The sequence below is a fragment of the Drosophila erecta genome, unplaced genomic scaffold (assembly GCF_003286155.1).
Source record: "Drosophila erecta strain 14021-0224.00,06,07 unplaced genomic scaffold, DereRS2 tig00000055-arrow-pilon, whole genome shotgun sequence".
Taxonomy (NCBI): Eukaryota; Metazoa; Arthropoda; class Insecta; order Diptera; family Drosophilidae; genus Drosophila; species Drosophila erecta.
Window position 1 is genome coordinate 2,915,217 of NW_020825200.1, and position 544,823 is coordinate 3,460,039.

At 43.9% G+C, this 544,823-nt stretch overlaps 81 protein-coding genes, 1 long non-coding RNA gene and 4 other non-coding genes across 137 annotated transcripts; 45 read left to right on the plus strand and 41 right to left on the minus strand.

The window, feature by feature from the left end:
* Positions 1–8,937: 8,937 nt before the first annotated feature.
* On the plus strand, positions 8,938–18,236 carry LOC6543183 (ATP-binding cassette sub-family G member 1). 4 transcript variants are annotated; one of them, XM_001968414.3, is made up of 11 exons: positions 8,938–9,167; positions 14,606–14,877; positions 15,534–15,823; positions 15,909–16,054; positions 16,145–16,383; positions 16,504–16,811; positions 16,876–17,044; positions 17,104–17,204; positions 17,271–17,426; positions 17,488–17,696; positions 17,767–18,236. In XM_001968414.3, the coding sequence occupies exons 2-11, from the start codon at positions 14,787–14,789 to the stop codon at positions 17,903–17,905; spliced, it is 1,848 nt and encodes a 615-aa protein (XP_001968450.1). In that variant the 5' UTR covers positions 8,938–9,167; positions 14,606–14,786; the 3' UTR covers positions 17,906–18,236. The 4 variants fall into 4 exon arrangements, with proteins under 4 accessions (XP_001968450.1, XP_026834684.1, XP_026834683.1 ...); XM_026978883.1 differs by having other exon boundaries at positions 14,751–14,877; XM_026978882.1 differs by having other exon boundaries at positions 8,938–9,155.
* Positions 18,237–18,466: 230 nt separating this feature from the next.
* Positions 18,467–21,966, plus strand: LOC6543096 (hepatocyte growth factor-regulated tyrosine kinase substrate). The gene is made up of 5 exons (XM_001968415.3): positions 18,467–18,644; positions 18,822–18,906; positions 18,962–19,226; positions 19,667–20,041; positions 20,141–21,966. The coding sequence occupies exons 1-5, from the start codon at positions 18,614–18,616 to the stop codon at positions 21,671–21,673; spliced, it is 2,289 nt and encodes a 762-aa protein (XP_001968451.1). The 5' UTR covers positions 18,467–18,613; the 3' UTR covers positions 21,674–21,966.
* Positions 21,965–23,494, minus strand: LOC6542950 (phosphoglycerate kinase). Its single transcript, XM_001968416.3, has 3 exons — positions 23,327–23,494; positions 23,165–23,273; positions 21,965–23,106 (listed from the first exon to the last, which is right to left on the minus strand). Exons 1-3 carry the CDS (start codon positions 23,482–23,484, stop codon positions 22,027–22,029), a joined length of 1,347 nt encoding a protein of 448 aa, XP_001968452.1. The 5' UTR covers positions 23,485–23,494; the 3' UTR covers positions 21,965–22,026.
* A 137-nt stretch (positions 23,495–23,631) lies between these two features.
* On the plus strand, positions 23,632–25,568 carry LOC6543341 (pre-mRNA-splicing factor CWC25 homolog). Its single transcript, XM_001968417.3, has 3 exons — positions 23,632–23,783; positions 23,839–24,061; positions 24,122–25,568. Exons 1-3 carry the CDS (start codon positions 23,766–23,768, stop codon positions 25,501–25,503), a joined length of 1,623 nt encoding a protein of 540 aa, XP_001968453.1. The 5' UTR covers positions 23,632–23,765; the 3' UTR covers positions 25,504–25,568.
* Positions 25,501–27,423, minus strand: LOC6543134 (phosphoglycerate kinase). The gene is made up of 3 exons (XM_001968418.3): positions 26,950–27,423; positions 25,936–26,880; positions 25,501–25,866 (listed from the first exon to the last, which is right to left on the minus strand). Exons 1-3 carry the CDS (start codon positions 27,009–27,011, stop codon positions 25,626–25,628), a joined length of 1,248 nt encoding a protein of 415 aa, XP_001968454.1. The 5' UTR covers positions 27,012–27,423; the 3' UTR covers positions 25,501–25,625.
* Positions 27,424–29,394: 1,971 nt separating this feature from the next.
* LOC6543088 (bacchus) lies at positions 29,395–35,290 on the plus strand. 2 transcript variants are annotated; one of them, XM_001968419.3, is made up of 5 exons: positions 29,395–29,401; positions 31,440–31,475; positions 32,035–32,325; positions 34,639–34,801; positions 34,870–35,290. In XM_001968419.3, the coding sequence occupies exons 3-5, from the start codon at positions 32,077–32,079 to the stop codon at positions 34,917–34,919; spliced, it is 462 nt and encodes a 153-aa protein (XP_001968455.1). In that variant the 5' UTR covers positions 29,395–29,401; positions 31,440–31,475; positions 32,035–32,076; the 3' UTR covers positions 34,920–35,290. The 2 variants fall into 2 exon arrangements, with proteins under 2 accessions (XP_001968455.1, XP_026835207.1); XM_026979406.1 differs by lacking the exon at positions 34,870–35,290 and having other exon boundaries at positions 32,035–32,364; positions 34,639–34,710.
* Positions 35,291–37,028: 1,738 nt separating this feature from the next.
* Positions 37,029–38,258, minus strand: LOC6543306 (methyltransferase N6AMT1). The gene has a single exon (XM_001968420.2). It carries the CDS (start codon positions 37,809–37,811, stop codon positions 37,137–37,139), a length of 675 nt encoding a protein of 224 aa, XP_001968456.1. The 5' UTR covers positions 37,812–38,258; the 3' UTR covers positions 37,029–37,136.
* LOC6543127 (SNAPIN protein homolog) lies at positions 37,029–38,289 on the minus strand. The gene has a single exon (XM_001968421.3). It carries the CDS (start codon positions 38,232–38,234, stop codon positions 37,830–37,832), a length of 405 nt encoding a protein of 134 aa, XP_001968457.1. The 5' UTR covers positions 38,235–38,289; the 3' UTR covers positions 37,029–37,829.
* Positions 38,290–38,491: 202 nt separating this feature from the next.
* On the plus strand, positions 38,492–42,247 carry LOC6542706 (transportin-3). The gene is made up of 5 exons (XM_001968422.3): positions 38,492–38,766; positions 38,837–39,928; positions 40,221–40,387; positions 40,441–41,805; positions 41,862–42,247. The coding sequence occupies exons 1-5, from the start codon at positions 38,653–38,655 to the stop codon at positions 41,920–41,922; spliced, it is 2,799 nt and encodes a 932-aa protein (XP_001968458.1). The 5' UTR covers positions 38,492–38,652; the 3' UTR covers positions 41,923–42,247.
* A 472-nt stretch (positions 42,248–42,719) lies between these two features.
* Positions 42,720–44,483, minus strand: LOC6542789 (sorting nexin-21). The gene is made up of 4 exons (XM_001968423.3): positions 44,233–44,483; positions 44,023–44,166; positions 43,221–43,914; positions 42,720–43,159 (listed from the first exon to the last, which is right to left on the minus strand). Exons 1-4 carry the CDS (start codon positions 44,237–44,239, stop codon positions 43,024–43,026), a joined length of 981 nt encoding a protein of 326 aa, XP_001968459.1. The 5' UTR covers positions 44,240–44,483; the 3' UTR covers positions 42,720–43,023.
* Positions 44,484–44,930: 447 nt separating this feature from the next.
* On the plus strand, positions 44,931–45,973 carry LOC6542599 (gamma-secretase subunit Aph-1). Its single transcript, XM_001968424.3, has 2 exons — positions 44,931–45,449; positions 45,507–45,973. Exons 1-2 carry the CDS (start codon positions 45,057–45,059, stop codon positions 45,828–45,830), a joined length of 717 nt encoding a protein of 238 aa, XP_001968460.1. The 5' UTR covers positions 44,931–45,056; the 3' UTR covers positions 45,831–45,973.
* Positions 45,974–46,012: 39 nt separating this feature from the next.
* LOC6542308 (transcription initiation factor TFIID subunit 10b) lies at positions 46,013–46,621 on the minus strand. The gene has a single exon (XM_001968425.3). It carries the CDS (start codon positions 46,522–46,524, stop codon positions 46,084–46,086), a length of 441 nt encoding a protein of 146 aa, XP_001968461.1. The 5' UTR covers positions 46,525–46,621; the 3' UTR covers positions 46,013–46,083.
* On the plus strand, positions 46,617–47,388 carry LOC6542199 (transcription initiation factor TFIID subunit 10). The gene is made up of 2 exons (XM_001968426.3): positions 46,617–46,971; positions 47,031–47,388. The coding sequence occupies exons 1-2, from the start codon at positions 46,726–46,728 to the stop codon at positions 47,286–47,288; spliced, it is 504 nt and encodes a 167-aa protein (XP_001968462.1). The 5' UTR covers positions 46,617–46,725; the 3' UTR covers positions 47,289–47,388.
* LOC6542292 (congested-like trachea protein) lies at positions 47,335–48,805 on the minus strand. The gene is made up of 2 exons (XM_026979512.1): positions 48,449–48,805; positions 47,335–48,381 (listed from the first exon to the last, which is right to left on the minus strand). The coding sequence occupies exon 2, from the start codon at positions 48,307–48,309 to the stop codon at positions 47,389–47,391; it is 921 nt and encodes a 306-aa protein (XP_026835313.1). The 5' UTR covers positions 48,310–48,381; positions 48,449–48,805; the 3' UTR covers positions 47,335–47,388.
* A 24-nt stretch (positions 48,806–48,829) lies between these two features.
* On the plus strand, positions 48,830–49,584 carry LOC6542042 (histidine triad nucleotide-binding protein 1). The gene is made up of 3 exons (XM_001968428.3): positions 48,830–48,906; positions 48,974–49,115; positions 49,197–49,584. The coding sequence occupies exons 1-3, from the start codon at positions 48,866–48,868 to the stop codon at positions 49,464–49,466; spliced, it is 453 nt and encodes a 150-aa protein (XP_001968464.1). The 5' UTR covers positions 48,830–48,865; the 3' UTR covers positions 49,467–49,584.
* Positions 49,585–49,718: 134 nt separating this feature from the next.
* Positions 49,719–50,660, minus strand: LOC6542485 (rab-like protein 3). Its single transcript, XM_001968429.3, has 2 exons — positions 50,511–50,660; positions 49,719–50,438 (listed from the first exon to the last, which is right to left on the minus strand). Exons 1-2 carry the CDS (start codon positions 50,569–50,571, stop codon positions 49,771–49,773), a joined length of 729 nt encoding a protein of 242 aa, XP_001968465.1. The 5' UTR covers positions 50,572–50,660; the 3' UTR covers positions 49,719–49,770.
* A 4,601-nt stretch (positions 50,661–55,261) lies between these two features.
* Positions 55,262–72,309, minus strand: LOC6542418 (synaptotagmin 1). 11 transcript variants are annotated; one of them, XM_026978496.1, is made up of 10 exons: positions 72,217–72,309; positions 70,808–71,166; positions 65,885–66,145; positions 65,569–65,828; positions 65,416–65,505; positions 64,716–64,910; positions 64,427–64,603; positions 59,346–59,454; positions 57,774–57,907; positions 55,262–55,476 (listed from the first exon to the last, which is right to left on the minus strand). In XM_026978496.1, exons 3-10 carry the CDS (start codon positions 66,123–66,125, stop codon positions 55,270–55,272), a joined length of 1,413 nt encoding a protein of 470 aa, XP_026834297.1. In that variant the 5' UTR covers positions 66,126–66,145; positions 70,808–71,166; positions 72,217–72,309; the 3' UTR covers positions 55,262–55,269. The 11 variants fall into 11 exon arrangements, with proteins under 11 accessions (XP_026834297.1, XP_026834295.1, XP_026834296.1 ...); XM_026978494.1 differs by having other exon boundaries at positions 59,346–59,460; XM_026978495.1 differs by having other exon boundaries at positions 65,416–65,511.
* A 5,209-nt stretch (positions 72,310–77,518) lies between these two features.
* LOC6542289 (inhibin beta A chain) lies at positions 77,519–84,813 on the plus strand. 4 transcript variants are annotated; one of them, XM_026979240.1, is made up of 6 exons: positions 77,519–77,551; positions 77,838–78,054; positions 81,630–82,909; positions 83,039–83,314; positions 83,795–84,174; positions 84,238–84,813. In XM_026979240.1, the coding sequence occupies exons 3-6, from the start codon at positions 81,958–81,960 to the stop codon at positions 84,397–84,399; spliced, it is 1,770 nt and encodes a 589-aa protein (XP_026835041.1). In that variant the 5' UTR covers positions 77,519–77,551; positions 77,838–78,054; positions 81,630–81,957; the 3' UTR covers positions 84,400–84,813. The 4 variants fall into 4 exon arrangements, with proteins under 4 accessions (XP_026835041.1, XP_026835040.1, XP_001968468.1 ...); XM_026979239.1 differs by lacking the exon at positions 77,519–77,551 and adding an exon at positions 77,597–77,661; XM_001968432.3 differs by lacking the exon at positions 77,519–77,551 and having other exon boundaries at positions 77,610–78,054.
* A 237-nt stretch (positions 84,814–85,050) lies between these two features.
* On the plus strand, positions 85,051–86,933 carry LOC6542387 (pyruvate kinase). The gene is made up of 2 exons (XM_001968433.3): positions 85,051–86,787; positions 86,851–86,933. The coding sequence occupies exons 1-2, from the start codon at positions 85,146–85,148 to the stop codon at positions 86,865–86,867; spliced, it is 1,659 nt and encodes a 552-aa protein (XP_001968469.2). The 5' UTR covers positions 85,051–85,145; the 3' UTR covers positions 86,868–86,933.
* A 10-nt stretch (positions 86,934–86,943) lies between these two features.
* LOC6542287 (glucose-6-phosphatase 2) lies at positions 86,944–88,481 on the minus strand. The gene is made up of 5 exons (XM_001968434.3): positions 88,268–88,481; positions 88,046–88,210; positions 87,450–87,948; positions 87,271–87,389; positions 86,944–87,208 (listed from the first exon to the last, which is right to left on the minus strand). Exons 1-5 carry the CDS (start codon positions 88,351–88,353, stop codon positions 87,025–87,027), a joined length of 1,053 nt encoding a protein of 350 aa, XP_001968470.2. The 5' UTR covers positions 88,354–88,481; the 3' UTR covers positions 86,944–87,024.
* A 180-nt stretch (positions 88,482–88,661) lies between these two features.
* Positions 88,662–102,804, minus strand: LOC6542143 (dual oxidase). Of its 2 annotated transcripts, XM_026978953.1 has the most exons (10): positions 102,691–102,804; positions 100,236–100,628; positions 93,945–94,025; positions 93,405–93,754; positions 93,142–93,346; positions 92,671–93,074; positions 92,336–92,613; positions 89,422–92,278; positions 89,232–89,360; positions 88,662–89,169 (listed from the first exon to the last, which is right to left on the minus strand). In XM_026978953.1, exons 2-10 carry the CDS (start codon positions 100,405–100,407, stop codon positions 89,041–89,043), a joined length of 4,605 nt encoding a protein of 1,534 aa, XP_026834754.1. In that variant the 5' UTR covers positions 100,408–100,628; positions 102,691–102,804; the 3' UTR covers positions 88,662–89,040. The 2 variants fall into 2 exon arrangements, with proteins under 2 accessions (XP_026834754.1, XP_015015171.1); XM_015159685.2 differs by lacking the exons at positions 93,945–94,025; positions 100,236–100,628; positions 102,691–102,804 and having other exon boundaries at positions 88,684–89,169; positions 93,142–93,302; positions 93,405–93,501.
* LOC6541785 lies at positions 96,196–98,099 on the minus strand. The gene has a single exon (XM_001968436.3). The coding sequence runs from the start codon at positions 98,095–98,097 to the stop codon at positions 96,196–96,198; it is 1,902 nt and encodes a 633-aa protein (XP_001968472.1). The 5' UTR covers positions 98,098–98,099.
* A 1,768-nt stretch (positions 102,805–104,572) lies between the features above and the next one.
* LOC6541595 (accessory gland protein Acp29AB) lies at positions 104,573–105,486 on the minus strand. Its single transcript, XM_001968438.2, has one exon. It carries the CDS (start codon positions 105,467–105,469, stop codon positions 104,612–104,614), a length of 858 nt encoding a protein of 285 aa, XP_001968474.1. The 5' UTR covers positions 105,470–105,486; the 3' UTR covers positions 104,573–104,611.
* A 2,774-nt stretch (positions 105,487–108,260) lies between these two features.
* On the minus strand, positions 108,261–111,040 carry LOC6541758 (glycoprotein-N-acetylgalactosamine 3-beta-galactosyltransferase 1). The gene is made up of 4 exons (XM_001968439.3): positions 110,549–111,040; positions 110,393–110,486; positions 108,634–108,930; positions 108,261–108,579 (listed from the first exon to the last, which is right to left on the minus strand). The coding sequence occupies exons 1-4, from the start codon at positions 110,995–110,997 to the stop codon at positions 108,346–108,348; spliced, it is 1,074 nt and encodes a 357-aa protein (XP_001968475.1). The 5' UTR covers positions 110,998–111,040; the 3' UTR covers positions 108,261–108,345.
* Positions 111,041–111,573: 533 nt separating this feature from the next.
* Positions 111,574–112,805, plus strand: LOC6542005. Its single transcript, XM_001968440.3, has 2 exons — positions 111,574–111,673; positions 111,781–112,805. Exons 1-2 carry the CDS (start codon positions 111,662–111,664, stop codon positions 112,708–112,710), a joined length of 942 nt encoding a protein of 313 aa, XP_001968476.1. The 5' UTR covers positions 111,574–111,661; the 3' UTR covers positions 112,711–112,805.
* A 522-nt stretch (positions 112,806–113,327) lies between these two features.
* Positions 113,328–115,868, plus strand: LOC6541227 (glycoprotein-N-acetylgalactosamine 3-beta-galactosyltransferase 1). The gene is made up of 4 exons (XM_001968441.2): positions 113,328–114,689; positions 114,764–114,860; positions 115,009–115,281; positions 115,344–115,868. Exons 1-4 carry the CDS (start codon positions 114,178–114,180, stop codon positions 115,620–115,622), a joined length of 1,161 nt encoding a protein of 386 aa, XP_001968477.1. The 5' UTR covers positions 113,328–114,177; the 3' UTR covers positions 115,623–115,868.
* LOC6541483 lies at positions 115,784–117,728 on the minus strand. The gene is made up of 3 exons (XM_001968442.3): positions 116,960–117,728; positions 116,074–116,910; positions 115,784–116,014 (listed from the first exon to the last, which is right to left on the minus strand). The coding sequence occupies exons 1-3, from the start codon at positions 117,707–117,709 to the stop codon at positions 115,841–115,843; spliced, it is 1,761 nt and encodes a 586-aa protein (XP_001968478.1). The 5' UTR covers positions 117,710–117,728; the 3' UTR covers positions 115,784–115,840.
* A 99-nt stretch (positions 117,729–117,827) lies between these two features.
* Positions 117,828–119,062, minus strand: LOC6541401 (phenoloxidase-activating factor 2). Its single transcript, XM_001968443.2, has 2 exons — positions 118,734–119,062; positions 117,828–118,675 (listed from the first exon to the last, which is right to left on the minus strand). Exons 1-2 carry the CDS (start codon positions 118,917–118,919, stop codon positions 117,836–117,838), a joined length of 1,026 nt encoding a protein of 341 aa, XP_001968479.1. The 5' UTR covers positions 118,920–119,062; the 3' UTR covers positions 117,828–117,835.
* A 490-nt stretch (positions 119,063–119,552) lies between these two features.
* On the plus strand, positions 119,553–120,894 carry LOC6541509 (glycoprotein-N-acetylgalactosamine 3-beta-galactosyltransferase 1). Its single transcript, XM_001968444.2, has 2 exons — positions 119,553–120,559; positions 120,609–120,894. The coding sequence occupies exons 1-2, from the start codon at positions 119,732–119,734 to the stop codon at positions 120,822–120,824; spliced, it is 1,044 nt and encodes a 347-aa protein (XP_001968480.2). The 5' UTR covers positions 119,553–119,731; the 3' UTR covers positions 120,825–120,894.
* Positions 120,895–121,061: 167 nt separating this feature from the next.
* LOC6541359 (ankyrin repeat domain-containing protein 29) lies at positions 121,062–128,486 on the minus strand. Of its 4 annotated transcripts, none has more exons than XM_026979120.1 (5): positions 128,311–128,486; positions 125,604–125,931; positions 124,436–124,546; positions 122,412–122,708; positions 121,062–122,354 (listed from the first exon to the last, which is right to left on the minus strand). In XM_026979120.1, the coding sequence occupies exons 2-5, from the start codon at positions 125,613–125,615 to the stop codon at positions 121,809–121,811; spliced, it is 966 nt and encodes a 321-aa protein (XP_026834921.1). In that variant the 5' UTR covers positions 125,616–125,931; positions 128,311–128,486; the 3' UTR covers positions 121,062–121,808. The 4 variants fall into 4 exon arrangements, with proteins under 4 accessions (XP_026834921.1, XP_026834922.1, XP_001968481.2 ...); XM_026979121.1 differs by lacking the exon at positions 128,311–128,486 and adding an exon at positions 127,580–127,708; XM_001968445.3 differs by lacking the exon at positions 128,311–128,486 and adding an exon at positions 127,133–127,708.
* A 274-nt stretch (positions 128,487–128,760) lies between these two features.
* Positions 128,761–129,394, plus strand: LOC6541656 (40S ribosomal protein S21). Its single transcript, XM_001968446.3, has 4 exons — positions 128,761–128,865; positions 128,937–128,995; positions 129,067–129,258; positions 129,319–129,394. Exons 2-4 carry the CDS (start codon positions 128,946–128,948, stop codon positions 129,326–129,328), a joined length of 252 nt encoding a protein of 83 aa, XP_001968482.1. The 5' UTR covers positions 128,761–128,865; positions 128,937–128,945; the 3' UTR covers positions 129,329–129,394.
* A 477-nt stretch (positions 129,395–129,871) lies between these two features.
* Positions 129,872–140,767, plus strand: LOC6541369. Of its 3 annotated transcripts, XM_015159793.2 has the most exons (7): positions 129,872–130,307; positions 132,190–132,279; positions 137,537–137,986; positions 138,050–138,145; positions 138,889–139,298; positions 139,370–139,786; positions 139,846–140,767. In XM_015159793.2, the coding sequence occupies exons 3-7, from the start codon at positions 137,552–137,554 to the stop codon at positions 140,174–140,176; spliced, it is 1,689 nt and encodes a 562-aa protein (XP_015015279.1). In that variant the 5' UTR covers positions 129,872–130,307; positions 132,190–132,279; positions 137,537–137,551; the 3' UTR covers positions 140,177–140,767. The 3 variants fall into 3 exon arrangements, with proteins under 3 accessions (XP_015015279.1, XP_015015278.1, XP_001968483.1); XM_015159792.2 differs by lacking the exon at positions 132,190–132,279; XM_001968447.3 differs by lacking the exons at positions 129,872–130,307; positions 132,190–132,279 and adding an exon at positions 135,093–135,438.
* A 451-nt stretch (positions 140,768–141,218) lies between these two features.
* Positions 141,219–147,403, minus strand: LOC6541149 (interferon-related developmental regulator 1). The gene is made up of 5 exons (XM_001968448.3): positions 146,476–147,403; positions 143,634–144,318; positions 143,303–143,546; positions 141,908–142,135; positions 141,219–141,846 (listed from the first exon to the last, which is right to left on the minus strand). The coding sequence occupies exons 1-5, from the start codon at positions 146,510–146,512 to the stop codon at positions 141,763–141,765; spliced, it is 1,278 nt and encodes a 425-aa protein (XP_001968484.1). The 5' UTR covers positions 146,513–147,403; the 3' UTR covers positions 141,219–141,762.
* LOC6541289 lies at positions 142,154–143,253 on the plus strand. Its single transcript, XM_026979552.1, has one exon. The coding sequence runs from the start codon at positions 142,345–142,347 to the stop codon at positions 143,197–143,199; it is 855 nt and encodes a 284-aa protein (XP_026835353.1). The 5' UTR covers positions 142,154–142,344; the 3' UTR covers positions 143,200–143,253.
* Positions 147,404–147,743: 340 nt separating the features above from the next.
* On the plus strand, positions 147,744–150,076 carry LOC6541481 (acyl-CoA-binding domain-containing protein 5). Its single transcript, XM_001968450.3, has 3 exons — positions 147,744–148,163; positions 148,285–149,300; positions 149,694–150,076. Exon 2 carries the CDS (start codon positions 148,287–148,289, stop codon positions 149,250–149,252), a length of 966 nt encoding a protein of 321 aa, XP_001968486.1. The 5' UTR covers positions 147,744–148,163; positions 148,285–148,286; the 3' UTR covers positions 149,253–149,300; positions 149,694–150,076.
* Positions 149,995–151,162, minus strand: LOC6541547 (peroxiredoxin-6). Its single transcript, XM_001968451.3, has 3 exons — positions 150,764–151,162; positions 150,511–150,703; positions 149,995–150,291 (listed from the first exon to the last, which is right to left on the minus strand). Exons 1-3 carry the CDS (start codon positions 151,035–151,037, stop codon positions 150,090–150,092), a joined length of 669 nt encoding a protein of 222 aa, XP_001968487.1. The 5' UTR covers positions 151,038–151,162; the 3' UTR covers positions 149,995–150,089.
* Positions 151,163–151,342: 180 nt separating this feature from the next.
* Positions 151,343–151,911, plus strand: LOC6541293 (N-alpha-acetyltransferase 38, NatC auxiliary subunit). The gene has a single exon (XM_001968452.3). The coding sequence runs from the start codon at positions 151,476–151,478 to the stop codon at positions 151,839–151,841; it is 366 nt and encodes a 121-aa protein (XP_001968488.1). The 5' UTR covers positions 151,343–151,475; the 3' UTR covers positions 151,842–151,911.
* Positions 151,912–152,088: 177 nt separating this feature from the next.
* Positions 152,089–153,774, plus strand: LOC6541113 (geranylgeranyl transferase type-2 subunit beta). The gene is made up of 2 exons (XM_001968453.3): positions 152,089–152,868; positions 153,103–153,774. The coding sequence occupies exons 1-2, from the start codon at positions 152,259–152,261 to the stop codon at positions 153,528–153,530; spliced, it is 1,038 nt and encodes a 345-aa protein (XP_001968489.1). The 5' UTR covers positions 152,089–152,258; the 3' UTR covers positions 153,531–153,774.
* Positions 153,775–153,818: 44 nt separating this feature from the next.
* LOC6541376 (ectonucleoside triphosphate diphosphohydrolase 5) lies at positions 153,819–158,275 on the minus strand. 3 transcript variants are annotated; one of them, XM_015159683.2, is made up of 4 exons: positions 155,981–156,206; positions 155,755–155,896; positions 154,445–155,574; positions 153,821–154,386 (listed from the first exon to the last, which is right to left on the minus strand). In XM_015159683.2, exons 1-4 carry the CDS (start codon positions 155,999–156,001, stop codon positions 154,294–154,296), a joined length of 1,386 nt encoding a protein of 461 aa, XP_015015169.1. In that variant the 5' UTR covers positions 156,002–156,206; the 3' UTR covers positions 153,821–154,293. The 3 variants fall into 3 exon arrangements, with proteins under 3 accessions (XP_015015170.1, XP_015015169.1, XP_001968490.2); XM_001968454.3 differs by lacking the exon at positions 155,981–156,206 and adding an exon at positions 158,030–158,271 and having other exon boundaries at positions 153,822–154,386; XM_015159684.2 differs by lacking the exon at positions 155,981–156,206 and adding an exon at positions 158,030–158,275 and having other exon boundaries at positions 153,819–154,386; positions 154,445–155,896.
* Positions 158,276–161,360: 3,085 nt separating this feature from the next.
* On the plus strand, positions 161,361–224,516 carry LOC26526948 (AF4/FMR2 family member 4). Of its 4 annotated transcripts, none has more exons than XM_026979717.1 (10): positions 161,361–161,605; positions 218,260–218,995; positions 219,068–219,489; positions 219,546–219,602; positions 219,665–222,586; positions 222,659–222,850; positions 222,938–223,024; positions 223,107–223,272; positions 223,340–223,490; positions 223,564–224,516. In XM_026979717.1, the coding sequence occupies exons 2-10, from the start codon at positions 218,261–218,263 to the stop codon at positions 223,698–223,700; spliced, it is 4,869 nt and encodes a 1,622-aa protein (XP_026835518.1). In that variant the 5' UTR covers positions 161,361–161,605; position 218,260; the 3' UTR covers positions 223,701–224,516. The 4 variants fall into 4 exon arrangements, with proteins under 4 accessions (XP_026835518.1, XP_026835517.1, XP_026835516.1 ...); XM_026979716.1 differs by lacking the exon at positions 161,361–161,605 and adding an exon at positions 161,684–161,753; XM_026979715.1 differs by lacking the exon at positions 161,361–161,605 and adding an exon at positions 163,944–164,058.
* A 6,153-nt stretch (positions 224,517–230,669) lies between these two features.
* Positions 230,670–236,194, plus strand: LOC113564136 (ELAV-like protein 2). The gene is given in 6 exon segments (XM_026979468.1): positions 230,670–231,090; positions 232,803–233,266; positions 233,327–233,584; positions 234,200–234,479; positions 234,558–234,735; positions 234,816–236,194. Coding segments are annotated over 5 exon segments (2,049 nt in total). The 5' UTR covers positions 230,670–231,090; positions 232,803–232,818; the 3' UTR covers positions 235,701–236,194.
* Positions 236,195–239,973: 3,779 nt separating this feature from the next.
* Positions 239,974–241,072, minus strand: LOC113564137 (thymidylate synthase). The gene has a single exon (XM_026979470.1). It carries the CDS (start codon positions 240,954–240,956, stop codon positions 240,042–240,044), a length of 915 nt encoding a protein of 304 aa, XP_026835271.1. The 5' UTR covers positions 240,957–241,072; the 3' UTR covers positions 239,974–240,041.
* A 215-nt stretch (positions 241,073–241,287) lies between these two features.
* On the minus strand, positions 241,288–243,866 carry LOC26526673 (recombination repair protein 1). Of its 2 annotated transcripts, XM_015160065.2 has the most exons (5): positions 242,620–243,866; positions 242,474–242,551; positions 242,343–242,411; positions 242,071–242,261; positions 241,288–242,013 (listed from the first exon to the last, which is right to left on the minus strand). In XM_015160065.2, exons 1-5 carry the CDS (start codon positions 243,650–243,652, stop codon positions 241,354–241,356), a joined length of 2,031 nt encoding a protein of 676 aa, XP_015015551.1. In that variant the 5' UTR covers positions 243,653–243,866; the 3' UTR covers positions 241,288–241,353. The 2 variants fall into 2 exon arrangements, with proteins under 2 accessions (XP_015015551.1, XP_015015550.1); XM_015160064.2 differs by having other exon boundaries at positions 242,071–242,411.
* A 318-nt stretch (positions 243,867–244,184) lies between these two features.
* Positions 244,185–246,193, plus strand: LOC6542800 (tubulin gamma-1 chain). Its single transcript, XM_001968460.3, has 3 exons — positions 244,185–244,453; positions 244,518–244,720; positions 244,781–246,193. The coding sequence occupies exons 1-3, from the start codon at positions 244,405–244,407 to the stop codon at positions 245,954–245,956; spliced, it is 1,428 nt and encodes a 475-aa protein (XP_001968496.1). The 5' UTR covers positions 244,185–244,404; the 3' UTR covers positions 245,957–246,193.
* Positions 246,194–246,206: 13 nt separating this feature from the next.
* Positions 246,207–248,551, minus strand: LOC6541923. The gene is made up of 2 exons (XM_001968461.3): positions 246,528–248,551; positions 246,207–246,461 (listed from the first exon to the last, which is right to left on the minus strand). Exon 1 carries the CDS (start codon positions 248,268–248,270, stop codon positions 246,540–246,542), a length of 1,731 nt encoding a protein of 576 aa, XP_001968497.1. The 5' UTR covers positions 248,271–248,551; the 3' UTR covers positions 246,207–246,461; positions 246,528–246,539.
* LOC6541864 lies at positions 248,534–249,983 on the plus strand. Of its 2 annotated transcripts, none has more exons than XM_026979469.1 (3): positions 248,534–248,584; positions 248,664–248,964; positions 249,021–249,983. In XM_026979469.1, exons 2-3 carry the CDS (start codon positions 248,682–248,684, stop codon positions 249,782–249,784), a joined length of 1,047 nt encoding a protein of 348 aa, XP_026835270.1. In that variant the 5' UTR covers positions 248,534–248,584; positions 248,664–248,681; the 3' UTR covers positions 249,785–249,983. The 2 variants fall into 2 exon arrangements, with proteins under 2 accessions (XP_026835270.1, XP_001968498.1); XM_001968462.3 differs by having other exon boundaries at positions 248,559–248,594.
* Positions 249,907–250,763, minus strand: LOC6542240 (EEF1A lysine methyltransferase 2). The gene has a single exon (XM_001968463.3). The coding sequence runs from the start codon at positions 250,646–250,648 to the stop codon at positions 249,989–249,991; it is 660 nt and encodes a 219-aa protein (XP_001968499.1). The 5' UTR covers positions 250,649–250,763; the 3' UTR covers positions 249,907–249,988.
* A 120-nt stretch (positions 250,764–250,883) lies between these two features.
* On the minus strand, positions 250,884–259,163 carry LOC6542029 (chromodomain-helicase-DNA-binding protein 1). Of its 2 annotated transcripts, none has more exons than XM_001968464.3 (7): positions 258,905–259,163; positions 257,041–257,550; positions 256,876–256,985; positions 256,642–256,815; positions 252,029–256,579; positions 251,864–251,968; positions 250,884–251,803 (listed from the first exon to the last, which is right to left on the minus strand). In XM_001968464.3, exons 1-7 carry the CDS (start codon positions 258,911–258,913, stop codon positions 251,602–251,604), a joined length of 5,661 nt encoding a protein of 1,886 aa, XP_001968500.1. In that variant the 5' UTR covers positions 258,914–259,163; the 3' UTR covers positions 250,884–251,601. The 2 variants fall into 2 exon arrangements, with proteins under 2 accessions (XP_001968500.1, XP_015015167.1); XM_015159681.2 differs by lacking the exon at positions 258,905–259,163 and adding an exon at positions 258,780–258,898.
* Positions 259,164–259,502: 339 nt separating this feature from the next.
* On the plus strand, positions 259,503–261,497 carry LOC113564054 (protein ABHD13). The gene is made up of 5 exons (XM_026978432.1): positions 259,503–259,816; positions 259,869–260,110; positions 260,172–260,513; positions 260,587–260,765; positions 260,826–261,497. The coding sequence occupies exons 1-5, from the start codon at positions 259,678–259,680 to the stop codon at positions 260,938–260,940; spliced, it is 1,017 nt and encodes a 338-aa protein (XP_026834233.1). The 5' UTR covers positions 259,503–259,677; the 3' UTR covers positions 260,941–261,497.
* LOC6543248 (DNA repair and recombination protein RAD54-like) lies at positions 261,017–264,355 on the minus strand. The gene is made up of 6 exons (XM_001968466.3): positions 264,115–264,355; positions 262,744–264,058; positions 262,534–262,687; positions 262,073–262,478; positions 261,854–262,017; positions 261,017–261,798 (listed from the first exon to the last, which is right to left on the minus strand). Exons 1-6 carry the CDS (start codon positions 264,175–264,177, stop codon positions 261,486–261,488), a joined length of 2,415 nt encoding a protein of 804 aa, XP_001968502.2. The 5' UTR covers positions 264,178–264,355; the 3' UTR covers positions 261,017–261,485.
* Positions 264,356–264,372: 17 nt separating this feature from the next.
* LOC6541324 (UPF0518 protein GG24907) lies at positions 264,373–270,194 on the plus strand. Of its 4 annotated transcripts, none has more exons than XM_001968467.3 (7): positions 264,373–264,805; positions 264,969–265,829; positions 266,115–266,511; positions 266,896–267,919; positions 267,978–268,505; positions 268,933–268,971; positions 269,236–270,194. In XM_001968467.3, the coding sequence occupies exons 2-7, from the start codon at positions 265,156–265,158 to the stop codon at positions 269,691–269,693; spliced, it is 3,120 nt and encodes a 1,039-aa protein (XP_001968503.1). In that variant the 5' UTR covers positions 264,373–264,805; positions 264,969–265,155; the 3' UTR covers positions 269,694–270,194. The 4 variants fall into 4 exon arrangements, with proteins under 4 accessions (XP_001968503.1, XP_015015283.1, XP_015015282.1 ...); XM_015159797.2 differs by having other exon boundaries at positions 266,920–267,919; XM_015159796.2 differs by lacking the exon at positions 268,933–268,971.
* Positions 270,195–271,059: 865 nt separating this feature from the next.
* LOC6542027 (transcription factor SPT20 homolog) lies at positions 271,060–288,495 on the plus strand. Its single transcript, XM_001968469.3, has 4 exons — positions 271,060–271,808; positions 285,807–287,014; positions 287,076–287,321; positions 287,389–288,495. Exons 2-4 carry the CDS (start codon positions 285,917–285,919, stop codon positions 287,887–287,889), a joined length of 1,845 nt encoding a protein of 614 aa, XP_001968505.1. The 5' UTR covers positions 271,060–271,808; positions 285,807–285,916; the 3' UTR covers positions 287,890–288,495.
* Positions 288,496–289,152: 657 nt separating this feature from the next.
* Positions 289,153–291,754, minus strand: LOC6541033 (uridine phosphorylase 1). The gene is made up of 6 exons (XM_026978820.1): positions 291,676–291,754; positions 290,249–290,372; positions 289,850–290,191; positions 289,635–289,776; positions 289,382–289,575; positions 289,153–289,322 (listed from the first exon to the last, which is right to left on the minus strand). Exons 1-6 carry the CDS (start codon positions 291,684–291,686, stop codon positions 289,233–289,235), a joined length of 903 nt encoding a protein of 300 aa, XP_026834621.1. The 5' UTR covers positions 291,687–291,754; the 3' UTR covers positions 289,153–289,232.
* Positions 291,755–292,228: 474 nt separating this feature from the next.
* Positions 292,229–294,852, plus strand: LOC6541516. Its single transcript, XM_026978423.1, has 4 exons — positions 292,229–292,291; positions 292,416–292,974; positions 293,043–293,462; positions 293,521–294,852. The coding sequence occupies exons 1-4, from the start codon at positions 292,229–292,231 to the stop codon at positions 294,756–294,758; spliced, it is 2,280 nt and encodes a 759-aa protein (XP_026834224.1). The 3' UTR covers positions 294,759–294,852.
* On the minus strand, positions 294,833–296,659 carry LOC6541374 (lactosylceramide 4-alpha-galactosyltransferase). 2 transcript variants are annotated; one of them, XM_026978819.1, is made up of 3 exons: positions 296,520–296,659; positions 295,913–296,464; positions 294,833–295,853 (listed from the first exon to the last, which is right to left on the minus strand). In XM_026978819.1, exons 2-3 carry the CDS (start codon positions 296,437–296,439, stop codon positions 295,271–295,273), a joined length of 1,110 nt encoding a protein of 369 aa, XP_026834620.1. In that variant the 5' UTR covers positions 296,440–296,464; positions 296,520–296,659; the 3' UTR covers positions 294,833–295,270. The 2 variants fall into 2 exon arrangements, with proteins under 2 accessions (XP_026834620.1, XP_001968508.1); XM_001968472.3 differs by having other exon boundaries at positions 295,017–295,853; positions 295,913–296,453.
* A 41-nt stretch (positions 296,660–296,700) lies between these two features.
* On the plus strand, positions 296,701–299,873 carry LOC6541675 (pre-mRNA-processing factor 40 homolog A). 2 transcript variants are annotated; one of them, XM_026979783.1, is made up of 7 exons: positions 296,701–296,845; positions 296,901–297,290; positions 297,350–297,582; positions 297,640–298,688; positions 298,754–299,119; positions 299,178–299,258; positions 299,320–299,873. In XM_026979783.1, the coding sequence occupies exons 2-7, from the start codon at positions 296,935–296,937 to the stop codon at positions 299,611–299,613; spliced, it is 2,379 nt and encodes a 792-aa protein (XP_026835584.1). In that variant the 5' UTR covers positions 296,701–296,845; positions 296,901–296,934; the 3' UTR covers positions 299,614–299,873. The 2 variants fall into 2 exon arrangements, with proteins under 2 accessions (XP_026835584.1, XP_001968509.1); XM_001968473.3 differs by having other exon boundaries at positions 296,701–297,290.
* Positions 299,874–300,032: 159 nt separating this feature from the next.
* LOC6542155 (splicing factor 3B subunit 2) lies at positions 300,033–302,756 on the minus strand. The gene is made up of 5 exons (XM_001968474.3): positions 302,588–302,756; positions 301,875–302,530; positions 300,848–301,817; positions 300,545–300,789; positions 300,033–300,485 (listed from the first exon to the last, which is right to left on the minus strand). The coding sequence occupies exons 1-5, from the start codon at positions 302,609–302,611 to the stop codon at positions 300,122–300,124; spliced, it is 2,259 nt and encodes a 752-aa protein (XP_001968510.1). The 5' UTR covers positions 302,612–302,756; the 3' UTR covers positions 300,033–300,121.
* LOC6541338 (histidine protein methyltransferase 1 homolog) lies at positions 302,738–304,145 on the plus strand. Of its 3 annotated transcripts, none has more exons than XM_026979785.1 (3): positions 302,738–302,825; positions 302,884–303,461; positions 303,515–304,145. In XM_026979785.1, the coding sequence occupies exons 2-3, from the start codon at positions 302,946–302,948 to the stop codon at positions 303,923–303,925; spliced, it is 927 nt and encodes a 308-aa protein (XP_026835586.1). In that variant the 5' UTR covers positions 302,738–302,825; positions 302,884–302,945; the 3' UTR covers positions 303,926–304,145. The 3 variants fall into 3 exon arrangements, with proteins under 3 accessions (XP_026835586.1, XP_026835587.1, XP_026835588.1); XM_026979786.1 differs by having other exon boundaries at positions 302,774–302,865; positions 302,924–303,461; positions 303,515–303,936; XM_026979787.1 differs by having other exon boundaries at positions 302,820–302,865; positions 303,020–303,461; positions 303,515–303,936.
* On the plus strand, positions 304,026–305,815 carry LOC6541486 (palmitoyltransferase ZDHHC23). Of its 2 annotated transcripts, XM_026979784.1 has the most exons (4): positions 304,026–304,104; positions 304,309–304,480; positions 304,533–305,426; positions 305,481–305,815. In XM_026979784.1, the coding sequence occupies exons 3-4, from the start codon at positions 304,576–304,578 to the stop codon at positions 305,659–305,661; spliced, it is 1,032 nt and encodes a 343-aa protein (XP_026835585.1). In that variant the 5' UTR covers positions 304,026–304,104; positions 304,309–304,480; positions 304,533–304,575; the 3' UTR covers positions 305,662–305,815. The 2 variants fall into 2 exon arrangements, with proteins under 2 accessions (XP_026835585.1, XP_001968512.1); XM_001968476.3 differs by having other exon boundaries at positions 304,068–304,480.
* LOC6542464 (trichohyalin) lies at positions 305,730–308,927 on the minus strand. Its single transcript, XM_001968477.3, has 6 exons — positions 308,598–308,927; positions 307,150–308,495; positions 306,702–307,092; positions 306,414–306,650; positions 306,068–306,351; positions 305,730–306,006 (listed from the first exon to the last, which is right to left on the minus strand). The coding sequence occupies exons 1-6, from the start codon at positions 308,817–308,819 to the stop codon at positions 305,856–305,858; spliced, it is 2,631 nt and encodes an 876-aa protein (XP_001968513.2). The 5' UTR covers positions 308,820–308,927; the 3' UTR covers positions 305,730–305,855.
* A 179-nt stretch (positions 308,928–309,106) lies between these two features.
* Positions 309,107–311,005, minus strand: LOC6541030 (serine--tRNA ligase, cytoplasmic). The gene has a single exon (XM_026978935.1). The coding sequence runs from the start codon at positions 310,765–310,767 to the stop codon at positions 309,262–309,264; it is 1,506 nt and encodes a 501-aa protein (XP_026834736.1). The 5' UTR covers positions 310,768–311,005; the 3' UTR covers positions 309,107–309,261.
* A 43-nt stretch (positions 311,006–311,048) lies between these two features.
* On the plus strand, positions 311,049–312,427 carry LOC6540998. Its single transcript, XM_001968479.3, has one exon. It carries the CDS (start codon positions 311,213–311,215, stop codon positions 312,305–312,307), a length of 1,095 nt encoding a protein of 364 aa, XP_001968515.1. The 5' UTR covers positions 311,049–311,212; the 3' UTR covers positions 312,308–312,427.
* Positions 312,428–312,539: 112 nt separating this feature from the next.
* LOC6540985 (protein cornichon homolog 4) lies at positions 312,540–313,505 on the minus strand. The gene is made up of 3 exons (XM_001968480.3): positions 313,258–313,505; positions 312,882–313,204; positions 312,540–312,817 (listed from the first exon to the last, which is right to left on the minus strand). Exons 1-3 carry the CDS (start codon positions 313,333–313,335, stop codon positions 312,745–312,747), a joined length of 474 nt encoding a protein of 157 aa, XP_001968516.1. The 5' UTR covers positions 313,336–313,505; the 3' UTR covers positions 312,540–312,744.
* A 214-nt stretch (positions 313,506–313,719) lies between these two features.
* Positions 313,720–315,281, plus strand: LOC6542127 (reticulon-4-interacting protein 1 homolog, mitochondrial). The gene is made up of 3 exons (XM_001968481.3): positions 313,720–314,360; positions 314,413–315,018; positions 315,072–315,281. The coding sequence occupies exons 1-3, from the start codon at positions 313,848–313,850 to the stop codon at positions 315,192–315,194; spliced, it is 1,242 nt and encodes a 413-aa protein (XP_001968517.2). The 5' UTR covers positions 313,720–313,847; the 3' UTR covers positions 315,195–315,281.
* Positions 315,282–315,697: 416 nt separating this feature from the next.
* On the plus strand, positions 315,698–317,388 carry LOC6542417. Its single transcript, XM_001968483.3, has 2 exons — positions 315,698–316,892; positions 316,976–317,388. The coding sequence occupies exons 1-2, from the start codon at positions 316,826–316,828 to the stop codon at positions 317,320–317,322; spliced, it is 414 nt and encodes a 137-aa protein (XP_001968519.2). The 5' UTR covers positions 315,698–316,825; the 3' UTR covers positions 317,323–317,388.
* A 477-nt stretch (positions 317,389–317,865) lies between these two features.
* On the plus strand, positions 317,866–329,327 carry LOC6542433 (fatty acid synthase). The gene is made up of 7 exons (XM_001968484.3): positions 317,866–317,907; positions 319,274–319,498; positions 320,294–321,771; positions 323,103–328,331; positions 328,386–328,481; positions 328,865–329,008; positions 329,081–329,327. Exons 2-7 carry the CDS (start codon positions 319,327–319,329, stop codon positions 329,189–329,191), a joined length of 7,230 nt encoding a protein of 2,409 aa, XP_001968520.1. The 5' UTR covers positions 317,866–317,907; positions 319,274–319,326; the 3' UTR covers positions 329,192–329,327.
* Positions 322,068–322,186, plus strand: LOC6542344. Its single transcript, XR_046430.2, has one exon. It is a non-coding gene; the product is annotated as a U5 spliceosomal RNA (small nuclear RNA).
* Positions 322,592–322,711, plus strand: LOC6542306. Its single transcript, XR_046431.2, has one exon. It is a non-coding gene; the product is annotated as a U5 spliceosomal RNA (small nuclear RNA).
* A 731-nt stretch (positions 329,328–330,058) lies between the features above and the next one.
* On the plus strand, positions 330,059–341,808 carry LOC6541559 (fatty acid synthase). 2 transcript variants are annotated; one of them, XM_001968485.3, is made up of 6 exons: positions 330,059–330,505; positions 333,238–333,775; positions 333,863–340,590; positions 340,653–340,748; positions 340,816–340,959; positions 341,021–341,808. In XM_001968485.3, exons 2-6 carry the CDS (start codon positions 333,541–333,543, stop codon positions 341,132–341,134), a joined length of 7,317 nt encoding a protein of 2,438 aa, XP_001968521.2. In that variant the 5' UTR covers positions 330,059–330,505; positions 333,238–333,540; the 3' UTR covers positions 341,135–341,808. The 2 variants fall into 2 exon arrangements, with proteins under 2 accessions (XP_001968521.2, XP_026834380.1); XM_026978579.1 differs by lacking the exon at positions 330,059–330,505 and adding an exon at positions 330,521–330,686.
* Positions 341,809–342,829: 1,021 nt separating this feature from the next.
* Positions 342,830–414,566, minus strand: LOC6541384 (protein MLP1). Of its 7 annotated transcripts, none has more exons than XM_026978580.1 (11): positions 414,063–414,566; positions 394,913–397,604; positions 393,818–394,784; positions 377,866–378,002; positions 366,673–366,810; positions 362,679–362,837; positions 349,449–349,723; positions 349,067–349,303; positions 345,154–345,349; positions 344,408–345,089; positions 342,830–344,342 (listed from the first exon to the last, which is right to left on the minus strand). In XM_026978580.1, exons 1-11 carry the CDS (start codon positions 414,069–414,071, stop codon positions 343,325–343,327), a joined length of 6,510 nt encoding a protein of 2,169 aa, XP_026834381.1. In that variant the 5' UTR covers positions 414,072–414,566; the 3' UTR covers positions 342,830–343,324. The 7 variants fall into 7 exon arrangements, with proteins under 7 accessions (XP_026834381.1, XP_015015166.1, XP_026834382.1 ...); XM_015159680.2 differs by having other exon boundaries at positions 394,907–397,604; XM_026978581.1 differs by lacking the exons at positions 377,866–378,002; positions 393,818–394,784; positions 394,913–397,604; positions 414,063–414,566 and adding exons at positions 368,361–368,817; positions 376,987–377,233.
* Positions 378,855–379,972, plus strand: LOC6543194 (serine/threonine-protein phosphatase PP1). Its single transcript, XM_001968488.3, has one exon. It carries the CDS (start codon positions 378,883–378,885, stop codon positions 379,885–379,887), a length of 1,005 nt encoding a protein of 334 aa, XP_001968524.1. The 5' UTR covers positions 378,855–378,882; the 3' UTR covers positions 379,888–379,972.
* Positions 398,464–399,184, plus strand: LOC6541709 (protein FAM210B, mitochondrial). The gene has a single exon (XM_001968489.3). The coding sequence runs from the start codon at positions 398,541–398,543 to the stop codon at positions 399,135–399,137; it is 597 nt and encodes a 198-aa protein (XP_001968525.2). The 5' UTR covers positions 398,464–398,540; the 3' UTR covers positions 399,138–399,184.
* Positions 414,567–414,817: 251 nt separating the features above from the next.
* LOC6541651 (NADH dehydrogenase [ubiquinone] 1 subunit C2) lies at positions 414,818–415,559 on the minus strand. The gene is made up of 3 exons (XM_001968490.2): positions 415,252–415,559; positions 415,027–415,170; positions 414,818–414,969 (listed from the first exon to the last, which is right to left on the minus strand). The coding sequence occupies exons 1-3, from the start codon at positions 415,406–415,408 to the stop codon at positions 414,920–414,922; spliced, it is 351 nt and encodes a 116-aa protein (XP_001968526.1). The 5' UTR covers positions 415,409–415,559; the 3' UTR covers positions 414,818–414,919.
* Positions 415,560–416,282: 723 nt separating this feature from the next.
* LOC6543045 (protein mothers against dpp) lies at positions 416,283–429,865 on the minus strand. Of its 2 annotated transcripts, none has more exons than XM_015159677.2 (4): positions 429,685–429,865; positions 418,575–419,038; positions 417,818–418,508; positions 416,283–417,623 (listed from the first exon to the last, which is right to left on the minus strand). In XM_015159677.2, exons 2-4 carry the CDS (start codon positions 418,842–418,844, stop codon positions 417,217–417,219), a joined length of 1,368 nt encoding a protein of 455 aa, XP_015015163.1. In that variant the 5' UTR covers positions 418,845–419,038; positions 429,685–429,865; the 3' UTR covers positions 416,283–417,216. The 2 variants fall into 2 exon arrangements, with proteins under 2 accessions (XP_015015163.1, XP_001968527.2); XM_001968491.3 differs by lacking the exon at positions 429,685–429,865 and adding an exon at positions 422,254–422,682.
* LOC113564083 lies at positions 429,019–429,988 on the plus strand. Of its 3 annotated transcripts, none has more exons than XR_003407775.1 (2): positions 429,019–429,233; positions 429,407–429,988. It is a non-coding gene; the product is annotated as an uncharacterized LOC113564083 (long non-coding RNA). The 3 variants fall into 3 exon arrangements; XR_003407776.1 differs by having other exon boundaries at positions 429,420–429,988; XR_003407777.1 differs by having other exon boundaries at positions 429,866–429,988.
* A 143-nt stretch (positions 429,989–430,131) lies between these two features.
* Positions 430,132–432,578, plus strand: LOC6540805 (probable tyrosyl-DNA phosphodiesterase). The gene is made up of 5 exons (XM_001968492.3): positions 430,132–430,358; positions 430,412–430,958; positions 431,017–431,406; positions 431,461–432,058; positions 432,119–432,578. Exons 1-5 carry the CDS (start codon positions 430,283–430,285, stop codon positions 432,248–432,250), a joined length of 1,743 nt encoding a protein of 580 aa, XP_001968528.1. The 5' UTR covers positions 430,132–430,282; the 3' UTR covers positions 432,251–432,578.
* Positions 432,579–432,863: 285 nt separating this feature from the next.
* On the plus strand, positions 432,864–438,487 carry LOC6541020 (abhydrolase domain-containing protein 2). Its single transcript, XM_001968493.3, has 5 exons — positions 432,864–433,330; positions 436,224–436,393; positions 436,457–436,811; positions 436,885–437,234; positions 437,292–438,487. The coding sequence occupies exons 1-5, from the start codon at positions 433,176–433,178 to the stop codon at positions 437,456–437,458; spliced, it is 1,197 nt and encodes a 398-aa protein (XP_001968529.1). The 5' UTR covers positions 432,864–433,175; the 3' UTR covers positions 437,459–438,487.
* Trnas-aga lies at positions 438,421–438,502 on the plus strand. Its single transcript has one exon. It is a non-coding gene; the product is annotated as a tRNA-Ser (tRNA).
* A 101-nt stretch (positions 438,503–438,603) lies between these two features.
* Positions 438,604–439,950, minus strand: LOC6540904 (zinc finger protein 771). 2 transcript variants are annotated; one of them, XM_026979262.1, is made up of 2 exons: positions 439,899–439,950; positions 438,604–439,780 (listed from the first exon to the last, which is right to left on the minus strand). In XM_026979262.1, the coding sequence occupies exon 2, from the start codon at positions 439,774–439,776 to the stop codon at positions 438,730–438,732; it is 1,047 nt and encodes a 348-aa protein (XP_026835063.1). In that variant the 5' UTR covers positions 439,777–439,780; positions 439,899–439,950; the 3' UTR covers positions 438,604–438,729. The 2 variants fall into 2 exon arrangements, with proteins under 2 accessions (XP_026835063.1, XP_001968530.1); XM_001968494.2 differs by having other exon boundaries at positions 439,843–439,925.
* Positions 439,951–440,035: 85 nt separating this feature from the next.
* Positions 440,036–441,598, minus strand: LOC6540864 (gastrula zinc finger protein XlCGF57.1). Its single transcript, XM_001968495.3, has 2 exons — positions 441,477–441,598; positions 440,036–441,412 (listed from the first exon to the last, which is right to left on the minus strand). Exons 1-2 carry the CDS (start codon positions 441,482–441,484, stop codon positions 440,038–440,040), a joined length of 1,383 nt encoding a protein of 460 aa, XP_001968531.3. The 5' UTR covers positions 441,485–441,598; the 3' UTR covers positions 440,036–440,037.
* A 296-nt stretch (positions 441,599–441,894) lies between these two features.
* Trnas-aga lies at positions 441,895–441,976 on the minus strand. The gene has a single exon. It is a non-coding gene; the product is annotated as a tRNA-Ser (tRNA).
* Positions 441,977–442,039: 63 nt separating this feature from the next.
* On the minus strand, positions 442,040–442,698 carry LOC6541110. Its single transcript, XM_001968496.3, has 2 exons — positions 442,345–442,698; positions 442,040–442,276 (listed from the first exon to the last, which is right to left on the minus strand). The coding sequence occupies exons 1-2, from the start codon at positions 442,688–442,690 to the stop codon at positions 442,167–442,169; spliced, it is 456 nt and encodes a 151-aa protein (XP_001968532.1). The 5' UTR covers positions 442,691–442,698; the 3' UTR covers positions 442,040–442,166.
* Positions 442,699–442,853: 155 nt separating this feature from the next.
* On the plus strand, positions 442,854–443,337 carry LOC6540874. The gene is made up of 2 exons (XM_001968497.3): positions 442,854–443,112; positions 443,177–443,337. Exons 1-2 carry the CDS (start codon positions 442,866–442,868, stop codon positions 443,296–443,298), a joined length of 369 nt encoding a protein of 122 aa, XP_001968533.1. The 5' UTR covers positions 442,854–442,865; the 3' UTR covers positions 443,299–443,337.
* A 564-nt stretch (positions 443,338–443,901) lies between these two features.
* On the minus strand, positions 443,902–470,246 carry LOC6542220. The gene is made up of 13 exons (XM_001968499.3): positions 469,794–470,246; positions 462,747–463,403; positions 462,427–462,528; positions 462,120–462,233; positions 460,874–461,070; positions 460,675–460,792; positions 460,217–460,357; positions 458,093–458,224; positions 457,341–457,484; positions 454,056–454,314; positions 453,643–453,865; positions 452,155–452,321; positions 443,902–444,154 (listed from the first exon to the last, which is right to left on the minus strand). Exons 2-13 carry the CDS (start codon positions 463,185–463,187, stop codon positions 444,084–444,086), a joined length of 2,109 nt encoding a protein of 702 aa, XP_001968535.2. The 5' UTR covers positions 463,188–463,403; positions 469,794–470,246; the 3' UTR covers positions 443,902–444,083.
* A 61,971-nt stretch (positions 470,247–532,217) lies between these two features.
* On the plus strand, positions 532,218–534,145 carry LOC6542252 (death-inducer obliterator 1). Its single transcript, XM_026978424.1, has 4 exons — positions 532,218–532,247; positions 532,323–532,396; positions 532,454–533,224; positions 533,311–534,145. The coding sequence occupies exons 1-4, from the start codon at positions 532,218–532,220 to the stop codon at positions 534,143–534,145; spliced, it is 1,710 nt and encodes a 569-aa protein (XP_026834225.1).
* Positions 534,146–538,104: 3,959 nt separating this feature from the next.
* LOC6542171 (proton channel OtopLc) lies at positions 538,105–542,904 on the minus strand. Of its 2 annotated transcripts, XM_001968501.3 has the most exons (6): positions 541,565–541,803; positions 540,447–540,893; positions 540,128–540,280; positions 539,848–540,065; positions 538,838–539,782; positions 538,105–538,778 (listed from the first exon to the last, which is right to left on the minus strand). In XM_001968501.3, the coding sequence occupies exons 1-6, from the start codon at positions 541,672–541,674 to the stop codon at positions 538,261–538,263; spliced, it is 2,391 nt and encodes a 796-aa protein (XP_001968537.2). In that variant the 5' UTR covers positions 541,675–541,803; the 3' UTR covers positions 538,105–538,260. The 2 variants fall into 2 exon arrangements, with proteins under 2 accessions (XP_001968537.2, XP_015015161.1); XM_015159675.2 differs by lacking the exons at positions 540,447–540,893; positions 541,565–541,803 and adding an exon at positions 542,572–542,904.
* Between the last annotated feature and the right edge of the window lie 1,919 nt (positions 542,905–544,823).

A 544,823-nucleotide genomic window follows, 5' to 3' on the forward strand; every position in this document is an offset into this window, starting at 1 on the left:
CCTTGAGGAAACCAAACGAATTGTCACCCTGGTGCCAAAATCCAAGTCGGCAACTTGCCCAATGAGTATTTAATGCGTCAAACTGTTTAAATTTCTATTGGATTTTTTGTTTGGTTTTCCTTTTGACTTTTGTTTTGCCCACAGCTGTTGTTGTTGTTCTTTCGGATTGTGCAAAAAGTGACGCTCGGCTTTCAACTTTTCGACCATACACGGTAGAGGAGACGCTTCTGCGAACAGAGGACATGCACACCCGGGGGCACAATGCTAGCAGTCATGCTAAAATCATGGGAAAATCTTGCATGCAAATATCGCACTTCAGCTCTTTATTTCACTACTCAGAGTTGCAAAGATGTACAGATGCTATTCGCTTGTCCCACACTGTGTCCGCCCAGGCACACCACGCAAATGGTCATCCTGTGGAACCATTTATTTTCCACTTTGGCCAAGAGACAAAAACAACAAAATCATGCACACACGGGGAGATACCATAGATATATCCATGCGGGGACATATAGGACGGGAATCGGAATAAAAACTAAAGTAAAACGAAAAGTTTTTAGTTAGCTTTTGATGAGGGTCAACTCGAACTCAACGGGTCTGTGGCGCAATTTTCAAGTGCCCCGCCCCGCCGCCCGTCGCCCACCGCCCACAGCACCCTCGACAAAAAAGGATGACACACAATAGTTGGGACATTGTTTTTGACATGACTTTCTATCAAAAACAAATTTGCCCTTCTTTGTGCTTCTATTATTTTGTATTTCCCATTTTCCGTTTCCCATTTTTTCGACACAAATCGAGTCGAATATGTGGGCTAAAAGCGAAGAAGAACAGCAAAAACAAGGAAAGTTGCACATTGACAACTTAATTTGTCAAATTTGTTTACAGGTAGAGCAAAAAATGCACAAGTAAAGAAATTCTTTTGCATTGCAATTCTCATACAAATATTTGAATTCGCAAACCTTATTAACATCTTTTCTGCATGCTGTTCTTTCATTTGATAAAATTGAAAGACTGAACTATAATTTAAGCCCATTAAAGGTTTTTTTGTACTGCTAATGGTGTAGTTGTGCGATCAGTACCTCAAAAATCCCATTACCTTATTTGTGATGAAGGATATATGAGTGCGGAATAATACAAATGTGTCCGCTGGTGATGCATTTTCTGGCTGGAGCTGGGCCACAGCGGAAAACCGCAGCCAGACAGCCAACAAAATGATTGCATCTGACGCATTGTAAGCCGCAATCAGAAGACGCAACAAAAAGTTGTGATGATGAAATGTGCAAGCCCATAAAATCAATGCAACGCACACACTCACGCACTGCGGGTGGTCCTGCAACTAGGGGGTGGTGGGTGGAGGGGTGGGTGTTGCACGGCAGTGGGTGGTGCAAGCCGCACGAAGCGCTGTCAACTGCAGCGATTCAGTCTGGGCATTCGGAGCAACGCCAGCTGCAGGAAAAGCCAAGCCGGCAAAACCAACTAGCTGGCAGTGGAATCGCGGCTGCCACATGCCACACACCCACTTACACACACTTTCTCCGCTTTATCCGCTTTCTCGGGCTGTCAGTGGAGCTGGAGAGAGTGGGGCAACCTAGTCGAAACAATTAGGTGGAAATTAAATTTTACCAATCGCATGCAACATGCAACTTAACTTTCAGACCGACTAATTGCTGGCGAAAGTGAAGTCGTTTCGGGGTAAGCCGCCATGTCAGCATCAGTTTGCCACTACGGCCAAGTCAAATCAAGTAGTAAAGCGGTGGACGGTGGACAGAGCTCCTCCGGCTGCCCCATCAATGATGTATTTTTGATTGCAGCTGCTCCAAAACACAACAATCAGCAGAAATTGCGGGGGCGATGCGGAAACAAAAAGCAGACAAAATGCCAAAGCACCAAAACACAGAACACAAAACACAGAGTAGCAGCAATCATCATAACCTGTAGCTTCAGGCCAAGTGAAGCATTCCCGGCAAATGTATGAAAACACATTCGACTTTGAGATATCCTGTACAGCACAAGGTTTGGTAAGATTTGAATTGCCTATGGCTTACTAGTAAGCCCAGTAACCTGTTAAACATTTTAGCGACATTAGTTTCTTGACAGTCAAACCTTTTACCGGCGCAACATACCCTTTAAGTCCCTACTACTGGGCATCGAAATGGCGAAAAACAACTCCAAGTTGCTGTGAACCCAAGAGCGAAAGTTCACACTGAAATTGAAACTCGAGGACGGAATCTGTGGCATAATCTGAGGCACAAAATGGAGATGACAATAAATTCGATTCGATTTCGGTTTTGATTTAGTTTAGTTTGAGGAATTTAGGGGAGTATCATCATCCTTGGATTACCGCGCACCCGAGGCCCCAAAATGGTGATGTCGAGATGCCAATGATGATGATGATGATGATGGCGATGGCGATGGAAGCGATTGTCGCCTTATGGAGAAGGGAAAGTAAACACAAATAGATAACAGACAACAAATAAAAACCAGCAGGGCGAAATGAAAATAAGACAAAGCACACACAAACAGTCGGACGGATGGGCCGCGATTTTCTTGGCTACCCAACTCAGGATCCCAGAACGCGCCCAAGGACCTCCGCAGACCTCTGCAGCGCCATTGGGAAACACATTCGCCAAATCCCGCCCAGCTTAAGTTGGCTTTGAAATTTTGATTGAAAAAATCAGGGAAATCGGAAGGGTGCCGGGTACTGCGAGGGCAACTAAGGAAACTAAGTCAGACACATCCCTCAGAAATGGGCGACAAATAGCGAATTGTTGCCATGGAAATGCCGATAATGAGGGAATCGCAAATGGCGAGTGGCGGAACCCAAAGCCGGTCGAATGGCCACACAATCTTTGCTCAATAATTCATTTTCATTTCCCCACTGTTGCTGGTATTTTGATTTGGCCGAATTCCAATTATGGTACCCACTTCAGCTTAGTCGCCTTGTCCAACTTGGCGGCGACTGTTGATTCGCAGAGATAATTCCGCAGAAGCCAGCATAATTGGAAATGTAATGCAATGAACTCGGAAAATGAAAATAATCGCCAAATCGTGGATATCATAATACAGTGGTGGCCTCTCACCACATCGCTGAAAACTGAAATATAGCAGAAATATAGCAGATAACATCTTAACTTCGAAACTTCTTCATCAGCTTCATTGAGCTGCTTCACCAGCTTTTTAAAGGTATTATTAGGTAACTGGTCAAAATGTGTGAAAGGTGGCAGGTACGTTACGATACCTCTAAAATAAGAGTATTTTGCTCTGTCAATTAAATTCATAGCTTATTACTCATACGCACTGTTACCGCCGATCAAAAATTTACTCATTACGTTGACGTAGCGTAGACTCGAACCAAACACTACGTTGTTAAATATATACCATGGAACCAAGCCAGTCTGGTTTTAACATTTGCTAGGTATAATGTAAGTATACACAAAATGTAAAGTACAGGTAGAATATACGAGTAAGGTCGGATGAACATTTTTATACTTTTCCGGCACAAGATTAATAAATGTGTACAATTTCAAAACGTTGTTAACTACTTATGTAGGTCTTAAATTTATTTCTGCAAGACCTAACATTTATCCTTAAGACGTAAAAGCTCACTAATGAGTAGCAAACAGATAAAATTTAGCAGTACCATAAACCCGACATGGTCTTGCAATCGCTAATTAACACAAATGAGTTTTTCACGTGGAAACGCGTTCCAGCCGAAAGTCTATTGGGTTAAATCAAGTTCAGATTAGACTGGGCAACGCGATCACGTTTCAAGTACTACAGCCCAGCTTCCAGGGTCTAAATAGGCGTTAAATTGTTTCGTACTTCCCTTCGCCTGAAATCGCACTAAAACCGGTTGAGAAGGTGGGCGACCGTTTAAGATCAATACCATTAGCAATCGTTCAATTTGTTAATATAAAAATTGCAGGGCGACCAGAAGGAATAAGTATGAATATTTAAGGCTGTTTACCAGACAATGTAAGTATGAGCAGGTTAAGGGCATTTAACAGACAATGTAAGTATGAATAAGTTAAGGACGCTTACCAAACAATGTAAGAAAGAATACGTTAAGGACAATGTAAGTAAGAATAAGATAAGGGCAATTACCAGACTGGAAATGGGTTCAGTTTGTATGTTAAATAGGCGATCAGCCTGTATAAATCAAGCTAATGTTATTAATTAGCTACTGTTTAAAGGTAACGTTCGTCAGCCTTAACTATCTTAACTATCAAGGTAATTTTTAATTACCTCGTTTTATATAGACGAAAAAAGGTGAGCTGGTGAAAAAGCTGTTCGAAAACGTCAAATTAAGTTCAAAATACATCGATTATATACAATGTGTTGCGGCAAACAACGATTTTCAACAGCTTATAACAAGCATTATTGAACTTGAACGAACTGGAGTTTGCCTCAAATGCAAGTCCGATTCGAGAATAGCCAGTAATTAAATCATACACTTTGATAACAATTCATTCGCAAGCTCAAAGCTGTCACTTTAGTTTCGCATTGCACGTCAAATCGAACAGAGGCTAACGATATCCTTAGTAACGGAAAAGGTGATTAGAAAAACATAACCGAGGGAAATTAGAGAGCTTGCATTATTATTATTAAAAAGGGATTAAAAATAGCCGTGTTTTAATAAACGAAAATTCCCCACTTATGTTCTTCTTGGGAAACTTTGTTATCACAGCTCCACAGGCAAGTCACGACTGAACTTTAAACCTGAAATCAATATGTGTGCATCTATCAATTTGCTATCATATCCGGGTAGCTGAAGTGCGACATTGCCTATAATTTGCAACGATGGGGCCTGTGCCATCTGCCAACCAAACATTCTGGCAATGATTAAGTAGCCACACGTGAAGCGAATTAAGTCGTGGGCGTAGTGGATCTCCTAATATCTGGCATTAAGTCACTTCGTTTCAGCCGGCAGCACGGGACTTAACTTAAAATGTGCGCAATTAAAATCTTTATGGCTATGATATATTTTTAACACGCATACGAAGGCCTTTAATAACTAGCTTCAGGCTGATAGCATTCATTTAATATCGCACCTGCAGTAAACAGCCACTTAAATATTGTCTTCGAGGACCTCTGCTATCGCGGCGAAGTGGGCAAAGATAGAGGTGAGTGCACTTCCCGCTCAGTTCATTCAGAAATTGTGGCTAATAGTTGAGGCTGGCTATTTGCATATCGTCGTGACTGCCATGCAAATTATATTGCATTTATACATACACGTATTTAAAGTCACTGAAACCGCCGTCGATACTTTGCGAGTGGCTAGAACACTTGTCAGATCCTCTAAGCTGACTTGCAGTTCGATGTAGTCAATAAAATTGCAATTAGATACACGTAGTGCATTCATCAAATTGTGATCTTATTCCCATCACAATGGGTTTAGACAAGTGCCTATTGACTCTCCCAGACTTAAGTGATAAATGTTAATGTGCCTAATTGGCTGCGCTTGCAAACTACCAATTACAAAATCTGAGCTGCCCAGAACTACATTTTCAATGCCAAATATGCGCAAAGTTCAAGGGTTAGGTCAAACCAGTATGAATAGTAAGCTGGAAAGAAAGTGCCTGGCGGAAAGCATAAAAACTTGGAGACCATATTAAATTCTAAAATGCGAAAAACCAGTTTTCAACCTGGCTGGCCATGTCACATCTATAAAATAACTCGAGTTATGGACTCTTCAATACTTCTGCTTCAATTATAACAATCAAATGAGCTGTCAAGTTTCCTGATCGACGCTGTACAGGCATCGATAATTCAATGTATTATGGCTTCCATGTAAAAAAAACAGTGATTCAATCAACAGAGCTTCGTAATAACACCGTTCTTAATGCCTAAACGTGTTCAAACTAAGCGTTATTTAAGTAGTTTATGTTATCCGCTAACGTATTTATGTTTGTTTTGTATTTCAAACACTACTGGCTTTATCCAGATGACTTAGATCAAGTGTTACTCAACTCATTTACCTAAGCATCGCACTGTAACTTGCATTCAATCCCATAACAACTGATAATTGCCGAGCCTTGCGAATAACTTTCGATTCATTAAATGCCATCCCCAAACCATTTGCTTTTATAGGATGCAGTTCATTGAAATTTATCTAAGGTGCGCGAGTTGCGCGTTGGGTTCACTCAACCGTGACGCTGCACACGTCGCAAACCCCAACAAAACTCCCAAAGCGCCGACTTCTGGCCAATATAGATAGATATAGATACCTATACACGTATGTGGGCGCAGGGAGGGGCTTGGGGCAGGGGGATCTTGGCGGGGTCAGCGGCATTCCCATCGAGCTTTTTGGCGCTCAGCTTTTATGCTTCGTAGCTACTACATTTGCTTAATTCCGAGTTTTGTGGACTAGGAAGGCCAGCCGGTTGTTGTCGTTTCCAAATGTTGTACATGCTTTTTGTCAATGGGGAAGAAGATACTCGCAGTAGTGGGTTGTAGCTTCTCATGTTGCTTGTGGCAGTTGTATCTTGTAGCTATGACTGCTACTGCTGCTATGACTGTTGCAACTTCTCGTGTTGCTGGTTTGTTTGCTGCCCAAGTGGCCGCTGCAAGTGCCACTGCCACTGGCTTAGTTATTTTTACAGCTTTTTTCACTCTTTTTGTGGCTTCTGGTGTTTGCTGTTGTATCTGCTGGTTTTTGTATTCGTAGCGTGTTGTGTGCGCCACTCGCAGCGTACGATGTTCGATTTCAATGTCAATGTCAAACGCGATCGCGATCGCATGTCGGCGCAAAGCACGCAGGAAAATCTGCCGCTGACTTCGCGTCGATTTGTGGTTGCCTATCGTTGATAAGCCGCACCGCGGACTCATCCAAGCAGATATGCACACATAGATACAAAGATACTATATTTGGATTGTCTAGACTGCGCACAGACTTGGCATTTTAGTGCCCTCAAGCGGAAACAGGTTTATCCCGAAAAATGGGCATTCGTCGAAGCTAGAACTTTCAGAAATGGGCAACCAGATACTCGTGGATCTTGGTCCATCAATCAAAATGGTAATCAGTGCAACGAGCCAACCCATGTGTCATGATAATATTTATGGGCTATTAATTAATAAATGAGGCTATCTGTGCAAAACGTGTGCGATTCCAATCGATTAGCGAGTGCATATTATTACGCTTTAGATAAGTGTGTAATTCAACAGTTGCAAAGTGTTTGACTCGATTAAAAGTAATCACCCACTATTAAATCTCATATGTACCTTCTTAGGGGAAGGTTAACTTTGGAGGTGGAAGTGGTTAACTTTGCCTATCAGCTGAATATTTCACAAAAGTACAGATTGCCACAAAGCAGCAATGCACTTATTATGCGAAAATATTTGTATTATTGGTTTTGATTACTAAATAAAGTACTAATCAAGGGTTTGATAAGCCAATCAATAAGCAAGTACACACAACTAGCGGCAAGCTCAATATTAAACCAATAGTGCATCGCAGGAATGTATGGGCAATTAGACTTGAAGCTTGAATGGATCATCAAGTGGGACCCATTTAATGACCCATCAAAAAAGTAGGCTTATATGTGCAATCCCAGTCCACTTTCATTGGCGCTTACAGAGCTCTTATGGCCGTGAAACGCACTGTACGCCTATATATGGGATATAATGTAGCACAACGATAACAATCAACAAGCACGAGTATCTGTTTCTATTACGTCCATTATTATTGAAGTGCAAATAACTGTATTCCCCTGGGCGGGGTTTACAAATATAGGGTAGTATATCATGACGGACCCAGATATGTAACCCTTTTCAGCCCGATAAGACCGCATAATTAAAAGGGCAATCGGCGGGGCGGCAAATGCCACAGCCGAATGACATTTATTGTGTGACGACGCCGAATGCCACTGGAGTTTAAAGCCGCCAATTCGGAATTCCCATAGACAGCTTCTTAAATATTTATAGTCAAGTGTAATTGTCTATTATTAATCCACTGCATTGGCAATTACCATTCGCGTACTGAGGTGTGAACAAATTAGTTTCGAGTTAATTTGTTCGCTTTTTCCATGCATTCAAGGGTTGTCTTGCACCCACAGCAAAAGCTTAGCTACCAATATATTAATCACCCAGTCAAACTGTTATCAAACTGCAAGTGCACTGAATCGCCAGTAACGCGAACTTTGCCCGGCTATATATTTGTATGTGATAGGGCACTTATAATAGAAGGGTTCGAAGGCGATAAACCGCAGAGGCTACCGCAAAAAACATATTCAAGTTCAATCAGCCTGTTTCTCAAATGCCAAGTCGACCAGACGAGTAATTCCCTTTTCAAATGGCTGCTTAACTTCGACCTTCTGTGTCACATTATCACTGATTATATAATCAGAGCTAAGCACAAAATTACAGAGTGTGTTGCATGGATCCCGGCTGGAAGGAAATATAATAGATCTACTGGCTACCAGACAAAGCTGCAGCTCTATGACTTGCGGAACTGCGCCAATGAAATGGCAGTTGAATTTATCGGACATCTGATTGTACACTGCGATTGCCATTTGTTCAAAATAATATGAGCATTTTTCCTATAATTAATACAAAAAGCGCCAAATAAATTGAACTTAAGTAATCAGGTTTTCTGATTATAGTCCGCATTCTATCGCTGAATGCAGCAATACCCTTCGAAAGAGTAGTTGGCGAATGCGAAATGTGCATTTTGCACATTGTCCCAATCTGCGGGAAAAACTGAGAATCGAATCTGATTCGCCGCACAAATCACACGGCATATCATAAACAATGGGGCCGCGGCATGAAGAAGCGCCGAGAGACCGCTTTTATTAATAACATTAGGTACAGTGGGCCCTGCCACCGGGCGAACCGACGTACCGCTCTGCCCTACACTGCCCCATGTATCTATATCCACGCTGACGCCGGCAAATAAACTTCGAAAAATAAACTAGTCGAGCGGCCCGCGTTGTACTTAGCCAGTCGCTGTCTGAAAGTCGCCTCAGTCTCGCGTCGCAATTCGAGCGATTCGGAAGCGTTTTGTCCACGTCCGAGCTGAGATACTCGTATATATTCTTGGCCAGAGATATACATGGTATATGGTCGGTTCTTCTGCGCGCGTGTTACAAATCGAGAGTTTGCATATTTCCCGCAATTATAAATAAAATCATCAGTTCTTTCGCCGGTCAACAACTGTGGTGTGTTTTTTGGTGTGTTTCTATGGTGAAAAATCACGAAAATCACGAAAATCACGGAAATCACGAAAATCTCTGTGATCGCCAGATCTTATGTCCCTTATGAGCAAATGCAATTTGTGTGAGTCAGCAGAAATAGATGGAGGAAAATGATAGAATATCGGCAAATCAAATACGCACGCAAGTCGAACGGAAAACCTGGAATCCATCTATTCAAATTTATGCCACAAAAATCGTTTCGAAATCGAAAATGCACACCTTTTTGAACTGCGCCGGGGAATTGCTTTAATTTCCAGCTGTGTTCTATATCCCATTTTACACATTCTTCTTTTTTCTTATTTGGCACGTTCCCCGGTTTTTGTGTCCCGCTTTTCGGGGCCTTCGCCTCGCTTTCTGGGTCTTATTCTAATTGTAATGAAATCATACAGAAAATAGACCGCAGCCACACATCAACAAATGAGGCATAACAATTTATACTCGGCCGATTCCTCGCAGATCAAAGTTCGTTCGTGTGGAGAATCTATCACGGGGACTCCATGTCGGCTACGCAATTACGGCACGCCAGTAATACGCATACGCCCCGTATGTCGTACGGTTTTAATGACCACAATGTTTGGACATGTTCGCCACGGCGTCTTGATCAAATAAACTGGAGTATTTATTTGCATTTTATTAGTCAGCGATTATGCCCTGCCAAATTGTGATGATGATATCACCCGTCACCAGAGCGAACGGACATGGCCAGAATGGAATGGTAGCAGTGCCACAATGCCAAGATGGCCCCACCCTCGTGGACACGACGATGCCATTGTCACCACCGCAGAATGTGGGCCAGCAGGCTCCACTCGGTGGTTGGGGCGGCTCTTATTGTGGGTGCTGCTGGTGTGGAAAAGTACAATTTGTAATGCAATACCCACCGCTTTGCATGGGGCTTCAAGTTCGCGCCCCAATCTAAACATGAGTGCAAACAAAGTCAGTCATTTCCCATGCAGAGAAAGAAACAGCACAGAAAATTTAATATTTTATAGGGCAGTAATTTTGGAAATTACTAGATGGGTAATAGCTCATTGTATTTCACATAATTATAGATCAAGCATAGCCCATTTCGACCTCCAAAGCTTAAGAACTCGCTCTGCTTAAGTACCAATATTCCTGTTTAAACTCCCTCTTTTTTCTCTGAGTGCACATGACACACAGAGCATTTGGGCGTGAGGGTGCGGCTGTGCAAAAGGCTGACCCTCCTTATCATCTATTAGGGAAACAAACGACTTATCGGTCCTAGACCAACTGCACCAAGGAAATGGACGTGCCATCGCATTGAAAAGCGATCTGTTTCCAGTCCAGTTGGCCTTGAGTTCGGCTACGGATTCGGATCGGATTCGGATTCCTCTAATCAGCGGAATAGATGATCGCGGGCCAACAAAGTAGCCCAGAGCATAATTTGATTTCGTGTAACCTTGCCGCCACTTTATTCGTTATATCTCTTGGCAATAGAGTCACACAGTCGTATATGTGTGGTTTGGGTGGGAGAATTGAAATCTTCGGCTGGGCGACAGAAGAATTCTATTTTCGGATTATAAAAGCATGAATGAGCGTCACTTAGTGTCTTCTTGTCGCCCAGTTGTGTTCTTCTCTTGTGTAGAATTGTGTCGCCTTTCTCGCTGTTATCTCTTCGAGCGCATAAAAGTCTGTCTTTTCCAAATCCCTATCTATGTGGGGCAGCTGAATTTTTTGCGCTCTTGCAGCGAAGAAGTCTAGACGATAGAACCAGCTATCAGCAGGGGTCAAATTGATCGAGGTAGTTAGCCTGCAATGTCTGATTTGCATAGCTAATCTCTTGCGATCTTGGAAGTGATTAACTTACAACTTCGCAACATGGCCAATTATTTGCATGATTTACAACATTGTTGCCATAACTACACATAACAGCGATGCAGTTTCTATATGAAGTCAATAACTTACAAGAAATACCGGAAAAGATTGTGATAAGCACTTTGCCAAAGACCTTGTAAAAGCTGTGCAACCGGCAAGTACACTAGCTCAGCAATATTGGCCATTATTGCGACAGGAACTGGGTTCAATGTACATGCGAGTACTTTGGAATTTTCGCAAGCTTTCAAATGGCGTTACTAAAGCCGCTGACAGAACCGATGAAAACTTGACACCCTTCCTGAAGTTTTGACAGCCGATAATTGCCAAGTGCCGAGTGTCTTCTCAGTGTAAACGGCGTGTCGCGATCGCCGCATGAATGAGCTACTATACAGTATATTTGCATTTGGCCGTTACGTAAGCGCAATAGCGGCTAATTGAATGCAAAACTGTTTGCCCGACTGCTAAATCACAAAGGGTTGATAGCAGAATAGTAGACGGTTATAGCATCGGGTTATGCGATTATTTATGTTACTTGGCTGCCGCAATACCCTCGGATTGCACAATAGCTGATCATCATCATCATCACCGAGTTGGGGAACTTCTGCCATCCGACGGATTGATGGGCGGGCTGTTTCTCTTTCAGCACTTGCCGGTTTGTTTATACGATTTGTTGTGTTTATGCAAGACCAAGATTAGAACGCATTACTATGCCAGGCATCTGTTTTTTCCTAGCACCCGGAACAAAAACACTTGCAGATCGAATCGCAAGTGGAGAGTGGGAGTTCTATCGGATGAGTCATGCTCCTAAATGGATAAGAAGCTGGTATAAAACGATACCACTTAGAAGTGGGATTTACACTTAATATCCATTATTGGGCACTGAAATAATGGACTCGCCTGATAATATTGATCTAAAGCACCCATTTTCTTAGATTACTTCTTCGAGTGGCTAACTGTGCCTAAAACTACTGGACAACTGACCAGTATAACTCGCAGACCTTTCCCAATAGCTCACTTGCTCACTTTTGGATGCTTCACAGCCAGTAAACTGCGAAAACTCCGTTTGAAAACCGCCACATGGGTAAAATGGCAAAGTTTCGGGGAGATTCGCACGGAATGACTCAATTGAAATGGGGAAAAGTCAAAGGCAATGTTATTACAATTTATTTTAATTGATAGCAAGTGGCATTCCAGAGTTCTCGGCACAAGTGTGTGCCTTCCCAAGACAAGTCGCTGCTGTTATTGTTATTGCCATTGTTATTATTATTATTTGTTATTGCCGCTTGGCCGATAGTCGGCTGCATTTGTAATTTTATCGAGCCGCGGGTCAGCAGAGGTTTCAGTGGCGAAGGTAGGACAGCTATTATTAATTGACATTATTTTCCCCAAGCGAATAGATAACCATGGGAGCCCCGGACAGCTGACTGCCGTCCATAAGTGGCGGTGGATCATAATGATAACCTCATTTCGTGTATAAAATACTATACTTTATTTACTTGCCGCTTCCGTGCGCGCTGTTTTCATCACTTTTGTTTGCCCCGCGAAGGTTGCTGTGTGCAGCCAAGTGGCGTACGAAATCTTGAGCCATTAATTCAGCGGTCACGTAATCAAATTCTAAAGCCCCAAAGCTCGCAGCCCCAATTTGAGACGGACTTTTGTCCATTCACAGAAGGAATTACGCGGCGCGAGATTCGCAAAGTGCGAAACGAGAACAAAAACCATAAAGTCGGCCGCCAATTACAGTGGTCGCTCGCCAAGAGAAGTCCTCGCTCGCTTTTGGGGTTTTGGCCAAATAAAAAATTATGAAAATTGCGCTTGGCCTTAATTCGAAGCAGTTACTCTAAGGTTGCTGGTTTTAACTACACGGCAAAGAGCAGAATTACATTGGGCATTGCCATGAAGTTTGTATTACAGTTTTATGTAATTAATGCATACGCTGATGCCTTGACAAATCACTTTGAGCAATACTTACGCCATAGCGGGTGCGCACTGTAAGTGGACCTCTCCTTTGCACCTCTTACAACTCTATTCAGATTCACTTTTTGCCGGACTGTCGCCCAACCAGTTTTCATTTTTGCTCCAAGAACGTTCCTTTTTTCGACTTTTGATGTAATTTCGCAATTATCTGTTTCGCAATTTCAACTGCTACTTCTTGGCAATCCGTTCTGTCCACTTGTTGCGGTAATCGTGATCACCTAGCCTCTGAAAGTGAGGCATATGGCTGCCCCAAGCCCCATTGAGTCAGCACAGAAATCACAGAAATTACAGAAACCAGTGTTTCCGAGAAGCAAATGGAGATCATTCCAGTTAACACCATTTGCATACCAACAAGTGAGACGTTCCCTAAAGTCAATCGTAGGGCGATTTTCCCGAGATCATTACCATGTAATGGGTGTATTGTGGGCATATTATCTGCGAAACCGAAAGTCACGTAGTGGGTGTTTTCCCTGGAATCGAACTACGTGTGCCATGACTAATTGAATAATTTGCGGAAGTTCTTTGAAAACAGCAAGTGGCGCAGTGCGAGATGCACATTTAAATCAAACCTGGAATTTCGCGTTTGCGGTGGCTGTGTACACACAAGTATTTCAAATGTAATGGGCGAAAGTAACGAGTGGAATTCTCATAACAATTAGCGCAGAAGGCGATTGGGAATTCGCCTAAATGCGCCACTCTCCAACTTTTGTTTACAAAATCACAAGAATAGTATTTCGCACACCAATTCTGGTGGATTTTTGTGCACACACACATAGTGTGTGTTAGATGTTCTGGTTTTTGGACAAGGTCGTTCGCTGCTGTATCGTATTTATTTTTTATAATTATTTCCTCCACGCAGGTGTGAGTGACTGCGCTTAGTTATAAAAAGCTGTGTGGAAAGGCAACTTGTTCGTTGTTCTCGGCGGGCCAAAAATTTTAAATTTAAAATTGGAAATAGGCGACAACCGCATGACTTACTATAAACTTGAAATTTAACGCCATTCTGCCGGCTTGCTTGCGATTGTTGACTTCCAGCGCGTTTTGCATTGCCGAGCTGAGCGTTTTTTATTTATTTATTTTTTTTTGATTTGATATGCGAGTGTGCTTAGCGCTGCCTGATTATAATTTTTATACATTGTTTTTGTTTTAGTGTTTTGCTTTCAAGCAGCTGCGCCGACGCCGACGCCGGCAGCGACTGCGGCAGCGGCAGCGCTCCCCACTTTTTCAGTCGGCGTCGAGTTCTTCCGCAGTTATCAGCTGTCTGCCAACGCGGGCGCATGCGCAGATCGCAAGTTCGGTAGTTCGGTAGTTCGGTTTTGACTTGCCAGGTTTTCCACGCGGAAAATTCACAACAGCATAGGGTGCTGGTGGAAATTCGAGGGCCAGCTTGCGTTACGAAAATCCACGAACTTTGAGGTCGCTGCGCTTCGAGACGCGCTCCAGTTGGCGCCGCGGGGCATTTAAGTGATATAATTTCGATTCCCGCACACACACACACGCACACACACACACACAGGCACACACACACAAATTGCAATTGAAAACTGGGGCTAACCAGATGGTGGCTGGTAATCCATTATAATACTGTTGTTTGCCGCGCACAGCACAGCACAGCCACTTTGAGAACGATTTAAAGTGCTGTTCGCCGAATTTGATACGTGTAAATAATGTGCAAGGCGAGCGAGCAGATCGAATAAATATTCCGATAAGCTTCCGAAATAAATCAGCGTTCAAACGTTTCGTAAACAGCACGGGAACAATAAGAGTACACACAAAACACACAAAATGGATAGCAGCAAGTTGTTGAAGAATGTCTACGGCATCGACATTCACTTCGAAGATCTCGTCTACCAGGTCAACGTACCCAAGCAGCAAGGTAAGTGGCTCACAATGCCAAAATATGTTCTCTAATCAGTCGTTAAGAAAGCCAAAACAAGAGTCTGTGTGACTATTTCATTGGATGGAGGATCTCTTTGCGAGGTTCGCAGTTCTCCATGGACTATCTCTATTAGCACCGAAAGTGGGCCGGAAGAGAAGATCCCGGAGCACAGGTGCTACTCCTTGATAATCCGGAGTCAATAGAGCAGCCGCAATAGCGATTGCCGAAAATGGAGCACATTCAAAGATTGCGCACAAGTCTTAAGTGGAACAGGCAATCATTTCGTTAGACTGACCCATCCGAAACGTTGGCTTCTGCTTTATGATGTATGCAGCTTTAATGAGCGGTTTTACCTTAAAGCCTGCCTGCCTAATGGCTCCTTGTTGACCTTGTTAAGTGCCCGCATCTAAGAAAACCATTTGATTGGGAGAGGCTATGTGGCATGATATGGCCTAAACTATGAGCCAACCTGCGGGTTACACAAACTTAATATAAAGGTTGTAACACAAGCCGAACCTGCAATCAACAGTCACTTAAATGTTATAGCAACATATATGCACACTAATTACATTTTTATCTGCCACAATTGAAAAGTACTTTATGTGGCTGCCATTAAGTAACCACCTATGCTTGCCAACCATTTTGTATTCCAGAGAAGAAGTCGGTGCTGAAAGGCATAAAGGGCACCTTCAAGTCGGGCGAACTGACCGCCATAATGGGCCCCTCGGGCGCGGGCAAATCTAGTCTTATGAACATCCTCACGGGTCTGACCAAATCCGGGGTCAGTGGGAAGATCGAGATCGGGAAGGCGCGCAAGCTGTGCGGCTACATCATGCAGGATGATCACTTCTTTCCCTACTTCACCGTGGAGGAGACCATGCTGATGTCGGCCACACTTAAAATCTCCAACAAATGCGTCAGTCTGAAGGAAAAGCGAACGCTGGTAGGCACACACACATCTATATCTGCCATAAATTATAAATTCTAAATAGTAATGATTGATAACGCTAATTGACGATTATTTACAGATCGACTACTTGCTGAACTCACTGAAGCTGTCGAAGACGCGGCAGACGAAGTGCTCCAACCTGAGTGGCGGCCAGAAGAAGCGTCTGTCCATCGCCCTGGAGCTGATAGACAATCCAGCGGTTCTATTTTTAGACGAGCCCACAACGTGAGTGAGAGGTCCATTGTGGTCCTTGAAACCAGTTCCGCTCGGTTCATGATGCCAGATTGACACATTCCGACCTTTAATCACCCACAGCGGATTGGACAGCTCCTCCTCCTTCGACACCATCCAGCTGCTGCGCGGCCTGGCCAACGAGGGACGCACCATCGTGTGCACGATCCACCAGCCGTCGACCAACATCTACAATCTCTTCAACCTGGTCTACGTGCTCAGCGCGGGTCGATGCACCTACCAGGGCACGCCCCAGAACACGGTCATGTTTCTCAGCAGCGTGGGCTTGGAGTGCCCGCCCTACCACAATCCCGCCGACTTCCGTGAGTAGCTGCTGCCCAGCTGGGCGCCCTTCCCCACATGACTACTCATTTGGGATCTCCTAATTGGACCTGTTCAATACCAAAGTCGGGGCGTGTCATTAAAGGTGTTAATCATTTCAGTGCTGGAGTGCGCGAATGGGGACTACGGCGACCAGACGGAGGCACTGGCGGAAGCGGCCAAGGACATCCGCTGGAGATACGATCAGCAGCTGATGCAGGGCGAGACTGCCGATGAGCCCAGCGAGACGCAGGTGGCCAAGTTCAACGAATCGCAGTCACCCGGGCAGGTGCAGGTGCAGGTGCAGAAGATCGAGATCCAGAACATGGAGTCGTCCAAGGATCTCACCAAGCACATCTATCCGCCCACGGAATACATGCGCCTGTGGCTGCTCATCGGCCGCTGTCACCTGCAGTTCTTCAGGGATTGGGTAAGTTGCTTTTGACTCTCACCTTGCTCTAGACCGAATTGGATATCTAAACACCCTTTTGCAGACGCTCACCTACCTGAAGCTGGGCATCCATGTGCTCTGTTCCATTTTGATCGGTTTGTTCTTCGGCGATTCGGGCAGCAATGCCACCAAGCAGATTTCCAACGTTGGCATGATCATGATCCACTGCGTATACCTCTGGTACACCACCATTATGCCGGGCATTTTGAGATGTAAGTCGGTTTGAGTGTGCTACCATAGGCTCGCTTTATCCATATGATGCGTGTTGCAGATCCCGCCGAAATAGAGATCATCCGGAAGGAGACCTTCAACAACTGGTACAAACTGCGAACCTACTACCTTGCCACCATCATCACGTCCACTCCAGTCCATGTGAGTCCATGATCCATTCTGCAGGACATGCCAACACGCACTTATAATCTCCCACGCCTTTTCTAGATTATCTTCTCGACGGTGTACATAACGATAGGCTATCTGATGACGGACCAGCCCGTGGAGATGGAACGATTTGTGAAGTATCTACTAAGTGCGGTGGTGATCACGATTTGTGCGGATGGTCTGGGCGTCTTCCTGGGCACAGTGCTGAATCCAGTGGTAGGTGAACCCCATTTTAAACCAGAGCTAGCATTCTTTTCACTACGAACTTGCTTCGCAGAATGGAACCTTCGTTGGCGCCGTTTCGACGTCGTGTATGCTGATGTTCTCCGGCTTCCTCATCCTGCTGAATCACATTCCGTCTGCCATGCGGTTCATGGCCTACATATCGCCACTGCGCTACGCCCTGGAGAACATGGTCATCTCGCTGTACGGCAACCAGCGTGGCCAGTTGATCTGCCCACCCACGGAGTTCTATTGCCACTTCAAGTGAGTGAAACACAGCAAACTGAAGAAACGCAACATTATACGAGTGATTAATGTATTACCGATTGTATAGGAACGCTGTGACTGTCCTGCGACAATTTGGAATGGAGGGCGGCGACTTCGGACACAACATCATCATGATCCTCATCCAAATAGCGATATTCAAGGTTCTGGCCTACTTTACGCTGAAGCACAAGATCAAAACGAACTGAAGGGGGCTATACGCGTGTTCGCTTTAGTATTCGGCTTAATTTGAATCGAATGTGATTTTATGTTACTTATATACGATACGTATATCGCTTAGTTGCAAGTAAACCAACCTTTTATATACCGGCGTGTGATACTTTAACAAATGCAACGGACCATTGCAATATGCGTGTGCCAACTGTTGCGGCAACCTCTAAGCATAGCGAATCATAGTTTTTATACTGTTTATGTATGGATAATTAACCTTTATATACGTGTAATTATTTGTCTAGTTAACATAATTGTAAGAGAGACCTTTATGAACAAACGAAATAAACAAGAAGCTTAAGTAAATGAGTTGCTCATGATTTTCGATTGCCAAATGCGTTTCCAGTCTGGGGACACAGGCTTAAAGTCTGCAATGTTGCGTACTTAGAACTTAAATAATTTTTTCTGTGCCATTCCTTGCATATTTTTGAAAATCCGTTACGAATATTCAAAACTTTATGGATTAAGCTTGGCGCGTTAGTCATTTTGTGCTGCTCATATTTCCGTTGCAAGCGCTTTGGTCATCTGGCAGCACTGCAAGAGTATGTTAATTGCATTGATGTGGCAACACTGGCGCAGTGCAGAAAATTTCTTTGCTTGCAAAACAATAATAATAAACTTTCCTGATTTTAGTCGAATAAAAATAGAAAACCAGCGACCAGAAGCATCATAAAAGCACAGAAAACATGTTTCGATCAAGTTTCGACAAAAACTTAGGTAAGAAGCACCAAAACCCAGAAAGTAAACCAATGAGTAAAAATGACTCATCGAAAAACAAAAAAAGAAGAAAGAAGAAATTAAGAAGTAACAATAAAAAGGCGATTGAACTCGAAAACAAATGGAGATTTTGCTAAGCACACAAAGGCCTAATAACTACGCACTTTCCACTCGCAGAAAATGCCACCAGTCACTTGCGTTTGGAGCCCGACTGGCCCTCAATCCTCCTGATTTGCGATGAAATCAACCAAAAAGATGTCACGTAAGTTTCGGCGATTCCCGGTAATCATTTTAAACAAAAAACCTATGATTTGCAGTCCCAAGAATGCCTTCGCCGCCATCAAGAAGAAGATGAACTCGCCCAATCCGCACTCCTCCTGCTATTCCCTCCTGGTCCTCGAGAGCATCGTCAAGAACTGCGGCGCGCCCGTCCACGAGGAGGTCTTCACCAAGGAGAACTGCGAGATGTTCAGCAGCTTCCTCGAGTCCACGCCCCACGAGAACGTGCGTCAGAAGATGCTGGAGCTGGTCCAGACTTGGGCCAACGCATTCCGCTCCTCGGACAAGTACCAAGCCATCAAGGTAGGACTGGAACTTACTAGGAGATTACCTCGTTTTTAGGGCACAGTGACTAGTATTCTTGGTAGTTTTATCTTGAAAAAATATGGTAGGCTCATCTATGCATTACATTTCAATTATTTTCTATTCGAAACACCATTTTTAATAGAAAACCCCACTTATATATAAAGCAATTTGTATAGTTTTAGCCAGATCAGCATCAGTTATGTACTAAAAGCTCTAGTTTTTGCATCACCCTAGTATTTAGTTCAAAATCCGGCCCTGTGCTTGACCATTAATCTAATTAGTAGAGAACAACTGTTTGCCGTGCAGCACACGCCAGTGAAATGTCATCAGTTGAATAGAAATGAGCTCCGAGGAGGAACTAAGCATAGAGGAGGAATCCCTAGTAGACTCACTCACTCAAAGCCACTTACTATCACTAAAAATCCCATTTTCTGCAGGACACCATGACCATCCTGAAGGCCAAGGGGCACACCTTCCCGGAACTTCGAGAGGCAGATGCCATGTTCACGGCGGACACGGCGCCCAACTGGGCAGATGGCAGGGTATGCCATCGCTGTCGCGTGGAGTTCACCTTCACTAACCGGAAGCATCACTGCCGGAACTGCGGCCAAGTCTTCTGTGGCCAGTGCACGGCCAAGCAGTGTCCGCTGCCCAAGTACGGCATCGAAAAGGATGTGCGTGTATGCGACGGGTGCTTCGCTGCCCTCCAGCGGCCGACGAGCGGCAGTGGGACTGCTAAGTCTGGACAACGTCCGGCGGACAGCGACCTTCCGGCGGAGTATCTGAACAGCACTTTGGCTCAGCAAGTGCAGGTGAGTCACTCTGAAAAACAGCTATCCAATCGCAACAGATTGGAAAACAATTGTGCATGAGAAAAGAACTGCCAATTAATAGCAAAACCCTTTTTTTAGACACCAGCCCGCAAAACCGAGCAGGAACTCAAGGAGGAGGAGGAACTACAGCTGGCCCTGGCCCTCAGTCAATCGGAAGCGGAACAGCAGAAGCCCAAGCTGCAGTCCGCGCCAGCCGCTGCCTATCGCATCCAGCAAAGGTCTCCCAGTCCGGAGGCACCACCAGAGCCCAAGGAGTACCACCAGCAGCCCGAGGAGACTACTAATCCGGAGCTGGCCAAGTACTTGAACCGCAGCTACTGGGAGCAGCGCAAGATCAGCGAATCGTCCTCCATGGCTAGTCCCTCGGCACCGAGCCCCATGCCACCAACTCCGCAGCCCCAGCAGATCATGCCCCTGCAGGCCAAGAGTGCGGACGAAGTGCAGATCGATGAGTTTGCCGCCAATATGCGCACCCAGGTGGAGATCTTTGTGAACCGCATGAAGTCGAACTCGAGTCGCGGTCGCAGTATCTCCAACGACTCATCTGTGCAGACTCTCTTCATGACCCTGACCTCGTTGCACTCCCAGCAGTTGTCGTACATCAAGGAGATGGACGACAAGCGCATGTGGTACGAGCAGCTGCAGGACAAGCTCACCCAGATCAAGGACTCGCGGGCTGCGCTGGACCAGCTGCGTCAGGAGCATGTGGAGAAGTTGCGCAGGATTGCCGAGGAGCAGGAGCGGCAACGGCAGATGCAGATGGCCCAGAAGCTGGACATAATGCGCAAGAAGAAGCAGGAGTATCTGCAGTATCAACGACAGTTGGCCCTGCAGCGCATCCAGGAGCAGGAGCGCGAGATGCAGTTGCGTCAGGAGCAGCAGAAGGCGCAGTATTTAATGGGCCAGTCGGCTCCACCTTTCCCCTACATGCCACCATCGGCGGTGCCGCAACACGGATCGCCCTCGCATCAGCTCAACAACGTCTATAATCCATATGCTGCCGGTGTGCCCGGCTATTTGCCACAGGGTCCCGCTCCGGCTCCCAACGGACATGGCCAGTTCCAGGCCATTCCACCGGGCATGTACAATCCGTCAATGCAGCAACCGTTGCCGCCGAATCTACAGCCCGGGGGATTAATGCAACAACCCGCGCCACCTGGAAATCCCCAGATGATGCCGCCCATGCCCGAAAGTCAGTTTGCGAACAATCCAGCTGCAATCCTGCAGCAGCCCCAAGTCCCACAGCCGCAGCAGCATTCGATCGCCCAGCCTCCTCAAATGCCATTTCAACCGCAGCCTCAGCCGATGCCTGGTCAGCAACCACAGCAGATTCCTGGTCCGCAGCCACAGCAGATTCCTGGCCAGCAGCCTCAGCCAATCCCTGTTCAGCAGCCCCAGCCACCACCCCAAATGGGCCACGTAATGATGCAGCAGCACCAGCCCTTGGCCAACCAGGCTCCTCCAGCAGCACAGGCACCTCCAGTCACCGAAATCGCCAACAATCAAGTCCAAGCAGTGGCAGCTGCACCAGCTCCGCCGCAAAACGAACCGGGTCCGCCGCCCGTTAAAGCTGAGGAGCCAGCTACGGCGGAACTGATTAGCTTCGATTAATCCAACAATGTTATTCCATTTGTATTACCCTTCAGGGCTGGGTCAAACAGTTCTCGTGCGGTTTCTATGCCAAAAGCGTATGTTTTGTTTAGTCGATGCGGTTATTAGTTACTACGTTAAAAGTTTTTGTTGCGAGAAAGGAACATGCTAAATTTTAAGTTTAGACCAAATTTATGGAGGTAAAAAGACAGCTAAGAAATGCTGTACGAGATCTGTTTAAGTCGAGGCCCGCTCTTTTATCAAGTTTTAACCGACTAATGTTATTCCACAATAAACTTAACTTTGTATTTTGAGAGAATGATTGTTTAATTATCCACAGTGAATGCACAAGTAAAGTAGAAAAGGCTCTGCTTTCAGGCATCCGAAAGGGCAGCCACTCCAGGCAGAACCTTTCCCTCGAGCAACTCCAGGGAAGCTCCTCCGCCTGTGGACACATGTGAGACCTTGTCGGCGCCTCCGAACTTCAAGCAAGCGGTGGCCGTGTCCCCACCACCCACGATTGTGGTGGCGCCCCTCTTTGTGGCCCCAATTACTGCCTGCAACATGGACTCGGTGCCTTGGGAGAACAGCTCGTTCTCGAATAAGCCTGGCGGTCCGTTCCACACGATGGTTTTGGACGCACAAATGGCGCCTGCAAACATCTCACTGGATACCTGGCCGTGGTCCAGACCCATCATGTCCTTCGGTATACCCTGTGTGACATCCACGTAATCGATTTTATCCGGCTCCTTGTCGATCTTGTTGGCAACGACAAAGTCAATCGGAAATAGTATGTTCACATTCTTCTCCTTTGCCTTGCAGACTATGTCGTTTACCAACTTGGATCCCTTCTCGTCGTAGAGGGATTTTCCAATCTCCATATTACTGAGCACTTTGAGAAAGGTGAAGGCCATGCCGCCGGAAATGATCATGGCCGTCACATTGTTCAGGAGGTTCGTTATTAGCGGAATTTTGTCGGCTATCTTGGCGCCACCCAAAATGGCCAAAAAGGGCTTCGCTGGATCGTGGAGCACCTTGGCAAAGTACTCCAGTTCCTTGTCCAGCAGGAATCCAGCCGCTCGCACCTTGTAGCCATCGCCCATCATGGAACTATGCGCACGATGTGCTGTTCCGAAGGCATCGTTCACATAGATCTCGCCCAACTGCGCCAACTTGGCCCGGAATTCCTTGACCTTCTGGGGATCGGCCTTGACCTTCTTCTTGTTCTCGTCCTTGCTGCTGCCCGTCTCCTCGGCGTAGAAACGAAGATTCTCCAGCAGGACCAACGTGCCCTCGGACGGATCCTTCAAAGCTTCCAGTGTGTGATCACCCACACAGTCGTCCAAGAATTTAACCGGCTTGCCCAGCACATTCTCCAGCTCCTTGGACACCGGTTCCAGACTAAACTTTTGGTTCTTCTTGCCATCGGGGCGTCCCAAGTGGGAAGCCAAAACCTGATCAAAGACTTATGATGATTTAAAAAATTTATCTATATAGAAGACTACTACTCACTAAGGACTTGCATTTTTTATCCAGAGCATATTTAATACTGGGAAGTGCGGAAACAATTCGTTGGTTGTTGGTTATTTTACCATCTTTCATGGGTACATTGAAGTCCACTCTTAAAATAAATGTATAGATCATACAACTGGAACATCTCGCAAGGATACTCACCTCATAAAAACCCTTTTTCCAGCCACATCTACATTTTTTAAGCTCAACTTCTTTACTTGCTGTCCATTGCAATCGTTATTGCTAAAAAATCGTTGAAATGTTAATTTAGTGAATTGAGATTGAGCTTTATGACATAAAATCTGTCGCAAAAGAAGCATATTAAATACAATTTAGTAACTGTTTTTGACTGAAAAATAAAAGCATGATAAGGAAGTAAGTGTAAAAATAAATAAATTCAGCATTAACTATTTTTAAAGAAATTGGAAATAGTTGTAGCAAAATCGAACTGTACGGCAACACCAAATTAATAATACACCTCTCCACGATCTGGCAGCCCGGCTGAACATATGATTTTGATGAAAACACACGAAAAGGAGGGAAAAACTGGAATTGTTTGTAACTTGTTTGTTTTGCTGTTAAAACCCAAACCAAACCCAAGATGGGTGGCGGAGATCTAGTAAGTAATATCTTCCAACTTATTATCCGTTAAAAATCATTGATATTCCCCGCAGAATCTAAAGAAATCATGGCATCCGCACACGATGAAAAACCAGGAGCGCGTTTGGAAGGCGGAGGAGCAAGCGAAGATGGAGGAGCGCAAGCTGCAGGATCTGCGCAAGGAGATCAACGAGGAGCGGGACAGAGAGGAACTGAGGCGGCTGGGCGAAAGTTCAGGAGTGCTGAGCAATAATGGGGGAGCCGCCGGCGAAGCCAAGCTGGAGTGGATGTACAAAAGTGAGTCATCCAGGTGAATTACTAATTAAACCCACTAGCTTCATGTATATCCTGCTCCAGATAGCACAGAGCTGATCAACCGCGAGGAGTACCTGCTGGGCCGCAAGATCGACAAGTCCTTTGAGACTCTGCAAGCGGAGGAGAGCCGCCAGGAGCAGAACACGGTGGGTCTCAAGCAGTCCATCAACCATGTGGAACACGACTGTGTGCCCTTCTCTATCCGGACGTACCGCAATCTGCAGTCCAACGAACAGGTGGACATACAGCGCAAAACGCTCGAGGATCCCCTAATGCTCATCAAGCAGCGCGAGATGGAATCCCGCCGAAAACTACTTGAGAACCCCGTCAAGCTGAAGGAAATCCATCGCATCCTCAAGACTGAACAGGAACAAAAGGCAGCCAAGGATAAGAAGGTCAAGAAGAGCAAAAAGTCCAAGAAATCCAAAAAGAAGAAAAAGAACCGACGATCCAGCGATGATGAAAGTAATGACAGTGAGAGCAATGATAGCGACGATGATTTGGACAGAAAATTAGCCCGCCAAGTAAGCAAGCTTAAGGGAGACCAAGGTGAACTTAAACTGGACAAGCTGCTGGACGCCAAGTACCGCACGATTTCCAAGCAATTAGACATGGCTACCAAGAAAAAGAGCAAGAAATCCAAGAAGAAAAGCAGCGATAGCAGTGACGAGAGTAGCGACAAAGAGGAAAAGCCCAAAAGACAACGATCTAGGGAACCAGAGCCCAGGAGAAGGAACAAGAGGAGCCACAGCTCTGAAGACAGAAATCAGCGAGAAAGGCGCAGGAGCAGAAGCCCACGGGATAGAAAAAAGCGACAGAGCAGAAGCCCGGAACAAAGGCAGAGGCAAAGGAGTCCAGACGAGAGAAGGGAAAGGCGTAGGAGCAGAAGTCCCTTAGCGAGAAGGGAGAGAAGAAGCAGGAGCCCAGAGGACAGACAAACCAGACGGTATCGCCCAGATGAAAGCAAGGAAAGTTCAAGGCAGCGCGAGAAACGTAGGAGTAGGACACCAGAAGAGCGTTCCAGATCAAAACGCAGCAGGAGCCGAAGTTCGAAACGAGATGACAGGCGAAGGTTTGCTGAAAGGCCGCCCCAGCGAGGGGAAAGGGAACGCAGTCCTTCGCCCAGTCGTCCCACCGGCAAGCCTAAGCTAAGCGCCGCCGACCGAGAAGCTCGTCTGCGCGAAATGATGGACAACGCCACTTGGAGGGAAGCCGACCGCACCCAAGTTGTTCGCAAGCACCGAGAAGCGTACGCTCGTGAGGAGGCCCAAAACCGCGAACGAGACTTCGACAAGGAGTTCATTAACAAGGAGGTTAAGAAGGCCATTGCCAACCAGAACTCCATAGGCGATCGCATCCGGGCCAATCTCAACAACATACAGCGTACCGCCTCCTCAATGGACAGCAACTTTGCACGCAAATAAACTAGGATTCCTTTATTTCGTATGCATTATATGGTTCCGCAACAAATAGATTCAACACTTTTTAACGTCGTGGTTTGTGCTTACAAGATAAACGATGCGATTAACATTAATAATATGTACGCTTAGGCGCTGGTCAATGCAGCCACGCCTGGCAGTGTCTTGCCCTCCAGGAGCTCCAGAGAAGCACCGCCTCCGGTGGAGACGTGCGAGACGAGTGCCTCGGTGTTCCACTTGGCGCAGCAAGAGGCAGTGTCGCCACCGCCGATGATGGAGACGGTGCCGTTCTTGGTGGCGGCCACCACGCCGTCCATGATGGACTTGGTGCCGTTGGCGAAGTTGGGGAACTCGAACACACCAGGGGGTCTAAAAGGGGGAACCATTTTAAGAAGTTGTTAGCAGGACCTTCAGAAAGTTGCCTTATGCGACACCTACCCGTTCCACACGATGAGCTTGGCGCGAGCAATGGGCGCCGCGAAGAGCTCACGGGTCTTGGGACCCACATCCAGACCCATATGTCCATCGGGAATTCCGGCCTCCACGGTGGCCTCGCTGACGGCAGCGTTCTCGGCGAACTTGTCGCCGCAGACAAAGTCCACTGGCAGATGCAACTGAACGTTGTTCTTCTTGGCCTTCTCCACCAGTTTCTCGACGATCTTAGAACCCTCCTCGTCGAACAGGGAACCGCCAATCTTCATGTTGTTGAGGACCTTTAGGAAGGTGAAGGCCATGCCGCCGCCTATGATCATCTCGTTGACCTTGTCCAGAAGGTTCTCAATCAACTGGATCTTGTCGGCAACCTTAGCGCCACCGAGAATGGCCAGGAAGGGATTTGGTGGCTTGTCCAGGGCCTGCGAGAAGTACTTCAGCTCCTTGTTCAGCAACAGACCAGCTGCACGCTGCTCAAAGCCATCGCCCATCATGGAACTGTGGGCTCGATGGGCAGTGCCGAAGGCGTCGTTGACATAGACATCGCCCAGTTTGGCCAGGCTGGCACGGAACTCCTTGACCTTGGCGGGATCGGCCTTGACCTTGCCACCGCTGGCGTCCAAGCCCTTGCCCTCCTCCTCCACGTAGAAGCGGACGTTCTCCAGCAGAATGACGGATCCTGGGGCGGGATCCTTGCAGGCGGCCTCCACCTCGCTGCCGACGCAGTCGCTCAGGAAAATCACATCCTGGCCGAGCAGTGTCTTCAGCTCAGCGGCCACGGGTGCCAGGGTGTACTTGATGTTCTTGTTGCCATCGGGACGGCCCAAGTGGGACATCAGCACCACCGACTTCGCTTTCTTGGACAGAGCCAACTTGACACTATCCAAGGCGGCGACGATCCTCTGGTTGCTGGTGATCTTGCCCTCCTTGATGGGCACATTGAAGTCCACGCTGCAAAGAGGCACGGGCAATGTTTATGCAACTGAACTGAATTTCACGGGAGGATTCGCTTTGCATTACCGCATCAACACCCGCTTGCCCGCCAAGTCCAGGCTCTCGATGCTCAGCTTGTTGAAGGCCATCTTGGGATTTTTCTGGATTTTCTGGATACTCCTGGTGCGTACTAACAAGCTCCGGATTGCGATACCACTGATTCGGCGAATCTTCTTCGTTCGCAACTGCTGTGCGGCAATGTCAGCGCAAGGTCATTTAGTCGTTAGGCCGCTAGGGTTGCATATCGACTTCCAGGGCGGCAATCCGGGGCAGGCAGTTTTCCGGCGATTCCTACGTACAATGCGCAGGACACAGATGGGAATACTCCAATTTTTGGGGCCGAAGTTGATATCGGGGTGTATTCTCGTTCGAAAGTTGGATAAAAGTTGTACCAGCCAAATGCAACTCTGTGTTTGGCGCCCAAGTAGTGTTGGTCAGTGCCGTCAACGCAGTGCTGTAAAGCATCCATTCCCCAAGGGTGTCGAAAAAGGGTCACAACTCAATGCTAAAATTTACAAATTTATAATGTAAAATCTTAAAATATTTTCCCATACTTGCCCTAAGTTAAATTTGATTGGTAAGTGACAAATATAATCACTTTCACCATAAAATTTGTAGCCGTATTTTACGTATTATTAGCAACCCCTTCGAACTATTTTCTTCCACTCCCTTGAATGTCTGTTAAGTTTAAACTGCAGAATACACAGATAATCCGTATTATTCCATTTTTATTATAAAAATATATACTTTTTTTATAAATATAATAAAGACAGCGCTTATTATTATTATCAATTATTTTTATTTAATATACTGAAAAATCAAACGACGATGTACATGCATATGAACATGCATACATACATATATCGGTGTAACAGCCGCCCCTTTGATGTTTGTATGTCAATATGTAATTATTGAATAAATGGTTTCTGCTCAGGCCAACAAAGACAAATCACACAATCATTCTCGGTAGCCGTTGTTTTATTTTGGCTGTGCAAACGGATTCCGCCTATGATGCCATGGCGTTCTGCCTCTTCCCCCAATGATTCATTCATGGGTTGCCCACTCAGTATATCTTTACTCATCTCCGGCGGTCCGAGCAACCACCGCTGGCACTCGGCGCTGGCACCACCGAACGCTAACCCACCGCACCACCACCCACAACCCACAACCCATCACCCAGCACACGGAACACCACCACCCACAACCCACCACAAGTGCTCTGTGCAGCGAAATGCATGACGCAGATGGCAATGGAAGGTATCTGGGTAGGATGGTAGGCTGGGGTGCTGGCCACTCAGGGGTTTTCTAGCCAAAGTGGCGCGTTCTCTAAAGCCTTATCTCCCCAAAGGACCAATTGCGCTGTTAGTACCATGCTAGAAGGGATGACAGTACATATATTTAGACTTTGCAGAACAACGGGATGCGAATGATACAATTTAGCATAGGTAATAAATAAGTATTCCAGCAAAATGCTCATACAAGCATCTGTTGTGCCACAAGTATAGACGCTAGATTGACATATCTGATGGGGTTTTGGGTGGAGTACCGACACCGAGACTGAAAGTGGGGTGCGTAAAGGCCTATTTGGGGCATTTCAGATGCAGCCTCGCAGTGGCAACGGCTGTCCTCCCTCGTCCCTCATCCTTCTGCCTGCCGGCGGAAGAATGTCCACTCACATGTCACGGTTGTGTTGAGGCACCACCGAGGACCCGGACCCACTGACGATGGCACCACAGCACCGTTGCCAAGTCAGATGGTATTGGAAATCGAAGACAATGGGGCTGGCTGCTTAAATTCATTTTAATAATTGCGTGTAAGCCGCCCGTTGACGCAGGTGAAACGCAGGTGAGCAGGTGAGCCAGGCCAGCATATCTGGTAGCGTCGTGTCGCGTAGCTTCGCGTCCATGTGGCCCGGCACTCGTGTGGAAACATTAGCACATGCCGGGAAAACGAGACTCGACTCGGAAAGTGTCCAATGCGATCGTCTGTGCTAGCGCTAGATATGAAGAATCCCGAGAGGCCAGCGGCCAAGCGAATCGCCCATCTAGCAACAGTCTAACAATCACTCTAATCGAGTCGTAAACCTGTTCATGTTGTTCTACCAAACCGTCTTGTGTACCTAGGCGCTAAAAGGGACGGCCCATGATGGCTATTTTTATGCGCTACAATTGAATTTGTATCTGAACGTGGAGTTTTGCTACTGCTCATACCTTGCTTTCCATATTAATAATATAGCTTTCAAAAGAACAGAGTGTTCTCTGAAAAACCTAACAACCTGACTAGAGATCTATAAGCACCACCTTAAGCTGAGAGAGCAGAAAACTTAATCGCCGTGGATACAAGTTGATGTGTGTGTTTTAGATACACATGCTTGAGCGTCTGGCTATCGATTGTTTGCATTGAGATTTGTTCTCACCTTTATGCTACAGCAAATTAATGACGCAACGTGTAGGTGCACTGGGAGAAATTCTTGGGGCAGGTCAGTGACGACATACGGTCGGAAAAATACGCAGCTAGAGGGAAAATCCCAAACAATCTTGCGTTAGTTTAGGGTCCGAAGGGGCCATAAAACTACAGAATCGACAGATGTTTGTATTCCAGGAAGAAGGACCATCTTTTCATTGTTGCCTGCCCGAACCTTCCTTATCGCCTGGATTTTTAACCGATGCATAACCTTGAAGTAGCCCGATAACTCGAGAAATTGGCACAAGTTGTCCCCAGGCATTCGGTCCCACAGGCCCGATGAGCACTACGATTCGTATCGCGAGAGACCCACCATTCTTGGGTGAACCATCGCCGAGCCACTCGAACGGATACTGAGAGCTGGGCGGGCGGAAAGTGCGAAGACAGCCAGAAAACAATGGAAAGCACATGAAATCACCAGCGAAATGGAGACGCAAATCGGCTTATCAAGCAGCAGGGCAGCGATGTTCAGGCAAAAAGTCATCGCCGCTCCTCAAATATGTGATAACTCAATGGACGACGGCCCACGATTACAGGTGTTTACGTTTACCGTGCCGCCTCGGCTGGGATGCCTCGGAACAGGTTCGCCGGCTTTAATTAGCGATCCGCCTGTCGGCAGTCGTCCGCTCGCTCTGTCGTCGACCGTATTATTCAGATTACCAACTATATAGCCTACGTATTCGTATTTGCCTTTGCTTTCGCACGAAAATAGCTGAAAGCGTGAGAGGCTGGCGAATCGAAGCTCGACTGTTGGATACCCGGTAAACTGGAACCCGGTGGTTATTCCATATTGTTGATTTCCCTGATTTCCTACCTGAAATAACACAGCTTCCGGTTGAATTCCTCTACCTAATTGGTTGTTATTCTGCTCGATAGTGTGCACATTTTGAATGAACTTGAAGATCAACCTCCAGCTGATTGCCCCACTGATAACACAGATGTATAAAGAAGAGCAGTACACATCGAGCACGTTGGCTACCAGGTGATATGGGCGATATGTTATAGCCCACTCGGCAGTTCCAGTTCCCTATATATATTCGGCAATTCCTGAGCCCACTGGGTTCGTGTGGCGAACGAAACCATCAAATGGTCGAACCACAAGTGCGGGATCAACAGAAAGATTGGCACATGAAAAAAGAAACAAGGGTGGACCCAGTTCGACTAGTGATAGGCATTGGCATTAAGTGGAGTCGAAGTCTTTGTTGGAGCCAAGAGAACTTGAGGAAGTTTATTATTTCTGGAGTTTAGCGATTTAGAAAACTAACCCTTAATGATTTTCGAAACCTATGGGGTGGAAAATTGATTCCTTCAGTTCAAAAATAATTTGTTACTTTTAAGACGCATAGTCCCTGAATATAGCATTTCCGAATTGCGTGCATTTAAATAGTTAGAATCTCAAAAATAGCTCCCCGCTTTCCTGGGCCGCGAAAATCACCTGCTTCCCCACACGTTACCAATCAATTGACCCCAATCCGCGACGACATTGCGTCCCACGCTGGTCCACTCTATAAATACGAATGCCGTGCTGAGTACAACACACAGCACACACATCTGCATCTGCGGCAACAATGCTGCAACACTTCTTCCCATCGGCAACATCCACATCCACTGTTCTGTTCTGCGTTGTTCTGTTCCACCGACGAACGGTCAAAACGCCACAGAGTGACTGACTGCACCACACACACCATACACCACCACCACCGCCGCGACCAACCCCCAGACCCCGCCCCTAAGCCCACAAGCGCACCACTGGCGCGCGCAATTTTCAAATTTACCGCCAAACGCGCCCACAACCGTACTCACGGAACCCAAGCAAATTTTGTATGGAATTAATCAGGAAACCCACTCAACTTGTCATTTACGGATCTCGTTTTGATCGCAGCGCCTCGGGAAAAGTTTCAAAATTAAGCGGATACCGTCAGCTATAGCCTCGATCGGTCTCTGAACCGATCTGAACAAAGGTATTTGAGTTATAGGCGAAAATGTGTGCAACCGATTTGGCGCAAGAAGAAGCATGCGACAATTTCTAGCCATCCAACGGACGGCAAGCTCAGTCTTGTACGAACCGTCGACGGGAGCACATATCGGTGGTTAGCAAACCAAAGGCAAACGGATATTCCATACATCAGTGAGGCCTACGAGTAAATCCTTTTGCCTGCCGTAGCGCCGCCTGATATATGGCAGCTCCTATAGCTACATATACTATATAGATACCATATTATCAGAAAATCACCGCAAAATAATATTCCTAAAAATCCAACGCTCCCTCTGGGCTGTTGTTGTTGTCTTCTCTCTGCGCTGCCGCCATCGACTGCGGCTGTACAAATGCCGCGTCGCTTTTTTGAGTGTATTGTATGGGCCAATGGCGTGGGAAAGAGAGAAAGCGAGAGAGTGTCGTAACAAATTTGCAGAGAGCGAGAGAGAGAGAGAGAGTGCAGAAGAGAGCACCAAAAGAAGGTTACTCTCGCCGCGAGAGGCAGTGCTTAAATAGACGGCCCGCAGCTGAATCGCATTCAGTGTGTTTTTGTACTTCGTGCGGTGCGGTTCTCTCTATCTCTCTCTCGCCTTCCCCGAATATTTTGCGCTGGTTTTTTGTCAACAACAAGACAACCCACAAAACCAAACCGAATTGTTCTCTATATAACGCAGAAACTGAATAGTTCCGAAAAAACTCAAAGAAACCCATCAAATATGTCGGCTGCTACGGAACAACAGAACAACGGTGATGTGGCCGTGGAGAAGGTGGCGGCGGATGATGTGTCTGCTGTCAAGGACGATCTCAAGGCGAAGGCGGCCGCCGAGGATAAGGCCGCTGCTGCCGATGCCGCCGGCGACGCGGCCGACAACGGCACGTCAAAGGACGGCGAGGATGCCGCCGATGCCGCCGCCGCCGCTGCCCCCGCAAAGGAATCCGTGAAAGGCACCAAGAGGCCAGCAGAAGTGAGTACTGAACTACAAGCATAGCTAGTTGTTTACGCGGTAAAACCAAAACGAGGCGGCCCCTAATGATTCACTCCAATCCAATATGCGAGTAGCACATCTTGTTCAGGGAAAAATTCTAGAAATAGATATACACACGTTTTTCGGAACAGCGCACTCTCTCACTGGCTTACATATGCCCCAAAAGAGAATGTGAGAGCGTATATCTGCTCGGTTGCGCGTTTGTGTTGTTTACGATTAACCAAGATGATTGCGGGTCCGGCAATCAAAGATTATTGTTGTTAGGTTCAAATCGAGGTTAGGAGGGCCGTACTTATATAGGCGGGGAGTACAGTTAGCCAGCAGGGCCTTTTCTTTGTGGGGTGGGTAATGTGTTTTTAATAAACCCATAGGTCATTAGCATTGACGTGTTCGCTGAAAAGCTGAAAAGCATTACACAGCAATAGATACATTATGGCTATAACTCATACGCTTGGCCTTATTTATCAGTCACTGGGGCTACGGGAATTGCAATTGCAAATATAAACGCAAACTCAACGCCAACGATGCCAATGCACTCTCTCAATGAAAACACACATTGCCGGCCGGTAAATTACTCGTCATGTTTGGCCGCTTTATTTTTGGTTAGTATCGCCAAGAGCACGCGGTATTCGAACAAGTTTTGGGGGCCTGAAGCAGTCGCATTCCATAATCGCGTAGCACATTTCTTGATAAAAATAAAATAGTTCGGACAGTAAGGCAGATAAATTGGCAAATCAAGCGCTTTTCTCAGACTCAAACTCGAAATAAAAATGTACAGTTTAACGGGAGCGTGCTCTCACTCTTTCTCTCTCCCCGGAGAAAGATAGATACAAATAGAGAGCGAGAGCGAGGCCGAACTCTCCCTCGTAATTTGTATACACACCGTTTTGTCTGTTTGCGTATGTGCTTACATTTATCTTTCACTTTTTTTCCGCTCCGCTTTATGCGTATTTAGTTTAGTACATAAAACAAGACAGCTATACAGGGTGTCTCAAAAGTTAGTTGGGTTTCTTCGGGATGTAACGATGTAATGATGATCGTAAATTAATCAATTGATAATGTTGGGTAAGGATGAGTACTTAGTGGTACAGTAACACATTGCATAGATTTCCAGATTAATCCTTTTGATTTTGTACCTAAATATATATTATAATTCCACTAAGGAAACTTCAAAATAAAGTTCTGAGTTTAATCAAGTTACATTGATTACCCATTTGTAACCCCAGAATGTAGAATCGCAGTAACTCTTGGACTTAGATACACCCTGTTCGTCTTAATCCTCCATTGCCCTTTTCTTGAGTTCTGGGTCTCGTGACTTATGCTGTAAGCTAAGTGAGAGAAAGGGGCGATGGGTGGGTGGCCATTAATTTTGCACATTTTTCCACAGTCCGATTGTTTTTCGCTTCTTCCGCTTTGTAACAGCCTGGTAAATAGGGCCCTTGTATTGCGGCTTCTCTTCGACTTGTGAACGTGACCGCCTATATACTGCCATAAACCATATACCATTATGTGTATCTTGTTGTTGGTTGGTCAGCGGCAAAAGTTAAACCCACGCATGTTGTTGTTTTGCGCCTTTTTTCGCTGCCGACGTCGCTGCAGCAGCTGTCGTTCGGATGGATGTGAGTGAGAGCGAGAGATTCATTCATGCAGTTCAGGTACAGTTTACAGTGCTGCGGATTCAGATACTCTCTCTCTCTCTGCGGCACTCTCTTGCGCTCTCTCGCCCGCTCTCTATTTTACAGGGCACGCTTCGATTCGTATCACACGGATGCGGATACATATGTCGCTGCCGGCGTCGTCGCTTATTTATTTTTTTTTTTTTCGTTTTGTCCCCCCCCTTATGTAGTAAATATGTCGCCTTGTACATACAGAGCACAGATCTAACACGGCTGCACTTGTAATCCGCTCTCTCGCGTAGTCTCTCTTTCTCTCTGTCTCTTTTTGCCGCAGCGAATTACATTGGCGCGCGCATTTTTCAAATGTTTTTTTACGGCGAAAATAACGATTTTCGTCGCTGCTTGTTTTGTGGGCTGAAAATATACATTTTATGACTATGTACACACGCACGGCAAGTTAAGAGGGGTATTGGATGCCCTTGATCAAGGAGATGTGTGGGTTTGAGTTGGGCGCGTAGGTCCATTTCGATGAACTCCTGATTTCCCCTGATTTCTTCTAGTTCTTCTAGCTCTAGAGCACTAATAGTGCTTAAAGTAGAGTAAACCAAAAGAACTCTACTAGTAGAGTAAACCAAAAGAACTCTACTAACTTTCTCTCTATTTTGCACTCTTCCAGGCCAAATCCGCAGAATCAAAGAAGGCTAAGAAGGCAGCGGCCGCCGATGGAGATTCCGATGAGGAAGAGGCTCTGGAGGAAATCATCGAGGGCGACAGTGAAATCGAGAGCGACGAGTACGACATCCCCTACGATGGTGAGGAGGATGACATTGAATGTGATGGTGAGTTTCTGGAAACCCTTTCTTTTTCACATAAATCTAATCCTCGGATTTGTCCTTACTTTGCGCAGATGATGATGATGATAATGATGACGGTTCCGGCTCGGACGATCAGGCGTAATAATAATGTAGTCAAAAATACAAACAAAAACAAACAAAAATTTAAATTAATAATAAATAAAAGTTACAAGCAAAAACAAAACAAAAAAAATATAATAATAAACCAACAACCAGAAAATAAACCACAACAAGGAGAAGGAGGAGGAGAAAAAAAACACAAAAAAATCGCAAAAGTATATAATTTTTATGTTTAAGAAATAATTTTTTATTTCTTACCTTATTTTAATTGTATTTTATGTGTACTTTTTTTATAAAAAACTACAAAACAAACAAAAATTGTAATTGAAGGCATTTTCGTATAAACGCAACCTATACGGAATCCAACAAAAAGTAAACATCCCCACTATATACAAGAACAAAACAAAACCAAAATCTTTCTTTCCTTTAACTCATAAGTCCTAATTTAAACGCCCAGTTTATGCGTAAAACAAAATATACAAAGATTTCAAATGTAGCGTAAACGAAGACCGTGAATTAAACACAGATACACACCCACACACATACACAATATTCAAATTCATTATTAAATTAGACGTTACATTTGTGAATGATCGAAAGAAGCAAAAATACAAAAGTGAACATTTGAAATGAAAAAGAAACGGCAAATGCAATTAAATACAAAACAAATAAAACATAAAAATTGTATTTAAATAAATCGCAAAAATCATTGAAGCCCCATACTCAACCAGCATTCAATGACACTCAAGTTTTAGCTATGGTTTCAAAATTTTCGCGCCCACTGTGGCCACAGTCACCCGAATTTCCCAAACCCAAGGCACTGGGACTTACTTGGTCTTCGCTTTTGGGGCAAAAACAAGAAAAAAAAACATCGGGAAGTTTGAGTTCTATACTTCTGTTTCGTTTCAGCATTTAACTATAAACTATGACTAATCTTAAGTACTTATGTCAGTATTAAAGCGAGGGGTTTATTATTCTGTTGATAAGTTGTGCGAGCGAATCGATGATAAGTCTAATTCATTTGTAAATTGTAAAAAACCAACTCGAGAATCGAATAATGAGCAAGAAAATAAACTTTTAATGTTACATGTATCTATTAGTAAGGGTATCCAAAAACTATTTATACACAACCCCGTACGAGTTCTCAGAATATAACGACTGATATTTGAAAACGAATTGTGCCCAGCTGGTCATAATCAAGGCACTCGACACTGAAACCACCCAACCACCATCCTCCAATCCAACCGATTTGTCCCGGATAGACATCCACATATACACACAGACCACCCACTGACCCAGATCCAAACGCCAGAGGCTTAAAGCTGGTATTAGTTACCAGCAACTGAATAACTGAATAATTGAATATGCAATAAAACCAATATGCCCAAGATAAATGAGCCGATTTGATACTGATAAAACATTAGCGCAACCACAGACAATGTTAAAGAACTATGCATTTTTGTAAATACCAATTACTCATGTATCTGCTTAGGGCGAAAAGAACATCTACTAGCGCGGAAGGGCAGAAGACAGAACCACGAATCGAAAATGAGAATATGAAACAATTTTGAACGATGAAATAAAGTATTGTAATTACGTAAAAGCGAAAACCGTACGTATATACCTATTGGCATCTATAAGATGCCAATAAAAAGTTTGTTTCAATTGCTTTCAGCCATTTTGGGTGGGGCAATCCACCTCCTTTTGGTGTGCTACGGGTAGGAGTTGTTATCCAGGAGCATGTAGGTACATAATTCATTGATTGGCCCCTACGTTAAGCCGATCCATCCCTCCTCCCATTGTTCATGTTTGTATCCGGGGGTTGACAGGCTGGTTCCCACAATCCTCCCTATAGAAGACGAAATTTAGTAAGGGATGATGTAGATATTCAATAGGAAAGTTTCCCTTGATTACGTACCTTTTTTGGACTGAAAATCGATTACCTTTATCACATGCCAATTAAAAAACGGATGAGTAAATGTTGCTTGGAAATTCGTGCCCCTTTTAAAGTCTTCCGTATTTGAATTCAAATTTAAGCGCCAAAATATCCGATGCTAGCTCCTCAAAGCTTAAATAGAGCTTTTTAGATTTCTCTACGAGTAAAGGGTATACAAATCACTGGTTTCATAAACCATTTATTTGAATCATTTCAATTTTTATTAAAATTATTCTCCATATTGTGAAGTATAAAATTTAAGAATAAACTTGAATGGTTACCTTCTATTTAAAATACAACTTTAATTTGATACTATTGCCAGAGTCATGACGCTGCGGAGGACCTGGTGACCTTCAGTATGTACAGATGCTCGCCAGGAATGCGTCGCTCCATGAACTTAACAGCCCGGAACTCGAGGCCCTCTAAATATTTGATAATTTCCTCAGGCTTGTTCTCCCGCAGTAGGAGTAAGTAGAGAACGCCTCGAGGCGATAGAATGTCATCCAGTTGCTTCAGTAGAATGTCCGTGACGCGTCGCCCGTCTTGTCCACCAGCCCAGGAGAAAACGAGGTTGCGATCCGTTGAGGACTCGCTGTGGGAATCGAAGTGTTGCGTTTGCAACTCCGCATCACTGGTGACCACATAGGGCGGGTTGAAGAGCAGCACGTCCACTGATTGCGGGCGCAGTGCATCCGCTAGGCTGCAGCGAATGCTATCCAAGCGCGCTCCATTCCGAGTCGCAGTTCTTCGGGTGGCATTGCAGGCTTTGGGATTGATATCCGTGGCTAGGCACAGCGAAAAGCCAGCCAGTTTCTTAGCCAGCGCCGTGATGATAACTCCCGAACCCGAGCCCAGTTCCACGCAAAGATGCGGCTGTAGCTGCTCCAGGTACTCCAGATCCTTTTCCAGGGCATCCAGCAGCAGGAACGAGTCCTCCGCTGGCTCGTAAACGTGTTCAAAGTCCTCCAGGCTCAAGTGGTCGGTGTAGGGCGTCTCCATGACGGTCAGTATTTAGGTTTAGGATATGTTGGTGCTGAGCGCGGAGTCCAGGAGCGCCTGTCGCCGGCGCTGCTCCTTCTCTATCAGCTTGTGCAGACCCGTGAGCCGCTCCTGGCTGGTCACCAACACGTTACTGATGACCGTCACCTTGTGCTTCACGTTCAGCAGCTCCTTCACCTTGTCCGCGAACTCGGGTATCTGACTCTGCGCCTTTTCGATGTCCCTCAGCTGGGCGGCCAGTGCGTCCAGTTGGCCACGGAGCTCCGCCTGCAACTGGATGGTGGAGGCCACGCGCTCGTCCAGCCGCTCGATGGTCGGCTTGAAGAGATTGGTGATGCCCTCGGCGAGGATGTCACGCGTGGGATTCGTGCAGAAGTTCTCCGTGTTCTCCTCCAAGGAAGTGACGGTGCTGTCCGAATCCATTGCAGAATTCTGATCAGAAAACGAATTGGAGATGTTGTTAAGAGCCCCCAATGGTATCGATGAATCGAATATTTACGGGTGGCAAGTATTTCGATAGTCACACAAGGTATTTTATTGCTAAAATGTCATAAGCATATGGTAAATTGCTTTTAAAAGTTATCAGACGTTTAGACAAATTAAAAATTGGCTTATGTCGAATATATAATAATTCCTTTCATTAGCTTTAATATTTAAAGTAGTTGACAACCCTGTGGCATTCACGGAGTCCTTCAGACTATCGGACGTGCACATTCCGAAGTTATCGCACGCCACCTCCTTGCGTTATCGATACACGGGATGTACGCACTCAGCCATCGCTAATAAAGTATAATAATAAGTAATTAAGAAAATTTATGCGCTGATTAAAGCTGCCGATGAAATGGATACGTACTCGGTGGACGTGGTGTACCAAGCGATCAGCGCCCTCTTCCAGGGCAACAACCCCAAGGAGCAGGAAAAGGCCAACAAATGGCTGCAGGACTTCCAGAAGTCGGTGAGTGATAGTCGCCCGGTGTACGAAACCTCCCTGCAATGGCTAAGTTTTTTGTTGGAATCATTTAAAGATCTATTCTTGGACGATTGCGGACGAGCTGTTGCACCAAAAGCGAGACCTCCACGCCAACTACTTTGCTGCCCAGACAATGCGGAACAAGATCCAGAACTCCTTCAGCGAACTGCCACCGCACACACACGAGTCTCTGCGGGATTCCCTGATCACACACATAGGCCAGATCGACGAGCAGACGGACAATGTGATTGTGACACAGCTCAGTTTGGCGGTCGCTGATCTGGCCCTGCTGATGGCCAGTTGGCGGGAGCCGATCAACGATCTCCTGGTAACACTGGCGCCGCATCAGTGCGCCATCTGGCCCCTGCTGGAGGTGCTCAAGGTGCTGCCCGAGGAAATAGACTCCCGGTATCTGCGGCTGGGCGCCAACCGGCGCGAGGAAGTGCACAAGCAGCTGGACGCCAGCGCAGAGTGCGTCCTGAAGTTCCTGTGCATGTGCCTACAGCGGGAGGATCTCGACCAGCAGCGCGTGTGGAATGCAGCGTTGCGCACCTACAGTGCCTGGCTGGTGATCCATGCCTTTCCCGTCTCGCATGTGTACAATAACGCCCTCACCCAGCTGGCCTTCCGGTTGCTCTCGCTGCCGGAGACTACTGGAAAGCTGCACGACAATGCCACGGAGTGCGTGTGTGCCTTGCTCTCCTGCATAAACACACGACAGGATAGTGCCAGTGAACCGGAGTCCTCCTTCGAGGCACAGGTCTTCGGAGCTGTCTGCATGCTGGAGACTCCCTATCACTTGAGTGTGGCGCACGAGGACACCGATAAGACGATCAACTATTGCAGGATTTTCACTTCGTTGTGCGATGCCTTCTTCTACGATTTATTGGCTGATGCCCACAAGCCACACTTCAGTTTGAAAGGACTGGATCTGGTGCTACTTTGTGTCGGACACTTCGACTACGAGGTGGCCGAGATCACCTTCCACCTATGGTACAAGCTCAGCGAGGATCTCTTCCAGCGCAACGAGGATAAGCTGACGGCTCTATTCCGGCCGCACATTGAGCGGCTGATAAGCGCCCTGTTTCGCCACTCGCAGATGGAAAGCGACCACGATGGTCTCATCGAGGAGAACAACAATTTCTTTGTGAGTGTGTGATTCATAGACATTTAGAAGCTCACTTTTTACAGATTTCTTTGAAGTTTCGTATCTTCAATGAATAAGCTATTTTATTTCATCAGGTTGTCAAATTATTAATTGCTGGGAAGGTGTAAGCCAACTAGGCATTTATGTGTAGAACCGGTTTATTTTGAAATGAAGCTAGCTTAGTTCTCTACTTTTACAACTTCAACTCGCAAAACAATAGAGACTTTATATTTATAGTTTCGCCTAATGTTTGATAACATTTTTACTAAGCTTAAAACTATTTAACTTTCAGGACTTTCGACGCAAGGTCTCAGATCTGATAAAAGACGTGGCCTTTATCGTGGGATCCGGTGCGTGCTTTAAGCAAATGTTTCATATCCTGCAAGCACCAGAGACTACGTGGGAGTCCACGGAGGCAGCACTGTTCATTATGCAGAATGTAGCCAAAAATATACTGCCGTACGTATGAAACTGTGTGGTACAATATCAGATTTACAATACTTACCTTGCAGAGATGAGAACGAGGTGATCCCCAAGGTGGTGGAGGCGATTCTTAATATGTCGGAGCAAACGCACATAGCAGTTAGGTACACGGCGATTCTTCTGATCGGGGAACTGTGCGACTGGATTGAGAACCATGCTGAATCCCTGGAGGCAGTGCTCAACTTTCTGCTCTACGCCCTGCAGCAGAAGAATGGCTTGGCGCCAGCTGCGGCCATTGCATTGACCTCCATTTGCTCCGCCTGCCGACAGAAGATGGTGTGCCACATCAGTGGTCTTGTGGAGATCGCTCGCAGTCTGGACAGCTTTCAAATAAACAACGATGTGGCAATAGGATTGCTAAAGGGCATATCTCTTATACTGACTCGCCTGCCACGCGAGCAACTGCAGCCTGCTCTGCGGGAAATCGTCGGCTTCCAGCTGCAACCGCTGGCTCAACTGGTGGACAGCACTGGAGGTAGTGCTCAAAAGGGAGAGCGCACCGATCCCGTTTACTGGATAGACCGCGCCTGCGCCATTATCCGACACACAAATCCCGACGTTCCCGACAACGTGGAACACCCCACGGTAGCTATTCTGAACGACGCCTGGCAGCTGATATCACGGGTGATGGATAAGTACCAGAGCGACCTACGTATCATGGAGCGCACCTGCCGACTGATTCGCTACGGCATTCGGATGGTGAGAAAGCAAGCGATGCTGCTCGTGGAACCGCTGATCAAACAAATGGTGGTGCTGTATGCTGTGCAGCACCACAGTTGCTTCCTCTACGTGGGCTCCATACTGGTGGATGAGTTCGCAAAGTCCAGCGAGTGCATTGGCGGACTGTTGGAGATGCTTCAGGCATTTATTGAACCCACCTTTGGCCTGCTGCAGATGGAGAACGGCCTGAAAAATAACCCAGACACAGTGGATGATTTCTTTCGTTTGGCATCGCGTTATTTGGACTGTTGTCCCCACCAACTGCTCCAGAGCAGTCTCATCACGCCGATCTTCCAGTGCGCTTTAATAGCCTGCTCATTGGACCACCGCGAGGCGAACTCCTCCGTGATGAAGTTCTTTATCAACCTGTTGGTTTGGGGCAGATCGAATAACCACAGCCGAAATGCCGAGTGCCGTCCCTTGGTGGTGGAGCTGGCGAGTCAGCATGGCGGAGCTCTGGTGATGAACTTGATACAAGCTTCGGTCTTTGAACTGCACTCCTACATGCTGGTGGATGTGGCCGAGGTGCTCCACGAACTGAAGCAGGTGGTGGGCAACGAGCGGATGCAGCCGTTCCTGGCCCAGGCGCTAGAGGCACTGCCCAAAAAGAACAGCGGTGGCTACGTGACAGCCACGCAGCAGCAGCTGGACGAATTCAGCAGCACAGTTCTGAGGTGAGGTTTTGCCAACATACGCTTTGCATTAGCTTCAACTTAATTTCTTCTTGCAGAGCGGACACAACGAAAGCAATTTCTCAAGCCTTGAAAACCTTCACGCGACTCTTCCGCTAATCAGATAGACGGATAGAGATGGATTTGGTTGATTCTGTACATTTTGAATGATGTATGTAATGTGGCAAGGGTGCTAGGAATTTGTTAAAAACGCACGTACCCCTCTATTTATAATATAGTTGAATCGATTGTTTGACGTAATAAGTTATATATAATTTGTATTGTACACTTTGAGTGCGGTCAAGAGATCCTCACAGAATTTAGCAATAAGTTAATTACATAATAGGGCACTCCTAGGTGTAAGTTTAAACCCTAAAATGACTCAGAAACAAACATAGGCATAAAGCAAACCATTAAATATATACCACTTAGATTTAATTGACCAAATTCGCCAGTTATCGTTTTCTGTTCTGAAAAATTACTTGAGTATAATATTTATTTATTGAAAAAAGCAATCACAAGGCATTGGGCTGGAAAAAAAAACCGGGAGCTGTGTTTGTTCGATTTGTCTGATGTTTCTTCAGGCTGATATGGAATTTTAGGCATGGATTTTGAGACAGTGCGTCATATACTTTCGATGATGCATTTGTGATTTACGTTGCGGAAAAGAGTGCACGGTTTAGTCACAACTCCCACTGGATACAAACTACAGAGAAGATATCAAACAATACGTAACATGAAACATAAATACGCTTAGACTAACCTTTAAGTTCCCAAAGCAGTACGTTACGAACATAACTTTCTTATATCGGATTACATATTAGTCGCAATATTAATGTAAGCTATCTATGTACGTAGACAATAACCAATTTTAGTTTAATTATTGTAAAATTTTCGATTGAGTTCTAAAAATTTGATTTAACATTTTAATTTGGAAATCACAGATTTGAAATAACGAATTAAACATTCAAACAAAAAAATTCAAACGTACGTTTTTCAAAATTGTTGGCTAAATTTGGCTGGGCTTTTGTGACACACTGTTCGCAAGAACAGACTACTTTGGAGGACAGCGTTGGTAACTAAAGGTTGATAAATACTCATTTCACCTTAAAACTAATTGCACACATTATCTAATTGCACTTTCCGCCTGACAACTACTACACAGAACTACAGAACAAAATATTAAACTAATGTATGAAAATTGTAGCGGAGATTCGCGATTCAAATTGTTTCAGTGCGAGGATCGATCTTATGAATAGCCTGCATGAGGCTCTCGGTGTTCGCCGTGTTGATGCCCTGCTTGGACATGTCAGTCAGTCGGTCGGTGATCGGCTTTTGGTCCTGGCCGCGCTGCCACCTGAAAGGATAAGATATTCAGATCAGCCTTTCTCAATGTAGAAAGATTCAATTGGACTCACCACAGGTGGGCGCAGGTGTGGAGCAGGGGAATGTACAGCGGCAGTAGATCAATATCGCACAACGTCTCAAAGCGACTCAGTGCCAAGAGGGCCCACCTCTCGGCCGCGTGATGAGGCACTGGGGATGAGGTGCAGGCAGCCACCAGACGGCAGAGTATTAAAAGCACCGGTCTTGATCGATTCATGTATATCTTGTTCAGCAAGCGGAAACAGTTCTCCAGAATGGGTATGGCCATCTCGTTACGCCGCTCATCCAGAAACTGGCATGCCCTGGTCAGTTCGTCGTGCTGCAGGAAGCGCAGAAAGTCCTCCGAGTCCCGGAGTTTCGCCTGGCTTGCCACATACGTGAGGAACGCCTCAAAGGCCGAACTCCGTTCGCCAATCAGCTCGGACTTAAAGTTGCCCATCAGTACCTTGGCTGGGAAGTACTTGTTGGCCATTTCTGCCGGATGCTGCCGCTTAAGGCCCAGATAAAGCTCCCGAAAGTCGGTGTAGCGGCGTTCAATCTTTGCCGGCTGAGTGTCCTCCGTGGCTCCATCCTGCTTTACAGTGAGCTCATAGACCACGAACCGCTTGATCTTCACATCCTCGCCGTCGGGAGGCATTATGTGGGCCAGCAAGATGTCAAAGTGGAGCACGGTGCTGCCATCTGTGGTCGGCTTGTATTCAGCACTAGCGGGTCGCTCCCAGACACCTAGGAAGATATAGACCACATTCGTCTTAGAGAGTTTCCACTGTGACCTACTGATGATCGTTTTTCCATGTACCTACATATTATGCAAATGTGAGATTATGGTTTTACCTTTTTGAAGTGCCTTATCTGATTCGGGAGGGGGAATGTCGAGGGCCGCCGCCTCGATGGCTGGGCTGTCCAGCTCATCCGGACCGGGTGGCTCCCCATCGAAGGAAGGCTGGTGGTGCGACCGCTTGGCCATCACGGCGTGAACTAGGGGAAAAGTAAAGAGCTCCAAATGAACGATGAACTGCTAATTGGAGGTTTCACTTTGCTTACTGGGCATATGGGTTCAGTGAATCTCTTTGTGATTTCTTACTGGGCTGCTGTTTTCGATCCGCAGCTGTGCACTTGCAGTTTGCTTCTGGTTTACGGCGGATTATGCGGTTGGCATAGTTGAGTCAATTTACAGTGACTAATTCCGCCCCAAACAAAAACATTGCAAGTGGGACGGAGGTCTTTGTTTTGTGCGTGTGAATTCCGCATAGGTGACTCTGGAACACCCTACGCGGGTATTGGTCTTAGAGACCATTTAAAACAACAATAATCTAAGCCTTTAACATTTATCCATAAATAGTACAGGGGTTATACTCAGTAAACTCAGTAAACCCAGCTTTTAGTAATACATATCGCGTTCTGATAGATAACTTTAGCAACAAGTTATTTTTTAATAACAGTGTACATATAGTAGGGTATGAAAACATTAGTGCTCTGCAATCTGGCAGCCTTAAAACTTCGTAAATTCAAAAGTGGTCTTGATTTACCCTTTCTGCAGTTCCGTTAATAAATTTCGTAAAGGCTGGCTTTGGTTTTTGGCAGTAAATTAAAGCAATGGGTATGTAATTGGGCAATGAAGCTAAGATTTAAAGATTGTCATTTGTTTGGACAATTCTCGCTATTTCGAAAACTTATAAACTTTAGCTTGACCCAAAAACTAATCAACTTCGCCCTGTTAGGTTATCTACACTATTAAAACGGACAGTGTGGCAGCCCCATAAGCACTACAAAAGCCTGGCAACTCTACGAGGGTTTCTGCTTCCTCTTTTCAAGTAAACCAAAACACCCACAGAAGAAAAGAAAACCAGGAATATTACAAAGAGAAGATGACGTTGCCCGAGTTTTTTGGCTGCACCTTCATCGCCTTCGGACCGCCCTTCGCCTTGTTCGTCTTCACCATCGCCAATGACCCGGTGCGGATCATCATTCTGATTGCGGCGGCATTCTTCTGGCTGCTTTCCCTGCTGATCTCTTCCCTGTGGTATGCCTTGATTCCGCTGAAGGAATTCCTGGCCTTCGGCGTGGTCTTCTCGGTGTGCTTCCAGGAGGGCTTTCGCTACATCATCTACAGGATCCTGCGCAGCACGGAGCAAGGATTGCATGCAGTGGCGGAGGACACGAGAGTGACGGATAACAAGCACATCCTGGCCTACGTCTCCGGCTTGGGATTCGGCATTATATCTGGGATGTTTGCACTGGTCAATGTGCTGGCTGATATGGTGAGTTCATCATAAATACGTAATATGCTTCAAGTAATTACATATATCGTTTTTCAGAGTGGTCCCGGCACAATGGGCTTGAAGGGCGGAACTGAGCTGTTCTTCGTTACCTCGGCTGCTCAGGCTTTGTCGATTATCCTGCTGCACACCTTCTGGAGCGTCATATTCTTTAACGCATTCGACACAAACAACTATATCCACATAGGCTATGTAGTGGGCAGCCACCTGTTCGTCTCCCTAATAACTCTGCTCAATGCCAATGAGCTTTATACGACCACCCTGCTGATAAACTACTTGGTCACCATACTTACGGGAGTCCTGGCGTTCCGGCTGGCTGGAGGAACCTCTCGCAGTTTCAGAAAATTCATAACATGCCAGTAAACAATCACTTAGTATTATCAGCCTAGTTAATAGCTTTTGTATAACAATATTAACAAAAATTACCTTGTGTATGCTCTATGGACTAAAATCCCTATTACTAAACGGATTTTTTTGAAAATACATACATATAACGAGTAAGAAAACATAGTCCTTTCGACTTTCCCAATAAATATACATAGACCTATGTTTAAGATACGTTCTTTTTAATGAGAGAAAACTACTAGTACTAAGAAGAGGCTTATTATGCCCTTAACTACTGACTATAGTCCATTTTCCTAACATTAATGCCGTAGTCAGCCAAAGCCGGCTGCAAATCCTCCATGGTCAGGGTGAACTTGCGGTCCTTGGCCTTCGATCCGCCGGGTGTATTGGTAGTTTGCATATGGGTACGGGCCTTCGAGTGCTGCAGTGCGTCGTCGATGATGTCCGACATGTACTTCTGGGCGGCGAGGCTAATCAGCCGAACTATGCGCTTGTCGTCCGACTGGAATCCTCCCATGTTCAGATAGTGCGAGGTCACCGCATCCGGAATCAATGGAGTATAGTCCTCCAGTTGCGACATGAAGTCGCTGAGATGAGAAGCTGGTGTAATCCTCTCCCGATCTCCTCCGCCTCCTGAGCTTCCATGGTTTCCATGACTGCCTGCGCCACCGGCGCTATTGTGATAAATAATTCCGAAATTGGAGCCCACCATTGTAGAAAAGTACAATACAAATTAAAGAGTGCAGAAGTAGTGATGGGAGATGCTCGTTATCGATGTACCGAAAGCGAATTGTTGCTGCCAGTGCTATCGATTTTTCTTACAGATCGCAATCGATTAATATACAACATACATACATACAAGCCAGCTGGGATAACAAACTTTTGGAAATAAATAACAAATAAGTGGAGAACAATGGCTTCCGATGGCGAGGACATTACTGTAACACCCGCAGAATCAGTGGTATCGGCCACGGACACCGAGGACGAGGAGACCGACACGCCAGCACTGCAGTCCGACGTGAATTCCGATGAGGAGGAACTGGACGTGGAGGAGGTGCCAGCGACAGTGGAGGACGCGGAGATGGATGAGCTGATGAAGCAGCTGGAGGACTACACGCCCACCATACCAGATGCCCTGACCATGCACGCCTTGAAAACGGTAGCTACATGCTGGAAACTACCTATTTTAGCATTATTTATATTCCATTAAACCTGCAGGCTGGCTTCTGCACAGTGGATCCCAAAATAGTGCGCCTCATCTCCGTGTCCGCGCAGAAATTTATCTCGGACATTGCCAACGACGCACTGCAGCACTGCAAGACGCGCACCACGAACATCCAGCATTCCAGTGGGCACAGTTCCAGCAAGGACAAGAAGAACCCCAAGGATAGGAAGTACACGCTGGCCATGGAGGACCTGGTTCCGGCTCTCGCCGACCATGGCATCACCATGCGCAAGCCCCAATACTTCGTTTAGGTTTAGTTAAGCTCCAAAATTTAAAATGTGCACATACAAATAACTATTTTCTTTCAAGATATAAAAACACTTTAGCGAGGCACTAGCTTTATTACACTAACTAGAAATTTGGAGCCACAATGTTAAAGAATTTGTTAGCCAGCTCAATGCCAAAGAAACAGGCAGCATTGGCGGGGAAGGCTCGGATCATAATGGGCGTCACGCCGCGGTACAAGGCCAGAGGTCCATCCTTGACAATAAGATCCTTGAAGACACTGCGGATGCCGTGCTTGTAAGTGCCTTCGGGAGCCGATTGTAGGCGGCTCTTCAACACATCGGCTGGCATTCCCAGAATCCAGTAGGCCATGCCGGCCACTCCACCGGCAAAAATCGTTGAGGCAGTGCTAATTTGGCCCGTCTCGGACTTCGATTTGGCCACATCCTGCAGAGCCTCGTAGACCAAGAAGTACAGCCCGTTGGCGGGCAAATCCCTGAGCATTGTGGCGCAGCTGCCCTTGAAGACGCTGCGTAGTCCACCCTCCTTGTACAGCTTGCCGGCACAGTCGATCATGCCGTTGTACTTGCGCTGGCCTCCCTGGCCCTGCTGCGTTTGCAGGAGCACTTTGATGCGCTCGCCAGGCGCCATTATCAGGGTGGAGAACAGGCCGGAGAAGGAGCCGGCCACGAAGATTTGCGGGTAAGTGAGTTTGGCGTCCTCGCCGCGCTGCTGCAGCCGCTTGCCCAGCGCATAGCCGGCGAAGCACATGGCAAAGATGGGAGCAACGCCCGTCAAGGGTGCGGACATGCCCTTGTACAGACCGCGGACGCCCTCATTCTTGATGGTCTTGGCCGCACAGTCGAAGGTTCCCTTGTACAAGGGCTGCTCTCCCGGCGCCGGACGCGGCATGGTTTGCAGGCGCACCTTGATGGTGTCCAGTGGATGGCCAGAGAGCACATTGCAGATTCCACCGAATCCGCCGGTCAGGAAGGACTTCACCGGATTCGCCTTGCGCTCCGCGGACACGTTCTCCGTGGTGGTCATGGCTACAGGTTGATTCTCCGTCACCGTCACGCCGGCAGCTTCTCGATTTGGGAACTACTGGTGTGTGGCTTCCTGACAAGTCAAGTGGATTATTGGAATTTGCACCTAGCCGATAGTTTCGAACTAATCTTGAGCATACTATAGCGATAAGGCGAGAGGCAACATTACGTCACAAAGTGCCGATGTCCCCCACAGATTCTTCGGATAAAGAATGCGCACTGATATCACCAATTATTGCCACGGAGGAACTTGATCTTCGTGTCAGCAGAGCAGTTTTACTGGTTTGAAGATCTTTATGATTTCCATATACTGCAGCAGGGTTCAAAGTCCGTCTATGTGCACCTAAGCTTTTTGCGGTTTTTACTGGCCCTACAGCCCTAATTAATTAAAGTTATCTATGGTACTAAAGTCTTCTGTATTTCCCTGTAAAAATGTTACTTGTTTTTTTATAAATTATAAATAACATTTTAAAGAACGCATGTGTGAGCATCCGAAATACCCTAAATTTTCCAGTCCGTGTGGATTGCTTGGAAACCCAGTTGGCAGCGCTCTTTCGATGTTCTTGTCAACCGGCCGGAATTTCTTTCGTGTTTTCAGGTGAGTTCGTGCAAAATTCGCTTAATTATCTAAAGTGCCGCGATTATATACTATATTTTGCGTGCAGCTCTCGCCAAGTAGCAACCTGCAGTGCTAGAATGGCGAGCGAAGTGGAAAAATCGCAAACGGCAGCTGCCAGCGAAGACACTATTTTCGGCAAGATTTTGCGCAAGGAGATCCCATGCAATTTCATCCACGAGGATGATAAGGTGAGATCACGGTCCACTTGGTCCACTTCTGAAGTGTATCTACACTTATAGCATCAGGCTAACCCTTCCAAACTTCCTCAGTGCGTTGCCTTCCATGATGTGAGCCCCCAGGCACCAACCCACTTCCTGGTGATCCCTCGTAAGCCCATTGCCCAACTTTCGCTGGCGGAGGATGGAGATGCCGATCTGCTGGGACATCTCATGCTGGTGGGCCGCAAGGTGGCCAAGGACCTTGGCCTCAAGGAGGGCTACCGCGTGGTCATCAACAATGGCAAGCACGGCGCCCAGTCCGTTTACCACTTGCATTTGCACTTCCTCGGCGGCCGCCAGATGCAGTGGCCACCAGGATAAGAAGCCTAGCTATAGCTGTAGCTGGCAGATCCAAGATCATTTCTACCCCCAGGGGTCTGTAAGCTCCAAGAGAATTATTGAAATAAATTGTGTAAAATACTAAAGAATGTTTCCAATCCATGAGCCTTGTACAAGATTCTTAAAGAAAGCTTCATTGAAAAACCAAAGAACAAACCATTAGTGTTTATTCCAATTCAAATAAAACGGCCTTAACTATGCTTACCATCCGCTAGAAACACGTAATACTACTTAATTTTTCAAAAAATATTAAAGTATTATTAGGAAACTAAAAAACACACAAGTGTCACAAGTGGCGGAAACTGAACAGTGGAAATCGCTCCTTGAACTCGACGACGCGGTTCAGGAAGCCGCGCAGTTTGCCCTGATTACGGCCCTTGTCCGCGAAGCTATCGGGATCCAGGCAGTTGACGAGGATCTCGTCGGCATCCAGCTGGTGGGCAATTCTGCCGCTTCGACGCAATGGTCGCCGGACCAGCTTATCCAGCTTGGTGCCCACCACCAGAATTGGGACATGGTGGCGTTTCAAAATGGATCGTGAGCGCCGATGGCGATGCTTGCAGATCAGCCGCAACGGATCGTACAGCCAATCGTGCAGACTGTCCTGGGAGCTCAGATCGAGCAGATTGTACACGAGGACAATGCCGTCAATATTCTTATAGAAGCTATCGCGTTGCTCGCGGCGCAAGCGCCAATCACTGTTCAGGTCGTAGAACTCCACAAAGTACAGGATATCAGTGGTGATGGGCGCACTCTGTGGATACGCATAGTTCTCGGAGCCCTCCGAGGAGGAGGACGTGGTCCAGGTGGGCGTGGGCGGCCAGATCACCGGCTTGGGATACTCATGCATCCGCACCTGCACACGCCACGAGCTCTCGCCAACGGTTCGCGAGGATGGAGTGGGCGTGATCTCGCTAGTGGCCAGCAAATTGGTCAAACTAGTCTTGCCCACACCTAAAAATATGAACAAAACACTATTTAGACCATCCAATGGATATATATACATATATATTCATGTAATCCCACCTCTGTCGCCCAACATCAGGATTCGAACTGTGGACACATCCTTGAACTGTTGCTGTCTCATATCGGTTTTTATCCCTGTGTTTTTAAGGTTCTGTGTTCGTGGCCTCAAAGTTTAGTACTACGTTTGGCCTTAACTCATTGGATCCTCGCCTACTCCGATCCAATTAACTTAAAAAGGACTGCAAGGGGATGGCACTATTAGTTATGGCACTTTAAGTGGCACACAGGGAGCTACAGTCAAATTGCCATCATTCAAAGTAGGCCTAGATTTGAATACCCGATTGAAATTGAATGCAGTAATCACAAAGCACAGTTGTAACTTGGTCGCGCACAAGTAATCGCTGCTATCGATAATGCTTCGCAAGCGTATCGAATGCTTCGATTAATTTCGCCTTTTCGAAAATATTCAACATCCGCAGAACAGTTTTCAAACTAAACTGACTTTGTAGCTCAATTGTGGAGAAGAACTATCCAGGTTTGGGAAAATATCAAAGTGTCAGCTTAATTTGCTCGAGATAAGCTGCGAGATAAGCTTAATTCTGTTTAAAATTCCTGACAATGTCCGAGCTTTAGCACACAAATAAAGGCACGCTGTTAGTTTTCAAACATTTGTTTATTGTTTATAAACATTCCTCTGTGTCGTTCACATCGCTAGTGTTTTACATAGATCGTCTATCTGTGGCTGTTGTCTTGGGGCTTTTTCTTTTGTGGGGGGTTAGTACGGTTTTGGCGAAATCTGGGGGCCCTTGGGCTCACCTGCGATTGCCGCCCACCGTGCACAGGTGTCAGAGTTGACCGGAGTGTGTGGGTGTGTGTGTTCGTGTGGGTGTGTGTTTTTGTTAAATTCTTTTGCCTCGGAAATAAAATGCTATGCTTGTCTTGCAATACAGTTGCACATTAGTGTGTGTATATATATTTGCAGTTTATTCAGTAATATTCTTCTTTAGCTTGCAACTCTCTGCTTGCAGAGCATCAATTTAAGATTCGTTTGGTAATAGCATTTAAAACATATACATATTACTATCATATATGGGTTTGCTTTAGTGTTATTCTTTGTTTTGCCATATAGTAAATATAATTTATTTAAAATTCAAAAACAGCTATAAACAGTTTATCGTAAACAACAAAACTCCGGAAAGAGTCATAAAATGATATCCGCGAGTGTAAGTGCTGGATGAGTTCCTGTACGTGTAGGTATATATGTATGTATGTAGGTATATAGTGTCTGGATCTGAACCGAGGGATGGATAGCTCCTGTGAAAAGTAATTGTGGACCTTATGTCCTGGTGTATATGTATGCATATCGCTCGGTTATGTGGATACTTATGTATTTATGTATATGCCGTATGCTGTGTTCATACTATGCGGTGCTGTCGATGGTTATGTATAATGTGGCTGCCCTCCTCCGATCCCTGGGTATATAAAATGATCCTATCGGAGGGCCTATCTCCTGCACTATGTATGTACTATGTTCGTATCTATGCATATAATGCGCACGCTAGGTGGCCAGATTAACTCATATCAACATCAAACATTGTTCTATATCTTGGGTCTGTTCAACCTATAACGCATATTTCTATATCTTGTATCTTGTATTTGTCGTTACTCATCTTTACTTATACTTTACTATACTCGATCCTTCCCTCAGGTGCGCTCTATATGTATACAAGCCCGAATCCACGAACTAGTGCCTCGTGCTCACTTTGACCAAAATAAATGCACTGGCTGACATTTTAAGGGGGATTCCCGGATCTCGCGGATTTTCCCAGTGGAAACGGACTGTAGCTATGGTGAAGTGTAGGATAATCGATCCAGATCCTTTGATCTTTCTCGATAGGGAATCCTAGATGCGGTTTTATGCTCTTGTCTGGTTGCTAAATGCATAATGCCTGATTTACCTCGAATATAAATTACATACATACATATCTAGAAAATAAAAGTACATGGACTGCTACTTATATTGGTTTTTCCATTTGTTTTAATTTATCTCTGGCCTATTTTAGTATCTTATTTACTTTAATTTCCTTCCTCTACTGATTTGTGCTTTCGTGATGGGCTATGCGTTGCATTCTGCTTGCTTTGAGAACGTTTTCGAAAATAATACAATATAATATAGTACATTCATGTGTTCGTTCGACTTGCTTTTGGTCAGTTCGTGGGTGTTTCAGTGTGGGTGTACTCATGTGTGGTGTGTGGTGTGTATGTACATGTCGTTTGGGTTAACACTTGCACTTCGTTTCGCGCAGTGTAACGCTGTGTTCGTATTTATGCGTATACCAACTAAAAGGAAAACACAAATGAAAGTTTTGCTTTTGTTTTGTTTAATATTTATATATAGGTGTATATATAATTTGTTTTATTCACTTTCTCAGTTTTAATTTAAATCTATAATCAACATCATTTTATATAATTTCATATAATTTGTTTAATATGCAAGTATATATAGTTTGTTGTCTTGTTTGTTTCATTTTGTTGCTGTTGTGGTTAGGCTTCGATTTTTGTTAGTAATTTACCATTTCTTTAATACATAATACATATGTGTGTGTGTGTGTTTTGTATCTGTGTCTTATTTAGCTGTTTTTGGGCTTGAGATAATTTACAGTAATTATTTGGAAAAGCAAAGTTATTTATTTTTATTGAACAATACTCGTAATAAGTTGCATAACTTGTTCTTCCTGGCGTCCACTTTGATTTGTTAAATTTAGATGAATTATATTACATAAATATTTTTGGTATTTTCTCGATTTGTAAGTTTGCATTCTTTGTTCTTTGTGTACTCCTACGCATTTCTCTTGCTTCAGTGAACATAACTACAACTGTGTAAGTGGGTGTACAGGGGATACACAGATCCCTAACTACGCTTTATCTTTATCATTATCATTATAATATACCATTTACAGGACAAAAACATCTAATGTATTAGTTGAATTTCATTTACTTTCAATATGGAAAAAATCAGAAAATCATGGCTCACTGTTAATCCTTCGCTCGATTTCGATTTCAATTTCATATCGGATTATATTTTTGTTAGCTTAATTAGCTAGTTTGTGTTTTAGGTAGGTAGAAGTTTTGCTGCCGCCGCTTTTCCATATTAAAAATCCCAAATTCTTAGTAGGCTTGTGCAGCAGGAGCACAAGTTTATATAAATGTATATTGTTTAGATGTCATATACTTGAATATAATATAAATAGTAATAACTATTATTGTTCTTAATATTTCTTTTTCTGTTTTAACATTTTGCCATAATCATTTAGTTAGTATGTATATTTTCATTAGGTCCTAATATGATTTCTAAATTAGGGAATGTGGTAAAATCGGAAACGAGTAAAACGACTCATAGATAGTTGTAGAAACCTTAATATTCGAGAAGAAGAAGCTACCGAACGAATAGTTTAAACTCGAACGCAAAATTCCAAGCTAACCAAAGGAAAAACTTATCGAAAATGGAAACCTTTCCCAAACTGAGCCATATTACTACAAAGTTATTGTAAAGCAAAGTGTTCGAACTAAAAGAATACTCCAATCTGATCCATTGTGCAAAATGTTCGATATTTTCATTAAGTTTAAACTGATGATATATTCCGTTGAAATCACGCTTCAAAGTTTAACTTTTGTTATTTGCTTTTGGTTTTGGGTTTGTTTGGTTTCCCTTCTACTTATTCGTCTGATTCTGTTAGGTCGTTATACATAATATTTATATATAATATATATTTTATGATTTCCCTTCTGTCCGCCTGTTAATATGTCTGCCATGTCCATTTCTTTTAAACACACATAGATTAATACTTACACAGTTAAGTACGTAATGCTCAATAATTTAAACATAATAAATAATTTACATAACAGTTTAAGTTGCCTTTACGTTCTTGTTTTGTTTATATATGCATTAGTCAGTAATATTATTCACTAGTAATCCTTCAACGATTGAGAAACAAATTTAAAACCGGAAAGATTCCTTTAATCATTGCACTAATTTAAAAACAAAAGTAAACTTAACTTTTAAAAATCATACGCTCTCGGTCATCCGTTAAATAGTTTGAGTATATAGAGTTTTTGGATTTAAATAGAACATTCTCATAGTTTGGAAAATCTCAATCAGGGACAAGAACAAATTCATAGATCTCAGAATGAATTATCATGTGTGATTATATGTAAAATCGATCGAACTATTTCGGATTCCGGCCAGTGAAAGGGACACATTGCTTTCTATATAGGATTTCATAGCTTTCACTTCGCTTTGCTCTTCAACCAATGAGATATAACTTAGACACCTATGGTATTACTTAATCGGCATTTTGTGTGTTCCAGTATGTTTATGTTGAGATAACTGCATAGATGAACAATTTTTGAATTAACTACGATATTTCGCTGATTGTTGCTTGTCGTTTCGGGTGAGGAGGATCATTTTGTAGCTGATGATGATGCATTCGATTTCAATGTCTGACGGTTCGCGTAAGTGTTCTTTGGTTACTTTTATACGTTTGATAGATGTGCTGCAAGTCTGCCAACGATGAGATCAAGCGGAGAGGTTAGTTCTTAAGCTCCAGTTGGGTTTTCCACGTAAGGTTAGGGTTTCGAGACCCCAGTGGTTAGAAATCGCCATTGCAGGTGCCTGAAAGTATGCAACACAATGCATACTTTCAGGCACCCTGGTCATTTCGGTTCGATTTCAATGCTTTCTTCAGCAGAGCGAGGTTTCTTGTGCCTCTTGGAGTTGGACCAAATCCACTCACCTGCATTGGTTATCCATGGCGCCGCCTTACTTCATGTTCTTGAGGATCTCGTCGGTCTCCTCGGGGTCCTTCAGGGTGTGCCACTGGGCGATGGGCCGCCGGGGCGAGGCCAACATGTCCGACCAGTGACGCAGCTCGGTTCCGGTGCCCATGCAGCCAAGTATGCAGCGGCCGATGGGTTCGGAGGTTCCAATACGATCGTAGTCCACGACGGTCACAACGAGACAGATTTTCTGTGCGCGATTGGGAGGAAGATGGTTCAAGGAAAGTACCGGCATTAGTAGGGGTATTCTGCTTGCAGGTACTTTCAATTCGGTCTATATCTCTTTGGAACGGGAGGGGGCTTCGCTTTTGAGTTGAAGAACTTTTCGGTATTCGGTATTTCGATATACGTGTTCTGTTTGGGTTTCAAGTGGTTTTTGGGAATTGAAGTGGGAACTGTTGTTCGCTAACAGGCAGACACTGTAACTACGAATGCTGTACTGGGAAGCAGGTTATAGACAGAGGTTTTTTCGGCACTACGTGGAGTATTTTCGGCTTTTGAGTGCTGTATATTAGATATAGTGCAGGCTAGGTTTAATCGTGGAGATCGTCGGGTGGAATACTTCCAGTTTGCACAAGCACTTTGGTTGTGGTTAAACATCTAAGGGCGTTCAAGCATTACAAAAAGCTCCTTCGAAAAGGAATATGCTTGCTGTGGAGTAGTATTCCCTTATGGTGTTCATATTTTTGATTGTGAATTAACAAGCAGATCATGCAAATGTCTAAGGCTAGGAATGAGTAGCTTAAAATAATAAATGTTGGTAACAAAACTGAAGAACTTCCTAAAAGCATTTGATTTGCGTAAGGTGAGAAGCATATGAAGATGTCGGCAGATTCGGATTCATGTAGGGACGAGAATATATATCTCGCCACCTTTAACCTCGGGGACTAATGAACAAATTACTTTTCTCGATACTTGATAGCAGACACTTAAGCTGTGGCAAAAAGAAAAATGTTCATTAAATACGTGTAAACGAAAATGTATAATATTCAATCCCATTTGTCGTTCTTTGGTAATTGGTCATGGCTTGGGGGTCCTACTTATAGACAGGGGCTAACTCTTCGACTAGCACACGTAACGTAACCGTAACGCAGTTCTCCCAGTTTCCAGATCGCTTGGCTATATGTTGGTTTGATTCGTTTGATTGGTATGATTGGTATTCATGGTGATACGCTATACTTCTCTGTGTTGGCATTTGGGTATTTATTCTGTGTAAACTGTATTTGTACTGTAGCTGTTGTGGTGCGATTGGTATTCGATATTCAAATCAGAAGACAGTGTCAAAATAATGTACCCACTGCGATTTGGTTGCTGCGTGGTGCATTATTGACGCCGCTGGTATAGGAGTTTGCGATAGTTTGTATTATGGAAAGAGTAGTTTAAGTTGGTATTCAAATTTGTATTAGGTTGTATTCACTGTAGTTCTCTGGAGTGAGCGTAGTGTGTGTAAGGCACGTGCTTGGCTGCTGAATTGCTTCTTGCATTCTTGCATTTATGCTTTTCTGCTCGACCGCTCGACTGCTTGGATGCTAATGCTTTATGCTTTATGCTTATGCTTTTCTGCTTGGTTGCTTTTTGCTCGGTTGCGAGCGAAGCGGGCACACTACGGCTTGCTCTCCATTCAAAATGTCGTCTAAGACGGTGTGTGGATTGGGGGCAACTAGATTGCCGGAGTTTACGGATTCCTAAGCCACTAGGCATGCCTGATTGTCATTGCTTTTCCTCTTGCCAGATACTCTTCAAATCGATCATTAAACATTTAACAACTTAAACATAAACCAAATCAGCTGGGCTAAGCACACATCGAGGCTGGTTAAAACTCAAGTTCAGAACAGAAATCCACAAAAATCAGATTCCACAAAAATTTCTCAAAGACTACACAAACAAAGGCAACAAACTAAAACATTTGCTAAATTTGTTGGGCTTTCAGTATTCGTTTTGAATATTTACAATAGTAAATCAGGGATTATCAAACATAAAATAAGCTCGAACAAATTTTGGTTAAAATTACAACATTTAACATTGAATACTTTTGTTTTTTTTTTTTTTTAGGTTTTTGGTAGGTCTTATAGAACACAAAGATTGATTAAGTTAGTTTTTGGGGGGAAGTTTAGATATCTTTATGGGTAATACGAAGATTGGTCTCTAAGAGTGTTCGGTTGTTTGGTTCAGAGTTTGGTGTTGTTGTCGCTTGTTTTGGAATACAAGTATTCAATATATGGATATATATATATACGGTATATATGTAGTATAATTAACAACAACGATTGCACGTAAGTAGGCTAGTGTGTGTTTAGAGGGAGGTTGGGTACTCAAAACTCGGTTTAGTTTGGTTTCTTTGGTAGATAGTTCAGAAGAGGACAGTAACAGTAGTAACAGTAATAGTAGTAGTAGGTAGTTTGTATAGGCAGTAGACAGTAGTAGTATAGTAGTAGAGTAGTAGTAGTTGTGGTATTTTATAGGATAGTATAATACATTCTCGCATACTTGTATTTGTTCAAATGGTACTTCAAATGAGAACGACTCATTATAGTAAGGGTTGAGGGTGCATTTTTTGATACTTGTCTTCTTCTTTTTCAAACGTTTGCCATTTTGCATGATTGCAATTTTCACATATGGATCTATAATATTGGAAAGAATTGAAAGAAAGAAAAAGAAAACATTTTCGTTTTTATAACAAAGTAAAATTTCCACAATAATCTGATTAACACATCATATTTTAATTAAATTGTTGTTTTTTGTTTCTTTTGCTTTACACACATATAAGTAATGTACACCAAAAAACATTGAATAATTATGTACTTGTTATATATAGAGTAGATAAATTTTTACTTTGCAAACACAAAATCAAATTAAGAGTCCAACGAGAAACAAGAAACAGGCCAAAGTGTAAATGTTTAATAAAATAAAAACGTCAATACATATTAATAAAATACATTGGGCGCCTCAAAAACATGCAATAATTTGAAACCGCACTAAAAAGTAGCTAAATGTATGCAGTGAATCTGTTCTCACTTCATACTTTCTGAAACTTTTTGAATTGTTTTCAAATCCTCGCAGACTTTTGGAACACAACTGAAAGTGTAATTTTTGACTTTGGCTTGCTGACTTTTTGAAAATCATTTAAGGTTGACATCAATCAGTGATTGTACCATAGTTGAACATTTTGGAACTCAGCAACCTGTTAAACTCAAGGCATTGCTTCAAATTATAATTTATATGAAAAACTTATCCGCTTCGTTACACGAATTACTTGTAACCGATTATTGTTGGAGCATTTCAAAAACATACTGGAAAATGTTCTGTTGTTTGTAAAAGCCTAGAAGAACTTTAAATTGGTTTGGATATATTCGGCGGCAACGCTTTTAATTCAGCTTCTGGCATCTGGCATCAGAGACCCGAAATGATGTCGAGTGTTTAAGTTACAAATAAATTGTACAGATTACATGCAAAAGTGAAGCTAAGCAAGCGATTTTCGGCCATTTTTGATTGTTCGGCATAGAGCGTAATTAATCGAATTTGGTTTTTTCTATTGGTTTGCCAGGCATAGGAAAAAACTGTGCGAATATTTCGGGATGGAAACGCTGCCGCACCACAAATATATCCACTGATTAATGAATTAATTGATATTTTAGCGTACGCGAATTGGGCTAAATACGGTAAGATAATATGCAAGTTGATAAGTTGGCGCTAATTGATAGTAGAAAAGTAGTTGACAAAAATTAGTTGGAATAAAAGTAGTATCTCTTTGCTCTCATTGATTTCGCTTTTTTTTGGTTTTGGTTATGCTTGTTTTCGTTTTTTCGTTATAACAGCAAACGTTGCCTTGCCGTTTGCCACGTCTGAAGAAGTTAGTACGAGTATAATATATATATTGTATACATTGTAAATGAAAGTAAAAGTATGCCATAAAACCGAAAATAAAACGAACAACGTACGTCAGCTAAAATTACAAACACAGAAAGCAAATAAGCCGCGAACAGGACCGCCGCAGGCCCAACAAAATCATCTCAGAGCCACGATCGGTCCCGCCCACGCTTCGGTATAACGCCACATTACCAGACAGTCCGCCCACGTCCATCTTCTTCAAGTTCTTGGCCTCCAGGATGACGACGGTTAGCTTTCCGGCGGTCGGCACGTAGCGCAGCGAGAAGCAGATGTCTCCCAGCTTTTCCTGTGTGGCGAGATCCGGAGAAGAGTTTACGGAAATGGGTTAGTGGGTTAGTTTCGATCGTGCGATTCAGTGGTCTTGCATCAAACAACATGTCACACAGACTCTATTGGTACAATTACATATACATATCCATTTCAAAGTATATAGGGTCTAATATTTATATAAGGTTTGGGTCGCCCGAGTTTTGCATTATTACAGCCGCATCCTCTTGGCCCAGTAATGGCTTCAAATTAACCACCCGTTAAATGTAACTGCCGGTTAAAACTCAGTTTTGATACTTTTCGAAAATGGTGCCAAGGATGGGAATGTCAGAAAGAAATTGAATTTATTGTTATTATTTAACTTAGTTATTTTGCTTTTAGCCACCCAAAGTTATATATCGGTTAAACAAACGACGAACTAAGCTGTAATCGATATAGATATACGGTTGCAAAGTAACAAGTATATACGATAACCAAGAATATTCGATTATACACGTGGAAAGTAGGAGAAATCAAATACACTCGGAATAAGTTCAAGTTTATGGGTTTTTTTTTCGGGGTGGGGTGAACAGTACGGTATTTTACGAGAACTTTAGTTCTTTATTATATTTTATTTTATTGACATAAAACGAAAACGCCACAAATAAGTACATCAAACATTTACTGCACGTCTTAGAGCTTCGATTTTGTTAAGTGTAAGTATATAGTATGTATATACCTATTGACATGTTTTTCAGGGAGCAGAGTATATCCAAAGAAAAACTAAAGAAACCAATGCAAAGTACTCAACTGAAAGTAAACTCGTTGATATTGTTCAAGTGTTAATTTTTTTTTTTTTTTTTTTTTTGTTTTTCAGGGGCTTGTGTCTTCTCCGTTGAATACTGATAACTTTACCAAAACTTACAGTTTCACTTCTGAGTAGTATGTTATCTAATATGTTCTATTTTCTTGACTTCATGTTTGTTTTATGAAAACACCCAGCTCAAAACCGACTGCACAAAATGCAAAAATATGTTGGTTTTCAAAAATGTCCTTAGAAACTACTGAGAATAGAAAAATACAAAGACAGAGAGTTAAGAAGTTGAAATCAAGCATAGTTGAGCCGATTCGTATGTACATTTCAGAGACTAGCTCTAGTAGGACTCGTTTTTGGAGGAACATCGAAATGAATAAGAATTTTAAAATGTACATGATAATTATATATAGTACAAAAGAAAAATCTATCTAGCTAATACTTATAACACATATAGGACCCTAGGCTGGTTCGAACCGCTTGCAGTGGTGGGTTTTTATAGATTTTACTTCGATTTCTGGGTGTTATAACACAAACCAATCCGATGCCAATTCCTCGATCACTTCTCCAAGGGCCAAACTAACCCGGGAAAACGAAACTGTATTTGTTGAACTATGTTGAACTAAATGCTTAGCTATGGGAAGTGTGGTTGTGTGTTATTTTGGATTAGTTAAAAAAGTTTCAAGACAGAGACAGAGAGCGAGCGAGCGAGACAGAGACAGAGAGCGAGCGAGCGAGCGTTATAGAGAATTTATAGAGTTTTTTTTAAATCGGAGTCACTTACCGCAACTTTCTAGGGACTTAAATATTTTGATTCTCTGAATTCGATTCAAGTTCAGTTATCATTTGTGATTTTGGGTGCCTTTCGAAATATTCTTTGTTAAATGTTTGGTGAATGTCTCATGGTAACAAAAATGTCCATAAACGAAACCGAAAGTAAGGTAAATCGAACGAAATATCGAAATTGGAAAACAAGATTATTGAGCATTGTTTTTTGTATTTGACTGTCATCGAAGCTCTGCTTACACATTACAGTACACAATCAAGTTATGCAACTCAAAACATAAGTACAGTACACACATCGGGCGAGACAGCGACAGAGAGCTAAACAGAAAATTTAAGACTTAAATAAGCGTTTTTACGTATATAATATGGAATATGGTATTCGTTCTTTGACTGCTCCAATGGATTGGCTCTCGATTTTGATTGGATTATACGTTTAATTTGGCAGATCGAACAGAATTTGAACACAAACACAACGAACAGAACTTTGAACACATTTATGACGACAACAACCAAAGCAAATAACAATAATTATGAATCTTCGTTCCTTCGATCGTATACTTACATGGATTTTTGGGCATGTTTCAGGTTTCGGATTGATTTCCCCATGGCATGAGTCAAAAATTTCGAGTACAGTTTGGAAATGTCGAGTTTTCGAATTTTGTGATTACAGATTTGGATTTGTTTTTGGTTTGTTTGTTTTTTTTTTAGCGATACGTTTAAAAATAATTAAAGAGAAAAATGAAGAGCGTATTAAAAATCATTGAATTCCATTTCCAGTAGAATTTTGAAAAGTATCAATGTGGTTTTGGCAAATTTCGTATAGTTTTGTAACCAATCAATGGTCGCATGTCCGTGTTCAATGTTTTCGTGTGGATTTCTAATACTTAGTGTGAGTTATATATCGGTATAAAGTCGTAAGCAAAAGGAAAGGCATGCAGTAGAGTAAAAATTGTTCAGAATGGTATATTTGCAGTGTTTCTAGGCTAACTGTAAGTAAGTTGTAATATTCATAGTAGAAAAAGTTACAGTATTATTCTGGTAATAAAGCTTATGCCTATTTTCTTGGCATAATGGTATTGGGCCAGGCTCAAGCATTCGTTGGATTTAAATTGGCTTAGATGTTGACTTCTCGCAAGGACATCTAAATATTAGAAAATAAGTAATAATATCAGTGAAATTAAAACAAAATATAATATCTTTGCAAATCCCTGAGCTATGCATCCATGGATTTTAAATCGGAAACCTAATTTAGAAAAAATATCCCATTAAAATCCAGCAAATGCCTTCAACTTTCGGTTTTCCGAAAACATTCGATTAGACAATACCATTTCTTTTCTGGCATTCACAGGCGAAAAATTAAAGCTGTTTTCCATCTCTGAAATTGTGTTCTTGTATCTGTGTGCGTGTTTGTTGAATTGTGTGTGAGTATTTGTACATGGCTTTGTGTGTGTTTCTGTGTATCTGTGTGAGACATTTTTAGAGCATTCATTCCATCATTTGACCAATTCAATGTAATCAATGCAAATATTTTACAACATTTTCATTTATTTATATAGCTTATCATTTGTTACTTCAGAAAATTTCTTCTGTGCGTTTTAGTGTGTGTGTGTGTCTCTGTGTTAGTGGGTTTAATAGAGAAAAAGAGAGCGTGTTTCGGGTATGTTTGGATAGTAAAAGTTTGACAGACTTTATGCAAATAACTGGGGTGCAAAAGTTGATTACTACTGTAAGAAAGATATGCAAAAGTTTTCAGTATTTTTGACGTTTAATTGTTCCAATCCAAGTGCAAACAAAAATTGTGTGAGTTGTGTGTGTTGTTTTTGGGGGTAAAAGATTCAGCAACTAAACAATTCGATCAGCATGGTCAATAAATGGCAAAGGATAATTGGCCCGAAATCGGGCGAAAAGTTTTGAGGAAATGGAGAGGGCTCGAAGTTAATTTGTGTGGGAGGGAAAGTCAGTCAACCATGCTGATTTACTTTAGCTTTTCTTATGCCACAGGTTTTCTCAACAAATTAATATTGCAGTGTGATCATTTGCATATGGAAATGTGAAAACATTTGTCATTTTGATTACTCGGTTGCAAACAAGACAGCCCAAACATAGATAAATCGCTTATATTAATACAAAAATTCAACTACAATATTAATGATGCGAGAAAGTATGCAGACGCAACAGTATAGTTATTGGATATATAAGGAAATATAGTAGAGACAGAGAAAAGTCACAGAACAATCGCTCAAGACCAAATTGATTGATTATCGTGGGAAATAGGTAAGAAATTGAAGATTCGATTGGTTAGTTGTGGTTGGTTAGATGCATTGGTTATTATAATCGTTGTAGACGGCTTTTGTGTACAAGAGCGACAGTTCACAGGTTATATGTTATAGAGGGAAAATCATAAACTCAAATCGCAAAGGTATGCAAAGGTGTTAGAGAGTTCTCGGTTTTGGTTTTGGGTTTTTGGTTTTTTGTTTTTGGTTGGTTTAAGTAAGAATTGAAAGCATGTTTTTGTATTTACCTTCTACAAAAGTTCAAGAAAACAAGAGTTTATATGTTTCGAAATCAATTTTTTGGTTTGTTTCAGAGGGGGGAATTGGAGAAAGAGAAATTTAGAGTTTTATTTTTTTTGTAATAGTTGTTGTGTCGGTTGAGGGCTTTCAATGAAAATTAAAAAACTGTCAGAGTGCGTGGGGAAAAATCAAAGGACCTGTGCCATTTGATTTGCCCCCCTGCTTGCTTGCTGTTGGTTTTCTTGTTGAGTATTGCTTATTTAAATGGTAAGATAATTTCTTTGATTTATTTATATTTGCATTTTGAACTGGGTGTGTATAAAGTTTCGTTAGAGACGCGAACAACTTTTGCTTGTCTGTTCCACGAAGTTTTCAATGTCTTGTTGATATTGTATCTGTTTTGGAAAGTTTTCACTGTAATTGTCTTTGTTCCCTGCCCTTAAAAGTACTTCGAGGGTCTTGGGGAGTGGGTTCGTTGACTTAAAAAACAAATATCGGTGGGTGTCGAAAATGCTTGGATTGCTTTCTGCTGTATTTTCATACATATATATTTTTTTTTTGGTCGTGGCAGAAGTTCGAATGCAAAATACACACAAAACACAATCATCGTACTATAAGTAGGTGTTCGAGATTACAGAACAGAAGTCAACAAATATCACACGATTTCAGTGTTGGCTTGCCTTCGGCTCCAAAAAAACTCAGAGCATTACTAACGAACGCATAAGAAATCATAATCATAAGAGTACGATAGACAGATCTCAACTGATGTTCTTGAGTTGGATAAAAACACACTTAGAGGCACATCGAGTTGTATACATAGACAGAGAGAGAGTTACGGATAGCTTGGATAGTACTGGTGACCCCGCAGTGGACCCCGGCCCAGCTCTACATACCTGTCCGCCCTCTCCTTCAACGCTGACCAGGTCGCGCCACTCCTCGATCGTCTGCGCCAGATCGATGGTGCACAGGGGCACCTTCACCTCGCCGATCTGGTCGTGCTTCGAGAAGCGATCGAAGTCGAATATGGCAAACACTAGCGTCTTGTTCATGGCATCGGCGTAGGGCAAACTCTGCAACATTATGGTGCTTATAGTACATAGATCTATAGATCTGGATACAAATCGAACTTGAAAACCACTTAAAAGTGGTACTTAGAGAAGTTCGAGGCAGCGGCAATCTCACCTTGAAGGTGAACGTCTCGTTGAAGACCGGACTCAGGGTCTTGCGGTGCACCTTGGTCTCGAACTTCTTCTTCTTGTCGGGCAGCAAGTACACCTTGACATAGGGATCCGATGTACCGCCCATGTCCAGGGCGGGAAGCTCCTCAGCTTGGATCACCGTCACGGCCAAACTATTGGAGTTGAAGTCGTATTCCAGCTAAAAAGACACAGATTCGAAAGGCGGCAACAACAGGGGTTTTGGTTTTCGGCCAAAAAGAGACAATGGAAAGTAGTATATTAGTACAGTGGTAAAAGAAATGTGTGCTTAATATGTTTATGTGGTGGCTAGATCTAATTATGTGGGTTTCACACAAGGAAAGATTACCCGCTAAATGCAAAATTTGGGCTTTCTGATATGGAATCTAGTTGGGTAAAATGTGTTTTCCAAATCGAATTCAATTTGCAAGAATATAACCCAGTGGAAACGCAATTTTTAGGTGAATGTCATTTTGTTAAGTGTACATGAAAGATTATAAAGGAAGTTGTTACAGTATTCATTATTGTCCTCCCTGTGAGTGTGTTTTCCATGTCTAGAACATCAACTCTGCCCACACTTATAGAACACCTATCTGAGTTAGTCTCGTATGCTGGGGATTAGTTTTCGGGGCTGCTGTGTGGTTGGGTCCTGGGGGGAATTGGGAACTGGGAATTGGGGGACCTACCTTGAAGTTGAGGCGCCCCAGCTTCTGTTCGCTCTGCTTGTCCTCCTCGTCACCCTCCTCGGCATTTTCGGTGAGTTCCTCCATATCAGGCTGAACCTATGACATACCAGAACCCAATAACTACTAAGATTTGATGGCGCGTCAGACACTTACTTTCTCCTTGTACGCCGATCCCAACAACTGTACCGACTTCATGTCGACACCCTTCTTACCCTTTCCATCTTTGGTTCTTCGCTTCTTCAGGAATCTCCGCACACAGAAGAAGATTATACCAAAGACGACCAGGAACACGAGTATGATGATGGCCACCACGCCCCATGTGGGCAGCCCCGTGCGCTCCGCGATCACCTCGGTGACCACTTCGCCTACATGCTCGATCTTTTTGATCACCGGCAATGAGGTGGTGGTGGATTCTGGAATGCAAATATATAAATGAGCTAGATAAGTGCATCATTTCGATTGCACTCACCCTGAGCCTCTGTGGTTGCACTCCGTGTGGTTGATTCCACCTGTGCGATTCTTTGACTGGCCGCTTCCGCCGCCTTCTCGGCGAGCACCTCCTGCTCCTGCCTGTCCACCTCACGGAATTTGGAGTGATGTGTTTCTTGCAGCTTCTGGTCCACGGACTCCAGCTCCGCTGCCGGCTCGGACGCTGGCGCTGGTTCCGCTTCCGGTTTGGCGTCCGTTTCCGATTTTGCATTTGGCGGCATTTTGTTTTGCTGTGTTGTTGCTGTAAAGTCACAATTATGCATTAAAACTAAGTTTTAATGATTCGCGGATAGAAAATAAATATCAAGGATGTGTGTGTGTTTAATTTCCAGGCTGTTGCTGCTTTAAAAATAGCACTGGCCGCAAAGAAATCCCACAAAAGTCGTTAGCAAGTACACACGCATCCTTGAAACACTAGAAATGCGCTGACGGCGTCATCTAAAACGGGCTGTTGGATGGTTGGATGGTTGAACGGTGGTGGCAGTGGCAACGCACCAAGTAAAAGTGCTTATCCTTAGCCAACCAAGGGCACGCACTCTCTCCCAAAGCCGCCCAACCACCCACCCATCCACATATATATATATATGTTTTTACAATGGCACCCACGCCAAACGCTTTGAATGGCTTGGACCCCCGTCCCGATTTTGCCAGTTTTTCCCCATTTTGCCCTCTTTCGCCTTTAATTGAATTCATTAATATTAACACCGAGCTGCTGGTTCTGTTCTCCATCTGCTTCGCAGTTCCTCAGCTTGAATTTTCCGCATTTAACTTCATTCCGTTTACTTTAACAACTTGAGTCGTATTAATTATGAACGGCGGAGGGCTGCTTGAGTTGGGTGCTCGGCTCCTCTTTTAATATTGTCAGACATCCTTTGACCCTGAACTGCCATTGTTGCAAAAAAGGACTGCCGAGTCTTTGGGGGATTGGGGGTTCCCCCAGCTGAAAGTACTTAAGTCTCGCTGATTGGCAATTTCTGCTTTCATTTGAGACCGCAATTTGGGAATCCATCAGCAGTTGACCGACACATGTCGGCCAAAAGAATATGAAAGGTGGAATATAAACGTGGAACACCAGAAGAAGAAATTTATTCACGACATTAAGTTACTCCTACTTCAAATTGATTTTATGCTAAATGGGATTCCAAGTCCGTTATCCACTGTTTGCACCTTTTGTTTGTATTTCATTGTTTCCATTAGGCATTCCGAGCAAAAGATAAATTAATATGTCACCAAATTCACTTATCCTCTCAGCCAGAAAGAAGAAAAGCGTAATTTAGAGTGAAAATGAGTGGAAAGCGCTGCTTCTTCTATGGCTTTTCTCTTGTTTACTTTGCAAATGACGTCAAAGGACATCCATACCCTGAAACACGCTAGCCCACACCAACAGAAAAAGAACTGGGAAAACTTGGAAAACTCGGAGAGCCGCTTAAATGAAAAGCCTGAAGGCAGCTTTGTTTATTTGGCCCCATAAATATGCTTAAAATTCTAATGTTGTGGATGCCAGGCGCATGGAAAATTTAGATGCAAACTCTGTGTGTTTGCTCAACATAAAGTTTATATTGTGGGTGGGCTGCAAATACAATTTGCATGAATAATGTGCGAAATGAAGTTATGCGGGTTAATTGCCTTCTAGGCAAATACAATTTGGGCTTTAATTCAGTTTTAGGCAGAAAAATAACATATTTAAAATCAATAATACTCAAAGAGACCACTAAAGCTATGAATATGGTTTTCGCATAGTCAGGCATGTTTCATCTACCACAGGCCTGAATATTTTTTTACTTTTAATTTTATGTTATCAAAAAATATTTATTATATTTCATTTTTGCATTTTTCCTAAGCCATCGCCAAATTATTTGACGTATATACCTCGCAGTTAAACAAGAGCGACTAAGGAAAAGTTCTGCTGGTAGACCAATATACATTTCCTCATCGCAAATTGAGTAACATTGTTTATGTTCCACAATTTTTGCAACTAAAAATCAAATTCTGTTCTCTCTTTTCCTCTTCTTATCGCTTTACTTAATGACAATTTCAGTGCAAATAATTTAAGAGTTTATCAGAAGACAGCCCATAAACCTTATACCTTTAACAGGCTCATTATAAATTAGTAAATTGTTTTGTATTACTAAGTTACCTGATGTTCTACTTTTAAAGCCGCCGACTAGTTTTACTTTGGAAAATGGGAAACCACGCCTGTGTGGTCACTTGAGGCCAGAAGGAAAATTCCCGAGAAATCAATAAATTTAAATGCATCTAGGACAAGTTGTGCGGCACAGAAGCTGCCTGGAAATGACTTGTCGAGGTGGTGGATTACAAAAAAAAAAGAGATGTGGCAGCAAAAAGAGGAAAGCTAGGAGATGTCACGATTTCCGTGTGATCCCCTGACAAATTACGTTGCAGCGCAGTGGCAGATAAATAAAATGGATAAACAGGCGCTTCCTGCTCCCCGGCAGACTCATCCATAATAAATGAGCACGCAACAATCAGGAACACCTCCCGAAAGTTGCCAGGGAAATGGCAATCACCCAAAAGGTGGAGCACTTTGTTATTCATATTTTATTAATGCGCCAAAAAATCTCGAGCTGAATTATGTTTCCTGGCAGAAGGGCGAAAATACCTTTACATTAAAAGGACCAAGATGTGCAACTGCTATGATTTCCAGGAAGGCATAAGAAGGTCACAAATATTGTATGCGGCAGTTGCTACTTTTTGTCATTCTGCCAGCTTTTCGTGCCACTCTTATACTTGTTTTTTGCCCACGGGTCAACGGGGCGTATGAGTGTTCTGGTTATTTTGTGGTGCCCACTTGTCTGGGCCCAAAGAAGTGGCAGCCAAATAACAACTACGCAGTCCAAAGCGGCTTCGTGTCGAAATTATATTTAGGGCCAAAACAGCTGCTTGTATTTGTTATTGGCACTAAAACTCTTTTTGTGGGCTTGCAAAAAGCTCGAGTGGTCAGTGAGTTCATTGTCGAGGCCTCGATTGATGGGAAAACATTTCCAGTAACTGTCAAAAGTGCCATAACCATGAAGAAAATGCTGCTTTTTGAGGGCAGTCTTGGAAAAGTGCTATAATTGGTATGGAATGAGGCAATGAGGTAGTAAAGCAAATTACACTGAAATCCGGCAATAATAAGTTACTGTTTGCAGTACAGTAGCTGCTTTATTTCCAATATGTGTTACCAAACATCAGCTTTCAGCTAAACACTGTAAAATTCAATTACCACACCTCCTTCAGGTTTCACTTTTGACGGACTCACTCAATATTAACAGAACTTTCGCGGCGAGGACCCTGCTCAATTATTCAAAGCTCAGTTCGGAGCTGCAATCAGGGACGATATGTGTGCTTTCCTAGTGATAATTGCTACGTTTTGACCTTTGGCAAAGCACCTATAAATAGGCAGCTGTCTGCTGCTTTTTCATAAATTGTGGGCGGTGGTGCAGAAAAGCTGATAAGGGTGCGTGGGTTGCTGGGTGGTGCATTGCGGTGACACAGAGTGGAGCACAGATATCAGCAATTGGCTGGGCATTTTAGATTAGCGCTGGGCTCGCGTTGTGATACGATAAGATATGTGGGCAAAAGGATACTGCAAACAAGATACTGGACTCCAAGAAGCCGAGTAAAAATAGAGTGGTCTACCGGTCTGACAATCAAGCTGTCACAACAAATTAGTATGGAATGGATGGACAGGCAGTCATTACCCATTACCGGGTCCAAACAAACCCACCAGCTAGCTGGTCCGCAAATGGAAACTCGGTATCGGAATAGCAATCCGATTCGGGTTCGGATTCGGATTCGGATCTATGGCAACATCTGTGGAACCCACGCACGTAATACGGGCGAATCGAGTAGAGAATCGCCAGGAGGCTCTCGAAGCTCCCAAATGGGGAAACGGTTAAACTTTTTGGCAAGCCGGAGAGTGGAAAAGTCGGCGAGCGGAAGGATGGAAAAGCGGAAAAGCCCACAGCTCTCTCTCCCTCTCTCTCTCTTTTGCTCTCCTTACTGCGCACATAACCCAGAGAAGGCAACAAAATAAAAACTCGGAAAATGGCTATGGAAATATAAAAAAAGAAATGGACAAGAAGGAAAAACCAAGCTAGACGATGAAGCACGACATTGCCTCAGGACAGAAGAATGCCTGGCGGAGAAAACCAATTTTCCACATCATTATGCTTTTCGCTTTCATTGAACAATCGTCTCGATGTTTTCAAAATCAAAATCAAAATTCGAACATTTCATTCATATTCTCCAATTTCACACAAAAGGATTGCTATACGTTTTCGGGCCGCAAAGGGTCAAAAGTACGCGGCTGTTCGGGCCAACTTGATTATTGGCAATTATGTGCGGATTCCCGAGCTTGTCTGCAGCATTTTTATTGCTATGCTTCGGCAATGCCCTTAATAGCCTGCCCCCCAGGAATTCAGGCCCAACTCCGGGCTGTCCAAAGCTAATTAGCAAAGTGGAGTACTAAATCAGGTTCAGCTCTTATTTGACAAAGATAAGACAGGACACGATGAATAGGTGATGTGTGGGATTGGACAGAGGATTTGGCAGTTTGGTAATTAATCAAGTTAATAAACCTTAAATATTTCCGACCTTTGCGAGCAAATTCTGCGAATTCCTTTGCCTCGAATAAGTTGAATCTATTATTAAGCTCCATTATATAAATATTAATCTAATTAGAGTTGAACCAGTTAACTAGAAAACTATGTGAGAGTAATTTAGGTAAAATTTAAGGTATACAGCATAGAACTTTATATACTTTACATTAGAAATTTAACCCTTTTTCATATTTTAGACAAATGCTTCTTAGCAGGCCCAATGTATATGTATTTTTCTCTATTTACTTGATGGGCTGCCCCAAAAAGTGTGCTACGTTCTTGTAAATACCAGCACTCACCCCCTAATCAGAAATGCTGCCAATGTTTCTCCTTTCCAATCAGCAATCGGGATCCAGACTAGCGTTAATAGCTCGTTCGCTGCGGAGCTTAATGCGCTTGTTTATCGTCCGATTTATTAGTTGGATGATGGGTTTTGAGCAGCGTTTAACGAAGCGTGACTCCAGCGAGGGGAGCGGGGAGGGGCGGCAGCAGTGGCGACTGTTTGGCAGGAAGGATATGGTGATGCGGGTCCTGGCGCTTGTCGATGTGTGTGTGTGAGCTGCTCCTGCTGCTGCCTGCTATTTGTTTTTGGTTTTTTTTTGTGGCTGGCTTTGGCTAGTGAGGCCGCGGCTCGCTAGTCTCACATGAATTTCGTATACTTTGTTGTGTAATTTTGAATGAAATTAATTGATTTTATTTATATTTATTTGCATATTTATTAGGCAGTACGAAGGATGTCAGCGGAGAGAAAGGAAGAGAGAGATACAGAGAGAGAGTGAGTGAGTGAGAGGGTGGGAGAGATACGCAGCGTATACGTAACATCAAAGTACAATAGTGTGCGTAAATATTGATAGAGCGAATTTGGCTTTGTGTGTGTGTGTCTGTGTTGTGTCTCCTTGCCCAAAAGAGCATGTGTGTGCGTATTGGTGAGTGGGCAGAGAGAGGAAGAGAGAGAGAGCGAGAGAGTGGGAGGTTGGCAAATTCGCTTTTTCCTCGAAGAAAGCAAATTCAGGATAGAGATTTTCTTAGGGCCATTTCTTTCGTCCTTTTCAGGGCCTCTTTTGACTTGAATTGAGCTTTCCTCTTTCTCTCCCACTCCGACACTTAAAGTTGATAGGCAAAAATCTCTTATTGATTGCAAATTTGTATTATTTTATTATAGGGCGTTCAAGGACTGTTTTCCGATTTCCCGAATTCACATTGATATGCATTTAAATTCTGGCTTTCGACTGGCCTACAGCACCACAATTGTCGGATGGGAAAAATCAATATCCCCGCAAGTGGCTCACATGCGTTTTCACTTTCAATGATAGCCCATTTTTCAGCGCTTCTTTCATCTTCGCCTTGCACATTGGAATTTTCAATTAAAATTTTCTTGCGTAGCTGCCATTTTTTCTCGACATTTGCTGCAAAAAATTCTGATACACAAAAAATGTTCTCCTTTTTTTGTCAGCGCGTGCTAAACACTCGCACACACACAGTCGCATACACGCACCCACACACACACACAGACACACGCGCACAATACATTTCGGGGCTTTCGATGGCCTTTTCATTTATATAACAAATAGGAAAACACTTTCACCACTTTGCTTTGCTTTCAACCAATTCTGTTTAATTTTCATAATTTTTACAGCACATTTTTGTACGATTTTCCATGGGCATTGCAATTTTTTATGGGGCTAAAGAATTTTTCTATCCCATTCACCTTCAGCCTAGCGCTTTGTACTTCAGCAGTCAACTTCCACGGTCGATGTTCATTCGCGTTTTGGCCCACACGCTCCAGGAGCAGCGCTGAAAAGCTTGGGCCACTCGCCAAAAAGCGAGAGCGAACCGGTTGGGGCATCGATTTTGGCTTCTCGGCCAGCGGGTGGGCGGGGTGCTGTCCACCATGGGGAGCTTTTGGCCAGCGGAGATCTTGGAGGGGAAGGGCCTGGGCCAGCTGGACCAGGCTGAGCCCTACGATTTTGCTATCCAAAGGAGGATAATCAAAAGATAGACTTTTCCATACATTTCTTAATTTATGTACATATAGGTTATGTTAAAGTATATAAAATATTACCCAATTTTATTATTTAATATAAATTAATATTTTTACATTTAATTTTAAAACAGCAAAAGGATGTTCTGGAATCCGTGAAAATCGCGACATTTTAGAAAGTTTCTCCCTAGATTTCCCAAAGGAGGCAAACATCTGACTGGGAACCACATGTAAAGTGGAAAGCTCCATCTGAACCTGTTCGCAGCATGTTCTTCGGTACATGCGTAGTGGGGCGGAAGTGCCTCAATGACACACACAGTTGCCAGCAAGGACATTCAATGGGTGCGTGGGGCTGAAAAGCTGCAGAAGAAAGCTTCTCTCTGCTAAGTTTCACTTTCCGGACTTTTTCTGATATGTTTACCCACTGCCGCCTATGAAAATTGAGACTTGACTTGTAGATGGCGGCACTGTTTCGTTCATTGCAAGCAAATCAAAACAAATTACTTACCTAAAGTGAAGTTAACACGGCATTAATGTGACATTATATTTCTCTCAAAGGATCTAACCGCTCAATTTTCTTGCTTTGAATGCGCATCATGCAAAAGTATTGCCTACTTTTGGGCTGACATGCCCAACTTCATCACATTTTGAATGCACAATAATTAATAATATAATTAAACGAATTCTTTGTTTCAAAAGAAGTTCATATTGTAATAGTTTTAATATTATTTTTACGCTTAAACAACTAGTAGAGAGTACATGCACAGCATTGAATTAGCTGGTATGTGGTATTAATGAGCGCTAATTAGTTTAGAAATATGAATACCCAATGTAATTGGTACCCAGGCACGTAAGCTCTTAAATTATAGTGTTTTAAACAGAACACCCTATAACACGTTGACCTGTGTTTCAATGGGCTTTGTATTGCCTTACCTCTGATGAATCATTAACAATCCTTTACAACACGCAAGTAAATCACGATAGTGGTCACCTTCACGCCTCAATCAGGCGGTTAGCCATACTCGGTGTTCGTGATTCCCATATCGTTTATCTTGGGAACCCTCGGTAATCGCAGCAAAGAAGTTAATTAAGCGGCCAGTCCTCGGGCTCAATTCGATCGCGATCGATCGCGGATGATTGATGATTGAAGCGGAGAGCTGTATGTAAACACGCACTCGCTTACGCACTTATCACTATCAGTTATCAGGGAGCAGTAGTGGCTAGTGGTCACTTGAACTTGCTCCCAAATGGCGATAAGCGAGGCGGCACGCGCTTTATGTGATTTGGCCGTGGGGCAATTGCATTATTGGGGTTGCTGTGTCATCGAGACCAATCGATCTGAATTGGGGCAATTGGGATGATTGGTTCGGCTTGTGGCAACTTGATGAGGTAATGCAAAGTTTTCCACCCCCCAAAAATATAGGGTTCTTTTTTTTTCGCCTGCATCACCCGATTAGACTCACAATCAACGAAAGTTTGGTTTTTTCCTATGTTTTGCTTCTGATTCCATGTGGTATCAATGGTTTTTGGTGGTCGAGGCTACGGCAAGGCTACACGTGCCACCTTTAATGGGCTTATGGTTTTATTTGCTTTGCATATTCGCTTTATTCGGCACTTGCACGTTATCAAGTGCTTATAGTCCAGATGTGCAATAGAGGCACAAGTTAAGTTCTTAACTTTTTCTAATCTCCATGGAACAACTGATAATTTGACCAGGGTAGACTTTGTCTTTATTGCATTGATACATGAATCACGTAGATTGCGTTTATATATAATTCTTTGGAAATACATATATGCTGATCCCAACGGGTATGACAAAGGTCAATTGGTTAATGTCTAATGAGCTTATCTACAATTGTTGATTATTAATTATCCCTATCAGTTCGCTCGCAAAAGTTTGTCAAGGCTTGTCGTATGTAAATATATCTTAAGGATCATTGGGCTGATCACTTCGTATTATCAGTTACCTATGAAACTGAACCAACCGCTTCAAACAGCTACCATTCTAATTGTTAACCAAACAAAGAGAGCCCCGATTCCCTTTCCGTGTTTCAAAACCTAGAGATACTAGAGATACATTAGCACCTTTCCCGCAAACTTTTGGCATGTGGTACGGCATGGCTCGAGTGTCACTTGGGACCATAAAAACTGACCACATCAATTCAAAAATAAGTGGAAATGAAGCGCTATATTCGTGGATGCTAATTTTAGATCGGCTCGCCTCGCACACTAGTCGGCGATAAAGAGCTATGTGTTATTTTGAACAAATGCAAAAAGAGGTGAACACAAAGGCATGTGGTTGCCGTTGTCGTCATCGTCATCTGGTGGACGGATGAGCAACGTCACGGGTTGGCAATCATCATCTCGATGGGTTGGGAACTCGAAATTCCGGCAGACACGAGCTGCATGCGTGGACGCCTTGGCACTTCGGGCTAATTGCTCTGGGTGCAGCCCAGATGATTGAGTGAATTGAGTGAGACGATTCGATAAAATAAGATTCGAATTTGGTTCACACACGACTGGCGCATGACTCGTAAGTGGACTTTGGTCCCAAAAAAGATATTCACTTGCGTGGTTCAGTTTCGATCTGCGACCGATCTCGTCTAGCCTGTCTGTCTGGATGGATGGCTGGGTGGATGGCTGGGTGGATGAAAGGAAGGGTGGATGGATGCAGGCGCCTCAACTCGTCGAGTGCTCCAAAGTCCATGTTGTCAATTCCGTTCATGGCTCCGCAATTACTACGCGCAATATCAATTTGTTCGCACTTACAGAGCGAACGGAAAGTTTCCCCAGCGAACTGATTAAGTGCCCCCTCGTTCAGCTGAATTTTTAATTAATTTCACTTCTTGTAGTCCGGGCTGTAGAATTATTTTTGGCTCCAGTTCGATTATCTCCTTGAGGATCCACGCTCAGCCCACATGAACACACCACAATCGGAGTCACACCTGTTCGGAGAACAGCCCTCAAAAGTCGCGTTAATTAGTTTGCTAATTAGTTTTCTGGTTCAATTACTGCCTTTAATTTCGATGGGTGCTCAACCATTTTCGCTTGAGCGTTCAACACTGTGAGTAAAACCGCTAGCTATTGTTTATATTTATGTTAGGTCAAATTATGAACTATACAGCTGAAATTAATTGTAATTTTCAACCACAAGGACAGCTTGAAAGCGAGATTTTGAAAAGTTCAAAATAATATTGCCATTTTAAAAGAATAGGAATATATTCAAGCTTTTCAGCCTCGCTTAATTGTTTACTATGCAATATATACTTTACTAATCTACGTTTTAATGATTTTTTGAAATTCCTTTTTATAATTAAATCGAAAGTCGTGGGTGTTATCAATGGTTATCAGAATGAATATATAAAAACAGTGTATATTTGTGTTTATGTCTGGCTACTTTCCGGTTGTCAACAAGAAATCCTCTGTAATCAGAAGACTTTGTTCTGCTGGCCCTCTTATTAACCTATTTAACCAGGAATTGTAGAAGTAGAGTCAAACCGTTTCAATAACTCTACTTTTCGAAATCGTATTATTTGGACTTTACCTTCCGGATCTGTTAAATGAATCAAATACTTACTAGACAAGCATAGAATTTTCCTGATCAAATGCAGGGCCAAAGTCTAGACGAATAAGGCCATTCCTAATCATATGAAGCGAATTGAATAAGTCGGAAGATAATAGAATGCACTATAAGGTGCTTAAGTTAGACTTAAGCCATAATTTGCAGTTCAAACCCATGACTACAGGCGAAGTACCCCTATCAAGGGTATGACTTAATTATGACTTAAAATACTAAAACACTGAATTTCCAGAGGCCCGACCACGATAAGCCGCACTTTGTGACGTGTTTTTCAGCACGCGCGCCAGATTTGAAAATTATACTCGTAAGTTGGGAGAGATTTTGCCTCGATCCTGAGTATACGAGTAGAAATTGCGAAAGGTATATTGTGCGATTCCATCGCATTATATTTGAGGTGAATGCTTTGTTGTGAAATCTCAAGGTAAACAAAACTCGGTGCGGACTTAATCAGTCGATTGGCATGAGGTTTGAAAGTGAAAAACGGCGATATGGAATCAGAATCAGCATCAGAGCCAGCTTTTAATTAATATAAGCCATTTACATATTATAGTCCTTCAGGGTAATCTGAAGAGACCCATGCTCGGCGAGCGTGAAATCTTCATAATTAATGATATCACACATGCTAATCAATTGAGCAGCGCACAAGTCCAAAACAAGAAACGTAAAAACGTCGTAAAAGCCACATCGTAATATGGTCAAGAGGGAAGCGATTAGCCGGCCAAAAGCTAAACAAAAACAGCAAGGCATTCGTTGGGTGGAGCCTCAAATTTGGGGATACTTGGACTGGATTTTAAAGCAACTCATTTATTACATCGAATTATTCCGTTCTATTTCCCAATTTCGCCTTCTAATCGAATTAGATATATGGTAACAGTTGTATTTTTCAGATGGATGATTATGGCTCGACGTCATCAGGACCACATGCTTCGTTCTAGAACGAATATTAATTGGTCTATTCTAGTCATACACCTCGTGAGTGGGGGGTATTTATAGACTTTGGGACATCAGAAGAAAGCGATGGTATCGCGTTGGCTGTGAGAACCAATCGCCATTAGGCAATGTCGGCTATCTGGCAAAGGCAATCCGCTGGACTGGACTGCCGCTGGACTTTGGACCGGTTGGATCGAGCGATACGACGTCAGCTCACGTTTTGGGTGACGAATGCTGCGGCTCGATCCCCATCCCCAACCGGCTCCAACATGGAGCGCCGTGCCATCGAACGTGGAGCACCGTGCCATCGAACGTGTTCGATGCTCCAGCCGCGAGTGGCGTGGGTGTTCGATGCAGGAGGCGATCGGATGGGAACCAACCGGACCTAAACCGCTGCTGAGGCCATTATCAGTGGAGCTCTCCCTCTCCCTCTCCCTCTCCCTCTCTCTCTCTCTCTCTCTCTCTCAGCCGCACTTGCTGGAAGCCAAGTAAAATTGCGCATCGCTTAAAGCGCAGAGAAGAGCAGAGGAGTGCGCCAATGATCGGCGGCGGGTCTGTTATCAAACAAACTGAAGCTGAACCACTGTCTGCCGCCCGAAGAGTGGGCCATACCCAATACCCTCGCACCCATACTCACACCCATACCGCTCCCCACGGATGCCGTTAGTCGTACCGCTCCAGGGCAGCTCTTGCTGTCGCTGCGCCACCCATCATCGAATTATTCACACGCAGGCGTTCCCAACGATCGGACCAAAAAATATTCAAATCGTGCAAATCATATATGAAATCGTATATTTGGTGTCAACTTCTCTGCAAGAATAATTTATGTTTTTTTCAGCATATGTGTTTTTACTCGAGTCATTTTGAGGAAATCAAGTTCAAGTGGTGAAATTCAAAACAATAATGAGTTGGCGAAAGTGATTATTTGCGCAAACAAATACACGGACAATCGGTTATAAAATCGTTCAAGGACATTGGATAAGCATCCTTTCGCAAAAGATTGCAGACAATGTGCTAAGTTATTCAAGCAATTCGACAATGGATTACTAAGTTGGGTGAGTTACATAACACAACGACTTATTGTGTAACCAGTTTTAACAAGAGTGGAGTTTAATGTGACATAGAATTGCGATGAATTATGGAGTCAACATAAGCGTGGGATGCCTAGAGTTATATCTTTTGTTGAAGCAGTGCAATTTTTTGAATGTGAAACAAATGCCGAGATCAAGTATTACCCAACCCCAGGGAAGTTTCTAGTTTCGCTTTTGGAAAGTCATGCCATGATTAAAAACTAATCATGCAGTAAGTGGTTTATCGATCAGAGGCGCCTATCTATTACCGATTGATTGATTGATAGTTTTCGAGCCTACGGCGCATAACCTCCAAAAGCACTTGCCGAATTTCAGCCAACACTACTGCCACGTCAAGAGGCATTGGCCAAGTTTAGTGGATGAGCCCAGTTAATCCTGCACTTGATTTATGGCAGCATCGCCGATGAGCGTGTGGCGAGAAAAGTATTATGCCAGATTAATTTGCGACGCTTCGGGCTTCGGGCTTCTGGCAATCGGGGCAATCTCCGAGAGCGGTGCCAAAGTCCAGATCGTGGCATGCTCCACACCGCTGATCGCCGAGAACGGCGTGATCGACCTTATTTATTGCCAAAAACCGAAGGAAGCAGGCGTGCTTTTGTCGCAGTGCATTCAACTGCAGCGCTCAAGAAGTAATGCAAGTGATAATGCCCGGCAATTACGATAGCCCCACTTCCACTGCCTCTCCCAGTACCCAGTCCCAGTACCCAGTCTCAGTACCCAGTACCAGAGCCATTCCCAGTCTCAGCTGCCCCGTAATTAATGCGAAAATGATATGGACAGCCCATGGAAAACCCCCAAGCAGAGTCGCCACTCGGTTGGCTGCTTAGTCAAGAAGGCATCTCTGCCAGGCGGCTGTACTTTGCACCTCACTCGACGCATCTCGAGATCCCCCACTCCCATCCACAGCAGTTTCTTGCTCCGATTTGCATCGACATGGCAACCGCAGCGGAGTCTTCAGTCTTTTGCCTCTGATCACGCGCTTTTGGCGTGCTCGATGACGTAGCGATGACTGCCGCCGTTAAATGACCTTCTTCAACTCGTTCCACATCCCTACTCCCTGGCCTCCATTACATCGCAGTCGCACGCCGCAGCTGCGATTCCTGCCGTTGATAAGTCGGTCAGTCAGGTCAGCCATTAAGTGGCGTCCAGTGCAGTGCAGGGAGCTCGAGTTACTTGACGTAACGAAGAGTACGTAGAAAACGTGTCACATGTCGCGTGTGTGCCATAGGCCCTGCTTCCTGATATGATCCCATCCCCACAGATCCCAGCAGATCCCATCAGATCACATCCGGCCCCCTGCCGCTTGAATCGCCGTCAGGTTGTGTGGCTGTGGTGCTGAAAAACAAAATGGAACAGATTTTGGAACGTGGCAAACTACGTAGGTTGTGAAAAAAATGCGATGAGTTGATAAGTGGTGTGACCTATGCTGAAGGCCAGGACGTCATTTAAATAGGAAAAGGGCCATTAAAAATATATAACGCTTTCAAGGATTATGAAACTTATTGGGAGTTTCAGCAGCAGTTGCAGAAGGGTTCAAAGTTGATTGTGCAAATCAAATGTGCAATAAGCTTGTAGCGAAAAATCTGAAGCTACATCTGCATATGCACTTCTTGTGGTTGTAGAGTGTGACTTTCTAACAAGAACCCCCATTAATTTGTTTGTTTTTAGTTAAGCCGCAACAACAATGTTGCAGGAATTCGCTGAGGCCTACAAAATGTCTATCAACTAAACGATACTCCGTACAGTATAGATCATTCTATTCGTTTCGATGATCTAATTGATTTTGAGAAAATCTCGGTTCGTGACAAGCGAATCGGGCACGTGTTCAGCTTTTAAGGCTAAATCAAATAGGCGGTAATATAACTCGTGATCCACGCGGCCTGAACTGTCGGCCTTGAAAATGCTTTTCTTGACCTTACCCGTCTGTTTTACTTTTAGCCGAGACCAGAAATTCTGGCTGATGAAATTCCCAACGAAAGACTCATAAATTTTCCCATTCGCGTTTAAATTGGAAAGTACACACGAAGCATTTTAAATGCGCATCTATTACCCGAATACGAATCCGAATCCGATTAGAATTGCCCAGAATCGCATGCTAAGCGTAGTTAATTGGTTAAATGCCGTACTACATATTCCATGCTCCCGATTTGTGGACCAAAAGTGGGAAACCGCCCTTATCAGCAACGTGTTCACTATTAATTGATTGACACACAATCGAGTCGGATCATCAAAGTCAAGCTTGATAACGCTGCGGGGTAATTAGCATGAATGGGCCACTCGACTCGACTCGATTCGATTCCATTCGATTCGATTCGAGCGATCATAAATTCACTTGATATCAAAAGTGCACCATTGTGGCCAGACGGGTGCCAAAAAAGCAGCCAGATAGTGACGCCGCCCATTGGGGGCGTGGCATCGTTGGGTGGGCTAAAAATAAAACTGCAATTCAGAATTTTATGCAATTCGGTGGCTTGGCGTTTTCAAGAAGCTGATGCAATGCTGCACCCCACTTGCATATCCAATTGTCTTCGACGAGAGAGAGCGCCATGTAGTTATTACCATAAAACCATGGTCTACAGTCTGCTGCTCCGACCGTCTGGGAAATCGAAATCGAGACCCGAACCGCTCGGCTGCGATCCGAATCCGCATCCGATTCGCAACGAAGCGATCCGTCGGATACGAAAGTGGTTCGGATCGTTCGGTTCGGTCGGTTCGGTTTGGTTCGGTTTGGTTCGGCTGGCGCTGCCACTGCCGCTGCCGCTCGCGGAACGATCAATCAAACGCTCGGCGATCGTCACATAAATTGTTCTACTAATCAGCCAACCGCTTCATTCATTCACAACTCGTTTGCGCTGCCGCATGTCGGAAGAGAAAGAAGCTCCATACCACAAGCGGAATACTATAAACGCGCGATCGCAGCTATAAGGCCCGTGCCGCTCAAGAGTCACTCGCGTTCCGTGTCCGGGTTCAAAGTTAATGCCGCAATCCCCGGCGGATTCATCGGACTCAGCAGATTCCATTGGAGCAAAGCGGAGTGTGCTCAACACGGTACGTGTGGGGTCCACGTCCATCTAATTGCCATCTAATTGCACCCGCTTATCAGGGAATCTGCGCAACTACGCTTTCGATTCGAGTCTGAGTCCCAGTCCAGATAGACTAGTTGCCCCAAGTGATAATGTGAATTGAATGGCGAATCAAACTAAATCTGCCCGGAATTAATGTCTTGCACTTTGATGATTTGCACTTTGCCACCTGCCGTTTCGAATTCAACGATATGGAATAAATGATGCAATTCGGTGCAAAAATTAAGCGAGACGGCGGCTTAGTGTGTGATAGTGATAAGTGCACCTGATCCGCTGGCATATTAAATTGCAATTTAATTGGGGCGACGCGTTCGACGAGCTGAATCATTAAGACATTTACGATGGAATTTAGGGCATAGTTATTTCCTCGTATTGGATATGTGTGCGGGATGCGCTTAGAAATGAATTTAAAAAGAAATAAAATTAACTAAGCTAACAATTTCTTCTTATTTGCAGACACAAGCTTAACCAACAGTTTTGAATATTGAACATGCAGCATTCAAGCGTATAAGCCGTTGTTATATAAAGCAAAAGCAAGCCCATAAACGTTTTAAAAGTGCTAAAACAAGGCTATAAAACGGCAACAATAAGTGAAACTAGCTGCAATTCTATGAGTTTTGTAAACCTGAAAGCCGGAACAATTGATGTTTTAATGCTGCCAAATAGATAGCAATCAGCCCCAGCCGATAAAACCAGAGTGAAACCAAAGGAGATCCAGAGGATCATAAGATACATATAACATATCTAGCAATTTGAGACAGAATTTAAGAGTACATATTCAGAAATGGCAAAGTACTTCATAACCCTGGTGCTGCTGGTGTGCCTGGCCCTGGAGAACAGGAACGTGTACAATCGCCTGCACGCCCGATCCCATCCGAGTTCCCGCGGCGACATCCTGCGTCCGCATCCCAAGCACCAGCCGCCTCCCCACGTGCAGCACACCTCGCAGCAGCTGCAGCAGCTGCAGCAGCAGCACCACATCCGGCAGCAACGATCCCGCCAGCTGAAGCACCTGGAACCGGATCCGACCAGCGAGGAGGACGATGCGCCGATCACCAAGCAGGAGTACTACGCCCGCCTGAGGCGCCACGTCATCCAGAAGAGGGAGCGCGAGCTGCAGCAGGAGCTCAGCTACAATCACCCAAGCTCCCATTTGGAGCAGCTGAAGGTGCCCCGCCTGTGGCAACATCTCATGGAGCAGGAGGAGAAGGCACACCGACATGTGAGTCCTCCCGAGGAGTTCCCCATCATGTACGGCGATGCACCCGAGGAGTCATCGCTTCCCGCCGATGACCAGTTCGATGACCTGTCGCCCCTGGACTTTGTGCGCAACGAACTGATGGCCGAGGACCAGAAGGAGCAGCAGAAGGATCTTGATCTTGATTTGGACCTAGATCTGAAGCCGGAAACACCGATAGAGCCCGAGCCGCAACTGGGTGAGAAGAACATCACCATTTCGGTGAAGTCCAGCGGCGGTGGATGCCCCAAGTGCGAGAGCAACCGCCAGGTGGAGCACATCACCGAGGAGCAGCTGACCCACTTGCGCATCGAGTTCGTGAAGCAGCAGATCCTGGAGAAGCTTCGCCTCAAGGAGAGCCCCAAGGTGTCGGCCGTGGAGTTGCCCAAGCCCATCTTCGACGGCATGACGCTCTCCCATCCGGACGACAGCACCAAGAACAAGGAGCTGGACGATTACTACGCGCGCACCAGCAAGAAGTTCATACTGCTCAATAGAGGTAAGGAATTCCAGAAATATACTGTTATAACCAATTACCCACAGAAAGTAAAGATTGCTGCTTACCTTCAAGGAGAATCCAATTCCCATTCCGATTTCGCTAACAGAACCTTATCCTTTATCCTTGCAGAGGAGGTCGAGTGCAACCGAGCGAGGGACGGGAAATCCAATCCGTCCATGTGCTTCACCTTCAAGATAGACGATGCAGATGCCGAGGGCTTCGACGTGAGCACCGCCGTCCTGTGGCTCTTCAAGAACAAGCAGAATCGCACCGACAGGCCATCGCAGAACAGCACCAGTTCCCAGCAGACGATCGTCGTGTCCGAGGTGGAGGTGGATCAGCAAAAAGATTCCAAGTACTTGACGGCGGCCAAGACGATAGCCATCCAGTCGGTGAATGTGCAAGGTGGGTACACATAGTATACCCTAGTATAGTATACACACTCGATCCCCCCAGAGCGTAATCGTGTCCAGAAAAGAAACGCACACGTTTGGACCTTTGGTCAGCAGGCGCCGAACGGCCATAAGTGACCCCCAATACCCTCGGGGGACAAATCAAAATATGTGACATGTCTATACTAGATGGGTGTTTCAAAAATTATAAGGAACGCCGATAAGTGGCAACGTTGACAACCGCTTGTTTGTGTTTTCAATTAGACAGATCATTGCGCAGATTCGTGATAGCACTGCTCGAATCTCGAATTCATGTGGGTGAATAACTTGAAAGAAACATTATTCGTGGGTGCAAAAACTGAACCTTGGCCACAACCCACCGTAATTGGGAGTTCCTGGGGTCAGTTGGCAGATAGGAAAGCTGGCTGAAAAATGTGCATGATCTGGAATAGGAGAAACTAACTGATCTGCTTTCCCTTTCGCGTACTTGCAGACGAGTGGATGAAGATCGACATTGAGTGGCCCATCAAGCACTGGATCAGTGGCCACGAGCTGAGCCACCTCATCCAGATCACCTGCGGCGGCTGCGATGTCAGCGACATGGAGGAGATCATCTCGGTGGACAAGGACTACCGGCCATTCATCGTGATCGACATGCAGAACAGGCGGCGGAAGAGTCGCCAGAAGCGCAGCATCAACTGCTCCAGCGGAATGACCGAGTGCTGTCGGGAGCACCTGTACATATCGTTCCGGGACATCGGCTGGAGCAACTGGATCCTCAAGCCGGAGGGCTACAATGCCTACTTCTGCCGCGGATCCTGCAGCTCGGTGGCGAGTGTTACGCAAGCGGCCTCCCACCACAGCTCCATAATGGTAGGTAACCCCGTAAATGTGGCTGGTGATGAAGAAGCTAATGCATATCCTCTTCCCCTGCAGAAAATTCTCTCCACCAGCGGCGCCAACAAGTCGCTGGAGCTGGTGCCCTGCTGCACCGCCAAACAGTATTCCTCGCTGCAGCTGGTCGTGATGGACTCGAGCAACACGGCCACGGTGAAGACGCTGCCCAACATGGTGGTGGAGTCGTGTGGCTGCAGATAGAGAGGCGGTTAGGATTAGCCAAGTTACAATTACGCATCGGACAAATTAGACGTAGACGCCATTTCGCTCCATTTCCGCCAGCATCCAACTACATTTCTCTTCAACTAATTTAAACTCATTTCGCAAGGCATTCACATTAGCGTTCACATTGTCATTTAATCGTAGTTACCTGTAGTGCATGTGCTGCCACTAGTTGTAGTTTAAAGCTAAAGTCAATGTACTTAAGCGCTCGAAGTATGTACTCGTCTGTAGTTAGTTAGCCAATAGCTCCAATTAATTTAATAGCTATCTTTAAACGTAAAGTAGTGATTTTCATTGTTTAAGTAGCGTGTATCGAGCTAATAGCAGAAAACATGAAAGCCGCAAAATAAAACATAATTAAAAGATGTATGATATGCATTGGACGCAAACTTATTAGACTGCATAATGCACTTTACTTCATATAAAACCGCATTTACGTTTTGTCAAAAAAATTGTATTGCTTTGCACTCAATGGGGTGTAGCATACTTTTGGGCACTCTACAGTTTGGCAAGCGCTGCACTTGAACTGGACTTTACCATGGACTCCAGTCAATCGAACAAACGATCTAAGACTCCAAATTATAAATGAATGGAAAAAATGTAAATTGTATTAACTATCCTGTTCGTAAAACGTCACAGAGATTTTTGTACAAGTGCAGAGTATTTGATTTTAATGGTAGTTGCCCAAAATTCCAAGTTTTTCTTTTTATCCTTCATTCACCACCATGTCGTTGTCCGCGAAATCCGTGCTAAAGGAGGGCTCCACCGAGCTGAGCCACATCTGCGAGCTGGACCTCTCGAAGCAGGCGTCGCATCAGCGCCTGGTGTCCCTGATCGCGACCATATCGCTCAGTTCCCGGAACGCGGACACCATTTACACCATGATAATGCGGGGCGTGAACATATTCCGGCTGAATTTCTCCCACGAATCGCACGAGATGCACTCGAAAACGATCGAGCTGATCAATGAGGCGCTGGAGAGGATTCACAGGGAGACGGGCCAGATTCGTACGGTGGCCATTGCGGCGGACACGCGGGGACCCCAGATCCGTACTGGCCTGCTGGATGGGGATGTGTTCCTGCGCAGCGGCGACAATCTGCGGCTCTCGATCAACAGGGATCTGTACGACAAGGGCAACAAGGAGGCGGTCTACGTGGACTACCCGAACATCATTAACCTGACCAAGACGGGCGATCGCCTGTTCATCGACGACGGCAGACTGCTGCTCCACATCCTGGAGGTGGGAGTGGATGGACTGCTGTGCGAGGTCATCCACGGCGGCCACCTGAACAACAACTGCAACGTGATTCTGCCGGAGATCGAGATCGATCTGCCTGCCGTCTCCGAGAAGGACATGTTCGACATCCAGTTCAGCATTAAGGCCAACGTGGACTTCCTCTTCGCCTCCGCGGTGCGCAGTGCCAAGAACGTGAAGGAGCTGCGAACGGTGCTCGGCGAGAAGGGCAAGCACATTAAGATCATCGCCAAGATGGACAGCAAGATAGCGTTGAGCAGGTTCTCGGAGATCCTGCGTGCGGCGGATGGACTGCTGCTTTCGCGAGCGGACCTGGGCACCCAGATACCCATCGAAAAGCTCTTCATCACCCAGAAGAGCATCCTGGGCCAGTGCAACAAGGCGGGCAAGCCGGTCATAGTGGCCTCCCACATCCTGGAGTCCATGCGCACCCTGCCCCATCCCACGCGCGCCGAGTGCTTCGATCTGGCGAACGCCATCATCGACGGAGCTGACTGCATCATGCTATCGTCGGAAGTGGCCATTGGGTCGTATCCCAAGGAGACGGTGGCCACCTGCGACACATTGTGCCGGGAGGCCGAGAAGGTGCTCTGGTTCCGGGACCTCTTCTCCGACCTGGTCAGCGAGGTGCGCGGCGAACTGGACGCGGCCCACTCGCTGGCCATTGCAGCCGTGGAGACGGCCAAGCGCACCAACGCCACCCTGATCATCGTGCTGACCACCTCGGGCCGCTCGGCCACCCTGGTCAGCAAGTTCCGTCCCCGTTGTCCCATCGTTGCGGTAACGCGCTGCGATCGCACTGCCCGCTGGGTCTACCTGCATCGCGGAGTCCTCCCGCTGCTGTACACCTCGGAGCCAAGCACGGACTACGCCACCGATGTGGACGCCCGCGTGCAGTTCGCCATGACCGCCGCCAAGAAGTGGACCATCATCGAGGACGGCGATCCCATTGTGATTGTGAGTGCCTGGAAGGATGGCGGCGGCTTCACCAACAATGTCCGCGTGGTCTACGCCTTCTTCGAGGCGGATCACGTGGACTGCCTGTTCCGGTCGGACAGGCGACGGTCGCAGAAGAACACCAATCTGCAGATGGCCAATCGGGAGGCTGATGGTAAGCATTTACATGTGGGCTAATATTGATTTTCTTGCTAACTCCGCGATTTCTTGCTTGCAGAAAATAAAAATAGGTAGCTGTGCCCCGGATAAAAGTACTTTGTTGCCCTAAATGTATTCATGAAATAAAACATTTTGGAAGAATGTGATTTTACTCTTGCCCCAGTAGTTTAATATCCTGTGACCCCGCTTTCCTTAGTCTTTATCTGTACAAAATTGGAAAAAAGCCTATATTCTAGTAAAATGTTGGAAGGTACTTTATCAGTAGTAGGGCATGCACGGCATTTCTGGTGAACTCATAGGCCAAGAAAGCAAAGCGACCAGACTGCTTCACCGTGGACAGGCGCATTCCATAGTTGACAAACTCTAGAATTCCCAGGAATCGGCATCGCCGCCAAAATGATGATTGCTTTACTTCCCTGGAATAAGGTTGAAGCAGTATGTGGATCGGTAGATCGTTGTCCATAATATTCGGACTTACAGCTTATATATCGGCGAAGCCAGAGCCAGTCCCATTAGGTTTCCCAGATCCCTGGCAAGTGCGAAAATTGGACAAGCTTCATGACGCAGATATGCGGGCTCTGGACACCACTTAAAAGCCTTGAAAGCGGGCAATTTTGTTATGTATGACAAGGTTTCGAAAAGGATATTGTAACTTACCTCGCGCACAGACCAATGGGGATCCACATTGAGTTGCAGCTTTATAAAGTACACCGACAGCGCCAATCCTCCCAAGAAGCAAACCACTGAGACCGCATGGCCACGCGTGCGGGAGAACAAGTACCTCACATTTCCCTCGAAGGTGTTGAGTGCCCTGATCCCAAAGTAGCTGCCCAGGATGCACTGGTGCAGGAACTCGGTGGCCAGGTAGAGACGACTCAGCCACATGCAGACCACTGTTCCCATGATCAGCATATACATTATGCAGCGGCAGAAGGGCGAGCGCCAGGACACGAAGCGATCCCAGCAGCGAACAAAGAAGAACGAGGCCAGGATGAGCACGAACACGGTGAAGGTCATCGAGTGGGCGCAGGGCAGGCCACCGGTCGTCTCGCAGCTCAGCTGGTGACTTTCCAAGGCCACCTTCGGATTCTTCGTCACTTTCTTATTGGCAAACTGCTCTCGCAGAAACCACAAAGGACGCGTTTCCGGGCATATCCTGTTCGGAACATAACAAACGATATAAGTACGATATTACGATATTACTACAATTAGTTCATGACTTTTTTGAAGGTGGTGTGGTTACTACTACTTACCACTTTTCGAAGGAGTTCAGTGTGCTGATCAGGGTAATCGCCGAGAGGAGATGCAAAAGGATTTCCTGACTGAAGATGCCACTCAGGGGGATGAAGAAGTTGTACATGTTGTTTGGTGCCAATTGAACGCTAAAAAAACTCCAAAGGGGCTTTCCAAAACTCAAACTGCAAAATGGACTGTTAATTCACAATGTTTAGCCGGAAAACTCAGAGAGTTCGAACCGTTCTTGGGCCCATTCGTTGATGAAGAGCTCCCGCGTGAGCATGGTATTGTAGGCCTCCGAAACAAAGTGCATTATAGTCTCCATTGCTGCTAGCTCTAAAATAGTTTTTCTTCTATTGACTGCTTCTTTTTAAGATTTCTGCCAATATGAAATGTTTATAATGGCTTGCTTGTTTTCTTGTCAAACATCCTTGAACAGCTGTTATTCTGTGGTCCTGCGCACTGGAAAATGGGGTGGTACATGAAGACAAGTGAAATAAGTGTTAAAAGCGCAACTGCTTTCCACTGCTTGATGGCGCCAATATAAGTCAAATTTGAAATATATTTAAACAAGATAAGAACTGAGGTTGTCATCTTTCTCAAGTTCCGAAACAAACACAGGTTGCCTTTTACGTATAAAGATAATTGTAAAATTTTTAATAAATAATGTGAACGGTTTACAAAAACTGATAACAAATCATATTTTCAATAAATACACATATACATACATACACATATATAAGTAGAGGCCTTTTTGTTGTTCTTGCTATGATTGCAGTGATTTTGTTACAATGGGATACATTTTCTTAACGCACTAAGCAAAACTTGACTAAATTATGATTATACGATTAGCCTACGATTAAGGAAGATTTAAGTTGTATGTTTGAGCAGCCGAATTCGCTAGAACTAATGAATGAATCTTACGGATAGAATTCGCTTTCGTTGAGGGGGAAACACAGGCAGGTGGAACGGGGGCGACAGGGAAGCTGGCAGGTGAAAGATTGGAGCAGACCTATCCAAAGTTCTCGAAGTGGTGAATGAAGTAGGGCAACTTGCGCGTCTTGTTCACTTCATCACAGGCAGACATCACGCTCTTGGTCAGCGGACGAGGACCGCAGGAGAAGACTCCTATCTTGGAGACCTGCAATGAAACATTATTATCAATGTGATTCCTCAGAGGTGAAACCAAGTCCAAGTACTCACGTATGAGTGCTTCTTCTGCACGAACTTCAAGAAGCTGGACATATCTGGTCGACCAAAGTGATTCACCGCCTTGAGACCCGTGAATATCGAGGTCTTCGACAGCCGCTGGAAGTGGTTCTCACAGATGTACTGAAAGCAGGAATAACTATTTAAGTACATACTTAAGTCACTATCATTTGCATGCACATACCAGCATTGTCGTTCGCAGATCGAACTTGTGGAAGAACTGCGTGATGAATATGTGTATCTCCAGCACGTTGGTCACATCCTTCTTCTCCACATCGCGCAGAACGTCGATGAACCACTCAAAGTGCTTGTGCGATGGACAGATCCACAGGAAGTAGACCTTCTTGCAGGCCACGCCCGAGTATCGATTGGTACTGGTGCCGAAGACCAGATCGTTGAGAATGGAGGCGTATGGGGTGACACCGATGCCGCCGCCCACCATCACGGCCACCTCGAACTTGTACCAGTCCTGGTTGCCACCACCGAATGGTCCCTCGATGCGGATCTTGGGCTGGTCCTCCGGATTGTAGTTGCAGGGATCGAAGTAGTTGCGCAGCTTCCACGTCCACGGACCCTGCGCCTTGATGTGGCAGCTGAGGAAGTTCTCGTGCGGCGCCGAGGTCAGCGTGAAGCTGTGCATCTCGTGCGGCCGGAAGGCGGTGCAGGACAACCTCACCCATTGGCCAGAAAGGTACTTCAGATTCGGTGGCCGATAGAACTTGATCTTGATCACGTCGGAGGGCAGCAGATCAGTGTCGATCACGTCCAGGGCCATGTACTTGGTGCGCAGCGAGACGATCTTGTCCAGCGTGTACACGATTCCGGGGCCCAGGAAGAACATCCAGAAGCGCGGTGGTCCGGTCAGTCGGGCCAATCCGTGGATCAGACTCAGAAGATACAATCCAATGTACAGGGTGTGCATGTTCCAGAAGAAGTTGTAGGCCTTCTTCCGGATCGTTGGATGGGCGAACACGAAGATGATGCACATGATGATGAACAGCATGACGCCTGTGGTGCCGGTGACCGTCTGGAAGAGCCAGAAGGTAATATCCGGCTTGTAGTCGGAGGCGAAGTGCACTTCGCGGGTCAGGCAGCGCAGGTTCTCGTGCGATTGGGTGGACACGTGATAGAAGTTCACTATGTGGCCCACCGTGTGCAGCACGGAAAAGAAGAGTGCCGTGCAGGCGGCAATCTTGTGGAACTGTATGTGCGAGTCCAGGGGTATGTACTGCTGGATGGGGAACTCCTTCAGCTTGGTGATCAGATTGCGGGACATGGTCAGCAGCAGCAGGGAGTAGCAGAAGGACAGCGAGGCGGCGGATCCCCTGGTAATGGCAATGCCCACGCCCATGATGTGCCGCAGATCGGTGTGCTCCGCCATAAACGAGTAGTGGATGAAGCGCTCAACGAACAGAACTATGGTGACCACGTAGAAGAGGAACAGGTAGAAGATGTTCTGCCGGTTCTCCTCGAGGAACGTGATGTAGGCGTCCCATTTGGCCAGCAACCAGTGGCGTGGCTTGTCTTGCATCGGCTCGATGTTGAATGAAGTCATCCGAGCCACGTTCGTCGAGGTGTCCAGGAAGTTCTGCTTGGCCCCCTTACAGTCCAGCCCGATGGCCACAAAGTCACCCTTGTACTCCTTCATCATCAGCTTGAAGTCCTGGTAGGTCAGGTGGTTCTTGTGCTCGAGCCCCACGTCCTGGAACATGCCGTCGATCAGTTCCGTGACCTGGTCGTCACCCAGGCTCGTTGTCCTCGCAATCTCCACCAGCGATCGCATCATCTCGCTTAGTTCGCCCTTGTCGATGACTCCATTCCGATCATTATCACACATGTCAAAGATTATGCGGAGCTTGTCGTCCGTTTTGCCGCGGGAGAAGAGGACCACGGTCTCCAGGAACTCCTGGAAGCTGATCCTGCCATCCTGATCCTTGTCCACAATGTTGAACATCTTGCGCACAAACATGTCGTTGGGTTTCATGCCCAGGGCGGCGGCGAATTCCGCCTTGGAGAGACTGGTCCGCATCACGGTCATCACCTCGCCATCACTGGAGGCATCTGAACGCCTTCGCCTTTCGCCGGGTCTCAGGCCAAAGGTCAGGGCGTAAGCCTCGCGGAAGAAGTACTCCAGTCGCTTTTGGCGCCGCTCCCGTGTCTCCGCCCGCGCCAACATAATGTCCCTGTTGACCTCCATCAAAGTCATCTCCTTCTTGTGGAGCAGTAGGAAATCCTCCAGCTTCTTTACAAACTTCCTGCGTGCTCCGTATGATTCCAGCTCCAGCACCAGATCATGATCGCTGGGCACACGCAGCAGGATATAGGGCTTCTTCTTGATGTGATTCGTGGCCGACTCCTCCACACTGACCACGTCGATGTGCTTCAGACTGAAGGTGCGCAGCTTCTCGCCCTTCCTGTCCACCGTGTAGATGGCCGCCTCTGGCCCGAATTTAACCGTGACCAGTCGCTTGTGGTTGGCGTGCAGCCACTCCCTGGCCAGCATCTTGTCCACGGAACCCTTGTGCTGCGGTGCCCGCAGTGCCTCCTGGCGGATCTTCAGCCGACGGCGCTTGCTGTTCTGCAGCTTGACCACACAGTAACCGGCTCCGGCGCACAAGATGGGCACAAATCCCAGGAAGACGCACACATAGATGAACATCAGCTCCGAGCCGGAGAAGTAGTCGTAGCCCTCCAAGTAAGTGCAGGGCTCCAGTTCGGTGGCATTCAGCTGCATTGGCTGCGGACACGGATCCCCAGTGCGCCACATGAACACATCCTTTTGGATCTCATCCTCCTTCACATCCGTGCTGTTCACTATGATGTCCCACAGGGTGATCTTGCGCAGCTCTGCGATCTCCTCAGGAGTGAATATCCCGTTGCGCTCGTTCTCGAACCAAAATCGATCGGCATCTCGCAGCCGTTGGAACTGCTCCTTGATTACGGCCGTGAAGAACTCGCCCGGCTGACCGTAGGATTCCAGCATACCGCCCACATAGACATCCACATCATCCAGCTGGTTATCGTACGCCTCCTTCAGCATGCTGAACAGGTTTGGTGAGTCAATTTAATAAAATGCTATAAAACCGATTTTTACTTACTCCAAGAGCTCTGGCTGCGTTTCGAACAATGGTGGATTGATATCTGTCCAGGTCTTGTGCCTCTTCAGTCCATAAGACTCCCGCGCGGTATTGTAATCCGGCAGGCCATTGTCCCGACCTCGCATTATGTTAAGAGCACCCAGATCTCGTCGTGTGAATTCCATGGGTCCGAACAGTTTGTCCCGCACATCTGAGCAGAGAACCGGATCCTCACGTTCGGATATTTGCGAGGCCAGACCCATCAGTACCTCCTCCACGCTGGTGTCGGCGAAGAATCCCTGAAAAGTAGATGAATCATTAGACAATGACTCCTAATTCAGATAGCCAAAACTCACGCTGGAGTCCCACCAAGTGGAGCAGAGTCGGACCGCCGGGTAACCCATAGGTGTTTCCTTAAAGTGGCACTGACCATCCCGCCTGTAAATTCCCGGCGGGATCATCGTGTGGCCAAATCGAAAGGCAGCCGCCTGGAAGATGTGGCCAATGCCAGGATGTATGTCCTGCCTGTAGCCCTCGTACGGTGGCAACGAGGTGCCCAGGAAGGCGGGCAGGTACTCGTAGACTATCACATTCTGCAGACTGGCAATCACCGTGTGGCGTGTCCGCTGATAGATGTCCTCATCACTCCAATCCGGATGCACCCGCTTGATCCGCTGGGCCAGGGTGTTGTGCCAGCGCAGGAAGAGGATGGCGAAGGACAGGATCGCAGGATTCTGATTGGTGCGAGGATCGCCAAGAACTGGAAACAAATAGAGACACTTTACATTGCACTACTGCTGCAACTGGCAAAAGCATTTAAAACTCACGGAACAGCCTCTCCGGACTGAGCATCTTCATGACACTCGGCACCGGATTGTTGAAGAGCGGCACCCGCATGGTGTTCCGCACCGGAAGCTTGCCATCCTTCTCGGTGAGCAGGGTGCCATTGTGGAAGGAGCGCATGGCATTGAGCCAGGCCTCGGAGGTGCTGTAAATGAAACTGCCATCAATCCAAGCAGTCATTTGATTTATCTGCGGAGTATGATTTCAGTAGTGGCGTTTAGAACCATCCGATGGTACCGTAACCCACCTGCTCCCTCGGCGCATTCGGACTCTGTCCGGTGTCGCGATCGTAGGCCGCCCGGTGGAAGGGTATGTACTTGTCGCCGCGGCACTCCCGGTCGTACATCTCGTCGCACTTCTCGATCTCGATGCGGTGCATCTCGATGGGGCAGCCGGACTCCGAGGCCATTACGATCTCGTTGGCCACCAGCTGGCCGAAGAAGGCCAGCAGCGCGGTCCGGTTGAACTTTGACCCCAGCCCGTCCTTTCCCCGCATAAACAGCCGGCTGAGCCTGCGGGTCGAGGGCCGGTTGGCACCTGCCATTGCGTAAACCCCATCCGAATAGGAGGGCGGCGCCTTTCGCACCAGGTGGCTATCTGGAAAACAATGGCAAGGGGCAAGGGTTAGCCTCAGCACAGCTGGCCAATGGTAATTGCAAGCTGATTGATATGCAAATCCAGGCCAATCTCACAACCAACCGATTCTAATTACTGGCCCAATCGGCTCAATTCACCCTTTTTCGAAAGTTGTCAACGGCCTGGCGGAAATTCCAGTCTGTCCACTTACCCACGGATCCCCAGTCGGGATGGGCCAGGTTATTGTACCAGCCATCGTAACGCTGTTTCTCGGTCTGGCTATACATTTTCTCTGAAAGATAGGAACACAGGTGACACATGTTAGAGTTTACTGCCTTGAAGCAATTACATTTAATCTATTTTAGTGTGGGAACCGTAGAACACTCGTTTCTCCTCTATTACCTATTTAACCCATTCGTGAGGTCACCGCAATAGGTCTTAAATATTCATTTTATCAAACTAGTTAAATTAACTTGCATCAGTGCTTCAACCCAGTGCATATTATTTTGGCTAACAAAATTTTAACAACACCTTCACCTACATATCTTATTCACAACAATCCGAAGTTTTCAGTAATAGAACCAAGGCGTTACGACTTTTCTAATTATTTTGCATTTATTTGCGTAATTTGGTTCAGTTTTATGCGCGTAAGTGACGCATTAATTTAAGCTAGTTAGATCTGAAAATGCCTTAAATGTTCACTTCATATTAGATAAATAATTTACGCATAAACTTGTCTGCGGACAGTAGCCGGTTTTCAGCAAAGTCAAAGTGATCCGATAAATTGTAGATTGTGATATTAGACACTGTTTTTGGTTGACTTAGTTTGGTTTTAATTGACTGGAAAATTGATTGACTTGAGGTTTAGATGGCGGAGATTGAATCGCACCCAATGGCACAAATGGCTGGACGCGAGGAATGGCGCCAATTTGCATAGATTTCAACAATCTAATGGTTCTAACAAGTTGCTAAGCAATTTTGAGAAATTATCTACATTCGACTTGTCATCATAAAAACTAATTACAGCACAATATCGCATGAATTTTAATCGAATTTGACTAATCGCCACACCCGGACATTTGTAGGGAATTCCTATTTGTGTTCGGCAATTAGGAAAATGACATTAAATGAATAAATTAGGATCCAAATAGGGTTTAGCTTACACACTTGAGGGATATAATTAATGTATACTCTTCAATTCCGCAAACACAACAAACAAACCCCAATTAATCTCAACTTTTTATTTTGCCAAGCTCAATTTATAATTCCACCTTTTTAATGCCGACTTTGTGCATGATTCACAGAAAAAAACAACACGAGTTGTAAAAATAAATATTTGTTCAACAGAAGACACCTTTAAGTGATAAAAATCTGCAAGGCGTAATTGTTCTGACGCTAAACGTTATAATTATGGTTTATTTGCGAACAATTGTGAGCGGGGTGGGTAAGATTTACGAGAAACCAGTTTTCAAATTAACAAGCCAATGCCCGCAGCCCAAAAAGAAAACATGCCCAACATTCTAAAAAGTGCTTAGATGGAATACCCATATTAGACATTTAAACCAGTTTATTTGTTCTATTGTTTATAATACAGCTTCTGTTACGGCATCACCTTTGAATTCGACCATAATTCCGTGCTGGACAGAAAAAGATGGTTTGTTTTGCCGGATTTTGTGGGTTCTCCATCTTCATCTTGAGCAAACCATGGCAGATATATGACGTTGGCAGCTACAAGTCATGAATATATTTCGTACCATTTTCGAGAGCCAGTGAGTGAGTGAGTGATGGATGGCTAGCTAGCAACAGCGAAGGCAACAAACAGCATTAATTTCCAGGTCTGAGATGGCAAACAGAATCAGATCCGGTTAACCAAAAACGTAGCCAGCTGAGGAGGCTCCGAGAGAGGAAGCCTCAGCTGACTCCGTTCAGCTATATATATAAAGCTATATGTTCACAAACAGTCTGTGTTGGCGGCGAACGGAATGTTGGTAAAAAAAAAGAATCACTAACCAACACCTGCACGCTAAAAAAGCTTCCACACATAAGCTTCTTTTATTTGTTTTCCTTTTTTTTTCTTATTGTAAAAACATGCACGACATCACGGATTCCCCTAAAAAAACTAGATATTCACATACTATATAAAAACTACTGGTTTTTTGTGCCCAACACGGTCGGCGCCATCAATTGTCGCATTGTACTTTCTGTGAGTCGCTCTTCAATTTCGTCAGCTGTTTCGCGTTCGTTTTCTAAGTCTTTTGATTCATACGCGTCCGGTACGTCGCAAAATTCACTTTCATCTCGGTTCGTGCGTGACTCTTGCCGTTTAAACAAAAGATGCAGATTTTTTTCACGTGGCATTGCTTAATTAGTTTTTGGAAAAAACATGCGGGGTATTGTACTAATTGTAATGTACTAAAAGTTAATGCTGAGAGTAAGCTAGTAACGATCTTGCGAAAAGTAACTCATAAGCAATAGCAGTACATTTCAATGCGATAGTTTTGAACGCAGTAGGCCTGCTGGGCGTATCTATCGGTCCTGGTCACAGGACCTCCCAGCTGCATATCCTTCCTCTCACCATTAAGCATGGTTATAAGAACGGTGGCATCGAAGTTTCCGTCCCCGGGCGTCGTTTTCAGGCGTACCATAATCTGCGACAGCCTGTAGTTTCCCCGATAGTCATCTTTGGCGCGATAGGCGGCGCGAACTGCCTTCAGGCTTAGAATTCTGCACTGCGGATATGGCTTGATGAGCTCATTGATCCTGTCCACTGCGAAACTGGCAGCCTCTTGAACGGAACTTTCGTGGGTGGAAACCGAGGTTAGTTTGTTGCAGAGGCAATAGTGTTTTGGTATCTCTGCGGTTTGACAATCTCTGTTCTGAGGAATGGGCAAAAACAAACTGATTCCGCGCTCGTTCACCAAATTAAGCGTTCTATTCTTTATATTGGCATCGGTCAGCCGATCAAGATGGATCACATCCTCGAGAGTTTTGTGCAGATCAAATGTGGTAATGAGACTTCTGGCGTTTTGTTCCAAGTTCGACATGGCGAGGGGAAATCTCCTTTTTAACCATTCGGGATAGATGGCAATCAAGAGCGGCTGCGACATTTCATGTTGTCCCGGAGCAGTTCGGGCGAATCTATCGAATCTCAAGCCATGATCACCCATAAACAGGATCAGCGTGTTCTCCATCACTCCCCTTTCGCGTAGCCTGGTCAATATACTCAGGTAGTCCTTATCCACAAGCTTGGCAAATTGAAAGACGTCGTGTATACCGTGCATATTCCACAAAAATGAGAAAAATAACTGGCGTTCCAAGTGTGGAATCAACTTCGAGACGAATTCATAGTAAAACTCTCCATAGAGACGATGCCCTGTGCACTTTAGATCGAATTTGGTGCGATATAACGAATGAGATTCGATCTCAACCATCAGAGGACGCATGTAAATATCGGTGGGCTGCTTCTTGTAGCCCCTCTTTCTGTAGATAAAAAGCCCTGCGGTATCCGTGTCCTCTGCAAAGATGGTGCTGTACCCCGCCCTCTTGAATTCATTCCACAAGAAGTTACATTTGTCAAAGCTCAATTCGCCCGTGTAGCAAGATGCCTCCATCTCCGAAACACTGAGTCCGCTTACCAGAGGCATCAAGTTGGGATATGTGTTCAAGGCAACGCGATTATAGCCCCAGAATTCGGTGTGTGGCAGGTGCTCGATGAATTCGGCAACGCGGTGAAAGTATCGCATGTAGTGCATGTGAGAGATGGAATCGACTCCCAGGATCATCACGGATAGCTTTCTCTCCTGAAGTTCTGTAGATCTGTTTGTAGCCTGGGGCGGTGGTGGCAGGAAATAGAGAACGTCGTGGAAAATGATCCTGCCAAAGTCCACCCAGCACCAAGTTCGAATGTTTTGCAAGCCAGTGCCCACCTTAAGGTATCTCGTTCCATCGCTTAGCTTGAAAAACTTCAAGGATATATACTTGTTGTGTGCGTCATCGACCCTCAAAAACTGCCGATAAATGCAGGACACTTGCCTCCATGAGAGAATCCCAGGCCTCGATATGTTACGCACCAAGTAATTCCTGTCTCCAATTGTCTCTGCAACCAACAGCTGCTCCATTCTACATACAATGGGTTCAATGGGTTCCATGAAGGGCAGGGCAAAAAGCGAAAGTGGTTTCGTCGAACTTATTCGACATCCCGTGGTGTTGACAAAGAGCTCATCTTCCTCATTGATGTAGATCTGGGGCACTTCGCTTATGCTTATGGCTTTATTCCGATCGGAAATGGTAGTAAATATTAGATAGCACAGAACCACCAATAGAAAAACGTTCAACAATCGACTAGCAATTCGCTTTCTCTTCATTAGTTATTTTAGCTTATACTTTTCAGTTAGTAAAACGCCTACTTCAAAATAATTTCTATGCATCATGCTTTCTAAAGTGGTATCATGATAACTTTTATGTTTCCTTTGATTCTGTGTTCTAAGAATTTTTTGTACTTGGGATAAAGAGTACAAGAGTTCAAAATAAAACGTTTGGAAGTTTTTTACAGAAAAACTTTCGCTTTCGGTTTCAAGCAAGTGACTCAAAACTAAGACTTATTATGGCGACTAAAAAAATAATGAATGTAGACAGTGACATCTATTTGTTAGCTGTTAATTGGTTGCCAAATTGGAAGGCATATAAAAATGCGCACATGACTTAATTTAATTTTACATTCCCGTGCGAGTTCTCGCCCCGCTTAACATGAGTACTAATGAATGCCAAAGAATTTATTTTATCTCTAGCGGCTTAATTAAGCGTTACGATTCGCAAGGAATGCAGTCATTCCTAAATCGAAGTTATATTGAAACACTTGCCCAATATATACGATCAGTTCAGTTTACACGATGTTAATGATGCAGTTGGTTGACTAGCTTTTTCGTTCATCAAAATACCATTTGCCTAATTAAAAACTCCAGTATTGGACATTTTTGCTAGTTTGTATGAGTAACCACTCAATTCAAAAGTCCAACTGATGATCAAACGAGTGATTTTAATAAATGGGGGATTTGATCACCACTTAATTGATGGTTGTGATTCTGAAGAATAAGTTCTTGAAATGTGCTAAATAGGCAAGGTGATTTTCGAGCGAAGTGGGAAGCTTTATTTAGAGGAATTTAAAAATGATAGTCGCTTAAACATATTTACTGAATTTAAAGCAAGTTAGTTAGGTGTTGTTTGTTGATGCAACTCCTTAAAAAGTATCTTACTTGTTGTTTAGTAATGGAAGTGCTTCTAATACCAAACTCTAAAAAGCTCAAAAGCCTCCTTAGCAGCATTTTTTGTGCGTGTATGCCAATTTTGTTAATTCGATATAGCTAATTCAAAATAATCAATCGATCGAGACTGAAGCAACAATAGGCCTTCGCGAATGCTAATAAATTCGATGGAAACAAAACAAAATGAAACAAATTATTTGGCGAGTCGAATTAATCGTTCGACTTCCCCAAAGCCACCTGCGGCGATCGGAGGTCCAAAATCCGAGTTTGGGGATCACTAAAGCCGTCGATCTTTCGATCAGGAAGAGGGCGCACCGCGGGGGGCGTGGCTGGCCAGCACAATGGGATACATTTCACGTGTGTTGGCAGTAATTTAATTTCGCTAAATATTTCAAAATAAAATGCAAAATTGGATGGCCGATCGTAAATCAATGCATAAGCAAAATAGCAAAGCCAGAACAATGTAAGTCGGAGTGAGAAATGAGATACAAATGCAAAATCGATAGGAAGCCAGTTGATCGTGCGTTGACATTTGACTCGCATCGAGTGTCGAGTGTCGAGCCACGCCCCCAGCCACTGCAAATCCCCAGGTGGTTGGTACGTGTCCAGTATCGTCAGACATCATGGAATCCCAAGCTTCGAAAGACGGATACTGAGCGCAATTGTAACTCGAAAATGCTAAATGAAATTCTATTGTAATGAGATATTACTGTCTTCAGTGCTATTTGAAATTAGCAATTCCCCCAGTTGCAGCTTTAGAAATCAGAATCTATTAACTGTTTCAAGCAACGCAAAACAATTTCTCACTGTGTGCGTTAATACATACACTTTTTATGCATAATAAATTGCTGGTGGCGGGATCTAATCGGTCATTTTGAAGCCACGAGATCTTGGCACGTCTGGCGATTCCAATGCATGGCGTCTATGGGATGACGTCAATATGGACCAGGTAGTATTTACGGAGTTCAGATATGATGGGTTTATTTGCCTTTGAGTGGCAATTGCACTTAAATCATGAGTTCCATGCCTGGTGCCAAATCTATCTTAAAGCTAAGCCCACTGAAATATTGAGTTAAGGCTAAAAAACCATATATTTCATCTTTCAAACTGGGGTGCATATCATCCATTCCCAGGCTAAACAAAGCTCCCCAACGGCACGATACATGTCTATGCAAATGGACCTAATTGAATTGAATAACCATATAGCGATGTAGGGAAGTGGTAGGTCGTTTGGCACTCACCATAACAATGCACGGAGCCCATATCCAGACCGAGACTAATCAGTAGCAGCAGCAGGGCTCCTCCATAGGTGGCCCCGGGCAAATGGAGCCGGAGCTTGGGGTTTTTTCGCCCGGGACGCGGCACTCGATTTTTGCTTTCTGCCCTCTGAAGGGGCGCACTTGGAACACTCATATTGATTGCAAACAATGTCTTTTATTTCGTATACTATTCGTTATTCGCTATTTTGGTGCACGAAATTCGGTCGTTGGTATTGTTAAATTAATTAGATAAACTAACACTTGAGTTTGGTTTTGACTGCGAGGGCATGGGCTTAATTTTGCATTATATCGAGTTTCATCACAGTGGCGCGGTCGAACATTTGGTTTGAGATTCCATGGTTTTCCACTATTGCACTGCGAAGGAAAACAATTGATTTCTTTGAGACATGATTTTCAGAATTCTGCGATTCATGCGGAGATTCGCACACTTTGTTTGGATATTTTTTCGTACGCCGACTCACTCCAATTCTCGTTAAAAATGTTGACGATCGACTAAATTACCATAAAACCTGATGAAGTTATCTACTACGCGTTTTTGTTTTCATTGTCACTTGCTCTGTGCTCTTGAATGACATATAAATGTTAACTCTGTGTAACTTTGCATATTATTTAATAACTTATTGATTCCCCTTCAACCACATTTTGTTGTTTAATATACCGAATATCTTTAAAACCCGAAATCGACTTGACCGCAGAGGCCCAAAAGCAAATAGCGAAATGCTTCGTTAATGCCGAGCAATTAATTTGATTGCACAAAGTGAGCCGAAGGAATAAAATCGCATTTATCGAATGCAGTGTGCTGAATGGCCAGCAAAATGGCAAAGCAAATAAAGGGCGAAGAGGCGGCCCCAAATGGAATTACCCACAGAGCAATTGACCTTCTGCGGCCTTACAAACCGCAGTCGACAAACGGCGACCAGATTCCATTAGTCATAATCGACAATGGTCGGAAAGAAGCCGAAAACTGAAGATACAAAGCATAGAAGTACGTATGTGCATACACGTATGTACATATGTATATGGCAGGCAAGGCAAAGAGGCATACGAGTATATAAAATGCCATTGCACAACTGCAAACAATTAACATTACAACAACTGCAGAGTGCTAGAGCTAACAAAGTCATAAGGCCCCCGCCCCCTCCCCCTCCCCCTTTTACCATTTGAACATTAACTTTTTTCCGCCCAATGCAATTTGGAGTTTGTTTGGAAACTATTATTAAATGGCCGCGCAGAGAAAACTTTTTGTGCGGTAAAAGCCAAATCCAAGTAGTCGGCTAAAATTGTGGGTGATCCACATACATATACAAATACCTATATATATATATGTACATATATATATGAAAGAGATCCAAAGAGCGAGCGAGAGAGAAAGCCCAGAAAGCGTGGAAGACTGAACGGCCATAATCACTTGGAAATTACGGTACAATACGAAAAATTATATTGCGGCAAAAGGTGGAAGCCACAAGCCTTAGCTTTCCGAGCATTAGCCATCGCCCCCGGCCACTTCGCATTAATTAATAAACATTTCTGCGGCTATTTTCTGAAATTGTTGTCCGCAGCTCGAGCAGAGATCAAATAAATCCGAAATTCCTATGGATCTAAGACGCAATCCGAAAACCAGAACCCGTCAATTTGAAAATAACACGAAAATGGCAAGAAATTGTTAGTGTTTCGCAGGCAATTTAGGAAATGCGAGGAATACATTTCTATTAAATGTTATATGTTATAATGTGCATTCAAATTATAATTCTCGGTTTTATGTTGGCATAAAAGTGTTGAAGTAACTAGAAGTTTTTGTTTCGCTGCTTCTGAGAGACTCCATCTATCCACCATTCGTATATATTCACATATTCCTGGTCTTGTAGATGGATTTCCTTCAATGTTTTTGCAGTCGCCAAAATTGCGCAAAACCCGCTTTTGTTGCATGGGAGGCTGTGCAAGAAGAAGCACCAGCAAATCAGCAAAAAATTAAACACGAAAATAATTTAAATTCATGAACGAAAACGTAAGCAAAGCCAAGACGGCGACGAAGCAACGGACAAAGAAGACTCGGAACTCCAAAAGGGGACCCAAAAATAAGAAGACAACAAATACAAACGCACCAGCACACACACACACATACACAGATGAGAGAGAGGGCGAATCGGTGAATTGTTCGCTTGTGGGCGAGCAAAAGAGATGGGCAGCACCCGAAAAAAACTATCCAAAGTATCCAATCATCTCCGCATGTGGGTGCTCAATGTTTATCGGGGTTTTGCACTATTTTCCAAGCAATTTGAGCAATTTCGCCTGGCGACAGCCACAAAGAGCCGCACACAGAGCCACGATAACGGTGAAGAAGACGGCGCATGCGCGACACGTTTCAGCGCGTCGGCGCTCCACCGTTTCACATTCACTCTCGTCGGCGTTCGCTCACCAGCTCACCAGCACACCACACACACACTCCACACACACGATTCGAATCCGCCTCCCAATCGAGGGCTCCAACACACGTCCGCAGCGGCCAAGAGTTCGTTCGAAACTGAGCCCAGCTGTGCGGGGGACCCTCCGTGTTGGAGCTCGAATCGGTCCGCAGTGGAACCGGTTATGCACTGAAAGCAAAATGTGAGGAGCATACATTTCGAATCCGGAAATCGAGCGCCTGATGTTCCGATTCGTATTGCGCGAGAAAGTTTGCATTTTGAAACTAAATGAAAAAATCTATATGCATGCAGTTCAAGTTGTGGTCCGGGTTCGATTCCTCAGGTAGGTGATCTTTAACTTTAAGCCATTCCAAAATGCCTAGATTAGTTATTTTTCATTTTAATAATATGTATGCGTTATTAAAATCATTCAAAAATATATATTTTGTATAAGAGGCTTATAGATTACAATTTAACAAGGAAATATGTGCTTTGCTTAGTACCATTTTCTTTACACAAAAATTGGCGCTCTAGTTCCTTTCTCTCAGTGTGGCCTCGCTCCCGCTCTTGGGGCTACCGAACCGCTGCTCCATTTCGCTTCGGCTCTCGGGATCTGGGTGGTGGGACTGGATCCCAGGCCATGTCCGCCTCCAAATGGGTTCCGTCATATTCGACATGACGACGTGTCGAATTAATCATTGCCTTGTCGCTCGCCCTTTCTCTCGCCGCCAAGCGGGAATTTCCCAGCCTGGCGGATGCACTGCAACCGGGTGGCGCTGGTGTAGAGATCAGGCGAGAGAGTCCATCCTCAATCGGTCCGCTCTGGCTGATCTGGTTGATGGAGTGGTAAAAACCGGCAGCCATGTGGAGAAGAGTTCCTGTTTGCCCCGCGGGAGATGGAGGTGCCAGCGGTTGGTTCTTGGAGTCGTTGATTACACTAAATTTGCATACTAATGGAGTGCCGTCCCACTAGTATGATGGCTTCATATTAGGTGTAACTGGGGTTTCTGGACCAATTTAATTTTAGCAATCCACCTTCAATTGCGTTACACAACAGACATGACATTTTTGCTTTCAGCATATCAATTATTCGAGTTACTCAAATCTACATGAACATAGGGCCACATTCAAGCTTCTCAGACACTCAACCATTCGAAGATGGAGCTCTGGAACATTTAACCATTGTCCAGAGACAATATTGTATGTCAAGTATAGTAGGGGCATGTCGACAGCTCACTTACCTCCATGGCCCCACACTAGCCTCTTCGATCTTTGTTCGGATGTCAGTCAATAGTCAGAAGTCGTCAAATGCAGCTGTGCACATTAAATCAATTAAGATTCTTATTTATCTTCGAATCGAGCCGGGCTTAACAAGTGCAGCCAGGTATTTAGCAGAACGGGCGCATCTATAAATATTTATTATTGCAAGAGAACGATCGACGCTTACTTTTAACACGCATGGAAAACCAAAAAAAAAAGAGAACTTAGAAAAAAATCACATTTCCAACTTTTGAGTGCACTTTGAATGAGTTGCGCACAAGAACAAAAAAATGAATCGAACGTTTCATGCTCGATTGTCATTAAAAAATCGCAAAAATGTATTGAAAACACACAAGCATAAGTGGAGAACTCGAAACTACAAAGCAATTCAGTTGGATAAGTAATTAAATTAATTAATTTCTATATGCTGCCGATTGTCGTCGAGTGTTGATTTATCTGTGCGTGCAATGAGGCAACTTGTAAATGATTTTTTTAGCCATGAGGCCTTCCAAGCGGCAATCCGAAGTTGGCTACGTTAATTCGATTGGTAACTGCAGCTGTGGGCTATCTATTCATTCCAAATTCCAAACTGAAAATCACCCATTTAATGTGCAATAAACTGACGAAGTAAAAGAGTATTGAAGTAATGCAAAGACAATTTATTTTCAAAAACATCTACACTGCACTTTCGCATATGAAGAAATTCTCATAAGTACATAATTGATCCTTTGTTTCATTATTACTGAGTTCAACGCAGGTATTGCTGATCTCATTGTTGTCTGAATTATCAGCACCCCCCTCCAAATCAATGCTGCTCAGCCAGTAGTAGCGATAGCTATACAAATTCGAACGGATCTCGGCAAGATCATCCTCGTCGTCAATGGAGGCCAGATACCCTCCCATAGCACGGCACATACGTGCAGCTGTAACCCAGTTTACCATCAAATTATTCTCGACGTAAATCAGCTTCGATCCTATTTGCCTAAACTTCGCCGGCACTATGCTGGCTATTGAAGATGATGATTGAATGGAGCTGAGGCTTTCCTGTATGGCTGCTAATTGGCTGGACAGCGCAGACTCCATTTGCTTGTTGTCCAAGGTGTCCTTAATCGCTGCCGTCTTGTCTTCCAAATTGGTAAGCCTCTCAGCCAAATTCACTTGAACGCTGTTAGCAATGGCGTCTATTATGGTTTCCTGATCCAAGTTTTCATTATGCGACATAGATGCCAATGACTGCTGCATGTCCGCTTGCTTGGCCTCCAACCCTGCTAGTTTTTCCAGAGTTTCATCGAGGCGTCCTTCCAACAAAGATACCAAGGACGTCTGCATGTCCGTTTGCTTGGCCTCCAACCCTGCTAGTTTATCTGCTTCCTTGCAGCGGTGCATGGTAATGTAATCTAGCAATGGAATCATGTCTTGAAATGAAACACTTAGCCGTGGTGTCGCAACCAGTTCCTCCGAGGACTTTGCCTGGGATCCGTAAGGATTCCAGACTATAAAGGCGATTAAAACAGCAGCTCCCAGTTGCACCATACTGCTTGTGATGAACTAGTAAATTCAACTGATTGTGGATTTATTGACAGACTTCCGAAGATTACTACTGATAAGAATGTTTACTATTTTTTACGCAAGTGTAGATATGTATGTTGTTAGTTGCCAGCGATAATACTTTGACCCCTTGGCTCTAAAAATGATGAATAATGCACCGCAGCTTGCGAACACCAATTACAACTAAAACACTTTTATTCCGTGTTTAATCGCAACCTAGCTACATATCAATGTGCCTATAGCCGGGAATTGTGGAGTCGAAAATAGTCCAGTCCGAGTCCAGACTCAAAGTTTCGAGCACCCACTCGAGGCTTTAATGGTACTACCAAGCCCAAAACACTCTCGGCCTCAATAGCAATTACGAGTTCTAAACAAGCTCTCGATCAGCTCCACAACAATTTACGCACACAGAACTCACAATCAAAAAAAGTGGAAGACAGCTACAATGATATCGCATTCCTGGGCTATGTGTCTTGGCCACAAAAGTGAAGGGTAAAAAACGAGCAATAATTTCTGTGTTTATGTGAAATGGCCTGCAAATATTCGAGCCACATTAATAATTAATTTATCTTGCTCAGCAAAATCAAATTCAAAGCACCAACAACAGTGATGTTAAATGGTTTAACAACTTTCACGGCATAAAAAACCCAAGCAACCGAAAAAAATAATATATATGTATATCAATGAGTAAGGCACGGCTACGCATAGCAAAGTAATTGATTTCTTACAGCTGGGATTTCGGTGTCGATACAATTTCAGTTTCAGCCACGAAAAATATTAATTTTAATGGCTTGCAAATCGAGAGCGAGTTAGATCGAAGGCCAGGCCAACGCACAAGGCGGCCAAATAGAAATAGTAATAAAAACAATAATCGGACAGGTGACAATAACCAGAGCAGCAACAAAAAGTCGTGAAGCTGGTGCTGGCCCACAAAATGGAACACGCGCCATTGAAGCAAACACTCAGCAAACTCAGATTTGCGGCAAGAGCAAGTCATAGTTAAGCCAAACGCATTAAGCATACGCACCGTGTGACGGCCGCTTGGCAGCGCTGATACATTGTGAGCTTGGGCAAGTAAGTAAGCTGAATTAACTAGTCACTAGTAGGTAGCTGCAACTGGTAGCCGTGTTGGCCCAGCTTGTTAGCAAATAGTTGCAGTGCCGAGTTGGGTTGTCTCATGAATTAAATCATTTTCCGCTAATTGGATTCTTTGAGTCAGCGACTGGACTGGATTATCAAGCCACTGGCTCACTAAGGGCTTGTGCTAGCTTGGCATGGGATTGGTACTCATACCAAGCAAACACCAAGTTGCAACATAATACGCCACAGTCATTTTGAAAAGTATATCAAACGATTAGGCTGACCCATCCCATGTCCCCATATCCATGGCACTGCACTGAAGTGTGATGCCAAGGTGCACTTGTGCCCACTCCCAGCTCTCGAAGCTAGGCGCCCTGTTTGCACAAGTGCTGGAGCATTCGCTTCCTCAATAGAGCTTTTCGCATTTATGTTCCATTACTTACTGGTTAACCCATTAACACACTGAGCTCATGCCTAACTATAAGCCCACAATGTGGGTAGAAAATCGCAGCGAAACAAGTTCCCTTTCACTTGCAACTCGCACTTAACGAGCCGCGCTCGGCGCATCCCATCAATGATGTATCTAATGCAATTTTACCATAAATAGTTTCGCAGCCGGCTTCTAAATACATCTCTATCTGCTCCGATGGCATTTCGAGTGGAAATGCCAACTGACACACAGCGCGCATGCGTACGTGTTTTTGGATTTAATTTACTCTGGCTTCGCAACAGCTCAGCCCGTAGATACTTACGTATATGTAGTTCATGTTTGTTGGCCAACTGAAGCAGGTGAGGCGGCTTTGAGGTGAGACTGGGGCATTGACTTTGGTAATGAAAACCCAGCCTAGTCGAGTGCAGTTCAGTCGGTCAGCCCTTCATGCAAGAATGCCCCCACTGAAGGATTTCCACGTGGTACTCGCCGGGTTTCGGCCTTGTTTTCCAGGCCCAATCCCTCCGCTGCTGCCAGTTTTGCCATGTCTAGCTGCCAGGTGTTAGGTAAATACCGCAGTCAATGCCCGCAAGGTCAATGCAATAAATTTTAAAAATATATTACGGACCATGTGCCATCCGCTTAAAACCAATTGCGGAATCTTCAATCAAACGCAGGTGAATTGCACTTTGGTGCACTTGAAACACCTTTACTGCGATAATTAACCAAAAAACAAAGGAGGCTTAACTTCCAGTCACTTAACTGTAAAATAAAGTTTATTTTCTTTTTAATTGGCTACAAGTTTCTGGGTAATATTTATCCCAAATGGACTGTTCCCATAGGTAGAGTATAAGAGATTCATAACTTTTTATGGGCACTTAATGTTAGGAAAAAAATTGATAGCACTTTAAAGATAAATCATGCAAATTATCAAACTAAAATGAACGATTATGTTTTTCATAGTCGCCGTTCTTTAATTGAATATCAAATAATGTAAAAAACGCCTATTTTACACAGCGTATACAAATTTATAACAGACGCTACTTTTTCGTGTGGCCCCTGTCATTTTTAAAAATGCCTAAAGTTATGCAAAAGATTTTTCAGCAATTTTTTAAAGACTTGCCTGTGTTCTGCCTTTAAAACTTTAACGACTTCGCTATAGAATAATTATTCCAGTGTCTTTGGCTATAGATTTTGCCACTTTACTTGTATCCTCGCACCAAGTCTACAAAAATGGTATTAAGCACCGAATAAAAAACCACATAATTTAAAGAAGGTGTATAATATCATAAATATATTCATCAGTTCATATCACAATCTTAATAGCTTATGCAAAAACACATTTAGGCATCTAAAAATTATCAGGTTTCTCAGACATTTGAAGCAAGTCTCTTATATTGGAGTTATCTTCCAAAGGAAATCGTCTCGCTAAATCAGCTACAGTCAATCGACTTCTGTGTCTGCTTTCAGAAATCTGTTTAGGATCAAATACTTTCAGATGATAGATTAGAAACTCGTAGAGGAACATGCGTTCTCGACTGGCATAATGAAAGGCCACAGAATAGTTGGAACAGCATCCCAAGCCCTGAAATAAAGTAAGTTTTACTTAAGCATGTTCGAATATAATCTTGTGACCCACAGTTTCAACTCGGGACAGACTCATCAGGCGCAGCCAATCCGGAATGGTGTAATTGGCATCCGACATATAGCTCTCCAGATCCAGGGGCATAAACTTTGGTTTTGTGTCTCCATCCAAGTTCTGTGTGGAGTCGACGAAGTGCACGCCCACATTCTGCAGACAAATTCCCATGTAAAAGTCCTCGATGCCCATCTTCTTCGGCTGCGGACAAATCACCTCGGACTCGTAGGCTTGTGTTGCAAATCGATGGAGCGCCTCTCGACTCAAAATGTACGAAGCGCCACCAGACATATAACTCTAAGGAATTTCAAAGCACACAATTAACACAAATTGTCATATTAAAATGGTACCGCCCAATTGTAATTGCTTATGCTATTTACTTCAAAGACCCGAAAGACCAGGATTTTCCCAATTTAAGTAACGCTTTTGGGTTTTTAACTTACCCACCAACGAAATCAAGTTAATTTTGTGTCAAAACACGAATCAAACTCACTTGCAAACGAGCGAAGCTCACAAATTTAGTGTCAATTGTGCCCTTTGACTTGGGATTATGTGGGATTATGTCGCTGAAGTGTGGCGCATAGGCCATCATACCCCAAACCGCCCAATTATAACTCGAAAAGTCGACAAAATGTTTGAAATTAATCCATAATTCATAGGAGCATAAAAATATGTTAAGTGGTTTAGTATGCAGGCCCTATTCAAATAAAAACACAAAATTAGGCAGTTATCAATCACAAATCATTAAAACATTAGGAACCATCAACCCGCGAGATACAATCTATTCAGCGTGTGTGCTGCAGCAGCTGAAACAAAGGAAAACATTTTAATATTTTGGTTTCTCAGCTGCCGTCCGCCGTAACTCATTTGTTTACTCTACCTATTTATTCAGCCCAGATGTACCTCGGCTCACAAGGCGCTTGCTCAACTCTGCAAATGCAAACGCAAACGCAAATGCAAATGCAAATGTCAAATGGCGAGGTAAATCCGCGCCTGCCGCCCAAAAGGTGCGGCTGTGAAAGATGCGTGGCAGGTGATCGCGATGACCTCAGGTGAATCATGGCCATTAGCTTGCGCGGACTGCAGCTTGGCGGGTTAATGCGAATTTAATTTGCACCACTTGATCTATGCGCATCTGCGCGAAGACAAGAAGCGTTTGGCGAGTGGAGATGCTAACTGTTTTGCGTGATATCATGCCACCAATAATAGCTTTAATGCTGATTGCCGCCAGACAATGCACCATAAATAGCCATTGGTTATTTGGAAATTACACACACAATGGGGGACCGGTTCTGGGAACAAAGAGATCGATCCATTTGGGATTAGGCATTTCTTCGGCAAATGTTGTGAAAGCACTTTATTATAATTTCTAAATCATTATTAATCAAGACAGCCATAAAACTGTGAAAAACAATTTTGGTGTGTAATTGATTCCAAGTGAATTAAAATTTATTGACCCTTAAAAACATATTTCGCCTGGAGCATTTTGGCTCATAGCAAAAGACATAATTAAACAGCTTCGAAAAAGCGAAACTGAAAACGAAAATTTGAATTTCAAATTAGCGTAACAAGCGGGCGACAAAAACCTGGAAGGTGAGCTGTTAATTAGAAGCTAATGCCAGCGATTAACTAGATCACTTGTTAAATAAATCACGTGCACTGAGAAAAATCGCACTTTAGCGAAGTTCATACCTAATAATCATATTATTCCGGCGCAGAGCCGGAAGTTAATGTTAATTAATTGTGCTTCATTACTCACCACATTATATCGCGACATCTTGTAGCCAAACAAGACGGGCGTATCCGGATCGAAGCCACTGAGCAGGTGCTGCAGGTTCTCCATGACCACGTATCTGTGCACGGACTCGTAAATATACACACATATTCGGAGGGGTAGTTACCCCGGTTAACTCACGTATCGTCGTCCGCCTTGAGGAACCAATCGTAGTCGCCGGCGTAGTGCTCCCAAACGTGGCGGAATCCCTCGCGCGTTTTGTTCCACAGATGCTCGTAGCCACCGCCCGCTGGCTCCACCACCTTGACCACGCCCAGTGGCGCGTAGTCCTCGCTGCTGGCGAAGATCAGGCGACTGCAGCGCCGACCCCAGGTCTCGTAGACACTGCTGGCCAGGCTCTGCACGTTCTCCGGACAGGTGAGCACCATGCACAGTATGCGCGGGTAACGCGCGGGTTCGTCCTCAATCGCGGCCATTGTGGCCGTGGATCTGGTGGAGGTGCTGCTCCAGCAGGGCGTCAGCCTGCTGACATCGTAGACGTAGAGGAGGAGCACGAAGGCCAGCACGAATCCCGCCGTGAAACCCGTCAGCAGATGCAGCTGGGACCGCAACTTCATCTTGGCCGTCATTCTCCACGAGCGTTGTGTTCTCCGCGACGATCGGTTCCCGATTGCCGGCGGTTGGCCGTTTGTTTTAGCCAGACGGCAATCAGCCAAAATCAGGCAGCATCTTGGCATCAGTCGGTTGGCCAGCAACCGGTTTAATTTGTTTTCTTATCAAGAGGCATCAAACTTCTGCGGTTCGGTGGGAGATTAGGGATCGCCACGCACACGGGATTCTTAATTAAGTTCGTTGGGAAATTAAAATAAATTTAAATAGTTAATTTTAAGCAATAAGTTGGGCAGTTTCATAAGTTTATATCGAGGTCTGAGATGGGCGAAATCCACACTTGTAAAAAATGTTGCATTCTGCTCCACTTTTATTGTCAAAATTTGCTCCAATTCTGATGTTCGACCATCACACACCTCTATGTCATCTTCCAATAGTGTCTGCGCTTACGCAGCATAAAAGTGGCCACAAATTGGAAATGAAAGTGTTACCAATACTTTGTCTCGACTTTGGACAATGGTAAATCAATCAATTGAGGCGCATGACATTGTATAACTACCATCATTGGGTAATGAACTGCAACTGGGATGAAGTATAAAAACTCCGGGCTGCTTCAATTATGACATCAGTTAGCTGACAATTTGTAGAGGCACTCCCACGAAAGGAAGATCCAAACGATTTGAGATGGCAGCTAAGGTGAGTTGCGGTCAAAGACAGGGGCAGGATGCAAGGATCAAGTCATTTGAGGAATCATCAACTGAAGGAGTCGAAGAACTGAGATTTATTCCTATGCGTATTTTTAGTTTTTTGCCCTGCTGTCTCTGGCACTCTTGTCCGCTGGCCAAGCGGAGTACAACTACAACGAGAACTCGGCAAAGGCGGCCAGTGCATCCAGTTCTGGCGAGGATTTCCTGAGCGACTACCACACGCCCAGCAACAATGCCCTGAATTCGGAGGCCACGCCCGACGGCTATGACTATGTGGTGCCCACCAGGAATCAGTTCGCCGCCGGCAGCCGTACGGCCAGTGTCCAGGCCTCCAATCTTCTCCAGAATGCGGCCAGTGCCGCCAATGCCGAGTCCGTGCTGCTGCCCTCGCCGCTGCCCGTACTCCGCAACGAGCAGAACTCGGAGGTGGTTTTATCGGCGCAGCAGCCGGAGCAGCAGATCGTTCCATCCATTCAGCACCAGCACTCGAATCCGGTGGTAGTCGCCTCCGTTCTTCGCCAGCACCAGGAGCCTGAGGTCTTTCCGCCCGCCAGCTACAGCTTCAACTATGCCGTGAACGACGAGAGCACCGGCGACATTAAGGAGCACAGCGAGACCCGGGATGGCTATGTGGTGCGCGGATTCTACAGCCTCGTCGATCCCGATGGCTACAAGCGCACCGTGACCTACACGGCGGATGATGTGCATGGCTTCAATGCCGTGGTCAACCGGGTGCCCTATGCCCTCAAGACGGTGGTTGTTCCCGTGGCCCAGGTGGCCCAGCCCACTCCATTTGTGGCTCGGGATGAGCGCTCCAAGTCGGTGGCTGTCATTCGATCCTCGGGAGCAGCAGCTGCGCCCGGAACTGTCCTGCGATCGGGAGCTGTTGCCGGTGCCGGCTCATCCTCGGGCACCGCATCCGGAGCCGGATCCGGAGCCGGATCCCGGGTGGCCAACACCTTCGCTGAGGACAGCTACGCCAATGCCCCGCGAGGCCTGGACGCCTCCGGCGGTCCTTACGCCTGAGTCCTGCTCGTGGGCTACGCACTCCTTGTATATTCCTTCATCGTGCTTCATCTACTGCTAGTTTTTTTAAAAATAAATACCAATCGTTGACCATAGCTGAGTTCGAGTGTGTTGCCTACCTTCAGGCCTTTGTGGTCAACTTGGCTAACAAGAAGCTTTGCGGAAGCTTTTCGCTGCCATTTCGAAAATTTAGACACAGGTGGTAAAGTGAAGCCTGTGTTGCGGAATAGCTGAAGTCCATAAGGCGCGAGTGCCATCTGCTGTAGCCTTTTAAGGAGCCGTCCCCGTGGCTGCAACACTGTTGGCCAAATTATGAAAGGTCAAAGCTTGATTAGCCAAAAAAACACTGTCTAAATATGCACTCAAGTTTCGCGCAAGGAGTGTAATGGTTTTATAATGGTTATGATGAGGATGTTAATAAGTGTATAAGATATAATTAGGTTACGCACAGCTTTCTTGAATTTGAAGTACCCTCTTAAAGTATGAACTTAAATGGCATTCCATACATTTGGGGAACCAATTGAATGGAGAAACGTGCATAGCCATTAAATATCTGGCAACATGGTATCGGGAGAAGCGTTAAGGTATTTCACCAGCAACATTTTCGACTTGGATTCAAGCCGAGTCTGTCAACTGCCGGCAAAGCGTGAAGACGTTGCTGGCTGTTTGTTTTCGAGTTGGCTTTTTTCCGTATTGCCTTGGCTCTTGGCTCTTTGTTTATTGTTTTTTCTGTGTTTGGACCTCGAGTCGCGTTCGAAGCCGCGTTTACTTTTATTGCCTTGCCGCTGAGGGCCTGTGATTGATATTCTGTGCCAGTGCGCCGAGGCAAAAGTGTAGAAAACGATCGAGAAACTCCGAGTAACCGTCGCATAATTGGAGTCGGCGATTCGAAACGGCCCAAATGTGTTTGAAACGGTTGGAAAAAGCGTCACTTGCCATTTGCAGCTCAGCAATTGCGAATCGAATTGAACTGGGGCCAACTGAGCCACTCGGCTGAGTTCACAGCTCCACAACACCACAACACCAAACACACCTGAGCAGAAAGCCACCTGAGTGTTTTCCCGAAGGTCGACCGCATCTTTACAGGCTTTCGACTCTGCGTCACCGGCTCAAGAATGTGTTAATTCGGTGATCCAAAAACAGTATCAACGGCGACTGGTTGTAGCAGCACTTCAGTTGCCGCCGACGAACGAAATTTGCATAAAAAAGTAAACAAATGCGAACCATAAAAATAGGAGAAAATAAGCAGTGATTAAATCGAAGCGAATTCAACAGTCAACATACATCAATCTATTCGCTATGCAGAGCGTGAAATATTTGCTGAAATATTTATAAATCCTTTAATTCCGGGTGCATATTTCAAAGATATTTTATCAATTGTATCAGTGACTGCTTAAGAATCTGCTAAGTACTATGTATGGTATCTAAAATTTGTCTCTGCCTAGCCCGAAGAGGAGCATCGAAGGGATGGGAGTACGGCCCAATCGGAAGCGCCTGGAGCTGATGCTAATGGTGCTCATTGGCCTGGCCTGGGGAATACTGCTGTCCGAGCTGATGAAGCGAACTCGTTGGCAGAATCGCGCGGAGCGGCTGAAGGAGGAGAGCAGTCCCTTTCCGAGCAGCCAGAGGAGCAGGAGCAGGAGCCCAGCCACGACCCCCACCGCTGCTCCTTCGAGCACAAGTCCAGCGCCGGACATCCTGGCCTCGCGCCTCTTCAACGAGACGCGCGTCCTGTGCATGGTGCTGACCAGTCCGAAGACGCATCGCACCCGCGCCATCCACATCAAACGCACCTGGGGCAGGCGCTGCAACAAGCTGATCTTCATGAGCACCAAGGCGGACAGGGAACTGGGCTCCGTGGCGCTCAACGTGAGGGAGGGCTACTCCAATTTGTGGCCCAAGACCCGGGCAGCGCTGCAGTACGTCTATAGGCACCATTTTCAGAAGTACGACTGGTTCCTGAAGGCCGACGATGACACGTTAGTGGAATCTAGTTTAAACATTTAAATGTTTGTATTCTCTTAGTAATGGAATATATTTATTTTTGTTTTAGGTATGTAATTATGGAGAACCTGCGCGCCTTTCTGCACGCCTACAATTTAAGGGAACCGGTTTATTTCGGAAACAAGTTTCGCCAGCACGTGAAAGAGGTACAATATAAAATTCGCACAATTTTATATGTTTAGTTATAGTCCTACATAGTTAGGATTGTTTAATGTTCTCTACACAAGGCCAGTATTTATTTACACTGAGTCGCCGAAAAGTGTGCTTCAGAAATGCGTATTTTGCCGATTTTAGGGATACATGTCGGGCGGAGCGGGTTATGTTCTGAGCAAAATGGCCCTGCACCGGCTGGTTAAACTGGGCTTCAGCAACAGCAGCATCTGCACCAATCGCAACTACGGCTACGAGGACGTGGAACTGGGACGATGTCTGGCGGGCGTGGGCGTGCTGGGTGGCGATTCCCGGGATGAGCACGGCCTGAGTCGCTTCATTCCCTTCTCGCCGCTGCACTGGTATCCCCAGCCGCCGGAGTGGTACCAGCCGCTGACCTACTACACATCCCCCAACGTGAGGCATCGTATATGCATCGTATGTTACCAAACTATTCAATACCATTGTCGCATTCATAGAACTCCAGTGACTGCTGCTCCAACACGGCCATCTCGTTTCACTACAACAACGCACAGGAGTTTTACGTGCTCGACTATATCATCTACAAGCTGCGGGTTTTTGGCTTGAATAGGGAACTAGGTCGATTGCCGGGAAAGGAAGCCAGTGCTCGGCCAACTTCGATTCACTTGCAGACCAAAACGGAACTCGACCTAAACGCTCTTAACAAAATGGTGCCAGGCAGAAGTGTCACAAAGCCAAGTTACAGAACTAAGACCACTTTCAAGATTGCGAAGTAATATTACTTTCATTTGGATTGACTGCAATGGACTATGCCAAAGAGTAACCCCCAAATAACGTAAAGCTGCTCCTTGAATTTAAGAATTAAGCCTACTAGATGCCATTTATGCTTTAATTTGTTATGCCGACTAACAAATAAGTGTTATATTTGTTTAAGTGCATGTGTATATCACATATTGCACAGGTGTATTTCAAATGCGATATTAAATCCTTAGCATTAGATATTATACTGCTGTTTCCTCAGACCATGTTTCCTCGATTTTCTTGGCGGCGGATGTCCAGCCAGAAGTCCATATGGTCGTCTCTTATACAAAATCGATTCCAGAAAATGCATTTCGTAGGGAGAGACATTGTGCATCGAAATCGAATAGCTGGAACAGCATTCCATTCCCTGAAAGAAAAGTTCGGGCTCCCAAAAAGTACAAATCGTAAATGACATGAAATGCCCACCGTTCCAGTCGTTTGGTAGAGATACTCTTGCAGCCAGAAGCCCTCATTATCGCGATTCGGAATGAGGAAGTGTTCGAGCGACAGCGAGAAGAACCGCTGGCGTCCAAAAAGATCCCTGGAGTCTCCCGCCTGGACATCCAACAGCCGCAGGCACTGGCCCATCGCATAGTCCTCGACGCCCTGATCTCCTGGCAGGCACTCTTCGGCGGCGCCGTGATTCAATAGCTCCACGGCTTTCTTGCTCAGAACGTAGCCGGCACCGCCGGACATGTAGAGGTTGGATCCCAGCTTGAATGGGGAGCCAAAGTAAATCGGCTTGGCGGGTGAGTGGCGTCTCAGCAGTTTGCGCATATTCTCCATTATGGCATAGGTATCGTCATCCGCCTTGTAGAACCAATCCGCCTCGTGGCCATAGTTCCTGTACGCATGGCGAAACGCGGCCTTTGTTTTGCCCCACAACTTGCTGCGTGTGTCGGTGGCATTCAGACCCACAATTTGCAGGCCAGAAATAGTAGTGCCGGTGGAGCTGCCATAATATACCACTCGGTTGCAGTGGCGACCCCAAGTTTCGCTGATGGCCCGCGCGCCACTCATGTACTTCTTGGGCCAGGTCAAAACCAAGCAGATGATCCTAACCGACCTATACAGCAACTTGGCCCGCTGATCGTTCGGCGGCCTAGATGCTATGCTCATTAGAGGATTGGGAGAACCCAGTTGGGGCAGCGGATTTACGTGGCCATAGGGACGCAGGTGGTAGAGCGAGAACTCCAGGACATACATTTGCATGGCGCGGCAATATGGATAGAGCACTGCTCCTCCAAAACAGCTCTCCCAGCTCTGCAAATAGCAACATAGTATAGAATCAACTTAGGTGCAAACCACTCACCTGGTTGTGGTAAACAACCCGAAAGGAGCAGGGCCAAAGCCAGAAGTGGTTGCGCAGGCTGTACGGGATCAGCTCGGCCGGCACATTAAACGGCAGGAGCCACTCGCTGGGACCCCTCCTCATGCGTGTCAAGCACTCCCTGAAGAAGATCTCGTCCTGCAGGCAGTTCCTCGTGGCCAGCTGCTCCAGCGCCTCGCTACTAAAGATGTAGTCGGTGGTGGAGACTCGTCCCACATGGGCGTACACATAGACGGCATGTTCCGCACTGAAGTAGATATGCTCAGATGGCGCGTACTGGGCCAGCAGGTAGCGCAGATTCTCCATGACGACGTACGAGTCCAAGTAAACCACCAGCAGCCAGTCGAGCTCGTTGTGGTATTCTTCATAAATCTGGCGATATGCCTGCAGCAGAGTGATATTCCTTTGGTTGACAATGGACAGCCGAGAGCAGCGACGACCCCAAGTTTTTGCGATATGCCTGGCCTTCTGAGCACCGAAATTGTAGTCCGAGCGGTCCATATAAACCAGGCAATGGACGCGGATCTTCTCCTGGAGAATTCGCGCGATCCGAGCATCGTCCCAGTGCTCACTGCGCAGACCCACCTCATAGGAGTTGACCGTTTCCTTGTACGGCTCCAGCTCCAACAGGTCGGTAAAGGCAGTGCTGTTATAGAATATGATCACCTCCAGCACGATAAGCCAGAAGAAAAACGACAGTATCAGTAGCCGGCAGAAACCCCGTAGCTTCATTTTTTCTATTTTGTATAAGTTATCATATACGTTATCATCAACAGCTCCTCGGATCAACTTGAAAGCAGCAAACACACTGGTCTTTCTAAGACCCAATCAAGAAGATATGAAAAGGGGTCTTTTATTTCAGTCATACGTGTATATCGGAAAAGTCTTGTACGGCTTATTGAGCTCGTCATTGAGATGCCTCTCGATCCATGGCCTCATGTGGGAGATATTCGTGTAGAAGGCAGGCACATTCTGCTGCCCGCAGGACAAGCCGCTGTTCACAATGCCGACGAATTCGTAGAGCGCCGGCTGCCCGGGAATGGGACACATTAGCGGGGATCCACCGTCGCCCCGGCAGGCATCTCGCCCCTTCTCGCCGCCGGCACAAAGCAAACTGGGGTCCAGCGAGAAACTCCCGCCCAGACGCGTACTGCGCAAGAGGTCCTCGCAAACGGGCCTGCTCAGGATGGGCAGCTCGATTTTCTTCTGCTTTTGCGTATAGGTTGTGGCGTGGGGATTCCGCTGGCCCCAACCGGCCACCAGGCAGCGTTCCTGGTCGAATGACACTCCGGGAGTGGGCCAGCAGATGGGCGCTATGTGGGGCCTTATCCCAAACGAAGCAGCCAGGACGATCAGTGCTATGTTGTTGACCCCGGTTAAGATATTGAAGCCCGGATGCACCACAATCCTGGCCGCAGCTCGCAATACAATCTTTTTCTCGAACAGCTTGGTCAAGTCCCATGCACCGCCGACGATCACAAAGTCGTTGACGGTCTTCCCTTGCATCAGGTGGGCGGCGGTTATCACTACGTTTTCGGTGACCAGAGTTCCAGCGCCAAAAAAGGTGACCCTGTCTTGCATCAGAGCTACGGTCCAAGGGAACTGATTGGGTTTCGCCTGATCAGCGGCCACATCTGCATGGGCGTCCAGGCCATTGGGATTACTTATGCCGCAGTTACTCGGAGAGCCGATAAGTAACTGCAATTTGCATATTATACCTCTGGCAATCCAAAGCAGTTCACCAGTGAGTACTTACCAGTTGGGAAGTGTGACAGCAGCTTTCCGATTTCTGGCACAATATCTGCCAAGCCATAGCACTTTGATTCGAGGTGTCCGACTTGCAGAGTCCTTTGGGCACGCACATCATCTGGAGCCCACATGGCGCTCCCGCCTCAGCAAGCGTCCAGAAACAGGAGCTGATTATTATAACTTCTCGCCACATTGCCAGCAAAGCGACTGAACGCGATTTACAATATAAATCATGTTCTGAGAAGAAAGAATATTCGTTAAGAAGAAGCTCTTCGTTATCAGAGTTCAATAAGTGCAATACAAACGGCTCGATTCAAAAAAGTGCTTTTAAAAGTAAGTACGGAAATAAATTGAAACTTACATATGTTTCAATATGCATGTATTATACCCGTTACTCGTTGAGTAAAAGGGTATACTAGATTCGTTGAAAAGTATGTAACAGGCAGATGGAAACGTTTCCGATCTCGGAAATTCTCATTAGCACTACCACTAGGTGAGTCGGGGAGTAAGCGGTATCTGGTAGTTGCGGAACTCGACTATAGCATTCTACCTTGATTTTTTTAATTTTACTAATGATATGATGTTGTAGAAATTCAAAAAAATCAAGAAATGCCACAAGGCTGAAGTCATAATCTCCATAACTAAACTCATCTTAATCGGACTTTGAAGTGGCATACCTCTAAATGTTTCTGGCCCAATTCTCTAAAAATCTGCATTCAAATTTCAAAATTTATTTTTTTTTAATTTTTTTGTAATTAACTTATCAAATCTTATAAATTACTGCAGACACGGTACTATTATTGTACTATTATACAATTTTATTACGGTAGCCCTGAATATTTTTTGTAAGTTGGGAAGTAAGGGAAGCTCTAATGAAATACGTATTTAAACTTATTTATGCTAAAGAGATTACTTGCTGTGCATTTTTAAGAGCTGAGCGTATCGAAATGATGTGACGACGAAAACTATATATATATTATATGGACGCAGAAAAAGAGCGCAGTAATGGCGAAAATGGACGGGAAGGAGTGTTGTTTTCTGGATCGGAGCAATCATAACCAGGCGAATACAACGTCGCCTTCATCATCTCGCCCAGTGCTTTTCCTGCTCCTGGGCATCGGGATTGGCTATCTTATCACCCAGGTTCTTCTGCGGCCTATAATGGATCTCAAATCTCATAGGACTGGCACGGAAAGATCGACTTTACTGGCCATCGATTTCACCGATGAGGTGCGAGTCTTGTGCTTTGTGTACACCAAGCCCACTAATCACAAGACTCAGGCCAAAGCCGTCTTGGAAACTTGGGGCAGGAGGTGCAACAAGCTGATCTTCTTCAGCAGCCGCACTGATGCCAATCTATCCGGAACTGTGGCCCTGCCCGTTAGTCCCAACTACCGGGAATCGTGGCTAAAAACGAAGATGGCCCTGAAGTACCTCCATGAGCACCACCTGAACGATGCCGATTGGTTCCTGGAGGCCGACGACGAGACCTACGTGATAATGGAGAACCTGCGATACATGGTCTATCCCTACGGTCCACAGTTGGCCATCTACTTCGGCTCCCCGGGCACTGCGATGACTCGTGCTGCACTGCGTCGCTTGGTCGAGTTGGCCCTGCCCAATCCTTCCAAGTGCGAGCCAAAGGATGCGGGACCCACCGCAGGCAAGCTGAGGGAGTGCCTCGAAAATGTGAATGTGCTGGCGGGCAACACGTACGACTCCAAGGGACGCAGACGCATGTACCTCATCGAACCGCAGGCCAGATCCAATCTGTTTCTGCACTATGACCCCAATTTCTGGTTCTGGAAGTTCCTCGCCTACAGGACACAAGATGTATGTGGTCTTAGGATTATGATCTCGATAATATTTGTCCTAATTCCAGGGAATTTTCGCTTGGTCCAACTATGCCGTCTCGTTTCATTACGTTCAGCATCACTATATCCACTGTTTCGAGTATATGATCTATAGATTAAGGACTTTTGGGCGAAAACAGATGGTGGAATCGCTTCCAGCTAAGTATAATCCCGCCGAAGAGAAGGTGCCAGAAGCACAACCTATTGATGCCGAGCAAGAAGTTCCAGCTGACTACGCCTACTAGAGGATTACGCTGCATTTCCTTCTTCTCTTTTAACATTATACGAGTAATAAAACAGAATCCAAGTTTTAAATTAGTAATTTCAATAGTTTTACTAACTGAAAAGCTGTACTCACATCGAAAGCTTTATAGCCAAGTTGTAAACTTTCAAGTGACTTACACTTGCCAACAAAAAGTGGTTTACCCTGAAGCACCCAAGTTAAAAGATACAAAACCTGAAAAGATGTAAGTGCTTGAAGATTTTGTGTTAAAAATAAAACTCTCCACTGATCGTGTGTCAATTTATTAAACTTGCAAAATTGTGGACTATACTTAAGTATTAATAAAGTAAGAAATTAATTAATTCTCGTACCTACTTTACAAAGAAACAAGCAGAAGACCATCACTGGTAACTAATTGCTAATTTAAGGACAAAAAGGCGTTTAAACTTAAAGCACTCGTCAACAATTGCTTAGGGTAGAGTAGGTCTATAAGTAGCATTAGGTTCATTTAAATATAGATATATATATTTATATATATATGGTTATGTACAGGGGAGAGTGTAACGTTCTCGTTTCGGGTCCATGTTAACATTTTTATAGTAATTGTTATCTTTAACGTTATGTTATTGTTATGGTTAGTGTTAAATTCAAAATACAAGCTCCAAGTGGTTTAATATGAATGATACGGCTTATCTAATAAATAGTTTGGTTTCCTTTGGGGAGGCCATTAAGTTGATTTTGGACGTGTTCTTACTATTGGTTTTTCCATCTTTTGGTTAATTTTAGTGCGGAAGTGAGTGTCTCACTGAGCAATTCAAGTCGGGGTACTTCGAATATAGCATGGCCCGCATTCACCTGGCTTCCAATTCGACTCCAAATGCTGGTGTGGATTCCATACAATCAGAATCCCCCAATTCTCTCTAGCATCCTCTTGCTTTTCTGGAACATAAGGGTATTGTGCATAAAGGTACATTGGAGGCGTGGTCTCTCAAATGCCTATATCCCCTTACGCCGACAGCGTCTTGACCGTGGACGACACTCCGGACGTGGCCATTGCCTTGGCGCTGCGCGCCACCATCGTCCGGATGCGTTCCTGGAGATAATCACAGATGGAGGTGTACTTTTGCTGGTGCGCCAACTGCAGGGCCGTCAGACCGTCCTGGTTCTTCAGCAGGACATCGCTGCCGGCGGCCACCAGCTGCTTGCAGACGGTCATGTGGCCAAACATGGCGGCGGCGTGCAGTGCGGACTCCCCATTGGGCAGCTGGCCGAGATTGGGGCGGTATTTGAGCAGCACGGTGATGACGGCGGCGTGGCCCTTGTGGGCCGCCTTGAAGAGGGGCGTGGCGCCGTCACAGCGCACGGTATCCACATTGGCGCCGTTCTGGAGCAGCACCTTGCAGATGTGATCCTGGCCCATCTGGGCGGCTATCCACAGGGGCGTGGCGCCGTCTATCCGCTTGATATCGATCTCGGCACCGGCCTGAATCAGCAGCGACAGAACTGTGCGATGGCCATTCTGGGCGGATATAAAGACCGGCGTGGCGCGATCCTGCAGCGAAATAGTTGCGTGTTAGATTGTTTCTCGTCAAGATCTCGGACTACCCACCTTCATGTGCGCATTCACATTCGCGCCGCAGTCCAGCAGCTCGCGAACGATCTTCACATGGCCTCCCTGGCAGGCCACAAAAAGGGGCGTGCCGCCATCCGCGGAGGGCGTGTCCACGCTGGCGCCCGCCTTTATCAGGATCTTCACCACGTCCAGGTGACCGCCTTGGGCGGCGAAGAAAAGGGGCGTGGTGCCCGTCAGACGACGCGAGTTCGGATCGGCGCCCTGGTCGAGCAGCTCCATCACGCAGTAAGTGTGTCCTCCGGCAGCAGCCAAAATAAGTGGGGTGGTTCCATCCTGGAAATAAGATCAATATGAATGTATTCTATAGAGGTTTCAAAATAATAGTACCATGCTTATAAAGATATGTCTTGGCTGATATACACTTAACCCACAGATACATAAGTATATTCTATTCAAGCAAAGGTTCTATTCAAGATTTCCCTTCTGCACATAACTAAAAAATGATTGGGATAATTGGTTTAGGTCATTAGCCCTAGAAAAACAGCCATTCTTGTATCTGTGTGACTCTTTTTAGGCACTTAATAGCGAAAAAACGTTTAAAAAAGGTTTTTTTTAACATAAATTCGCATTCTGATTTTCCTTTTAAAAATAAGACGTTTTTTCTCAACAACAATCAAAATATTTCTCCAAATATGGAATGTCATACCTCGTTGTACTCGTAATAAAATTCTCTTTCCAGTGGCGTTCACAGTTGCAAATGTTAAATTTGTGCCATTTTTCGCAAAAAATCATGATGTAACCCCTTACAAAAAATGAAAAAAATGACCAAAATTCGATTTTCAGATATCAACAAAAATGTGATAGGGGAAGTTAGTTTAGATCATTGGCTTTAAAAATCAGTGATTATTTTATCGTTGTGACTCTTTTAGGCCATCTTATGACAAAAAAACCGTATAAAACGTCAAAATTTGTCTAAATAGGTACCAAAAATTGAATAAAAAAAAAATGATGAACCATCAAAGCCATTGAAATATTAATTATTAAAATTAAAAATTAAATATTAATATAGATTAAAAATTAATACAGATAAAACAAATTCCCAATCAAATTACGTATAAGCTACAACTAGTCTGACATCACAAATTCGCAACTTACGTTTGCTTCAACTTTGAAGCGATAAATTATTTAATTGCCTAATTGGCCATCAAATGATTTGAATAGCAAATTGCGATTAGTTTCACCAAGTCAACGCTTAATCGCCTCGTGCGGATTTGCATGCAAGTCCGTGGCTCGGACTCGTCAAAAACCAAACAGAGGAAAAACAACAGGGAAATTGAGGCATGTCGCAGGGGAAAACCGCGCCACAACTTGCAAATCGCTCTCGATGCACTCGGTCTGCCTCCAAATGGGGGAGTCACGTAGTGCCCACCCCATCCGCGGACTCTTGCAGACCAACTGGCATTATGGTATATATAGAAATATATATATATATAGAAATACAATGGCACACTGCCCCCGCTGCCCACTTTCCTTTCAGTTGGACTTGAGTCCATGCTTCGCTGAGTGGCCAGCGAAATTTAATTTCAATTTTCATACACTAACAAAAAGCACTACAAAAAGAGGCCAAAGTGTCCAAAATAACAGGTTGAACTATCACAATCTTTAAAATAGAATATTAAGGAACTTTAATTTACTCTAATTACTGTATTTTCTCCATGTTTAAATACGCTTTCATTGCTAGAGTATTGAAACGCCGTCTGTTTACTTTTTAAAACTCAAAGATGATGGCTTTTGTAAGATTGCCTCGTTTTTCGTTTTCTTTGCTAATTGGTGCGTACTAACTGAACAACGACGTGTTTACTGATGTTTACCTGGTAAAGGCCTTAAAAAATATTTTGTTTTTGGCTACGATTTCGTAATACTCCACTGACAGCACTTTACAGTCGCATGTGCCATGCATTACCGATCGCATGTACAAAACTGAAGTGCTTTTAACCGAGTTTGTATAACCAAAGTCATGTAATCTGTTTAGGCTGGTTTAAATGCTTTTTATAACTCACCTCGTCCTTGCAGTCGACGTGCACTTTGCCGCTGTCCAGAACTCGAAGAAGGGCCACCTCATCTCCCCTCATGGCTGCCATGTGCAGTTGCACATCCGAGGGCGTCTCCTTCTGTTGCCACCGTATCGAAAGCGAAATCGGAAACGGAATCAAATCAATTATCAACTTGCCCTGCAGCAGCTGTCGAAATAGATAGATATTCGGGGAAGTGATGCCCGTGCCCCGGACTTCCTGGCCGAAGTTCCCACCCGGTGCCCACTTCATAGCTTCCCCAGTCGGCGCCACGTGGGGAAATTACTCTTCCTGTTCGCAGTAATTAGGGTCAGAGCAGTGAGTGAAAAAAAGGCTATTTCGCAGCGGATGTCGTGCCACATTGAATGCATTTTTCCAAAATGAAACCTAACCCTCAGATGGGCAGGTTAAACAATGAAATGCAGAGGGCGGCTAACGGGTGGTATGAGTAATATGTGTCCAAGTTTAAATATGATGCATTTAAGTTTTTAAAAACTGGCTTGTTAATTTCCCGAGAAAAGTTGCGCCCGTGAGCATTTGAGCTCAAGGAGGAAATGCATTGAATATTGTTTCCAGCTAAATGTGGTAGAAATGTCAACATTGCGTTAATGAAGCGAATTAAGTGGCCCAGATGTGCACGCGTGTGTGCTTGTGTTTGCTTTTAGCCAGGTTTCTGCCATTGATGAAGTGGTCTTAAGCACCTGTTGAAAGGCAACGACAAGTGAAAACCCTCGCATGATAATGACGTGACTCAAGTTGCGAGGGGAACAATGCAAATGCTGCTGCACTTTGAAGTGACATAATGACAATGAAGACGGTGATGCCATCGTGATAATCACGTTCCTGATGACGGCGACCAAGATATGCATATTTGTGAGTAGCAGCAGGTGAGAAACACTTTTAAAGCTTCAGGCATAATCTGGGCATAAAGATCTGATTTCAAACCATTGAACTCTTTCAATTTTCTCAATAAATGGATATGAGTATTATAAAGTTCTTAGTGTCTCTAAATCATAGTCGTGGCTGCCAAAGCTTTTAAAGTATACTACATATAAAATGCACTTTTATTTGGTTTTCCCCATTAAAAGAGCCGTCAAACTCGATCCGGTTGAGTCAATTAAGTGTTATATAGGTCAATACTTGAGCATTTACTCACCTTAAGCGACATGCCTCCAGCTCCAATCTCTCCCGTCTGTTTGGTCTATTTTGTGGCTCTTGAAGCGATTGCACCTGCCTACAAGCCCGTTTCCATTGACCGATTTTCCGAACTGTAACGCTGCCCCAGCTCCGCCAGCAGCAACAACGACTTCTGGCCAACTATATAGCTATATAGCAACGAGATCGGCTGGCAAGTGGCACCAAATCAAATCACTGCAGAACCAGCAGCCGCACCAGCAACAGCGGACAACTTCAGATGCGGCATCATTGTCCAAGTGCGATTCCAAGTTTAATTCCAAGCGACCAGTTCCCAAAACTCGAGAGCACTGCAAATTGTAAGAGGGAAAAGGCACGGGCCACATTAAAATTAAGTTGCTGCGAAAATAACAGGTTTTCGTTCTCCAGAGTTTAGAATTATATGCCGAAATGGTAGGAGAAAGAAAAATTGTAAATTCATTGGGAGGAGTTTCTCGAAAAAGGCTGGAAACTCCAAGTTCTGGTGAAAGGTGCGGCTTAACTTTTGGGAAACTTTAAATTAGTCGAGTTCCTACCCGCAATTCTGATTAAATTGTTCCTTAAAATCACAATTCCTATGCATTATACAACCATATACACATTTAGCTAAACGCTGCAAGACCAATTTAATAATTCATTGAGGGGCAAATTGAATTTCCCCCAATCAATAAGGCTCCCCTTAAGCAAAATCCCTTTAAAGGGGCCATCAAAATTCAGTGTTTGAAGAGGTTCTCTATATTTGAAATGAGTGCTATTAATTTTAAAGGGCTTACACGAATCCACACAACTTTTCCCCCTTTAATGAATTCCCTTTCTGGAAAGTATATAAAGTGTAAAGGCTTTGTATAGACTTTTGCAACTCATGCGATTTCCCCTGTTGCAGCAGCACAACAATTATTAACTTTTTGCATGCTGTAATTTCTCCGTTGTTAATAGGAACTCCCCTTGGAAATTGACAGGCGGCATCTCAGATCGGAGCTGACTTGGCTCAATCAACACGCAACAAGCCAGTCACAAAGTGAGGCATTTTCATTTTCTTTTCTTTTTCTGGGCTCTTACTTTGTGGGTACATTGCTTTATTAATTGCATTTTATGCAGCCGCACTTTTTTGTGATTTTCCTCTGTGCTTCTTGCCTTTTTATGAGCATCATGGTGATGTTTCCCTTGTGCCTTTCAACTTTTGACCTAGAAAGTGCTTTAGTTTTTCGGACTTTCCTCATGCGGCTTTTCATCATCATCGTCTTCTTGGCCAGGCACGCAATGTGTGCTGCTGACATCATGAGTTCAGAGTTTTCTTAGCTCAGTACGACTTCTTAATTGCTCTATTCACATAATTTCCGGGGGAGCTTCCATTGGGAATATATCCCAAATATACGCTCAAAAAGAAAATTCCGTTAAAGACGGCTTATGTGTATAAAAGGTATAGACCCGAAACGTGTTAGCACCTTTTAAGCACCCTAAGGTGATTTTAAAAGACAAATGTTGATGTGTAATATCAGTAGTAATTCTTACCAACTATGTACGCTAAGCACAGATAAGCCAGCCAACTGATATACTTGTAATATCTGTAATATGCGATACCTCTTATGGTACAGGTACTTATGAATCTACTGATTAGATTGTTTTGGCAGCCACTTGTTATTTTGTCGAATTTAATGATCAATTGCTTTTTTAGGGGTGGACTTGAACATAATTTATCTAATGTATTTTGTAAGCACAATGATTAGTTTCACTTTCATTCCGTTTCATTTACTATTTTGCCACTTTATTATGGGTCTCGGGATCTTTGCTATCTTGTATAGGTGCTTATAAATAGCATCTCACGTTATCATGATCTCATTTCATTTTATCTTTTTGCTCTCGACTAGCTCAGTTCAGTCGCAAACATATTATGCAAAAATATCATAATTTGCACACAGAAAAGGTCAACAGGCAGCCCGACCACTTGTGAAATCTCACCTCAAGAAGTTTCAGTCCAAAAAACACAACAAACTAACAAAAATAAGGCAAAAGTCACGCCGTTTGGGTTTTTTGAATTCAACCGACGCGAAGTGAACCGATTGCTTCAAAAGTTGGCGAGCAACTGAGAAAGCTAAATCCGAAATCAGAAGTGAGACGCAGCTTTTTTCTGCTCTTACCCTGTAATCGCTGGCTGTATGGAGTGATGGAGCAATGGCACTCTGAGCGGTAGAAATTGCTCTTATGAATATTAAATGGTAAGTGAATATAAAACTATCTTTTCACGTATCTTAAGGTTTCTGTATCATACGAAATTGTTGATTCATTTTGCTAGCATCGAGGGGTATTTAAAGGTCGCTTTGTTTTCAATTCCACCTAAGCTGCCGTGAGAGAGTGCGCGATCGTGCTCTGTGGCAAGTGCGGCGCGGAATCCAAGTCCACTGAGACTGACCCCAGAAATTGAAAGTTCATTGAGTGAGCAACGCCTATAAATAGGCAACGTGGACTGTAAATTCCGCGACATGGCGCGCGATGAAAACAATGCCGCCCACTTGGGGCGCCCGACCAGCCGTACACACACGCGAAGTGGCAATAAAAGTGGGGGGCTAACGGAATCCGCATCCATTGACGAAAATCGCTGCTGACATCGAGCGAGGTCAAAGGGCAGTCGCGCTGAACGCCCACCCAGCAAAGTCAAATCACTGGGCGACTGTTGCAAAATCAATACTCACATGCTGAATAAGTAAGTCCGCGCTGTTGGGAGCTGGCAAATAATATATTGGGGCACTCTAATGGGAGTCATTTACTTGATGCGCCCCTAAATGTGCAATAGAATTTTCCCGACGCGAAATCTGCAGCCTTCGCGTAGGCCCTCGACAGTGTGACCAGTTGCTGCGTGCTGGAATATGTATCTAATTTGTAATTCATCACAGTTTGGTATAACCCGATGAGGCGGGAAAGTAGATACCAAGTTACGGCTTAAATAAGTTCAAAACTGTATTTAATTTACTAACGAAAGATTAAAATATTAAATATTGCTATTAAAAAGATTAAAATATTTTACCTTACTAATTAATCTAACGAGATTGGAAATATTTTATACAATTTACAATTTTAAAAAATACCAAACAATAGAAAGCTGGTCACCCCAAAGCGTAGTACGCAAAACTTCCGGCAGAGGGCGCCACGCGCAGCGCAGCCAACTTCACGTCCAACTGTCATTTCTTTCTCTTTTTCGCCTCCACCGACGAGTTGCGGTCGCTAGATTTGTAAATTTCTACAAAAAAGTGAGTAAGCCAGCACTGGCCACTACTAAAACTGGATAAAAAGCAAACTAATTGTGTTCCTTACCTTTCAGCCCAATAAAATGGAGAACGACGCCGGTGAGAATGTTGATCTGTACGTGCCCCGCAAGTGGTAAGTGAAACACGTGTTCCCCGCGCAATTCGCCGAACGGATTACTGACCAACTGATACCCTTCCCTGCAGCTCGGCGTCCAACAGGATCATCCACGCCAAGGACCACGCCTCCGTGCAGCTGAGCATCGTGGATGTGGACCCCGAGACCGGTCGCCAGACCGACGGATCCAAGACCTACGCCATCTGCGGCGAGATCCGTCGCATGGGCGAGTCCGACGACTGCATTGTGCGTCTGGCCAAGAAGGACGGCATCATTACCAAGTGAGTTTGTGCTAGAATCCCTGGGATGGACATCCAGTAATTGCTCATTTCTCTTTGCAGGAACTTCTAAGCGTGGCGTAACCATACCTAGATTTTGATTTGGTAATAAAGCGATTTCCCTTTGTAATTTAACGTATAACGTTCGCAATTGTGTTATTTACTTCTGGCGTAAACAATGGAGTCATTTTCCGTTTGCAGTGCAAACCAGGATTAACTCAAGAAATTCTTAGTGTGCTGTTTTCCAATGGGAATTTTTAGGAATTCACAGGTGTTTTAAAGCGCCAATTTTGACTATGCCATGATCTATATACATAATATCATTTGTTATGTACTACGATTATCAGAAAACAGCAATCCAAAGTCTTTAGTAGCGAAAAACAACATATTTAATGAAGGGCAATCAAATACTGTTTATTTACCAAAAAAAAATCAAATTTTATTAGTAGAAATGCTATAATAAAATAAAATATAATATAATACGGAGTCGAAAATTATGGTTCCGCAAAAAGTATAAACAAATTTTGAAACTTTTGCTGCCTAGTATGACCGTTGGACGAAATAAAAAAAATTCCGCTTTTGGGGATGCGAACTATCGAGAGAGCGATGTAATCGATAGTGCAATCGATGCTTGTCCACCTCTAGTTCGGTAAACTTGGTCACACTGCAAGTTCAGAGCTCGAGTGATTTTCATCGCGTCGTGAAACGAAAAAAAAAATAGATATATATATTAAATTTGCGAAGCATAACAACCATTTTCCCATTCCTGGGGGCCAAAAGTGACGGTGTAGTTGTAGTAGTGTAGGGCACAAGCAGTCGGTTGGTACCAGAACAACAACAAGGCGAAAACGGAATCCAATTGCAAATGGGAACTGCGCGTCCTTAAAAATATGTGACAAAGAACAACAACAAAGAGCAAACAAATTCTTTAGCAACTTTACAAAGAATATTTATGTGATGCAATAGCATAACCACTTTCCCACAAAAGCCACAGCCACCTGGACAGTATTACCTGGACTTCGTAACTCGCATATTTCCGCAAACAGTACATGGTGAGTAGTTGCATACCTTACGAAGCATTACGTACAAATGTACTTACATATATGTGTATGTACATTGATGTGCACCCCAAACAAAAGCATAATAATCCCCTTACTTTTCGTCGAGTTTTCCTTTCCCGCATTGTCGCGTGCTGAATTCCTGACTCACTAACGAGCGATTCCAGGTCCGCGGTGATAGCACCACATATGTATGTAGGTGGAAAAAATGTATTTCTAATTGCACTACCTATAAAATGTTTTTGAAATTAGTCTGCGGTATCTTGCGAATCAATGCCTCAAAAATGTAATAATATATTACAATATTTATCGATGCCAAAAACCAACGCTATGACCGAAAAATAACAATATAAATAAATAGTTGCTTACATAAAACCTTGACATTTAAGGTGTGCTGCTTTGCTCCACTGTGCGCCCGCCCACTTTCCGCCCAGTGCACTTCGCTCAATTTGCACCGGGCGCCTCTCCCGCTGCTCTACTCTCCTCACCCTCCTCTCTTTGCCGCGTCATTCGCCATTAGTAACGGCTTTCAAACATTCAAACACACAGGCATGTGCGACATGCACACACACACACACACACATACACATAAGCCCACCTCCATTCAGCCAAATTTGTTTTTGCCTGGGCGCTCTCTTTGTTGTTGTTGCTCTCCCATATGATTTTTATCATATTTAGACACAGAAAAAAAAGAAGAAGGTGAACTTATCTACGAGTCCGCAAATAAATATATATCTTCTGTCTGTTTACTTGCACTCAAAAGTTGATTGGCGAGTACAGGGAACCCTAGCTTTCAATGACAAACGGTCATTAGGGGACTGGTTCTGTATGACTAAGAATTAAGGCACTGATAAGTTCGTTGTGATATCAAGTGCACATTAAACCAAAGAACGATGAGCACAGCTAGTTCTGTTACTAAAACTACGTTTCTATTTTGAATGAAGTTTTCTCTTCCTGGAAATTTTCCAAATTGGGCAATAGTAAATTATTTCCTTTTATTTATTTTGTTTTTTGGGAAAATTGTGTGTTTTCCTTTCAGGTCTCCGTGTCTTTTCCTTTTTCCAATCGACACACGCAACGCCGAAGCATTTCATTTAAAAGTGATTGAATCAGTTTAATTGATTGTACCCATGTGTGAACTTTTAGATAGCTTCATGAATAAGTAAATATGTCAATGTTTTTGTTTACACTCATGATTTGTCTGCAGCGCTCGCAATTTTCCGGGGTCAGTGCAAACGGTCACTTTTTTGCAATATATGTACATTAATTCGCTTACGTCGATTACACGATTTGCCTTTCCCACTCGCGATGACACGCGCTAAAAGGCAAGCTTCTCAGGGAGGCGTCTGCCCAAGTAATGTGGGCATGTAGCCTCTGAGAATATCGAATGCAAATGTATTCAGGTAATTCCGAATTTCGTATTCCGTATAAATGGCAGCGTCGCCTTTTGGGTGGGAAAAGCTGAGGAGACGCAGTAGGAATCCGAGTTGTCTGTAGGTTAACTTTTGAGCTAATTCATTAACCTTTTTCAAGGACTTTGGCGCCTCAGCCTCTTGGAAACTACGTCTTGGGATTTTCAAACGATAGATGCTACATTGAATATGTAGATATCAATGGATTCGTTACATACGTACCTTCAGTATTACGATGGACCATCTTAAAAGCCATAAATAATATATACATACAAGTGATTTGGCTAGTACCACCCTCTTGTTTCTGCCCTGTTTAGCTTGCTTTTGCTTTCGAGAGGCCTTGTGGGTGACTTACTCTTGTTTTATTTTCCGATGGCTCAGCCTCTGGATTGGGGGCTACATATTCATTTGTGACACACATTTGGCAATCGAGTATATGGCTAACATCAGCGCTTCTCTTTCAGCTTACGCTTAGCACAACTTAGTGGGTCACAGTTTGCACTCATATTTCCCCAATAGGTCTCCAAAAATCGTAGCGCTCAAATGGATACTTTGTAAGTACCTAGAAACAGGTGTTTTGTTCCCCCAAAACCATTAAAACCGCATGACTTGTTTATTTTGTACGTAATCTGCATGGAAATGTTGTTTTATTGTAGTTTCGAGTTTTGCTCGCTGATTTATTACCGTTGTGGATAAACAATTATATAGCTAATTGCAAAATCGATCGAGCTAAAATATGTACCTTTGCTCCCTGCTATAATGGCCACGTCAATACTGGGATTTGCGTAATATCTGAAATAATAATGCAATTACGCCGAATGTGTAAGCATTAAAAAATTGTTGGTCATTACTGGGTTTTAGTGGTGCAATTTGCAGTATTTTTAAATTGTATCTGGTCTACGTACGTAAAATTTCGTCATAATGCGCCAAATTGTGAATCAAATTTGCAGATAAAGGTCAGCAGCACTTACTTTTCATTCCTATCTATAATTATTTTGAAACAATGACAGTGATAGGAAACACAAGTTCCTTGACATCATAATTATCTACTACTTACCTTTTAAGGGGTGATAAGAATGGGCGCCAATTATCAAACTTAACAACTATCTTTTGGTAAATTCAATTAAAGAGATTTATTTTGCTCTTGCAAAACTCAATTGTTTACTTGGAATTGATTGCAACGCTTTTCTCTGCAAATGAATCACCTTGCAATTAAATCCAACTTTTTGTAAGTTACATGTGAGTCACGTCCATCATAGCTCAAAAGATAGTAGTTAGTCATGCTATTATTAAAAACATGGGATTTTTTTTTGGAAAAATTGGCTCACATGAGCTCAAAAGATAGTAGTTAGTCTGCTATTATTAAAAACATGGAATTTTTTTTGGAAAAATTGGCTCACATGTATATTATAATATGCCCAATCAGAATCAGCCGCATATAAGCTGACAATATTGGTTCGGGCCACGTTTAACTGGCTTCAAACCGGTTGATTACCGGCTACTTTTATATAAACTAAAAGATCAAAGCCTGAGCAGAGACTATGTTTGCTAATATATGACAATTTTTGTTTGTTTTGAGAAGGATTTAATGTGTCGTGGCTTTCCACAAAACTTGGTGCAGAATATATTCATTCCCTCCGTAATGGACTCGATGAGCAACTCGAAACTTTCACGGTCCATTGGCTCGAATAATGCCTGTGAGATTATTTCGTTTTCCCTTTTAATGAACGCTAATGATGGCTAAATGGAAATTAATTGAGTTATGTGCGCCGAACTAGTAAACTTTTTTGCCCAGGCTACCGCTTTCCAGTTAATTCAATTTTAACTTGAAGGTCGTGAGCTGGCATTTCGAGTATTCCTCAGTCGTTTGATCAATTTATTATCAATCAATTCAACAAGACGCCTCACGTAGGCCGAAAACAGCATTTAAAATTCAAATATTCTTTGGCTCGTGTCGAGTTGTGCAATCTTGCAATCACTAGCTCACTTGCCTTCGCTACGACGCCCAACCTTCGAGTACAAATGGGTTTTGCTATCTCAAGGAATTAGCGGCTCCTTCCTTCTGGCCAAATTATAGTCCCAAAACTTTCCTCTTGTCAAGTCGCCCCCTCAGCCAAATGGGTATCATTATTCGTTCAGCGGCTTTCAAGCTCTTATTATAATTTTGTTTATGGGCGTAACGGACACGCCACTTCCATATACATTCCGTACTTTATACTTTATACTTAATATACTTCGTACTCATGGCGAGTGGAAGTCGCAGCAATTAGCTGCTTATTAAATATTCTATGCCGGGAGAATCACTTATATGTACGAGCGCCTTAGAAGCGTAATCAAATTAAAATTACCATGCATTATTTGAGGCACTATTATGGCGACGGGCGCGCCAAATGGCGTGCAGCCCAAAAGAACGTCCACCAAAGTGGGCTAGACCCTGGAAAAACTCGGGTAGTACCTGCTTATAAAGACTGTTGTGACGTGATCAACATTATATGTTTGCACTCTCGGTGCGTGTAAATAAAACACGACAAACCCACAACTCTGGCAAGCGTTCGTTCAACCAAGGGCCCTGAGCTTGGGATCTGTATAGTTATGAGTTGCTCCATCTGTAACTATTCGGGGCTCTCCGGAGCGCTACACAGCTCTGAAAACCTGTTGAATATCACTCAGCTGCGGGCAAGGAAAACTAGTTTCGCACATTGAGCACTTTTCTTCCTAGCTTTTTGTAGTATTAATGTTTTGATTGGGCAGCATGGACAGTTGCTCTGAGGCAACAGAGTTACTAGTCGGAAATATTTTAAAATAACAATTGTTATAATAACAATTAACACGCAATGAATTGAAAATTTAATTGTTGACTAACAACCATAACTCTAGCGCGCACAACTAAGTGCTTTGCACTTGAAGTTAATATTTATTAACCCAGCGACTTGTTTGTCTAATTATACTGCTGTTCCTGCTGCAATCGCTGTTTAAAAATAATGAATGCCTGCATACTCTTGCCAACTGATAAGCCATTATGCAATTCAAAAATATTCGATCGCAGGGCATTCCTAATTGCTCAAAGAGATAGGCTGTTGGTCCATGTGGCGAATTGAATATATTTCTTTTTCCAAAAACTGACGCGGCTAAAAAATTGCGAAAAATTAGCTTGTTTGTTTATGGATACATTCATTAAGTCCAAAGCGGACGGGCCGACTCGTGATGGAAATTAATTGCCGACTTGCTGGTGGGTTAATAAAGAATTCGAGTACGCAGCACTCGAAGAACCGACGGTGGCGATACCCACTCAAAAGTGCGAGTGGAAGAGCACCGGAGAGCCAGAGATAGACTTTGAGTGGTATATGGATTCACGAGCAGGAGGATCGGATCGGCTGTAAATGTACTCACTTCAGTCTGAATACTTTGCGAGTCGGGCGCTGATCGTTCGGATCTTTCGTATCGTTCGTTGCTACTAGCTAATCGCATATGTGCAGTGTGTGGCGTCGGATCAACTCATAAATATATATCGCCACATATCGCGTAATCTGTTCACCTTCTAGTGCTATTTTTGTTACAATACAAAGCAGATAGTGCTGCCCCGGAAAATATAAAGCAAAACTATTGGATATGTCCGCTGCGCGCCTGCATTTTCTGGTTTCCCATGATGATCGTCTGTGCCACAAGTGAAACCGAAAGCGAAACGCATAAAGCGCATTTAATGTATTACAATGGTGGGTGACTTTAATCGCACCAACTGGGAATTACATACTACAGTGTGTGTATTTCCATATTTCCGCTCTAATAAACTTTCGCTGGCTGCCACTGGCATCGCCCTTTGACCGAAATAATGACAAACAAAACTCACGCATTATACTTTCTTATCAGAATCCAGAAATATTTCAAATGTATTTAGTCAATACTTGTAATGAAAACTATAGTAAATAACAAATCGATAGCATCGAGTTAATGCTGTTACCTGGCAATTCACAAAGTAATCGTGATATACGTTTCGAACTGTGGAACTTTCTTATCACGAAACTCAAGCAGTACAATTCTGTTATATAGTCAATTAATCATTATTAAATGAACTGAAATTAAATTAACTTTCAAGTAAATAAATCATTGACTTTGTATTCCCTTAAAAGGGCAGTTTTCAGTTCAAGAAGAAAACTTCCTTTTTCTATGCCAAAGCTCCACGTTTTATTTAAAAAAAATACTCTAGCTCTGTTGGCTTTGTCTTTGACTTTTGATTGGCTTTATCTTATCGCCAGTTTGTCGCCGTCAGCAAAAAGCTAAACTAATACGCTTGACTAAAATGAGAAAAACAACCAAATGGGTGTGCAAATGCATAACCTTAACACCTTATTTATGGTTAGTTTAGCCGGCTGATTTTATTATTTGTTTTTGGCCTAAATGGAATTTTCAATATGGCACCACATGATTTATGATTCGTGATTTCTGTCTACAAAGTTCTGGCTTTCGCTTTTGCTAGGATTAATTAAATAGAGTACCCACAATTCTTGAACGAATGTAACCCTTTTGCTTTGGTTTCTGTGCGTTGAGCAACACCTCTAAAAATAAATTTATTTTAGGGCCCCGATAAACATTTAGAATCTTTTGTTTACTGATTTTTGATTTGCTTTTCCCCAAATTACCCATAAACTTTTTTTCACCCAACTAGGAGCACTTAATAAAGAGAAGCTTTTTCTACGAAAAATTTCTTATCAATGATAAAAACACTTGTGCTCCAAACGAGCAAATATATTGGCTGTGACGGACACAACGACCCATTACCATTAAAAACTAATTTAGCAATTAGCGCAAAAAAGGTTTTTAAGCATAACAGTGTAATTAATATCCCAGTTAATAGGTAATAATGGTCGGTTCACTTCTCCCCAACCTTTTCCCTCTACATATATGTATTGTGACCATTGATCAATCGAGAAGAGCACTTCAATTGGTTAATGTAGAACGACAGCTCAATGGAATTGCAGCTTGTAGCCTGTCCCTCCAATCCAATGTTGGATTGGTTTTATTTTTGTATTTCATAGTGTTATATTGTGGGTGTCAAGTTGCTGGCAGGCATTATTATCGATGCCCCAGTCTCTCGCCATTTCAGATGTCCCTGCGTGCTTTTTGATTGATGGACGGACGGCTGGACGGCTGGGCTGTGCCGGCTTAGAATCGTTGCTGGCATAATAATGCCAAGTGCCAGCGGGCCCAGTTTGCCCATTTACCCATTTACCCTCTTGAAATATTCCTCCATCGACTATGCCATCGGCACCCTTGGGCTGTCGGTTGTGTGTTTGTGGTTGAATGGGTTGAACCATATCCATTAACGTATTTGTTCTGAGTATCTGACTATCTTCTCAGATATTACATTATAACAACCATCCCAATCTGAGTTTATTTAATTGCAAGAATCCTGAGTAAATCATACCGCCTAAAGAATTCATTGCCTTTGTAGTTAAGCGTAGATGTGTTTATTTGATTTTGTTTTTCAGCTTGTAGAACAAAAACCAATAGTTATTCCAGCTAGTTGTCAACCCATTTTGTTGATCAATTAATATTTCACTCGTGCATGCTTTGTAAGCCAATGAAAGTGAACCACACGGTGTACAGAGTACCCCTAATGCCCCCATTGCCCTGGGTCGGCTGTGCAAACATTTGCATTTGCTTTTAGAGCGACCGAATTCAATGTGTATTTAAATTGCACCCTTTGGCTCCACAGCGCGGGTATCTTGCTGTTAGATGTTTGTTGCTCTGCCCAGTTGATCCAACCAAGCAATCGATTGTATTAATTAAGATGTCTGTTTGCTCTATTTGCAGTTGATTTAGCATAGGATGCTGCCCAGCCTGGATACCTTAATGCGTTGCTCGAAGCGAGTTCTGCAATCGCCGCTGGAGGCGGCGGCCAGCCAGATGCGGAATGGGCACAGCAAGTCGGCTGCCGGGGGCATCTACGGCCCCTTCTCGCCGGACAACGATCTCAGCTGCTCCGGACGAGGCGATTGCGTCAACAACACCTGCGTCTGTGACATTCGGTACGCGGGCAACGAGTGCGACATCTTCAATCTGCCCTACTACGCCGGAATCTCCGCCGTCTTCTACGTGGTGGCCCTCGTCTCGCTCATCCAGCTGTTCATCTGCATCGTGGCCGAGTACCAGCGACTGAAGCAGCCCTCCGTTCTCCGCGCCTGTCGCATCACCACCCAGAAACTGCTCTACTTCATGGTCTTTGTGGCGGCCTCCTTGCGAGGTGCCTACTTCACCACACCCGTGAGTAATCCCCAACTGCCATCAATCAGACCCTTTAACCTCATGAATTTCTTTCGATTTCAGTTGGATCTGCAGCCACAATGGGCCGTCAACCTGATGTCCGCCTACTATCCATTGCTCATGACCTGCGCCTCGCTGATTGTCTGCATGTGGGCCGAGGTGAGTCCCTGAAGAGAAGGAGTAGTGTAAAGTAGGGAAATGCATTGAATCCGCAGCCTACTGAATCTGAGAAAAGAAAATATATTCAAAAATTAGATCTCTAGGTAGCAATTACTACTAAGTCAGTGATAGATTCAACAAATATTAAATAGTAATACCTTCTGAAATTGCCTCCAATATCTTTTGTCCAGTAATACTACACGAAAGCAAGCTCTGCAATATTTCATTTTATTCTCACCCCTTAGCGCTTTTCCACTTTAGATACAGATAACGTACCTTGGGTGCTACAAACTCTTATAAATTTCGATGATAAGCTAGACTAACTAGGCAGTATTTCAAGTCACGAGTCCACCACTAGCTTAAATAGTAATCAGCTAGAAAATGGCGATTGAACGGCCGCGTGACGTAGTCGTATTGGATCGCACCCGAACCCTGAGAACTTTCAGAACTGGGATGTATATATTATTTCATTATCGCGCAAAATGCGTACAATTGTACTTGCCATACTTCGTATCTAACGAATGCGCGATAACGAGTCGAGTGCAATTGTACCGCAACTCGAGCCAATTTCATTGTGTTTCTGGGATCCTCCTGATAGGCCAGGGCAATTAATTAAGCTGTGAGGCGAGTGTACGTACATTAGCACTTGATCTGCAATATAAATAGTAACTGCGGGCGACGTTTAGGGGTAACCAAATGGCCGCATAGGTACTCATTCATGTTTGCTCCGTTCGCCATTGCAGATCTTTCACTTGCGCGACATCCGCTGGGAGAAGTCGCAGTTTCTGTCGAAGAGCTTCCTCGGCTTCGTGGCCTTCAACTTCTTTCTGTACAGCCTCTATGGCATCGAGGTCATCAACTCCATAATCAACTCGGAGCGTGAAGACTACGCCCACATCTTCAACGGATGCTATGCAGTACTACTACTGATCGTGGTGGTCTTCTTCCTCATCTACGGCGTGGAGGTGTTCTTTAAGCTGCGCGGCGGCTTTGTTTACGATCAGACGGGCAAGATCCTCGGTCCCAGCGAGGCGATTGTGAATGCCTCACAGTTGCATCAATCCCGATTTGGACTGCTGTCTCAGGCCATAATGCTAATCGTGATTGTGGGCTTTCTGGCTTCCGAAACTTTGGGCGACTTCTGGAAAACCAAGTGAGTAGAGGCTTTTAATTAGTTTTGCAGCTGCGAGTTTGACTAAAGCTTTTCATTTTTCCACTCCAAAGGGTACCTGTTAACTCGCGCAACTGGCATGACATCATTTTTCGCATCGCCGAGATCGGTGTGGCCCTCTGGTTTCCCTGCTGCCTTTGGAACTCAATGGCTCCTGAACAGCTCTGGATTCTGAATCCTCGCAAGCTTCTATCCCGTCAAATCGATCCATCGATACCCACTCTCAATGCGGAGACCAACAAGCTGTCGCCCGAGGAGGGCCAGTCGTTTTTAACCAAGAAGGATTGCTGGATCTGCTACGACTCCGACAAGCCAGAGCCCCTCATCCAGCCATGCCGCTGCACTGGCGATGTAAGCTCGGTGCACCACGAGTGTCTCAAGCGCTGGCTGGTGGAGAGCTGCAGCAATTCGGAAGCCCAGTTGTCGTGCAAGGTCTGCGGACATCCCTACGAGATCGAGAAGTCCAAAAAGTAAGTGTCATTTTAAATGCATCACCGCGACATGGTAAAAACACTTTTCTATATTACAGACTCGAATGGGACAAGGGCTTCACCATTCAGCACTGGTCCAAGACGGTTATATTCATCACCTTGATGTGCGTGACCGGAGCCATCGCCTGGGTGGTGATCCAAATGTACGTCGATCCGCTGGTGCGCGTGATGACAGTGGGCATCGCCGTACTCATTGCCTATGTGTGCGTCAAGTGTCTGGGCGAGAACACCGTGGTGGCCTATCAGCGGGCCAAAGTTAGCTCGATCAACATCGTGACCAGCTCGGAGATGGAGAAGCTGCACACCATTTGCGAAGAGGTCAGCGCCAGCACTTCCGCAGAAGCGATTCGAGCGGGAGCTGCGTCCTAAGAGGCTACCAGACACAGCAACCACACACATCAGCTGAACTTACAGACATTACAACTTACTTACCTAGTTTAGCATGCGTTTTGCACAGGTTTTGCTCAATGCTCAATTATTAGTTTACACATCACACGCGAGGTGGGTCCTAGCACCTGCCTCCCTATCCTCAACCGTGTACATAGGTTTAAATCTCTAGTGAGTAGCCAGAAGAGTAGCGAAAAGCGTTTCGATTAGCGAGTCAATTTCGTCTCTCAAATTATCATGCAGATTTCCAGAAGCAAAGTGTATTACAAGAAGCCAAATATTACGTAGAATAAGTGTAGGTCAGTATCAGTTGCGAAACCGAAACCGAAACAGAAACGAGAACATCCTGAGATTATGATTATGAACGCGTTGCCAAGTAGCCTGAAGAGCGAGCGAAGAAGCTAAAAGATAGTGCTTCGATGCGCCAGTGAGTCAGTCCATGCTGATGTATAGTTTATAGTTTTCTTTTATTTACAACTAATTTATGAAAGCATTTCGATTTCCTCCATTTCATTTTCGGTTTCATCCATGGATGCAAACAAAAAGCATGCGAACCCGAGTACTTGGCGAATATTAAATTAAGCAAAGATGTTTTTTAATTTGTATTTCATTGGAATACGTTTATTATTGCTCCTTAAGAAACTGATTTGTATAAGCTGCGCCCATATATACATACACACGAACATATATAATATATATATATAAATTTTATTGTAGTTACTACACAAAATTTGTCAAAGCAAAGAAAAACAAAACAAAATCCACAAAAGGAAAAATCCAACATATAATTTAAGTTACCATTAAATTTTTGTGATAAAACTAACAAATAAAATACAATTTATAAAACTCAAACTACCAAGTAAAAATGTTTTAATACCCATTCGAATTTGCTGGTTTTGATATCAATTTCAAGTGCGTTCAACGATTATTATAAATACGCAAATTGGGGATACCACTTCCAATTTAAATAGGTTTTAATGAGTGAATCCCAGTTTTTTCCTGACCAGTAATAATGCATTTCAAGTAGTTTTCGTTTAAGCCTAAACTTTATTTTACACTTATTTACTACAAAATATATGTGTTTGTATAGCTTACTTATTTTGCATAATAAAAGCCATGTCAAGTTATGAATAACTTTTTAGCAGCATGAAAGCAGAATATGTTTTCCTAAACTTGTAATTTAAAAAGATCAACAACATAAGAGGTTAACCCATATCGAAAAGCTCACACAAGCCAGTCGTAACAATCGCAGTGTTAATTTAAATTCACAAAATATAAGATCCAAGCTGGAGCCAGCAATGCACTTACTGATTAACAACTACTGTGCAAGCAATAAATATTTTATAATATTTAAACAATGGCTCCAACGCGTGGCTAATAAACTAGAGAAATTTTGTAGATTACACTGAATTATCCTAAATTTAGACTTAGTTATTCAGCTTTGGCGACGCTTTGCCTGGTTTAAGCTAAAATTAGAAACAATTCAACTAGTAAGTCCAGAGTTGGCTAACGGGGTTTGAGATGGTTTTGGGGGTCAGTGGATGGGCACAGTTGCTGGAGTACACGGTTTAAGTGACCACGGCCGATCTCTTGTCGCGATTCTTTCCACGTGTTATGGAGCGTGCCTTGAATGCAGCAGCATTCACAAGGTGCTGAAATGAATATGAAATATGTTACTATTGGGAATCAACGGTTACACTGCAATCAACTTACCCGCTCCAGTTTGGTTGGCTTGACCTTGGCGTTGCCATTGATGCCAGTGTTGGTGGGTCGTGGTCCCAGCTGGAAAATGTCGCGAATGAACTCGTTCTCCTGCAGCTGCGAGGTCATCCCGGGACCCATGACCGTGCACAGGGCCGAATACTGATGATGGATGGACCAGGAATCTAGTGTCAGCGACTCGGTACCAAAGCGAATGCTAATCTCCGGCGAAATGTCCTCCTGCAACGATTTCAAATAGCATTAAATCAAGCTAGGCTACGAGCAAAAAGTCGAATCTTATTTCGTATAATTTTGAAATGTCTCACTATTAGTTTTTCTCTCAGCTCAACCAGACAAAATTTCTCGTTTAAAACAGAAACATTAAAATATACAAAAAAAAATTGTTTTGGCCAACTTGTCTTGCAGATTATTTTTAGCTCTTAATCAAGATGATGCTATCAACCTATCAGCATGACTATGTCCCGCCGAATGCCAAACGTTATGAGTTCCTCTCGCGACCCAAGGGCGCCGAAGCCAACAATTTTCCGCAGGTCAAAGAGTGCGAGTGCGTGGACGAGTCCAAGATCAAGATGCCGCCCAATGCGTCCAAGGACTGTGCCGGCGTCGAGTGGACGGGCATAGCACCAATGGGAAAGCTGGTGGATCCGCGTATCATACCCACCCAGCTGACTCAGGACCAGGTGGATAAGATGGCCTTCTCGGCGGAATCAGATTGCTTTAAGCTGCAGCCCAACCGCTTCCTCAAGATCTTACGCACAGTCTACCCGGATCTGTATGAACGCCTGAAGGTTATGCCCAAGGAGGAGCTGAGCCGCAGGCTGGAGACCAACCGCATGAACACCACCTATCAGATCGATTACTGTGCCATGAACGAGTATCCAGAGGGCATTTACGAAAGCCTAAAGACCGAGGACGAGTCCAAGAACGCCAGCAAGCTGATGAGCGAACGTGGTCCCTGCAATGAGTTCCGTTCGAACGTGATGAACGAACTGGAGCGGGAAGCGTCCGCTGGCTACGAGGTGTCCAGCGACGAGTGCCAAAAGAACTACAAGCCGTTCAAGACCAGCTTCTCGGACTCCTCGCAGACCATCGAATCCGGCAGCAGTTCGCACTGGAACTCCGCTCCAACCACGTACCGAAAGGTGCCGACCTTCAGCGAGTACATGGATTCGATAAGTCGCAACGGCTGCGTCATTATGCGCAACAAGCTGCACGATCACTCCAAGTGCTTGGCCAAGTACTGCAAGCACGAGCTGAAGTTCACTTGCAATGACATGAAGTAATCGCCCGAATCGCCCCGACATGTGCATCTCGAATAAATATATGTAACACTATCACCGAATCCCATTGTTTTAAGCGCAGCCCTAGTGCAGATCTTCAACTCACCTCTAGGTAGCGCAGCACATCACGGAAGGTGGCACGCTGCGCCTTCCGATCGCGCTTGGCGCGGTACTTATGCGAATCTGTGGCCAGCTGCTTTACGGCCTCCGACAACTCTGCGATGTCGTCTTCCAGGAAATCCTCATCGTGGGCACGGCCCGACTCCAAAATCAAAGCAATGGTCTCGCCAGCGGCCATGCGGACGTCCAAATGTGTAGATTGCAAAAGACCCAAGAACTTTTTAATAGATCTGCAATATATAGTTTAAACAGAGCAATTAGTTAATGTTTACAATTTGGAAGTAAGCTATTGTTCCAAATAGTTTCAAACAACTTACGGAAACATGTTTTGGCCAGTGGTCATCAACGAAACAAAATCTCCCGAAGGAATAAGTGTAAGTAAGAGCCCCCAGGCGTTCAAGGCCTCCGCATGGAAAGTGCCAGCCTCGGCGGTGACGGATACCGGTGTCTTGTCATCGCCACGCAAATAGCTGCCTGCGAAGATCGCCTCAAAGCACTGCATCAGATGCACCAACTCCCCGACATCCTGGCAGCTCAGGAAGCTCAGCAATCCCACAGCTGTGCAGCACTTGGCACGGGCATCGAAGCCCACGGACTTGTCCTGCACGGTGTTCAACAGAAACTGATTCATCGCCTTGGAGATGCCCTCATCGCCGCCCATTTGGAGCACCAGAAGAGGGGCGAGTCGTGCGCCCCACACCTGCTCCTGACCCTTGCCCCGGCGGATGCTCTTCTCCACGAAGTCCATCAGGGTCATCTTGCGGTCCTCCACGAAGTCCGGCATATAGCGGTGCATGAGCAATTCGCAAATCGCTTGCAGGGCCTGCACACGTGTTTGGGCCGACTTCTCGGTGGCCTGCTCCAGGGCCTTCTCGAACTTCTCCTCGAACCGCTCGTTGGCCAGTTCGTCGGTGGCCTCCGAAGATGCGACTTCGGAGACATGTGAGTAAACGCTCACATTGTCAAAGGACTCGTCCTCAGAATTGGAGTCGTTGGTGCGGCCTGTAAGAAATAATTTCAGTAATTAGTACGGAATTTAGAAGTAAGTAATATATGTATTAAGCTGTCCACTATTTTGCATTGTTTGTCGCTTAATCGACTTGGCTGAATATACCTGACACTCAAAGGGAGTTATTTACAGCTTATTCATAAATATTTGTTATGAAAATGAGACCTTTAAGGGTTTATTAATAGCTTTCATTTTCAACAGAATGCTTACTTGCACATTTTTGGAATTCAACGAACCCATTGGAATGTAAACAAAGCATTTATGCATATAGCATTTTGCAAAAGAGAAAAACAATGAATAACCAATATAATCATTATTCTATTTTCAGAACACTAATGTATTCTTTGTTAAATGGAGTAAAATATTGGGACCACCCTCGTGCAACTGCCCACATTTCCCCTCAGTGACTGTCAAACCAGCTGAAAAGAGGCATCAAGTTCTGCCGTCTTCGAGCAGCTTTTCAATAGCTTGTGTACTCATTTAGACGGGGAAGCGTACGTACATACATACATATATGTATGCACTGAAATTAGAAATTCAATTACATGCTTTGTCGCACAGCAATGACCTTCACGACAAACAGTTCGGATGGCAATGTTATGCAACAAGTTTGCTTTCCATCATTCGATGTCTCACTTTGTTTGCTGGCCAACTGCGTCGAAGAAAACCCGTCGTAGACCACAACTTTCATTGTGGCGATTTCCCAGTGCCTGTTTTCTGTTTTCTATTTGGGGCAAGGTAGTTTCCGCCTCGTGTTTTTTGCCTTTCACAAAAGCTGCGAGCGAACTAAAAACACAAAAGCATGCGGTAACTGCGGGCTAGAAAAACGAATCAAAAGTACGAGTAGTGGAAAACAGCTGGTTTTGCTTGAAAGTTGTTTGGATTAGATTCGGGTGAGTAAACCATCTGTGTTTTGAGAGAAACTAATGCATAACACAAAGTTGCATAAGTTTTTAGGTCACTTATAGGCACTTAGATGGGAGGAAGAGCCACAGCTTCCGCGTCTTTGTTTTCAAACAAAATATTTTTTGGGAAAAATTTTATGATGAGCATATGAATACCCTGAATTGAATCTTACACTATATAAATAATACCACATAACAACCAAGCGTAACCAACTGAAATGCATATTTTGATAAGAGCCCTCGACGCCCTACGAAAACATACCCACTGATACCCTGCACTGAGGTATTCGCTTATTGGCGTGATTCTGATAAGCTGTCATTGAGTGTCCACATACATATGCCTATACATACATATATGTTTGGCGACGAACGAGTAAGTATATTTATATTTATATACAGTAGCGCTCAAGATAGAAACAGCGGAGAAATTTAAATTGCTTACGAAGCAAGTTTTAAAGGAAAAAACGTCTTCTCTGACGATGTTACAATCTTTAAAAAATTAGCTTAAATTAAATTTCATTTGATAATTCAATGGGAATATGTCTGCAGTCTAGTTTAATTTTGAATTTTGGAATTTTTGCGGAAATTACTGTGGTTTTATTGTTATTATGTTGGACACAGCTGTACATATATACATATATATACATTTGTATATATGTATAATCAGTAATCCGCTGATTACTTGTTGTTGCGCAGCCAGCTGAGCGCGTGAAGCTTTTCGTGCCAGCACAGCAACAAAACGAAAATAATTATTTCATTTCGAGGGTATTGCCAAACAGGTTGTTCGTTTGGAAGCCAACAAAATACACAAAACAGTGCACGGTATTCATTCGTCAGTGCATGACTAATGCAAAGGTCAAACGAAAAGCAGCTGTGAAAATTTCCCTACACTCACCGACAAAAATGCAGCAGCATAGCAATTACATGTATGATGGTCCAATTTGTATACCCAAAGATATCGCGACTTTTATAGCTTTTGATTTGATATACTTTAGACTACTGCAATTAAGGTTCAGATATGCGACTTAAATCGTTTCTTAGGGTAACAACTGCTACTGTTTGATATAACAAAGAAAAGCCTCATGTAAATGTTGGTTTTTGAATCTAAGCATTTGCTACTGTTTACATAAGCACTCTTTCTAGGCTTATGAAGCCAATTCAGTAACACTCGAGTCCCATAGATACACTATATGTCGCATTTTCTTGCGGTGCACACCCACACACTCGCTTTTTATTGTGACTCACCTCTGCCTGCTGCTGATTTCTTGTTGCGTCGCGGCATCTTGTTGTTGTTTTTGCGTTGTTCAGGTATAATGTTGTTTGAACTCGACGACGACGTTTTGGTTTCTATTGTTTGGCCTGCTGTTTCAAACACAAGGCAGGAAAAACAAAAAAATAAACAGCCGAACAGATGCTTTGTAGCCAAGTGTCCTTTTGCTGTTCTTGGTCCTCCGAAGATGGAGAAGAGGCGGCGAAGTCTACACGACGGCGAAAATGTCTACACTTTCGTTGCTTTGGCGGCAACTACTGAAACGCACGTGTTGGTTCCGATTTATTGATTTTGATTCTGTAGGTTAGGAAATTAAATTGCGTTCTTGAGCCGAGCTATCTGGTTTTTAATCTTTGTCTTTCTAACTCGAAACGTTGCCGATCAGGACGCACCTATGCAAAAACTTTGGTGCTTCCAATTTTTGGCAATTCTACACGACTGTCTTTGCCGATTGCAATTGTTCAACTCCGATCGCGATTCTTGCGGCCGTATCTTATGTATAGTCTGCTGATTCTGATGGCTCTGCTGTTGCCTTTTCTGCTGCTTGGCGTTGATAATACAAAAATGTCGTACTCCGGTCGTCGTTGCAGCAAATTTCATGTTTAATTGCAATGCGTTCACTTTACTCCGCGCTGGCAGACACTCCCACTCCGCCCTCAGTTTGCAGTTCTTGTGAAATCCAACCGAATGCGCTGTCTTTCGATCTCTGGTGTTTCGATTTGCTATTTCCGATTCGGCCAATGCTGGCGCTACGCGGACTTTACGTTGGCAGCTTTCGGAAAGCTCTAAAAATAATGCAAATAATTAAGCACTTAATTCGATTGCTGATTTTTACGAAATGAAAAAGTGAGTGACCGTATGCGCGAACGTCGCAAAATACCTAAAATAGCGAAAAATTCCGTGGGAGATCCAAGCTTGGCTCTCATTCGATAGTTGACTTTCGATGCTTATTGTTTATAACTTTAAAATACATTTAGTAAAATTTGGCGAGAAAGAAATAAAACTAGAGGATCTTCGTTTCTAACATTAACTGGTTTTAAGCTTTTACGAAAAATGTTAAATTTATTAAGTCAGCTCATTAATACCTATGATACTATGATAATACCTTGTACCTATGAAGAAATTAACGTTCTGTTTCATAATTCACCCCATTAATTATTTACAACTTATTGTCAACTTGTTACAAAATCGAAATTTAAATCCGCGCGGTTAGGGCAGCCCTGAAATGCCATATCCAAGCAGCACCTGTATCGATACATTCGTTGCAGCCCTGCGCCACCCGCACACATGCACACTCACACGTACGCGCTCAGCGATTTGCAGAGAGAGTTTTCTGGTTTTTGTTTAGTTTTATTTGATTGCAACTCGATTGGAACGCCAGCGGCTGGCACAGCGCACAGCAATTTAACTACGAGGTCGATAAGAACGGGGACCAAACTAAAAAAAGCTCCAGCCTATTCGATTCCAAGCTCAGAAGATTGGACTTCAGAACTCGAACTTTGGCACCAGAGCAGCGCATCTACGAACGTCGCCCCAAAAATTCATGAATGCCCAGCAGCGGATTTGGACTCGGATTCGGAATCGGAATCAATAGCGAACGACAACAACACAAGGGGGAGCCGAAAGTGGGTTTGCAACACCGCGGATTGCACACAATAATTAGGTAATTTGTAAGCGACGTTCACCTGGGCAAGGTGAACTTGGCACCGTCTCTATATGGCAGCCATCGTACATGTATATCTTATCGATCGAGTGCCCTGGCTAATCTCCGGATAATCTTGCAGGCATGGCGGCGATTGAGGAGCGTTTCCAGGCGGCTGTGAATGTGATAAAGGGCCTGCCAAAAAATGGACCCTACCAGCCCAGCACCAGCATGATGCTCAAGTTCTACGGGCTGTTCAAACAGGCCACCGAGGGAAAACCAGATGTGGACAAGAAGCCCGCCTTCTGGGACATCGTGGGCAAGGCCAAGTGGCAGGCATGGAACGACAATCGTCACTTGACCAAGGAGCAGGCCATGCAGCGGTACGTGGAGAGCCTGCAGGAGATCATTGAGACCATGTCGTTCACGGAGAATGTGCAGAACTTTGTGGGCAGCCTCGATAATCTGGGGAACATCAGTCTGGACGAACTGGAGCTGGTCTCGCCCGGCATGAAGGAGCTGGCCGAGTCGCATCCCAACTCGCCGTTCCACTCGCGCACCAACAGTCCCCAGCACGGATCCAGTTGCAATGGCGAGCCGGAGGTTCAGGCGACTGCCGCACCACTGGCCACCTCCGAAACAATAAAGGAGAATGGCCACAGTTCGCCGCCACTGACAAATGGCTATGGACCTAAGTCAACCTCAAATTACACACAACACGACACGCACAATTATACGAACAACAGCAGCGTGGCCATCGTGGAGCCCTCAGACGATGAGTACGACGATCCCTACGATCTTAGCCACGAGCTGACCCAGGCGATTGCCCAGAACACGGATCTGCTGCGCCAAATCCAGGCGGCCATCACGCGGATGAACAGCGATGTGGGTGCAGTGCAGCAGCGCGTTCGCAGCCTGGAGCAGTCGCTCAACGAACTGCGCAGCGGCCAAAAAGCAGCGAAAGGAACGGTGGCCCAAACACGTTCACTGCCCGCCTGGTGGCCCTTCAGGAACATCTCCCCGCTCTGGTTTGCCGTCCTCGTCCTGTGGCCTTTCCTGGTGCGACGGTTCGCGCGGATGCTCCAGTCCACTCCGCAACGCAGACACTGACGCAAGAATACTATGCTTGCGGAGGGAGGAACATGTGGTAGTTAAATTGTAAGTACAACGCCACTGGACAAAGGCAGGCATGCTTTATTATTCCGGCCTTTAATAGAGTTGCTTGTTTATATTTGAGAGGAATTCCCGCAAAGATTCAAGAGCATCGGGAAACCAGTTTTGCAGCGAAAGCTTTTACATCATACATTATTGTACATATTTGCATTTCATTAACATATTCAAGGAAACGATCTCTATGCAAACTCAGATTGTGGAATATCTTCGAGTATTTGAGCAAGGCAAATGCGCAACTATCTACTGTTTATACTTACTATCAGTAATACATGTTTCCAATTAAGAGTTTAATTGAATGATTCAAAAACCAGTACCTATATAAACCTATATATTTTTTATTTCACCAAAGTTAATCGCATATAACCCTTTTCCTTTCAGTTATCTTTGGTTACGGGCACGAGCTTGGTCTTTAGCTTTCTTCTGTCCTAGAAAGCGCTTCAGTTATTGTACAGAGTTGGCCTTATTTATACCTTTCTTCCCCATGGTTATCAAGTTGCAATATGTTTACTCCGTTTATACACGTCTATATGTATATTGAATGTATATTTATTTCGTACACACAAATCGCGACCTTTTTGTCACATTCCCCATCTGATTTAGTTTGTAAGTCGAATGTTTTGGCACTTTTGTCTAGCAGAAGGCGAGTTTTAGCAACCTGAAAGCGCCGCTCTACTGAAAATACGGTTGTAAGCGTATACTTTATTGTGCATTATTTGTTGTTAATTATAATTTTTGTAATAAAGCGAAAAAGTGAGAGATTACGCTTGTGATCCTTTAAGGCTGTGGAGTGATCCGCAGATAACTCTTTCCGGAGGGAACCTCAATGGTTTCGATGCCATCGGGAAAGAGCTTGGAAATGTCCTCGGCTTTGACGGTTGGCAAGACCATGCACTTGCCTCCCTGTTTCCAATCTGCCGGCGTGGCTACGCTCTTGGTTTGGGTCAACTGAAGCGAGTCGATCACTCGAAGGATTTCACTGCAAAGGAAAGAAAATAGTGAAATGTAACTTCTCGGATTAAGCGTCGTTGAGGTAGAAAAATTATGATGTACATTAAACGAAGTCGTTAAAGATTAGTTTTCAGCACTTATACTTCATTAAGCAATTATCTGCTAATGCGATTAAGTGCACGATTGCTTGCTATAGAGCCCTACAGATTTATAGATAATGATGAGTGTTTGATATTAGATTACCCACTCGAAGTTGCGACCAGTGGTGGCAGGATAAAGGATGGATAGGCGAAGCTTCTTCTTGTCGTCCACGACGAAAACGGCGCGACAAGTGAGGGGAATGCCCTCAGCATTGATCTCGTCCTTGTCCAGCATGTTAAACTTGAGCGCCAGTTCCCTCTTGTCATCCGCAATGATGGGATAGTCAAAGGAGCTCAGCTCTGCGAACAGAGACGCCAATTAGAAGAGTTTCCTGCCCAGAGATCAGAGACCAAACCCACTGCCAAAGCTCTTGATGTCCTCGATCCATCCCTTGTGCGATGCCACGGTGTCGCAGGACAGGGCAATCGGCTTGACTCCACGCTTTTGGAATTCCGGAACCAAAGCCGCCACCCGCGACAATTCCGTGGTGCAAACTGGTGTGAAATCCGCCGGATGGGAGAACAGAATGGCCCAGCTGTCCTGCATCCAGTCGTAGAAATCGATCCGACCCACGCTGGTGTCGGCCGTAAAGTTTGGGAACTGATCACCGATGTTCAAAGCCTTTCCGGACATGGTGGATATTTAAAAAAAATTATAAGACGAATTACGAGCTTTAGATAAATGCGAAACAAAATTGCCGCAAAATGGAAATCAGCTGATGCGGTTAGAGTGCCCGTTTCTTTTATAAGCTCAGCAGCCAGGGCTGCAATTATACAAAGAACTAGTTTTCGTATGAAGATGTGAAAAACTAATTTCATTGTGTTTAGATTTATTTCATTTAATTTGCAAGCTTGTTCTAACATATTTTCTTTGACACAAGTAAATTAGTGGATTATATTATAATATTTTTGATTTTTTGAGCTAAAAAAGTGAGTGTACTGACTTGTTTTCATCCCTGGCCCTTACACACACACACAAACACAAAATCACACAAACGCGCAGTGTAAACACAAAAAAGCGAAGAATTTATCGCATTTATTTGCTTGGATTTGGATCGACGAGGACGAAACCATGACAGACCTGAGCATCAGTGGCCAGCCGGTGCTGCCCCCGCCCACATGCGCACCCGCGGAACCCTTCCGCATCACGACGAACGCCCCGCACCAGATGAACGACACCAGTTTGACACCAGGACGCAGGAAGCTCCAGAAGTGGCTGGGTCGCGTCCTTCGGATCGTGATTACCGATGGGCGCGTGCTGGTGGGATTCTTCAACTGCACGGACCGGGACGCCAACATCGTGCTGTCCATGTGCGCCGAGTATCTGGTGGAGGGCCAGGAGCCCCGGCTTCTGGGCAACGTCATGGTTCCCGGCCAGCACATTGTCTCCCTGAACATCGACGAGCCGGATCCGCAGTCCAGCCTGCTGGTGCAATAGTGCCCCTCGTGGGTGCACTCGCTGTTAATAATGCTGTTTAAATAAAGGATTTCGAGAGGGCTCAACTCAATGTTTGTGGCGTATTATATATAAGCTTTATCTGTTTAAGGTTCCCAATTGATTTAAACTAGCATGGGCCGCTGCTTAAATCTAAGTTCGTTTAAATTTGACTGCATTTTTGGGCGAGGTTAGAAAGCCTCTCCCCACTACGCCCCTGCGTCGATCAGCTGTCTGATAAGCCACAGCCGCGTTGCCAACCATCGTGCAGATGAATCAGCTGGGCCCGATTGGATTCTCTTGGTTATTTGTTTGCGCGCAGCACAATTCCTGCCAATTAATTGAGTTAATCAAGCGAAACAGCGCGCAGAAGAGGATCTGCCTGCCATCCGATACTCATTCAATTGCGACCAATCAGCGATGGACTTCACGACCTTCGTAAAGCCCTCAAATGGCGGTGGCAGCGGCGGCGGTGATGCGAATGACGGCGGCCAGAAGCTGCAGTTCTGGAAGCATGTGGAGTACATCGAGAACCATGGGAAGCAGGAGGACGACTACGAGTACTGCATGACCGAGTTCCTGCGCATGTCGGGCATCTATTGGGGCACCACTGCCCTGGACATAATGGGCCAGCTGGAGCGACTGGAGCGCAAGTCCATCATCGAATTTGTGAAGCGTTGTCAGTGCCCAACCACGGGCGGATTCGCCCCTTGCGAGGGCCACGATCCCCATCTGCTGTACACCCTGTCGGCCATCCAGATCCTCTGCACCTACGACGCCCTCGAGGAGATCGACCGCGAGGCGGTGGTGCGTTTTGTGGTCGGACTGCAGCAGCCGGATGGCAGCTTCTTCGGCGACAAGTGGGGCGAGGTGGACACCAGGTTCAGCTTCTGTGCGGTGGCCTCGCTCACGCTGCTCGGCCGCATGGAGCAGACCATCGACGTGGAGAAGGCGGTCAAGTTCGTGCTCTCGTGCTGCAACCAGACGGACGGCGGATTCGGTTCCAAGCCGGGCGCCGAGTCGCATGCGGGTGAGTCACCACATCTACTGCCGAAGCATTTCTCGCCCTCGTCAATATCATTTCAATTTAAATTTATTAATTTATCAATTCTAGAAAGCTAAAAGTATACTAGACAAATAGATTGCATGTGCTAAACTGCTCCCCACTGTCTGAATTCAAAATGTACCATCTTCTGTAGACCTTTCCCAAAAAGCTGGGGATTCTTTCCATAAACTCTCAATTTAACCCATTTATAATCCGCAGGTCTCATTTACTGCTGCGTCGGCTTCTTCTCGCTGACCCAACGCCTGCACCTGCTGGACGTGGACAAGCTGGGCTGGTGGCTTTGCGAGCGGCAGCTGCCCTCCGGTGGGCTAAATGGGCGGCCCGAGAAGCTGCCGGATGTGTGCTACTCGTGGTGGGTGCTTGCCTCGCTGACCATCATGGGTCGTCTGCACTGGATCAGCTCGGAGAAGCTGCAGCAGTTCATACTGTCCTGCCAGGACGCGGAGACCGGTGGCTTCTCGGATCGAACTGGCAACATGCCCGATATATTCCACACGCTCTTCGGCATCGGCGGCCTCTCGCTGCTGGGACATTCCGGCCTGAAGGCCATCAACCCAACGCTCTGCATGCCGCAGTACATCATCGACAGGCTGGGCATCAAGCCGCAGCGATTGCCGAGGCCATGAGGGGATTCCTGGATTCCCCATGCAGCAGTTGTAGCCAATGTGTAGCAGCAGACCTCTGACGTATTCCCACGCTAGCCTCTCTTAGTTTTATTTGTAAAAAGACCAAAATGCCACCGCAGAAACGCTTTGCTCGAGGCCCTTTACTCATTTTCTTCTTCGTTGTGCATTTACACAGGATGCGACCCCTCAATAAGCTATTGTTAATATAATAACGAGAGTCAGCAATAAACAAATATTTTACTTTATCCAGCGAAGCCACCAAGCCAACACTCCCGATATTATAAGCCATAGCGATTCAGATCAGTTAACATTTGATTTATTTGCAAAAATAACTAAACTAACATTTGCATGTGTGAAAAACCAAGTGAAATGTTTGCGCTAGTAGCCTAGGTCGTTATACATATTAGGTAAATACATATCAGTGTGTAAATTTATGTACATGAGGATACGGGTGTAATTACTAATTAGTTAAGAAGTTGGCAAAAATTGCACTACGAATATGGCGAATCACACAAAATCGGAATTACAAACTAAACGCCTTGTGGGTTAGCTCAATTAGAGGCAATTGAAACGAATGTTACAGAGCAACAACAAATATTAATCGACCACATACATATGTAGGCAATGTCCGAGTGTTTCTGTGTGTGTGTGGTGTGTGTTGAGATTGTAGTATACTCGATGCACGTCTAAGGCACTCTATAAACAATTTCAGCTAACAATCCTTTAAAATGTATGTCTTCTACTACGGACTAATGGAGGAGCATTAGGAATTACTGAATTTCTCGTCGCTAGTCAGAACGTTGTATGCACAGCCGAGGGCCCAAGAGATTTCGTGGCCATCTATCTTCTTGTAAAGCTGAAAAACCAGTTGGAGTTAATAGAGTGTTAAAGGAACTATTTGCGTAAGAGCCCACCTTAATCTTCTTGCCATCGTTGAGGCCAAATCCTTCGCGCAGCAGCGTCGAGATAAAGGTGAGGTCAAAGCACATGAAGGGCTGCTCATCGTTGGGTATGGCGCAGATCTCCTGGGCCTTCTTGCGATAAGCTTCCACAGTTGTTTCGCCGCCAGCCAGCGGATCCACCAGACCCGACTCGATGGCCCGCTCAAAGTAGTAGCTGAACGCGGCCACCGCGTGCTGCTTGAGAGTGAAAGGCTTGGGCTTGACCAGCGGCATCACCTTGCTCTTGACCAGCTCCAGGCAGGCGTCGAAGTCCACGATGGGCTGCTCGGCACTGGATTTGCCGTTCTCCTTGCCACTGACCTTGTACTGCACATTGGCGTACGTCCACGTACGATTGGCGATTATGGGATTCACGCAGACGCTCTCCAGCACCGAGTCCTCCTTCTTGTAGCCGTGCGTGAAGACAGCATGGCGGGCGGCCATCAGGCCCAGTCCCAGATAGCTGTGCGTGAAGACGTTGATCTTCTTGCTGGAGGTCACCACCTCGTGCATGTACTTATCGTACACGGGCACCTGGTCCGGATCCGTTGGCGAGAAGGTAACCTGCGTGCTACCGCCGCCCAAGTCCAAGGCAGCTGCCTGGTTCGTCTTGGACAGGCGGCCGAGCAGGAAGTTCACGGTAAACCAGCTGAAGATGCCCTCGTCCGTGCCGTCCATGATCTCCACGGCATCCATATCGACACTAAACTCGGACTTGGCGAAGAGATCTCGGACGGCATTCAGAATATTTTCCGCCTTGCTGGCGGGCAGGAGTCTCAGGCCGGCTGTCGCTTTCAGTACCAGCGGTGTGGAAGACCAGTGCTCCTTGGGTATGAAGGCGCGGGCCTCGTCCAGCAGCAGTTTAATGGAGTGGGCACCCTCGGCGGGATTATCCGCGAAGGAGCTCAATCCCGGCTTGCGCTCCTTGAACAGCTCCTCGTACAGCACCAGTTTGTTGTCGATAAAGCTGCGGTTGAACTTGTAGGCCAGCACACGGCTGCCCGTTGACCCGGCATCGATGATGGCCGCATACTGCACCTTGCTGTAGCCAAACTTGGAGGCCAGACGGGCTAGATACGGACTGGCGTTTTCGGAGATGAAGCCTGCATCATTGTCAGCCGTTGGTTGATCGTCAATGGGTTTTTTAGTGACAACACGGCGAACGGGTGGCGGAAAATGGGGTTCCACATGGGCGTAGGGTACGGTAACAGTGGGAAAATCGGATGGTTTGGTTAGTACAACTTTGGGAACTTCGTCTTTCACATAATACAAGTGGTACACACCGAAGACAAAGAGCAGGAGGATGACGGAGATGACCAGGCACAGGAAGGAGATCTTGAGGCCGCTGGGACCGCGGTTTCCACCACTGCTGGCATTTGGTGATCCACTGCTTTTCCGCCGCGGTGGCTTCTCATCCGTGGCCAGCTGAAAAGGCGACAAACAAATTAGTTTTGGTACCGACAAGTGAGTTATTTGATGCAGTTTCTTGGCCAAGTTCTTGCGGTCTACCAGCTTATATTCGTATTTCATGGCTCGTTCCGTTGCCTCTGATGGTACCACATTTATGCATGGCCGGTTTCTTGGTCGGAACACATTTCGGTTGTTTGCTGCTCAAATATTAACACGCTGGCTGTTTGCTATCTCTTGAAATGTCAATGAATTTCATTTCGTCTCTTTTTTTCAGTCTATTATGAGCACGGGCCAGGGCTGCAGAGTCCGTGGCTCGCCGATAACGTTAGCCAGGGCTGCAGCGCACCTTTGGCACCGGTAATTCAGGGCAGTTGGCAAAAAGAAAACGGTTACTTTGAATACGTACACTTTTAATGCGAATTATTTGGATATTTCAACGAGTCATTTATTGTATTTAATTTTACGTAACTATTTACTTGTTGTATTTATCGCGGTTCTTATAAAAACGGCAGAAAATAGTAAAAAATAATGTTTTTGTTGCGGGGTTAGGTGTTATATAGTTATTATCGGTAACTAATTAGCTTTCTTGATGAAATCTCTGCCTAACTGGCGTAAATAGGGACTTCTCAAAGTTCAAAGTCATGCCCACATTACACATTTTCGCTGTGGAAGCCGCACACCAGTGTCCATTTGACTAGTATCTTATCGCGTAGCCTTCTGGTTACTGATAAGAAGCAATCAGTTTTTGGCGACGACTGGCGTGTCTGGGTACCACTTTCAACAATCTTAAGTGGGGATCTGGCCAAAAAGCAATCTCTTAGCGTGATCCAATATTAAAGGTGCCAAACAAACTTGATGAAATTGCCATTATTTAAACAAATGTTCCGCTGTTGGTAAGCGACTGATGCAAAAATAGTTAAGGCCAATGAATGGAAGTCAAACAAACTACGAAGAGCGAGTATATATAATTTGGGAGTAATGGAGTTGACAGGGCGACCCTCTATATGTACTATATGTACATATACAATCTATAGGTGTACTTCCATTAGCTTTGAATACACAGACTACTTCCCAGCAATTACACTGATGGCATAGGTGAAACTTATTAAACATTCAGTGTGTGAACTTATCGCATATGTTTCCAGGCGCACGCTACTTAATAAGTCTACTGATAACTGGCGACGTGGGCGGCATTTGTGCCGATCCACAATGAGTAAGAAGTCTGCTGCTATCGCAAAGCGCATATTCATATGGGGGAATGCTTTAATCGGTTCCAAATATAGCAGCTCAAATGATAACTGATTTATTTCAATGCCCAGCAGTTTGGCATCAGCTGAAAGATAAATCCTTATGAATTCGAACCTAAGAACAAAGTATCTTGAACGATATAGCCAAGGAAGCCGGGAAAGATAGATAGATACAAAAGTATCTAAGATTGAGTACTCGGTACACGTACACGAGGGTTAAGGCCACGTTAGCAACCAGACACTATCTGCACTCACTTGCAACCGGTTCCGGTTTGATCGCATCCTGTTCTCCACCCACTCGCGATGCAAATCAGACGAAACTATCCAATCCTATCCAATCGCCCCCGAAATCGGCCACTCTGTGTACCTGTGATCTTTGGGTTCCGATGCGAGAAAGCGCTTGAAAAAGTTGTCTAGCGAGATTCGGATGAAACGGCTGCCAACTGAATTGTTGGCCTTTTCTACGCTTTTATTTTTTATTTTTTTATCAGCCCCCTCCACTAATGACCTTGCAAATGAGAAAGTTGCTGGGCCTGGCCACCCTAATTCAAATACGAAAATATTTCAAAATAAACCGGCCGGCTTGGAATTAATTGAAAACTTACTGGTCATCTATTGCTTACATTATATTTTGCATAATTGTTAACAATAACCTGGTTAGCAGCTATTCCGCATCTATATTTAAATGTCTTGTAAACATACAATTTGAGATGCAAATTGGCACAATCGAATAGAATAGAACTTGAAACGATTATTCTGCGAGTCATTTGATTTTGTACTTCCGCGTCAAAAGAGCAACAATTAAAGCAATTCGTAGGTGTGCGTGTGTGTGAGAGCGCCATAAAATTGGCATAAAATGTGATTTTATGTACTGTGATTGCCCTTTTAACCTTTGCCTTACTTTTCTCTGTCGCACATCGGTGTTCGTCATTCTGTCGTCGTTACTTTGTACTTAAATTATGTAAATACGCGAGTGTTTGTTTATTTCCGATCGATTACTGCCGATCGCCGAGCGGAACGAACTAGTGCACGATCGAATCTAATGATGGGCGCACCCGCCGTATAAAAAACTACGAGCAGAATGCCAACGCGCACGGAATGGCGTCTTGAAATAAACTAAAAACATTTATTTACCACCTGCTCATTTATATGCTGTAGCCCTATCAGCTGTTCGCAGCGGCGCGCGCTTTCTGCGAGTACGGTCACACTGCGGGGCGGCACAGCTGCTAATATTTAAAATTGTGAAGTTAAGCTGCAGACATATTTAACATTCTACCATAATTGACAAATAAAAGAGATTATCCTCCGTGCGTAAATCGGCATTTTAAATCAATGAGGATCCCAATCATCAATTTATAATAGATTCATTCATAGAATCCTATTTCTGAATTTTTTAATTAAATATCATTTATAATAACTTATTTTTAGCTTAATATCGTCACGGCAATAGATAAATGGACAACAGAGTTATAATATAGGCATGACAACTAATTGAGATTAAAATAAGATAATATAAGTATTTTATATTTCGTTCCTTATAACTGTAAGACCACTTTAAATTTAAAAATACAAAGTATTAAACACTAATGTGACTTATACTTTGGGTTAACATTTTACGGTTTCAAATAGTGTATTTCAAAAATGGACTAATTGCAAAGTTGTTTATATTGGATTAAAAATGGAGATAAGGCACCAGTGTTGGACATCGACTTAAAACAGTTTATTTCAAAACGCGTTGATTTTTCGAAGAAACACAATCGCAGATAAAGCGCACATCACTTGACTTTAAAAATCATTCAATAATCAGATAATAACCAGGCAAAATCTAATATTTTAGGAAAAATGCCGTACCGACATTTTTCAACACTGGACCTATCGCGGCACAGCTGATCGCCCGCCAATCAGCTGGGCGATAGTTGCCGTATCGATAGCCGAGCCATCGATAACGATATGTGTATTTTCCTGCTCTCTCTGCACCAACACAAAACACGCAACTAAATTTCGGTTAAAAACCCCAACTAAAAACAATGAAATCGAAACGGAACCAATTAAGTGATTAAGTGGCCAACGCGGCGGCGCCGAAAAGCGAGCGCAGTGAAATTTCCGGATGAAATCGCGTTTTCGGGGAAACTTACACAAACATTTTTTTTCGTAAGCGCTCACATGTTGTCTCTTTCGCACAGCAGAATTACTAGTTGCTGTGTGTGTGCGTGCGTGCGTTTGTGTGTGCCGTATGCCGTGTGCCAGTGTGTGCGTGCGTGATTATGTGTGTGAGTGACTTTGACTGCAGTTCGCGTACGTTTTTTATTAATACACCACATAACAACATCAACAACAAAAACAACAACAAACAGTAATGGAAACTAAACATATTTAATGCGAGGAGACCAGAAATCGTCTAAAACGGCAAGGCTTTATCACCATCGCCACCACCACCACAGCAACAACAACAAATTACTACAGCATGTATGCCAGTGTGCGTGAACGTATTTGTGTTAAATAATGTTTAAACATTTCTGATTTCGCACACAAAACAATATTGAGTTGTAGTCACCAGCAGAGAGAAGCAATTGAAGCAAACGAAGAAGAGGTAAGTGCAAAAAGGAGACAATTGTTATAAACAAAATGTGTCAAAAGTTCGTCATGTCGTCGCGCGCTCTTCCTCTCTTTTTGCTCCTTATCCCTCTCTCCCTCCCGCCATGCCGAAAAGAAATTAATTTTGATATTTTTTCCCTGCTTTTTTGTTGCATTCTCTCGCTCTCGCAAACTTTTAATTTTAATTTGCTATGCGCAGCGAATTCGCGCGCAAAGGCAGCAAAAAAAAGAGGCAAAGCAAAGGCAGCAGCAACAACAATAAAGGCAAAGTAATAAACGTCAAAATGCCAGACGGACAATGCCGCCACACTCTCTCTCTCTTCCTCTCTCAAGCGCTCTCTCCGTCCCTGTGTGCGTGTGTGTGTGTGTTTGGGTTTTCTAGCTTTTTGTTTTTATCAATAATTTAGGTGTTTGCCTTAAAAAGAATTACTGAAACGCAAAAAATGCCAATACCGTGTACTCCTTATTCAAGGAAAATAGGGTGAAAGGACACTATCAATTTCTCAAAAAGGGCCAATGCAAATGCTATAAGGGCCATGTGTGAAGAGGAGAGGGAATGTGTGCGAGTCACACGCACACACTCAAACAATTCTGATAAGAACAATTGTTAATTATTTGAAAACCAACATTCCAATAGTCCAAGTCCATTCGTACAGCCATTGGAAATAACCGAAAAACCAAAATGCTATTGTGTTTCGACGCTAAATCAGAGATGATTCTTCTCTAAGTGATGAAATAAATCTGCCCGATGCCGTCAGAATAAAGCAGAAAAAGCGGTGTGCATTGCTTTTATTGCTAACATTAAATGCTCAATTTATTGTTACCTTTAATTAGACTTTCTAAATTATGTATTTTGAAAATATATTTTTCAATTCTTGTGTTTATTGAAAAGAAAAATCGTTTTTTGACTTCGAATTAGAAATATGACTTGAATCACGTACGCAATCAAAGAAAAGTGTATTGACTTTCAACTACCTACATTTGTATGTATGAGTAGAGAAGACTACGAAGGAAATTAGATGGCTTACTTCGAAAAAAAAATTACAAAATAATAATTTACATGGGGATTCTACTCTAAAGAATTTTCGTAAACAAAGTTTTATAGATCAATTAGAAATCCATTTACCTTTCCAGTAATTTATCAAAATCCTCTGTTTTGGTTAAGTGATCCATATAATTACACGATGCAATGTTTGCTATAGCTTCTCAGTCTCACTTTCTTTTGCTTTTGTTATAAATGTGGAATGTCGACGTCATTAAAATTGATTCATGGAGTCAAATTACAAAACAAACCGAACAAAAGGCATTTACCAATAAAGAAAGAAGAAGAAATCGCCGAGGAGAGCATTTTTCCTTTTGTTATTTGCACGGCTTCGAATTCGAATTCCAATCAGCATTCTCCTATTTGCTCTCTCTCCAGAAATTCATTCACGACTCAGTTTTCGTTACAATTTGATTAAATATTTAACTATAATTTGCATAATCAATTAACAACAAAATTAAAGACGATCTTTGGCACTGTTACGTCTACATTGCGCTAGCATTAATGTTAACTGTCTGCTCGCATTGGCAGTCGACAAAATGTTCGAGAGAGCGGTTCGATGGAGTTTGACGGCTCTCTCGCCACGAGTTTGAGTTGCATGCGGTTGACGGCGAGCGAAACGACGAATAATAACGGTAAAGATGTAGTACTTTTTGGATTTCGCAGCCGGTCGAACACGAAAATCGGCGCCGTTGTCGCGCCGTGTAAAAAATGTGAGCGAAAACAGCTAAATAAATTTGTAAAAAATATAGAAAATACAAATCGCGCCGCCCAACCGAATATCTGCAATTGAATTTCAATGCAAGTGCTTGCCATCTGAAATATAGTCATTTCAAAGAAGTGAGTGTGTGTGCAATCCATGTTTTTTCTGTGTGCAAAGTTCAAAGGCAAAAGCAAAAAGAAAAGGCAATAGCAAGTAGCAAAAGCAAAGGCAAAAGCAAAATCAAATCTAAATCAATGTAATCTAAATCAAATGTTATTTGAAAACGTAAGTTCAAAGAAGTGAAGAGTGTAAATTCTTAATCGAAACGAAGCACATGTGCCACCGTCCCCCATTTCAACCCATCCCTCCCATCGCTCTATCTCGCTCACTCGCTCGCTGGCAAAATTTCCAATGCAAATCAAATGGAAATCAACAGATCAAATACAACAACAAATTCGTTTTCGCAAACATCGAGAACAACAACAAATAGCTTGAAAACGGAAAAGAAGAGACTTCAAAAAGAGGAGAGCGCGAAAAAAGTGAAATGCGCATTTTTTATTGTCAATTTTTCAAACGGCACATTCGGACCTGGACCGTGTGATTTTCTTGCTCTCTCACTCAATCGCTCTTGCTCGCTCTCGATCGCACGCTCACTCACTCACTGACTCTGTCGCTCTCTTTGCTTTGCTAACGGAACTGCCGTCTTCTTCTTCACCTTCTTGTTCGTGTTGTTGTTAGGCAAAAGCAACGCCAAAATGGAAAGGAAAATTTTGTTGTTGCGGTGCGTTGCCCTTTGCTTGTGCGCTCTTCCCTATAAAAACAACAACCACAACAACTAATGAATGAATGTGGTAGCAGAAGCAGCAACTTCAAAAAACAGCAACAGCGCAGATACATTGCGATAATTTTCTCGCTCATCTGGCGTCTTTATGACATTATGTACGCTACATTTTTGATTTTATATTTAACACCTGCTGTTCTTCCATCAACATTTGTATGTGCATGTGCATATATGTAAGATAAGTGCATCAGAATGTGTATGTGAGTGTGTGCTGCAATTGCGATCAACAGCTGTTGCAGGGAGAGCAAAAGAGAGGGAGAGACAAAAATGAATATCCGTGCCTTTGTATGTGTGTGTCCTTGCTTTTGGTTTTCTTTTGTGGCATTTTGTTGTTGCAGCTGGAAGAATATTTACCGAAAGGGGGTTTTTTTTTTGGAAGATTCCAATCTGCCATCGAAACGAAATCTAAAATTAACTTTCTAGGTTAAATAAATCAGTTAACAAAACAACATGGCGAACTGATTGACACATTTTTAATATATGTACAATATCGAATAGCTCTGATAATAGTTTAAAGAACCACTTTCATATTTCCAGCCAACATTATGATTAAATTCGCCTCAAATACAAGCAATAATAAATAATATAAATAAATACCGAAAGTAAAAAGTTCAACATCTAGTAAAGAAAGCAAACAAACCTTAAAAACACTTGCATTAACGAAATCGTAGCCATTAGCTTTAACAAAATCGCGTAAAAATTTTGAGCAGAACTTAGCAAGCCTATAAAAGTACGCCTTCCAATAGTTATTATATATACACGCATTATATACATATGCATATACACAGCCATAGCACTTACATACATATATACATATACAACATCGGTCGAAGGGAATTATAAAAAAACCCACACGGGAAGCGAATGAACGATACGGAATCGTGGAAAAAGTGCGTTATATGCTAACGGTGCAATCAAATCTTAATGTAGCCAAGCGATACTAACATATATAGCACATAATATATACATATATATATATATATATTTCTTACATCCATCAAGTAAATCAATTTTTACAATCCGCAAACTTAAGCAGCTTCAAAATCAACCAACGCAATTACTTTAAGAGATTTACTTTATCGGTAAATGGACAAACATACGAATATTGGAGAAAAATAAAACAAAAAAATCAAGTGCAAATTGCAACAAATTATTCTAAATATTAAAATGAGAATTATACGAAATTTCCAATATTTAACTTAAATTATCCTATTATTCATAGGCCTAAGTAATGAATAATAGATTTTATATATGCGCCCCAAGTGCTTAATTAACAAAAACAACAACAACTACAGCAACAACACCACACAACCAAATCAAGATTAAAAACTATGTAAAACAACAACAACCTCAACAAACAGCGAATCGAGCAATATTATCAATAATAATTCTGTACATTGTTAAATGTTAAAACTGAAATTTAAACAACGCTAGCAACCTGCCAAGATCAACAACAAATAAAACAACAACTAATGCGGTGCCCAGGAATCATCGCCCACTTAAGCATCCCGCAACAGGAAAAGTGCACAGAAAATCCCCAACGAGTCGGATACCATCCTCAAGTGGGGCAGGCAACAGGATACGCAGTTCTCGCTGCAACGAAGTCCAGCGGCCTTGGATTAACTAAACGCCCATTTAGGGCGGAGGGATCCCCCTCTATGAGGCAACCAACACTTGCAGCAGCACCAGCAACGATTTGGAACCGGATCCCCATATGGATATACATATGAAAAAACTAACTAAGCCACGGTAAGTCGATTCAGCTACCTACTTACCTCACTCGTCTCGGAATATCACTCGTCCATGTCACAATAGCAATATCAATAGCATAATGTTCAATTGTTTATGTTGTTTATTAGTTGTTTATTATTATGTGTGTTAATGGGGTGTTCTGTCCTATGGTTTTTGAAATTTGTATCATAATTCCTGCGGCCTTGGTTCTTGAGAAATTGTATGGTCAAGGTAAATGAAAAAGGGTCAAATTAGGGGATTAAGTAGAGAGAGATACTCCTAAAATGAACCCAATTGGTTTAGGGCCCAATCAATTGTAATATCTGCGAGCTTAATCTCTGGACATTTCACCATTGTCCGTCATTGACAATAAAGCAAATGCTACGCACACGACATCGAATCGGATCTGCTTAAAACTTTTCTCATTTCTGCGAAGCGAACCGTTTTCTTTCCGGTTCTGGATTCTAGGTTGTGGGTTCTTTTCCCGTTTTCTCATTTTTTATTGTCAATGAGCTGCGGCGGCCACTAAAATGTATAATTGAAAATTGTACGCCCACATTTACTGCGCACACACAGGCGGACAAACAACCAAACAAACGCACAAACAAACAAACTAACAAACAAACAAGTACGGGCACAAGCACATCCATATAATAGATACGTATAAAGAGCAGTCGCACCAAAAAAGCTGAAAAAGGAGAGGAAAAAGCGGTCCCCAGTTGCTTTTAGCGCCATGCAATAAACAGAGCGAGAGAGCGCAGCGCAGCCAAGTTTTGCGGGTTTTCTTGGCCTGCTCTTTTCCGCCAACTCAGACGGTTGGCTGAAAGGCCACCAGCCACCCAACACCCACCACCACCCACCAGCACCCATTTTCAAACATCCGCTGTCGTCTGTCGTCCCACCTTGAAGGAAAGTAGAAAAATCTAAGTTTTCATGCTCGTTTTTCCCTGGAATTGGAAAAAGGGTATGTGGCAATTGTAGTATTCGAATGGGAGAAGACAGGAAAATCCCTAAAAGGCTCTCAACTGTAATTAAAAGTATCTTTTGGATACAATTCCAGAAAGTGAAATAATTTTTAATTTGTCAACCCTTGTGGAAAGTATTGTCATCCCTATTTATAACTCCATACAACTGACTGGAATATCAGAAACAAAACCATTTTGAAAGTGAAATGGATTCGAAACGTTGGATTTGCAACTCTTTAGAACGTTAGAGCACAGCGTATCCCAAAGTCGGAAAATTGCCCCATAACGCCCTCTCCAGTTACTTCCCCGCTTTTCCTCGTGTTTCGGTTTTGTAGTACATTTTGCCGGCGTCGCCACGCACTGTTTCCCCATGGCTAAACCATTGTGCACTTTTCGCTGCAATTTGTCGAAAACTTGGTATTTTTTTCATGCCAAAGTTTAACCATAACAGATTTCTTTAGACCACTTCCTCTTCGTGAAGGGCGGGAATGGGTCTTAAGTTGAGCTTTAGCGCTCCCTGAAACTCTTGAGCCCTCATTTGATGCCCGAAAATTTGCCAGGCGCAAAAAGTTGAATGTAAAAAGGGTGCATTTTACGGAACATCATATTTTTGGATTAGTGTTTAATCAGCAGGGTCTTCTATGGCTACTAGAAATTATCTCCTGATTTGGAAATAAATTAAATATGAACCTTTGCCATTATGACTTTGCCTGTCCGCATATTAGTTTGGATCCAGAGGTTTAGGGAACTAGAACTTGGAAACAACGAGCGAACAAAACGTGTGCGACACTCTCAACAAACTGATAAAATTTTAATTTCTCCAAAATTGAAATTTTAATGTGTGTCTAGAGCGCGGTTTACCTCCCTACTTTCCCTCCATTTCGACTGCACTTTGTGTCCACCCTGCCAGGTTTTCCCACCTTGCCGAGAAAATGTGCTACACCCTATGTGTGGCACTCCGCCATGCACGCGCACAAGTTTTGGGTTTTTGCGGGTTTCCCCAACCCAGAACGCCCAACCACCCAACATGCCAACCACCCACTTGGCTGCCCGCATTCTATTGCATTTCGGTCGCCCCCTCGTTGGCCGACTTTCTATCATTCGCTGCCTTTGGCATTGGCCAAAAAGCGAATTTTCTCCGTTGCGTCCACATTATAGAGTTGAATTATTAAAATTTGTCTGGTTGTGTGTGCCAGTTATGAATAGCTAAGTGGTTTCCAAGGAGTGGGAATAAGTTCATATATATATTGGATATATGTATTAAACGGTCTGCTCAAGAAACCCACTTATGCGGATTGCTTGGTGGGAAAAGGGGTAAACTTGGCTTATGCAAGACTCAAAGGTGACTTAATCCAGCGGCGAATTGTCATTCCCCAACTGATTTATACAAAAAAATGGCTGGAAAAACTTTGCTGTCAAATTGAAAAGGTTAGGAATAATTATTGTATATATATTTAATGCAAAACCTTTTACTGGTGTTTTGATATCGGGGCTACACATTCATCAGGCCGCTTCAAATGAGCTGACCACTCAAAAGCCTAAAATGTAATCCTTTTTTGGCCACGCTGCCAACTGTGAATCATCAGTGGGCCACCTTGCCATTTCACCTCCATCGCATTGGCCATTGGCCCACTTAAACTATTGACCCACACACCTAATTGATATGCCTCACGTGTAGTCAGCAATCAAAGTGCAGAATGTGTGTGAGATGGCAGAAGCCAGGAATCTCTCTGGGGATTTTGTTTTTTATGTCGAAATTATACATTTTATTATGTCATTTTTATGCTACAAAGGCACACAAATGCAGGGGCAGGGTAAGGGAGCGTACCACATGCGGCAACATGCAAACTAAACAGTCATCCAACTTGGATGACTCCCCCCAGAGACCTCCATCTTATGTCAGACCATAAATCAGCAACAGTTAGGAGCCAGGACAACCGGGATCCAGTAGTAGATCCTGGGTAGAAACAGGAAGGAAGTGCAGTGCAGGGTAGTCCTGTTTTCGTTCGCTGCGGAAAAGTGGCAAATAGAAGGTAGTCGTCGGAAAGGAAAACAAACGTAGGAACATAAAAAATGTATAACTTCACATTCCCCAGAAGCTGAGAATAAAATATTTTGCATCTTAGTTATATGATTAAAAAACATTTATCAGATACTACTATTCTGAGTCAAAAATATATTCTATTATTTTGAGTATCACTGAAATCCGCTGTTTAAGGATGCAAGTTTGGGGAAACTACCCTTCCTAAGTTTCGAATGCGATGGGGGACCATGTAATTTTTATACCTTATAAAATTCAACCAAACCAAACAAAGGGAATCGGAGCAAGATGTGTGCGCACACACAAATGACAGATGTTGGGGTGGAAGTGGAAGTGGATGTGGAGGAGCAGGAGTCGAGGTGGCCAAGGAGGGGGACAGAAAGAGGACAGGAGGAGGATGAGTTTGAGGACAAGGACGAGGACCGAGAACTGTCATTGAGAGGCAGCCAAATTGTTTTATGTCTATCGATAAAGTAAATCACTTCCCCTTCTCGCACTTTTGTTTGCAAATAATTCGCTTCGTACTTTTTACAAGGGGTTTTTCACCCGAGTCCTTCGTCCTCCGACTATTTACGCTTGCACATACATACATACATATGTATGTGTATGTACATGTATAGGTTTGTGTGCATCTGTGTGTGTGTTTGTGCACATTGGCCGTCGCTTTATTTAATGACCCGAAGCTTGTGCTTGTGCTTGAAGCCCAAACGCAGAACAAAAGCAAAAGGGCTGGGAAAAACAGCAAGCGAATCTGAGCCACAATTGACACGTGTTGGGATTGGCATGTGTGTATGTTTGCATGGATGGGTGGTGATGGCCCATGAAGGGCAGCCCACCTGAAACGAAGCAGATACTATATACCGTACTGGAGCCTCTGGGCGAAACCAATTAAACAATATGGTGGACAACAAACTCTGCGGTTGCCTAGTGATCCCCGTACTGAAGCTTCGATCTGAGTGGAAAATGTGCACTAATTCTGATTTCACTTGATATATAGTTGGATTTGGATTATCGAGAGACTGCTGGGTTGCCCTACTAAGAGCTTATGCGAATTACACTTCCCATTAAGATGAACTAGTTTATTGTTATGAGTTGCAGGATAGCAGCCTTTAAGTCATTACTTCAGGTTCATAAGCTGCAAAGGCAACAGCACACCTTCCCGGATAGCCACTCCCGGATAGCCCTCCCACTCCTGCCAAGACCTTCACATCGGAGATGTGGCCCCCTGCCCACTGTCACCCCCTCAATGATTAACTGTTGCACACCGCGCCACGCCCATCAGTCAGCTGCAGTTAAGCTGAAGGACGCCCATCGCGGATGGCCAGGAGGTCAGCAGTTGGGCGTGTGTTGGGCTTTGCTGCAGTACGTCGTTGTTGCCTTGGCGACGTCCATGTCGCTCCAGCACCACTCCCCAGCTCGGACGCGCCACAGCTCCTTCGATTTTGCACATTTCAAGCGCAAGTGCCGCCACTTTAAGCCAGAAACCCGCGAGAACTGGCGAACTGAAGACAGAAGAACCACTACTGGAACTGTGGAGCACCGTTTAGGGTCTTCCTCGCCTTATGATTTATACCCTTCTAGCCAAGGATTGTGTATATTCTGGGAGTTATGATGGCTAAAAGGCTGTCTAGCAGAAGTGGAGCGCCTAGAGTTGTGGCTTAAGGGCATTGTCTTAATATACGTTTACTTGGTTCATTTCTGATGAGTGGTTATTCCAACATCCTGTAATAAAGAACTTAGGATTTGTGCTTCTGGCCAATGAGTCAATTTCTTAAGACTTCAAGGCTTACTAAGTGCTAAAGATTTAAGCTTACACGTCTGGCTAAAGGGTACATAAAATGTATAACAATTACTTTTTCTTGTTATTTTTGAGCCAACAGGGCAATAGGGGGAATGTGGGGATTATGGAGAATTAAACCCTTAGTACTTAGTACCTTATGTAGTAAATGGAGCAACATTTTGTGTAAACAATGCCTTGACATAATAAAATGTATATTTAGACTCGTTGAAAGAGTATCCTCACTTTCCGTCCTTGAAGGGGGTGCATATGTCCTCTGGCTGGCATTTCTTGATGCTCCAGGGTGCCCCTCCTTGGGCAAAACCAATCCAAAGCCAACCACCCAGCCAGCCCACATAGATGGCCATCCCAGGAAGCAGTAAATAAGTTGCACTTTTCCGCTCACACAGGGGAGGATTTCCCATCAGCCCGCTTCGTTGCTTTCTTTTTTGTTCCCCCCAAGAAATGGGGCGTTCGTTGGGTGTCCTTGGTGGTTTTTGTTGCGCCGGCGAATAAAAACAAAAACTTATTTGCCATTTATTTGCAGTTGACTTTGTTTCGTCGTTATTAATATTGACAAGCAGCGGGCAAGGAATCAAGCAGGGTCGGGTCTGTCGGCCATGGGAAAGTGGGGAAGGACTAGGACCTCGACTAGCCTTTGGGGTCCGTTGCGTGTGTTGTGTGTTGTTTTTGTGCTTAATGCGCTAAACTGGACGCTTCCAGCTCCGCTCCTCCCCCTTTCCCATCTCCTTCCCCACTGCCACCCTGCCACTCAGTCACTCTGTATCCTTGCCACTTCCGGTGGTGAGACACGGGGGTCTTAAGTTGTGGTTTAATATTGTAACCTGAAGCTTTGCTGAAGGACTTTTTAATGAGTGCTTGCATTGGCAAGGAAGTCGTCTCGTTTCTTGGATTTTCAGCAACATCTCTGCGACCTGAGGAACGTGCTCTCCGCCATAAATTCATCGAATGGCTGTAAATAAAACAAGTATAATAATGCAAAATATATAAGAACGTGGGTATCGGTGAATAGTTGCGCACATCCGGTTTATGAGAATCCAATTTCAATGAAATTCTGAAGATGCTTTTGTGGCAAAAAGAAATATTTCCTACTCCTTACTTCAGTTTCTCACGAAATTCGGTTACCTTTTGAAACAAATTTTTCTGATTGTGATAGGGCGGCAGAGGAATGAAAAGTGTTTCCTTTCACACATTTTATCCATCTTCATTTCATATTTCATTTATTTCCGCTTTGCCGGTTGCCACTTTTTGTTGTTCTCGATCTTGTTGGTTTGTTGCTTCTGCCATTTTCGTGGCGCTTTTCCAGCGTCATGCACACAGACGCCCGACAGCAACAAAAACACTTGGATGGGTGGTGGTGTCGGCATCCCCCTCTTGCGCCCACCGCCCACCTCTTATACGCTTTTGCCCGCCTCACACGTTCACCATAATTAGGTGTTAATATGACATTTTGCTCGACATTCAGCAAGTGAGCAAAAAGCAAGCTAAAATATTTATGCAACGCTTTGCCAACCTGGAATATTTGTGCACTATTAATGCGAGCATGCTTGCACAGAAAGAAAAACATACGACGATTCAAACTTAAGAAAATTTTGAAAGGCTGATTGTGGGCACTGGCAGTTAAATGGCACTCAATTTCTCTCCGTGCATGTATTTATTATTTAAGTGCATTTGTATGAGTAAGTGCTTTTCACTTGTAGCGCCCTCTCGCTCTCAAACATTTTGTTGTTGCTTGCTTAACGATCGATAAACTGTCTCAATGTGCGTTTCCTCCCGCCGCGCGTTTGTGTGCGTGCGTATCTGTGTGTCCGCATATGGCAGCGAGTTGGTATTGGTACTTTCGGATTACAATGTAATGCTCCTCTTCCGCTGGCTCGCCCCTCTCGCTCGCACCCGCTGTCTTGGCATTTTGTAAACACTGGGAAAATGCCTCAACGTGCGAGCTGTGATGGCAACTATGGATTACAATGAAGTGGATATTCCAGTGGCTGTGAACTAAGCTTATTAGTCCTCATCAAAATTAGATTAAAATTGGCCCTTTGGGGTTACCTCGCTATTTGGATTTGTTCGCAACTAATCAGAACTGGAATGTTTACATGATATGATTTTCAAATACATTTCTTTCGATTCATAGAAATAGCAGGTATTTGTTTTGAATTAAAAACACTGGTTTGACCGCACCATCATGCAGTACTTTTCGCTTTTCCCCATTTTTTCCGTCTTCCCTTGTTTATTTCATTGTTTGTTGTAGCTCTTAGTTGAACATTATACGAGACGTTTGCTCGTCGTAAATGTTTATCGATTGCCTATCGAAGTGGGGGATTCCCCGCCGCAGGAGATGAACTTTGTGGAACCCCCCATGGGTGTGTGTGTATAAAAAGTAATTGTGGAAATGTGCGCTTAAACAATACGACAAGTGTTGTTTATAATTATGCATGTGCTGTAAGTTTGGAGTGCTTTGAGGTGTAAATGGGTTTTCAAAAGGTTGAGGAGGAAGTGTAGAGAAACAATATTAGCTCTAACTATATGTACAATCTGTAATATATAGTAATGAATAGTTATTTCAAAAGCAAATTAATAGGGGAGCCCTGATTGCCAACGCAATTGGATTGTGAAAATACTTTGACCCGAAGCTGGAACAAGCCCACATTTCGCTTATAAAAATGTATTCATTGAGTGGAGATGTGTGTCGCCGGCAAGGGTTAGACATTCCCATTCTCATACCCATTCCCATTTTCATTCTCGTAAATACAAAACAAGAAAAATGAGTGGAACATACCGAGCCAACGAACCGAACCCTCTGAGAAATCGCACCGAGTTGCTCCAGTTGCGTGACAGAGATGGATAGAGCAGGTGGGAAAGAGAGGGATGCGTGAGTGAATGAAGAGGGTTAGTCAGTCAAGCCAAAACTAACCGCTTTCGCAGTTGTTGTGGGAAATTCTGGCAATCATCATAACTTACTCCATTATTATTCCCGGAATAATCATAACACGCAGGACATTTGGGCTAATACAAATGCACTAGCCTTTTTCAATTGGGAATTTCCCAGTATTCCAAATGACTGTTGTGAGAACAATCAGTTAGTGGGAATTTGAATTGGGAAAACTGTGCACCATCAGCACACTTAACTTATAAGCGTTTTCCAGCGAAACTAGATAATTTTCTTCTTTTTGAAACATGAATACTGTGAACTAGAATCCTTTTTATCATCGTAAAGTGCTACTTAAGGCCCCACAAGTGGGGATGTGGAGAAAATGAAGTCAGCCGAAAGTGGGGCTCCCTTTTACACACACATACAGGCCCAACATTGCTGATTAACACTTCATTTGCATGCAGAAACTTCAATCACTGACAAAGATCCAAAGACCAAGAAGACGACAACTACGATGACGTCGTCATTCCGGCAACAACAATGCTAAAAACCTGTCAATGCATGTGCCATGGATGTCGACATACGCACCAGAAAAAGGGGTTTACTGGTTGGAGGAGGCGGTGTGCGGTGTGCGGTGGATGGCGGATGGTGGATAAAGGGGGCGTGGCAAGTCGGCGCCCAACGCAGACAACCCAAACAACCGCCCACACATTCCTAATCTGCCATCACGGCAAGTGGCCAAGCGAAATGCCGTTGGCACTGGCACTAAGGGAAAAACTTTTATATTGGCCGGAATCTGCAATGTGTTGCATTAGCTTTTCCCCATGGGTTTTGGTTTTCCCACTTTTGCCATTGGGTGAGTCTTTAGTCTTAAGTCCTACCTTTGACAAGGTATTAGAAACTGGTTTTATAAGTGCGGTGCAATCATTTCTGTAGCAACTTTCAGCTTTCAGCTTGAATTATAAACCCATCGATGAGAGGCATCCAATCAATTGCAAATCTCCAAAAGGGGTGGCACATGTCCTTGCTCATCGGTTAGTTGCGATTTGCTTTTTTCCAGAGAATATGTACATACATATAAACCCATTCAATGCCAAAGCGGGAAAATTCCGCAAAATCCAGATAGACGATGGCGGTGGCGCTGGCGTTTTGTTTGCCGTATTTTCTGACCACCCACTTAACGCAAATGAAAAGCAGGCGGCAACAAGAATAACAATCAGAAAAAAAGTAATTTTAGCTACAAGTTTGTTGTGTGAATGCGCGCGGCGGCTATTTTAAAAATAAACATCGACAAGGCAGCTCACGCGGCATCAGAAAATAGACGAAAACTTAGGTGAGAATGGCCCAGAGAATTGCAGAGCGAGATTGAAATGGATTCAGATAACTAGATGTTGGAAAAGAATAAATACAAGAGAGCTTCTTTCTTTTATATAAATGCAATTGCCGTGAAACTAATCCTAATACATCACTTAGATTATCTTTCGGTTTCAGCTAGCCCATTGAATGATTCATTTGTGCTTGGAATAGTTTATAAACCAATTTCACTTTCATTGTTGTCTGCTGGCAAACAAAAATCCCCCTCTAGGTTTATAAATAATTTGCCATAGCGCCATTATATGGTCCTATAATGGCCAAGTGATTTGTGCAATTCTATTTTAAACTTCTATCTGCCGGTGCCTTTTCAAGCGGTTTTCAGCTTGGCACGTTCTTTCAAAGTTCAACAAAACGCCCACATAAATAAAGAACACTGTTTCGCCAGATAAGATTGGCAGTTGCCTAAGTAAACTTATTTTCTAATCACGAGTAACCCGAGCACCCAATGGATTTTTTTTATTCCAGCTCTCTTATCGCTGCACTTTAGCATCAATTGATAATTTCAGTCGAATCAATTGCGAAGAGACAGAGAGAGAGAGAGAGAGAGAGAGAGACAGAGTGTGTCAATGCCAAGCAGGATGGGTATACTTAATTGGCTTTCATTGCACACAAGACACTTTGGCCAGCAAACTTCTTAACTTGGCCTGAGTCACCATTACCGTCATAATCAAGTTCCTAATACTCGTACTTTCGCCATGAGTTTTTCTAAGCAGCTGAGCACCTAGAATTAGGTAGCAGCCAAAGCAGCCAAAACAGCTCACATGCCACTCAAGGTTAACCAAGTTAATAATCTTTGCTTTTTTTTTATTTTCGCCGATTTGAGGGCTTGCTGCCATCACGTTTCATCTGGCTGATAGCGACTTCGTAGGGGGAGCGAGTGGGAGAGGAGACAGCGAGAGTGAGACAGAGACAGGCACAGGGAGCGGGACAGAGGGAGAGGTCAGAGAGATACGCATTCAGGCGCACTTACTGTATAGATGTCCGATAAGTTGCCACTTGATAAGACAGCCGAACGAGCTTTGCGATCGCATTGTTATGGAAATTGTGATTATTCTTGGGTTTGCGTTATTCTTGGGCATTTTTGCACGTTTTCGCTGCGGAGGGCGCGACTCTGTATTTTTCGTTCTCTGTTTGTTGGCTTCGCTATCTGAATTACGCGGATTTTATTTGCACAGCTTGTTCAGTGCGATGGTTATTGCATGCGAAGTGGAAATTGAAGTACAATCCGATAGTGGAGTTTCATAATGCCGACGATATTGCACAGCGTAATAAGATTGTTGAATGTGTTTAGCATTAAAGATAAATTATACTAAATATATGCACAGATGAACAGATGCTATATAATGACACATGTATTCAATAAAATCTCAGCACGTCTGTAAGTTTCCCACACAAAAGTTCGGGCCGTAAATCAAGTCAACTCAATTTGTTATCGATAACTGCGAGCAATCGCATATTAGTTTGCCAATTTTTCATTTATACTTCCAATCAAATTATGACAAGCGTGCGAAGACAGCAGCATCGGCTACTCGTACCAAACTTGCACCCTGTACAATGGTCATCACATGGGTGTTTTGTGCTCATAATTTGTAATGTAACCAAGAGCTGCTAAATGAATTAGAAATGTATTGCAAGGTATGAAATGTATATTAGTATGGAATTTTTTCCCAATATTTAATATATGTTTATCATCAGAAAAGTGCGACTGCGACCATGGTGCTTGGCAATAAATTTGCCTGGCAAACGTCGATTTCATCCGCCCTGTGGGCACATGCTGCGAACTAACCGAAACCTTAACACATTTTCATTTCTTTTCAACGCGCGCACGGTTCCAAACTTGAAGTAACAAATTTAGCCCCTTTCCTTGCTTACCCCGCAACACACAACACACAGCACACAGCACATGACTGCACTGCAAAAAATATTTGTGTTTCTATAGCAAAATATAAATGGAAAGTTTGCCACTAAATGTGAAACAACTAAAAGTATATCAGTAAGGATGGTAATACTGAGCTCAATATAGATATTTTCAAATGTTTATAAAATATTAATGGAATGCTCTGCTCACTTGTCTGAGAGCAGTGTGTAATAGCAAGGAGCTGGATTCCGAGTCACGTAATTTAATAAAATGCCAAAGTCCTTGCTGCACACACCAGACAGAAATGCTGCTAGAGAGAGATGTGAGGAACGTGAGTCCCGACAGCCTTGCCTCTTTGCTCCTTCGCTCCCTCGCTCCTTGGCTCCTTGGATCCTTGGCTGCTTGGATCCTTCACCACTGCCCAACTGCTCACCTGGTTCACCTGCTGCTACGCCGACTCCCACGCGTGACACACCCCTGCCGCCGAAGCTGGCACACGTGTCAATAGAGAATCGGCAAATTGGTTAGGTCGGAAAAGAGTTGGGTCTGCGGGGGAGCCCCCCTAAAGGTCATGTGGGTACCCCGTCGGGTCGCCAGTGAAGTATGAAATTCGCCAGCAAACGTCTTATGTTTTGCTCACAACTTATGGCATACGAATGTAGAAACGCCAATTCAATTGCACTAATATTAATTGTCCCATGGCTTATAAAAAAAGCAGTTGTAATTATAACACTTAGATATATTATCTACAATAGAGCTGGCCTGCAACGCTTTAAATACATTGACTCTGGCTTAAACTTGTGAGTTTCTTTACGAGCAACTGATTTAGCTATTTCCTGTCCCTTAAACTTTGTCCCCTTACCCGTTCCCCTTTCCCCCAACACGGGCCTACATAGACACATGCATTTCCACAGACTCACCTCAATGACGTAAAAGGCTATGCAAATTGCAATTGCAGCATCAACATAAACAACAAACAAAGTGCAAAACTCTCCTGCAGACGGCGACTGTGACTGCAGCTGCATCCCAAGTGAAATAGCAACAGTTACTCGAAAAGGGTTACAAGGAAAGGGGCGCCGGGAGGGGTTGTGGCACAAGTTGGGGACGAAAAGAGCGCCAGGGACCAAGCCAGGCCAGAAGAAACCGCACCCAAAAGAGGCAACAACATTTACATTCCGCCATTCCCTCTATCTCTATCTGTATAAACCCGACTCGCCCCCCGACACGCAGCCCTTAACTCAACTTGACTCGCTCGTTTGGCGCTACTTTTGCGGCATATCCTTGCATATCCTGCAGCCTCAACCACTCCATACCGCCCCCCGTCCCCTTTCGCCCCTGCACTCTGTCACTTTCCTTTGTGCCTTTCTAATATGCTCTCGTTCCCGCCCGCCTTATTCCACTCGCTTTTAAGTTGAGCGCCTAAAATGCGACGGCAGCAGTGCAGCGACTGCAGCAACTGCAACAACTACTACAACTACAACACGTACACGGAACACATCCTTTTTACTTTGAAAACGCAACATTGAACTGTCAACTGCCTCTTTTGCCACGCCCCCCTTGTCGTTGGCGTCTCACAATCCATTGCAGTTTGGCATGCAATTTCCAAATGCAACTTACTCGCTCAGCCTACAAAATGGTTCACTAGCCCCTTTTCAAGGGACTAGGATGGATACATAGGTCTTGGAATGTGGAAGTACGCACAGGAGATGATATCGTGAGGCTTAAAGTGTGCTAGAAATGGTCACTACTTGCAATTAAGATACATTCATCTTACCTTAATAAACCCAATTTAGTGCCAGTTAGACTTATAGGAACACAACTGGGTTTGTTCAATCAATTCAGTTAACCATATTGAGGAATCCACTTCGCATGAGCACTCTCCTACAATTGAAACAATGTATATGATGTGCTTTATTTATTTAATATTTGAAGCGTTCTATTGCACATTCCCATCTCTAATCTGTGCATTCCACTGCCACTTTTTGTGTGTGTGCCCCATTGCCAGTCGGTTCGAAAGGATTCTTTTGGGGCATGGTGCATGGTGCATGGAGTCTCTGGTTCGCCGGGGTTCTGGGTTTGGCCTCCGCTTAGTTTAGGGCAAGTTTAATGGTGGCTATAACCCAGAAATTGCATGAATACTCAAGTGCTTCCTTCTGTTCCCGTTCCCGTTCCCGGTGCTCCGTTGCTGGGGCTCCTCCTGTAACTCTGGCAGTCCAAGGCTTGGTCCTCGTACATAAATCATCATTGCTTTTCAGTTTGCCCCGACTCGATGTCGTCGTCGTCCTCGGCGTCCTCGGCAATGGCGAAGTGAAGTTGTCCTCGTCCTCGTTGTCGTTGTCGTGGGTAAGATCCTTCGTCCTGCGGGGCGAACTCCTCCTTGGGCATCCTGCCCATGTCTTTTGTTTTCGTTTTCGCCGCTTCTTCGGTTCGTTCGTTTTCTGCTTCAAGTGGCAGTTTCATTCTTTTCGGCTTGTAACCCCCACTCAACTTTTTGCCGGGAGTCCTTTGAAGCTTTTTTCATTCCTGGCCCCCTGCATACTTTTTGTGTTGTTTATGCCTGCCACTGTTGCCACCGCTGCTGATATGTATTTTATAGCTCATTGGCAGCAGTTACGCTTCAGTTTTCCGAATCTTTAATTGAGCGTGTGCAAATGGAGTTTTCCCAGCCCGGAGCGTCCAACGAAGCTCGCAGATTTGAATCATGGATACGGAAGGGAAGTAAAAATGTAAGAGTGGGCAGAGGTCATGGTCATAAAACCAACATGATTGATATGACGGCATTTTAAATATACGCCCATCGAGGGGAAATCTTTTTATATCTTTTTTTTATCTTTTTAGTAATGTTCTTGCTTAGTACTTAGTACTTTAAAATAGGTATTACGACCGTCTTTGATTGGAAAACATAATTAGCATTGCATTTCCTTCTCGACGAGAGGAGCTCGTTTCTTGTTATGTTTACACAAACATGAATACACAATACCCCAATTAGAACAGCAATAAATCGAACAAAGTCAGGCCATTTGATGTCAACAGCAGCCATTATTTACCAATATTTAATAATATTTACACGCTGTTTTGTGTGTCAATGCGTGCTATTTGATGCGGGCACACAAGTATGGGCAGCAACTTAATCCGATTGTGTGTCAGTAGCTTCGAAGCGGAATGCAAATGCCAATCGGCGGTTTTTGCACGCGTTTTTGCAACTTGTTCTACTACTCTTTACTGTTCTTATTTTGTTTTTTGTTGTTTGTTTTCATTTAACGGTGGCAGCAAGACGGCGCTATATGAGACAAGCTCTTGAGTGACCGACTTTGCCAATTCATCAATACCAATTACGCAGCGTATGCACTCTCCTTTATTTTTGTGTCCGCCGTGTCCGTTGTGTCCGTTTAAAAACGCTTACATTGATTGATTACCTCGGAGGCGCGACTTTTGTTGCGTTTTTGCACGCGTGCCCCGCTCAGTCGCCATCTCGCTCTGCCGTCCTCTCCCTGTCCCCCTCTACCATTGGATCGCACATACACATGTGTGTTAATTGTTGTCAAGGTTGCTTTATTTAGTTTATGTTTTTGCTCATTTTCGCTTCTTCCTCATTCGAGCTTTGCATATGTTTTACGTTTTTTGACGTCTGGTTTTAGTATTTTCACTGCTTCTGTTGTTTCTCTCTTCGCTGTTTTCATACCCATTATTTATGGAGTGACAGGGTATTATAGTTGGATGATTAGCATTAAACAAATTTAAAACAAATTTAAATTTATTTTTTAGATTTTTATGTTCAATAAATATGTTCAAATGTTTGCTTGTACTATTTTTCATTTATTTATGATACTTGGAGCAGATAGGATACATTACAGGGTATCTTAAAGTAGTTGCCCAAGACTGGAGCGCTCGTTCTTCACTTTTTTTTCAACTTATTTATCTTTTTTGTTTTAGCCGCTTGCTTTCTTTTTGTCGATGGTTGTTGCTGTTCCGTTTCAAGCTTGAAAAGTTTTGTGTTGCTGTGATTTGGCTAATGCAATTTGGTAGCTGCTTTGTTTGTCTTTGGCCTAAATTTTTTGTTCGTTTTTCGCTTTTTCCCCACATTTGTCAGTTTGAGTCTTTATTTTTTTTGTCTGCTCAGAGCTGTGTTGCTGTTGATGATTTGATTTGATTTCACGCAATATATACACAGATTTATTCGCCGCCGAGTGTATTTCGTTTTTGGTGTCTGATTTTTCGGCTTCAAGAAATCACTTTTTATTTTATTCATCAGACATTTGGGTTAAGCGAAATGAGAATAAGATAAAAATAATTGAAACCAGGCCACCGAGAAGTGTTGAAGCATTTTGCTTTCCGTAAATATTTTAATCACAATTTGCAGGCAATAAAACATAAATAAAAGAAGCAAGAAACAAGAATGATATACATACATAAATTTTTGCCGACTTTCTACCCATCGAGTGGTGGAGTTGTTGTTTCTTGTTTTTTTTTCTTCTTTTTTTGTGGCTGCCCGCTTCCATTTGTCACTTTCAATGGAATTTCACGCAGTTTGATCGATACAACTTTAAAATAGGCCAAGTATAAAAACGGGTAGAACCAGCATTAAAAACCCGCCAAGGTCGTCCGCACGGGGGAGTTAACAACGAGAAGCAATGGTGGAAAAAAAGCAATTGCAAGTCTCAGAAGCCAGTGAAAATTCGATAAAACATTTAAGTACATTACGGTTTGAATTAAAGTGAAGTATTTGGGACATTTGATTTCAGAATGCCACAAAAGCCACTGAGATGCGGTGACATTAAACAAGTCTAAGCCACTGGCAAAGTAAACATTAAATATTTGAATTAATTTTTCCAAGTACTTTGCCTATTTCAACTTAAGAGTTCTTTTTCCTTTTGTGGTTTCGTGTTTACGTGTACGTAAACCGCAAACATGACAAACTGATAACAGGCTAAAATTATACAATCGAACCGAGAGAGCCGAGCCGTTTAAAAGTAAGAGCGGATCTATAGCGAGTTATCAGGCAAGACAGCAAACAGAAGTCACAGAAAGTCGAGGGGTAAAACAAGAGGACTGATCGACAGTCAGATTACATGGAAGAACTCAACGGCAAATAGTCTGTATTCCTGTAATCTACATTCCTTCCATTCCATTTCCAAGTAATCGTCAATAGCTTTTTTAAGATGACAAAACTGAACTTAAATAGTTTACATTAAAAGTGTAAAAGACTCTGACTAAGCTAAAAGCGCAAACATGTTTACTTCCTTATCTCTCATTTACTAGAACGCAGTTTCAGTAGAGATCATACCGCCATATCAGCTTATCGAGTATTTATAGCGCAGGAATTTTGATCCAATTCTCAATAGTGCTTCGGAGTTTTAGATTAAAAGTACATTAATACACACTTTTCCTAGATTTTATGATGATTTCCTTAGTGAGATGATAGGATCGGTAGCAATCAGTTGGTTTTAAGCAAGCGTCCACGTACTTTTATGTAACCAAATGAATTCCAACATCACATCCAACCACAACTTCCTTTCACTATAAACAGAAAAAGAGTTGTCAAAATTATACAACAATTTTGCATACAAACGTAGCGTCGACCACATTCCATTCGTTTTCCATGAATAAAACCGAGCATTTATTTTGAATTAATGCCCATTTTAATATACCTATTGTCTTTTCTTTTCGTTGCAGGTGAGTCAAACGCATATGGAGTAAAAATAATAAAAATAAGAGTAGATATCGAGCCACTGAATGTAAGTTAGCTCTTCATTTTCTATCTGGCCGAGTGAAAGTTATGGCCAAGTTCTTTCTCAAGTCTGTGCGCTGCAGTTGATAAACCACTTGAGTGGAAATTTATGACAAGTCGCAAAATCGGATGAGTAGGGAAAATTAAAATTTTAACTGCCACAAAACGTGTGAGAAGTCGCGCCCACACTCGAACACTTTTAGATCAAGAAAGTGACAGAGACGTAAAAACATTGTTGTGGTGGGTGGTGTTGTTTTGCAGGGTAAGTAAGGAATCGCAAGGAAAAGTGCTGTGTGAAATTTTTTATTATAGATTTCACTTTTCACAACGCAAACCTTGCAAGGAAAAGTTTACGAGCCGTATGCTTGATGACTTTTACGACATTTCGACCCGCTCTAAAACTCCGAGTCACCTCCTCACAGTCGAGCTTATTAAAAAAGGTTTAGGAGCGGACCACAGAAGACTAAACTTGCCCGAAAGCGAAAAGTACATATATACGCACATTTTGTCAACTTTGTGGCTTGCAGTGTTCTTGAAACTGTTTTTAGTGAATGGCGCTATTTAAGATTTCCATTTAGCTGCTGAACTATAGTTTTTGTGCCGTACATTGAAGTTTTATTGTACCAGTTTAGAGCGTGGCCAATAGATGGCGCCTCTCGTCTCGTTAAGCTTCTCGCTTCGCCATCAACTTTGACCTTTTCATCAGGCTGTACCCGCGCGTAAACACTTGGTCTGCTCAAACTTCGACCTTCTGCTCCGCGCCCGTGTCTTCGTGTACTTATTGTGTTTGTCATCATACAGTTTGACAGCCCCTGGGTTTCACTTTTCTTGTCTTTCCACTGGCACGCGATGCGTGTGCCACTTGTTTGGACCAAGTTACCCACCCACCATCCCCCAATCCCCCAATCCACCTACCCGCCAGTTCTCGACGATGAACTGTCGCTGTTTGCTGCCATTTCTGTCCGGGCTTGTTATTGTTTAACTGGCAATGATTAATGGCAATGAGGCAGAGCAAGAAGGTGTGCACCGAGTCTTGAACCGAACATCTCATCACATCGCTGGCATTTCTTTTTGCCAGTGACCCAGAAACATTTCTTCGCCATCCTCTCATCGCCAGCTGCCATTCGCGCTACTTGAGGGTGATTAGAATTTTCGCCATCACTGAAGCGGGGGCGATAAAAGAGGAGCGTTTTATTGATTTGTCTGACTCATTGGTTGTGCTGTCCACAAATGTGTGTACATCAATGAAGTTGAATCTGAACGACATGGGTAATATTATTGGGGAAATGCAAATCTTTTATTCGACCAAGTGTCCAGACTTCCAAGCTAAAAATATAAAATATCATTTTGAAACTGGAGCTACAAATATGAATCATTCGTTTCCAACTCAGCCTTTTGAGTCACAATTCAAGTTTCGCTGTGTGTTCATATGTTTCAAGTTTAGTGTGCTAAGGGACCTTCTTTTGATCAGTTTCTTCTAGCTCCTTTGTTTTCACTGTAACAAACTATGAAAATAAGTATTTTCGTTAAAAGTTGTATCATTTCGATTTGATGATGCTTCAAGACGGCGCACAACAGACTTCTGCTGTGCTTTAATTCTCTGTGGCATTTCACATGGCTGCATACATTCATACATATACACTTTACATAGCAGTTACCTGTTTTCTTTTCTTTTTGTATTGCCCGCCTTTTTATGAAGCTTATTTTATTACACGGCGAACGACGCTCTTGCCATACTTGCCTCTCGCTCGCCCACTCTGTGCGTCTCTTTCGCTTCGAGCTGACATCGTCGTTATGTGAAAAACCTGCCTCAAGGTTATTGCCTTCTACCCGAAACCAAGGCGAAAAAGAGAGCGCAAAAACAAACAAATTTCTCCATTACACGATGAGGCGGCTCTTTAGTGTTGTTGTTGTTGTTTTTGGCATCAGCTCATTTAGCTGATGCTACATTTTGTTGTTGTTTTTCCCCTCTTTGGGGCTTTGAGGCATATAGACACCGAATAAAACCGAAAAGAGGGAAAACACCCAAAACTTATCGAGTTTATTATCTTATGTTCTTGAAATTTTCGACACGAATAATGAGGTCAAGGATTTTCATATATCTGAGTGCTGAAGAACCCTGATTATCGTAAATGTTCATAAATATAGAAATCCGGCTCAGAGGACCAACGTACACAAAGTACATATTTTGAAGCGCTTAGGATGCATTAACAGTTTTGTAAGCTATATGATCAGTTTTGTCATCTATATTATCAAGAATTGTATACTTTTAAGCCAAGCGGGTGCTTAACTAATTCTTCCTCCTGTTATATTAAATGCAGCAGTTAATTACTGATTAATCAATGTTGCGCCAACCAAGTTTGCTAATGCACGAGTACAAGTTCAAAGAACTTCAGCCAAATGCCAACAATAATTTTTCATTAGGCCAAGAACAACAAAATCGAGCAATATTTGCTATACTTAGTTAATTGTGTGCGGCGGTGAGGGGGCGGAGCAGGCCGGGGGATATTATATCGGGGTCGTTCGACTCTCTTGCCTTTGTTGTTTACGGCCAACTGTCAACGGTGTCAACAGCACGCTACAGACATTGGGTCGACGTCATTTGGTCATTTGTCAAAAAACGAGAGAAAAAATGCTCAGTAGGGAGCCGGAGGCAGGCAGACAGAGAAACAGACAGGCTCGTGGGGCGAAAGATACGAGTATTGTGGGTGGTGGGCAGCCGATGGGGGCTTTTTGGGCGCTTTTGGGGATAGCTATCCGTAGATGAGGGAACCAAAAGCGCTCGGGCCAAACCAAATCGAAGGCAGTCGACAGTCACAGTCTTGGCGAAGAGAAACAGCAATATGTAATACTATTATATTGAAGATTTTCGTTAATCAAGAAGATAAACGCTTGTCAAAACGTAGATACACATAATATCTCAAAGGCCATACCTTATTTTAAATGAAGCCAGCAAGAGCAGCACTATTCTTTCGTTGTAAATCATTCCGACCTCTACAAGATATCCAGCTCCTGCTGATATGGTTAGTTGTTGGTAGTTGGCGCAAATTAAAGTGGCATGCAGAAGTTTTTCTTTGGAAAAGAGGAGTAAACGAAGAAAATGCCAGCAATCACACCCACACAACTTGCCGTGGATGAGGAAAACTAGAGGAGGAAAACTATGGTAAAAAGTAGCAGGAAAACAAGTTGATGAGTCTAAGTGGTTAAAGAAGTTGAAAAGTCAAAACTGGACGATGCGTTCAGTTCAGTTGGGTTCAGTTAAGTCTCCTCCTTTCCGAAAGAAGCTGCAGCTAGTTGTGGGGATGAAAAGTCTGAGCGTTACTTCAAGCAGCTGCTCGGAAAGTTGTGTGGAGTGTTGTTGCTGTTGCCGCTGCGAGTTTTCCATTTGTCGGGTATAGAAAGCAGGAATGAAGTAGTAGTGCCTCTACGGCGCTGTGCCTTTTGATTAAAGGATGGTCGAATTTTTAAGAAGCCGACAAGTTGAGAGATACTTGAGTTAAGCTCGAGGGGGGGACACGTGCATGCACAACAAAGTGCAGGATGAGGTCAAGTAGTTGGTTCTTAGATAAATGCGATAAGGCTGGCGTGCAAGCTGTTTGATTATTTGCTATTATTGGACAAACAGTTTTCTTGTACAGACGACAGAACATCATATGAAATCAGACGGATCCTAAACAGTAGAATTTCTTGGAAAATGTAACCTGCTTATATCAACTATATGTACAAACATAAGCATATTGAAAAGCATGAAAAGCAGTCGTCGCGAAGCTTGAAGGAAACAAGAAGAAAGCACTTGAGCCAAATGGAGCGAGCAAGAGGAGCAATTGGTAGTACAAGGTGGTAATGGATGGGGGGTTGGGGGTTGGGGTCTGGTCTTGTGGCATCGGCAGGCTGTGCGAAAATGTACGAAACAAGCTTTTGCCGACGACAAGCAAACAGACGAAATGTTACTGCCGCCGGCTAAATAGCAACAGCCAACAAGTAAAAGCAAAAGCAGCAAAAGCAAAAGCAACAACCAACAAGCAACCAGCAAAAGCAACAAGCAACACCAACAAAGACAACAGCTTCAACTTCATTTCCAGATGGGCGGTGCTTAAAGGGCAGAGGGAATTTGTGGGCATAAGGTCGTCGCTTTGGTTGCCAAATCTTTTCCCTCCCCCAAAGTGGCGCCCACTTGGCCAGCGATTCAGCCACCTCCACTCCACCTTCTGTTTGCGGCTTCATCCTCTTGCAACCGGTTGCCACCACCAGGAGTTTTCCTTTGAAGAGTCGCAGGTGGAGTTGGTTGTGCCCCCGTCTCCTCCTCGCGGAGCATTTGATGAGTTTTTAATTGGTAGTTCTTTTTTTTAGCCTCTTTGAGCCGTACTTTTTCCCTTTTTAGGTGGCTTAAAATGAAAGTAAGGCATAGGACTGCGTTTCGAGTCGGTTTTTGCGGGGCTTTCAGCTGCTTATGTAAATAGAAACCGATGCAATTAAGTAAACAATTCGCTGGTCAAACGCTGTAAAGAGAGTACACACAGCTAATTGATTAATGCCAAGTCATAAATTAATGGCTGAGAGTTGAGGTTGGGCAGGAATTAAATGCGGATTTATCCCAGCTTATAGTAGTTAATCAGGAGGTAGTTGCCATCAGTTCATAACCAAGATTAGTTATTATTGAGTTTGAAATTAGTCGGCACTGAAACCGCTCTTGTTTGTCCTCAGCTCAATTCCGCAACAAAATGTTTATCCAAAGCTGTCTATATCTCCCTGTTGATATAAATTAGCCAAACGTGTCACAGACATTCGTGTCAGTTTTGCGCCAACCCAAACCGGTTTCGGCCAAAACCCCATTACCGCCCGCTTCCTGGCCGCAGTTTCACCACATGCAACCCCCATCAACTTAATGATGTTTGGGTGAGAAAAATTATTGACCACTCTCTCGGTCTTTTGACTTAATTGATATGGGTTGCCCAGTATACTGAGTATACGAGTATATGAGTTTGATTGGATGTACGGCATACATACCTACCTACACACAAAGTTGTCTTTATTACTTCTGGCCCGGATATCAGGCGTTTGTTTATTTTTATGCACTTGGTTGCCCATCAATAAGCAATATTAATGATGCATCTAGTTTTTCTTCGTTGTTTCTATTTTTTGCGAACTTCAGTGTTTTCCTTTTAGTTAGTCGAAAAGTGCGGATCGTTAATTTGAAAGTAACCAGCATTTAAATATATCCGTTTACCGTTTTATGGACACGTAATATCGAGAAGGCTGAATGTGTTAACCACAGTTGTTAATTTCATTTGTAATCATTTTTGCAATTGTATTCAATTGTTGTGACATTTTAATTGCTCGCAATGTAAGCGCTGTAAGCATAAATTACGTAATTATTTTATCCTCTACGACTTTTAATCGTTATTCCATAGTAAATAACTTGCATTGGTCATTTAACTGAAACTCGACGTTTTATATGTCATAGTTAAATGATGGCCATGAAGCAGAAACTTTTCTGAGAAAAGTCATTTGTGGCAGCTTGTTCCGTAGAACTGCTGATGGCTTATCATCTATGAACACGTTCTAGGAAAATAAAAGGAATAGTAGCCGAAAGCTAACTATGTAGCTGTTAAGGAAATCCGCCGAATCGATCGACCTACAAGGAAGTCGGCATGTCTTACCTGAACTTCCAGGGGCTGCATTTAATGTGTGTCGTTTAATGTCAACTTAAATCAATTGAAATGTCAATTACAACAAAACACGAATCGAAACGGAGACCCCAAAGAGAAGAAATGCAGCGAATGCAGTCGGAGGTAAAGTTATGGGCAAACTGGTAGGGGAATCCCTGCTGGTTTCCTTGTGCCATCCCCACACCACACATTTGCCAAGTAATCGAGTCGAATTGAAGGTGAAATCGGATAGACGGTTCATGTTTGGTGCTGGGTGTTGGGCTCTGGAAGGATGGAAACCTTCTCGTCAGGGGTTTCCTCCTCTGCAGTCCGCTCCATCTATTTTTAGGCCCACGAGGAACGGGCGAGTGGATGTCTCGCTTTGGGTGTCACTTTGTGAACAGGTTGACATCAAAGTTTCGGTGTTTCGCAGTTCAAATGTCATCGTAGTCGTAGTCGTAGTCGTCGTAGCCAGCCAAAATGGCCGGGCATGCCCACAAAATGCCTTCAAGGAACCAAGCCATGGCTACGGAATTTCCGAGGACACGGCTTGCTTTGCTTTGGTTACTTAGACCAGGAATTAGCACAGGGGGCATAATCAAGGGAGAGGCATTCAGGGAAGACAGATAGACAGATAGAAAGATAGACAGACAGTGAGCAAACATGAAGCGAACTTGCAATTACACAATCTCTTTCTCATCGGCAAGTGAAAAAAGTTTGTCAAACTCTTGGCTGTCGATTTGTTTAAGCAGCTTTTGCCGTTGTGTGTAATATCTTTCTGCCAATTTCTTTTACTTTCTCCCACTTCCCTTCTTGCATTTTACTTTTTTGTTGATTTGCAGTTTTCCTTTTTTCCCCCTTATGCAAACGGCATTCGTTTCAGATACTTTTTAAGACGATGCAGCGCTCTTTTTTGGTCTTTGTCCTCGGCTTTTATTTCTATTTTGAGAGCTGTGTAGCCAAACTATTAATTAGAAGCAGGCTACACACACACAACACAACGTTAAATACATATTCGCTTGTAAATCTTTAGTAGAGAATATACCATTTAACCGTGAAATGCATCTGTATGTGCCATTAAATCCCATTCTGAGATGCTAAGTAAACTACTATGGGGGAAGCGACTGAGTGTTGGATGAGGAACAGGTGTTATTCGCGGCAAAAGCATCGCTTTTTCTGCGCCACTGTTTGTCCTCCCTGTGCTGCATAAAAAATATCTGTGCATAATTTCATAATGAGGCACTGAACCAACACGTGGGCAGCGTCTGCGGCAAACTAGTGTGGGCGCGGAGTGGGCGTGGCCAGGGGAAGATTTTAGCATATGCTCCGCTTGGCATTTCGCAGTGTGCTCGCATTTTCGCATTTCGCTTTGAGAGCGAGCAAATTGCTCATACGCCGCGTTGGGCGCGAGATGCGGGCGAAAAAGGACGCCGACGGTGAAGAAGGCACGTCGGCTCATAATTATGGTTATATGAGCCGTGATTATTCGCTTTTGCCCCTGCAACGACTGCGGCGGCTCCTGTGATTTGGCCTGTGGCAGTGACTAGCTGACTCGCTGCTGATGTCGCTTGGGGGAAAATTGGGGATTGGATTGGAGTGATTGACTGGCTGACTGAACCACTGGCGATGGGTAAGCAGCAGGGGTTCTTCTGAAAATGGTTCGACTTAACGGGCTAACAGGCGGTTAATTATGAAGTGAGTGTGCAGATGGTTCTGAAACTAAAGAGCAAATGTGAAGGCCTGTTGTTATTTTACCCTTTAATTACATTTAAATCACGTCGGCGATAAATCTAATATCTGTTTTCAATTACATTTTGTTTGTTGACCTTGTGACTCAGCATATTGCGAAAGAGTAAATTGATGTATACATACAAGCTTCGTGACCGCGAGTAGTTAAACAAATAAAGGCAAACAAAAACCGCAAAAAATAATAAAAGCAGCGGAAAATGCAATAGATCCAGAGAGCATGTTGGTAAGAGGGACAGCAAAGCCATATTTCAACTATAATCTTATCAGATTTTCAATGTTGAAATATAGTCCGAAAAACGCAGTCGGATAAGGAAAAGAAAGATATTTCTATACAAAAAAAAAAAAAAAATAAGAGAGTAAATGGCTGTATTTTACTACTACAAATATCAGAGAAGTAGTACATTTTCTTTTTGGCGATTCTATAAACTCGTTTGAATAGAACAGTGAAAAGAAACCGGCGCGAATTCTTCAGGACTGAGTGGTCAGCCCAATCCGAGTGATGTAGCTGATTGTGAGTAACATTGTAGTTGAGTAATGCCATTTTAAAACATAGCTACAAACAGTGTGATATTTTTCAAGGAATTAGTTTTATTGCCAGGCGATATTACTGAAGGGCGGAACAGAAGTCGGATGTTTGCACACATGGCTCTTTGCTGGCCGCATTCGAAAATAAATTTGCATGACGATGGCAGCGGCAGCGGCAGCGGCACTGGCGGCGGCGGCAAGCCAACAATTGTTGCGGCAGTGTCCTGCCACGCCGCCCCCTCATCCCGAAGTGGCAACAACGAACAGCAGCCAGTGGTCGCCTGCAGGGATACACTTGCTCATCTCCAGTGCTCTTTTCATACCAGCCAGAAGCCAGCAGCCACCAGCCAGCAGCCACCAGCCTGCTCCCAGTTGCTTCAAAATTTACGAGCAAAAGCATTTTCAAGAGTTTTATGCGCGTTGAGTGGCAGGAGGAGCTGGAGCTGGGTGTTTAGGGACTTCGGGGGCCTGGGACGAAAATTTTAACTTTGCAAAAAACGAGGAGCATATCCGCCTGCACAGACACTGTTACGAATAGATATAGACTATATCTATGTGTGTACATGCATACATATATAGATATGCGCAGAGATACAAAAAAAAGGGGTATAAAATCGCGTTTCATTTGAGTTGCCATCTACTCTTTCATTTTGGGTTTTTCTGTGTTAGTTCGCAGTAGTTGTTGTTGATTTTTAGTGCATTTTCCTAGCCAGTTCGTCAGCCAGGAAGTAGGAAATTTTCCGGTTTTACTGTTGAGCCTCCTGCTGCCAGGAAATCGCTCCTACTGCTGCAGGAAAGCAGAAAAAAACACACCATCAAAACACTCACTCACACACACTGAGAATGAAAAGCGCGGAAAGTCCCTTGGTCCTTCGGCGCCCCATCTATCCAGCCATCCATCCAGCCATCCATCCAGCCATCCACTAACCCCACCAAAGGCAATTGGGTTGACGGGCGTAGTAATTTCAGTTGAGAGACATGGCCAAAGAGAAGGCTCTCTGGCGAATGGCGAATGGAAATGGAGCATTTATTGAACTTTTCGCAAAAGATATTTTTGTATTTTCCGAAATGGGTTAACTGTGTGGGGGGGAGGGGGAGGGGTAGGGCGAGGGACAGAATCAGAAACTCGAAATGTAGGCCGTTTATTTTTGGTCCCGCATCCCCGCAACTTTTCCGAATGAGATTGGGCTCTCGGCGAGCGAAGAGTTTGTTTTGATACCTTAAAGTTTTTCCGCTTTTCCCCATGCAATTGTAATGAGTTCAGATGGGCGCGCGTAATGGCTCCAAGGATAGTGACCAGAAGGAATGGTGGCTATTATGTCTACCTGTAATATCTAAAATCGCAATGAAATATTAAGCTTGCACTAATCTTATTTAGCACACCGCCGAGTAATTCATAAAAATGCAAATTAATTAATTAACAGCTTGTGCAACAACCGATTATTGGTTACTTTTGTAATTGCGCAGTTGTGGCGAAAACCAAATAAGTTGCACAATTGCAATTCTTATACGACAACTTTTGACCTCGACAACGGAAAAACGAGGGAAATACAGCGAAATACTGAATTTTCCAACACAGTCAGCAACGATGTCGATATGTCGAGCGAAAACATTCTTACCTCGCTGTTTTTCACTTTAAAGAAAGAAACTGATGAGCAACATACTCGATTCGTTCCTTCGTCTCTTGTTTGTTTGTTGTCAGTGCGAGGAAAAATAAATAAATTATTGCCACTGCCGAGGAAATTCCTCCCCGAACGAAAAACGGGTGGAAAAGCAAGCAGCAATTTTTCCTTTTAATTTGTCACCTGTGAACAAAAATTTGCGGAAATAATTATCGTTCATTCGTTGCGTTGACACATTTCTTTGCCGCTCGTTGACTTCTTCGCTTTATTTGCCTGTAAATTGCTTTTAATTTACGCCAAAACATGAAAAACCATATTGTATCGATGTACAAGCCATAACAAGAACAATAACAACAACAATAACAATAACCATAAGCAACGACAATCGCTTGGTATTTTTAAAGCGTTTGCCAAATGTTTCATGAATCATTTCATTTGTATGGCCACTTCGGAAAGAGGTTAGTGGCACTTCAGCATAGAGGGGGTTGTATATCGAGAAGCTGGAGATTAATAGGGTCGATGGTCAGAGAGCCACATTTGTGGAAATGGCAGCAAAAACCCGCCAGCTGCGGCCAAATGAAAATGTCAAGTCATCGGAAAAAAGCGAGCGAAAAATGTAAAAGAAAGAAAACACCGTGCTTTGTTGACTCGTTTGATTTGTGGCTGATTTTACACACTCGCACTGTGAGGTAAATATAATTTCCTAACTCAACTTTTATGAGTAGAGAAAGCCCTTAAGACATTAAATATATATTTTTTGTATATATCACGTAACTTAGACCAATTTGCATTACTGACCTATCGCATAGTTATTTCCGTCGCCATCATTGGTTCGTTTTCATTGCCTGAGAGCTGCAAAACTAAAATCAAGATTTTTCTTTCCGCTGCCTTGCATTTCTCGTTATTCTGCTTTCTATTTTGCACCTAGATTGTTTCTGCTTTTCTTTTACGTTTTACACTATCTGTGTTTTGCTATTATCAAAGCACATTTTTGCTGCTTTTCGCTTGCATTTCCGTGGCTCTTATCAAAGTGGGTAACATTTTTCTACACAGGCACGAGGGTCGAGGAACCGAATGCCAGTAGAAAAATACAAATACGCCAAAAGTCGCGTTAAGCCAAGATAGTTGAGCTTGGTCATGGTGGCAATGGGAACACTCTTCAAAATTGAAAGGGTATGCAAATATAAAATGTAGTATTCCCATGAATTGATTAGTTTTGTATGCTGAGAACCAATTAGAACTCGCTAATGCAGAAAATGTTCAATATGCTGCCACTTAAATCTGTGCCAGTTTGAAAAGTTCTCGTAACTTTCATCGCAGTGTTATGCAAAAGGGTATACAAGTGGGGTAAAAGTTTTCCTTCCGTGAAAAATATTCCGCTCGGAGGGACTGACTGGATTTGTTGTTGTTACTTAAATATAAGTACCATATGTATATATTGTGTACCCTCCGATCTTTTTCGGCTAGCAAGCGCAACAGTGAAATGAAAAGAAAGGAAAGGAAATGAAATGAAAGGAAAAAGGGGGTTCTGGCTTCTGGTGACGTCTTGCGGTCGTTCATCTAACAACCTAAATAAGTTTCGCTGCCTTCGCCTCCATGGAGCGAACACTACACATTTGTTTGTGGGGCCTATTTTATATTTTATGGTAATGGAGCACAGACCCCGGCCATCATCATCATCAGCAGCAGCACCATCATCACCATCATCATCGTCATTGCTGTTGACGCAGCCGCCGCCAACTTACAACTCACTTGCTGTCCCACTGTTCCACCGACCGACTGATTCACTCTATGAATAGGCCCAGCCTAGCCCAAAACAACATCGAATAATGCCAAGAAAAAAGGAGAGAAAAAGGGGGCATTTCTGCAGAAAAAATGGCAAACGGCGTTGACAGGCAGAGCTTGAAGTTATTTTTTGCACCGGGAGTGTGCGTGTGTGTGCCTTGCAACAACTTTGTTGCCGGCTATTTTTAGCCAAACTCCTAGCGAGCTGAATTTTCAAGTATGCTCGCTATCAAATTAAATTGAGTTCAATATGTATTTGGGAAAATAAAAGAACACATGTACTTTAGCTTATTGAAACCACATAAATCCAATTGACTTTGCTACCTACACTTATTGATATTTCAATCGAAATAAAATTTGAGCTTGATATCGTAAAACTATTTGGCAAATAAAGCCAGTGAAATATTCCAGTTTGATGACTCGACAAATAGCCGAAATGTTTTAATTCAACTTAATCTCCGATTTAACTGGCACATAGGAATAGAAATATACTAGCATATTCAATAAATAACAAAATAACAGCAATGGTACGAAAAATTGATGGTCGGCAAGTTGAATACTCTCAAATTGAATACTCCATTGACAAAAATATATATGCAATTGGTCTACAATTAATGCTGCAAACTCCCTGTTCGAAATGAGATAGTTATTGCAAAAAAATAAATTGCCATAAATAAATTTCCTACTCAATTTGGGCTAATAAAATGCGATCTACCTTGCACGCAAGGGCATCCGAAAAACTAAAGCAAACCGCATGAGAATCAACAAAGCGACAGTTGGACAGGCAGTCAGTGGAGGAGGTATGGATGGCTATCAATAAAAACTAAATTACAAATACATAACAGATGCAAAAATAGCTCAAAACATTTTTATATGCCGGCCAAAAAATGCAAACACTTCAATTTGCGTTCTGAAGTGGGCTAAATTGGGTGGTGTTGGTAAAACACTACGTAGCTGCAATTTGTCCCAGAGGGAAAACGCTTTTTGAAATTCAAGCACACGGAAAAATAGCTTTAAAAATAAATAAGTTCGTACTAAAGGTAAAATGGCACAGTTCGACACATCGAAATATGATTGATAATGAAAAGATGCCGTAGCTGGTGCTTTTCATTTATTGCATTTTAAGATGTATTTATTTTCATTAACTTTTTCCACCACGTCGCTGGCAATTATGAAAGTCACTGTGCAAAGTGTATCAATATACATGTTCCCCCCACAAAAGTCCTTTTGTTGACTTTGGTTCCTTTTTTCTGAGTTTCGTCATTGGAGCCCAGGGGTTAATGGTTTGGGCTGCAAACAGTACATGCACATTCGCCATTCCGTCAGTTGTTCTCCATCTGTCGCAGACACCTGCGCTCCTCCCCGCAAAAATGGCAAACAAATAATGCGAAAAAAGTGGAAATAAAAAATAAGTGAAATGTAGAATTTGTTTTGACTGAATGTCATTGCAGTCAACAGTCGTCAGTTCAGTTCAGCCAGCCGCCAGCCATTCTGATTCTGCCTGTTTGTCTGCCTGTCATGGACTCTATGACGATGATTAAACATTTTTATTTGTTTTTCCTGATTTTGCCATTTGTTTATTGTGCCTTGTTTCAATTGCCTGTTAATTATAACTGACTGCATTTAATGTCACGACTTTTTGCCGTCCGAGAAGAAGGATTTGGGTTTGATGTCGGCCTAAACTCCAAATTGAGTTCTTGCACACGGAAATAAAATATCAGTCGGCAATCTGGCAACACTGCATAGTTTAGGTGGCAACACCTTTAATTGGAGGACTTTTCGGAAAAAAAGTGTTTTTTTTTTATTGACCACTGTTAATGTTGGATTTTAATGTGCTCACCTTCTATGTGAATTTTAGTGAGTGATATAGTAAAGTAAACAAAGCTTGTAGTAACATTTTGACCTGTTCCTAACCAAGTGGCAACCCTAAAATTAAAGAAATCACGTAACTCATACACATTAGTATAAATATATTCCACTGAAATTTATTAAAAACTCGCAATGGAGCTTTCAAGTTTACTTAGCTGTTTATGTGGAATGCAGGTATACATTTTTGATTCAAGTGCAATCGCAACTCCGGCAAACAAGCCAAAAACGCTAAAAACTTCTAAACTTTGTTTACTTATCCACATGCTGTGCCACTCCCCCCACGTCCAATTCCTTCCATCCACCACTCAAATAAAATAGTAATTTTGACAGCGCAGAGAAGAGGGGAAGCCGAAAAAAGGAGCAGAAAATTAATTTGCAATGCAAATTACTTTTAATAAATTTTATAACAATTTTTTTGTTTCTTCGCTTCCTACTAGCCAAGTGGCAATGGGACTCTTGGAGTGGGGCAGCTGTTGCTCACTTTTTTTGTTCCTTTCGTGGGGTGGCTGATGGCATATGGGGTGGAAAGTGGGCGTTGGGCGATGGGCGGTGGATGGTGGGTGGTGTCTATCTCATTGCTGTTGCCAGACAGACGGCGGGCAAAATTAAGCGTCGCAACGGCATTTTATGAAGTGGAGAAGAGACTTCAAACTGGGGGCTCCGGCAAAATGGGGGAAATGGTGAGTGGGAGCGGCAGTGGTGGAGCAACCGATGACAGGGTGGATAATTTATGCCACGGGGGTTCACGATGGGCGATGGGTTCGGTTCGCTGGAAGCATTTAATAAAACGTGCAGCAGCAGGAAAATAGGGCCAAAACTCCAGACACTTTTTGGGCCAACTTCGGAATAACAGAAAACTTTGCTTCATGAGCACAGCAATGTAAAATGCTTGTTGGCTTCGCTTAATTGATGCTCGCCAAAGTTCATTGACAATTTCAATCGATTATCTGGAAAATTTGAATGCTTTGATCAGAAAGCTATTCTCCATTGTATGTAACAAATGGAAATAGTTTTTAAATGCTTTTACTTTAATATGCTTGACAAGCTTAGCTAGCAATAATAGCACTGCAGTTTCATACATATAATAACAGATTTGCTGCATTAATTATTTTATTATTTATTATTATTTCTAATGACATCGCGTGCCAGTCCAATAATAAACCAAGCTGGTTCAACCACGCCAGTTTCCGCCACCCTGCAAAATTAGCTTTAATAATTACGGCTTATTGTGTTCCTCTTTTTTTTTATTCCAAAAAAAAAAAACTAAATTTATTTTTAAAAAAACCTAAATGAAATAAACCTGTTAATTTAATGCTAGTTTGCTCTTTCATAGTTTTGCTTATTTACATTTTTTGCATTAATTCATTTTCATGTTGTTTGCTTGGTTTTTACGACCTTTGCATTTCTGCTGTTTATTTTTAGGCGATTGTTGTTCGAGTTGCCGTATTGACTTTTGAACAACAGATAATATTTTGGTTAATTGTCGGTTTGACTCTAGATGTCATAATTCATTTATCTTTTGCTTATTTGCTGGTTGTAAAAAATGGCAACGAAGTAATGGCAACTATTAATCAACAGTTTATCTGGCTTATGCCCATAATAACGAGTTTAACATTGGAAGAGATAAACGATATGTTTCTTTCATATTAAAACAATTTATTCGCATTATTCGAACTGTTTACGAGTACAATGCAAACACAAATTGTATTTAAATCGGCATTATTATTTTTTAGTGAATCATATAAATGCCTGCTGTTTGCTGGCAAACCTTTCATGGTCATTAACCCACTGTTGCCCCCTCGGTTGCCACATGCAATGCGATTTATATTACTCATTTGGCAGCTAATTACAAATGCCGAGCTAATAAATTTAAGTATATTAAGTGCATTGGCTACAACGAATCACGAAGAGAAAAAACCGAGTCGGGAATGAATTTTGCTTGCTAATTAAAATGCATTCGGGCAAAACACAAGTAAACAAATGGAATAAAAATGCATTGCGCCGTTTTATAAGCTGCCTTTTCGAACCACAAATAGGAATCAATAACAAAATTATGTCAAATGCAAATTTAAAGTCCGTGCAAAAAATATAAACAAACTAAGAGCTAAATAAGAGAGCTTTTGTAGTAGCTATCAAATGATGCAAATCAGCCGAGTGATTCCGTCCTTGAAAATTTGAGCGTTGAATCGAACGAAATAATATATATGTACGTATATATAAAATTCCTAGAAAGTTTTGTTTTCATGAATTTTCTGCTGCCTTAATAGTACTCATAATAGATATGTTGCAAATAAGTTAAACAGAAACAATTAAATGCTTTAAATGGTAGTTTCAAATTTTCCTCTTCAATTTATAAATCATTCAATTAGTTATTCGCATTGCTGCAATAAAAGCTGTTCTTTGATTGATTGTTAAACAATTCAATGCAATGCAATACAATTACAAAGTCCTACGCACAATCTACATAAATCAATTGGTTAGCAGGCAATTAAGGGCTTTCTTCGATAATAACTTAAATTTCATAAGCCACTTAAGTCGATCACGTTAGTTGTGAGTCGACACCAGTTGGGCGCAAGCAATTCGAAACACAAGGAGTTCAGAGCGAAAACACGAAGGATATTGCTGGACAATTAAGGCCATAAGCGGTGCTACTGATGACGAGCAAGGGCGCACCCACCAAAAAAAAGGGGGTGTTGGTGGTTGGAGGTGGAAGGTGGAAGGCGTAAGGCGTTCGCATTCCGTGCAACACGTTGGCAAGGACATAACAAGTACAAGCCCTCTCACACATGTTGGCTGCCATGCGCTCGCTTTTTCACGGCCATGAAAAACGCGACTCGCAAAATTGTTGCGTGGTCGGTCGGTCGGTCAGGAGGAGGAAAAGAAGGAGTTGGCTTAGTTGGGCGGAAGAGGGAATCTCCGGGATGAGGCTTCCGGCCTGCTTGTGCTAACTGCTCTGCCATAACATCACTGGCTACGTACAACATGTGGCACTCATTAACGCGCCCCACAACGGCCACGCCCCCCTCTGTTGACCACATCCCCAACAGCAGGCATGTCAGTGTGGGCGTGTATGTGTGTGTGGCCAGTTTCGTGTGACAATTTTCCGACGCTTTTCCGCACTTTTTTCTTTATATTCGGTCACCGCACTTTGACCGTCCTCCGTCCCTTTGTTTCAGCAATTCTTGTTTGAATGGCAAAACGAAGTTGGTCTAAGCTCATACATTTCGGGTTAATTCCCTCATTAAATTGGTAAGAGCGGTTTTGGCAGTTTCTGTAGGCAGTAAATCCATCGAGTTGACCTATTTGAATAGATCAAAAGGGGTTCGAACTAAAATGTCACTTATTTCGTTTGATTGTGCTTGAAAAAACTTTCCGCTTTAACTTTACAATATTCTATGGCAACAATGTTAGTCCTCCCATGCTTTTTCAAAATTTAATTCTAGGTTCATGTTAGTGATTCCCCCGAGTACTTTTCAAACCGGTTTCGTTCCATGAATTACCAGGTTTGAAATGATACCAATGAGAATGAGTGCCCAACTGGGGTTAAACCATCAAGTGTCATTCGGTATATGTGTGTAAACCCCTTGTCTATAATAAATCCCGTTCCCATCTTCAATTGTTTCTATATTTTCGCTGTTAATTGTTGCATGTCTCGTCAGCGGGGCCAATGAACTGAAAATTGTGGGCACGTGTCCTTTGAGGCGACACGCAACAAAAAGCCCAAGTGGGCTGCCAATGTATATATATGTACATACATACTTATATTTTAAAAAGTCGCATATAGTATAACACTTAACAGATTAAACCCCTAAAGGGGTTCAAATCTCATCTAGAAAACGGCGGAAACAGTGCAAAAGTAAACAGCATTTGTGTTTGCCTTACTAAGTTTTAAAGCCCCCTGCTAATATTTGCCAATATTTGTGCTTATCAACAAATGCGACTCGGTGTTTCTTCACACGAACGACGGCGTATGCGGCGTATACGTAATGGGCAATCAATTGCAAAAGTAAAAAAGCAAAACAAAAACATAAGAAAGAGCGAGAAAAGTTGACAAACCGCGTCAAACCCATTCGATTGTCGCAGAAGAGAGAATTGTGTGAGAATACCTCGGCTTGTTTCATTTTTGCTGCTTGTTTTTTATATTTTACTTATTTTGTTCTCGTTGATTCTGCTGCTTTTTGTTGCTTTATTTTGCATTATTTTTATTTGTTTTTGGCTTTTTGTATTTTTTTTTGGATTGGCTTTGCGTCACCATCTGTCGCTCTTTTCCTCTCGTTCTCCCATTCGACTTCCCACATTGCCTTTTGGCTTTTGTTTCGCTTCTTTCATTCGTTTCGCTGCCTCTTGGCTTACATTTGGCTTGCAAATTGTTGCTCGCTATTTATCGCTTTCTAGCTGATTTAATTTATTTTATATCTACTAGTGGTGTATAGACAAACAAGCAAACTTACCTTTGTCATCTAATATTAAATCGAATTCACTTCTTCTCTTTGCAGGTGAGTTCAATACCTCTACGAATCGAACGCGAATGATGAGTGAGTGCTCGCATAAAGTTTAGTTTTGGTTAATTTATAAGTTGTGAGCAGGATGGATACCTAATGGAATAGTCAAATTTCCCAGGAGAACAGGGCATCCCAGTTAACACTTGACTTTCACGTTTGAATTGTTTGGAATGCCCATCTTCAACAAGTCCATGTGGAAGTCGGTCGAAACTCCTAAGTGGACAACAAAACCCGCTCCTTTCCTGCAGACAACACACACGGGCAAAGAGCAAGTCTAGTCCAGGATTTGAGCTTTTGATAGTGGAAAGCCCATTGAGCTTTTTAAACAATAGCCGGCGAAAGAGTGCGAGACAGGGAGAGAGAGAGAGCATTCAGGCCAGAGCGAGATGGAATGGTATCCTTTCTAAGGGCCTGATGAGTTGACTATTTGCAATGTTAGCAACAAATGTAGGCAGATCCTTTAAAACAACAATGCCAAAACGATGATGATAAAGGACCAAAGAGAACCCCCTAGTAAAAGCGAGAGAACATGACAAAATAACAGAAAAAAAACAGAAAAAAACTGACATATGCTAACAAAAGCCTGCTGTGCTTGGACAATAAAGGGGGGCGAAGTGGGTTTCGGGCTCAAAATGGGAGGCATACCCACTGTGTAGAGTGCATTAAACTGCGCCCAAGTCACTGCAAACACACATGCGAGATAGACAGAGACGGAACGGGCATAATACGACTAGAAAGAGAGGCGGAATTGTGCTGGGGCATTCCTTAATACAAACTCTGAAATGGCTAGAAGGCAGTGAATCTTTTGCTTTCTAGCCATTTTAGAAATATTAAATATTTGTACCGCAAAGTCAAATCTATTACTTGTTGTTATCGTCTAAAAAGTGCCTAAACGTATGTAACACATAGTAAGAAGACTGCGTTTCTAGTTCATGGCATACTTTTAGACAGTTTCATAAGGTATTTCTGTGGAGCTACTCGTAGTTTTGTGGTGAAGCTACATATATACAGTTCTATAAACAGTTTTTATTATTTAGGAAATGGTATTTTATTTGATTATATTTTTTCTTATTTTCGTAATCAAGCAAGAATCGTCAAGTTAGCTTTAAAGTAGCCAGACTGTCATTTCTGTCCGTTCGGGGAGTTGTTCGACGATGGCGACAATGACGACCAAGTCGAGTAGCTCGCGGAGACGGCGATTGGCGGCATAAATCCAATCCACTGGTGGATTTGCAAAAAGCTTCAGCTACATGCCAAAACCCGCGTGTACACACACACAGACACACTCGTTGTCGAAAACAATAATAAATCTCAGCAGCAGCGGCAGCAATATCATAAAAAAAGTAATGTAACAAAGGCAGTCGCAGGCCCATGAAAAAGCGCAAATAACTCAAATAAAACGAAAGACAGAGAGTACAAGTAAAATAAAATGAAATAGTCCACGCCACAGTCCCACTAGCCCCTTTCATTTGATCATTCGTGGACTACGAATCTCATCTCATCGAATCGAATCGAACTGAGGAGTAGATGCAACAAGAAGTGTAAGGCCCGTCGAAGTAAATGGTCGCCAAACCGAAAGGAAAGGAGAAATGGGAAAGAGTAAACTTCCGAAAGTGTGGGTAGATGTTCGGTGTATTTTTGGGGGAGGCTGGTGTATGAAATAATAACACCGAGGGATACAGAGAAAGCGGAGCTATGCAGGCGGATATGAGTCTGGTTATATGTACACACGTGTACAGCAATGATGCAAATGTGCAGAATAATAATAAAAATGGTGTAAGAAAAACACAGCAAAGGTGTGTATGCGCAACACAAACAGCTAAAAGACAATCAGGATGGTAGTGGTCATTGATCGGTATCAAAACACAGAAGTGTTGCATACTTTTGGACATCTTTTTGGAGTTTTCTCGCTCTGTGAATACATCTTCCGCGGCCACTTGGCATGCACTTACTTAATGATAAAGATATGTATCGAGCAAGTTAATCCGCCCAGTTCAGCAGTATTGATCCCAATGCATTCACCTCTGGGCAGATTGGCCCACTATGAAAACAACAGCACAGGGGTTGGGTGGTGAAAAGGAAATGCGAAAATCCACACACCTTTGGCCGGGTATTCAAATGCATTTCGCTATATGGCGGTCTGTGTGCATACATACATACCGGAGTGATTGTTGGCCAACAGATATGACCCGACTCATTTAGACCGGCAAAAGCTGCGGCGGCAGCGGCGGTGGCGGCAGCTGGAGTATCAACAAAGTTAGCCATTTATTCTGCGGAGCCGGGAGAGGGCGAGCGGGGGGGCTTATAATTATAGCCGCTGTTGTATTTGCTAATGGGATGGCCCTGAATGGGCGTCGTTCGGGGCGTGGCAATTAAAGCACCTTGTCCAAGTGCTGCGATTTCGGCCGGAGTGCAATCAGTTGAATTGCAATTGGCGAATTTGGGAATTGCGCTTTGCAGCCATTAATACTGTATTTATGGGGGTCTTGCACACGATTGTGATGGCCCGACCTGATGGAATACGTTGCGATTACAGGGAGTGTACGTAGCAGCGTGGTTAAAGGTTTAACAATTTACTAATTTGTTCAATTTCGATACAGCAGCGTAATATGATAGACCCGATGTGCGGAATCAAACTGAAATCCGTTGGATTAACTGCAAATAAGAGCTCGGCTCCTGGAGCCATTTAATCCAGTCTATTAGCTTACGATGCAGAACTATCAATAAATCGAACATGCCAAAGCCAGCAGAGCAAAAACTTGGTTTGCCCTCGACTATGTTTGCCTTCCATGCGCCAGCAGTACTCAAGCAATTCAATACCAACTCAATATTGGCTAACCCAAAAAATTAAAAAAATACGAATAAAACAGGATGAGGGGCCACAAAAAGTTGCAGTTTTCCAGTGACTTTTGGCCAAGTTGAGTGCGGCACGTCAACAGGATTTCATTTCGCTCTCTCTCCCTCCCTCTCGCTTGCTGGACGAAACACATGGCGTATGTGCGATATTACGTATACGCAGTGGAGTTCCAACTGCACTTTAGACATTTTGATAATTGCTTCACAGTAATGTTTTTCTTGTTGCTAGCTTAACTCCTCGGCAGGGTCAACATGTCATCCTAATTTTATGGCCTGGCCCCCATTCCATCCCACCCCATCATCTCATCCCCAAAAGCCAGCCAAGCAGCCAAAAGAGTCTGTCTCGTCTCGTCGCCCGGTCTGTGAACTGTGAATGGCCTTTTGTGTATACAGGAGCAGGATTTGGGTGTGGGACTGAGAATGGGAGTAGGACATGGCCAGGAGGGAAGTTCAGTGTCCACTGGAGTTTGGGATTTTCCCGACGCCGATGAGAGGGGCAGAAAGGTGGCCCTAAGCTACGCATTTTTGTGGTGTTACGGCGAGTTGAGCTCTTGTTGTCCTTTCCATGTGGGTACTATGAGTGCAGCCGCAGCAACTTCCAAGTGAATGGACACCCAATGATCGGCCACAAAGTATGGTATAGTTTTCTCGCTTCCCCACTACTTTTTGGTGAAAAACAAATGGGCTAGAATAGCACTCAAAAATCGATGCCAACTTAAAAAGTTCACACGCATATGCTTCCGGCACACATTTCTGCTTTTGGCAATGGAACTTTTGGCACTGCCTTCAATAAGCCAGTAAATTCATTGATATGGAATAAAGTTCTTTACTTCCTTGGCAAGAACTGCTGCACACGATTATTAGTCGATGATGTTACAATGATATTACAACACTTTTTGAATGTTATTTTAGATTATCAATTATGATTGGCTGATAGATCGATTGATGGCCATCTTTTGTGGTAACCTTTCTAAATCCTTTCAATCAATAATTCAATTAGCCTGCTAGACAGCCTTTTCATTGTTGCCCATCAATCACTGTTGCCCATCAGGACTTTTGAAGAACTCCTCTATTAAATCACTGCTACCAAACAGAAATCGAACAGAAGAAAGGAATTCAAATTGCCTGGTCGACGAGCAAGAAAAGCTCTGCACCTGACACTCACTACCAAACGAATTCTGCTATTGGATGTAGGCCTAGCTGTTGACCTTATGGCTTTTCCCGCTTTTCCTGCATTTCCCGCTTTCGCCGTTCTGTTTCTCTTTGCATTTTAACCCAGGACTTTCTTGCTTTTGCAATTTTTTATCTTCAACAAGATTTATGCGGCTTTGTGTCATAATTCCTAGCACTCTTCTCGTTGTATTTTCCTTTTTTTAGCCTCTCTTTTTGGTGTAAACTTATGTCGGACTCAGGCGACACAGGAAGATATAGAACAAAAGTGAAGGGGACGGCCAAAGTTGTTCAAGTTTTTGGTGCTAGCGTTGTACCTGATTTATTTTTCACCTTTTAGTGTTTATTATTTATTTGTTTCTTATGCGTTAACTAAGCTAGTCTTTTTTATTTGCGTAACTCCTAATGCGTTTAATGTCCCACTCTTGCACATGAAACGGAAATTTGGCTTATGTGTAAGGCCAAAAATGGCACACACACGACATTTATTAGGTTCTTTACGAAATCCAGTCTTGATATCCTTGTGGATTGCTTTTTTTGTGTTACTGTCTGGTTTTCAGGGAATCTGGTTGAGTGATAAAAATGTTGTAAAAATGAACAGGATTTAATTAGCACATTAAATGTAACAAATTTGTTCCGAAATTATACACTACATATTTATATACAGCATAAAAATACAGCAATACACGTTGACATAATCAGCTCGTGTGACTAGGACTTGTGACTTGATTAGAACCGAAATAAGTGTGAAAACCAACTGCCATTTTTATTTGCGCACACTTAAGTGCTGTCACTAATGTATTCTAGCATTTCCTGCTAATTTCGACATCATTTTGCTTCCCCATTTTGCGTCAGTCACAAAGTCATCGCCGAAAATATGCCAGAAGCTCAATTTGCCTTTGGAAAACGTCGTTTTCTCATGGATCACCCTTAAGTCTCGCCACCCGGGCAATTATAGCCAGTCCAACCCGCATTTGACACCCAGCTGAGGAGCTGAAAAACGAAAATTTCATCAAAATCTGTCACGTACGTGTGGCCACCAGAATCCACAATACCAAATCCAGAATCCAACGCACACCCATCCACTTAACCCCATGATGATGACGATGTCGTGTTTGCTGTCGCCGTTGCTGTTGCTGCTGCTGTTGCTGCTGTTGCGCCATTGTGTTTGTTGTTCTTCGCCTTTCCAGCTTTGTTGTGCACATTAATTTTGACGAAAACAATTTCATTTAACGGCATTTCCGGCAGCAGCAACAGCACCACCACCACCACCACCACCAGCACATATCGCATCGCTAGACAGCGACACAACTACGACATTTTAACCGAAAGACAGCCAGAAACCCAAAGCCCGGAGCCAAACCCAAGCCCAAGCCCTAACTGAAACACACAAGTTGGCTGACAAGACGAGTTAACCAGGCGCATAACAATATAAGTATGTGGTGGATACAATGCTTCAGCAACAAGGGACGTTTGGGTGGGAACCCTTTGGCAGGAGCATCTGGGCCTGGTCAATGCATTTCCCGGCTCCACTTGATTGTATTGTCATTGTCAGGACTTTTGAGTAGTTGACCATGCTCAAGGACTGTGGGTAATTTACACTACTTGAAAGGGCTTGATGATATTCCAAGTGGAGAATCAATACAGAAAACGCATTTCTGAATGAAATTTGTAAAAATACGGATCTTAATACTGATAATGAAATTGATGATGACTGTGTATTGCATAACAAACAATATATATTTTATATTTAAAGTATTGCATGAATAATATTGGAATTGACGTACTTAAAACCAATGAAAATAGTCAGTCTCGTTCAACTCGAATGCATTCCAAGGCGATTAGTTCTCAGCACTAGTCAGGGTATATCCGCGTCGTTTTGACGGCCTGAGCAAGATGATCTCAGCATTCCTCGTGCTTATATATTTGCCATATTTGAAATTCCCATTATGTTCCCTAGCTGCGTCCGACTGCTCCACTCGCTGGTGTCTAGTGACTTGTAAGGGGAAGTTGTGTCTTACACGCACGTACGACCCATGGCATGACCCTGTGCCCCCTGCCCTCCTACCTTGCTACCCCGCACCATCCACCCGACTGCCGTGATCCCCTTTCAACCGACTTGACTGGATGTTTTGCTCAATATGCCAGTCAGTCACTTGGCCGAGAAAACATGGCCAGAAAGGGGACAAATAGATGGAGCGAGGGGGGCAAAACCGGAGTAGACATTTGGCGAAATGATTTTCATATTTTGCGTGAGCAGGAGAGGAGCTGCTTCTTGGGCTATGCGCCCTCACATTCTAATGCGAATGGAGCTCACACTTCTGCGGGGAAATTCGAGTTGAAGGCAGCTGAACGAGCGGGTTAACGCTCACCCCCTTAGCGAAATGCGAATTAATGAGGCGTGGCTCACTTATGTTTTGTTGCCTGTGTCAATATAGTCGCAATAATATTATCGTTATTGTTATTTATGGTTGCTGCATATTTACCCAGTGGCCACGCCCCCCGCTGTTTATGGCCTTGTGTGGGTGGCGGGCGTAAGCCGCTTAAATAATTAGTTAATTGATTTCGCTGGCCACTCTGGAAATTGTGGAATTATTTTACGTTTTTCAGTGGTTTTCACGCAAATTATCATATGTGTAAAACTCTGTAGTATTATTTATCTGGTTTAGTTTTTGGTTTTGCTATTTCATTAGGGGTTTTGCTATTTAATTAGGGGTTTTGCTATTTAATTGTAGAATATGTGGAAGGTAGGGCAATTTCAAATGGAGCAGCGCAGCATAAGTCATTCGGATGAATATCTACACACATGCATCCTAGAGCTTAAGCCCGAGTGATATATGATTTGCACTTAAAATGCACTCCTGCACCTACCTTCGAATGCCAATGAAATCGGTGACTCCTTGTCCGGAATTTACGCTTAATTCCTTTATTTATTTAGCTGCGTTTTGACACTTAATTCTCCAGCACTCCATCTCCAGTCAGTCCATTCTTTTACCCCCTCCATTATCAACATCATCTTCGACTTTTGTCTCGCTTTTCTCCATGGCAACCGCAAACAGTTTAACGCGACCACAGCGTCCACGGTTGTAATCAACTGCCACTCGTCCTGCGGCAATCAACAGTGGGCCACAGTTGAAAATTACGTAGCAAAGATGCGTAATGTGCTGTTTCAAATAAATCATTTCCAGCTAATGAACGTAAATGATAATAAAATGAACACCAGGTAAAATGAACACCAAGTAAAATGAACATCAATTAAAATGAACACCAATTAAAATGAACACCAATCAAAATGAACACAGCAAGATGAACACAAAACATAATACATCTCTGTATTTATTTTAAAAATATTTGAACGAGATGCAAATTTTTTTCGAAAATCGAGTAAAGCATCCACTGTTCTGCTTACATTTTGTTTACGCTAGCGCTGCGTTCGCATTAAAGGCTACGCGGTTCTTTATTTATGGCCATCAATATTTTATGACGCGCAACGCGCATGAAAAGCCAAGGGAAACCGAGAGGAAAGGAGCGCAGTAAGAAGTGCTTGGACAGACGTAAGCATGCTGTGCTGGGAAAGCAAGTTAGTTCCCCGATTCCCCGCAGCTAGCACTTAAAGCATAAACGCAATTAAGAAAAAATAAGTGAAAAAGCCAAGTCGAAGGACCGAGGACCAAGGACGAAAGCAGGCGAAGATGGCGGAGGAAAACTCTTTGCAAATTAGTTTAATTATAAGGAAATGCAAACAAAGCGTCGCTAAAAGTGTGGGCATTCCATTTACTATTCAAACAACCCTCGCTGAAGTTAGCCATGTGTGATGCTGATTATAGCCTCATCTGCTAATTCCAGTTGCCTTAATTAATATTTATAGGCTACATTTTCATATAATCAAAGCAAAGTCTTCCGAAAACTCTCCAAAGCTGTAGCTACCGCATAATTGATGGCGGGAATTTCGCAATGGCAGTTTATTTTTACAAAACGAAATACACTTTATACAATGGAAAATATTTAGCATAATTTATGCGGAAATATTAAAAATAACGACACAAAGTAAATATCAAATTTTCATACAAATTGCAAGGAAGGAATTGTAGAAACTGCGAAGGATTGCTATTGCAATAAGCCAGAATGAACAGATGAAGACAACCGGAAATAACTGGGTTGTAGTCTCAGTGGGCGGTGGCAGCTTAAAGAGCTGGCCAAATAAGTAGGAACCAACGATCTATTATTATTTTGGGCTTCTGCAGCTCAGTACAGTGCAAACTATGCAGAAGTCAGTTCAAAGGCCAATATATACATTATTTCATTGGCCTTTTGGGGGGCAAACAAATGTTTTCGTGCCTATGCTCCCAATGGACAGTTTCATTGGCATTTTTGGAGTTTTTGCCTCGCTTTGCGTATTGCGCTTAATTGTGTTTTGTTGCAATGTGTGCACACGCGAATGAAAAGCCAACTCCTAATGTCAGCTCTAAAGCATACAGTAGTAAAACGTGTGGTGGCGATGGCTGGACCACAAGAATCCCCATTACCCACACGCCCTCTTGTTGTGGGGATAGCTGGCCATATCCCACAGCCCCGCTCCCAGCCACATCCATATCCACATCCTGTGTCGGTGGCGCCAAAGCGTCCGCATAAGTTTGTTTTTAATGTAACCTTGTTAACAGCAGTCTGCGTGGCACACCACCCCACCACCCAGCCACCCACTAATGCATCAGCCCCACCGCCCCGCCCATTTGACAGTCCAGCCAGCTCGATGTACAATGCGTATATATGTAGATGGCTTTATGGCCAACAGGTCGGTGGCGATGGCGATGGGCTTGGAATTGCATTAGCTGGCTGCTAATAAAAGGATCCTGTTACTCCCGCGGTTTTGGGTTCAATAACACGGCGGCATGCAATTAAAATATTTTAGCATTACGTATACGCACCGTTGATCTCCGGTAAAATTGCACAATTATGGAGATTTTAACTCAATTTCTGCTGTATTGTAAGCAGAGCGCGCCGTGTGTTTTGGATTTGGGCAAAAATTTACAATTTAGATACAAATGATTTTTAGTTGTGGACACTTTAAATAGGCAGCTAAGCCAATTGAAAACTAACAGTGAAAATTAACAATACATTCGGCCCAATTATAAATAGCTATCGCCTGCACATTGTACATGTGTAGTTCTGCCGATAAAGCGAAGAACTCGTATCTCTATCTGTCTGTATTGTCGAGCGGCAGTCTTATCACCTCGTATCCCCTACGCAAAGCCCCAAAGAAAAACAGAAGAATAAAGAGTGCGGGGGAGCAGCGCGCACATGTTGCAGAAAGCAGCGTAGAAAATACAATAAATTACGACAGATAAACAAGGGAAAACTGGCGGAGAAGCACACACAACATACAAACGCGGAAAAGTGAAGGCAAAGAAAGAAAAAAAAGAAAATAAAAGTTTGCTTCTACGCTTTGCCTTTCTCTGTATTTACTTGGCTGTTTTCCCTATTGCGGATACGAAAATTATCATTTTCAGTTTTGTTGATTTTGGCCATTTCCAAATAAGTAATAATAATAATAATAAATGACATGAATCATACATAATATGTCACACATTGTCCCATTTGATTTGAAGTTAATAGCTAATTAATAGTCCACTTCTTACATACAAAAGTTTTTCAAATGTAGTTAGTATTTTGTAATTGATTTAACTTATTTTTGGGACTATCTATTTCCTTGTATAATAATCATTTAATCCTTGCAGTCGAGAACTACATACATATATATTCAATTTTTTGTCACGTACTAAAATGCAAAGGTTGCATAGTTATATTTATAACTTTTACCTTTACATTTGTTTTATATTACCTTTGTAGTTTTCTGTGCACAACGGAAACCATAGACATGTTTGTTGCGCTGGTTTTCACCTCACGTTGTTGTGATTTTTCACAATTTAATTGAAATTAATTGATTAATGCTGAAAACGTTTTTATTGCCAGGCGCTTGCTGATGGTTTCCGTTGTTATTGCCGTTCTGCTGTTTTGGGGCAGCCATTTTCCAACTTGTTGAAAGTTTACCCTCGGTTTTCCCCCCACTTGCCGCCCCAATAGTTTTCCCTTAACAAATTGCGCGATAATTTATTACGAGAGCGAAGACAACGGCGGGACCTCATCAGTTTTGTAATTATCTCGGTCTCGCCCTCTCTCTCTCTCTCTCTCTCTTTCTCTGTCTCTCTCTCACTCCTCGGCGGGCATCTCTCTTTCGCACACACAGAAGATGAATTAGTTACGTTTTGGCAGCGGTACGCGATTTGCGGTCAAGTTGAGGATGCCAAGCAAAATTTACACCCGAAACTCGTATAATGAAAACAGCATTAAATATGAATGGCATCGCTTGTGGGATTATTCGGGTTCATCATTTATTGAGTACACCAGGTAAACTGGTCTCAAAAATCCACTCCATGCCTATAATTTTGATTTGTATTTGAGCCTCGTCGTCGAGCTGAGACGCAAATGCAGTCGAAGCAGCACTTGTGCATAACTAAATAGTTTTCATTAAGTTAATTGATTTGCCCGTAAGGTGGACGGAAAGCAAAGCAAATACTATCAGTTTAAGCCATTGGAGTAAAACATTTGCACTGCTTTGAACTTGCGTTGTGAGTGGAAACTCTAATTTGATTTGTGCGTATGAAAAGGTTGAGCAGAAACATCTAAGGATTTTAGATAAAATATAACGGGTATAAACGTTTTTGTACACCTCTGAAAGTGATTTTCAAACGCCATTGATTTCTGCTCAATGAACTCATTATATTCCCGCTTAAAACACCATTTTTATTCAGCCCATAACCACAATGAATACAACCCATTCTTAACCACACGAATATGGAGCCATAAAAAAGCATGTACCGCAAATCGCTTATATCACTCAGCAGCGCCTAAAAGCGGGCAACGAAAAAACAATTTGAAGTTACATCGACAACTTTAATGGCCCAAAGGGCAAAAAGATGGCCATTAGGACGAGAGAGACGGCTAGGAAGTGGGGGGAAATAAAAGAGGCAGACGTATAAAAAGGAGATGGACCGACCGACATAGGGATTCGAACGAGGATGAGGATGAGGATGAAGATGAGGGTTCGGATTCGGATTCGCGCACATGTGTTGCCAAATGCAGCGCTGCCAAGCAAAGCTATCTGCTTGGGCATATATGTGCGGATACACACTTACGAACTTGCCTCAAAAGGGGCGAGGGGCAACGAGTTTAGTGGGGGCGTGGCAGATTCGGTGGACGGTCGCGCGACGCACGAGTAAGTTGTCAAAAACAGCGGCAGTGGCAGTGGCACTGGCGGCAGACCCAAAGCGCCAAAAAATGTTGCCCCAACTATCAAAGCGAAACTTTTGTGAAATAGAGAGAGGACGATATAATGTAGATTATACACAGACAAACTTAAAGAGGAAGTGCCAGCCAGGAACCACCACCACCACCACAACTACGACCATGTGTGTTTCGGCCATGGAGATGGAGCAGTAGATAAAAGTGCAAAACTCCCAGCCAACTTTAGATACATTTATTTCAAATGTAGTCACGGCAACAGAGTAACTCAACTAGTCGCCATTGGAATGAAAAACAGAGAGCACAAAATAAAACATCTTGGTGGTCAATTCTAATGTTAAGTAGAGTGTAATAACTGAAATTAAATTAAGATACGAAATTACTACTATAGTTTCAATCGGAAAACACAGTAAAGTAATTTACGCACAAAAATATCAAATGAAAGATAACCTTTAAAGGATTAACGACTTTATCAGGATAACACAGAGAGCTTTTCATTTTAACCCCCAGTTAAATGATTAAGCAGTGCCTGTCCAACTGTAGACTGGCAATCAACAGTGGCAACAATAAAAAAGGAAAAAAGAAGAAAATGTGGAACAAACAATTGTTGCCAACCGCAAAACTTTTGTCGCTCGTCACTGGCTTTTGTTGAAAATAATATACAAAAACAAAAAAAAATAAGAGAAGTGGAGCCAAGGGTTTTTGTTGCACGGACTACTGTTGTTTTTCCCCTACCGGTTTTGTACTTCTTGCAACAATGCAATTTCAATTTAAACTGTTATTATTTTGTACATTTCACTTGAACAATTTCTCTGATTTGTTTTTGTTTTAGCCGGCACAGCTGTGCTCGCCCGTCGCTTGAATGGGCATTATTGTGATCCAATGAACGTGCTGGCTTATTGGAAATCGTTCTGACCATGTATTGATATTTTCCCTTTGCCCAGAAATTTATAGAGCCCCAGATATTTTCACAAGGGTTCAGTCTGCAGCACAGTTACATTTAAGCTTAGCGAACATTTTCATTTAAACGCGTGAAAATAGTGCATTTTGTCACTGAGTTGATTAAAATTTCGTTAGAACTGCTACGCAATACATTTGATACAATTGATTAAAAATCACCCATTTGCTCGCAATTTGGCCTCCTCGACGTGATTACTGTTTGAATATACTGCGCCCTATATCTTCCAGGGTGTTGGGGTAGAAAATACCGTCGGTTAACCACGCCCACTCCCTAGGCCATTGCTAGGACCCCACGTTTAAAGTTATCTTCATTTCTAAAGCCTGGCAATTTGAGGCACTTGATTCAGTGGCCACGACCAGTGCAATTTTGCTAAAAGATCCGCAGAGAAAAGGGAGAGCTTGCCACCGGGCACAAAGGATTAGTGGAACAGGAGGAAATTGCAGCAAATGTTATGCCATTTTATTAATGGAATTTTTATGTTGCACATCCTTCTTGGTGGAATCTCAACGCTCTCACTTTAAGCGCCCAAATTTGTTTGCCCCAAAAAGGATGCTCAGCAGACACAAAAGGCGGTAATGATTTCGTTTTCAAGACTCTTTGTTCCTGGCTCTGGCCAGCTGTACAGCAACAGGACTCTATAACCTACATCAATTTAAGTTAAATCCCGAAAACTATTATCATTTTAATCAAATCAAAACGTCGGACAGCGAACGTAACAACAACCCTTGCAAAAGCAAGCACAGCAAATCCAAGCTGTGAGGAAAACGATGGAAAACGGTGGAAATCCAGGTTGAAGGGTAGAAGGAAAATGCGATAGAACTCTAGGGTGGTGGAAAAAAAGGTTGAATAAGTATTATTCAAGGTGGTAAATGGAAAAGGCGGAATACCCTTTGTTTTATTCAAAGCACTTACAGCATGAGTTCCCTAAAATATGCTGACAATAACTTTTGTGGTCATATGCACAGCGTATTAGCTTGTAAGAGTATAAGCCTTCAGTACTACTTGTGTGCCCAATAAATGAGTAATAAAATATTTATTATGTAACTCTGCAGCAGAGGTATTTAATAGTTAATATTTAAAGTTCTAAATTGTCAATGGAAAAAGAAGCAGGCTTTTAATGCTCAATTCTAGCTCGGGAATAGAATTAATAAACATGGCATACTGCCTGAAGTGGAGCAGCCAACCCAAATGACCAAGGATGCGGTAGTAGGGCAGCGAGATGGGGAAAACTCTGACAGGACCCAGCTACGTGGAAGGAGGAAATGAGGGGGGGGTTCTGGAAAGGCGGCTCGAACTAGGACGACGACGTCTCGTTAAAAGCCAACGCCAGGTGGGAACAAAAAACGATAAAAGAGGGAGCCAAAGGAGGAGCTTGCTGAACGCATTGCAGTTTTTTAGACCCTCGTACCGTCGTACGGTAGCATACTTTATGGCAACGTCGCCGTTAATGAAGCAGGAAATATGCGTCAGCATCAATATGAAGCCAGCCTGCCTGCCTGCCGGCTGGCTGTTTGTGTTTCAAAGCTGGCTGGAACGGACAAGTCAAGGTGTCCGGACGGAGCAGATAATCGCTGCATGTGCAGATAATAGTCCACACTCTATGTATATATAGCCATGAAAACTGATTCAAGTTGACAGGACTAAAGGCAGCCCACCCAGTCAAATGCGTGTTCATATCAAATTGATTGGAAACTGCTGGCGACCCAAAAAAGTAGGCAATTCAGTTCAGCTCAATCGGGGCTAATTGAAAGACAAATGGTCTGTTTGTAAAATAATATGCACAATTATGCCAATCGGCAATTTGTTAACAGTATGTTAAAGCGTCAATTAAACGATAGAAACTAGTTTAAGTTACTGCAAATGCATTTTATATCACTTCCATGCGCACAAAATTCGATAAGAACGATTGTTTTTAATTTTGTCCATACAGGCATCACAATTTGCAACTAACAGATTGATTTTGCACTCGACCGAATGCTAAACTGCTCAAATTAATTAAATAAATTTGCAGCCACAGGACAGCAGGCACACAAGCAGGTGGAGGACCTTAAAGATATAAATTAACCCACCTAAGCCGAGTGGAGTCGAGTTTGAATTCGAGTTTGAGGCGCTTTGCTGAAAGAAAATTTAATGACTACCATAAAATTTGTTGACTCTGCTTGTACAGACAGACGAAAGTACTGTGCGCGCTGCCATCCAAAGGATGTTTGTTGTGGGAAATGGTGGAAAATGGGGTGGCGGCAGGACTGTGGCTATGGTCGTTAGTCTATGGCGCCCATTTGATAATAAATCCTGTCCAGCACACACACACACACACCCCGCCCCTCACTCCACACTCCCAGCAAGGAGAACCTGGCTTTGTTTATGCACTGCCCAACAAAATGGGTATAATTCATCCCCCCGTCTCACACCATCCACTTCCTGCTTACTGTGGAATACCCATGTCAAAGGTATCCTAATTCGCTTGGACATTTTCGGAAGAAAGTCTTAGTTTTGGTGGAAATACCTCATAGAACGCGCTTTCTTCAGCACTTTAACACTTCTCAAAATCGAAGATGTAGTACTTGATAATAAAGTAGGCACACTCTGTGAAAGGGGTATGCCATGCTTCGATCAACATTGCTGCTCCACCCAGATGGCTTTCTTATTCCTTTTTCACCTCTCCAGTTGGCGGCTTAGCGCGGCGTCTCTGCTTGTAGTTGCCATAGGGGAGTTAAGTAGACTTTTGTGTTATAAATTAGGCGTGCCGATGTGTGCAGTGACTGCCATGTGCCCTCCTTGCCGCTATCCTTGCCCATATCCTTGCCCGTCCTGGCCACCACTCTATCCAGGCCTGATCATCTTGTGCTCTCGCCCCTGTATTGCCGGCTGGTAGTTAGTCTAAATATGCATATGAATATGAAATTAGTCGCATGTGTTCGTTCGTTCGTTCGTTCGTTGCTTACTTGGTCTTCATTCAGCCCATCCGGCGTCCTGCCTGCTTTTTATCCTGCCACTGCCGCTGCCACTGCCCCCTGAATTGAATTGAATTTTCTATGCCAAGAGCCTGTGTCTTGTGTGTTCCATTGGCTGTGTCGTGGTGCTCTGGGCCTTGGTTTCTGGATGTGTTCTCTCGGCAAAAAGGAATTCCATGCGTAATTTAATGTTTGTGCATGCTGTTAAATGATTCACGAGGAGCAGGCTGCAGCAGCCGTGAATGAAGTGAACCTGATTGCTATTAGGGCTCATCAAAACGAAACCCAAACGAAAACTATTCTTGTGCATTGCACACTTTTGCTATTCTTGGCAGTCTATAAAAAGTGCAACATCTTGGAGATATGGTAACTGAATGAAGTACGAGTAGGAAGAAAACAAAACAATGGAACATTTAGCATTTGGCAAACAGAATTTTTCAAAAGGACTTTTTCCAATAACTTAAAAGTAACTTAACTTGTTACTTGAACTTTTTCTTACAACACATTGGGATACGACCCAGACGTATTTTGTTTTTGTTATTTGGTAACACCCCCCCCCAAAGAAAACGATTTAAATGTTAATAGAGCAGCGAACCCACTGGAAAACGGCAAACAAATAAGAATTTATAACGTCGCGAATTGTGCTAAACTTTTCTGGGAAAATGGAAGTGCCATCGAGGAGTTGGGGACTCCTTCTCTCCCCAAACATATTTGCATAAAATTCATAACATATGCCCCAGCACAAGCGTCAGAGGTGCTATCCTGTGTGAAGTTGCCACTGCCGGGGTCTGCACTCAGCGAAAAACTATATCGAATATGGGGTATATTAGTTTATATTGTTATTATTTATTAAACCACAATCCTTGCTCAACGGCGTTCTTGTTTATTAGCTATAACTGAATCTGCCAGAAAACTTCAGAAACAGTTTTGCGATTCCAAGTCTGATTTGCCTCCGTGTTTCATCACTCGGAAAACTCAATAGAAACACTATTGAAAGTTGCAAGTGCGCGATTCGAAGGGAAATGAAAGTTTGAAGCGTTAAAGAATTTAATCCGAGTTGATCTAAATTTAATATCCCGATAACAGAGGTAACCATAGTCAAACACCCGTGAATATACGCAATCAGATTACCAAGTCGTGCGTACTATTTGAATAGTCTGTGAAAATTATTTATAAATGCCACCACCAATGGAATCGCAATCCCCAGGCTAGAGCAAAAGTCAAAATGCAAATAAACCAAACACAAAGAGCCGAATCGCACAAACAAAAACACACACAGAAAAAGGACAAATTATAGTAGCTTTAGATTAAATGGACGCACATTAAAGCAGTCGCACTGAATTGGGAAGGTTTGGATGGTTTTCCGGGTGCTTTGGCGGCTGAGTTCCAGTGGTTTTGCCCCAAACTGGACTGTTGGCTCTGTAAATAGATATATACTCGTATATATATATGTATTTACGGCCATACATATAAATTAAGCAATAGCCAGAATCCAAAAAGGCGGCCCACAAAGTTTGTCAAGCTTTTCCTCCGCTCGACTCGACTCGCCGTCTTCCATTTATTTTCGGTGACGTGCATAAACTATTTGCAAGCACTGTTGTGGGGGCAGGAAAGTTCCTCTGAAATAAAATAATTAAATGCTTGTCTCCCTGGCTGCGCCGCCACTGCTTCAGTTGAGATGTTAACAAAATTTATAAGACAAATAAATTGTAGCAGCAAGAACACAAAAAAAAAAAAAAAACCGAATGCCCAAAAGCCAGCAGATTTGTGACTGCTCACATTCTGTCCCTTTTTTGCCGACCGAGAAAATAGGAAAAAGGGTCAGCGTGGTGCGTCTGTGTCGCTTGTGACCAGAAAATTAATTTAACTGACACGTTTTTCATTCATAAATAAAAAAGTACACTTTGCCGCACAAAAAAGAAGAATTGGTAGCATGGGCAAGGACCGTAAATAGAAATGCATAAAAAATATGTCCAATTTACTGAAAGCTGTTGAGCAGTTTTAGGGGCATAGCAATAATTTTAAACTCAGTGCAGAATTAACATAAGTTATTAAAGAATTCAACGAAGGATCTTTTCCATTTTGTGAAATTCAAATTTAAGAAGCACCTTTTTCCAACTGAAGCCACCTAGTCTGTGTGGTTCAAGTTGCAAATTTTCCATGAGAATACGTTCAAAAGGACATCGGTGTCCTCCGCATTCTCGGCTCGAGTGAATCTAAGCGCTGCACTCCAAGCCAAGCGAAGCAGATGCTCGGATCTCGGCTTCCAGTTCTTGTGGCAAGTTCTCCAAATGACGACGACAACTGAGGTCTAAGCACCGAGCACTGAACAGTGAGCACCGAGTACTGAGGACACGGAATGTGACGCGCCTCGTCCATAATCCTCGCAACCATATGTGGGCGGTTTGGGTGTTTGGGTTTCCGTTTGCATAATGAGAAGCCCACTGACATTCACTGCTGCCTGATACACGTACTTATGTGTGCAGGTCTTAGGGTGAACCTGCTTATATTTTAGGAGCCCCGGGAATAAGTCAAATAGTAATAAAAGGACAAATTACAAAAGAGTTTTATTTTCTATAAAAATATATTTGTTATCAATCAAAATTGACGCAGTATCATGGTACACCCTAATGCTCGTGTGTAGGTTTCTTTGTGGTGAAAGATTCCATTCGGCTCAACTTGTATCACAACAATAAAAACCTTTTAGTGAAAAAGTTAGCACCATAGATTGTCATTATGATATAACTACTACTTAAATATAGATTTGTATGTTACAGGGTATAAGACAGTCGGTGCTCTCATACTTAATTTTAAACTAAAGCGCTCTGAGAAGTAGGCAACTAATTTTGTATTTTCTCTTTCTGCTTTTCTTTCAGGTACTGCAACTTTATTTTCCCTACTCACACACACACACAAACACACTCTCTTTAGCAACGTACTCAAGCAATAAAAGACTATAGGAGATACGATCAAAACCCCAACAAACAAATCAAATTCAGCATTTACGAGAAAAGTCTGCGTATAGGAAAAACAGGAAAACAAACTAACTAACAAACAGAAACGCAACCCCGACAGTGCTTGTCAAACTGCAGAATTCCAAAATGTTGCAAGCGCAAAAGCAAAAGCACAGCAAGAGAAGCAACATCAACAATAACAACTGCAATTGCGATTACAACAGCCACAATAACAACAACCACAACAAAGCGACGTTCCAACGTCGCAAAATTACAACGATAACATAAGCGAGCAATCGAGCGAGATAGTTATAAAAGCGAGTGAGAAAGAGCGGAGAAGTCTATTTGCACAGCTCCCCATCCTCCTCCAGTCTATACTTCCCCCCCCACCCCCATCCCTTCCTCTGTCCCATCCCCTTGGCTGTGTGCGTGTGTCTGTCTGACTGTCTGTGTGTGCTCTCTCAGCTGAGGATAATTTAATTATTTTATTTGTACTAAGCGCGAGTTATGGCACAGCAGCAGCAACAACAACTGCAGCAACAACAGCAACACCACACCAGCAGCATCAACAACAACAACAACAGCATTCTTCTCCTTCAGCAACAACAGCCCCAACAACAGCAACAACTAGATCAACTACAGCAATACAATAACAATTTGTATAGCCAAAATTATAAGTAAGTTTTAGAGTCACTGTGTCTGTGTTTGTCTCCGTCTGTCTCTCTCCCCCCCTCTTTGTCGCTCCTCATGTGTGTACATACCTTTACCATAAATTTGTTGCATTCTCAAGCATGTCTGCACTACTACCACTACTAAACCTTAAAAACCGGGCAAAATCAAATGCAAACATTTGCACAACTCTAACGCCCCCGCTTCCGCCCCGCAAAACGGGGCAAAAACAACAAGCTATCTCATAGCCATCAAACTGTGCTAGCGTGTGTGCATGTCTAACCGTTGACACCTATCGCATGCTTGTCAAACTGTTGGCACCTAACAACACCCATGTCCACAAGGTTGGGTCAAATATTGACAAAAGAACACTATTTAAGGAAGGGGCGACAACGAGTCCTCTACTGCAAAGGAGAAATAGAAATATATTGTGTATTAGTAGTGTTGGTATGACATGTCTGAAGAACGGGATTGAATCAATTAAAACTAATTTAAACTCATGATGATTACTTTTGAAATGAATCCTAACGGATATTATTATTTTGTTACCACTAAACGAAAGAACAAATCGGTTATTTAGGGATCTCGTTTGCCGAGTACTATAAATTAAATTACTATTAAGATCCTGTATCAAGGCGTCCAGCAATTCATATAATCTGATTATCTACTTTCTCTTTAGGAGGTATTAGCATTCCCATAGGGAGAAAATAAACTTCGAAAGGCTATACTAACAAAATGTTTGTAGATAAAAGCGAGTTATGCTTTTGCTCGTTTGGACAACGAAACTAAAGCACGCAATGCATGACAAAATGTTTGTCCTGGACGAAAAATTGGAAAATGCCAGCTGTTTGTTGTTGTTGTACTACCTGTGATGTTTGTTTGCTGTTCTAATTTATGTTGCTTCTGTTTCTGCCACCCGAAAAATAATGGCTTCAACCAGTACACAGAGTGTAAACCAACATTAAAGACCATAAGCCAAAGTTAAATCAGTTAACTATATACCTTTCGTCCTTTTTGCAGCATGGAGGAGTACGAGCGGCGAAAAAGACGTGAGCGCGAGAAAATCGAGCGGCAACAGGGCATACAGATTGACGATCGGGAGACTAGTCTATTCGGGGAGCCGCGGCGGGTGACCGAGGGAGATGCGGAGATCACCGCCGCCCTGGGCGAGTTCTTCGAGGCGCGGGTGTACATCAACAATCAGACTGTGGGGATCAGTCGGAGCGCGCCTGGCGCCGGCAATCCGCGCCTGCAACCCAACATGCCGCCGCAAGGCAAGTCCCTGGGCCATTCACCCTCCTCCGCATCCGCCTCCGCAGCAGCAGGGCCCACTTCCGCATCCGCCACCACTGCGCTGCCCGGCCAGCAACAACAGCACTACCAGCAGCAGCAGCGACCGCCGACGTATGTGAAACAGGCGGACAATAAGCCGCCGTACAACGGCCGTGGCGGCTATCCTGGCCAGCCGATGAAGAACGACATTCCGTCGAGTAGTGGCATGGCCCCGCCCCGCGGCCCGCCCAGATCCAGTTCCAGTAACAGCAACTCGTCCAGCGCCACAAACAATGCCAGCAGCGGCGGAGTCCCGGCCAGCACGCCGCTGGGGCCGCCACTGTCCACCCAGATGCCGAATGGGCGGGAGAAGTCCTTTCTTGGTCCGCCAGCTCCAGCGCTGCACAACGGCACCGGTGGACGCTTTGTGCCGCCAGCGGCCAGTAAGCGACCTGGAGTGGGTCAGCAACCGCCACCACCGGAGGTAATCATTGCCTACGTGAAAAACTTGTAAACTTTGACCATTTCTAAACCGTGCTTTCTCTTAACCTTGCAGAAGGATGTCAACAAAATTATCAGCGATATAGCAAATATCTTCACTGTGCAGCCTCTCACCTTGATAGCGGCCACGCCACATGCACCAACGCGCGAGAACTACAACCTGCTGGCGCCCAACAAGCAAAAGTATGCGATGGACATACCCAGCTCGCCACCCTCCGCGGAACCCTCTTCGCTGATGACGCCACTCTTTGCGCCCATTGCCTCGCCCATCGCCCCGCTGGTGACAACACCGCCGCAGGCCAGCCAACTGCCTCTGGGCGGAGCAACAAGTGGGACGATACTGGCGGGAGAGGCTCTGGCACCACTGCACCAACTGCCACCCACTCCGCCCAAAGCAGCTTCCGGAGTCACGTCGCCGGGCCCGGGCAAGCCGCTCAAAACGGAAAAGAATCACTCGCTGGAGAAGCAAGACTCATGGTATGTATACCTACACAAAGTGCACCCTTGGCCATTCTAATTGTTCTATTTTTTAGTCTGGAGAACGATCTGGAACTGTCCGAGTCGGAGGATGAGCAGCGCAAGAAGGAGGGGTAAGCCGTGTTGCTGTGCTCATTGAAAGTCTGTAGGCTACATAAATGTTTTTTACTTCTAGACGATCGGCTGGCAACAGCAGCAACAGCTCCGAGTCCGATTCCAGCGAGTCGGGCAGCGAGTCGAGCAGCAAGAACGATCCGCAGCACCATCCAAACCACCAGCAGCACCATCACCAACTGCAGCAGCAGCAACAGCAGCAGCAGCAGCAGGCGTCCATGCAGCAGCAGCAAGTCCTCCAGCAACAGCAACAGCATCGGCCCCAACCACTGACGTCCAACGGGGCCCAGAATAAGAAGTTTAGGCACGAGATCATTGCCCGTGGCAGCAATACGATAACGGGACTCCTCAGCTCAAGTGGATTCGGGAGCGGAGGTAGTGTGGGACCAGCCGGTTTAAACTCCAGTGCAGCCATGGGCGCAGGAAGTGGATCGGGCGGCACGTTAAGCAGTGGGGGCAGCTCATCGAACAAGACGCCCTCGCCAACGGAAAGCAACAAGTGGAATCTGAGTAGGTTTTTCCACAAGCCAGCAAATCAGACAAATTCCGAAAACGTCTCGCCAGGCAATGTTAGTATGAAGGTGCCGGGCATCCTGCCAGGCGGAGCCCAGATCATACCCGAGTCCATTGATGTGACTACGGCCATTGTTAAGAACGAGAAGATCCACGACGATCACATGGCCATGGAGGATGGTGAGGAGGAGGATGACGACGAGGAGCAACAACTGCGCTATGGTGGCGGACTGAGTGTCACACCGGTGGCGGTGAAAAAGGAAGCCATTGACGCCGTATCGGAGATGGCTCTTGGAGCGATACCAAAAACTCAAATCAAACGCGAGTCGGCGGAGGCGCTGCTTTCAGCCCGGCTCTCGGATTCCGGGACCAGTGCCAGTGGCAGCTCATCGAGTAGCAGCAGTAGCTCGGACAGTGCGGTTGGCGGCGAGGTGGTGCCCAAGCTGGGTCTCGGCGAAATCCTTCAGCTTCCCGGCGTTCCGGCCGCCATCACAACGGTTATGCGAGTGCAACCGACGCAGTCACAAAAAGCACCGCCGAGCAACAGCGTCACGCTGACGCCGATTCTTCCGCTGCCCACGTCGCCAAAACAGCGGCAAAAGAAGCCGCGGAAGAAAAAGGCGGTTACAAGTGCCCCCATTCTGGACTCGAGCGACGACGATGAGCCGCCGCCCAAGCATCCAGGACTGGATCACACAGCTGTTTCAGTTCAAACGCCACCAGCTGCGGATACGGTGAAAAAGGGACGTGGACGACCCAGGAAGCAGCAGCAGAGCGGCGGCAGTGGTAACCTCAGTAGTGCATCCGCCGGCAGCAGCTCCCAAACCAAGGGTCCCACGCTGACCGCTGCCAAAAAGCCGCTCGCCAAGACACCGCTGGCCATGAGCAGGGCAAGGAAACGCGAACATTCCAGCCAGAGCAGCTCCAACGGCAACACGCCCACCAAAAAGGTGGCCACACCCCAGCTGGTCGCCGCTCCCCTGAAACCGACTAGTGTCACTGCCGGCAGTAGCAGCTCCGACGAGGACAGCTCTTCAAGCGCCGAGTCCAGTTCAAAGTCGAGCAGCTCTTCGAGCAGCAGCGACGACACGGAAACCCAGAACACCAACTGCCGGATAGTCAAGCTGAACAAGACTGGTGCGGTGCAGAAGAAGGCGCTGCTGGGCAGCGGGAGCAGTTCACCAAGCAGCAGTGGCAGCGAGCCGGAAGATCAGACCACCAGGTCACAGGTTGGAAGTGGGCAGGCGCTTGCACAGCAGCTGCCACCCTACAAGCAGCTCCCGATCAGTCAGCATAGTCAGCACCTTAGCAGTTCCGAGTGCTCGTCGTCGAGTGGAGGCTGTACCGCTGTGTGCAGCAGCAGCAGCGGTGAGGAGGATGAGGGGCGGCGTGAGAAGGAGCGCGAGCGGAAGCCGAAGAGTGACAAGAATAAGATTAGTACGTTGACGAGGATTTTCAATCCAAAGGAGGGCGGCGCCAAGAAACAGGGTCAGGTCGTAATTGTGGACCTGCAGGAGGAGCAACAACAGGGCAAGTTGGATGCGGCGGCACAGCCACCACCTCCACAGGCACCACCAGCAGCTCCTGCCGCCATAATGGCGAAGCCCCGGATGACACCCACTCAGCAACAGCAGCTGGGAGCCGGACTGGCATCGCCAGCGAGGACAACAACGCCACACCTAACCTCTTTAATATGCAAGATCGATCTAAGCAAGCTTTCGCGAGAGCGCATTATGCGCCTCAAGAAACTAACCCCCGCCCAGCAAAATGGCCATCTGACGCCCAAGGATCAGGCGACAAATGCGGTTCATGTGCCCAATGGCTATGCCGGCGACACAAACCCCGCCACGAAGGTCAAGCACGAGCATCCGGTGAAACCGGAGCCCGAGCTGGACGCCGGCTACGAGGCCAAATTCAAGCCCGGCAATGTCAAGCAGGAGTTCCAGCTGAAGCAGGAACGCGACAGGGACAGGGAGCGAGAACGGGAGCGGGAACGAGAACGTGATCGTGAGCGTGAGCAACCTCCTGGGCGCCGGCGGAAGCGCAGCTCCAGTTCCAGCTCCAGTCCGTACAAGGAAAAGAAGCGGAAAAAGGAGAAGGCCGACCAGCTACAGATCGGAAAGGAACTGCTGCCGGTGCCCGTGCTTCTGCCCTCTAACAACCACGAGCGAATGCCCAACCATGATCGATTGTCCTACGACAAGCTGCAGTTGCTTCACGAAGACGCGGCCGCCGTTATTGGCGATGTCTCCGCTGCGAATGGCAGTCCCACCAAAAAGATGATGGTCATGTCACCGCTACCGCCTCCACCAACGGTCACCGTTGCGCCTGCCACCTGCAATGAGGCGGTGCAGACTACTCCGCCTTCGGCAACGACAGCCTCTGCAACAGCTCCTCCGGTGCCGGCCACAAGGCTCATATACCGCTCCTATTTCGATCGCGATGTGGAGCACCCCAGCGACGATCCCAGGTGAATAGCAGTCGAGTCAATTGATCTATCTTATTTACAGATCTAATGTATGTACTTTGTCCCATCATCTAGAAAAAACAATCAGTTCCTGCAGGAGGCCATCAGTCGGAAGCATGCCGCCGACCTGGAACGCGACTCCTTCAACCAGGTGACATTGTACCTGGAGGCCGTTGTCTACTTCCTGCTGACCGCCGATGCCATGGAGCGCTGCAGCTCCGAGCAGGCCACTAACACCATGTACAAGGATACCCTGTCGCTAATTAAGTGAGTAAAGTGTGCCAACAAATGTGCGCCCACGGATACGGGAGTGGTCAGAGCAGCACTCAGCAATCACATTCCATCAACTTGCAGGTTTATCTCCACAAAGTTTCGCCCCTACCAGCAGCAGTCAACGACCAACATTCAGCACGAAACGCACAACAAAGTGGCCATTCTCAGGTAGGTCATCGCAATTAGTAAAAAGTCAAGTCAATATGCACTTGCTAATGGAGCATTTATTTTCTCACAACTTAACAAACAGTTTGCGCTGCCAATCGTTGATATCACTAAAGCTATATAAGCTAAGAAGAAAGGATTGCCGGGCCGTTATCAACAGCCTCGCAGATTTCTTTCGCGTTGGCAGGGGGGACATTGCCAACGGCAACACGCCGTCCTCCATATCACCATCGAACTCGGTGGGCTCGCAGGTAAGTCTCCTGGCAGCTAATGATGTGTGGATTGTTCATTCTTCATTGTGATATTTCTCTGTTTCAGGGCTCCGGTTCGAATACGCCGCCAGGCAGAATAGTGCCTCCAGATATACACAATATGCTGTGCAAGGAGAATGAGTTTCTAAGCTATCTAAATAGTGCTCACGAGTTGTGGGATCAAGCCGATCGATTGGTGCGCACAGGCAATCATATAGGTGAGTTTAGGCGCCCATCTGATGCGCAGGCATTCATCAATGATTAATGGTTTTCATTCTTCCTCCCGTTAAGATTTCATACGAGAACTGGATCACGAAAACGGCCCGCTAACGCTGCACAGCACCATGCATGAGGTGTTCCGGTACGTGCAGGCGGGTCTCAAGACGCTCAGGGATGCCGTGTCGCATCCGACGCATCAGTCGCAGTAGCGGCAGCGGCAATATCAATCGCAAACGCAACGGAAGCGTTGGCGGAGTCGGAGGCGGAGACGGAAGCACCACCAAACGTGTCTAAATGAAAGTCAGGCCAAATTAGCAACTATTATGTACTACAAGCTACTAATTTAGTTAGTCAAGAAGAGGAGTAACGAATGAAAAGAAATCGAAACCAACAACCTTCCAACAGAACGAAGATAACCACAACAAAAACAACACAAAAATTGATTTGTTATTACTTTATAATTTATATATGTATGTAATTTGTATATGCACACCATTTACTTATTTCCTTATGCTCAATTTTCGATTGTTTTAAGCATGTTAAGCTTTATATTTATGCCTAGTTTTAATTGATATTACCACAAAGAAAAACAAACACACATTAAAAGTTATATTAGCTATACGTCTAGTCTGTAAGCTCAAAAACAAAAACAAACCCAACCAGCCCCCATTTCCTGTTCCCCAAAAACACAAACACTTTAGTTGAATTTTGTTTTCGTATGCGTACAGTAAGGAGAAAGAACGGCTTTTTAAATTGTTTAAGTTTTAGTTAATTTTGCTTTGCAGCCTTGGTAAAGAAAAAATGTTAGCAAATATTAATATATATATTATGGCCTATATAAAGAAAAGTTATAGTTATAAATTCTTTATAATATTTCAATATGAATTATGTTTAATGCAACTATTTTATTAATTTTAAATTAATTTTTTAAAAGCAATCACAACACGTTTTTAGAACAAAATACATGAATGAAAACAATATATATTTATACTAATATATATTTCAAATATATATACGCAAATGTATTTTTTTTTTGTTTTATTTCTTCCTCATCCACATCCCCATCCACAGTCTATCCCCAACATATTCGACATAATTCATAATGGGTGCCTCAAAACTCTCACACAGACGCAACAACTAATAGTGCATTAGTAGACTTAAACGAGTTAAAAATCAATCGAAATAGACTTGCCCTCGAAATAGTTATATAAGCTGTACATATAGCCGCCAATATACAAGAAATATATTTTTAAATGCCAAAAAGTGAGCGCTGCTAACTACTTTAAGCTGACTTCAATCAGCGGAATTTGGAGTGGAGTACAGTGGAGTTGGTATATGATGGATGATTGGATAGGATTCTGGAATATAATAGCCGAGTTGGGCAGGCAGCATTTTCTTGTTGACTTTTATTTTGGCATGTACGAAATCGAAACTACGAAAATCAAAGCAAAAATGTAACGAAAAACAAAACGGAAGGCAAAACAAAGTAAGAAGGAATATTAAATTATTATTAGTAATGGTTCTGGGGAAACAAGGCATTCGCTCGCATTCGACAAATGAAACCGAAAACAAACATTTAAATTGTAGACAAATTTTAAGTTACCACTAAAAAGCCGGGTGCCGAATGCCGATGGAGATTATGCGCAACTTTATTGTGCAACGCAACTAAGTGTAATTATTATAAAAATTGGTACACATGCATATGTATTGTTAATTATTAAAACGCTGTAAATAATACAATTACGTAGGCGGGGTGACACGGAAACACACATGCATATAATTAAATTAAGCATAATTACATGCCTAACTATAAATAACTATATATTGGTATATATAAAGATATATAATATATATATTTTTATATATATACACGATGAATTAAACTAAACAACGTAGAAGTTATAGTTAAATTTTTTCGAAGTGACAAGATTAACGTGCAGCAATAAGCAACCGACGAGAACAACAACAGCAACCACAAGAACAAAAAGAAACGAAACGCGCCTAGTAATAGTTAATAATTCTATTTTGTTAAGCGTTATTGTAGTGAAACGAAACAAAAGAAAACAAAAACAAAACAGAACCGAACCGACAGATCGAACAGCAAAACCAACAGAATTAAGTTTTAAGCTGGAGTTTGGAAGGTGGAAAGCGAGTAAAAACCAAAATGAATGCAAAACATGTTGTTCATTGACAAAGCTAAAAGTAAATATATATTTTGTACAAATATAATTAAATTCAGCCGCAGCTAAAACCAAGTACACTTATTAAAGTTTAAGCAACAACAGAACAACAACCAATTTAATATGCAATTACCGTAACAGTAGTTGATAAATCAAACGAATAAAACATCAAAAATTGTAACATTTACATAACTGCCTTCGTTTCTCTAATTTTAACTTTATGGATGGTTATAAAAACGGAAGGAAATGACTTCGGTTATTAAGGTTCAGTGTGACCAGGCTAGGTAATAAAGCCATGTCCATCTGTTTCAAACAAAAAAGTCAGACAGTTTGATTTCCTATTTCCGCCTCTTTGATGAAAAACCTGGTACCAACTGACTATAAAAAGATTAATCAACTCATTTCGCCGAAGAGCTTAGTGCAATACGAGAAATTCTTTTGGCATGGTAAATCGATCAGTGTTGGTAAGTCGCCGAACAAGTCTGGCAGTGCTGTCAACTCAGCTAAAAGTGCATTCCTTGCTGCGCTTTCGACAACGTGGTGTCGTTTCTTCTGCTTCTGCGCTTACAACTTTATCAACTACTAGGTCGTTAAGAATGCACAATCAATGTGATGTTTTGGTCGAGTCATCCAGGTACAGTCGCAACGAGCGAAGGCGATTTCGGCGCCAACGATGGAGGGCTCTGTCGCTAATTCCAGGTCTAAATATGAGAGAACCAGAAGCTAAAGAGGTCAGCAATCGGCAGAGAAAGAGGCGCATCGAGGGCAACGTGTCTGACTGCACCAGCGAGGAGGATGTGTCCATCAAACGTGAGTTGGACATTTGTACAAAGGGCCCAAAGGACAAGGTTCACGTTAAATGCGAAAATGGGTTCCCGAATATCAAGGAGCAGGAGAACGGCAACACGATCACGCTGCCTTCCCTAGCTCTACCACCACCACCACAATCTTGGCTATATCCAAATCAAAACGGGGGCTTTCGGAACCCAAACTTTTATGGTAACCAAAGCTGGAACTCTGGCGTCCCATATCAAAATCAACCGCAGTGGAAAGCACCAGTAAGCTGACAACCAACTAATCATTTAAACAATTAAATTAATCCAATTTTAAATGCACTTTCGCAGTGGCAATCACATGGCGATTTTGCGAATCGACCATTAAAAACAATGCAACAAGGAAGTTTCCCAGTTCCAACAGGGTATCCGCCTGCACCTGAAGATCTTATTACAAGGGAATCGTATCTGAAGCCTCTGCAGGAATCCAGCAATCGGATTAATGTCATCGAAACGTATTGGAACACGAAGTATATCCATCACAAGTAAGGTAAGGTAATAAGAATGTATACCCAACTAAATAGGAACCTATTTGCTATTAAGGTAGTTTTAAGATTTAAACCATAGCTGTGTCGTGAATGTCACAATTTCCTTAATACTTGGAAGTTTTATCAAAGGGCCTTAAGATTCCGAACAGCAAGTTAAGGGTTAAAGGCGTAACATTATGAAATGCATTGGGTTCCAACACCTAAGCAAAGTGAGTGCATGCGTGTGGGTTGTTATTGTGATGGTGTGCGAGCAGCAACAAAACAAACCGCATATAAATAAGGAGAGCGAGGGATTGTTGCATACTTGTGGGCGGCGGGGTGGGGGTGAAGCTGTTCTGTTCCATCCGCTCGCAAAGTTCAATGGTCTTTTGACACAAATGATGATGATGTCAAGTTGAGCTCGTCCTACGCTCCTGCCGTTCTCTCTCACTCTCTCGCTCTTTGGTGCTCTCTCTTGCTTGCGCTCTTTTGGGTGCCAAGTCCCTCTTATCCCCTCTGGGAGCCTTCACTTCAGTGAAGCGGTTAGCTACCGTTGTTGTTGTTGCTTAAGTGTTTGTTTGGGTGCCATGCTGGCTCTCTCAGCTCCAACAACAGCAATGCGGCCGGCTTACGAGCCTCGGTACTCTCTCCCCCTCTTTTGGGACTCGCTCTTTGCCGAACGGAGAACCTACCGCAATTCGTTTCGTGTTCACGGCTGCATTTCCTTGTTTATGTTTTGCGAAGCCAAATGTAGGGTACATCGGTTAAGTGCCGAGCCAGGAGATAGAGAGAGCGAGCGAATGAGTACCGTTATGTTGCCGGAGCTGTTGCAGGCTGCGCAACTTGCGGCTGCAGCTTTTTATTATTTGCAGTCCCTTTGACTCTGGCTTCTTCTTCGTGACTGTTACTTCTCGCAAGGTACAATGGTGCAACTTTGCCAAGTGTTTATATTCGAAAGAAAACAGCATTTCTGCTTCCCACTACAGTGCATTGGCATTTAAACTTATCCTGAACTGTCAGGTTCAAAAATTGCTTATTTTTTACAATTGCTAGATTTCTTCTTTTTTACAATTGCAAGATATATTCCTTTACAAATTTGGCGTGCAGTTATTCTTCGTCTGAAGGTTTCGGTGGTTTTTTTAGTTTAATTCTGATCGAAATCCGTTAAATCCGTCAACATTTTGGATATATCCAGATGTACCATTATTATTTGGTAAGTCATATTAGATTTATCTTTGCAACACAAGAAAGTAGGAGAGGGTTAAAGTCCGCACCCTATGCCCCAGGAATTGAATGTGTCCCACTGTGCATGCGAGTGCAAAACTACGCAGTTATGCTGTGCATTCGCCACCGCCCCCCTCCCGCTCTCTGTGGGGCCGTGCTCAACTGTACGCCAATTGGAGGAGAGGAGGAGCTCTGCCGCTGGGGCCGCGGACTGCGGCGCAGCAGCGCTGTCGCGGGTCCTGGCTGCAGTTATCCTGGCGGCAATCGAACACTTTAATCATTTAGTTCTTGCACTCTCCGGCAGCAAGTTGTGTTTTTTGATTCTCGTCGTATTGTCGTCGTTTCTGAATTGTTGTATATCGGTATCAAAATACACACATCTTGCATACTCACGCAACTACGCCCACAAACATACACATATACATGTACGTGTGTCCACTTGCACGTAGTGTTGAATCCGGATCAGTATCGAAATCAGTTCGAAAACCCTTAGTGTGTGCGTGCTCAATTCAGTTTTCAAATTGAAACTACATCATTTGCAACGAAGAACATTTTCCAGTCCCAGTTCCAGATCCATTTTCTTTCGAGCCGAGTTGGGAAAATCGGCGTGGTATACTTTGCGGCGCTGGCAAATAAATGTAAGCGAACAGAAGAAGAATGCAGCGGATATGTAGTTACAGTTACAGTTACACCATTTTATTTGCAAAAGTGCCCACACCCAAAGTCGATTTTTCGCCCTGCATTCGTGTGTGTGTGTGTGTATGTGTGCGAATAGTAAAACGGGGCTCAATGGGGCGGCTCGCAGTCGGCGAAATCTCAATTTCTCTACACTCTGATATATATTTGCCGCCTACACATACACGCACACACAGAAGTTCATGCAGCTGCGTTTCGTGCAGCGCCGGCTTCGCAGTTTTCATTTCGCTGCCTGCAGCCGCCATTTAACCTAAAAAACGCCGCACAGGAGCGGATTCTTCAGCGGGAATCGATCCCCAAATATACCAATTTGTTTTCCACACATTAGTTTTCTAATGCTAATTCTTATATTTGTGGCACAAAATTCTATTACATAGATCTTGATTTTCAAAGACTACAACGAATGAACCTACCTGATTAATTGGTAGAAATAAAAGAAACAAAATTCGAGAATTTTAGTGTAATTATCGCAAATGTATACTTTAACATATATTCTTCAATTTCCATAGTAGGCTTTCTAAGAGTTTTTGTGAGCCCCTGATCTCAGAGGCTCCCCTTTGAGGCGGCCCTGCTTAGGCAGCGCAGTTGACGTCGACGCCGACGCCAGCTTGCAGTTAAGCTCGCTCTCTGGCTCCCACTCTCTATGTGGTGCTCAATGGCCATTGCATATCTTGTGGCGCGCTCAGCTGACTGCTGCGCTTCCGCTGCAGCCTGCGCTCTCACTCTCTCTCTATCTCTCCGCCTATATATCCTGTTTATTTTTGCCGCACCCAAATCAAATGCAAGCGGCCTCAGCCGCCGTCCTTAGAAGTTCTGCTACTTTGCTGACCCGTTACTTGCCCAGAACTCCTTTGCACGCTCTCTCACTCTCTCTCCTTTCATCCTCTGCCTTTGCCTTTGCCAAGGTGTGTCACTTTTTTGTTTTGTTCCTGCCCTTTGAACACTTCTTCCCCATTCTTCCAGTATCCGTGTGTGCGACTGCGAGTGTGTGTGTGCCTGCATAGGTATGTGCCATCATATCCATCAATTAGCCGGAAACAATTTCCAACTATTTATGAATGAAAATTAATGGTTGCGCCCCCTTATTTTGGGGGCGTGCATCGCAAGAGGAGGAAAATAGGAAGTTTCCTTCGGTTGACTGAAAACGAAAAGGAATTCACGAGCTGCCAAAAAGTTTGTGAAATTTAAAGAGTGTCAACGAAAAATGATTTTACTATAGATGCAGTATATCAGATCTAATATAACTATTACTCCCTTGATTTACTTATTAGCACATTTCTTTTTTTATAACATATCAAAGTACATGTTTATTCATGGTTGCTAATTAGATAGTAAGATGGTCCAGACAAATGGTCACTATGTTTGAGCAACTGTTTTGCAAAACAGATTTCCCCCATTGTGCGCAGCTGTCTTTGGAACAAGAAATGCATTCGTAACTTTGGAGTCACCCAGAAGGAACTCTGTCGAATTTCAATTTAAAACAAGTTCCCATAACGCAATTATAGAAATACTGTGCACTGTAAGTGTGTATGTTTTGCGCAAAATCCAATTATAAATTACCTCCGCCGTCGAGCATCTGAGGAATCCACCTTGCGGATATATGTGCTCTGGCTGTAGGAAAACATATAGCCGTGTAAGTTTGATCCATTCCCATCGGGAGGCTTTCTCTTCCCCGAGCGGGCGAAGAGCACCCGACAATGACGACTTCTGTTTCTGGCCAAGAAGCGTCTCTCTCTTGGGGCTCTGCTCTCCCGATTCTTGGACATGTAGCCGCAGTACGATTGCCCTCGTCGGTGGGGCATAAAAATAATTTCCACGCCGCTCGGCAAATCAGTTTATTTCTGTTCTGTTGAGTTGCAGGAACGCGTTCTTTTCTACTTTCCGTTCGGTTTTATTTCCTTATTATTATTGTTATTACGAATTAGTTTCACGTTTCGGTTTGGCTTGGTTTTTTATTTTTCAAACGGCACACACCATCAACACAATTCGATCGATAATATTCCAGATATTATTTGCTTCGGTTATTTCTATTTGTATGAGTACAACATTTTTGCGTTTGTCTCGTCTTTTGTTTTGTGGAGCGTTCGGTTATTATTAAAAATATAAAAGCAAACATCGCCAGAAAATTGTTTCGTAATCGCGTAGGCACCTACGATTAGCAACCACTCTTATTTGATTTTCCCCCGTACAGAAAACAAAGGTAAAGCGGGAAATATCTTCTCCCTTTATGTAATCCGAACAGATATTCCAATATTTTGGCATTTCCCCGAATCGCTGGTAACCAGCTACTTAACCTCAAATACATAACGTCAGCATCTCTCGCATCAGCTGCGATCAGATCGGCCAGATCGTTGTTGCTTCAGAAATATTTTCGAAAATATAATCCCGCCGGCTACGCAGCGGCGCAATTCTATGCTCCTGCATCTCCTCACACCGTCCCAGCATCCATCCGATTGTTTATTTTTAAAATATAACTTTTTCGCACGATTTGCGGCGTTGAATGCAACAAACTGCCCAGACAAGTTGCGAAAACTCAACCCAAGGTGGAACGTTCTGTACCTGTACTCATGGACAACGAGAAAAATATTAATTATTGAGTAATAGGCATTAAATACTCTTGATTGGGTTGAATCACAATTGCAACGAAATTTGTATTATTTCTTTATTATAATATCATTTCATTCAATGATACCCTTTTTTGTATACACATTGGTAAAAGGGAAGAACCTTCCTGTGTATTCAATCGTACATTCTTACTAATTGCGTGCCACCATTATAAAGGCCAATTTGAATGTGAGCTAAAAATACTTGCCTGCTTTTGGCCAATTTATTGTTTGGGTAATAAGAAGCAGACCCGCTGAAAGAACATGGCAAACAACCACATATTAAGAAAAGAAACCATACGTCAGTTGGTTATTTTGGGCTATAAACAATAACACCTTTACAGCTATGGGTTTTACTTGATCATTCAGGTTTTTCACAATTCCCCATTTGATTATGTTCCCCATTAAGTGAAAGTCAATGAAATGCCAAATTCAAGAATAGTTTTCTGTAGGCCTTCAATTCAATTAGGGGGGCACTTTTAATTGAATCGATTTTCCAGTCAATGCTCGGGTATTTTGGCCTTATTTGCATTTACCAGGCAGTCAGTCAGCCCAATTCAGTCTGTTAGCCAACCCAGCCAGCAAATTTGCAAGCCACAGAGCCAAAGAGGCCTCGACATTTGTATGGGTTTGTTCAAAATGTTTACTCTTGGTATTTTCCCCCCATTTCCAAGAAGTGCAGGCCAGCCCGCATTTCAGTTAAATTAAATTAAAACAATTGATTTTTATTGTAACTTTGTATTTCGTTTCTCTTAATTTCTCTTTCAGTAAACTTTCTGGCATACCACATTACTCATACGTAGTGGATATCGTTGGTGTGGCGCTTTTAACTAGGCTATAGTAGGAGGAGCTAAGAACGGGCAGCGGACTTTCTTTAATCCACTGCCGTTGCTAGGAGTGTGCATCTGAAAGGGGTAAGTAAGGGCTGAATTTGCAGGCTGGAGCTTGTACTAATCATTACTATCCACTTGCAGACTTCACAGCAGTATTATATCTACAGCCACTTATTTGATTTACTCGCCATCTCTATTTCTGTCTATTGAACCAGTTTTCAAGCAAGAAAGCTGTAAAGTTAATCGCCTTCCATCTAATAACTGCGTTTAAACTAATAGCACAGAATATTCATTGGCTTAGCTAATGCTTTGGTACTCTAAGTCTTCCAAATTATTTCGTAGAACTTTGTGGTATTAGTTTGCACCGCATCAGTAAGATTATATCAAACTTTTGAGTCGAAAGAAGTGACTCAATCGCTTGTACTAGATCTAAGTTTGGAGATACATCTGATTTTAAACAAGCACATCCCTTCAGCAGCAGCTACCGCAACATGGTCGAGGGTCAGACAGCCGTGCAGCAGCAGCAGCAACCACCATCCGGCGCGGGCGGTGCCAGCGGCGTGGGAAGCACCACCGGATCCGCAGGAGGACCGACTCCGGCCAACAATGTGACCAACAGTCAGCCCCAAACCAATGGGGGTACCACTGCGGCAACAACTGCCGCAGCGGGTACCGGATCCACGACAAATGCGGCCGGTGGTCAGGCCACAGCAAACAATGCTGCGAGCAACAACAATAATAATAATAATAATACCAACAACAACAATAACAATAACGCCACTGCAAACAACAACAACAACAATAATAATGAACCAGACCCCAAGACCAATTTGATTGTGAACTACTTGCCACAGACGATGTCGCAGGACGAGATTCGTTCGTTGTTCGTCAGTTTTGGCGAGGTGGAGAGCTGCAAGTTGATACGCGACAAGGTGACAGGTAGGATTGATGCAAAATGAGACATTATAGTGGCATATATTAAATACAACATCGTTGCAGGCCAAAGTCTGGGGTACGGATTCGTGAACTATGTGAAGCAGGAGGATGCGGAAAAGGCAATCAACGCATTGAACGGCCTCAGGCTGCAGAACAAAACCATCAAGGTCTCCATTGCGCGCCCCAGCTCCGAGAGCATCAAGGGTGCCAATCTCTATGTATCGGGTCTTCCAAAAAATATGACACAGTCGGATTTGGAATCATTGTTCAGTCCGTACGGCAAGATCATAACCTCGCGTATTCTTTGTGATAATATCACTGGTGAGTTGTGATCCTAAGAGGCGAGAATATATGGTATATATCTATGGTTTAAATACGATTGAAAGGATCTTCGACTTTCGGGTGTTGTAGTCGCTTTTGAGAGCATGTCCAATCTAAAATCTATTAAAAAATGTTTGCTGAATTAATTTTAGTCTATGGGTTTTGGCACACTTTTGTTTCTATTTTTGCTGGCGCTCCACAATATATTCTCCATGAATTATAATTAATGCAAATTTTATTTACACTTTTATTTTTACATGTAATACCAAATAAGATGAACATGCTGCGGGTATGTTTTTATTTTATTTTTCCTATGTTTCACCATTTTTTATTGCTGTTCATCGCTCATGAAGTTACACTTATTATGCTATAATAATTCAGACCAGACGTTTATTACGGTTGACAACCTTTACTCTAAAACGCTCTGGAAAAATATTAAAATAGCATCGCTCACATTATTCCACACTCATCAAAAGTTAGTAGTAACGCATGGCTTAAACATATTCAGATATCGTGCGCATTCGCCTTGCTTCTAAGTAATTTTCATCCGCTGCACATATTTGCTTGCATAAAATATACAAACTCCATATATGATGACATATCACATGATTTTAGGTCTCTCCAAGGGCGTTGGCTTTATACGTTTCGATCAGAGATTTGAGGCCGACCGGGCCATAAAAGAGCTGAACGGCACCACTCCGAAGAATTCCACCGAACCCATAACCGTCAAGTTCGCCAACAATCCTAGCAGCAATAAGAACAGCATGCAGCCTTTGGCTGCCTACATCGCGCCCCAAAACACGCGTGGCGGACGAGCATTTCCGGCCAACGCTGCTGCCGGAGCGGCAGCCGCCGCCGCTGCAGCTGCCATTCATCCCAACGCGGGACGTTACAGGTCAGGAATTGCGGAACATACACTAAATTATTCGAAAGATTAATTGTAATTAAACTTTCATTTCAATTTACACTACAGCTCTGTAATCTCGCGGTACTCACCGCTGACCAGTGACCTGATCACCAATGGCATGATCCAGGGCAACACCATTGCCAGCTCCGGCTGGTGCATTTTCGTCTACAACCTGGCGCCCGAGACCGAGGAGAACGTGCTGTGGCAGCTGTTTGGGCCTTTCGGAGCAGTGCAGTCTGTTAAGGTGGGTTCCAATAGAATTGGAGTTCATGCTCCCATCCAGCACAAATTGATAACTACTGAATTCTTGTGATATTTCGCCAGGTGATTCGTGATCTGCAGAGCAACAAGTGCAAGGGCTTTGGCTTTGTCACCATGACGAATTACGAAGAGGCTGTTCTGGCCATTCAATCGCTGAACGGCTACACACTTGGCAACCGAGTTCTTCAGGTCAGCTTCAAGACCAACAAGAACAAGCAAACGTAATTATTAACCAAGTTGGCTGCTGTTGTCAATGCCAATGCGGCGGCGGCAGCTCTGGCGGCCAATGGTCTAGTCCTCCATAATCATCACCACCACAGCAACATCGGTAGCATCAACAATAATAATAATAACAGCAACGGCTGCAGCGCAGCAGCCTATCAACTTGGCAAATACGCTAACCACAGCAGCAACAACAGGCAGCACAACATCAACAATAGCACTAGCAATATGAGCAAACAGAAGCCAGCATCCTCGAGCAACAAGCAACATTCAATGGCGCCACCTAAGAGATTGGCGAGCAGCACTGCAGCAACAACTGGGGATTTGGCCGCAACTGCCACCAACAGCAGTAGCAGCAGTCACTCGACGTCCAGCGGCGATGCCGGAGCCATCGGCACTGCCGCATCCTCCTCGTCGTCGTCGTCGAGCAACATCTTGAAGACATCCACGAAGTTTATTTACAATAAGCCCCAGAACCACTACGAGTTGTTGCAGCAGCAGCTGCAGCTGCAGCAGGAGTTCGCCCAGTTCTTGACCAATGTGGCCAACAGCGCCGCAACTCCATCCAGCAACGGCTCGGCCAACACGGCAAACCAGCGTAATGGAGGCGGAACCATCGGGATGGGTCTGGGAATGTCGGCCAATTCAGCTGGCGGAGGTTCGGGCAACAAAAACAGTAACGGCAACAACGGCTATATGCCAACCTGGTCTAATTGGTTCTTTTAAAGTTTACTTTGGTTTGTCATCAGTCCATTTCACGGATCCTTTGTAATTTTAGGCAACGACTACTCAGTTTTTGGTTTTGATGGTATTGATATAAGTTTGAAATGCGCAGAAGTTTAAAAGTAACAGAATTGTTCACATTTTGAGTTAAGAATTTGTTTTTTCATTGAAATAATGTAACCATAATTTTTTACGTTGACTAAGTTTTGAAATCGTTTTTTTGTTTATGCCCCCATAGTTTTTTTTAAGATTAGATTCAATTCGTAGAACTTACATCTTTTGTTAATGCACTTTTAAACCGTCTAGTCGACTTTCCCAAAGAGAAAGCTTCCATGGGGAAAAGGGAAACAGAAAAGATAATGCTATAGTTAAGTTTTTGTTTGAGGTGTAGAAGACGCATACTCTACGGATATTTTTAAATAAGAGTAAAAATACAACTTGCAGGCAAAGAAGCCCCAATCCACCAAAGAATGAAAACAAACTTGACAAATATTTAAGCTATAAATAAATGTATAAAAAGAGATACGAAAACAGAACTGAATGACTAAACAGATAGAGACGTTTGGCTTATAGTCAAACCACTTGCAAATAGACAATGCAGAATGAGAAAGCAGCTAGATGCGAAAGAAAACCAAACAAAGCAAAACAAATAAGACATACGCGTGTTTATGTTTTATAAATTCAATGTACAACTTTTGCTAAAAAAAAAATAAATGGTGTATGCATAATATTACAATTAAACCTTTTATTCTCGATTACCATTTGTTCAATTGCCCAGTTAACCTTCGCCTAGTCACCTTAATATGTTAACCATTACCTATCCTTCGGTATTACACTTAAATGTAGACTCTCTATATCTAAATCTTAACAGGGACATTAGCATGAGGGACAAAAAGCCGAGAGGAAACAGCCCATGAGAATTTCTTCAAATACAACGAATAAATATTTAAGAAAATTTGAAACCAAGTGGAAATGTAACACCTGTCGAGTCAGAGAGAGAATTCTAAAAACAAAAAAGTAACCAGCGATTGTAAAGCTTAAACAAAAGCCAGCTAAGTAAGCTAAGCACGCCACTCCAATCGAAGTTAATGTAACTAAAGAAAAAGATCAGAACAAAGTCCCTCCCTAGACAAACAAGTGAGCAAGTAAAATGATGAAATGAAAACTTAGATGACAAAACGCGTTTCAGCCTAACGAATTTGTTTAAGCCCAACTCAACAGCAATAACAAAACACAAAGTAACGAACAAATTAAACAAATTGCCAAACTAAATATAGCAAATTTTAATAAACAGAAATGGACATGGAATGAGAAAGCTGACGGAATGGTGCAAGTTTTTCAAAAGCCTGGCAATGACAAGTTATGAAACGATATACATACATATGATGGTGCTTCACAGAATTCCTTGTAGGAGAAGTTAAATGCAAAGAATAAATAGTAATTATAATATGCAGTTTTCTGTTCCCTTAATTTCAAGTTCGCCCTTTCCTTTAAAGTGCCGTGAGCCCAAAATGGAAAAATCGAGATGTTACTCAACATTTACTATGCTATATCTCTCTATAAAATCTATAACTATTTATGAAAACTATTACATATGATTAACAATATATTGATGTTGTGTATTGCAAATTTTAAATGTTTATACATACATACATACCGCGAAAATTATTACGAATACTAATTCATGGCATGCGAATAACGGAAATCCATTTTCATGTATACGTCAAGTAAATTTATTGCATACTACTTAAAACTAATTACCATGAACAAATTATATATTCAAGTATATATATTATGCGATTATTAGGTATGTATGTGTGTAGTGCATAGAGAAACCGGAACGCCAAGCCTCCAATATTTGTAGAGCTCAACGGCTTTTTCTCCCCTACTCCTCTAAATCTACTAGAAAATTCAAGAAAAGAAAACCCCACATTACTCACACTTATGCGTAAAAGCTTGACTGAAATTAAAATAGAAATTCTGGCTTTTAAGCGTAAGGTACATACATAAATTAGGCATAAAACCTTCCAGCAAGTCTCAATGCAAGTTCAAGAAAACTCAACATAACGTAAAAGCTATAAGGAGAACACCAAATGAAACGTTTTTTATACAAGATGTAAAAAATTGAGGCACAATTTTTGGTGCATGCGTATGGCACGGGGTAAAGCAGACATACTTGAATAGACGTGAATAGACATGCTTCGACATGATATCCAGGCATACGCGGTTAAGTGAATGAAAAGCATGAACAACAACAAAAAGCAATCGATTATATACATTTTTTAAGATGAAATGTTTTATAAATGATAAATACAAATGGATGAAAACCAAGAAAGTATTTTAAAAATTTAAATATATACATGAGTACTATATACAAAATATTAAATTATATATACATATTAAATACTTACTGGGTAACGAACAAAAACACCGCACAATAATATACAAAACAAAACGAAAACGAGGAAGGGGAATGGCACGTGAAGAGAGGAGAAACATACGTAAATTATAACAAATACCAGAAAAGAATGTTTAACTAAATGCAGAAAAGACTAACGAATCGAGAAAACTATGAAACCAGCAAATTTATAATTTTTACATGGAAATCGCAATAATGTTAACATTTAAAGAAGACGAAAACAAAGAGCATATCTTGAAAACAAAGGAAGAGTATTGAGGAGGGATCTCAAGCATGGGAACGAAATCGAATACACAAAAATCGACAAGTTACCACAAATTTTAACTACCAAGTGAATGGCTTAATTACGGCACACTTTTATACTTTTACACCAAAACAAAAGAAACGAAACGAAACAAAAGCAAAAACCAAAGACGTATGTATAAATGGCGATCGATTTCTCGAGGCACCTTCGCGTTCTGAAGCCAATAAGGTTGTGCAAATGCCTGCAGACGCCACCGGAAACGGAAGTCTGCAGAGCGCCCTCTTTAGGCGGCTTGTAAACGATGCAGCGATGCAACCGTGCCACCCTGCAACCGCTGCATCGTTTACACTCAGCTTGAAATGTCTGTTTCTCTCACACAGATCACACACACACCCCACACATACACACTCTCTTATCCTTACCCACTAGTCTCACTTAAATGAATGTTGAATAGCAAGGAAACCCAGAAGAACCACGAGCCACTCGTGTGAAAACAAAACGAAAACTGACGTCTAGCAGTTGCAATCTATTTGAGAAGTGTAATTGATGGCTTTTAGGCGTAGCTACACATACAAAGAACTGGCGCCTCCAGATCGGTTGAATTATCGGGGCAGGAAATCGCCTCCCCTCACACTTTTGCCTGATTTTGAACTGTACGAACATACTATCTATCCCGGCCCAGATCTTTGTTTCGGCTGTAGCATCCTCTAAGAAGAACCGGCTATCGATCATATTACGAGGAATCGAATAACATTTTGTAGTGCAAGTCATCAGTAAGTTGCGGACGGAAATACGCTCTTTATATATGTTTAAATGTTCAAGCAAGAAATGGAAACACTTAAGATATATTATAAATTTATTAAAACCAAATCTTAGTCGAAACGAACTTAGTCAAAGGTACTAATTTTAAGCACTATTGTTAAACGCAAGTCAAAAGGCAACGGATGAAGGAATCACTTTAGCCAAAACGGAAACAAAAATATTGAATCTTAACTGAACTCAGAAACTCTAGTGGCATTCGCTCTTTCAAGCTCAACATAAGTTAATGAACATATGAATTCAACATAACAGATTATAATAATTCAAACTTATTTATATTTGTCTATCGGTTAGCTTGCATAATACATTTATGCCACATATTACATATGTATGTATGAAGAACTATGCAACCTTTTTTCTCGTCGTTATAAAAACATAGTCGAAATATTGGTGGACAGTATCGTATTGTAGTAGCTAATATGTATTTACCTTTAATCATCACCGAACAAAACCGAAAACAATTATTCCAATTTAATTAAAGTGCATAAATTGTATATTGAATTACTGTCGAGTTCTCTCATACGGACACAACCTTAACGTTTTTCTTCAAATTCGCATTATATTACTTAAACGACAAAAACCAAGATACCGAAACAAAACAAAATCACAATATTAAGTGCGGAAAATGTCAAGCAAATTTATATAGCATATTTATGGTATACTCTGTGCAAGATTTATTAAGAATCAATTATACTTCATTATGGATTACTCTGAGAATTTACAAACAACAAACACACACTACACACGATGAATGAAAGCAAAAATTTATTCAAATAAAGCTATGAAATGATGTGTTTAAAAAATATTTCAGTGGTGATTTTTATTGTACATATATAATAATAACTTATGATTTCAAAGACGCCTACACGGCCATGTCCATTTTGATCTTGGGATATGGATTGTAGTCGACTATCTCAAAGTCCTCGAAGCGGAAGTCATCGATGTCCTGCACCTGACGCTTTATGTTCAGCTTGGGAAAGGGTCGCGGTGTCCGCTTCAGCTGCTCCTTCAGCGGCTCGACATGGTTCAGGTAGACGTGCGTGTCGCCCATGGTGTGGACAAAGTCGCCCGGCTTCAGACCTGTCACATGGGCGATCATGTAGGTGAGCAGGGCGTAGGAGGCGATATTGAAGGGTACGCCCAGGCCCATGTCGGCACTCCTCTGGTAGAGCTGGCACGATAGCTCACCGCGCGTGGAGACGAAAAACTGTGCCAGACAGTGACACGGTGGCAGGACCATCTTTGGCATATCAACAGGATTCCAAGCCGACAAGATGATGCGCCGATCTGAGGGATTATTCTTGATAGTGTCAATCACCCGACGCAGCTGATCGATTCCCTTGCCGCTGTAGTCGTCGTCGCAGGTGGCGTACTCCGCCCCGAAGTGTCGCCACTGGAAGCCGTAGACCGGGCCCAGATCGCCAACGGAACGCTCCGTTAACCCCAGGCTGTCCAGGAACTCTCTGCTGCTGTTCCCGTCCCAGATGTGCACGTTCTTCGCCTGCAGCAACTTGGCGTCCGTCTTGCCCGCCACGAACCACAGCAGCTCCTCGGCTACTGCGCGGAAGAACACACGCTTGGTGGTCAGCAGTGGAAAGGACTCCCGCATGTTAAAGCGCATCTGACAACCGAACATGGACAGCGTGCCCACTTCCGTGCGGTCCATCCGCTGCTCTCCATTTGCGAGGATTTCACTCAGAAGATCCAGGTACTGCATCTCATCTCGGTTGACAGGCGCCTGCTGCTCAGTTTCATCTTTTTTTGGCGTTTCTACCATTATCGCAAAAGTTTATAATCCCGGCAAAATACGTGGATGCTTAAAAATTGGAGGGAATTTGTAATCGCTCTAGTCGATAAATATTCAACATTCGAATCGACCAGATAGGTAAGTGATAACTCGATAACTTTCGATTACATCCATTCAACCGATTTTCAAATTCTTCATCCATCCAACCGTTTATAGCACAAAAAGTTCACTTTATTAAAAAAATACAAATTTGGATGGTCGATCTACAACAGAATGTAATAGAGTAATGACGATTTGAAGCAGATAATTCAGCCCGTACATTTTGTACAGCGGTGAAGAAATAAATAAAATACAATCAAAAGTGGATAGAAAACAAAGTAATAATGACGATTGAAGAAGTACATTTAAACACAAACGAAGTGTACATCTATATATTGAAGAATATTGTGATCGGGCAGTGGTCGCTTCCAAGGCATTGTCTGCGGATCTCGTGCTCCACCACCTTGGACACGAATCTCTCCGAGACGAGGCAATAGTCCAGACGCCATCCAACGTTGCGTGCTCGTGCATTGGCCATGTATGTCCAGAAGGTGTAGGCCCCCTTGCGGTCGGGATACAAATGCCTGAAGGAGTCCACAAAGCCGAGGCCCAGCAGCTCTGTCATTTTGTCACGCTCCTCCTGGGTGAAGCCGGCATTCTTGGTGTTGCTCTTCGGATTTTCCAGATCAATGGGCATGTGGGAAACGTTCATGTCGCCGCAGATGACCACCGGCTTTAGAGCATCCAGTTTCTGAACGTACGCCTGGAAGAGCTTTTCCCAGCGCATGCGGGGCTCCAAGTTTACCAACTTTCGGCCTGAATTCGGCACGTACACATTAATCAAGTAAAACTTCTCGTACTCAGCCGTAATCATGCGGCCGACATCATCGAACTCTTCATTGCCAATGCCGTATTCCACGTTTATGGGCATTATCTTGCTGTAAATGGCGACGCCGGCATAGCCACCTGGCATGCACAGCCAATAGGGATGATATCCCGGCAGTCGGGTCACCTCCTCAGGCAGTTGATCATTTGCGCACTTGGTTTCCTATAAATTATATTGGATTAATATTTTTATTTAGATTGGATAGCCACCCTAGCTCACCTGCAGGCAGAAAATGTCTGGCTCCTCGAGGTCAATCAACTGAAGACCATCCTTTTTTAACCAGGCCCTCAGACCGGCTACGTTCCAGCTGCAGATTTTCAAGTTGAATTCTTTGTCTGCTGGCAAGGCGAAAGCGTCTTTATCCAATGTTACAGTGGTTTTGGTCTCGGCCTTCTTGGCTTTCTTGGTGGCTGGAAAACAAAAGTTGAGCATGGTTTGCAAGCTTTTTAATACGGCAGCTCCACCGCAACCGGATTGCTCCGCTAACATACTTTTCGATCCACTCTCCTCATCGACATCGGGATCTTCAGCCTTAACAGCCGCTTTTTTTCGGCCTCGAGCTGCAAATAGCATATGATTAGAATGGCATTGATATTTAACATATTTTTGACAATGTGCCCACCTGGTTTACTTTCCTCTGCTGACTCCTCAATAACTTCGACAGCCTCCGCCTTGACGGGAGCTTTTTTCCGTCCTTTAGCTGCGGATTAAAATAAGTATTATTAACTTAAAATTTTCAAAATTTACATTGACTTCAGAGTTGCCCACCTGGTTTGCTTTCAGTCGAGGGCTCGGCTTCTTCAACTACACCGTTTTCCTTATCGGCGGATTTATTTTGCTTCTTCTTGGGTGCCGGCTCCTTGGATTCCTTCTTAGCGCGCTGCTTAGTGGACTTTACTTCGGCCTTGGGCTCAAATTCTTCCTCAGTCTCACCATTCGTTGTTTTCTTGGTGCGTTTTTTAGGTGCAGCTGCAGCTTTTGGAGGGGATTCCTCTTCTTGTACTACTTGGAAATCTCCTACAGTCTCGGCCGATGGTTCAACCGCCTTTCCCTTCTTGGCTCGCTTGCTAGCAGCCTTTGGCGGCACCTCATCCACTTCCTGCTCTTCGAGAGCAGCTGCGATCTCAGAGTCTGCCAAACGCTTGGCTCCGCGTGCCCGCTTAGGAGCTGTCTCAGTTTTCTGAGCCTTCTCCTTGCTAGTTGTCGCTGGTTCAGCTTGTTCTATCGACGTTGCTACCGCTTCCTTTTTTGCCCGTTGTTTTGGGGGCTCGGCCGCTTCCTCGGCCACTTCATTTCCTTCTGCCGGCGGCTCCTTTCGCTTCCGTCCCTTGGCCTGAGCCGTGGATGGTTTCTCAGTCTTAGCGCGTCCCTTAGGCGGTGCAGGCGCCTCTTCTTCAGGAGCAGGAGTGGGCTCCTTTTTGGCTCGTGCCTTGGACGCCTTTCCAGCTGGTGGATCGGCTTTGGGTTCTGCTTCTGCAGCCGCCTTCTTGGCGCGTCCCTTTGGCTTGGCCACCACCTCCATCTGGCCGTTTTCTTCTATATCCTTCGGCTGCTGCTTCTTCTTGCCACGTGCGGTTGCAGTGGGCGCCTTTTGAGAGTCGACTTCCTCGGAGTTTTCCACAGCTACAGCCGTTTTGGTGGCTTTCTTCGCGCGCGGCTTTCCTTTCGCCGGAACCTTGGCTTCCTCGGCGGCGGAGACTGCGTTTTCGTCTACACCATTCCCATTGGCATTTGGAGTGGGGTCAGTGGGTTCAGATGCCAACGCCTCTGCTCGTTTTTTCACGACCTTGGCACGCGGCATTATGTAGTTCTGATTCTCGGACTGTGAGTTTTTCAACAATAACTTGAATGTACTTCCAGAGACTTTTCAGTTCCTTCTTTTGCTTGTTTTGCTGCGCGACTGCCGCTTGCTTCAGTACCCGATATCAACAAAAAGAAAACTGCGCGGGCAACGCGATTTTTCAAGCCGGTTGGCATGACTTTGGTCCGCTTACAACACTAGTTGTGTGGCATCTCTGGAAATATACAATGTTGAGAAAAATTGTCACTTTGTGACGTCACTAGTAGAACACAAATAGGTCCAGCTCAGCAACCTAATTAACAATCTTTATCATTGAAGATCTGTAATTACGGTAAGTTCAGTATTGAAATATTGGAATCATAATTAGCGACATGTGTCGATATTTCGAACTCAAAGATTTATATTTTTAAGCTGTTGTAACTTTTACAAAATACGAAGATGAGAAATTTATGGTTTATTTCCGAAAACTTAATATATATTTTTTTATTCGCAATAATGGTATTAAATAATAATATATTTAATAGCAAACTAAATTACTGCGCCACCTTTTAAAGAGGTACGACATGAAACGCTGCGGTGTTGTGCAGCACTGGATTTTTGCAAAATTAAAAACTACATCCCCGCTGTGGGATTTTTTAAAAAATTTTGTAATAATTCGATTGTTTGTTAGTTGCGTTTTGTTTTATTTCGAGTAATTACACCTTAAACGCGAAACTGCACCTGACGATTCTGGCCGGAAACGACGCTCCACAATGCCAAGTGAAATAATTACTCTGCAGCTTGGGCAGTGCGGCAATCAAAGTTGGTTTATGAGAACAGGACGAGTACCATTATCATTTGCTAAGCTAAAATCATTTAAATGCAGTTGGCTTCGAGTTCTGGAAGAGATTGTGCCTGGAGCATGGCATCTCCCCCAGCGGCGTGCTGGAGGACTTTGCCAACGATGGCATGGACCGCAAGGATGTGTTCTTCTACCAGGCGGACGACGACCACTACATACCCCGCGCGGTGCTTTTGGACTTGGAGCCTAGGGTGATCAATACCATAATGGGCTCGGCCTACTCGAAGGTGAGTCCTTGCTACACAACTTTTAATTCTTATTGCCAACCCCAGTGGTCACTCCCTTAGCTCTACAATCCGGAAAACGTGTACCTATCCAAGCACGGAGGCGGCGCTGGCAACAACTGGGCTTCCGGCTATGGTCAGGGCGAAAAGCTGCAGGAAGAGGTATTCGACATCATCGACCGGGAGGCCGATGGCAGCGATTCCCTGGAGGGCTTTATACTTTGCCACTCGATTGCCGGTGGAACGGGCTCGGGAATGGGCTCCTTCATCATGGAGCGCCTGGCGGACCGCTATCCCAAAAAACTGATCCAAACATTCAGTGTGTTTCCCAACCAAGACGAGATCAGCGACGTGGTGGTGCAGCCATACAACTCCATGCTCACCCTGAAACGTTTAACCACTGCTGCGGACAGTGTGGTTGTCCTGGACAACACAGCTCTTAACCGCATTGCCTGCGATCGACTGCACATTCAGAATCCGAGCTTTTCGCAGATCAACAACCTGGTGTCCACCATAATGAGCGTCAGCACCACTACGCTGAGGTATCCCTCCTACATGAACAACAATCTCATTGGGCTGATGGCTCCTCTAATCCCGACGCCCCAGCTGCATTTTCTCATGACTGGCTACACGCCGCTGACTAGCGATTCGGATATCAATTCCCAGCAGCCGGTTAATGTGCGAAAGACCACTGTTCTAGACGTCATGCGGCGTCTGTTGCAGCCCAAGAACATGATGGTGTCCACTGGTCCCGACAAATCGAATCACCACTGCTACATCTCCATTCTGAACATTATCCAGGGCGAGGTAGATCCCACACAAGTGCACAAGTCACTGCAGCGCATCCGGGACCGCAAGATGGCCCAGTTCATTCCATGGGGCCCCACCTCCATCCAGGTAGCCCTATCCCGCTCGTCGCCCTACGTGCAGAGCAACCATCGAGTGTCCGGACTGATGCTGGCCAACCACACCAGCATCTGCTCGTTGTTCGAGAGGGCTCTCAACCAGTATGACAAGCTTCGCAAGCGCGGCGCCTTTCTTGACCAGTTTCGTCGCGAGGACATCTTCAAGGACGACCTCACTGAGCTGGACGAATCTCGCGAAACCGTTGACTGCCTGGTGCAAGAGTACGCCGCAGCCACGCGTGAGGATTACATGCAGTTTTCAGTGAAGCGGGGAGCTGGGTCAGCAGACTCCAAGTCGGAGGATTGCCGATCTGTGACCAGCGGCGGTGCCTAGTTCGCTCGTGCCAGAAGTTATGCGTGCCATGCATCTTCACCAATGTATTTTAAAATGTAATATTCTCGAATGACGTTGGGATTCGAAATCCTTATATAGTAATAAGCCCATTGTTGGTAAGAGTCGCATGTATGTAAATGTTAGCGTTTTTTTACGAAACTTAACGTTGGTTTCGTTTGTTGCTAATTGCACAAGAGAATTCCCGATCAAACGTTCAATATATGACACATTAAATAATAAACTGTTTTTAAATGTGATGGCAAGTGTTTATTGAAAAACATATTCCATAATTCTTTGGTGTATATCATAATATGATGCCTAATCTTAATGGGAGGCAGTATGTCCAGATACTGTAGTAAGAAGTCACTTAGTTGCACGAAACTGGTGTTCGTTGTGTAAAGACCATGAGTTTCTTGCCGGTAAATTCTAATGCCAAATATGTCTAGTGTTATCAAGAAATTGTTCATTTTAAAATGTTCCTATTTGATTAATGCGCTCCAATTATCTGTAGACGAAAAGATAGTTCGATATGTTAAACACATTTTATAATCTAAGTAAGTTTGTTAATTACCTTGAGAACCCCTTAGCCCTCAGTGAGGGTTGCTTCCGAGGAGCATGCCTCATCCTCAACCACCTCTGCATTGCCACTATTTTCCTGCTCCTGATGCTCTTCCCCAGAACTTTCCACAACTTCGCACTCCCCATCAGCAGTGTCATCATTGTTCTCCTCTTCATCGCGCTCCATTTCAATGACCTGTACATCATCGTCTACGCCTTTCTTGCCTTCAATGATCTCCAAATCATCGTGTTGATCTTCAGCTACCTCTTCTACATCGTCTTGAACTTCAGATATCTCATTCTCGTTCTCATCATCATCATCATCTCCCTTAACCTCGTCCACAACGGTGAGGTCAAGTTGTGAAATGAACTCTTCTCCGTCCTCCTCGGTTAAGTCAATTTCAGCTGAGTCGGCGATGCACTCGGCAGCCTCAGCTTCTGAATTGGGCTTCGTTTCCTCCGGCTGGTTAACGCGAACAGCCTTAAGGGCTTCCTTGCCTCTCATCTCGCGGCAAGTTAGCTGGTTAAAACGGTAGCTAAGGCAAAAGCCATTCTTCTGCAGCAGTTTGTATGACTTGCTGCCAATGCTGATGGCCACCAGCTTGCCTTCTTTGGTCTTGCTAATACGGCCGACTTCCCAAGTTTTCGACAGGAGATCGGTATTCTGGTCTTTCAAAAGTTCAAACGTGACCGTATCGGGCTCTTCAGCTGAGCGCGGTACGTAGACAGTAATTCCCTTGGTGGCCGGGATCTCATCCTCCGGACAACAAATTAGTTTAATCTCCGGTAACACTGGCAGCTTGTTAATCGCATGTTCCAGCCATTGGCGGGAGTTCTTGTCCATGCAGACGATTTGGATCAGTCCGGAAAGGAATTGGATGCCCCCAAAGTTGATGCTGGACTTCCAACCCTTTTTCATTTCCTCCACAAGACCGTCTTCGATCTCATGCAGTTGCTTATTAGTGAGCACGCAATCGGGATAATTTTCCGCCATTACTGCCATGGTAAAACCATTTTGCTTGGAGCCCAGTGCCCTTGAAGACGGGTCCGGGGCTCGCTGCTTCTTGGGTTCCTCTCTGGCCCTACCGCCCGACAAGTTTTCTTCGTTCGGACGCTTGCGAACACGATCACCCGGAACCGGCAGCTCCGGACGCCTGCGTCCGCGATCAGTCGAAACTGACTTGTCGTACCTCTCGGCCGGACCGGTGCGTTTTTCCGAGGCCCTGGCGAGGGCCTTCTCATTGCTGAAGCCCATGTCCACATAGTGAAAGAACCACTTGCGCTTGGCGGCGCTAAGGTGCGAAAGCTCCTTGAGAATGTGGTCCGGCAGGCCCCTATCCTCCGGTGGCAACGGCATGGACTGCTTTTTTGGGTTCGGATTAGACCACTGGCTGGCATTGGCAGGGCCGCCGTTGGAGGGACCACCGTTGCCGGACCACGAGCGATTCATGGTGTTGGCTGGCTCAGCTTGATACGGGACGTCGCGACGCATTTCGTTGTTCCAGGTGGGTCGGTCGCGGCTCCAGTTTGAGTTGGCCTGCGGGGATTGGTAGTCCGAGGGCACGGACGGCAAGGGCCAGCCGCTCAAATTGCGACCCATGTGGCTTTGATTCGGGTTCTGGGATTGGCCCAATTGGCCAGAAAAGCCACCGATGCCGCGATGGTTGCCATATTCACCATAGTAAGCAGTACCATTGCCATTAATGGGACCGCGGTCATTGAGCCATTCCCGCTCCTGCCGGTATGTGGCTTCCATTTTCGAATTAATTTTCTACTCACACAAGAAGTTCAGTGCTCCAGTCGACGTTCACTGCCAAAGTGAGGGATAAAATGTACTTAATCTGCTGGACGGACTAGTGACAGGTGGTGACAAGTCCTGGCCTACTTTGCATGACACGGGAGCCTAGTGTCAAATCTTGCTACCCATGCATTATATTTAGCTAGATTGGTTAATCATTTAAAATATCCTTCATTCGTTCGCTTTCCAGTATTTAATTATGTTACTGCACGAACTGAGTTCTGGTTAGACACGATAGTTCACTGTGCCATCTCTATGCTTTCAAGCCGACTGTGAGTGTTGGTAAATGTGGAGAGAACTGTGCTTGTCCTTAAGCGTTTTAAATAAAACGTAATGTACATATATTTTTAGCCACTAGTTGTCCTCTAAATGGCTCCGAACGAGGCGGTTGTGGAGCAGGCGGAAGAGCCGGCGAAGATTTCTACATTTGCCGTTCTGGACCTGGAGACAAGCAACTTGCCTGCATACCAGAACAACCGAGTGGGCATTACGGAGTTGTGCATTTACGCCTTTGAAGCCGCGCTCCTCAAGAAGGAAAAGAAGGAGCAGGAGGAGGACCAGGAGCTGCCAGCGGCACCGCGCGTACTGCACAAGTTGAATCTGCTCTTCCAGCCGTCCATGAAGGTTTATCCGGAAGCGGAGAGAATCACAGGTGAGCTACAAAGTGCATCCGTGAGTGAGTCACTCAATGATTTCATCACCCCATAGGTCTGAGCAACTACATTCTGGAGCGTGAGTCCAAGCTGGACGTGGACGCCGCTCAACTCATCAACGGCTTTCTGAAGCACTTGCCGAGTCCAGTTTGTCTGGTGGCTCACAACGGTTGGGGCTTCGATTTTCCCATTCTGAGACAGATCTTTGAGAAACTCAACGTAGAGCTTCCCCAATCCCTGACTTGTGTAGACTCATTACGCGCCTTCATGGAGATTGACGACACCCAACAAAAAGAAACCAGTCACTTGAAAGTCCTCGACGCTGTGCAGGAAACCCAAGCCATTCCGGAACTGAATCCCAATGAGGAAACTGAAGCTGCCCCCAAGGAGCCAGAAGCGGTCAAGGAGATCGATTGGCGAACCAGAAACGAAACTACTCCAAACCGTCCCATTCTGACGCCAAAGGAAGCGTTCGCCAAGCGCAAGCTATTACGCGACGGAAATGAGGATGACTTGGAGGAGCAAAGCCCTGCGAAGCGGAAGCCCGAAGAGTTCAGGTCCCGACGCCAGCTGTTCAGTGGATTCAAGTGTGCCGAAACCAAACGCTTTCCGCCCCCCGGAGTTTATAAATTGGAAACACTGTTCTCAAGCAAGTTTCAAAGACCAGCAAGTAGTGCCCACCAGGCAGAGGCTGATGTAGCTATGCTCACAAAACTAATACAGCATTACGGCATTGATTTCCTGGCCTTCGCCGAGGAGCAGGCCATTCCATTCCACCAAGTGGTGCCACTTGGCTCTCCCGTTTGTCGAAAAAGTTAGCGCAATCTAATCAATTCTATTCCTGCATGAACATCATTTTAAAATGTGATCTATTGTTATATTTTTTATAAATCACTGAAAACTAGGATTTTAATAGTTAATAATTAATTGATTTTATAAAAAAATAGTTTTGTATAAAAGTTCCATGAGGAACCTAATAGCATTCCAAGAGATTAAATTTTTTCACTTTGAGCTACAACTTGTTTACTCCTTTTTCCTTTTGAAAACCACTGAGGTTACCACATTGCCGACCTTGCCGCCAAACTTGAAAGTCGGCGTGGGAATGGTGTAGTACTTGACGAACTTCTCGGCGAAGCTCTTCTCCAGCTCGTCCTCGGTCCAATTGCACGATGTGATCACAAACAGGCTGTCAGCAGTTCGCAGCAGCTTCTCCACTGTGGCCAGGTAAAGAGCACGCTTCTCCTTGGCATTGTCCGGACAGAGGCTGACTGCATCGTAGGTTCCCTTGTCGTGCACCACGTCAAAGTGGCCCAACTCGTCCTGCGGCTGTGTCAAGTCCGCCACCTTGTATGTGATGCTCAGCTTCTTGTCCTGCGCAATGTTTTGCGCTAGTTCGACGGCTTTGGGGGAGTAGTCCACGCCGGTCAGGTCCCCGTTGAATCCTTCGTTTGCCAAGCCCACCAGGAACATGCCATTGCCACAGCCCAGGTCCAGCACTCGACTCGCCTCCTTGTCGATCTTCTCCTTGCCAAGCAGCCAGTCGATCGTTCGCCATTGGGCGCTTTCGTCAAACCAGATCTCGCCCACGTCGCCGTGGCTCTTGTAGTTCCGTATCTCCCGGTTGTAGCTAGACTCCCAGAACTCCTTGGTGCCCAGTTCCGATCCGTTCAGTTCGTTGTCCATTATTCAGTGGCTATTTTGTATTTATTTTCTAGTAATCAAATCGAATGCGGCTGGAAATGTTTTCGAAGTTCGAAACAGCTGAGCTGAAGGTGCATGTGCGCGGCGTCAAGATAGCGCCGCAGAGTTTCATTCGAACCTAGAGCGGGAAAATACGGAATTTGGTGAGTTTTAGTTTTTAAATAATTACAACATGAAGTGGACATTATTGTTAGAATAAAATACACATTTGTTTCAATTTATAGGTTTTATAATTTATTGATATATATTTAATAGATTTCTCAGACACTACAACGTACTTTAAATATTAATATATCATTAATATTAGTATCTTTAATTTTAACTAGATTACAGTTCTCTGGATCATTCGCTGATTTTTCATTTTGAACGGCTTGTAAAAGTTCGAATGCAATGTAGACATTAAACAAATGATTAGTCTGCTGCTTGCTTTAATAACCTTGATACAAATCTTCAACGGGCCCCATTGCTTGTGCTTACAAACATATCATAGTGTTTAATTATAGTGAGAATTTGTTGTTGGTTTAAAAGCTTTTGAACGACTTGTTTGCATCGCATCGCGGGCCACCAAATAAACCACACAGCACGCATTCACCAGTTGGGTAGTATAAAAATGATGTTTCGCAATGATGAGCGAGTTAAAGCCTACGATTTATACACAGAAAGTCTAAGATTAGGTTGCAGGTATTGCCGCTAAACCCTGGATGATGCAGTGCCGGCCCTCTGTGCGATCGGATGTATAGTATAGTATTTATAGAAGTATGTATAGAAGTTAGCTGCTAGGTATTACTTGTACAGGTGTATGGAGCTACGCTTAACGTACTGTATGCAGGTTGGTTTTTCTGTGTCGAGTGGCTGGCCAGGACGATGCCCCGCCAGCCGCGCTTAAGTCTAGGTGTTCTATGTACAATAGACAGTCGGGCTCCAGAGCCGACTCCTCAGGTCTGCGTGCGCCGCTCGTAGTCGCTGCGTCTGTAGTCGGCAGGATAATCACGCGGCATGACCGGATATCCGCGGGGATCACTGCGGTAGCCGGACGATGGCGGCGGCAGGACTGGAACGGTTCCGTTCGGCAATCCATAGTAATTGGGCGGCAGGTAATGGCTTGAGTAAGGATGCGGTGGCAAGCCAGAGGGATATCTGAAATGGACGACCACCGAATAAGCCAAATACACAATGCGAGCCTGGGCGATTGATTACCTGCGCTTGTCAGGACGACGGTCGCGTTCGCGATGATAGCTGCCTTGACCTCCTCCACTGCGCGGATATCCATCGTAGCGATCACGTTTGTATTCCTGGCTGTATCTGCAAAAGTAAAGCATATTTCAAATTCTATGCAAGGACCAAGTCCACTTCGATCATTACCTTTCGCGGGAATGCCACCGCTCCATTTCCGGGGTGTAGCCGGATGGCGCGGGCGGTGGATCGTAGCCGCCCCGGCCGCCACGAGGCGTAGATGGGGAGGTGGGGCCTTGGCGACGGGAATTGCTGCCGCCTTCATAGCCCCCACTTCCCATGGGTGGGCCACTGCCACCGTAGTAGTCGGCACCGCGATGGTGCTTCTTACGGTCCTCGTGGCGGTCCGTATTGAGCCGCTTGAAGGACATGGACTTGAGGTGGTCGCCGATGCCTCCGCCGGGGGCGCCAGCTAATCCGCTGCTTGCATCAGCGTCGTTCTCATCGCGCTTACGCTTCAGGGGCGAGTCGTTTGCGTAACGACCGGAGGAGGGTGTTCCAGCTTCCGGATATCGCGACTGTCCACTGCGTTCCTTGTCCTTGTCCTTTTTCTTCTTTTTGGCCCCACTTTTGTCGCGCTCCTTGTCCCTTTCTTCAGCCGTCACGCCGTTGCGTTTGGACTTGTCCGGACTTTCGGCCGAGTCCTTGTCTTTTCCCTTCGCCTCGCCATCACCATCGCCGCCTGCTTTCTGCTTGAGTGCGTGCTTGTAGATCTTGAAGAGGCGCTTGGCATCCAGTTCAGTGAACTTGGACACAAAGTACCACAGGTTACTGCGCCACTCCTTTTTCTCTGTCTCGGCGTAGGTGCTTAGGCAAACATCGATCTGTTTGCCAATTTGAAGCAGGCAATCCCTGGTGTGCTGCAGCTGATCCTGGTCCGACAGACTGACATCCGGCTGGTCCAGCGCCTTCAGGGCCTTCTTCACCGGCCGCATCTTTTCCTTGCACTCATTGAATATGCTGGGATCTAGGTCTCCCAGCACCTCCAAGGCCCTGGGTTCATTGTTCGCCGTAAAGTGCATCGGCTTGTTGCCATTGTTGTCCGAGGCGCTGGTCTTCTTCGACCGAGCCTTGGATTTTTTGGCTTTCTTCACAGTGCCACCGTGCTGTTCCGCGGCTGGAGCATTGTGCGGCGACGCGGTGGATGGATCTACTTGACTGTTACTGCTTTCGATGGCGGTGCGTGCGTCGCCACCTGCGTCCTCGCCGTCGTGCGGCTTACCATCGATGGTCGAACTAGCAGACTGGCTGGCCGCCTTGGCATCGTTGGCTCGCGATGCTCGGGGGCGCCGTTGTCGCCTTTGTCCTCCCTTAGTCAGCTCCACGTTCTTCTTGATGATCTTGAGCAGGTACTCGGCACGCGTCTGCAGCTGTTTGGCCTGTGGCTTGCGGGTATCGTTTAGCAATATCTTGTCGGTCAACTTGAGCGTGGGGTCCAGCTTCATCTGCTCCCAGGATCCAATGCCGTACTGGTAAATGCCGCACAGTAGCTTCGTGTCTTCCTCGTTGCCCCACTCCACGTCAAAGACCGGGGCGCGTGTCTTGATATTGAAGCTCCATTGCTGGCGCTCATCGGGCATGCTGGGCATTATCTCATTGAGCGGCTGAAGCTCCTGCTCACAGGCCAGCAGCTTTTTGGCATTAAAAGAGACGCCACCCAGCTTCACGGAGAAGGTGGCGCGTGCGCGGCGCTGCTTGGCGCCCGGCGTCTCGTCCGTCGCCGCAGTCTTACTCTCTTCCTCCTTGTGCTCGTGCAGGAATTGAACGCAGCGGTCGTGCAGCATCTCTCCGAGACGCTTTAGTTCCGCGAGTGGCTTTTCTTGCAGCTCAGCATCACAAGCGATGGCCTCCATGCGGTGGAGAGGAGCGGGAAACTTTTTGTAACTGCGAATGAAGCGGCGCAACTCCGCATCCGTGAATCCGGTGATCTTCTCCTTCATGGTAGGCCGCCCACGCTTGCGGGGTCGTCCATCGTCACCACTGCCGTCGGAGCCCAGCTCGTAGTCCGAGTCGCCTCCGGAGTCGTCTGCCTGCTGTTTCGCCTTGCCCCCTTTGCCGGCTCCACGCTTTCCTTCGTTTTGGTTGGCGGCAGTTTTCCTGCGAGGCGGCAAGTAGAGATCTTCCATCTCCTTGGCTCGCTCCTGATCGTCTATTGCTTTGCGGAAGCCCTCCGGAATGATGTCGTCCCAGTCCTTACTGTCATCCTCCTCGCCGGCGGCATTGTGATCCTGCTTGTTAACCGAATCGGTCGGCTCCTCTTCGAATGCAGCTATGCTGGCCACTTTGAAAGCGGATAACAGGTCGTCTGCTGGCATTTCCGGGTCTTCGTTTCGGGTCTCGGCCCTGCGCAGTATTTCATCAATGTCACAAACCAAGTCGTCGTCATGTTCCTGTTCGTCCTTGAACAGCTCCTCTGCACCAAACTTCAAGATAGCAGACAGATCGTCCTTGTTGAACGGATTCGAGTTAGAGGAGTGTCCGTTGCCGCTCTTATCCAGGACAGTGCGTCCGGTAGTGTCCATCCGCTGAATGACCAGGTGGTCCAGCACCATTTTCTGTTTGGCTCGCTCCACGATCTGTTCCTCTACCGATCGCGCGGTGACCAGGCGATAAATGTTAACCTGGTTTTTCTGACCGATTCGATGCGCTCTCGCCTGCGCCTGTAAATCGTTTTGAGGGTTCCAGTCAGAGTCAAAGATAATCACCGTGTCGGCTGTGGCCAAGTTTATGCCCAAGCCACCAGCCCTTGTGGACAGCAGGAAGCAAAAGTCCTGGCTGCCCTCGGCATTGAAGTGATCCAGAGCCTGCCGCCTCATCTCTCCCTTTATGCTTCCGTCGAGGCGCTGGAAGGGAAAGTGACGCTTCTGCAGATAGTCAGCCAGCACATCCAGCATGCGCACCATTTGGGAAAAAATCAGCACGCGGTGGCCCGTCTCTTTCAGTCGGCAGAGTAGCTTATCGAGCAGCACAAGCTTTCCGGATCCCTTCAGTAGAGTTTGCAGTGCCTCATCCTGCTGCAGACCCATAAGTTCAAACTCGGAGGGTCGGATGAGAGCAGCGTGGTTGCAGCACTTCTTCAGCTCGATGACTATGTTGAGGAAAGTTGAGGTACTACCGCGCTTCCCCTTGCGCAGCGCATCAAAGTTCTTTGTGAGGATCCACTTGTAGTACTGTTTCTGCAGCGAGGTCATTTCGACCCGCAGGATCTGCTCCACTTTAGCCGGCAGCGATTTCTCCACATCCTTCTTCACTCTCCGCAGAATATACGGCTCCAGCTGCTGATGCAGCCTAGTGTAGCCCTTATCCTCTGCATTGCCATGCTGCACCTCGAAATTATCCCACGTGTCGAACTTATCCGGCATGATGAAGTGCAGCAAAGCCCACAGCTCCTTCAGCGAGTTCTGCAGCGGGGTACCAGTTATGAGCAGTCGATGGTTGGTGTCGAACTCCTTCAGTGACTTGTAAAGCAGTGAGTCGTCGTTCTTAAGGCGATGTGCCTCGTCCACCAGGAGCGCAGCCCACTGGAGCGTACCCAGAAATTGCTTGTCCTTGAGCACAATCTCGTAAGTTGTGAGTATGCAATTGAACTTGAGCCGCTTGGAGCCTTCAAACTGCCACTCGTACTGTTGAATGAGCTCGCGTGATTTAATGTCTCCAAGGTACGTGACTACATTCATGTCCGGCGCCCACAGGTCGAACTCCCGCTGCCAGGCCGTCATCGTGCTAAGTGGCACCACGCACAAAAACGGCCCGTACAGGTGATGGAGCTTGAATAGCGAGTACAGGAAGCAAATGGTTTGGATGGTCTTGCCGAGGCCCATCTCATCGGCCAGGATCACCGAGTTCTCCTTGCACCATGAGTGCAGCAGCCAGTTCAGGCCGTCCATTTGGTAATCCCTTAAAGTTAGTCCCGCCGCGAGAAATTCCGGCTGGTTCTTTATTCGAGAGAACTTTGGGCGATACTTGATCACTCTGCAATGGCGGGAGGGAGTGCATTTGGAGGACTCGCGGTCGTTGAATTGCTCTGCGCAGCGTTGCCACTTGCGCAGCACCAGGGCGGCATCCTCCCATGTGGACTCGGCGTACGGGAGCGACTGCCATTTGCACAGATACTCCTCGGTGCCGTCGTCTGGCTTAGAGCCCTTGGCAATGATGCGGTCCACGTTGTTGTACGACTTTAGCAGCTCGTGCTGCAGTTCCATCTGACACTCGAAGTAGTCGATATCCTCGGGGCCAGCGAATCGGCGCCAGTAGGCCTGCTCCTGCTCCTTTTTAATGAAGTTATCCAGCTTCTTCATGCCCTTGGCCTTCATATCACGCAAGGTGGCCACAGATTCCCAGGTGTTGTGAATGTACGACCAGCCCTTCCACTTGATCAGGAACTGTGACTCGGTCTCCGCGTCTGAGCTTTGCTTTTCATCAATTCCAGCATTTGGATCGAAGCCGTTTTCCTCGATTGCGTAGATCGTTGTCTGGTTGCCAGTGCATCCCTTCTTCCCAGCACGCTGGGCCAGGATGCGCTCGATGGTTTCGCACTTTTCTTCCTCCTCGGCTGTAGCAGCAGTGGTGGCTGCCTGGCTTTCATCGTACTCAAACTCTAGCAGGTCCTCGGAGTCGGTGGCTTCGTCCTCCGAGGCCTCCTTGTAGCTAACGGCAGCACCCTTGCGACGAGTGGCACAGCTGTTTAGAGAAGATGGACATGGATCAGGAAAAGGCAAGGAGCAAAGGGCTGGAATCATTACCGTTTACTAGCGTCGTCATCATCACTGTCCTCGGAACTGAAGGACTTCACCCTGCGCCGCTGCTGTTGCTGTGCGAGTTTGCTTCGAGAGGTAGATGCTGCCGGTTTGCGCTTCTGGGCGGTGGACACCTCATCATCACTGTCCTCGCTTTCATCGCTTTCGTCCGAGTCCCAGCTAGCAAATGAAATGAATGCGTTGGGAAAAAATTTGGAAAGAGAAAGCTGGGAAACTCACGTTTTCTTCTTGTTCTTGGGTGCTGGAGCTTTTTTGGATTTCTCAGCAGCAGTAGGTGGTTTACGCGCCTGGCGCGTCCGTTTAGGTCTGTAGTCCTCCTCTTCCTCCTCCTGTGTGAGGAATGGTTAGGAACTTTTTAAGAATTAACCAATGATCCCAACTTACACTGCTGCTGCTGGAGGATGTGGGTGAGACATTGGCAGAACTATCACTTGCATCATCGGCAGAGGCATCGCTGGCTGGCTGCTGCTGACCAGCCTCAGTCTCATTGTCCTCCTTCTCATTCTGCGCCGGCTTGGACAAACTGCTGCTTGAGTTGGCATTGTTGATGCTCTGGTCCCTTTGATCTGATGGGCCCTCGGCGTCTGAATCGGAATCGCTGCCACTTGACCCGTCACTGGAGCTGTCCTCCTGGTCATCTGTGAAGCCGTTCGTCTTGCTATCCGCCTGGGCAGCAGCGGCTGTCGGTGGGAACCCTGCCACCGATAAGGATTTGTCCCCGGGCTCTGGCGAACTACGTCCATCGCTAGTGTTGCCCGAGGAGCTGTCTGAATCTGAGTCTGAGCCGGAAGAACCACTACCGCTGCCACTGCCACTATGGTCGGTGCCATTGGTCTCTTCCCGAGTGTCATCTTGTTCGTCTGAGCCAATACTATTCGCCGATTCATTGAGTGCCTGGACAGATAAGAAAGAATGTTCAAATCAATCTAGGTTGATGATCAATTACTTGGTTAAGGATAAACAGTAAGACACGAAACAGTTTGAGTAACACACCGGCTCTGGGCCAGCTAATCCTGGCCAGAAATTGTCCGTATTACAACAGAGTGCATCGAAATTGGCACATTATGTTCAATATTCCCCTTATTCAGTCTCCTAGAAGCAAGGAATGGGTTACACAATCAGTGGACTACAGAACATGACTTAAGCTGTCAAGAAGAAAGCCCAATCCTGTCCAGGATGAGGGCGCACTTTAGATTCCACGAAATCCTAATAAAACCACGAATAACTTCGAAAACTTGGCTCTTGGGCAGTGGTGAATAGGTAACAAAACGAAACGGCGTAAAGAAACTTTCATTAAAATGCACTCTTATGGCTTACACCGGACTAATCCTCTCCAGAAATTATTTTATGGCAGTTTTTTGGCCAAAAATGGGAACAAATTGTATTACTTTTTATTGTTCCAGGAAGCACACGACAGAATCACATGACTACTTTGAACAGATCGCGGTAATCACAAGACACTTCTTCCTGGTGATTAGAAACCCGGATATCCTTAAAAACAAGCGGGAATTCGATGTTTTCGGCAGGATCTTTCCCTGAAAAGGCACTAAACTGTGGAAATAGAATTGGCAAATCGGAAAAAAATATTTTTAATAGCCGTAACTGTCGAAAAGAGAAGAAATTTAAGGAATTTTAATGCCGGTAGCCTTTTGGCGGGCTCAAAATCCTCAGGAATTTGGTCAGAAATATAGGAGAGGAAACTTTGCACCTAGCCATTTCTGATTACGTAATCGGTGAAAATTTTCAATTTGGTCGAAAAAGGAAGGGAATCCATGGAAATTGAAGGATTTTTACAGCCGCAATTGATAAAAACAAACCGAAATTCTTGAATTTGAGTAGAATTTGCGAAAATGGGTACCCAATGGATTTTCACAAAATCCACCTTGGCTGCCACGTTGGAGCCTTGGGAACTGTCAGGCACTGTCGGAAGGATGAAACACACTCGGAATAGTGGAGAAATCCATCCTTTTATCCAAATGCTCCGCCAGCAGTCGCACGGCCAGTCATCAAAGTGTAGGTGTCTCGCGACGAGGGGACTTCTACAGACTTCGGTGCTGAGCAGCCACGCCCACAAAACGGAGTGTTTTCCCAGTGTGTAGCATTTGATTTACGTTTATACTCACACGGCAGCCTGGATCAAACTGTTTTGACTTGTCTGGTTTCGAATGATAGAAGAAATTCATAGTTTTTCCGATTTTTCCACATACACCGACGTTTGACATCCACAGCTTTTTCAAGGCCTACTCACCTGGCTCATTATATTGTCGTGGTAGCACACACAGTTGCCTTGTAGCGCTCATTAAATACAGGGAGCTCAGTTGCATGCGGTCGCTGGCGAATGTTTATGTTTTTCCCGCTGCCCACTTGTTTTTAAATGCACTTTTTCGAAACAAAATTATCGTTTTTCACGTTTTACTCATGCGACGCAGCAGAAATCTTTCCACCATCTTGAATTAGTGTGCCCGTGCGTGCTGCAAAAGAGATGCACACAGCGCGACAGTGGTGCTGTGGGATATATCGTTTGCATTATGTACAACATAAATATATGATATAAATAAATTGTTTAGTTTAAAAGCGCGGCAATATTGAAAAAAAATTCCATTTATATTGCAATTTAATTATCACTTATTGCTATATGCTGTCCAAATGCATATTATTCTTATATTATCCTAATCAACTTATCCAGAATTGCTCGATGTGTCATATAGAACATTAGTGTATAATTACTCTAACTATGTAATTTATTGAGGTGTTGCTCTGTGAAACAGTAAATAATAGCAAAAACTGAAATTTGCTTAAATAGTTCGAATATAACCACCAGATCAGCACCTTTTCGGTGTCGCTGAACATCAGTAGTTACTGTACTGCGCTATCGATAACTTTTCGCATTGCACAGGTGTCTTCGAAATCAGCTGTGGGCGGTGTACAATTACAAATCGTTTGTGCTGCTGGTGCTGGAATTGATGCAATTTAATTAAATTAGAGCGTTGGACATGTAGCGCAGCTGGACCACAAGCGAACATGAAAGAAGTGGGCATCGCTTTGCCCAAGTCCCGCGGCGTGGGCGTGGGAGTTCTTGCTGCCTTCCTGTTGTGCTTCATTTTCTACTATTTCTACGGCGGTTACATGACGTTGGCACTCTTCGCTGGAATCATTCTGCGTACGTATTCTTCTCCTGACTAACCATTGCGTCACTAAGCCTGTCCTTGCAGTGATATTCTACTATGCCCAGGACCTCCTCCTCTACCACCCGGACTTGCCAGCCAACTCCCGCATTTACATACCCATTCCGACGATGCACAACCTGCCCCACATCACGGTCAGCATCAAGACACCCGACGATGTCACTCTGCACGCCTTCTGGATAACCCAGCCGGAGGAGCGCTCCAAGTCGGCACCCACGCTGCTCTACTTCCACGGAAACGCTGGCAACATGGGACATCGCATGCAAAACGTAAGGGAAGCGCCAATTCTTATAGCATCATTACTTTAAAATTCTCTGATGCACTTCTCAGGTGTGGGGCCTCTACCACCACCTGCACTGCAATGTACTGATGGTGGAATACCGCGGATATGGCCTGTCCACCGGTGTGCCCACCGAGCGGGGCTTAGTCACCGACGCCAGGGCGGCCATTGACTACCTGCACACCCGCCACGACCTGGATCACTCGCAGCTGATACTCTTCGGACGCTCCCTGGGCGGAGCTGTGGTGGTCGACGTTGCAGCCGATACCGTATATGGACAGAAGCTAATGTGCGCTATTGTGGAGAACACTTTTAGCAGCATACCAGAAATGGCCGTGGAGCTGGTGCATCCCGCTGTGAAGTATATACCAAATCTATTATTTAAGAATAAGGTGAGTAATCGCCGGTTGAACCCTCTGTTTATATTATCACAATACCACTTTTTGTTTGTTGATTCCCGTGCAGTATCACTCCATGAGCAAGATAGGCAAGTGTTCAGTTCCCTTTCTGTTTATTTCGGGGCTTGCGGACAACTTAGTGCCACCGCGCATGATGCGGGCTTTGTATACGAAATGCGCCAGCGATATAAAGCGACTGCTTGAGTTCCCCGGAGGATCGCACAACGACACTTGGATAGTGGACGGGTATGGTCTGCCAAATAACCATTACTTTCGTATTTATCAATAGGTATGCTTGCTCTTTAGGTACTATCAGGCAATCGGTGGATTTTTGGCTGAGCTTCAGCAGCAGCCGCTCTTGAAGGCGCCGGAAAAGAGCAACGTTTGGGTGGAGCTGGAGCATAAAATCATTGATGTATAGAATCGAATACATCAAGTTCAATTGACTGTGTTAACACTGCGAATGGTTTAATACTTATATATACACGCATAATATTAATCTGTATCTGACAGGGTTTTAATCCGGACGTTGCTATACGCCAAATTGCTTTTTATGTGCAGAGAATAACGTGCTAGCGGAGATGGCTGTTGATTTTAAGTAACCAACTTAAGTAACTTTGCGCTTAAGCAAATGAATACACATTAGAATCCGAATTTCGATGTTTGTTTGTATTTGTACTGAGCTGTGTTAACCTACTACTTTGCCTAATTGGCGGCCAGTTAAGAGTATAGAAATTTATCAGTATTTCAAAAAAAAGTAAACTATTTTCTGGACTGATTCCTACATTGCCAGATTAGATCATAGAAGCCTTCATCTCTAGCACGTTAACATTTTGAAGGTTCCATTTTTGAAATGTTAAACTAATAACTTGTTAAGATTGCAAAGGAAGCCAGAAAAGTTATCTTAAGTTTAGACTTAGTAACGAAAAAAAGGAAATTCGTGAAACAATAAACTGCAAACAATTGCTAGAATCCAAGGAAATCCTCATCGGCGCTGTCATCACTAAGAGGCGTAGATGGGCGCTTCCGGCGGTCTGGCTTTTCCTCTGGCTGTTCGGAGGCTGCCTCCTCTGCACTCGCCACAATTTCCTGAGCCTGCGACCGGTGGTGGAAGACAAAGGACACGCACTTGCAATCCATCCAGGCCTGGGCGAGAATATTGTCGGGCAGGCCTCTGTTGTTGGAGCAATGGTACCATTGCGACAAATGCGACGTGCAGTCCGTGTCCTCGGGCGGTGGCTTCATTTGGATATTTTGAACGCAGCGCTTGCATTTGAGCCTTAAATGAATGTGTTACTCGGAGGATCAAAAGGGTATTTAAAGCCAGCTCTCACTTGTCATGTGTGTCGGACAGAATGTCTGCATCAAATGTAAACAAGTCCTTCAGATCGTCGCGGGTGAAATGCTTCTCGGCCGACTCGTTGTTGTCAATGATGGTGCTCGACAGGGACTTTTTGTGCGTCTGTCGCTGCAGGATCTTCTCCTCAATGGACCCACTCTGAAAAAGATAGTTAAACTTGAGAGTTCTTTGTACAAATAATTCAGATACTCACGGCAACAAGGCGATATATGTAACAGGGCTTCTTTTGCCCATCACGCCACACTCTGGCCATTGCCTGCTCATCGTTGGCCGGATTCCAGTCCGGGTCGAACATGAACAGGCGGTTGGCTCCAATCAAATTCAAGCCGCATCCACCGGCCTTGCTGCTCAGCATGAACAGGAAGCTGTCCGACTCCGGGTCATTGAACCGGTCAACAACCTTCGAGCGCTTCTTGATGGACATAGTGCCATCGAGTCGGACAAATCCGTACTTGCGTTTCCTCGCGAGCTGCTCAAACAAGTCCAGGGTCTGTGTGTAATTGGATATGAGAACTACTTTGTCGTTGCCGTCTGCACGTATTGCTGCCAGCATGAAATCCAGGAGCATGAACTTGCCACTTAGCTCTGGATTAAGATCCCTGGAACACAAGAAATCCATTAGACAATGCTATTCGCTGACAAAAGGCAGCGTACTTTGCGTTGTAATTGCTTGGCAGCACGTTCTGCGAGTTTTCGAATCCTTTGTCGCGGGCTGTGATCTTCTCATATATGAGATTCGGATGACTGCAAATTTTCTTAAGCGTTGTAATATCCGCCAGAGCCGTGAGCGAAGCCTTTTCCTTGCAGTCTTAAAATAAATGGTAATTGGAATGAAAGCTGTTGTAGTATTGCGGAATGACTTACCAGCCAAACTACGTCGAACTTGATCAGACTTTAAAAAATTTGTATAGAGCTCGAGCTGAATAGACGTCAGTTTTGCACAGATAACCATTTCAAACTTAACGGGCAGATATTTGGTGAGAATCTGATTGGTGCGACGAATGATGCACTGATCGACGAGCCCTATCAGCTCCTGTGTCTTCGCTATGGCCCTTTGTCGCTCCGCGTCCGTGGAGTCGGTATTCTGGCCACGCAAGATAGCGCTTTCGAAGTTGCGCTTAAACACGGCCGCCGTGCCCAGCATCTCCGGGTTTACAAAGTTCACCAGGCTGTAGTACTCAGTAAGATCGTTCTGGATTGGAGTGCCGGAAAGCAGGACCCGTCGTTTTGTCTTCAAGCCCATGAGAGCCTGATACGTGAGATTGTCGCTGTTCTTGAGGCGATGGCCTTCGTCGCATATCACCATTCCCACCTCGTACTTGCACAGGATCTCCGCGTAGATGCGAAACGTCTCGTAGCTGATGAGCAGAACTGGTGTCCCCAGGCGCGAAGAGGTCATGGAGAACTGCTCTAGAGCTCGGATGGTGTTCTCCTTGGTGCCGCCCTCCATGGGCAGGCAAAGGAGTCGACCTTGAAGCCACTTGGTGAACTCCTTCTCCCAGTTCTTGACCAGCGACGACGGAGACACGACAATGGCTTTGTTGATCGTGGGCTTGCACTCGGGCCCCTGCCGTAGAAGTGTCCAAACCAGCGTAACACACTGCAGCGTCTTTCCGAGACCCATTTCGTCGGCCATGATGCATCCATTGAAGTTGCCCCGCTTTCCCTCCACACACTCGTACATGAAACGCACTCCTTCGCGCTGGTGCGGCCGCAGGATGTTGCTCAGCAGCGGATCGACGACGACGTGCACCAGAACCTTGCTCGGATCCATGCCCATGCGCTCGTGCTCTGTGTAGGCGGGTGGATGGAAGAGTACCAGGGCGTTGCAGGCCACCGGATCGTGTAGAGGGCGCCGGGAAATGCAGCGCCGCACGCCCAGGACTCGTTTACCACCGTAATCCGGTACGTAGTTGTCCATGGGCACCTTGAACTTCCGCGCCAGCACCTTGGCAATGGCCCGCTCATACTCGCTGTTTGCCGTGAAGCGAATGGGCAGTGGGAGCTCCAATGTGTTGCTGGCATCGCGAAGAGCACTCTGTCGCTTCCTGTCCAGTTCTTGTTCCCGCTCCAACTCCTGCTGACAGGATCGCTTGTTCTTCTTGAGCAGAGGCGGCGTGAAGGAGTGACGCGACTCGGGACGCAGTGGTCCACGTTGGCTGGGAGCCAAGCTGCGCCGCTTTTGGAAAAAATGATTAAACAAGTGGTAATAAAAAATATAACTCTTGTATTTACCATTTCATTAAATTCAAATGGCGGTCGCGCTAACAGCTGATAGATGTGCAAAAGTCTGGTCATACAAGCGATAAGAAATAGTGGGAGGTGGAACGCTGGGAATGTGAAACAGCGTATTTCATAAAACTAACAAGGATTAGTGATTATAGTACGCTGTATCAAAAATGCCTCAAATAAGGTAAGAGTTTAAAAAGACAAAAATAAGATTAAATAAAATGTTATTGCTAAGCATCGATGTCCGAAATTCTCGATATAGCTCAGGTAAAATCGAAACATCGATATGTTTTACTAGTAGCTGCACATCTCTAACTTTCTATTTCCGTGCAGATATAATTGTAAATATTTACGCAAAATTGCTCTGGATAACCCACGAAAATAGTGCAAAATGAGGCAATAAAGTGTGGGCCGGACTGCCTTCCCTTTCTTGACCTAAAAACCCGCGTCATAAGCGCGAAATTCGAGCTGCAAGGACGCAAATCTAGTCCGCAAATCTGCGGATGTGTTGGTACTACCACTTAATTGTATTTGTAACTGTAATTGCCCAAGTGCCAAAAAAAAAGCGCTGCGAATGCTGCAAGCGTGAAAACCCATCTAAAAAGGGCCACCTAAACCATAATGGGCGTGGATGCACGATGCACGGAGAGCGGAAAGCAGCAGAGACGATGACGACGATCAAATCCAAATTCATCAGGTGAGCGAGCACCAGCAACAACAACCACACTGAGTGCCCAAATAGGTGGGCACACGTACACAGGTGTGTGGGTGTGTGCGTAAGTGTGTCACTTGTTGTTCTTGGGCCGAACATTAGAAAAAAGTAAATAGCGAATATTCAACTAAAGTGCGTCTTCTTTTAGCTTCTAAATATTTACAAAGCGGGCAACATTGAAATACTCACCACTCACACAGTCGGACAAAAGCACAAAACGAGAGATAAGAGCGTGCCAGCACCAATTCATGCCAAACGAAACGCACACGGAGCAGTTATCAGCGGACCAGCGCCACTAAAAGCCACCGAATCGCACACACACCGCACCGAAAACGATGTGGCTGCGCCAGAGCAGCGGTGGAGGCGTTGCCTCCGCCGGACACGGCGGTCCACTACGGCAGCGACCCATCGACGCCGCCACGGACTGTGATCCGCGCGCCTGCTACGACAGCTTCTGCAAGCACTGGCAGCAGGCCTTCGAGATCATCCAGCACAGTGCGCCGCCCTCGCACGACGACGTGCTGGGCGTGGTTTCCCACTTGGACTACATGGTCACCCTGCTGCTCGTGGAACTGCATCACTGCAACAAGGTCTCGCTGCCGGCGGCCGAGGCTAGTGGTCCGCCAGCGGCGCCCTGCCTGGAATTCCTGCTCAGCGAGAATCTGCTGGACAAGCTGTACGAGTGGGCCTGCACCACGGGACGGTATGCCAACGCTGTGAGGCTGGAGCAGTTAAAGTTGTACGAACTGCTCGTCAGCCACTCGCGCCACCAGCTGCTCTGCCACGAGCCCTTCTTGCGACCCCTGCTCAAGATACTGGCATCCAGCCAGGGCGAAATCTTTCCGCCCGATCTCGAGAAGCGCCTCGTGATCCTGCTGAACCAGCTGTGTGTGGTTCTCATGCAGAATGTCCACCTGCTGGACCTCTTTTTCTTCTCCGCCCAGACGCAAGTGCAGGAGCAGATATTAAATGGCAACGTGGCGCCACCCAAGAGCGGAACTACTACCAAGTGAGCTCATAACTTTTAAACATTCCATATAGTACATTTGTGTACATTTAGTCAGTTTCGAAGCAAGTGGTTGCAGCATAAAGTAGAATAGCGATAATGTGTACTATGATTCATAAAGCAATATATGTAGCTAAATAAGCCAGATAAGGCAATAGTCCAAAAAGTTGACCTTGTAATATTCCAACTATAAATGATGACTACACTTTACTTATACCATTTGTCATATTCTAAGGCTTTATTATAAGTATTTTCAATATCCGATAAATATTTTATTTGTACTTCCAGCTTCATAATATTTTCGCTGCTTATCCCGTACGTGCATCGCGAGGGCAGTCTAGGTCACCAAGCGCGCGATGCTCTGCTGCTGTGCATGGCGCTTTCGCAGAAGAACTCCAACATTGGAACGTACATAGCCCAGTACTCCTCGATCTGCCCGCTGCTGGTGACCGGCCTGGGTGGTCTTTACTCGCGTCTGCCCAACAGCATCGAGATTAGCTCCATTGACTGGCACCGGATAACGCCGGACGATGTGACAGAGATACCGGAGCTAACGCTCTTCATGAACGCCCTCGAGTTCTGCAACGCCGTGGTGCAGGTGGCCCACGAGATGATTAAGCAGCAGCTGCTGGACTTCATGTACCAGGGCTTCATTGTTCCCGTGCTGGGACCTGCGATCCTTCAGGTGAGTGAAGTCACGCTTCTGTCTCGTCTCGCTCGGTCTCTCTTCGTGAAAATTTGTCTTCGATGCATTTCTGTGGTGTTGGTTGCAAGCGAATCATTTATGTCCTGTCCTTAAGCTAGAGCATTATTTAGATATTGGTTAAGGAAGCGTAAAACTAGAGATATAATGCAATTATCGTTTATATCTAGACCCGAGGGTCATTTTGAATTTGAAATACTTAACCAATGTCTTCTTTCTTGGTAAGACCCGTATTTAATCTAGGGAACTGCACCGCCTTCTGCTTTCCGTCTCTTGTGTGTTTCTTGTGCCTTTTCCTTCCCCGTAGCTAACCACACACACACACCTCGAAATCTCGAAACAACTTTTTGCGCTCCATTTTCGCAGACACTGAAGGGCAAACATTTTCAGACGAACATCGACTCGCAAATCTCGGCCATGTCGTACCTGGACCTGATCCTGCGCTCCATCACGGAGCCCGGACTGCTGAGGGCCTTCGTTCGGTTTCTGCTCGATACGGAAAAGTTTGACGGCGAACGAATACTTGATGCTCTGGTCGAGCGGCTGAACTCACCCGATGCCAACCTGTGCATGGTTACGATGGCATTGTTTGACACCCTGTTGGGCCTGCACTGCGAGGACCTCATGCTGGAATTGCTGCTCAAGTTCATGCTGCCCGGCAAGCATGTGCCCATCTCACATCGCCACAAGATCAACAAAATCGATCCGTATTTGAATAGCAGTGAGTTCTTCCTGGACCTCTCGCCCGATGTGATGAAGAGGGCCAGAGATCTGGCCAGACCGAAGAGTGTCCACGAGCCTGTGGTGAGCGATCTGACGCCTCTGCCGAGTCTCCCATCTCCGGTCATGAGCAAGACGATTGGAGCCAACTGGAACTATTACGGAGTGCACACGGGTGATAGTTTGTATGCGAATATCCAGGCATATCTCTTCGAGGCTCATTGGCGGATCGCCCAGTGTCAAAGGGATTGCCTTAAGTGGGCGAACAGCTATCGCTACCAAAAGTGGCCCCGTCATGGGCAAGGAAGAGTTCACGCCCACGCCTTGGAACTGGCGCGCCAGTTCTTCAGTGAGTTCGGTGGCGGTCCCATTGCTGCCAACGAGACGGGTGAGAAGCAGCTGGATAGCTTGCAGTCGATTGGCGAGTCAAGCGGCTACGAATCCTTCAAGTGGCGACCAGCGGACGAAGAAAGCGAGGCCACGGATACAACTCTGGCCACCACAGCCAGTGAGGCCGATCTGGATCACAATAGCAGCAGCCTCAGCAGCGTTCTGGGTGCATCCGGCAAACGGGAGGCATGGCGCACTTCGAACAACAATCGCAACGAATTAATACTGACGGATCTTGACTTCTCGGAAGATTTGTTTGCGCAGGGCACCGTAAGCTTAGGTGAGAACTAACTTGCACTTCTCAAATCCGTATAATTGCTATGTTCCTACAACTCCAGGTCCCTTTCTCAATGCCATTTGGGGCAAACTGCAAACCTTTACGAGCAACTCGCTGTACGTCAATCTCCACCTGACCGGGCTGATCACTCGCTTGGCCTGGTATCCACTGCCGCTGATTCACTCGCTGCTGCTGCGCTCGGACATAGCCATCACCTCGGATACGCCCTCGTTTCACCAGGTGCTGCGCATTCTGAAGCAGCAGATAGATGCCGAGCTGCCAGTGACGGAGGATTCGCTGGAGATCATTGATGTGGCGCGTTCGTCACTGATAGATCGAGAGTTCCGCTTGGCGAACGCGCGCAAGGGCAACGAGGGCTCTCCAATGCATCACAGCCAGCAGCAACAGATGGTAACGAACTCCTACGCGACCCTCTCGGCCGCCACGCCCGTGCAGGCCACGCCCACCAGTGCCTACGATCCGTTCAAGCGCAGTGACAAGAAGCGGCGCAGCATCAGCAAATCCATCACCAGCATGTTCAGCAGAAAGTCTGCGTCCACGTCCACAACGCCACCCAATGGCTCCTCCGGTGAGTAACTGGATCGGTTACCTGCTTCAGTCACACTCTTGCACAACTTCTATATTTTTCAAAAGAAAAACCAAGCAAACAAACTAGATATTACCAACAGTTTACAAGTCTGCAGCGTTGGATGTTGGAAGAAAGTTGGTTTTGGGTCAAATTACACACACTTCACTCACAAAAACACATTTACACGTTTACACTTGAGCCCTGCATTAGCCTGATTCATTTCCGATTAATGTAAAGTAAACCTGCCAAATCATTAAAGCATTTAAGTGAACTTACTACCAATGGAATTATAGTAAACAGGTCTCATTCAGGGCTTTCTTTGGTTGACACACATCTCTGTAAAATGCCCGAAGGCATCGTTTATAATAAATTAATTTCTTTTATTTCTTTATTTTTATCGAATCGAAAAAAATCAAAAAAATCTTAGCTTCATCTGGCTTATCACAAATTTACGCATTCTTCACCGGTAAATATTTCACGCTTGATAAAATATTTAAAGTTTTAATCAAACCTAACCCAATATGGCATAGTCTTGTTAATATTTGTGCGTAGTATCTTTATTTTCGTAGAGCTTTGTACATAATGCTTTCCACTAAAAACTAGTTCGAAGTAGAGTATAAAAACATTTGTGGAATCCCATATATACATGTGATTATTGTTGTTCCTCTTTCATTAACCCAAAAGGTCAGTAAAGCCATGAACGGTTGCTAATCCCCACTTCAATTTTTAGGAGCTGCCTCGAATCTGGTGGGGAATAATGCCAGCAACGATGGAAGAGGCATTTCACAAGCACAGACATCCGCAGGCACATGCGAGACCAGCTTAAGTACGCAGCCCCAAGCGGGAGCATCACGCACAGGAGCCACCGCGACATCGGCAGCCGCATCGGGAAGCAACAGCAGCATCGCAGGCTCCACTCTAACGCTCTCCGCCCAGTCGAACACAACCACCCACTCGGCGAGCACCCTGCACGGCCTGGATGGCGGCCCGTCGACGGGTGGTTTCAACTCGGAGCCGGCGTCCCTGGACTCGGTGGCCTCCATGGGTATCATCGCCAGCACGAGTGGCACCGAGCGGTCCCGCGACTTGGCCCTATGCGCTGTGCTCATGGACGAGTGGCTCAAGGAGCTGGCTGCCATTGCGCAGGAGCAGAGCGTGGTGCTGGTCACGGAGCAGGGTTCTTTATGATCGCTTGGAGCAGACAGCTTGTGTATACATATTTTACAGATTTGTTAGCCTTTGTTTGTTTTAACCAGCTACTCGTACGAAATTATTCTTTTTACCTGTTAAATTATCGATATTTATATTTTTAAAAAACCATTTTAACGAACAATGCAGTTTTGAACAGATTTACAAACCAATGCACATGGACTCAACAAGAAGCGAGAAACACTCAACGCGTCAAACAGCTAGATTTAGGTTAAAAGTTAAAAGTTTTAGATGGATCAGGACGGTGGATATTAAGTGTTCAGATGTAAACAAATATTCTAATTACCAGCCGTACGCAAGATTTACAACCTTTATAGAGAGAATTATATATCACACATACCATGTAAACATATGTATTTTTGCAATATATTTTATGCTTTTATGTACATACATAAGCAAGATCAAATTACACAAGTTATGTAAAGCCAACTTGAAAGTATTAAATTGGTCCAAGTAAATGCACAGCCCAGAGAGATAACAATTATTTGTTTATAAACTTCGCAACTGATTAGGTTATCTAAAAAATATAACCTAACCAGGCTTACGGCTTGACGTGCTCCCACAGGAGAAAGCTCCACTCGAGGATTACCTAGAGGAGCACTTTACTTGATAGCGGGGTTTATTGGACTTTGACATCTGGCGCTGATATGATGCGCCCATAAGTACCACCGCTCCAGTGAAAGATTGCCATTCCACGTCCGTCGACATGGACTGGCGGACGAGCTTACTGATTCTGCTGGTGCCCACTTCCTGGGCATCCGACTATTGGGGCTTTAAGTGTTGTTATGAGGACATACTGCCAGAAGTGGTGTGCACATCCGACGTTCGGCATGACTTTATGAACAAAATCGTTACGTGGCTGCCACCAGAGGAGTCAAAAGGACTCATTGGGTACAACTTCTTCTCGTGCATCGTGGGCCTACACGGTGGATTCTGCGGGGACTCAAGATCGATGAAGCGTGTGGAGTTGTCTGAGTCTGAGCAACAGTTTTCCGTTTTCGACTATGGGGGACTACGGGAGTTCTCCATTTGGGGTCTAGCAGCAATATATGAGGATAACTCCGGCACTGGAATACACTGGGTCTATGGCTGAATGTTCAAAGCTGTAGTAATAATATATATACCAGCCGATTACACGTAAGCTTGCCAGGATATTCAAGATTACACTTGTTAAAAGAACGATCCAAGATACATTTTCGTGTGGAACATTAACGTACACTTTTGAATTTGAAAATGTTCTAAAATATATTGACTGACTAATATCCATGCTCCGAACCAAACCTATTCCATTCCGATAATTTAGTCGATTACAAAACACCGATAGTCGACAGCACTCACTGTGCTTGTAGAAAACTCATCTCTAGAAATCGGTCGCTTTCAGTCACAAAACTGCGATCGTTGCGATCGTTTGCCGTTCAAAAACACAAAAGTGCGCATCGCTTGCTGAAACATCGCGTTGTATTTATTTTTATTGTTAATTATCGCATAAATTATGATACACTTCTCCCCGCCCTGGATGCGAAACATTCGCAGTTAGGCGACTAACTACACCGCCCGCATTCTCGCCAACTTTCTGTTCTTGAGTTGCGAGCGCCGCTTGAGTGTTTTTAAGTGCAAGGAACACCGGCTAAAACCGCCTTCACGGGCTTCTAGCCAACCGAAAATAGTTCGCGAAACGCAGCAGGCGACGCGTCTTTTGGGCTCTCGAAAAGGGCATGAAAACTCGCGATCTGCGGCCAATAAAAGATACATACAGGAAAAAGCGATTGCGCGAATTCTCGGCTGCGTGTGCGCTGCAAATTTGCTCGTGCGTAGCAAAAACAAACGAAAATAGCCGATGAACAAACAAATACAGGCAGTGTGAAGAATAATCTGCGCTGTTTAAACAATTAGCCGCAAAACAAACGCCGGAATCGAGTGCGCCTGTGTGCAAGTGTGTGTGTGTGTGTGTATCTGTATCCCTGGAATGCGCAGTCGCGCATGCGCAAATATTTGTGATTTGTTTTGAAAGGAGAGAAGGAGCTAGAAGGAGAGAGGAGAGAGAGAGAGAGAGAGAGCGCGCGATCGGATTGGAATAAAAAACATTCGCTAAAGGTGAGTTTTACTGTTAGATTGGCCAAACTTGCCATTTTCCCTGCCCACGTTTCTCCACACAGAAAACTGAACACAAGTTCACAACAGCTTGTTTAATTTATTATATAAATGTTATAGCAAAGGTACAAAATGCCTAGCGTATTGTCATCATCCTAGTACATAATAACCCACTTGTAAGATGCTCAATGCAGACTCTTTGGCTATTGAAAAACATTGAATCAATACTTCTCTATGTGTACCAAGCCCACGTCAGTCGGCTGAAAATCCATGGTCCTCGGCCCACGGGAAATTAACTCATTGCCCCCACTTTTCCCTTCGATCCCGAAAATTGCTCTATTCTCTTAGGGAACGCCCACTTTGTCAGCGCTACGCCCACCTTGCCTATTTGTTCTTCTTTTGTCTCTGGTCTCTGGTCTTTTGTCTTTTCCCTCCACAGTGCCCAACCGAAGGCGGGTTTTTCCTCCACTTATCGCTCGGCCACTACGGCCATAAAAGTCCGAGTAAAAATCAATTTCCAAAACAAGCAGGACACAAACAAAGGAAAGAGCCAGCGAGGCGTTGGGTCAGGGTGGGGAGGGGTGGGGAGGGGAGGGATAAATGAAAAGGAATATCGGACGACAATAACATCAATTTTGAGGCATTTATATGCGCCAATAAATTCAACAGTCGCTTGGTTGTGTAAGTGAGACGGGCTGAGAAGGGGGGTCGGGCCAGAAAGAGAGGCAGCAGGAGCGATAGCGATAGTATCGCATCCGAGGAAAGCAACAAATAACAGGCAGAAAGATACACGACAACGCGCAACAATAAGACACAAGATCAAACAAAACCAGCAGCGAAAACCGACTACGCTGCAGCATCGCCGTTGTTGTTGCTGCCGAAGCTGGTGCTCTTGCAACAGCAACAACCACGCCGCATGCAACAGGTAAAAGCAGCGACGCCACCGTTTCGAAACGAAATGCCCGAGAGAGCGAAAGAGATGGCGCCCAACAACCTGTTACATCGCCCGCTGCCTGAAATATGTAAAGTCAATTTCGTGTATCGGAAAAGTGTAACTAATGCCAGGCACCAGCAGCATTAACCCATTAACGCGAAAGGGAGAAATCGGCCAAGAAATGCAAATGCCTTTTCCATGGGTTAAATGGAAAGGAGAATGCTGCAGTTGGGAAAACTTGGCCAAATGCCACAAACAATTCAACAGCCAGGCATCGCCTGAATTAGGAAAACTTGATTACTAATTAATAGTTATAAAATTATTAACTCTATTACTTCTCCGACAAAGAGGGCTAAGTTGGGTATTAAATAATTGTTGTTCAAGCTGCGAGGTAAAAACTCATTTTCTTAAGCCTTTATGGCCATTCGAATCTTAAGGAATTGTGTGCTTTTCAGCTGTATTTACACGAATCTCCTGACTTGGCCCGGCATCTTAATGGGTTAAGATCCGCGCCCGTGGGCAACTGAGGCCAAGTTCGTTGTACGCGGCGGAGAATAAAAGACAGCGCAGTCGAGTAAGAAATTTTTGTCAATGAAAGAAAACTTTCTTTTGGGCTTATCCACGCCAACATCGCCGTCAGGCGATCCGTTCACTCTTTCGCTTTCTGTCCTCCTCGCTGGTGATTTTGTTTTGTGTGTCGTCTCGCTTTTTATATTCCTATAAGCACCATATATATCTTTCTGTTTAATTGGGCGTCTTCGAGATTTACGCGCGCCTGCCGCCATCTGCAGAATCTCTTTGGTGTTTGGTGTTCTTCTGATCTTTACGTCTCCGCGGGCTCTTCATGGTCCATTAAGACTATTTAGGCTGGCTTCTCTTTTCCGGGCCTTCGGGATTCGGCCATTGGACGCGTGGGAGTGGCAGGGGCGATAGGGGCGGCATGGGAGTGACTGCTGCGTGGGAAGCCTCGGCTCTTTGTCATCTCGAGGCTGTGGCTGCCAGTTTGATTGCTGGCAAGCCAGGGCAGGCCAAGCCAAGTCATCCAGCCAACGAGTGTCCAAGTTGGCGCAACAAGTGTCCCAGTTTGTGGAACGGCCAGAAGCCAGATACTCGAAGTAGAACTAGAACTAGTTTAAGTTTCCTGTCCCGGCAGCCATCGCTGGAATCTCCTCCACATGGTCACATACTTGCACGCTTATAGTGGCGGTGGGAATGCTAGAAGTAGGTTAATTTAAAAGCTTCGCTTTGCGAGCTGCAATGTTCTTTGCACATCATATATCCCAAAAATGATTATTTAAATTTATAATGATGATCTATTTGTATGTGCTACATAAGCATTAGGCTTCTTGAGTGTCATTTTTGGTGCTATTCTTTTGAACGCAACTGTGACTTTTCCTTTGGGCTCAGTTATGTTGACTGTTGCTGCCGTTTCTGCGGTCGCCGCACCCTCCAGCCCCCGTTCCCCTTCAAACCTGGAGGAAACCCCCTTTCGGCCAACCAACTCCCCTGTTATTAACCGTTTGGCCACATTTTCTCACACAGCGAGCGCAGAAATACTTCGCAGGCCACTCTGGCAATTGGCGCGCCTCTGGAAATGACAAACGGTCATGAGTATGTGGCTCCGGCCCACGAGGAAGCACAAGGGGGCGTCTCGAGTGCAGCTCCACTAAATTACTGAAATCTAAAAAAATATTCTAAGCATCTGCCGGGAAAATTGAATCGGAATAACTGTATCAGAATGCATTGGTATAAAAACAAGTCTCGTCTCGGGATGCTATAAATTCCAGAAATGATCGAAACGGAACCGGTTGAAAACTATGATAAGTGATCTATAGAGCGACAAATCATGTTCTGAGCATGTAAATCAGATAAAGAAGACCGCAAATGATAAGTGCAAGTCTTCTTCATGGGACATGATCATGATATTTTATTTCTGATAAAAACTAGTAGGTTGTAGTTAGGTAAAAGATGCAACGATACGCTTCCTGATCTATTTTCTCTAAGCACAAGCAAGAGATGCCAGATTTAATTGCACACCAAATGGGATCTGCACATCTAATTGTAATAGGCAATCGGTCCCATTCGACATAAATGTCTCAGGAATGTAAATGAGCCCAGTCGATTGGAACGGACATTAGATCATCAAATGGTCTCGAATCGCATGGGATTCGCCATTTTCCGCTCGTTTCGAGGGGTGCTCCACTTGAGGTTCATTAGGAGGCCCCTTCTTTACTTTCCATTCGCTCTGCTTCTGCCCAAAACGTTCTCCTGTTGGCCCAAAACAGCCTCACGTAGCTGTAACTGATTTGACCTCCCATCACTTAGCTACCAAAAAACCTCCTCCAAAAGCGCCGTTTTTCTCCGCTGCTGCCGTTTTGGCATTGTGAATGGTTATGGTTACAGTGGTGATTGGGGATCGGGGTTCGACATCTGGGCTGGCGGACTGGGGCAGCCGGGGTATCAACGGAACCGAGTGGCGGCATTGAGTCTGTTTTGATGCTCGTTTGCCGGAGCGGTGCGACCTCGACAACAAATTTCTATTGCATGCAATTTGGTGAGTATCGCATGCACAAATGAACATTAACACTTGGCGGAGACTCGAGAGATGGACAATAAGAAAATACCAAAAAACTTGTTTGTTCAACAGAAAGTAACGACAATAAACATATTGGTAAATAAATGCAACCCACTGACGCCGAATATGGCGTACACTACAATTGGATACGCAGTTAGCTCAAATACATTTCCATTTCAAAACAAACATCTTGTTTGAAGCCCAGCCCAAAGTATGAAAAATAGTAACTTCAAAGTTTCATTCCAAAAGTTGAAGTAACAATATTGAGCGAATGCAAGTATAGTTTCATAAGCACCTCCACTTTCTAGGGTATTAAACATCAAAAACGGCAGCCAGGCGGCAGAGCATCGAGTGAAAAAGTGCGCCTAGAAATTAGAAAGTACGCGGCGCTCCGGAGGAGAGGCTCAATCTGAAGTTGGGGCTGGAGCTGAGGCCAAGCTAAAGCTAAAGCTGAATCTGAAGCCCGAGCCAAAGCCACAGCTATAGCTATAGACAAAGTCAAGGCGGCGGGTATGTGAGTGTAACTCGATTTGTGACTGTCATAAATGGCGGAAATTGTGGGGCTCGAGACAAAGCGGGCTTGGGGACTGGGGACCGAAAGACTGAGGCTTTCTGGCTAGCTTTCTGCTTTCTACTGCCGGCCTGCCGGTCTTCAGCTGCGGCTCTTTCCAACTTTATGCTCCGAACACCAGCTTCAGCTGCAGCTCCAACTTCAACTCCAGCTCAAACTGCGGCTCCGTTTTTCTTTCTTGCTTGACTATAATTTGTGCCATCAGCATTTTGTTGTCGTTATCGTTAGTAGAGACCAGAAGACTGTGAACTGAACTGAAGCCAGAAGACAGCAGACAGCAGACAGGCGACGGCAATGAAGCGTACGTTTTGACATTTCTCCAGCTCCGCCAAAGCCTCTCTCTTTTGGCTTGCTCTGGTCTCCATAATTATCGAAGCGGAGAAGAACGCGCTGCCACAATTTGGCCAGATTTTTATTAATTCCCACCTTGCGCCCCCCGCCCTCCCATTTTATGACTTATTCAATTCGCCACCAGCCGCAGTACAGCCTTAATATAGCCCCCCACCCCCTCCCAATCGACGGAGAACCCGAGAACCGGCTCAAGTTCGCCTCGATCTGCGTTTATTATTACACTTAATGTGACTTGATTTATAAACAAGAGCAGCGGCAGAACACAGCCTCCATCGGCGGACCAACCAACCACTGGCCACCTCGCCTCTCGCCCAGCTGTTGCGAAGAGGAGAAGACAGCCGATCGACATGGCTCAGTGACCAAAAGGAACACTGGGCGAAATTCGATCTGATATCGCATCTCCTACGTTGCTCAATTCTCTGTATACCAACTGCAATGTTGCCATGCATTTAATGTACTGATATAAATTTTAGAGATGTTTCCTCTGCTTGTTTTTAAAAGGTATTTGAAGATACATATTTGTAGTATTTTTTGCAGTGCACATACCGTATTGGTGTTGGGTTACCCCACATATTGCTCTTTTCATCGCCGCCCGATAGGAACTGTCTTTTAATTAGTTCATAAATTCAGCGTGGAAAAGCTGGAACGCAGTTTCACCTCCGATGTGTAACACTTCCCTTTCCACAGCATATCGCTTTGGGCTAAGCCCACCAAGTGCCTTCCTTCCTGGGTCCCGGGTCTTTGAATAGACCGTTCAATCCGGAAGTTTGTTGCGCTGGCAGACAAAAGAAGTGCGGCTGTAAGCGGCTTTTGTGCCCAAGAAAGGAAATAGAATTCCTACCGCGCCCCTTCCTTTTCAGTCGAGTGAGATTCTCAGAGTCATTTTAATGGTTTCCGCTTTTTATGGCATTGCCCGCCTGGGCCTTATTATTGGTAAAAAATTAATAGAAATTTAATTGGACGGGCCTGAGGAATCGGTGGGGAAATTGGTTCTTTAGGCATTTATTGCGCATGCGCGCCAGCTTTTGCCGCTGTCGCTAATTGTTATTGCTCTGGGTTTGTAGTTTTTATGGTTTCTTCACGCTCCGGACTTTGTTTTTATATTTAACTGGACGTGCGGGAGGTTAAAGCGTGCTAATGCTTACATAACGCTTTGTTTTCGGGTCTCGTTATTGTTTCCTACCCGCCCTTCTCACGTATTTTTCGTGTATTTTCCACGTCTTTTGTACGTGACGTAGGCCCAGTTGGGAGGAAGGGCGAGAAAGTCGAGGACATTTTAGGGCCTTCATAAATTATTATCTCGGGTTTCGTAATCCCATGGCGTAGGAAAATGATGAATCGTCCCTGTTCTCATTCACAGTTTGATCCAGTTCCTTTCTGTACCCCAGTTGTGTCGCCCTTTTATGACAGCGAAAAGTAGAAGATGGCACCAGATAACCTTTCATAGGTATAAATCAACGCGTGACTTGATTTATATTGATTCTATTGGGATAATTTGGTCTAATTTGTGACCTTCTTAGGGCCGTTCTCTTGAGAGCCCTTGGGGGAGAAATATTTTAATGTTCGCTGTCAATATTAGCAGATAGCATCATCAATTATCTCATTTATGTACATTATAACTAACATAAAGTGAATTTTAAAACCTTTAAAGCCCCAACTTAATTACAGACCTTTCAGTTCCCCGACTATCTGATACCCGTTACTCAGCTAGTGAAAAAATAATAAAATGAAAAAACTTAAAAGTTTTGGGCGGTTTGTGGCCGTTAGAGCGGGCGAGTCAACATTTGGAAACAAACTTGCGCTGCGTCTATGTCTCTAGAAGCTGCTTTGAATTTCTACATCAGAAAATGTACAAAAAAATTAAAAAAATATATATTTCTAGATTTGCATGCAGATTTGTAGAAAATTGCGCCACAAACATTTAGAGGTATGCCACTTCAAAATCCGATAAAGATAAGTTGAGTTATTGAGTACAGAACTTCAGCCTTGGTACATTTTTTAACTTTTTTGAATTTCTACAACATCTTACATCAGAAAAATTACAAAAAAATTAAAAAAAAAAATATGTTTCTAAATTTGAATGCAGATTTGTAGGGAATTGCGCAAGAAACATTTAGAGGTATGTCACTTCAAAATCAGATTAGATGAGTTGAGTTATGAAGTTTGGAAGTTCAGTCTGCGGACATATGTAACTTAATTTTGTTGAATTTCTACTCTACGAATAACGGGTATAATTATGCATCCCATATAAGATTATCCCCCAACTTTATAATACTAAGGCTGAATTCTTGTCAAATACCACCATATATAATTGATTGTGCTCCGGACACTCCACCCACACTTGTGGCAACCTGTAATCTCCAAGAATCACACCATATGGAGCACGCGCTCTCTGCCGCCCACGTTTATTTAAAATTTTCGGGGATTGTTAACTATGCAGAGGGTTTTGTGTTCTCTAAATAAAGCCATTCAAGACAAAAAATCGAAAGTAGCTGGCCGGATTTTGAAAAGAATTTCAGCAGCCCCAAAACTAATGAAATGCCAGAGACAACAAAAGAATTCAAGCATTAGCATACATGAATTTATTCCCCTTTATTAATTTTGTGAGGTTAATTTATGTGGAGAGAGGCATGATGAAACAGAAATTTGAACCGAAGAAATGTTTAGTTTTGCTGATGAAGAATGTTTTTGAACCGCCTCTAGCCCGATGATAATTAAATATTTGTACATATGAACTTTACTGGGTTACGGGGCCAACAGAAAATAGGAAAAAATGTATGGTAAAGAGGAGGAGGGGATTCTATCAAGTCCGGCTTGATGCTAGCTTTTTATATTCTACCTTTTGGCAAGCCGTCTACTTACAAGTCACTCCATTCGATGCTGGCCTTAAGATTAATGTTTCCCCGTACGCCGACTCTTGAAAATTAGCATATTCCAACAATTTGCGGCTTGTTCTGCGTTAATGTGAATGTTGTAACTGCTTGCAGATAGATCCCCCTTAGATTTTTGGATTTTCAGGGGGCGTGGTAATGAGTTCTCGCCAAAAGATTCTCGTTATGCGATAAATTCGAAAGTTACCGAAACGATTTGGGTTTGGTTTTCATTTGCTAGCAAAGTTTTTGTCCGTTTCAGGTAATTTACATGCATAAACAATTTGCACAAAAGCGTTTGCCGTTGTCTGGGAGTTTCGCGCATGAAATGGCCAAGTTTATGGCTATCGACGGGCGGTCGGAGGTCCACAAATCTCGGAGACTCGGGGACCCGTCTACCCGGCTGTCGTAAAAATCAAATATGCGACGCAGACTTGACACAAATGATACCCATAAACCATAGCAACGCAGAGCCGAGAAATGGTAGTTGTATTCCGCCGATTGAGGGATTGGCGAGAGCTATGGTTTCTCGATTTGTATTCGAATTTGCCCAGGGAGTGGCTCTGAATCGATGCCTATTCAGGTTAATATTGAGTCGCTTCGATTAGGAGTGATTTGAATGAAATATAGATAAGAGACCTCCAAAGATCCAAGATGTGTGCAACACAATTTACATACATATTAATTCTGTTCAGGGTCTTATATATTTTTTATTTTGTTCAGCTCAGCACATAATTAAGCAGATTATTAGCTATTAGAACCCTGGGGATCTTGTTTGCGAGAAGCTAAAAGAGGAGAAGAGAAAGCAAAAAAGAACATATAAATTTATAGATCTTAAATCTAATAATCTACTATCATTCTTTAATTAACTTGGCTTTCTTAGGTCTAATTTTGCCAATGTTTATGTCTATATCCATGTTTCATTTATTCAAATATTCATGATTTGGCTTGTACTTGAACTCTCCCAGAAACCCAAGTCACCAAGTCTTTTTAATCCCTTTCGTTAAGCCCTTTCTTCTTTCCATTAGCCAGCTGAAAATTATAATTCCCACAGCTGTTTGCCAAGCTACTGCTCCAGTTTGGAGCTTTTCATTAAGAAAAGCCGCCGCATTGGTAATCAACTTAGCCCCCACCAACACAGCTTTGACTTATCGCTTAACCTTCACTCAGTTTTAACTCTCACCTCCCGCCTTTGTTTTCCTGCCTTTGTCTAACTCGTTAGCTTTTTGCATTGTTTAGATGTTGAGTATTGCCTACTGTGCTACACATGGCTTTTTAACTTTGTGGCTGGAACATGAAAAAGACAAATTTGTGGGTGGCCTCCTCGTGAGCGATTGAAAATTAGAGTCAAATCATTTTTGACTTTGTCTATAATCGTGGCGTATGCATTTCAAGCGTATCCATTTCTATGTCCCCGGATTGAATTCTTTTCCAAGAACTCCAGAGCCAGAGTAAGTGTCACGTGCAACATAATCGTCTTTCGATGGTTACAAATCTTCCCAAGCCGAGCCCGTTGATAAATGGAACTTCAGGCCGAGGGGCGAGTTTGTGTCTTAAGTCTTTTGAATGGCGGTGTGGTGTGTGGATCCTTTTGTGTCTGCGCTTCATTCATTCGTTCATTCACGAACATTTTCGCTCTTCCGCCAAAGTTTCTTACTTATTTTATTTTCCTCGAAGCTAAAGGCATAGTCATCTGTATGACTTAATGTCGACGCCGACAGCGACGCTTGTCGTTTGTCATTCGATCCGAGCAGCGAAGGCGTTTGATATATATGTAAGTGTATATTCCCCAGGCTTTCCCCGGATTTTTGTGGGGCAGCGTTTGAAAAACGATATATGGAGACGTGTTGTTACGTTGTACCACGCGTCTTCTGGTGCGTGCAATGCAAATCCGCAGCCAATTCCAAATCCAATGGAGCGTGCAGCCCCGATCCGGAGACTTTCTGTACTTACCATATTCTTATGTTTCGATGTGGGTGTGCAGGTTTGCTTGTCGCATTCGGCATGGCTTGTGGGTGGCCAAGTGGAGTTGGCGGCGATCTGGCGAGGGCTGAGGTGGAAAATATATAACCATGTTCAAAAAATAAATAAAATTAATATAGGTGCATTTCCTGCTGTAAACCATATTCGATACGCATTAGGCTCTTAGTTGGGTTGATGTTTGATACATTTTATAATCTCTGCGTTAGCTAGACAATTCACATTGTCTGTATAATATTTTGTATTTATTGTACACTGCTTTGATTGATCTAATTCTTGACCAATTAACGTCAGCCTCCTGCAAGTGCCTGCAATCATTGGTTGGCCATCTCTGCTCTGGCCTATTGCCCTGCGATTCAGCATAGCGCACAACCAGAGCCTGTGCCTTTTCATCACGGACTTCATTGTCTGGGCGCGCGGTCAGTTTGGGATTGTTGTTAAGTAAGTGTACTTAACCCACATGACTTGCGGTTTTGGCCTTTCTCAGTGCGGGCTAAAAACTCGGTTTCTGCCCGTGGCTGTCATCACTCGAAAAGGCCAAAAAGCTGTCATTGCCTGCGATCTGTTGAGTTGTGGCCACAGTGCGTATACGTGTGCGTATGCGTGCGCAAAGAGATTTCTTAACCTTGAGTGACTTTGAGCGTTTCTCAACCAGCCGTCCAATCCAATCCATCCATCCGTCCATGTTTATTTATGCTCCCCCTTTGGTTTTGCGTTTATTAACCAATTTTTTTCGCTGATTGTGTTTTGGGTTTATTAAATTACCGATTGCACGTGTGCGTGTCTGCGTACTTGACTGTACGCTCATTTCCTTAATTAAACACTTGTTTCACGGTCCGTTGGCCAATCCTAAAGGTATTTCATAAATAAAAATGCCAAAGATTAGCAAAAAATCAAGCTGATGAAAGTCATTTGCAGAAATAATGTTCAATCGGCGAAAAGTGATTATATTCGAAGATTATGTAAAAGCGATCAACAGCAATTTTCAATGGCTAGCCACAGATTATCAAGTTCAGTGGAAAGTTGCTTCATCATTACTTTTAAAGAGCTGGCTTTGCGAAAAATATTGACACGAAGTTGATTTGTTGAAAAATATCATTTCCATGTCATATTTATTTCTGAAGTAAGAGTACTAAAGTAATAACTTATCCATACTCTCCTTGCAATTATAATATAACATCCACTTCCTTTGCATATCGTGCTACCAGTTATTGTTCTACTTGATCTTCTTGCGTGTAACTTTCAGTTTAACCCTTCAAGATGTTTTCCATTAACTTGGCTTGTATCTGACAGTTGCCATCTATAACAAATAAATTCATGGCTAGACCCATTAAAAGCTTATTATGCTTTTTGTGTGCCACTCTGGTTTTATTGTCCATTGTCGAGAGCTGGAGGTTGCGCGTTCCCAGTCTCCCAGTTGAAGAAGCCACCCACAAAGTGGTGGGAAAAGTAATTTTCATAATTTTGCACTCCGACACCTTCACCTTCACCTCCTCCTGTTTGAGAATCGGAAGCCCCCGGGGAATATAATTCTCGACTCGTTGGGGGAATTCACATTTACATCGAGCTGGGCGAGAGCTGTGAGCTGGAACCCCTTATTAAAATGGCACTAATTATGGCAATTTGTTATTGGCCAAAACGAGCTGAGGCCAACGCCCATGCCCACTTCAAAGCCAGGTTAGGTTTTGGCCAGATCAAAAGCTTATTAGCGAAAGGAACAGAATTGTGAGGCGATGGAAGGTACGCCCTCACGCATAAAGTGGTAGAATATTTAAATTATAAAAGGTAAAAACAAACGAGTAAATACGTTGGACATACATATCTATCGCCGAAGGCCAAACACGCTCTTGTACACGCATATTGAAATGTGTACATTTTTATTTATTATTTTTTTTCGGTTTTATTATTTACCCTCGACTCGACTTCAGGCACCAGGTGATGATTCGCTATTTGCTGGAAAGGGGACTCGTTTCGGTTCGCAAGGGGTTAAGGCGGGAAGTCGGAGAAGGTTAAGACGCAGTATGTGTACATGTGCTACAAATTGAAGGCTTTTTATGGGTCTACCCTTGCCCTAGGGGTTCCTTTGTGGGCCCCAGAAGTTGGGCTATAGATCAGCAGATTATAGATCGTGACTTCGTGGCTAATAAGTCACTGAAACCCATAATTACAGGGCGTCTGCTGATTTAATTAGGGAACTATTAGGTATGTTTTCTTTCAGAAATATTAAATAGTTAAAAGCACTTTATGCCAACTGGTTTAACCTAGTATTTTCATAGTTAGAGTATCCCGAGTTCTTCCTGTGACTCGCAACTTAAATTTCACTCCTTCATCATTACTTGCTGCCCGCGAAGCTTTTCATTTGATGTCTCCCCTCGTTTTCCCATGGCCCCGGCCAAAAAAGGGAGAATTGCTGGCCGCGAATGGGTCCGGGGGGCAGTTGAGGGTTAAGTATTGGCATTTCCGACTGGGAGACCGAGACTCGTCTTCATTGAAATCGAGCTCGAAGCTCAGAGCTCAGAGCCTCACAATCGGACTGGGCACCCAAACGGGGACTGACTGGATCCCAGTTTCAACTTGCACACGGCATGGCAATCAAAGCCAGTAAATCTACACCAAAAGCAACAATAGCCGGGCGGGCTAACAACAACAACCAGAGCAATATTTGTGCTCATTAAGCGTAACTGACACACGAAGTTTTTTGTTTTTTGGAGGGTTTCTTCATTTCGCAAGTCGCCAAAAACTACGCCAACGGGACTGAGTTTTTTCGGCTGAGGCTGTGACTCAAGATCTGGCCCCCGTTCTCCGTTCTTCCCTCCACTTTTTTGAGAGAAGAGTTACTGCATTGTTTTGTATACCCTTTCTGAAGGGTACTAGCATTCTTGCGATGCTTTCTGCAAGAAGAAGCGCCTTGCATCGCTTACTAAGGAAATTAAGTTTATTAGAAAACTATAATTAAAGGAAGCTGAGGAAAGTTAGACACAGAGTAGTAGTTGTGTACAACATCTGATATTACATATTATTGCATACTTTTAGACTCCTCAGATGGCGGCATTCCATAAAAAAGGGTATCCGAATAGTTGCCTTCTTGACACTTCACTTTTCCCTTCTTCGCTTTGCATTTTCGTTTTTCCTTTTGGCCAATTTCAGGCCCCCCAAAAGGGCTGAGAGCGATTGCTATTATTTTGAGGTAATTCGATGATTTACAACAGTTGCCTTGTTTTGTAAGTTTTCTTTCCAGAATGCCACAGATCCCACTGACTGTCCAGCGGAGCCGTATTTGTGTGTGCTTCAGACCCCGGGTGTCTGGGTCTCTGGGTGCAACAATGAAGGGCCCAACCTCGACCAGGCCTCGCCACATTCCTTTGTTATTTTCGCAATGTTTCCCCAGTCTCTTATTGTTTTTGTAGGATTCTTTTTTATTTCGTTGGATGGGTACTGCTGTAATTCCCGCATACCCCGAAGATCTGAATGAGTTTGGTGCTCTCAGGGGAAGTGGTCGCCTTTTGTAAATTCTTTCGCGGGCATCTTACATTTCACACCTGTTGTCATTTCTCTCACCCTGATGTGATGTTTGCGTTCAAAAAGGGGGAGTCCTTGGACAAGTTGACAGCCTAAATAGCTCGAAAGGGGAAGAAGTGGCTAGGTTCCACCTACGGCATATGTCAGCTGTAACTGATATGCAGATGTTCCTCTCTGCATTTAAATGAAATTGATTACTTTCCGCTCCGACGGTGGCTATTAACTTAGCCATATTACAGCTTCAATGGTAACCTATATACCACCTATCTTACACATATAGAAGATGTTAGATGACTAGTCTTTATTAATACGATACGATAATACAAGCATAGGCTATTACATATGTAAGTATATAACCCCAACCATATTTTGTTAAAACGTTCTGATGCAACACCCATCTTGTCATTACCACAAATTGCCCTACCTAACTACCATAATCACGTCAATCTCCGAGCTCCGCAACATTTCAATTTTCCTGCCCCAGAGAGCCGCCATCCATCAAAGCATGAACAATTTCACTTTCCAGATACAAATGCGGTGATATGCGGTGATTCAGTGCATCGGGCTGGCTTTCGGTTTCCAAACCAGAAGCGGAAGCCTCCGTTTAGTCGACGCACATCTGGTGATTAGACGCTTCAGCGCCAGCCCATCCGATCCCAGCCAGAAAGCGGAGACGAACGACATGTTCCCTTTGCTACACCGAAAGAAATAAGAGTCCTTAAAGGCCACAAGATACTTTTAACATCAAAAATGGCATAAGAACACTTATGATGGGATGTCCTGCAAGAACTCTAATTGCAACTCTCAGTTTGTAGCAACATAGAAATGCCATTAGTAATATGAACTGATCATATCATATATATCATAAGTTGGGGGACCCTTTTTCTCCGTGTGCTGGCGACATTTCGGCGACGCTTCGCTGCACTTTGTTGAGCACTCCGTGGCGAGGACGTGGACGTGGACGTGTGTGCCCGCCTCGTGTGCCATGTCATGGCTCCAGTGGTGCGATAAATGCTCATTTCACTTTCTATCAGCGTCTCGCGGCAGTCTAATGGAGGTTTAATTATGCTGCTCCGGCGGCGTGCCCTCGGCTGTCGCATAAATTACACCGAGCAATGGCTTGATTTATTGCTGGCCTATAGCTTTTTCCACTTAAGATTTTCGCTAATGCCCTGCCCATTTTTTGTGTGCTATCTTGCAGTGACTTGACAATATGACTGCGAGGTCATAGACTCCGGAAAATAGAGGCGAGGGACGGGCAGAGGACGGAACACCGAAACGACACAAGGCGAACAAGGAACCAACACGAAAATGTCCGGCAATCAACAGCAGCAGCAGCAGCAACAGAAGTCATTAACTAACAACGCGGCAGCAGCAGCAACAAACGAAACAACCACTTTGGGCCATAATTTGATAAAAATAAATAGCGTTGACAAAATAGTGGGCAAAAGTCAGGCAGCAACGCAGGCAATTAACAAACTACAGCAGCAGCACCAGCAACAGCAACAGCAACAAATCCAGCAGCGACGCTCATTGCTGCCAGCAACAGGAGGAGCCACTAATCCCCACCAGCCACACTCATCGCAGCAACAAAGCGGAACGCCAACGCCAACAGCTCAGACGGCAGCCCAAAAACATCAGCACCAGCAGCAACAGCAACAGCAGCAGCAGCAACAATCACATCAATTGCAGACTGTGGCCACGATACACCAGCCGCACTCCACGCAGCAGCAGGCATTGACTTCCCGCCTGCCCATCCAGCAGCAACCCGCTAAAGAATTGCCCAATCTAGCCGGCCAGCAGCGCCGCAGCTTCCACTACCAATTGCAGCATCAGCAGCAATCTCTGCGCAGCCCGCAGCTGAAGGCACCGGCACCCGCCCACTCCATACCGCCGAGATACCAGCCACCGCCTCAGCCGGCCACAGGGATCCTCAAGCCCCACTTGCCACTCAAATATCCGCCGGATATCCCCCAGCTATCTAGCATCTACATTCCCGACTCCGTCAAGCAGCAACAGCAACAGCAGCAACAACAGCAGCAACAGCAGTCGCGATATCTGCCAGCACACCAGCCGGGAGCGAAGGATATGCTGAAGTTTGTGCGCAAGCCGGACCAGGAACACCCATCGCCCAATGCCTCGGTCACGTCCAGCGGCACGGGAATACCCACGGCCAATGGCGGTGGTCGTCTGACCGCCGAGCAGAACCGCCAGTTGCAGTCGCTGGTCAATGAACTGCGTGCCCTGAAGGAGCAGAATCAGCGTCTGCTGGACGACAACCAGGAGTTGCGAGATCTGTGCTGCTTCCTGGACGACGACCGGCAAAAGGGACGCAAGCTGGCGCGGGAATGGCAGAGATTTGGGCGATACACAGCCAGCGTGATGCGACAGGAGGTGGCCGCGTACCAGGTGGGTTAAGCCTTCAACAGCACTCCAGCTCTTTGAATACTAATGACCTTCCTCTCTGCAGAACAAACTACGTCAGCTGGATGATAAGCAGCAGGAGCTAATCACCGATAATCTGGAGCTCAAGGAGCTGTGCCTCTACTTGGACGAGGAGCGTGCCCATGTGGCGGCCAATGCGCTGTGCGCCGGATGCGGAGCAGCCACCAGAAATGCGCTTCGAGATGACGGCGATGGTTCCAGCTCCAGCACGAATGCAGATGAGACCATCACCGCCTTGAGGAACTATGCAGAGCAGCGGCAACTACCCCAGGTGCGAAAGGAGAGAAATCCCCAATAAGAACATGACCCAATAGCTATGTCAATTTGATTCCCAACAGGATCTACGTCATACCCACACGCTGAACGACCAGACGCTTCAGTATGTGCGCTCGCTGGAGCGCCGAATCCAGCAACTGGAGGAGGAGCGCACTACGCCCACGGCACACCTGCAGCAGCCGACGACGCCCACGCCGCAGGCCACGCCGACGCCAACGGCCACATCTGCAGCCACTCCAACCAAATCAGCAGCATCGCCCCACCAGCAGCAACAGCAGCAGCAGCATCAGCAGCAGCAAGACATCGTGGCCGCTGCAGCGGCGGCAGCAGCTGCTATCCAAATGCCGGAGCCGATTGCCGGGCGCCCAGAGGCGGTGGTCCGCGCCCTCCAGGTGCTCGAGGTGCGGGAGCAGCTAGAGCGAGATCGCATAGGCAACCTGGCCGGGAGCGCACTCGACCAAATGGACGATGGCGAGAAGGCGCTGGTCCGCGAGATGTGCAACGTGGTCTGGCGCAAACTGGAGGGCAGTCCACATGGGCCGGCGGCCCTGGAGCCGCTCTAAGCCGCTCTTGGCGGAGGGAGCCAAGGGCGGAGGCAACCTAAGGCGGGCTAACACCTAGACTCTAATGTTTAAAGCTAACTTATGCCGTAACATTTAACCCTAAACATTGTACAAAGTTCAAACCACAACCTAAGCTTAAGCTACCGCTGAAGGCGAAAGAATACTCAACAAATATTTGGGATACTCCAGCAACTGATTCGCGATGCAGGGAAATAAATTGGGCTAGGCATATAGACCATTAGTTACCCACTTTTTGATATCAGAGTTCATTTAATGCAGATATTGTTAGATTCAGCTTCAAATTCCAGCCTTAACTGGTCTTAAAGCTGTACGATTTGGATGCGAATCGATATAAACTGTTCAGGTTGATGACTCCGCAGAATCAAGTAATCAACGCAATTGTTGTTTATTTTCGATTTGGACAAACTTTCTTGGGATCACTCTTTTTAATTAGTTTCTAACTCTGCTGTTCAGTTGATGGAGTATGCTCACAATTATTTTATTTACTTATTGTAAACTTTGACTGTTATTTTTGAATGCCAAGAGGAAAACTACTTTCATGAAAAATTTGCTAACTCGAAATACAATGCAACAAATATTTCCATACTCATCAATGGGCCTCTGATTACTTAAGTACTTTAATTGGAATGCTTTATGTCCGCTGCCCACTGATTCACTGTTGCAGCCGATCCAGAAATGTATCTTCATTCTGTGATAAATTTTACGCTCGTGGTTTTTGGGACAAACGCAAACTACCGCCGAGCTGTTTAACCTGATTCTGCTTGGCCAATTTGTCCGTATCGCATTCATTCAGTAAGATCGCCGCTCGCGGGACAGGAAGATGCAGCAGTAAACGGCTCGAACGTAAGCCAACCCACTTTTGGCCGTTCTGGTTTTCCCGCTCTTGCTGCTCATCGGCTAATTCATGCATTATCCACTCCAGCGCCGGTTTGGTCTCGGTCGCGCCTCGCAGATTCCAGGTGCGAACATGTGAGTCTTCACTTTAGGCTCATTAAATATGCAACCCATATTTTTCCCTTTTTGCTGGTGCGGATTGGCTCAGGCGGATAAAAATCAGTTTGACGGCGTGTAAAGGGAGTTGTACCTAAACTAAAATGGAAGTGTTTTCCGAATAGCTTACTGCTGACAAATGTTGTATGTAATAATCTACTATACTACTTTTTTTAAAGGCTCTGAGCCCATCCTATTTTCAAAGTTATATTTATCAGCTCCTTATTCGTGAGATTGAAAGTGATTGCCTGGTTAGCTGGAATGGCACAGCGTAAGTGCAGTTTTATTGTAAACCAATATAAGCCGCATCAAATAAGATGTACATATAAATCTCACTGCTGAAGTAGCTTCTTGATATAGCGACCCACCACCAAAAAAGGACGCTGCTCGAACTCGTGCTTCTGGTCCATTGTTATGGTAACCTAAAGAGCAATGTGATTTTAGTTTACGGACATAAATGTACATTGGGGATTCCCCTCACCTGATCCCCCTTGAGACGATCGATCAGGGTCACGCAGACATCGCCAGCCATGACCCCCACTTTTTGTGTTACGGATGCGAACATGCTGGCCTCCATCTCGATGTTCCGGATTCCCAGGTCGTGGCACTTCTGCAGGAACTCCATCTTGTCCTTCTCCGTGTACTCGCAAATGGCTCCGTCGGTGCGTCCCTGACCTGGTTGGAAAGTCTATCGTGTTAGACTCCTCTGGTTCGGGGCGAAGGTAACAACATACCTTCGTAGAAGCAATCTGTTCCCATTGTGTTGGCACTTATGGTCTGAAATCCGTCGTTGGCATCGACACCGAATGCAATTACATCCCTGATCACGTCCTCGGAAAACACGGCCGGTCGCACCACACGTTTTCCGAGAATAGCCTGGAATGCATTTAAATTGTACATTTTCAACTATGCTACGTTATACTTGTGACCAACAATTTGAGTAACTTACGATCTCATGCTCGTTGCGAAGCAGGCCATTGAAGGCATTTTTGGTGACCACCACTGTGCCGGGAGGCACACCGAGTCCACCGCAGGTGCCGATCCGGATTATGACGGGCTCCTGGCACCGCGCGTACTTGACCAGCTTGAGCAGCTCGTGGAGCACGACACTGAAGGTGGAGGATCCAACGCCGTGGCTCACGCACAGCACCGGACCCACCTTGTACATGGCATATCGCTGGCCACGCTCGCACAAGTCCACCGGATCGCCGGACTCTTGGACGCTTAAGACATCTCGTAGGTACAGGGCTAACTGCCGCATTCTGGATCCCGTTCCACCCACGCAGATGACCTTCAGATTCTCCACATTAGCTATCCGGAGGTACATATTTCACTGACACTATCTTACCTTGACATCGCCAAACCTGTGCTGCAGCTCACTGGTGTCCCGAGTATTTCCCACATTGATATCCAGGTGGTACAAATAATCCATTGGCATGGTTTCCAGGTGGGGATTCCGCAACTTGACGAATCTGAAAACTATATCTCGCACAGTACTTACAAAGAAACTAGAATAATAAGATGCGTAACTGCCATACAATGCACTATGGGAAATTTGACCTAATTTGTTGGCAAAAATGTGTTTTTAAAAATTTTGAAAACGAATGTTTGAATGATCTTCATATATGAAAAAATATTAAAATGACTTATTTTTTAACGTTAAAATAGATACTAAATAATATATTGAGTAGAAAAAAAATTTTTTTTGATGGTGTTGGGGGGCGTGGTGGGCTTAGGCCACTAAAATAGAAATTACTTTCTTGTGTGACTGAAAATATAAAGCAAAAAAATGTGCATGTGTGCGTAGTTGTGCTAGAAGACGATTTTCGGTCTGAAATTAATTTTAATCTAAGAAACAAATTTTATTAATGTTTTGGTCAATTTCGTTGTGACTATTAAATCTTTGTAAGAAGTTTTTTTAATATTCGTTAGTTGACATCGCCGCTCGAATTAGCTTCCGTTTACAAATTAACTTTACATATAAACCTTTATTGAATATAAATACGGATATATTATTAAAATTTGGAAAAATAGTAGAAAACGACGAGCTGTATGACTTTTTCAGCTTTAAGCAAACGGATTAAGAGGAACTAAAAGAAGAAACAATACATTTAGCGCCTTTTTACCACCCAAAATTGCGCGATTTTTAAAAATATCAAATTAGAATATAACAAAAACATTCAAAAAAATTATATTTGCATTTCAAATACTGAAAATTACTTGTATAGTAGTAATTTATACTAAATAGTTAAAAAAAACTTCATATGCAACCTTTTTATTGCAAAATTGAATTCTGCAGGCAGGACCAGCGCACCTAAGAATCACTAACTTCAAACATATTTTCCACGTCGCAAGCTGAATACTCTAACGACACATATTCCAGTATAAAGTAATTTATGAAATTAATTAGGTACTATTATGTACATTTATTCACCTATAACTATTGCTATGATGTATTTAAAAATTTATCATGTTAAAACAATGCAAAATTAGAGTTTTTACATGGTGTCGATCGATGACATATTTTGTCAAATTGACAATATATGCATAAGTGTGCACACATGAGTGATCGACTGTCGCTGTATGCGTACAAGAGAGCTGCTGGCTCAAGAGCGCTCTTCCTCTCTCTGGCTCTTGAACAAAAATTCAAGAGAGCCTGGAGCCAGCTCTTGAGCCAGCACAAAACAATCGTGTGCATAAAATCGTATGGGGGTTACTCATCTTATTATTCTATTGTCTTTTGTACTTTCATTAAATGAAGCGGTTGGTACTTACTTTTCAGACATTTTGGGTTAATTCCTCCTCAGTTCCTGTTAAACGTGTATACAATTCTGAGTTTTCTACACCTTAGAATAAGCTTTCCTCGGCGATTTTCCGATCGTACGAATTCTTCGAAAAAGCTCTCTATATGTACATATGTATATTTCTAAACAATATATTGTATTTAAATATATCTTTTATATTTACGAATAATATAAAGAAATATATATACATTGATAGGAAATATTATCAGTACCAACGAATCGTCGCTTGCCACTCAACGTTAAATATTAGCGTCGTTTATACTCCATGCATTTCCACTCGAGTGCAGAAGATTACAACGCAGTTAGATTGCACTGTGGGGAATTTGACCTGGATTGCTATACAGTGTTGGAAAATATAATTGAAACACGTTGGTTGAATAATGGACTTTAAATATTCTTCAGTATATATTTTAACGTTAAAAAATAAGTCATTTTAATATATGAGGATCATTCAAACATTCGTTGGCATGTTTAAATTCGCACGACCACAAATGAAGGACTTCTCGCGGAAGGGGAAGTCGCTTATGTTTTACTCGACCGCCTCAAAAGCGGAACCGAGTGTTTTCAAGTTTCTGCTAAGTAAGACAGTACGAGACACACTTCTTTCTAAGCTGATTCGAAATGGAACATTATACCAGCGAGAAACGGAGAAACGGAGAAAAGCAGTTCCAGACAAGCAGATGGTGCAGAGTCACCATCATCGACCAGTAGTCATCTGGTTCAGATCGAGCAGCATCCTCGCATCTCGAAGATGGAGACGGGCGCACTTATCATTCAACTTCGCACCGAATCGCACGAGCGAATAAAATAATCGGAGAGGAGTCACAGCTGAACACACGTGGCATTTCAGTGGACATGGACATGGAAGCCATAAAAGCGCTGACGTCGAGCCAAAACCTTGCTAACCAGTCCGACTCCAACTGGGAGTCCAAATGCACAGCAAAAGCGTTCTTCAGCCAGAAGTGCAGTGTCAGTAAAAAGAAAGTCACTGGAGCCGGTTGTAGCCACCTACTGCCCTCCCTCTTCGCTGCACTTTGCTTACTAATCATCCAGGTGGGACTGGCCAACGAAACGGCCTGGCCACCAATGCGACATTACGATATTTGGGACGACCACTTGGGCGAGCCGGGCGGTCTTGAGGAGGATTCCCTCGCGGAGGAGGCGGACTTCAGGCTGCAAACGAGAGTACAGGAGGAACTGGATATGGATATGTCGCTGCAGGACATCTCTGATCGGAATTACAGCCAGACGAACAGCAGACAGGGAAAAGGTGAGATTCAAGTAAATATAATATAATAATGCAGGCTCAAATATGCTTCTTACCTTTACTTTCATTAGTGATCCATCTATTCCCGGTTCCCGTGGACGGCTACTGCACGTCCAACGATGGTCGGCGGATTGGCAACTGCCTGAATGCCTACGAGTGCCGCCAAAAGGACGGGCAGGCAAAGGGGGAGTGTGCCATGGGGTTCGGGGTGTGCTGTGTGTTCCTGGCCAGCTGCAACACTACGATCTCCAACAACATGACCTACATTGTGTCGCCGGGATTCCCCAGTTTCATGCCCAGCAACTTCACTGGCTGCAGTCTGCGGGTGAAGATGATGAGCGACGAGATCAGCCAGGTGCGGATTGACTTTCATCACTTCACACTGGGCCAGCCAAACCGAAGGACCGGAGTATGCGAAGGCGATGTCTTCACTATAGGCGGTGGACCAGGCGGAAACTTCTCTCTTTGCGGCCAGAACAGTGGTCAGCACTGTGAGTATACATTTGTGTAAGCTGCCTGAGTACTTTCCTCATGCACTTTTTTTTTCAGTGTACTACAATGTGGGGGCTAGGGCGGCACCACGACAATCTACTTTGTACGGGAGTCTGCGCCCTGTGGACGCGAGTAGTGACACTAGCAACTCCACCTCCACGGGCGATCGCTTCATCGACATCAGTCTAAGCCTGTCCAGCCGCCTTCTGCCCCTTCGTATTTGGGAGATGAGTGTGGTGCAGATCCCTTTCAGCCAGCGAGCTCCGGCGGGTTGCCTACAATATCACACCGGCACCGAGGGCGTTATGCAGACCTTTAACTATGCCGAGAATGGTCGACATTTGGCCAATCAGAACTATCGGATTTGTGTGCGCCAGGAGCTGGACATGTGCTCCATTATGTACCAGCCATGCGATGAGCAGTCCTTCCGCATTGGCGGTGGCGGGCGAATGGCGAGCCGAGGTGACGGTACTACTGAAGGAGCGGCGACACCGGGAACTTCGAGTCCTGCCACAGCACAATCGGATGCAGCAGGTGGAACAGCATCAACATTAGGCAATGCTGCAGTGACCACTACAGCACCCACTTCTAGCACCCTCATGCAGATGATAGCTAACATGGCAAATTCCACATCTACATCGCTGATGACCATGATGACCGGAAATTCAACTCTAGGAGCCAGTTCAGTATCAACCGCCAGTACAACAAGCAGCAGCCCCAGCAACGCTGCCATGAGCACGACGACAACATCAACCACTGCCACACCGCTCCGTTCCAGTACAGAGGCATCTACCACCTCTGCAACACCTGCATCCTCGCCAGCCAGCGATGATGTGGAGGGGTCGGGTGGTGAAGTTGGCGATGATGAGGATGACGACGGTGGGTTTCTCTTCTTCAGGAGTCGACCCACCACAGAGGGGCCGGCCGTTTCCAGACGTCCCCGTCCCAGTGGAGGCTTCGATATCATGGGCATTATTCGGAATGCCATCGATTTGCCGCTGAAGTGGCGACGGCGCCAAGCCCGCCAGTTCTTTAGCACCTGCTCCGACCGGATTACAATGCCGTGCATCATAGAGGATTTCATAGGAACGGGACTGGGTCCACTTCCTGGGTGCGAGCCCATCCACTGTGGCGCCCAATTCTGCTCCTCGGGCGTGTGGCCCTGTCGCATTGAAAGCACTGTCACTCCGTTCTATATTGGTGTCCACTTCGGCAATGGCCAGGGCTCTGGCAAGGCGAACGCAGAGGATAACGTGGGTGCGTGTCTGCGATATTCCCAAGTGCAATGCATGTAACGACGGGCGGGGCTATAAACTTTCACTTCGATTTAGTAAATTATTGTTCAATAATCAAAATAGATTCTAAATACTTTGTTCGTGATGACTTAAATACGTATTTTTACTTTGTGGGTTGATATTACCATACCGTGGATAAAATTATGTACAATATTTTCCAGCTTATTCGAATTTAGTTCACTTTGCATTTACATAAATGTCTTTCTTTGTTGTTCGTTTGCTTATATGATACAATATACATACATTGCTAATACATACATAAGTATAATGTGCAATCGGACGAGTTGTAGAGCTTATGAATTTGACTTAAACTGAACTGTGGATGTGCGTTTGAGAAAGCTGACACCACTTGGAATGGGAGCTGATAAGAGGTAAGCATATACTGATGAAACTTAACGATAGCTACACTTTTACAGGGCGATGACTTTGGCTTGCAGTGGAAGGTATTCATATATAAATAAGCATATGTATACTATACATGTATACTATTACTCACATTCGCATGACTTATTCTAGAAGTGTTCGCCAGCCGCCTTATACGACCTCGGACAATTTTGTTCGGCATACATGGCATAGGCGTTCTTTGACCCTTGTTTGATGGGAAGCTTGCTCGAATGCTTGTTCCACACGTGCACTACATACGAGTCCTTGCAGCGGGCAATTGTCTCCTCCAACTTTTCCGGCTCAAAAAAGTCTCGCCACTGCTTCCAGGGTACGGCGTAAAAGGCGCCCCGCCCGAATACCTTAAAGCCCATGCAGCGCTTTGGGTCCTCTTGCATCAGAGCAATGTCTTTGGTGCCACATATCTTCTGAGCCACACGGGTTATCACCCCTGGCCCATTGTTTCCCCAGTCTTTGCCGTTAAAGTTGTGCTGAAAGTCACGTAGACACGACGCGGCTATCTCGTGCCCAAAGCCAGTGGCTGCCAGATTCATTACGCCAGCGGCCAAATGGGTGTTGGACTCAGCACCTGTATAATTGGGCGGCACCTTCTCCATGTTGCGCAGCACCACCACATCCATGTCCAGATAAAGACCGCCATACCGATAGAGGGTAAGATAGCGGAGAAAATCTGATATGTGGGAGAACAAATATCTGGAAAAGAATTGTCCGTGATAAGTAATAGCTGGGAAGAGTGGTCAAGTCGAACTCACTTTGAACGCGACAGGCGGCCGTCTTTGAGCCACTCCTCCATGGGCGTACCGGATGCGTAGGTCTCGATATTCAGTCGTCGTAGATGTACATTGCTGTAGCTGAGAATGGCCTCTACCAATGGTTGGGGATGGCTATTGTTGTTAGAGATTCGATAGGTGGGACCAGCGAACAGGACGAACACTTGGAAACTCGGATTATGCATCGCTGCTGACTCGATGGCGCAGGCCTGGCGGGCGGTGACCCTCAGCGTCTCAAGCTGCCTGTTATCCGATAGGCGACAGCTGGTCTCGTGAAAGAAGATACTGTTGCCGGGCGAGGGTTTCGGGTCCGCCTGGAGTACGTCCTCCAAGAGATTCGTTTCGCCATCGGTAATTATCGCCTGCTGAGTTGCCAGTATTTGGCCCTCAATGAAGCAGGGGTAGTATTTATTTTCCGAACTGTAGATGTAAAAGCAGCCCACAATTACCATCAGCACTAGGATGATGAACATCCTACGGGCCGCCACAACGGGCAACCGGAGGAGCATGACTGCAGCTAGAACTGGAGGAAAGCTAGAGTATAAATGTCATTAAATTTGTAACATTGAAGGTTCCAACTCCTACTTACTCTATGTACGCCACATCGTCGTCATGGCAGGATGACCAAGCACCCTTGATAATAAGGAAATTCCAACTCCAACAATTGAAAGGCACAAGCCGCAGAACCACAACAGAAAGCACTGTTATCGCTCCGCGGAAGCTAATCGATAACATAAACTCGACCGGGTGGACAGTTCTACTGTACGGACTCGATAGCTCGATAGGGTGGGCAGTTCCCTTGCACAATCGGCATCTCTAGCGTGGAAAGCGGCATTTGCTTTGAGAATTTTCGGATATTTTCAATTACCGAACGCAACGTGAATTGGCCTGTGCAGCACGCAACGACCGGTAGACGTCCGTTACACCCATTACCAATATAGCAAAATAGTGAAATGAATGTTCCTCCTAGCGTGGGCAATGGAGGAGCGCCACCAGGAAGGGGCATGGGCTACACGCCGCCCGGTGCAATCGTGCCGCAGTTTCCACCACCCGGATTTGCGGCACCACCCCCGCCGGAGCTGGCTGCCGCCTTCGGCGTGATGGCCACCAGCACCGAGTGGACGGAACACAAGGCACCGGATGGACGACCCTACTACTACAATCAAAACACCAAGCAAAGCTCGTGGGAAAAGCCGGAAGCCCTGATGACGCCCGCCGAGCTGCTGCACAACCAGTGTCCCTGGAAGGAATATCGCTCGGATACGGGCAAAGTGTACTACCACAATGTGGCCACCAAGGAGACCTGCTGGGAGCCGCCGCCGGAGTACGTGGACATGAAGGCGAAGGCAAAGGCAGAAGAGTGAGTAAATTAGTTGTGCATCCCTTGCCACTTGGTAATATGATTCTTCGTCTTCCCAGAGCTGCTGCTGCCGCCAAAGCCGTGGCAGCCATGACATCATCCAGCTTGGCCGGCATGGTGCCACCTGCTGCTCTGGCTAGCATCCTGCCCGCTGCTCTGCCTGCTGCCCCTCGAATACCCACTCCTGAGATCCACTCGCCGCTGACATCCAGTAGCAATGAGAACTCGTCCTCCGCGATGGACCAGGCCATGGCCGCCACATTAGCGGCTATAGAGGTGCCACAACAAAATGGTAAATAATATAAGTTTTTGAAAATATACTGCATAAATCACACGTAATTCTTTGCAGCTAAGAAGGAGGACAAGTCAGATAGCGCTGTGGTGTTTAAGGATAAACGGGAGGCCATCGAGTCCTTCAAGGAGCTGCTGCGGGATCGCAATGTGCCATCAAATGCGAATTGGGACCAGTGTGTGAAAATCATATCAAAGGATCCGAGGTACGCAGCCTTTAAAAATCTGAATGAGCGCAAGCAAACATTCAATGCCTACAAGACACAGAAGATCAAGGACGAGCGCGAGGAGTCTCGCTTAAAAGCCAAGAAGGCAAAAGAGGACTTGGAGCAGTTTCTTATGTCCAGCGATAAGATGAACTCGCAGATGAAATATTTCCGGTGCGAAGAAGTATTTGCCGGAACGCCAGCGTGGACCGTGGTGCCGGAACCGGATCGGCGCGATATATACGAGGACTGTATATTTAATTTAGCTAAGCGAGAGAAGGAAGAAGCGCGGTTGTTGAAAAAACGCAACATGAAGGTTCTGGGCGAACTGCTAGAGTCGATGACTTCAATCAATCATGCCACCACCTGGTCAGAGGCTCAGGTTATGCTGTTGGACAACGCTGCATTTAAGAATGATGTGACCCTGCTGGGGATGGACAAGGAGGACGCCCTTATAGTCTTTGAGGAACACATTCGCACATTGGAGAAGGAGGAGGACGAGGAACGTGAGCGGGAAAAAAAGCGCATGAAGCGACAGCAGCGCAAAAACCGAGACTCCTTTCTCGTGCTGCTCGACTCCCTGCATGAAGAGGGAAAGCTCACCTCCATGTCGCTGTGGGTGGAGCTGTATCCCATCATATCAGCCGATTTGCGATTCTCTGCAATGCTCGGCCAGAGCGGCTCTACACCTCTGGATCTGTTCAAGTTCTATGTGGAAAACCTGAAAGCCCGCTTCCATGACGAGAAGAAAATAATAAGGGAGATCCTAAAGGAAAAGGCATTTGTGGTCCAAGCGAAGACGTCCTTCGAGGACTTTGCTACGGTCGTGTGTGAAGATAAGCGATCGGCCAGCCTGGATGCGGGAAATGTGAAGCTTACATACAACTCTTTGCTGGAAAAGGTAACTATTGAGGGGAGGCAAATGTTATTATCAATAAAAATCATGTATGCTTTTATAATCGCCAGGCTGAGGCCATTGAAAAGGAGCGGATGAAGGAGGAAGTGCGAAGGTTACGGAAACTGGAAAATGAAATTAAAAACGAGTGGCTGGAGGCGAACGTCTCAGTAGCCGAACCTTATGAGAGCGCCAAGAAGGTGGTGGAGCACCTTGAAGCATTTGCTCTGTATGAAAAGGAAATCGGTGTGGAGAAGATCTGGGAGGACTTTGTTAAGGAAAGCGAAGATGCGTGTAGCCATCATCATTCGCGGTCGCGAAAATCGAAGAAAAACAAGAAGCACAAAAAACGAGTACGTTCTACATCTAGATCAGATATCGAGAATGAGCACATAGAACTAGAGAAGTCCAAGCGAAGACGCTCCAAGTCACGATCGGTTAGTATCTAAACGTAACATTAAAATGAAATAATACTTTTACAATAATAATTAACAGCATTCCCTGAGCTCAATCGGGAGCATCGAAAGCGAAAAATTGTTGAAGAAGAAAAAGAAGCGCAAGAACAAACTGCGAGGTGTACGTAGCAAGTCGCCCTAATCCTCGAAACATATAAAATCTAACATGGCTTACATTTCAGTCCTCCTGCGAATCGGAAGTCCCAGGCGACCAGTCACCGGGAACTCAAGCACTTCTCCAGAACGACTCAAACTCGCACTCACCGGCGAAGAAAAAGAAGAAGGAAAAGCGAACTAAAAAGGACAAGGAGGGCAAGCGACACAACAGACACAATCGTTCTGGCACCCCCCTTAGTCCTGCACAGTCCGTAGAGTCGGTTGGATCGCGAAACGAGGAACTAACGTTAAGTGACGGCGAGCTGGAATCGAAGCGAGCGGCTCTTCTAGCCCAACTCAGCGAGCAGCTGGACGAGTGACCAGCTGAGGGGCGTTGATCCAAAGCCAACATATACAGCGTGTGGCAGTCTCCAGCTCTAGCTTAGGGAGGTTCGGGAGAGGCAACTAGCCTTCAGTTGCTGGACGAATTCTCTCTGCCTTCCACTGCACTCTGCTTCGTTTGGTTAGGATATTGTCCTGGTCCCAGCACAAGCCACACAGCGAACCGCTATTGTAATTTCTTAGTCGCAATAAGTTTCAGTGTATAAATGAGAATTAAACCTAACAAGTCAAATTTTAAGTTATACGCAAATGATTTTGAGTCTACATCAAAATAAACAAAATCTATCTTAATTATCTAAAAAGATTTTAGTTGTTTCATGTAAGCTCTTTTTTGTTGACTTGAATTAGTGGAACATCCTCATTTTATAGAAACTGTACGTAGATAGAAACCTTTAAATTGAATGAAGATAACTTATAGTTTTTACTATGTTTAATGACATCCTTGACAAGCGCACAAATGGAAAAATTGTTTTTCTTGTTGTCAAACTAAAACTTGAACTCCTTGTACTTCTTCGTGGTCTTGGCCGGATCCGTTTGCTGTCGCTTGCGCTTCGATTTCTGCCGCGCCACATGCTCGGCCAACATGTCTGATAGATCCTCCTTCTGCAGGTGATTCTGCTGCTCACGCATCTGTTGCTCATAACGCTGGGCCATAGCGTCATTGTCCAAGTCCAGTTCGCTGGGATCGAGCGCCAATTCCACGATGCCTTCGCGATCTGTGGTTGATCGAACTGGTGGCTGTTTGTTAGCCCCACTGACGTCGTAGACATGGGTGGATCCCATCATGGAAGCCCCTATGCGGTCGGTGCGCTTTTCGTGCAGCACTTGGTACAGTACGGGGGTTTCATTGCTAAAAATTAGAATAAGCCTATTATCTTGATCTTATCTTAAGTATATCAGTTCACTTACTCCTCCATCTCGGCTTCAATTTTCTTCTTGCGAAGCTCAATGTTCTCGGGAGTTTCCATGCCAGCTGGAACACTGGTGAGTCCAGAGGGTGTTACTAGTCCCTCTACTGGCGTAACCAGGCCAGTCTCATCCTGCTGATCGCCCAAGTCCTCGCCATCTTCCTCCTCCTCCTCGGATGATTCCTCTGACTCCGACTCCAGTTCGCCCCATTGGTTACGTTCGATATCAGCTTCGTCGATGCCATTCTAAATAAAACATTGAAATTGTAGCAACAATAGGTGTCAAGGGAATGTTGCTACTCACGTCGAGGTCCAATATGTTAGTTCCGAATACGTCACCGTACAGCGGTTTTCCGTTCTCATCCACTGGCGGCTTACCCCAACCTCCGGCATGATAACCGAACGAGGTTCCGTCTGGGATCGGCGCATTCAGGCCGGGTATTTTAAGATTCGGATACGAGGGTGGCGGCCCGTACCGCTGTTGAGCAATGAGCCATGGCGGCGGAATCTTGTGTGAGTTAGGGCCCACAGGCATTCCCAAAGCAATGCGCAACTCCTCGGAGAGATCTCCGGGCTTCTTTTCCTTAAGGCGCGTCTCAAACTCCTTGCCCTCGTAGTAGAGATCGCCATGAATGGTCATGCGTGGCTTGGTCTGCCACTTAAAGAAGGCATCGTGCAGTTTCTGGTAGTCTATGTCAATTTTGCCCATCTTGGGACGGACGCGTTCACGCATCTTGGCCTTGAGGGTCTTTGCATCCTCTCGTTCCTGCAAAGATTCACGCATCTCCATGATGCCCGTCTTTTTGATGAAGGCGGGGAGATCAAACGGAGGCTTCTCGATACCCCTTTTGCCCTGCAGATATTTTCGCTTGAAGCACCAGTGCCGCGGCACTTGCACTGTGTTCCTATAGGCTTTCAGTTGGACCAGTAATTTGGGATCTCTGGCAGTGACATCGTGCATCTCCACGACATCAGGCCGAGAGACCAGCTGTTTCAGTTCTGCCACACTAAGGCGGGTCAGTTTCTTGAGTTTTCGCTTGGACAGCTTCTCTTTATCTTCCTTGCGCTCGTCGTCATCATCGCCGTCATCGTCTTCATCTTCGAGCAGTTTGTCGGTCGCCTTTTTGTCCTTGGGCCGTGACTCAGAATCTAGTGAAGACTTGTCCTTCTCCGCAGGCTTTGGTTTGTTCTCCAGCTTGAAGATTTCGAACACACGATAAAACTGACGGTACATTGGCGCCAAATCTGCAATGGTTATCTTTTCGGGCACGTATCTGGGAGGGATACAAGTTTATTAGTTTGGTTCCTAGGGACACGCTTCTAAGACTTACTCTATGGTCACATCTTCATCATTGGCCTCGTCAGCCTTCTTGTCCGTATCTTTCTCATCGCCACGATCCTTCCTGCGCTTGCTGCGACTGTCTTTGCGTTTGTCCTTCTTTTCCTTTTCGGCAACCTGTTCGTCCTCGCTGCCCGCTGCTTTGGCCTCCGAATCCTTGGCCTCTGAATCCTTAGCCTCCGGATCGTGCTCATCTGCTTGGACCAACTGCTGCTGCCGTTCGAACTCAATCTGGTGGCGTATCCTCTTGTTCTGCTTCTTTCGCTTCTTCTTCTTTTTGTTACGCTCCGCCTTGCTTTGCTTGCCGGGCTTTTGGCCTCCACTCCCGTTCACCTGGTTATCCGCATCCTCCTCGCTGTCCTCGCCCACATCCGCTTCGTCGCCGTCCTGGGTAGCACCCCCGCTGCCACCCAGCGAATCGGCGTCCACCGTGAACTCGGCTGCCCTTTGATCCTTTAAAGCCAGTACATCCTCCAAGGCCTTGGGCAGGACCAGTTCTCCGGCAGCTTTATCGGCATCTACAGCATCTTCGGAGGCATCGCCGGCGCCATTTGCGCTCCCATTGCCGTTCTCATTTCCATTGGCCGCCGCACTTTCGTGCTGCTGCTGGTCGAAGCGAATGGACATGAGCGGCGTGGGATGGCCGGGCTGGAAAGATTGGCATTCAATAGATGTCTCGGCGATTGGGCTCTGGAGCAAACTCACCTCGTTGTTCAACTGGTCCGCCATAAATTAAATTAATCTATAAAAACCCAAGCCGAGCCGTAATTTTTTTATAAACCACAATTCTAGTGATGGGGCGACAAGATATTTTTGTACCACTGAGGTATATCGATACATTTCGATAAGAAAAGAAACGAAGCAAAGACAAGCTGGCACCCCTATAAGACAGGGTGATCTTAGTACGAAAAGCGTGGTTTGTGGCGACAGCTGATTTAAGGAGGTAAATATTAAAATATTCAATGGTTAAACGTTTTATAATGGTAATTTGTCCTTTATAGTACGATAAAAAATTGGCTGCATCCGCTGAAATTAGTACAGTTTAACACTACAGGTCCTAAGCATGTTTAAATTTAATTTTGATGTGGAGGCGGAATCCTCTGAAGATCCAGAGGCCCTTAAAACTGATATTTTCAGCAAGCAGGAAAATTCAGAAGAACGTCGTGAATCGGGGAACACAGAGGTTACAGAATGGTACCAGTCAGAGAAGGTAAAGCCACTGGATAATCTTATCTCCACAATGGACTTCTATGAGATGAATGCCAAGGAAATGGAGGTGGGAAAGACAGCGATAAAACATCTTGTGGCCGGGTTTCTGCTGGAAGATTTAAAAGAGCAATCCCACTTGGTAAACCTGGACCTCAGGAAATCTGAGGAAAAGCATTCAGATCTTATTTCCGGTGTCTACGAGGGCGGTGCTAAAATATGGGAATGCACAGAGGATCTTCTACTATACCTATCCGAAAAGTATGAGAACTCATTCTGGAAGGAGAAAAGTGTCTTGGATTTGGGATGTGGTTGCGGATTGCTGGGAATATATGCCATGAAACATGGCGCACTGGTGGATTTTCAAGACTACGTAAGCATACAAGTTTCAAAATAATTGGGTTTTAATATGTCATATATTTTCAGAACAAAGATGTGTTGGAATATATTACATATCCAAATATCATGCTTAATTTAGACGACTCTTTATCTGAAGATGAGAAACTGAAATTTTTGGACAAAAGTACAACCTTATATTCTGGAGACTGGACTCATTTTGCTGAATTAACGAGGGATGAAGAGAAATACGATGTTATATTAACCTCAGAGACTATATACAATATCAATAATCAGCAAAAGCTGTTGGAAACCTTTGCTGGTCGCTTAAAATCCGAAGGAGTCGTTTTGGTTGCTGCAAAATCTCATTATTTTGGAGTTGGTGGTGGCCTGGAACAGTTTTCAGAAAGCATTAGGCTGGGAAATGTTTTCCAAAGTGAAAGTGTTTGGCAGGCAGAAGAAAATTTAAAAAGAGGCATCTTGCAATTACAATTTAAATAAAATGTATTTTGGAATTAACTATAACCCAATTTTTAAACATTGTGATAATGATAACAGATTAAGTTCAAAAATAGCGATAGCATAAAGCCAAGTTGGCAGCTCACTATATGCGGGTCACCCTGTACTAGAGGAGCATTCGTCAGCTGTGTTGTTGTAGTTGTCGGTATTCCGGAGAAATTGTGAGTAAATTCGTTGTTCTCCGATAAAACAATTAAAATGGACCCACCCAGATCTGATTATAGATTTTGAAACATTTCTCCAGTCAGCCACTAGGGCGTGTACTAATCTAATCTAAACTGTTTCCGAACACGCTGCTCGGAACGCCTTAAAAAACGTTCGTTTGTCGCGCTATTTGCTGTCCAAATCGATGTTCTTGATGTCAGCCGGCTCCTCCGATTTTGTGTCTGCAGCCTGGAGATCAGAGGCTGAGGAGTCCAAAAGGGGTGAAAACGAGAGTCTCTGCTGCTGCGAGTACGTGGCGGAGGACAGTGGACAGCGATCCCACATCCTAGGATGTTGTTGTAACTGCGTGGACTTCGACTTAGTTTGCACGCGGTAGGAACCACAAAAGAAAAGCCGGCTACAACTACAATTAAATATCCCACAGACTTATCACCTGCCGAGCCATTGATCGAAGGAACATCGACGGCATGCTCATCGCTTTCCAGGATAGACTGCGCCTGCCTTGGCGCGGAGGAGCCAAGCGAATCTCCCCCGCAGCCGTTGCTCCTGCGTTCATTGTGCCGCTCATGCTGGGACTGGCCACTCTGAACTCAAAGACCGCCATAGTGCTGATGCTCACGCTGGTGGGCTTCACCATCTGGGGCATGCAACTGGCCAAGCGGACCGCCACGCGGACAAACTTCTTTTTGAGCTGGCTGGTCTTCTCGGTGTTCTACATGATTATCATATTTGAGTTTCAGGTTCCTCTTCTGGAGCTGGCTCCGGAGGAAAACTACGCGTTAATGTTCTTCTCCTGTGCCGCTTTGTACTGCCTCTACTCCGCCAAGACACTGTCGCCCTTGAATCTTGTTTCTGCTCAATACGGAACCACTCCCAAGGATGAGCTGCCTGGCATTGCCGAGGCTTCAAGTGGCGAGGAGCAAGCGGAGGCCCAGACCACACTCCAGATGGAGAGTGTGCTAAGTTTGGATGATGACGAGGTGGTCGATATGGACACTGCTGAGCGATCGGGCTTGATGCACGGTCAGCCCAATATCTGTGAGATCTGCCGGAAGGTGACTCCAAGGCGGGCATACCACTGTCCCGTCTGCGGAACCTGTGTGAAGAGGCGCGATCACCACAGCTACTGGCTAAACTGCTGCATTGGGGAGCGGAACTACGTGTGGTACATTGTTGGATTGGCTCTGTCGGAGATCGCTCTGCTACTCGGCGCAAACTTGACCCTTACTTCGATTTGCCATCCTTTCATGGCGGTGCGACCGCTTGGATATCCAGTTCTCTTGCCCGACGACTGCAGTGAGGTGTTCGAGGGCTTCGAGTGAGTAGATACTTTGTTTGCAATGACACCTTTTTAAGCACACTCTGCGTCTAGGCTTGGAATCTCCTTTGTGGTGGCTTGCTACGCTCTGCTCATTTCGGCCTACATAGCCTTTATACTCAGTAGACAGGCTTATTTGTGGTGGAAGGGAACCACCTTGCACGAATACAAGCGCGCTTCTAACGCCGGTGGTCGCAACCGAATCTGGAGCAACTGGCGAGCCATCTTGAAGTGACTACTCACACACCAAAAAGCACAAGCTTGTCGCTAAGATACTAAAGTATTTCAAATCTAAATGCTGTTCTCGGTAGTTGTACTTAGTCGTAGCGCCTAAAGGTCTTAATTGCAATTTAAAATTTATTCAACATAAATATAATTAAGAAACTAAAAACGCACAACGAATAAGCGTAAAAATTGTCTATCGAGTAGCTACCATAAGCTGTCCTCTCTTGGTTTGTAGTCCGGCAAAAGCTCCCAGATTTTCATTCGCCACCGCTGGCGTCGCTCCTCCGTCTCCTTCTCGATCTTCAGGATTTGCGGCAAACGTCGCCAGCAGTCCAGGACCTTCCATTTCAGGTGCCTATTGAATTGGTTCAATTGGAAATGAATAATACAATGACTTATATTTTACAGGGACTTACCACTCATGGTGTGAGATGGCCTGCCGAGACTTGGTGTCGTCAATCATTCGGCAGTGTGTGGAATACTTATGCCACCGCCCAAACCAGTGCTCCATGGAACGCAGCGCATGCCAATCGATTGCCACTAGCATCTTGCTCTTCTCGTTCTGCACATACACCATCCATGCGTACAGAGCGCGGCGCTTGAGTATGTTGTGCCAACAGGTCTCCGCTTTGATGATCTTCTCGCGCTGTCTGTATGTCGTATAGCTGTGCCACGAACTAAATGCGTTCTTTGTGATCAGCTGCCATTGGAATACAGAAAGATATCAGTGATCAAAAAATCTAAGCCCATATGAAAGCATACCAGGCAACGGAATTCCTCGCTCTTAACCAGATTCTCGCGTTTCCGCTCCAGCAGTCGTTTGAAGCCCTCCATGCCCGTCCGTTTGAGAAGCTTGCGACTAAACTCTACGGCCTTTCGTTGGTTCTCGATAAAGCGCTGACGCTCGCGCTCTTTCAGCACCTTGGCCATTTTCTCCTGGCGACGCTTCTCTTTAAGGATCTCCATTCTGAGGCGCTTGGCTTCCTCGTCCTCCTGGCGCTGTTTAGAATTGCAGGTGGGTTAATGCTTCAAATAAATGTGTTAACCAACCTTAGCCTCCTCTAGAGCTTGTTTGGCCGCCTCCCTTTCGGCTTCTGCCTGAGCCCTCCGCTGACGGGCCTGCTCATGACGCATACTTCGCTCTGTTGCCCGCTCCTGCATGTGCTGCAGAAACCGTGGCTGCAGCAGGGCCTTACCCTGCAGCCTGTCCATCTCCTCGTCATCCGCATCGCGCAAGCTGCCGATCAGTTGCAAGCACTTCGCCTTGGCTTTCGCCTTGGGATCCCCGCACCGGATGACCGTTTTGAGTTCCTGCTTCAGATCCTCGCGCGCCTCCTTGGCCTCGTCGCTGAGCTTCGTCAACTTAAGCTGCATAATTAGTCGCTCTTGGCGCTCCAGCTTGATGCGCTGTAAGTCAATGATGTCCTGCTGCACTTTGAGTCTGGAAGAACAGTGGCCTTTACAAAACATGTGTCATCTGTGTACAGCAGAAACTTACTTGTTCTTAAACTGCTTCGCCATCTTTACGGCATCCTCGCGCTTCTCCAGAGATTTCTGGGTGATCTTACTAGTCTCGACCACCGTTTCTGTGCGCTGTCGCCTTTTTTCCTGCCGCACTTTGTCCAGAAATGCGTTGATTTTCTGCACTCGCGTATCTCGCGCCTGACACGATTGTCCTTGCTCTCTCTCGATCTTCTCCATCGTTGTGAAGTGTATCCACTTGAGAAAGTACTTGCGCATCACTACCAACTGGGTGTTAGCCCTGGCCTGAAACAGCTGCTCGATGATCTTTTGCTTCTCGTGTGTGGGCGCCACATCCGACTCATCTTCACTGGCGCTGGATGGCTGTTGGGGCTCGGGTTCCTTGGGCTTGACCACTACTTTTGGCAAGTCTATCCGACGGATGAGCAGCGGTTCTGGTTCCGGCTCGGCCTCTGAATCTGCATTGGGATGCGTGGTTGGTGTTGGAGTCTTCTTTGGGAGCAATTGAAACTGCACAAGCTTCGGCGGAATGGTCAAGCTCTTGTCAAGCTCTTCATTCTCCTTCTCGGCTGCTTCCAACTGGAGTTCATATAGCGCTTCCTCGGCTAAATCAGATATTACGGAGTCAATGCCATCGCTGGTGTTTGAGCAGGTGGAGGACTCTCTCTTTAGCAAGGTCGGTTCGCCTTCTGGTTGCTGCTCATGCCTATTCTCTTGTAGCAGCTCCTCCTCGTGGCGCACTGTGCGGACATGGAGCATCTGCCGCTCGGCAGCCGCCCGCATGGGGCGAAAGAACTCCTCGGTGGAAGTAAGAGGACTTGGAGTGCGGCACCGCAAAAGCTTCGCCTTGCTCTCATCCGCCTGTACTTGCTTGGTGAAGTTACGATACTCTAGGGCGTCAAATGAAATCACTTGCTCCTCTATAAACGGGGGAATCTCAACCACCTGCGCTTCTTGCTCCGTCCATTCACAATCCATGTCCGCTTCCGCCTGCTTCTCTGGTTCCGCCCTCAGTTGCTGGATCAGGCTCTTGGTTGCCTCTGACTTGGTTTCGGAGCACATCTGTGACATCTGACTCAAGGCCTGAACGGGAGTGTTATAGAAGTTGTCTATGTGCTGTGCTGCCTGAGCCAGACTCTTCACCAATGGTCCATTATTCAGTTTAAAATCCGGCTTAGTGGGGGGCACGCGGTGGGACTTGCTCCGCTGGAACTGTCTGGACAACTGCTGGCGAAACTTCTGTAGCTGATTGTCTATGAAACGCTGTTCCACTTCAAGATTGTGCGCTTTGGTGGCTTCCAGGGAGTTGCTATGGTCATGGGCAATGGTGGCTAGGGGAAGTTTGTGTGGTATCTTCTGAAACTATTTGAATTTCGTATTATTCATGGGTGGGTATTTAGGGCTTTTATTTCAAGTGTAGATCATAATCTAGATAATATTCCATAAAGAGTATATTTTATTTACCATTTTATGTCGCATGTCCATTATCACAGAAGGATTCAGCTGTTTAGAATCGTTTCCTTCAATTAGAAGCCGCTCCTGTCGCCTTCCAACGTAATCCGCCTCGATGAGGCGACGCACTGCATCCGTCTTCAGTCCCAAAGGATTCGCCTGCAGGTGGCGCTTGCGTATGCGGTCCCACCGAGTCTCTTTACTGGGCTTCTCACGCCGCTTGGGATGCGACATCTTTATTCAACAACTCTTTCAAACTGTGAAAGTCAATTTCGTGTAGTTCACAATTTGAAAATGTTTTGTGAACTTTGGAAAATTTTGTAAACAAGTTGAACTTATTGTCCTGACAACGAAAACTGCCGGGGTGACTTTTCCCTATCAACCATTTATATCCAAACCTACATTCTAGATAAAGATCTATTGGGCACATATTGTTTGATACAACGCCAGGTAAATAGCCTTTGCAGTTAAACCAACTAATTTTTCAAAATGTGCATCCCCAAATAACAAAGAACATTGCGAATGCTTTCAAAGCACAGCTTGATCCAGTTTAATCGTTATAAAGTTTTTATAAATGCCATAAATATTAGATAAGTCGATAAGTAACAAAAATTTTTGAGGACATTGCAAGCTTAGTTTAGCAGTATATTTCGTAGTAAATGATGTGACTTTAGGCTTAACCGGCGGCAGGGTCCTTCTTAGTTTTCTCCTTTTTGCCCTTTTGCTTCTCGGCGGCGGCCAACTCCAGATCAATGGGAGCGGGCTTGACGAACGGAATCTCATCCTGGAACTTCGCAGGCAAGTACTTCTTCAATGGCTCCGGCACCTTGATGCCCGTCTCTGTCTGGTGGGTCTCCAGGATGGCGCAGATGACGCGAGTGGCTGCGCACATCGTGGCGTTCAGCATGTGAACATAGTCGACGGCGGCGTTCATCTTCTTAGTCTGGCCGTAACGGACGAGCAGACGACGGGCCTGGTAGTCCAAGCAGTTGGAGCACGAGACAAGTTCTCTGTAGGCGCCGCTGCCGCCGAACCAGGCCTCCAGATCCAGCTTCTTGGAGGCTGCATGGTTGAGGGCACCGGAAACGATGTTCACCACGCGATATGGAATGCCCAGCGACTGGCAGAACTGCTCAGCATTGCCGATCATTTCGTCCATCATCTCCCATGACTTGTTGTCGTGTGGGGAGGTCAGTACGAACTGCTCCACCTTCTCGAACTGGTGGACGCGGAAAATGCCGCGAGTGTCGCGCCCGTGCGAGCCCACTTCCTGCCGGAAGCAAGTGGACAGACCGGCATACTTAATGGGCAGCGAGGCCTCCGGCAGCCACTCATCGCGATGGTAGGCAGCGATGGGCTGCTCTGAGGTGGCAATCAGGTACTTCTCATCAATACCCACCTCCTCGGCCTTCTCGCTGCCCTTGCCCACCACCTTGTAGAGCTCCTCGTCGAACTGTGACAGCTGGGCGACCTCCTGCATTACCTCCTTTCGCATGAAGAAGGGCGTGTACAGGGGAACGTAGTCACGGGCGTACAGCAGATGCAGAGCGTGCTGGATGAGAGCCTGTTCCAAGAAGACTGCGGCTCCGGTAAGGAAGTAACCACGTCCGCCGGACACTACGGCTCCCTTCTCCGCGTTCATGCCGTCGATCATCACGATGAGGTCGACATGCGAGTACTTGCCGCGCTTTTCGCAGTCGCCAAAGGTTCGTTCCACGCGGTTCTCGTCCTCGTCATTAGACACAGGGACGGACTCGTGCAGGTGGTTGCCCACCTCCCGCAGCGAGGTGTTCCTTGTCTGCTCGGCAAGCTCGAGCGACTTCTGGTTCTCCGTCATTGCGTCGTCGATGAGCACGCGCAGCTGCTTGATCTGGTTGACGGTCAGCGGCTGCAGTGTCTCGGCCACAATCTCGGTGAGGTCCTTGGTCACTTCTGCGGGCGGGTCCTCGCTCATGGCACCCACCGGCTCCTTCTTCTTCATCTTCTCGCCGATCACCTTGCTGCAGACGTTCTTCACCTTGTTCAGGTTATCGGCACGGTGGCGACACTGACGCCACTCCGTATCCTTGGCGATCACAGTCTCCACCAGCGCTACATCCTTGAAGCGCTTCTTTTGGTTTTCGCGCACGAGGTCGGGGTTGCCTCCCTTGTCGCTGCGAAACAGATCCAGATCCAGCACCATTTTAGCTAGGCTTTAATTTAGTTCCAGTAGCGGATTAGCTTCGATTCTCGCGTTTCGTCGGCGTTTTCACAACGTGGCTAGGCTTTTCGTCAGCTGGCGAGTGTTGGAAATCGATGGAGGTGCATATTATGGTTGAGATGATGACGAAGTGCATTCTTGTGACTCATCAAATTCTTGAGTGCTCCTGAAAAGTTAAGCCAATAATTGTATACCAATGTATCTAAATACATTTAGTTTAACTATTAGCTTCAGGAAATACTCCTTTTACCAGACAATATAACCATATAACCTGACAAAGTTTATATCGCCTAAAACGTACATTTTATTCGTCACAACTTGAAACTAACCTGTCACCCTTTCACAACACTATTTGCTTTTACCAGCTGTTTAAAAACATTCCGATTGGGGAACAGCAGCGAATTCGCAACAGATTCCGACTTCAACGATGAGCTTTATTGACCAGGAAGTCACGGAGTTCCGAGCAAAATGTGAGAAGCAGGTGCCGCACACGAAAATCATTATTTGCTCCAACTCTCTGATCCGGGTTGACATATACCCGGAACGGCCCAATCGCTCGATGACAATGTGCCTCCGATTTCCAGAACACTACCCGCAGAGCACCCAAATCCTGGTGGAGCTGAAGAGTCGAGTGTACTCCGATATTCTTCTGACTGAACTTACCCGGCTGATCGACGACTATGCCAGGGATTTCCTCGGGAAGCCACAAGCACTGCCAGTGCTGGCCTTCGCCCAACAGTATTTAACGGATAATCCGCTGTGCGTGTGCTTGGAGGAGATCAAGCAGCTGAGAGCGGACATCAAGACTGGAGGCACGGAGAGCCAATTGAAGCTGAAGCAAAAGAACAGGAGTGTGGAGCTGGTGGCGAAGGGAGGACGCTACACCTACAAAGTCACCGCTGTTGTCCCAGACAGCTATCCCATGCAGAGTGTGGAACTGCGCGGCCAAGAGTCCAATCTTCCGGCAGTGCTCGTGCGTTACCTAAACGGCCAGTCGAAGGAGATAGGTCGGCAGTGCGTGGAGCCGCCGATCCGTATGAGCAAGGAGGCACTGGCCAATTTCCGACCTGTTAGGAGTCTGCAACGCTCGCTCAAGTTCTGTCTAGAGGCCACCCGGGACTTTCACACCGAACGTTGTCCCATTTGTGATAGTACCGTGCTACCGGAGTATCCGGAGGACACAGAATCGGATGAAAATGCGGACTTCTTTATCGAGCGCGTCTACTGTGGTCACCTCTTTCACCAGGGCTGCCTTAAGAAATACCTGTCGGAGCCCCCGTTTCCAAAGGGCGGCAAACTATGTCCTGCCCAGCGTCGCCATCCTCGTTCTGATGCCCAGACCTATATGGGAAGGTCACAGGGTGGAGGAGCTGCCGTATCCAAAACTCCGGACGATGCTGTGTGCGGCATAAAGCTGGCCCATGATCGCTGGGTGGTAAGCGTAAAGACCGCGGAGGCTCGCTGGGCCCAGAAACAGGCTCGCCAGCGAGAACTGGAAGAGGTGGTGGACTTCCTGCAATAACAGAGGATCAACTCAAGAACAGCTTTCTGTTATGGTTATGTATTTTGTGATTTCTATTCGAATACGCTTATATTGCTAAAGATGAAATAAATAAAGTGAAGATGAAGTGCGACTAGGTTGGTTTGGGCAAGTGTTTCGTCTATCCAACGCAATTGAGCACACTGCGGTGTTACAGTCTTTTTTAAAGATTTAAAAATAATAAATCAATTATTCTAAAGAAATTATTCGATCCTTTTGCGGTATATGTCGTGAGAAGCTCTATTAAATGCTCTATAAAATTCTGCGAACGGAAACTTATTTGTTAGATGTACGCCTCTGTTTTAGTCGGAGAATTCCAGATTCAGCGGAATAGAAACTGTAACCAGGCGTGGTAGTTCGGTTACGGATGAAGAAATGTGCTGGAAGCTCTGTTCGGTGCAGGCTTATTCGGCTAAACTTCAGAAATCCGTGACTATTTCGTCGTCCTCATACCGCTTGATGGGATCTCCCTTGATCAGGGAGGAAATTAGGCTATAAAGAGGAGGATAAGATAACTTTGTAAAGATGAATATACGGGTTTCAACTCCTAGCTCACCAGTACAAGGCCACGAAGAACATGACGAAGTAGTAGCCCAGATAAATCATACAATTTCTTAGGTGAACCTTCAGCAATCCCCTACTGTGTATGTCCACCGGATCGTAGACACCCAGGCTATCGCGTCGCTGGCGATGCAACTCGTAGAACAGCCAAATCACCATCGGCAGGTTCAGGAGGAACATCACCCAGTGGCCTCCGAGTAGCAGGAGGACGCAGAGAAGGGCATGGGATCCGAACTTGGGTATTACCCAAAAGTTCAGGCGTCGGCAGCACTCCTGGGCATTAAGATAGTCGCACTCCAGGTCCGCCAGAGTCAGGACCTAAAACATTGTACTGTCAGAAAGTTTTTTCTTCCATGGAAATCCACACTCACATAGTAAATCAGGAGCAGGAGTATTGCTCCGTAGACCAATAGGGTGATACAGAAGTTGGCTGTTTCGGGCAGAAACATAATTGCACTATAAATTCGCTTTGACACTTAAAATTACGATGTTTTTCTATGTTATTTACAAAATGTTATGCATTTCGCGTTTGATTTGTTTTTAATTAAGAAATCGTACTATAAAATTCCATACTGTGTTTTGCGAAACAGTGCTGTAAAGCGTGTTTTCAATGTTGCACCCCTTAAATGTCTTTATTCTTTAGTGTGTGCAAATCTCTACTCTCAAAAAAAATTAATTTATGGTCTTTATAATTCGTTTAAGTTGTACTTTTTTTACCCGAGCCATGGCTAGAAATTTACATAGACCAATTGAACAATACAACTTAAACGCTTATTTAGTTTAAATATTGATTAGTCCGCTTTAACGGTCGATGGCGAAATGAAGTTATCGGTTTTTCGCGATTATTGTTGACATAACATCAGCTGTTTAGCCAGCAAACCAAAACAAAACAATAAGTATTTTTTTTTAAACAATATCTCTAATTTTAATTTTTACTACATAATTTATCAAAATCCGGCTGATGACGGCTGCGGGCTTTAATTCAATCCTCTGCCTGAGACAGTTAGTCCGGCAAAACAGGCGACAGTTTTCAGCCCCGGCGCAATCCGTGCTTTCCGGCTCACAAACAAATGGCCATGAATCGCCACCATCAACAGCAAAATCCGCGGACAAAATGCGCGGATGGCAGCTGCACAACTACGGCGATATTGACGAGCTGCAGTTCTCCGATATGCTTAAGATTCCCCAGATCCGTAGCTCCAACGAGTGCCTGGTACGCATCAGGTCGACGGCAGTGAACCCCATCGACCTGGCCATGCTCCGTGGATACGGAGCCACGTTGCTGAACAAGATGCGATGCCAGCCGGGCGACGGCATCGAGTTTCCGCTTATTCTGGGCCGCGAGTTCTGTGGCGAGCTGGTGCAGACGGGAATGGGTGTTTCGGTGCCTCTGGGATCCCGCGTCTGGGGAGTGGTACCCCTGCAGGCCAGCGTTGGATCGCATGCGGAGTACGTAGCTGTTCCTTCATACTGTGTAAGTAGTTAAACTACTTAAAAAGGTCTTTAAAGTAACTTGTAGTCCATAGCTTGCTCCTGCACCCAAAGAACTGGATGATTGCGAGGCCGCCAGCGTGTTGTACGCCGGATTGACTGCTTGGTCGGGTCTGTACATAACCGGAGGCCTTGGTGGTCCTTGTGGAGCCACAACAGCTTCCGGTGGAGGTGCCCACAAGCGGGTCTTAGTACTCGGCGGCTCCGGTGGCGTTGGCACATTGGCCATACAAATCCTCAAGTCTCAAAAAGTACAAGTTTTGGCAACCTGCAGCGAAAATGCCGTTGAAATGGTTCGCAATCTGGGAGCCGATCTAGTGGTAGACTACAACAACCCGAAGGCTATGGAGGAGCTGTGCAAATATGCACCCTATGACATCGTGCTGGACTGCGCCGGACAAGGAGGTCAGAAGGCGGCGGAATCGAAGTTCGATTTTCGCCAGTACATCACCTTCTCATCTCCATTGCTGGCCAACATCGATAAGCAGGGACTGGGAGTGGGCGCGCTGAAGAATGTGTTCGATCTGGTCCAGACCAACGTTAGGTCCGTCACGCAGCGTGGAGGTCTTGTCAAATGGGGCTTCTTTAGTCCTGCCCCACAGGGAATTCAGTTCCTACAGAAACTAGTGGAGCAGCGAAAGGTAAGAGTTGTTGCCCCGAGTTACTCTGTAAACTAATTGCACTCTGTTTTTAGCTGATGCCGCTAATCGATAGCAGCTACGGGTTCAGTGAGCTGCCAAAGGCCTTTGAGAAGATGAAATGTGGGCACCTCCGGGGCAAAATTGTGGTGAAGCTGCGAGACGAAAGTGGCGACTAAGAGACTGATATTGTTGTTTCCGTTGAATTAAGGGCTTGTGTTGGTTAATTAAAACACTAGAGCAATCTACTTAGTGAAACAGTAAAACTTTGACGCCATTCCAATGCATCACTTGCAGGGTTCAAAGAATGTAGTTCCAGGCCAAGCCACTGACGCATATAAATATTTTCTATATAAAATAATCGACGATCTACGTGATTAGAGCGCTGTCCCTCCGTCAGGGATCACCTTTAAATCACCGTGAAAAGCCGATCCATCGCTTAGCGTCCATGCACCTGAAGGTCGTCGTGTAGCTGCAGCTCAAATGATTGAACTTCGGCAAGCATACTCCTGGTCTAGCGCCCATCGCGAAACTACAAAAATTCCGGGAGCAATGTTGACGAGGCACGACACACGCCATCGGCCTGCGAAAATTTCCGTGCGGCTAAATTTATTCCATCGCCTGGCTGGCTAGCTGCCGCAGCAGCGTCCGATACCCAGATTCGTTATCAGAGGTTGAGTGGTCGGCGGCGGGGTGATTCCGCAGCACGCGGCTGGCCGCTCCAATCACATCGCTCACATGCGTTCGCAACGCTCCAGAGCATCGAAACACGACCAGGCCACTATCGTCGGGGTCGAGGCTTTCCAAAAGCAAACAAAAAGCCTCTCCATCGCCGCTATCATCCGACATAGCCGGCGAAAAAAGCGAAGAATGCACGCGCCTCTGTTTTGTTTTGGTTTTTATTAATAGCTCTCAATTTGTTACCGGGCCCGTCACTCTTGATATGATTGGAGGTGCCGACCCGATGCTAGCCGATGTGAAAATACCCTTAGAAATAGTCACTACCGGGATAGATATCTACTTAGTAAAATGCTGTCTTCTTGTTACATGTTACTTAAAACGTGGAAAGCTTAATGGGCAAAACTCAGCTGATATTAGTTATACCCAAACTAGAGTGCCTAAGATTGCTGAGGGAAATTTTTAGTCTGAGCTGTCGGAAGACCTTGAAATCCCAGCGCTTATCTGATGTCTGAATGAAATTAGCTGTTATTGGGAAAAATTGTCAAGGCAGTAACAAACGCGAGTACTTGAGATATGTAAGCGCGGCGCAAGCATTTAAACATAATAATATCATCCACTGAGTGCTTGTCATTTTGATAATGGAACCTTTTCAACGTGTTTACGATGTGCACAATTGTGTTTCCTTACGCAATAATATTATTTGTTGGGGTAGCGCCAGGAAGATGGATAGAAATAACTTACAAGTAGCAGAGTTTATCTATTAATGATGACCCATTCTGGGCCACATATTATACATATATTACTCCGAAACTGGAGCAACCTCCTGGGTTTATGGCGTTCTTTTGGAAATTATTTGCATGCGATTTAGGGGATTTGGGTTTCGTTAGCACGCATTTCTTTATACACCAGTATTAATTTGATTTAAATTTGTATTTTAAACAGTGATATGGGGAATCGAAGCAGACGTCTGACTTGTAAGCGCTTTCGATCAAGGATGCGTGGTGTTTTAAATAAGTTTTCAGTCCGACGGGCCAACATCACACTCATTCCACATAAACTATCTATTTGGATCGGGACACTAAAATAATACAAACATTCCTATTTCGAGACCAGTTCAACCAAATTGGCAATGGATAAAAATAAATCTTCTTTGCTTCCATATATAATGGACATGCTTAGTCGCGAGCCTCAGTTGTGTAAGTAACTTCCTGATTCTGCTATTAAAGAATACTTTTAGATCCGAAATCAAAAAATACGAGCACTCATTCCAAATTTTCAGGCACTACTTTGGACGATTTGGTCAAGAACATCAAGGATATAGTGCTTGAGGAGCACATCAATCCCTTCGGCAGCCTCAAGCGCGCGGTGGAGTTCGCCCTGGAGGTGGGCGTCAACCTGGGCATCATCTCGCTGACCGACGAGCGGGTCCGCATGCCCTTCAATTTCCGCCGAAGCCTGCCCAAAACTAGGGTGCCCCTGGCTACAAGGATCTCGCCTCGCTTGGGGCGGCGGGCGATCAAGCAGCGGATGCCGACGACCACGGCGGCCAAGCTGGTGGCGAGCAAGAAGCGATCGGGACGAAAGTCCAAGAAGACTGATGGGGCAGCCGTAAGGAAGCGACACTAGGGGCGACCAAGTGGCGATACGCTCTGTTCCGTTTAATAAACAATACAATTACGAGTGGCCTGCGAACGCCGCGTGTTATTGAACCAGACGGACGGGTTGTGGAGCAACTGGGTTAACTGGGTGATGGCACACACTTGGACTAATTACCAGGGCAGGGTTACGGAAAAATGAAAAGTAAATGTATACCTCTGTCCTGCTCGACGCCTCATTTTCTATTTCATTTGGTCGTAGTTAGAGGCGCGTTTTGCATAGAAATGAATAATTCAGCGGCTGGTTGTGGCGATTTTGGCGCAGTAGTAATGAGATCGGTGGATTTTCTATAGGCTATGGTTACGGGGAAATTAAAATGCGCCTTCTGGTGGCCACCGCCACCCCCGGACCCCGCCAGCCGGATATATATAAGGAATCCGGCGAGTGCAGCCCTTGTTCAGTCTGTCTGCGCAACACGTCGGATCTATACGAGCCCACCAAAAGGATATATAGTCACACTCCAACTAAAAGGACCTCCTAGCCCAGCCAATATCCTGGTTGTCCCGCAAACCAAACGGCACACGAAAAGGATACGCGATCAGTGAAGTGAAAAAGGTACCATCCATAGATAGTCAAGTGAAGTGTACCATAGAAGTGTTAAATGCGAACTTTTTTGTATCGTCAGGATAACACGCCTTACAAATAAAATTTGCGATATTGAAGTTACGAATAGTCAGCCTACTTACTTGTAATTCAAAGAACTTCCTCGTGTCTAATGAGCATAGTGAGGTGTTTTAATTAACCGAACGTGGTCGCCTAATCGCAAAATTCCAATGAATTGTGAATGTTTACTGAATAATGTATTTACTATATATATTATATGCATAAATGGGTCCTTAGAAATTATTTTTTTAGTGAAAGGACTCTAAATATTTTGAAACTCATAAACGCCTGTAAACATGCAAAAAAGCCAATGGATTACCAAAAAATCGCACTCCTAAGATAATACTAATCCTTTAACAAAGAACAAGTGATAAAAAACATTCATAAAAAGTGAGAATCCTAAAAAGTTTTGCCCCTTCAATCGCAATTACTTCTCAAAACACTTTGAATCTGTATTCCGGAAACCTTTGAACCCACCAAAGCGAACATTCAGTACATTACGTCCATGGTGTGAGTTCTGGCACGCGTCGCATTCGCTGATTCGTGTGTTTAGTCCGCATTTGGGGCAATATTCTACCAAAAGCTTATCGGAACTCTGCTCCCCTGCGTTCCCGATCCCGACCAGGCGCAGTGCACGCAGTCGAGAGCTGGACGACTATCTCGCGGTCCGAATCCCGTAACGTGGCAACAGGGAACCCAGTGACCCGAAGTGGCCGAATCGTACGATCCCTGCACGTATAGTTGATGGGAATGGAAGGTGACTCTGGTGCAGTTGCTCCTTATCAGCAGGGCGACAATATTCATTAAATCAAGTGGGCTGAATCGCAGCAATCGCGAGTCTATTACTCATGATTGGCCGATTGAGCACTTTTTAATGGAAAACCTTATCTATGCACCGAAGATTAGTAGATCGATCGCCTCTAAAACGATTATCATATGAAGTGCAAGTCACTGAAATTCCATAAACTTACACTCCACCCATGTTTTATATAGATAGATTAATTTAATTGCACGCATTCTACAAAATCGACAAAATCATTAAGTAATGGTCTTATCGGTTTACAGTGTTATTTTACTCTTCCGTGAATGTGATAGAAATATTGTTTACATGCTGATAGCAGGGATTGATTAAATCGGATAGAGTTTGAAGTACTATACAAATTCAAGGTTAAATATCGTATTTGAAGTATTTAGCAATTTAGATATTACTTTTTCACTGTTGAATGGATGCCCAAAACAGTGTTCATTATAGATGCAATAGGGTCGCGTATTGTGTATATATATGAGTATTTACCCTGGTGTTTTGCGATATTTATAGATCCTTGTACAGGTGGACCCTCATACAGACTGAGCCAGAAAAAAGACTCCAGTATGCCGAACAGGAAGAAAACCCAAGCGGATGCGGCCACTGGCGAAGATGGAGACATCGTGATCTCGGGACTCTCCGGGAAGCTGCCGGAGAGCAGCAACATCGAGGAATTTAAGTACAACCTGCTCAACGGCATCGACATGGTCACAGATGAGCCCCGCCGCTGGGAGGCAGGCAAGTAGCGGGACACAGCACAAACTTATTCCAAACATACAATATTTTCAAAGGGTCTCTTCACCAAAATTTGGCCAAAAAGCCTCGCACAGCTAAAAGAACGGCTGTTTTGTGCAGCTAATTAACTGATCTAACCAACCATATCACTTTTTTGCTGATTTCCGAAAATCCATTTTTTGACAAATTTTGCATTTTTGGTAAGGGGTACCATCATCATTTTTTACGAAAAATGCCAAAATTTTGAAATTTTAAGGTTTTAATACAGGTCGATAGGAAATTTTATTAGGAATTCAGGGAGATATGACACTCCACTTTCACATAATTATTTAAAAAGTTACAGGCAAAATATTGAATATTTTTATCAAAAAAATGGGGTAAGCTCTTTGCGGAAATTCAATATTTTCAAAGGATCTCTTCATAAAAATGTAGCCAAAACAGTTGGCACAGCTTAAAAAAAAGGTGTTTTTTACAGCTACAGAACATAGCTAATTATCCTTATCCCTATGACAATATTTGATTAAAAAACAACTATTAAACAAAGCGAGGTATCCTTATTCGTATGGCATTTTTTCTTAATAAACAGAAGAAGTATATATAATAATATAATTTATAGGACAAGAAAGGCAAACAATATCGCTCAAGCATCCCCGTAGTTCACTATGGAAACCTTTTAAAAATGCCATTATCATATTAAATATGCACATGTAGCTTGTTAAATGAAAACGTTACTGAAGCTTTAAGCTCGATTATTGAATAATGTAATGGTGTAATGGTGAAACTTGCATTAATCAAAAGGCATCTATGGACTCCCCGAGCGCATGGCCAAAATGAAGGACTCCGATCTGGAGAAGTTCGACGACAAGTTCTTCAGCGTCCACCAGAAGCAGGCGGAGCTGATGGATCCCTGCATGCGGATGCTGCTCGAGCTGACCCACGAGGCGATCATCGACGCGGGCATCAATCCCGCCCAGCTACGCGGCAGCCGGACCGGCGTCTACATTGGCCTGTCCTTTGTGGAGACGGAGCACGAGATCCCCAACATGGAGCCGAGCAGCATCAACGGCTACTGCCTGACGGGCTGTGCGCGGGCCATGTTCGCCAATCGCATCTCCTACACGTTCGACTTTAAGGGGCCCAGCTTTATCGTGGACACCGCCTGCTCCAGCTCGCTGGTGGCCCTGAACCACGCGTTCGCGGATATGCGGGCGGGTCGCTGTGATTACGCCCTGGTGGCGGGCGTGAATCTCATCCTAAAGCCCATCTTTGCCCTCCAGTTCCTGAGGCTGGGCATCGTGAGCCACGACGGCGCCTGCAAGACCTTCGATGCGGCGGCCAACGGCTATGCCCGGGCGGACACCTGCGCCGTTGTGCTGCTCCAGAGGCGGAAGGAGGCCAAGCGGGTGTATGCCAGCATCTTGAATGTGCGCACAAATACGGACGGATTCAAGGAGCAGGGCGTGACATTTCCGGACGGGCGCATGCAACAGGCCCTGCTGGAGGAGACCTACAGCGAGATCGGCCTCAATCCGGATGAGGTGGTCTACGTGGAGGCCCATGGCAGCGGTACGCCGGTGGGCGATGATCAGGAAGCCAACATGCTGAGCAACTTCTTCTGCCGCCCCTCGCGATCCACACCGCTGCTCATTGGATCAGTAAAGTCGAACATGGGACACGCGGAGCCAGCCTCGGGAGTGAGTGCCCTGGCCAAGATGATCATCGCCATGGAGGAGGGCATTATTCCGAAGAATCTGCACTATCGCACACCCAATCCCGCGGTTCCGGCTCTGGTCGAGGGTAAGCTTAAGGTGGTGGATCGGAATCTTCCCTGGCAGGGTGGCATTGTGGGTCTGAACTCCTTCGGCTTTGGAGGAGCCAATGCCCATGTGGTGCTAAAGTCCCACACTAAAGCCAAGGATCCTAAAGCATCCCCGAAGGTTGGGGAGGCCGAGCAATCTCTGAGACTAGTTACCTGTTCCGGCCGCACTGAGGATGCAGTGCATCAGTTGCTGAAAGTGGCCACCGAGCAGAGGCACGATCAGGAGCTGCTGACCCTTATCAATGACATCCACTCGCATCCCATTCCCCTGCATCCGTTCAGGGGATACGCTGTCCTCGGAACCAGTGGGTGCGTTAAGGAGGAGGTGCTGCCCTACGAGGAGGAGGAGCGACCCATCTGGTTCGTCTACGCCGGCATGGGCAGTCAATGGGCCAGCATGGCCAAGGATCTCATGCAGCTGGAGGTGTTCCGGAACTCTATACAGCGCTGTGCCGAGGTATGTACTTTATTGAGTTTCAGTTATTGCTTAGCAGGAGTATATGATAATATATATTATTTATATATTTGTGATATTGTTGTATGCTTTGATCATAAAACATTTTAAAATATTGAATTTCATTGTTTCCAACAAAGAACCCTCAGTATTCCTGTATAGTTTCTTACCTGAAGTGCTAACGCTCTTCCATTAGCATTGCCTACCTAAGGGTGAATAAATTTCGATTCCAGTGCCCTATAATTCCCAAGAAGTTCTAGCTCAGATCGCATGTAGATACCCTTCGCTGGACATGAAATTTACTCTGGTTTCTCTTCAATTGTCGAATAAATCTTTCGCCTTTTACTAAAGATTTCCGTGGAGAGGAACACTCTAATGAGTCTAAACAGAATTTTTGTTTAGAGCCCCGCTGGCGTTTGCCTATGGGGCCATAATTTATAAATTAAATTATTAGCAAAAAATAAGTAATTCCAGTTGGGTCTGTAATCATAATAAAGACGGTTATTTTAGTAGTCAATAGTAGTCGAGAGCGATTGCCTGCAATTGTTTTCAATCAGTTATTTATATTGAAGTACATTCATGTTTAACTATTATAGAGAAATTACAAGTTTTTTTTCTAAAAATGTGGTTTTGTTTATTTATAGGAATTTTAAATTTTACCTTCTTAATTGCAAATCTATATTACTTCACTGCCTGATATAAAAAGAAGTTACAGCAGTTAGCAAAATTTTAACGTTGTGCCTTTTTTCCGATACGTCGCACTATAATTCCCAAACAGTTCTGGCACAGATTGAGTCCTATCTCCCTTGGCTATGTGATCAAGTTACTCTGGTTTCTCTTCAATTGTCGAATAAATCTTTCGCCTTTTACTAAAGATTTCCGTGGAGAGGAACACTCTAATGAGTCTAAACATAATTTTTGTTTAGAGCCCCGCAGGCGTTTGCCTATGGGGCCATAATTTATAAATGATAAACAAACTATTACCTCTCGGTTTGTCAAATAAAGATTGCACTTAACTTGCACCATGACTAAAATTCTTTATTGCAACCCTTGTGTTTAATTGAAATTGAAAAAGGTCTATTTGCAGGGCTAGACCAACAAAAACTGGTTTCTTTATACGTAGACTCAAGTAACCTTGAAAATATAATAACTTTAGTGCCAACCTTATCGCAAATATTACATAATATAGTATTTATTTAGAAGCTAAGCTATAAATTTTTATTGCCTTAGACAGTTCTCTAACTTTTACACAGATTTCAAAAGTTGTTTCTCATCTTTAATACTTATATAGGGTTGAATAATTACGAATGTTGCCCTCCCCAAATATTCTTCAGGTGCTGGCCCAGGTGGACTTTGATCTTATAGACGTGCTGACCCGTTCCACGGAGCGAACGTTTGACAACATGCTGTACTCCTTCGTCTCCGTGTCCGCCGTGCAGGTGGCATTGACAGATCTTCTCCGGGTGCTGGACATACGCCCAGATGGCATCTTTGGCCATTCGGCTGGTGAGCTGGGCGCAGCCTACATGGACGGTTGCCTAACGGCGGAGCAAACAGTGCTGGCCGCCTACTGGCGCGGCAGGAGTGTCCTGGACACTCCGGACTTGCCGCGCGGAAAGATGGCTGCTGTAGGTTTGAGCTGGGAGCAGATCGGATCACAAATCCCAAAGGATTGCTATCCGGTGTGTCACAACAGTGATGACAATTGCACGGTGTCTGGGCCACCGGCATCCATGGACGCGATGATAGAGGAGCTCTCGGCGAAGGGAATTTTCGTGAGGGAGGTTGGCTCTGGAGGCTATGCCTTCCACAGTCCCTACATTGAAGGAGCGGCTCCCATTCTACGCTGCAATCTGGAGCGACTCATTGCGGAGCCCAAGAAGAAGAGTATTCGATGGCTTAGTACAAGCGTGGAGGAAGCGGAGTGGGATTCGGAGAAGAACCACCTGGCATCGGCTGGCTACTTTATAAACAACCTCATATCCCCCGTGCTCTTTCACCAAGCTGTCAAGCGGATTCCACCAAACGCTCTCATTGTGGAGATCGCACCCCATGGACTCTTCAGGGCGATTCTCCGATCTGTAAGTCCGCAGATAAGCTATGTGAGTCTGATGCAGCGAGGTCATGCCAATAACCTTGAGTTCTTGCTGAGTCAGTTGGGCAGACTTTACGCTGCCGGAGGGCAGCCGCAGATCCTGAAGATCTCCCCCTCCATTCCCTATCCCGTTTCCCGTGGCACTCCCATGCTGGGCTCCTTGGTGGGCTGGGATCACTCACAGAAATGGAACTACCCCAAGTTCAAAGGCGGAAGACAGGCTGGTCAGCTCAGTGTGGAACTGGATTTGGGCAAGGAGGAAAACGCCTATCTAGCGGGGCACACGATCGACGGTAGAGTCCTGTTCCCGGCAACCGGCTACATGACCCTGGCCTGGATGAGTCTGGCCCAACAGCAGGGATTGGACTACTTGCGCACGCCCGTGCTATTTGAGGATGTGGTCTTCCATCGGGCCACGATACTCAGCGCGGGCACTGTGGTGAAACTGTCACTCAACTTCTTTCCGGGCAGCAGCTCCTTTGAAATCTGTGAGGGCACCAGCCTGGTGGCGTCGGGCAAGATCCGTCTGGTGAGCAATGTGCAGCAGGAGCAGCTCCAGCTGCCATCTCTGCCAGGAATATCCAGCTCTAACAAACTGAGCACCAAGGACATTTATAAGGAGCTGAGACTTAGGGGCTACGACTACAGTGGTGTTTTCCAGGGCATTTTGGAGGCGGATATTTCGGCGGTGACGGGTCAGTTGCAGTGGGCGGACAACTGGATTAGTTTTATGGACACCATGCTGCAGTTCCGCATTCTGAGCAATGATATCCGCGAACTGTACGTGCCCACTGGAATAGAGAGGGCGCTGATAGATCCTCTCAAGCAGCTGGAGCTGGCAAAGAAGCAGCAACAGAAGCTAACTGTCAACTGGCATCGCAACATTTCCGTGGTCAAGTGCGGTGGAGTGGAGATACACAAGATGAAGACCGCCCAGACTCAGAGACGATCTGGTGGCCAATCTGCACCCAGCTTGGAGCGCTATAGATTCTGGCCTAATTCCCAGCACTTGGGACAGCGGGAGGAGCAGGAAAAGTCTAGGAGTACAGCCCTGGCGGTGGCCATTCAATTAATCATCGAGAACAGCGGTGGAGCAGTGAAGCTTAAGGGCGTGGAGCTGGCTGGATCTCGAACCACTTTGGACACGCCAGTTGCCATCCAGCTTCTCGAGCTGATCGAGAGGGAACCAATTCTGGTGGGGGACATGGCGGTGGTTACCAGCTCCACCAATGAATCCGAACTGAGTGAGCAGCTCAAGGAGCATGGCATCCGCGTGATAGCCAAGGATATTACAGCTGGTGCGGTTGAGCAGCAATGCCATTTCGTATACTCTGTGAACATGCTAGCTCACAACTCTGTCAAGGATCTGCAGCACTGCTTGGATAGTCTTAAATCCGAGTCGGGATTCCTTCTATTGGAGGAAACAGCCAGCAGGTATAACATCATTGGGAAGGACAAGTTGAACGAACTTAAGCTGGTGCCCGTTTTGGAGCAGTTCTTCGGTACGGATCGAGTGCTTGTTCTGGTCAGGAAACTATCAAAGGTGCCGTCCAACCGAGCCCTGACGCTCCACCTAACCAACAAGCAGTTCAAGTGGGTGAACGAACTAAAGAACAGTTTTGCCAAGGCCCAGGCTGAAGAGAAAAACCTCTACTTGGTGGCCCAGGGTGACCCGAATTCAGGAGCTCTGGGCTTGATGAACTGCCTGAAGAGGGAAGCTGGAGGGAATTGCCTACGCCTTTACCTTATTCTGGATGAAGGTCTGCCCCAGTTCTCCCTGGAGGATCCCTTCTACGCCGCACAGTTGGCCAAGGATCTGGTCATCAATGTGTACAGGAATGGAAGCTGGGGTAGCTACCGTCACCTGAAGATGGAATCCCGGCCGCCCATGCTGCCAGTGGAGCAGGCGTATGTGAACACTCTGATCAAGGGGGATCTCTCATCCCTTCGCTGGATCGAGAGTCCTCGTTCCAGTCCCACCCAGTCGCAGTTGGAGCCGTGCACCGTTTACTATGCTCCGCTCAATTTCCGGGATGTGATGTTGGCCTCTGGAAAACTGGGAGTGGATGCTCTGCCTGGGGATTTGGCCTATCAGGACTGCGTCCTTGGTCTGGAATTCGCTGGCAGGGATTCGTGTGGCCGTCGTGTAATGGCCATGGTCACTGCCAAATCTCTGGCAACCAATTGCTTGGCCAACAGGAATCTCCTCTGGGAAATCCCATCGAAGTGGACCATGGAGCAGGCGTCGACTGTTCCGTGCGTTTATGCCACCGTTTATTACGCTTTGGTGGTCAGGGGTCAAATGAAGGAGGGTGAAAGCATCCTCATCCACGCCGGCTCCGGAGGAGTTGGTCAAGCGGCCATTTCGGTGGCTCTGGCTCACGGACTGACCGTCTACACCACAGTTGGCAGCAAGGAGAAGCGGGAGTTCCTGCTGAAGCGATTCCCAAAACTGAAGGCTAAGAACATTGGCAATTCGCGAGACACCTCCTTCGAGCAATTGATCATGACTGAAACCAACGGAAATGGAGTGGAACTGGTGCTGAACTCCCTTTCCGAGGAGAAGCTGCAAGCCTCCATCCGCTGCCTGGCACTGAATGGCCGCTTCCTGGAGATCGGCAAGTTCGACTTGAGCAACAACACCCCGTTGGGCATGTCAGTGTTCCTCAAGAACACCTCCTTCCACGGAATTCTTTTGGACAGCGTGATGGAGGGGGAGGAGAAGATGCAGCTAATGGTGGCCAAGTTGGTGGCGGAGGGCATCAAGAGTGGGGCAGTGCAGCCGCTGCCTACCACAGTCTTTGCGGAGCATGAGGTCGAAAAGGCGTTCCGCTTCATGGCCTCCGGCAAACATATTGGCAAGGTGGTGATCAAGGTACGTTTGGAGGAGGAACAGCAGGCGGCTCTCCCACGACTTAGGCAAATTCAGGCCATACCGCGCTCCTACATGCACCCAGAGAAGAGCTACATCTTGGTGGGGGGACTTGGTGGATTCGGTCTGGAGCTGGCCAACTGGCTAGTTTCCAGAGGAGCCCGCTTCCTGGTTCTGAGCTCTCGTTTTGGGCTGAAGAGTGGCTACCAGGCCCTGATGGTTCGTCGCTGGCACGAACGTGGAGTCCAGATTCACATCGATACCAACGATGTGACCACCGCTGTCGGCTGCCAGAGACTCCTAGAGGTGAGCAATAAGTTGGCCCTGGTTGGGGGCATCTTCAACCTGGCGGCAGTGCTGCGGGATGGATTGATCGAAGATCAAAACCCGAAGAACTTTGAAAAGGTAAGTGCACCTAAGCTACTGGCCACCGTTCACCTGGACAAGATCTCCCGAGAAATTTGTCCTGCACTGGAGTACTTCGTGTGCTTCTCCAGTTTATCCTGCGGCAGGGGAAACATGGGACAGACCAACTACGGACTGGCTAACTCCACGATGGAAAGGATCTGCGAGCAGCGGCAGGAATATGGTTATCCGGGCACAGCGATTCAATGGGGAGCCATCGGGGACACCGGACTGATCATCGAGCACATGGGCAACAACGAAACAGTTGTGGGCGGCACTCTGCCGCAGCGGATGAACAGCTGTCTGGAGACCCTGGACCTGTTCCTGCAGCAGCCCCATCCCGTCATGGCCTCCATGGTCGTGGCGGAGAAGCGCAAGACGGAGCAGGCTAACCGGCTGAGCTTAATAGCCACCATCGCGAATATCATGGGACTGAGGGATGTGAAGAGTGTCTCCGACAAGACCACCCTCTTCGACTTGGGCATGGACTCGCTGATGAGCACAGAGATCAAGCAGACGCTGGAGCGTCACTTCGACCTGGTCCTGAGCGCCCAGGAAATCCGCCAGCTGACCTTTAGCGCCCTGCGCCAGATAGACGCCCAGGAGCCGCCCTCCGCTGCAGTCTCGTCCCCCTCAGCCACTTCCAGCCTATCAAGGACTAAGGAGGAGGCCAGAGTGGAGGTCCAGCCTCAGAGCGATGAGACGCGCAAGGTATTCGCCAAGGAAGTATTACCCCAGGAGGTGATGGTTCGCCTCCGCTCGAAGGCGCCCGTGACCAGCGAGGACCCGGCTGTGTTCTTCCTGGCTCCCATAGAAGGATTCACAATAGCCGTGGAGGCGCTGGCCGCCTCGCTCACCTGCCCCGCCTACGGGCTGCAGTGCACCGAGCAAGTGCCTCTGGACTCCATCGAGGCCTGTGCCGCCTACTATCTGCGCCAGATCCAGAAGCTCCAGCCCCTCGGACCGTACCACATCGTGGGCTACTCCTACGGCTGCCTACTCGCCCACGCCATTGCTGTGGCGCTGGAGCAGCGCCGCTTCGGGGTCAAGGTCATCATGCTGGACGGGGCGCCCACCATGGCCAGCGGCTATGTCCAGGAGGCCAAGAAGCAGACGGACGACCTCAACCGGCAGCAGTCCATGACGTTGGCCTACTTTGGAGCCCTGCTCGCCGACGTGGACTACAACCAGGTGGGGTCTTTTATTTTTTTTCAATTGTCCTTACAACTAATTTGATCCTGACAGCTGCTGCAACTCCTCGATGGAGTCCAGACATGGCCCTCCAAGCTCGACAAGCTGGCAGACACTCTGGCTGGTTACACGCAGCAAACCAGAGAAGTGGTGGGTCTCTAGCGTTTCCAAGTACAATATTTCTAGATAATAATGTGTTAATCAGTTTCCAAAGCACCATAAAAGCGCAAGCGTTTGTTGAACATCTATTCGATTGATGATTGAGTGCCGACTTAACTATAGTACTTGTAGACTAAGTTGATGCATTTACCCACACCTATGGGTGTGTTTATAATTTCAAGTAGTATTTATTGCCGGTAGACAGTGCACAAGTGTGTATTTTATTATTGCCGGAATAAGTGCCTCAATAAACGCCGGGCAAACAGTTACTTCGCAATTGCGAAGCTAATTATCTTGAGGCACTTAAAAACATATTGTTACATTATTTCGATATTATATTCCTAACCTACCATATTATTTGAACATTGTCACAGATCAAGAAGGCCGCCTGCATGTTCAAGCAGAAGCTACTACTCTCCGAGAGCTACCAGGGCGCCAAGCAGCTCCACAGCGATGTGGTCCTGATCAAGTCGGCCGAGCACAATGCGATTATGGCCCAGGACTATGGCCTCAAGGAGGTGAGTGCCTACCAAGTCGATGTATTTACCCCATGTATTACCCCATGCCTATTTGCCTCCACTCCATTGCAGATTTGCAGTGCCCAGATCGACGTGCATGTGGTGGAGGGCACACATAGGACGTTCCTCAAGGATCCGCACACTCTGAAGATCATCGAACGCGTCCTGAGGAAGCGTCCCTAGTGGAAGAGAAGTAGAAGTAGAAGTTCATTGCCCTATTCATACGATTATGCTGATGAACTATCCTGTAGAACTTAATGTACATATACCCTAATCAATACACGTAGCAATCTCGCATTGATTGCTTAAGAATAATCAACTCATTCCGTGCGGCCGAACTTCACTAATCAGAACTTAATACAAGTTAATTTCCAAAATTTATACTATCACAAAGTAATTGGTTGCAGCCACTCGCCTTTTAAAACGATCAGAGAAGTTCGCTCGTGTTTCAATTTTACTCGCGTGGTACTCGCATGATTTTCGCGGTGAATCACTGCGATCCGAACATTGAACATTCTGACCCGTGCTGGCTGGCTTTATTGACCCGACTTCGGCGTACCTTTCCATAATTGATAATGCCGCCCACTCTATCGCGCCCGTGATCTCGCCAGACGATTAATAATCGGCGAAAAAGTGGTCCGACTTTGGCGGGCAAATCAAAATATCTACATCTCCGTCACGCACACAACAGCTGACCACTTATCGCTGTTAATGCGATTTTAAGCGCCGCACAGAGTCCAGCAACTATAACAGAGGTTTAAACCAGTAACAGTGGCTCCAGAAAGCCAAATTAAAAACACCCTATCCCTGAAAATATTCTAGGCAGTCTGCTTAAACTAGGACTTATATTTTTGACTCTAATGCTAATGTCACAGCAAGTTGAACACAATCTTAATAATAATGTCCTTTTTGAACAGTAATAACATTATGATAATAATAATAGTAAATTAAAAAAAAAACGCGCATCTTTAATAATCAATAGCAATTTGCCTAGAATCCTAATATATGCAGAGTATTCTGCTATCGCATCGCCCACAAGGGTTAACATCTAACAGCGGGAGAGCAGAGAGCCGCGAAAAGCTCTCTGCCGGCGTCGGCGTCGTGGCGGCGTCGCGTCGGCGGGCGTCATATAAAAGCCGGCGCTCACCTGATTCTCGCATTTCCGTTCGTCGCAGCATTCCGTCGTTGTCGTGTTTTTCCAAGCCGCTTCGCTACGTTTGAATCCCAAAGAACATAACCGTGTGTGGCAGAGTAATTTGCACAAACTAATAGCTACACCGCATAACGGCAGCTAACGGAAAACTTTGAGTCGAAAGCAGCAGCAGCAGCAGAGCCCGCAAGTTACCGTTTCTGGATTATAACGGTTTCCCCACTCAGTCAGGACCAACTGTAAAGGAACACCCCCTCGAATCCGAATCCGCATCCGCCGCGCAGCCCTCCGCCCGCTCCACTCCAAGAACTCGAAAAACAGCTGTCGAGGAATCGCCTGATTTCTAGGTATGTACAAAAAATGGCAGCCGCAGGAATAAAACAGCCCCTGTTCAATTGTGTGTGTGTGTGCGTGTGCTGAAGAGAAAATGAAAACGAAATTTTCGATGGACAAAAAGTGAATTTCTAACGAAACAAAAAATAAACGCGGAAAAAAACGGAAAAGTGTGCAAAAAATAGGAGAAAAATGGTTAGATCGCGAATCTCCAAGTGATCAGTCGCCAAGTCGCCTATAAATACGAATTACTAAGCTCGCACTCGCCCTCCAGTGCTTTTGACCTTTAGGACCCTTAGAAGTGTTGTTCCACTCCAAACGCCCCCCAAAACAGCAGTTCCTGCTGCGCTGAGACACCAAATTACACGCTAATTGCGAGTCGTGGATGCGGTGGTGGGGATGGGGACTTGGACCTTCTCGCGTCTGGCTTTATAAGGAGTGTTCCATATAGGGGCTTCGCGATAGGGTTTCCCCTTTCTAATTGCCACAAAGGAGCTGTTTTATTTCTACGATTTCTTTGGCAGACAACGGAAAGTCCTTTTGCAAATATATGAGTTGCACATCTGAAATTCTTCCTCAATACTCCCTCATAAATTTCCGAATGCCTTTTCTCCGATCCCCAAAACCTTCCGAAATGACAAATCCAACAATTTCCTGGTTGCGTGTGGCAATTTCATTATTTTACAACCATGCTAAGCGCACGGCCATTAAGACAGTTACTAAAAATTAAATTTGAAATTGCTTTTAATACGAAAATAGGGCTATCTACGTATTTAGCTGAAGTCAAACAAAAGAAAAAGAAATATTATAAATTTTACTTTAAAATTACATTCGATATAACAGTGATAAATGAAGCAAATGTCTCACCAAACAATACAATGTGTGCTTAAATAAGAGGCACAAGTTAAATTCCTAAAGCGAAACACTTATCAGAAACTGCTTAGTTCTATTAAAAAGCTGAAAAAGAGTTATCAAGCGATCGCTTTGCATAAACAACACCCAGCAACCCATAAAGGCGACCACACTTCCCGATCCCCAATCGCCCAGCCAAAAACAAACAAGAATCGTGCGATTGTGTGATTGGAAAATTTCGAGTGTCTGGCTAATCTTTATCGGCTAATAGAGTCGTCGCTTCCTGAAGAACACGCGTCCGCCGGCGATCAAACATTTCCGATCCAGGTGCCCAGTGGTATGAGTAGGCAGCGCTGCCTTATCACTCTTATCACTATCAGCCCGCTTCGGAATCACCCCATGCCCCAGTCGCAGTCCCAGTTTCAGTTCCAGTCAGAGACATTATCATATTGCTCATGAACTTGAAGCGCCACTGCGAGATTCGATGTGGGTTCGGGATGTGAGTTTTCGGGCTGGGGCTGTGCTGACGCCTACAGGAGTACTTTGGGCCCCAATCGATGGCTGCGAGAATAGGGCCGAGTGCATAAACAAACAGTGTAGGGTGGAAAGGGGCGGGCTATGTTTGTCGCCCTTGTTTACCTATCCAATGACGCAACTTTCGCTATATGGCCTGATGATAGCAGAATCGATTGTGGGCGGGGGCCAGCGATAAATCAATATGCGCCCGTTCAATTGCTGTAAAAGGATAGTTCTCACCATCGGATTGCAAGATAAGCATCGGTAGACCAAGCGATCTGGAGAGACTATGAAAATAATACTTCAATGAACTTGAGAAATCACGCCACCTTATCTCACTAAACAAATGGTACACGCGTCGAGCTCGTGTGTCTGTGTGTGTATGCACATGTATGTATGTGGGGACTTTTGGGGCTGCGACTTGACTATTTGCCGTTCTCTTTGGCTCCCACCTCCACCTCCGCTCCGATTCGGATGCCGCTTACAATAGCAAAACATAAACATAGAGGTCTGGCCGCTTGATAGAGCCAACGGCCGTTTGATAGATAAGCTAGCTGAGTCGCCCGAGTTTTACCGGCATTTTGCAGTGGCTACACGCGGAGAAACGGATGTGTCATTTGATTTCGTTTGGTTCCGGTATTTATATGGTTCCACATTTATGTACATATATGATTAATAACATGTGAACTCAAAAGAAACTCGTGGCTGTACGGCGATTCATAACGACTCGGTTGCATTTTGTTCTGAGTGTACTGACCGCTCAAGCTCTCGTTCTTCCTCTTCTAACGACGCTTTCGGCTTCCCAGATTTCAGCTTAAAGCGACTCCGCCAGCTCCGCTCATTATTTAGTTTCCCTTCTTTTGTTGAATCATTCGATTTCGCACATCGTACGAGTTTCTCGGCGAATAAGAAAGCAGCTTGCCGTTTGCTGTCGTTGCTCAGTGTGAGTGTGTGCGGCCTATGTTAACGCGAATGGTGTTGCACTGTTAACGCGGCTGCCACAAGTTGCTGTTAACTGTCAGCTCAGTCGCTGGCTTCAAAGCGGAAAGCCGCCCATAACAAATAATGCCGTGTGCCGGTATATGCGCGGTTAAAGCTCCGCCGGCGCGGCATCACCTGATTTGCAATTTGTACACCAACTTTCCACCAGCTGAACACTCAAACAAAAAATAATAATCGCCCGCATCCCGCTCCAGAGAGCGAAAGCTCTGCGCTTGCGGTTGATAGAGAGCTTTTGCCGTGCTAACTTAACATCGAGGGGTGGCAGACAAGTTACAGATGCGGCGGAATTATCACAATTTCAAAATTTGTACATATTTAAAACACCAAATGACAATAATAATAACAAGCTTTTCTCCGCCCCCTTTTCACGTTGCAGGCCCTACAACTAAACCTGTTGCAAGCCGTGGACCAGCCGCATCCTGTTGCTTTCAAGCCCAACAATTGCAGCACCCATCAGCCCCAACATTCCCCCAGCACCCAGAACAACGGAAAGAGCGCTCGCGCCAATCGTCGCCGACGCCGCAGACGCAACAAGCAGCAGCAGAATTCGCAGCAACCTGAAGCCTTCCGGGATACCGACGCGCAGCTAACACCGAGCACCTCCTCGTCCACCCCGCACTCTGCACCCAACGATAGACAGGACCACTTAAACTCTCACTTCAACCCCAAATCCATCGATATGCCCGCCCGATTCGCCGAGGAAGTCATCACCGCTGAGCCCGCACAGCGTGCCGCCCCCCAATTGGACCTGGGTGGTGGTCACTATGTGCCCCGCCAGCAGCACCTCAACGATGAGGTCGCCATCTCCGGATTCTCCGGCCGTCTGCCGGAGAGCTCCACCATCGAGGAGTTCAAGCAGAACCTATTCGACGGCGTCGACATGGTCAACGATGATCCCCGCCGCTGGGAGCGTGGTAAGATCAACTACCAAAGCAGTTCTCATAAGGAATAGCTTCGTTGTCAGTACTTACTAACTACTGTGCTAACAACCTTCATTCCAGGTCTGTATGGACTCCCCGACAGGATTGGCAAGCTCAAGGAGAGCGATCTGGAGAATTTCGACCAGCAGTTCTTCGGTGTGCACCAAAAGCAGGCAGAGTGCATGGACCCACTGCTGCGCATGCTGCTCGAGCTCACCCATGAGGCTATCATTGATGCTGGCCTAAACCCAAGCGATCTGCGTGGATCCCGCACTGGTGTGTACATCGGTGTGTCCAACTCGGAGACTGAGCAGCACTGGTGCAGCGATGCCGACCGGGTGAACGGCTACGGCTTGACGGGATGTGCCCGTGCCATGTTTGCCAACCGCATCTCCTTCACCTTTGATTTCAAGGGCCCCAGCTACAGCATCGACACCGCTTGCTCCAGTTCTCTGTACGCCTTGGAGCAGGCCTTCTCCGATATGCGCGAGGGAAAGGTAGACAATGCCCTGGTCGCCGGAGCTGGACTGATCCTCAAGCCCACCATGTCGCTGCAGTTCAAGCGACTGAACATGTTGAGCCCGGACGGCAGCTGCAAGGCCTTCGATGAGTCTGGCAATGGCTACGTCCGTTCCGATGGATGTGTGGTGCTGCTCCTGCAGCGCACCTCGGCAGCCAGGCGTGTGTATGCCTCCATCCTCAATGTGCGCACCAATACGGATGGTTTCAAGGAGCAGGGCATCACCTACCCTATTGGCAAGATGCAAAATCGTTTGATCCGCGAAACATACGAGGAGATTGGTCTTAACCCCGCCGATGTGGTTTACGTTGAGGCTCACGGTACCGGAACCAAGGTGGGAGATCCCCAGGAGGTGAACTCCATCACTGACTTTTTCTGCAAGGACCGTACGACCCCTCTGCTGATTGGCTCGGTGAAGTCCAACATGGGTCACTCGGAGCCCGCTTCTGGCGTCTGCTCTGTGGCCAAGATCCTGATCGCCATGGAGGAGGGCGTCATTCCCGGCAACTTGCACTATAACAAGCCCAACCCAGATCTTTATGGACTCGTTGACGGACGCCTCAAGGTGGTCGACAAGAATCTGCCTTGGAACGGTGGCATTATCGGCCTGAACTCCTTTGGTTTTGGAGGAGCCAACGCCCACGTTATCTTGAAATCGAACCCCAAACCAAAGGCTTTGACCCCCAAGGATGGAGCACTGAAAGTTGTCCTCGCCTCTGGACGCACCTTTGAGGCTGTGGAGCAGTTGCTCGAGTCCGCCTCTACTAATGCCGATGATGATGAGTATCTGCAGCTGATCAACGAGATCCACTCAAAGGCTATTCCGAATCACTTCTTCCGTGGCTACGGAGTGGTGAGCAGCAAGGGCACCCACCAGCGTGAGGTGATCGAGTCCAACGACGATAAGCGCCCTATTTGGTATGTCTACTCCGGCATGGGCAGCCAGTGGGCTAGCATGGCCAAGGATCTGATGAAGATCGAGGCCTTCGCCAAGACCATTCAGAGGTGTGCCGATGTCCTGAAGCCCGAGGGTGTGGATCTAATCGATGTCCTCACCCGCTCCACAGACAAGAGCTTCGAAAATATTCTGAACTCCTTCATCTCGATTGCCGCCATGCAGGTAGCTCTTACGGATTTGCTCAGCTCTCTGGGCATCCACCCCGACGGAATTGTGGGTCACTCGGTGGGAGAGCTTGGATGCGCCTACGCCGATGGCTGCTTTACCCCGGAGCAGACTGTGTTGGCTGCCTACTGGCGAGGAAAGAGCATTCTGGACACCCAACTGGCCAAGGGCAAGATGGCCGCTGTGGGCTTGAGCTGGGAAGATGCGCACAGCCGTGTGCCCAGCGATTGCTTCCCGGTGTGCCACAACAGCGAGGACAACTGCACCATCTCCGGCCCGGAGGCTTCCATCGAGGCTCTGGTCGCTAAACTGAATGCAGAGGGAGTGTTCGCCAAGGCAGTGAACTCCTCCGGCTACGCTTTCCACAGCAAGTACATCGCTGAGGCTGGACCCAAGCTACGCAAGAGCCTGGAGAAGATCATCCCCAACGCCAAGAACCGTACCGCCCGCTGGATCAGTACCAGCATCCCAGAATCCGCTTGGAACACGCCAGTGGCCAAGCAGTCCTCGGCCGCCTACCATGTCAACAACCTGCTGTCGCCTGTGCTCTTCCACGAGGCCCTTCAGCACGTGCCCAAGAACGCCATTTCCGTGGAGATTGCTCCTCACGGCCTGCTGCAGGCAATCCTTAAGCGCGCCCTGGGTCCTGATGCCACCAATCTGAGCTTGGTGAAGCGCGGCCACGAGAACAACGTTGAGTTCTTCCTCACCAATGTGGGTAAACTCTTCGCTGCCGGTGCCCAACCCCAGGTACTCAGTTTGGTGCGTCCTATTAGCTACCCGGTGGGTCGCGGAACCCCCATGTTGAACTCCAAGGTAGGATGGGACCACACCCAGAAGTGGTTGGTGGCCAAGTTCGGCAAGGAAACTTCTTCCGGCGAGACCATCGTGGAAGTCGATCTCTCCAAGGAGGATGATGCTTTCCTGGCGGGACACACGATCGACGGACGTATCCTCTTCCCGGCCACCGGCTACATGACCCTGGCTTGGCAGACATTCGCTAAGATGCAGGGAAGTGAGTTGAGCAAGACCCCGGTGGTAATGGAGAACCTCGTCTTCCACCGCGCCACTATCCTTAACAAGAATGCAGTGGTCAAGTTTGGCATTAACTTTTTCGATGGAACTGGCGCTTTTGAGATTTGCGAGAGCGGTAGCTTGGCGGTTTCTGGAAAAATCACCATTCCCGAGTCTATTGACAACGAGGAACTGCCCCTGGAGGAGCAAACTCCCAGCGCTGTTGCCAAGGAGCTGGCCACCAATGACGTGTACAAGGAGCTGCGACTCCGTGGCTACGACTATGCTGGAATTTTCCGCGGCATTGTCAGTTCCGACACAGTGGCCTCCACCGGAAAGCTTCAGTGGGTGGACAACTGGATTAGCTTCATGGACACCATGCTGCAGTTCAGTATCCTGAGCAAGAACCTTCGTGAGCTGTATCTGCCCACTCGCATCGAGCGAGCGGTGATTAATCCCGCCAAGCACTTTAAGTTGATCAGCGGCCTCACCAAGGAGGAACTGGTGGAGACTGGACTACCTGTGCAGTGGTACAGCGACATTAACGTGATCAAGAGCGCAGGCGTGGAGCTGCGCGGTCTAAAAGCCAATCTCGCCCAGCGTCGTCCTGGCACACAGGCTCCTCCTACTTTGGAGCGCTACCAGTTTGTGCCCAACATCAACACCGCGGATCTGAACGAGAACTCTGAGAAGGCTCGCCTGCAGGCCTTGGATGTGGCCATCCAGGTGATCATCGAGAACTCCAGCGGAGCCGTTAAGCTAAAGGGCGTGGAACTGGCCAACGGACGCAACCCCGATGTGCTGGTTGCCAACCGCCTGCTGCAAATTATCGAGGGTGAGCCCGTGCTCACTGGCGATGTGGCTGTGGTCACTTCTAACAACAATGAGGAGACCATAACCGCCGCCCTAGGAGATTCTGGTGTACGAGTGGTGTCCAAGGATGTGCTGAAGGAACCGGTAGAGCAGAACTGTCACTTCGTCTTCGGCATCGATGTCCTTTCCCGCCCGGACACCAAAACCCTGGAGAACTCCATTGCCAGCATTCGCGAGAACGGCTTCCTGATCCTTGAGGAGACGCTGCCCACTTACACCAAGACAGGGCGTGCCCTGCTGACGAAATTCGGATTCGTTGCCGTTCAGGAACAGAGTCTGGGAGCCACCCGAGTCCTGGTCCTCGCCCGCAAGGCTGTTGATCTCAAGACCCGTAAATCCGTTGTGGTTGTGGCCACTGAGCAAAACTTCAACTGGGTGGATGATTTGAAGGCCGCTCTGGCTACTTCCGCCACGGAGGAGCAATATGTGTACGTGGTTTGCCAGGGAGAGGAGCTGTTTGGAGCCGTGGGTCTGATGACCTGCATCAAGAACGAGAACGGCGGCAAACTGGCGCGCCTGGTCTTCGTGCAAGATGCCAAGGCTGAGAAGTTCTCTCTGACATCGACCCTTTACCGCCAGCAGCTGGAGAAGGACCTCATCTCGAACGTGCTGAAGAACGGCGCCTGGGGCACATTCCGTCACCTGAAACTGGAGACCCAGCAGGCCACACTCCAAGTGGAGCACGCCTATGTAAACGCTCTGGTCAAGGGTGATCTGGCTTCGCTCAAGTGGATCGAGGCTGCCCAGGCGAATACCGCTGCAACTGTTGACAAGAACCTGGAAACTTGCACCGTCTACTATGCGCCCATCAACTTCCGTGACGTTATGTTGACCTCTGGTAAACTGGCCGCGGATGCCTTGCCTGGAGACCTGGCTGAGCAAGATTGTGTGCTGGGTCTGGAGTTCGCTGGACGTGATACCCAGGGTCGTCGTGTAATGGCCATGGTGCCGGCCAAGTCACTGGCTACCACCTGCGTGGCCAGCAAGCGCATGATGTGGCAAATCCCTGAGAAGTGGACCATGGAAGAGGCCTCGACCGTTCCTTGCGTCTACTCCACAGTCTACTACGCTCTGGTTGTGCGAGGACAGATGAAGAAGGGTGAGAAGATCCTCATTCACGCTGGTTCCGGAGGAGTTGGTCAGGCGGCCATCTCTGTGGCTCTGGCCCATGGATTGACCGTGTTCACCACGGTGGGCAGCAAGGAAAAGCGTGAGTTCCTGCTGAAGCGATTCCCCAAACTGCAGGAGCGCAACATCGGCAACTCCCGAGACACCTCCTTCGAGCAGTTGGTCCTTCGCGAGACCAAGGGACGCGGAGTCGACCTGGTGCTCAACTCGCTCTCTGAGGAGAAACTGCAGGCTTCAATTCGCTGCCTGGGTCTGAATGGACGCTTCCTGGAGATTGGCAAATTCGATTTGAGCAACAATAGCCCACTCGGAATGTCCGTTTTCCTCAAGAACACCTCCTTCCACGGCATTTTGCTGGACAGTGTGATGGAGGGCGAGGAGGAGATGCAAAACCAGGTTGTCTCCCTGGTCGCGGAGGGCATAAAGACCGGAGCCGTTGTACCCCTTCCCACCTCTGTGTTTAACGACCAGCAGGTGGAGCAGGCATTCCGTTTCATGGCCTCTGGCAAGCACATTGGCAAGGTCGTGATCAAGGTGCGTGATGAGGAGGCAGGCAAGAAGGCGCTGCAGCCCAAGGCTCGCCTGATCAACGCCATTCCACGGACCTACATGCACCCGGAAAAGAGTTACATCCTGGTTGGAGGTCTTGGAGGATTCGGCCTGGAGCTGACCAACTGGTTGGTGACTCGTGGAGCCCGCAACATTGTGCTGACCTCTCGTTCCGGAGTTAAGACCGGCTACCAGGGTCTGATGATCCGACGCTGGCAGGAACGTGGCGTCAAGGTGGTGATTGACACCAGTGATGTGACCACCGCTGCTGGAGCCAAAAAGCTGCTGGAGAACAGCAACAAACTGGCTTTGGTCGGAGGCATCTTCAACCTGGCCGCTGTTCTTCGCGACGCATTGATCGAGGATCAAACCGCCAAGGACTTCAAGACAGTGGCTGACCCCAAGGTGACGGCAACCAAGTACCTGGATCAGTACTCTCGCGCCATCTGCACAGAGCTGGACTACTTCATCTGCTTCTCCAGTGTTTCCTGCGGTCGTGGTAACATTGGTCAGACCAACTACGGATTGGCCAATTCCGCGATGGAGCGAATTTGCGAGCAGCGCCAGGTGAGCGGATTCCCGGGCACCGCCATCCAGTGGGGAGCCATCGGAGACACCGGTCTGGTGCTGGAGAACTTGGGTGACAACGACACCGTCATTGGAGGAACCCTGCCCCAGAGGATGCCCTCTTGCCTGCAGACTATCGACCTGTTCCTGCAACAGCCCCATCCCGTGGTTGCCTCCATGGTTGTGGCCGAGAAGCGCAAGTCGGATCAGTCGGCTGGAGTCAGCCTAATTTCCACCATTGCCAACATCCTTGGTCTCCGGGACACCAAGAACATCCAGGACGGAGCATCGCTTGCTGATCTCGGAATGGATTCTCTGATGAGCGCTGAGATCAAACAGACATTGGAGCGAAACTTTGACATTGTGTTGTCCGCCCAGGAGATCCGTCAGCTCACCTTCGGCGCCCTTAAGGCTATGGATGGTGGAGTTGAGGCCAAGCCAGCCGCAGCTGCTCCCGCAGCCGCCGCTGGAGCCACAGAGGTAACCATCACCTCTGGAGGTTCCTCGCGCACGGCCAGTCCCATGGGCGATGGAACGCAGGTGGTGTTCACCACCTCCCTCATTCCCACCGAGGCAATTGTGCAACTGGACACAAAGGCACCTGCAAACAGCAAACAGAGCCCCATCTTCTTCATTTCCCCCATCGAGGGCTTCGCCTCCGCATTGGAGCCGCTGGCCAAGCGATTGGAGGTGCCCGCCTATGGACTGCAGTTCACGGAAGCCGTTCCCTCCGATTCTCTAGAATTGGCAGCCAAATTCTTCATCAAGCAACTGCGCACCGTCCAGCCAAAGGGTCCGTACAAACTAGCTGGATACTCCTTCGGCTGCCTGCTCACCTACGTGATGGCCGGTATTCTGGAAGAGACCAACGAGGTGGCCAATGTGATCATGCTGGACGGAGCCCCAACCTACGTCAACTGGTACACGAGCAGCTTCAAGCAGCGTTATACTGACGGCACTAACGCCGATAACGACAACCAGAGCTACGGTTTGGCCTACTTTGGAATCGTGCTGGCCAACATTGACTACAAAGCGGTAAGTAGCTCTATATAATATGGCAATAGTTCGAATTCTTATTAAATGTTTAATTTATACAGCTGGTACGTCTGCTACTAGTGATCCCCACATGGGAGGAGAAACTCGAGAGGTTCGCTGAGCTGATGAGCAATGAGATCACTCAGCCCGTGGAAACGGTAAGAACATACAGGTTCCCGCAAAGACAGATCATAATTTACTAATGTCTTCTACGCCAACTTTCAGATCAAGAAATCCGCCACTCTGTTCTACAAGAAACTGCAGCTGGCCGATGGCTATCTGCCCACTCTGAAGCTCAAATCGAACGTCACCTTGGTCAAGCCCACAGACAACTCTGCCAAGCTGGATGAGGACTATCGCCTTAAGGAGGTGAGTTTGTGCACAACCCAAAAAAAGGACGCAAATTCTAAACTTTCATTCATATTCGTAGGTCTGCACAAAGCCCGTGGAAGTACACACCGTTGAGGGCAACCATCGCACCTTCCTCATCGAGGATCAGTCCCTGAAGACCATCCAGAGCATACTGAAGCGTCTGTTCAACTAGGCTAGAAAGGGGATTAGCATAAGAGTTGTGGATGTAGCATAGCCCAACTACCCACACGATCATCACCCTCTCACCGTCACTCACACCCAATACTCGGGTTCTATGCACCATGTGGAACCACGGAACACATCGACACCTAGTTAGCATACTTAGTGAATGAATTTACGTTGTTGAGCTGCAAGGAATTGCTCGCCCCATCCCAGTTACGCACAGCTAGAAGAGATCGGATTGGCGTCAATCGGATTGAATCTGCCTAACTGCTGTCTTGCAGGGCTGTAGGCTTCGGTCCAAAATTTAGTCTACAGTCGCTGCGATTCCGGGCAGTTGAAAGGATGCAAGATGAGAGGCCCAGTCCATGACACTTAACGCTTTGTGCACCGTACATTTTCAGTACACGACATTCCTTGAGAGCTAGGCGGCACCAGACGTCCCAACTTACCAAATATATCTTTTATGCTCTATCTATAATGTATGTCGCATATTCTAGTTTTATTGCCTAGTTGTAAGCCTACAGTTTGTAGTCGCGCATGTAATGAATTTCATTCCTCGAACTAACCCAAGAAGGAGACTACAACATTCGTTATCTCTCTTGATGTATAAAATAATCGCCCAAAAATTATCACTCATGAATATTGTGGATATTAAAATTACACCATACTAAAGAATAATAAAAACGAATGCCGTTTTATTTAAAAATTAGAATCAAAATCGTAGTTTTAGCAAAATTCCAAAGATCCGCCAAATGATGCGCTCAGTCAGATGATTACTTAAATGATTTAAGTGTTGTCCGTTTCCAATACCCCGCCAATATAAAAACAGTAGGCATTTTTGAAACAATTACTTATTTATTTAAGGGTTTTGAAATTATTTAGCAAAAAATATTTATAGTGATTTTTTAACTGTACCATTTTACTTATCTTCTCTTGCAACTTATTTTCTGACAGTTTCAGCGCCGTCTCTTACAGAATATTCATTTTGATGGTTGCAGGGAGCTCTTAATATCTCACACATAATAAAAATAACATACTTAAAAGTTAATGACAATGCTGCATGTTACAAAGTTAGCGTATCCTGAACCTATACATATAAAACTCGCATATTTCGGACACAATTCAATGATAACAAAATAAAAACGTAACATAAACTAATGTAGTTAGGCTAGAACTAATATATAATTCATTCAATTTCTTTCATTTGCTTAACGCTTTCATAGGGCATTAAAGACTAAATAATAAATACATATATAAAACACAAAATTAAAGCTTAGCTCGGTCGGCGATGCGGCTTCACACCTCTGACACTCTAATTGGTACACTATAATATAGGCGTGGCAGGGGGCGGATACCTCCCCTGGTCCACAAATAGCGGGCATATTAGGTTTTCAATTAAGGACATCGAGTGAGTGGTATATTTGAGCTCAAGAGAGGTTAGTATCTGGGTTGGATCGAGTAACATGTTCGACATCGACATCGGCGATTGCGAGTTGCGGTTAGAATACAATATCAATATCGCTAGTCATACAAATACTTATAGTGTGTGGTATAGTAATAAGTTGGTTGGTTTTATGCAAATATTCATACTGCTTCATCTAAATGCTACCCATTACTGTTTTCTGTGTAGTTTGAAACTGTTTTAAACACGCAGCTATGCGCTCTAAACTTGGTTTAGCTTTGTGTGTGGCTCCGATCCTCGCCCGCGCCCCTTTAAAAAAGTTCTTCCCTCATTCCCTCATGTTCTTCAATTCCCCCCAGTTGCTGTGACGGCTCCGCTTGCTGTGCTCGACTAATTGTTAGATTATTAATATATTTTATGAGCGCCTTCTATGAGCTACCATACTGCTAAATGCAATTATTTACACAATCCTTTTTCAGTTAAGAACGTACGAATTAGCATTATATATTTTTGTGTATCTCCATCATCTCTGCACGGGTCTATAGAAGGGAAAACGCTATAAGCTATGCTTCCGACTATGACTTCCAGCTTCGCCACAAGTGCCGACTTCTACTACTCCCCTATTATTTTGTTTTACAAATTGGTTTTAACGCTTTAGAAGCTATCATCGCTGTCGCTGTGCTCCGGCTGCTCTTCCCCCACGATCAGCTCATCCTGATCCTCCTCAATGTCCTCACTCTCATAAGCCTCTTCGGCCGCCTCGGCGATCTGGTCGACGTGCTCCTCGTAGGCAGCATGTCATGCCAGTCCGTTGGCATCGGCGGCGTCCTCTGACCAGCTTACCTCCATGGGGGTGCAGGGCAGAGCTTCCTCGATGGACATGCGGGATGGTGGTTGCTTTGGCCTCTTGGATAGGGAACCGCCCGATGCTGTGCTGGAGGCGGAGGAGCTGCGCATTATGTCCTCGGATGAGGCCGAACAGCTCTCGTCCTCCGAGTTGGCACCGGAGACCATGGCCTCGCCGGCGGACTCCTGGATTTCCTGGAACTTCTTTGCCTCGCTCGACATTAGCTTCATGGTAGAGCTGCGCGGACGCATGTCTATGCCCGGTGCTTGTGGTGAACTGGAGCACAGGGGAATATCCTCGGGCCAGTCGGCCAGGTTGAACTCGTCTTGTGGTTTCTTCCTTTGGCCAGGTGACTCGCACACTGCCGAGCTGGAGGCGGAGGCTTTGATACACATCGATTGGGAGCGAGCCCGGGACAGAGGACGACCCTCAGACTCCCCGGCATTGCAGCTGCTTCTCAGAAGGGCCGTGGCCGACATGCTCTGGCTAAGGGGATTGGGATGTGCGGGCGAAGAGCCGCCATTTGTGGCCGACCCATTGGAGTGGCCATTGCTCGCCACTGTCTGTCGTCGCTGGATGGGGCACCGCTCGTTGTTGCTGCGCAGTGAGCCCGCCCTGCGCACAATCTTTGATGTGTTGCCCTTGAACGACTCATCGTCGATCTCAAGCGTCCAGCTGACGGAATCATTCCGTTCAATCATTCCTTTCATCACTGGCGAAGTGGGCGAGGAGGTGGTCACGGCGATCTCCAGGCCACTGCGGGCCAAACTGCATCGGCTGTGGTTAGATAGGCTGTTGTCGTGGGAACCAGTGGAAAGATCTTGTAATTTAGACTCAACCGACTGTAACTGCATGGATTTCTGCTTAAGGTGGTACTGTAGCTCCTCTTTGTCATAGGTCAGCCGGGTGCGCTTGATGCTCTCGTATTTGTAGGCCTTCTGAAGCTCCTCCATCTTTTGCTGTATTTCCCTGGAAGAGATCAAATGGTTAGTTAGTTAGATTCAACAGTAAACAGTAAACAGCTTGCAACTTACTTCTCCTTTTCGGTCTTGGCCTCCAGTTCGGTGCGCAGCATCTCGTTTTGGGCCTCCAAAAGAGCCACGCGGTTACTCAGTTTGAGCCGCTCCTCGCTTTCATGAATCAGATCCGCCTTGGCCTTGCTGAGGGCGGAGATCTCCGCCTGCTTCAGCTCCAGCACGCAGCGCAGGCTGTCGGCCTCGCTGGTCAAGCGGTTGAGTTCGGCGGACGCGTTGTCCGGCAGACTGATGCAGGGGCTGCGGCGCTGTGAGGATGTGCGCAGCACAGAGATTTCGTCCTGGGACAACGCCAGCCGATCCCGCAAGTCGCGTTCGTTGTGCTCCTTGTTGGCTTTGAGGGTGTTCAGCTCCTTGGTGAGACTCTTGACCCGGTCGATCAGATCCTGCTCCCGCTGATTGGCCTCGGACAGCCGGGCGGCGTGAATGTTCTCCTTGCGGATCAGCTTCTCGCGGTGCCCCTGCTCCTCGGCCTCCACCTGCTGCAGACGTGTCTGCAACTCCTGGATCTTCTGCTCGGCAGCGCGTAGATATTCCTGCTTCAGTGCGAGTTTGTGGGAGACCTCCATGCTGTAGGCCTCCTGCGCTTGCTTGTTCTCCTCCTCCTTGGCACGCAGTTGGGACTCAAGTTCGCAGAACCTCTGCTTGGCAAGCATCTGCACCTCCAATACTTTCTCTTCAGCTGGAAAGCGAAAGGGGTTTCATTAGATAAAGATAATAAGAACGTAAGGAATCACAGTACACACCTTGCTTCAGTTCAGTGCGATGCAGATGATCCTTCTCCTGCTGCCGCTGCACCCACTCGACGTCCTTGGCGTGCAGATCCTCGCGTAGCTGCTCGCGATCCCTTTGCGTCTGCTGTAGCAGCGAAATGGTCTCCTCCAGCGTTCCCTTGGTGCGGGCGCATTGCTCTTTGGTCTCCTTGCAGGCAAACGCATCCAGCTGTAATCCCAAAAAGAAACAAACAGCCACGGTTAGAGTCGCTATAAATCCAGCTATAAAATCGGGGTCCTTGCAGGTAGCCTCTCTGGGTAATTAAAAAGAAATTTCGCATTTCGATCTCGAGAGTTTGCGCGGAAGTCGGACAAAGCCGAATTGTTGAGTGGTAATGCCTCTGAGCCAGGGAATTTCCGCGGGAGGACAATGGCTGGAGGGTCTCGTTCGAGAGGTTCGTATCATGGTCAAAGGTTGCCGGAGTGGGAAATCCCACTCAGTAAATTGGTACAACTTTCAATGGCATTTAAAGATATTAAGTTTGATACATTTTTCGTATCCACTTGGCCCTAACTTTATGCTAAGCATACCTGTTGCTGCTCGAACGCCTGGGCAAAGTTAAAGTTATCCGTAAATGTAGTGGAAGTCGGAGTGCTGGGCACCGTCCAACTGATGAGATCGATGTCTAAGTCCATGGTCTGTGCCGATAGATTCTCGCTGGTGAACTCGAAATTCTCAAACATGTTGCCTTCGTTCTGGGCGCAGAGTTGTGTGTTGAACACGAATACTTGAAGTAGACTGATGGCCACTTTTGGCCAGCATCCGCTTTTATAGCAGAGCTCACCAGGTAGTGAGAGATCAGAGAAATGGACAGCGGCGGAGGACTTCCGCAGGTAGCGAGGGATCAAACAAGCATCCCCGGATATGGCCAGCTAAATATTTACAAGGGATTCCGCGACAGACGGACCAAGTAAAAATGCGATTCTAAAAACATGCTGGGAAAAGGGTGAAGGGTTCGGTATTCTTGCTCCAGCATGGACAGAAAAAACTGAGCCATGCAATGCCATGAGTGGGTGTATCCCTTTGGTGGGCCACGCCCTGCCCTAGCGAGGATTTCCAGGGCGGATCCAGCCAAGGGCTTAGCGATCGCTGGCCAACTTCATGTGGTTTGGGATCGACCCATCGACGCATTGGTCACGCGTCCGCCAGCTGAAGGTGGAAAGCAATTTTCCGTTTTTGGGGCGTCCAGAAGGCACTTCAATTCCGCCGTAATGGCGCGCACCTTCTCTGCAACACTTTGGGTGGATGCGTGTCGAAGTTTCGGAGCGCCTCGAAGTATCTCGTTGTGAATCTCAAGTGCCTGGCACAAATTCCATTTGGCTATTGCGAATCGCAATTTGCACAGGAGTTTAGTTCCCACTTCAATTGACAAATTTGCGTAAAGAACTGTGTATATACAAATAGTTTAGCTGGATTTCACTACAATGCAATGCAATGTACATCAATAAACTCATTGGTTTGTGTTTCCAAGATGGAGAGCCCATGTCCACAATAGTTTTCCAAATTATTATTAAACTGGTTTTAAATTGCCACCAACGAATGCAGTGGTCGACCGTCGCCTAGCCAAATCTGATCCCCAAATTAAGAGTTGCCGACCAGCGGTTGCAAATTGCCTCAGCCACGCCTGCCGTCAGCGCCGCCGCCGCCGCCGCCGATCCTGTCCAGCAAATTAATAGCCATCACGTGGCTGTCTCCGGCGAAATCTCTGTCTCAATGTCTCGATGGGTGACAGTCGGAGTAGATTGTAGCTGGCCAGTCGAAGACAGCGACATTTACCTGACAAGGCCGTGTTCGCAATTAAAGTGTTGAAATTAGTGACTTGCCGCCGTGAAATGGCTCGACTCGACTGGATTTAATCCTTTTGCCAGCAGTTTGAGGCAATTTCACGTAGCGCACTTCGTAATTTATGGATTTAAAGCAATGCCAATGGTCCTTCGCATGTAATAAGGCATCGTAAAAACCTAATAAAAGTGCACACGATTCTGGTCCTTTGCAAACGATGTGATGTCCTTGTCCCTACCTTGCTTTCTCGGTTTTCACACCGAGCTGTGAAATCTCGCTGGATCACATCTAAATAAATATTTGTGTTGCAACTATTGCAACATCAGTTTAGGCTTTTAGTGGGAAAATATTGCGCGATTGCCGAGTTCCCTGGAAATTTCCATCCGGCAAACAAATCCCCTGCATGTTTGCATTTGCGGCCTAGTCGGTAGCCGCGTCCAACAAGTTAGCCAAATATTGTGGTGTGCTCTGCCGTAATTTCCCCTAATAACACCGGGTTTGTTTTTTCGAAACGTGCCTTAAACAAACACAATAACTCGGAACAAATATGCAAATTGCTTTCGCACGGAAAGGGTTTAAGTAATTTATTTTACGCCACTTAGGTTGGTTTTTTCAGATTGGCACAGCTTAATAGTTTACATATGAAACAGAAGCATCGTTAAAATATGTCTTTACTTAGGTAGAGAATGGCTTAAAGGTTTTTTTGTGCCACCGGGCGGAAGTTCCCAGCTGCAGAATTAAATGATTTCAGTTCCTTTTTTCCTACTTTGCAGTGTCCTGCAAATTCCCCCAGCTCAAGGTGCAAAAATTCCGACAACAGCTTAAGGGATTCTCGAATTTTTCCCCACATTAATGACTTTCCTTTCAAAAAAAGAAGTGAAGAGAAGAGAATCGTTTGCAAATGGCCAGCGCAAGTGACATCAATACAATGGCACAAGGAATTATCTTTCATTCTGTGTATTGTGTCACTTTCAGCTTGCGTAAGACCGGCTAAATCGGTTGATTTTCCGGCTGAAGCAGCAGCAGCTTGGTCCTGGCAATTGTTTCCATTATCCTGACACATGCTGCATGTGTTGCCCCGAAGACAATGGCTATACGCAATTGTCGACATTTTTGGTAACACACTAAGATGGCTTGGGGAAATGTGTAGCTGCTGCAAATCTGATGCTCGACAAGTTCACACAAATCGGAATTTGGCCATTTCTGCCTAAATCAATTGTGGTTGAGAAGTCAGCAGACGAACATCATAAATCGATTTATGGTGTACCTGGTTGATGTCTGGAGCGGTCTTCTCCGCCAATATATGCAAATGTTAAAATAATGTTTTTCGCGTTTGTCGCAGATTTTTATTGCCTTGTTATTGTTGGTTAAGTGAGGTTGCCTGCAAAATAACAGGTAAAATAGTACAAAAAAGCCTGCCTAAGCCGTTTTCTTCCGCATCCTTTAACATTAATACAAGCGGAATTTCAAGCGGAAATCTCGCCAAAACTGACACGTATACCAGCGATTCCCCGTTTTGTTCCATCGGAATCCTTTACACCGAAAAATGGCAAACAATTAATTGAATAGCTGCTTCGTGGACAAGTTGAATGTGCCACCGTCTCACACCCTTTCATTTTCCACACAAATCGAAAGGGACGGGTACGGAGTACGGGTAAGACTGGGGATTTTTCCAACTTTTGTTCGACAATTTCCGTATAGTTTTTAATTAGTGCAAACACAAAAAGTGCACCCATATCCCCGGCTCAGTTTTCAGGGGCCCGGCTTAGCCGACACTGACACAATTAAACAAAATTAGCTCAACTTTAAGCGTAGATTAAGGCAAATTTCTCAAACAATGCGGCCTCGTATGCGCGCACGTATGTGAAACAATTCGGGAATTATTAGAGCAGGTGATCCCAATCCGAGGCCGGGCAATTACAATGGGCTGGGAAAAGTGTCTATACCGGCATCTATTCGATTTGCCTTCGAAGGACTACAGGGCAGGGATATAAATCCCTGGCGCCTGTTTTCTGCGGCAAATCCCTCACTGATCCTTCGGCACTCGCCACTCGCCACTCGCTATTCGCTACTCGATACTTCTTACTCGCTACTAACACTCACCTCTTGGGACATGAACTGCACCATTACGGCGAGGCCCAGAATCTGGCGGTGCTCCTCCTTCCGCTCGGACTGGCTGTCCTGGAAGAACTTGGCCAGCCGGGCGCAGTCCAGCACTCCGTTCTCCGCGAACGGTTTCAGGGCGGGATACTGGGCTGCTATGTCTACGCGGGGCGTGGCCAGCATCGTCATCGAGCTGACCGAATGTCTGAGTTCGTCGGGCAAGGACGCGGCGTTTGGCTGGTTTTTGAATAATGTATAGAAAGAATGAGGATTGTGAATATTCTATGCTTTTCAGAAATCTAAGTGAACGAGAATGCACCGACTAAAATTGCTTTTCGTTTTCATCGTCAACTAAAGTCGTATATATTCAGGATTGATTTACCTCGTTTGCAGCGGTGAATGTAGCTTCGTTGACCGGGCCACTGGCCTCTGGATCCTGAGGATTGATCAGCGGTAGGGGGGATGCCCTCGTGGTTGCCTGTGGATCCTGCTGGTCCTCGCATCTCTTCAACTTGGCCTCCGTCTCACATGGCAACTCATTTCCGATGGACGAACGTTTCGAGTCCCGCGCCATCGGCGGAGTTGGACATCCGCTGGCGGATTGTCCATTGTTCAGCTCCTGGAGCTCGGTTTGATCCACGCCAGAGCGCAGGGATTCTGAAAAGGTACAAGAAGTGCTTTATTTTAACGAGAAACCATTTCATGAATTGCCAGCGCGAAATCGAAAGTACCATTTATTATCAAATTGTAACCCAACAAATCCCTAGGATTACGCAAGCTTCGTGTGGCGAAAGTCTGCGCTCATCAACTGGCAGATGAAAATCTGGCTGTTGTGAGGATGAGCTAACGATGATGAGCTAACCGTGATTCACCCAGCTGTGGATCAACCACGCTTCTCCAAAGGCAAAAAAAGATTGCTTGAGTAATTGCTTCGTGCCCGCAAAGAAAAAAAAACCGCAATGGGAGTACTTTTCTTTTTGCATAAGTCCATTGACAGAAGGGAAAGCTATACATCTAGGTGTAAATCGCACCACGCCCTCGGTCACCAGCTAATACCACTTGGGTCAGATGCGGGCCATCATCTCATCATCAATTACATGAGATGGCCATGGCTCCGCTCATCGGGGGGCCGTCAATTAGAGAGGATGCGTGGCCAATTTTGGCCAACAAATTGGCCCTGACAAGCCTTCAGATAGGGGGGAAAGTGGGGGGAGGGAGGGAGTTCGGCAACCCCGCCTTGATCAAACCATCGATCAACCAGCGCGACTGCTTGGCCATAACTTGGCCCGATTTCCTTACAAGCCACGCGCCGTCTGCCCGATTCCAAATCGAAGCTGTGGCCAAAACCCAAATGTATATCCGATGTGTGGCCATAATCGACCGTTGACGGTTTTATGTTACCGCATAAATTTATAGCCAGAGTCGCGCATACAAAGTTGTCAATGTTTGCTATGTTGGCATCGCAATTGCTCGCAGCGAAAGCAAATTTGTAAGCCTTCCGGAGTTGTCGTCAAGATCATTACCCCGGGATGTATGTTTAACTATCGAAAGTAAATTGACTGGTCATGAAATAGTATCAGAGTTGATGGGGCATCAGAGAGAGATTTAATTTTGATTCTATGTTTTCCCCAAAAGAAAGACCAGCCATTCGTGCAATTCAGGAAATTAATTATTGCTGTAAAATAATCAACGAATTAGTCGCAGACAAGCAGCAAAGTGGCTGAAATGATGGCGTTCGATTTAAGCCACTTGATTGTGCAATGTTTACCAATGAACAAGCCACTGAAACTGTACAGCTAACGAAACCCGATTCGCCTGAAATGTGTGTGTTATGTTTAGCAAATCGAAGCATAAATTATTTCAAAGCTGCTGCCTTTCAACATTTCGAACGACATTTTGATTTGAGCAAAGACAAGTTGTTGGACATTGTGTAGACATTATTGAGGCACTGATTTGGGACTTTCCCATTGAATGATATTCCCTGAATGTCCCAGAAACATATTTAATAATTATTAATGGCAGACCTTCGCCCGCATCCTCCTCGACTTTGAAATATCTCAATGACACACGACTGAAACAAGTCTGGCACACGACTTTTGTAGAAGAGAACAAAAGTCAGGGCACATTTCTCATGGCAATTAGGCGATTAAGTGACATTAGCTACGACCAATTAATTGCAAGGCCGAGCGAATTGGCCGCTTCGCAGTCCTGTTGCGGATTTTCCCCTGATTTCACACGGCATATTCTCACGGCCCTGTTTTGTCCCTGAGGAATCGCAACAAGTTGACGTCGCATCACCTACCGAGTGATCCAGACCCCTGATGGCGATGGGTCTGCATTTTATGGCTGAGAAACCGACCACCTCAGTAGTTATATGGCCGGAATCGATGCTTTCCCGTTCGCAATCCCATTTCCCAGTTCCCAGCCCATTTCGCACTTGGATTTTTATGGGTCTCGGAAAAACTCAGCCGCGGGTGATTCCATTCAGAAATTCTTCGTCCTGCTTGGTTTTTTCTTTTGTTGGTTGACATGGGCGCGTGGAATTTCCCAAATACCGCCGACAAATTGGTGTGAATGAGTGTAATTGTTTTTGAAACAGGTTCGTATGAGGTTTTGGTTACTTGTAGTTGGATAAAGGCTGTCAATTTATATTTATATGCTAAAATCCAGCTATTACCGAGTATTTTTTGATTTAAGTCTTCATCAAATACTGCGATTGTTTTTCCCAAAAGCAAGTGTGTATTGAAAATAGGCAAATTACATGCTGACTGCGCGAAAGCCAATAGAAAGTGTTGGTGGCTTTCCACCACCACCACTGACATCCACATCCACCAGGTGTGGACAAATCTCCCCCACCCAAGATCAATCAACATCAGCTTCTCCAGGAGGGTTCGCTTTCGGTCAGCCGAGCTCATAATGACGGTTTGGGCTGGGATTTGGGTTTCGGTTCGCCAAAACCCGCCATGTGTCGAGGTAAATGCGAATGCGAGTGCGATGCTGTGCACAGTGGGCACTGTGTGACACTGAACGCTGTACAGTGGGACTGCGGGACTGTGGGACGGACGTAGATGCAGCACTGGGCGATGGAAATAATTGAAATTCCGCAGTATCTTATTTGGCATTAGGCAGCTGCTGTTGCTGCTGCTGTTGCTGTCGCCTTTTTAGCGGATTTTTTGATTTTGGAAAACTCAGCTCGGGCAGCAGAGCAACAACAATGACAGCAACAACCTGTCTTAACCCATGGCGACCCACAAAAACATGTCCAATGAAAATGCGCGTAATTAAAACGAACAACAGCCAGTCGAAACTGGCAACTGGCCACTGGCAAACTGGCATTTCAATTAGCTGCGTTTAGGAGAAGCGAAAAAAGCAGCCAAAATCACTTTACTTTACTCGACTCGACTTGATCCGACTGTCTGTAAATGTAACTTTGTATCTGTTTTATTTCACAGTGTTTTCAGACGAGGGGAAAAGGGTTTGCACGGGGTGCGTAGCGAAATAGACAACGCTTTAATTGCAATTTAACAACAAATTGTTTTAGCAACGAGACAGAAGCACTTTCAGTGGGCGAGAGTCAAGTGCCTGGCGGCGATTTTGTGCAAATTACTCGGCGTATTTGAGCTAAATATGTTGGAAAGATATATCTCAAGTATGCATGAGATTCACTAATGAAAAAAAAAAATGGAAATTCCAAGGATACTAATAGCTAAAAGCTTTTAATAATTAATTAAAGGAAATGTTAAGTGGAGCACTATGCAGGCTCATTTTGATATACACAATCGATGTACATGATTATTGTACATTTTACATGCCGGAAGAGCCGTCAGCATTCAAAGAACCGAAATCTTCACTGCCCTCGGAGGAAATTGAAAACAACAGATGAACACGCCATTCGAATCGCTTTTCACCGACCCTTAATGAGACAAAATGTAAACAGTATTTGCACTAAATTATGCTTTGTGCCATTCAATTTGTTTGCTTGAAAATCAGGAACAGCAGCTGGGTCGCTGTAAACAACTTCCCATAAACAGTGGATAAGCATTAAGGGGGTAATAGGGCCAGCCCATACATATATGTATTTTTATATAGGTATATGTATGAGATACGATCGATTTCTGCAGAATGTCAATCAGGCAGAGTCTGAAGCAGAAAACTCTATGATGGGCAGATCATCGCTTCAAACTGCCCACGATGTCGGCGGTGATGAAAGACGCATATCAAGGGATTTATGGCACACCAGGGCCTGGATTTTTTATTTCATCCATTATGGCTGGATATTGTATTTAATTCTTGTTTGTAGTTCTTGATTTTCACTCGGCAAACGCACATTTCAAGGTCGCCCAGTCGTCGCTTGGCGCATTTCCATTTCATTTTCCTATCTCTCCTCGGCGGCTAAATAAGCCTTTAAAACACTTTTCGTTTTTGGCTCAAGTTCTAATGATTATTTTTAGATAAGTCGTGCACGAAAACATTGGCCATTCTGCTTTCGCAAGCCAAAAAACAACAAAGAGCGCAAATCGGACTAAATCAGTGCACTATATACCAAGTGTCTAATTAATCATTACATGACTGAGTGTGCGTTTAGTTTCGATCTTTTACTACGCATATATCATCGGTTTACGTATGATTTCTAGAATGTTTTGCGGTTGCCATACGAATGCAGAAAAGACGGCAGGAAAAAGCTTCATGACTGGAAAGCAAATGAGTAAGCCAAAGGAATTGACATTGAAATGGTTTGAAAAGTGGCATACCCTGGGCAGTTATGAATTAAATATTAATATATAGATTGCTGTGAAAGCGCCAGCAGTACTTTGTTAATAACAATTTAAATATACATTCATATATGTACATTATACCCACACACTGTTGGCAAATTATCATTTATTTTTTTGCTACAGGGTAGAATTAAATGTTTATGCCAAATTCATGTTTGTGCTTTGGCCAAAGTTCTAGGCCAGACATCAAAATTTGTACATATGCTTTTTGGTTTCAGTTTTGTTGCTTTTATTTGTTGGCTTTTTTGCACAACATTTATTTTGCTGATATACATACATAAAGTGCATTGAAATATAGATGAAAGAGAAAAATGGAAATTGCGACGCAACGTGGAAAAATCATAAAATATAAAGCAGACCATTTTATAAATTTTATTTTTCGCTTAACTACACTGACTAAATTTAAATAATAAACTAGTTATATTTTTTGGATATTTCATTTAGATTTAATTGAACACAGAATTCATTTGTTATTTAAATTTTCAGCTGTTATTTTGGTTTTATTTCGCATGAGTAGATTTTGGAATCCATTTTTACATACGAAATGTGATCTATTTTTCACATATTTAAAGGCAGTTTGGTTTAAACAATTCAAGGAAAATTAAAGCATTCCCTTATCAATTTGAAATCCCAGGGCTGAACCCAGCTCACCGCCAATTCCCTCGTCCTCATAATCGCAGTTCACAAACAAATCCGCGTTGACAGCTCCAGTGGGTCCAGCTCCACCCACATCGCACAGTGCCATCATGGTGCTTCCGCTCTATTTGCCTTAATTCCGCACTGGGATTTCAATTAATGGACGCGGAGCTGCCATCGCGGATGGATCGATTTTAATTGGCGTCACCCGGGGACCTCGTTAATGAGGCTGAACCCTTTCACTGGGCTTTCCAGGCACTGTTTTCACCGCATTCACATTTTCCACTTCCGATTTGCAATGCTCGGCGTACGCACGGCATAAAAAATGATAACCGCCGGTGAAAATGGATTAATTAATGAACAACGACGAGCGATACGATAGCGCAAACTTCTAAGCATAAACTGTTAGTGAATTCAATTCAAACGAAGGAGGCGCGCTTTTCTCGTTGTCGTTGTGTCTTCGTTGTTCGTCGTCGATCTTCGTTGTTCGTTCGCGGTTGTTGATCGTTCGGCACGCAGTTGCTGCTAATTTGGGGCTGGTTTCACCATGTGGTGGATTATGGGATCCCGCAAATGGCGCACAAGTACACAGCGGAAAAACTTGGACGCCAATTTGAACTTAGGAAAATTATAGTAGGAATAGTAATATATATTTATTCTTTTTTTTTTGGGTAAAGCACCCCACAATAATGGTGAAACCTAATAAAATAATTAAGTTTCCCTTGATTATTTTTCTAGTGTACTTAATCATGTTCATGTACGCCTTGCATTAATAAACAGAAATCATCCATAATTAAAAAAGACACAAAACCAAACTGTGACGTCAGCCAAAGAGAATTATTGTCGTACTCAATGTAGAGCTCTGGTGACAAAAGCAGTTGAGGATGGCGCAGTGCATCACTGGGGGTCACGTAATTGCCATAGCAGGCGCACAAAACGAGCGGGCCACGCGGCGTATGAGCAATGCTTAATTAATTTTTATTTTTATTTTTTTTGTTTCGCTTACAGAAGCCAAAAGACTGGGCGACTGCTGGCTAATTAATGACCCAATATAAATCAAAATTTAATGCCGCAAAATCATGGCAGCTGTTGTTGTTCCGCAAGTAGCGTGGGCGGTGGTTCACGCAATAAGTTAAATAAGTTAAGTAAAAGCATGGCCCAGTGAACTTGTCAACAAGTGTTAATTGCACTGCCATCGGCAGACGCAGAGTACACGGAGCGAAAAGCCAGCCACTTTGCACGTCGCTGCGCGTTTTTCAATAGAAAAGTCGGTGGCATAGTTTATTAACTAGGGTCTGTTCCCTTTTATTTGGCCTGCCGAGCCATTCGCAAAGCACTTCGTCGCGACAAATTGGCCAAAGAATCAAATAGAAATGGGGGAATGACAGACTGGAGTAAGGGGGGAAGACTTTGGATGGGGAACACGAAGTTATTAAATTATCCACGCACAAATTTCAAATTAAAACGCGCAAATGAAGGTTGGGCAGCGTGGCGGATCGCTGGAAATTTTTGCGAAATTAGAAAAACCATAAAGTGTGTGATAGAAACTCATAATTATAAAGCCATTAAGCATTTAATTAATTCAACTGATTATTACACGTGTTAATAGCCTAAAAAGTAAAGGAAATATAACTAAATGTGTGTGGAAGGCAATTCAGAATTTTAATTCCCTATTTTATAGCGAGCCACCTTAAGCTTATTGCAATCTAGTAATCCCCTTTTAATTGTCCCGAAAACCCATTTCATATCGATCAGTGTGGGAACGGTCTTTAGAAAAAGCTGCAACAGGCGCATGGCCTTAATTATAGGGGCTATCGGGCAATCTTGGCCAGAAGAAAGGCAAGTTCAATGCTTATCTGTGGCAATTAAATGGCATTGCGCATACGCCCAGTGGTCGCCGTTTGACAACTTGGCCGCCGGCCAAAAATCGAGACCAAAAGCCATGGATCAATCAAGTGGCGGTTCCCTTTCCACCCGGACTCTCCACTGTGCCGCCAGTGGCAACAATTTGTTGCGCTCCGTTGGCCAGAAGCCGCCACTTGGCTGCAGACTTCTTTCGTTTATTTTCTGCCTGCACTTGACTCCATTAAAAAAGGCATGTGGTCACAGTTTGGTAGCGCCAAAAAGCGCAACCGCACCGTTAATGAGCGCAGCAGCTATGATTTAATTGCCTTTCGGCATAATTCAGTCCGACCACCATCCCTTTTCGATGTATTAATTCACTTGGGGCAATGAAAACATTAAAAGCCCAGCGAAAACGCACCATAAATGATTCGCAGTTTGGCGGGCATTGTAAACAAGAGCGTATAACAGTGGAGCCTCTCTGTGACGAACTGCGCATGTCCTGCCGCTGCGGCTGTCATATATCTCATACACAATGAGTGTCAGTGTGTCACACAACAAACACACCAGTGAAAAAGTACATTATGCAATTTTTATGCTGAGCCCAACGACAGAGAGAGAAAGTTTTGGGTACTTTTTTGTTGGGGTAGCACGTCGCCGATGAGTCATCGTCATCATCATCATCAAAGGGGTAGTTAGTCGGGGTTCTTGAGATACCAAAAAAGCAAAATAACTGGCTGTATCAGAGACTCTGAGTAGGCGCCTTCCAAAAATCGATACTGGTCCATGGCCAAGAAGAGGAGTCAACCGACCAGCTTGCGGTTTTCCATTTCTTGTTGCGCCTTCCGATGGCGAGACATGCGCAGAATATCCCCCAATGTTTTCGTGTAAAAGTGTTAGGAAACATAAATACTAAATGGCCCCGCTGAGCCTTGCCAATCAGTTAGGGTATCACACAAATGGCAACACATTTGCAGAATTAAGGGCAGGGAAAGTATTCAACTGCCGAAGTTGCCAAGAAGAGACAGTAGACTTTGAAAGATAGGTTTCTATTATATATTATATACATATTATATAGTCCCGCCTCAAACTAAGGATATCAATATATAACGATCGTTCAACTAAAAACCATCAAAACTTTTGTCAAATCACTTATTTGCCTTGGTGATCTCACTATGTGTCAACATTCAAACCAAATAAATGACTTGGCACATGGAAAAGGAAAAACTCCAGCAATTAAGATGTTATTTTTACTTATGTAGAGTTTATTTTTAGCGGTTCAGCCAAAGGCGAAGTTTCATAATTGAACCTAAATAATGAAATGGCAAAAAGACGAAAAATCGTATTTGCCAAGCTGAGCATAATAACCAAAAAACGAAGTGTTGAAGAGTATTAAAAAAAAAGAAGATATTAGGAGCACAAACAGCAAATGGCTTCAGTGGAAATTATTGTAACGCCTCGTTTGGCATTAGCCAAGAACATAAGTTGGTTCATACCCTATAACTAAGATAGTTTTTGGTGCCGTTAGACTTCCCTTGCTTTGGGTTGTGGGTCATGCCCAAGCAATTTTCGAATTATACAATGCGATTCGGTGGGTTTTGTGTAGCCAGAATCAAAGAACTCGCATCTCATCTTTCACTCTCTTGTTAGCCAAATAGCCAACGGCCAAAAAACAAAACGAAGCCCCATTGTTTTCTTAGTGAAGGAGAAGGAGAACGAAATGGGTCACTCTCAATCTGAATCTGAATCTGAATCAGGGTCTGCTCCAGGCAATTAACATTTGGGTACAGATAGTGAGTTTTAGGAACATTACCCAGATATCTAGTATCTATTTCTCTTTGTGCACCGCAGATGGACACAGCATGGGAATTGATTTTTTCCACCTACTCACCGCCGCTTCGTTTCTTCTCGGCCAGCGAAGATTTCTGTTTGCGTGGCATGCGAAAGGAGTTCCACAGGAAGGAACTGGAAGGCGTCGAGGATGTCAGCGAGGATTTGATGGACTTCTTGGTGTACGAGCGGAAGATGTCCAGTTCACTGCTGCCGGACGAGGAGGCCGAGGAAGTCATGGACTTGGAGGTGGTTGTGGGTATACGCGATGACTTGGCCATGTTGTTGTTCTGCGTGCTGCTGTTGTTGTTCAAAAGTTTGTTTTGGCCACCGCCATCGGAGGCATTCCCCTTGGTCACTCCTCCGCCTCCTGCACCTCCACCTCCGGCATTGCCTGCGCCCCCTTCTGCGCATCCGATTCCCGAATATATCTTTCCATACTTAACGTCCTGCGAGTGATGATAATCCTTGAAGCCGTACTTCTTGGCCTGCACATTTTTGTGATTTTTCAACATCTGCTGGAACTCTTTCCAATCCGCGACCGATGGCAATGGGTACGTGGACGTGGACGTGGACGTGGACGCGTCCTTGTTGGCATTCAGACTTTGTGAGGAGCCGTACAAAAGTGACACAAACTCGTTGAGACCCATTTTCTGGAGCATGCGCCTGCGGCTCTCAGTGGCTCTAAAACTGCGCACCACATGCACTGTTATACACAGTTGTGTGCTACGGTCGCTGTAGCTCCGTTATTTCCTGTTAGCCACTGGTCATACACTGCGCGAATAAGAGACGTCCGCTGGCCTCCGAGTTCGTCGCGCAACTGAAGTGTATCCGCGCAATGATCGCTCTCTCGATCTCTCCGTCGACGCCAACGTCGCTGCTTTCGGTCGCCGGCTTTAACTTGGTCTTTCGATTTTGATTCCAACTCCAATCCAACTTCAACTTCAGCTTCAACTCGAGCTTCCAGCGACTTTGCAGCGACTATTGGCAAAAGTTGGCCGCCAAATTGTTGGCTCACATAAAGTCCTCAATTAAAATCAGGTAAATCAGCACATTTGACGAAACATTCAATTTGAATTTCAAAAATGCTTTGAAACTAGAAGAGCAGATATTATGACAAAAACTAATTTTGTTGAAATTTATTTAAATATTATGAATTTCATGACCCAAATGCCCTTTGCAAATGACAGATTTCAAAAACAACATCGATTGCCATTGAAAGTTAACGCCCCTTTCACTACTATCAACGAAAAGTAGTAGCATATCAACTTTAAACTTTTTGCGGCAATGTAATTATATATTTTTTGTGCGCTTTTTTAAAATTGTCGCCATGACTTTCGCGTCACAGTTGGCCAACAGCAAAAGTAGTTTTTCCAGCGAGTGTATGCAAAATACAAAATGCTCTTACACACATACAGCCGTGTAGAAAACTTTATAATGATTACGGATGGTAAGAACACCGGCTCATTAAGAGCCACGCTCCAGTTAGAAGCTCGAGGGCTATAAACTTGGCTTGATCAGGTTTGCAGAGATTAAGCTGGGGATAATTATGGAGCGAGAAGAAGGCATTTCTATTGAATAGAATTAACCAACATGACCTGCTTTCAGCGAACATTCAAGCCCAAATAGACGCCGCAGAAATTGATTTAACAAGGAAACAATCATGGCGTGTGCCGGATATTGAATGTAATCCAAAAAACCGAAAGTTTCAGATTAATAGAAATTCGGGTACTTACGTAAGACCCGAAACAATTGCTGAATCGAAGAAAGCCAACTCTCATTGCATTGCTTGCGAAATTTGGCGAACTGTTTAAAATGTATATGCCCATAAATATGCCGATTAAAATTTATGCATAACTACCGCAAATCGCAAATCGCAATTCTCACGCCAAAATATATTATTCAAAGGCAAAATTACTCAAGCCCTAAGAGCTCCCAACAATTTATGCAATATTTGGCTTCGGTTTTAGTCAACTTTTGTGTGCAAATTATAAAACCCACGAAGTGTGCAGAAGAAATCCCCATCTTCTCTACTTGCATAAATTTGTCATGCGAATTGAGTTTGTAAAACTCCCGCTGACAGTTCAATATGCATTTGTGGGTTAATTTTTGTTTGTTTTAATAAGGTAATAACAGTAGGGCAATTATGTAGGAAAGCAGCTTTATTGCTGGCATGGATTAATTGGGGCGACACTATTTCAATTGCTTTATTTTCCGCCGACTAAGGAGACCACCAGTCTCTGAAGAAATCTGCTAAATGAGCCCAGCAAATATTTGGGCTTTCAAAAGCGATCCATGTGTGGGCCCGAAATGAATTGCAAATTGTTGTGGAAACAGCGTACTCAATACTAAAAGTAGTAATAGGTTTTCGTGTATACCTGGCTGGGTATATTTTTCGCATTGGTTACGCATGGCAGAAACCCGGCGAAGAAAAGTAAAAGTATTTCCAAACAAAAGCCACGAAAAGAGCAACGCAAAAATACTGGAAAGGTGCGTGTTGGTGTTTGATTTCTTGTGAAGAGCGGCGGCCATTAACTTTTTTTTTAGCCAGTGTACATCAGCAATTTGCCATTGCAAAATGCAAAGCAGTTAATAGATTACAATGATGTTGTCTTTCTCGAAGCGTGCCATCGCAGATGCCTAAAAACGCTTGACAATCAATCGGGTAAGAGCGTGAAAAGTGGCCATAAAGAAAAGCCCACGATAGCGGCGACACCGCTGAAATCAATGAACTTGATGTGTGTAGGCCATAAATTAGAGTGAAAACAAGCGTTTGGCCACACAAAGCTAAAGACACACGCCCGAAAGCAAACCAACCAAAAAGAGTTGGCTTTTATTTATTCTATACCCTAACAAAAAAATAATTGTAGCTGGTTTTGAGCTGGAATTTGGTGTAGGAAACTTAAGCTCAGGTGTCTAAAGGTAAGCAGCCATATATTAAGAACCCAGACCATAAAATCCTCTACTGTTGCTCGCTTTCATTACTATTTTTAACAACAACTGCAGAAGAGCATTCAGATATCATCGCCGCTTCGTGTGCAGCTTTCCCAATGTCTACTTCACATGCGGGCCACAATCACGCACAATCAAAATTAAATGACAACTTAATTGATCGCTCCCCCAAAGTGGATGGTGTGAAAGCAATAAATAAAATTCAACAAAATAGTCGAGCTCAGCGCCAAAACAGATGTGGGTGAAAACTGATTGCTTGGAGCTCTGCATTGGGCCTATATTCCCACAGAACGGGGAGAGTTGCAGGGCAGGGCAGGGCTGGATTATGCCATTTAACAAACAATTTAACTTCAAATAAGCCAAAACGATGCAGTGGCGCACGAGTCGAGGGGGTGGTGAAGTGTGTGGGGGGGGCACTGGAGTGTGCACCAACGCCCAGTATGAAAAACAAGAACAAAAAGCACGGCGGCCACAACTCGCTGAACATCAAAGCAAATTTCGTTGGAGGGGCACAAGTGAACGCAAAGCGGCATAAACAAGTTGTGACATTTGTGCGCAGTACGACGGGGGAAATTCTCTCAGTGTGTGTGGGCCTGGGCCATAATGTAGAACCACCTGCCAAGTGGGGGTCATGCACACGATTATGTAAGCACACAAAACACACACATGTGCATGTGAGAAAACTTGGCCATTAAATTCACTGGCTTGCTCAACTACTGAACGGGCTGCAGATAAAGACCACAGCTGATAGGTTTAGCCAAGAAGTTCTGCCACTAGAATTGAATAGAATGGGCTAGCTTATACACCACTACTATCTTTTAAAGCAACGTTTGTTTTTTTGGGAATTCTTATCACTGAACTATTTGTAAACCAAGCTAACTAACTGCTAGCTGGAAATTTGTATTTTTCTTGATAGTTACTAAGTCTAGTCGAATCGAAGAAGAGCAAATTGGTTAAACGAGTCGTATAGAGTCGCCCATAAAGATAATCACCGCCTATTAGTGGCGTACTGCCCAACCTCAATGCAAAGCAATCCCAAGTATATAAATATTTCATTTGCTTATAAGCGAACGACGAACCCACAGCCAAGTGCCGCGTTTGCCATTGAAATCGTTTAGAGGCAGAGGCGTGCCACGCATTTGACACCAGAATATAAGGCAAGATAGAACTACTTATACGTATATAGTATAGCTAATGTGCAAAAGCTCAGTTCGTAATCCCCGAATGGCTAATTAGCTGCCTTAATATTAATTACGAAAGTTACCCAACTTTTGAGCACAAAAACTGTCCCCAGGAGAGCATTTTGCAATGGACCAGCCAACTTTGTTCATCGACCATTGTGTGCCAATGTAACTAATTTTCGGCCAGACAAAAAACTTTGGCGGCACGTTCAGATAAAAATTAATTTGATTTGAAGTAAACTTGAATTTCGTATGCTTTCACTTCGAGTCACTTCGTGTGGCCCAAGGGAAATAGGAAATAAGTAATGGGGTTACAATTTGAGTTGCTCCAATTTCGATTTCCCTTCGCGCGGGTAATTAACTTATTCGAAATCTTTTATTTCGGTTGACACTTACCCTCGGAAACGCCGACAATTGAGGGGCTCTTGATAATCGTTGATGATTTAGGTTTTGCCGATTGTTGCAGCTTGTTTGTGGTTCCGGATTTGTTGGCCACTCCTTTGATTGGTGTTGCGGTGGCTGCCGGGCTGGCCAAAGTGCCATTTAAACGTTTATCTGCAATGAATGGGTGAAAAAGCATTGGTAAGTTGGTAATATGATTACGGCGTATGTAAATATCGCGGTATACTTTCAGGCAGCGGAATAAACTCACTTTCCAAATCGTCGTTCTCTTGATGTTGTATAATTTTATCTTTACTAATCAATGAATTTTTACTGCCAAAATGTTTACGAATGAACCTACGTAAACCCATATTTCCGTTGGATTTTATCTTTTTCACTCCGAGCACCCGGTCACATTCGAAGTATGATAAAAAGAATAAAAACGCGGATCGAAAATATATTTTTTATTGTGATATTAGGCAAAGAGCTCTGGATGGATGTATGAAATATTTCTAGTTTATTTAAGTTTGATATTATTCATTGAGCCTACTTGGTTCAGCTATTATGATAAAAATCCCGCTTTCGGGCTATCAATGCACTTGAACGGTCAAGTGGCAGGGAGCGCAGAAAACGCAAGAATCTGCATCTGCAACTGAATCCGAGTCTGAATTCGGCTGGGGAAATAGCGATCCCGAGTCGCTGGCCGCCCAGCATGTCATAATTTGACCAAATTAATGAAATCAAAAGAAAACCAGTTTGCATTTCCAGGTTGCATTGCTTATGCTGCAGTGCGTTTTTTGCTGCAACACAAGGTGCAAAACACAAAACAGGGAAAGAATGCCAAAACAGAAACACCTGTTTTTCGAGTGGCGTAAAAAAGGCAGGTGCGTGCGGCAAGCAGTGCATGAAAGCAGTGCACATGTTGCTGGACGAGAGAGCGCAACATGCTGCGGAGTTTTAGTTTCTGAGAGATTCAAAATATTCCACAGCATGGGCATAGAAATTTAAAAAGTTTTCCCAATGATCTTGATAAATCGGTATATTTTTATGTTATATCTAATGCATCGAAATGTTGCTAAGCCATTGTAGGCATGCAGTCAAATGTTGCTAAGGATCTCTCTTAAATCGAAATCCAAATGTCGACTCTCTTAAGTTTCCAACTCTTACTTCAACTCTTTGGTTTCTATAGTTTCTCTTGCGCCTGCAGACAATACAGGTTTCCTTGAATAATTAGCATAATTTGCTGCTTTTGTTCTGTTTATTTTCTTGTACGGATAGTACTGTCCACCAACTGACCTCACGACCACTTCCACTTGGGAATACGAATGCGTATGTATCTCCCATACCCATATTGTCTCTGCAATTCTCCAGCTCGTGCTGAAATCTTTTTAGCCCGGTTGTCACCGCTTCGGTTTCAATGCTAACCGCAAACACAAAAAGGCTAAAAGGAAAAAAGCAAAACAAAACGCTAAACAAAACCAGCGCCAGAAGCCATAAATGGCTAGTACAAGTCTAGAAAAAACCGGGCACAAGTACAAACAATGGAATTGTGCAGGCCGAAAAAAGAGTTTACAATGCCACGAATGTCAATGTCAGACGAGAGTTTTGAACTTTATTGGAGTTACCACCACCACCCATGAAGAACCACTATTACCACTACTAAAACCACATCTTTCAACGGATTAATTCGTGGGTAAACCTTAACCGGATCTCTTGCAACACTTTACAAAAATCAGGTGCGTGGGCAGCTAATCTGAATGATACAAAGAGGTGCGAAAGTGCCGACGACTCAATCGATCTTGCGCAATTATGCCAATAATCATTTCTTCAGTGGTTTTCTTTTGGCCAACCGGCATACGTGGGTTAAATGCAGTGCAGTGTGGGCTTAAAACCATCACGCTTGCCCCATCCAGTTGTATGTCCAGTGAATACTGAATAGTTTTTCGATTATGGGCCATCCAATTAGCTGGAATGGGTGTGTTGATAGAACTCCTGCTTATCAGCGGCGATAGCGGTGAGGTGAAAGAACCCCGGGCACGTTTTGGATAATAAACTATTCACAATAGAGTAACTACAAATTGTCTTAGCTTAGAACGGGTATCACTATGTTTTTCTTTTGATTAATCTCCAGAGGCATTAATTGCACGAAATTGCATGTTGGCAAAATAAATCTTAATTAGTACAAGAAATTCCAGCCAAGAGCGTGAGCCAAAAGACCCAAAACAAGCTCGTTTTTCCCATTGAATATGCAAAACACGTTTTCCCATCGTCTTTCATGCTTTTCCGCTTGTGAAAATGGTGCGATAAGCATGTTCACTCTGCAAATTCCTACTGGACAATGTGATCATTGGCGAATCGGAGGAGATCGGGACAAAAGCAGTCATTTTAAATTAGACCGACTCTTTTGCCAGTTACTTATAAATAGAACCCAACGGAGGGGCATTCTCTTAGCGATTTTATTTCCAGCCCTGCGACATTTCAAGCAATTTAGCAACATCTCGGCAGGCGAACAATGAATTTCCCTATTAAGGCTAATTTATGCAGGCCTGCAAAAATTTGCATGACCCGGACACGATCGTAAACAAAATAATGGAGCCCGCACAAAGTCAGGCAGAGCTTAAAAAAATAAAGAAAATAAAATAAAAGTGCAAAACTACCACTGAACTATTCACTTTAATTCTTACTAATTTAAAAACAAAAATTATAGCAGATCTATGAATTATTGAGTTTCAGCTTTGGTTGCCCCAGTTTTGTATCAGCAAAAAAACAAATTTATGGGGTCATCGAAATTCGAATACAATGAAGCAAGTTTCATTTTATACAAAATATATATACTTGTATAAATGGAGGCCTCTTTTGCCTTTCGAAATGCGTTAATTGAGCATGTGGCAAAAATGATTCAATTAGCTTCTCCGCAGACGTGATGATTTCCATCAACGCAGTACTTTATAATTCGTCTAGATTTAAGTTAGAGTGATACCAAATAATTTGAGAAACTCTCAGGAAATTGTATCTTTGCTTTGTTTCGTCTTTTCTTTCCCAGCAGCTGAGCATCTCAACAAAATCAATGAAGCAATCAGTAACTCCAGGCGAAGCAATTACCACATTCATTCCAACTCAAGGGGGATTCAAGATGACTCACCGCGAGTGAGTCAACGGAGCCAAATTTGCGCAGAACTCACAGGCACAGATGGCAACATACATCGCCAGGAGTTTGGGGCAAGTTGCGTCCAAGGAGCCAGGAGACAAAGTGTCACCTCAGCAGCTGCTGCTGAACTGCAGCTGGCACAGATTTTTGCTAGTTTTCCCCGAGCTCAATACATCCAACTGTGGGAATGGAGCGCTAAATTGTTTTCCAACTCCAACTGGAAGCCAACACACGCCCTCAATTGAATTATAGCGACTTCATCGCCGGTCCAGTCAAGATGCGACACCTTTACGTTGGACAGTAAGGTGAGTGAAATAAGGGAACAGACAGATTTAGCAATTCATTGAGGGCAACAAGTTGTGCATTTCACCTGAGTGATGATTTCGCATTTAGCCAGCTGTAACTCCAGTGAGTGAAAAATGTGGGGCGTTGCAGGGCGGTTCTTGACAACAGTTGACACCTTTCAAGGGGATTTTCAAGGCGCTGTAAAAAGTGTCTTTCGTTTGGAACGGAGTAAGAACGATGTCGGAGATTTCATGGCACTTAAAGTGGCATAGCTCAAGTCACAGTAGTTTAATTGGAACGCGGCTAAAGCTATTCGGTAATGATTGTTCTTAAGTATTCAAAGTTGAGCCCACATACTTAGTTTGATGCCTAACAAGTTGGTAACTCTTGAACCAAATTATATCATAATATATTTCCTTAGCTGAAAGCTCAACAACTGGGTAACTCTTCAACCAACTAACATAAATACATGATAATATAATAAATTTAGTTAATTTTCTGCCAAAGGCACAGTATTTAGGGCTTTACCATTAAGTTTTCAACGTAGCCAAATGATATGTAAATTTCAGCACTTACTTATGGATGTGGGCGTGGGCGTGGCCGATGATTTGCTGCGCGTCGATTGTCCCTTGGTCGTCTGTTGGGTTTTTGGCGGCGGACCCAGATCGGTTGGCGATATGCTCAGATTGCGCACATCGCGCTTTTTGGCAGCTCCTGCAAGAGACAAAAATGTGGGGAAAGTGAGAAATATGCGCTGCCGTTCCCTAGGAAATCAATATGTGGATGATGCGGATGCGTAATTTATGCGCAAACACGTTGCCACGAAACGCAAAGCCCCAAAGTGTCTGGGTGGGGTTGCACTGAGTTGTGCACTCGGATTTCCCATTTAATAACTCAAAGGCAAAATCACACTTGTTTTCAAACAGCTGGGGGTCTCGCTATCTGCATTTTAACATTTCAACATTTTGTGGATTAAAACAAAGCGTTTCCATAATTGAAGTGTCTGCCCCGCAATGGATGTATGTACACAAACGGAGGGCGAATTCGTATTAAGCCCGTGCAGGCACCCATTAGTTCTCAACGGGTGTGGAGAACGAGTTCCATCGCATATGATCTTGAGATCTTGAGTGCACTTCAGTTCTTTGAAGAATTAACTAAGACATTGCTGGCAGTGCTTAAACATTTAGTTCCAGCATTTTAAATGGCTAATGAAAAGCTATATATATACCACGGTTCCAGTTGGCCATAGTTTATAACTTTCTTTACTGCCAGGACTGGCCAATCTAATTTTCCACTGGCAGTTACAACTCTCCACTGGCAATCAATCATATTTCATACCCTGGCTGGGCACTAATCAACTTGGATTCACCTAAACTCTGAGCCTCCTTAACGACCCACCATTGTCGATAGTCCGCCAATGGCCAATGGCCATCTTCCATCTTCAATTCCAGTTGCCCCGAACTCGGCACTTGTTAGCCACCATTTGTGGGCCAGGCTGGCCACTTTAGGGCCGCTAATCAACGGAGCCGGCGGGAAAATGCATTTCCGAGTTGACCACAGAAGCAGCTGCGGCCTGGACAACGCAATAAATTGTATTTCAGCTGACGGCTAATTGTGCTGGACATGGACATGGAAATAAAAGTTGCATGCTGGCTGCAACCTGGCTTAGGCCAAATGAAACTGAAAATCTTTTTTTTTATCTGCGCGGAGCGTTGCACCGAGTCACGTAATCCTTTTGTGGCATAGCTGGCATGATAAGCGCACCGCAGTTGGAATTTCCAAAAAGCTTAAAAGTGCGAAGGGATTAAGTTGAAATGGAATATGCGAATTGGGGGGATCTGCTCTTATATGTGGTTGAATACTTAGTACACAGCAATTTGAAGGTTTTGCTTAAATCCATTCTTTTAAATTTCCCGAGTGGAATTTATAAAGTACTTTTAAATCATATTTATCCGTGCTAACTATTTCCCTACTAGTCTAGCCTGCAGACTGATCTAAATGTAATTTAAAAGTAACATTTCACTATAGCCACAGTCAGACTCTTTCATTTATATTTATCTTGAATTTCCTCTAATTTAACCTTAAGTTGTTTGCCTCTTTTGTCACCGAAAGGTGATGGCTTATCTTCTAAGATAACTGCGTTGACGCTTACGCAACTGTGGCTCTGTCTTACTTACAAGCCAATGCCCTCGATGTGGGTTTAGCCCATAACCACTCCACTCCACTCATTAGCATTTACAGCCCGATCCCCGCCAGAAACTCACCTTTGGTGAGGCCTTTGGAGGCCCGCTTGCCAAAACTTCCGAAGCGTTCGCGCTCGATCATTTGGCTGTGGATGTAGCGCTCGGAGTACGAACGCGATAGTTTCTCCTTGGAACTGTGGGCCCCCATTTTGACTGGCTGGATTTTCTGTTTGTGTAAAGTGTCTTTGATCCGCGCAAGAGTTTTCCGGAGAGTGTGTGCCTGCTCTGATCGATATCACGACTTCAAATTTCACTTTCACAGGCTCTCGATTAATACACCCGCGCACAATCTCCAGACGTCGGCGATGGCGGCGAATTTAATTTGATGTCGCTGACAATTGCCGCTTGAATGCATTTTGCTTTGTGCACTCGATGTACCATTTTTTTGCAAAACTACTTTTGCTCTATGATTACCACAAGGTTGACATTTTCAGTGCCTGTTTTTTAGTTTTTTATTGCTATTTATTTCCTGCTGTAGCTGACATTGAATGGATTTACAATGGTTAGATTTAATTGGCGGCCATTAACCGATTCAATTAGCCGCCTCATTTAACTCATGACTCCCCCACAAAACCCCTTTTTGGTTTTTGACCTGTAATCCGTTTTAATTAAATTATTGTTAATGGCGCCATCCATGGGTGCTCCGATTTTATGGCATTTTCCACATACTAAAGAGCGGCGAAAGCATTCCAAGAATCGCATTTAGTGGTGTGTAAAATGTGTTTTCTTTTTAAGATGCCAACAACCTAGACACACAAATCCGAAATAGACGACTACTTTATAGCCCAGACATGAAAACAATTTTATATTTAATTGAGCGTACAGCTCTAATGCAACTATTTACTATACCCTTCCAGAGGGTATGCTCCTATGTAAACTAATAATTAAAAACTGCCTGACTTGAAAGAGACATTATCTAGATGTACCCAATATGAGATTCAGCAATCCAATACAGAGTACTTGAAGATTTGGCCGTTCGACTATCCACCAGATCCCATTTTATATACTTTGTGTGTGCAAAAATAAATGCCCCTGTTTGTTGGACTAACTGCTGGCTGCATTTCGCAACATGAATGATAAATGGTCTAGAAAATAGGAGGCTCTCTATGCGATGCGACAAAGCGACCCCGATTTTTTGGCTGCGGAAAAAGCACAGCAGAGCGAAATGAAGCAGGTGCATGGATGGCCGAGAAAACATTGCAACACAGTCCAAATAAATCTTCGAGTGGAGGAAAATGCCCATTTCCCCCTTCAAGTGCCTGAATTTCCGACTTTGCACGGCAGTTGCTGACAGGTTTGAATGTCATAATAACTTGACAAAGGCGAGCCAAAATGAAACCCAAACCCAAATGAGCTGACAAATTGCACGCTATGATTTGTGGCAGAGCATTTGGATTGGGAACGGCGACGCCAAAAAACTACTGAGTGAAAAGACAAAACGGCGGAAAAGACACGCGTTTCCCAGCGGTTTCAATAAAAAAAGGGAAATTTATGCTGGCACAGTGGGTAAGTTATGTGCATATTTCAAAATTATCTTCTGCTTGCTGAATAAATCAAAAAACAGTTGTACAATCGCATTTCATAACTACATTTATCTATAACTTTGTATAACTGCAGGTAAACATAGCTACTATTGGTAGATGCCACGCATACCCGACCTAATTTTGGACTAATGGGTACCAATATCCCAGAGAGCAGGCACAACCTCATTGCCAAGAATAGCATCGGCGCCCTCTTTAGTTTGGCTTTTTAGTGAGTTTAGTCAGGCCTGCAAATGTCAATCCGACCAGGCCAACTATAATTAGCCCCAAAATGCAACACAGAAAGGTGTCAAATGTTTGGGGGGATTTCGAGTGCCAGGCGGCTTTATTGTTGCCTCCAAATCTAGTCGATTGGAAAACTTTGGGGCGCATAATTCACATGACTTGGCACATCATTCAATACCGAATGTCACATGCCTCGAATGCCGGAAGTTCTCCACCTCAACAAAAACAAATGTGAAACGGAAGTTGTGGGATAGTCCTCAAGGGCAACTCTCTATTGCAGCTGCTTATTATTTTATTTTTGTAATTTTTTTTTCATTTCTGCCATTGGCAGCTGATGAACCCGATTGCCGCGGGCCCCTTTTAAATTAATATGCAAAAATTGAATATGACTTTCAATTAAAAGTTGGCCGTTGCCGCCGTGTGGGCGTTCAAACATTTTTCATTGGCAAGCTTTCCTCCGGCGGGTGAAAAGCTGGTGAAAAGCGGGTGAAAAGCGACGGAAGCTGCAAAAGCAATTAATCCAGCTCGCAAGGAACTTTCCAGCCAGGACATCACAAAGGCGGAGGTGAGCATAAATCTACATAATTTAAACGAGACAAGTGCAGCAAAACTGCGGCTACGAAAGGTGGGAATTTACGATGGAGTTTCTGGATTAAATTGGGAAATAATACCCTCAACTAAGTGTGGCTTAAATGCTCATACTTTGAGCCGATTTAAGCAGCATAAATGTTTTCCATGCAGAGCAACTTTAGACTGATCCATAAAATAGAAGAGAGAAAATAAATTTGTATCTTTACTATAATCCATTAAAGTCGGATTTTATACCAGATTTTATTTCTTAAAACCTCACCCACTGGCGGACATAAAAATAATCTTCCCGCTATTACGACAAAGCATTTCAGTTCGATCTCTGCCATGTATTTTATGTGACCAGCAACTATCGTAAACTGTGAGTTCATTGTCCCCGTAGTTTTTTTTTTATGGGGGACACCCCCCGGTCTGCCGGCAATAAAAATTAACAATTGCAAATGCGAAAAGGAAAACAAATTTCCCGCTCTTTTTATTAATGTGGCGTGCATAAAAATAAAAAGTGTGCACCCATTAAGAAATCACCATCTGAGTTGGGGTCTGCCATTGCACATGCAAAACACCAAATGAAAACTCCACCCGATGTCTGGAGAAACGGTAACAAAATAAAACCAGCCGCTAGACCCCCGCAGATCCGATATAAACAATCGTTAAACTGACAGCAAACTGGGAAAACTGCATCGGACATTAAAAATTTCCAGTCGACAAGCAAGTGAGACATACTCGTAAACCCAAATTCTGATTTTCGCTAAAAATTGCCAAATGATGTCATTGAAATGTTTATTTTCCTCGGTATTTTGCTCCAGTAAATTGAACAAAAAGGGCGCTGGGCCAAATTATAAATATAGAATATGGCATAGATCTTCAAACGAGAATGCGTCTAATACCCTGTAGGCACAAAAGAATCAGAATGGAAAGATAGCCGAATGATGATTCATAAGTTGGTGGAAAACTAAAACCACTCTAAACGGGGTTAATATTCTCTAAATGATTTTAGAAAGCTGAGCGAACAGATAAGCTAATGGCAAAGTAGGGAACTCTCAGGAGAAAACACACATTTCAAAAATGATATGCAAGAATCGTTTTCAGCTTAATTGCATAGAAACACTAACACTAATTTAAGTGCTCATTTATTCAAATAAAATATTTAAATAGAGAACTAATTTTCCGGCAAATGATAATAAAGTTTTCATTTGTAACTACACAAACAGTACTGCACACAATTTTATTGCCAAAACAAAAATGTAAAGGGGAAAATGGCAAATACAAATGCGAATGCGCTCATAATGCAATTTTATTTTTAAAACGCTGTCGTTTGCCACCGGATTTTCTTTTTGGGCGTGGAGAGGGGTATATATGCCAGCTAATTTTTTTTTTATGTGGCACACTTTTTCCTCTGACTGTCGGCGAGCAAGTGGCGGCAATTTGTTTTCAAAATATATCCATTAAATGGGTGCACGCGAAAAGAAATGGAAACTAGCAAAAAATGAGGATATAGAATAATTGAATATATTACGATATGATTTTTAAAACAGAATCTTTGATTTAAATGCGTCCAATGGAACTTTGAATGGCTCATAATAACTTAAACCATGGGAATTTTCTTTGATTGCCCGTTTGCACAGCAAGTGGCTTTAAATGCATTAGACCAATGTGTGAATTGCATAAGCCAACATTTGCCTCATTTTGACTTTTTTTCAAACGCTAATTTTGTATTCCTCAGCAGGTTGCCGTCTTCTCTTGGTGGCGACAGCAGTCTCATTTGTTGGCTAATTGAGCTGTCGACATCACTTCAACTCAAATTTGGTCAACTTATGCAAGTGCTATGGCAAGTCAATTCTTATTTCAAACTAAGTAAGAAACTCAGTATTGATTCGTTAATACGAAATCATCAAAGGTAAATAACTTCCCAGCTGATGTGGGTAAAAGTGTAGGAAAGTAAATTTTAATTGAGAAGAAGATACCTGTTTACAACTTTAATTTAGAAATCAAACCTAATCTTAGTAAAAAGCCAAATCCAATCCATTCGATTTAAGACCTTTACGCTTTCTGAAAACACAAAAATTGCCTAGTCACTTTGGAAGCCGAAACGAATTGCGGCCATCAATTTGTTGGCCACCTGTTAAAACAGTCCCACAGATTTCCATTAGACAAACAGCATAGTTGGTTGAGTGTTCATGTGAGTTTTTTTGGACATCTAACGAGAGTGATTATTAACAACGGCCTATGAAATGCTTCCGGCTGTCCGACGATATTTTCTAAGCGACCGCACGTGCGACCCCCAAAAAGAAACATTTGGCGCCCAGCGCGGGGCCCTTGGCTTGGGTGATTAAATAACCATTTGAATGACAATTGTCGGTTTGTAGCACTTATTCCATAGTTTTTCTAGCGACGCTAGTTACGTGCTTGGTCGGCAGGAAGTGTGTGGTAAAAGTTGAGCGGGTCTAACGACACAATTAATTTATTGAATTAAGCCAAATACTCAGCACTAAATGCACTTTATGACTCCGCGACGAGCGGATCCATTTGACCAGTCGAGACCCGCCAATTGACTCGTTTGGTTCGCCGAGTCCAAGTGCCGCCATTCAATGGCTTAGTTCGATATGTAAATTGGCCACGATTGCGTGAGCCAGTTGATGTTGTTTGAGCAGAGCTTAAAAGCATCGGGTCTTCGGGGGTCTCATCTCATTTCCCTGTCTTTCACTCGTTAACAACTCAGCAGAAGACAACGTTCGGCTTTAAATGCTGCGATCAATCAAGCACGAAATGCAGGTGATTCTGGGGATGAAAAAGCCAATGGGAAATGACCAAGAAAATACCCTATAAAAAGAGTGGTAGAGTTGGACAGCTACAATTTATTTAGGTAGTTTTAGTTCCAGGAAACACATGAATATATGAATATATATACAAAATCAATTAACCTGAAACTTATTACTTGTTTTCCGATTGACTTTAACACAGCCATTCAACAAAGTGTCTAGTTAACCTTATCATAAACTGCTCTATTTTTCTCAATTTTACTTTTGTTTTAACAGCTCGTTAAAAACTGACAGCAGCACAATACTCGACACGCTAGAATTGAAATGCGATATGTGGTACATGCAACTATAACAACGCCAGCCGATTCAATCTTCGTTAACATTATCAACACATCGGCAGCCCAGTTTTTTGATCAATTTGGCTAGCTCTCTGAATGGAAATGGTTCAGTGACCAGTTGAAATTTGTTTGGCCGGCACAAACAGCTGATTTCTGACCATTTTTGGCATTTGTGATTGGCAGGCACATGATGTTCGCGGCATATAGGCGCTTCATTATGGCAAAATGAAAAGTGTTTCGCCTTCGTTTCTTATTCAACAACGAGAGTCATGGGAAATTATGCAAAAAAAACATAACAAAGTCAAAAAACTGACAATACACCTTCCGATTGCATCGATCGAAAAATATCAAGTGAAAGTTGACAGCCATCTAAAGATACATTTTTGTTGTTTGTACCTTGTTCCTGAGGTGAGCTTGCACTTGAATCGGAAAAGGTAACAATTTTTTGGGTGTTCCATGCAATTATGGTAATCGCATTATGGCCAAAAGGTATAGGACTTTAAGGAATTGGAAAGTTATGGGGATCAGCTGGTCAATGCGATTTAATCTACTATTATAGATGTAGGTATCAAACTTTCATTTCTTTGGTAAAGAATAAGATGTGAAACTTTTTTGAATGAAAGAAAATAGACTAAGTGGCGGAAATTTTTTCTTTAGATAACTGCCTTGCGCTAAGAAATGGAAATTCATTTTTCCCTTGCGCAAACTTTACTTCACAATGTTGGCAAATTGAATAGCAGCCGCAATGCCATTTGAATGCATTTCATTTTTAGTTTCTTTGGTCGGCGGTGTTGCAGTTTTTTGCTGCTGATATTTGCAGCATAATTTTTACAACATAACGCCCACAACACTTTCTCGCATAGTTAAGCGAATTATACAAAAACAGCGAATGGAAAATGAAAAAAAAAACGAAAACACAAAAGTAAAACGAAACGAAACACACAAAGCACAGAAAATGAAAGAAATACAAGAAATATTTCTGTCTAGCATTATTTTGCAATTTCCCACATAATTATTAAGCGCCATAGCAAGAGGGAGACAGAGAGAAAGAGAGAGTGAAAGGGAGATAGGGTGAGGTAGAGCAAAATAAATGAAAAAAATAGTTAAAGAGCGCGCGCTTTAAGCACAGATACACAGAAAACTATAATTTCTATCAATTTAATATTGAATAGGAATATGTTCTTTTATGAAGTTTAATCTACTTTCGTTTCCATTTTTGAATTATAAAGGATTCACAAGGCTTCCAATATTGCAGATAGAGATTTTTACCTTTAACCAAAAGGTTAATTTTAACATTAAAGACTGAAAACTCTGCCAATATTGTTTCCAGTGCAGAGACAAAAGCTGAAGCCGCGACCGAGCCCCAGGAGTATCATCTTCCCCACCGTGGCCCCACTGTACACAGTAAATAATAATTTAATGCACGGCAAAGAGAGGAGACGACGGACAACGACAAGCCGAGCAGACAGAGAGATGCAGAAAAAATGCAAATATGATAATAATGTAGAAAAAAGCACAAAAGCATGCCAGCACGTCAAGTGAAAATTAAGAAAGAGTCGTTCATGCCGCACAAACACTCAGATGAAAGACTAAGAGAAATGCACACAGATGCCAACCGCCTGTTTTCTAACAACAAACCAACGAGAACTGTCGACTGTTTGATGGAAATTATAGCCACAGCAGCCAGTTGTGGAAAATCAGAGCCAACGGCGGAGTGGACTCAAAAAGATGCCCGATGCCCGATCGAAACCAGTAGATACGGCCGGAAACAGGTGTCGTCTTTGGAGGTAAGAGAGTCTAGAATACCCCACCATGCCATGAAGTTCGAAACCCATAAATAAGGTCTTAAGCATACCCAACCATATAGGGATAATATCCGTTGAGCTGACACTACGGATATAGAACATTAGTGAGATTCCTCTGTGTGGAAACGGTTGGTTACGCCTACTGACCATTTCCCACTGATGATTTCCGTAATAACATAAGCGGATAAGTGATTTAATAGTCTTGGACTTTACGATCTTACACCGAAGCTGCTACTCAGAATTCATTCTAAACTTAATGATTTACAAGTAAGCTTTGGAGTCTTTAGCTAAACTAGTTCCCTTCGTCAGTCATAAAGAATTGAGCACAGCCAAACAACTATATAAATTTATTTAAAGTAATCCGCATTTGCCAACTATGTGTACTTAGCCAGCAAACGAGAAGCGAATCTTTAATCTTCCATTCCTCTGATGTCACCAGGTGCTGAGGTGATCTCATTGTAATGTTCCGCACACCCAAATCAACGTCCAGAGAGGCTTATACCACGGCATCATTATATTCATCCCATCACCCCCGACGTAGCCATTCATTATGGGATTACACTTCGCGAAACTTTGGCAGCTGGACAAAGGTAGCTTGGTAAGTAGAAGCCTTTCAGAGCTTCCAATTGAATGCCGATGAAGTTTGATCCCCAAGCTGCGACGAGAAGCACGTTTTCAACTGCCATAGGTAAATGAACTCTTCTCCCCACCCCTTTTTTTCGCCTGGCGGATTCTTCTCCTAGACAAAAGCTAACGGTAATCGGGTCTATAGAGACGAGGAGAAAGAGACGGAGGTATTTTGCGGCTTCGCAAAAGTTCGTGAGAAAGCCAAGGCACAAACTGTAACAAAACTGATTACGACCAACATAATTTATGGCCAGCAGAAGCCCAGAAGAATTCTTTGTCGGGTTGGGAAGAAAAATGTAGTGAAAGGAGGGAGCACCCACTGATTGATTGATTGGCCTTCCAAGCTAATGCGATTTTCACTCTGGAAATTCTGTATGCTTTTTATATTCTTTGGGTATCCAGTGTCAACAAGTAAAAAGCGAAATAAATACCAAATTGAAATACACAGAGATGACGTCAAGAGCAAAGAAATAAGACCAAATGAATAATGCAGTCGAAGGTGGTTGGATGGGTTTCAGGTTTCGGTGGTCAAAAGTGAGTCTGGAAATGCCAGACGATGCTTTTGTTTCAGCTGAAACCATTTTACACACAATTTGGAAATAAATAAAAACCCCAGTCAACCGGCATTCTATGAAAAAGCTGGAAAACCTGTTTCACAGACGGGGTTAACATAAAGGTAAAACCGAGTTTAGGGGTGCAAAAAAGGCTTTAAAGGGGAATCATTTTATGTGGAAACTATGAATCATTTATGTGAAGAGTCTGACCAGCAATTTGTAGTTTCAATGGACTATAGATAACACTCAATGATTGATTTTTGATCCATCACTATCACACAAAACACTTTGGGCCTTGTTTCATGACCAATTTCGGTAATTATTTTCCCTCTCGATCACGAAACGCGATCTAATCGAGATCACGAAGAACACGAAAAATGCGAAGAACGGAGAGCGAGCGGCACACGTTAGCATTGAAAACCCGCCGTCAACTGAAGAGACAGCGGCGAAAAGCAAACTGTAGGCAAAAGCCAAATGCCGTTTTATCGACGACACCAGATACATTTGTATCTACAACTTCAACGCTCACGAAATCGCGCTCTTCGCCATTAAACGGAACTCTTACGTGTGCAGCCGCTTGGTGGTCGATGAAAAGCCGGTTCGCGGCTTAAAACTTTGAGCATTCTACTTAGCAGTTTCGAAGTTTGGCTCGAGACATCCAAGTTTATTTGCGGTGAGAGATAGTTTCGTTTATCTGGTTGTGGTGCACTATACTATGCATGTTGCTGCAACATTCACTGCTTGGCTGCACTGCTTTGAACCGCTTGTGCGCAAGAAAGTTTACCAAGTGCGATCAGAAGTTTTGAATTGTGAAGCATACTTTTGGGTTTTCATATTAAATTATATGTGTTTTCGTGTTGATATGCAAAATTTTGTAGAAAACTTTATTTAATTTAGCATTTCATTTAATTTAATGTTAATTTAGCAAACACCTAACTAAATGAAATGCCACTCTACATACGAATTTTCTACTTTAAGATCATTAGTTTGGGTCACAAAAATTGGTGGTCAGGTAAGCGAAACTAAATATATTCATATTTTACTACATGATGCAATAATGAAATATAATAAATATTATAATATACTTACGCAATTGAGTGTTTGCCAATAGCTTTGGCGATCCGCTTCCAGACGCAGAGTTCGTTGGCCGGGATGATGAGCCATTGCACATCAAACTCAAGTCGCTGTGCGAACTCTTGTGGCTGTCCTTGCTGTACGAGCGCCCACTGTAAGGAAAGACAGTGAACAACCATTAGCTACGATTTCAAATTAATTACTCAACAGTCGTTTGGTGAATAAACATAAAATTAGTTCGCCGAAATTATGCGCATAACGAATGCTAACTCTTTCAACCGGTCAACGATTTTCTTCTTTTCAACCATAATTTTCGCATTTTCCGTAGCCTTTTCAACAATCTGAAAACTTTGCAACGCAGCGACGGCACTGGAAAATTCACAAAGCTGTGAAATTATTGCAAACATTCTTCAAGCGTCGCTGAGCAATCACAAAACACAAACAAACAAAGCAGGTGAAAATTGGAAAATCAATTGGAAGACGCGTCAAATTTATGCACCGCTCCTTTCCGTTAAGTGGGTGAAATTTCCTTTTCGTCGCCGCTGTTCAACTATTTTTTCGCTTGCATTTTTTACTTACGACTTCCGTCGACAGCTCGCTAATTGAAAACTTTACAAAAAGAGAAAAATTTCAGCAGGAAACCGCAGAAAAAAAAAACGAGAGTGGCTAAAAGGAATTAGCAGTACCAACTGCGTTTCCGCTTGCCAACAACATAACTATAATTTTTACGCTCATCCTGCTAAAGCAAAAAGTTGATTTGTCGTTCGTCGCAGCAGCCAAAAGACATTTTTCATTCATATTTATTTACTCGTTTTCCGGCAACTGCTGGACATATCGGAAAATCGTTAATTTTAATTTCTTGTCGCATTAATGGCAATTATAACGAGTTGTTGATGTGGGCAAATGCAATCGTAGGCATTGCTTAAATTTTAATTAATGTAATGATAAATGCCTATTGCTGATTTAATATATTTTACTAGCTTTTTCTTTTCTGTCAGTTTTTATTTTTCAAAAATACACTTGTTTTCACCCATGTGGACACTGCAGGCTCTGGATGTCGCTGGGCAGATGAACAGCGAAGGGGATAGTGACTACCGACTGCCAATCGTCCTGAATCTGAATGATTTGATCAATCGATTGAAGAGTTTCCGACGCTCGAAGATGCAAAGGCTTCATTTGTTGGAGGCAGAAGTGAACACACTTTGCACCCTGGCACGGGAACTTTTCCTGGACGAGCCCATGCTGCTCGATGTTCCGGCACCCGTAAGAGTTGTGGGCGACATACACGGGCAGTATCAGGATCTGCTGAAAATCCTCGATCAGTGCGGATACCCGCCGCAGACACGCTATCTATTTCTCGGGGATTACGTGGACAGGGGAAAGAACTCGGTGGAAACGATCACCATGCTCTTGGCGCTGCGCGTCAAGTTCCCAAAGCACATTTACCTATTGCGCGGAAATCACGAATCGCAGGCGGTGAATCGAGTCTATGGATTCTACGACGAGTGCAAGCGGCGCTATACGGTGAAGCTGTGGAAAACCTTTGTCGATTGCTACAATTGCATGCCCGTGGCAGCCATCATTTCCCATCGCATCTTCTGCTGCCACGGCGGACTGAGTCCGCAGCTGAAGGAGCTCAACAATATCAAATCGATTGCCCGTCCCACAGAAGTTCCCGATACGGGTCTGCTATGCGATCTGGTCTGGAGCGATCCGGACCGCTATGGTTTCGGCTGGACACCGAGTGATCGGGGTGTTAGCTACCTCTATGGGCGCGATGTCATCGAGAGGTTTCTGCAAAAGAATGACTTCGATCTGGTGTGTCGTGCCCATCAGGTGGTGGAGGATGGTTACGAGTTCTTTGCCAAACGCCAGTTGGTCACCGTCTTCTCGGCACCCAACTATTGTGGCTTATACGACAACGCAGGGGCTTCAATGGGCGTGGATAAGGACCTAGTTATCTCTTTCGATATCCAGCGAAGTGAAAGTCGAAAAGTGGTTATTAAAAATGCCAACGTAACTCCCATAATTGAATGACGGACCGGAAAGTTTCGGATTAGCAGACAGCTAACAGCGCGAATTCTTTATGCTGCATGAACTATCAGTTCCTGCAAGATGTTAAGTGTATGTACTATCATCAAGTAATAATTTCATTTTGATTAAGGAGGGTATTTCACAAACATCAAAATGGCATTACTGCTTGATTGAAAATGTATAAATAAATTCAACAATGACAAGCCATTGGTCAACGCAATTTTTTTTCGTGTTTTTAGCACGCCACTTTCCCACCTTCTAAATAAACATTACTTCAGAATACTTAATTTTTGTCGGCAAAAAGCCCCGTGCACAAAGAAAATAAAAGCGAACAGAAATCAATTTCTCTGCGAAAACTATGCCAAGTCATTCGGAGTTTCTGCAGCGAACATTGTTTACCGGCAATACTTTATTTTCACTGCCAAGGTTTGCTTTCTGTGTCACCATTTAAGGCGCCGCCTTGGCCAATGCAAAGAAATAACTAAAAGCCAATCCCCCAAGAAAAGCGAACATTTCCGCCAGAGAAGGCTGAAGTAGGAAACAAGTTCATCAGTCCAGTTAGCAAGTGCAAGTTACAAATGTGGAGTTTTGAGGCATTATCAAAGTCCAGGGAAAGGCGGGTGGAAAGTCGGCGACTGGGCGGTAAATAGATTTAATTATGCAAAACGTGAAACGAACCCATCGACACGCTGAAGAATTCGCTGAAGCGTTGAACACTGACGGAAATCGAGTGAGAGAATCGATTAAACAGAAAGAGTCGGCTAGAGGCTGGCAGAAAGAGAGGGCGCTATTGGCATTATCCGCCTTATAAACAGAGTGTAAATTTTTAAATAGCAACGATCCGATGGGGCTGTTCCTTTGCCTTAATCCCGTGACGTTGTTATAAATATTTATTATATCATCGCCATTCCGACCACAAGTGCAAAAGCTGAGGAGCAGTTGCAACTGCGATGGTTTGTAATTAAAGTGCATTATTAATGAAATGCAAATGTCGAGACTTTAATGAAAATCAGAGGGAAGACAATAATGAAAATCAGAGAGGAGACAAGTAAGCGATTTAAGCACTTGTCGATTCACGAATATTATGCATACAAAAATACTTCAAGCTGAAATTCAATTAGCGAAATTGGAATTAAATTAATACACTATTTGGGTGAGCTTGAAAAGTCTCTCTATTCGGATATACCCCCATTTGAATGGGTATCTCAAAGTGCACTGACAGTCCCATAGAATTCCCTTTTGCTCTGGGGAAATGTCACAGGCAAAGGCAAAGCTCCACCCCAAATTTCCACCTGCTGAGAACACACCTAGGCATCTCAGTTGCCAGCACTTTGGGCTGGGAAAATACGCTTACCCATTCACCGATGTCGTCATCGCTTTGAAGGCAGTTTTCTGGCCAGGACGATTGCGGTTCAAGCATACCCCAACACCTCCTGTCATCAGGACCATTAGGGCCAGCATTCCCTTCTTTTTGCCAAGATGTTTTATTTATTGTCATATACTTGAGATTGAAATGTTTTTATATTTTACGCGTTTTATAAAAAAGGTTGAGTACAAATATAAAGAGCCACTTTATCAGTAGCTTTCTGACTGCAGAATCAAAGAATACTCTTTTTCAGTACTTGGAATAATTTTAAATCTTAATTTCATGAAACTTCTCTGTCATCACCTGAATCAGGTGTTTATTGCAAAATGCCCTGAGCGATTTCGTTTCCCTCTTTTCGTGCGACACTTGTAAATGTTCACTTTTACAAGCTGACAATTAATTCCAGTTTTTTTTTTTTCTGCGAATAGATGCCACTGGCTGCATTTTAATTGCCACAGCAACAAGGACATAGTCGACATTAAGAGCCATGACAAAATCCATAAAAATTCTGACAACTAAGCTGCATTTTCCAGGTTTTTTTTTTTTGCTATTTATTATTTGATGGCACTGGGCCAGGTCAGCAATTGATCTTTGGCCTTTGGCAAATGCAAGAAGTGAAAAGAAAAATCGACGGGGCAATTAGGCGACTTCCTCTCTTTGCCAGCAAGCGGCAACTTCGAATTGCAGCTTCCTCAATAATTCGTCGTTATTGCTCTGGCATGCATCCATCTGCAGTCCACTGGCCAGTTGCATATACATACGTACAATATGCATCTGAATACATTATGCAACTGTTTGCCATCTCCCTCGACTCCAGTTGGAGCAGAAACAATTCGTACTCTTAATGAGCTTCCATTAAACTTAATTGCAGTTGCAGCTCTGTTTGCACTCAGCTTTGTTTGTTCGTTCTACAAGAAGATGGCAGTGGCATTGTGGAATCCAAACGTTTGAGGGATTTATCCCCCAAAACACCGTGTTCCCCACCGACTTCCGTTGCATTACCTAGATAATTGGGATTGCATGCCCAGTACATAGAACATTTCTAGTGGTTATACCAATACGAAGTGTACTTAAATCCGCAAAATTGGTTTTATTTTCATGCATGCCCAATTGAAACCCCACAATTTCAATAGAAGTTTATACTCTCTTTGAAACATTGCATATTTATCTCTTTGCATACTTTCACTTTGCTATGCCAATTTGGTTTAATGGCCATTGAAAGCGACTGGCAGTGATTGCACTTCGCGGTTGCCCTCTTAACCTCAAAAGAATCTTCTGCAAATGTAGAATAATTAAATTGTTCACTTCCTTTGCGGAGAGCGGCACAATGAGTTCATTATGCGAGATCTTGCAAATATATATACACGGCTTTTATCTTGCGAAAATTCTAATTAATCAATTCTTTTGTTCTCGAACGTAACTAGGTGACCCTTTGTTTTAAATTATGCTGGCATCTAATTGGTCGACCCTCTCCTAAAAAAGACATCAAACAGTGAAGGGGAATTTGGAGTAATGTGCAGCAAAATAAAACGTTAAGTAATACGTTTAAAAAAATCAATTTACTTGACTCAAATGAAATGCTCTTTAGTGACAACATAACCCGACTGACAACTTCAAGAGTGAAGCACAATGAGAGTTGCAATCTAACCGACCAAGCCAGACGAGAATCGCGGCAAACACGCAGCTTTTGTTTAACGCATGATATATTAATGAACATTAGCTGCATTTGATGTCGTCGCAGACCGCAGACAATGGTAAATGGTAGATGGAAACAATAACGACACTCAACTGGAGTACAGTGCTCCAAAGTGGTCGCCATGGAGCCGGAGACACTCCATCCGAGCACTAAGGAGCTCTAATGGCAGTCATAGCGAAGGTGGAGTGGGCATAAATCTGTTCAAGTGGCAGGAAGTAGAAGTGGCTCACTTCAATTAGATCTACTACACAATCCAGCTAATTTCGCACGATACGAGTTGGCTTTAAATGGGATTCGGTTATGATACTGAGTCTATTGGTATGGTATATATATAAACCCGAATATTGTAGAGTAGTTATTCAAACAATTACACTTTTGTTTACCACATTCTGTTTGATCAGTTTGTCAGACTTTGCTTAGCGGTCTCAAAAGAATTACCAAATAGCAAAGACCCCTCTCCGGAAGGGGTATTACCAACCAGCACTCCCACTTGTTACCCAAGTCTAATGACTCCGACTCATAGATGGGCATATAGACTGGCTGGCTGACAACCTGCTCATTGGCAGTGCCACACTTTTTCTTCCATACTGCAACAGGTTGTGTCATATATGGGCAGTGGGATATGGCTTACAATAGCATTGGGGTTAGGAAACCATTGCAAATAGCTGGAAATGTTGGATGGGAAGGCAGCACGCTATGCTCGTTGATTCAATGATTGAGATAGATACTTCACAGAAAGCCGACGATGCGCAGAAATGTGCAAATTGAAGTGACTGTCCGATAAGAAATGTAAATGCTGCTTCTCCATGGCGGTATTTCGTCTACAGTCGTCATTTGTCGGGGTGTTCGAGTAAGATCTATCGCTGTCTTCGTGTCTGTTTTAATTAGAGTGTATGTTCTAATTTTCTTACAGCTATTTGACACTTGAATGTGGATCACTGGAAGTTCTGTAACTTTGTTCAAAATTACAAAATCCAAAATCAAACAGGAAACAGGCAGTCATAAATACCGAAATGACATCATATTCCCCAAGGTCTTGCTTTCATTCAAAAATTTATGATCGCATAGCAGGAGCCAGCAAAACATTAAAATTCATATTCGTTCAAATTGCGGTCAACTGAAGAATTGCTGTATAAATAGCGATCTAGCCAAATATTACATTTTTCCACTCGGTCTATTCGTTGTAAGAATTATTGTTATTCTCCAAATTGTTTGTTTTCCAAAGAGAACGCATACATTTTTCGTTTTTGAGTGCAAACAAAAACAAGATAGACTGCTATAGTCGAGTTCCCCGACTATCAGATACCCTTTACTCAGCTAGTGAAAGTGCAAACGAGAAACATTTTCAATGAAATGAATAATAAAATAAAAATAAACTTAAAAATTTGTTGAAAGTGTGTGCGTGGCAAAGAGTTTTTTGCAAATCTATAGAAATTTACAAGATTTATAAACAGTGCACAGTTTTTGGCGGTTTGGGCGCTTACTTCTGTCTGTTACATACTTTTCAACGAATCTAGTATACCCTTTTACTCTAAGAGTAACGGGTATAACAAGAGCCAAGTTCGAGCAATGTGAAATGGTTTTCGAGCAGAATTTAGCACATTAGCGCACTCAACTGGAACCGCAAAACGGAAATCCCAGAAACGCTAAAAGTGTCCATTAAAAACATGCATAAATGTATTAATTGATGTACAAAAAGTTTGCTTAAATCGAGCTCTTTCCATGGGGAAGTGGCCAACTTTGGATACAAAGCAAAAACCTAATTGATTCTGGGCCTCGGCAACCGGCGCCGTTTTGCTCGAGTGCCCCCCAATATTTTCCATCCATGTACAATGGACGAAGCTGAGCGTAAAAATTTCAACAACTCTTTCAATGGAGATTTCTGCGGCGAGATAAAGAATACTGGAACAAAAGATAGTCGAGCTCTGATTAAAGTTTGGCCTAAGCCACTTGAAAATACGCTTTCGTTTGTATAATAATCAAAAGGAAAATTATAATATAATCTTCAGGGATTTAAGCTTTTGATCCTTTAAAATCATCAAACATCTTGAAGATTGATACTACAAAATAAATAAAACTTCAGTACTGCACTCTCTGTGAATATCAAACCACATTCTGATATACATGTAAGACACTAATACATATTTTATAATAAATAATATTTTGGGAATTTTATTTTATCTATAAAAATCGTATGTTTGCTGGCGTTCTCTTCACCTTGCGGATGTTGCCACATCCACTCAAAAACACCGTGGAACAAAATTCGTGTTGCTTTCGAATTTCGAAAAAGACGAAAAGCGAAACAAGTGTTTTCCACGGCGTTGCGCTTCGTTTGGAAAAGCGACGGAAAAGCGGTGGAGCTGAAGATGCAGCAACATTTTGCCGACAGTCCTACTTTTAAATATAGAATTTGAACTAATTTCGCTTGTTTTGTTTTTTGTTGCATTAGTTGGGATAGATGATTCCGTACTACCGATGATGTTTGCTGCTCTTTCGGCCACCGAAACTTTTTTTTTATTCCCATGGCCGGTTTTTTATTTTTTGCCGGGTCTATCGAGCGAGAAAATCGGGCAAAAATAGAGTTTGGGCTGCGCTGGGTTGAGTTTTGTTGAGTTAGTGCCGCGGATAGATGGGCCGCTGGTGTCGTTTATAAATAAGTCATGTGATTCATGAGTTGGAATTATTTGTCTGTATAGTGTAATACCCGGCATTGTGCCCTGCTTGTGGGCCAAGCAATTCTCATTTCTATTCCCCGTTTTATTTTAACAAGTCGGAACATTTTGATGGGCGTCTAAGTGGCTGGCTGAAAATCGCTTTGAAGTCCACTGGCCACTGATATGGGCAAATAGATATCATATAGAGATTTGTGGGCGTTTAAGCGAAATTGAAATTGGGGTAGGTGCGCTTTGAGTTAATGGATTACACATCAACCATATTAATTTCGACTTGTAATTGTGCATTAAATTTACCGTAGTATCCCTTTAAAATTGAATTACCAAAATAAAATGAATCAGTTATTTATATAAACCATTGATGGCTTACCTGATGCAACCATGAATGACTTTCGTAATTCCCACGCGCACATCAACAGCAACTTAATTTTCCCTTTCTATAGAACACACACAGCGTAAATACATTTTTCTTCAACTCTGATACTTTCACAATGCCCAAACAACAAAACGGAAACCAAATCACTTAAGCTCATTAGTTAATATCCAATTTATAAAGAAGCGAACAGAAGCAAAGACAAAAACTTAAATCGCTTTCGGGCAGCGAGGGGCAATTAATCAAAAATCATCGGGAAAAACTCAAGAAGACAACGCAACGAAAATGCCGAGAAATTTCACCAACTTGTAAAACATTTTCCCCTAAGCACAGATAAATCGAAAAGAAGGCGACAAATTAAAATCGCCAGACGATTGCCACATACAATTTTCCCATCGACATTACGAAACGTGTGAGAAAAATCGCATGCCAGCGATTTAATGAACTTTAATGGCAGTCAAAATGTTGCCAAAGCCCCAAGGAAAAGGAAAATCTTTCAACACTCAGAAATCAATAAAGAAATAAGCTGGCAAAAAGCGAGGCAAAGTGGTGTTAAGGGGGTCAAAACAAGCGACACATGTCATGGGTTAAGTCAACTGACTTCGGCTTCTTATTTAAGCACACGGACAAACTTTCGATCTCTTTGGGATTGTCTTTAAATAAATAAATACCTATATCATGCACCAAAAAGTACACAGTTAATTAGTTGTGGTTCTTCTGTGTGAAATGTTAAGAGCAAATATATTTTTTTTTAATATTTAAAAGAACCATTTAACATTTGCTGTGCATACGACTGGTGACTTAACGTGGATTGTGTAAATGCTCACGTGTCATGGGTGTATTTTCAGGTATTTCCAGCTTGCTGATGTGCCTTGACAAATTCATGATTTGTCGTCGATTCCTGTGCGTTCTTCCCTCAGTTTCCCACCCGCTGCCTCAACGATTTTCCAACTTTTCCATTCCACCGTCTATTTCCTACTTTATTTGGCTGCACACACGCAATAATTTCCATACGGAAGGCAATTTGTTTGCCACGCTCACATAAATTTATGGTTTTGGAGGTATTCCTTCCACTTTTTTTATGGAACCTCAATTCGGGCTATATAGTATGAAATGATGATGTCGATGATGAGCAACGAATGCCGCAGGGCAGCATTACTCAGCTGTTCATTCGGTGGCACTTAAAACGCCATCAAATGCCATTGGACACGTGGGACTTTCATCATCCCAATCCAGAGAGAGTACTTTCCTGGCTGCCAAAGGCAAGCCCTCCGCAAAAATTGAGGTCATTTGCTGCTAATTACATATTAATGTGCCCCGTCTGGCCAACAAAGACAAAAACACCAAAGTAAACCAGACGAAGTGACACATATTTCAAATTAATTAGCACAAGGCAAATAGAGGGACTGAGAAAAGTGGATCTTATCGTAGAAATGAGTTAAATGTTGAAAGCACATTTTGATTTATGAATAGTTAATGCCAGCAAAGGCAATTTCCCCGCAAATCCAATTTCCTGCAATGGAAATCTAATTTAAAGGCGATTTCAAAGCTCTCATCAGCAAAGATGTGTTTGATTGTAAAGGTGTCACTAAGAAATTATGTACCACCAACTAAAATTTATAATCGCATTTTGTTTGTAGTATTGTAAATTTGTAGTTTGTAAATTGACGACACACACTTGATATCTACGGTATACATTTCATGAGACTTTAAATTAGCTTAAAGAAGCTGTTTTTAATTAAGTTTCGTTAATTCAACTATACAGCCTTCAACTGCGTAATATTTTTTGAATTCTCACTTATAATTTATACTGACTGGCAACCTTGCCTGGCACCTCCCCCTTCGCCCCGCCCAGCAGCTAATAAACAATTTTCTCTAGCTACTGGAAAACTTTGGCCGCCGCAAAAACCAACTTCATTACAATTTCAAATTTGCTGTTTCTTGCACACTCAACGAAGAAGCCGAAACTTGTAAAATTGTAAATTCCCCACCACTCGCACTCGTAATTACTCTGTAGAGCTGAAAACCAACAGGGAAAATATAGCTGAAAATTGGCATGAATTGTTAATGCAAATTCGCAAAATGCAAAACTCAAAATGGCCGGGTGGCGATATTCAACGAGCGTAAATAAAAATTCTAAAGGCATTGCCGGCTGCCAAGGGGAAATCCGATAGAATGGTGGTCTGAATGAAACGCTTAATTGACGTCAAAATGCAACAAAAGCTGCGATTTGCGATTTGCATGCAGCAATTTCATTAATTCTGATTGACCATTTGATTCGGTTTCGCTCGATTGAGTTGCCCCTCGCCACAAAACCTTTTGCTGGGAATTTCAGTATTGGGTGCGTTCTGGTTTCAATCTCCATGGGCTAACAACTTTATGTTTGACCCGTAACACATTGCTCAAATCTGCCACAAGGCACAAAACTTGTTTAATTCATTAATAGCGGACCCCCGAGCGACCTCGGATCTGAATCCATCGGAATGGAAACCTTTTGAAAATAATAATACACAAAAATCATATGAAACAAAAGCCTCGCCCGTTTGTGAAACTCGTTACAGCGCCTAAATGTAAATGTGGCCGAGAGATTTATTGTGTTCCATTAGAACTTCGAGCCCAAGACATTTCTACCATTTTTGGGGTCAACCCAATCAGCTTTGCCATTTGTTAGGCTGGCGAAATAAAAATGAGGCTGAACGACTTCTTTGACGCATTTTATAAGTCCATTTGAAGCTGAGTATTGACAGAGAATAATTTATATTGGCAAGTTTATTGAAATAAATTAAACATGCAGCTCGATTTAAATTGTTTTCTTGAAAACTGCTGAATACCATGCAATTTAATCTGCAACAAAATGTATGTAAAGTTCTTTTGTTTTCATTCTTAAAATCACCCAACCAAAATATTCAAGTTGTCACTATAATAATGATTTATGGCCTTCCAGCTTGTTCCTGCACATTTTGGCCACATTTCACACCCAAAAAGTGTCACTCATCAAAAGGCCAAAGGGGAAGTGTTTGGGGTCGTGGACTTTGGGTTCACAACTCTGGCGAACAATAAATTTCCCACCAAACCCCTAAATGGGCTGCTCTCTCTCCGGATTTTGGAAATTTATTTCATTGAGCCAGAAATACTCGTAAAAATGAGCCGATCATTGATTAGCGCATAAATATTCAGGCAACGCCTAATTGGCTGTACCCCGATTTGATTCGACTGGTGAGCTCAACTTTCTGGCCAAGTTCAGGGTCAGGAGATAAGGTATTATAAACCAGACCGATGGCAACTCATTACCATTTAGCTGGATGGGTTTCTCAACTTTTGAAACTCCTTTGTTGGTTTTTCTCTTGTACAATTTGCAATGGCAAACAACAGCTTAACCACACTTTCGGCCATTTTTGCAAGGGGATAAGTTCACACGTAAATTGTAAATTTACTCAACTAGTTGCTTGTTAACTTTGGACACTTTGAAACTCTTGGGGTTTGTATTTAATTTTGGCATAGCCGCAGAACAATTGGGCTGCCAATTAGCACTGCGAGCTTCAAACTTTAACAGCATTTGTTGTCAATCAAAAATTTAACATTTAACACGGTCTGTGAATTCCCATTCGTATTGTTGTTCGGCTATAATGGAATCATTGGTGGTTGGCAACAAGCTAAGTCTTAATTATTTATTATAATTCACCCATACTCAGAAGATGTTTAACTTTTAGATCACAATCGACAAACATGTGTTCCAAGTCTTGCTGCGCAGATATTTTGCGTTTTAGATTTGGCCAATCAGTATAAGGCCTTAAGTAAACATAAATGAAATTGAGCTATGTTTAATTAAGTATTTAGTGTTGTTCAGTACCCATTTTCATTTTTTATTCTGTTCTTTATAAAATCTACTTTGATGGCGAAACTTTCGTTCATGATCAAAAGAATGAACAATTACCGGCAATAAAAATTGTTCTCAGAATCGTTTAATTATTCTGAGCAATTCGAATACTGGTTTTCTCGAAGCTCATAAATATTGTCGACTTTATTTCATTTGTAAACTGGATTCTCGAGAGTATCAAAATATTCAAATTCATATATTGTTCGGCTGCCAAGTCCGTGCAAAAAATGTATCTTTATTTGCTTGCCCATAGGCAGCTAATTTCATATTTATAAACATTAGTTTCTTAATCACATTAAGCATTTATGAATGGCCCCCGCTGTGTAAACGGAAAAATTGTTTATTAAAAGGGTAAACAAAATGAAGAGCCCACAGAACGAACACGACTTTCCCACCTTTCGCACTTTTTCTTGTTGTTTGCAAACAAGTTTACCTTTTTTTGTATACACAACTTTTCTTGTTACGGTTGCCGGCAAAATGTTACATAATATGATTTAAACTTTAAACTAGCCGAAACGAAACTGGTTGCATTTTCAATTAAAACAGACCGCGCTTTTATTTTTGTGGGCGTTAAATGGGAGTGCACAGTGTTGACAGCCCTCATGACACTTGTCACAATATTTGCCACCAGACTTAAGACCGCCTCAAAAAGTGTGTCTGAATATCTGACAGTTTTATTTTATGCGAATTAAAGTCGGGACCGACTTTTTCCAGATGGAAACGACTTTATAAGCCACTTCCATGCCATTTCTTGCAATCGCATCGCATCGCAATCAACGGCGAATCCAATTGAGTGTGATGGGCAACTTTTATTAATAACACCATGACATTTATGGCTATTTTATCGAAGAGGCAGAGACAATCGCCGACGTCATTAGAGTTAAACTACCATATCATTGCGAAAGGTCAAAGTCGTAAACACAATATAGACAGTTTTATCTGATGGATGTTAATGAATGCACGGCGAGAAAACTATTTTATTACCGTAGGGCAATATACATAAAACTTATGCCGCTCGGCTTTGTTAAAAATGATTTCAAATGTCTTGACGGTTTAGTTTAGCCGTACGACAATGGGTCAATGCTGAGTAAAAAAAATATCAAATTTTTCTTTTTATGTAGCTTATCGGACGTTTGTTTTATGACTTCTCAACATAAAATCTTTAACTGGCTGAAAAAAGCATTGAAATACCAAAAAGTTTCACATGCACGTGTTAATGAATCCGCTTACAAGGCAGAAATTGTTTTTATGCTGAAGCCCAGACCTGACTAATGTTCGATTTCCAATTTGATTTCCCCCAGCCAAGTTTTCATCACTCTGCAGTTTTTATTTTTGATCCCAAGGAGAGGAAATGCCCCATCTATTTCTAGACCTTAAACCAATATTTGCATTTTGGTGGCCGAGTTTGAGTTTGAAGTTTTTGATATCCGGAGGCCGTAATTTTTTCGTGTGCCTATCTAATTGCTAGTATTCTGTTGACCTTGTCGAAATTTATGATATTTTTTTGGGCCAGCTTTGGACTCCTTGCTTTGTTTATCTACAAGTTACACGTTGTTCTCCATGGCTGATAACATGTGTTCGTTTGGATGGTGCTGAGGTATTTTCCGTTTATTTGCTTTATTTTTGTCAGCTTTTTTCTCGAATTAAAAATTGTTTGCGTGTACCTAAACTTCGGTTGTAAATTAATTCTTTGAAATAAGCATGTGATGTTTATTGTTCCCCAGTAGATGATGAAAGTCGTAGCTTACATGATCTCACTGTTTTTTAAACTTATATTTCGTTGTAAAATGAATCATTTTAAAAATCATATTTACTCAACAATTTGAATTTACAAATGCAAACAATATATAAAAGACAACTATTATACATTGTTTTTTGCTTTGTTCTACAATTATTATAAATAAAAAACTGTCTCATGTTTATTGAATGATGTGATGTGCATTACTTTATACTTTTATTTATACTAATTTGCATAAGCTTAGTTACTATTCCAGAATTTAACTAATGGAAATAACGTACAGTATATCACATTATCAATGCCACTTTAAAGACTCGCGTTTAATTTCCATTTAAATAACTAAAGCCGAAACCTCGCTTAAAATTCCACTCCATTTGTATTCTCGGCACCACAAATTCTCTCATTACTGGCGAACAATACACGAATTTACGTAATTCGCCGACAAATGCAATTCAAAATAAAAATCAAAGCTACTTCCACACCTTGGCTGTATGGATATTCAAACGCACATATATTAGCATACCAGTTGACTCAAATTAACTCGCTTTGAGCTTGAGCTTGGGCGTTTTTCACACACTCACGCTCAACGGAATCGAAGTCGGAATCGGAATCGAGAGTCAAACAAAACACATACTCAAAGATACATTCACATTGCTCGGTTTGTTATTGCCGGCTCAGATGATAAATATGTATTTTAGTACCCCTATATATACGTACATATTTTGCCTTGCGGCTTTGGCTTGTTCAAATAATAGACATCAGATTGAAATTAAGGAAAACTCGTGGTTAAAAAAAAGGCAAGTAACTAGCAACTACATGTAATTCCCCGAATCGTGGCTAATCCAAGATGAAAATCTCTTATCTAATGCATTTTTATGGGCGTTCGTCATGTAAATAAAAGTACAACAAAACCGTAGACGAAAGATGATAATTTTTAGAGACAAACTTTGGCTGGGCTTTGTTAATTTGTAAGCTGTTTACTTTAACCTGCCGCTGCGTTGGGAAAATTTGTAATTGAAAATGTTTTGCATGTTAGCTGAACTGCGAGAAAAATAACAAAACAGGAAAGACCTCAGCCAAAACAAAAATGTATATATTTAAATGGAAATTCGTTCTGCCTTCTTGGGTCTGTGAACCATTTGTGGGTTGCTTTCGGCACTCAACCCCCTGTTGAAAAGTCAAACTCTGGTGGTATTAAACTCGCCCGTTTGTTTGTGTGACTTTGGTCTTAATTTGTATAATGCATGCACCTCGGGAACCGAAATTATCATTTCAACAACCGCAAGCGATTTGTGTCCACATGACGAAACAGCGCAAAAGCTGTGAAATTAGCATGGGTAGTTCGCTCCATGTAGGAATCCATACAGATTCCTATACTCATTCAACTAATTCGTGCTTAAATGTTTCATACTCACGGCACTAGTTTAATAAACTACGCACTTAATTTTCTCTGCGCTGTTGAATAATTCACTCAATCTAAGTGGAAACTAATTAATGTGTATTTGGATTTAGTCTGCTTACTTCCTACGCAATTCGATAAATTACCCATCTAATTAAGCCTATTCGGGCCTGTTTATTTATTTATTTGCTCACACCGACCAGTGACGTCACACTGAGATGTAGCAAATATATTTGCACCTTTTGAGAAAGTTCAGATAGTAAGGGGCGATAGGCATGCCCCATTTCTCATTTTCCACAACTACTCATTTATTCCTCGCTCATATCTCATTGAATTTCAAAGTGAATCGAAATGCATGATGAATTATTTAAGACCTGGGTGCAATATACGCTATCTACTCGACGCGCTGTACAAGCCAAACGACCCTGAACTCATTAGGAGCTGGCTAAGACAGGTGTGTAAATGGCCCCTCGATTGGCCTATCGAAACTGCCTCGAAATGTGGAGCACCCAGAACAGACGCGAAAAGACCATCAGCAAAGGCTGGTGTGATAAGAAAGAATATTGATAAGGTTGGTATGCTCTCCCATCGCGATAAGAAAGTATGGAAGAGATATGCTTAAGGCAACGAAGAAGAAACTTTGGGTCATGGGGGATACGAATGCCCTTCTGTGATAGATCGATTTATAATGATATATTTTAAATTTTCTAAAGGTCTAGGTCTACATGCCCATAAACGTTGGAGCTGCTTGTCACACCATTATCTTTCCCTAGTCTAAAACTCCCTAGTATCTCCCATATGTGTTGACTTACCGGCTGACGAGGCTCGACTGGAGTCTCTTGGCGGGCGGCGATGTGGGCGTGGTGGGGGAGGTGGGCGACTTGGGTGTCTTCCCCGCTCGGACGCCACCACCACCCACTGACCCGGCGCCAACTGAGCCTTTATCCAGTGGCTGCCGTGTTGGCGGGGTCGCGTGTGGGGGCGGCGAGGGCGTGGCATTGGCCTTGCTGATGCTGCTGTTACTGCTGCTGCTCGATCGCTTGGCCAGAAGCATCTTGGGCGGCACTTTGGGCGTGGCCGAGGGCGAACGCCGGGCACTGGCACTCACACTGGGACTGGCCCGCGGACTCGAGACGGTACGTGAAACGGAACCCGAACCGGAACCGGAACCGGAAACCGGACTCGAACCGGAAGCCGGGGTCATGATCCGTGTGGTCGACACCTTTGACTTTACATCGTTGTAGTTTGTCTTGATCAGAGACTTATTGCTAGCGATCTTATTCATCACGGCATCCCATTTGTTTGGGGTGTGCGCCTTGCGATTTAGCGGCGATTTGGGTGATTTTGGGGATTTTGGCGTTTTTGGCGATTTCAAAACGCGCGATTTGCACGCAGAGGTTTTGGTAACCGATGACTTGCACGACTTGGGCGAGGCGATCGATGAGTTCGAGGAAACGGAGCCGCGGAAATTCTCCACCGTGCAGAGCGACGAAAGCGATGCGTGTGGACGCGGCGAGGTGGTTTTCTGAACTGAGAGCGCCGCCGCTGCCGCTGCCGCCGTCGTCATCGTCGATCGTCCCGCTGCGAAAGCTTCGTCGCCGCAAAAACTTCGGGCGCTGCCGCCGTCGACGCTGCAGTACGAGGTGCGGTTGGAGAGCGACTGAGAGAGCGTGGTGGCCGCCGAGGAGGAGGAGAGACAGCTGCTGGGCGGGCGCTGTTGGGGGGCCAGCTGATTCTGCTGCTGCTGCTGCAGTTGGGTGGGAGTGGGCTGACCTTGACCTAGGAGGAGGCAGAGAGAGAGAGAGAGAGAGGCCATTAGCATCGGACGCGCTCTTTAGAAGTATGCATACATATTAGTTAACAAGATCAACCTTCGTAACTATATAATGATTATATCTCACCCTTACGCATCGTCTGCGAGGAGTCATCTGGCGACATGTCCATGTCGACATCCAACTCGAGTTCCGGCTGCCGCATCTCCTCGTCGCAGCGGTTCTCGACGTCCGTGAAAATACCCGACGACTCCATGCAGGAGTCCTCCATCTGGGGCACCGAGGCACTCGGTTGCATCATGTCCGGACCATACAACTGGCCATCGATCACCTGGGCACGGCGATCGCCGCGATGCAGAACATCGTCCGCGTCGGATTCGGTGAAGAAATCCGAGTCTGTCATGGGATCCTGACGCCTCAAGGGAGCCGGATTTGGGGGAGGGAAGCTGGGCTGGCGACTCACTCGGCCCAAATGGGGTCCATTGCTCGGCGAGTGATCGCAAGCTCCCCGGGAAGCGGGCCGCGACATCTCGCCGTCGCCCTGGTAGCCCGTATCCAAACTGGTTACACTGGTCACGCTCGTTATGAAGCTGTTGCTCAGCTTCGAGTGCTGGGAGGTGTTCACCTGGTTTTGGGACGCCTCAACCTGCTTGACAATCTCGGACTTAATCTCAATGGGATCCAGAGGTAGTTCTTCCGGCGATGGGGTCTGCTCCATCCTCAACTGCAAGAGATTCGGATGATGCATCCTGACCATTTCCAGATTGTGCATAAGATTGTTGTGTGGCGAGTCCAGGAAATCCTTCATCTGATCTGGCGTAAGAATACCCAAGCTCTCGTCCAGATCGAAAGAGCTCTGCTTCTTCAAGAGCTGCTGTTGCAATTGCTGCAGTTGGGTTGAGGAGGAAAACGAGTTGTCCACCAGTTCGATGGAGCAGTCCAGCGTGGTGTCCGGCAAATCCAGGCCGAAACTGTAACGGGTTCGTCCTCTAACCGATGTGGAAGTCAGGGTACTCTCCAGAGCTCCATTGCCATCCATGGTGAGGTCACCATCCGGCGTTCGAGTGGGCAAAACCAGGGCACTTTGTGCCTGCTTCAACAGAGGTGATAGTAGATGAACTGGCTGAGGAGTGGCCTGACCCATTATCCTCATTCCATGTGGCGTTGTGGTAGCCGACTGGGGGGATAGGCACAGTAGCGAGTGCTGGGGAATGGATCTTCTTCCCGCCTGAAGGTGGAGCCTGCTTGGAGTTCCTCTCTCCAGTTCCTGGGTTAGGTTCAACAACTGGATGTGCCTTGGCGATTGCAACGCACTGATGTCCAGCAATCTTTCTGTGTTGAGCGTGGAGTTCAACGGCAACTTCATGTTGGTCTTGTCCGGCGCCAAACTGGTTAACGTCACGTCCAGCGTGTCGTCCGTTTCCTGGTCCAGTTTCTCAATGTTGCCGGTACACTTGGAACTCAGAATGTCCAAGCCAGATGGCATGGATATGTGTTCCAGCAGGGGTAACTGATCCATGCTTAGGGTTAAATTGGCTCCTTGGTGGATTACCTTTGTGAAGTCACCTGGTTCAATGACGGACTTTGTTAGATTCGCATTTTGACTCGTCAAAGTCGCTCCTCTATCAATGAAATTTCTAGGATTGGATGCTGAGTCTATTGTTGTGGTTACATTTTGTTCAGTTTCTATGGTTTTTGTAGTACTTCGTCCTTTGTCTATTGTCCTAGAGAATTCTTCTTTCTTATCATTCAGTGTCCTTGTGAGATTTACTCCTCTTGTAAATGTTTGAGTGCAATTCGCTGCCACATCAAAAGTCTTACTTATACTATATTCTTTTCCAACCGTTTTGGTGAGATCTCCAGCTCCCTTAAACGTTTTAGTGATATTTCCAACTCCCTCCAAAGTTTTGGTGATATTTCCAACACCCTCCACAACTTTTGTAAGATTTCCAAGTCCCGAAGCATTGGCAGAGATTGTTCTGGTGGTATCCTTGGCTGGAATAACTGGCATTGTTCTACCCATTATTGCCGACGAGTTTATGGAGTGTGTAGCGTTATTTCTGGAACACACTGTCATTTCATGAGTGGTATCCAATGAGCAGAATGTCATCACTGGTGTTTTCTGAGTGGGTCTCACTATTTGAGTGATATCCGCCGAGGGTGAACCCTTCATAATTCTCGTGCCGTCTCTGATCAGAACTTTGTTTTCATTTGGCACTGGTGACTCAATGTCCATGGTTCGTCCAAAGGTGGACAATCGAGTGCTCTCCAGTTTCATTCGATTCGATTGCTCCTCGTCCTCGCATACAAAGGTCTCCGATCTCAAGAGAGGCATCGGCGTGCTGCTGATCAACTGATCGTTTGCCACCATTCCGCGCTTCCCCACCGGAAGTGGAGTAACTGGCAGAGAGCTGGTCATGTCGCACTGACTGGACATCACTGCAGTTGCCCTTGCGCTTGATTTGGGACTGAAGTACTTCTTCAGGACGGTGGTGGTCCTCTTGCTAAGCAGGCTCACCGCATTGTTTATCCGCTCCCCACTGGCGCTCTTCTTCAGACTGCTGCCCAAATCCCGCAGAGCGGCTGAAGATGGGGCATACGAGCTAGCGGGTCGGGGCTTTCCAGGATCGCCGGGTGCTCGGAATATTTGCGTGGCCTTGGGTGCGCTCGTCGGTGGTCGTATGTGCTGGGTGGTGCTGGTGGTGGTGGTGCCGTTGGTGGTCGTTCTATTGGTGGTGCTGCCACTGCTGCTGGCCAGGCCAAAAGTACTCGGCTTTGGAAGGCGGGAGACGCCATCCAGGCGGGGAATGCGCGTTGTGGCCGGATCCTGTAAGGAAAGAGAAAACGCGTAATTAAGTGCAAAATCCGAAAAGACGCTCTCTGCACACAAATTACTCCAGATGGTGTGCGCCCCATCCGCTTGATTTCCCTTCAATTAGATTTTCCATGACCTCGACTCAGTACACTTTGAAAAATATGTGTACGCCTAACATGTTAAATCAAAAGTAATTAAGATTTCAGACCATTTTTAATAACATTCGATTTGAAGGCGATTTAAAGGAAACCTATACTTTTTTTCTCTGGAACACATTATTAGCACACTTGGATTTTTTTTCTGTGTATTAGTCTGTTGCAATGGCGCCGCATAGATCTGTTCAGCAATCCGCATTCAGCACGTGCTCAGACTTTTTGGCAGTAGCCAATATGGTGCAAAGTAGTTCAGTGGGGCGTTCCCACTTGGCACCAGTTCAACGCACTTTACAGCAGTATCCAGAAACGGGGTTGGTTCTCTCCCAAAAAGCCAATATTCTTTAGCTGATGTCATGGAAGCAGCTCCCTTTTTTGTAGAGTACATATATCCCTTTCAACCCCTCATGGCTAATTGCATTTTAATCAAATAAGGAAAAAGGAGCAACGACTTTTGGAAAAACTTTATGGCCACGCTGAACTGTTTATGGGAGCGCGAGAGGGGTGACAAAAGCAGGGGCGTCACGGGTATAATGAATTTATATCATTACGGGGGGCATTACTACATAGCCAGCTAATTATGCACGTACACGTTTGGAAAAGGGGATGGAATTATAACAAGGGGAAAACGTTGTGCTACGTAATAGATAAGAGGGACTTTCATGACATTACGTTTTGATTACGATTTATGCTGAAATACTCGTCATCATGTACTACTTCGTTTAAAAGTCATTCAAGGCTTCTTAGTTTTTTCGTACACAGATCAAATCTGGGATTCCCTTCAAACTACGAAAAAATGTTCCCAAAGTCGGGGATAACATGTGTGCTTCTTGCAGCCCGTTTGCCTTATGGCTTTAATCAACTGAAGACGATTTCACCTGTTCATCTCTTTTACTCGGGCGCGCTGATGCGAAGCTACATATCAGGAACTAAAAAGGCCATTTCAATCAAAGGAACACAGGAATACAAATGTTCATCCCAAAACATGAACTGGATGAGCCACGGAGGATGCTTTAAAGAAAACTATAGTACCGAATCCGCATCCACGGAGACCGCAACCACCTTAAAGTTGAGTAAAAAAGAACAACTGAAGCGGGCATTCAAGGAATATGGAGCAACCATTGTGGTCTTTCATGTGGTCATTTCAGTCATTTCTCTTGGGGGCTTTTATGCACTGGCGTCCTGTGGAATAAACCTGGTGCCCGTACTGGAATACCTCGGAATGGGTTCGTCGGCGTTTGCGGAGAAAGTTGCCACAGGAAGCACCTTTGTTGTGGCCTTTGCCGTTCACAAAATCTTTGCACCTGCCAGAATCAGCATCACATTGGGCATCACGCCGTTCATTGTGAGGTATTTGCGATCCAAGGGACTTCTGAAGCCAAAAGGCACATAGTGGCCTATTAAAAGTTATAATATATTTGCTCGCTACCTGTACCAATACCTCATTTCAAGTTTTAATGGAAAATTACAAATTGGAAGCATAGATCGGCAGGCCTGGAACTAATTCCCATGTTGTTTTCCATTATGTAAATGGCAAATGGAAAGAACTTTTTGGAAAACCAATTTATATTCGCTCCATATCATCGACACCATCGGCCTGAAAAGTTAGTTTAATGTGCTAAATGCTTGCCAAACAATATCCGACCGCAAACTTTGCCAACGCTTAGACTGACAAGGAAAAGTTTCTTCATCTTCATCCGGGGTTCTGTTCCTCTTTTTTTTTTTGGATGGGGGAAGGGGCTACTGAGGCGCTGAAATTTGCTGCATGCCACACAATATGAAATGCACTCGATGGCAGTTTACACAGGCCGACTTAATCGAAAATGCAATTTCAACAGACAAGTTAAACAAGCGCCGCCTGCGTCTCTAACTTTTGTGATTTCGCGGAGCGGGATGTGGAAATAAAATCTACAATGTGGCTGCCACACCCATTCCGGCCCATTCAGTGCCCTTGAACTTTTCGCGTGAAAGTTTGCGCCATCCTGTGCCCCAACCGAGTGCCGATTGTTATCAAGTGCAAACTGCACAAAAGTTTCCGCCAAAAGGACGAGGGCGCCCAAAGAACTGCTCCTTTCGCAGTCAACGCCGCCATATGTGGCCATAATTATTCGAATGTGGCACGATAACCGAGGAGCGGGAGCAGCTGTTTCTGGGATATGAAATGTTATCGATAAGCACGCCGGGGGAATTTGCATAATGACCTTATGGCAGTGCAATATGAGTCGTATCCTTGGGGCATTCGTGCGCAGGATAATGAAGCAAACATTCCGATTAAGCGGTAAATTATGGGGCTTACTGGCAATTCAAGCGAAAACGATTAATGAAACGAATTGTGCGGAAATTTCGGCCTTTTGGCTTAAAATACCAGTTTTGGTATGCCATTAACAGAACTGTACTAAGTTGAATGATTTTGTTCGTTATGTTGCAGTAATACTACTACTACTAGTAATACTACTATATATTCTCTAAATATATCTTAATAAACTGCACTGCAATACCTTGTGGACAAGAAAAACTTGAGTAGCAATCGACTCGATGCATCAAATATTTGTCACAACAACAATGTGTGTGTTTACTAGCGAGGACAAAAGGATACGACACAATGAGGACACGCATTGGTTGAAACACAAATAAATACTGTCACAGCAAAGCGACAGAAGGCGACTGAGTGCCGGTACTGAAGCCCGTAGAATCCGGCGAATCGGGGGTGGAATACGCTGTGAACCTGCCACCACCATCGAGTGGCACCACCACACCAACCAAACCACCGCACCACCAGCAGTTGCATGTGGGTTAAGCGCAAACGCATGTCCTGTTGTCATGACAGGGCAGCGGAAGTGGAAGAGGAAGAGCTGAGCGGAACCAAATAAAAATTTATCGATTTCCATGGGAGAATTATAATGGATAGCCAAGCGAACCGCCCCTTGTCCACCATAAAACTTCATTTTTCCGTCGATATTAATAGCGTGTGGCGAAGGGAGCCGATTTTCTACTCCTAGTAGTGCATGAAATACCCAAGAATGGCTGCTCTGAAGCTCTGAAGCTTATGCATGAATAATTTGCATTGCCATGTTGGGTACGAAGCCAAGCCCCACCCTTCAATCAATAGCGATTGTCGAGGTTATGAAAAGGCTAGTGAGGAAAAGGGGAAAATAATGCTGAACTGGTTTAACATTTATTGAACGATTCCCCCTTTCTCAATCGATTGGAAGGAAAGTACTTTTTCTGAATAGCCTTGGCTGTGATTTCATTTGATATGCATATTAGAAATCCAGATACCCCTTTATACACGGACCATAAATAAAATAAGTTCAACAGAAGGGAAGTAAGTAACAAGTTTGTTTTTCATATAACAATAGAAAAATCATTGAAAGATGCAGGCTTACGATATACAAATATACAAGTTAAGTATATATACATTCTATACATTCGGTCTAGAAATGCAAACATTTTCATAGTAAATGCATTTTCGTGCTTCATATTTCCCATGCAGAAGAACTCCAGCCCACTTGTATGGCTTTAAGGGCACGTACTACATATACCCGTTCGGTAAACTACCCTAATGACTTTTTACCACCCACTTTTTACCTACATTCATCCGGAATCGAGCTCAATCAACTTATGGGAACTAAAGTTGCCGGCTCCCTGTTTATTTCACTGGAGGAGCTACAAAAAACATTTTCACAAGCCATTAGCTCGTACCCATCATCAGAGGCACTAAGCGGTTTATCTCGTGCAGGACAACAAGCAACAAGGATGCAACAACAAGGACACCGACGAGGAGAGTGGCAAACATTTGCAATTAGATGGGAGCAGCCGTCCAATATACTTTGCATACTTTGCCGAGCAATAAAAAAGAGCCAATCCGACCGAGAAGAAACATTGCGCAGCTGCAGGCCATTTTTGTAGCATACTTTAATGCGCTGCGGCAGTTGGCTGCGTCGATAAATCGCCAAAATGTCTGCGGAATAACCTTTTTTAATATCTCTGGCAGTGTGTGACACAAGCTGCGCCTTGTTCTCAACCATCATTTGTTGTTTATGATTTTCCCGAGTTTTTGCAGACGCCAGCTGCCGGCGTGCGTAAAAATGAAATCACTTTTATAGACCTATTCTCGTTCTTCCGCTGTCAACCAGACAATTAATGTTCCCGTCCAGCCATATATATCTCGCACTAGACAATGCCCTTCTGTATCCGTTCGCTGCATGAGATTTATGTGCATCTTGACTAGTTTCAAGTGGCAGCAGTTAAGGCTGAGCTCAAAGACTAAAGAAATTACCCAGGTTTAAAGTTACAAATCAGCAGAGTTCAACGAAAATATATAGTATACTGCAAGGCTTTGATTAAAGAGGCCCTTGGGAGAAGAATAACTCAAAGGTCAGAACAAAGAAGTAGGTAACAAGAAAAGCCCCCAGTTTCCATCTTAATTCGTTTTGTGTACACAGGGAGGAGAAAGCAAAAACTGCTCAAGTGTTGTGTAAACGTGTTCCTTACGATTGCTGTAAAGGAATTTTCATTGTGTGCTCGCCCAAGAGTTTACGATTTATTTAATGTTGTAATTAAGTTTTGACGACATAAAGCTCTAATTAATGCGCCTCCAAGGAGAATCGCATGTGGCTAAGCTGCTTAAGGTTATAAGGACTTTAAAGAAATTGCAGTAAGAGGATTAAAGCTGGATTATGCGGCTAATGGACGCATTCAGCCATTTATTTCATAAGTTTGATTAAGAATTACTTTCGCTGCTATGTATCGCTTTAAGTACCTTTTAAAATTAAACATACGCCATCAATCGATTTGGAAATTGCCCATTCATTGAAGTGGAAAGTAACTTATATTCATTGCCCTTCTATTCTCCAAAATAGACAAGTTAACTTAACTTACAATTCGAATACGTTTCGTTACGACATTCTTAACCCAAAGGAACCAATAGAAATCGTCTAGAATATGCTTCCATTTGGTATGTAACAAGCATTTGGGCATAATTTATTATGCTCCAGGGAACAGCACAGAACGGAGCAGGACCAGACCGAAAGGAAGGACAATCCAAAGACGACGACATTTATCAAGTGTGCAACTCGAGCAAGGATCCCAGCGTCTACGTACATACTATATATTTCTCTGCTCTCCTTGACATTGCAACTTTTTGGAGCAACGCAAATTTAAAATGTAAATCGCTTGCTGCAACACGAGTTGTTATGCCCCACGGCCTTTCTATGGGGCATCCATTCTGAAAGGCTGCCCCCCTTCTCATCTTCATCAACATTTCTTGCTGCATTCGTGCCTTCATTTTCGTCCCCAATCAATTTTGTAAATTGCACTTGCGATTGATTCCAAAGCATGTTGATTCCCTCGCCCACCTTCTGCCACTTCTATGCATTCTGAATAAGATGAGAAATATTATCGCACCGTTGCCTCTGCCGCTGTTCGTAGAAGTGCAACATGGCGTATGCGCAATTTGTTGTGGTCAATGGATGTGGGGGCTGGGAAAAGTCGAGGAAAACCGCTTCGGTTAATGGAATTGCAGCCGTGTGAGCTGGATACCGAACCAGCAACACATCAATCAAGGTCGGAACTCCATGTAATATAAATTGCACTTGGTGGCAATCTTTCGTTATTATGTGTAAACACATGTCCTTGATTGCCAGTCACTACACTTCATGTCTTTTATAATTGAAGTGTGAAAGTTAATGGTTACAATGGGTTTTTATAATTATTAGTTTAATGGTTATATAAAGCCATTAAACAAGAATAACTTAATTTCATTAAATTAAATACATATTTTCTGAAAATTAAATATTTCTAAATGTACGAAATCGAATACATATTTTCTGAACATGAAATATTTCCTTTGTACTTTAATTTCTCTCAAATTCTTCTCCATTATACCAATACACATTAATATTTCAACATTCTTTTAAGCTTTTTATGGTATTGGAATCTGCCATTGCACATAATTAAACATAGAATGCAAATGTGCAATTTTTCGTTCAATTGCATATGGCATTTTGCAAAAGAAAATCGTTGACAATAATGAAGCCGATGAACATTTGTGGTTGTGTTTATTGTCATTGTTGCTGCGTTAGTTATTCTACCATCGGTTGGGGTGCATTTGGGCCAGTCTGAAACTGTTTGCGTCATTGTTCAGTTTTAGTTCTCTGCGGTTGCCTGAAATTGTCGTAATGCATTTACGGACATCGCACACACATGTGGTCCAAGTGCGGTTTTGTTGCTGGAAATGTTGGCTGTGTACTGTAAACAAGATTTTAGCAACCAACTTGCATATCTCTTGGGGTCAGCACCCATAATTTTGTTTTAAGGACTTAGAGAAAACATTTATAAACAGTTCACTAACTGGAGAAAATGGTTTTCTTTTATATCATTATTTGTTTTGTATTTATTATTCATAGCTAAAGATCTTCCAACCCCATTAAACTTTCATATTTGTTTCCCTTTTGGCTGAAAAGCTACCATCTATAAATTAGCGCTTTCTGACAATATTAGCCCTCTCATATCTCGTTACTCATACGCCACGTGGTCACGTTTTCACCTAAGCTCTACGTAGCTGCACTCGCTGCACTTTCCTCTTACGTTTTGTTATTATTTTCCCCAGTACTCGTTAGCCTTGTCTAGTGCCAAAATGAAATGACAATGTTTTCCCAGCGCACAGAACTCAAATCGTAAATCATTTTCCTTTTTTAGGGTGTTGGCAAAGGTAAACAATGTCACATAGGAGCCCGCAGTTGTCTGTCAGTAAAGAAAAAGGCAAAAAGATTAGAGATATATATGCTCGGAGAAAGGGGCAGAATGCGAGATATATAGCAACTCAAGTTTCTGTTGCCCCCAACTTTGACAGTTACATGCGCTGCACCATTGCCGAATGACAAACGTAGGCAAAAAAAAGTCATGAGTTGCACAAAGTGTATATATCTGTCACATTCCAGTTTTCACTTTCGCAGAAAGCTGCAGATTTCGGTTATTGTGTGCAGTTATATGTTGCTTTATAGCTATTTGTGAACTATAATAATATAATTTAAAGGCATATATATTTATATATTATATTCTATCTATCTGAAATCTGGAGAATTGGAAACCGGAAAATGCGAGAATTTATCTTTTTCACTTCGTTTCCCCTCTGAATTTCGCACTTTCCTCCAAACTTTGGGCGTTTGTGTGTCAGTCTGGCTTTTCTTGTTCGTCTCCGTTCGTGACAGCTTGTTTTTTTGGGGGCGTGGCGAAGGGCCGAATGGGTTAGGCATTCGGGTCAACTATCGACTGCAATTTGAGCCTTTCAAACTGTCGCCGACACAAAACGATGGGCTCAGCTGAAAAAAAACACAGTCAGCCAGAGTAAAAGTTGTGGAAAGTGTGACAGCAACTCATTGCAGATGGACATTTGCCGGGTCTGCTGGGAATCCCCTCAAGTGCTCTGGAAATTTGATTTCAATTTCCATATGATTTTGATTTGAGCAGCTGACTAGGGCAATCTTGCTGAAATTTATGCAAATGAGAAATAGTTTTTCCCTCGCAAACGAAAAAGGCTTCTCCTTGTGTTCTTGATATATTATGTATTATTTCCCAGTGACTGCGAATCAAATCATTTGAAAACACATAAATCAAACGAAATTTGCATTATTTAAACGTGTTTGCTTTAAATTTACTTAAGTCTGTGAAAATTCCCTAAATTGTTTACCAGCAATACCTACCGCTAACTTTTTACATTATTTCGAACAACAAGTATCGTACTTTAAATCTGGAGAAAATAGCAAAAATAGTTTTCAATTTTTTTGCTGCTTCATCGATGTTGTTGCGCTGTTTGACTAACTTTGTAATTTGCACTTGACTGCAGTGAAACTGGTAAATTGTACTAGACAAAAAATATTGATGCTTTTTTCTCTTTTCTCTCTCAGTTTGCCGCATTGCAAATTCAGCTCACATAGTTTTCACTTTGAACTTTTGGTCGAGAAAACTTTCCCAGCAATGCAATTGCATCTGGCGATGGGGGGAAATAAATATGCAGCTTGACTTTTGACCTATGCTGTGGTTCTCAGATCAACCCCTCAAGTTTGTGCCCTAAGATAATACCCGGTTATCTGAACAGAAATAATTGCATTAAAATTCTGAAAGTTCAAACTTAATAAAGTTAATAAACCATACCATACATATGTTGAGACGCACAAATAACATTTTCCTGCACTAAAGGTAGCATGCCTTTACCCTCAATTTTATATAGTTTTTTCCGAGCATTTTATGTAGCCCTTGGCATCAGCTTTGCATAGTTCTGTGAAGGTCGCCAGGATATCTGTCTGTGTCTGAGTGCAGGATGCAGGATGTTCGCTGGTCTTGGTGCACACACATTTTAGACTCAGGCCAGCAGTCAAACGCTTTGTAAACCTTTCATCTTTCTACCTAGCTTTGGTTTGCATTTCGTCCTTCCCCCATCCTTCCTTCCCCCACACCCCTCCCCGCTCCTTTTCAATTATGCTGCTCGAATGAAGCAGAGGGACAGCAGAACAAAGGGGACACAAGGACGAAGCTCGTGCGACGCTCGCAAAAGTATGCTACATATTTAATGACTGCCTTAAAATCTTCGAGAACGTCTGGATACATTAGAAATGCAAAAAGTAACAAAATAATACGATTTTGTCGATGTAGTTTATAATACAAAATACAATTTTAATAAAATGTGTGTTTTTCCGAGTAATGCTTTCCTATTTCTGTTCCAAGGGCAGTCAAATTAAACATTCATTTGCGGTGATATCACCGGCTTCAACGCTCTGAACTCCACGCAGAGTTGACTAACCTCGAACTGTGCTACATTTTTTTTGCACCTCCATCATACACACATTTTGTCGTGTAATTTGCACGCTGAGTCTATTAAATGCACTGCAACCGAGTTGTGTCAGCACCTCAGGTGTGCGGAGCTTTCACTCACACTCATATACAATTCATAAACATTTGTTGTGGCGCCCAACGTGGGGCTTGAAATGCGACGTGTTACGCAAGCGGGACGAAGAAGGTGCAAGTCATTAAGTGAGCTTGTTTTTGTGCTGATTTTTCTCGTTGTGTTCAGGGAAGAGGCCATAAAAGCTTCGTGCGCCACGCACACATGCACACATAATTATAATGGGCATTAAAACGGACGCCTGTGGCCTAACCCTTAGTTTGTCTTGGGCCCCAGCAGGCCCCTTAACCCTCACACTGTCCAACCTGCCACATCTGAGTGCTTTATGGCGCAACTGGTATAAGTATTCACCGAGCATAATATTTAAGTCGGAATTTCCAGCTAAACGCACAAAATGTCTGCCCAAGACAATCCCGGCTCCCAGCGGCGAAATTCATTTTCTTGTCGCTTGCAAGGTATTTAAAGCAATGGAAGTTTTGGTTACACCCTGATGGAAACTTAAGAACGAGGTAAAAATAATAATTACCCACTACTTTGGGTTTTAATATTATTTACTGAACATGACAAGGTAGGAATTATTTATGTATATCACAGCATTGAAAGAAAGATGTCTACAAATTATAAAATTAAAACATTATTTTCTTTTCTATTTTCATTCACGACGATTGCATTCTATAAATTACTATCAACATAATATGAACATAATTAAAGGCGTTTTTTATACCATGTAACAAACAACCTGATATAATAAGACTAAGTACCGACATAAAACTAATACTTTCATTCATGACGAAAGGCCCCAAACTTTCCGTACATTTAAGCCGGACATAGAGTTTTTGTTGTTTTGAGGGAAAACGCTGTTCGTAACCTCGGCAAAGGAAAATCAACGCCACACACCGACCGCATTTATGTGCTTGTATTTTGTTAGCGACTGCGGTGACTTGGAGGCGCTTTTCCTCCATTTTTCGCAGCCCAACTTTTCCCGGACGGGTGTTTCCGTAATTTTAGACGCTTTCGTCTTTTATTTGCGCCTTTTGCTCGTTCATATTTTATGCTGCCATCGCGTGTTTGGTTCTTGCAGTGGCTTCTAGTAGTGCTGTTATTACTATTGTGGTTTCGCCCCCACTCTCCGTTTCGACGCTTGTTGCTATTATTGTTATTATATACAGGGAGTTAAATTGGGTTAGTAAGTTCTGTTTCCATTGTTTTCCCTTCGGTGCTCGGTAGTTTTTCCCTTTTCTCGGTCTTTCCACTTGCGAGGAAACCAAAAAATAGGAAAACAATTCCCTTTCAGCAAGTGCAAATTTCAGCTGGGGATTTCCATTCAGAGCATTATGATTTATGTTTGTTTCCCTAACGGAAGCTTTCAATTTGCATGAATTGGCAAGAGGGAAGGATTTGATAGTATGTACAGGAAAATTAAAAACATGCTTTTAAAAGCAGGCGAATCAAAATGTTTTCTTTATGATGTCTAAGAACTAAATTGTAATTAAATGTCAATGATCTTCATTTGAAATACCCCTCATTGCACTCCCGGTTATTCAATCCAGTTGTCAGATCATGCCACAAGTTAATTGGTTTATATACTCGTAGTCCGCGCTCTCACTTCCACGGAAAGTGGTGAAATAATTTACCCACATGGCCAGGGCCACGGGTTCCACGTCATCCTTCTTCGCCAAGCTGATTTGAAACAAATTAACCGCACATGGCAGGAACCGCAGAAACGGAGAGCTACAGACACTCGGGGGATTTCGGTGCACGACATGGTTAGTTGGCAATTTCCCAGTGCAGGCAGCAAATCGAAATGCGATTCACCTATCCGTGTATATCCGTATCTGCAAATGTGTGACCCAAAGACACGCCCTATATCTGGCAGCTTAGTATCCCAATGCAGCACAAGTACACAGCGAAAAAACTCCATCAAATTATTATCATATAACTATAGTTTATTCTAGTACGGTTTAGCAGAGGGAGAAAGGCAACTCTTTATTTTTATTTTTAAAACGAAATTTGTCTCAGTGCATTCGGGCTCTGCACACTTACTGCCTTGGCCCGATGACAGGCGCTTAATTTTCAATTACAGACACATAAAGTGCGAGAAGCGGACTAAATCGCACAACCACCCAATCCGGAGCCACCGCACCACCCGACTGTAATGCCATCATGTGGTCAGGTGCATCACCCACCTACATATATCCAGGCATATCTGTAGTAATACGGATAGTTACACGGTTTTTACACTTTTCAGCACATTCGTTTTTATTTAATTTGGCTCACGGCGAATTCTGTGCTGGAAAATGATTGTAATTTGATTTGGCAAGACTGAGATTAGCAAAAAGGTAGCCAGGGAATATTTCAGATTAGGCTAGCTTTTAAAGTGACTTTAAAAATACATATTTAATGCATTTTAAAGACGGCCTGATTCTTTTATTAACCTACTTCTCTCTAACCTGATTTCTCCGGACACCTTGCCGGAAATTTCCAGCACCACACCTCCATGGTCCATAAAAATTCAATTATTATCTTCGCCTTTCATGTTCAGCGGGCACAGTTAAAAAATACAACCAAAAAGCACTGAAATGACAACTTTTTTATCATTCCGCACACATGCGATTCTGAAAAAGGCAGTTCTCTATCCACATGCTACGGTTTACCTTGCCGTCTGTTTTCATTACACTTTATTGAATATTTTTTTATTGGATTTTCACACGGTTTATGCTGGTTGCGCTTTTAGTGCCGCTGGAACTACAATTAATTCAAATTGATGCTATAAACTGTGTGTGCGTGTTAATATTTAATTAAACGCAAAATTATTTGCCCATTTAAAACGATTTCAACGCCATATTTATATAATTAAATCGTTGTATACATTAGCGTGGCACACAAATTTATTGTGGACATGAGTATCTTCAATCTACTTTTATCCATTTGCCATTTCTCAAGCTGTCCAAAGAAATTTGCCAAGACGCAAGTCAAGCAAACAAAACACAGAAGTTGGCAGGAAATCGCCACTCGACACAAAAAACAAACAAGGAAAGAAATTGTAAAATTCTAAATGGGGAGGCAAAAACTCCATAAATTTGTGGAGTCCACAGTGCTGCGAAAATGGAAATTATCTCAGCACTCTGCATGACCAACAATTGCCCTGTAAAATGCTCAAAATAAAACTATGAAGTATAACTGATATCAGCGATGAAGGTATTGTATTAATATAAGTAATATTTTCTTCTATGTTCGAGGCTTGATAAATAATTATTTTTTACATAACCAATAAACTATGATTTCCCACTTGAATAAAACTGCCCTAGGAAGTCAAGCTTCATCCCGAATCCCTGCATGTCTTGTCCACTTACTTAGAGTATCCTTTTAGCTTAGTGAACCTATTCATTCTGGCTAAATTTGCCCAATGCTAATATACCATTTGTCAGGCCATTTAATGGTCTCCGGGTCGGAAGGACACGACTTGCTGTCTGGGGTCAGCCCCAATGTTGTTCCATGGGTTTTTATCTGCGTCCCCCTTTATTTATGCACCCGGTTGCAATTCCGCCACTTCAACCCCACAAAGTCCTGTTTTTTGTGCAACTTAATTAAATTAGTGGTGTAGAGGAAAGAGCTCGGTGTGCAAAATACCACATTAGACAATTAGCTGGCAGCCTAGAAGAGGCTAGAACATTCATCACATGTCTGTACGTTTTTTTCTTGATCTATCGAGATATTCATCTATCAAAGTGCAATCACGTCACCTAGCACCCCCGCGCTGAATGATTAAATGAAAATTTGTCAGTGACAGCTGCTGCCCGAATGCAAACACTATTAATTTCGGCACAACAATGGATGAATGAAGGATATATGTACACCTCCCCTTTCTCAAGAACCTTTCGTCCTCCTCCTTTTATCGACTAAGCCACACATGTGCGGCTTTTTCGCCCAAATTTTGGCAAGGCAACTTTAAGCTCGTTTGACATTTTGACAGCGGTTACACTTTGATTTAAAATACTTAGTGGTACATTATTTAAATTAATCAAAATGTTGTTTTATATATGCAGAGTTAAGGATGTTCCTTATCGTTTTATTATAGGAGAAACCAATTCAACTCTAATAAAGGCTAACCAACTAAGCTGAGTGAATAAAATAACCGTTTAACTCTATGGGAAATTCCAGAGTTTTTGCTAGTGTAGCATTAGCATCCAGCGGATGGAAAACTGCAACGACGTCAGTAGCTGTATCTCCACGTCTAAAGCCCCGTCTATGTGTAGTTTTGTGTGCATTGTCGTGTCGTGGCCATGAATTTTTAATGAAATTAGCTTAGGAATCTTACAACATTTTGCCGCGTTTCTGGCGACCCACGTGTTTGTCCTGGGAAATTTCGAATGGTGCAAGAGTTTGGAGGAGAAGGAGGAGGAACCTCGATGCATGCAACGCCCACAAATATGCAAGGATAATGTCGCTGGAGAGCTTCCAAGCGAAGGATAAGACACATTTCAGTGCAGTTAATTCACTCACTTTCTATGCAGATATTATGGCATGCCACTTGCATGAAAAGAAGCTTAATTAGGCTGCAGTTGGTTAGATATGTTTTATATTTTGATAACTTTTCCAATTAGTGAGAAATAAACTTTTCATATCTTGTTAATAGCTCTCCGAAAATACTGAACATGTTTTCATATTGCGGAAGAGAAGAAATTGGTTTTAAATACAGACGTATGATTATAAGAAAAATATTATTGCGTGGCTAACTATTTCCAGATTATTGTAGCTAATAAAACATATGTTTGCCGATTGGCAATAATTAATTGCAGCATTTCCCCAGCTGCGAACTTTATTAATTAACAGTTTCCCAATCATCCAGCAGAGCAAACAAACCCGAAACCGATGATGTTGCGAATTAGCATAGATTTCATCGACATCGAGGTGGGGCTCACCTGTTTGCTTAATGCGAATAAATACCAAAGCAAATTCCCACAGATGCATTTCAATATGTGGGTGTAAAGGAAAAGCGGTATCCATACATTCTCATGCATCCTCAAACGCATACATAAATAAATGGAAAATTACAAATCGCAATGGATGCCAGAAGCCCTTTTTGGTGGCATGCAACGCATTTCGCGTTGAGTCAATACACAAATGCCACCGCCACCAGCATAAATCATAAATGGCAAACCAACAGTGGATCAGCTAGTGGGAATAGTATACATATGTACATATATATATCTATAAAGGGGTTCTGGAGCAGTGGATAAGCTCTCCGTATGGAAACAGATGCTACAAACTGGAAAAACGATGTCATTACAAGAGTATAAATTTATGGTTAATACTATTCCCATAGCGAACTTTACTTTGCTGTAGTATTTACTGAAACCTTTAAGGTTTAGTTCGATGTGCGGAACAAGAATCTCAATAGTTCTCAATTTATGTAACAGAAATGCTAGTGAAAATGTATATCTGAGAATTTCCTCGGAATAATCACCCTTAGCCTTTCATGAGCGAATTTTCATGCTGTTTTTCTTCATCTTTTCCGCATAAGTGGGTGGTACTAACAACATGTATACGTATACAAGAAAAATGGCTTCAACTTATTGTTAGTTTCGGCCCGTTATCCTTGCACTTGCAGGCAGGTCCTGCGGTTGCGCCTGCTGCTGTTGACACGGAAAAAAGTGTATATAGAGGCGCCCCCGTCGACAATTGTATGAGAGGAATATAATAGTGCTACAGGCTGCACATAATGATATAGGGGCCATGGCAAGACGACAAAATGGATGAAAAGTGGGGGAAAAGTGGGCGGCAAGAACTCTGATGATTATGAGGCTGTCGTGGAAAAAGGCAAAGGCAAAAAATAAAACCCCAGTCATTGTAGAATATATATAAATGTATATACACATATTTTGGATGTACCCTGTACATCAGGGCGTTCTCAGCGCAATGAAATTGCGTTCTCATTGTTTGAAGAAATTATACTTAAATGATAACCAAGATTTCAATTCTTGTGGAAAAAAGTGAGAGACTTACACATATTTGTGTAATTTTTCAGGTGCCGCGACTGATCATCATAAGATTTAATCTCGCTGCTCGGAAAACGTATTTACCCGTCTCGGAAAACCACTCAAGGGCAAGCTTTAGAATGCTGGGCACTCCGTACTAAGCACATAATAATAGTCGTATCTCTAGTAACCTCAGTGCCTCGAGTACCTCGATTGTAAAGTCTGAACTTGACTTGGGGACATTTGGCCGCATTTGGCGTGCAAATCAAAATTTCATAGCCAGCCAACGGAGGGAGAAAAACGGCTGAGTGGTTGGGTAAAAGTGGAAAACTTTAAGATACAGGAAAGTAATTTCATGTTGAGCGACAAGTGGCAAGGTAATTTATCAAGGGCAAAACAAACCTGTCACTAGCGAAAGTTCTTCAGTTAGACACGCGACAGTGGTTGGGTGGGCTCACCACCCACAGCCAGCCCCACCCAATCATGAATCCCACACGTGGTGGGTGATAAAAAATGTATTACCAAATTGGCTCGAACTGCACATATAGAGCCAAGAACCTCGAGAATAATGTGGCTCATTTCTGCCACGGAAAAGGTGCCGGCCAGTGAGAAATGGCTTCACTCCTTCGACGTTCTCCGGACGGAGCTTTAATCCCTTGATTGGGATTGAGGGCTCCTTGGCATTTTATCCCCTACGTCGTAATAGCGTGCAGATTGGCCCATAAGCGGAATTTTCCCCTTTTCCGGCGGAGTGGGAGAAAAGTGCTGGAGAAACTCACTCATTAGCCAGATGAAGAGCATAGTAAAGTGTTTAAAGGAGCAGTGATGTCGCCAGCTAGGAAACTACGAGAGCTGTTATGTAAGAATTGATATTTTTATCCCATAGTAGTATTTAAAAATATTAGAATTTTATGGAACCACTGCTGAGATTCTAAAATATGGATTTTCGTTGTAGAACATGTTTGCAAGTAGCAAAACTGTAGAATGAAGTAAACAATTTAGTCCCTTCCAACTTTACTACCAAGTTTACTCTGCTTACGATTCAATGTTCTATGTTCTATGTTTTCTATGTCTCTATGCCCCCGAACTCAGCCCCACTCCCCCGGCCATCCAGCATTCAGAGCACCTTTTGGCATAACTGCTTTTATGGCTCCACAAAAATGCGACTCCCGTTCAATTTTACACATCATAAAGTAACGTTGCTGGGGAATCGATTCCCCGCAATCCAGGGAAATCAATGCGAATCCCCACTGAACATGCATAATTTATACAAACGAGTCCATCCAAAACCACCCACACACACACACACAGCAATGAAATAAAAACCAAATTGACAAACATTTGCCGTGGGGGAGAGCAGGGGGCGAGGGGGGGAGCCCAGCATCTGTTCATAAATAAATAAGTTCGTAATAAAATTAAGAGCTCGGCCTTTTCTTACCTTTGCCATAATCGTTGTATGCTGATAAGAATATTCGCAAGTGAAATGAGCCGACGGCTTTCGTGAAACTTTCAGTTTCTTAACCTTTCTCTGGGTCAAAAAAAAAACAATAATGCCAATTAATTAACAATAATTCGTTTCGCTATGTTTGAATATTAGTATTGGCATTTATTTTCCACTAATTACACTTCATTTCGGTTTTCGTAAATTGTAACGGTAAAACGAAGACGCACACACGCACACAAACTGGGCTTAAAATTACGTTGTTTGTTTCATGAACATTTGGTGTATATTTAAATCCATTCACTGGTTGGTTGGCTTTCTAATTTTTTATTGATTTTTTAGCGCGTTCTTTCAGCCTCCTGGCTGCTATTCAAAAATGGTAATTTATTCGCGGACAAACTTTTTGCGCAGACACATCCTACCAAAAGTTCGATCCGTTTTTCACCGCGACAAAAGAGCATTTGTTCGCAGAAGCCTCTTTCTGGAGGTGGCACTTGGGCCGATTGTGCAATCGATAGTGCCATGTATCGCGCACCGACTTCTGGTTCGGAAGTTCGCTGCACTAGTCGATACTCAAACCCAAGTAAATTTTAAAATTTTTATTTCAAAACTAAATAGCTGCCCAAAAATGAAGGCTGCCATTTAAATTATACAAATTAAATCAACCATAACCTATACTAACAACTTGTAACTCCAGCTCTAAGCAAATTCCATAATATATATGCAATTCCGTTCCATTGAAAAACATAGAATGCCTAATCCATTTGCTCCATTTTCGTGTTCATATGTTTTACAATTAAAGCTGTTTTATTAACTACTTGCATCGTCGCTTTACAACAAAGATTTAGATGCACTTAGCGAACTGGCACCCAACTCTCCAGAACCTGGCCGTAGGTCTTGCGTTCTAAAAACGGGCAAAAAGGATCAGTAAATGGCTAGAATGCCTCCATCCAGCACTCACCCTTCACCGGGAAATCGTCGGGATGCAGCTCGATGTAGTGCCGGAAGACGGCGTCCCTTTTGGCCAGGTACTCGTTCCTCTTCTGATCGAAATAGCTTCCTGCGCCGACGCCCAGAGCTCCGAAGGCAATGTGCTTCTGAATGCCTGCAAAACATTGCGTTTTATTGCTAGTTATAGGCGACAAAAACAATCGTTACGTCACATGGAAGCGAGGCGAAAACTCACCGGAAAACACGGGCCTACGGAAGCCCCAGTTGACGAAAATGGCCACGCCCACTCCGGCCACTCCGCAGGCGAGCGGATTCCATATCGGCGAGAGGAAAGAGGGCTGGTGGGTGCCCTTGTTCGTCAAAAGTTCCAGCGGATCGCTCACGGCACTCATGTTGATGGGATGAAAAACAATAGAGGTGGGCAACTGATGCAGTTGGCGATGGGACGGCCAGACCTGGCAGCTATCGATAGCGTGCGACTTGAACTAGTTCCGTAACGATTATTTAAAAAGTTATTAATAATTTAAGCAATATAAACAAACAGGATTATCTGCTGAATCAGGAAGTCAACGCATTGACCATTGGCAACTGAACTCCGGGAATCCGGCTGCCTTCTGGAAGTGGCCTTCAATTCTTTTGTAAGCTCAAAAAATAGTAATACAAAATATTAACTAAATTTATATTGGTTTATTGAAACTGTTTATTATATGTAATTGAAAACAGCAACTCGACAATCAAATGATGAAATGTAAAACTTTGACGCAAAATGTTGTCCAGTTGAAAAATATCTTATGTTCTAGAAAAGGTTTTCCGTTGAATACGATTTTGTGTTTTTACTTTTATTGTTTTAATTCATAGTTTTATTATTACATTAGTACGTTTAACATTAAGAGGCATGCAAGGCGTATTTAAGGCAATTTATAGCATTCAAAAACCAGTAAACTTCAAGGCAACTATTTCTGTTTCTTTTTCGTTTGGTAATCAGTATCTCTGCTTGGTTATTAAGACATTATTCAATTTGTTGTTTGCTCTACAGTTCGTACAACATCAAAGGCCCACATGGAATATCAAACAGGCACAAATATTACATAATATTTTGTTTTTAAGTAAGGCCGTGTTTTGCCCAAGCCTCTAATATACAGCTATTTTTACATTCCATAGTTTTTATATCTTAATTAATTTTGTGAGGAATTGCACACATGCGATAGTAAAAAACAAATAAAAGAACTCATGAGTCAAAAACAGTTTTTATTTAAGAAGTAAGCATTTCGTTTGTTTTTTTTATTATCCGCTACTTATTTTTCTGCGCACAAAAAATGTAATTGAAAACAAAACAGAGAAAATCATAAGCTTACGAAAACTAGTGTAAAATTATACATATAAAAAGGCAATTTTCTCGTGGTCTAAACAATATTATTTTTACTTAAGATAACAAAAGATCATTGTTTGGAAAAATGTATTGATTCAGTAGCGACTTTTCCATTCTTATATTTCGCTGGTAACTTTTCTTGTTTGATGTTTTCGATTTTTTTGTAACTTAAAATTAGTTAAACCATATATTTAAATCAACTATATTGAACATTGAATTCGTTGATCAAAGGCAAACCGCAAATGAGAAGAGTTAAACATAAGCTAGGGTTTTTCAAAATCATTTTAAGAAATGTATTGCAATAAGTGTTTTCATATCCCTATGTAAGTTTCTTGTTCCTTATGTAATTAAAGTTGGTAGGATTAATTAAATGTGTTTTTATATTTAAAGCAGTTTTGCAATGACACATAATTAGCACTTGAAATAGACTTGAACAAGAACTGTTTGCCAATGGGCATAGATCATTAATATTATAGCATGTAGATCATTGTAAATAGTTATACCATTTTGTAAATTGGTTTCTTAGCTCGCTGTCCATTTTCATTACTCTGTTTTAGCATTAGGAATGACATTCGCATAGAAAATCATACGATAAACTATAAAATATGGGCAAAGGGCGGGTGTTGGAGTAGCTTGCGTACATCTATATAAATATGCAGCTGAGTGGCATAGACACGATCTCATCCTCGGGCACAGATCTATGCTTCCTCCATTGTCCTGTGTTCTCTACGTCTTTTCACACTTAGCTTTCACTCACACGTACTCATTTAGCTACTGGTTTTGTATTCCTTCTCTTCCGTCTCCATTGAGGACTTGCGCCTCATCTTAAGCTTAGGATACCGAACTAATTGCATTATGCGGAGAGCCCATTTGCGTGAGCACCTTGTCCAGCCACTGGAGCGGGCCGTGCAGATGGATTTCGATCCAACAGGGAGTCGAGGTCACGTCCTGGCGATGGTACTCCGCTCCCCAGCCCTTCACGAACGACATCCGGATCGTGCACATCTTCGTTAGCTCGTAGACGGCCTCGAATCCATTGTTCACCGACTGCGAGAGCAGCTGAGCAAATTCCTGGTTGTTGAAGATCTTCAGCGAGCAGCCCGGCGGTATTTTGCACACGGTGCTCGGATGGAATCCGTGGTGGTAGTTGCAGTTGCGCGACTGCACGAAAATGGCGGAGTCGGACAGGCATTCAGCGTAGACCTCGCCGGTCACATAGTATAAATGAACGCCCTTGCCTGCGAAAGATGAAACGTTTTTAGTGTTAAAGGTTGCTAGTAAGTTTCTTAAAGTTCATAGCTTTCTGCTGATAAGGACAAGTCATTTTCTAAAGTGCAATCTAGCTGAGTTATTAACCACTTAAAGATAGTTGCTGATGGGAAATCTCTGTGAATTGGTTAATTTCCGTGACCTAACTGGTAAAACTACCCACCTATATGACGGCGTGTGTTCTCGATGGTGCTGTTCCTATTCACGTTGCTCAGCTGGCCGAGGCAGCAGCGGTCCGAGTTGTTGGAAGGATTCGTGAAACCGTCGACGATCACGGAGTTGTTGTTGCAGTGGAACACCTCACCCACCCGGCAGTTCAGCTCGTAGTAGGCTATCGACGCCCAGAAGGCGGGCTCCGAGTAGCTAACCTGGGCGACATCGCCCATCTGAGCATCCATCAGCTGGCCACCGTCGTTCGGATTATTGGAGTTGCCGTCCTCCGAGGGACTGTAGGCGGGCGGCGGTGTGCCCGCCAAGCTGTCGTACGGCGAATTGGGATTGGAGTTCACGGAGCTCGGACTGCCCACCGATGTGTTGCTGGTGCTCAAGCTGTGCGAGTTAAATCCACTGTTCGAGTAGCTCACATTGTGCGGCATACTGGGCTCGGCCACATGGTTGAACTGCAGCATCGAGTGTCCGGGCGCGAATTCCGAGTGGCGAGGAACGAGAACTGGCGGCAGCACCGGACTCTCCACGCGCTTATAGTGGTACGGATTGATGCAGACCTCCTTCTGCTTAGCGCTGAAGGGATACTGGCACAGCTCGAGGGGCTTCAGTTCGTGGTGCGACTGCAGATCGGGCCAGCGCCACACGCGGCAGTAGATCACATGCGGCAGACCCTTGCGATGGGAGACCTGAAAGCCACATAAACGTTAGTAATCCATAGATACATAGCTAGCGATGTCGCGTGTGATGTCCACCTGTAATCGTCCGTCCAGCGAGCGTGGAATGGTGACACACTTTGAGGGCTGGCCGGGACAGGAGAGCGCGCGCTCCAGCTCCTCGATGGCGCCCTTGCGCTTCTTCAGCTTCTTCACCAGACTGTCGACGGCCTTCTCCGCCCACTTCTCCTCCTCGTCGCCCTGCTTCCAGCCCAGCAGCTTCTTCACCGCCGGCGATGTGAAGGAGAACAGCGAGCCCAGCGTGGACATCGCACTGCTGGTGTTCGATTCCACATCGTCGGTGTCCATTCTGCTGCTGCCGCTGATGGGTGTCGTCAAGCTGAGGTTGTTGCTGCTGCTGCTGCTGCTGCTGGTGATGCCACTGCTGCAGATGTGGTTATTGTTATTGTTGATGTGGTGGCTGTTGTTGTTGTTGCTGCTGCTGCCGTTGATTTGGGGTGGAGTCACCCGATAACCGGTATAACTATCAGCGGGCGGATAGTCTGTGAAAAGAGCAAGTAAAAGCACACATAAATAATAAATACAAATAGAATTGCAGGCATTCATCATCAAGCTTAGATTGTCTCAGTAACGCCCACAACGCAACGCATGCAAAATGCGAATGCACAGAGAGAAAAATTGCTAAGACCGAAACACACTTTTGAAGGCAACTTTTGAAAGTTTGATTTGCTCAAGAGTAAGTGTATAGCTACTGCAGAGGAGATACCAATTAAGTCGTCGCTTTTTCTTCCAGTGTCATCACCCGCTTGGCCAAGTGCCCAGCTGAAATCGGAGGAGGAGTGAATATCCATGGGGCCTGGCGGCCGGGCAACACATCGTGTTTTTGGCTTGTGAATGAAGTCGTTGGGAGGTTCCTGTCATGAACGGACTCCTCCCACTTTCGATGTTGGCGGCCAATTGCATGCAAATTGCCTGCAACATTTGCTCATTGAGAATGATGGCTATTATTGCTTCTGTTAACCAGCTAGCTGATTAATCGAAAACCGATTTCGTTGGAAACTTATTTTTATCTATCAAATATGCCTATTGTTCATATTCAATCGCAGCTGACGTCAATTGTGAAACTATTCTATTCAAATGGGGATTTTTGGTGTCTGTTAGTTCTTTGAATTCTAAAAAACCACTAAGTTTGGCAGAGAGAAGAGTTTTCACTTCTCAACGTTATTAATAGCTATTACTCGGAAATATCACTAATTTAGGAAACAACAATTGGAAGAGGTCTTAGTAATATTTATGGAGCAAAGATAATAGTTTCATGTGCTGGCTTGCCTTATCGATTCTTAGAAAATCGGCATTAAAACATTGGGTAATCAACAGAAAAAAATTCGGAAGTCAACTCAATAATCGGTAACAAATATTTATTGGCTTAATCAGCAGATTGGAGTAATTGCACTTAGCTAGGCCTCACTGTACTGCCGTTTATCTGAGCCGAGTGGCGAGAACTGCATCTCATAATTAGCGCAAATGATAACCAAATGGTGTTCAACTTGTCAGCGCCACAATTGTGGGTATTCCCCCCCTGGAATTTTCGCCCCAAAGACAACAATTCCATTTGAATTATGACATTTCAATGTTAGCAGCAATTCCGAGAAACTTCTCCTGAAGTGTTGGCCAAGTGGCTCGAGCTGGCGGTCTTAGCCGCTTTTTGGCGTGTGTTGGACTCAATCTCGCGTTTTTCCTCAAGGTGTCAAAAAGTGTTTGATTAAATTTAAAAGTGACAAAACCTAATTGAATGAAAATTTGTAGTAGCAATTAATTTGTGCAAGCTGGAGCGCTAAAATCACAAAAAAACACAGAGCCGCGCCACACAAGGCGAGCCAGCAAGCGCAACCACCCATTTTTGCGGCAATCAAACGGGCCTGGTAAATCCAATTTCAAAAGCAATTAAATGCCGGCGATAAATCAACAAGTGCAGCACTTGGACAACAAGAAAACACCTCTCGATTGGGCCGACAGACCAACTGGCGCATATTTCTGGCCAAATTAGCCGTTGCGTGAATTAATTTCCATTTTCTCGCTCAACTCAGGCCTAATACTTTTGGGGCGTTGCCGTTGATTTCGTACTTTGTTTTTTGTTTCGCCGCATTGACAATTTTATGTTGTCGCCCATGGAAGGGGGCGTGGATCGGGTCACCCAGTTTCCTAACTGGCCAAAGTCACCCAGAGCCCCAGGCGGTGGATATTACTCCATATTGCTCCACCTTTACCTCTACCCTACAAAGTAATATGATTGATATTACAATTATTGATATCCACACAACTACTTTGTGTGACCTTAAGGAGCTCTTCCAAAACTAAGATTGGGTGCAAACAATCACTAAAGGGCACTCTTTCCCACTCTAACTAATCCCAAAATTAAACATAAATTATGTCAGCGCACTTATTTAGAATCCAAGCAAAGGGACAGTTCACATGGTCCCCCTTTTCAGGAACTCCGGATACAAACGGAGTGACACTTGGCACTTGGCAGACTTATCTAGAGGGTTACGGGAGATAGGGAGCTCCGGGTATTTGCCCAGCTGAGTGGTGTCGTGGGGCAAGCATACAAATTTGGATAATGCCCCCGGCTTGTTTGTGCAAAGCTTGCAGGTGGGGTTCTCCATGGACTGTCGCTTTTCAAAGGTGGGGAACGGCACCACTAATTCGCAGGAATTATAGAAACACTCTATTTGCATGATGTTAACAACATATCCAACATATTTATGATGTTTATCGAGGGATTTGCTGGTTTTCTAAGCAACAAAGTGGCTTTTGTTTCTTGTTTTGCCCACCTCTTGATGCATCTATAGTTAAACGTTACTAAATATACATTTAACAATTTGATAAGCCATTTATGATCCATTGTCAGATGGTTTTTGCACGCATGGGGACATTCCCCTAATCAATTAAAGATCAATAATCGTAATTTGCAATTACATATTACCCGAGCTCAGATCACGTATCCCACTCCCTCCACTTTCCCTTCTTTTGCTGCCTTTTGCCCCACCCAAAAGTGGCCCACTCTTCTTACTGGTTCCAGGAAGTGCACACTCGAAGAAAAGTCGCTTGGTTCATTGCTTTAGAGCGAATTCAACTGTGTTGATGGTTATAGTTAATAGGGCAACTAAGTTGATCAGCACATCAAATGGGCTGTGTGCAATATTCTGGCTAGCGATACCAGCCATCGCCAGTTTCTTGCAGTGCAGCGCCGCTCAGGGACTCGCCGATCATAACTCACATGGAGGAGCGGAGGAGCGAGGACTTCGAGGCACTTTATGGCAGGCACGCATTCGCGCATGCGTATCATACCATTCCAATCGATAATCAATCATAAATGCGGCAGTGACAATAAGGCGTAAATCATGGGAGCCAGGTAGAATCAAGGTGGATGGGCACTGAGGCACAGAGGTAAAGATGTACAGAAGTACAGAAGCACTTCCGCTGCCATTGGAGGCGGGCAAAGCGGGGTAAGGGGTACTACGAGTAGTGCCACAATACAGAAGAAAAAAGAGCAGAGAGGGAAAATAGGGACTTGGACCCATGTTTAAAAATAAACAAACAATGCACACACGAAAACGCTGAGATAAAGACCAAACCAAACAGGCGGCCAGAACGGCCAAAGATTCGATTTGATTTGAGGAAAACTCAAAAATCGAGCAACTCGCGGGTGCCGAACAACTACGAGCTAAGAACTAAGAACTAAGAGCTAACAACGTACACATGATGATGTTGAGATTGCAGATATTATTTTATTTATTTTTATTGCACGCACATACACACACGCACGCACACACATACACAGGCGCGCGCGATTCGAAATCAGCATCAAAATGTTATTTTATTCGTATGCAAATCGCAAATCGCAAATGCGACCCTCCACGACGATCGGAAATCCAATCTCTTCAGCAGTTACATTTCCGATGCGAGTCCAGATACAAGCGTTATCTTTTCATGCGCCGGAATGCGCCTCCGTCATAATAACTTAATGCATTAAAGCCGTTTGCCGTGTATTATTTCTTATTTCAGCCGCAAATTACGCAAAGTGCCCAGTGGAAATGGCGGCGAGCGCGAATCAGAAATCAACTGCACGACACAACCGATCGACAACGAATGCCGAACGGGTTGCCCACGAAACTGAGTCCGCCGAGTGTTGACTGACTGACTGACTGACGAACTGACTGACTGACGAACTGACTGACTGACTGGCTGCGTGAGTGACGAACTGAACGCAGCCCAAACTGCATTCGTATTGCGCATCTGTGTGAGTTCGCCAGGGATGCGACGCAGCAGGCCCACCCTAAAGTATCTAAAGGTGGCAACAGCCAAACGAAACTGCACTTTCAGGTTTATGTAAATATATATCGCTTTTTCCTAATCTTTCGCCATACCTAAAGTAATCCAAAGCATACTGAATTCATTTGAAATGGAAATATATACGAATTTGGAAAGCATAAGCCTAAAATGCTACCTTACCTAACTCGTATATTTTCGCTCTCTAGTGTACAAGTTAGTCACTACTTTATCAGCAGCTAGTCCGCAGCCCTGATTTCTGTAGACCGCCGAGTGACGTATTCGTGCTCCTGTGCTCGTATTTTGTTTCAGTGTGTGCTCGGGCCGCCAAGTGCACACCACCACTACACGCAGGCACTGAAAGTTTTGTTTTAAACAAATCGAATGCCCTATCTGCAGTTGGGGCGCCTGCACGTGAGCGCGAACGTGTCTGTGTGCAGCAGAGCACACGGCGAGAAAAACATGTAACATAAGCATTGCGAGTAACCATTTTACTTAAACACTCTGCAGAACTCTATAATCATATCAGTAAGCAATTACTTGCTCATTTCTTCTACTTCACTCTTTTCGGAGTACAATACATTTTTAGGTGCACACCGATTTGTTTGCAGTGCATGGCCTTTGGTGGTGGAGGTGGTGGCGTCAGCCCACAGTCACAATCGAACTGTAAACACCCCACTGCAACCACAACAAAAATGGGGGAGGGGACTTTCAGGGGAGGCATTTAGGAGAAGGCAGCGTCAACGAATTTTTTCGTGCGTGGGACCGGCGAGTAATTGAACCTCAAATTCGATGGAGCCGCCCGCTGGCAGAGTGTTTTCGATACGAAAATAACCGGGAACACGACGAAATTCTCGTCGCGGATGCACTGCCAACTATTTAATGGGGAAAGCAGGAGGCAAACAGCTGATGGGCGTGCTGCAAATTGCAAGTTCCCTAAGATAATCCATGAAACTTTGTATGTAGCTCAGATATTTTCGTTACCAAACCTTTTGAAGTTGAGTCAAGCAAACCTATTGTCTTGACCCGGACTGTAGGGGTGCTTAGAATGCGAGCATGTTTATGTGTGATCGGTGCTCCCTCCGCTTTTATAGCGTGTTTAACACTACTAAACGCGAAGTTATTGCCAACATGGGTAGCATTACACAGTCGCAGTGAAATCGAAATAGTAATGAAGCGCGCCCCCTCGAAAGCAGATGTGAAAACCACGAGAAAATAACAAAATAATTATGTAGTCCCTTTGAAACAATAAAAATTTATGCACGCAAATTGCACAAAAGCGGAAAACTCAAAACACACACGTGCCAAAGTGCCAGCGTCAAAGGGCAAAAAATGCCCAGGCACGGCAGAAAATCCTTTTTTAAGTAAATTAACTCAATTCTAATTGCAAATAATTGCCGCGATAATTGCAGGGAGCCACGCAGAGGCTTTGTCATGTGAGTAATTGAGCTGTCAACACGGGGACACCACCGCTTTTTTGCAAAGTGCAACAAATTCGTAGTCAGCGTTGGGTGGTCTACACTACTTTCAAATAAATAGCTTTCAGTTCCAATATTTATTTTGCTTCATCATGTAAAAGTTTATAAACATTGATGCACATTTATGACTAGTATGCAACATAAATTGCTTAGCTGTTTTTTGCGAAAATGTGCGTAGTAACGAAGCGCACCATGAGAGCATGCGATTATGTAGAACAAACTAAACTAATCATTATTAGCAGTTATCAGAAGAAGCTGCATTTCCTTTTAATAACTTTTAACAAGTACAAAAAAATATTTTATCTATATGATGACACTTCCCTTTTTTCTTTCCCATTCTAACAGCAAATAGAATGGCAGTTCTTCTAATAGAAGTGGACAAATTTCGATGCCAATTAAAGCTCGCTAAACATGTGACAAAAGTCAACTACCAGTAGCGAAGTCTTCAGCTTTGTTGCGATGTTTGCTCCTTTGTTGCCCCAGTGTTGTTGCACTGTTCCTCTGTTGCATTGTTGCATCGTTGAGCTGTTGTTGTCGTCTCACCGTCACTGCCGACGCCTAAACATGCAACAATTGTTGCGTGTTCAACTGCCAATCAATGCCAATGACTGCCGGACCACAGCAGCAGTGGCAGGAATCAGGAGCAACACTTGCGGCCACAATGATGGGTATCTTTTAATTAACCATGGCGTAAAACAAACAAAATTACTCCAACTAAAGCGTGCTACCTCAATTTACATGTTGTATTTCAACTTAAATGAATGTGCAACAGAAACTATTAGGAAATATGATATGTAATAAGAACTCTTTTTGAAAACCTCTCATCCCTATTCTGTTGAGCTCGTCTGTGGAGGAGAGAAGGTCCTAAAGTGCAACGTGCAGCGGAGCAACTGCAGCAGCAGCAAGTTCGTCATCGTCATCGGCATCCACGATTCGTTCGGTTCGCTTAAATAGCCATAAATATGTGGAGTATGCGCCACAGTTTCCGAGATGGCTCCCCTGCTCCTCGGCCCCCAGTCCACGCCCCTTCTACCCGGGACTCTTAACCCTTCCGCCTGTCCTGCGGGTTAAACGTGCTGCTTCAGTGTGGCGCCTAATGCGTGCGCCAAAACAAAACGTAAAAGAATTCTTAGAAAAGCGTCGCCGCGCGACCAAGCGGCTTCTGAGCAAGGGGCAACAAAAAACCAGGGACTTTGGGGCGGAGAAGTCCACAATCGAGTGGATTAAATGGCACAAACATGGCTAGTTACATGTATTTAACACGCACGGGGCAGTCTGTACTTAAATGTTGGCAGTGCGACACAAACAATGACAAGTACCACCATTATGGTCAAAAGCTCGACGGCGATCCACTAGAGACGATCGCCAGCGGGGATCGCAAAACACACCAAAAAAGCTGGTGGGGATTCAACAAGATACAAGACGTGGATGATCACCGAGTCTACTGACTTCAAACCTAATGTTGCTATCACCTCTACTGCTATTGATCTGCTAAAATGAATATGAAGACATCCTAAACATAAATGAGTATCCAACTAGTTGCAAGGCAACTTTCCCGCCACTTAACCAGCCTTTGATGGATATCTACACCATTAAAATAGGAGCGGCTGGGAATGGTGGTTCTGCCCATGGCCAGCAAACTCCGCGTTGTCAATGCACAAATTTATTAGATTTTAAATGCAATAATTATTAGCATTATATGGGCAATGAAGCGCCGATCGAGAACAGCGCCGGAATATGGAATCAGTCTCGGCCAGTTCACTGTGTGTGGCTAAGACCACGGGCACTTGGTATGCAAGCTGGCCAACAACGATCGCCAGTAGCTGCCAAACTGTAAACGCTAGTTACGGGCTAATTTCATTCAAGACGAGCTCGCTTTGCGTGGGTGTTGGCTCCACCGCCTGTTGCATGACTTCGCCGCCTTTCCAGCCCCATCTCGGCCCCCAAACCATAACTATTGCCATGACAGTTCGGCGACAGAGATTTATGCGCTGCAATTTCCCACTTTATTGCAGTTTAAAGTTGCGTTTTCATAAGTTTTGGCGCAGTTTGTCTCTTTTAGCTGCCATTTGCCTCAATTTCGCGCCCTCAATGTGGCACTTGAACGGGTTACGAGCCAGTCAGGCGGGGAATTTATATTTTTAGGAAGTGTTCAAGGGTCTACAATGTTATTTATTAATATAATTAGCTCTATGTTATGGTAAGATCCATAGGAGAACCTTTGTAATTCGCATTTGTAGACCTTAGACTTCACTTTCCCATAAATTGTATATTTCCATTTCTAAAATTATTTATTTCTTTATGGGAAAGAGTATTTAACACTGCGGATCTGCGCTCAAGGCAGCCACTTTTGATCTTTAATTTAAAAGCCAATGCTGCGAGTTTTTGAAGCCAAAGCCACCAAGCCATTGATAAGAATCTGCTTTCGAGTACTTCTTAATAAAGTTGTTGCCGGCATTATGACAATCAAAAGAGAAAATCCTATTGCGACGGGGTCTAAAAATAAGTTCAAATTCGTGTTGACAATTTTTAGGTTGCTTTTTTGTCGCTGGGCTTTGCTGAGTTTTGTTTGGCGTTTTATTACCATTGCGCGAACGGATTATCGCGACAAGAAGATCAAAAGCAGGAGGACCAGGCGGATGGGGGGCAAAACACATTTATATGGATATAAAAAAATAACAAGAGGGGCCGCCCACTGACACTGGTTGGCAAAAAATGAATACGAAACCGAAAAGCGTAAATCACGCTTTCGATAGATCTAAAATTAGTTTCCTGCGATAAGCCATAGCCAGATTAATGCAGTAAGTTTGGTGGATATAAGCTCAAAGTATAAGGCACATAACTATCGAAAATTATAAATAAAATGACGTAAATTATGCTGAGAGAAGCAGGAGTTTTAATTTGATAACGAATGAACTAGGCTATTATCTAATAATAAATATTAAATTATACCCTGCAGTTTTGTGCCATAATTCAGAGGGGAATGGGAACTGGTGGTAATGTCTTGATCACATTTGATTTAGGTTTTTATTAATTTTGCCGAGTTACTGACACGAAATTTGCATGTTGCTTGTTGCACAAACTGCGCATAAATCCAATTAATAACATAATTATGTGGCAAGCAAAACGCAGCGGTTCGAAGCTCAATTCAAGAGGCCGCCGTTGAGTTTGCGACTGCATTTGCAACTTTTTGTGGTGCGTAGGCTTTGCTGAGCCACATAAACCACCAAATCACCAGTTACTTTGACTAACCAACCAAGCAAGCAACCACCGTCGTATGCAAATTGCCCATATGCATTTTGGTTATTTTTCCCACTGTTGGTTTATGCCCAAATTGAAATATTGACTTTGCGCACTTAATTTTCGGCCTGGCAAATTTGCATTGCCAATCAAAGAGAGGGACGATAAGTTGAAGGCAAATTTCTAGCTAAACAATATGCAACATACATTAGAAAAGCATTTTAAACATAAGGCAAACCCAAGTGTCCTGTGTGGGTGCCAGAAACTTTAGATCGGGGGCGTTACTTCAGACCAACGATAAGTCTTATTGAGAACTTCTTGCGGCGTTTCGCAAAATGATTTGTGGTCTTGCCCCGGGAATTAACACGACAACTAAAATGGGATTGGAAAACCACACAGCCGATAACGAATGCAAGTCACAAATCAGATTGGTCGGAAATTTTTAAAAGTGATTCACCTTTTGAAAAAGTTTGAAGTTTGATAATCTACAGTTGGTCAAGTCTAACTTTAACCATCATCTGTTCACAGAATATTATGCCTCGTAAGGTTTTGTAAGGGTTATTCTATATATAGAAGTATTATTTTTAACTATAAACGAAAGGTTTTTTGACGAAACCCTTGAACACTAGCATCCATCTTAGGCCAGTGCTCACTGTCTTAAATCAGCGAACCAAACCGCAGAAATAGAATATAAGAAAAGCCAAGAGAACATAGATCGGAACCACTAGAAAAATCAAACCCACCCACCCACACGTCGAGCGGTTCGCCAAGTGGAATTGAGTGCACCACATTGCAAGTATTCCCGTCTTGTGTCGCGATTCGCTTCAGTTGCATTCTACAAAGGAACAGCTTTAGATTGGCTGCAAGTGCAGTGATGTGCGCTTGGCTTTCCACCCACAAGATTGATATCTTGAAGGTAATTCGAATATTTCTAATGATGAATAGAAAACTCAAATACCTCTGTTAATGATTTATGATTTTTAGTTTCTCTGCAATAATCTAGTTTTATTGCTAACTGATGAAAGTGAAATATGCTGTTTTTGGCTGTTATTTCTGAAAAGAACTGCTGTTGCGGTAGCTATTTCGACTGCAACTGCAATTCCAATTCCATTGCACACGGTTCCCGCTCATTTTCCTTCCCCGCTGATAACGAATAAAAGCGCATCCAACGCGGCGTAACATAGATAAGCACACTTAAAGCACACAAAGCAAATAAATAATAATAAGGTTTCTAGTTTGTTGCCACTAAATAAGGTACTGAAATATTCATACCCTAGGACTACCTAAGCCAAGTATATACAAAACATCAAATTTCAAATTTTGGTCCACCCCCTTTACCTCCAATTGGAGCTTGGCATCACTGGCTGCAACGTTTCTGATAAGATTCGAGCGCCGCGACGCTGTTTATTATTTACCGTTTGAAAGCCAGAGAGTGGAGAGCGAACTTATCAATATGAAGCCCAAAAGCTGAGTCATAAAGGTGAGAGGAGAGAGCAAAGTTCCCTTTCTAATTCGATTATTCACCCAAATGTGCAACGCATTTCTATTGGTTTTTGTTTTGGTGCACTTGAAATGTACATATACTAATATTTAGAAATTCCGCACCTGTGTTGGCGGCAGCGACGCCGACCGAGGCAGCGGCAGAGGCTCAAGTGGAATTGGAAGGGAAATGTTCAGACAAGAATTTCAAGTATTTTCAAAACATAATAAAAATTTAATTTTATTGTGTGTATTTATAAGTGATGCTACTTTTTCTTCGTTGTTTTTTGTTTTTTCTTTTTCTGTTTTTGGTTGAATTAATGGCGCGCACGCACTTATACATACACAATACACAACGCGCACACATGCACACACATATTGCAGCATATTCTTATAGGAAGAAATCAACGGTGATCGTCCCTGCAAAGAAAAACAACTACAAAGCCAATTCTGTTTTTGCCCCCAATACAACAACAATAATAACAACTAAAAGAACAACAACAACAAATGTGTGGCGGTCGCAGCTATGATAAAGAAGAAGCAGCATCATAGCACAAATACAGGCAAACATTTTTTTCTTCTCTTTCACCCGAACGTAATTGCACTTAAAAACCGATTTTCCTGTGGGAAAAATCGGTGAAAACGGGCTGGAAGCTACTCACGCGTGGATTTAAGCACTTGCTGCTCGTTTATTTCGACATTTTGTTTGGTTCTTCGCCCCGCAAATGTGCGTAAATTGTTTTTCAAAATTGTTTATCACGAAATGCAACACACACAACACACATTAAAAACAGTGTGACCATTACTGTCGAAATATACTAACTTCCATTCGATCTACCAAAGGTAGAGGTGCGCTATTGTGACTATCGCTTTGCCGGAAAATATCGCCAAGGAATTCCAATATGAATTAAAAATTGGTTTTAATTAACATAAATTAGATAGTATAAATATTAGAGACAGGCTTCATTTTAAACTAAATATATTGTAAACCATCGATGTTATTATTAAAGTAAGTATGTGAATCGTAATGTACGGAATTTTTCTATATTTATCATATTCACTTCTATAATATATAATTTAAACTAAAGTAAGTCATGCAACATTTTGAAATTTCTTATTTAGCCAACGGTATTTTTGCAATCGATTAATTGCCATCGCCAGCTGAGCGCGCTTTGTTTTTTTTTGGCACACCATTTGCGAAATTCTATTTGTGTTAATTGTTTTGTTGTTATTGTTATCAAGTAGTAAATATTAAGCAACATGAAGGAGTGTCCTTATGGCGAAAAGTGCTACAGAAAGAATCCCATTCATTTCGGCGAGTTCTCCCATGCCCACCGTAAGTAAATTCCAATAAAATGGATCCCCATATTATATTTGGCTTTTATACAGTGGATGCCATCTATGAGAAGGGAAATGGATCGGGGGACTACGAGATACCAGCGAAGTACTCCAGCGAGATGATCCACACCCAGTTGAAGTTGCTGGAGAAACTGTTTCCCAAAAAGGCGGTCAAGAAGGAGAAGGAAGCCCAGTCCTCGGGCTCAAAACCACCAGTAAATGCTCCGATTGCCAGTGGATCTGCGAGTTCAGGGTCCTTAGATACCAAGCCCAGTGGATCCACAAGTTCCAGGCCAGCTGCTTCGCAAGACACCTCAAACCTCGCCAAAAAACAGAAGCTGAACGCCAAAAACATCAAGGACTATATTCCCGTGGTAATCGAAAAGGGAGGGATGGCCAAAAAGCTGGAGCGAGCCGCTCCATATAACATGTTCCTCACGGCGATTACGGACTCCAAGTCCACTCACTCGGAACCATTGAGCATAACGCTCCAGGAAATCCTGGACGAGAGTCTGGGCGAGATTGAGAGCACCGTTCAGATCAACTTTATGGTGGACATTGGCTGGCTCCTGGGACACTACTATTTTGCCGGGATACTGTAAGTAATATCTGATTAATATCTACTCATCGTGGTAATGCAAACGCTCAACTTGCAGGGACAAACCACTTTTGGTACTCTACGGCGACGAGTCTCCGGAGCTGCTTAGCATCGGCAAGTTCAAGCCGCAGGTCACGGCCATTCGTGTCAGAATGCCCACGCCCTTTGCCACCTCGCACACCAAGATGATGTTCCTGGGCTACAGCGATGGCTCCATGCGGGTGGTCATCTCCACGGCGAATCTGTACGAGGACGACTGGCACAACCGCACGCAGGGCTTGTGGATAAGTCCCAAGCTGCCTGCTTTGCCGGAGGATGCGGATACGGGCGCTGGCGAAAGTCTGACGGGCTTCAAACAGGATCTTATGCTGTACCTGGTGGAGTACAAAATAACGCAGTTGCAGCCTTGGATAGCAAGGATCCGAAAGAGTGACTTCAGTGCCATCAAGTAGGACACAAGCAAGCATTGTAGCGTAAACCTCTCAATTGTTTCCCTCCACAGCGTTTTCTTTTTGGGCTCTGTGCCCGGCGGTCATCGGGAGAGCAGCGTGCGTGGTCATCCGTGGGGTCACGCTCGCTTGGGCTCCTTGCTCTCCAAGCACGCGGCGCCCATCGACGATCGTATACCCGTCGTCTGCCAAAGCTCGAGCATCGGCAGCCTGGGAGTCAGCGTGCAAGCCTGGATTCAGCAGGACTTCGTCAATAGTCTGAAGAAGGATTCCACGCCTGTGGGCAAACTGCGCCAGATGCCGCCCTTCAAGATGATTTATCCCAGTTTCGGTAACGTGTCGGGCAGTCATGATGGCATGCTGGGCGGCGGGTGCCTGCCCTACGGCAAGAACACCAACGATAAGCAGCCGTGGCTCAAGGACTACCTGCAGCAGTGGAAGTCCAGCGATCGCTATCGCTCGCGCGCAATGCCGCACATCAAGAGCTATACGCGCTTCAATCTGGAGGACCAGTCGGTGTATTGGTTCGTTTTAACCTCCGCCAATCTGTCGAAGGCAGCCTGGGGCTGCTTCAACAAGAACTCGAATATCCAGCCCTGCCTGAGAATCGCCAACTACGAGGTTGGCGTCCTATTCCTACCTAGATTCGTGGTAAGTTTTGAGAGCTTGTTTAATCTATGTTCGTTGTAACTGGTGCTCCTTGATTTTCAGACTGGCGAGGACACCTTTCCCTTGGGCAACAATCGCGACGGCGTGCCTGCTTTTCCACTACCATACGACGTTCCATTGACGCCCTACGCTCCAGATGATAAGCCTTTCCTGATGGATTACCTACAAGGCTGAGATTAAGATACCTCCTTCGAAGCTTCGCCAATAGCTTTCCAATTAATTGTGTTGTATTTAAAACTTGGAATTCGTTATAATATCTGTTCCCTAGCACCTCATCACATTTTATATCAGTTACGTTTATTTATTCACTGTATATTTCATTTAAGAAAAAACATTAGGATTTACTTTATCAACATTACATTTGTCAGCAAATTAAAGCCATAAAATATTAAGTTGAGGCTACAAATATTTACAAAAAAGCGTCCTTAAAATCAGTCAGGCAGCATATATTTTGTTATACATTTCGTAACAACCATTTATAATAAAGAAAGCTTTTTATTTTTCGCATTTTTTGTTTAATAATATTATGCTTCTTTTTTTGTTATTGGTGGCTAGAGATGGTAGTTTACGGGTATAGCTACACGATACGCACAAAATACCACGGCTTATTGTCTGCACTGCGTAAAGCTGTAAATGCATTTCAATTCAATTATGTTTTTATTCATTTAAAAACCCCACGCAACATTATTATGATTAATGTATAATTTTAAACGCTTTCATTTTGGCGCCCAAGCTAAAAATACTGAAAATATGCAACCGATAGTTCGCCAGCGCCGCCCACGCAGTCGGTATTTTCGAATAGCCCCGCCTGCGGTAACACCACATCTATCAGTTGAAAAAATTCGTAGCAGGCGAATTTTCAGAAATTTCGAGCAGCATTTAAATCCGGTTTGCGTGGAAAGTGTTAACATATTTTCGCCGGCCAAATAACTAGCAAACGCGCAGAGAAAGGAAACAAGCAACGCGTATTACCCTGAAAAACACCAAGACAAGCCGCAAGGAGGTGCGCAAAATCGCAGGATAAGTGGTGTTCGATTGGATGAAAAGGCGGGCCACTTCCTCGGATCCTGGCTAGAAACTCGGAGCACCCAGCGCCACCATGTCCACCGCCTTCCTCACCCTCATCGCCGTCATCGTGTGCATCCTGTTCCGCATCCTCAATGTCCACAGCCAGCCGCTGAAGCCCAGTGTTTGGTGCCTGGACGCCCAGTTCCTGGACTGCCTCTACAAGATCGCGCCCGTCCTGCGGGAACCGTAAGTAATCCGTAAAAAAGCGGGGCGAAATCGTGTGCAAATCATCCCTTGCTCTTTTCACCCCGTTCATATGTAACTCATCCAGGGTCACAGGTGTGGCCAAAATGATGGCAGCCTTCGCTTCTTGTAGGATTACTTCCATCGTAATCGATACGATAGCACATATATATCTTCATCATATCAGTGCTATATGAATATAGTGAGCAATAGGATTCTATTTCCATCATAGAACTACTCATTTTTCAGGGAGGTTATTTAAGTTCTGAGAAGATAATTACCCATGCCATCAGCATCACAGTCGCGCCAAAATATTAGTTAGTCTGTTTCGCTGATAAGCAAGTCCGCCATCACCTCAAATTACTTAAAACCACCAATTAAGCAGCATGTGCAAAATAATAGGTATTGTTTCACGCAGTCCGTCGGATTCCCAGCTGCCGAATGAATCATGAATGGCAAATTAGTCAATAATCATGATGTCGCTGTCTAAATAATTCAGAAACTCATCAGCATTTGCACTTACTATCTGCGAACCCATTGATTAAATGCAATTCTACCCCTATCTTATTGGCTGATATGGTTTGTGCGACACATGTGTTCAGTATACGTACCCCTCTATAAAATAAAGTGCATTCGTTCCCCACTGTGGCTTCGTTATCGGTGAAGTAAGACCCCTTACTCATAATATGTGTACTTTTGCGGTCATAGGCTAAAAATATTTCAATAGGTTATCGGGCATAGAAATTGTTTTAAATTAGGATTTGTATTTTGCCAGTTTAGCGAAGGTTATCACCAGTTTAATGATACGGAAATTAAGTTTAATGTCAAACATATTCATGAACTTTTGTAGTTTCCTTGACAAACATTTTTCGTTGGCTGTGGGTGGACGCCTGGAAAATTTTCATTCGATTTGCAATATTTTGTGCAAGTCTTGAAAGCCCTAGGCGTTTCTCTTTCGAAACCCAGAAACCGCATAATTAAATGGAATTCTTCTTTCGTTTTTAATTTACTTTTTCCACATGTCTGCTTGCCAGAAGGCGCGATAAGGATTAATAACAATATATGTAGCTCAAAGTTCTCCCCACAATTACGCAGTTAAGACGGCGACTAACGCCTAGCAACCCGATTTTGGCCACAAATTTCCCCGTCATTCAATAATCGCGTGGGGTTTCCTCAAGCTATATATGTTTATATATACGTTTCTGTATGGAAATGTAGGTTGATAATGAAAAGATTGCCGGCGAATTGTTGGCGCAGTTTCCTTTTGGCACTTTGGGTTTGCTGATTCAAATGCCGGCACTACCTGTGAATGTTTTCGCTTTTTGTTTTGGCTTTTTGCCCAGTCGGCTGCCGCTTTTGTTTGACAACAAAGATTGCGTAAGCAGAGTTCTCTCGACCACACCGCAGCTTTCTTCTCCTCTCACCTGCGTTTTCTCTGCGGTTTTCTGACAAACCGGTTGAAAGGTGAGATTTACTCGGCTAAAATGCTCGAGTGCCTATTAATTTCCGTCACCTTGCTGCGCATTTGTTCTACCCACGGCAAGCGATGTTATGGCTTAGAAATTCGAACAATAGACCCCGTTTTCTAGTGTAATTAAGTTTTTCGGATTTTATTTTCATGTTTTCTATGCCCAGAAAGTGGCATGACCTTATATACTCGCATTTGTATATTCAAAAGTTTTATTACGTGTCGTTGCTTCTCCACATATCGTAAAATAGGTTCTTTAAGTTAAGTAAATAATTACGTAGCGTTTTCCCAAATAGGCTCATAACAGTGGGATTATATTGCCATTATGATATAAGAATACTAGTATACACAACTACTAACTATGTTAGCTCATGTTGGGTGAAGATCAGGTGGCTAGATGGTCGAGAGGCTTCTACATTCCCTGAAGGAGATTATTTGAGGGGTGCGGCATTGAAAGAAACCTAGAATGACTCATTAGCACCGTTTGTCACTCGCTTTTAGCTGACAATTTAAATTTAAAGGTGGGAAAGAATTGCAGCTGTTTCTGCTTTTAGGCTGGCGAACCCTTAACGACACATTAACTCTACAACACATTTCTATATGTACATATGCCCTGGTATTATTCATTAAACACACGGTGTCTTATTGATTACTGTTCGGAAATTCATGCTTGAAACTGATTAAAAATTGAAGAGGCAGATACGCCGACATTTGTGCCAGTTCCCAAAGCGGCCACGCCCCTGCCCACAAACTTTTCACCATTTTACTTTGATTGATACTAATTGAAAGGCTACTGTTGCTGAGCTCACAAATGGATACACAAAATTGTATCACGTTTTTGCACGGCTGACATGATTCTTGATACACGCAGGGAAAAATGCTTTGCTCAGAGCTTAAATGAACTTAATGAAGTAACTTTGTATACTTTGGTATAACTACTCTATACTCTGTTAGTTCTAAATGGGTAAAATATACTATTCAATTGAGTGAGAGTACCTTTAGTAGCGAACATCCGACTTTCTCCATCTGATTCTGGTGTTGCTGCGTGTACTCAATTAGGTTCAATTGGTTCTAATGCGGTTTGCTGAATTGCGGCTTTGTGCATTTAGTGGCATTCTCTTTCGAATTTGTAAGTCATCGCATTGAAAAACTTGGACGCAGATCAAAATTCAATTTGTATGAATTATATTTGCTCAAATTTGGCAAATTGCCTGCTAACTAAACTGGAAGCAATTGTGTGCAGATTTATCATTGCCATAATTCAAAATGCAATGTCAAGGGCAAACAAGTTCAGAATAAAATAAAATGTATCTACGTACATACGTACAAATAGCAGTATCAGCATTTATAGTAGGATTTTGACCCATACGATATTTGCTGATTAAGGGGAATATACGTTTAATACACGTCTCTTTCCACACTTTTCAGATACATTCCCCCGAGACTTTGGGGCTTCAGTGGCCATGTCCAGACAGTTTTGCACAGCATTGTGGGCCGAGTGCGGTGTCCCTGGCCACTCGGAGAACGCGTTTACATGTCGCTGCAAGATGGTTCCACATTGACCTATGACTTGTACCAGCCACTCAACGAACAGGAGGGTGAGTTTGGCAGCTTAATCCTGATGCATTGCCAGTATTAAACGTTCCCAACACTCCCAACAGATGACATCACGGTGGCCATTTGTCCGGGCATCGCCAACAGCTCGGAATCGGTCTACATTCGCACGTTCGTGCACTTGGCCCAGTGCAATGGATACCGCTGTGCGGTGCTAAATCACATTGGCGCACTGCGCAGTGTCCAGGTGACCTCCACACGCATTTTTACCTACGGCCACACGGAGGATTTCGCGGCCATGGTGGAGCATTTGCACCAGAAGTACCGCCAAAGTCGAATCGTTGCGGTTGGTTTCAGTCTGGGCGGCAATTTGGTCACCAAGTACATGGGTGAGGACCAGAAGACAAAGCCCAACAGCGTCATTGGAGGCATATCCATATGCCAAGGCTACAATGCCGTCGAGTGAGTTGCCTTCAAACTACTCAAACTGTTTGTATTGGAAATCTGTGCTAAATACTAAGTATCTCTATTTCAGAGGCACCAAGTGGTTGCTCAACTGGCAAAACTTCCGTCGCTTTTACCTATACATCATGACTGAGAATGTGAAGAGCATTATCCTGCGACATCGACATGTCCTCCTGTCCGACGAGGTGAAGACTCGGCATAATCTCAACGAGCGCGAAATCATCGCGGCTGCCACTCTGCCCGAATTGGATGAGGCCTACACGAGGCGAGTGTACAACTTCCCCTCCACCCAGGAGTTGTACAAGTGGAGCTCGTCGCTGTTCTACTTCGACTCGATCAAGAAGCCCATGATCTTCATCAATGCCAAGGATGATCCCTTGATTCCAGAGGACTTGCTGCATCCCATCAAGGAGTATGCCAGTAAGTAAATTAAATCTCTATTCCCTATCAGGTTGCTTATTCAATCTTTGCCCTCAGCCACGCGCCAAAACACAGCTTATGTGGAGGTGGCCCACGGCGGTCATCTGGGCTTCTATGAGGGCGGATTCCTGTACCCGAACCCTGTGACTTGGCTGGACCGCACGTTAGTGGCGATGGTGGGATCTTTGGTCATGATGCAGGACGTCGGCAAGATGGCCCCTTAGGCCTGGTCGGTATTATCACACGCACACACAACTATTTAACGCTTTTGTGTCAAAATTAGTTGTCGCTGTCGGTTATGAATCTTTGAAGAAACCTCGGTTCGGGACCGAGCCTGAAAGACCCCATACATATAGTTCTAACCTATGATATCGATGTGCAGCAAGTAAAAATTATCAGCCGCGCAAGCAGTTAAACATAAATTGATGTATACTTTTGCAAAGTGCATTTAAAACGGAAATTGCAGTTTTTTGACAACGGTTTTTATGCTTTTTAATGACTTTTCGAAAAGCCAAACATACAATGTATCAGTTGAACTTGTACCTTAGTTAGTAAACGCGACCACATGTATCCATGTACTTATGTCTAAGCAAATTCCTATTTATTAGCATTTTCCTTTGTGATCTAACAGGTTTTAATTACGTAAATTTTTATATGTGAAATGTACACTGGACACCGCACACAATATACGATGTATGACAGTAATTATAAATTATAAGTCCTCGACCGCACCACGAACATATAAAATAGCAAGAAGATTGCCTTAGTGTAGACCTCGTTTTGTAAGTGTGAATATGATTTAAACTATTCATTTTGTACTACGATGCATTTCACGGAAATCAAAGAGAAACCAAATGAAAGTTTGCCCAACGTAGGCTTCATTTTTGTATACTTTTTCTGAACTTTACCAAGTTGATAGTCAGATGGATACGCGAATTCGAATTGTTTACCAATGCGGTGAAGTATGGAGGAATATTTATAAATGTATTTGTAAACGTATTTATAAATGTTTATTGAAACAAATAAATAACAGTTGGAAAAAAAAATTCCCTTTATTAGTGGAAGAAAATTTAAAATTTTTGATTTTCGCACTTTTAAAATTTTTCCATTAAATTGGTTATCGGCTTTATTTTACAGTTTCTCTACATCTAAGCTAACATTGGTTTTGACTTCACTCGCTGCAAGAGCAGTCGTGGCCGAGCGGTTAAGGCGTCTGACTAGAAATCAGATTCCCTCTGGGAGCGTAGGTTCGAATCCTACCGACTGCGATGAATTGAGTTTCTTTTTTTTCTTTTTCTCTAAAGAAACATTTATGTTTTAAAAATTGTGTTTTTTTCTATCTTAATGTATAAAGAAAACTTTTGTTAGATTTCTGTTTTTGCTTTCGTATGCATATGAAATATTTCGTTTATGAAATATTCCTTGGATGGAATTCTTATGTATAAAACGTTTTAAAAGTAATAAAACAAACTTTTGTTTTAAGTTTTAAACTAAATTAGGCCTGAGACTTGTCCTGGTCCACATGATTGAGTTCCAAATGCCTACGTAGACTATGGATTTGGCAAAAAGCCCTCTTGCATAAAGAGCACTGGAATCGCTTTTCTCCAGTGTGGCTCCTCCTGTGCTTCCGAGCATCCGACCGCTCCCTGAAGAACTTCTCGCACAGATCGCACTTGAACGGCTTTTCTCCCGTGTGAATCCGACTGTGTTGCCTAAAAGAAGATGAATCCGTGAAGGTCGACTGGCAGGTGGGGCACTTGTAGGGTCTTTCGCCCGTGTGAATCCTCATATGTCTTTTAACGGAAGCAGCATCTGCAAATGGCTTCTGGCAAGTACCACATGCGTAGGGTCTTTCCCCCGTGTGCCTCTTATAGTGGCGGCGACAGCTCGATGGGCTCGAAAAGGACTTGTAGCAGTAGATACACTTGTATGCAAGCGTCCTTGTGAGCTGTCTGGCGTTCTTCCTCATCACTTTTTTGCCCGCGTGCGTGCTGGTGTGCATTTTCAGTTCGTTGTTGTCCGCTAAGGACCTTGGACTGGGTCCTTCGCTCGTGTAGTGTCGCAGGCTGTGGAGCTCTAGGAGGTCAGGGCTCTCATAGGACAGGTGGCACTGTGTGCAGACGTGAGTCTTATGCCCGCCAACTTCTTCAAAATGATCACCTTTAACTTCTTCCTGGGCCGCCTTTTCATCAGCGGCTGCCGTAGTTCTTCTTGAATGGCCTTCCTCCTCTCCTTCTTTGATGGATACTACCTCGTCGGAGTCCGACAGCTCGATGATTTCGTCCTCCTCGAGAACCGTGTCCTGCACTTCACAGAAGACCTGGTAGCTGCGTTCGTAGGTTTTTATGATCGCAAACGCACTGTGGACATCCTGCAGACAAGCTGGGCAAATTGAGGGCGGGAATGAGTCCCCTTTCTCAACTTTAAAGCCGGTGCATTTGGATATCATATGAGCTATTGAAATTCGAAGATCCTGTCTCTCCTCGAAAATGTTTACCAAGTTTTTGGAGTCAGCCAGACAAACTCGGCACTTGTTCTCCATTTTCCTGAATTTGAACGAAACGTACGTTTCAGGCGGTAATCCATTAAATAGATCAAACGTACTTACTATAGTTAGTTGTATTAACTAGATATTTTATTTATTAGAGGCAATAGTTTGTTTACCATTTCGGCTTTGCATTCACTTTGCTGGTGGCATAGGCACCCTGTTGCCGTAACAGTGGGCTGTTAGGCGCATCAACATATGTATTATCGAACTGTTATCAGTTTGAAAACTTTCTTGAAGGAGTTGAAAACTACAATATTACAGTTCTAACACCTTGCCGTGACTCCTGGCATGCCTCCGAAAAAGAATCATATTCTTAAGGACTGAACCGCAATCCTCACATTTAAAAGGTCCTTTCGGCATGTGTACAAATCTGTGATGGTAGAGGCAGGCTGCAGTTGAAAAACAGGACAGGCAGTCAGTACACTTGAAGGGTCGTTCTATCGAGTGGGTCATTTTATGTTTTGCCAGGCGAAACTTATCCAGAAATCGCTTGTCGCAGGAATCACATTTGAAGGGTCGTTCATTCGAATGGATACGCATGTGTGATGTTAGGTTCGATAAATCCGCGAAGCCCGATTGGCATATTGAGCATTCAAAAGGACGTTCTCCCGTGTGGATCCTTATGTGCTTCTCAAGGCTACCGCGTACCGGGAAGTCCTTTCCGCAATAGTCACACTTAAACGGTCGTTCGCCCGTGTGCCTCATTGTGTGGCGATCTAGGTGGCTCTTGAACCGAAAGGCCATCGGACAGGAGGAGCACACGAAGGGCTTATCGTCGGAGTGTATCTTCTTGTGGTGGTACAGGTTAGTTTTTTCCGGAAAAGACTTGCTGCAGATCTCGCACGTGAAAGATCGTTCTCCCAAATGTAGGATGCTGTGCCTTTTCAGAAAGGTTTTCAGTCGGAAAGACAGCGGGCAGCTGGGGCATTTGAATGGACGTTCTCCCGTGTGGATACGCTTGTGCGCCACGTAGATGGATCGATGTGGAAAGGACTTGCTGCAGTGGGAACACTTGTAGGCCGTCCGAGTACCACTGCCAACAAAATTACTGTCGTTGGAATCCAGTTTTTCGGTGCCAGTCTCAATTAGCTGATCTTCTGATGCAGTACTTCCAGTTCGTGGAGTATGCTTGACTACCTTGACCGATGGGCTGTTTTGTTTGGATCCTTTTGTATTCTGTTGCTGTCTAGAGTCTTCATTTTTGGTGTCAACGGTTGGATCACATTCATCTTCTGATATCTCATAGATTTCATCGACATTGATGCTTATGCTGCTAGCTGCCTTGTAATTGCACTTTCGCTTCCCATCGGTATCGTGGGATGTGCTACTCTCGCTGTCCGATATTGTGTACACCTCTCCGTCTGGCAAATCCTCCTCAAGGACCGCATCCTGTGCCTCCCAGAAGATCCGGTAGCTGCGCTCGTAGGTTCCAATAATATCGAATGCACTCTGGGCGTCCTCCAGACAGGTTGGGCAAATAAGCTCCGAGAGATTGTCCCCTACTTCAATATCACAGCCGGTGCATTCGGAGATCATGTGTGCTATTGAAATGTATTCTTCTTTTTTCTCGAAAATGTTTACCATGTGTTCACTGACTTCCAGGCAGACTCTGCACCTGTCTTTGAGTGCACTGAAATGGCGGGGAAGGACTTTAGAAACTTATCCATTCGTAACCATTCTAAAAAGTTACTTACGCTTTCATTTCTCAATAATATTAGTGTTTGTTTACTTATTCTAGAAATTATAGACTGAGATACTTAACAACAAATGTTTTCGTATCGGTTATCGATAACCAATGTACTGCAAGTAGTGTTAATAGGGTGTTTCGTGTACGTGCAGTATGAAGGAATTCTCGAGTTGTAAATAAACAGCATTCATATGTACGTATGTCTATGAGTTACTAAATAAAGATGAAAAAGGAGAGATATTCAAATTCCTGAATTTTTAGCCAAATGTGCCGAAAAAAAAAAGATATGAAACAGTTAAAGTGAGAAACTTGTGCAGATAGCACAAGAAATTAATAATAAATATTTATTTAAACTTGAATTGAGATCAAACTATACGGCGTAATATTTTTATAATTAAAAATTCAAAAAATAATTGTATCTCTATCGCAGTCGGTAGGATTCGAACCTACGCTCCCAGAGGGAATCTGATTTCTAGTCAGACGCCTTAACCGCTCGGCCACGACTGCTGTTGGTTGAGTTGGGCAAATCGGCAACTAATCTCGATTGCATGGAGAGTGAACGACTGTGAGCACACATTACTGTACTTCGCGCATTTAACAACACTGCATGGGTGTTATTTGAATTTAAGCGCCAATTTGATGCTTTCTTTTGAACCGATAGCAGAGATTTAACTTTTAAAAATCTTTATTGAGGGCATTAAAATTTACAAAACCGATTAGGACAATTCTCACGACAGCAACAATTGATGCCGCATTTGGTGTTCATGGCCAGGCACTTGTTCTTGGCCATGGGGAAGGAAATAAGACCTAAGCAAATAGTAAAATACGTTATATAATTAAGCAAGCAAATGTTCTAAATTATCAAAAACACTCACGGGCATATCCAGCTGCCAGGCGATTGGTATTTTTCTTAGCCAGCTCGCAATCTGACATGCATACGAAGGAGAAGGCCTGGCCTGCGCCACAATGTGTGTCCAGGAGGCAACGATTCACGGCTTTGTTGTTGCAGGGACCGGTACATGAAACACTTGGACCCTTGTAGACGCAATGGGGTCCGCAGCAGGCATTGTCCCGGGGCGGAAGCTTGGGCTCCTTGTAGCCACTAGCAACGCAGTTGTTCAGGCCAATGAATGGATGGCAGGACTTCAGGTTGGAGCCCGATATTAGGGTCATCAAGCAAGCTAGCAGTTGCAAAATCAGCAGAACTCGTGTGGCCGTCATGTTGGTTACCAGGTCACTCAAATGATCAACCCAAGAGCAGCCTGCTTTTATACCCACATATCCACCTATATTTACACAATTGCTAAAAAGGCCAAATTAAAAATAGCCCACTTGAAGCTGGGATAGACTATAAAAGGTGCGGCACTCTTGGCACTTCATCTGAGAAGTCTTCGAAATGGTTGCCAAGATTCTGCTGAGCCTGCTGCTCCTTGTTGTTGCCACCGAGCTGGTTTGTGCCCAGTGCTCCCAAAAACTGTGCCCAGTGGTCACGAACTCGAATCCCCGGTGCAAGGGAAAACTTCAGTATCAGTGCGTATGCGATTTCACCTGCTCGGAATGGGATAAGCCCTGCAATTGGGTGCTTACCTGCCCAGCTGAAATTAATGACATCAATAACGTTCGCGATAAGAAAAATAAGCTAAGTACGTTTGGGCACTCATATCCTTGACGAAATTGTATTCCATTTACATTTACATTTTCTTGCAGATTTGCTTAGATTGCCCAAACGAAACCGCCAGGAGTGTTTGGACATCAACATCAACACCCACAAGCATCCTAATTGCTGCAACTTGTTCTGCAAGTCTAATTTTAAGGATGTGTGTTTTTAAATAAATGTATGATCGTCATATTATTGTTTATAACTTCATTTTGGTATGCGGCGTATTTAATTTAATGGTGTATTAAATTTAAAACATTTTATCACATGGTTTAAGCAATCCAAATAATAGTTCAAATGCTACAATTTTTTTCTAATTTCTTAAATATGTTTTAGACCTTTTTCTAAATAACTTTTTTATAAATAACAAATGAGTTTTTTATTAAACACAATGGCAAACTCGTATTTATATATGTCATGAAATATATTTGTTAAACAGTTTCCGCATTATTGATTTTATTTAATATTAGTTTATGCAGCTGATTATTTGCATACACTTATTTTATACAATGGCCCATGTATTTGTTTAATTATATTCCCGTTTATTGATTTTATTTTATATACGTTTATGCAGCTGATCATTTTTATTATATTTTTGCACAGGTGTAATTGATAAAGGATGTTTTTGTTTACCTTTGGGTTAGCCTTAAAAATTGTGTTTACCTTTCGCAGTTGGTCATCAATTTATTGATTTTAGTGGAACTTTCGCTGTAAAATCAACACAAAGATCTGCCAAATATTCAAATACTTTATTACTTTACAGATAGTCCATGTACACACGTATTATATGTGTTGAATAGTTTTTACAGCTGATTGGTTTATTGTTATCTACTTATCACTAAATATCCAAGTGATTTACCTAACTTTTATGTACAGTATTTGCTTAGGCTAACGATAAATGCTTTCTTAGTCGCTATTATTTAGTGAAGTCTACACATATCCTTTGGTACACGACTACTAGTTTAAATCGTACATTAGCTTCTCGGCATTATTGGGTTCCTCGCAGTCGAATGAGGCCATCATTAGTTCTGCAAAAAACAAACAACTTGGGTTGATTATCAAAATACTTGGTAGAAATGGGAAAAACAAGTGCTGCCTGTCCACCGAACTGGGCCGACTAAAAATCAGGAAAATAACAAAACAGTTACTTGAGCTGTTCCACTTGTCCACTTGATTGAAAACGACACTCAAGCGTAGCCAGGACTCAAGGACATGGCCAACAAAAACTAAAAATAAATACATTCACGCAAACACAATACAAATTGTCCGAAAAGATCCCAGTGATGCGTGCCAAAAGGTTTGTTGCTCCTCTTCCCAAAAAATAACGAATGTAAATGGTTACTTCATCCTGAAGTCCTTTCACTTTGTTTACCAAAATTGGTTTAAAAAGAGTTGTTACTGGCTAAAACAAATAAGTGTGTTTGCATACTTCCCTTTAAAAAGGGACATTCAGAGCAATAGCAGCCATGAAAATTCGATTTGCAGGGCATTTAGAGTTTCGACTATAAGGTTTCGCTATTCTTATTTATAGTGACCAGTGCCTAAACCAGCGCGAGCAAAATTCCAGGCCTTGAGAACCCACGTTTACTTATTTTTAGCAGACCCAAAATTCAGCCGGAACAAATATTTTTAAATTGATGTGCACAGCCATTTTCAGCACGTGGAAATCTGTTCGATAATCATTTTAATTTATGCCAGTTAGATCATTTGCATATTCAAGTAGCGCAAATACTTTCTGTAAGCCATTTAAAGTGTTGAGTTCCATCACGAAAACAAGAGCAGTATTTAACTATCCATGTATTTAGCAATGTTTATTTTTGAAAAACTTGTGCTACATTTCCGTGAAATTTCATACGTTCATTTTGGAGTCGCCACGAGGACTTGGCCCAACTAGAAGAGCCTGAGCTGGAACTCATTCCGGGTTGGGTTAACTTCTGGTCAAGTGCCGACAAGTGTGGCATCTTTTTTTGGGTCGGACCACTTGCGTTTTAATAGAAGGGAATTTAATAAAGTTGTAAGAAAAAAGGGGTGCATTTTTCCACGCAGTTTTATGGGCAAACTAGAGTGGCGGGGCAGTAGGTGGTGTCCAATTCACACCATGAGTCCCATTAAAATTTTACAATGTTTGGTAGCAGCCTCGTTTGGTCAGCGCTTTTGGCCAGCAGATGTGCGCTTGACTTGCCGCAAAATGTGGCATGTCCTGCCCTCTGTCCTCTATCTTTCACCCACGAAAATCCCCACTCCTATCTCGCCAGCAAACTGCTGCCTTGGTTTGTGTGTTTATCGGATTTGTGTTCACATACTCCGTATGCTTGAGCACAGAAAATTACAAAACATCCACATGGAGTGGAGTGTGAGCTTTTTCAGAGTTGAGCCAGCAGCATGAAGAAATGTGGCCGTTGGTTATGGAACGTGGCTAACACCATGAAGCCCCTTCTGCCATTTTTTACATTTTTTTGTGTACCAGGATTGAGGACCAGGGACTGAGCACTTTCTTTCCACGCTCTTGTTTAGTTTTAATGGAGTCGTGTGTGGCGTGTAAATATTACCCCCTTTCGACGGCCCAAACTGAGGATTTGTGAGGCGGCTCGGTTCGGCTTGGATGGTTTTCGGTGTGGTTCGCATGCATTAGGAACTGGTTACTTTAGATGGCGTAAACACCCACACAATGCCTTACGAGCGGCTAGCTGCAAAAGTCCCTTGGAAACTGGGAAAAATGTGCTCAAGTGCATCTTTTAGCTGGGTGCAATAGTCAATTTGTTTTGGAATTCACTTAGAAAAAGAACTGTATAGTTATTGTGCATTGTGCACACTAAACAATTTTGTTTATCATTTTGGTAGTCTATTCATTTTGAAACCGATTAAAAATTCTACTCAATTCTGGTTTGCTTTCAAGTCACCTGACAAAAGACTACAAGTCACGCATTTGACCAACAATAATGGATACGCCTTGAAGGCAATAAAAAATGGTCATCTCTCCGTAGTCGGTGAAATATTTTCAGACTCAGTCAGGCATCAATTACTTTCCTCCGGCTCGAAGACCAAACAATGGCCACAGACAGCCGTAACTACTGTAAAATTGTTTTGACTCCGGCCGAGATGAGGGCTTCAAGGATGACAGCCTGGACAGGTGATAGATAACGAGGACAGTCTACGGTCATTTTTCCACACCACAGCTGAAGGTACTGGGAAATTCAGCTTCCTCTGCCAAGCGAGTGATGCAGGAAAGAAAATGAAATCTGCCCACAACTGAATGCCAATAACGTGCTGCTGTCAGTGGGCTTAGGATCCCATGGGATGTGACTTTCCGGTGGGCCAAAGGGGGGACAGTTACTAACTGCAGTTCCGAGTTATCTGTATGTATTTATCTGGAATGTCTGAAATGTCGGCCGACCTGTCAGGTTGCTGCTGACAGTGACTAAAACAATATAAATCTGCGCATTTTTCACTGCCCAATGGGGAAACAGGCAGGTTGCATTTTGTTTATTAAACAACAGGGGGTTTTGGTAAGCCCATTCAAAAGATTGCAATGTAGAAAACAAGGCCTAGAATCCCAGATACTTCTTTGCAATAAACTATATATTTGGACATCTTTAAGTTGCAACAAATGGGTAAGAACTACTTTTAATGTTCTCCTTAAAAAAGAAACAGGCTCAAGTCGAACCACTTTGAAATCGCTTTTGGCCAAAGCACATACAGCCAAATCGTTTGTACCTGGCTTGCAGCTTGGCATGCAATTTATAGTTTCATTTCTCGGCCAAACAATGTACTGAATAGGCCAAACAATGACGATAGTAACGATGATGAAAATTAGTAAATGACTTTGCGCTGCCAGTGAAGCAGGGATAATTTGGCCAGGGATTCCGGCCTAATGCCTTGGTTTGGATTCCAATCATTGGTTCGGCCCTAATTACCATATCCAGAGCCTAATGAGCACAATTGAAATAACGCTTGGCCGGTCAACTCGATGGTCCATTGCAAGATACTGGAGAAATCTTAATTCTGTGGTGTTTGGACAGAATTTGGGGGTGCTTGTGGGAAATTCCTCGGACTTGTTGACCTGATTATGTGGTATTTGGCCTGCTCTCGAATGAAGTCGGCTTTGTTGATGGCAATTAACAATTAGTGTAGCACGAGTGCAAATTCTGTGGCTCCGACTTTTGACACCCACTGTGTGTGCGATTATTATTTTAGGAGCCACTGGAAAACGCAAACATTTTCGCAAGGAAATTGTATTCTTGGCCACTTTCTTCGCACATCCAAATGCAATTCCTATACATTGTGCTTTCGCATTTGTGAGATGCTTCCCGTAGTTCCATTTCTGCATTTTTTTGCTCCATTTTGCAAACGTGCTGCCTTGAATAGGCACATCTAGACTCACATTTTGCTGGCCAGGATCAGGAGGACAGAGCAGAAGCAAAGTTAAAGGACCTGCCTCCCAGTCGAGCGAATGACGTTTTTTTCCGGTGCCACGTTTGTCCTTTTGACTCCTTTCTCGTTTTGCCAGTCATATCACATGCTGGAGTGCCTGGCTCACATAACAATGCTCATGTCTTCAAAAAAGCAGAGAGTGTGTGCAGCTAGATTTGCAAGGCAAAATAAATAAAATGAAATAAAATAAAAATAAAAATAAGGCCAGAGAAAGGCAGAGCGAATGGGGAAAACAATTAAATGCGTTTTTGATCCTTTGATACGATTTAAAAGCTTTTTTCCTTTCTGTTGGCTTGCATTTTGAGAACGTTATTTAAAATGCTATCTTACGTATATGAAATCGGGCTTGAATGTAAGCAGGTCTCATTTGAATGGAAATTATAGAACAAGTGAAATCTCTTTTAGTTTCTCCCTCGCATAGCACCCAAAATTATCCACCAACGGGCGATAAATCCAAGTTGTTTCTTTTCAGATTTTCCTGATTGCATTTTCCAGGTCCGACCGAACGATGCATTCCACCGACAATTCGCATTTCAGTCGACTTAAATCCGACATACTTTTCCCCCGGGGTCTTAACAGAGTACACCAGCCAACAGACAATTACCTCCACATTAAGGGGTTGTTATTAAAAAATTCCCGACATGGCCAACATATTTCGCAGTGGGTGAAGTGAGTGCAGGACCGAGAGGAGGAGCACGGTGTATATAATTCGCTGGGCTGCGCTTCTGCTGTTTGCTTTTTAATGTCAGGTAAAAACTTTCAAGAATCCGCCTCTAAAGATTAAGAGCATAAAAACCGAGAATAAGCACTTGTTTAGTAGCAGGGAGGGAATGAAAACACGAATGGCTTAAATCAACTAAAATGCAGTACAAGTGGTCTAAGGGGGCCAACGGATAATAAAAAGTGGGGATAAAAAAGGGATACCAGAGACAAGGAGCGATTATAAAGACGGCAAAGAGAGTTGATTAAAGTCATGTAATTTCGCACAAAGTTTATTACACTTTTTTCTCCCCGCCGAGTTTGACCATCGCAAAAAGAATTCCACAGCATACACAGTATCTAGCGTAGTTTTCAGCAGCCAGCAGGTGGCGCTTTGGTGGTAACTCTTCCGTTCTCGCTGCTTTCAAATACGATTATGTCACTGTTCTTCGCTGTGTGTGAGGACCAGATAAATAAGTCTGCGGGGTGCCCACCAGCATTTCATTAGCAGAAACTTTAAAATGGCGCAGAGGAACCATTTCATTTGGGTCAGTATAATTTAGGCACTGTGAATGCCTTCAGCTCGTCGCCAAGTGATGTAAGAAGGACCAACATTTATTTATGCAGTTTTCGAAAGTGCATCAAACTTGGAAATAACTTTTAGACTCCCACAGTTCTTTTCCTCATGGGACTTGGTTAGCATTTGCGTTGCTGACGTCGGCTTAAAGTTTAGCCAAACTTTTCAACTTGGTGGACAGTTTTTTCGTTTCAGTTCTTAGAAAGGAAACTGATTTAGAAGATGTTCGCTTGACTTGGCTAAACAAGCAACTCCAAAAGAATGGCACCAAGCCGAGCCAGAAAAAAGCACAGGAGAGGTGGAAAGCCATTTGGACAGCCTGGAAAACAAGTTTGACATCGATGCAGCATCGAAAGCAAATATAACCACAATAACAAGTCCAACTTTCAACTGGAACTTGGCTAAGTCCCAGTGCCGTAGACAAAGCGAATGCAAATGGCTTTTAATCCGTTCTTTCAAGAAACTCCAGCTGCTACATAAATTCTCTTAAAGAAACTCTTAAGAAAGATTATAGTAAACTTGACTACGCCTAAAGATATTTCTTTTGTATGAGATCGCTGAAAAGGATTTCGAAATGTGTTTAGAAATCATAAGCTTATTTCATTTAAGTCTACTTATGCCTACTTCAATAAATTTAAAGGTCCCTTGACCTGATTAGGAAAAGGTAAAAAAATAAGCAATGCGCCCTTGCAATACACAAAGAAAAGCGTTGCCCCAACATTTTCCACCTCAAAAAGTTCACTGCATACGTATAAATAGAGTTTTCTTGGTTAGCTGAGCCGTCGCTTTGTGTTTTCCCAGCAAATCTCATTTACCTCCCCGTTATGCATGACATGAAGCGTTTTCCCCGATAAACTTTTCCAGCTCCAGGCTCAGGCTGTTGATTTTCCAAACGAAAAAATGCGCTCCCCCATAAGTTTTCATTCTCCGGCATTTTTTTCTTCTCATTTTTACTTCTTAACTTCCGCTTCTGTCAAGATGCGTTTTGCCGCAACACCCAAACACCCAAAGACAACTTCTCTCCACGCCTTTGTTGGTATTTGTGCTGTTTTCGCCAGTGGCAAAAGCCTTTAAAAGTTGCCTTCTACTGCCTGGGTTTATAATGAGTTCGTGGATCCCACTCGTATATGTGCCCAGAGTTTGCTTTAGCGGCTGTGATGCCTCAAAGTTTCGAAACGTAGCTAGAAATTTGAGGATGCGGTCGCACCGGAATACATAAAAGGAAGTCCTTTCAGATAGATTGGATTCGGAACTGTTTCAAATGCTGTTTCAAATTTGATTAGACTATTTCTAGCAACGTGTGTTTGGCAGGCTATGGCTGATTTACAAACCTACCGTCTTCAAGATCTCACTTAACTTACAACTGAAAAATAGCCAGTAGCTTAGTATGTATTTGTATATGCTATCAAATAGTACTGACAATTATTTCCCAGAAAGGCACAGACATGTAAAAAGCTTATTTATCATCACTGCCGCATTTCATTTCTGCACTTTCTTGCTGCTGTTTGATGTCTTTGCCCGCTTTCATGCAACATGGCCACGCCCCCCGCACCCACATAGATTTTCAGGTTTTTGTCATGTGCACATTCCGTGAAAAATATATCAACTTGCCGGGCATTGCCGACAGCTCCAAGAAGGATTTACAGGAAAAAAAAAGAAGAACGCTCGGAAAAACTTTTTACGCTCTTGGAAAACACGTGGTGCACCTTGTTGCAAGGTTGTTTTGTTGCCTCCTCGGTGGGGGCTGTGTTATATCTTTGTTGCGCTGTCTCCGGCTTGAGGATATGGCAAGTTTCCCCAGTTCCTAGTTTGTATTTACCGAGCTGGCAAGGACTTTTCTATCTTGAAGGTGCAGGATGTGCGGATTAATTGCACCTTTTATTAGACTGCAACTCTAGAAATGTGATTAAAAAATAATAAAATCAGTGAAAGCGATGTAAGTGTGATGTGGTTTCAATAAGAAATTGTTTGAGCGCGTTTATTTGATTTATTTTTGGTCGTTTTTAAAAGCCAATGCACGTTTCAATTAAACAAATCTAAAAGCTTAACAAAAGAGCGCGCCATAGTCGAGTGTCTCGACTATCAGGTACCCGTTACACAGATGGTGAAGCGCTGGATTGATTATAAAATTACCAGGCACATACTTTTCCATGAATCTAGTATATCCTTTTACTCTGACAGTAACGGGTATAAATTCAGGCATTTGGCGTTTTTTTGCCATTTAATTTATCATAAATAACAAACAATATTTTCCACCAAATCCTGCTATAATCGCGTTCTCCTTGTTTGCCAGCATCAGTAGTACAAACCAAGCGCAGAGGCAACAGCCCGGAAATGAATTGTTATTAAAACATGGGTTCACTGGGGTAACTATGGAAAATGCTGGCAAACGAGGGAATAGAACTAGTCCCTCGCCAAGTTTTAGCCAAGTTCATAAACATTTGGTGGTCGTAAAGTGTCTGTCCGCGGTTTTATTGCGGTTATTAATTTGAATTAATTAGCGGCAAATCTGCTTCAAAATGGGTTTAAGGCTAAAGGGATGAAAAGAAACTAGTTATAAAGTCTGATACTAAATAAGCCGCTCGGCAACATAGCGGTTAAACTTTAAACTTGAAAACCATTTAAAGTATGCGGAATAACCAAATTTGGTTTACCACAAAAATTGCGGTTCCACTTCAATATGTTCACAGTCTGGCTTCCATATTTCCCTTGTTTGCGTTTTAATTATCGTTTAGTGAAACGACTCTCAAATTGTCCTGTGCCAGCAGTCGCGAATTTATTTAATTTTTCCCACAGGCTTTTCAAACAATTTAACTTGTGCGCATACATAACTATGTATGCAGTTCAGGGAAAGTCCTCTTCCAGTCCACTTAAAGTCGCCGTCTGTTGGCCACGTTGCTGTAAGAGTGTACACAAACTGAAGGAAAATAAACAAAGGAAAGGCGATTGCGGCTGACTTTAGAAAGCCAAAGTGTGGAATACCCTTTCGATGCGCATTTTATATCACTACCAATTTATTATTCTGAAAGATCGATGGATTCAGTCTGCAACATTTGCACACATCTGAAATTCCAAGTTATTTCATTTACTTCATTTGGTCACCACGTCGAAGTAGAACTGCCTATCTTGAACTATTTGTGTGCCCTATTGGATACCCACCTTTTCTGGAAGGGTATAAAGACCCGTTCAGTGACCAAATGCTGGTGAAAAATGTGCAAAAATGCGATAAAATACGTGGAGAGGGCAGAGGAAAAACGAACAAGTGGAAAACAAGTGGAGGGTGTGGAGAAAAGTTTTGACCCCCGGGTGAATATTACTTACCCGCCTCGCCAAGTTTCGTTGTTTGCTGCATGTGGCGGCAGAAGTGCTCGTACTCGCCGCTAGATGGCGCCTGGGCCGCCTTCATCGCCTGCATGTGTTTGGTGAATGCCCCAACAATGGCCGCCATTCGATCGAAGGCAGCCATATTGATGTGGCCATTTGCTAAGCTGGAAAGGCGGAAAAGGGAGGAGAAGCGGTGAACATAAGTGCGAGTTGTGGGAAAAGTATGTTTTGCTGCCTGATAAAAAGCCATGGCTAGTGTTTGCTATGCAAAATGCAAAAGGCAATGCAAAAAGCGCAGCAAAGGGGGCTTCAAAATGGCGGAGTCACAGTGAAAAGTGCTGCCGGTATTTATCACAATCTGCATTCTATCAAAGACCTCAAATATTTGAGCATACTAATAGGACCTGAAGCGGTCGCTCTTGTTTTCAAGTGCATTCCTCGCAATTAGCGCAGGAGCAAATCGCTTAATTAGCGCGTTTAGAAGTCGATTCACGCTTACACGCTACATTTAATGGTAAAACTCAATGCCTGCACTGACATTTTCTGAATCAATGTGGATTTATTTGGCCTATTTCTGCGGCAACCAGTGCGTTCTGGGTGTATTTCACAGAATAAACTACGACGGAATGTATAGCCTAATGAGGTCAATTGTGACCACCAGTGGTCGGTGGTGCATACTTTATTGTTTATTTGAGCTCCGTATCGCTTGGTCCAAGGGAATCAATGCGTGTGGGAGGATTTGGGCCCATTAAGGGGATGATATGGCTGAGATTTGGTTCGGCATGTATTGGCATTGAATGAAAATATTGTGTCAGCCGCAAATTATTAAATATTAAATTTTCATTTCAATAACGTATTTTTGCGTAGTAATTGAAATTATTTCACTTTTTGTGCTGCCAATGATTTATGTTTTATTTTTTGCAAATTTAATTACAACCCAATTAAAAGATAAGAACAGCCATTAATGCTCAAAAACTTCAATACCGTTTTAATTTTAAGAACATTAAACACAACTCATGAACAAAGGCGTCAAAAACAAAATCTCTTTTAATTATTTTCTGTTTGTTCGGTCACTTGTTAAAGTCAATTCAATATAAATGCTTTAGAAATGCGAAAAAAAGTATTCATTTCCACCGATTTCACTCTTCAACGCTTGCCATAAAAACAAATAAATTCACGAGGGGAAAGAGCTTTATACTCGTATTTATGTTATTTTTTATGAACATCCATTAAAATGATTTTCCGTCCTGTCGTTTGGCACATAATCATTTATTTTACCACTCTGTGGTTAATTAATTTAAAGCGTAAATAAATACAAATGAGAATGTAAATACGATTGCGCGCTGAGTGAAACGAAAGTCCGCTGCAAATGCGATAGTTGGCCATGGCGGATGGGCCATATATTAATCATACGACCCATTGGCCGGGCCAACATATATTTGCCCTGGATTTGGCCATCAATCAGGGCAGGCAAATTGAACTTACCACTGCAAACAGTTCTCACGCTCGCCCAACGCCAGCTTAACAATATCCGCAAACACTGGAATAACAACCCAATCATTTGGCTTGCCCGAAGTTGCTAATGGTGTGGTTGCTGCCGCCGTCGAAGTTGCTGCTGTTGCGGCACATGTTGCTGTTGCTGCTGCGGCTGCAGCATCCACGTTGCTGCTGCTTGCCACAGGAACTGGAGCGGATTCCTTTGTTGCAGCTGGTTGGTGCACAGCAAGAAAAATGTACACAAATTAAATGAACTATTAACTATGGCAAACTATAACTAACAAATGAAATTCATCTAAAAGGCACTATGAATTAAATATAGAATGCATATATATGGGTGATATTTAATGAACTGTAGAAAGCATAGAAATTTCTCCCAGTGTACCGCATTGCATACGTACCGGAAATGCCTGCTACGCCAGCCACTCGGCCACTTGTCGAGGGCTTCTCATCCGAGCCGGGTGTTGTGATGACGGCGAAGGATGCTTGCGCAGGAGCTGCTCCTTGGGCCGCCGACTCCTTGGGCGGCTGCTTATCAGTCTTGAGACCCTCCTGCTGCTCATTTAGGACGATGGCCTGCTTCTGCCATAAATGTCCATGGCCCTCGGCGTGGCGCTGCATGCAGTCCAATTGTTGACACGTCACTTGCAATTTGCTCCACTGTAATCAAATCGAAATCCATAAATGAGCATCGTTTGTAGTGGCTATCTTGATACGCTCGCCCGATTTCCGCCCACTTGGGTGGAGTTTGCTGGCTTTTTTGTTTCGTTTTTTGGGGGCTGTAAAAGTTTATGGTTTTGTTTGTTCTGTCGGTCTGTGCGAGTTTTATGCTTGTAATTTTCCCCGGAAAGCTTTAGATCGAATTTTATGGGCTACATTTGGCATTCGCGTGATAACATATTAATTAGGATTTTCCGGGGCATCAGGGAAATGCTTTCGGGGGATTTCACACGCATTAAACTGAAAAAAGGGACAGCATCTTAAGCTGGATCTCAGCAATTTATTGTGCTTTTCATTAGAAAACATTCGTTTTGGCGTTAAAGGGAATCCGAAAGTTTGCTTGCTCGTTAAGAAACCCATTTATAATAACATTTTTTACACCTCACCATGGTGTATAATTTAAAGTTTGCAGTTTTTTCGACCACATTTATTACCATCATCCAATGCGAGCACATAAACATTTCAGCAGCAGCTATAGAAATATATTTGTATACATATATCTCTCGAAAATACAATGCACGCCCACTTTTTGCTGCTCGAATTTTGCATAGTTGTGTAAATTTATGCAATTCCCTTTCATTTTTTATTTGGCAAGAGGATTCCCTTTTTCATTTCTCGCTGCATACTTTTCGCCGCCCATTGTCCATAGAATTTATGGAGGAAAAAGTGCAGCAGCCATTGGAATTAAATATTGCACAGAAAAGGTGGACAAAGTGTTCAGAGTATGCATGTGATTATGTATAAAAAGTAATTATATCTCAATAAAAGCACTAAATATATTTCTTCTCTATACACTAAGTAACAGGCACAAGAAGAATAATGGAACTTTATTGCGGCTTCTAAACAAGTTAATTAGCCTGCTAGTTTCTGACTGAAATGTTCCCAGTACTTTTTGCTGTCTAAATACCTGCACATTTGTGCAGAAGCGAAGAACACACACAACGTTGTAGTGGGGCACAAGAAAAGCCATTCATAATGAATAATCAGAAGCCAAAGGCATTTAAATCTCCAAAAAGTAACATTAAGTAACTTTTAACTTGATTTTTTCATTATGAGTGGGTGAAAAGAAGGCCAAGCCTAGTGTTAAATTGTGGTGGCAGCAAAGGCTGAAGGCTGAAATGCGGAATCCATTAACTAATTAAAAAGTTTTTTAATGAAAACTAGCTTCATTTGCTGCTGAATGCACGGCAACACGCTGCGGTCTATTGAAGGAGTGGGCGGAAGGACACAGGACACAGCACACAGAACGCAGGACGCAGGACGAAGGACGAAGGTGCGGGCAATGTGCCAAATAAGTGAGTAAATATATAAACTTGATGAAATTGGGCCAACTGCAGCGAAAATGTGGTTGCTTGGGCGTGGCCATTTCTCTTTCAGTTCGCCCCCGCAATTCATTTCATTTTTTGGCAGCCGGAGAAAAATCTTTTTATCGGTGGAGGAAACTTCTGTTGTTATGACAAAGTGGCGCAAAAATATTATTTAAATATTTTCTTTAGTAAGTGCCAACTGCAACAACAGAAAGTATTATTTCCTAGAAGTATCTAAAAATTGAAATACTCTCATTCGCAGGTCAAACAACTGGCATTGTCCTGAGCTTCTCCATTACTTCTTTCAATATTTGACTTTAATTCAACGAGCCCAGCCCAAATCTCTTAAGCTCCTTTTCGCCAAAATGCATTAGGCTGCATAGATATCTGCTGACACGAACAAATATCCCAGGCACTGCGTCCAGTCTCGAGGCGAAAGGATTTTCTTCGAGCTCACACACAGAAAAGTGCAAGAAAAGGATACAGTCACTTCTTTGACTTGCATCCTTTGAAAGTACAGTTTAACATTAATATCGAATTTCCAGTTTCATGTAAAAATGTGCATTCTTTCAGCGCCATTTTCACAAGTACACATCTCAAATTACTTCGTTTGTAAGACGCTTATTTAAGGGTTGCAATGCTCTGTTGATAGGAAAGTGTGTTCTGCCGTCGACCAACACCAAAAGCAACGCCTTTTTCCCCAATCCATGAAGGAAAATGGCCTCAAGGCGCTGCTTTCTAACTTTTAACAGCATGCAATTACAGTGCACACATAAGGATCCAGTCGCACTCTCACTTGGCAAAGGGAACAATTTTATTATCCTTGCTCGTTTCCTTGTATTCACTGTGCAAATGACTGTACCGACTAACTTTAGCTAAGCTTCAGTTTCAGATCAGCGAGTTTATGGAAATTTGCCCCACGAATGTTGGCTGTACATCATGTGGAAATGTCAGAGAATTGATGTCTGGGGCCAAATGCTTTTCCATTTGGTTTACGCATCACATTATGCAAAGAGCGGCGTTGTGTTGTTTAAGTTCAATTAAAGTTTCACTGCGCCATTTGCCATGGGAAATTATGAACCAGGAACCCATTTCGCTGCCATGCCACGTAATTTGCCTATAAAACTGCTGTCTATTTAATTTCGAGCGCTTATTTCGGAAATTTATGAAGCAGCACGTACCGCCCGATATTCGCTATATTTGAAGTTGGAATTGGAGAAAATAAAGTTTGGCATTCTGCTGGGGAAGTTGTGATTTCGTCACATTAAAAAGTTTAACATAGTCATAAGACCGATTTGTTTCATTTTTGTGCCACACACAAACGAACTATCAATTTTTTTAGTAAATATAATTAAATTGATTTCGAAACTAGTCATTTCTGTCATGAGGATAATTAGATCGAACTAAATTGTATCAATTCCTTTTAAATGTTATCCCCAGCGGCTGGTTAATTACAACCAACAAATTATATCCCGCAGCAATAAATTGTTCATCAAATTAGTTTTTGTTTGCGATAAATGAAAGCATTATAAATTAGATATTATCTGTCGCTGCCACATGAAGCTATATATCAGCCCTATTTTCTGGGGTCGCCATTAATTACAGGATTGCACAAATTAAATAGATATTATTTGGCATAGTTCTCGACGACAAACTCACCGTAATTTTAAGCCGCGCTATGGCCGGCGATTCCAGGGACTCCAAAATGGCCGTGGCACTATTGTAGTTGCCCACCAGGAGGCAATACTGGGCCACTCCGCTCCAGAGTTCCACGGTTCGGCTGCGTCCCTCGATTCCGACGCTCTGGAAAAGCGGGGAACAATGATGTTGCAACGGCACGGGCAAAATGAAAGATTTATTTGATTACGGAAGTTAGTTAGACGATAAGGGGCGGGAGGCAGCAGGGGGATGGGGTAGGGACAAGGACATCGGACATGCCGGGACCCACGTGACTTGGGCAAAGTTTTAACGAGTCGCTTACACGGCCAACTGGCAAACTGTCAATGAGACAGTTACGAACGGCATAAATTATAAGCCATCTTACCAGCCGTTCTGTATGCAGCAGGGTCGTGCAGCAGCGGCCACAAGAATAGGAACGATATTTAAGTATCGAGCTCCCTACTGTTCAAGGTAACTAGAATGAGTTGTGGTAAAAGGCATTTCTACTTTCACTTACACTGACAGACAGCTACATGTAATAAGTGCTATGGAAACTGCTATTCTTGTGACCGCGACTGTAGGGAGCAGCTCTTGGGTGAACGTGCATATTCAACATGCATGGGAATTTTAATTCAATCCACTGGGTCTAAGGACTCGTGCGCTCCGTTTAACTTCAGCACTGGACTTGGATGGATGGAGTGCGGCGCAGTGTTCGTGCTGACCCCCAAATGGTTATGAGCTCGTCCACTCACCTGCAGGATCTCGTTGCAGACAAACAGACGCAGACGTGCCGACCAATCCAGATAGGTTTCCAGGTTGCACGTCTTCTTTGGATCCTGGGCTCCTGGCGGTGCGCCCGACGTGGATGGTTGGTCCCACTTCTTCTGCATTAAAGAATGGAAAATGGCACTGGATTCAGAATGCTTGTTGAAATGAGGTGCGCAATGGAACGGCGGGGGGCATTGTTAATGAAGCGGCTTGTCGTCCTTTTAATTGCATGTCCTTGTAAGTCCTGGCTCTTGTGCGTGTGTGCGTGTGTGCGAGAGTGCGATTGTTTATGTGCGAGAGTGCCTGCTGTAAATTATGCAAATCTGCAGATTCTTCTTATGTTGACTTATGCAGAGGGTAACATTGGCCATCAGCGGAGTATTTTGACTTAAGGGATATACTCGTAATTTAATTTAAATGCGGGGTGCTCATTTAGGCCAAAATATGGGCAAGGTACCATATATTTATACCCGTTACTCGTAGAGTAAAAAGGTATACTAGATTCGTTAAATAGTATGTAACAGGCAGAAGGAAACGTTTCCGACTTCTTGATCAGGATTTTGATCAAGATCTTGATATCTTCTTGATATTCTTGATCAGGATCAAATGGCACGATCTGGCCATTAAAAATCTGCATTCAAATTTAGAAATTTATTTTTTGTAATTTTTTTGATGTAAGGATGTTGTATAAATTCAAAAAATTAAGAATTGTCCTAAGGCTGAAGTTCTGAGCTCCATAACTCAGCTTATTTTAATCGGATTTTGAAGTGGCATACCTCTAAATGTTTCTGGCACAATTCTCTAAAAATCTGCATTCAAATTTAGAAATTTATTTTTTGAAAATTTTTTTTGTAATTTTTTTGATGTTGTATAAATTCAAAAAATTAAGAATTGCCCTAAGGCTGAAGTTCTAAACTTCATAACTCAACTTATCTAAATCGGATTTTGAAGTGGCATACCTTTAAATGTTTCTGGCGCAATTCTCTAAAAATCTGCATTCAAATTTAAAAAAATTTTTTTTTGTAAATTTTTTTGTAATTTTTTTGATGTTGTATAAATTCAAAAAATTAAGAATTGCCCTAAGGCTGAAGTTCTAAACTTCATAACTCAACTTATCTAAATCGGATTTTGAAGTGGCATACCTTTAAATGTTTCTGGCGCAATTCTCTAAAAATCTGCATTCAAATTTAAAAAAATTTTTTTTTGTAAATTTTTTTGTAATTTTTTTGATGTTGTATAAATTCAAAAAATTAAGAATTGCCCTAAGGCTGAAGTTCTAAACTTCATAACTCAACTTATCTAAATCGGATTTTGAAGTGGCATACCTCTAAATGTTTCTGGCACAATTCTCTAAAAATCTGCATTCAAATTAAAAAATTTTTTTTTTGAACATTTTCTGAGCTCTATAACTCAGCTTATCTTAATCGGATTTTGAAGTGGCATACCTCTAAATGTTTCTGGCACAATTCTCTAAAAATCTGCATTCAAATTTAGAAATTTATTTTTTGAAAATTTTTTTTGTAATTTTTTTGATGTGATGATGATGTTGTATAAATTCAAAAAATTGAGAATTGTCCTAAGGCTGAAGTTCTGAGCTCCATAACTCAGCTTATCTTAATCGGATTTTAAAGTGGCATACCTCTAAATGTTTCTGGCACAATTCTCTAAAAATCTGCATTCAAATAAAAAAATTTTTTTTTTGAACATTTTTTTGTAATTTTTTTGATGTAAGGATGTTGCATAAATTCAAAAAATTAAGAATTGTCCTAAGGCTGAAGTTCTGAGCTCCATAACTCAGCTTATTTTAATCGGATTTTGAAGTGGCGTACCTCTAAATGTTTCTGGCGCAATTCTCTAAAAATCTGCATTCAAATTAAAATTTTTTTTTTTTGTAAATTTTTTTGTAATTTTTTTGATGTGATGATGTTGAATAAATTCAAAAAATTAAGAATTGCCCTAAGACTGAAATTCTATACTCCATAACTCAACTTATCTTAATCGGATAAAATGCATAATTAGTAGCAAAAAATTTCAAATTTTAAAGACTTAACTTGTAGATCTTTAACAGGTTTTTGAGGAACTTGTTATTGATTTTTCGTGGTGCTTACCTGCTTATCGAGGAGGACCATGCTGCTGCACTGGAGGAACTCCTCGCCGCCAATGTGCTTGGCCAATTTCTTTTCCACCCGACAAACGATTTGTGCGTACTGCGTGGCCGTTGGACAGTTGAGTGGAGTTTCTGGTGCAGACTACGGGGAAAATGGCCACAGGAAGGCATAATGGAAAAACAGGGAAAACAGGACAATTGCCGGAGATTAGGCAGATTGCTTTTAGCCCAGTCAGTGCTGCCGGCTTTCTAGCTAGCTGTTCTTGGAAATCAAGCTATTTTCAGAAGGCCTCTATTTATTGACTATAAATTTCTTGACAATAAATGAAAGACGCTTTCAAGCAGAGTACTACATTTTACGGAAGTACGTGTATATACACGTGTATGCTTCTAAAATATCTCAGATATTTTTATAAAGTGCTTGTCAAAGCTGACAGCACTGACCAGCCATCCACTCACCTTGTCGTTGGTCTGGCAGGCTCGTAGGTCCGCCTCATGTCTCTCTAAATCAGTCAGTCGTTTTAGTAAGGCACTCAGTGTTTGGGAGACAGCGGCTTCCAAATGCGAATTGGAACATCTGTGACGGGAACCGTGGAGGAGCAGAGTTGATTGGGCGCAATTTGGAAGGGGCTAGGCCTGGACAGCAGTTTCTCCTCACCTGGCAACGATATGTTTGACATGGCTCATCATCCGCTCATCCCGATAGTCGTAGGGGAACTTCAACGTCCACTCGGCCAGCAGGGAAACCAGGGACTCCAAGCATTCGCTATCAGGTACCGAGTCCAGCAGTCTGCCCAGCAATTCGTGGGGTCGCAGGAACAAGCGGCAGGATAATAAAAACGAGAATACAAATTCCTGCAAGCCGGAATAAACAGAGAAAAGCAAGGTTAACATGAAAGTCTTGAGATCTAGCTGGTACAACTCACTATCTAGAGATAGTACCTATCCTAGAAGTATCAAAATTAATTCAAATTATCTACCCGAATTTGTACTGTTTAAAGCGAAAGCCAGACACATTTTTCCATTTTCTAATACATTAAGCAAACATGTGTGTTTTGTTTATTTCCACTTGGGATTGAGATGGCTTCAGTGAATTGCCTTAACTAGAAGATCCCCCCAATTAGTGGTGTTTTGGTTGTGTTTGTCGAGCTCTCCCAACTTTTGCCTGACCGGGGGCATTTCACATTCAGCCCTATCAAATTAGCGCTAATCTCTGGATTTGTTTGCAACGAATTAATTATTTTTGCACTTGCTGCCTGTGGCCTCTGAATGGTTGTGCCTACACACAAGAATGTCCTTGTTCCCTGGCTTTTGGTCCTTGTTTCCCTTGTTTCGTTAGCCCCTTGGGCCTGGGGTCCTTGATCCTGGCCAAAGGACTCGCCGGCTTGTCGGTTGCCCTCTGGTTTGTGGCTTTTGGCTCGTGCCAACAAACGCAAGTTGGCCAGTGTTCAAGTCTTTAAGTGTCTGCGACTAAGTAGAAGCTGATTTGTATTCCATTTGGCGTGTGCAATACGGGGAAGGAGCAAAAAGGCGAGCTCGAGGAATTGTAAACATTGTTTAACTTTTTTATATATTTTTAATGAAAATAGTTCATGTCATCTCTATGTGTGCAAAAATGTTTTTCGTTTAACTTATTGGCTTTTGAGCCAGTTGAAATATGGGCAACGAAATTTCATTTGCCGTTCACTTTATTTGCATGATGAAATGCGATAGCACATTCGAAATGAAAAGCTTCATATTTATTAAATGCACAGGAAGGAATTTATGAAATATGCACATCGTATATTGATTCACTTTTAGTATTTATAACGATAAATATTTTTAAATATATTTTTACGCATTTCGCTGCGCTTGATTAAGCAGTTAATTAGCTTAATAAAATACGTGTACCGAAATAAACCCACCTTATCTAAGTCCACAACATCCTTGGGCAGTAGAGTTTCGATGAGGGAGTCCAATGGCCCGGAAACTATTCTACCGTTTATGTACATAATGCCACCGGAGCCCAAAACCGAGCTCTGTGAAAATAGAAACAATCGCCATATGACAACGGGTCAAATAAGAGTGTTATGAAAAATGTTTGCTGCACAACAATGGAAACTGAAATCAAACCAATTTACATAGCTAATTAAATGCTGGCCGTCATCACGCCATAACTAAAAATGATTATTGAATTGGCAAATGGGGACAACAAATTACCGCACAGCTTACCTCAAAATTAATATCACATTGGCTGCGTTTGTGCGGATTTTTGGGCACATCGTACTGGACCAAATCGTCGTTTTTCGGCCCAACCGATATTGTGGTGCCAAGCTGCAAGTCAGACAAACAAAGCCAAAATCGATGAAATATTTGGAGTTATTGAAATTTTTGACTTTCCATCTGCATTTTGGCAGAAATGAACAAACGTGTAGTGGCTTCTCGCACAGGAACCGCAAGGACTAACATATTTATGATGGCATTTCAGTGTTTTTGTCAAACACATCTTGCTTCTAGGGAAATTATGCTATTGGACTTTAAGTTTCACTCACCTCTAATTGCTGAAACCCCATTTCCAAATCGTAGGCACTCAGCTGCTCGGCGCTGTGTCGCCGCCTGTAGCGAATATTGCCACCCAGGAGAGCTGTCTCCGCCGTCAGATGACCCGGATCCAGTGAGAATATGCCGCCGGGGGCGCCCTGTAATCCGGCTCCTTCGCCTGCTCCGCCCTCGCGCGAATCCGCTCCCGATTCGCCCATTTCCAGGCAGCAGTCATCCGCGGATTCGCTGTCGGAGCTGCTGCTGTTGCCACTAATGCGGCACCGCCGACGGTGGTGGCGTCGGTGGTGCTGGTGGTGGCCATGTTGGCCATGGTGGCCGTGGTGGCATTTGTCCCGGTCGCGCTGACCCCGCGACTTCTGCAGCACGGTCTGCTTGCAACGCGTTCCGCAGGCGATGGCTGATATCTTGCTGGCATAAAAGTACATCGCCATGTGTCACGTTCGTTTCGCCGCTCGTGACGCGGTCATGTGTGTGGGGCTGGGTGTCTTCCTTTTCGGGGGCTGGTGGGCGGTTGGTGTGCGGACCTGCGGCTCAACTGGCCTGGCTATTTAATGCATGGCCACGCGGCGGGCAGGTGGCAAGTTGGACGTCTCCATCGGTCGGCCGCGTCCAATCAAACGTCTATTACGAGCGGGATTAGAAGTTGCCTGCACGAACAGAAATCGGTGAGTTGATTAGGAAAATCATTTGTATTAAATATTGTATGTTTTGCGATAATGCTTGTGCTGTTACATATTTATAAACAATTTTTTTCCGAGTGCACAGGTTTCGTTGAGCGAAGGACTTCCGCGCATCGATGGAATCTCTGGATCCGCCTAAGCTCCAATTTCATTCGGTTTCCCCATGGGTTTCCCAATTTCTACCCTCTCTATATAGGCGGCTTTTGATTCCGCGCCACATGGTGGAGGGGGCAAATCGAATATCAAAACTGCGAAAAAGTGCGACGTTTTATAGCTCAACGGGTCGCGCGGCGTCAACAAGTCAGCGTTGCGGTCAATCGCAGCACATTACTCATACGCCGTGTGGCCGGGGCAGGCCAAGAGCTTAAATCACTGCGTGTCGGCCATTTGGCGTGTGTGCGAGTGTGTGAGTTAGGTTATGGTCAGGCTTATTATCCCTCTGGGGCCACTTGCGCCTCATCAGCCCATAGACATGTGCGGATCATCAATAAGGGCGTACACAAAAGGGGAAGGAGCTGGAGATGGGTCAATGGTTCGATGGCAGTCATTAAATCACTGCAGATGCGTTGGGGGCCAAGGCACAAAAAACCACCACGGAGTATTGATGGGTTCAAGGTTATCAATGAGTAAACATTTTCCGGGCTCGTTAAGAGTGTGGGAAATGGGTGAGAATTGGGTTAACTAAGTGGCACGGAATTTAGCCATTTGTGTTTTGATTATAAATTGTAGTATTTTTGATTCACTTCCTTTATTTCTGTTTTTATAGAAGTGCGAGTAAGCAACTTCAGCACAACTTATTTAGCTTAAGGGAAATAACTTAAATGGCACTTCTGTAACACGTACGCCATAATAATAATGAATACACCCAGAAACAAGTTTTAAGACCTTTTTAAGCAGAAAATGCGTTAAAAACGGGCATTAAAAGCGAATAATATCAACAGGCTGGGACCGAGAATGAGTTCATTTCCCAATGCCACAACACGTTCGCGGAATTCGTTTTTGGGGCATTCGGAGATGAAAAACCGGCAACGGCGGAAGTTGGCTTTAATGAAGATTAACCACCCACAAAAGATAACGATGCCGCGGATGAAAACGTACGAGTATGTGGAAGAAATCTACATATCGTATTAAAAATGCAGGCACACGATTCCGAAGACGCCGCTAAAAGGAATTTCACACACAGGAAGTGATCCTTGGCACCTGACCAACGGAATATGAAAATGAACGAGGAAACTCAATTTCTATTACGTTAATGCTCACTCGGCTATTGTGGTCGTCTTTTGTCAGCGTGAAAATCTTCAGAAAGTCAATGTCAGTGGTGCCAGTGCCAGATGGAGAATGGAATGCTCCTTTGATCCACTCCAGATTCATTCACCCCGACATTCTCGGCCACAAATTGCCAATTAAGCCAACACCCTGCTCTCAATGTGTATTTTTATATACATATTATGTACTTATGCATATATGTACATCCGCCTTTTATTTTTGTTCTGTGTGATTTGTTCATTACACAAGCCATGCATAATAAATGCTTTTTGTGTACAATCTGCATTTCAATTTTGACAACGAAAAGGGATTACTGGCTTTGCCATTCAAATAAAATTTATCGTTGGCGAGTCTGTAAATAAATCGAGTGTAATACAATATTGAATGAGTCAATTTTTAAGCTTAGCAAATGGAACCTTCTTTTTTGTGCGTCAAAATGGATCAAAGGATAATTCCATAAGATGATATGTCGTAGTTTTCTAAGCAAACAGATGTTGCAGTTTGCTGTTAAACTATAGCTTGTATTTTGATGTATTCTAATGTAAGACAAAAAATATGAAAGCTGCATAATCCAGTAAACAGTTGTAAAACAAAATGACCATTGTAAAGGAAATTCGATAAGACTGAAAAAAAATGCTCACAAATGTGGGTATGTTTATAAGCATCAATACGTAAGGATGTGCGCCCTTTCTGCATACATTTGTGCTCAAATTACTAGCAAAACATTTGAATATTTCAAATATGCAGGAAAAAGTTTTTTAGTTGAAGGTATGCTCTGTAAGGTAACTGTTTTAAATTATTTTGTGATGAAATCTTAAATAAAATGACGCTAATAATTATTCAAACAAGTGCAATTCTTATTGGATAGAAACTTGACTTGCTCTCATAAAAATGTTAATTCTAAATCGAAAGCTGTTCATGTCCTTGATGCAATTTCCCCACTGTGTATATTCTTCGACGCACATTTGTGAATATTTACATTTGGCGTTGCCTACATTTCGGGGCAGCAGAATATTACCATGCTCAAGTGAGCGTAACAAAGGCGGAACACACACAGAACTTATGATATATATTCGGCCCAAACTTGTGCACACTTAACTACAAGTTGTGTCGGACGGAACCGCCCATCGCCAAGGATATAGACAAAGCACGAGATGGAATAAATCTTTCTGGCATTTTTTGTTGGTCCGGACAGAAGCTTATTATAATTCCAATCATGTCGGCAGACTGCAGGCTCGAATCTATGCAGAAGGTTGGCAAGTGAAATATTTTCAATTTTAATATTGACAACGCTGGATTTTTTCGCTTTCGGGGTCGAGTAACCCGGCAACAATACAATCGATGGGTATCGTGGGTTGGGGGTCATAGGTTGGGTGAATAAAGACAAAATATCAATACGGCTGACACATTTTATTTCGTTTCAATGCTCATTACCGAACGCGCTTGTCTACACTTTTCCTGCTCAAAAGGACAGAAATAAAACAGAATTTATACGTCGGAAAAATCAATTAGGTATATGAAGCAGAATAAACTTGTTTAGTAAAGGTCGCTGATTGCAAGTAACTAAGGTCCTGCGAAATGAATATAAAGTGATGTGCGTTCCTTAGGAACCGCAATTGATGGCATGCAAAGAGAAATTCATGGCCTAATGTAGCATTTTTGATAATTACACGAGAGATAAATGTATTTTGATTAGTGTGCTAAAGGCATTCGAATTGGCTACTGGCACTGGCAAAATGGCCCATTTACACTGACCACAACTTATCCTTTAGCAAGGCGTCATTAACACAGACTCAACAATAATTCGTCTTTCGTTTACTCTGTGGCAGGACCGCAAGAATTCTTGTTGGTTGCACTTGCACTCGGCCACAGGACAAGCTTAATTATTAATAATATAATTAGAGCGGAATGCAGCTGGTGATGGCAGACTGGTGTTTCTGCTCAGAAATAAATTGGTTTGCGGCTCGAGTGGGCGCTGCAGACGATGGAATGCCATTGTACGCAAGTTTGCCTGTTAAACATCATTGCGAATGTTGGCATCGTGAATATTTTGCATATTTTTACTCCAATCTCAACTCAAATTTGGCCGCACTCCAAACAAGTCACGGTTTTGGCCCTCGTCCTTGTCGATGTCGTCGATTCCGAGCCCCAAGGAGCAGCTGCTGCAAGTGTCCTCGAATCTATTAGCATAAAACTGATAAAAATAAACTGATGTCGTTGTCGTTGTCGTTGTCGCCGTTGTCAACAAGAAGCACTGGCAGTGCAAACAGCAAGCGGCAAACAAACAAGAACAATCAGCTAACAAGAAAGTGGCAACAAATTTGCGTTGCTTTTGGCTAAGCACTTTCAGCCAAGAAGAAAACCGCAGACTGGTGTAAAATTCAGGAGCGGGAACTTTCCACGCTTTTGCATTTTTAGGACTTCATTTGGTCAAGTTATTTTCGCTTTGAATTAGGTTTCCTTTGCTTAAAATATTACTTTTTTTCATTTAATATTCCGATTTTTGTTATGAATCTAAATTAAGTTTTCTTTAAATTATGCTCTGTATTTGATTTCAGCTTTTGTTATGTTTCTGCTTTCAGTTTTTCTCTCTTTTGCTTGATTATATAGGTACATCATGGTGAATCGTTTTATATAACTATTTTGCTACGCGATTTTAATGGATTATTTGCACTTTTTCATTTTCCATTACGTTTTATTTGAATGTTTTGCTATTTTGTTTACTTCCAATTCGCTTGCTTTGTTTTTTGCAGTTTGCTCTCTTTTTTTTCATATTGGTCGGGATTTAAAATCAATTATGCTTTGCTTTATTTCTACTTCTTGTTGTTATTTATTGGCAAATGCTTTTTGCATGGACCAAGCGAATTGGCAAAAAACATTGATTTCCCATATTTATCACTTTATTGCATTTGCCCCCAAATGGGAGCATTTCATTTAATGCTTTGCGATCCATTTATCTATTTACTTACAACTTTTGATTTGTAATGATAGTTTTTTATTAGAGAATAAATGCAATTTTGGTAGGCTTACCGAATTGCAGGATTGAATTGATTTTGCTACATTTTTTTTAACTAAAAGCTGGACAGGAATGCGATTTTTGTAACGAATTAACTTAAATAAATAAGAGTAATTAATTAACATCTTTTTATTTCCAATTTAAAAAGAGAATGTGTCAATACAGAAAATATTATCACAGAAGAAATTAATATATTAACTATTTATTTACAAAACAATTTTTGCTTTCAGTCATGCGATGCAATGCTACTAAGCATATATTTTTTTAAATGTTTTTAAATAAAGAAATAGCCACATTTCACACTCACAAAATTATTCAAAGCCGAGTATGAAAAAATAAACATTTTTCTATTGAATTAGTTCTTTGCCGAGCACTTTAGCAGAAGTTTCTCCACAAAAGTAATTGGCCCTCTAAGTGCTTAAATAAGAAAGAACTTTTCTGCCATTTTCCACGCTCTTCAGAAGACTTTGCCTTTCTTCCTCGAAGCACATTTAGTATTTACATTAGATTTAATTAGCATTTTTCACGCTTTTGTCTGCGGACAGAAACGTGTGCTAATAAAAGTTGCCTTCAAATTACATTGACATTGTCTCTGGGCTTGTAAACTTGGCACCATTTGTAAGGTTTTTAACGAAGGCAAAGTTAGAAAAGCGCTTTTCACTTGATTTTTCCGTCCCTTCATTTTCCAACTCGACTGACAACTTTTCCGCCTGGCTGCCGATTTTCACTAGGAACAGCTTAAATGTAAAAAAAAACCTCTAAGCGAAAAACTGATATAAAAAAGCGGCAAGAAAACTGTCAACGGCATGACTCTGTGTGTCATAAAAGTGGCGCAGGAGGAAAACCGAAATTAAATTACTTTGACTTTCGATGGTGGAGCATAAAAAATGCATTTGGGTCAGCGCCCTAAATTCTGGCCGTGTTCAAAATTAATGCAATGCCGGCGACAAGAAACCCAATTTAATGACTTTTGAATTGTTTTATCAGGCAATTTATTACAATCACCGCATCGACCAGGCAACCGCAATAAACCTGAGCCATGCAAATTATTCTCGCGTCTTTTTTTTGGATTTTTTATTTGCTCTTCACATTTTTATGGCAGCTCCAAAGCCGTCAGAAAAAAGTCTGGGAAATCGGCTCAAAGTCTAAAAGTATTTTGGGCATCATCATCAATCTTTTTCGCCGAAATGTTGGCAACTGCACTGCCAAGACAATTGACAAATTGACGATAGGGTTTTCCGATGGCATTTTCCTTGGGATGTGTTTATGCAAATGCAGCTGAGAGTTGGTGGAAATCTTTATGACAAAAAAAAGCGAGCGGAGTTAATGCTAATGGTATAGATTTGCGAGTTGGACGGACTTGGATCGATTCGATTTGATCGATTCGATTACAATGATATTATTCATAAGTATTTATGTCTTTGATTTTAACAGGAAGTGTTCCGCTCTGCGGATGTATTGGTAATGCCATAAAGTAGGCAAGGACATTTCTGAGCTCTCGCAGTAAGGAAACTTAATTACAGGATGTATCTGCTCGGATGTGTGCCAGATATTCCATCAATTAATGATTCTCCATTACGCGATTGCAACTGAAGCCAAGGATTTTCCGGACAGGGCTCCGTGCGTGGCATTAATCGAAAATGCATTATTGTTAAACAGGCATAAGTAAATGGCAGCCGCTGTCCAACTGCGGAAATGAACAGTTTAAGCCAACTGCAATGGTGCACGCAGGCGGGTTAATAAAGGCGTCCAACGGGCCCGAAAACGGTGAACAAACTGTTGGCCAAATGGCCACAGTATACATGTGTACATTGACACGTATATATTGGCATATCGGAGGCAATGAGGCACCCGACATTATCGACATTACCGGTTAACAGTAACGGTAACGGGAACACATAAATTATGCATGATTTTTGCGAAGGGACGCAATGCTGCGTTTGCCAATTTTTGCTCCTTTTTATCGCATGAATTTTAAGCGGCTGAAATGTTTCCCCATTTATGCGAGTGTGCGAATGTGTGTGTGTGACTCGGCGAGGCTGAAATTACAAGTTAATCGAACGTTGCATACTTACTGGGGCAGCCAGTCGGCTGGAACCATATGCGATATTGCTTATTGATGCTCGCGCAAGCACACTTTCAGCAATTTAAATTCATATTTATTGATTTTTGGGTTAGGGAATCGCTAATCCAGCTGCTTCAACGAATTCCAAGAGCCTCGAATGGGAGTCCAATGGCTGGGTGTGGTATTGTCCGATCAATCCATTAGGAAAATGGAGGGGTTAAATATTCTGGCGATAACAATTTAATCCGATCACTCGCTGGGAAACTCGCACAATTTTGCTTGGTAACTTTTGACTTCTTTTACAATTTCAAATATTTATTGGCATTGCTCTACACACTTGGTTATTTATCTCTGTTGGTTTCTCTCAAACTGATAAATCGCACTGATAAATCCGATCTCAGAACCGCACACTTACAGAATCCACGACGAACTGAAGTGGAGTGCCCACTTCGAAGGCATGTTAAGCGAGGTTCGACTGTAACAGAGTCCTGAAACGGTTTGAAGGGAAATTGTATGGGAAAGCAGAACAGGACTTGTGGCATCGAACATGTTGCAAGTGGCTAGAAGAATGGGGCAACTCGGCTTCTGTGGAACTAACACAACTTCCACGCGTTTTCAATGAAGCTTACAGTAACAAATAATATTAAATTATTCAAAATTCTGTATTTTCCTTTGAGAATAAATAATTCAAAAGACTTGCTAGTACATTTGTACGTTCTGTGCAACTGCTCATACTTTTAGCGTAAAATATTTTAGGGCAGAGTAAGGGTATGTAACACTTTCGTTGTTAAGCCCCTGAAAGTGTGGGCAGCGTTCTTTAATAATACCTCTATATCTTGGCAGCCCACCTATGTTCCTCGAGTGCCACCTATTCTTGCAACTCCCTGCTCACCCGGCCACATTATCCTGCGCAACAAATTGCTTGTCATGTTAACAGCACTCCGCCAGCGCATTGCTTTAATTAGCCGGGCTCATATGCCCAGCATAACACCTACAAGAATTTAGAAGAGTGCCATATAAATGGGAGCTCATCTGCTTGATGGGTGGGCGTGGCAGTTTGCCCCCCCACCCTTTTTTTTCCGTCCCATGGTAACTGATATCTGTGTTTACTCAGCTGCGTTGTCAAACGTGCGACGGTGGTTTTTACTTTGGATTGTGGGCGTGTGTCGAGCTAGATGTGTGAATGCAGAAAAATCGTCTAGGCCAGAAGCAAAAGTTCACAAAACAAATTAGCGGAATCAATTTGAAAATTTTATTGAGTCTTCTAACTTTGTCTTGGGGTCAGCAGCATTTAGGGCCCGCACAAACACACCTCGGCCCTTGGCCAGAAATTTTTGAGGTCACTGCGAGCTTGAGTTTTGATGCCGGGCTAACTTTCGATGCAAAGGCGAAACTTTTAAGTAGTGGCTTAAATTTTATATTCCTACCAAAATGTTCGTACGGCCCCCCATACCCCCCATACCCCAATGCGACTTTTTGCCGGCCGCTTTGGCAAGTTTAAATGTTTGCTGGGAAATTTAATTCATTTATAAAATATGCCCGACCCACTCGGCTGCCGTGTGGATTAAGTGCAGTCGCCTGGTCGACTCTTAAATTAATGAAATTCTGTGTGTTCTCAGTGTAAAATAGCCGCAAGCTTTTTGTCTCTGTAGCAATTAGCAGAATGCATGGAAACAGCTGAAAACCATATTTACAAGGACTAAGTGTTGGGCGGGCGGGGATGGGGAAACCGTGTGTGAAAAATTCTTACCATTTAGCAGATGGTGGTTGCATGGAGCAACAAGTTTAAAGTTTGGTATTTTCTTACTCCAAGGAATGGTCCCCAGTTTATGAATGCTAGATATTTTGTAAGGGAAGCATTTTGGAATCTAACAAAGGCTAACCACTTGGTAGTGCCACTTCCTCTTTTATTTCAAACTGACGTTCCACAATCAGCCGGATCGGTTACTTGAATTGGCAATCCTTTGTCTAACCTAATGTTTGCTCTCTTGTGGCCAAGTTTCGGGAAAGTTTCCTTCCATTTTTAGCCTGGCCAAATGTTAAATGTTTTCGTTCGGGAACTTTTTAAACGCTTTCTCGATACTTGGCCGTGTTCTGCGGCTGCTGCAGTTACCTTTGGCCAAATCAAAGTGCGCAACTTCTTACTTCTTTTACTTTTAGTTCTGCGTTCGCTTGGCAACATCTTGAATTGCATTTATGTTTCTTACACTTGTTATCCCTGCGAAGACAAATCGATGGAGGGAGCACATGGGCGAAATACGCACTCTAAAGTTTTAAAATTTGTGGCTTAGTAATACGAAAATGTTAGCACCCATGCTTTAAAATGGCTAAAGAGATGTCTAAAAGCAAACTCTTTTTATCACTGCTTACTTTCAAGTTTCAAGTTTGGAAATATTAGGATATCTGTGGAAATTTCTTTAAATGAAAGCTCACTTTGTCTTTCGCTGAGTGGCGTGTTTTCGTGCAGGTCCATAATTTATTGAACTCGAACTCAGGAGGCAACATTAATTTATTTGCCAGCTGCAAGAGAGCTTTCTGTTTACCTCGGGGTCAGCAAAGTGCAGTTGCGCCGGACTTGGACTTGTAAGGCGGGGTTACTTGGCTATAAGCCTGCGGAATGACATGTCAGTTGGTTGGCTCAGATAGTGGGATTACCGACACATGCAAATTGAAGTTGCTGGACGGACTGAGTGGGAAGACGCCGTCTAATCCAATTTCGATTGCTTAATCCACCATGACTGACACTAAGAGCCAAGTTGAAAGATGGTCGAGTGGGCTATGGAGCTGGTGGTTGGGTGGTTGGGTGGACTTTTGGACTCCACATCCTTACGCACCACAGCACTTCAAATACTTGAGTTTGCTATTGAATTACGCACCCACACACGTCAACATATCATGTTACACTTCACTTTGTGTGTGCGCTAAGTAAGTTGTAGTTCGGCAGGCCAGGAGCGGAAACGGAAACGTTGCTCCTGCTGCGGCTCCTGCTGCTGCCTCACACACATAAAATCACAATGTTGACCCTTTTATTTCGACTGGAAGTTTTATAACCAAAGAATCGGGGCTAAGGGAAACACATCACGCATGGCTCTCACCCGAAAATAAAGCAGCTCAAGCTGTGTTTGCTTAAGTTTTATGTGTGCACAGATTTTACGACCGAGCTGGAGCAACATCACGTAGCTCAAGGCCCGGCTTAGTGACCCCTGACCCCTGCTCGGGGTCAGTTGGCAATGGGATGCATTTTAAATGGGCTCATCTCCCTGCGGACATTCTGCGCAGCCTGCCCACAAAACCAAAATCCACCTGACATGCTGCGATGCTGGAAAAAAGCCATCCGTCGAATGAAACTCATTAAAAGCCATTTAAAAGATAATTGTTTTTGTTGAATACTCTTTCGAAGTGATAAGGTTATACTGTGAGCTTTATTAAAGTATAAAGTATACACTCGAACAAAAAAATCGACTTATTTTATAGTAGTTTCGAGATATGGTTTTTATGTGCATATGTGTTTTTTAGGCAACAATTTTAGCCGGCATTTCTGTATAGTTACTGGGTTAAGCTCAAAATTGAGTAAACCCATTTTAAAAAAGAGCATTTGGTTTGTTATGTTCGATTGATTTCTTGTACATCACATGGTTTAATTTCTGTCTCCGATGGAGGATTTTTGTGAAGCCAGCGTTGCGGTTTAATTAGTGCCATCGGCTGGGCGCGGTCAAACAGAAATGCTCTTGGCCAGCGGTCAGCGATGTGACAGCCCAATAAAAAGCGGATGTATTTACGGCTTCAGCGGAATCGGACTTGAAACACGTTTTCAATTAGCAACACTTGCTGCGAAGGCTAATAATGAGTTGACAAATGGCTTGTGTCAAACAAAAGCCGCGCGGTATAAGCAAACAAACAAACAAACAAACCAGAAAGACAGACAGACAGACAGACAGAGGGAACACGTCTTGTTGCTGTTGTGCGTGACTTTGTGTGGATGTAGGCAATTGGCCACCCACCAGAAGCCACCCTAAGACCACCCTAGAGCCACTCAGGAACCACCCACCTAGCTGTCAACTCTGGCGCCACCAGAACACATACTCCAGCCAAAACTGAATTGTCAACTTACAAGGCTTGGTGGCTGAAGTGTCGCGTAATTTATTTTCCACCTCTCGGCGCCGACTGACAAATGAGCTGATAATTTTCCCCGTATCCTGCCATTATCAAGGACATTCAAGGGGGCGGTCGGAAAATGAGGGGAACAGCTAATTCATGGCCTCAACATTGCCTAGTCATCGGAGGAAGGCTTTGTCTAGCCGTTGACAGGGGAAATTAATTTGTGTTTATTTGCCGGTTTGACATTCGTGAGTTATTGACGGCAAATACCGAATATGGAGTATGCAAATGGAAATGGATGAACAATACTTACCGGAATCAGTTCGTGGTTAAATATGGCTTAACTAGTGCAAATATATTATAGTACACTTGTAGAAATCAGAACGGCATTCAGGGCAATAATTATACCACACACTTTTCTCTTGAAATAAGTTACTAATTATCCTTATTATGTGCTTTTTAATGAATATTAATGACTCGTATAAAACCCGAATGTTGTTTCGGTTAATGGCTGGCACTCCAATCTTAAGATACGTCAAGGAAATGGGCTATGTAACCAGACTTGCAAACATTGTATATCCTTGAAGTTGTTAAAACTTTTTGGGGCTCGTAAGTTAATGACAACTTGTAGGCAGATAAGGTAACAGTTCGGTACAAAATTAAAAGTATATAATAAGTAAAATAAATAAAAGTGTACCTAATTGCACATATAATATTTGGTTTGTCATCTTAGCGCTATAACCTGTCGTTAGTCGGTTTAAGCTTAACCATTTCCCCCTGCTTCACTTTAGCCTGCCTTACAGCCATGGCACGCACTGTGTGCCGCGCTGCAATTTGACTTTAATGCATTTTTAATTTGTGCATGCGTCGCACTGCACCTACATATGCACGAGATTCCATATGTATGTTCCTATAGCACAAGTATATATGCAGTGCACGTGTGTCGGTTTGTATGTAAATAGAAAATGAAATTACCGATGCGCTACTTTGTAGCCTCCTCCATTTTCCGGCGAGGGGCATTTTCCGAGCAGGCTGAGCGAATTCCGTTTATGACTATTTTATGCGAACTGCAAATTCTTTTGCACTTTATTTTCGGCGCAGCTTAACATGCAAATTATTATTTGCCCAGTGTGTGCCGTTCAGTGCTGTTGATGCAACATTGTGAGGGAATTTTATATGTGCCGGTGCCCTACAAAATACGAGGAAAGTACGAGGATTGGGGCGACTCCTTTTAAGGTCTTTCTTCGCTTCCGGGCCCCTCAGTTGCACACTTCAATTTTTAATTTGCCACAGTTTTTTGTTGTGTCCCTTCGTTTCCGGTGTTAATTATGTTACTCATTTTTTGTGTTACCAGTGGGGCTAATGAAAAGCAGAAAATAGTTGGGCAAAAAGCTATTTGCAGACGTCAAAGGAATTTTTAATGTCTGCCTTGTCTGCCAGTGGTTTTAATTTTGACAAATTTAATAAAACGAAATTTAATAAAAGTTTGCTAAAATCTAATTTGTCATTCGTATGCAGTATATAATGTGGTAAATTATTTTGCTTCATTCATGCATTAATATTCTTTAAATGGGAGGCCTATTGGACTTTTAATTTCCTGCTTCCATCGTCGAAATCGATTCAGCAAATTGCAGTTGATTTATTCCAAGGAAGAGCCAGGAAATTGATAGAAAACGATGAACATAATTTTTCTATTAAAATTCATTTTTTCAAAATTCTGACATTCTGTAATTGAAACATGTCTGCTCTTCTTTGTGCCTGGCAATATAAAAGGGTTAAGTCTTCCTGCGGAAATGAGAAAATCTTTCGATTTGCGGTGGCCCCCAGCAAAGTAATTAATTTTTAATTGATTGGTGGTTGCAGCCAGCCACCATGCACTCCAATTCCTCTCAGCCAGGATTATTATGCAAACTCGAGAATAGGAGGTGGCACCACCAGTCTCTAGGCAAAGTTAATGTCACGCATTGCAGCCGGCTTGTTGCCATGACACTTTTAATGTCCTCATCGCTATTACAAGTCAGCTGGCTGCGTTTTACATGCGCTTACTGCAGTCAAGTGTAAAATGGAAAATGAGTTCGCACTTTAGATTAAAATCTGTAAACATGAGCGGAGCACTTAGCCAAGATTGTTGGCGATGGCAACTCGCCTCGGGCTTATCGCCAGGCATTCAGTTGATCCGTCAGGAAAAGTTCTTAAGGTGGGCGCCACATCTTGATCGTTGCGCATACTTAATTGAATACTCGCAATAAGTATACGCCATGTTTGACCTGCGCTTATTACCGAGTTGGGCTGCTGGTTGTCATTACAAATGTTTCAGAGTTTCTCTCCAAGGTGTTAAGAAATTTCGAAGGGTGCTGCCTATAAATTCTTTACTACTTTACTTTCAACTTCTTAAATCATAAACCGGTGCCCGTCATGAAGCAAGCGAAATCAGCGTGACGAAGTGATTCCTGTAGCCTAATGGAGATAGAATGTCAATTAAGTGACGCAGCACGAAGCGGAAGCGGAAATGAACCCAACGGAACCTTTTCCGCTGACCAAAATGACAAATGCTTGTCGTAAAGCGCTTTTGACTAGCTTAAAGCTGGGAAATGTGCATTAAGGATGTGGGGCCAAATGCGGAATGGGAAGTGGTGGAAAGTGCGAACATATTTCAATTGTACTGAGGGCTGGCAACAGTTTTATAAATTAATAACAATAATTTATGCAGCAGCAACTACAGCACTCATAATAAATTCAGTGAAACTTTTGTACGTACTCAGAGCCAACAGGGAGAACAACAACAGCCACATCTATGCGCCAGTATATGCCAGTAAGTTGCATTTGAAGGCTTACAGGCAGCTCGGCAATTCTCATCAGCTGTGCCACTGCCATTCGCCTTGGGGCCGGGGAAAGAACTATAACTATGCATGTAAATTTATAACCCGGCCCCAGCATCCCCCTAAAATCCCAGCCCCCTCCCTCCACCACTCTCTTCAGTTGGGGATATTGCAAAGGGCGGCACGGCGCAAAAAAGAAGAAAAATCTCAACCAAACCGAACAGAACTTGTTTATGAAACAAGTCCAGGCGAGAAGTTGAAAGTGTGTGCGGCCGGGAAGGGCGGTGACACTAGAACACTCAGAGAAATATTATATATCCATTAAATTTATTTGAAATGCACTTGAAGCTTATTGCGGATATGTTCCTACCTATAGTTGCATTTTTCGGTCATGTTTCAGATTTGCAACTATTAAGGACTATAAATATATAGTGTCAGGCTGTTAAAGTACTTTTGATGCAAACCAAATGTACTCTACTCTATTCTCTGTTCTGCCCGAGTTTTCCTTAACACAATCTGATATTTCCTCACTAGACTTGAGCTAAGTTTTTTCCTCTCTGGCTGCTGCTGGCACAATAACAACACGTAAATCTGGCAGCAGCTGACAAGTACAGAATTTTAGCTTGTTACGCTGCCCGAAAACGCCATCGCATAGCTCAAAAATTGTTGTGCTCAGCTGAGGGGGGCGGGGAGGGGGTTTTCCCCGAAGGCATTGAAATATTAATGCTAATGGCTAGAAGGAAACACATTTCCTTGGCGTCGGGCAATCGCCTGATTGTATTGCTGCCGAACTTTGGGTGTTGGACGAAAACTCTGAAGGACGAACAGGCAGCAGGCGATGAGTTTTCCCAATAAATTAATGAAAATGCAAAAAGCCCTTGCAACAAGCAATTTTCTCGGCAACAGGAAGGCGGCAAAAAGAAAAAAAATCCGGAAAAAAGTGCCATGGCCACCAAGCAGATGTTTGCTTTGCAATTTTCTACTTATGCAGTGGAAATTACAAGGAAATGCCAAAGTATGAAAAGCTATTGAGATGTTGGGGATAAGTCGAGAAATGCAGCAATACGGTTTCCCCAATGGCCATGGAAAACAAAAGTTTTAAGCCACAAAGACCCGCACAATATTGACAGCTCAAAGAGGGCTTAAATGCACTCCACTCGCTTGGCCTTACACTGACCATCCGCACTGTCACGTGCCTGCGACACGTTCCGCATCTTACACGGTAAAAGCCAAAGACATTTGAAGAAAATGTCACACGTAAGAGGACTTACTTGCCAAAAATAAAAATAAAATTCCTTTCACTGGCACAACAAAATGTTGCATAAGTTGGATTTTTTTTCAAAGGTAATTGAATCGTAATGCCGCCGTGAAATTTTTATTATTCGGTTGTTATAAAATTCAAACTGTCTTGCTGTTGCCGCTGCTGTCGAAATTAGCATAACTTTACAACTGCCTTGGGAATTTGTGAGCCCAAAGCAGTGCCACAAAAATGCAAGCCAGCACCTGGAATGAAACACACAGCTACCACATAGTGTTGTCCTATCAAGAAGTCACCAAAGAAAGCTAGAACTCATCAAAGGATTCTATCAAAAGTAGCAACGTGTGCCACAACTCTGAAAAACTAGAAAGTATAATAAATAAGCAGCATTTTTTTAGGCGACTTATAGTTGTTATGTAAATTCTAGCAACCCTCTACTGAAATTACCTATCGAAACTGTCAACTGCATCCAAAGTGCATACTTATCTGTCACTTGGAAAATGGCATTCCCCTGTTTTGGAAGTTCGTAGGCCAGATTTGGCCAGAAGATATCGAAGTTGGCATCGCAGCTGGCGAAGACATCAAACTGCGTTCGAAACTTTTTGCCCTCCGCTACAGAAACTTGCACAGCTGCTGCCTGCATCCAGTTTCCTTAGTCATGTGAAAATGTCCCTTTTTCCGCTGTTCGCCAGGTTTTTTGTGCCCTTATCCTTGAGCTGTCCTGTCGCAGCATCCTTGCCACGTCACAAGGTGTGTGAAAGTTTGGCAGGCAAACTTTGCCGGCCGGGGGGGCAGAGACAAAAAAGTTAATGCAGGTCCGCTTAATGCAAGACCTGGATGATTTTAATGAGCTTTTCCTCAAAGTTTTTGGCAATAATTAGTGCGGAGGGGCGATATACAAATTGCACGTTTCGAATGGCAGGCCAGGAAGTTTAGGCTAAATATTAGTACCTGCAAATATTTTTACGCCATCAATTTCGACTTTCGGCCACCCATTTTGCTGACATGCATGGGTGGCTCATGTACTGAGAGCTTTATTAAACATTTTATTAACGTCATTTAGATAATCTTCGCCGTAGAGCGTGGAAAAAGTTTGCCCAACTTGCCAGCGAAAATTAACAAGTGGCGTCGCGACGTCGACGGTGATTATGATTATGAATGGAGCCTTTTCCGTTTCCGGCGGAGCCAATCTTTGTCTAAACAGCCAAGTTTGCACTAGAACGTGGCTCAAAGTTTGCTTTTTGCCGGCGAAAAGTTCTACATTTTTGCTAATTAGCTTCGTTTATGTGCACTGCACTTGCAGCATTTGACAGGAGCCTCCAGAGCTGTGAAAATGGAGCTTCGAAAATATATTTAATTAATTCCAGTTCAGTTAGTTTATTGTCCATTTTGATTGGCACACCATGTTGAAGTTCGGCTCCATTTGAAAATGCAATTTATTTATTTATGGACACGTGAGAGAGAATATTACATACAGTGATTTTCCAGAGCACCGAAGCCATCTTAAATTGCATTAAAGAACATTTATATAATTTTTATGGGCAGCTGCAGTTCGATTTCTCGAACTCTTAGTGCTTTGTATGAATATTAAAGTCCTTATCGACACTTTTTTCATTTGGAATGCAAGCAATCAACATCACGAGCAACTTTAGATTGAATTTCCCTGGCACGAGTCCTTGCAGATACTCTGATTTAAGCTGTCTTTCTGCATCATAAATAAGTCAAAGGCCAGGAGATTGATGGGTTTGGGAAGGAATGAAGGGTGTAGAACTCATAATTTCCGTCTTGAATGGAATTTGCATCTTGAGTACAGGATTTTGCAATTTACCTGACTTGATATTCAGTTATTTCCAGCTTAATTGCAATGGCCTGCGGCAAATGGAACAATTTTACAGCCAACAAAACAATGCATAAACTGATTAAAATCGGCTTTAAATTCTTGCGGCTCTGCGAGTTCAACTCAAGACCAATTCGTTAGTGTATCTGGGCCAAATGCTGAATAAAATGGCCACTTCTTTTCCTTATCTGTTACCGTTACCGCTACCGTTTCCATTTTATTTTGTATTTTTATTCAATTTGTGCGGCACATTCAGTGGGGCAAAAAACCAATAAATTTGCATGTAAGAGACAGGCAAAAGTGTGCAAACCGAGGGAAGCATTTAAAAATTAATTAATTCAATTGCAATGCGACTCTCGTTGCAATGTTCGCCGGCTACCCAGCCTTCAGTTTTCAGTTTTCAGTTTTCAGCTTCCAGTTTTCAGCTTCCAGTTTTCAGTTTTCCACCTCGGACCTGGACTGCCGTATAATTTGGTCCTGTTCTTGGAGTCCTTTTTGCGCCACCTTTGTGTTAAAAATGCGCAAGTGCGTGTGCGGGCCCTGTCATTGTCCTTGCGAGGAATTAAATTGCATTTTAAATAGGCGGCGTTAATTTTATAAATAATTTATACGAACTGGCAATTTGCAATTGCAAACCCCATTGGAGCAGGTGTGAAAAGTGTCCGGGGCACGAAATACAGGATCATTGATTGTAATTTCATTTCATTTATTATTCAGCAGGCCAAGCCCTGCTGACTTAGACATTAATGTGCAATCGCATCAGTTGGTCTAAGTACATTGGCTAGGTATTACAAATATTTTTAGCAATATATTTTGCATTTAACAAGTATTTATTTCCTTAGTTAATAGCCTGACAGCCATTTAGTGCAGCGTTGTTTATGCTCTTTCATTAATGAAATTATTTATGCAGCAGCAAATTGTATTGACACTATTGAATGGACTTATAATTGAGTGTCTGCCGCGTAATTACAGTCATTATTTTAAAGTGAAAGTGGAGCATTCAGAGCTTTAGCTACCACATTAAATTCAGTTTGTTGTTTGTGACTGGGGCGGAATGCCAAAAAGGTCAACCAATCGAGCGTTGATAATTTGCAGTCAGAAGACATCACATCAATCATAATGGAGTGACAGATTTTTACGAAGCATTTGAGGAGTTAAATGGAGCAGTAAAAGTCACTTTAGTGGCATTCGAGGCGAGGGGGTATTGATTTAGAGACTCGTCGTTTGGCATTCGATCTGCGGCGCTTCGTGTGCAGTTGAGTGGCTTAATTAGTTGGCTAATTAGTTTGGGCCAAAGGGCTGTCCAGCTGTCATAAGGCATCAAAGCGGTTTCCTCCGGCTCAACTTGTTTACGCATTATGGCATTACAACGGCGCGGATGCAAGACAGTGGGTAATTTGCATAATGCATGCGATAAGCTGACTTGCCCATTGACAGGCGAACAATGCTGCGGCATGCAAACAGGTAAGCAGGTAAGTCTTGCACGGATATGTAATATATTTACGCATGTCAACGCCAAGTTAATTAACAAATGCATCCATTTACTCAGCCAATATTGACTTAAAGTTCGGCCCACGGGGAAAACAGCAGCGGGACTTATCATCTTATCGTCTGGGGAAAAGTTTTAAATTAAACTTCAAATGCAAGCCGTGGAAAAGCCGAGACTGCACAAAACGCCATTTTGTTCGTGTTCATTTTCCGCGGCACATATGTATGCATAGTACATATGTACGAGTATATCTGTCTGGACAGGGAAGATCGCTGGATGACATTCATAAACCGCACATGTCGCTGGCGTCTGGCAATCATAAAGAGGCGAGGCTGAAACTGCAATGCTGGCCATTTTAAAATTTGTAAAAAATGCACGAACGCTGTAAAAAATACATATATATATATGTAAATAAATTACACATGTTTGCTGTCGTTGTTTGATATTTACAGCAATTTATTTCCATTTTTTGCCAGCTTTTCTGGGCCCTATAATTTCCAGTCGATAAAGGGTTAAACCCTCGTCATCGTTGCCATTGACAGGAATCGAGGGGCTTGGCCAGAAGCCCTCTTGGCCAGCCTTTGGGCTATTTAAATGCACTTTAATTTGACAGATGCTCCTTCGGGAGGAAAATCAAAGCGGCCGGGGGCAAAGGTCACCGGGGGCAACCTTTGCGGCTCGCTCACTGTTTGCCAGTCAAGTCGAGCGTTAAAAGTGCTTCCAATTAAGCACTGATTCCGGGCGCCCAAATGGAGGGCAAACAAAGTTTTCATTTCTAATTAAAATCGCATTAAAGCCAACGATAAGAAAATGAAACGAAGTACGTTGCTAAGCCGCAAAGTTTAGCTTTGAATGGCTGCTGTTTAGTCCGCAGTGGGCAATACAATTGATTTTGATTATATTTCGCTCATTTTTTTTCTAGGCCCACACAAGTAAATTGGTTTCTAATGCCCTCGGGCTGAGAACCATTTCATTCCTTTCGATTCTTTTCCTTTCTTTTTTTCCAGCCATTTCTACTCAATAATGTTATTAGTCAGGCCAATTTCGATGAGTGTTCTGTGTGTGTGCCCTTGGTCTCTTTGTTGCGAAGTTTTCCTTTCTTTTCGGCGGCGGGGAAAAACACTTTCCTTTACTTAGGCTGATTTCATTGTGATGGATTCCGTGAGCTGATGGCTTACCCTTGGGCTAAAATGATTTTTTTTGGCAATTATGTGGTCATGAATGAAAGTATTACCGAGCTAGTAGTGCATATACATTTTAGAAATAGTTTTGAGCGCTGCAGTAGAGTCTCTTATAGCCGCAATTATGCAGCCATAAATACAAGACCAGCTCTGCCATTCGCCATTAATTGCATGGTAAAAAGTGGGAGAAAAACTATTATTTCACGCTAAATTGCATTCAGCAGCAAAACAGTTTCATTCAACGACTTCACACAGACTGATAAATGGGCTCACCCACAAAAACGGAAAATAGACACCACCCGGAGGGAAAAGTTTTTTCTTTTTCCGCTGTTTTTTTCCCTTTCAGTTTTTCCACGTTGCCTTTTCACGGGATATATTTGTGTGGACTTCATCAGGCGGGACGATGCCTACGCCTCATTTGATCCAAAGTATTGGCACACAATGCGACCTCGTCGAAGCAATAACAATGACAGTTATGAGTTTTTGTCCGTTGAGCGCTGGAAAATCGGAAAAACTGCACGTTGCAGGGAAATGAGAGTTTGCGATGCGATCCACGGAAAGGCAACAATCGAAATCAATTAAACTGCAAGCTGAATGCCAGGAGCGAGAAGCGCCTACGGCCACTTTGTTTGTGGGAAAACCACTGATGCCCTCTCGATGGAAAGCTACTATGTTACTTTATTTAAATTTCAGATCCACATTGGTATCACCACATTTCTCTCTGATATCAGTGCTCTGTTTCCATGAGATATCTGCTATAATTAAGGGTCAGCAAATAATCTATTCATCTAACCACGTCGGTCATTTGTCCAAGAAATACGGAGACAGATAAATGATGGTAAGAAATGGGCGAACAGAAAGTATGCGAATAGTAGGACAGTTTGTCAAGGTTTTTATGTGGAAGTGAAAAACCGAAGCGGCCAGTTCAGCCGACGATAAAGTCCACGGCTCATTGAAGCCAAAACAATACGATGACAGTTATGGGATTCTTTTTCAGCACGCGACGGCCACAAAACCATTGATGTCTCTTAAATTCCGTTGCTGCAAAGGTTCGAGTCATGCCCATAAAGCGAAAAAACGGAAAAAACCCAATCGTATCAGTTTATTTAATAACTATAATCAATTTGAGGGCGTTGCGTTGGATCTGGAAAATAAATAAAATCATTAGAAAAGTAGGATTGGGAATTTTATAAAAATAATTTAGCCTATTAAACAGCGTAACTAAAACGTCTTTGATTTAATGTTTAAATCTATTTGTAATCATTTTTCTATCAATATCAATGTCAAAGTTGAATGAATGTTTTTATGAGTAATAGCTTCATGAATTACATCAAACGGACTGCAAGCGAGTGGGTCCGGTGATTCGAGCCCTTTGAGCCTCAGACGGCCATCATTGAATTACTATACATTTCGGCGCAGTCATGCCGTGGGCTACAAATGACATAATACTGGCACACTGACAGGATATTCCCCCAATCCCGTCACGCTGCCAACAAGTTGGCCACTAATGAAAGGCGTTGGCCATAAACAAACATCAAGAGCAGTGGGATCGGGAATGGCAATGGACCAGTACACGCTGTGTTGGCCACAAAATTGCATTTGCGTTTTGCTCGAAAACATATACTCGTACGTTTGCCGACTAACGGCCTGTTTTGTAGGAGGCGAATACCCGGCCAAATGTACAAATTCCAGGCCCAAAGGATGACTGGCATTTCGAGTCCATGAGCAGCTCCACTTTCATCCTGTTTTAATTAAAACTGTGTCGAATTATTGTCGCTACCCTCGTCATCGAAGGGGATTTGATATGTGTTAGATCTGCACTCCTGAGTAAATCAATGTGGCTAAGTGCGAAAATTGCGATCTCAGTTTGGCTGTTTAATTAAGAAACGTAGTGGCACAGATATATTTATAGCACTTTCCTTTGATATTAATGTGCAATTAGGTCTGGAGTTTATGCTATTTGCCAAAGTCGAAAGTTTCCGCAGCGAAATTGTCTTGTAAATTACTTTTGCATACATTTTGTGCGGTTTGCAAAAACTACATGGACAATTTGCACAATCGTGGATAAAGTTGTAAAGTCTCCTAGTGCTGGAAATTTGCTAAGCTATGGTAATATTTATTTGGTAGTTTTGGTCAGCAACTTGGTGCCATTGCCTTGCAAATTGAAGAGGCTAATTATTTATTTTTCCCTTTTTTTAACTTTTTTCAGCAATCAAGCTGTAAGTTTAAGGCGAGCTTCGGGCTGATAAAAATGTGATGGGATAAAGCAAAATGAAACCCCATCAACTAAAGCCGAAAGTTGAAATGCCTGGCTCTCAAAGGCAGCAAAAATGAAATTGCAAAACAATTGCAGACCCCGAACTCAGCTAAAATAAAAAATATTTTGATAAAATGTCTCTTTCTTCTCTGAGACCCTTGTGAATTGTTCTTGAGCAGCTTATTTCGTTGTCGGAAAATTGTCAAACAAGTGACTACAATATCTGTGAAGTTTTTTGGACGAAAGCAACTTTTCCACCTTTTCAGTGCTCTTTTAAAAGCTTGGAGCGTGAGATACATATTTCTTTATACATACATATTAAGCCGGAGAAGTGCGTCAATAAATAATTAATTGGTTTTATTATATTTACCAAATGCCTCGGTTGCTTCATTTGTGTGTTGGGAATCGTTGGTTATTCAACAAATAATTATTATGGAGCCATGAACTTTTATTACGTATTTAAGCATAGACAAAATGGGCAAAACATATTTATGAAAATAATTTTGTGTTTTTTGCGTTTTTAGTTCTATTCGGCTGCTTTGTATTTGTTTTTGGTAAGCCAAAACATACTGCCTAAAAAGCAATAAGGCTTATGAAATGGTTATGCCAGTTAGGTTTGTGGTTATTGTACTCAGTTTAAAAGTGCTAAACTGGCCATTCAAGCGGGTTAATATTTCTGCTCTTTAATAATGCACCAGATGGCTAAAAACTGAACGAACAATGTGCCATTTATTATTTTAAAAGAGCTGAGAGAAAACTTTAAGGTTTTATAAAATTGTTTGGCGTTTTGCCGGATTTTTTTTTCGCGCCTTGGGCCGAAACTACAAACTTCTTGCCCGGAAACAATTAAAGCAAATGAAAATTTAATTTCTGCCAGCCGTGGCCGTATTTTACTCAACGTTAAGAACTTAAATTTGCACTTTGGCCCCGAGAAAACACTCGGGTCTCGATTCCTTCACTTTTCCCCCCGACTTTTCCGCTGACAGCACTGACATGCATTTCGCGCCCCAAGAATAAAACAGGCAGACAGTAGCTGGCCTTTGTACATTCTTAAAAAAGTGTACATGAATAAGTGAGTGGCGGAGGGGCAAGGGAAAAGTTTTCTTGCAATTTCCCGGCGGCTCTGGTGGCTGTCAGTTGAGTGCCGAAGGACCACAGAGGACCACAGAGGACCAAGGAGCGCCACAAAATGGCGCCAATGATGAGCTGCTCGAGAAGTTGTGAATTATTTGGTGAGAGCAACTGGGTGGCTAAACTGATTTTAGCCATTTGGCGAGCTCTGGGCCAAAATATAGACGCGAAGATGGCCGGAGTTCAGTGCACTCTTGCAGGATTATGCGGAAGCTAGGTCCAATTTCATAATTACCATTATTCATGACGAGTTCAAGTCAAACTGGCGACTTCCTTTCGCCTGCCCCGCCACCGGAAAAACAATGGAACACAATGAGGGAAAACTTTTCCACCAACTTTGAAGACTTTTTAATGTCTTCGAGCGAAGCATTTAAAAGAGCCATAAAAAAGCGTTTTATTGTCTCGACTTCCACGCTGAATTTCCCACTGCCATTTTCCCCCACGAGTATTCGGGTTTCCTTTGCTGCCTTTGCTGCCTTTGTTTGGTTTGCTTTTGTGTTTTTGGCTGTTCATTTCTTTCTGCGGAATCGAGTCAAAGGGAAAAACAAAGGGCGTGTTAATTAAATTAAGGCGAACTCACCTTGGGGCATGCAACCACAGTATCGGGAAAATCTAATCATTGAAAGGGAAGCTGGATTCGGGAGCTTGGCCCCAAAATGATGGGCAATAAATATTTCGCTCACTTCGCTAACTAATTCTTTTATCAGTGTTTTAGGAAACAACTTCCTCAACATTTAACCAGAAATTATAATTAAATAGAATTGAAAGCTTATAAATGACTTACATGCCTCTCAAAGTTTCTTCGCTCCTAATCAAAATTATAATTACTACGGCAGTTGGCGTTTTACTTCTTATGAGGGTACAAAAATGTAGAAAGTAAAATCCCACATTTGCACGCCTTTCCGGAGCTTTGGCCCGTTGGCAAGATTAAGATTTAAATAATTTAGTTGAAGTACATTTAATTTGCTGGCAACACACAAAGATATTCCAGGTCATTTCCCGGCCCCCATTTATGGGCACAATAAGTCGGGCCAAAAGGCTGACCCATTCGGGCCGAAATGCGCACTTAAACCGGTAACCCGAGATTGCTAGGATGTCATTTGTCCTGCCTAATTCGGCATGTGACCAAAGTCATTAGGCATTGACTTGGCCGGCCAATGGCATTGGCATTGGCAATGGGATCAATCCATCCGAGGGTCTGCGGGTTCTCAGGGTCTTAAGGAAATGCCGCTTTGGAGGCAATCTCACACATGTTTACATTTAATCCACTTTTATTGCAGCCCCAGGGTGGCTGGGTGTTGGACCCTCAGTTATTATGCTGATTGTGTTGACACACTCGCCCTCCCAAGTTTGTCCAGATATACAGCCAGCATATATAGCATAGTATAGGTACATGTATGCCCTGTTTGGGGGCCCATGGCAACTTTTGTGTTTGTGCTGAGCTTGTCACTAAATATTTTATAAGCGCTTACCTCCGAGTCCGGCTGCAAAATAAATAAAAATTCAATTTTATTTTTACGCCCAGCCATTGAGGCCGTTGCGAATAAAGTTTGACTAGTGCACGTGCCCAAAGTCCAGTCCTGACATCTTATGACAAATTGATTACCACCTTGTGGCAAACTTGGTCGAAAGTTGAGCCCACTCTTGGCCCAGCCGAAATTATCCTACAAGCCATTTAAAGTCACAGTCTGACCTTTTTGTTGCTTTCATTTAATCGATGCGATCGCTTCGTCACACTCGAAATCCTTCTGAACTGTGACGAGGCTGGAAAAAGTTTTCTGGTGTGAAATGAACCCTTTGACAACATTGTGTTTACGTTTTTGTCTTTTTGAGTGGGAAAGTGAAAGTCAAGCACTTTGTACTTTGGGTTTTTGGGTTATCCTGCCAAATTAATGCCATGGCACCGGGTTGCGATAACTTTTGATCTTTACTGCACCGATTTAGCGCACGAGCCTGGAAATAAAAGTCACTAAATGAGGGATTTGCTTTCACTAGGTTTCAAAAGTCAGCTCTCATTAGTCGAGCTGCATTGTGCCTTATAATCCTTAATGTGGAGAAAGACTGTTTCGTGGAAAACAAAGAGAAATATTTTCCTGCTTATGCTCGATAATAATCTGCATTTCCGCTGCCTTCAGTTGAGTGGATACAGAATTGTCTGTTGTCTGGCAACAAATATGAACAATCAATCTGTCTGTGGATCTGCTATATGTATTGTGAAGATGCAACAATTTCCTCAGTATATTGCAGCTTTTTTACTTTGCCTTTCCACTTGTTAACTTCCGCTTCTATTGCATATTTTTCGGGTGCGGAAAATGTTTGTGCACGTTGCACAGTTGGCAGTGGCATGTGGCAAGTGGCTTATGAAAATGTGTGTTCTCGTGCATGTAAATGTTTATTTGACAAGCTGTTAAAGTTGCATTGTCTTCGTTGAGTTAACAAGTCACGGAAATTACTGAGCAATAATAGTCAAAATTCGGGTACCGAATCCCTTTGTTTACCTACATTACACATTTACTTACTGGCATGTCAATCGTTTCTCTCGATTACCAGGATCTTTTTGCAACATTAAAATGGTAGTGTTTAAAGGGCGTGTAAGAGTATCTAAATGCCATTTAAATCTTTTTAACGTTTCATTTGTATTCTACGCAGACTGCCAGCTGGTTCAATAAGCATTAATTGCTGGCTATGATTCAATCAAATAATCAAATGCATCGCATCCTGGCTACTCATATTTTATAATATTAATCACGTAGATTGAGTGAACTGAGTGCATCCTGGCTGCACAGCATGTGGACAATACTAATTAATATTTTGGAGTGCGATGCGGCTTCAGGTTTATTTTCAAAGATGTGAGCAGGGTTTTAATTAAGACCATAAGATCTAATCCATCACACTTGTCGTTGAAAGACGAGGCAGATATGGTTTTGAATGTGGCACTACACAGCTTACCAATCTATGCAACTTTAAAGTGCAGTTTCGAATGTATTTGATTATCGATTCTGAATTTTTTATAAAACAGTAGCGAAAATATTTCATATATTAATATCAGCAATTATTTAGTTGCGACTTCGCATGCTGAAGTGACGTGTGTATTTTGCGGTTGGTGTTAGAAATTGGGGCAAGCTTTTTTGGAATTAAAAAAAGTGACTGCCAGCTGTTACATTTTTTATGATACGCGTTGTGGAGTAGAGTGATTTTAATCAGAACATCTCCTGGGAGTGTGTAATTAAAATTCAATTTTTCGGAGCATAATTCACTCCTGCGGTTTGTTAACAAATGAAATCATTGAAAATCACAACTTTTTATGTAGTGACGGCACATAATTGCTTGTTTGACCAAAAATTGTGCTTGAATAATGCTTTAATGGCTTTCGCCTGATTTACAACGCACCGACAATAAAAAACAATTTATCAAAAGTTTTTGTCAGCTGAGAGGGGAGGACAAAAAGACAAAAAATAAAAAACTCCATTTACTAATTGCAACTTTTAATTAAATATCGACCTTTAATGCGCACAGGACGCAAAAACGGCAAGGACAACGCAGAGATGAAGGCGAGTTACCGCATTTCGGGGAAAACCGCATTGAGTTTTGGCATTGGCAGCGCAGCAGATACATTTGCGGATTCAGATACAGGAACAGTCTGGCCAGATCCGGCACCATAGCTATAGCTATAGATGTAGATAGATACAGATACAGATATAGATGGGTTGGCGTTGGCGCTGGCTCTTCCGGTTCGTTTCTGGTCGAGGCAAGTAAACAAACGTTTCCGCTTTTGAAAAATTGCTACCATTTTTTGGCTGAATGACCCAATGGAAGTCGACGACATCACCGAAAAAACCCGCTTCCTGCTCTTGTTGTTTGTTATTACACCCACCACGCTGGACTGCAGATAGGCAAAATGGCCAAAAAAAAAGGCTGCCACTCCCGCAGACATTCTGCTGAACTATAAATAATAGTTACACATTTTTTTGGGCCTTTTCCGCATGTTTCACCACAGGATCAACACAGTTAAAGTGCAAATGTTTCCATATGCGAGCGCCAACAACGACAAATTTTGCCAAAAAGGGAAATCCGGAAAAGTGCTGCGTTTGAAATAGGGCATCAAAGAAGAGGCTAGAAAAATGTTATAATGCGTATCATACTTAACTTATTTAGTGTTAAATTATGTAATATGGCAAAGAAAGTCCGGTTTACCAGCCTGGTTCTTTCAGTTTAAATTGAATCTCATTATCTTGTCGTACAAATTTATATTGAATGTAATGCAATAAAGTGTCTCACCCTGACATTGATGTAATTAAAAAACATTTGCGGCCATTAAAATGCCATTTAGTGCGCTTCATATCATTACGCCACAGGGCCATTAAACTCATTAAAATTGTGACTTTGGTCAGCACGAGGCCGTGTGACGTAAGTAAACGTAAGTGAAATTTCCGGTACACCGAAGGTCCTGCTACTGCTATTCCGTTCCGTTCCGTACCGTTCCGTTTGGCTTTCAATTTATCTGAGTCGGTTTCGGGTTGTCGATGTGATTAACGTTGCTCTTTGCGCTTTTGTCTCCATCTGGGGATATCTGGGTGGTGCTCAGGCCGAGCTATGCGTTAATCAAATGTCAATTACGCTGCGGATTTCGCCATGGATGTCTGAAATGGCAGGAATAGTGCTGGCCGCTTTTCAAATAAATGCTGTTCCTTGAGTAAAAAGATAGTTTATGTAGTTGTAAAATACCCTACTGTTAGTGCCGGAATAAGAATAATTTTCAAGCCACTAAGCTTAAGCGCTGCTGAAATGTACACATTTGCAAAAGAATCTCCATATTTCCTATATATTTTTAATTTTTTCCGCCCATTCCAGCCATGTGTTTGATCCATCATTCAGCAGATTCCGGCCATTCTTAGCTGGCTGCACTGGAAAGCGGCAGTTCGAGCCTGGCTTACTAGAGACACCCCAATCGTACAATGGGTGGCCGCTAAATCTTGGCGCTCGTTGGTTTTACGTTTTCAGCGATTTTCCCTCTCGGGCGGCCATTCACACAGATACTCCTTTTCGCGCACCCACACAGTGCCAATCATGCTGGCATAGAGAGACGGGTCCTTTACTGCAGTCTTGCTCCTTGGGCCCGTCACATGCCATCCCTTCCATACCCTGTATCCGTTATCCTTTATGCAATTTGTCTTTATGCCCCACCCTTTTTGCCCACTTTGCTCACTTGGCTCCGTGCTCGTGCAACTTTGAGTGGTTGGCGGTCATGAGATATGCCCGACTTTACTTACGTTGCCGGCATTTTAAGTTGCCACGTCCCGCGATTCGGCGCCGCCACTCTCATCTTCATTTTGATGGTCTTTAAATATCCCCGAAACAGACAGCTTCATGCATATTAAGCGTTCGCCGTTGCACTACCGAAAAAGACTCCTAAAATCAGACTTTACTATTTTCACCACGAATTTTAGGGATATTCTAGGGATTCTTCTTATTACATCCAATTGCTTTAGGTATCAATTGAGCATCTTGTGTTTGCTGTGAATTGAATTCTTCTACTTAGATGCCTTTTTTGGCAGTGTAAGGGAGTTGCTCGTGTGCCTGGCGGTGCTGTTGAATATTGAACAAACAGCACTGGTAATTTGAAGATTATAAATCGCAACATAACACGTCGCTCAAGTGCGCCTGATGATTGGGCCTCGGGGTGCATTTGTGCATATGTGGTCTAATCACCATCAAAGGATGTTTCCCTTCACAAGGACACGGACTTGCAGTCCCTAGATATCGGTGGCGGCATTCGAAATATCCTTGGGGCTGCCTAATCAGCTTTGCGTAGATAAACAATTCATTGGCCACTAAGTAATCGAATGGTTTGTGCTTTAATTTCAGCCACCTGCCCATATTGTCACATATATATAAAGTAATTGCTTTAGACAATAAATAATTAGGAACGTAATGCTGTAGGTTGTGTGCCACACAATTTACTCAGTTATGCAAAGTCAAATAAACACCCCGATAACAAATGTTACGTAAGGCTTCGTGTTCATTTGCTATCTGACATTATGGGGCTAAGTATTGAAAATTTTCCCCAGTCACTCAGTTTGAGTTAGTCATTGTTTACCCAGCGGATAAACATTTTTTCGTTAGCTGTATGGTTACTTTTTTTTGAATGGGAAACTTTTGTTTGCTATTTGTATACGAAGACAAATCGAAAATGGCAAAAAGATGATTTATTATCCACGAAATAAATGGAGGAAAAGCATGGGCATAAGGAAAAAATGTGATTTATACAATGGCACGTACGCATTGAGGAAAAAAGATCTGGTCTTCATTAAATAACCTTTAAATCTATGAAGCTTTAATTTCGGATAACAGAAAAATAGGGCAAATACTTATTTATGATCCTGCTGAGTTTACACCAGACCACCAGTGTAATTTTAATAGAGAACTTGTTGAACTGCCCCAATGGCACGCCCATTTTTTCAATGAGAAGCAAATAAATAATATAAATGTAGAACAAAGAGCACATTTAATGTATTCCATTAGGCCACTCGCTTTTAAGTACATCTAATTTGCAACAATTTGAGCGCCATCCAATGTAATACAGCGGGGAAAAAAGGGGAAAAGCCATAAAAATGTTTATGCTCTTTTTATGAGCACACAAGCTGCGGCATATCACACAGTTAAACAATTGTTCCCGACTAGCCAGGACATTGTTTAGCCATGTTTTGTTTTTGCAGCTCCTTGCTCCTTGCCGTTGCCGTTGCCCAGGACATTTACTTTTATTGTGCGACTGGTTCAAGGTTCAGGCACTTTGATTATGACGTTAGTTCTACTACCACCACAACTGGCTGCAGGGCAGGACCAAAGGAGTGGCGGCAGGACGAAGCTCCTTGCCGCTGGCACTGACACCAGTGTTGGCCACCAAGGGGTTGCAGAAAAAGTGGCTAAGACTATGCAGGATTTCGAAAGTGTACAAGGTATACGCCTAAAAAGTATTTACTCAGCTTGGCTGGCTTAGTATAGTGGCTAGTCAAACCCATAACCTGCTCCAGAAATACAAATTCCTATTAAGCTAAGTTGAGTTATGGAAAGTTATGGAAGTTACATCAGAAAATTAAAAAAAAAATAAATTTTTAAATTTGGATGCAGATTTTTCGAGAATTAAATTACAAATATTTAGAGGTATTCCACTTCAAAATCCGATTAAGATAAGTTGAGTTATGGAGCTTAGAACTTCAGCCTTGGGACATTTTTTATTTTTTTTGAATTTCTTAACATAATACATGAAAAAACTTACAAAAATATTAAAAAAAAAATTTTTTTATTTTAATGCAGATTTTTAGAGAATTGCTTCATGCCCAAGTTTTAGCTTAAAAACTGACAGGCGCAGATTGTTCGAAGAGAGTTAATTACTAAAAATATCTGCGCTGAAAACTTCATTACACTTCACCAAAATAAACATTTCCGAAGCTTCGATGCCAGAAGCTGGCGAAACATGCCCAAGCTATGCCCATGCTAGCCAGCTTCTCCCCACTACCTGTTTCATTTATGGCCAAAAGGACCTGGCGATGGCGTTCGCCTGTGTGCTGGCAATTGCAGCCAAAAAGGAAATGTTAGCAGCGGCCCAAGGATGCACAAAAGATACTCGCACACTTAGCCGTTGTTATGTTATCTTTATGCGGAAGCTGCCTGCTCGGAAGTGAGCCAAAGAAGTTGTTCTGCGAACTTAAGTTGCCGACTAGTTGGAGTATTAATTCGCTGGGTTTATTTGCAGGCTTTAAACGTTTTATGCGCCGTGCTCAGCACCAGTGTCAAGTGGCCAAGTGGCCAAGTAGATGGAAATATGTACGAAGTTCATCAGCTTGTTATGGCATCGAGCAGGGAATATGTTTGTACGTCAGCTGTCAACGGTCGCATTCGCTTTTCCACCCCCTTCCACGGCCGGAAAAGCGGAGTTCCGCACTTGACTCCGGCATTAGCGGACCGGAAGTCTGTCGTTGTCCTTGTCCGGCGAAGCGGGCCATAAACTAAACAAAGGCACGACTGCCCCGCCCATTTATCCTGGAATTAAGCCGAAATTCGGAGAAGACCTGCAAACAAATTGTTTATGTTAAGGAAGTCACGTAAAGTGTCGTGTCCTTACGGAAAATCCCGCAGGAGCGGACGAACTAGAAAAAGCCAAGCCAACTTTATCGTCATCATCATCGTTCTCATCATTCTCATCATTCGCTTCCCCCTTTAAGACACAATCTTCTGCGGGTCCTGCCAGGATTTTCCAATCTTAATTTGGAATTTAAGCTTGGATTTGATCGTAAAACCCCGAGCGGACCCTCCGTGCCAATTTCTAATTGTGTTTCCCTAATTAAAGTGCCGCTCCTTCAACCCGCCCAACTCGTTGGCAGCCGCAAAATATGCCAGCACCACAAGACCAGGACTATTATGAGCACTTTTGGCCAAAGTTCTTCAGAGCTCGGGCCACGCATTGTTCAGCAGGTTATTAATCAAATGAGAAAAGTAATTTTTCAGAGGCTGGCATTCATTTGATTGGCATGCCTCAGGCCGCAGGCCGCAGGGCAATGAACTGTTAAATAAAATATATCCCAGGCTTTTCACAAAGCTGAAAATAAATTTAAGATGATTCGAGATGGATTTTGTGGGTTTAATCAAAGTGACAAGTGATTTTCATTATCACTCGGGGCGTGGGTGGGCAAATCCAGTTCGACAATGCATTTTTGAGTACACAGTTTTTAAATTGGTTTGTGGTCAAGTGAAGATCCACCTAACAATTGCCTGCAAATTAAAGCTTTACAAGTTAAAATCATGAAATCATGCCTTTAAGTTCTAACAGATCCAACTCGCTTATCGAACCAGTTCGCTTGTGGCCGCAGCCTCGAACATGTTGCAAGCCAACTGGCAAGCAAATAGTGGGGCCATTAGTTGGGGTCCTGGCAGTAAACATAAAATATTAAACACGCATTTTGACAAATCTGGCAGTCATTAGGGGCAAATGACTTGAGGCTGGGATTTGGCCTTTAAAGTCTTGACATTAATTGCAAGGAGCAAACTTGTTAGTTGCTTGCGTACAAAGGGGTAGCCATTTTCCCGTACAATTTTCTGGCACGTGTTGTCCTTGAAAGGATGAGGGGCCGGATGATAGGGGTGTTTAACCCATTAACGCATCGCCGAGCTGCTTGGTTTTGCATAATTAGAAAAACCTTACGACCCACGCACGCACACACGCATAAACAGCGGCCTTTTCACAAGATAATGGCTAATACAATTTACATACCATTGTGCGAAAAGAATCCCACTGTCCGTCGCCTTTGCAGCCCCATAGAAGCCCCAAGTCCCAGCCCCAAACTCCAGGTGTAACTGATAGCGTTGTTTACTCAGTCGCCACAAACACCTTCTCCCCGTTCGGATTGCGTCCGAGGACTCCACAAACAAGTGGCTAAGTGGCAGTATCCTTGAATCAGGTGTTAAGAGCAATGAGTGTCGCCTGTGGACGTGAATGGGGACTCGGTGCAGACTGTTTGGTGTTTGGTTACAGCTGGAGGGCCTGTAATTAAAGTTGGCTCTGAGTCCTCAATGGGCGAGAAATCTAAATATCCACTGGGTGCCAGGAAAATAGCGCATTTTTGGATAATTCTCTGGCAAAATTTGCATGACAATTTATAAATATTCGTAGCTGGCAAAAATGTAACACTCAGATGTGATGGATTTTTCGTATAAAAATCAATTTTATATGCGAGCCAGCCTTTAATGAATATGCATTGTACCAATTTATTCCGGAAATAAAAATGCAAGCCAAGCATTCATATAACAAATTCAGTAGCAGTCAGCCATAAATCGATTTCGAACATTTATTTTCGGCAACTTTCTTTGGCCGCATTTTCATCTAAATTTAATGGTCGTGCTACGCCCATCTCGACGAAATTAGCGCAATCAATTTGTAAATTCGTTTCGTTTTATTCCTCAGCTCAACGCGTGTCCTTCGGCAAGTTGATTTTGCTGGCATTATTACGAAAATTATTGTGGCCATAATTTGTTTGCAATTTGTTAGCCAAATTTATTTGTTCTAATTTGCATTTGCCGGAGTGTTTACATGGGGATTTTCTTATTCCAAAATCGAATTAAATCGATGACTGTCTGGACGGTAGTCTGTATTGGTTTTGCCTTGAAAGTAGACCAATATTTATGGAGTGTCTGTTCCATGGAACATTGGGGGCGTCTGGAAGAGGACACAATCATAATATTGGTCTGTCTGGTTTTGGGGCATTCTTTGCTACATATCTGCCATTTGCCACGGATTTGGGCATTAATTCGGGCTTATTTATTTTTGTAATCGCTGTGAAAATATAACCGTTGTAATCTTGTCTTCATAATTGTAATCAAAATGTACATTTTATGTAAATGAAATTGGCTCACCCCCCCACACCCCACACTCATTTCTAGTTCTGCAAACGCTCATTCCCTTCCAAATTTGACAAGCACATTTTGGAGCGCCAAGACTGTGGCTGGGATTTTAATTAAAATTTATGTTTTAATCCTGATTACGTGTCCTCACCCAATGCTCGTATTAGCAGCACACACGTACCCATGCACCCATCTGTTTGTGTGATTTTAGCCGCCGGTTATGTGTGCGCAAAAGTTGACAACTCTGCGGCTGCTCTCATTTCGTGTGCCATGTTTTTCCATTTTGGGTCACTATTTTTTGTAACCCTCCTTTTGCAACTGCCATTTTCATAACAATTTTCGGTTTGATATTAAGCGAGTGCTAGATTACCCAAAACTGTCCCAGCTTTTGAGTATACAAGTTGCTCCCATTTCAATGGTTCCTTCTGCTGTAAGGCAAACCTTAAATTTGCTGGCCTTTTTGTGATCCAGCTTATCTTGGGCTTTGACGTGCTCGCCAGCTAGTTTTCCTGCCAATTAAGTGTTGTGCTTCCTTCTAGTCTTTCAGTTCTTTCAGCGTTTTCTTTGACACTCTGCGAGATTTGCATGTGCATTTTTTCTAGCAAGAAAAGTAGCTGCAAGCAGCAGCAGTGAAAGATGTTGGAAACCTGCACTGATTTAAGATTCTTCAGCACTTTCAATTAAATATCAGATGCCGTGCCACTCCGGTACTTGAATACAGCAGTGCTTTGTGTACGTACTTGAATATTTATATTATTGGCCGTGGCATAAAAACGCGCCGAGCTGAAAAAATACGTATTACATAACGTGGCATAAAGTATTTGTTTTGTGTAGCCTTCAACCGCAGCGTGGGTAAATAATACTGTGACAATAACGAAGCACTTGTCACATTTTGCTGTACGTTCAAAGGAAATCCCTCCATTTAGCAGCTGAGTGTCACTGTTGTGGAAAAATTCTAGAATTCCAGCATGTAATTAGGCAAAGAGCTTGCTGCAGAACGCAAATTCACAGGCTTCAATAAAGCCACTTAATATATTCAAGACCCATCAACCGAATTGAATGCAAAAACCTTTTCTTTCTTCACCTGGGAAAACTGGCGACCCTTTCTTGATTGAATCCATTGTGCCTTTAAGGTAGAATCTCATCTTAAGTGCCGGGTAACTCACACATTTTGTAACCCTCTCCGCTAAAGTGCATCAATAATTTCTCACTTTTATTACTGCACTTAACCAGGTCCATTCGGGTTTCACCTGTCATTTTGTCCATCGTCATCGTCACTCTCTTGGCTGACTTTATTGATGGACAGCCGGGGCGCCTCAATTATGATTTGATGGCTTTCTGCTCGACCGTGTCACACGTTGCGTATGCGTAATACTTGACACATGGCCAGCAGCCAGCAGTCAGCGCCATCTAACGTTTCGGCCTCAATCCTCGTCACTGGAGTCCACTAAAAGCTTTGCCATCCACCCACTCTCCTACAGGTATCTTTCACCTGTGCTGCTCTGCGAAGTGAATTAAAAAGTCGCTGAAACAGTGAACCAACAGGAAAAGCAACCACTGTTTGAATATAACACCTTTCTGTAAGCATCATTAAAATGTAGCTAAATTTTAGACATATTTATAGGAAATCTTAAAAGTGGTGAGCATTATGTTAATATTACAAGACGACATTGCTCAACAAATTTATTTCTACAACATATCGCAGATATAGCCAGTTTTGGCTAGAAAACAGGGCAGAACCGATCGACTGGCTGCCAGTGGGTTAATGTCAGTTGGTTGGCGGAAAAGTTAAAGAAAACTCTGTTGCAATCAAGCGCATTGAAGGACGGCCATCACGTAAATTGAGATCATTGTGGTGCAGCTGCACTGGCAGCCAAGGAGTAAACGTGCCTGTTGCGGTTGAGATTCCTGTGGCAACGTGGCCACGTCGAGGTGCTCCACCTTCACCTCCGCCTCGTGTGGCAGTGGCAACACATGACCAACAATTTCAAAGTCATTAAGACAAGCCGGGGCAAAGTTTTCGAGCGAAAGAAAGAAATTGAAGCGCCGGCGAATTGGCCAGCGAGCTGCAAACTTTTTTACGGCGCTGCAGCAGCACCAAAATGGCCACAAAATCATCATTCACTCGGAGCTGACTTTAATGCGATTTTGTCCCATTTCCCCAGGTGGCATTCGAGTAATTGAAACTGGAATGCAGCTGGCGCTGCAGCTCGTCATGCGTCAGGGCAAAAGTTCAATTGCATTTTAATGAACATTTCGACTGCCGCTGACCGAGCAAAGTTCGAGAGTTCGGAGCTTGAATTTGGATGCCAGTTCGGATTGGGAGTCCCCCGGCTCGCCAGAAGAAATAAATAGAAGCAAACATGTCACTAACTTTGTCTGCCTGGAAAAGCTCTGGCCGCTTTCCTCCTGCTTTCCCCACAGACTTTCTTTTTTCCACTGGTATCGGCATGGCAAACAAATGCACTTCGGGCTAAACAAGTGTTTATGCAGAGCCTAACTGGGGCCTCTGTGTGTGTTGCTTCACCTCCTGACACCATATCCCAGTGATATTTGCTGGGGAAATGGCACAAATCCATGGCAGAAAGAATGGAACTTCTGTGTGCACGCTGCCCAAGCCGTTTGGCCTTATTGCCCAGCCAAGAATTTCCATTATTCCGAAACGTCAGTCGGGCAATCAATTTATTTCAAAACCAATAAACACAATTTAAGCACGACAATGTCGGAAGGTTGAAAGCTTTCGCCCTGGGCTAAATTAGTCCTTGCATTCTGATCAAGCATCCTCACTGTCTCGTTGGCCTGGAATTATTCATAAATTTTTCACACTCCTGCAACTTGACAAAAACTATTGGGCGCATGAATATTTATGCAAGGGTATCGGACTGTGCGAGAGTTTTCTGGGCTACGTGTTAAATGTGGAATGGAATATGAATTACTTAAACAAAACACGGGGCATGCTAAATAAATCCCACAGATTTTCTAATTATTTATGAAGAAGTCCAAAAGTATGCAGTTAAGAAACTTCATATTTTTAGCTCTTCAAATTGTTGTGCTTTAATATTCAGCTTTGTGTCAAAACACAAACTTTTGAGATAACTTTAAGTCGTGAGAAGTCTTCTGCAGCTCAGTAAAATGTTTTGTTTATCTTTGGCTTTGCAAACTTTATAAATTCCTTAGTTAAAGTGCGGACGTTAGAATGGTAATAGAATTTTAATTGCTGCTGTGCAAAGCTGCTTCAAAAGCCACTGCCAATTACGGTAGTCAGATTTCCATAACAATCAAAGTGGGTTTTAAATGTATCTTAAAGTTTGCCTATTGGCTGCAGCAGTGAATTAGTTCTGCAAAGTGCGTAAGCCGGGGTGAAAAATGCTTGTACTACTTGCCACTGCGCTTAATTAAATTGATCAAATCATTGTTCACTACTTTTAAGTTCAATGAACTGAAACTATGGCTGCTCGGCGCATCATAATTTCAAATGCCAATTGCCTCACCGCTCGAGGCAAGTGAAAATACCTAGATATACTGGCTTTGAAGTTTGATTTCATTTTTTGTAGTAAGCTTCATTGCGGCAAACACATTCGAGGTGTTAGGCAAATGAATAGGGGCTCCATGGCTATACTCTTTGAAAATTGATGATGGCGTTGATTGGTCCATATTTCCGCACCCACTTCCCATTTATGCACATACATATATGGTATCTATTATTTTCCGCATCAGTTGAGCGATCCAGCGATTTTAAAACGCGATTTGGCCAGCGAGCAGTCATAATTATATGCATCACTCCGAAAGTGCATTTGCATTTTAAAGTTTTGTTTTTGACTGTGATGGAGTTGTTTTCCCATTCCAGGTCGAGTTCTGCAGCCCAAAAAATTGGCGAATATGCGGGGTTTTTCAGCGACAGCTTGACATATTCTGATAAGTGATATACTCCACATAAATGAGTGTGCCAAGCGTCGCTCAGCTAGTATTAAAGATACTTTTTACATGTGCGTACTTGAGGATTCTGAGCAATCTTATTACGCGCATTAAATATTTGTGCGATACAATCTTGGCGCTTCCACGGATTGTTGTGCTTAGGGACATGTCCTTTTTGTTGCTGCTCCAATTATGAGCATTATCCTTGGAGGTTAATCGAGCGTGTGAATGGTGCGCATTGTCAGACGTCGGGCATGAAAACAAAACCCAAAATCAATCGGAGCACAGGCGCACAACAAATGGCCTCGTATCGATATGTGAGTTCAGCGGAGTGCGAGGACTCTGAATATAAATGCGTTTCCGTGGCGGTCTACATCTGTGTTTTCATAACCAGCTTATTTGTCTAGTTGCCCACGTTGCGCCAGCAAATATCCACTCGGATCGCAAATATATTTTTTCCTCTTCGCCAACTCGTTCCATATTTATGAGGTCCTGTTCGACGGCTTGAGGAAATGTGTCGGCACAAATGAAAGCGTGTCTCTGGCAATTTTCTCGTGACTCAATTCCCTGGAAAAAAATTGTTGTTGCATGGCAATTCGGGCAAATTATTTCGTTTTTGATTTGGGGCTCATTAACATGAAAAGTTGACTGTTCCTGTGTTTATTTTACGCCCTATTTATTTTGACAGCAAATATTTTCCTATTTCCAAATAATTATTTATATTTCCACATCCGAAACTCCCATAGTTTAAATGCACTTATTTTCAGTTTTGTTGCAGTATGATTCAAGCCATTTAAGTGGAACTTGTTTCAACCTCTCTACCTATCTGGCTTAAGACTGAGGCTGTTAGCCCGATTCGCTCCACTTAACCTTAATATTCACTTTCCTTCAATCCTCTCCAGCTCTGCTGCTTATCTTTAGCTGCAGACAGCACCAAGCGGCGTGGCAGGAAGTCATCCTGCTGCCGTCAGTCTGTCAAAGTCGACTGGCCTGTCAGCCCCCGAAGCACTGTGCATTTTTTAGGGCACCTCGACGGGGGCACAGGTGTTCCTTGGGCAGACATTGGAGGTGGATGGGGCGAGCTGCCTGTGCATTGTCAGCAGGGTAAACATTTATATGCTTAAATTACGCATACGCCGCGTGTGCCAGTCGAACAATACGCTACCCAGCCTTTGTATTGTGTCAACATAATTTAATTTGCCGGCGCAGCCAGCTGACAATTCCAAAGTGATATCCGCTTGTATACGTTGGTATATATGTGCTCAACTCCTTGGAGAGGGAAAGTGGCGTGCACGGCGTGATATACACCCTGTGAATATGCGCTGCACACACAGATAAATACATGCAACAAAAAATCATGAACTAATTGAAATATTTTATAATTGCTGCCCAGCTAGAGTTACTGTTAACAAATTCGATGTAACATTTTTGTGAGAAATTCAAAAAACGAAGCATGGTTTTGGAAAAATTGCCTGCTCCTAACAGACTTTTCTTTGCCTGAAGCGCGGCGCACGTGGCGCTTGCAACCCGTCGAGTGGCACTTATTAAAGCGTCAATTACTCACTCACATTTTGTTTGTTCTGCTCAAGAGAGTGTGCGTGTGTGTGTCAAAGGTTGGCGATGTGTGTGTGAGTGCGTGTGCGTGTAAGCATACATACGTTAACAGGCTTGTTAATTGCGTGGCCATAAACAGCGCTAATTGGGATTGCTGGACGCAGGTGCAGCGATAGTTTCCTAATTGCCACCCAGCATTCGCCACTTATCTATGCCAGTTGTTGGACCAACAAATGGGCGAAAAAAAGAAGGAAAAGCATGCTCGGAAAACTTGGAAGAGTGAAAAGCGTGCCGCAAAAGGCAATTCGTGGAAGCATTCGAATTGCATGCCTTGTTCTACTCACATTGTCCTGCGAGATGCCATGACAGCTGCCCACTTCTGCTGGCCATGCAAATATTCACCGACGCATCCGACACCCACAGACAAGGCCAAAATATTAGCATTGGCCGCAGTCACAGGCAACATAACATTCCGAACTACTTTACCTTCCAAGCGTGCAATTGGCAAGCTAAACAGCCATTTATTTGGTACAAATGTGCCTTCTAACATGTATTTTTAAGATGTTAGGATACTATATTTGATTTTGTACACAGCTGTCGAATGGCTCGTAAATCGAGTGAACACAATACGAGTGGCGGAATGCAGTTGCGTTTGCAGTCTTGTTTTTTCGCTGAGCTCAACATTTTTCAAATCGAATTCAGCGAGTTTTTTCGCACTTGCTAAGTTTTTGCGGGTTCTCCACTTGGATTTAGGCATTTAACGGCTTCCAGCATTTTTATGTTCAATAAAAACTGATTCGATTAGTTCCGCGAGGTATAACTTTCCCATTTCCAATCAAGATATCAAGTTTCGGCAATTAGCTCAACTTTTTCCTTGTATTACTTGCCACAACTTGGCTAAAACTTGTCCTACAACCCACATTTTTACTGTTTTGAATAGGTAATGACCTAAACTAACTACCCTCATCATTTTTTGGATAATTTAGAAACAAATTTTTTTTGCAATTTTTTCAATTTTTGGAAAGTTACATCATGATTTTTTGCAAAAAATTGATGAAATTTAAGACTTCTAAGTTGGAATGCAGTTCGATTGCAAATTTCAATACGAGTTCAATGAGGTATAACATTCCAATTTGTGACCATTTTTCGGAGTGTTATGGCGCTTTTTCGATTTCACACACCTTCCAAATTTGGCGACTTTGTGTCAATAATTTGTCGAATCCCTAAATACCCTTGGAAGCATTCAATTTAAACTTCTTAGGGTGCTGGGATCTGAATATTCCGATTGCGAGCAGCACTGGCCAAGCTGGAGACAAGGTAGCGAAGGAAATTAGGGCAGTCGGAGCTGAAGGGCCAAATTGTTGACAATAAAGGTAGGAGATTCGCCGCACAACCACTCAGTGAGCCAACCACTAATGAAACCACACTGCACCGCAACAGCAGCAAAATGATACACAACAAAAATGAAGTGGGGACGACCAACTAATTGGGAATGCTGACCAGCACGGCAATGAGGTCAGATGGCGGGTTTTCCACAGGCAGTCCAGGGTGCGGGGAAATTCTGGAAAATGCTGTTCAACATCACTGCCCATTGCTCATGTGAACTCGCTCTTGACCTGTGGGTGGTGGTGGGGAGGTGCCTTTCAAGTGGGTGACAGTTGTTTGTTGCTCCCAAAATCGTTTAGTTTTAATTAAAATTGCAAAAATGTACTATGTGATTTGTGGCCTCTTGTCCAATGACAATTTGTTTTTGTTACAGCTTGAACCAATTTGCGATGTTGCTTCTAATTTGCATAGTAGTTTGCAATAGTTTGCAAATTTGCATGCTTTCATGTGTTATAATTAATCATGCTCCGTTTTGATTGCGAATTGGTAAGCCAATTATATTTGATTCGCACTTAAAATTACGTATACGCCGTGTGGAGTCCCCCATCCTGTCAGCATATAGGTCGCAGCAAAATGTGTGCTCTAGAAATATATGCCACATGCCAGGCAAAATAAACCCAGATATGAATGCATTCACATTGAGTCCTTTATGTGTGCACTGGGTTTCCTTCGGCCCATTCATCTGGAAAGCGAAAATGACACATGTGTGGTATTGTATTCCCCGACTAAAACTACTTCGTCCGTGTGCTGTGGTAAGTGGTTAAAGGACTTGGAATAAAGGTGTCTGAATGCGATTTTATACTTTCCAAAATGTCTTTAACCAGACGCAGAACATTTGGTTATGAGTTACATTTTTAAGTGCGAAGTTGTTGCTTATTTTTGCCATACAGTTTCTGGAAAATATGAGCGCGCATGTAACTAAAATAAAAGCTGATTACCCACAAGACGGCAATTTGCAAATACACGTATGAGTTTCTTGCGGCAAATGTTCTCGTTAAAAACACCAAAGTGCACTTAAAAAGGGCGGCCTGAGGCAATTTCAATTTACTTACATCCGGCTGAATAATTCTGGCCAAAACGCGAATGAGTCTGCTGGCACGTCGCATATGCGGTATAATTTTAATCGGGAAAATAGCAGTGAAGTAGATTGTCATGGCGATGATGTCGGAGCAGGGTAACTTTATGGAAAATTTAACATTTTTTTTGATTCGACTTCATTGGCATCGACATGAGCATGTGGCTATTTCTTTGTTCAAGTGGTACGCGGCCCTTCAGTTTTTTCTGCACATCGTCGATTCTCGTCGCTTAAAGGAAGCAGTAAAAATATTTCGAAAATTAAAAACCATAACAACGGGTATCGCGCGAACAAAGGACTTAACAGGCTAACGAATCGCGAATTGGGCCGACTTTTCCCTCTCCCTTATCATCGCCATCATTATGGATTTCCCATGGAGCTACAGCTTTATTGGAATTCATTTATTTGCACTCGAAATGTTAATAACAAGCGTTCATTGTTTGGCCCTTTTTGGTCCATTTCAAACGATTCGTGTGGCTTCAGCTTGTTCTGAAGCATTGTTTAATGCTTTTCACAGCCGTTTTATATTTATATTTTCCCCTCAAAATACATTTAATCGTGTTTGTACTTTATGTGTAACAACCAAGACATGTTCAATCAACCGGAATGTGAGCAATTGTGAATATCCGTCAGATTCTCTCGCCCAGCAATTTGAAGAGGTTTCGCTTTCCCTGCAACAAAAGTGCACTGCACTTTGCCTGATTGCAGGCATCACTTTTCGCCTACCATTGCCGCAACCGAAGTTCCGCATAATTGGTGATTTAAAAACCAAATGAAGGGCCCTTGGCTTCCAACTGAAGGCAGATGCGATGTCAAGCGGAGGTTTTCGATTTTGTCCTTCAGTTCAATATTTTCCGCAATCAATTTGAAGTGGAGCAGCGCAGTGAAAAGGGCAGATGAAGTAGGAAAAGGCCCTACTCCACAGATTGTTTAAGGGATCTTTATTATAACATAACTTTCAGCTGACACCATTCCCCTGCCCTGCCATTCAAAAACTTGGCACCTCAGCCTGCGGCAATTTCTCAACATAATACCGCAGAGTTGAATCCCAGCAGGTGAATAAAATTCTCTTACAGGTGCCCATAAAGCAGCAGTGAACTGACCATACTTACAGCCACATAAATTTCTGGCTATCAACACTCTGCGGGGCACCAAGGCCCAGTTCGGATAAGCAAACTGGGTCGAGAGGATGGTAAATATATAGAAAAACGCATACTAAATGCACAAATATTCTGGTAGTCCATTTTGCTGGCTGAGATGCGCAGTTTGTGAAATTGCATTGGGGAATTATCGCGGCAGTAGAAGGTATACTTATGGCATTGCCGAGTGAAGTGCATTTTAAAGCAGACGAAGAGAAATGTCAGATACCACTCGAGAATATCGCCTGCGGCTGCGGCTGAATGAAATCCTTTGCCAACTATTAAAGTATTTGCCAAATCCTGGCCATAAAAAGAAACGCGTTCCAATGCGAAATGGTAAGCATTCGCAGCCGTGTCATCCCCTAAGTCTTTTGGGGGGCCAGTGGAAGGGGCAGGACGATTGTCTTACCGCGTCTTCGCAGGATGTGCCAGCTAAACATGGTGCACAACTCACATGGCCACCCGCCGAGTGGCTCCGGCACTCCGAACAGGACTATTAGCATATTCCCGCCATGCGGCTGCCACTTAATGATGCAGAAATGTAACCAGAGTCGGAATCTGGCCAAAATCCACGCTCGCTGCTTTCAAGCCATTGATTATGCCAGCTCGAGTCGAGATTTTCTACGCATGCACTCACAGAAAAAAGGGGTTACCGTGAATGTCCTTGCTTTTGGAAGAAATATGTTTTGGAATTATTAAAGGATTTTCTTAGTATTTTCCAGGTTGATCAAGGCTTTATGAGTACAACTTGTTTTTTCTACTGCACATCCACTTAGATACATATTATTTTGGCTTTCGCAGATGCAATTCCGTGGCTGCGATTTTCGCTTGACGAATGAGCACGGGCGTATTGATCCCCGGTTATATTTACCAATTTATTCATGCCAGAAACGTGAACGGAAACTACAAACTACGGCAAAGTTGGGGTTGTGCTCGGCTTTGGATGGTTGCCGCTGAGCAGACATTTCTCATGCAGAGATTTTCATCTGTTCTGTGTTACGTTTCTGTTTTTGTTATGCTTTCATTACAAAATAGCAGTGCCCAGGCGCCGGGACGCCAGGAACCCAGGACTCCAGGACTCCAGGACTCCAGGACTGCTGGATTCCAGGACTCGAGGTACAAGTGTGTGCACATCAATTTCCCCAGTCAGCCAGAAGGGAGAAGGGAGGGAATAAACCTGGGAAAATGCCATTCAAATTCGGAAACTTGCTCTGCCATTTCTGTCTGTGGCTTTCCAATTAAAATATAGCTCAATGCCAGGCATCGAATGTGATTAATCAATCGGGGGACTCGACTCATCGCTAATCAAAGTCAGCCTTGCTCTCGTTACGCTTTCTTTTCATTAGTTTTTCTCGCTTTTCCACCGGGTTTTTCCCCGGCTGCTGCTGCCGCTGCTGCTGCTGCTGCTGCCAGCACAAAGGATTAAATTAAATATTCTGCTAATCAGGCGAAAGAATTGTTGCGCAATCTGCGACTAAGCGCCGGAATCCGATTCCTATTCGGATTCGTATTCCTCTTGAAAATGCCCTCGAGATGTCGACAGTCAAATGATTACCAATTAAGTATGCAAATTGTCTCTGTGCCACACGGACTCGCCAAGATGTTCAATCTGGCTTAATCCTTGTGCTTAATGGCGCATTTTTCTTCTCTTTATCTAATTCTAATTGAGGACAGCACTTTTCACATTGAAATTTAATTAGAGTTGCTCCTTCGCCTTGAGGCGTTGCAAAAAACCAGAGGCAGCTGCTGAAATTCACACAAAAGTTGCTGCCTATTAAAACAATAATCCTTTTCTTGAAAAAATAGAGCAGAGCAAAGAGTGCATGGAAAGTGTGAGTAATTAAATCCGCCTTTAAAGCCGAGCCTCCAGACCACGATTCCGCTTGAAACTGGAGGAGAAATCCATGTTGCTGCCGCAAAACTTCGACGCGCAAAACTTTTGGCCACGGAAACTGTGGCCAAAAACCCAGAGGCGGGTCACAATTCCTTTGTTCGTGGCAAAACCTATATTTGTGTTTTCGGGGGACGGAGGCTTTTGTCGGTTTTTGGGTGACCGCAAGCAGTAGATGTTGCAGGTGCTATATTTTATTGATCCATACCCCGCTCCCACCCATCAGCTGTGCTCATTATAATTTAACAAATGAGCAGGGACGTCGCTCCACTCGAGTTTGCCGGGCTAAAGGGCTTAAACCGCTCAGGAAACAAGCTGTAAATCGCTGGCAAGCGGGCCGTGTAATAAATGCGGCGGCATACGCTGCGGCCCAGGTGGAAATCCGGATTACCACCTGGAGAACGGGGTGCCGCGCAACGAGCTATGCTGATTTTTGCGGCTTTAAGTAGGAGCCGTAAAGTTGATGCGGCCAAAGCCCGCACAGATATTGCACATGTAGCCCATAGAACTCGGCTTTTAGCCGGGGAGCGTTGATTTATGCAAACAGCCGGCGCGATGTGAGTGAATTAACGCGTCTGCGAGTAAAACTCTGCTAATGGCAGTGGCAACAGCCGTGGGCCAGAGAAGGGTTCAAGTAGGGATCCAAGGGCCTGGCGACTTTGAAACTTAAATTTTTCGCATTAATGCCAGTGGCTGCAGCGGCAACCGCACACAAGGATGACTGTGCATTAGAACGAGTGCATACGGGGCGGATGCGCAATGTGGCGAGTGGTTTTTGCACTAATTCAAAGGGACACTGCGCGCTGCCAGAGGAGTGCTTTAAAATGAAAATGCTGGGAAGTAGCTTCATTACTCTTTCACTTACAACCTGGTTGTAAATACATAGCAAATATATTGCACCCATAAATATATCTCATGGCTACAACCAATGCGATTCGCTACATTGTCGCATTCATGCTTTATGATTGTTTGCTGGCGCTATGTGTTTATGGGTCACGGTTAAGATAAATGTGGCGCAGAGCGTAATCAAATCACCATATATCTATATCTACATGAGCTCTCACAATATATGTGTAAAGCCTGCGGACAGACGAGCTGAAGTGGATGCAATGAACAGGGGAGCTTTATGGGTATTGTAGGTAATTTATGGGGTTTTCCCCAGTGTGTCGATTGAATATTGATCATGTACCGCATCACGTATACGAGCGGTGGACGTGGGCGAAATCGATTCACCTAGGAGTATATAAGATGTATGATGGCGATTACAGATTTATAGATTTTAAATTGCACCGGGCCAGATGAAAGAAAAGATTTTAGGAGAAGGCAACGGTTACTTAGCCGCACTAATGGCGGCCTGCATTTTTAAGGGCATTAAATTTTAAATTGGTGCGCATGAAACGGATTTTTCTGAGTACTTTGTCTAGTAATTTCACCATCAGCACTCGCACTTGGACAATTCTGTTTGAGTTAGCGAGAGATCCATCCATTTACATCAAAGTAACGCAAATTGCCTTCCGTTCAGCCACGCACTTTCTGCGAATCCAATAAAGCAATTTTGTATTGTCAATTTAATAAAGCCTTTTATCGAGTGTATATAAATGGATTATGCCCTCCAAGCCGAGCGCATATTTATTAGAAAAGTTTCACGCTCCGTCGGCTGGAAGGAGGCAAAGTGGATGCGAAGGATTCACTTGGCCAACTGGGGAATTGGTATTTATGGGGATTATCTATCAATTAGGCGGCGCAACTTCTTATTAAGCCAGTTTGCCAGCAAGTTACCTCCAAGACCAAGAAACTTAAATGAATGTCAGGCTGCTGCGGTCGCTTTGTTTGCTTCCCTCATATTATTTTGTGCTTTATTTTCTTTTGTGACAACTGCCCGTCAGTTGGGGCAACAATTTTCGTCACGTCACGCCGCACAAAGGAATATCTTGGCACATTCATCAAAACAGAACGGAGCCGTAATGTTTGCAGTCAACTTGTCTGCAGTCCCTCTGCAGCTGCATCTGAATCCGAGTCTGAATCCGAGTCCGAATGCGAATCTGAATCTGCTGGAATGCAATTGTTGACAGTACAAAAGAAGTGACAAAAGGTTCCGAGTGCGTTGCCTGTTCTAGTTGGCCACCTTCTCGCTTTAACTGGCCACCGAGTAGGCCAATTGGAACGTGCAATTATTTAGGCCACATGGCGGTCGCTAGCCCGGCAAGGTTAACTGCCAACCGCCAATGCGTTGGGGCTTCTACACTCAAAAAAACACGTTGTTAGTGCACATACGAGTACTCATATCCATTGCGTTTGATGCACCAAATGATTCTTAACGCATGATTGAAACAATCGATAGCAGTGGCGATTAAAGGCTGAAGTAGGCAACATTTTCTCCAGGTGTAGGCGCAGTCCAAACTATGACCTGGCCGTACTGGGTTGCCTTGGCTTTGGTTAAAAGTTGGCCGCTGGCGGGAGGGTCATGAAACGCCTGAATGCGCAATGAGTGAAATTCAAATACAAACCGTGTTTGAATGAATGCGTCGAGAAGTGGAAACCCTGCTCCTGCGAGCAGGCCCCTCTTAAAAGGCCCCCTCGAAAACCAACGCCCCTGTGCCCTGGGCAAAAGTGAATGCCTGAACAGTTGACTGGGTAAATAAGTGAAGAGGGCTGTGGGCGTGGCACGCCCTGCTTTTAGAAATGTCCTTGGCCTATGTGCAGTGGCAATTGATGGAGGCATCGACACAGGGCTGCACCCTTTTCCTCCGTCCTGGCGTCCATTAATGCGAATTAAGGTTTCTTTCATTTGATGCATCCTGGATACCAGAACGATGAAAACTCATGAGCCATATGCATATCCACCAACTGCCAGTGGGGGCATCAAATTTTATTTGAAGCCACTGCCATTGAATTACATACTGCGAATTGCGGATGCGCGGTCGCATCAAATTTAAGATGCTCTGAAGTTCCTGGAAAGCGCTTTTTGAATGGCGCAATAAAATTTTACTTTTATAAACTACTGGCAAATAGCATTCAGCAGTTGATAAACATTTTCATAAAGTTATATTATTTTGCAGCTGCAGTTGTAAAGTTCACGTGCAATTGGCAATAACCTACAGCGATTTCAGTGTTCAGCTTTAAATTTAATATTCTCCTGCGCAGTCATAAATTGCTTTGGCTCGCAGAGACAGCTAGAAAATCAAGCCAAATAGCTTAAATAAACAATAAATAACTCATACGCAGCGTGCGCCAGCGGCACTTGAGCATAATACGCGAGGCTAATGCAGCCAAGTGGAGCATAAAACATTTGTCTAAGCCATGACTTTTGGGATAATCCAGCGCACACACACATTGTCGCTGTCTTTCATATACGAGAATATGAGAATATACTCGTATACATACGAGTAAGTGTAGATGTGTGTATATAGCCCAGTTCTCCAGTCGCTGACACTTTCAGTCAGTTTCTGCCGTCTGCGATGGGAACTCATGTGTTATGGCATTCTTTTGTCTTGCGACGGGCCAAATTATACGCTGACACAGCGGGAAAGCACACAGATTTCCCCCCATGGGGAAAACCCCATTCGGAGAGGGGGGTGCATTTTAATAAACTGAATTCAAATGGCTGTCAACTTTTAACCTTTTCGCTGCGTTTCTGCGCTAACGCAACCGACCAATCGCAATTAATTCGAGCCCACATTCTGCATTCTCGTTTGATGAGTGAATTGTAGAGCTTCGGTGGCAGGATAAGACTATAAATTGCACAACTAGCACTGACAGATACAATTGCTGCTCATACTTCAATTTCAAAGTGCGGTTTTTTAGTTTCCGAAATGGGCAGCCAGAAACCGCAACAAAGTTCTATGGAAATGCAGCAGAATCAAAAGAAAAATCGTCCAAATACCAGTGGCATAGAAAAAATGCTGCAGAAAGGAACAAGAGAAGTAATTGTGGTAAAGTCGTATACATTGCAAATTTTGGCTGTAAGCTTTTGAAACGCACAATAATTTAAGCTAATAAATGGATGGTTGGAATGCACAACTTCGAATGTTAAGTATGTAGCCGCAAATTAGGTAATAATTATAATCCCGATCAAAAAGTTTCCACAACATTTCGTTTATAATTCACAGGGTTATTAAAAGAGTTTCTAAAATATTTCAGCTGACTATTCGAGTATTCAAAACAAAGCTCCCGTTCACCGGACGCTTAACTTCCGCCATGTGCATGTCTATTGTAAAGTGTTGAACAAAATCCATTTCGGTTTGGTCGCCACGGGATGTTGTGTCGCCACCTTTCACTCAGTATATATAGGTACTATATGCATAAGCCACCCACTGTGGCATAAACCTGAACACTCCCAAAATATTCTGCCAGCAAGAGTAGCAAACGCATAAGTTGAAAAGTTTGGCGGAGCTACGCAGATCCGCGCTATTCATTAGCATGCAAATTTGAAAATTTATCAGTTTGGCGGTCGAAATCCTTTTTTATTCCGGCGACCAAACGCATCTGTATAAGCCGTGATGCGCACATACGCTGCCGAGGACGAACTTTTATCACAGGACGAAAGTGGAAGCGTATTTATGGTGGTTGGCTGGCTCGTCGGCTGATATGAAAAGCATCTGTGACAGGCACTAACGCAAGTAAGCAATTTGCCGTGTGCCACATAGTTTGCATTAAAACTTCCAAATGGCAGAAACTCGTAAGTTGACTAATGTAAATATTTTTCCCAATTAATAGTTTCTCATTTATTTACAACTGCCTTCCAGTTTGCATTGGGAAGTGATTGCTGATGCCCTGATAGAAGATAGAAGCCTGAGTGGCTAGATGGTCCCCTTTTTATTGAACTCACTGTTTGGTCGATCTTTTAGCAGTTTTTTTGAAAATGTATACCCACTGACCCTCCCATATTTCTTAGCCCCTCGCTTTTGCTGCAGCTTTTCCGGCAGAATTACTGCCGCAACTAATGGAACCGGTCAACAATCCGTACGAATGGCTCGGATGAGAGCACCCTCATATCGGGCACTTGATGCTCTATTTACCTGCCCAGGGCGAAACATCAAAGGCGAATCAGCCGGGCCCGGGAGCTATATAGTTGCAGCAATCAACTGCTGTAAAATTGCCTCACCAGCCGGGGGCTTTGCGGAGCTCCTGACAGGTGGGACACCCGACGACGCCCCAATGAACTCACATATTTGCACAGTGTGGCCAAATCCCGTCGGCTAGAAGAAGGTAAATAAATGTGGCCACAACTGGCAGTCATCGTCATTCCCTTCCATTCCTTTCCATTCCCAGGACGAGAACGCAAGGACGAGGGGCTGGGCTGACCGCAGGATGGCCCATCGCCTGTCGAACTGTCAGGTACACTGTCATACTGTCATACTGTCATACTGCCATCCCTCGGCCCCTCGAGAGATGTCCTGTTGACATTCCATTGTCCCTGGGTTTTCTCGGATCAGCTTTTAAAGTATTCGAGGCCAAAATCATTTAGCCCCGGCTTCAAATGCATCCTGTCCTCCTTTTATTTTTATATTTTCCCCCTGTTCGCTTTTTTGCAGCTCCTTTGTTTTGCATAGGCGCTCCAATGAATTGGTGTAAACACTCGGGGCGTCATTCTGTTGCCATCACAAATGCTTTCTGCACCCGTTTCCTGACATCCCAGCCTGCAGTGCTTAGACAATGGTTAAGCACCGCCCGTTGTCGTCTGGTTAAGCTCCTCCCGATTTGCCCCTCGGAGTATTCATTTTTAATAGTCAGCACAGGAGGCGTTTGTGGGCTGCAGCCTTTTTAATTCATCTGCGAGGCTGGCACGCAATGCCCAGGTCCCTCGGGCGCAGATCAGCAGGATGAGCAGGATGAGCAGGCTGAGCAGGATGCAGCAGGAGTGGCGCAGGATATTGCGACATTTAAGCAAATATACCAGGCCTCATTCCAGTCAACGACTCCCATTTGTTGCACAATTATGGATGCCGTGCCGTAGTATTTGCTCAGCTCGAAAACCCCAACCCAAGGGCTATCCCCTCAGAACCCGAGGCACAATTGAAATGTCATCTGCACACCTGCAAATTAGTTAGGCCCAAATGCCCCGCACTTGCATGCTGCATAAACATTTGTAGGCCAGCAATTGATAAGGTCTTGGGTGAGAAAAGGACTGGGGCTGCCATGTCCTTCGCCTTAAATTAAATGCATAAAGTTGCCGTAAAGTGCGGCATTATGCAAACGCCTGGCAGAATTTACGACACTCGGCTAGATTATTTTGCCAGTTTGTTGCTAAATGATTTAAATGATTTTCCCTTAAATTGCATTTGTTTGCTTCCCCTTCATTGTTTATTTCAAATGTAGTATTGCCATGAAATTTGATCAATTTATGTGGGTGCTTCTAATGGGTTTTGTATGCACTTCTAATTCCTTTTAATTAGTGTTCATTACCAGAACATTATTTTGCCTTTTTAAACTGCACATTTTATTTCAGTATTATGATTATTAACAGAAAACCTAATATTAGTGAAATGTATTTATAAATCTATACACTAGAAGACTTGGAAAGCATAGGGTTACATTTACAGTCAAGAACGTTTTTCCACTTTAATTTACGCTTCCCGTAATGAAAATGTATTATTGTGCATTTTCATTTTCTATGCTTAGGGGCACGCTGTTAATTAATGGAGCTCCTTGCCCTTGGAGCACCAACTTGTATGACTAATTCTTCAGACCATTCAGGCCAAAACCTGACGGAACCCGGAACGTGGACCCATCCTGGCCACTCCGGCGGCAACAACAAGTGGTCCCATGTGCTCCTCCTGAAGTGGCGGCGCTACACTAAATTGCTTTTAATTATGCTAAAAACGAAGACAATAATGAAACAAAAACTGAAAAAATATGCGAATACAAGTGAAAAGCTCGTGCTGTGCGCTTTATGGCTCCTGGCATGCTTCACAACAGGCCGCAGAAGTACGCCACCACCGAGGAGGACTCGGTTTCCAGGACCCAGGACCCAGAAACCAGGATCCTGGCTGCAGGACCCCGAAGGGAAGCGGCTGAGTTTGGCTCCGGGCTTGGGTTTCATTTTCAGTTCTGCACTGGCGGCCAACGGAGCGGAAATGAATTGTTGAATGCGAAGACTGGGCAACTTTTCCATGGTGTTTTATGAACAATTCGAGTCAAAGTTGGTTGTTTTATTGCCTTCATTATTTCATTTGTTTCAATTAGCGACAGCTGTTTAGAGGCAGGCGAAAAGGAGTCAAGTTCTCCTTCTGCGACTGAAATAATGCCCGAGTGGTGCAAAGGTGAATCAAAGTGTTAAGTTAAGTGATTAAATTGCAGCTGCTTTCACTGCACTCCCTTAATCACCCAATTGCGTCACTTAATTGCGTGGCATAGAAATAAAACAAGCACTTAGTGCAGATAAAAGGAACTCTATAATACATCTTGTAACTTTGTTCTATCTCATTAAAGAATGATTTCAAACGTATTAAAACGACTTGCCAAATAGAACAGCAAAATCGTGACCAGGCAGCTGAAAAATGCGTCCGAGAATTCAATAAAGTACGTGGCCAGTCTCCAGTGAAACTCTCTAACATTTGGTACTTCGATATATATACATATAATGATATTTCAGGTAAAATCGCTCCAGAGCTTGAGGCATTGGCTGCGCTGTTCAGTTCCATTGGTAAAACCAAAAGCTATACATGCCTTGTTGTTTAAGCAAATAATTTCCGAAACTTCTCTCGAAATCAAACAAAAGAACATGCAGTTGAAGGGCCACAAGCGACTTCATTAACAAAACAAACAGCAGCCGCATTTCTCATTTCAACAACAGTTTATTTTGCCCCCAACTTGACCCCAACCTCCACTCCATGCCACTTCCACTTCCACCTGGTGAGGTTGCGATTGCAGCAGGCTTTATTCATGCGCGAATGCCGAGTGAAACATGGCATATAGCTGGTGGGATATACATACACACATATTATATAGACCTAGTACGTGTCCACCGACTGGGTCGTGTGACTTTTGCATACTAGCCGGGAACTAGTTGGCTAGTTTGCTGCCAAGTTTCTAGTCGAGTCACGCGCTGCCGACGACTTCTTCTACCATCTTTGCTCGCACTGTCAACAATGTGTAATTTCATAAACTCCAATGTTGGCTAACTAACTTCCGGCTTCAGGATTGCGCCAACAGCCAGCCAATGTGCGAATCAAATAAATATGGGAGTAATTGCCACATCAAAACCCATGTCAAGGGGTATTTAAAGTTTATAAGAAGCAGCAGCACTGGAAATTCACTAAAAAGTGCACAAACTGAGCTGCGAATTTATTAATATTATTTTGATATGCGTACAATTTATTTGACAGTGCACTGACTGTGAAAATAACCATTTGACTCCGCTTACAATTCCCAACATGCGGCGCCCATGTTTGCTTAATTTCTGCACTAAAAAACAAGACTGAAAATTCCCGAGCTGGAGGAAATGCGGTCAGGGAGCCGCCCTTGACTGACTGCGCCCCCAAACAAGGACTTCTTACCCTCGTCCTTCGGCCAGCTGACAAGCAAAAGTGTGGAGCAGACAGACAGGCGGACGTCCTGGCACGTGCCTCCACATAAATATGTATGTAAAACAAATGCTGGAAATTAAATTGACTGAAATTTTATGGCCAAACTACGTGAAAGGCAGCGAAATGTTTGTATAATTTGTGAGCAATTGTCGCTGGCAAACTCGGCCGCAATTTAACTTCGATGCCAGGGAATTCATGCTTTAAGCCTGGTATGGTGTAGTGCAATCAGGTTTCTCGATTGCAGTTTTGCCAAAGGATGGCATAAAACTCACTAACGATCTGCAGGCAGACAAAGGATATGCTCTCGTTCGAATGTCCTGGCTGTAAACTAACTGGAATTATCGTAAACGAATTTGTTATCTCTGCGTAACATGACAACCAGCTAAAACAATAAAATTTCATCATCCGCTTTTGTGTGCAAGAAGACAGCATTCAAAGGCATCCGCGTGCCTCGGTTGCATTTTCCCTTTATGGCCAAATTTCGCATTCCCAGATAAGGGGCGTGGCCAGGCCGGAAAAGCCGGAAAAGCTGGAAAAGCGTACTCGGTCGGAAGCCAAAAGCCGAAAGTGTTTGACAGCAATATATGCGCAGGCAGTGCGAGTACTTAGTGCAGCCCATGACTGAAATTATGTCCGCATCAGCAGATATTTATGCAGTCTAATGCATCTGGTTCAATGGGACTCGCAGATTTACGGCTTTTGCTGTGCATTCCAAGGGCGTGTTAGTTGGCCATCGGAAAGTCCCTCCATTTTCGACGAGCAATCGCTGCTAGAGCTAAATGCAATACACCCATTCCTTAGTTCACTGCCCATTTTGAATGATATTTATTTAGAATTTCACTATTTCCGTAATGCATAGAATGCAAGGCACCCAGAGGTCTATTACGGCATCATCCCTTGTTGCCTTCGGTAATTAAGCGATAATATATTGTGCACGATAACGTGCCCACACATCCGTGAAAAACTCCGCAGCAGATGATGACAGCAGGAAATCGCCTTAAACAGGCCACAATCTAGGGCAGCAGGGGCAAGTGCAGCGTGATGCAAACGTCTGATAGGAAATCTGTGGCATTATTGCAGGCGACTGGGACATCGCCATCATCATCATCGCCATCATTGGTGGCAAGACGAGGGGGTCACCGGGAGTCAGGGCGTGAAAGCCGCTTGGGGGAATAGATATAGATGCGGGCCCATGTTGCAACATTGGCGGTGTTCATGTTCTCGGCACAGCTCTGAATGTCCAGGAGAGCCACTTCCGGCCCGAATGCTCGGGAAACACAAACAGAGCCTGCTGCACAAGGACATCCTTCTTGGACGCTTGCAACACCAACTGGAGCTGCCCTCCACTCGCCACGAGATGGCTTTGTTATTCGTGTGTTTGCCTGCAATGTTGGCCAGCCACTTGGAGGACGTGGCATTTGTTTTGGGCCCGGCCCCGAGAATTCCGGCTAATCAATAGAGAGTGATCGGTTAGGGGGAAACTCAGAGCTTACCTGGGTATTCAATAGAATTGAGTACCTCAAATGTGGAGCACAGCTGGCCTGCATCCAGATGCTCTTGCCTTCCGCCATTGAAATGAGTACACAACACATAAGTGGGATTACAAATGTTGTTAAGAATAGTATAAGATACAAGTATATATACATAAGCGAAAGGCAAACGGATAATTCAAAGGCAGTTAATTTCTGTAAGCCTGCGTAGCACGTCCTGCTGTGTCGCATCCGTCAGATTCTTTATCTTTTATCTCTGGAGCTGATGATCCCGCTGACCGCGGTCGTTTTTCATCTGCGTTGCCCGGTATTCGGGTCGTCGGGAGTTATATAAGCACATGTCACGTCCGAGTCCTTTTGATGTGTGGATACGGGTGTGGTATGTAGGATGCAGGATGCTGGGTGCCTTTGGGTGGCAACCATGGTTTTTGTGTGCGGTGTCGCCAGGTGACAAGGTGTTGGCTTTCACGTGGATTTCAGTTGCCGCGCCGGGCCGCCACGAGCTCATCACCAGTCCGTGGTGCCACACCTACACACCTCCATCCACACCTGTCGTGCCGGGCTGTGTGATTAGCCAGGTGGCACGTAGCGGACCTGGCAAGCAGCCAGATGCTTCTTCAATCAGATGTCAATTACGCTGAAGATTACCAGGGATTTGTGGCTCTTTTGTGCACGCTCCTCTTTTTTGCTGCCATGATTATGAGTGCTCCGGGACTATCTGCAATCTTTACTTGAAATGCATATATTTGTGTATACGCAGCACACATACGCCCACGGTCATGTCAACAAGTCAATTGCTTACCATAAATTACTCATACGCCCCGTTTTAGCGGCCGCCTGCTATCATTATTATTATCCCCCGGGGACCACTTGGTCCTGCTCAATAGCAGTGTATAAATTTGTAAGCCAAAGATAAATAAGTTTCCTGCTGCGACGACCTTCACGATGACGCAACATTTCGTATGCTCGGATCGATAAAATCTCTGGTAATTTATAAGGCCCCCAAGGAAATGGGAAAGGCACAATGGCGTACCCAACTGAATTTCAAAATCCCTTTACTGCAACACCTTTTCATCCATGGATATACATTACCAAGCGCGCGGCTGAGTGAAACGCGTAAGAACATTTATTATTAATTTTGAAAAAACTGAAATCCACTTTCAGCAATGGCACGAGGTGGGCAACAGCTTGCTGCTTAAAAATCATTGTAAAAATCGTCGCTCGATGAAAGTTTAATCGATATGCAATACCCGATACGCGGGTATAAATTTCACAGAATATGGCCAGCAACAGTTGGCTTTAATGGATGCGATACGGAAAGCGGAAAGTTGCCTACTTTTTTATGGCTCACTTTTAAGTCTGGTGCGGATGAATATATGTGCATATATCAAACAGGGGGATGTGCTCCACGCATCCGCATCCGCATCCGCATCCGCATTCGCAGCGTAACCTCTTTTTGGGTGATATACCACCTGCTGGCAAGCGGCAAATGTAAATAAGCATAAAATCCAATTTTCTGTTAGCTCCCTGCGTGTTTGCACGGCGTCTTCTGCTTTTTTGGAGCAGCTCCTCGGTCTCCTGCTCTGCTGCTCCGCTGCTGTGCTGCTCATGTCCTGTCTGAATACAAGGATACAAGAATAGGGGGGCTGTCAAACCCACTTGAAGATTCGCAATCAACGCCCCGTGCAAAAAGCAGGCAGGTGAGCATCAATTGAAACCATTCCCCTTTTGATCTGACAGCCGAAAGCTCACTGAAATTCACCCAATTTGGGTCACTCCGGTGCGTTGGAGGTGCCTCTAGGAGATGCGGCACGTTACGCAATAATTTATGATTACCCCATGTGGCAGGATGGCGGCTGAAAAAGGTTTGCTGCCAACTTCCAACTGACAACCGACTGCTGCGGCTAATCTAAATAACATAATCAGATTTGTCAGGCGAAACAAAAAAGTGGCAAGAAACTGACCGGAACTCGCATATGTTCCCACTTGAGCTAAGCACATTTGGCAAGCTCATTTGCATATTTGACTTGATAAAAAGGGTGCCCAGCGCACAGCTTGTTTTTCCAGGCATTTTTTCCTATTTGCACTTTTCCGGACATCTGTGAGTAAATACAAAACTCCAGAGCTCACCAAAGATTCCACTGCGAGTATAATATATGCAAGCATGTTTTCTTACTTTTATGTATACATTTTTGAAGAAAGGAAGTTCGCAGTCTGTTCAAATAGTTAACAATCATTATGATTGGTTACCAATAAAACGGCTGCTTGATTGCCTTTAATTGAATCCCTTTTCTGTGAAACATTACGGCTGAATGCCCTGCATTAGCCCACATTATTCGATTGCTTTCTTTGCCATGCAAACTCAGCCAGTTTTAGTTACAGCCTCATCTGTAAATGCATTACCAAGGCCCACATGCATTAGATTGGCTATGAATTTCTGTGGTAGGTGGCACACAGAGCTGCCCCATGTAATTCCCAGCTCTTATTTGAATTTCGAATGCGAAATTGTGTGTGCATCAAGAAAATAATAGATATGAGGGCATTGTTGATTTCTACAATTTTTGAGTTATGAGCTGGCTTGTTATGGTCTCATGTAAATTGCTTTCGGTACACAATTGGCCCTTTCGGTATGGATATTAAATTCTTCCAGTTGTATAATTTGAAACAAGCGATGATTATATTCGTAATTTGAGCTGGGCAATTTTTGGACTTACAAAGGTTTCTGAAAATATGCAGTAAATAGCAGTTCCATTTATTATGAATTGCCTTCTCTCCGATACCTTTGTCGTGATTTAATGAAACTTTTTAGCCATATACTCGTATATAAATGTCTTAAAATTTGCAACTTTAGACGACGGTGACAGCTGTGGCAAGTGTCTTCAAATCGATTAGCATAAAACTGATAATAAACTAAACTTATGTTGTTGAGGAAATGCCAACAGCTTGAACATCAGCAGAATGACATGAGTTTTGTGCCTGGCAAATGCTGGCAAACATTTTGGCAGCTAAAAAGCAAAAGTTGGCTGAGATACTCGCAATGCGAACGCAACAAAAACAGCTTTATTTGAGCACTTTTGCCTTCAGTTTTCAGCCACCTTTTCGACTTTTCCTGCCAGCCAAGGACACTTTAGCCTGCCAAAGATTATCAGTTCCACTTTAAATTATTATGATGGCACTGCCATCACCCCCGAATCCGCCCAGCAAATTAGGGCTCGTCCTGGCAAAAAGGAGCATCCGCAGACCCAAAAACAAAGGGAGCGTATATCAATTTGGTGTTTTCCTTTTCGCGTTTGCCGCTTATCTTCATTTCTGGGCCACCGTTGGGTTTATGGTCAATTTTAGATTTTATATTTGCAGCTTTCGGTTTCTTATTGTTTTTCCGCGTGCTTTTCCACTGAACCCTCACCTCATCGCGAATTTATTTAAAAATTTCCCCCTTTTCGTTTGATTTTATCGGCGTGCAAGCAACTTGTTTGCTTTCACTTTGCTTCGCATTCGTTGCAGTTTTATTGGCTGGATTTTAAATCAATTGAGGGTTTGTTTTGCCATAGCCTTTGCTATTGCCAATTTCAATTGCTATTTGAAGTTCAGCGGTTTTCGCTTTGTCAAAGGCAAAATATCTTGATAGATTTCATGCTGTTTCGCTTATTCGTATAAAGTCACAATTTTGCATTAAAGAGGTAAGCTGGTTTTAAGCCAAATTTCTGCCATTCAGCACTTTTATTCCGCTTTTCACAATGTATTTGCTAAGCATTCAGCTGCTTTTTGGCAAGATTTCTAAATCGAAATGCAAATATTCCATTTGTCTAGCGCTGCAGATTGATGATGGCTGATACTTTAAGCCGCTTTGACTCCAGTTTTCGCTTTTTCTGGAGCCACATAAAATCTCAAATTGTTTACCTAAGGTGGAGAATCTCGTTATCTTGGCAATAACTTAGGTGATAATTGCATGCATTGCTTGATTCATTTGATTGCCTGTCAAGATTTCAAAATTTAGTATTAAATAATCGTTACTCAGTGGTAATCCATTAGGCCTTTTGTTTCCCATTTGTTTCGCTACGCAAATTTTTGAAAATCAAATCCGCAAATGCGCATTTCAAGAATTTTTGGGCAGCATTCCGCTTAGGCTAGAAAAATAAATTCATATTTTCGTGTTCCGCTAACACTTCAAGAGGAGATTGCAACAATATACGACCTCAGTGAACCGTTTGCTTAGAGCATTCGTTTAACACTAATTCGGGGAACTAACGATTTGTCGGCTAACATTATGTTTCGCAAGGGGAAATTTTTCCGAGGAAAAGGTTGAAAGACCTATGCCAACCGTGCAACACGTTCGCTGCAACATGTTGCATGGGGACACAACCTTTTATTTGTTTACGCATTGTGTGGAACTTGTCACAGATTCACTGGGTTCCTGAGCAGGGAAACCTGTTGCTAATTATTGGGAAAATAGCTTCCCAGCCAACCCACGAAACTTGATAGATTCTTTTCGGATCAAACCATTCGCTCCATCAAGCAGCTTGCCACACTCAACAATTAAGTCATTGTCGCCACAAGTTTATAATTGAAAATTATGAGCAAATTACTATCAGCGCCTAAGTGCATAAGTGTGTTGTGTGCTGAAATGTGTCGCTTCGCACATATAAACTACATATATCTGAGTATATATACATATATGGCTGGTAATGACTCTGTCAGACACACAACCTTCATGCGAAACATTGACGAACCGCCGCACTTTCTAGGCGAAACTTTTTCATTGCCCTCGGAGTGAAACTAAGTGAGGACCCACTTATGCGGCAGGCTCTGAAATTTAATATGTCAGTGCGTGTCTGAATAGAAAATGAAATTACCACTGCCTCAACTTGGCAACAAGCTTGGTTTCGACATGCATTTTCCGTTGACAAAATGTTTCAGCACATTAAATTAGTTTAGTGCTTGCAATTAAAGGATTGGGTTTCTACTTTTTAAGGTTTGTAGTTCGCCAGTTCGTGCCCTATAGGTTACAGCAATTACTGCTAGTTAGTTCAAAGTAGGAGTCAATTTGTAAGTGTCCTTCTGGCAATGTAAGTCATTTGGAAATTAAGATGGACTCCTTGCCCCAATCGGAAAATTGAAAATTGAAACAGTTGGCCCTTTTAAATTTATAAACTACTGAAAGTTTAATCGATTAGTGAGGAGCATAAAAACCAAGCTTCCTCATTCTCCATTGAAAAGAAGCTCAGAAACTAAGGGAGGAGGAAAACTTTTTCAATCACTCTTGGGTTGACATACTCAGTGGATAGTGAAAAGCGCAAGTTTTGTTTTTTAATTAATGAGCCACACACAATAAGCTGATTATGGTGATGATTAGCCAGTGGGCAGCTGGGTAGCTGGAATGCTGGAAAGTAATCAATTAGGCCAATATCCCAAGTAGGCAATAACTTTTTGTTCCAATAAACATTTCTGATATAGGTTCGTTTTATGGCAAATAGATTATTCAAAAATCCCTCACTCACTTTTATGCTCCATTGTTTATTTTAAGCAGCACGAAATTTCCTCAGAAGCACTAATTTGCATTTTTATGATTTAATTTTCCAAGTGAAACGCAATCAGTAGAAAATTGTCCATATTTATTGCTTTCGCCGCACTTCCGGTACATCATTAAAACCTAATAAAATTATTTGTAGCTTTTCGTTTTCTTAAAGGCATTGAAACGCATTTTTAAAATAAGAATACTTTTATTACAAAGAACCAAATATATCTTAAATACTGTGATCGTTTTATTGTCTATTATGGTAAAGTTTATATTGCAGTTCTCATTTCCGTTTTCTTATGACATACAAGTACTTATTTTTATAGCTGCAATTTCAGTGTGGAGTGCTTTAAAATGGGAACATAAAAGTAGTTTCTTACAGTTTGGTTTTATTAGTCTATAGCAGGATTTCAGAAATAATGAACTCAAGATACTTGTATAACTTGAAGAATAATGCAAGTAATTGGTCGTTAAAGAGCTGTTAAGAAAACCAGAACTAAAAGGGTATCATTTGCTTGGCTCTAAAATGCTAATAAGATAATTAAACCATTACCAATAATAATTTACTTTTTTTTAAATTTAGTGGTTAGATTTAATATCAATCATTTACAAAAAGCAGAGAGGCCCTGAAACAAATTGCAAGGCTAGATTCTTCTACAACTTTAAATGCTCTAAATGCTCTATGTCTGACTTCTATTTCGAAGTTCTCTATATTTCCGGTAAGAATGGTAGAAGCGTTTTTAAAGAGCAAATGCAACCCGTATTATACAACAAATCACCGGAATTTCACTGCAGGAAATGCCGGAATCCAAGAAATCCTCTAATTCCATTCAGCAGCAGATTGGCCAGCAAATGCAAATTGAGCTGAAAGCAAAATTCTTTAATCAGGACTTTACATCCGCAATCTCCAGCACGCTCATATGTACGGTCAATATAATAGTGTGTGTTCCTGGCATTTTTATCTCTGCCTGCAATTCGATTTCAAATCCCTGCTCGCTGTGTGACGCAAGTAATTTTATTGCTGCCTTTTGACTGCTCACAAAAGCAGTTTCTTGCCTTTCAAAACGCTTGTCGATTGCATTGCCATTCGCCGACCGAAAGTTCAACCAAAATTTACCTTTACGAGCCAAATGGAAATCAAAGTTGTGGTGAAGGATCTTAAGTTCATCTACCCTTTCTTAGGGTGTCTCCCATTGGCTTAGTTACATGTTATGTAATCAGTTCCCAAAAGAATCGGCATAATTAAAAGCATTTACTTCAATTTAAAAACAAGATAGAATAATATAGTTCCCTAACTATCAGCTAGTGGAAGTGCAAAAGAGAAATGTCACCATTTTCTGGAATATCGGTAGAAATCGGGATCAAAAAAATTACAAAAAAAAATTTTCAAAAAATAAATTTCTGAATTTTAATACAGATTTTAAGAGAACTGCACCAGAAACATTTAGAGGTATGCCACATCAAAATCCGATTAAAATAAGCTGAGTTATGGAGTTTAAAACTTCAGCCTTAGGGCAATTCTTAATTTTTTGAATTTATACAACATCATCACATCAAAAAAATCAGAAAAAAATGTTCAAAAAATTAATTTCTAAATTTGAATGCAGATTTTTAGAGAATTGTTCCAGAAACATTTAGAGGTATGCCACTTCAAAATGCGATTAAGATAAGTTGAGTTATGGACTTTAGAACTTCAGTCTTGGGACATTTTTGAATTTCTACAACATCATCCCATTAGAAAAATTACAAAAAAATTTTGAAAAAATAAATTTTCAAATTTGAATGCAGATTTTTAGAGAATTGCTCCAGAAACATTTTGAGGTATGCCACATCAAAATCCGATTAAGATAAGTTGAGTTATGGACTTTAGAACTTCAGTCTTGGGATATTTTTGAATTTCTACAATATCATAACATCAGTAAAATAACAAAAAAATTTTGAAAAAATAAATTTTCAAATTTGAATGCAGATTTTTAGAGAATTGCTCCAGAAACATTTTGAGGTATGCCACATCAAAATCCGATTAAGATAAGTTGAGTTATGGACTTTAGAACTTCAGTCTTGGGACATTTTTGAACTTCTACATAATCCCATCAGAAAAATTACAAAAAAATTGTGAAAAAATAAATTTTCAAATTTGAATGCAGATTTTTAGAGAATTGCTCCAGAAACATTTTGAGGTATGCCACATCAAAATCCGATTAAGATAAGTTGAGTTATGGACTTTAGAACTTCAGTCTTGGGATATTTTTGAATTTCTACAATATCATAACATCAGTAAAATAACAAAAAAATTTTGAAAAAATAAATTTTCAAATTTGAATGCAGATTTTTAGAGAATTGCTCCAGAAACATTTTGAGGTATGCCACATCAAAATCCGATTAAGATAAGTTGAGTTATGGACTTTAGAACTTCAGTCTTGGGACATTTTTGAACTTCTACATCATCCCATCAGAAAAATTACAAAAAAATTGTGAAAAAATAAATTTTCAAATTTGAATGCAGATTTTTAGAGAATTGCTCCAGAAACATTTTGAGGTATGCCACATCAAAATCCGATTAAGATAAGTTGAGTTATGGACTTTAGAACTTCAGTCTTGGGACATTTTTGAACTTCTACATCATCCCATCAGAAAAATTACAAAAAAATTGTGAAAAAATAAATTTTCAAATTTGAATGCAGATTTTTAGAGAATTGCTCCAGAAACATTTTGAGGTATGCCACATCAAAATCCGATTAAGATAAGTTGAGTTATGGACTTTAGAACTTCAGTCTTGGGACATTTTTGAACTTCTACATCATCCCATCAGAAAAATTACAAAAAAATTTTGAAAAAATAAATTTTCAAATTTGAATGCAGATTTTTAGAGAAGAGCTCCAGAAACATTTTGAGGTATGCCACATCAAAATCCGATTAAGATAAGTTGAGTTATGGACTTTAGAACTTCAGTCTTGGGACATTTTTGAATTTCTACAATATCATAACATCAGTAAAATAACAAAAAAATTTTGAAAAAATAAATTTTCAAATTTGAATGCAGATTTTTAGAGAATTGCTCCAGAAGCATTTTGAGGTATGCCATATCAAAATCCGATTAAGATAAGTTGAGTTATGGACTTTAGAACTTCAGTCTTGGGACATTTTTGAATTTCTACAATATCATAACATCAAAAAAATTACAAAAATATTTTGAAAAAATAAATTTTCAAATTTGAATGCAGATTTTTAGAGAATAGCTCCAGAAACATTTTGAGGTATGCCACATCAAAATCCGATTAAGATAAGTTGAGTTATGGACTTTAGAACTTCAGTCTTGGGACATTTTTGAACTTCTACATCATCCCATCAGAAAAATTACAAAAAAATTGTGAAAAAATAAATTTTCAAATTTGAATGCAGATTTTTAGAGAATTGCTCCAGAAACATTTTGAGGTATGCCACATCAAAATCCGATTAAGATAAGTTGAGTTATGGACTTTAGAACTTCAGTCTTGGGACATTTTTGAATTTCTACAATATCATAACATCAGTAAAAAACGAAAAAAATTTTGAAAAAATAAATTTTCAAATTTGAATGCAGATTTTTAGAGAATAGCTCCAGAAACATTTTGAAGTATGCCACATCAAAATCCGATTAAGATAAGTTGAGTTATGGACTTTAGAACTTCAGTCTTGGGACATTTTTGAATTTCTACAATATCATAACATCAGTAAAATAACAAAAAAATTTTGAAAAAATAAATTTTCAAATTTGAATGCAGATTTTTAGAGAATTGCTCCAGAAACATTTTGAGGTATGCCACATCAAAATCCGATTAAGATAAGTTGAGTTATGGACTTTAGAACTTCAGTCTTGGGACATTTTTGAATTTCTACAATATCATAACATCAGTAAAATAACAAAAAAATTTTGAAAAAATAAATTTTCTAATTTGAATGCAGATTTTCAGAGAATTGCTCCAGAAACATTTTGAAGTCTGCCACATCAAAATCCGATTAAGATAAGTTGAGTTATGGACTTTAGAACTTCAGTCTTGGGACATTTTTGAATTTCTACAATATCATAACATCAGTAAAATAACAAAAAAATTTTGAAAAAATAAATTTTCAAATTTGAATGCAGATTTTTAGAGAATTGCTCCAGAAACATTTTGAGGTATGCCACATCAAAATCCGATTAAGATAAGTTGAGTTATGGACTTTAGAACTTCAGTCTTGGGACATTTTTGAACTTCTACATCATCCCATCAGAAAAATTACAAAAAAATTGTGAAAAAATAAATTTTCAAATTTGAATGCAGATTTTTAGAGAATTGCTCCAGAAACATTTTGAGGTATGCCACATCAAAATCCGATTAAGATAAGTTGAGTTATGGACTTTAGAACTTCAGTCTTGGGACATTTTTGAATTTCTACAATATCATAACATCAGTAAAAAACGAAAAAAATTTTGAAAAAATAAATTTTCAAATTTGAATGCAGATTTTTAGAGAATAGCTCCAGAAACATTTTGAAGTATGCCACATCAAAATCCGATTAAGATAAGTTGAGTTATGGACTTTAGAACTTCAGTCTTGGGACATTTTTGAATTTCTACAATATCATAACATCAGTAAAATAACAAAAAAATTTTGAAAAAATAAATTTTCAAATTTGAATGCAGATTTTTAGAGAATTGCTCCAGAAACATTTTGAGGTATGCCACATCAAAATCCGATTAAGATAAGTTGAGTTATGGACTTTAGAACTTCAGTCTTGGGACATTTTTGAATTTCTACAATATCATAACATCAGTAAAATAACAAAAAAATTTTGAAAAAATAAATTTTCTAATTTGAATGCAGATTTTCAGAGAATTGCTCCAGAAACATTTTGAAGTCTGCCACATCAAAATCCGATTAAGATAAGTTGAGTTATGGACTTTAGAACTTCAGTCTTGGGACATTTTTGAATTTCTACAATATCATAACATCAGTAAAATAACAAAAAAATTTTGAAAAAATAAATTTTCAAATTTGAATGCAGATTTTTAGAGAATTGCTCCAGAAACATTTTGAGGTATGCCACATCAAAATCCGATTAAGATAAGTTGAGTTATGGACTTTAGAACTTCAGTCTTGGGACATTTTTGAACTTCTACATCATCCCATCAGAAAAATTACAAAAAAATTGTGAAAAAATAAATTTTCAAATTTGAATGCAGATTTTTAGAGAATTGCTCCAGAAACATTTTGAGGTATGCCACATCAAAATCCGATTAAGATAAGTTGAGTTATGGACTTTAGAACTTCAGTCTTGGGACATTTTTGAACTTCTACATCATCCCATCAGAAAAATTACAAAAAAATTGTGAAAAAATAAATTTTCAAATTTGAATGCAGATTTTTAGAGAATTGCTCCAGAAACATTTTGAGGTATGCCACATCAAAATCCGATTAAGATAAGTTGAGTTATGGACTTTAGAACTTCAGTCTTGGGACATTTTTGAACTTCTACATCATCCCATCAGAAAAATTACAAAAAAATTTTGAAAAAATAAATTTTCAAATTTGAATGCAGATTTTTAGAGAAGAGCTCCAGAAACATTTTGAGGTATGCCACATCAAAATCCGATTAAGATAAGTTGAGTTATGGACTTTAGAACTTCAGTCTTGGGACATTTTTGAATTTCTACAATATCATAACATCAGTAAAATAACAAAAAAATTTTGAAAAAATAAATTTTCAAATTTGAATGCAGATTTTTAGAGAATTGCTCCAGAAGCATTTTGAGGTATGCCATATCAAAATCCGATTAAGATAAGTTGAGTTATGGACTTTAGAACTTCAGTCTTGGGACATTTTTGAATTTCTACAATATCATAACATCAAAAAAATTACAAAAATATTTTGAAAAAATAAATTTTCAAATTTGAATGCAGATTTTTAGAGAATAGCTCCAGAAACATTTTGAGGTATGCCACATCAAAATCCGATTAAGATAAGTTGAGTTATGGACTTTAGAACTTCAGTCTTGGGACATTTTTGAACTTCTACATCATCCCATCAGAAAAATTACAAAAAAATTGTGAAAAAATAAATTTTCAAATTTGAATGCAGATTTTTAGAGAATTGCTCCAGAAACATTTTGAGGTATGCCACATCAAAATCCGATTAAGATAAGTTGAGTTATGGACTTTAGAACTTCAGTCTTGGGACATTTTTGAATTTCTACAATATCATAACATCAGTAAAAAACGAAAAAAATTTTGAAAAAATAAATTTTCAAATTTGAATGCAGATTTTTAGAGAATAGCTCCAGAAACATTTTGAAGTATGCCACATCAAAATCCGATTAAGATAAGTTGAGTTATGGACTTTAGAACTTCAGTCTTGGGACATTTTTGAATTTCTACAATATCATAACATCAGTAAAATAACAAAAAAATTTTGAAAAAATAAATTTTCAAATTTGAATGCAGATTTTTAGAGAATTGCTCCAGAAACATTTTGAGGTATGCCACATCAAAATCCGATTAAGATAAGTTGAGTTATGGACTTTAGAACTTCAGTCTTGGGACATTTTTGAATTTCTACAATATCATAACATCAGTAAAATAACAAAAAAATTTTGAAAAAATAAATTTTCTAATTTGAATGCAGATTTTCAGAGAATTGCTCCAGAAACATTTTGAAGTCTGCCACATCAAAATCCGATTAAGATAAGTTGAGTTATGGACTTTAGAACTTCAGTCTTGGGACATTTTTGAATTTCTACAATATCATAACATCAGTAAAATAACAAAAAAATTTTGAAAAAATAAATTTTCAAATTTGAATGCAGATTTTTAGAGAATTGCTCCAGAAACATTTTGAGGTATGCCACATCAAAATCCGATTAAGATAAGTTGAGTTATGGACTTTAGAACTTCAGTCTTGGGACATTTTTGAATTTCTACAATATCATAACATCAGTAAAATAACAAAAAAATTTTGAAAAAATAAATTTTCAAATTTGAATGCAGATTTTTAGAGAATTGCTCCAGAAACATTTTGAGGTATGCCACATCAAAATCCGATTAAGATAAGTTGAGTTATGGACTTTAGAACTTCAGTCTTGGGACATTTTTGAATTTCTACAATATCATAACATCAGTAAAATAACAAAAAAATTTTGAAAAAATAAATTTTCTAATTTGAATGCAGATTTTCAGAGAATTGCTCCAGAAACATTTTGAAGTCTGCCACATCAAAATCCGATTAAGATAAGTTGAGTTATGGACTTTAGAACTTCAGTCTTGGGACATTTTTGAATTTCTACAATATCATCACATCAGTAAAATAACAAAAAAATTTTGAAAAAATAAATTTTCAAATTTGAATGCAGATTTTTAGAGAATTGCTCCAGAAACATTTTGAGGTATGCCACATCAAAATCCGATTAAGATAAGTTGAGTTATGGACTTTAGAACTTCAGTCTTGGGACATTTTTGAATTTCTACAATATCATAACATCAGTAAAATAACAAAAAAATTTTGAAAAAATAAATTTTCAAATTTGAATGCAGATTTTTAGAGAATTGCTCCAGAAACATTTTGAGGTATGCCACATCAAAATCCGATTAAGATAAGTTGAGTTATGGACTTTAGAACTTCAGTCTTGGGACATTTTTGAATTTCTACAATATCATAACATCAGTAAAATAACAAAAAAATTTTGAAAAAATAAATTTTCAAATTTGAATGCAGATTTTTAGAGAATTGCTCCAGAAACATTTTGAGGTATGCCACATCAAAATCCGATTAAGATAAGTTGAGTTATGGACTTTAGAACTTCAGTCTTGGGACATTTTTGAATTTCTACTTTTTGTAGCCTTTCCATCTAAGTAGCCATTTCCCCACATAAATCGTACTATTTTCGGCTTTGAGTAAGCCATGTTTACACAATATTGTATACGGTTTTTGTGCTGCTGCCTTTGAGCCTTAACATTCGTTTTGTGCACCTGTCAATCGTTTTCTTTTTTAGGTCAGAAGCCGTCGCTCTGTGGTCAAAATGCAATTGTATTCATCTGCTGTCCCGGCCTTAAAGTATGATGAAGCCATCTCGTTTTTTACCCAGCACGAACACACGCGGCGTGTGCACAATTAATCAAACAACTGCAAAAAACGGCGAGCAAAAACAAGGAATATTCAATTATTCATACGCACTGTTAGCCCGAATGTGTGCCACATAACCACAAACAGGCGTCGCCAAACATAATGTTGATAAGTGTAAATGCCATATGTAAATGTTGTTCGTGCCACGTCCAACTCACTTTTTTGGGGGCGATGCACAAGTCGAACCGGAGCGATTGTGACATAAAATCGAGTGGGTTAATTGTTCCTGGCAGGAAATATGCGATATGCGGTGAAAAAAGGGAAACAACTTTATTCGATCGGAAGTCAGCTAATTGGGTGTGCGCCAGGTAACCAATAATCCTGCCTGAAAGGGCTGATTTTTAAGTCCACATGTATTATAAATGCCTAATTTGGGGAGTACTACACGCAAGCTTAACTGGGAATTTGGGAGAATTTTATTTAATTTTAAATTCCATCAAACTTTCGCGCTGTGCGAAGTGCAGCAATGGCGCAATTCAACTATCTAAATTGCAAAAACCAGGCACATGATGGAAAAACGTTAATGGCTCCACTGGGATGGAGCTCGAAAAATCCTAAAAAAGAAAAACAATGAGTGGGGCAACCAGATAGAACAGCCCACCCACTTTGGGCATAAAAACAGCATTAGCAGAAGGGTTCTCCAAAAATTGTTGGCCATGTGGGCAAACAAGAAAATTAATTGCTTGCACAAGCACTAAATGCGATAAGGAACTACATGCAGAAGTTGTGAAATAATTAAATGCCCACTGACTCTGCAATGTAATCTCGTTTTTAATATGGGTCTATGATGGCTTCTTAACAGCCCATCCAACCAGCACCTTCTCAGATGGCGTCAATTTGTCATTTTCGATTCAATTTGAAGATATCTTTAGTGTGGAACACAATATTTGTTAGCTCAAACTGTCAGTTATGACAGATGAACCAGGGCTCCAGAGATCCAGTTCGCAAGTACCCCTAACAAAATTCATTGAAAATGAACCAGGCAGTGAACTGGTAGTACAAAATTGCACCATGTGCACTCGTAAATAAATAATTCATGCCCCAAAGAGAGTCTGATGGAAATGGAGTTGCAATTGCACTGGAGCACATCGAAGTTGCTTGAATTTTTAGTGCTCTGAGGGACCGAAATACAATAAAAAATATTTTGTGGCGTGGTTTTTGTTTCGCTGAGCTCGAGATGCAATCGCCAATCGGGGGACACACTTTAATATCGAATAAAAAAAGTGAAAAGTGAAAAGCAGGCCAGCCATAGCAGTCAAAGCTGAAATAGCTGTGCACACACTTAAATATTCTGCTCGAGCGAATGACATTCGGAAATCAGAACTCAGAGATCAGAAATGGCACCAGTTCACAAAATAATTGTAAAGGTAAGTTACTCACGTTAACATCGAGATATATTCGCATATATAATAAGCTCCTCCAACGCGAACCTGGTGCTCAAGGAAGCCGAACCTGTGCTATCCTCCGAGGATGTGTATTGCGTTTGTCGCCAGAGCCACAGCAACGGATTTATGATGTAGGTAGCTGCTGTCCTTCATTCTTGCCCCTAACCGCTGTATCCGATCCTGTGTAGATGCTGTGACAATTGCAACGAGTGGTTCCACGGAGATTGCATCGGAATGCCCGAAGATATCGGGATACAGCACGACACCTTCTACTGCGGCGAATGTTGCCGCAGAAATCCTCTATTAAAGAGCACCTATAAGGCGAACCCACCAAGCACAGCCAGAGCTCAGAGGGACTCGGATCCCATGCCGAAAACTCCAAAAAAGGCCAGAATTATCAATTCAGCCGGGGTCAGACAGCGACCCCGCAGGAAATCCACGTTTATCCCGGAGCCTGCGGAGGCGCCCCTTCCGAAAACTCCTGCACCAAAGACTCCAAAACGTCGCGGTAAATCCAGCAAGACAGAGATCCAGGAAGCAGTGAAGGTGGTGGATGGTGTTAAAGAAAAACCCGATAAGCCAACTGCAGTAGATCAAAGACCAAAGAGAACTGCGAAGAAAAAGGATCCAAAGCCAGTGGATGAATTCACAGAGGATGATCCAAAACCGGCTAAAAAAGATAAAAAGTTAGATCTGAAACCACTCGAAAAGACCTTCGAATCGAAGGGAATTCAATGCGACTTGCTTAAAGAGTTGGCACAGCAAGTTCCCAAGCCATCCGGCAAAAAGAAGGGCACGTGCTTCACAGCCTTTTGCAACCTAATCGCACGACCCGATTCCAGATACTGTTGCGATGAGTGTGGCAACTTCACCGCCCTCACAAACGCATTCGCCATACACCTTTTGCCCATTATATCGAATGATAAGCTGGCAAAGACTTACGTTAGCTACATGGTAAGGCTATGAGTTAATAAATAAAATGTGCAATTTATAATGCTCCAATTTTTCAGTGTCGAGACAAAACGCAACTTTTGAACAATGACAGTGACTCTAAAAACAATCACAAGTCAAAAGAAAAATCACAGTCTACTGAGCCAGAAGTGGAAAACGAATCGAGGGCAAAAGGGGCAAGGGCGGAAAGAAGGAAATCGAGATATCGTAGTCCTAGCAATAGTTTGGCAAAAGGCCCAGATCTTCGCAAGACTCCAGCTAAAAAACCGAAGCTCCCAGAAGAACTGTCTTCATCAAGGTCTAGAAGCTCACGGAAGTCAGTGGCAGAACCTCGAGACATCACTCCATCTGACTCGGAGTCACAACAAAACTCTAGGCATAAGACTGCCAAGGACTCGAGGACTAGTTCCAAGCGAATTTATTCAAAGACTCCTTGTGAAGACTCCAAGTCCTCCAGGTCTTATAGGAATGCATCTAAAACAGCACCCAATAGTCCTGTCGCTCAAAAGAAAACTTCTAAACAAAAACATGCCACTCAGTCACCACCAGTCCAGAAAAGAGTGGGCAGAAAACGAAAGTTGTCTGCGGATGTTGCATCCACTTATGAATCAAAAGCGCCTCAAGTTAGTCGTACGGGAAGTACGGAGTCTACTTCTAGAAGTAGGAATCCTGTGCCGTCGACATCGAACCAAAAAAAAAGAAAACAGTCATTTAGTGAAGCGATAAGCTACGATACAACATTTGAGAACAGCGAGAAAATCAAGACAATTAGCTGCATAGTGTCCAATATGGTGCCCAAGGAGAAGGCCTTGTTGGCCAGGAAGAGGATGATGAAGAAGTTGAGCTCGGAGCAGCAGCCGCGACAGCCACCAGGTGACTTACAGAAGGAAACACGAAATGGACATTCGTTGAAGATATTAAATACTTGAATCCTAACCACCGTGTACCACTATGCACAATAAATATCGTGTTCAGATTGCTTTTTTGGTTATCTGACCCCCTCATAGCTGCTGTGAAACCAAACAACCATTTAAAGAATAAATCTCCAAATGTGTCACATTTGTTGACCAACGAAAGTTTCAATTTTGGCACGTCCCCTGGGGCGAATACGTGATGTGGACCTTCCATCAAACTTCCATCAGTCAATGGCTTGGAACAATGGCCGAAATGAAAAAGCCAAGTTTGGCGAACATTTGCGTCTCTATGCTGCATTTGAGAGTATAAATATTACTATACTCGCCACATTTTTCTTACAGAATGTATATAGATAAGAGGAATTATTTCGGTGGGTTTTCCGGCAGCGCATTGATTTGTTTTTACCATCTACGATTTTTCACACGTTGAGAAAGTTATATTCCGCCCATAAAATTGATATACGAGTGAGCTTTTGTGTGGTTGCTAAGGATATGTTTTCATTATTCGGCTGCTGGGATTTGTGCGCGGCTTATTGACTCTGGAATTGTCATTTGCAGCATTTGCTTTTATTTCATTACTCATATCCATAGTTTACCTACTCCGCCAATCATTCATACGCCATGTGTTACGGCACGGAAATAAAAAGCCGTGACAATGATTGACAGCTTTGCGCATTTCTTGCATCGCAATTGAATATTGTTTTCCAGCCCCCAGAGAACAGGGCAACTGTCGTAAAATGCGGATATAAAAAATAACTGCAATATCTAGATATGGCCACTAAATTTTTATTGCAAAGATGACAATTTCCACTGCCACATACAGCTGAAGCTCGGTTCCAGTTTAATATCCAATTAGAGCACAGTTTGCACGATTCGTTTAAATTTAATAGCTGCGACTATCTTTGCCTGTCTACTCTTAAGTCGATTTGGGCTCCGCGAATTTCAATCTTTAACGTCATCTTATTACCATCACATTGCAATATGATATGTCAGTCAGCTCGTCGCCGGGATAAGCTTCTGTTTAATTTTCTACTCAACAAAAAATATTACGTTACCTACTCAACAGTGTTTTGTATGCTTTCCGGGTGGGAAAATATCCCATGTGCTTGCTTTGTGGCAAATTGAAAGGGAGTTCCTCGTTCACGTCGTTGGGAACAAATTGAAAGTACCCTAAGGTGTCCTTGGTGGCTTATAACAATTTTCAAATTCTTGTCTTACCGTGCTTGCAAAAAATTAAACGTTGAGATTAAATTTCCCTGGCAAGATGAGCAATTCACAAGTACAGATTATACATGGATAACTATTGTTAGTGAGCATAATACATATTATTTATTTTGAGCAGCACACAACTTACTTACCTCCCCTATTAAATTATTACACAAGCTTTGTTTCGCTGCCCTTTAAGCTGCAACCCCAAAACCCAAACCCAAACCCATGACACCACAACCCGTCAGCAACTGTTGACATCTTCCTTTAAAAAGGTTAATTGTGTCGTCCTAATGTCTTTGGCCATCCGTGTGCGTGGCTTACGTGTTTGGGGTGCAAAAGGAGGGAAAACAGGGGAGCCGCAAAGGATTTTCCACCAGCAACACGTTTTGTTTCAGTCTCTGTCCTCAAGACAGGAAAAATGCTCTTGATCTACGTGATGCTCGTCCCTCTTCGGTTTCATTTGATGGGGAGTGAATGGGTTTATTTCCATTTACTGGGTTTTTGTTGCAGCTTGAATGCTCTTAGAGAACGCACATTTCTTGTCAGGCTTTCAGTTGCAGTTGTATCTAAATTTCTTGCCAATTGATTTCATGCAATTTTGATAGATTTCCACTCCGTGTATCCGCAAGTTTCCATCAGCTTTCAGCTGGCAAGCTGCAACTTTGGGCAACAATATCTGACTTGAAACTTCTTGGCTTCAAATAACTTGCCCGTATTCACTTCACTCAGCAAGACTGCACAAAGTTTTGGCCCCATATGAAGTTTAGCAAGTCATGGAGTAGCAAATTCTTCAAAGTAGGTTATTTCATCCATTCAAGCGGATAAATAATTAATAATTATCGAAAACTTAAAAGTACATTTATCGTAGCTCAATAATTCCAGAGTCTTTTCCGCACTTCCCATCTTGATTAGCATTTGTCGGTTGTTTGCCCGCTTTGCTGGCCCATTTGCCCTGTTTTTAAATTTCCGTTTCCGCTGGCGGTGTCAACTCCATGGCAATGTCATTTCCGGCGGGAAAAGGCGCCTGGGAGGCCATCAGCCTCAAGCTGACAACTGAAAACTGAAAACTCGTCATCCTAGACGTCGACGTGGACGTCCGTCATTGTCCTTAGCGCTTCCGCGTCATTTTCATTTACAAGTCCTTCGCTCGTGCTCTTTTCCCGATTCCATTTTCTATTTTCCGGCTGGGGGGCAGTGGTTGACATCTGGAATTGTCGGTGCGGCGCAATGGTGATGGCATCATAAGAAGCGCCATCGACTGCAATTTTTCTCAGCTGATTTATTAATGTTTACCATCGTGGCAGTCTGTTGACATTGCCCCCGCCCGCGAAATCCCAATGTAATGGAGTTGTTTCGTCTTGAACTTGATCTCCAGCCGGTAGTCTGTGCAGTTATTTACACTCTAGATTAAATTATAATGGAGAATGTTGTGCCGCTTCAATTCGCTTCGCAGTGCTCTAATTAGTTTCCTCCATTCACCGCTTGCTCGTTTTTTACTCTTTTACCAGCGATTATCACGTGACTGCTGAAAGTTGCGATTGGGTTCTAATTGTGATGGCTGTTTGAGTTTAAGGAGACTTTAAAATTAGTGCAAATATGGAAATCACATATCTGACCATTGTTCGGTGAAATCTTAAAATAAACATCTTAAAGTACCACCGCATTGAAATGGAAAATTATTCAAATTTGTGTTCTTTCCAGGCAAATATTATTTAAGACGATATTTATTTACTGTTGCTGGCATCTCTGCGTCTCTCATATTTGCTCGATAATTGCGTTTTTAATACGCGAAAGTCACGTGTGAAACACGTGAGTTTCATCCTCTGTTTGAGTTGGCATTAAGTTTCTCAGCACGTGAGGGGAATTTTATTTAAAACTCAAATTTGCCTTCTGCTTCCTTTTATTTTAATGTTAATTATGAAGTATAATGGCAGGTCAGAGTATCAGTGGCTTAAATTCTGCTGAATAAATTGATTGTTTGGCTTTGCACATTTTTTATTGATATTCCCATCACGTGTTGAGCGGAAGGACGTGATAAAGCCATACATCACTCGATTTGTTAACCCCGAATTGCCCGTTTATTATCGCTGTGTAGGCCACCTGAATACCAATTTTTCCGATTTCCACATAAATACATAATTTAAATGCGCCAATTCATCAGCTTCACGGTTCGATACCTTTTTATTTACCTTAATGTTTCCGTTCGAAGGTCCTTTGCCTAAAACAACCCGCACACATCAATGGCATTCCCAGTACTCTGGGCGTATCAAATGTATGCCCATGACACAATCCCCTTTCACATCCTTTCAATAGCCGCCCTTTTTGACATTTTTCTTAGCGGTACACACGCAACAGGAAACGGAAACGCCGATTTGTCAATTGTGCGGCTCAAGATTTATGTGCGTTACGATAAACTTGATACACGAATACCTGATTTTGCTTTTGGAGCACGCGATTTCTTACGAGGTTCATGGATAAAGGTAATTTGTAAGGGCATCAATTGAATAATGGGAGCAGCGATGTGTTTACCACAAATTTAATGAGCTATAACTATAATTTCACTTTCAGCTGATTAAACTGTGTTACCAATTTGAAGTGTCAACTGAAATTAGGCAAGCGCGACGTAACAACTGTTTAATCTATTGACACCTCAACTGATAACTAGAAAGAAAACAATTGTCACGTAAAAATAGCGTGACTAAATATGCGTTAAAGGTTTCCACAAAAAAGGAATATAAATGATAGCTTTAACAAACCATCTTGCTGAATAAATAAATCTTTATTTTGTGCTAGCAATGTCAACAAGTTTCGCACCTACGCATAAATTAACTAATGTTAGTTAAGTCAAGTAGTCGGCTGGGTTTTAAACTAACTTATTCAAATGAAAGCTGTAAAACTAATCAACAGTTTCGATTTAGCCACTAATGCGCCTTGGCCTTGTAGGTGATTTTCCACACCTCGAAGAGGCAAATGGTCGAATGGAAGCGGTAGAAAATGGCCAGCGGCATGGAGATGTGGGTGATGATCGTCCAGCCCCAGACGCCAAAGAACTCCAGATGGCTCTCCCTGAAGACGGCTCGTCCCTTGATCAGGGTGTTGACGAACCAGATGGCAATGTTGGCCACCAGCAGGAACGTGATGATCTCCCTGCCCGGCTTCCTTCTCACCTGACTGGTTCCCTTGCAGCGCCGATGGCTGGAGTGCAGGATGAACATGGTCTGCAGCGAGGTCTGCACCACTCCAAAGACCTCCGCTACAATGCCCTCCACCCGGTCGGGCACGGTGTCCCATTTGGCGAAGTAACTGCCCAGGATGCTGAACATTCCGTACAGGTACACCCCGGTCTGGGCCACAATCAGCAGGAGATTATCCAAATCCATTGAGTGGTGCTCGTCGCTGTTGTTCTTGATGTAGCGCAGATCGCGCATGAGGATCATGCCTGGAAAGGATGAATATCGATGCAGGTGAGTCCACACAACAGCTTGCATATCCACTCACCCGTTATCACAGCCGCTGCGCACATGAAGTACATGAAGGTCTCCCACAGAGTGACCTCCTGGGTGGCCACCAGCTCGTAGCCCGGCTGGGTGTACAGCACGAAGTACATGATCATGGAGATAATGGTCATCACTATGATCAGAATCCCGAAGAAGAGGCCCTTGTGCGACTGGGAGCAGTCCACGGAGAAGTGATGGGCAGGCTTGGCGGCCGCGGGCTTCACGGAATTCTTGCGGCTCTTGTCGATGTCCGGAATCGATTTGACAGTTTTCCACATCTCGAAGAGGATTACGGCGCAAATGAGCGAGTACTCGATGGTGCAGGGGAACAGGAATGGCGAGAGCTGCTGCACCAGAGCACCCATAATCGTGGTGCGGGAACAGCCGCTGAAGGCAGCCGGCGTGGGCGAAGGAGTAATGGTCATATTCGCGATTACGGAGCTCACGTTGGCCAGCACGGCGGTGCTGGGCGCATGATGGCGATGATGCTGATGCAGTGACTCATTGACCGCGGACCAGTCCGTTCTGCTCATGGAGCTGTTGTGCATGACCAGGTCGTGGGCGGGATCCACTTCGTGCTGTCCGATGTGGAAAATTTCGTGCTTGGTCTCCTCCACCAGGACGTACAGCCACTCGCACAAGTTGGTGGCCACCATGTGCATCAGGCCGAAGCGCGAGGTCACCTTGTGCCGCGCCATGTCCATGTAGGTGGTGTTCAGGAAGATGAACTGCACCTGGGCGATGCACAGTACCATCCGGCAGATGGGTGTGATGGCCACGAAGACATCCCGGCAGCCGGGATGGCCATTCAGCTCGAAGAACTGGCCAAACTCTAGTCCCGAATACACCATAGTTCCAATGGCGAAGGCGATGGCTCCCACTCTCAGGTAAAAGCTGCCAAAATGGGTCACCTTGTGCTTCAGATGCACATTGCTGTTCTTTTCGTCTGCAAACACAGGACAATTGTATTTATATTGATCCAATTACATCAAGAATTCCTGTATAGCTCACGAAAGTCCTTGAGGGCATTGAAGAGCGATCGGTTTCGGAAGGCACTGATGTACAGGAAGACCACAAAGAGTATGCTGCCCACATAGAGGTATACGTAGAACCCCTGGTACACGTAGGTCGGTATCTGATCGGATATAACTTCCGTGATCGGCAGACAAACGCCGAGTAGTACCAACAGCTTGCAATAGGTGGCCGACAGCGCCGAACTTATGGCATCGCTGAGGAGATACATTTACCAAGTAGAAGTACACTTAACTTTATGTTAGTTTGTACAACTCACTTGCCAGTGCGTCGGTTTTTCTCCTTCTGCTGCTTGGCCTGAAAGCTCTTGGCCCCATTGTCGAAGAAGGCGGTGGATCCATTCCTGGCACTGGTGGCTCCACTCTGGAAGTTTATGGTCGCTGTGCTGCCGCTCGCTGTTCCCTGCAGGTTACTGGAAAACATTCAGATGTTACGTAGTATTAGCAACAGAAGGTCTAGCAAGAGTGTATATGTATGTATGAGTTAAGACGCCAATTTGGGAAAACGATATAAAAAATAAAAATGTATAATATTGGTTAGTTAGAAGACTTTGTTATGTTAGGGAACCCCAAATGTACCCATTCTTGGTAGTCCTTGGCGACAGGAAGCCGTTGCCATCCCTGCGCCCGAAGAGCGGCGGTCGCTGGGTGAGGATCTCCTGGAGGAGCAGCGAAGGCCGGCGGGACACCTGCAAGGTGCAGGCGGAGTCCTCGTGGTGCATCCCGATGGTGGGCAGCGGGAGCAGGGCCTGGCGCTGGCTGGCGTGCTCCACGAGATCCAGGTTGGTCTGCGACTTGGCCAGCGGAGAGATGGGATGCGGCGACATGACCGGAATGCTGTGGTGCCCGCAGTGATCACAGGACGTGCGGGCGTAACGGATCACTTGATTCGAGGTGGCGGCCACCGAGTGACGAGGTGTACCGGGTACCGAAGTGGGCAGCGAGCCTGGCGGGGATCTCGAGAACGAACCCGACTTCTTTGGCGCAGTTATGGTTATGTATTCGCAGGCATCGGAGGATCTGTGGCTACTATTCAGGGAACGAAATAAGGATATTGGAGATCTAACTTTCCGGCGAGTGGCACATATACACGCAACCCGACAGGTTCAATGCTTTCCGATGAACTGAATTTTCCATTCCCACTTTGGGCTGGTACTATCAAAATGTGGTATTCAAGCTGACCCTGAAGGAATCGCACACATTTTCAGCTATTTCGCAGCTTTGATGGGTTTTTGATCGATTTCTGCGCGTCAATTGAGATATTATCACTCAGCTGGCTAAGAACCACGCGTGTTCCTTCGGAAATGCCTCTAATTTGTACATAAGTGGACAGATAAAAGGGGGCATGTTGTCCCATCAATCAAGGGGTAGATAAGTTCTGGGTGTTTACATAAACATTAAGTGATCACGTTTTCCCTTTGCTGCCTGCAATCAGTGTCTGCAATTTGAGCCAGGGCTTTCACCAAAACAGAGCTAATGTCGCAGAATGACATCTATAGGGTTTGGCGAACCACTGTGATAAGATATAATACTTTGAAATATTCAGAATGGAAAAATCTACTATCTATCTACAATCTAGTCTGCTACAAATAAGGGAACTACTCATGGTTATCTCTATCTTCAGATAAAGATATTCCATAGACCAAAGCTGGCAGTGTATATGTGCCCTGCAGTGGAGATTTGAATGCGAAACTAACTCGTTTCCCTTGGATATCACATCGTGGTGGTAATGGACGCGTTGTTTGGTCCTCCACAGGTTAATGGGCTCGTCGTACATGTCTTTCGATTTCAAGTTAATTAGCGACATTTCCGGGCCGCGTCGCAGTTTAATTTATGAAATCAGACGGATCGCGAACACCGATCTCTAAACCGCGATTTTCCGCGCCCTTACAGACTCGTGTCAGTGGGAAGACTGAGGCTTTCTGAGGCATTTACTCCAATTGTCGGAGCTATCGGGCAGACGATATTTGACTAACTGATTAGCGTCATTATTAGCCTGCTATTTTTACCGTACGAGTATCAGTGTGATCCGTGTCTGTAAATAAATCTATTGCAGTCCTATTATTGCCCTAATTTATTAGCCCATTGGCACTTCATCATGTACCGCCTGCTGTACATAGTGTCTTTGCCACTGGGTATTTAAATTTGTTTTGAAATCTGTAACGATCGATGTATCACGTCATCGCAACAAGCTCGTCAATGTTGTTAATTATCGTATATACAGAGTTGTAAAAAGCGCTGCCCTCCCATATCTGTACTATCTACAGATTGGCTAGTTACTGGGTCAGATCTCGAGAAACGCTTATGTTTAACCACATGATTCACTTATTCGGCTTGCCAAACTTGTTCAAGTTGGTGAAAACGGTAGCTGGAAAAACCAGGAGGCTGACTCATCAGCTTCAAAGAAAGATACGTGACAAGTGTTAACATATTGGTCAAAATAATAGTATTATGAAAGACCTAACACATCTATAAAGCGTCTGAAGTCGAAATGGCAAGTCGAGTTAGGTGTAAATGTTATGCCATATTTATTTAGCAAAATATACAACGAAAATTCACAAGTTTGAGTATCTGGATTAGAGCGCATTTTGTTAATAGTTCACGATCACTTATGGTTAACCAATTGGGAAGTTCTTTATTAGGTTATTTTGATTTAGGCACCACATTAAATTGTCATAAATTTCATACTATTTGTCAACTTTACCTGAAAGTAACAGTCGGCATTCTTTCGTAGTGAACTCCACTGTTGCGGTCCACCATTAATGTGTAATCAACGTAGGTAAATTTGCAACTTTTTAAAAAACAATTTCACGTAAGAATCGCTTATGCCTCTAATTTGGTGCAAAGGTTCATGGTTCTGTAAAAAAACCGAGAGCTAGTAAAGTTGTGCAGATGGCAGCAAAGTTGTGGGAAAACTGAAACCAAACCCAGACATCGATTCTTATCTTCGGGGTCTTCCTCATGCTTATAATACCAACAGCAGATAGGCAACGCCCTGCCACACGTAAATTTGTGGTTAGTTAATACCCAGATACTGGCAGAGGTTCCATGCCCGAAAACCAAGACGGTAGCAAGTATCTTATCTCCCTAAGGGTCATCATTCCGACCCTGACTAAGCACTCCGTTCGAATGGGCAAAAAGTGTTTATTGGCACTATCAGCTGCCTTAAAATCAGTGCAGCCAACTCAGCCGGCGCTCTGTTTACGCTTGTAATCAATAACTTCTGTCAATATTTGTTTTGTTTTATCGATTCTACCTTATAATTTTCCCCGCGCACTCTTTGGACTTCACGATAAGGAAAATAGACCAGAGAAGGCGGACTAGTTCACCACTATTATGGTAAAATGGCTTGTAATTCAAAGATAATTTAAAACTCGTCAGGTGGTTATTTTTGGACTAGTAACTTCTGAGTAGGAAGTGAGTAACTGCCTGTGAATCATTGCCTATAAAAACTTCTCTCAGACGAGTAAATACAACAGTATTTAAATAAACTAGGGCTTTAAATATTTATGCGTGTCAAAAGCGCACAATTCATTCGCATTTATTGAGCCACCACGACAATGTGGGAAGCCAACTGCCGTCAAACCAAAGCACTTGAGCATATTTGCGAGGTCATGGCCATAAATATGTAGTTCCCAGAGCAGCTGCTCCAGCAACCCGTTAACACAGAGTAAGTCTGCAGGTTCCTCCAGCTGGCCCCAATTTCGATCTGTGTATAATTTGTGCGACAAACTTTGTCATGTGAGCTGATGCAGTTAGTGGAGCTTCCACCAGCCATATGCACCGCTCGCTCCAAGGAGTGTGGGTTAGTTCCGCTCGCAGGAGCAGGAGCAGGAGCAGGACCAGTGCCCAAACCAGGACCACAACCAGGATCTGCACCATGAGAGCAAGTTTGAAGGCACTCAGCGAAAGTGCGGCGCCATTTGAAATACTTTTAGGGCAAAATATTAAGGAATTGGTGCTTGTAATGTAATGTTCTTAGGTTGATAGTCAAGTACGGCCTTATTTTTATATCTTTATTTCTATTGCTAGTTTTTTGCTGCGTATTTTGTTCTCAGTGCAGGAGCGTAGACCACCAGCTGATAAATTTTCAAATTTGCATGCTAATGAATGGCCTGGCATGGCACTGTTGCTGCAAAGTTTTTAACTTGTGCCGCTCCTCGGGTGAAAATATGCAGGGAGATTTATGTGGACGAGCAGCATGGTGGTGCCCACTAGGTAAACTGAGGTAACCAAAACAGTTTGGGCCAACGCCATTAATTGCATGTCGAACTTCGAGCGGCTTCCGTCATTAAAGACGTGGCTACAATAGCCAAAACTGACATGGCGGAGTACATTTCGTGGCAGCAAATTGAAATGATGTTTATCTTTAGTTTTTGCTAAGTGCTGCTTCCATTCGTGGCGCAACTTTCTGCTCACCCAGCGCATATTTCGCAGACTGGCCTAATGAAATAGTCGCTTATGAGCCAAATGATGCGCCTGCTATTGGCCCAAGCTGCGTATGAGTGCATTATAATGTTATGGCGTGCGATAATGTGGCCAAAAACTGTTGGCACGTCGCATGGAAAATGGTTAAGCCAGCAGTGCACCACGAATTGTTTCACTCTAGTCGCTATGGATAAGCACTCAGCTCGTTCCAAGGCACTCAAAATATTCAGAGAAAGCAGTTCGAGGGCACTTGGCGCATTTGTTAAGTGTTTTAGGCACTCGTTTAATCAGCCAACTATTCACGCGTTTGCCTTTCACTTCAGGCTGATTCTATTTGAATGTCCCTCGAAATGCATTCATGCATTCCGAAGGGCACTTTTAACTTAAATAAAAGGGGAATGAAGAGGTGCTGAAAAATTGTCTGGGCAGGTGGCAGATTTTATTCATTGATTCATTTTGTTAAGGTATATATTTAACCGCAAAAGGCAATAAACAAGTAGGCCAACATCTTTTAAATAGATTTATAAT

What these genes read in the sequence shown, in the direction of transcription:
- LOC6543096 (XM_001968415.3), top strand. Translation starts at nt 18,614, where the DNA reads ATGTTTCGATCAAGTTTCGACAAAAACTTAG. An exon ending in AAGTTTCGACAAAAACTTAG is followed by an intron (nt 18,645 to 18,821) that starts GTAAGAAGCACC and finishes TTCCACTCGCAG; the next exon opens with AAAATGCCACCAGTCACTTG. An exon ending in ATCAACCAAAAAGATGTCAC is followed by an intron (nt 18,907 to 18,961) that starts GTAAGTTTCGGC and finishes TATGATTTGCAG; the next exon opens with TCCCAAGAATGCCTTCGCCG.
- LOC6540904 (XM_026979262.1), bottom strand. Translation starts at nt 439,776, where the DNA reads ATGGAGAACAAGTGCCGAGTTTGTCTGGCTGACTCCAAAAACTTGGTA.
- LOC6542433 (XM_001968484.3), top strand. Translation starts at nt 319,327, where the DNA reads ATGCCGAACAGGAAGAAAACCCAAGCGGATGCGGCCACTGGCGAAGAT. An exon ending in GCCCCGCCGCTGGGAGGCAG is followed by an intron (nt 319,499 to 320,293) that starts GCAAGTAGCGGG and finishes ATTAATCAAAAG; the next exon opens with GCATCTATGGACTCCCCGAG. An exon ending in CCGACGTGGACTACAACCAG is followed by an intron (nt 328,332 to 328,385) that starts GTGGGGTCTTTT and finishes TGATCCTGACAG; the next exon opens with CTGCTGCAACTCCTCGATGG.
- LOC6542027 (XM_001968469.3), top strand. Translation starts at nt 285,917, where the DNA reads ATGTCCGGCAATCAACAGCAGCAGCAGCAGCAACAGAAGTCATTAACT. An exon ending in AGGAGGTGGCCGCGTACCAG is followed by an intron (nt 287,015 to 287,075) that starts GTGGGTTAAGCC and finishes TCCTCTCTGCAG; the next exon opens with AACAAACTACGTCAGCTGGA. An exon ending in AGCAGCGGCAACTACCCCAG is followed by an intron (nt 287,322 to 287,388) that starts GTGCGAAAGGAG and finishes GATTCCCAACAG; the next exon opens with GATCTACGTCATACCCACAC.
- LOC6541675 (XM_001968473.3), top strand. Translation starts at nt 296,884, where the DNA reads ATGAATGTTCCTCCTAGCGTGGGCAATGGAGGAGCGCCACCAGGAAGG. An exon ending in GACGCTCCAAGTCACGATCG is followed by an intron (nt 299,120 to 299,177) that starts GTTAGTATCTAA and finishes AATAATTAACAG; the next exon opens with CATTCCCTGAGCTCAATCGG. An exon ending in GCAAGAACAAACTGCGAGGT is followed by an intron (nt 299,259 to 299,319) that starts GTACGTAGCAAG and finishes CTTACATTTCAG; the next exon opens with TCCTCCTGCGAATCGGAAGT.
- LOC6542199 (XM_001968426.3), top strand. Translation starts at nt 46,726, where the DNA reads ATGGCTTCCGATGGCGAGGACATTACTGTAACACCCGCAGAATCAGTG. An exon ending in CCATGCACGCCTTGAAAACG is followed by an intron (nt 46,972 to 47,030) that starts GTAGCTACATGC and finishes TTAAACCTGCAG; the next exon opens with GCTGGCTTCTGCACAGTGGA.
- LOC6542464 (XM_001968477.3), bottom strand. Translation starts at nt 308,819, where the DNA reads ATGTCGCATCCCAAGCGGCGTGAGAAGCCCAGTAAAGAGACTCGGTGG. An exon ending in AAGCTCTAGAGGAGGCTAAG is followed by an intron (nt 306,651 to 306,701) that starts GTTGGTTAACAC and finishes AATTCTAAACAG; the next exon opens with CGCCAGGAGGACGAGGAAGC. An exon ending in GCCATCTCACACCATGAGTG is followed by an intron (nt 306,007 to 306,067) that starts GTAAGTCCCTGT and finishes CCAATTCAATAG; the next exon opens with GCACCTGAAATGGAAGGTCC.
- LOC6542287 (XM_001968434.3), bottom strand. Translation starts at nt 88,353, where the DNA reads ATGGAGACTATAATGCACTTTGTTTCGGAGGCCTACAATACCATGCTC. An exon ending in AACGAATGGGCCCAAGAACG is followed by an intron (nt 88,211 to 88,267) that starts GTTCGAACTCTC and finishes TCCATTTTGCAG; the next exon opens with TTTGAGTTTTGGAAAGCCCC. An exon ending in GCTTCGCCGATATATAAGCT is followed by an intron (nt 87,209 to 87,270) that starts GTAAGTCCGAAT and finishes ACCTTATTCCAG; the next exon opens with GGAAGTAAAGCAATCATCAT.
- LOC6541293 (XM_001968452.3), top strand. Translation starts at nt 151,476, where the DNA reads ATGACAGACCTGAGCATCAGTGGCCAGCCGGTGCTGCCCCCGCCCACA.
- LOC6541369 (XM_015159793.2), top strand. Translation starts at nt 137,552, where the DNA reads ATGCTGCCCAGCCTGGATACCTTAATGCGTTGCTCGAAGCGAGTTCTG. An exon ending in GTGCCTACTTCACCACACCC is followed by an intron (nt 137,987 to 138,049) that starts GTGAGTAATCCC and finishes TTTCGATTTCAG; the next exon opens with TTGGATCTGCAGCCACAATG. An exon ending in GAGATCGAGAAGTCCAAAAA is followed by an intron (nt 139,787 to 139,845) that starts GTAAGTGTCATT and finishes TCTATATTACAG; the next exon opens with ACTCGAATGGGACAAGGGCT.
- LOC6543045 (XM_001968491.3), bottom strand. An exon ending in CGCTGGACGGACGATTACAG is followed by an intron (nt 418,509 to 418,574) that starts GTGGACATCACA and finishes TGTGGCTTTCAG; the next exon opens with GTCTCCCATCGCAAGGGTCT. An exon ending in GAACACACGCCGTCATATAG is followed by an intron (nt 417,624 to 417,817) that starts GTGGGTAGTTTT and finishes CATCTTTCGCAG; the next exon opens with GCAAGGGCGTTCATTTATAC.
- LOC6541374 (XM_026978819.1), bottom strand. Translation starts at nt 296,439, where the DNA reads ATGCTCCTCCGGTTGCCCGTTGTGGCGGCCCGTAGGATGTTCATCATC. An exon ending in GGCCGCCTGTCGCGTTCAAA is followed by an intron (nt 295,854 to 295,912) that starts GTGAGTTCGACT and finishes ATTCTTTTCCAG; the next exon opens with ATATTTGTTCTCCCACATAT.
- LOC6541509 (XM_001968444.2), top strand. Translation starts at nt 119,732, where the DNA reads ATGGCGAAAATGGACGGGAAGGAGTGTTGTTTTCTGGATCGGAGCAAT. An exon ending in TCGCCTACAGGACACAAGAT is followed by an intron (nt 120,560 to 120,608) that starts GTATGTGGTCTT and finishes TCCTAATTCCAG; the next exon opens with GGAATTTTCGCTTGGTCCAA.
- LOC6543088 (XM_001968419.3), top strand. Translation starts at nt 32,077, where the DNA reads ATGTCGGCTGCTACGGAACAACAGAACAACGGTGATGTGGCCGTGGAG. An exon ending in GCACCAAGAGGCCAGCAGAA is followed by an intron (nt 32,326 to 34,638) that starts GTGAGTACTGAA and finishes GCACTCTTCCAG; the next exon opens with GCCAAATCCGCAGAATCAAA. An exon ending in GGATGACATTGAATGTGATG is followed by an intron (nt 34,802 to 34,869) that starts GTGAGTTTCTGG and finishes TACTTTGCGCAG; the next exon opens with ATGATGATGATGATAATGAT.
- LOC6541559 (XM_026978579.1), top strand. An exon ending in TCCCCGCCGCTGGGAGCGTG is followed by an intron (nt 333,776 to 333,862) that starts GTAAGATCAACT and finishes CCTTCATTCCAG; the next exon opens with GTCTGTATGGACTCCCCGAC. An exon ending in AGGACTATCGCCTTAAGGAG is followed by an intron (nt 340,960 to 341,020) that starts GTGAGTTTGTGC and finishes TCATATTCGTAG; the next exon opens with GTCTGCACAAAGCCCGTGGA.
- LOC6542308 (XM_001968425.3), bottom strand. Translation starts at nt 46,524, where the DNA reads ATGGTGGGCTCCAATTTCGGAATTATTTATCACAATAGCGCCGGTGGC.
- LOC113564054 (XM_026978432.1), top strand. Translation starts at nt 259,678, where the DNA reads ATGAAAGAAGTGGGCATCGCTTTGCCCAAGTCCCGCGGCGTGGGCGTG. An exon ending in TGGGACATCGCATGCAAAAC is followed by an intron (nt 260,111 to 260,171) that starts GTAAGGGAAGCG and finishes TGCACTTCTCAG; the next exon opens with GTGTGGGGCCTCTACCACCA. An exon ending in GACACTTGGATAGTGGACGG is followed by an intron (nt 260,766 to 260,825) that starts GTATGGTCTGCC and finishes CTTGCTCTTTAG; the next exon opens with GTACTATCAGGCAATCGGTG.
- LOC6541486 (XM_001968476.3), top strand. Translation starts at nt 304,293, where the DNA reads ATGTTCTTGATGTCAGCCGGCTCCTCCGATTTTGTGTCTGCAGCCTGG. An exon ending in TTCGACTTAGTTTGCACGCG is followed by an intron (nt 304,481 to 304,532) that starts GTAGGAACCACA and finishes AATATCCCACAG; the next exon opens with ACTTATCACCTGCCGAGCCA. An exon ending in GAGGTGTTCGAGGGCTTCGA is followed by an intron (nt 305,427 to 305,480) that starts GTGAGTAGATAC and finishes CTCTGCGTCTAG; the next exon opens with GCTTGGAATCTCCTTTGTGG.
- LOC6541227 (XM_001968441.2), top strand. Translation starts at nt 114,178, where the DNA reads ATGGGAGTACGGCCCAATCGGAAGCGCCTGGAGCTGATGCTAATGGTG. An exon ending in TTCGCCAGCACGTGAAAGAG is followed by an intron (nt 114,861 to 115,008) that starts GTACAATATAAA and finishes TGCCGATTTTAG; the next exon opens with GGATACATGTCGGGCGGAGC. An exon ending in CCTACTACACATCCCCCAAC is followed by an intron (nt 115,282 to 115,343) that starts GTGAGGCATCGT and finishes TCGCATTCATAG; the next exon opens with AACTCCAGTGACTGCTGCTC.
- LOC6541785 (XM_001968436.3), bottom strand. Translation starts at nt 98,097, where the DNA reads ATGAAGAGAAAGCGAATTGCTAGTCGATTGTTGAACGTTTTTCTATTG.
- LOC6541338 (XM_026979785.1), top strand. Translation starts at nt 302,946, where the DNA reads ATGTTTAAATTTAATTTTGATGTGGAGGCGGAATCCTCTGAAGATCCA. An exon ending in TGGTGGATTTTCAAGACTAC is followed by an intron (nt 303,462 to 303,514) that starts GTAAGCATACAA and finishes ATATATTTTCAG; the next exon opens with AACAAAGATGTGTTGGAATA.
- LOC6541547 (XM_001968451.3), bottom strand. Translation starts at nt 151,037, where the DNA reads ATGTCCGGAAAGGCTTTGAACATCGGTGATCAGTTCCCAAACTTTACG. An exon ending in GGACATCAAGAGCTTTGGCA is followed by an intron (nt 150,704 to 150,763) that starts GTGGGTTTGGTC and finishes CTCTGTTCGCAG; the next exon opens with AGCTGAGCTCCTTTGACTAT. An exon ending in ACCACTGGTCGCAACTTCGA is followed by an intron (nt 150,292 to 150,510) that starts GTGGGTAATCTA and finishes TTTCCTTTGCAG; the next exon opens with TGAAATCCTTCGAGTGATCG.
- LOC6542417 (XM_001968483.3), top strand. Translation starts at nt 316,826, where the DNA reads ATGGATAAAAATAAATCTTCTTTGCTTCCATATATAATGGACATGCTT. An exon ending in TAGTCGCGAGCCTCAGTTGT is followed by an intron (nt 316,893 to 316,975) that starts GTAAGTAACTTC and finishes CCAAATTTTCAG; the next exon opens with GCACTACTTTGGACGATTTG.
- LOC26526673 (XM_015160064.2), bottom strand. Translation starts at nt 243,652, where the DNA reads ATGCCGCGTGCCAAGGTCGTGAAAAAACGAGCAGAGGCGTTGGCATCT. An exon ending in AGCAGAGGAAAGTAAACCAG is followed by an intron (nt 242,412 to 242,473) that starts GTGGGCACATTG and finishes TGCTATTTGCAG; the next exon opens with CTCGAGGCCGAAAAAAAGCG. An exon ending in CAGACATTTTCTGCCTGCAG is followed by an intron (nt 242,014 to 242,070) that starts GTGAGCTAGGGT and finishes TATAATTTATAG; the next exon opens with GAAACCAAGTGCGCAAATGA.
- LOC6541110 (XM_001968496.3), bottom strand. Translation starts at nt 442,690, where the DNA reads ATGACGGCCACACGAGTTCTGCTGATTTTGCAACTGCTAGCTTGCTTG. An exon ending in CCTGGCAGCTGGATATGCCC is followed by an intron (nt 442,277 to 442,344) that starts GTGAGTGTTTTT and finishes CTATTTGCTTAG; the next exon opens with GTCTTATTTCCTTCCCCATG.
- LOC6541864 (XM_026979469.1), top strand. Translation starts at nt 248,682, where the DNA reads ATGGCTCCGAACGAGGCGGTTGTGGAGCAGGCGGAAGAGCCGGCGAAG. An exon ending in GGAAGCGGAGAGAATCACAG is followed by an intron (nt 248,965 to 249,020) that starts GTGAGCTACAAA and finishes ATCACCCCATAG; the next exon opens with GTCTGAGCAACTACATTCTG.
- LOC6542418 (XM_026978487.1), bottom strand. Translation starts at nt 66,125, where the DNA reads ATGCCGCCAAATGCAAAATCGGAAACGGACGCCAAACCGGAAGCGGAA. An exon ending in TGGGGCGCCTCAACTTCAAG is followed by an intron (nt 64,911 to 65,415) that starts GTAGGTCCCCCA and finishes GTGTCTTTTTAG; the next exon opens with CTGGAATACGACTTCAACTC. An exon ending in ACGAGACGTTCACCTTCAAG is followed by an intron (nt 64,604 to 64,715) that starts GTGAGATTGCCG and finishes ATAATGTTGCAG; the next exon opens with AGTTTGCCCTACGCCGATGC.
- LOC6541481 (XM_001968450.3), top strand. Translation starts at nt 148,287, where the DNA reads ATGGCGGCGATTGAGGAGCGTTTCCAGGCGGCTGTGAATGTGATAAAG.
- LOC6542706 (XM_001968422.3), top strand. Translation starts at nt 38,653, where the DNA reads ATGGATACGTACTCGGTGGACGTGGTGTACCAAGCGATCAGCGCCCTC. An exon ending in TGCAGGACTTCCAGAAGTCG is followed by an intron (nt 38,767 to 38,836) that starts GTGAGTGATAGT and finishes AATCATTTAAAG; the next exon opens with ATCTATTCTTGGACGATTGC. An exon ending in TTCAGCAGCACAGTTCTGAG is followed by an intron (nt 41,806 to 41,861) that starts GTGAGGTTTTGC and finishes TTCTTCTTGCAG; the next exon opens with AGCGGACACAACGAAAGCAA.
- LOC6540998 (XM_001968479.3), top strand. Translation starts at nt 311,213, where the DNA reads ATGAGCTTTATTGACCAGGAAGTCACGGAGTTCCGAGCAAAATGTGAG.
- LOC6540805 (XM_001968492.3), top strand. Translation starts at nt 430,283, where the DNA reads ATGAAGGAGTGTCCTTATGGCGAAAAGTGCTACAGAAAGAATCCCATT. An exon ending in AGTGACTTCAGTGCCATCAA is followed by an intron (nt 431,407 to 431,460) that starts GTAGGACACAAG and finishes TTCCCTCCACAG; the next exon opens with CGTTTTCTTTTTGGGCTCTG. An exon ending in TATTCCTACCTAGATTCGTG is followed by an intron (nt 432,059 to 432,118) that starts GTAAGTTTTGAG and finishes CTTGATTTTCAG; the next exon opens with ACTGGCGAGGACACCTTTCC.
- LOC6541651 (XM_001968490.2), bottom strand. Translation starts at nt 415,408, where the DNA reads ATGAGTGCCGTGAGCGATCCGCTGGAACTTTTGACGAACAAGGGCACC. An exon ending in CCGTAGGCCCGTGTTTTCCG is followed by an intron (nt 415,171 to 415,251) that starts GTGAGTTTTCGC and finishes AATGTTTTGCAG; the next exon opens with GCATTCAGAAGCACATTGCC. An exon ending in CGACGATTTCCCGGTGAAGG is followed by an intron (nt 414,970 to 415,026) that starts GTGAGTGCTGGA and finishes GCCCGTTTTTAG; the next exon opens with AACGCAAGACCTACGGCCAG.
- LOC113564137 (XM_026979470.1), bottom strand. Translation starts at nt 240,956, where the DNA reads ATGGTAGAAACGCCAAAAAAAGATGAAACTGAGCAGCAGGCGCCTGTC.
- LOC6541384 (XM_015159680.2), bottom strand. An exon ending in CTCGCAGACGATGCGTAAGG is followed by an intron (nt 394,785 to 394,906) that starts GTGAGATATAAT and finishes GCCTCCTCCTAG; the next exon opens with GTCAAGGTCAGCCCACTCCC. An exon ending in GCCCACGCCCACATCCATAA is followed by an intron (nt 362,838 to 366,672) that starts GTAAGTGCTGAA and finishes CATTCATTGCAG; the next exon opens with ATAAACGTTTAAATGGCACT.
- LOC6541030 (XM_026978935.1), bottom strand. Translation starts at nt 310,767, where the DNA reads ATGGTGCTGGATCTGGATCTGTTTCGCAGCGACAAGGGAGGCAACCCC.
- LOC6541113 (XM_001968453.3), top strand. Translation starts at nt 152,259, where the DNA reads ATGGACTTCACGACCTTCGTAAAGCCCTCAAATGGCGGTGGCAGCGGC. An exon ending in GGGCGCCGAGTCGCATGCGG is followed by an intron (nt 152,869 to 153,102) that starts GTGAGTCACCAC and finishes TATAATCCGCAG; the next exon opens with GTCTCATTTACTGCTGCGTC.
- LOC6543183 (XM_001968414.3), top strand. Translation starts at nt 14,787, where the DNA reads ATGGATAGCAGCAAGTTGTTGAAGAATGTCTACGGCATCGACATTCAC. An exon ending in TTTTTAGACGAGCCCACAAC is followed by an intron (nt 16,055 to 16,144) that starts GTGAGTGAGAGG and finishes AATCACCCACAG; the next exon opens with CGGATTGGACAGCTCCTCCT. An exon ending in TGCAGTTCTTCAGGGATTGG is followed by an intron (nt 16,812 to 16,875) that starts GTAAGTTGCTTT and finishes ACCCTTTTGCAG; the next exon opens with ACGCTCACCTACCTGAAGCT.
- LOC6541595 (XM_001968438.2), bottom strand. Translation starts at nt 105,469, where the DNA reads ATGGTGCAACTGGGAGCTGCTGTTTTAATCGCCTTTATAGTCTGGAAT.
- LOC6543248 (XM_001968466.3), bottom strand. Translation starts at nt 264,177, where the DNA reads ATGACCAGACTTTTGCACATCTATCAGCTGTTAGCGCGACCGCCATTT. An exon ending in CCAAGCAATTACAACGCAAA is followed by an intron (nt 262,479 to 262,533) that starts GTACGCTGCCTT and finishes CTTGTGTTCCAG; the next exon opens with GGATCTTAATCCAGAGCTAA. An exon ending in ACATATATCGCCTTGTTGCC is followed by an intron (nt 262,018 to 262,072) that starts GTGAGTATCTGA and finishes TATCTTTTTCAG; the next exon opens with AGTGGGTCCATTGAGGAGAA.
- LOC6541324 (XM_001968467.3), top strand. Translation starts at nt 265,156, where the DNA reads ATGTGGCTGCGCCAGAGCAGCGGTGGAGGCGTTGCCTCCGCCGGACAC. An exon ending in GCAGGGCACCGTAAGCTTAG is followed by an intron (nt 267,920 to 267,977) that starts GTGAGAACTAAC and finishes CTACAACTCCAG; the next exon opens with GTCCCTTTCTCAATGCCATT. An exon ending in GCCACCCAATGGCTCCTCCG is followed by an intron (nt 268,506 to 268,932) that starts GTGAGTAACTGG and finishes AAAAAATCTTAG; the next exon opens with CTTCATCTGGCTTATCACAA.
- LOC6541758 (XM_001968439.3), bottom strand. Translation starts at nt 110,997, where the DNA reads ATGACGGCCAAGATGAAGTTGCGGTCCCAGCTGCATCTGCTGACGGGT. An exon ending in AGATGTCGCGATATAATGTG is followed by an intron (nt 108,931 to 110,392) that starts GTGAGTAATGAA and finishes GAAATTCCTTAG; the next exon opens with AGTTATATGTCTGGTGGCGC. An exon ending in GTCTGTCCCGAGTTGAAACT is followed by an intron (nt 108,580 to 108,633) that starts GTGGGTCACAAG and finishes ACTTTATTTCAG; the next exon opens with GGCTTGGGATGCTGTTCCAA.
- LOC6541483 (XM_001968442.3), bottom strand. Translation starts at nt 117,709, where the DNA reads ATGAAGCTACGGGGTTTCTGCCGGCTACTGATACTGTCGTTTTTCTTC. An exon ending in GGGTTGTTTACCACAACCAG is followed by an intron (nt 116,911 to 116,959) that starts GTGAGTGGTTTG and finishes TGCTATTTGCAG; the next exon opens with AGCTGGGAGAGCTGTTTTGG. An exon ending in TCTACCAAACGACTGGAACG is followed by an intron (nt 116,015 to 116,073) that starts GTGGGCATTTCA and finishes CTTTTCTTTCAG; the next exon opens with GGAATGGAATGCTGTTCCAG.
- LOC6541401 (XM_001968443.2), bottom strand. Translation starts at nt 118,919, where the DNA reads ATGTGGCGAGAAGTTATAATAATCAGCTCCTGTTTCTGGACGCTTGCT. An exon ending in GCTGTCACACTTCCCAACTG is followed by an intron (nt 118,676 to 118,733) that starts GTAAGTACTCAC and finishes TGCAAATTGCAG; the next exon opens with TTACTTATCGGCTCTCCGAG.
- LOC6540874 (XM_001968497.3), top strand. Translation starts at nt 442,866, where the DNA reads ATGGTTGCCAAGATTCTGCTGAGCCTGCTGCTCCTTGTTGTTGCCACC. An exon ending in CGATAAGAAAAATAAGCTAA is followed by an intron (nt 443,113 to 443,176) that starts GTACGTTTGGGC and finishes ATTTTCTTGCAG; the next exon opens with ATTTGCTTAGATTGCCCAAA.
- LOC6542292 (XM_026979512.1), bottom strand. Translation starts at nt 48,309, where the DNA reads ATGACCACCACGGAGAACGTGTCCGCGGAGCGCAAGGCGAATCCGGTG.
- LOC6542789 (XM_001968423.3), bottom strand. An exon ending in AGATAAGGCACTTCAAAAAG is followed by an intron (nt 43,915 to 44,022) that starts GTAAAACCATAA and finishes ATATCTTCCTAG; the next exon opens with GTGTCTGGGAGCGACCCGCT. An exon ending in CACACCTGCGCCCACCTGTG is followed by an intron (nt 43,160 to 43,220) that starts GTGAGTCCAATT and finishes TTATCCTTTCAG; the next exon opens with GTGGCAGCGCGGCCAGGACC.
- LOC6543341 (XM_001968417.3), top strand. An exon ending in GCTGGAGTGGATGTACAAAA is followed by an intron (nt 24,062 to 24,121) that starts GTGAGTCATCCA and finishes ATCCTGCTCCAG; the next exon opens with ATAGCACAGAGCTGATCAAC.
- LOC6542220 (XM_001968499.3), bottom strand. Translation starts at nt 463,187, where the DNA reads ATGGCGATGTACTTTTATGCCAGCAAGATATCAGCCATCGCCTGCGGA. An exon ending in TGGCGTAGCAGGCATTTCCG is followed by an intron (nt 453,866 to 454,055) that starts GTACGTATGCAA and finishes TGCACCAACCAG; the next exon opens with CTGCAACAAAGGAATCCGCT. An exon ending in CGTGAGAACTGTTTGCAGTG is followed by an intron (nt 452,322 to 453,642) that starts GTAAGTTCAATT and finishes CCGCCTTTCCAG; the next exon opens with CTTAGCAAATGGCCACATCA.
- LOC6541359 (XM_026979120.1), bottom strand. An exon ending in ACGTCGACTGCAAGGACGAG is followed by an intron (nt 122,709 to 124,435) that starts GTGAGTTATAAA and finishes TCTTATTTCCAG; the next exon opens with GATGGAACCACCCCACTTAT. An exon ending in ATGTGAATGCGCACATGAAG is followed by an intron (nt 122,355 to 122,411) that starts GTGGGTAGTCCG and finishes ATTTCGCTGCAG; the next exon opens with GATCGCGCCACGCCGGTCTT.
- LOC6542029 (XM_015159681.2), bottom strand. Translation starts at nt 258,878, where the DNA reads ATGTCAAACGTCGGTGTATGTGGAAAAATCGGAAAAACTATGAATTTC. An exon ending in GATGACGACGCTAGTAAACG is followed by an intron (nt 256,580 to 256,641) that starts GTAATGATTCCA and finishes TTCTCTAAACAG; the next exon opens with CTGTGCCACTCGTCGCAAGG. An exon ending in CGGTGGCATTCCCGCGAAAG is followed by an intron (nt 251,969 to 252,028) that starts GTAATGATCGAA and finishes TTACTTTTGCAG; the next exon opens with ATACAGCCAGGAATACAAAC.
- LOC6541289 (XM_026979552.1), top strand. Translation starts at nt 142,345, where the DNA reads ATGATGCTATCAACCTATCAGCATGACTATGTCCCGCCGAATGCCAAA.
- LOC6541923 (XM_001968461.3), bottom strand. Translation starts at nt 248,270, where the DNA reads ATGGAAGCCACATACCGGCAGGAGCGGGAATGGCTCAATGACCGCGGT.
- LOC6543194 (XM_001968488.3), top strand. Translation starts at nt 378,883, where the DNA reads ATGTGGACACTGCAGGCTCTGGATGTCGCTGGGCAGATGAACAGCGAA.
- LOC6542042 (XM_001968428.3), top strand. Translation starts at nt 48,866, where the DNA reads ATGTTCTTGTCAACCGGCCGGAATTTCTTTCGTGTTTTCAG. An exon ending in AATTTCTTTCGTGTTTTCAG is followed by an intron (nt 48,907 to 48,973) that starts GTGAGTTCGTGC and finishes TTTTGCGTGCAG; the next exon opens with CTCTCGCCAAGTAGCAACCT. An exon ending in TCATCCACGAGGATGATAAG is followed by an intron (nt 49,116 to 49,196) that starts GTGAGATCACGG and finishes AAACTTCCTCAG; the next exon opens with TGCGTTGCCTTCCATGATGT.
- LOC6541709 (XM_001968489.3), top strand. Translation starts at nt 398,541, where the DNA reads ATGTTCCCAAAGTCGGGGATAACATGTGTGCTTCTTGCAGCCCGTTTG.
- LOC6543306 (XM_001968420.2), bottom strand. Translation starts at nt 37,811, where the DNA reads ATGGAGACGCCCTACACCGACCACTTGAGCCTGGAGGACTTTGAACAC.
- LOC6542252 (XM_026978424.1), top strand. Translation starts at nt 532,218, where the DNA reads ATGGCACCAGTTCACAAAATAATTGTAAAG. An exon ending in TTCACAAAATAATTGTAAAG is followed by an intron (nt 532,248 to 532,322) that starts GTAAGTTACTCA and finishes CTGGTGCTCAAG; the next exon opens with GAAGCCGAACCTGTGCTATC. An exon ending in CACAGCAACGGATTTATGAT is followed by an intron (nt 532,397 to 532,453) that starts GTAGGTAGCTGC and finishes GATCCTGTGTAG; the next exon opens with ATGCTGTGACAATTGCAACG.
- LOC6542289 (XM_026979240.1), top strand. Translation starts at nt 81,958, where the DNA reads ATGGCAAAGTACTTCATAACCCTGGTGCTGCTGGTGTGCCTGGCCCTG. An exon ending in GTTCATACTGCTCAATAGAG is followed by an intron (nt 82,910 to 83,038) that starts GTAAGGAATTCC and finishes TTATCCTTGCAG; the next exon opens with AGGAGGTCGAGTGCAACCGA. An exon ending in CCAGTCGGTGAATGTGCAAG is followed by an intron (nt 83,315 to 83,794) that starts GTGGGTACACAT and finishes GCGTACTTGCAG; the next exon opens with ACGAGTGGATGAAGATCGAC.
- LOC6542950 (XM_001968416.3), bottom strand. Translation starts at nt 23,484, where the DNA reads ATGCTTCTTTTGCGACAGATTTTATGTCATAAAGCTCAATCTCAATTC. An exon ending in GGAAAAAGGGTTTTTATGAG is followed by an intron (nt 23,274 to 23,326) that starts GTGAGTATCCTT and finishes ATTTATTTTAAG; the next exon opens with AGTGGACTTCAATGTACCCA. An exon ending in ATAAAAAATGCAAGTCCTTA is followed by an intron (nt 23,107 to 23,164) that starts GTGAGTAGTAGT and finishes GTCTTTGATCAG; the next exon opens with GTTTTGGCTTCCCACTTGGG.
- LOC6542800 (XM_001968460.3), top strand. Translation starts at nt 244,405, where the DNA reads ATGCCAAGTGAAATAATTACTCTGCAGCTTGGGCAGTGCGGCAATCAA. An exon ending in TGGGCAGTGCGGCAATCAAA is followed by an intron (nt 244,454 to 244,517) that starts GTTGGTTTATGA and finishes ATTTAAATGCAG; the next exon opens with TTGGCTTCGAGTTCTGGAAG. An exon ending in TGGGCTCGGCCTACTCGAAG is followed by an intron (nt 244,721 to 244,780) that starts GTGAGTCCTTGC and finishes TCACTCCCTTAG; the next exon opens with CTCTACAATCCGGAAAACGT.
- LOC6542155 (XM_001968474.3), bottom strand. Translation starts at nt 302,611, where the DNA reads ATGGCGGACCAGTTGAACAACGAG. An exon ending in GATGAAGATGTGACCATAGA is followed by an intron (nt 301,818 to 301,874) that starts GTAAGTCTTAGA and finishes TATCCCTCCCAG; the next exon opens with ATACGTGCCCGAAAAGATAA. An exon ending in ATTGAAGCCGAGATGGAGGA is followed by an intron (nt 300,486 to 300,544) that starts GTAAGTGAACTG and finishes TCTAATTTTTAG; the next exon opens with CAATGAAACCCCCGTACTGT.
- LOC6542240 (XM_001968463.3), bottom strand. Translation starts at nt 250,648, where the DNA reads ATGGACAACGAACTGAACGGATCGGAACTGGGCACCAAGGAGTTCTGG.
- LOC6541516 (XM_026978423.1), top strand. Translation starts at nt 292,229, where the DNA reads ATGTTTTACTCGACCGCCTCAAAAGCGGAACCGAGTGTTTTCAAGTTT. An exon ending in AGTTTCTGCTAAGTAAGACA is followed by an intron (nt 292,292 to 292,415) that starts GTACGAGACACA and finishes ATCGACCAGTAG; the next exon opens with TCATCTGGTTCAGATCGAGC. An exon ending in GAACAGCAGACAGGGAAAAG is followed by an intron (nt 292,975 to 293,042) that starts GTGAGATTCAAG and finishes TACTTTCATTAG; the next exon opens with TGATCCATCTATTCCCGGTT.
- LOC6541656 (XM_001968446.3), top strand. Translation starts at nt 128,946, where the DNA reads ATGGAGAACGACGCCGGTGAGAATGTTGATCTGTACGTGCCCCGCAAG. An exon ending in CTGTACGTGCCCCGCAAGTG is followed by an intron (nt 128,996 to 129,066) that starts GTAAGTGAAACA and finishes CCTTCCCTGCAG; the next exon opens with CTCGGCGTCCAACAGGATCA.
- LOC6542143 (XM_026978953.1), bottom strand. Translation starts at nt 100,407, where the DNA reads ATGAGTGTTCCAAGTGCGCCCCTTCAGAGGGCAGAAAGCAAAAATCGA. An exon ending in CGAATGCGCCGAGGGAGCAG is followed by an intron (nt 93,347 to 93,404) that starts GTGGGTTACGGT and finishes CATACTCCGCAG; the next exon opens with ATAAATCAAATGACTGCTTG. An exon ending in CAGTCCGGAGAGGCTGTTCC is followed by an intron (nt 93,075 to 93,141) that starts GTGAGTTTTAAA and finishes ATTTGTTTCCAG; the next exon opens with TTCTTGGCGATCCTCGCACC.
- LOC6542127 (XM_001968481.3), top strand. Translation starts at nt 313,848, where the DNA reads ATGACGGCTGCGGGCTTTAATTCAATCCTCTGCCTGAGACAGTTAGTC. An exon ending in TAGCTGTTCCTTCATACTGT is followed by an intron (nt 314,361 to 314,412) that starts GTAAGTAGTTAA and finishes TGTAGTCCATAG; the next exon opens with CTTGCTCCTGCACCCAAAGA. An exon ending in AACTAGTGGAGCAGCGAAAG is followed by an intron (nt 315,019 to 315,071) that starts GTAAGAGTTGTT and finishes CTCTGTTTTTAG; the next exon opens with CTGATGCCGCTAATCGATAG.
- LOC6540985 (XM_001968480.3), bottom strand. Translation starts at nt 313,335, where the DNA reads ATGTTTCTGCCCGAAACAGCCAACTTCTGTATCACCCTATTGGTCTAC. An exon ending in TCCTGCTCCTGATTTACTAT is followed by an intron (nt 313,205 to 313,257) that starts GTGAGTGTGGAT and finishes ACAATGTTTTAG; the next exon opens with GTCCTGACTCTGGCGGACCT. An exon ending in TTCTTCGTGGCCTTGTACTG is followed by an intron (nt 312,818 to 312,881) that starts GTGAGCTAGGAG and finishes TCCTCTTTATAG; the next exon opens with CCTAATTTCCTCCCTGATCA.
- LOC6542171 (XM_001968501.3), bottom strand. Translation starts at nt 541,674, where the DNA reads ATGTCGCTAATTAACTTGAAATCGAAAGACATGTACGACGAGCCCATT. An exon ending in GTGATATCCAAGGGAAACGA is followed by an intron (nt 540,894 to 541,564) that starts GTTAGTTTCGCA and finishes CCTGAATAGTAG; the next exon opens with CCACAGATCCTCCGATGCCT. An exon ending in CAATGCCCTCAAGGACTTTC is followed by an intron (nt 539,783 to 539,847) that starts GTGAGCTATACA and finishes CTGTGTTTGCAG; the next exon opens with ACGAAAAGAACAGCAATGTG.
- LOC6543134 (XM_001968418.3), bottom strand. Translation starts at nt 27,011, where the DNA reads ATGGCCTTCAACAAGCTGAGCATCGAGAGCCTGGACTTGGCGGGCAAG. An exon ending in GGCAAGCGGGTGTTGATGCG is followed by an intron (nt 26,881 to 26,949) that starts GTAATGCAAAGC and finishes GCCTCTTTGCAG; the next exon opens with CGTGGACTTCAATGTGCCCA. An exon ending in AAGCTCATCGTGTGGAACGG is followed by an intron (nt 25,867 to 25,935) that starts GTAGGTGTCGCA and finishes TCCCCCTTTTAG; the next exon opens with ACCCCCTGGTGTGTTCGAGT.
- LOC26526948 (XM_026979715.1), top strand. Translation starts at nt 164,024, where the DNA reads ATGGATATACATATGAAAAAACTAACTAAGCCACG. An exon ending in GAGCAGCGCAAGAAGGAGGG is followed by an intron (nt 219,603 to 219,664) that starts GTAAGCCGTGTT and finishes TTTTACTTCTAG; the next exon opens with ACGATCGGCTGGCAACAGCA. An exon ending in GATACCCTGTCGCTAATTAA is followed by an intron (nt 222,851 to 222,937) that starts GTGAGTAAAGTG and finishes ATCAACTTGCAG; the next exon opens with GTTTATCTCCACAAAGTTTC.
- LOC6541376 (XM_015159684.2), bottom strand. Translation starts at nt 158,059, where the DNA reads ATGACGAACACCGATGTGCGACAGAGAAAA. An exon ending in CCGATGTGCGACAGAGAAAA is followed by an intron (nt 155,897 to 158,029) that starts GTAAGGCAAAGG and finishes TCGCCTTTTCAG; the next exon opens with CTGGCCACGGATGAGAAGCC. An exon ending in ACGATGGCAAGAAGATTAAG is followed by an intron (nt 154,387 to 154,444) that starts GTGGGCTCTTAC and finishes CTGGTTTTTCAG; the next exon opens with CTTTACAAGAAGATAGATGG.
- LOC6541033 (XM_026978820.1), bottom strand. An exon ending in AACAGATTGCTTCTACGAAG is followed by an intron (nt 289,576 to 289,634) that starts GTATGTTGTTAC and finishes CTTTCCAACCAG; the next exon opens with GTCAGGGACGCACCGACGGA. An exon ending in ATCGTCTCAAGGGGGATCAG is followed by an intron (nt 289,323 to 289,381) that starts GTGAGGGGAATC and finishes ATTGCTCTTTAG; the next exon opens with GTTACCATAACAATGGACCA.
- LOC6542599 (XM_001968424.3), top strand. Translation starts at nt 45,057, where the DNA reads ATGACGTTGCCCGAGTTTTTTGGCTGCACCTTCATCGCCTTCGGACCG. An exon ending in TCAATGTGCTGGCTGATATG is followed by an intron (nt 45,450 to 45,506) that starts GTGAGTTCATCA and finishes ATCGTTTTTCAG; the next exon opens with AGTGGTCCCGGCACAATGGG.
- LOC6542387 (XM_001968433.3), top strand. Translation starts at nt 85,146, where the DNA reads ATGTCGTTGTCCGCGAAATCCGTGCTAAAGGAGGGCTCCACCGAGCTG.
- LOC6542485 (XM_001968429.3), bottom strand. Translation starts at nt 50,571, where the DNA reads ATGAGACAGCAACAGTTCAAGGATGTGTCCACAGTTCGAATCCTGATG. An exon ending in CCTGATGTTGGGCGACAGAG is followed by an intron (nt 50,439 to 50,510) that starts GTGGGATTACAT and finishes TCATATTTTTAG; the next exon opens with GTGTGGGCAAGACTAGTTTG.
- LOC6543127 (XM_001968421.3), bottom strand. Translation starts at nt 38,234, where the DNA reads ATGGATTCGGACAGCACCGTCACTTCCTTGGAGGAGAACACGGAGAAC.
- LOC6541149 (XM_001968448.3), bottom strand. Translation starts at nt 146,512, where the DNA reads ATGCCGCGACGCAACAAGAAATCAGCAGCAGGCAGAG. An exon ending in GAAATCAGCAGCAGGCAGAG is followed by an intron (nt 144,319 to 146,475) that starts GTGAGTCACAAT and finishes TATTTCTTACAG; the next exon opens with GCCGCACCAACGACTCCAAT. An exon ending in ACTGGCCAAAACATGTTTCC is followed by an intron (nt 143,547 to 143,633) that starts GTAAGTTGTTTG and finishes TATATATTGCAG; the next exon opens with ATCTATTAAAAAGTTCTTGG.
- LOC6541020 (XM_001968493.3), top strand. Translation starts at nt 433,176, where the DNA reads ATGTCCACCGCCTTCCTCACCCTCATCGCCGTCATCGTGTGCATCCTG. An exon ending in GCGCCCGTCCTGCGGGAACC is followed by an intron (nt 433,331 to 436,223) that starts GTAAGTAATCCG and finishes CACACTTTTCAG; the next exon opens with ATACATTCCCCCGAGACTTT. An exon ending in GCCACTCAACGAACAGGAGG is followed by an intron (nt 436,394 to 436,456) that starts GTGAGTTTGGCA and finishes CACTCCCAACAG; the next exon opens with ATGACATCACGGTGGCCATT.